The sequence below is a fragment of the Homo sapiens genome, chromosome 7 (genome assembly GCF_000001405.40).
Source record: "Homo sapiens chromosome 7, GRCh38.p14 Primary Assembly".
NCBI classification, from domain to species: Eukaryota; Metazoa; Chordata; class Mammalia; order Primates; family Hominidae; genus Homo; species Homo sapiens.
The window spans coordinates 129,805,362-130,266,467 of NC_000007.14; the positions used below are offsets into that span (position 1 = coordinate 129,805,362).

Below are 461,106 nucleotides of genomic sequence, written 5' to 3' on the forward strand. Positions count from 1 at the left end.
TCCGGCAGCTGCCCTTGGGTGGGAAGGTCCTGGCTGGCCCCAGAGGTTTTTCCTAAGAGCCTGTAATTCTCCCCGGAGAGATAAGGCATGGTTACATGGACTCATATCACACTGGCAGAGAAAGCGCCTCCAGGAATTAGGCCACCAGCCAGGGGATGGGCAGGCCTGTGTAGGAAGGGCAGCCTCTCAGTTGGAGGAAGTGGGGGTGTGGGACAGCCGAGGGCACTGAGAAAGTGGGGAAGACCACATCTTCATGGGAGGGTGGGACCAGCCCAGGCTGTGGGAGTGGCCTGCTGTGTGACCTCAGAGAGGCCACGATCCCTACTAGCTGCCTCTAGGAAAGGAATCTGAGCATGAAGGAGTAGTGGGGACAGGGAGATTTGCTTTTCACTATATAATTTTTTGCAACTTTTTGAAAAAAGTACATTTTTTTTTTGAGAGTCTTGCTCTGTCGCCCAGGCTGGGGTGCAGTGGCATGATCTCAGCTCACTGCAACCTCCACCTCCCGGGTTCAGGCAATTCTCCTGCCTCAGCCTCCCAAGTAGCTGGGATTACAGGCATGCACCACCACGCCCGGCTAATTTTTTTTTTTTTTTTTTGAGACAGAGTCTTGCTCTGTCACCCAGGCTGGAGTGCAGTGGCACCATCTCAGCTCACTGCAAGCTCCACCTCCCTGGCTCAAGTGATTCACCTGCCTCAGCCTCACGAGTAGCTTGGATTACAGGTGCATGCCACCATGCCTGGCTAATTTTTGTATTTTTAGTAGAAACAGGGTTTTGTCATATTAGCCAGGCTGGTCTTGAACTCCTGGCCTCAAGTGATTCTCCCACCTCGGCCTCCCAAAGTGCTGAGATTACAGGTGTGAGCCACTGAACCTGGCCAGCTGATTTTTTGTTGTTGTTGTTGTATTTGTTTTGTAGAGATGGAGTCTCCCTATGTTGCCCAGGCTGGTCTTGAACTCCTGGGCTCAAGCAATCCACTCACCTCAGCCTCCCAAAGTGCCAGGATTACAGGCATAAGCCACTGAGCCTGGCCTCTTTGTGAAATTTTGTACTGTGTTTATGTATAGCCTATTTAAAAACAGTATTTAAAAATAATGGCTGGGCAGGGTGGCTCATGCCTGTAATCCAAGTGCTTTGGGATGCCAAGGTGGAAGAATCACTTGACCCCAGGAGTTCAAGAGCAGCCTGGGCAACAAAGTTAGACTAATCTCTCCAAAAAATTTAAAAATTAGCAGGGCATGGTGGCACGTGCTTGAGGTCCCAGCTACTCAGGAGGCTGAGGCGAGAGGATTGCTTGAGCCCAGGAGGTCAGAGGCTGCAGTGAGCTGTGATCATGCCACTGCAGTCCAGCCTCGGCAACAGAGTGAGACCCTGTCTCAACAACAACAACAAAAGAAATCTAAACAGGCAATCATTTCATATATTATGACAAAATGATGGTCTAGGCACACACCATCAGGATATACCATCCGGATGTATGAGAAAGCAACAGTATTTGTCTTAGTCTATTTTGTAAGAGAATACCTGAGACCAGGTAACTTATAAAGAACAGAGATTCTTTTTTTTTGAGACAGAGTCTTACTCTGTTGCCTAGGCTGGAGTGCCGTGGCACAATCTCAGCTCATTGCAACCTCTGCTTCCCCAGTTCAAACAATTCTCCTGCCTCAGCCTCCCAAGTAGCTGGGATCACAGGTGCCCGCCACCACACCCGGCTAATTTTTTGTATTTTTAGCAGAGACAGGGTTTCACCATGTTGGCCAGGCTGGTCTTGAACTCCTGACCTCAGGTGATCCACATGCCTTGGCCTCCCAAAGTGCTGGGATTACAGGCGTGAACCACTACGTCCAGCTAGGAACAGAGATTCATTTCTTACATTTCTGGAGGCTGGAAAATCCAAGGCTGAGAGGCCTGCATCTGGGCCTCTGGCTGTGTCTGTCATCCCATAACAAGAGGTGGAAGGGCAAAAAAGCATGAGAGAGAAAGAGAGAGAGAGAGAGAAAGCAAGAGAGTACCAAACTTGCTTTTATAATAAACCCGCTCCGCTGATAAGGACATTAATCCACACACAAAGTCAGAGCCCTTGCAAAAGGTCCCAGTCTCAACATTGCTGCACTGGGGATTAAGTTTCTGAGACATGATCATTGAGGGACACATTCAAACCATAGCAGTATTTTAAACAATATGGTGCCCAGCAAAATAAAAGCTTCAATAATTGAAACAAAATGAAGAGTTTGGAAGTAGAGCTAATGAACATAAATATTTGATGTGAGAGAAAGCACGTTTGAAAGCAAGGAGGTAGGAAAAGTGAATCTCTATCCATCTCTCTCCCTAGGTCCCTAGGTAACCTCATTCAATTCCACAGGCTTTCAATATTATCTGTGTGCGAATGACTCCCAAACTGGATATATCCACAAGGCCTTGCCCCTGAACACAGCACCCATTTCTATAATTTCCTGCCTGACATTTTCACCTGCTGAGTGATCCTCTTAAACTCACCATATCCCTCCCTCCCCAAATTCCTCCTGTGCCTCCTTTCTCATCTCAGTAGGTAGAATTCTCACTACCTGGTTGCTCAAATAGAAGTCCAGGCTTCATCATCAATTCTTCTTTCTCTCCCCAGCACATCCACTCCAAAGCAAGCCCGCCCCCTCCATTGGCCCATCCTTGCCCAGGCCACCACCTCTCCAGCCTGGATTGTGACACTGCCCTCTGGCTTCCATGCATGCTCTCTATCTCCTCTCTCCTCTCCTCTCCTCTCCTCTCCCCTCCCCTTCCCTCTTCTCTATTCTTTTCTTTTCTTTGATGGAGTCTCGCTCTGTCACCCAGGCTGGAGTACACTGGCACTATCTCAGCTCACTGCAACCTCCACCTCCTGGGTTCAAGCGATTCTCCTGCCTCAGCCTCCCAAGTAGCTGGGATTATAGGCCTATGCCACCACACATGGCTAATTTTTGTATTTTTAGTACAGATGGGGTTTTGCCATGTTGGCCAGGCTGGTCTCAAACTCCTGACCTCAGGTGATCCACCTGTCTCAGCCTCCCAAAGTGCTGGGATTACAGGCATGAGCCACCGCACCCAGCCAATATATTTTCCATACGGCAGCTGGAGATAACATCAACATATTTTCAGTCAGGCAAGGTACCTCATGCCTGTAATCCCAGCACTTTGGGAAGCCAAGGCAGGAGGATCCTTGAGCCCAGACGTTCAAGAGCAGCCTGGACAACATAGAGAGACCCTGTCTCTATTAAAACAAACTAGCCAGCTGCGGTGGTGCATGCCTGTAGTCCCAGCTACCTGGGAGGCTGAGGTAAGAGGATCACTTGGGCCCAGGAGGTTGAGGCTGCAGTGAGCCATGATCATGCCACTGCACTCCAGCCTGGGTGACAGAGTGAGACACTGTCTCAAAATAAATTTTAAAAATAAAATAAAACAAAATGTTTTTCACATCCACTTTTACCTGGCCTGGCTCCCCCCCACCCTTCTGAACCCCACTTGCCATCGATGGCATTCTGAAGGTTCATTGCCTCTGGGTACAAAAACCTTCAGAGATGCAAACAAACGCATAATTTGAAAATCTGCTTTGGGGATGGCTCCCAAAAGCTTAATCAGGCCTATAAGTTTCCGGGCCTTTCCTTGTCATTTCTGTGTATCTGTTAAGGGTGAAGCAGGGGTTAAAAACTGTACTTCCACCAGGCGCAGCGGCCATACCTGTAATCCCAGCACTTTGGGAGGCCGAGGCGGGCGGATCATGAGGTCAGGAGATCGAGACCATCCTAGCTAAAACGGTGAAACCCCATCTCTACTAAAAATACAAAAAATTAGGTGGGCGTGGTGGTGGGCGGCTGTAGTCCCAGCTACTCAGGAGGCTGAGGCAGGAGAATGGCGTGAACCCGGGAGGTGGAGCTTGCAGTGAGCTGAGATCACGCCACTGCACTCCAGCCTGGGCGACAGAGCGACACTCCGTCTCAAACAAAAACAAAAACAAAAACAAAAAAAGTGTACTTTCAGCCGGGTGTGGTGGCTCATGCCTATAATCCCAGTGCTTTGGGAGGCCAAGCAGGCAGATCACCTGAGGTCAGGAGTTCAAGACCAGCCTGGCCAACATGATGAAACTCTGTCTCTACTAAAAATACAAAAATTAGCCAGGCATGGTGGCAGTGCCTGTAATCCCAGCTACTTGGAGGGCTGAGGCACAAGAATTGCTTGAACCCAGGAGGCAGGGGCTGTGGTGAGCCAAGATAATGCTACTGCACTCCAGCCTGAGTGACAGAGTGAGACTCTGTCTCAAAAACAAAAAACAACAACATCAAAAACCTGTAGTTTGTGGCTCACGCCTGTAATCCCAACACTTTGAGAGGCCGAGAGGGAAGGATGGCTTGAGATCAGGAGTTTGAAACCAGCCTGAGCAACATAGCGAGACCCCGTCTTTAAAAAAAAAAACCTGTTCTTTGGTCCTTGTTGGGGCTTCAGAATTCAGGTACATTGTAGAATGGGGGTGGGAGGTGTGGGGATGATGACATTTCGCCTCTTTCATACTCTAGTGTTGTTGCTTTTGAGAAAAAGTCCGGCTGGGCACAGTGGCTCATGCCTGTAATCCCAACACTTTGGGACACTGAGGCGGGCAGATTACAAGGTCAGGAGATCGAGACCATCCTGGCCAAAATAAGTGAAACCCCATCTCTACTAAAAATACAAAAATTACCTGGGCGTGGTGGCGTGTGCCTGTAGTCTCAGCTACTCAGGAGGCTGAGGCAGGAGAATTGCTTGAACCCGGGAGGCAGAGGTTGCAGTGAGCTGAGATCACGCCACTGCATTCCAGCCTGGCAACACAGTGAGACCCCATCTCAAAAAAAAAAAAAGAAAAGAAAAAGTCCCGTGAGGCCAGGGCAAAGCTGGCATCAGTAACAAAGACTGAATATTAAAAATAGCTTCATCTCCACACCACCCCACTCCACTGAGCAGCCACGTTTAAATGTAAGAAATTCTTTTTAGGCTAGTCTCAGTATCCATTCTTAACACAGACCATTGTCTGAGAAGAACATTTTCCTAAAAGAATTGAAACAATATACGTTGGAGACACTGATTTTTCTAAACGTAATTGCAGTGTTTTGGGAGGCTACCACATTTTTTGAAGATAGATTGGCCAAAACTCAGTTTCATAAATTCTATATGATTGGGTTTTCTTTCTTTCTTTCTTTTTTTTGAAACAGAATCTCGCTCTGTTGCCTAGGCTGGAGTGCAGTGGCGCAGTCTTGGCTCACTGCAACCTCCACCTTCCGGGTTCAAGCGATTCTCCTGCTTCAGCCTCCTGAGTAGCTGGGATTACAGGGGCCTGCCATCATGCCCAGCTAATTTTTGTATTTTTAGTAGAGACGGGGTTTCACCATGTTGGTCAGGCTGGTCTCGAACTCCTGACCTTGTGATCTGCCCGCCTGGGCCTCCCAAAGTGTTGGGATTACAGGCATGAGCCACCGTGCCCAGCTGGGTTTTCTTTTTTAAATGAACATGTGCTTTAATGAGTGACATATTTTAAAACCTATCTTCTCATGTCATAAAATGTGACTTGAAAATACTGTTCCAATTATAATTAACCTTCATTTTATTTTGTCTAATAAAGTGTTTAATATTTTCTCCCATCAGGAAAAATAAAATTATTTGCCAGCTGACTAATAGTTCTTATGCTTTTCTTTTTTATTAAAGTTACTATAAAAGTTAGATCATGATGTCTAACACAATTAACGGCATTATTTCTGACTTTCTTTTTCCTTTTTTTTTTTTTTTTTTTGAGACAGGGTCTTGCTCTGTTGCCCAGGCTGGAGTGCAGTGGTGTGATCTCAGCTTACTGCAATCTCTGCTTCCCAGGTTCAAGCGATTCTCCCACCTCAGGCTCCTGAGTAGCTGGGACTACAGAGGTGCACCATCATGCCGGTCTAATTTTGTTTTGTATTTTTAGTAGAGATGGGGTTTCACCACATTGCCCAGGGTGGCCTGTCTCGAACTCCTGGACTCTAGTTATCCTCCCATCTCGGCCTCCCAAAGTTCTGGGATTACAGGCATGAGCCACCACACCTGGTCTTGTTTTTTGAGATAGGATCTTGCTCCCAGGCTGGAGTACAGTGGCACAATCATGGCTCACTGCAGCCTTGACCTCCCTGGCTCAAGCTATCCTCCCACCTCAGCCCCTTGACCACAGGTGCACCACACCTAGCTAATTTTTTATTTTTTGTAGAGTTGGGGGTCTTACTAGGTTGCCCGCACTAGTCTCAAACTCCTGGGCTGAAGTGATCCTCTTGCCTCAGCCTCCCAAAGTGTTGGGATTATAGGCGTGAGCCACCAGCCTGGCCCCCTGATTTTCTAATACAAGATTTTTGTTAATTATTCCCCAAAGGGAAACCCAGAGTATGAAACACACTTGAGCACACATTTATTGAAAGAATACTATACCTTCTTCCCATAACCTTCAAGTCATAAATTATTTATCATCTTAGTAACACATTAAATTGCACAGATACACAATAAATAATGAGTGTAAGGACAAATTGTCCAAAACATGGAAATAAGGCAACAGCATGGCTGTCTTTTCACCCCTGCCACCTTGAAAAAAATTTTTAAGTAGAAATGGGATCCCACTTTATTGCCCAGACTGGTCTGAAACTCCTGGGCTCAAGCGATCCTCCCACCTCAGCCTCCCAAAGTGCTGGGATTGCTGGTGTGAGCCATCGTGTCCACCGTGGGATTACTCAGTTCTCTAGGAGAAGGTATCTGTGTTTGACTGCTTGACTGTTGCTTAGGGACCACGCTCTGTGAAGGTACTTGTGAACTTGCATATTTTTGCTCAGGAGAGATGCAAATTATTTCTGTTGTGTAGAGAAGGTAACCTCAAAGATTACAGTTGTGTGTGTGTGTGTGTGTGTGTGTGTGTGTGTGTGTGTGTGTGTGTTTGAGATGGAGTCTTGCTCTGTTGCCCAGGCTGGAGTGCAGTGCCATGATCTTGACTCACTGCAACCTCCACCTCCCAGGCTCACGCAATTCTCCTGCCTCAGCCTCCCGAGTAGCTGAGGCTAAAAGTGTACACCACCACACATGGCTAATTTTTGTATTTTTAGTAGAGAAGAGGTTTAACTATGTTGGCCAGGCTGGTCTTGAACTCCTGACTTCAAGTGATCTACCTGCCTCAGCCTTCCAAAGTGCTGGGATTACAGGTGTGAGTCACTGTGCACACCTTAGTTTCCTAACCCTTCGGAATATGATAGGTTAGGCAAGATTCCTGTAAGTGAAAAAATAACATGTATAATTTACAGCTACTCAATAAGTCTTAGTTAAGCTTTCTTGGTATACTTGCCGGAAGTTGATGAAGGGAATTAACTTTAGTGATTGAGTAAAAAGAAAATTGCTTTGCAAGTCAGGTGAGTTCTACTTCTTAGCTTCCAGCAAATTAGAAGAGAACTGAATAGATTTCTCAGCAGGTAGATCATTAAAAATAATTTGTGATGATAGATTACGCTTTGATTTTGGCTATAATTCAGAAAAAATTCAGGAAACCAGGAGGCAGAGGTTGTAATGAGCTGAGATCACGCCACTGCACTCCAGCCTGGGTGACAGAGCAAGACTCCTCAAAAAAACAAACAAAAAAAAAAAAAATAAAAAATAAAGATTAAAATTATTCCTGAATTTTGTCCTATTAAACCATGGATATAAAAACTAATAATAAAACAAACAAACAAACAAAACAAACAAACACCCCAAACACCCCAATCCTTTCATTAAGAGAGACATTTCTGTTTTTGTTTTTTTGTTTTGTTTTGTTTTTTTGAGACAGGGTCTCACTCTGTCTCACAGGCTGGAGTGCTGTGGCGTGATCTTGGCTCGCTGCAACCTCTGCCTCCTGGCTCAAGCAATCCTCCCACCTCAGCCTCCCGAGTAGCTGGGACTACAGGCATGTGCCACTACACCTGGCTAATTTTTTGTATTTTTGTAGAGATGGGGTTTCTCCATCTTGGCCAGGCGGGTCTCGAACTCCTGACCTCAAATGATCCGCACACCTCCGCCTCCCAAAGTGCTGGGATTACAGGTGTGAGCCACCATGCCTGGCTCAGAAACATTTTATAACAGATTTATTGAGATATAATTCACATTCACGACATCCACTCTTTTGAAGCAAACAACTTAGTGATTTTTCGTATACTGTACTCACACAGTCATGCAACTGTGATCACTATCTAATATTAGAACATTTTCATCACCTCAAAAAGAAACCTGTTACCCATTGGCCATCATTTCTCATTCTCCTCTCAGCCCAGTTCCTGACAACCACTCATTTACTTTCTGTCTCTATGGATTTGCCTGTTCTGGACATTTCATATAAATGAAATCATACAAATATGTGGCCTCCTGTGTCTGAATTCTTTCACTTAGCATAATGTATTCAAGGTCCACCCATGTTGTAGCATGTAGTACTATTTTTTATTCCCTTTAATGACTGAATAATATTTCATTATATGGGCGAATTTTATTTTATTTATCCATTCATCAGTTGACATTTGGGTTTTTTAATGAGCTATTATGAGTAGCATTGCTATGAACACTAATATACAAGCTTTCGTGTGGATGCATGTTTTCAATTCACTTGGGTATACACATAGGAATGAAGTTTCTGGGTCTCATGGTAACTCTGTTTAACCTTTGAGAAATTGCCAGACTGTTTGCCAAGGTGACTGCAACATTATACATTCCCACCAGCAATGTATGAGGATTCCAATTTCTTCACATCCTTATCAACACTTGTTATTGTCCATCTTTTTTATTATAGCCATTCTAGTGAATCTTTTTTTTTTTTTTTTTTTTTTTTTTTTTTTTTTTTTTGAGACGGAGTTTCACTCTTGTTGCCCAGGCTGGAGTGCAATGGTGAGATCTCGGCTCACTGCAACCTTGGCCTCCGGGATTCAAGCGATTCTCCTGCTTCAGCCTCCCGAGTAACCAGGATTACAGGCATCTGCCACCACGCCTTGCTAATTTTTTGTATTTTTAGTAGAGGCAGGGTTTCACCATGCTAGTCAGACTGGTCTCGAACTCCTGACCTCAGATGATCCACCCACCTCGGCCTCCCAAACTGCTGGGATTACAGGCATGAGCCACCGTGCCTGGCCTCTAGTGAATCTTATTGTGGTTTTTTGTTTATTTGTTTAGAGACAGGGTCTCTGTCTGTCACCCCAGCTGGAGGCTGGAATGGAGTGGCAGGATCATGGCTCAGTGCAGCCTTGAACCCCTGGGCTCAAGAGATCCTCCCACCTCAGCCTCCCAAGTCGCTGGAACTACAGGTGTGCACCACCATGACTGACTAATTATTGTGGTTTTGATTTGCATTTCTGTAATGACTAATGATATTGAGGATGTTTTCATATGCTTATTGGCCATTTGTATATCTTCTTTGGAGAAATGTCTCTTCAGATATTTTGCCCATTTAAAAAATTATGTTATCTTTTATTGTTGAGTTGTACTAGTTGTTTGTATTTTCTGGATACTAGGCCCCTATTTTAGGTATGTGATTTACAAGTATTCTCTCCCATTCTCTGGGTCGTCTTTTCACCTTTTTGATACTGTCCTTAAAGAACAATAGTTTTTAATTTTGATGAAGTTCCAAATTATCTATTTCTTCTGTGGTTGCTTATGCTTTTGGTGTCATATTTAAGAACCCATTACCTAATCCAACAAAGATTTACAACTATGTTTTCTTGTAAAAGTTCTACAGTTTATAGTGTTAGCTTTTGCATTTAGGTCTCTGATTCACTTTTGGTTAATTTTTGTATACAATGTGAGATAGGGATCCAACTTCATTTGTTTGCATATGTATAGCCAGTTGTCCCAGCACTATGTGTTACTTTTTTCAAAAAAAAAAAATTGAGAAAGGCTCTCACTCTGTTACCCAGGCTGGAGTGCAGCAGCATGATCGTGGCTCGCTGCAGCCTTGACCTCCCGGGCTCAAGTGATGTTCCCACCTCAGCCTCCTGAGTAGCTGGGTCTACAGGCATGCGCCACCATGCTCGGCTACTTTTTTATTTATTTTATTTATTTATTTTTATTTTTATTTTTTGAGACAGAGACTCATTCTGTCACCCAGGCTGGAGTGCAGTGGTGCGATCTCCAACAGATGTCTTCCAACAGATGAAGAAGGAATATCTTATTAATATTTATTTAGGTCTTTACATTATTTCAATGATGTTTTACAGTTTCAATGTCATATTTTGCTTTTTTTGTTACATTTATTCCTAAGTATTTTATTATTTTTCATGTTACTGAAAATGGAATTGAGCTAGACAAAGCAGCTCACACCTGTAATCCCAGCACTTTGGGAGGCTGAGGCAGAAGGATCAGTTGAGCCCAGGAGTTTGAGATTACAGTGAGCTATGACCATGAACCGCACTCCAGCCTGAGTGACAGAAAGAAACCCTGTCTCTACGAAAAAGAAAAACAAAAGAGAAAATAGAATTGTTTCCTTAATTTTATTTTTGGTTTGGTCATTTCTAAGATGTAGAAATAAGACAATTGATTTTTGTATATTGATCTTGTATCCTGCAACTTTGCTAAACTTCTTCATTCTAACAGAACTTTTTTTTTTTTTTGAGACAGTCTTGCTCTGTTGCCCAGGCTGGAGTGCAGTGGCTCAATCTCGGCTCACTGCAGCCTCTGAACCCTGAACCCTGGTTCCCATGTTCCTCCTGCCTCAGCCTCCTGGGTAGCTGGGATTACAGCTGACCTCCTGACCTCAGGTGATCCACCCAACTCGGCCTCCCAAAGTGCTGGGACTACAGGTGTGAGCCACTCCGTCAGCCCATTCGAACAGATTTTTAATCAGTCTATTCCTTAGGACTTTTTATATACAAGACTGTGATCTGCAAATAGAGACAATTTTATTTATTCCTTTCCAATTTGAATGCTTTTTATTTAATTATCTTGCTTAACCTCCCTGGCTAGAACCTCTAGCACAATGTTAGATAGAAGTGATAAGAGCAGCCAGGTGCGGTGGCTCACGCTTGTAATCCCAGCACTTTAGGAGGCTGAGGCGGGTGGATCACCTGAGGTCAGGAGTTTGAGACCAGCCTGGCCAACATGGTGAAACCCCGTCTCTGCTAAAAATATGAAAAATTAGCTGGGTGTGCTGGCAGGCACCTGTGATCCCAGCTACTAGGGAGCCTGAGGCAGAAGAATCACTTGAACCCGGGAGGCAGAGGTTGCAGTGAGCTGAGATCAAGCCATTGCATTCCATCCTGGGCAATAAGAGCAAAACTCTGTCTCAAAAAAAAATAATAAATAAATAAAGGAAGCAGTAAGAGCAGACATCCTTGTCTCATTCCTGATGTAGGGGAAAGATTTCAGTCTTTCACCAGTAAGCATTATGCTAGTTGTGAGTTCTTTTTTACAGGTTGAGAAATTTTCCTTCTATTCCTAGTTTGTCAGGTGTTTTTATCATTAAAGGGTGTTGAACTCTGTCAAATGCTTTTGCTGCATCTATTGAGATGATTATGTGGGTTTTGTCCTTTATTCTAGTAATACAATGTATTACATTAATTGATTTTCACATGTTAAGCCAACCTTGCATTCCTGCGATAAATCCTGCTTGGTCACGGTGTATAATACATTTCACACGTTAGTGGTTTTGGTTTGCCAGTATCTCACTGAGGATTCTTCCATCTATATTCATAGGAGATATTGGTCTGTGGTTCTCTTTTCCTATGATATCTTTGTCTGATTTTGGTATTACAATACTATTAGCCTCATAAAATGAGTTGAAAAGTGCTCCTTTCTCTTCTATCTTTTGGTAAGAGTGTCAAAATTTGGCATTATTTCCTTTTTAAATTTTGGGTAGAGTTCACCAGTGAAACTGGTTTGGCCTGAGCTTTTCTTTGTGGACAGTTTTCAAACTACTAAGTCAAGCTTTTTGTTATAGGTCTATCCAGATATTTTATTTCTTCTTGAGTTGTTAGTTTTTATGTCTTTCCAGTAATTTCTCAATTTCATCTAAGTTGTCTAATTTGTTGTCTTATGGTTGTTCATAGTATTCCCTTTTCATTTTTTCTTTTTAGTTTAGAGACAGGGTGTCACTGTGTTGCCCAGGCTAGTCTCAAACTCCTGGACTCAAGCTATCCTCCTGCCTCGGCCTCCCAAGTAGCTGGAATTACAGGCATGTGCCACTGCATTGAGCTCCATCTTTTTTATTTCTGTAAAGTGAGGTTGTAATGTTCCCTCTCTCATTCCTGATTTTCACAATTTTTTTTCTTTTCTCTTTTTCCCCCCTTTAGTTAGTTAGTTTGTATTTTGCTTGGTCAGTCTAGCTAAAGGTTTGTAAAGTTTGTTGAGCTTTTCAAATAGTCAGTTTTTGGTGTGGTTAATTTCCTCTATTTTTTTTTAATTTTCTATTTCATTAATTTCTACTGTAATCCTTATTATTTCCTTTCTTCTGTTTGCTGGGGGCTTAGTTTCTTCTTCTTTTTCCAGTGTCTTAAGGCAGAAACTTAAGATTATTGATTTGTGGTTGTTCTTCCTTTTAAATATAGACAGGTACGGCTATAATTTTCCCTATAAATACTGTTTTAGTTGCATCCTATACATTTTGGCATGATGAGTTTTTATGTTCATTCATCTCGAAGTATTTCCTAATTTCCCATGTGGTCTATTTTTTGACCCATTGATTACTTATGAGTATATGTTTAATTTCCACATATTTTTGAATTTTCCTAATTTCTTTCTGTTGTTAATTTCAAATTTCACTCCATTATGAACAAAAAACATCCTTGGTACAACTTCATTCCTTGTAAATGTATTGATGCTAGTTTTGTGGCCTAGCATATAATCTATCCTAGAGAATGTTCCATGTGCATTTGAGAAGAATGTGTATTCTCTTGTTTTTGGGTGGAGTGTTCTACAGATGTCAGTTAGGTCTAGTTGGTTTATAGTGTTGTTCAAGTCTTCTGCTTCCATATGGATCTTCTTCCTATCTACCTATTTAGTTCTATTATTAGTTCTATGTATTATTAAAAGTGGGATATTAAAGTCTCCAACTATATTGTGAATTGTCTATTTTTCCCTTCAATTCTGTTTTCTGCTTCATATATTCTGCGGCTCTGTTTTTAGGTACATGTTTATAATTGTTATATTTTTCTGATGGATTGATCTTTTTATCATCATACAATGTCCCTCATTACTTCTAGTGACATATTTTGTTTGTTTGTTTTGAGACAGAGTCTTGCTCGTTGCCCAGGCTGGAGTGCAATGGCACAATCTCGGCTCCTTGCAACCTCTGCCTCCCAGGTTCAAGCGATTCTCCTGCCTCAGCCTCCTGAGTAGCTGGGATTACAGGCGCCGGCCACCATGCCTGGCTAATTTTTATATTTTTAGTAGAGATGGGGTTTCATCATGTTGGCCAGGCTGGTCTCAAACTCCTGGCCTCAACTGATCTGCCCGTCTCGGCCTCCCAAAGTGTTGGGATTACAGGCATGAGCCACTGCACCCAGCCATATTTTGTTTTAAAGTCTATTTTGTCTGATATTAGTAAAGTCACTGCAGCTTTCTTATGGTTACCATTTGTATCATTTTCTATTAAAATTTTTTCAACCGATTTGTATGCTTAAATCTAAAATATATCTCCTATAAATAGCATATAGTTGAATCTTGCTCTATTCATATTTTTGAAGCTGATTAAGGCAGGGCATGGTGGCTTACACCTGTAATCCCAGCAGTTTGGGAGGCTGAGGCAGGTGGATCACCTGAGGAGTTCCAGACCAGTCTGGCCAACAAGGTAAAACCCCGCCTCTGCTAAAAATACAAGTTAGCCGGGCATGGTGGTGTACTCGGGCGGCTGAGGCAGGAGAATCGCTTAAACCTGGGAGACAGAGGTTGCAGTGAGCTGAGATCACGCCACTGCACTCCAGCCTGGGCAACAAGATCAAAACCCTGTCTCAAAATTAATTAATTAATTAATTAATTAATTAAAAAAATAAGGCTGGGCACGGTGGCTCACGCCTGTAATCCCAGCACTTTGGGAGGCCGAGGCGGGTGGATAACGAGGTCAGGAGATTGAAACCATCCTGGCTAACATGGTGAAACCCTGTCTCTACTAAAAATACAAAAAATCAGCTGGGCGTGGTGGCAGGTGCCTGTAGTCCCAGCTAGTCTGGAGGCTGAGGCAGGAGAATGGCGTGAACCCGGGAGGCGGAGCTTGCAGTGAGTCAAGATCGCACCACTGCACTCCAGCCTGGGCAACAGAGCGAGACTCTGTCTCAAAAAATAATAAATAAATAAATAAATAAATAAATAAATAAATAAATAAATAAAAATAAAGCTGATTAGAAGCTGCGTGCATGGATGAGCTTGTCAACTGATGACCTTCACCAATTGTAATCTGATAGGGCGATTTCATTGGGAAACTCCTAATGTTAGTATCTTTGGGTCCTTCCTCTTGAGTTGGTCTGAGTACTTACAGAGGAGCCCTTCCATTTCCTGCCTGAATGGAATAAGCCTTGCTCCCAGGCTTGTGGGAGCTGCGTTAGGGAGGGAGACCGTGATACCATTCTGCACATTAACTGTCACTTTAAACCTAGATTTTTGGTATGGTAATTTCCCCTCAGCTGTGTTCATATCCCCTCCTAGCAGAATCCTCTAGTCTTCTGCTCAGCTGGGAACGGGTCAGTAGCCTGGGTACACAGAAGTGGGGAGGAGCTCTAGATCCCCAAAATGTCTTAAGCTTTCTTTCTTTCTTTTTTTTTTTTGAGGCGGGGTCTCACTCTGTCACCCAGGCTGGTATGCAGTGGCGTCATCACAGCTCACTGCAGCCTCAACCTCCCCGGGCTCAGGTGATTCTCCCACCTCAGGCTCCCAAGTAGCTGCAACTACAGGCTGTATGCCACCACACCTGGCTAATTTTTTTTGTAGAGATGGGGTTTCGCCATGTTGCCCAGGCTGGTCTCCAACTCCTGGCCTCAAGTGATCTGCCCACCTCAGCTTCCTAAAATGCTAGGATGACAGTCATGAGCCACCGCACCTGCTGTCTTAAGCTTTCAACTTGACCTCCTGTTACAGTCCTTCGTTTACCCCTCACTGATCAGAGGAACCTGGAACCACTGATCTTTGGGGTGGCAGTTTGCAGTGTTTTGTTTTTAATCTATTAAGTTAGCTACTACAAGTACACCTGTTTTCTAGTTTTCAATGGGTTGTTTGTTTGTTTGTTTTACAGACAAGGTCTCACTGTCCCCCAGGCTGGAGTGCAGTGGCGCAATCATAGCTCATGGTGACCCAGAACTCCTGGGCTCCAACAACAAGAATCTTTTTGTTGTTGTGCTATTGTTGGTTTGCCAATGTCTAATCTTCCTTACTTTTTATGTCTGTGGGTTATGTGCCTTGCCCACTTTTGTAACCCTCTACTGTCATTTTAGTGGGGTTTTGATGTCAGAGGAGTGAGATTAACCCGCATGGTCAATTGGTCATCTTTTTTTTTTTTTTTTTTTTTTTGGAGACACAGTTTTACTCTGTCAGCAGGCTGGAGGGGAGAGGCGCGATCTGAACTCACTGCAACCTCACCTCCTGGGTTCAAGCAATTCTCCTGCCTCAGCCTCCTGAGTAGCTGGGATTACAGGCACCTGCCACCATGCCTGGCTAATTTTTGTATTATTACTAGAAACAGGGTTTTGCCATGTTGGCCAGGCTGGTCTCAAACTCCTGGCCTCAAGCGATCCACCTCTCCTGGCCTTCCAAAGTGCTGGGATTACAGGCGTGAGCCACCACACCTGGCCATTGGCCATCTTTAATCGAAGGCCACCTTCTTCTATTTAAAGCTTTGGTTTAGATTTATTCTTTTATCTGCACTTTTGGAAGTCTCTCTTCCTAAGTGTCAAGATACCGCTTTTCCCATTTTGGCTACTGCAGACTCTAAGAGGACATGGTAAACTTGGGCTCATAACTGCACCTTTCTGTTCCTCACCTGAATACTAAAGATGTGTATTAGTCAGGATTATTGATTGCAAATGACAGGAAGGAGCTTGACGTTTTCCCCTGAAGGAGAAGTCCAGGGAGGTTCTCAGGCAGCCTCTCTGCAACCTGGTTCTAGTCTCACCAGCTTTGAGCTTTGCAGTCCCAGAGGGAAAAGGCTCTTCACTTTCCCAATGGTTTCAACAGAAGCCCCAGTCATGTGCTACTCTCTGAACGGAGTAGGGGACCTGACTGGCTGGCTGGGTCAGAGGGCCCCACCACTGCGGGGAGGGGGAGTTTTGGAGTTAGCTTCCAAGAACCACTTGGATGAGGTGAGGGAGGCAGGGTTGTTCCCTCAAATAGCATTGCAGTACTGATACCAGAAGAAGGGGGAACAGATGCTGGGTAGGCAGAAATAACAGGTGTCCACTGCAGGGTTATCATACCAGCCTCATGGCCTTGCTGTAAGTTAAACCCTTAGCTGGGTGCCTGAAACATTAAAACACTAGCTGCTGTTGCTGTTGTTATGACTGTCACTGTTAACAGGGAGACTTTGTGGCTCGCCTTTTTATCCTGAACAACACATTCCTTTGCTAGGGCCAGAAACAGGCACAGAACCTGTTTCCCTCGGCCTTCTGGCCATGCAGTTGGCAGCGAGGCTCAGCAAAGCCTCCTGATCCCATGCTCTTCTCTCAGTTGGGTCTCCTCTCCTTATCATCCCTGCCTCCTCCTCCAGGTGTCACACCTTGGCCTCACCCTTCTCACTGAAAGAACACACATGTACTTTGCCACGTACTTAGCCGCTATCTTGGAGTGACTACTTGGAGTGTGGGTGTTGTAGCTTTGTGATGGTTGCTCAAATAAGTTATAAACTGCTGGGGATTGGGCCAGGGTCTTACATGCCTCCAGCTAAACCCCTTTCTCCAAGGCCTAGAATGCAAACCTGGCCACACACAGGATCCAGTAAGTCCCAGGCAATTGAGGGGTCTAGCTGGTGGCAAGGCCTGGAGGGAGGACATCAGATCACCGGGCATTTGGCCCATCTCTGCCAGTTAAGGACTGAGGTCCACTGCTAGTCACTGTGACAGAGCCTGTTCTATATGTTGGTAAAGCCAACCTCTCCTATTCCTTAGTAATATTAATAGAATCCTGATTTTTTAGAATTGCAAAATTTCAAATATAGACCTTAAGACTTTTACTTAAAAACAGACTAAAGGCCGGGTGCAATGGCTCATGCCTATAATCTCAGCACTTTGGGAAGCTGAGGTGGGTGGATCACTTGAGGTCAGGAGTTTGAGACCAGCCTGGCCAACATGGTGAAACCCTTCTCTACTAAACCATTCTCTACTAAAAATACAAAAAAAAAAAAAAAAAAATAGCTGGGTAGGGTGGTACGCACCTGTACTCCCAGCTACTCGGGAGGCTGAGGCAGAAGAATCGCTTGAACCCAGGAGGCAGAGGTTGCAGTGAGCCAAGATTGTGCCATTGCACTCCAGCCTGGGCAACAGAGTGAGACTTCATCTCAAAAACCAACAAACAAAAAAACAGACTAAAGAAATTTTTATTATGAAAAATGTATAACCTATTTAAAACAGAGAATGGTATAAAGAATGCCACATAGCCGTCATTCAGCTTTAACACATGGCTAACCTTGTTTCTTCTATTACATTCCCACCCCATTATTGGATTATTCTGAAACAAATCTGGACATATAATTTCATCCATAAATTCAGTAAGTATTTCCAACAGGTGATTTTTGAACATATACACTAGTAAATATATACATATGCACAATATCATATAAAACACAATACCTTTATCACAAAACACAATACCTTTCTCACCTATAGAAAAATAATCACCAGGTGTGGCGGCTCACGCCTGTAATCCTAACACTTTGGGAGGCCAAGGCAGGAGGATGGCTTGAGCTCAGGAGTTTGAGACCAGTCTGGGCAACAGGGTGAGACCTCACATCTAAAAAAACCCCAAATAATTACCTGGGCATGGTGGCGTGCGCCTGTGGTCCCAGTTACTTGGGAGGCTGAGGTGGGAGGATCACTTGAGCCACGGAGATTGAGGCTGCAGTGAGCTATGGTTGTGCCACTGCACTCCAGCCTGGGCAATGGAGTGAGATCCTTTCTAAAAAAAAAAAAATCATAATTTATTCATATCATAACATACTACTTATTGTTTAAATTTCCCCAATTGTCTCACAATTTTTTAAAGAGCTGACTTGTTCTAATAAGTTCCAAAAATGCAAGGTCCACGTTACACTAGAACCCCAATTTTATTCAAGGGGGCAATGTGCCCAGGTGAAGAAGTATATTTCCCAACTTCCCCTAAGCAGGGTGTGGGCCTGTGGCTCAGTTTTGCCCATGAGGTTTAAGTGGAAGCGTGGAGGAGGCTTCCAAGACTCCTTAAAAGGAACTGTCAGGCCGTGTGTGGTGGCTCACGCCTGTAATCCCAGCACTTTTGGAGGCCGAGGTGGGTGGATCACTTGAGATCAGGAGTTCAAGATCAGCCTGGCCAACATGGTGAAACCCTGTCTCTACTAAACATACAAAAATTAGCTGAGTGTGGTGGTGGGCGCCTGTAATCCCAGCTACTCTGGAGGCTGAGGCTGGAGAATCGCTTGAACCTGGGAGGTGGAGGTTGCAGTGAGCCAAGATCGCACCACTGCACTCCAGCTTGGATGACAGATGAGACCCTGTCTCAAAAAAAAAAAAAAAAAAAAAAAAAAAAAAAAGGAGCTGTCGGCTGAGAGATGAGCACCTTTTCTCTGGAGCTCCAGCCACTGTATTGAACCATGAGGTGGCCTTCCAAATGGAAGTCAAAGCTAGAATGACAGACAGAAAGAATAGGAAACGAATTTCCCATTCTATTCTTATTTCCAGTCTTTATTATAGAATCATTTAAGATTAGGTTTAGTTGTAATAAGTAGAAAATTAAAAAATTTATAGCAGTGCCTTAAATATGCTACAAATTATTATTATTATTTTTTGAGACAGGGTCACGTTCTGCAGCCCAGACTGGAGTGTAATGTCACAATCTTGGCTCACTGCAGCCTTAACCTCCTGGGCTCAAGTGGCTCTCACACCTTAGCCTCTCTTGTGGTTGGGACCACAGACGTGTGCCATCACGCTGGGCTGATTTTTACATTTTTTGTAGAGACGGGTCTCCCTATGTTGCTCAAGCTGGTCTGGAACTCCTGGGCTCAAGTGATCCTCCTGCCTCGGCCTCCTAAAGTGTTGGGATTACAGGCGTGAGCCACTGTGCCCGGCCTATTTTTCTATCTCACATAAAACTAGTTAAGAGATAAGCAGTATGGGGAAAATACAGTGGTTCCAAAAAACCACAGACTATTAGGTATCTATTGCTGCATAATGGATTACACCCAAAACTTAGAACCTTAAAGCAGCAAACCCGCATTCCCATCTATTTCCCAGTTTCCAAGGGTCAGGAGCCCGGGAAGCTGCTCTCAGGCTGCTGCGGCTCAGGATCGCTGATGAGGCCTGCCGCAGCCATTCTCAGCTGCACCGGGTCCGGGCATCCACAGCCGGCTCACGCGCTGGTGGTCGCCAAGCCTCAGCTCTTGCTGGCTGTTGGTTCAGGGCTTCGGTTCCCAGCCAGGTGGGGCTCTCCAAAGGAGAGGGCAGCTCAAAACAACCCGCTGGCTTCCCCCAGAGCAAGTGATAGGAGACAGGAAGAGGGAGCTAGAGAGAGCCCTGAAGGTGGACGTCGCAGTCTTCACTCAATCAATCTCCGCAGGGAACGCCCTGCAGGCCCAGGTATCCTTCCGGTCCCTTCCTCCTGCCCCTGTGCTCCAGATCCCCCAGGCTCCAGCCCTGCAGCCCGAGCCCCACCCACTATCCTCGCCTCCCGCCCTGCCGCTCGGCCCTCCCGCTTCAGGTCTCTGTCTCTCCCTTTCTCCCTTCCCCTCTCTCTGTATCCTTTACTTTGTGCCTCTGATGCCTGACCTGGCCCCAAGCCAGCACCCCACCATCCCACCCTCTTCCCACCCTGCCCCCCGGCCACGTGCCCCCGGGCCAGCCAGAACGCTGACCCCTCCCCCTGAGTCCACTCCCCGCTCCCCGCTCCCCGCACAGCCCGGGCCACGCCCTACCCGGGTGCCCTCCCTTTACCCAGCTCCTTCCCATCCAGCCGGGTCCTGATCCAGCCCCCTGCTCCAGGATGCCCCCTCCTAGCGGTGTGTGAGGCTTTCATGACCCTTCTTCCTCCTTTCCCGACAGATCAGCGGGGGAGGTGGGCTGAGCCGCCCCTCTCGTCGTCACCCCTGCCTTGGCCGCCCAGCCGTGCTGGGAGAGTTTGGTGGCCGTGGCTGGCACTGCGGCAGTGCCCATGTCAGCTCTGGCGCCTCTACCGAACTCCCTGTTTTGGGGGCTCTTTCCCTACCAGGGTCACGTCGATGAGGAATCTACGTCCCTCCCAGCCCGGTTCCCACCTCTCAGGTGGGGCAGATGCCAGAGGCCTCCCGGGTCCACGCCCGCGGGCCACTTGGACCGCCCTGCCCCGGCCAACCCCGCCCCACCCAGACTCCCGCCCGCGAGCGGGTGCCGAAGCACGAAGCACGTACGCCCCCTGGTGGCCGTGGCGGGGACTGCCGCGCGGACTCCGCAGCCCCGCCCCACCCCGCCCGCCCAGCCCAATCCCACCCGCTCCGCCCTGCTCGCCCCTGCCTGCTCACCTACTGGGCTGCGCTGTCCACGCCTGGAGCCCGGGCAGCTTCAGTTCCGCGGAGGACAGGTGTAACCCACAGAGTGATTCCTTTACCGGGGCCTGCTAGGCTCCGGCCCACGAGGCAGGACTGGCGGCGTTCTCACGTCCTGGAAGTCAAGGCCCCAAGGGGACCGAGGCGCTGCCCAGGCTCCCCTGACTGCCAGCTCCGGCCTGGCCACCCAGTCCGCCCCCAGGGACCGGACTGGGTGCGCCGTCCACCCTTCCAGTACCTGGAACATTCTCCGCGGATTGGGAGGTTCTGGGTTCTGCCCTAGATTCCCAAGCAAAGTTGCTCCTTTGCTCTTGTCACTTGCCAGCTTCGTGGTTTTTGTTTTTTGTTTTTGAGACGGAGTCTCGCTTTGTCGCCCAGCCTGGAGTGCTGTGGCGCAATCTCGGCTCACTGCAACCTCTACCTCCCCAGGTTCAGGCGATTCTCCTGACTCAGCCTAGCTGGGATTACAGATGTGTGCAACCATGCCCGCATAATTTTTGTATTTTTAGTAGAGACGAGGTTTCACCATGTTGGCCAGGCTGGTCTCGAACTCCTGACCTCAAGTGATCCACCTGTCTCGGCCTCCCGAAGTGCTGGGATTATAGGCGTGAGCCACCGCGCCAGGCCTGCTTCTCTAAAGATCCCTGCAGCACGGAGAGGCTGCTAGGGCCCGTGCTTCTGAATAGGTAGCCAGCTGTGGCTATTGATTATCACATTTTTCGTGGTATATAATTTTAATTAATTTTTAATTTTAAAACAAGTGTAAATTGTTCTGCAAAACAACTTTGTTTTGTAGGACTATGCGGCACTTTAAATATTGAAAGTGTAGCGTCCAAATTGAGATGTGCTTTGTGAAATACCCCCTGGATTTCAGAGTTAGCACAAAAATAACGAATCGAAACTATCTCATTCCTTTACTGTGAATTACATGCTGAAATTTTTGTTTGTTTTTTGAAACAGAGTCTCACTCTATTGCCCAGGCTGGAGTGCAGTGGCGTCATCTCGGCTCACTGCAATTTCTGCCTCCCAGGTTCAACTGGTTCTCCTGCCTCAGCCCCCTAAGTAGCTGAAATTACAGGTGCCTGCCACCATGCCCGGCTAATTTTTGTATTTTTAGTAGAGTCGGGGTTTCACCATGTTGGCCAGGATGATCTCTATCTCCTGACCTCAGGTGATCCACCCGCCTCAGCCTCCCAAAGTGCTGGGATTCAGGAGTGAGCCACGGCGCCCGGCCTCACACTGAAGTATTTTTGATATATTGAGTTAAATGAAACATTTAACCTTTTTTAAAAAACGTGGCTACTAGAATGTTTTTAATGATAAATGTAGATCACATTCTATTTCTATATTTCTGCACTAGGAAGTGGGTTTGAGTTAAATCTAGTTTTATTTTCTGACCGTACTGCAGGTACCGGAGGTTGGGGAAACCATTGTCAGTGGAAATGGGGATGTGTATGGGGAAAGGTCCTGATCCTCAGAGACCACGCCCATAGAGTGAGCCCTGGGCAGGAGGTCAGCCAGGGAGCATCTCATAGGGCCCAGGCAGCATGAGGTTCACACAGACATAGGTACCCACAGCCCCAGCGGGCATTGGGGGCAGGCACTGAGCTTGGCACAGCATGATTCTTGGAAAGAACACGTATGGATGGCCTGAAGACCCAGGTTCTAGCATGGTTATGCCACTGTGTGACTAAGCCACTTGGCACAGCACAAGCAGTTAATGTCCTGTTCTACTCACCGAAGGGCTCACTGCAGTGAGCGAGACTCGCGAGGGGAAGCCCTCTTCAGCCCTGCCCATGGTGGTCCTCTCTGGAGGAGGGCATGTTTCTGGAATCCTGATTTGTTACCAGCACATAATTTTCAAGTTGGCAGAAATGCATCGTTTAGCTGGGTGCGGTGGCTCATGAGAGCATTCTTATTTTTGTGCTAACTCTGAAATCCAGGGGGCATTTCACAAAGCACATCTCAATTTGGACGCTACATTTTCAACATTTAAAGTGACACGTAGTCCTACAAAACAAAGTTGTTTTGCAGAACAATTTACACTCGTTTTAAAATTTAATCCCAGTACTTTGGGAGGCCAAGGTGGGCAGATCGCTTGAGCCTAGAAGTTCAAGACCAGCCATGGGCAACATGGCAAAACCCATCTGTATAAAAAATACAAACATTAGCCGGACGTGGTGGCTTGTGACTGTAGTCCCAGCTACTCAAGAGGCTGAGGTGGGAGGATCAGTTGAGACCGCAGTGAGCCATGATTATGCCACTGCACTGCAGCCTGGGCAACAGAGTGGGATCCCGTTTCAAAAAAGAAAAAGAAAAAGAAAAAAAGAAGTGCATCTTTAAAAGCCTTGTCCTATGCGCGTGAACACATGAGTGGTGCGTAGCAGGCCCTGATGCGCTGCTTACAGAATTGAGGAAAGCAGAGGCAAGGCTGCCCACAAGGAGGCCGCAGCTTCTTCAAGGAGCCTCTTGCCGCGTGCTGGCTGGCCTTGGTGGCCAGGACCCCAGGAGAGGAAGCTGAGGGAGGCCTGAATGCCAGCCGCACCTGGCATCCGGCACCCCCTTCTAGGTTCATTGCCAAGTACCGGCAGCCAGAAGGGTGTAGTTTTCTCTTAGGGAGTCCAAGTCCGTTGTTGCCACCTCTGACCCCTCGACACCAGGTCCTGGGAGCCAAGTCTTGAGCCCCAAAGAGCTCTGAGGAGCCCAGGTCCACAGAAGTGCCCTTTTTTTGAAAATAAACACCCTTCACTACATAGGTACACACACGCGCGCGTGCAGACACACATGCACACACACACATACACACAGCCAGAGGGAAATGCTCCTATCTTTTATCTTCTAACATTAAATCCCTGGTCAGGATAACTATTCAGTCCCAAGACGTTGGGGGGTGCACACACAGTACACCCTGAGGCCCGAGAGAGCAGGCTTGGGCCCAAGTTGCACTGTCCGGGACTCAGGGGGGATGAGCCCCTGAGATGCTACTTACAAATAGGGCTGCTCAGCCTGCCAGGGGGCTGCAAGGCCTCTGCAGCTCCAGGGATTGTGGGAGTCAGAAAAATCCTTTGTCTTGGTTCTGGGTGGGAAGCGGGACACCCCCAGATCCAGTGTCACAGCCACTCATTCCCAGGAGGACAGAGCAGTCTTCAGAGCCAGCAAGAAAGCTGTGGGGCTCAGAGCCCACTAGCTTTCTTTTCCAGGACAACGTGCCTCAGAAACCCCGGTCCCCTTCCCAGGAAAGGAACAATGACTCAGGCAGGTAGTGACAAGCCACCTGCCACTTGGGAAACAGCTAGACTGAGGCTGAGAGGTTGAGTGGTGCTGGGTGAGATTACTGGGGTTGGTGGAGGGGGGAGGTCGGGGGACCCAAGTGCCGGCGACTGCACTGAGACTTCTCCTGGGAGGGGTTTAAAAGCAGCTGCCTTATTGAGATCAATGGAATGACTGCTCACGTGACCCATGTACCTCTTAAGTCCCCTTCAGGCTGGAAAGTGCTCTACACCCCCAATGCTCTGAGTCTAAAAACTCTAAACCTGTGTTGAAACGCTGGTGTTTCGTGGTTAATATACAGCATCCTCTCTCAGTTACTCTATCCTATGACGGGGCACTGTTTCGCAGCCTGGGTGGAGTTGAGTCACAAGGTGGCAGAGTCAGAACCTACTAGTCTAGGGATGTCAGTTTACAGCTCAGTACCCAAGGTCCATGAAAGCCCAGTGAGGAGCCTGAAGTTGCACAGCTAAAGGAAGGGCTGGGACTCGAACTCATGGCTCTGTGGTTCAGTCCTTTGGCTAAAGGGTCCATGAACGCCACCCACAAAGAATGTATTGAATGTTTTGCTTCTGGGCTCTGGAGGCATCCAGGGTAGCTGGGGGGTTCCCTGCCAGTGAGGAGGGAGCAGGCACTGGCACACCATTCCTCAGTAGCCCGACCTCATTCAATCTGGCAGGTAGGTATGAAGCCGGGTCAACCGGCGCGAATGCATCAGCATGTAGGGAAGGAGAAAAAGGAGTTTAGGGGAATAAGGAGAAAACAGTGGAAAAGAGCTGGAATGAGAACACGCGAACAAAGCAACACTATTTCCTTTGTCTTAAGGTCCTGCTAACAAAACCGTCTCCATTAGACTGAGCGGCATCGCCATCTGGTGGTAACTAAAGGCAAACGCTTTAGAAAGGAATCGAAACGGTCTAATCCAGCGATTAGCATTTTACCATGCAAAACCCACCGTTCCTCATCTCCCAGGAGGCTTAGCACTTGGCAGAGGACCACCTGTTTAGGCAGATCAGTCCCAGCAGGAAGCTGCACTGTCCTTGAACTCCAGGCCACGGAGTATCCTCACTCAGCGTGAGTTGACAGGGCTTAGAAGGTTTAGGCATGGGGGTAGATAGGGACCTTCGGGCTTTCCACGGCTCTAGTGGAGGAGCCTCACAGCCCCGTTCATAGCCAGCAGTTGTGCATCTGAGTTCCAGGTTCAAGGACAGGCCTCTGGGCAGAGCCTCTTGGTTATTACTGCCTAAGGGTGCCACTCCCTTCCCAAACTAATTTAGTCATCTGCATTCTAAGAGCTGCTCAGCCAAAAGAAGCCAGCGTCTGCTGCTCAAAGGAGCCAGAACAGAGAGGGTATTTTAGAAAACCAGCTGAGAGTAATCATGAGGGCTATTATCTTATTGATCAAGGTCCAGCCATTTGCCAAGGTATATACACGTTTATTTAAAAAAGTTTACAGTTTTCATTATACACAACTATTAAGAGGTTATAGTCAGAGGAGGCATGTGTCCTGTTGACAGACGTGCCTACTAGATCATCACAATGCAAGGAGAAAGGTGGAAGGGAGGAGACAGGGCGAGGAAAAATAAGCGATAAAAAGCTTCAGATTTCAGTTAGGGGCTGGCAGTCCCTTTTATCTTTTCAAGTATCACACAATATGTACCAAATACAATCTGTAAATAATGGCCATTTCTTCCCAAGCCCACAGCCAAGATGAGTGTTAGGCTAAATTCAGAGCCCTGGCTCTTCCTCAGATGAGTGGAAAACCTGCGCATGACAGGGCCGGCTCCCCCTTCTCAAAGGGCTTCCTCCCACTCATCCCATCCCTAACAGAATCGCCGAGGTGTTCACGGGCCAGAGAAAGCACAAACATGGATTCAGAAGTCCAAAGAAATGCAGTTCGTTGCGCCCAATCAGAGATAGATGATTTCATTCAACAAGGCTGGAAGCCCAGTTGGGAAGTCGATAAAAAATCTTGCTAACTTTTTTAAATGGCTTTTACTTTTCTAAGTCACTGAAACAAGGAAGGGCCACATGCCATTTAAAATCAAACACTAGTTCCCAGAGACTTGGTGTCCAGAAACTTGACCCACAGAGGCTAGCGGAGGATCTGTCTTTCATGATTCTCAGCCATCCCAACGGGAGGCCTAACATAAAGCATGTGCCAGGCCAATGCCAACTAGGACTTCAGGGGGCCTTTGGAGGGAAAAATTCCTTTGAGAGGAGACATTCCTCAGGAGCTTAGATCAGCCAGCTGGCAGTCAGAACAGCTTTTGAAGTGGATGAGAAATGTTAGGTACTGGAGAGATGATATGGCAACTCCTGATAATGACCTCACTAGGATAAAATGCTGGTTGAAACTGCACAGTAACCTCAAGGAGGGTGATGAAATTGACGACAAAGCCAAATGTCAGTGTCTAAGATGGCTACCACTGACCCTGTGCCCAAAAGCCCCCCGGTGCTGGGGCTTCCAGAGGGAGCCCAAGGGTGGTGGATTCAATGTTGCCAGGTTGCAACCATCTTGCTTGTTGGTGTTTGGCAAGAGCTTGAGCTCAGTTATGTGAACAGGGGCAAAGAATGGCTTGTGCTGGTAAAACTCAAGGGAGGATCCAAAAACTATGGGCACTAAAAAGGGGAGGGAAACCGCCAGAAGTGGCTCTGACCTGCTGCCGCTGCCACCACCTCTAAAGCCAAGAATGTAGAGCCTCTGCCCAGGGATCTGGATGCTCTCCTGAGTGTTGGAAGGGCAGCCTGGAAAGGCATTTGGTGGTGAAACACCGCTGCTCCAGACTTACGCTACCATCTATTGTTGGGGGCCCAGAGTCCTTGGATTCACTGCCAGGCCTTCTTCCAGATCTTTCTGTACCTGTGTGTTTGGGCTCCTACTCCCACCTCTCCCAGGCGCAGGGAGAGGACAAAAAGCATAAGGGACTCTGTTCAACCCAGCAAAAGTCAGTTTCCCAGTGGAGAGGCAAAGCCCCACCCAGAACATAAACATGCATGGGACCAAGGTTAGTGCCCAGACAGGACAGACTTGCACAGAACAAGAGGGCACAGTGGGATCCATGCGGCAATTACAGGAGCTTCCAGCACTAACAGAGGAGCCTTATCCCACCTTCATCACACACACTTAGATGGACACACACACACTCTCGCTCACACTCTCACACATGTGCACACATACACACACTCTCTCTCTCTGCAGCCACACTCAAATCTGCTAAACTCCTACAACCTCCCCCAGCAGGTCATTTGACAATTCTGCATCTTCCGCTCTCTGGTGCTGGGGCTCTGGTCAGAGGCGAGCCAATGTCTTATCATTAGAGAGATGTGGGATTAGGTAAGGGGCAGAGTCATGGCACTGCTCACACACCTTCCCGAAACTGGGGTCTATTCAGTTTTTTGACAAGATCAAAAGCAATTCTTAACTGGTCATTATTTTTTTTTAAGGTAATTAGAACACTATTGTTTATACAATATTGAAAAAATACAATTTTTTATTGTTTGAACTCAAATCACCACCCAGCACTTTAAGCCTACCCTAAATAGCACCTACAATAAATGTCATAGCACAAGCAAACTGCAAAGTCAGCAGGTAAGCAAGTTAGACAGTGCCAGCAGAGAGACCCTCCCTCCCCCAAAGCAATGAGAAGACAGCGTGCTAGGTAAGAGTGAAGTACACCATTACATGTTAAATAGTTAATACTACCCTTCCAGCAAGCCACAGATGCTAGATGGATAACTCAGTACGGTTAACTAACCACAGCCCTACATCACTGCACTTTTTTTTTTTTTTAAAGAAAACCTTTTGCTTCATGCCCGTAATTAACATAAAGTAAGTAAATTCTTTGTCTTTTTATTTAGGAAAATAATCATGCTAAAAGCAAGTTGTACTTTATATAGATTTTCAAACAAAAGATTGATTGTGCTTTTTGAATAAAAAAGATAGGGTATCTTCCAACCTCACTGACTTAAACCTTGTGGAATACAGCACTTCTAAACTAAAAACACACGTCAAAAAGAAAAATTAAATAATCCCAGTGGGATGCTCAAAAATCGTCTTTAGAAGGTTTTAGGATTGGCTAATTCTGCTATTATCTTATTGGCTGCGGCAAAAAAAGAACACAGAGCTGCTGTCTAAAATTTCTCCAAACTCCCCTCCGAGTTCAGCAGGCAACACTCAGATTTGAAAGAAACTCTGCAGCAACCTGGACATATGGTTAGCTGAGTCGACATTTGATTAGCAGGCATTTTAAACTGATTTCCTCTTAACATACGCAGGAGAGAAAACATTTTCTTCCTGCAGGGCATGTTCTACTACATCATATTTCTGAATCCCTTCTTCCTATTCGGTCACTCTCTGAAAAAAGCTGGTTTGTTTTTCCCATGTAGAATCACTCTGGGTACAAGAACCTTTATTTGTTCCAATTATTATTTGTTTTAAATTTAGAACCTGTGTTGGGTCTAAAATACCCATTTCCCACTCCCACAAGCAGATGATGACCAGGCTGCTGCCAAGAGCAGCAGAAAAAGGGAAAACCAAACCAGAACATGAAGGCAAGTACCCAGGGCTTTGCAGTCACCACGTGGGTCGTCTTCTCAAGTCTAATGGTCCATGAGCGGCTTGTCCAAGGAGGCGGCCGCCTCTTGGTAGGTGAAGATGAAATCTGCAACCTTTCTAAGCACAATACACACACACACACACCAAAAAAATAACCCCCCCAGAAACACAACCCTCATATTTAAAGCTCTTAAGTTCAGGGTAGCGGTCTCAAACTGCCAAACACTAGGATGAGGATGTGACTCTGCATGTGTTTTGGATGAGAGGAAGCATCGTCCCAGTCACTTTTCTCCTCCTGTGCTGTCCTTTCAAAAACAGGTCTGGATTTCACGCTCTACCCCAAGAAAAAGAACTGGTTCAGAAAACACTTCCCCAAGTTTCTCCAACAGAACACTGTGGCTGCAGGGCCTGGTAGTGTGAAGGGCAGCAACTGACATATAAAAATGTACTTAAAATCAGAGTCAAAAAATGGTTTTAAGTTTTAATACTCTTAATTAGCTCCCTGCTTTATACTGTAACTCCACAGAAGACATAGGGCCACCTAGGATTCACAGGAAGGAGCAGCTCTGATTCTTACATGGCTGGCTCCGATGCCCCCACAGCAGGCCTCTTCCTCCCCAAGTTTTTCCTCTCCATTTCAAAAAAGCACTATTTTATCTTCACATCCAAGAGCTGGTTGGTTTGGTTTGTTTCTTTGGAAACCAATAAAAGAAGCAATTTTTTCCTGTTCTTTTTACTCACATCTACCTATCAGAGCGGCTATTTCCTTCGACAGTTCAGTAGCACACAGGCTGACTTGGCCACATGGACTCATGAATGCATGCATTCAGACCGCATATTGCTACCAAATGGAATGTGGGAATATGCTATGCACCTCAGGTTGAGAAATGACCAAGAAATCAAGATCTAAAGGGTGATATATAATATATATATATCAATGCTATTATTCATAAAAACCTTGTTTAGTAATAAAAAAAATTGCTTTGTTTAAATATGAATATTATAGTCTGCTTCTCATGGTTAGGAAATAATAGTCTTTCTGAAAAGCAGGTGCTTTTTCTACTACAACTCCATATCCTGGGCCTCATCTTCGGAAAAGTCAGACATAGAGCTCTCCGATGAGCTGTCCCCGGTACCCTCTTCCTGTTCTTTCAGCGCCTCCTCCGTGGCGTATTTCTGGATGTACTCTGCACGGGGTGGGAGAAAGACAACAAGGGCAGTGAGTGGGCAGGCATGTGCTTTGGCGACCCCAAAAAGCTGGCAAGGCTGCGGAGGTTCAAACTTACCTTGAACACCAGGGGGGACAAAGATGACAGTAATCATGATCACTACAGCTAAGGAGAATCCCATAGGGAGACTTCTTTGGGACAGGGTTTCTGCATTTTGCCCCCTGAGGAAAGGGGTATTGGGAAGAGCAACACAGCAGGCTCAGCTTGCAGGGGAATGTGTGTGCTGCAGCACCCCAAGAACTCTTCAGGGACCAGGGAAATGGGAGCCCCACGCTTTCTTTTTACTTTCATCTCCCAGATAGTATAGGACCAGTCATGATTCCATAGTAATTTATAAGGAAATCCTTCATCATTTTTAGATCTGCAGTTACATAATTACGGTCAGTCCAGGTCTATTATTTTAGGAATCGATTTTAGTCTAAACAGATCCTGCCTGTCAGGTTTTTGAAGCAGCTGGCAAAAACCATCGCTCAATCTGCTCAGGACTAAGCTGCTATACGGAGACACCACTCGGCTCTGAGTGGTTTTTCCATGTATAATTTACCTGAAGGTAGATTTCCGCTGCTACAGCCTTGGTGGAACCCTAGGCTGAATAAGACTGCTGAAACGGCTTTTAAGAACTGCTGAATAAACAAACTTGTTCCTAAAAACTCTAAGTGCATACTGTTTTCAAGTGAACAGCCTCCACACAATAGGAAAAGACATGACAGAAACCTATTCAAAATGCAAGCCACACAAAAACACACCCTTGTGGCTTTGTTTTTCCTCCTATAGAGTTGCGGGGACTCACTGCAATAGGAAGATAAGCTGAATGGCCAAATGGGCCTACCAGATTTGAATAACTAGCACAGGGCCTAGCTAAGAATGTTTTTATATTTTAAAAACTGTCTTAAAAAATAATAAACAGAATGTGTGATAAAGGCCACATCTGGCCAATGTGGTCCTTTACAGAAAAGGTTTGCAGACTTGAGACTTAGAGCCCTTCAAATTCATTATAACAAAATTTTATGCTAATGATTTTGATGAGATTAAAGTAGCCCATGATTAGGTAGGAATTTACCTTAATTGAGAAATATTTATTCAAACTTTAACAATTTTATTTTTAACCTCTAATGGGTTGACTATTTTGCGTCTTCCTTTGTAGAAGATAAATATTGACCTTTTTTTGACACTAGAATTTGATACTATCAGCCCTCTTTAATGTATTCAAGGAAACAAATGTATATTAAGTACTTACTAGGACAAGGCCTTTGAGAGAGAGAAAGGAAGAGCAAGGTCACCAATGAGGAGGAGGAAACAGAGGAAGATAAAAGGAGCTGCTGAGTGTCACCAGAGGGAAGCAGTTACGGACGAAAAACGGCCGAGGCAGTCCCAGCCACACTGACCCCCAAGTCCTGCCAGCTATGGCATAGGAGAGGCCACTCCAGGGAAAGGCTTTGTTTTGTTGAAAGTAAGTGGCTGGGATGTTTAAACACAACCTTAAGAGAGAACTATGGCCAGGTGCAGCGGCTCATGCCTGTAAACCCAGCACTTTGGGAGGCCAAGGCGGGTATATCACCTGAGGTTAGGACTTCGAGACCAGCCTGGCCAACATGGTGAAACCCCATCTCTACAAAAATACAAAAAACTAGCTGGATGTGGTGGCACATGCCTGTAATCCCAGCTACTCGGGAGGCTGAGGAAGGAGAATCACTTGAACCCGGGAGGCAGAGGCTGCAGTGGGCCGAGATCGCACCACTGCACTCCAGCCTAGGCGACAGGGCAAGACTCCGTCTCAAAAAAAAAAAAAAAAAAAAAAAAAAAAAAAAGGAGTAAGGGCAAAGATGTAGATTCCACTCAGTATCAGAGAGCCCTGAATGGCAGGCAAAGATGTCACCCAGCAAAGGGTTTTGAGCAGGGAAGTGACAGCTTTAGACAGCTCCAATGGTGCCCAGTGCTACGGGCTATCCAATATTTAAACACTTTTTCAAACATGTACTATAATACAGCGCCAACTAAATATGAACACTGACTGTGTTAGCTGTGTTGGGTTGGTGGTGACTGCCACACAAATGGAAATGTCCAGCAGCAGCTTGGGAGAGAGGCCAGGCCTAGACACACATTCAGAAATCATCTCCCTGGAGGGGACTGACTGAAGCTGTGAGAGGTGAAACAGCTCCTCAGGGATGACAAAGGAAGAGAGGGAGCCCAGGGACCGAGTCCTAAGTGAATGACCACATTTAGGAAATGGAATGAGAAGTTTCCAGAAAGATGAGGGTAAAATGTAACACTTGCAGAAAGGTCCAGCAAAATGGGACTTGAGAAGAGTCCAAAGGATTGGGAAGAAATGAGGGCACAGATTAAGCAGAGGAGGGGAAAAAAACTAGAGGAGTTTAAGGTGAGGACGCAAGAAGTTTGAAAATGAAAAGGAATAAACAGCATGACTCCTAAGAGAGCCCACAGGAGCAGATCACTGCTCCTGAAACAGGGAGACCTCTGATGGGGTGGAGGAGGAAGACTGCATTGGGAGGGGGCGGGGGGTTGGGGGAACAAGATCACAGATTGGTGGTGGGAGTGAGTTTGAGAAATGAGGAAGGGTGTCTCTTATTTATTTCCTATAGTTAGGAACAAAGAAAAGATGCAGGAGGGAAGGGAGAAGATATCAAGGCACAGTAGGAAGTGGGGGTGAGCTCAGGTCTGATGGCCATGATTTTCTGAGATTACTAAGGAAGACAAAATGATAGCCAACATGAACATTTCCGAAGGCTAGGGGTCCGTACGCTGGAGTGAGCCATTCTAAGATAAATGTAGGCTCGGTTCTTTTTGTAAATGGGACTATAGCAGACATGTACTGAAACAGGGCTACTGCTAAATTGTTGAGACAGAATGCATATGTGAACTAGAGAAATATACTCTGCTCCAAGATATCTGTGGTTTGCAGACATTGCTAAGTGATTCCTATGTCAAAATTTTAATATAGTCTCATAACAGCACTTTATCTGGCTGAAACTGACTGCCTTTTTCTTCAAATACATGTTTGCTTAGCTATATATTTTGCTACATAAATTAGATATTAATTTGCAAAGCACTTGAGATCTAATTAATTATAGTAAATTTATTTCTGCTTTATCTCAACAACAGCTCCAAACAATACCCTATAGAGACCTTGGAAGAAGAATTAGAAAACAAATAGAAGAAAAGCTATTGTTTCATGAATAGTCCCTGTTTGCCTCATACCTGCACATTTCAGAGTGAAGACCTGCACATTCAAGCTCTGGTAAATTACTTCTACTGCCACCTCTTGCAAATGTACCTCAGAGAGGCCACACATTTTGAGGAAGCAAACATTCTGGACTGCTATGCAGATAGGCCCATCATGTGAAAAACTGGCTAGATACTAATGCCTGCCATTGGTTAAAAGCAGCAGGTATATTTCACAAACTTTGAATTCCTTTGCTTCTTGGTGGAGCTTCATGTATCTAGACTTTTCACTATGAAAGTTCTGAAACATACACAGAGGTAAAATGGAAAATCCAATGAACCCAGGTGGAGCTTTAGATTTTTTTTCTTTTTTAAAGACAGAATCTTGCTCTGTCACCCAGGCTGGAGTACAATGGCACAGTCTAGGCTCACTGCAACCTCTGCTTCCTGGTTCAGGCGATTCTCTTGCCTCAGCCTCCCGAGTAGCTGGGACTACAGGCGCGTGCCACCACACCAGGCTAATTTTTGTATTTTTAGTAGAGATGGGGTTTCACCATGTTGGCCAGGCTGGTCTCGATCTCCTGACCTTGTGATCCGCCTGCCTCGGGCTACCAAAGTGCTGGGATTACAGGCGTGAGCCACCACGGCCAGTCGCAAACTTATCTTCATTTAAATGAAACTCATATCCCATCAGCACGTAAACTGTTTTAAGGATGGGAAAATAGGATTCTAAATCGCAAAGGATGAGCAAACTGGTGCTACTGCCACCCGAGGTTGGTGAGCACTACTTCAGCCCACAGCTGTCTCTTTTTAGGCCTAAGAAAAAGTATTAGGAACTAAGTAATTTAAGAAGGACTTTTAATGACTGAAGCCCAACAGATTTAAGTTCTTTTGTCTCCAGGTTAAACTACCCATCCTCTTACCTTTAATTTTCTGCTTGTATTCTTCTGGTCGGTGGAGGTACATGGCTGCAGCGTCACCATTGAGAGGATCTATGGGGTTAGGATAGGCCAATAACTGAGGCAGGAAGGACTCAAATATATTGGTAAGATCTGAAAAACCAAACAAACATGTCACACATGGGAAATGCAAGTTCACCTAAAATTCACTTGCATTCAGTAGTCAAGCTGCTTACCTTCTTAGATATTCACACGGGGATGATTCTCCATACGAGTGTGCTCTATTACATGTGACTTGTATTACACATTCATTTCAATACCAATTTAAACATTTTAATTTTAATTTGAAGAACGAGATAAAGATATACCTGACATTCACTTTGAAGGACAATTTTCCCAATTCTATTTCACTCTATTTATATGGCTATTTCACACAGCCATTTTCTACAGCTTACAAAACCCCCCACTCTGAAAGGTATTCAGATGCTGGGTCTTAAAAGAATTGAAGACAGTTTTTGTGGGGTTTTTTTGTTTGTTTTTTTTTTTGAGACAGAGTCTTGCTCTATTGCCCAGGCTGGAGTGCAGTGGTGCAATCCTGACTCACTGAAACCTCTGCCTCCATGTTCAAGCGATTCTCCTGCCTCAGCCTCCCAAGTAGCTGGCACTACAGGCACCTGCCACCATGCCTGGCTAATTTTTGTATTTTTAGTAGAGACGGGGTTTCACCATGTTGGTCAGGATGGTCTCAAACTCCTAACCTCAAGTGACCTGCCAGCCTTGGCCTTCCAAAGTGCTGGGATTACAGGTGTGAACCACTGCGCTCAGCCTTGAACACAATTTTATAGGACTTGACATTTAATTCAATTCTTGCAACTTCTAATGGAGGTAAATATAACCAATTTTTCAATTATTCTGGGTAATGAGGATAGGAATCTATATGGACCACATAAGACTACAAATATTCATAAGACAGATAAGCACCAATCTACTGCATTTATTTATTTAAAAAAGTTTTTTTTTTGAGAGAGGATCTCACTCTGTTGCCCAAGTTGGAGTGCATAGGTGTGATCATACCTCACTGCAACTTCAAACTCTTGGGCTCAAGCCAACCTCCCAGCCTCAGTCTTCCAAGTAAATTGGACTATAGGCATGTGCCACCATACCCAGCTAATTTTTTTTTTTTTAAATAGAGACAGGGTCTCCTTATGCTGCCCAGGCTGGTCTTGAACTCCTGGACTCAAGAGATCCTTCCATCTTGGCCTCCCCAAGTGCTGGGATTATAGACGTGACATTTATTAACTCCTTTCTTGCCAGGCATACACAGATGATATCTACACACAGTTAGCAAACAACAAACACCTGCAGTTACCCAGCGTTTTAGAAAAGCAGGCCCTGAGAACCTGGGTATAACACAACCCACACACCCCATAGCTCAGATATGCTGTAACTTCCACACTCTGCTCCTCAGTGAACTGCAGCACCCCTGAGAAATGGAAGGACATGAGAATGCTTCCATGTCTCTGCCCCACTCCAGCTGCTTTGTCATGTTTTATATAAAACATTCCTGTTTCTGGAGACAATGCTGAAGTATACTAAGTAGCATAAAAAACTACTCATTAATTTAGTCAGCTCTTTCAACCAATTTTGCTTTTAACAATGGGCGCTCCTTTGCAGTATTACAGATGAATGCTTTGCCAAGCCACATTGCTTGAGATTTGTGGTTCTCAGCCAAGGGTGATTTTGCTCCCCATGGAATTTGGCAATGTCTAGAGACATTTTTGGTTGTCATATCTAAGCGGTGCTACTGGCATCCGGTGGGTGAAGGCCAGGGAAGCTGCTAAACACCACAATGCACAGGACAGCCCCACAACAAAGGATTATCTAGACCAAAATGTCAGCAGTGCTGAGGTTAAGAAACCCTGATCTAGATAAAAGCGGTAGGCAAACCTTTTTGTAAAGGGTCAAATACTTTTAGGCTTTGCAGGCCACATATGGTCTCTGTCATAACTACTCAAAACTCAGCTCTGCCACTGTAACACAAAAGCAGCCAAAGTATAGGTCAACAAATCGATGTGGCTGTATTCCTATAAAACTACATATACAAAAACAAGTACCCAAGGTCTGCCCAACTTTGCTCTAGAAAATCTTACCTATAAGAGGTGGCTCTTATCACTGTAAGGTTAAGAAGCTGAGCAGTTAGAGACTAATCTAGAGCTGTGTTACTCAACCGAACTTTCTGCAGTGATAAAAATGTTTTATATGTGCTCACCTAAACCAATAGCCACTAGCCATAAGTGGCTACTGAGCACTCAAAATATGGCCAGTGTGAATAAGGAAATTAATTTTCAGTTTATTTAATTCTAATTAAATTTAAATAACCACACATGGCTAGTAGATCCTGTATTGGACAGTGCAGGTCTAGAGAATGATGGGCTAGAGGGTCCCATGACAGCTACCACGTCCTGTTCTCACACACCAGGTATTGACACAGAGCAGCTCTGCCTTACAACAAAAGCCACAGACTTGGGGTGATTTCATCAGAGTCTATTTCACCTTCATAAGGCTGACTTCAGAACGGTCCTAAAGAGCCACTTTATAGTAAGGTTCTCATGTACCACGAAAGAAATCCTGACACTCCTAATCAAAAAAGCAAAACAAAAATCACCTTCCTATATAACCCCCAAACTATCTGCAGTAAGATTTTCACCAATGTTTTATCTACAATTTTTTTAAAAAGGGAAACAATTATTATGGTACAAAACCATTGAAAACTATTTGTTTTCAATGAAAAAAATGCTTATACTTGAATGCTGGGTAGAGAAAGGCCATAAAATGGTATGTTTTCTAGAATTACAACTATGTACAGTGTGTATGCATAAGACAAACATTTTAAAAAGCTACCTCAAGGCAATAGATGTGTAACTTCTACTTTTCACATTTCAAATGACATTTCTTTTGCCTTTAAAAATCAACATTTTTGGCTCACACCTGTAATCCCAGCACTTTGGTAGGCCAAGGTGGGTGGATCACATAAGGCCAGGAGTTCGAGACCAGCCTGGCCAACATGGCAAAACCCTGTCCCTACTAAAAAATACAAAAAATTAGCTGGGTGTGATGGCGCGTGCCTGTAGTCCCAGCTACTTGGGAGGCTGAGGCAGAATTGCTTGAACCTGGGGAGGTGGAGGTTGCAGTGAGCCAAGATTGCACCACAGTACTCCAGCCTGGGCAAGTGAGTGGAACCCTGTCTCAAATAAATAAATAAAATAAAAATAACATTTTCCTGTAAATATGTCCTTTCTATTTTGGCATATGTTTGAAATATCCAATAAAACATGAAAAGTCTGAAAATGTTTTTATTTTCTTATCTTTATCCTTGGGTGGGTGAGTTATTAAGGCAGTGGTAGAAAATGCCAAAAGGTAAGCAAATTCAGTTTTACAGGCCAGACGCAGTGGCTTACAACTGTAATCCCAACACTTTGGGAGGCTGAGATGGGCAGATCACCTGAGGTCAGGAGTTTGAGACCAGCTTGGCCAACACGGTGAAATCCCGTTTCTACTAAAAATACAAAAATTAGCTGGGTGTGGTGGCAGGTGCCTGTAATCCCAGCTACTTGGGAGGCTGAGGCAGGAGAATTGCTTGAACCCAGGAGGTGGAGTTTGCAGTGAGCCCAGACTGCGCCATTGCACCGCAGCCTGTGCAACAAGAGCAAAACTCTATCTCAAAAAAACAAAAATAAAAACAAAAAACAGTAGTTTTACAATTGAATGTGATCCCATAGCAGGGAAAAGTTAAACAATAGTTACATTAACAGTAATTTTTTTTTTTTTTTTTTTTTGAGACAGAGTCTTGCTGTCAACCAGGCTGGGGTGCAGTAGTGTGATCTCCACTCACTGCAAGCTCCGCCTCCTGGGTTCACGCCATTCTCCTGCCTCAGTCTCCCCAGCAGCTAGGACTACAGGCACACGCCGCCACATCCAGCTAATTTTTTTGTATTTTTAGCAGAGAAGGGGTTTCACCGTGTTAGCCAGGATGGTCTCGATCTCCTGACCTCGTGATCTGCCCGCCTCGGCCTCCCAAAGTGCTGGAATTACAGGAGTGAGCCACTGCGCCCGGCCCATTAACAGTAATATTAACAGTAATGGCAGGTTAATGCTTACATAGTGCTTACTACAAGCAAGGAACTCTTCCATGGTCTGCATATACACTCTTAATTTCACTACAGTCAATGAGGTAGGCACCATTTTACAGATGGAGAAATTGAGGCACACAGAGCTTAAGTATGGATCAGGAACTCAAACCTGAGCTCATCCACTATGCTGCCTCTGTTAATGGATAAAACACACACTGCCGCTGCCGCAAATTTCACGAAGGCACAAGCTCCCCATGTCTCTGGGTCAAAATCGCATACCATCGCTGGCAGGGAAGCTAAATCCATGGATCAGAGATGATCACCCTCCTCCCCAAAGAATCCCTCACAAGTGCAAAGAAGCATGCTAAGCAAAGGACGTTCAGATGTTTCTGTGGCTATTCACAGAGACGGTGTGCTTGTTTTCATGCAGCTCCACCGCAGGAGGTAACCCGCAGACACCTGCACACAGCGAACGGAAGGCTCCTCCTGCCATATTATTATTACAGGTGCTGCTCAAAAGGATTAGCAGCTGGATGCTATTACATAACAACGAAAACCTTTAAAAACAAAGCATAGGTTTTATGTTCTGAAGTAATGTTCAGAAGTGCTTCAGGGCTAGAGAAATATCACAGACAACGTGTTATAAAACTAGGAGTTTAGCGTGTCCCAGAAAGAGATTTTATACCCTTTCCTACTACTTTTAAGTTTCCTCAAGCTACCAATAAAAGGCTTTGCCTATGAATTTGTTCCAAACAAATAAAAGAACCCTTAATTATTGGTTCTTCCTTCCTGTATCTACCGTCTTCCTGCATTAACACATTTTTGATCCATTTTACAGAAGTGCTGAGTCACACCTGTAAAACAGAAGAGCAGAAAAGGAAACACATGAGGCCCAGTTTTGGGTGAAGATGACAACTTCGGGAGGCCAGGATGTGATGGCTCTGCCATCTTAAAGCAATAAGGCCTTCCTGCAAGTGGCTAACACAGTGATTACTCCTAAGGGTGCTTCTGAAAGGAGCATCTCTCAAATGTGCAGATGTGCAGAAAGTCTTCTTTCAAGATAAATACACTGGCAGAGAAGACTAAAACTATAAATCAAGAATAAAATAAAGATACTCATCTGTAGAAAAATAAAGAACACTTTTTCCCTAGATTTTTGTTAATGATAAAACGATAAAAATGTGTCGATAATAATAACGATAAAAATGTGTCAGTTCAAAGATCTTTATCTAAAAACATTAACCTTCAATTTTTTTAAAGGAAGAGAGCCAGATACAGTTGACCTAAACCTGTAGAGTACAGTCAGCCGACCCCATTTCCGCCTGTCTTAACTTTTAAAGGAAGTCCCAAGATTCCTGAGTATATGGTTTATGATGAGCAAACAGCTCTTACTTTTGCCTTAGACTCAATTAGAACCAAAATGTGGTTCATTAGCACTGACTCTTCAGTCTGATCTTACATTAATGTTAAAATTATAACACTCATATCTCAGTTTAGGCATATAATTTATATTCATATTTACTATTTAAAAACAGGCTGGGCACAGTGGCTCATGCCTGTAATCCTAGCACTTTGGGAGGCCGAGGCAGGTGGACTGCCTGAGGTCAGGAGTTTCACACCAGCCTGGCCAACGTGGCAAAACCCTGTCTCTACTAAAAATACAAAAAATTAGCCAGGCGTGGTGGTGGGCACCTGTAATCCCAGCTACTTGGGAGGCTGAGGCAGGAGAATTGCTTGAACCTGGGAGGCAGAGGTTGTAGTGAGCTGAGATTGTACCACTGCACTCCAGCCTGGGCAATGGAGTGAGACTCCCAAATCATAAACAACTTATCATCAAAAGTAGCATCACTTAGTCTAGAGCAGTGGTTCTGGGCTAAGTCTAGGTCCTGCTTGTCCATCACAATTACCTGTGGAGTTTTTCCAAAAACTTGCTTAGCATCCTAAGGTTGCAGCTTCATACCTACCCCAGGGCTTCTGGTTTAGGACTGGATGGGATCTGTATGTGTGTGATACAGACATCTGTGTGCAAAATGCACAGGAAATACTACCTGGCCCATGATCCCCTATCCCCAAAGAATAGACGGGAAGGAAAGGGCCATTTGCTCGTAGGTTCTTTTTTGCAAGAAAATGTTCACCTCTAACAGCTCGACTCTGGTTTAGTGACATTCCCTGACCCTTCCCACTTTCTTTTCTGCACACTGCTGTTACCACTGTTATCTCTAGGCAGAGGTGTGCCAAACCACAGGCAGTCAAAAGCAGATCTGTTCTGGAGGGGAACTAAAGGGCCACTTTGGAGGAGAATGGGTATTAGAGGATGGTTAGAATCATCACCTAACACAATGTGGACATCTGGCAGAGAAAATTCCATTAGGCTGAACTGTCTCCAGCAAACAGAAAGCTGGCTCCTCAGTGGTGAACAACAGATGAAAAATCTAAAAGACCACAAGTCTAATCTCAGGCTTTCCACTGCCTTGCTCTTTGACCTTGGGCAGGTCTCTTCCTTTCTACATCTCAATTTCTTCACTGCAAAAGGAGAAGTATAACATTGCTATTCCTTACAGGGAAGTAACACACATTACTAAAAGTGACTATAAGATATACTTCAAATTGCACCAGAGAACTAAACTATTAATACAAATATGACATCCTCAAAGGGTAGACATTTCAGCTACCTGTATCCCTTAAAGAATATGTATTAATTAAAAAGAGTTACACTGAAAAAAATGTACCAATTCTTAAAGTAAAATTGCCCTATTCCAGGTGACTCACAATGAAATGGTGCAGGGCTTGAAGGAGAAAACACAAGAGGGGATGAATCACACATCTCATGTTTTATTCTTGGCTATTTATGAACCAGTGACCACAAGTTATTTCTTTTTCCTCTATTTCCTTTGAAATAAATGGAAAATTTCAAGCTGGGCAAGGTGGTTCATGTCTGTAATCCTAGCACTTTGGGAGGCCAAGGCAGGAAGACGGCCTGAGCCCAGGAGTTCAATAACAGCCTGGGCAACATAGGGAGATCCGGTCTCTACAAAATAATAATAATAATAATAATAATAATAATAATAATAATAATTGGGCATGGTGGCATGTGCCTGTGGTTCCAACTACTCAGGAGAGTAGGTGCTCAGTAGTTGCCGAGGTGAGAGGATTGCTCAAGTCAGGGGCAGGTGGATGGGTCGAGGCTGCAGTATGTTGTGATGCCACTGCATACCAGCCTGGGTGACAAAGCAAGACCCTCTCTCTACCACCCCCCACTCAAAAAAAAAATGTAATATACACTGCTTTCTGCAGGTTAAAATCCTGTGGATACCCAAACCTTGACATGCTCTGCCTCACTGGGAACCACAATTAGCACACAGGCAGTCATTTTGGAGACTTTTACCTAAATATTCTTCATTTGTTTTTCGGACTTAATACTGAAAAATACATGCTGTAACTCAGAAACCACCACCAAGTGGTGCCAAGTGCCAAGAACCATCAAAGCCATTCTTCCGTTCTCAATCCCACTTACCCCATCCCCTTTCTCCTTCTACTACCTGTCCCCCAGAAGCCCAACATCCTGTTAAAAACAAATAACAAAAAACTTATCGGGAAAGACATCAGCATCCTGCACAGCGGCTCAAATTCTGTGGCATTTGCATTTTAAGAATTAGCTTTGTACACTGTTACCCCGGGAAGCCGTCATCCTATAATTATTATTATTATTATTATTATTATTTTTTGAGACGGAGTCTCGCTCTATCTCCCCAGGCTGGAGTCTCGCTCTATCTCCCCAGGCTGGAGTGTAGTGGCACAATCTCAGCTCACTGGAACCTCTGCCTTTTGGGTTCAAGCAATTCTCCTGCTTCAAGCTCTAGAGTAGCTGGATTACAGGTGCACGCCCAGCTAATTTTTTGTATTTTTAGTAGAGACAGCGTTTTGCCATGTTGGCCAGGCTGGTCTCGAACTCCTGATCTCAGGGTGATCCATCCACCTCAGACTCCCAAAGTGCTGGGATTACAGGCATGAGCCACCGCGCCTGGCCATCCTACAATTTTAAAGGAATAAGTCTACTGGGTGTGGTGGCTTGTACCTGTAATCCCAGTTACTCAGGAGGCTAAGGAGGGAGGATCACTAGAGCCCAGGAGTTTGAAGTTACAGTGAGCTATGATCACAACTACTACACTCCAGCCTGGATGACACAGTGAGACCCAGTCTCTCTTTTTTTTTTTCCAGAGACAAGTTCTATGTTGCCCAAGCTAGTCCCAAACTCCAAGGCTCAAGTGATCCTCTTCGCCTTGGCCTCCCAGTGCTGGGATTACAGGCGTGAGCTACCATGCCCAGCTGAGGCCCAGTCTCTTTAAATAAAAAAGAAAGAAAGAAAAATAAGAAGTCTATGTTGGTAACTACCAAATCCATATAACTGGTCCTTCATATGTCTAGTCTTGTAGTCTTATCAAACTTTACATGTCTAAGATTATTTTCCTGAAAACCCATTCCCTTCACCTAATGAAGGGAGTAGGTTGACTCTAACGCCCTGGCTCTCAGGCTCCAAGCCTCTGGAAGGAATCTGGCTAGGTGTTCTTCCTTTCTTCCATGTACTCACTCAGTTTCCCAGAAATGTCTCTAGTTTTTCTTTTATTTCCCCTGGCATGTAACTATGTCAAAACCAATATATCATTCCAGCCCTGGATCAGGGCAGCCATCTACTAAATGGCCTTAAAGGCTCTATACTCTCGCCTTTGTAATCAGAGAAAGTTTCCTTAAAACAATCACTTAGGTCATTTCCCACAAACAATAAGTTCCTCTTGCCCTCAATCAAAATTCTGCAACCTGGAGAACTGCTTGAACTCGGGAGGTGGAGGCTGCGGTAAGCCAAGATCACGCTGCTGCACTCCAGCCTGGACGACAGAGCAAGACTCTGTCTCAAACAAAAACAAAAAACAAAAAACACATCACTATGTACCCCATGAATATGTACAATGATTATTTGCCAATCAAAATTCTGCATCCTCCAGAAGCATGCTATCCAAACTTCTTTCATCATCCCTCTCCCTCTGGAGGAGGACTCCTGGCTTTCCAAGCCGAAAATCACAGGGATAGTCACTACTGTCTAAGGTATTTATCTGTTCTGTAATTCAATAAGGAACAGGGCTGACAGGAAAGGAAAGAAAAATCCTGTTCACACCTAGAGGAAAACATGGACAAAAATCACAAGTCAATTGTTGTCTAGAACTGATGATTCCCTCTGTGACTTACATAGATCTCTTTCCCCTGAACTTTTGGTCATTATAGTTGAAACTCCTGGGAATTTCACCCAAGTTATTCACATCCTTGACTACTAGAGAAAAGCAGCTGTTGACCTTTCAAAATTCCATTGGTTGACTTTAGGAACTGTATTGAATTCGTCATGAACTGCCACGCAAGTCATGAATTTTACAATATGTGCCCAAAATAAAGCCAACCATGAAATCTCATTCATTCCACAATTATTTTTGGTGGTGGTGGTGGGTATCTACTATATGCACAAAAACCAGGTAGCTTTTTTTTTTTTTTTTGGTAAGGCCTGAAATAGGGCAAATAAATTAAGATCTCCAGATTTCTTTAGGTACTTAATAATTTGGAGTTAACAGATTTTCCTCAAGGGTGTATTAGACACTATAATTAATAGATCTTTACCTTCTACTCCTTTACCAGCTCCTACAAAGCAGCAATATTAATAATGGTTGAATTTTTAATTTTATCCTGCTTGCAGTCTGTAAACATTAAAAGACAGTGAAATTCTACAAGAAAAGAAGAGTAGTCAAAAACCTATAAAGAGTCCTACACTGCACACAACTAAGCAGTTGTTATTTTTGAAAAAAACTTGCAAACAGAGGGCCCTAAAAGATGACAGACAGCCCCTCAAGGAAAACTTCAGTAAAACCAATCGGATAGGCAGGCAGAATTCAAAGAAACAGTTTTGAGATTAAAAGTAATATTCTCTAAAATAACTAATTTGAGCCGGGCGCAGTGGCTCACGCCTGTAATCCCAGCACTTTGGGAGGCTGAGGCGGGCAGATCACTTGAAGTCAGGGGTTCAAGACCAACCTGGCCAACATGGTGAAATCCTGTCTCTACTAAATATACAAAAATTAGTCGGGTTTGGTGGTGGGCGCCGGTAATCCCAGCTACTTGGGAGGCTGAGGCAGGAGAATCGCTTGAACCCAGGAGGCAGAGGTTGCAGTGAGCCAAGATTGCACCACTGCACTCCAGCCTGAGTGACAGAGCAAGACTCCATCTCAAATAAAATAAAATAAAATAATAAAACAATTAATTTGAACTCAACTTCAGTGACAAAAAGCCCATTTCTCCACCTGTTTTGAGGGCACACAGGTGGAGAGCTGAAGCAACCCACCAGACTTCCTGCAGTGCTGTGGCTCAGGCCCAACTGGCCACAGGGCTCACAATGCTGCACCTAGTTTACTGAAGGCTAACTAGCTGCAATTAAGATAATATAACCCGCCACCAAATACTAAAAGGTATATTAAAGAATTCATACAATTACTTGACTGAGAGGGTCTCATGTGTGGAGAAAATATATAAAAAGTCTAAGCTCAGCAGATTCACATATCTTCTCATATTAGCCCATGGGGATCTTTAAAAGATAAAGTCTTAATGAAGAGGGCCATGCAGGCAACAAAACAAAACAAAATAAAAAAACAGAAACAGGTGAAAACACCTCCGAAAAGAAGTGGGATGCTTAAAAAACACACCAAACTCTTCCCTCCTCCCACCTCTCAAAAAAGGTGGCTGGGTGCAGTGGCCCATGACTGTAATCCTAGCACTTTGGGAGGCCCAGGTGGGCAGATCACTTGAGCCCAGGGGTTCGAGACCAGCCTGGACAACATAGTGACACCCCCATCTCTAGTATAAATAAAAAATTAGCCTGATGTGGTGGTGCATGCCTGTAGTCTCTGCTATTTGAGAGGCTGAGACAGGAGGATCACTTGAGCCCAGAAGGTTGAGGCTGCAGTGAGCCACGCTGCACTCCAGCCTGGGTGACAGGGCAAGACCTTGTCTCAAAAAAAAAGAAAAAAATAACAATTAGTAGGAATTCAAACACTCAAAGAATGTTTGCAACATACATGATAAATACATTTAAATCTCAGTAGTAGCATTTTGGTTTTTAAGTATTCAAAGCTAGAAACAGGTGTTCCTGTGCTGTGTGGGAAAGGGCAATATGAAAGATGCAGGGCGCTGGCCTGGCGTGGTGGCACACGCCTGTAATCCCAGTACTTTGGGAGGCCGAGGCAGGTGGATCATGAGGTCAGGAGTTCAAGACCAGCATGGCCAAGATGGTGAAATGCTATCTCTACTAAAACCACAAAATTAGCCAGGTGCGGTGGCAGGCGCCTGTAATCCCAGCTACTTGGGAGGCTGAGGCAGGAGAACTGCTTGAACCCAGGTGGCAGAGGTTACAGTGAGCCGAGATTGCGCCACTGCACTCCAGCCTGGGCGACAGAGTAAGACTCTGTCTCAAAAAAGAAAGAGAGAGAGAGAGAAAGAGAGAGAGAGGGAAGGGGGATGGGGGGAGGGACAGAGAGAGAGAAAGGAGAGAGAGAGAAAGAAAGAAAGAAGAGAAAAGAGAAGAGAAAAGATAGATGGACAGATGGATGCAGGGTGCTGAAACTGGGAAAACCAGCCACATTCTGCTCAGGGCCAGGCTACCAGGCCACCAAACTGAGGTGTGTAGTTACAGGACATAGACTGTTTTTAAAGCATTCCAAACCCGCTTAAAAGGTAATTTCCCATTCATTGCCTAATTGTAGCCCCTTTCCCCCCAACATATTTAAACTTCAGAGAGTTGCAGAAGAAAATAAGTGCTACTGCATAGATCACAATGAAGAAAACAAGCTCTTGTTCATCAAAAACACTGCTCTTGTTGCATTGTCAATCTCAAAACAATTCTCGTCTATTTGGGTGTTTTTTAGAGGTAATTCATCCTCGTTCAAACCTTATAACCCTGCTTACCTTAAGAGCTTGTAAGCTAAAACATGGTAATAGGATTTGTTATTAACCTTCCAGAAATGAGGGCAGTTAATGTGTAATTAGCTAGCTGGATAGTCTTGCTGTCATACTAAAACTCGCTATTCAAGCTTGTAATTACTAGACAATAATTTAGTTGTTAATATCAGAAAAGAATAACAAGAGGTAACTTCCTGCAATTACAAGCCAAGTGTCCATACGCTGGGAAGACTTTATAACTCAGTAATCGTAAGTGAATGAAGATAAAACAAATCAAGGTTACATTTACATATAATCAAGAATGAAACAAGCCCTAAAATCAGAGCCCCTACGAAAGTAGAGCATAGCTGTGGCTGTCTTTCAGAGCCATACCCTGGCTGGCTCATGTCCCACGATCCAAAAAGCCTGGACCACCCCATGGTTTTAAAGCTGACCACCAGTGAGTGTGGTATTTTTAATGAATGTCCACTAAGTTGTTCAAAGCCAGCAAGACTCCATTTTTATGTATATAACTAGTTAGACTCCTGAGCCACATACACCTCATCTGAAGATTTCCAAGCAGACAGATAAAGAAGGTTGGTTACGGAGCTAGCTAAGCACTGTTGAAGCGCAAATCCACAACTGAGCACATTTCTTTATTATGTACAACAGGTGACATTATCCCAATAGTACTGGACAGAATTGCTCTACTTGGCCTCTATCTACAAATAATGACATCCAGCTGTTCCAAAGGCAGGATGACGTTTGTGATTCAACATGGACAGATCAATACTGAAGTTCTCAAGCTGTTCAAATAGTAGTTGGCCAATTAATCATCCATGAAGACACATACATGTATTTCTTATCTGTGTAGTTACACTAAAATGTTTAGGAAACAGCATGCACTAATCCAGCATAAAGCATTATTTTAAGATATACCTTCTGCCAAAATCTGAATTATTTGGGAAGATTCACAGACTATCTAACTGAAAAGGGGATGGGATAAGTGTTAAATTTGTATTTTAAATTTCTAAATGCCTGGTAAAATAAATTTTAGGTGCCTGTAGTCCCAGCTACTCGGGAGGCTGAGGCAGGAGAATGGCGTGAACCCGGGAGGCGGAGCTCGCAGTGAACTGAGATCGTGCCACTGCACTCCAGCCTGGGCGACAGAGCGAGACTCCGTCTCAAAAAAAAAAAAAAATTTGTATCTCTTGCCTAATCTCAAAGTCCTTGAAGTATTCCTTCTGTTGTAGTCAATTTTATTTGCCTGTTACTAACTCCCCAGATAACTCTAGGGGAAGACTTTTCCCAAATGTTGATTTTTCTCTCCAGCAAAATAAGAGTAGAAGTATCTAGTCCACTGGCTAGCAACCCTAAGAGTGAAAATGTAAACTGCCCAATTTCATAAGAAAATTGTCTTCCACCTCACTTCTCCACAACTTTTTTTTTTGTTTGTTTTTTTGAGATGGAGTTTTGCTCTTATTGCCCAGGCTGGAGTGCAATGGTGCAATCTGGGCTCACTGCAACCTCCGCCTCCCGGGTTCAAGCAATTCTCCTGCCTCAGCTGTCCGAGTAGCTGGAATTACAGGTATGCGCCACCACGCCTGGCTAATTTTGTATTTTTAATAAAGATGGGGTTTCTCCATGTTGGTTATGGCTGGTCTCGAACTCCCGACCTAAGGTGATCCGCCTGCCTTGTCCTCCCAAAGTGCTGGGATTACAGGCATGAGCCACCGTGCCCAGCCTACAACTTAATCCATCATATAAATAATTTACGAAGGCAGTCAAAGAATGAGTAAAATGAAAGCTGGAGAGAGAAACACATTTGCAGGGATCAAGCATGCCTGGTCCAGAAGGGTGGGATGAGAGAGAGATTAAAGCTGTATCGCAGTGAAGGCACCTGGGCCCCCAGGAGTGCAGGGTGATAAGCCAACTACAGATAAAATATATTTTGGAGAAAAAAAGGAAAACTGGAAAATAGAAGAGTGCTTAAAAAGCTACCTGTGGCTTAATGAACTCTCCTATCAGTCCTTAAAATTAATTTGTTTTGAAATGGAAATCCAGATCCCCTTGGCTACATTTTATGTTTCTCAGAGCTTCTGTCACTGCTGTCTGGAAGAGCAGGAAGGGATGCAAAAAAAAAGATGCTATCATGCAGGAAGCCAAAATCACTTTGGTCATCTGCTACTTTCTGTTTAATGTCATAACAATAACAATAGATAACTTCATACTTGATAACTTCATACTGATGGCAAGCATCTTACAAAATTAATCCGATTCCTCACTATAATTAGCTCTCTTGTAAGGTTAAATAATACAAAATTAAAAATTACTGGGTGAGTAAACCACAATTATACCAATTTTGAACTCTGAATAAACAAATTGCACATACACTTGGCAAAGAGAAAACAGGATAAGAACAGAAGCAATGAGTCAACTGGCTTACCAGAAATCAATGGCGGGGAAGGGTGTGAGGGGACAGAGGACTAAATTTACTGCTAACATGAATGTTGTTTAATATCAGGCTATGATTAACATACATCTGAAATTTCAACTGTGAATTGTTGTTACGCTACAAATATGTATACCCACAGAACAGTACATGTCCTGGGGCAAGGTAAATGGCAGGAAATTTCACAATCCACTCCCTGCTCCCTCATCGAATCTACAGCAGAGGAAAGTGTTGAAACAAGTTTTAGGTGCCAGGCTTAGCCTTTTGCTTTTCAGTTGAATATTTATGTTGACACGCCAACTTTCTCCTATTAGTTATTTAGTGTTAGTTTTTTTTTTTTTTTTTTTTTTGGCGGGGCAGGGGTTGGCGGGGGCAGTCCTTTGAACTAAGATTCTCTCAGGAACCACTGCAGGAAATGAAGTGATTCAGAACTCACCAATTATGAACTAACCTTCAATGCCAGAGGCTTTAACAGTTTCTAATAAAAATTCAGTTCAGATCTCAAGTTCAGATAAGTCTGAAAAAACACTTCAAGGTCATCTGAACGAACATATTCTACCAGTACTTTATATAATTGTATTTACCTGTTCCTAAAACTTTCCGTGAAAGAAATGTTGAATTTTCTTCAGAAATAGTTTTGAGCAAAATGTCAAAACAATTCTCCCATGCTCAGTGTACTTTTGACTATACTCTGAAAATATTTCTTCTTGTTTTCCTGCACTTACCTGTTAGTGTGCTCACACTCCTGTATTATGGAACATGTTCAGTAACTCATACACATGTAACACAGAAGTCTGCTTTCAGTTCACTTGGACCAACGTGGTTTAACTCTTGCTGCTTATTAAATGCTTTGCAAGCTAATGTAAGTACACTAACATTTTATAAATGTGATGAAAACTTACTCATGTTGGCCACTTTACAAAGTAGTCTATCAGTCCTCAAATAGTTAAACATATTATCCAGCAATTTCACTCCTAGGTATATACCCAAGAGAAATGCAAACATGTCTACACAAATACTTGTGCACAAATATTTATAACACTCATAATAGCCAAAAGACAGCAATAACCCAAATGTCTATTATCTGACAAATAATGTGGTTTATCTACACAATGAAATATTATTCAGCCATAAGAACTTCCGATACATGCAACACGGATCAACCTTGAAAACATTATGCAAAGTGAAAAAAAAAACAGTCACAAAAGACCACATATTATATAATTACGTTTCTAAGAAGTGTCCAGAAAAGACAAATCCACAGAAACAAAAAGCAGATTCGTGGTTGCCTAGGGCGAATAGTTAAAGGGTACACATTTATTTTTGAGGTGATGAAAATGTTCTAAAATTGACTGTGGTGATGGCTGCATATAACTGAATGTATTAAAAACTACTGAATTACACACTTTAAATGGGTGATTTGCATGTCTGTGAATTATAATTCAGTGAAACTGTTATTTTTTTAAAAAACCTGTTCTGAGACATGAAGTACTTGACAGTCAGCAAACATCTTTCACAAAGCTTTTCTGGTCAATGGTAAAAGCTTTAGCAAAACTAAACATCAATTTACTTCATTGTAATTGGAACCAGATTGCAGTATTTTGATATGTACATTTTTAAGATGTGAATGTAGTTTAAGAAAACACATCATTACATCAGATATTCCAGGCAGCCTGCCATGAGACATTTTTACCAAAAAAACCATCTTAAAAGGAATCCATTTAATCAAGCTCGGAGTGTATGTTCTTTCTTGTTGCCTCAACTATATGCCATCATCTCCCCTAAAACTCTCTTGTTAAACAGTTCTGGACATGATTAATTCACTCATTAAGACAACAAATAGTCGAACCCTTATTGTGCACCAGGCACTGTTACAGTCACGTGTGCGTGTGCGTGTGTATAGAGAGAGAGAGACGAGAACAAGACAAAGTCCTCACTCATGGTGCTTACAATCCAAGGGGATAAGATAAATAATATACAAATACCAGTTTTAGAAGCTTATTGAAAACGGGGTACTAGCCAGGCATGGTAGTATGCACCTATAGTCCCAGCTACTGGGGAGGCTGAGATGGGAGGACTGTTCGAGCCTAGGAGCTCAAGGCTGCAGTGAGCTATTATCGCACCACTGCATTCCAGCCTGGGCAACAGAGTGCAACTCTGTTTCTATGTATTAAAAAATAATTTTAAAATTAAAAAATATATATACAACTGGGTGCTGTGCTATGGAGGGGTGTGATTTCAGATGGAGTAGCTGGGAAAGGAAACTGCTCTGAGGAAGTAATATGTGAGATGAGTGAAGAAGGTGCTAACCACACAAAGATCAGGGGGGAATATCCCAGGTAGAGAAAATAATTTTTGAACGGCACAATCAGGTGGAGGCAGGGATTAACTGTGTTCTGCTGGTGACCAACCTTTCTCTGTGATTCTCATTTACCAATCTAGTTCAAGGATATCTGGCAAAAGTAACTTGCAGATTGTGGCTGGACTAAGAAGTCTTACCTACCTCAGACCACTAAAAGGTCGTACAAGTTCAACAAGAAGCAGCCATCCCTGGTTAAGCTCAGCCTCAACTGAGCTTTCCCTTCTTTTCTTGTGCCTCTCAGCAATGGTTACCTGTACCATTCATTCTTTCAACCCATACTGGTGAAGGGCACTGTGATAAGAGTCCTGGGCCTTACAGATGAATCAGACACACACCCGATAGCCCTTAAGATAGGAAATAATCTAGTAGCACAAAAAAATAGGCATAAACAACAAATACACAGTAGAAAGTAAAAGTGGACCATAAAAAAGGAGCTATAAAATGTAATGGTATCCAGAGATTACTTCCAGCTGGAGAATCAGCGGAAGTATACGGGGTAGGAGCACTGGAGTAGGTAGACTCTATGAAGCCTGAGATTTGGACATGTGGAGGGAAAAACAGATTTATTTGTTGTATCCCTAATTAACTTCAAATACACAACTGACCCTTGAACAACATGGGTCCACACACAGTTTGAACTGCATGGGTCCATTCACATGTGGTTTTCAATAAATACAGCTAGCCCTCCATGTCAGTGGGTTTCACAGGGATGACTGTGGGACTTGAGTAAGCATGAATTTTGGTATCTGCAGGTGGTCTGGGAACTGATCCCCTGCAGATACCAAGAGATGACTGTATTTTAACATATTTTCAGCTCCCCAACCAGGTGATAAGGAGGAAAGGCCTGATGCTCTTTATAACTCTCTGGGATATTCAGCATAGCATTTTGCAGAGCTGGGCAATTCATTTGTTGATTCCCTGTAAGAGATGGGGTGTCAATTTCAGCACTGAAGGTAAGGCTAAATTACTCTTCCTTCATAAGGAGGTTTTGGTCTTTGAAAAGATGATCCCCTAAAACCTCTTACTATATCATTGCTCTCTCATTTCAGAGGGACATTCCTAAGTAGTTTTAGTTTTTTCCAAAACCAAAATATGTATATATTATGTGCTAATACATACATATAAAATGTTTGCACATGTATTCATGTGTGTGCGCATGTACTCATGTGTGTGCACATGTATCACTATACCTTAAGTTTGGAATCTCAAAAAATCATTTTAAACTTCCACAGCTAAACTGATATATTTGTACTTAAGAGAAAACATTTTTTCCACTGATCAAACTTTCCCAGTCGGTCCCTCAAAAATCCCTTCCCATTACCAACAAAACATCTTAAACCAGAAAAGAAAAGCCAAACAACATTTTTTTAGGCAATGTCTCAACATCTCCAAAAAATATTCCATGGCCAAACTCACCATAGAGAGCTGTCCAAGTTTGATTAATTACATCTAGACACACAGTTCCTGACCTGAAACAGATGGAAAGAATGGCATGTTTTTAAAAATTAGAAAGTTAGTTGCATGTATCTGGCAACTAATTTTTACTTATCAAGAGAAATACTTCTAATAGATCTGTGAAAAAAAGAATCCCAATTGGGGAAAAGTATGATGAGGAACAGAATAGTACCAGGTCTTGAAGTGTCACCTTACAGACTGAAAGGGGAAAATAGTAACTATGCAATGGAGAAACCAGACAACACCTGAACCAGGTGCTGAGAACACAAGGGGCAGACAGACCTTGTGTGTCTCTGAATGTGATACCCCAAGAAGGACACCATCTTACTTTGTAGTTTTCTGGCCTTAAGTGTGTTCATGCCCTGAATCTAATGATCAGGAAACATCAGACAAACACAAATTGAGGAACAATCTATAAAATAACTGGTCTATGTTATTTTAAAAAGTGAATTTTATAAAAGATAAAGGCAGGCTGAGGAACTAATCCTGATTAAAGCAGTTTAAAGAAACATGACAACTAAATGTAATGTGTGATTCTAGACTGGATCCTTTATTGAAAGAAAAAAGTGCTAAAAAGTAAGTTACTGGAATATGGCAGTAGATTAAATAAGTATTGCATTAACGTTAAATTCCTGAATCTGACAACTATATACTGTGGATAGATAAGAGAATATCCTTGTTAGGATAACTGATACAATAAAATATTAATATTAAAGGACTAAGGGGCATGATGTATGTATATATACAACCTACTCACACAGAGTGCAGAAAAACCTGTTAGGTATGTTTGTGAGAGACAGTAAAACTTAGTGCCATGACAAATTAAAATTGCATCCCAAACAATAATATATTCTAAACAGCACTAGAAGTATAAAACAGGATATGCTGGAATATTTTAAAGTATCATTAATAAAATATTAGAAGGAAAGAAGGGGATAAATAAGATTCATTAACTGAAATGAAACTATAGTCATTTTGCCTTACTATCTATCAAGAATTGAGAAAATATTATAAGATCTGAAAATAGTCTATCTGTAGGCTGAAAACAGATCTCTGAACTGTGTCTACAAAAAGAGAAGTGAGATGTGGAATATTACTACTGTTTGCTGGGTAACAAGAAAAATGAAGGACCCAGTCACGACAATGGAAAAAAATAAGTGGTACAACAGCAGAATGTGAACTAAGTGATTGAGAACCTCATATCCTTTGGATTCTATCATTTACATGACCATTCATACAGTCCTACCTCCTGATAAGGTCCAAAAAGATAACCGAGGCTTTTTATAACACAGAGAAACACTAATCATGAGCAGTTGCTGCTAAAATTGAAACATTTTAAAATAGTTACTTACGCTTCATCAATGTTGGGATGGAAAATTTTATTCATGAATCCTGTAAAAAGAGATGTTAATTAGCAGCAAAAAGTATCCAGAGAACAATAAAAGTATTTCAGTACTGGAAACAATTTCAGTATTGGGAAAAGGTGATAATACTTATAAATCACTACTTTCAACCTTAGATCTTTCATTACTGATAAACATTATATTCTCCTGATAGCTCCAATTATTTGGAATACATCAGCATTCTATTAACAAATGAGCAAACTGGGAGAAATGCAGCTTCTTATACAAAACAATCATTAAAGCAACTGTTTTCTGAGCTATGAAGGTACTGCTCAAAGATAAATTATACTACTAAATGGTTCATAGCCAGTGTCATGATAAAAGTTAAGAAACTTCACTCTCCCAGAAGTTTTGTTGTTCAAGCTCTAAATCTGGAGGTTCTGCATTTCAACTTCTCCTTCTGACGCTCACTTACTGGTATCACTTGGCTGCACTGTGCACGGAACATGAATGAAACTGTTGAAATGCTAAAGGAATACCACTTCAAACCACAAAGGATTTCCTAAAAGCAGTGACCAAAATATTTCCTTTAACATTAGTCTACTCATTCAGGGAAACCCAGTTTTGATTAAAATTGGGGCAACCAAGCAAGGAGTTAAAAAAAATACTCTAAGTTGGCTATATCTGTTGGAGGTTTAAGTTTTTAAAATTTTTCCTAGCAAACCAAGTACACACTTTAATAGCTATATGGCCATTTGAACTTCAAGGAGAAATTAATAAAACCAGTTATTCAGTCAGTCAGTATATATGCAAATGGCAATATTCTAAAGCAGAGATCCATTGTCAAAGGTGTCATTTTGTCATCCTTATCACTTCATTTCCTTTTAGGACTCATTCTGTTCCACACTTTCAATATCTGAAGTTCCTTATTAAGGTGAGTATCACCACCACTATCTCCGACCCCCATCCTCCATCACCCCCATCCCCACAGTCTCTCTCTCTCATATTCATTCAGAACATATTTGGTCAGCACCTACACCGCAGGCATTGTGCTTGGATAGGGTATAAAAATAAGACAGTTCACTATTCTTGAGGAGGTCACTGTGGCAGTGGGACAAGAGACACCAATAAATACCTGCAATCTGAATAAAGTATTGATACAGTAGGCGGAGTAAAATGGGAAGAGTCAGGAAAGATGCAGAGAAATGGCACTGGAGGAGGAGCCTCAAGTGAGGCGCTACAGAGATTGTCTCCAAAAACCTGAGAAACTTCCCCTGAAGTAGAAAACAGGGGATAAGAATACCAAGTCCAAGTAGTCCAGTCTTAGACCACTCTAGTCACTCACACTTTTAACTTTTGTTTTTAAATGCTCTGTGTTGAAACAGCATAATGTTCTATCTACTACAATCAAGAGGGCCTATGTGATGTTTAAGTTACTCTGATGAAAAAAAATCTTTGTGTCCAATATTAATTTTTCATTAAGGAAATTAAAGATGTTTCAAAGTCTAGATTTAAGAAGCATGTGGTTTATGAAGACATTTTAATAATGGGAAATGTTCATGTCTTGGTATTAAGAGGAGAAAAATTAGGGTAAAAAACATTCTACATTAACTTTAGAAAAATACTAATACACATGTCCCAGATGCCCCATGAGAGTATTTGTTGCAATATTATTTATAAAAGCCAACAGCCAAATTCAACCCTGTCAATGGGATAGGGTTGGATAAAGGGGAGTACATCCATCTACCTGAGTCCTATACAGCCAAGGGTAATGAAGTAGATCCATGTGTATCAACTTGTATACATCTAAAGCTGAGTTTTGTTTTTTTTTTTTAAGTTGCAGGATGTTATATTTACAGGCTGAGGTTATTTAAATAAACTAAAACAAACAACTACCAATTCTCCATGGTAACAAGTATAGGAAAACTGTACTGAACCAACATATACCAAATTTGCAAAAGTAATTGTTTCAGTTAGGGCACAGGGCCAGGGTCATGATAGGAAAAGGGAACAGAAGAGGAAACAGTGGTTAAAAATGACTTTATCTGGCCAGGCACGGTGGCTCATGCATGTAATCCCAGCACTTTGGGAGGCCAAGGTGGGTGGATCACCTGAGGTCAGGAGTTCAAGACCAGCCTGGCCAACATGGTGAAACCCTGTCTCTAGTAAAAAGAAATAAAAAATTAGCTGAGTGTGGTGGCGTGTGCCTGTAGTCCCAGCTACTCGGGAGACCGAGGTAGAGAATCACTTGAACCCAGGAGGCGGAGCTTGCAGTGAGCCAAGATCACGCCACTGCACTCCAGCCTGGGTGACGGAGTGAGACTGTCTTTAAAAAAAAAAAAAGACTTTAACACTATTAATATATTCCTTTTAAAAAGGGACAATGTGCTTCTATATTATTTGCTCTGTTTAAAACATATGCACATAAATAAGAAACTGAAAGTAAGTACAAATGTTAACAGTGTAGAATTCTTAGTGGTGGTAGTATTTTCTCCGCTGCACTTTTCAAATCTCATCACCACCTCACCACACCTGAACCAGAACTAGGATCACAGCAATGGGAAAAGGCTAGAAGAAAACAGGTGTGGATGGTTGTCATGTTTGCAAGATTCTCCCATTATTTCTACTTGCACTTTTGGCTCTCTGACATTTCTACAATGTGTAATTTTAATAGTTGAGCTTAAAAAAACTCCGAAATAAAAAGTTATCATAGTATCAGCTGGCCACAGTGGCTCTCGCCCGTAATCCCAACACTTTGGGATGCTAAGACGGACGGATTACTTGATGTCAGGAGTTTGAGACCAGCCTGGCCAACATGGTGAAACCCCATCTGTAACGAAAATACAAAAATTAGCCGGGCATGTGGCGCCCACCTGTAGTCCCAGCTACTCAGGAGGCTGAGGCAGGAGAATTGCTTGAACCTGGGAGGTGGCTGCAGTGAGCCGAGATCATGCCACTGCACTCCAGCCTGGAAGCCAGAGCTAGACTCCGTTTCCAAAAAAAGTTATACATAGTATCAAACATTCTAAAATAGACTGAATTACACAAGCATTAACTAGTGCTGAACTATTTTAAGAAAAAGCCAGTAAAACCAACCATTTTATTTGAAATCTCGTATCTTAACACTCTTGTTCAAATAATACAAATTCATTACCCTCCCCCTAAAATCAGAGGAACCTCAGGTTATAAGGTACGTGGTCCTCAAGATCAGTTATATATAGGAGTATGCTGCTATCACTACTGCAGGGAAGCTTTCTGATGAGTGGGGAACAATGCTGAGCCACTATGTGGTTTAATGCAAGAGAATGGTCCTACTATATGAAAAATATTGCCTGAAGCTACTATTAAGAATTAAAAATACGTTCTTGATACTTAAAATCCTGCCTCTGTGAGAACTCTCAAAACTAACACCTAATGAAGCAACGTCTATGGCAAAGGTTCCCAATGCTGGCTACAGATGAGAAGCACTGGGAAGTTTTCATTTAAACTAAAACCAATACTCAAAGACACAGGACTTAAGGGGAAATACCTGTAAGGAAAGGTCTTTAGAAAAAATAAGTCCTACATTAGAAGGTCACCAGCATTATGGAGAAAAACACAGCAAAGGAGGAAAACAGAAATGGAAAGGTTGGGGCGGGGTGGCAATTTTAAATGAGATGGTCAGGAAGGGACTTCCTGAGAAAGTGACTTGCTTTGAAGGAGGTGAAAGAGGAGCCACCTGGTACCAAGAGGAGAGGAGAAGGTCACTATAGAGGGAACAGCCAAGTGCAAAGCACATTAGGAGCTTGCCTGATGCTCTGAAGTTTTTTCCTGAAACTGAAGGGATTTGAAAAAGGGGCAGAAAATGAGAAGTGATGTCACAGAGGTGATCAGCATTTGGGGCCCTTTTAAGGACACTGGCTTTTATTCAAGGGAGATGGGGGGGCCACTGAGACTAGTGCCTGAACAGTGACATATTCACATACTTGGCTTAACAAATGGCTTGTGTCCTAAAATAGGCTAGTTGGGGAACAGCTCAATCAGCTCACAGCACCTGAGTGCTGGGGAATGGCAGATCTCAAGCAAAACAAAATGGGAATCCTACAGGGCATTATGCTTCAACGATCTGAGGCCACGGGGCATTTAAAGGTGTTAAGTCAAGCAAATAACTATGGTAAGCTTTAAATGTTTATCAAAACGTCTCTGAAAGACTAAGGTGCCTCCCTCATTGGACATGACCTGGAGAGCACACTTGGAATTAACAGTGTCTATACAGTTTTCAATTAAATCTAGATTTGGCTTAGTTGAGTACAGGAATAAATAACAGAACCAAAAAGGACTTGGTAAACATACGCTTTAGTAATAAATGGTTTGGAGCTCAGTCTCCAGTGCCCCTGCTAAGTACAGAACACCATCTGAGCACTAGTACAGAGGGCAGAATCACACCACAAAGCAAAGTACTAAACAGGGACATGGGTTCTAGCCTCAACTAATCAACTGCAGGCCCTGGGCAAGTCACTTCACCTTGTGGGGTCTGTTTCTTTACCTACGAAGACAAATAGTTGAACTATATGATCTCCCAAATCTCCACTCTTACTCTATTTCTGAAGGCCCTATCAGCTCTAAAAATCTAGCATTTAATAACAATGGCAAGCACTCTGAGAACAGAGGAATTATGGGGAAATATCCAAGAGTTAAGTCCTTAAAGGAAATTAATTCTGTAAGGCAGCATTTTTAGGTACAGAAATTTTCTAGAGAATACAAAACCACCAACATGATAAAATACCATAAAGAGCCACAAAACAAACCCTCTGACTCTTCTAAAGTAGGCAGAAACAGTTTATAACCTTGCCTTTGAGGGATGAACACAACCAGACCAACTCTATCAAGAAACTTTCTACTTTCTAAACTAAAATGATCTCTTCCAATACTAGGTGTTTTTTTTTTTTTTTGAGATAAGGTCACTTCGTCACCCAGGCAGGAGTGTGGTGGTGCAGCACCTTGCTCACTGCAACCTCCGCCTCCTGGGTTCAAGAGATTCTCCTGCCTCAGCCTCCCAAGTAGCTGGGATTACCACAACCAGCTAATTTTTGTATTTTTTCGTAGAGATAGGGTTTCACCATGTTGGCCAGGCTGGTCTTGAACTCCTGACCTCAAGTGATCCACCCACCTCAGCCTCCAAAAGTGTGGGGAATTACAGGCGTGAGCCACTGCACCTGGCCCTCAGGCTTAATTGTTAGAAAAATATCCAAAGCAAATACATGGAAAAAAGCATATCTCCTTGACATTTGTTCTTAGACAAGCTGTGGGCAGTGTTTCTGGCAAAGCCATTTACATTCTGGATAATGATGCCAACAATGGAACTCCTGGACAAGGAGGGGGGAGACAGAGAAAGAACGGGCCAGAAATTCGGAAAAGGAATGTTCTCAGGACTGTGTTGAGTTGGCCCTGGCATGTTCTCCTTCCTTTTGGCAATGCTATCATCACATTAATGAATATGTCTGCAACAAGGGAATTTTCCCAACACTTGTTTCCATTAGACCAGGAACTATTTTCAAGATATTTTAAGAGAACATATTTTGAAAACTGCTTTTATGGCAACATAAGTAGAAGTAGCAGGTTATTTTTAATCTTCATGATTTAAGATTTTATTCACTACCAGGCATTTTCTTTTTCTTTTCTTTCTTTTTTTTTTTTTTTGAGACAGAATCTCACTCTATCACTCAGGCTGGAGTGCAGTGGCGATCTCGGCTCACTGCAGCCTCCACCTCACGGGTTCAAGCTATTCTCCTGCCTCAGCCTCTCAAGTAGCTGGGACTACAGGTGCCCACCACCACACCCAGCTAATTTTTTTGTATTTTTAGTAGAGATGGGGTTTCACCATGTTAGCCAGGATCGTCTTGATCTCCTGACCTCGTGATCCACCCACCTCAGCCTACCAAAGTGCTGGGATTACAGGAGTGAGCCACCGTGCCCGGCCACTACCAGACATTTTCTAACAACATATTTCAGTGATTTGACCAGATTAAAATCAGAACTCCTTAAGTTTTTTGGACAGTTATTCTCTGGCGTAGTTCTAGCACTCGTTAAAGGGGATGGGGAGGATCGTACAACAGGAATAAATGTCCAGCTAAAATGCTTACCCTTCTCTGTCCTGCGTCTTTTAGCAGAAGGGAATTAGGTAATTTATAATTCTGGAGAAGGAATCCAAATCACACTTAATGTAAAACTATTATTATATATCTTAAAAAATAAAAAGTACAGATTACAACAGAAAAATATGCCTTGCTTTTGCTTGTTCCACTCCAATACTCAACTGCTCTAGAATAACAAATCTCATGACCCATAGGCTAATAGGCAGTGAAAATAAATAACATTGTGCTAAGTCATGCTGAAAAACTGGTTTTTATTTCAGCCTCTGTGTCCAGTCCCAGGAAGGGGTCTATACAGAGTTGCACACACTTCTGAGTAACTTCTGACATTGGGGTCAATATGTAAATAAATGAGGCCAAGCTTCACCTATTTTTCCATCTTTGTTCCCTTTATTTGAGAGGATATTAATGATCAAATTTGTGGGTAGATGAAATACTTTGGGCCAATCACCAGAAATTTCACCTGTCAGAATTATCTTGACAAAAGGAGAGGTTAGACAAACGACTTGTGAATCAAGGTAAATCCACCCTACGGTAAACGGGTGAAGATCACCAAAGGCCAAAACAGCAGCTACATCCCAGGGATAAAATAAGCCTAGGCTAAGGTGGTTCAGACAGCTGTGGCTGATGCAATTGCATTATAAGCTTATGAATTCCTGTGAGAAAACAGTTAAGTGAATACATTAAGTCATTCTGATCGTCTATCTTCAGAACAACTGCCCACATAAAGTAGACTGTTCACAACCAAACTGATTAATTCTATTTTTTCAGTAGGTATAATTGTTTAAAATATTCTTATTAAAGACTGAATCTCATCTTCCCTTGCAGTATCTCAGACTATAAATTATTTAAGGGTAATAACTTGGATCTCTGTTCCTAGCACACAGGGTGACCAGAGTAGGGGTGTTCCAATTGAGTAAGGGTGGGGGGGTGCTGCCAGCTCCACTAGTGACAGACATTGGCCAGCTATGTGCAGGAGTCCACAATCTGATAGATTTTCATCTAACCTCAGACAGCCAGGCCCCACCTGAGGCAGCCTGTGCCCGGGTAGAAATCTCTTCAGAAATCTGAGCCTTTCCTACTCAGGAGAGATGGACCTGGGCCTGTCTCTTCTTGGGTGAGGAACCAGGCAAGGAGCTCACTCTCAATGCCCTGTGTCATGGGAACTTCTGAACTGATCCTGTGTGTGTTCAGGAGATCTAAACTCAACAAGGGGTCCTCTTTTCTGTTTCTTCCTTTCTCTCTGGTAATATAGAGTCTGAGGAATGGGCTAGATGGATAAGAAAAGGTCATTTATAACTAAGAAAAGGTGAAGTGTTATCCTTCAATAGCATAACCCTTCTACCAACCTAGTGGATTATCAAAACCTCTGGCCTACTTTCCTTTGGTTTCATTTTTGGGAGACTAACTTCTGTTTTGTTTTCATAGTTTATCTTTCGATCGCTGGGTCGTTCATATAACCACACTGTTGGGTTCAGGCAGTACTTATTTTCATGGTCAGAGACAATACAGTACAGAATACATTGGACTTGAACTCACAAGACCCAACTACAATTCTCTACCACTCTTAGAGTTGTAGTTAAAAGATCAGGCTCCAAAAGATAAATGTTTGAGGTGACAGATATCCCAATTACCCTGTTTTGATCATTACGTATTGCATATATGTACCAAAATAGCACATGTACCCCAAAAATGTGTGTAACTGATGTAACAATACATTTTTTAAAAAGGACCAGGCTCCAGTCAGAATGCCTAAATGCCACTGTGTGAGCCTCTGGGGCAATCTACTTCATCTCTTTGCCTTTCTGTTCCCTTATTCCTAAAACTAGGTTAAATAATGGTATCTACACATCATTAATCGTGAAGATTAAATGAGTTAATATATGTAAAGCATTTGAACAGTAACTGGCATACAGTAAGCATGCAGTAATGTTAGAATTAGCTTAATAAGTTAAATGAACAAGTAATTTCATCTTACTGTCTTCATCCTAAAACTGATTAATATTTACCCTATGTGTCCATCTCTTAATGCTCTTACAAGTGTGAAGAACATGAGAGGATATTATGATTTACATATGTTTCCCATAACTCTGTCACACTAGAAATGGAAAATACAATTATAATTTTTATTTTTAATATTTATTATTTGTGTGACACAGCCCCAGGAGGTCCTGAGAACATGTGCCCCATATTTATTATTAAGAAGACCATCCTACACATGCACACGTATGTTTATTGCGGCACTATTCACAATAGCAAAGACTTGGAACCAACCCAAATGTCCAACAATGATAGACTGGATTAAGAAAATGTGGCACATATACACCATGGAATACTATGCAGCCATAAAAAATGATGAGTTCATATCCTTTGTAGGGACATGGATGAAATTGGAAACCATCATTCTCAGTAAACTATCGCAAGAACAAAAAACCAAACACCGCATATTCTCACTCATAGGTGGGAATTGAACAATGAGATCACATGGACACAGGAAGGGGAATATCACACTCTGGGGACTGTGGTGGGGTCGGGGGAGGGGGGAGGGATAGCATTGGGAGATATACCTAATGCTAGATGACACATTAGTGGGTGCAGCGCACCAGCATGGCACATGTATACATATGTAACTAACCTGCACAATGTGCACATGTACCCTAAAACTTAGAGTATAATAAAAAAAAAAAAAAAAAAGAAAACCAAAAAAAAAAAAAAAAAAGAAGACCATCCTTTCTTGATGTGCAAGCAAAAATTAGATTAAAAAAAAAAAACATCCTGACTGCATTTGGTATAGTTAAAAAACAAGCACACACACACTAAACTGGAAGCCAGAAGATGGACTCTGCAACTAGTGCGTAGTCATACATCTCAGCCTCATTTTTTTCCATCCTTAAAATCAGGCAAATTGGATGTCATAATCTCTAAACTTCCACTAACAACACAGTTTTCACCAACACCAGGAATATAAGCAAATCTCAAACTGTGAACAGGTTTCTAAAAAGAACTAAGACATTGCTTTTGTTGTTTTCAAAAGAATTTCAGTTTAAAGAAAAAGGAAGCCAAAAATACTTGTTTTCATTATGACACCAAATCCTAAAGGGAAAGAAATAGATTTAATGCCAAAAAGATGTCAGAATAACCAGCTCAAAAGCTAGAGGTCACCCAATACAGAGTAGGAACTAACCTAGGCAGCAAGTGTGATGGAAGTTTTAAATAGCAAATGAAAAGATTATATAATAATGAGCTGTCAAAGGCAGAATTAAAACTGGCATAAGTCAACTTCAAGAAAGAAATGGACTGTAATCCCAGCACTTTGGGAGGCCGAGGCGGGTGGATCATGAGGTCAGGAGATCGAGACCATCCTGGCTAACAAGGTGAAACCCCGTCTCTACTAAAAATACAAAAAATTAGCCAGGCGCGGTGGCGGGCGCCTGTAGTCCCAGCTACTCGGGAGGCTGAGGCAGGAGAATGGCGTGAACCCGGGAAGCGGAGCTTGCAGTGAGCCGAGATTGCGCCACTGCAGTCCGCAGTCCGGCCTGGGCGACAGAGCGAGACTCCGTCTCAAAAAAAAAAAAAAAAAAAAAAAAAAGAAAGAAATGGACAAGTCCTCTGATAGTAACAAGCATATGCAAAAGCAGGGTTATCCTTAGAGGTGGCAGCCTGGGGAATGGGGTGGGAAAGCTAACTGTACTATTTTTACTCTGGCTAATAACAAGATGAAGGTAAATGAATTTAGACATTACAGCCTGCTCACAGCAGGTTTCACATTAAAAGGGCCCATTTGACCACTGGCTTCTCTCACTGAGAACTTCAGCACCTGGCTTGGCCCCCAAGTTGCTCTCTGCCCCAACTCCTGTCATTTTTGGTGACAATATAGACCATACTCCTGACACCCGGGTCTCTCTCTCTCTCTTTTTTTTTTTTTTTTTGGAGACAGAGTTTCATTCTTGTTGCCCAGGCTGGAGTGCAATGGCGCGATCTCGGCTCACTGCAACTTCTGCCTCCGGGGTTCAAGTGATTCTCCTGCCTCAGTCTCCTGAGTAGCTGGGATTACAGGCATGTGCCACCATGCCCAGCTAATTTTGTATTTTTAGTATAGAGACGGGGTTTCTCTATGTTGGTCAGGCTGGTCTTGAACTCCTAACCTCAGGTGATCCGCCTGCCTCGGCCTCCCAAAGTGCTGGGATTACAGACGTGAGCCACCGTGCCCGGCTTGTTTCTTAAGCTTCTCCTCAGTGACCTTCTATTCCATTCCACTTCATGCTCCCCAGGACATACCCTGACCTTTGTCATTCCCTCCACAATTACATATTTACCTCCACAATCACAAATTTAGACATCTCCTATCCTACCAATCCCCTGTCCTTGCCAAAAGCTTCCCACCCCAGGAATCATTAATTCTTTCACCTGTTAACTGTAATCCACAGATTCTCCCATTTTCTTCCCAACTACCAGCCCTCTTATCTTCACTGGCTTCTTACTCAGCTTAAGATTTAAGAGCCATCACCATCCTCACTCTCAAGCAATCCTCTGCAAATCCCCTGTCCTCTCCCCTCCAAAATGCCCATCTAGCAAAGCTACCACAGGAAGCATCATTCACATTTGCTCAACTTGGACTTGAGGGTACCAGTAGGTAGGCATTCATTCACTCACACGAATATTCTTCTGCAGAAAGGGCACTGTATCAGGCCCTGAGTAGTGAGTATTTGGGAGGACAGGGGTGGTGGTAGCAAAACAGACCCAGGGGCTGCCTTCATGGAGTTCACATCTACTGAGCTGGCAGGGAGGAGAGACATAAGTAAACAAATATATACCAGTTTATCTAAACATGCTCAACAGCCTTTCTTGGACTCAGCATCACCTACAATCTTCCCTTCCCCTTTCTCTAGTGGGTCGCTCCCCCAGTCTCCCATGACTGTTACATTTTACCACAATCCTGCAAATCTACTTTCTTTCTCTCCCTTTGTTCCCCTAACTCTCTCCTCTAGTTCTTTCACTAAATAGCCTTGTCCCTTTTCTTTGAGAAGATGAAAGCCAATTGGCAGGATTCTTCATTTTCCATAAAAATTTCTAAACTCCTCCCTGCACACATACTCTTTCTCCCTGCCTCAACAGCTTGCACACATGTTCCCCTCTTCTCAAACACCAGGCCTCTGGGTTCTGATCCTGCTCCCTCCTTCCTTCTCGATGGTGGTGCTCCTGCAATTCTCTTCCCAACTCCAGCATCACCAAGCTCTCCCTTTTCTAAACATCTCTCTACAATAAGCACTTTAAAATCCTTCAGAATCTTCCATTTAAAAATTAAAAACAGGCCAGGCATGGTGGCTCACACCTGCTGTCCCAGCACATTGGGAGGCCAATGTGGGCAGATCGCTTGAGTATAGGAGTTCAAGACCAGCCAGAGCAACATGGTGAAACCCATGGCTACAAAAAATGCAAAAAAATTAGCCAAGCGTGGTGGCCCATGCCTGGAGTCCAGGAGGTCCAAGCTGCAGTGAGCCACGATTATGCCACTGCAGTCCAGCTTGGATGATTTCCTTAATGGAGCCACATGTCTTCACAGCGGTGTATGTCTAGAACAAAGTTTCTTGACCTTGGCAGCCTTGTCCAAGCCACCAGCATCTCCGGCTACAAAAGCTTTTATAACTGTGCTTCTATCCCGTCACTGTGTCTTGCCCCACAGCAGTAGAATGATCATTAAAAAAACAAAATCAGACCTTTCACTCCCCTGCTGAAAACTATGTAATCTTTCTATTACATTTAAAATGAAAGTCGAGCCTTTAACCTGGCCTACAAAGCGGTCTGTGAACTCAACCCTGCCTGCCACTTGGCCCGTGTGTCACACACCTCACATTTTACCCAGTTTTCCAGGCTGGGGCCTTTGTACTCAAAATTTCTTCTGCCTGGAAAGCTCTTACCCCTGATTTTGGAGGATCAGGGCTGGTTTTTGTTTTGTTTTGTTTTTAATCTTTTTAAGTCTCAGCTTAAATTTACTTTGTCAGACCCTTCCTGAATATCTGATCCAAGGTACCTATTCTATCCATTAATTCTCTGCATAAAGCTATCAGAAGTTTTAAATTTTGCTTTATCTTCGCACTCCAAAAGAACATAAAGTATTAAGAGAGCAATTTGTTCACTTCTGTATCTACAGCACCCAGAATAACGCCCAGCTCGCAGTAGGTATCCAATAACTTTGTGAAACTGATTGGAAGGATGATGTATGCCACAGCCAAAGCCTCAGCTGCCAGACATAATTTTTGAAAAATGTTATTTTCAGAACACCAGTAAAAGAGCTTTTAACAATGGCTTATATTCTCATAGCATTATCTCTATTTATTTTTTTACAAAACCTTCCTTACTTACTAGAACCTTGTTTCTCTCTACTGGAATTCAAAAGATACTTATCATTGGCCAGGCACGTTGGCTCACGCCTGTAATCCCAGCACTTTGGGAGGCCAAGGCAGGCAGATCACCTGAGGTCAGGAGTTCGACACCAGCCTGGGCAACATGGTGAAACCCCATCTCTCCTACAATACAAAAATTAGCTTGGCGTGTTGGCACATGCCTGTAATCCCAGCTATTCGGGAGACTGAGGCAGGAGAATCACTTGAACCCGGGGGGCAGAGGTTGCAGTAAGCTGAGATTGTGCCATTGCACTCCAGCCTGCACAACAGAACAAGACTCTGTATCAAAAAAAAAAAAAAAAGATATAGATCACTACAGAGTAGCCATTATGTAACTGTTTGGGACAGGACTAAAGTCATAACCACGGTTATTAGAGAAGTACACAGGTGATCTGAATGGAATTTTGCCTCCCCAGCCCCAAAATTCATTTTATTTGAGACGGAGTCTCACTCTTGTCGCCCAGGCTGGAGTGTAGCAGCGCCATCTCAGCTCACTGCAACCTCTGCCTCCTGGGTTCAAGTAATTCTCCTTCCTCCGTCTCTCGAGTAGCTGGGATTACAGGCACGCGCCACCATGCCCGGCTACTTTTTATATATATATATTTTTAGTAGACACGGGGTTTCACCATATTGGTGAGGCTGGTCTCGAACTCCTGGCCTCAAGTGAACCTCCTGCCTCGGCCTCCCAACGTGCTGGTATTACGGGCATGAGTCATCGTGCCCAGTCACAGAATTCATTTTATTTGTGAAAATACAGTGGTACAAGTAGGCCTTTGTTAAATGACTAACCTGAAACCTCTTGTGAATGACAAACTCCTCTCTACTGCAAATACTGGCCCATCCCTGCTTAAATACTGCTCAATGAAGTTACTCATGCTAGTTCTTGAGGGAGTAACTCTAGAATGATTCCATCTAGGAAGACATAAGATAAAATGGTAAGTATTCTAAGTTCTATAGGTAGTTTAGTCATGCCATATTATAAACCTCCACTCCAAAAATAGTGTGAGGTCATTTCTGGCCAGAGTGAAATAAAAAATGTATAATGCCTGAACAGTCTATTATTCTGACAATGAAAAAGATTAATGCAGTTCCCTTTATCACTTGCATGAGTAAAAAAATATATATATATATTGGCTGGGCGCGGTGGCTCACGCCTGTAATCTCAGCACTGTGGGAGGCCAAGGTGGGTGGATCACCTGAGGTCAGGCATTTAAGACCAGCCTGGCCAACATGGTGAAACCCCGTCTCTACTAAAAAACACAAAAATTAGCAGGGCATGATGGAGCATGCCTGTAATCCCAGCTACTCAGGAGGCTGAGGCAGGAGAATTGCTTGAACCCGGGAGGCAGAGGTTGCAGTTAGCTGCAATGGTGCTGCCACTGCACTCTGGCCTAGGTGACAGAGCAACACTCCGTCTCAAAAAAAAAAAAAAAAAAAAAAAAAAAGAATTATGGCACACTGGTTATCAGAGTATATGCCAGACTGGGAGATTTAAGAGGAACTCTGACAGGCTGTCCAGTCTAGTGGAACAGGGCAACCTAAACCATCCTGATAGTTTGACCCAATTTTAAAGGCCATTAATATAGCTCAGAGTTTTTTTTTTTTTTTTGAGACAAGAGTCTCGCTCTGTTGCCCAGGCTGGAGTGCCGTGGCGCGATCTTGGCTCATGCAAGCTCCGCCTCCCGGGTTCACGCCATTCTCCTGCCTTAGCCTCCCAAGTAGCTGGGAATACAGGCGCCCGCCACCATGCCCAGCTAATTTTTTGTATTTTTTAGTAGAGACAGCATTTCACTGTGTTAGCCAGGATGGTCTCGATCTCCTGACCTCGTGATCCACCCGCCTCAGCCTCCCAAAGTGCTGGGATTACAGGCATGAGCCACCACGCCCAGCCAGCTCAGAGTATTTTAACTATTGTATTGCCCATGACTTTTTCATTTTGTCTCCATTTACTCAAATGGGTTTGGCAAGTTCTTGCTTCATGCCACTAACATCAAATTCTTTTTTTTTTTTTTTTTTTTAATTTCTTGAGACCGGTTTCACTCTGTCACCCAGGCTGGAGTGCAGTGATGCTATCTCAGCACACTGCAACCTCTGCCTCCTGGGCTCAAGTGATTCTCCCACCTCAGCCTCCCGAGTAGCTGGAACTAAAGGTATACACCACCATGCCCAGCTAATTTTTGTATTTTTTTTTTTAGAGATGGGGTTTCTCCATATTGCTCAGGGTGGTCTCAAACCCCTTGTCTCCAGTGATGTGCCCACTTCGGCCTCCCCAAAATGCTGGGATTACAGGATGAGCCACTGCGCTCGGCCTCACATCAAGTTCTATGGCAGCACGAGCTTGCTGGTTTTGTACCTGACCATTCTACCAACATTCAGCAAACCATTCAGCAGTCCCTCCAGAATCCTGTTCTCAACCATTTCTCTTACCTTCCCAGCTTTGGTATCATCAAATTGCAACCCAGAGGCAATGCATACAGCCTGCTCCTAGTAGAGGGTCCTCCTCACTGAAAATATGTAGATATAGATCGGTAGCATTTCACAAATTGGTTTCTAAACTTGTTACCTGTACCTTATAACACAGTTTTCTAATTTTTAAGAAGTATAAATGATGACAGGGTTCCTAGGCTGCTCTTAAAGTTATTTACAAAAGATTCTAAAATATTCTATAGTTCTATCTGAAATTAGGATACAATTCTGTTAATAGTAGCCAATAATCATTTAAATGTAAGATAAAATGACATCTTAATTTTATCTGGAATGCTAGTGTTTAAGTAAAGTAGATATGATATGAAGGAGAATATAATAGATCCAGAAGAGAACTTCTGGATGTTGCAAGATCTTTAGTGGCTATAAGCCCTGAATTTAATTTTTTTTATATATATAATTTTTTTTTTTTTTTTGAGACAGAGTCTCGCTCTGTTGCCCAGGCTGGAGTGCAGTGGCACGATCTTGGCTCCCTGCAGGCTACGCCTCCTAGGTTCACGCCATTCTCCTGCCTCAGCCTCCTGAGTAGCTGGGACTACAGGTGCCCGCCACCACGCCCAGCTAATTTTTTGTATTTTTAGTAGAGACGGGGTTTCACTGTGTTAGCCAGGATGGTCTCAATCTCCTGAGGTCATGATCCACCCGCCTCGGCCTCCCAAAGTGTTGGGATTACTGGCGTGAGCCACCACACCCGGCCCTGTATCTTTTATTAGAAGACTTTTATATTTTTTTTCCCTTGGCTTAGGCTTATCAAAAGTATCCCCATTATGATTATTAGCTCTAAAGAGGGGCATTTTTCAGTTCATATGAAGAGAAAAATGCAACAACGGAAGGGGGAAGTGGAAGAGTCAGGCAGAAAAGAAAAAGGTGAGAAGTACTTGAGGTAACCACCCAAGAGAAGAGAAAAAGGGGGAAGAAAGAAGTGAAGAAAGTTGCGCGTAAAGACAGTATCTGAGATGGACTAAACTCTAAACTCTAAGCAGAAAACAAAGGAAGGAAAACAGTGTGTGCACTTATACACACACATAATTAAAATTTAAAGGAAAAAAGAAGGGAGGCTGCTGGGAAACACGTGGGTTAGGCAGGTCCTGAGCAAGCTACCACAGGGAATTCTGGCCAAGCCTGATGGCTTTCTAGAGCAAAAGACAGCAAAGTGTAGACTCAGACAATGATACAGACAGGACAGTCAAAAGACATACATTTGCAATATGATTAAAAATATTTACTTTTATAATAAAAGCAAACATTGTAGACTATTTGGAAATTACAGAAAAGTATGTTTTTAGTCTCCTTTAACTGAACAGCTATGGATAACATCAATAGTTTGGCATTCAAATGTGAAATGTATAGGAAAAAATTAGAGTTGTACTATATAAAAAACATTTTCCTGTGTGTCCCTTCAAAGAGGTGTTAAAACATGACTAATGGGTAAAACATTTTATCCACTAAGATGCACTATCACTTAGCTACTTTATCACCGACTGGGTCATTTAGGTTGCTTCTGACTTTTAAGTATTATAACACTAAAATTTACGTATTCTTTTGACAGTGCACATTTCTAAATATTTCTTTAGATAATTTTTAACTTTTTAAATAAAATTATTTGAAGGATATAAAATATTTACCAAGCAATACATAGTGGTAGACTGGCTGTATCATAATACCTTTTCTAACACTGTTTTATCTGCCAGTTTGACAAATCATATACTGTACTTTCGTTTTAATCTGCATTCTTTTGGATTAGACATAAAACCATTTTGTATCCTCTGCTTATTTTTTTTTATTAAAAATTACTCTGTATTACCCTCTTCTATGAGATCATTCATCTTTATTTCACCCACACTGTAACTGCAAGTCTGTTTGGTGAAAGCTTTCACTTAACAGCTGAGCACAAGTATCAAAGGCTAAAAACTGTGAACCTCGAGAAGTGTGAGCTATGGCAGTCTCTGCAGCAATTTCTTTGCATAAAACAAAATCTTCATGAACTGGGGATTACTTGGGGTTCTGAATGAGTATCTCTAAAGTCCTCATGCACACCTCAACAACTCTGAAGCTTTTGTGAAGACAATCTCTCTTGTAGAAACTTATGTCTTCCTTACGCTCTCTCTTCTAAATTGAGGTGCTGACTCACACCTCTCCTAAAAAACAATGGAACCATGCCATTAAGTACACGTAGTATTTTATTTACATTCTTCTTCTCTCCTAACCAGTAAAGATCTTCTGTAGCCTTCGTCATGTCCAGCAGGATGCCAGGTACCCCGAGTTTTAATACACTGGTCATATCAAACATGCAGAATCTGTTTAATTCTAGTATCTCATTTTCTAGCAGAGAAAACAATGGGTCAGCTGCATATCTCTCTCATGGTCAAGGAGAACCAGGGCCAGAACTTCTCTACCCTGATAACCAGTCCACTGACCAATCACACTCTCCTAACTCCTACACAGTAACACCCAGCAGTATTGCTAAGCACTCTAGGAACTAATGTTTCTGAATGAAAAATATGAAAGTCTGAATTTTCAAGTAAATCAGAAAAAGATTCAAATATGATTCATCTCAAAGCAGTCTCTCTGGAAAATTATGCAAATATTCAGCGATGTTATAGTTGATTAAAGGAGTTTTATATCTTTTACTCTTTTCAAAGTGCCTAGAGGGCCGGTTTTATACCCCAATTGATATTACTCGTTTTTCCATTCATCTTATTCTTTGGGCTTAAATGACTGTTAGCCATTTCAAAAATTCACATCCAGCTTCAAAGCATCAAGATTTGCCATCACTTATGATACTGAAACAGAAGTAAAATTCCAAAAAAAAGAGCTCAAAGTGTTTGAAACAATAATGGCATCATAAGAATAAGTTCATAACCTCCCAAGGTGTCTACCTATATTCCTTTTCTTTCCAAAAAGTAGCTATGCCACTATTTCGAATACCCACTCATTTATAGATGCAAATTGTTTTAAAGGGACATCTCATGCAATCATGTAACTACTGACAGCCCTCTAAAACTATATTTGGAGAGTGTCCCAAAGATAAGCATATCACATTATATTGAATATATATATTTAAATATTCAGAGAGAAATGTCTTAAAGAGCATATTCCAGAATGTAAATAATGACACCCTTTAAGGGATAAGATTATGAGACATTTTGATTTTTCTTTACTTTGGCTTACAGATTTTCTTACATTGCTCTAATGGATATGGGTCATTTATACAATTAAAATACACATCCATACACAAACACACAAAATAGAACAAAGTACATAGACACTGCAAAATTCCAAGAGCCAAGCATTAAAGATGTTTGATCTAAATTTGCACAGCTGATTGTTTAAAAGCTCAAAATTTGGCTCAGGAAGAACACTACACCTACCCAGATACAACAGGGGCAAGATTTAAAAAGAATGTTGAGATTGGGTTGATCTTACCTCCTCGCCCTTCTGTATAATTTTACAACTATCTACACAACTCAAAAAGGAATCCTTGCCTTTTCTAAGTGAGCCACAACCTTTCTGAATGCTTAAAGCACATCTCAACAGTAATTACACTGTTGATGACCTGAAAATGGGTCACCCCGCACAACTGATTGAAACTCTCTTATGCAACCTTCCTCTAGAGGAAACAAGAACAGCTTGTACAAATATTTCAGCTAAATCTACTTTCCAAACAGAAGATGATACACATTTGTAGGCATTATCAAGTCCTGAAAGCACACAGAAAGGCAAAAGAAACAATTATGAAGAAGTTAAATTAGCTTAGTCATTTGTCCCAACCAAATTTCATATTGCATCATTAATTTAAGAAAGCGTGGAGGCTTTTTGTGTCATTAGTTAATAAACAAGCAATGCCTAAAGTTTAGACATTATTACCTAGAAAGTTATGATGAGATAATCATATTATCTAGAAAAAATACATTAAGGTCTGAGAAATAACATTTCTACAGGATATGAAATTGCATTTCTATAAGTTCACTCTTAGTTTCAACAAGCTCTATTGTTTCCTTTCTGACTAGGAATGTGGGGTTAACAAAACTAGACTTAGCATGCCAGTTTTTAGCCTTTAGGTAAACAGGTATTTATGAAATGTATCTGAATGAACTTGCATGGACTTCTATAAAGGCTTTAAAGTCCTATCACTAACCAACATAAGAGTTTTAAATGGCTGAGTAGACAGAAACACCCTAAAGTTAGAAGATGAATAAACTGGGGACAGGGAACCACAACACAACAGAAAAGCCCTCTCAAAAGGAGAAGGTGTACAGGCGTATACGTTTCTACACCTATACAGGTGCTAAGTCAGATGTGCTCGGGGGCTGTCTCAAAGGCTCAACACCTCACAGCTCCACTCCCACTTTACCATTCACAACGCTGAAACTTAGAGGCCCCTATAGCAAGAAAGAAATTTCTGATTCAACTGGTTAGGAGTGGGGGTGTAGTGGGGAGTGGTCTAGACTCCAGGATATCGGGCATTACTTCTTAAGACAGCCCACAGCAGCCAGGCGCAATGGCTCACGCCTGTAATTCCAGCACTTTGGGAGGCCGAGGCTGGCGGATCACGAGGTCAGGAGATCAAGACCATCCTGGCTAACACAGTGGAACCCCGTCTCTACTAAAAATACAAAAAATTAGCCGGGTGTGGTGGCAGGCACCTGTAGTGCCAGCTACTCGGGAGGCTGAGGCAGAAGAATGGCGTGAACCCAGGAGGCGGACCTTGCAGTGAGTCGAGATCGTGCCACTGCACTCCAGCCTGGGCGACAGAGTGAGACTCCGTCTCAAAAAAAAAAAAAAAAAAAAAAAGCCCACAGCAGTAGCAAAATGTTTGAACTCTGGCAATTCTGAACATGAGGCTTAGTCTGATTCTCAGAGAATGCTCAATATATTACAATTTTATTGTTCTTACTTAAAATTGTTCAATATTTTATAATATTTTAGACATGTATAAAGTGAAGCAAAAAAAAAAAAAGCTGGCTTAAATTAACTAAATTACTACCATTCTACAGTCTCCAAATATTTAAAGGTGTCCACCTTCAATCAGATAGATCTGTCACTGAGTGCCTCAATGGGGGTGACAGGTAAATAACATCACCCATTAAGGTAAAAGGAGATGAAGGTGAGGAGAAAGTACCTCTTTGTACAACCCCACTGAGGTTTCTATTCTTTCTTCTGCTGTTTAGGGGGCTAAAGAGACTGGAGGTGGGAAGACTGCAAAGGGTCATTTAATTGTAAGGTACCCAGAGTTGGAGTGAACAAAAAAGCAAAGTAGGATCTAGGGAGAATTTCTGAAAATGATAGGATTAAAACACATACTATGTAACATTCATTCTTGCAATCTGGCATTCAAAATTAGACTTAAGATATGTTTATTATTTTCCTGCTAACAGCTTAAAGAACAGTGGGGCCTTAAAGCTGGTTTAATCTGACACCAAAAGACAAAAATCTAAAGTAATGGTCATTATAATTATGCAAAGAGTATATTTAAACGTCTTCTAACACACTATAGAAGTTCCCCCCAAAAGTCACTGATTAATTAACCAAAGCCAAAAAAGGAAAAATTCAATTAGACAGCCATTTCTGGCATTAATTACCTCCCCTGAAATGTAAGATTTTTCCCCCTTAGATTTCAAAACTCTCTAAGGAGAAAAACCAAGTAGTAACATACCTATAGATGGAGATTTGAAAGGGTATTTATCAGGTAGGTCCACTCTAACTTTCCATACTCCGCCTTCATATGGTGCTGAAATAAAAGTAAAAATGTTCATCAGAACTACATCTCCAAATTAGAAAATAAATCTGAGTGTAAATTAAACATTATCCCCTAATCTTCTGAAAACCTTCCAAATTAATTCCTTCAAGAGTCAGGGACCTACTACAATCAATAGGTGTACCACGTTCAGATTAAGATACTTTTCTTGGAAAGATCCAGAGTTAAAAAATAAGCAGATTCATTCTGCAATTTACTTGATTCTTCAAAAGTACTAAACACTATTCAATTATTTGGTAAGTAATAGCCATGTTACTTTCCCTCCTATCTCAATAAACCCCATATTCATCCCCCCTCCAAGGCCAAAAAGAAAACAACAAAAAACATTTCCTGGAAACCATTCACGTGGCCATCCATAACAAAACCCAGAATTTACAATTCATGTCTAGTACTGTCACATAGAGATAAAGAGAAAACTACAGTCAGCCCTCTATATCTGCAGGTTCCACACCCCTGGATTCAACCAACCACAGATCAAAAATATTAGAGAAAAAAATCCAAACAATAATAAATAACAATACAATTAAAAATAACACAAAAAAAATACCAAAAAGGACAAGTGCGGTGGGGCTCATGCCTGTAATCCCAGCACTTTGGGAGGCTGAGGCGGGTGGATCACCTGAGGTCAGGAGTGCGAGACCAGCCTGGCCAACATGGTGAAACCCTGTCTCTACTAAAATACAGAAATGAGCTGGGCGTGGTGGCAGGCACCTATAGTCCCAGCTACTTCGAAGGCTGAGGCAGAAGAATTGCTTGAACCCAGGAAGTGGAGGTTACGGTAAGCCACAATCGTGCCACTGCACTCCAGCCTGGGTGACAGAGTGAGACTCCATCACTTAATAAATAAATAAATAAATAAAATACAGTATAACAACTATTTACATAACATTTGCGTTGTGTTAGCTATTACAAGTAATCTAGATGTGATTTAAAGGACATGGGAGGATGTGTGTAGGTTACATGCAAATTCTATGTCATCTTATAAAGGGACTTGAGCATCTGTGGATTTTGGTATGAGGTGGTCCTGGAACCAATCCCCTACAGATATCAAGGGATGACTGTATATAAAGTGATTGTGATAAGAGAAAGATTTCCTCACTGGTTCTGCAGTCCAACTAAACTTGCTTTTCAGAAACTACGCATGCTACCATCTGTCTTTGATATTCTATTAAGAAACAGAGTAAAAGACTGTAATAGAAGAACACATACCAACACATGTACTTACTTCCTTGTGGTCCATAAAACTTCACTACAAATTCATTAAGTCCTCCCAGGATCGTAACCTCATGTTTACTCTCGATGCTAAGGTGGACGGTAAAGGAAATTACACAGGCTTTACAGTATCTGGCAGAATTACCAATAACACCCCAGGCATATGCCACTTAAAGTGTTACCAAAATTTGGCATGACATTGATAAAATATACATAATAATTCTGGTAGTTTAGGAGGAGGCAATATATACTCTTGTAAGAAGATATGCATGAGCTTTGGATTCAGAGACGGCCGTTCAAATCCCAGGAATGCCATTTACTGAGTTTTTGAGCCTAGCCAAAATAATGTCAGTTTACTCCCTGAGTCTTTGTTTTCTCTTTGCAAATTGGGAAAACAGCATTTCATAGGATTTCTGTGAGGATTAGACAGGTTAAACATGTAAAATGTGTAAGACTGCATTTTGCCTATATACATAAAAAACTGGCCAGACGCAGCGGCTCACGCCTGTAATCCCAACAGTTTGAGAGGCCTAGGCGGGTGGATCACCTGAGGTCAGGAGTTCGAGACCAGCGTGGCCTATATGGTGAAACCCCATCTCTACTAAAAAATACAAAAATTACCCAGGCATGGTGATGCATGCCTGTAGTCCCAGCTACTCAGGAGGCCGAGGCAAAAGAATTGCTTGAAGTTGGGAGGTGGAGGTTGCAGTGAGCCGAGATCACATCACTGCACTCCAGCCTGGGTGATAGGGTGAGACTCAGTCTCAAAAATAAAATAAAAAATATACATGAAAAATAGGCGCTTAATTTTAGCTTTTCTCTCCCTTTCTACCCTCTCCTCCTCAATCTATCCCTAATGAGCCTGTCATATAAACCCAGTATTCCCTTTAGTCAAATTCAAATGTTCAGCAAAATACAAATTCCCCTAAACTGGAAATGCTATGCTCCTAAAACGAGGGATTTACTAAGGAGAGTTCCCACAATTGTCTCCTTGGCTTATGGAATAATCAACACAGTTAATGATACAACCTTGCCACAAGCAGTACTGCCAAATGCAAAAGACCAACAAAACAAAAAAAAATTTTTTCAGATCTTATCCATAGCATCTGTTTTCACTGCCCCCCAAACTCCACCTTCTTCAGACTTGCCTCAAGGTTTGGTATGCTCCAGGGCTCTAATCACAGAGGGGTAACATGGCTGTGCTCCCTTCCTCTAAAACTTACCTACCCCTGAGATTCTTGCCCCTTTAAGGTGCTAAGATTCAATTCTAGAAACCAAATTAATTCATATTAGAAGAGAGGACTACTCGTTTAAAATCTGTTCTATGTATCTGCTTTGCGGTAAAATCCAAAAATGATTCTCAGTAGGAATTTTAGGTGACAGAGGCTTTGGGAAGCTCTCAAATCCCACTGTAACATTAAAAAGGAAAACACAATAGATTGGTCTCATATTTCTCCATCAGCAGTGCAAATTATATACTGTTAATACAAAACAGAAACATTTAAAAAGTTTTAATAATCTCATAGAGAATAAATATTTTTAAAGATTTGAAATTAAATATTTGGCACTCCAAGCCCGTGTCCAATGAGACACAGAACTGACTGCAAGAGGCCAGGTGTAATTTTGGTAAAGTCCTTGCTCAAGAGCCCTGAGTATCCACAAGAGATATTTAAATAAGATAGTTCAGTCTAGGCTAATTTGATCTAATTCTTTTCTAAACGATAACTTACTACCTTAGAAACATGCACACTAAAATGATTCAATACTGTCCACATAGGAAAACTGGCTTTATTTCTTGCTTGGTCAAATGACACATGCATGCCTACTCTGACCAGTCACCCTCTGACATCCTGCAAAATATTCCAAAGTTAACGTTAATGTAATAAGTAAAAGCATAACATGCTTAAAATGTTTTAAAACTTTTTTAAAAAAAGCATCCTTGTGTCACGTAAAAAAAGGCAAATCCAGTTAAAATAAAATTAAATATCAACAATACAGCCCTTAAAGAAAACAGACATGGAAAACACTTCCATAGTGTAAAAGACAAATGATAAACTAGGAAGACAAAAATGTGGATTTTAAAAATAAGTTATTACAAAGCAGCAAGAAAAAAATACAAATACCCCAACAAAGAAAAAGCCAGAACATCCAAGTCAAGAAAACGGAAATGGGTAAAACTGAAGTATAAAAAAGTCCAATTCATTAAAGAAGTTTAAAAAGATATTTCTTCACTATAAACAATGAAAACAACGAAAGAGCTGGATAAAATCTAGTGTTCAGTGGAGTACGAATTAGTACTTCTGAGGACAAATCCAGCACTATATTCCAAAACTTAAAATGAATTTACTCTTTTATTCAAATTTCACTTATATGAAGTTATTTTTTTAAAAATAGACACTGCTGGTGAGAGTGTGATATGGTTTCACCCACTTTGAAAAACTGTTGGCAGTACTAAACCTGCACATATGCATACCCTATGCCTGTCAGCGCTACTCCCGGAGATACGCCCAATACATATGGATAGTTACATTCACCGAAACCGATGTTTAAGAATGTTCACAGGACTATTTGTAACATCCAAAAATTAGAGACAATCCAAACGTTCATCAATGGCAAAAAGAATAAGCTGTAGTATAGTCACCCAAAAGAAAATTACAAAGCATTAAAAAAGAAAAATAGGCTGGGCACAGTGGCTCACGCCTGTAATCCCAGCACTGTGGGGAGCCAGGGCAGGCGGATCACTTGAGATCAGGAGTTTGCGACCAGCCTGGCCAACATGGCGAAACCCTATCTCTACTAAAAACACAAAAATTAGCTGGGCGTGGTGGCGGGTGCCTGTAGTCCCAGCTATTCAGGAGGCTGAAGCAGGAGAATCGCTTGAATCCGGAAGGCAGAAGTTGCAGTGAGCTGAGATTGCACCACTGTACTCCAGCCTGGGCAACAGAGTGAGACTCCGTCTCAAAAAAATATAACTTAAAAAAAGAAAAAAGAATGAATTGATACACATAATGTATGGGTTTTACAGATTTCATCAATGAACTACAAAAATAATTTCTCTACAAAAATTAGCCAGGCATGGTGGTATGCGCCTATAATCCCAACAACTTGGGAGGCTGAAGCAGGAGAAACGCTTGAACCCAGGAGGCAGAGGTTGCAGTGAGCCAAAATTGCACCACTGCAGTCCAGCCTGGGTGACAGAGTGTGACTCTGTCTCAAAAAACTAAATAAAAAAATAATAAAAATTTCTGTACTTTGGCCAGGCGCGGTGGCTCACACCTGTAATCCCAACACTTTGGGGGGCCGATGCAGGTGGATCACGAGGTCAGGAGATCGAGACCATCCTGGTTAACACGGTGAAACCCCGTCTCTACTAAAAATACAAAAAATTAGCCGAGCATGGTGGCGGGTGCCTGTAGTCCCAGCTACTTGGGAGGCTGAGGCAGGAGAATGGCATGAACACGGGAGGTGGAGCTTGCAGTGAGCCAAGAATGTGCCACTGCATTCCAGCCTGGGCGACAGAGCAAGACTCCATCTCAAAAAAAAAAAAAAAAAATTTCTCTACTTTTTGTATATATGTTATTCTTTAATAAAAAGTTTACAAAAATAAGTGTTTCTGATAAATCTGCATATATGTTTCCTGGAATATTTGAAGTTTAAAAATGGAAACGGTCTAAACATTTATCAATAAGAAACTGGTTCAACGAATTACTATTTTTTTTTTTTTTTTTTGAGATAGGGTCTCACTCTGTCATTCAGGCTACAGTGCAGTAGCATGATCACGGCTCACTGCAGTCTCTACCTCCCAGTGATCCTCCCACCTCTACTTCCCCCTAGCTGGGCCTACAGCAGGCACCACCACACCCAGCTAATTTTTTTAGTTTTTGTAGAGACAGGGTCTCTCTCTTTGCCCATGCTGGTCTTGAACTCTTGGGCTCAAGTGATCCTCCCACCTCGGCTTCCCAGAGTGCTGGGATTATAGGCGTGAGCCACCATGCCTAGCCAGGTGAAATGACTTATAAGCCATTTATACAATAGGTGGCTGGCTGCACTGGCTCATGCCTATAATCCCAGCACTTTGGAAGGCCTAAGGCAGGAAGATTGTTTGAGCCTAGGAGTTTGAGGCTGCAGTGAGCTATGATTGTGCCACTCCACTCCAGCCTGAGAGAGAGAGAACTTCTCTTAAAAAAAAAAAAAGGCAAAAAACACAAACCACATGCAGTAGGCTACTAATAGTGTGTACTGGTGTCCTCTTTCCAACCAGAGCTCCACTAATATATGTGTCTGTTCAACTTGGGTATCCAGAAGAAGTCAACTGAATTTAGTTGTACAAAGATATTCCAGCCCTTAAAACTGACAAGGATAATGAAAGAACGGAGTAGTGCAGAAGATTAAACGAGTTTAACAAAAGAAGTCTTAAATTAATTTTATAACATAAAAATCCACAGATGCAGCATTCTCCATCAATCAGAACTAATTTGCTATGAATGACACTGATCTACTGCAATTACTTTTAATCATTTAAAATTACGAGTTGTCCTTGTGGATGTTGCTTCTGGGAAAACTGAAGATACCTTTTCTATCCTTTACCTGGATGCGATAAAACGAGGTTCCTTCCATTTTGCGGTTTGTTTGGAATTCAGTCCATACTTACGTGTATTTTATAAAGAAGATCCTCCAAGCCTTCTCTTTCCCATGATCCCCAGTAATAGCCCACATGCCAGCTACAATGGGATTGTCTTTAATTATATATCACATCATAAATTAAAGAGTTCTCATAGTCTACCTCATATGAAAACCCAAAAGCAAACTGAACTAAACCTTTAAAACTTTTACCAAACCAGTAAAATGAGAAGCTATGCTAACTTTATGCTGCCTTGGAATGGACAGGCACTAAATGAGATAGAAAAAAGAATTTAGGTTTAGTCCAAAGAAAAACACTGCATTAAAAATAAGCCATTCCATCACCACTGAATGAATGACTTGCCACAAAATATATAATAATTACTTCACTGCTGTTACCACGTGTATTTATGGGAGAGACCACGAGTTTCTTTCTCCTCTCTGCTGCAAAGTCAAGGGCAAGGAAGGCACTAAGAAGGCAGGTTAAAATGACAAAAATAATGATCGATTTCTGGATGTGCTGGTCAGGCTGGGAGACTGGTGGGACTCACTAGAAGATTCCTCATTACTTTCTCTGTTTCACAGCTTAAAAATATAAAATATCCTTCAGACATTGTTCTGGTAAAAACTCATTAAATAAACCCATAAATCACATTTTATACTCATCTTTTTTGATCTTATTCACAAATACTGCTTTATACCCACTTAGCATTTCACTATTAAGGGGTATCACCATTTTGTGTAGAATAATGATTAACATTCCCAAGAACCCAAGTCCATTTCACTTTTTAAAGTGCCAGCCACCTACCACATTATTTTCCTGGAATGCCATTATGATTACACAATCTAATATTTAAAGGCAAATGCCAAACTGTCAAGAGATAAATGACATTCTTGGCAAAATGTGTCTGTCAGAGTTTTACAAGTGATTTTTATACAGTTCTGAAATTTTCCAGAAAGGAAGCCAAAGGCAATGTCTGGGCCTTAAGGACTGACAATAACAGGTCAAGGACCAAGGATTCAGGGACCACTGAGTCCTAAATTTACTGATAACAAGTTCATAAAATAAAAGAGTGCCCTCCCTGAGCTGTGTGGAAGGGAATGAGGTCCTGGCATAAAGAACGCGCTTCTGTGCAGAGGGCAGAAGCAAGTCGTGTGGATTTCTGTGTTCAGACCCACCTGCTTCCTACTCTCCTGGAGATGAGTCACACTAGGAAAGCTGAAGAAACTTGGCAATTTTCACTACCTGGTTTTTTGTTTTTTGGTAAAAAAAAAAAAAAAAAAAAAAAAAAGATATGTCTGTTAATCCATTAATATGTAAGTATCACAAAAATAGTGCTTTGGGGGGGATATGTTTACAAGGAATCCTTCTCTTTTAGAGACATAAATGGAAATATTTACTAATAAAAATGTTTCTAGGATTTGCTAGTAAATAACCCAGTGTGGGTAGAAGAGGTGTAGAAGAAACAGTAGAGGGCCAGCAACGTTAATGATTGAATCCTATGTTAATGATCGAGTCCCAGCGGCACATGATTTGTTACACTGTTCTCACTATTTTTGTTTTACATTTAAGTTTTCCATAATACAGTAAAAGTTCTTTAAAACCTAATAACATAGTTATCATCAAAAGTTTAGCTTTGTAGAGGCATAAAGCTTAGCTACTAGAGCTAAGAACAAGAACTAGAACTAGAATTTAGCTACTAGAGCTCTCTTGAACTTTTTTTTTTTTTTTTTTTTTGAGATGGAGTCTTGCTCTGCCACCCAGGCTGGAGTGCAGTCGCACGATCTCAGCTCACCACAACCTCGGCCTCCCAGGTTCAAGCGATTCTCCTGCCTCAGTCTCCCGAGTAGCTGGGATTACAGGTGCACACCACCACACCCGGCTAATTTTTGTATTTTTAGTAGAGACGGGGTTTCACCATGTTGGTCAAGCTGGTCTTGAATTCCTGACCTTGTGATCCACCTGCCTCAGCCTCCCAAAGTGTTGGGATTATGGGAGTGAGCCACCACGCCCAGCTAAAGGTGATACTATTAATGAGGCCCATGCCTGGCCTCTCTTGAACATTTATGAAACAATGTTAAGTTTTCCTGAGGTGCGACAGTTTGAAGAAGACAAAAAATAGCAAGTGATCCAGTATTTAAGAAAGCAAAGACTGGCTGGGTGAGGTGGCTCACACCTCCTGAGGTCGGGAGTTTGAGACCAGCCTGACCAGCATGGAGAAACCCCGTCCCTACTAAAAATACGAAATTAGCCAGGCGTTGTGGCACATGCCTGTAATCCCAGCTACTCGGGAGGCGGAGATTACGGTGAGCCAAAGTTACGGTGAGCTGAGATCACACCATTGCACTCCAGCCTGGGCAACAAGAATGAAACTCCGTCTCAAAAAACAAAACAAAACAAAAGCAAAAACAAAAAAACCAAAGACTTTACATTGAAAGAGAAGCATACTCTGCTAACATTCTGAAGGAAACAAGTTCAAGTGGTTTCATAAGGATGTCTATGAAAAATACAATCACATGGAAGGAAGACAAGCATGTGTCTGTATATCCATGACAAACAGCCTCTAGGCAACATGCTAACCAAAGCTCTTAAACTACAAGGAAAAATGGTCATGTCCAACAGAAAGGCTCCTGATTGAAATAAGAAGCTGAAAAAATTTTTAAGGGTTTTTAATGTTCTTCAAATGAAGAGGGGGAAGCCTTTTATTCAAAAGAGAAATTGAATGGCAGAAATAAAAGCTATTCAGAAAATGAGCATTATCTTGGGAAAGGTTTGCTAAGTAAAGAAAAAAAGAAAAGTGGCATTGAGAAAAGACAATGGGAAGTGGGCTGCTATCAGTGATGAAATCCATATGTATAAAGATTTAGGGACCATTGCAGTGGCTCACAACTGTTATCCTAGCACTTCAGGAGGCTGAGGTGGGAGGATTGTTTTGAGCCCAGGAGTTTGAGACCAGCCTGGGCAACATAGCAAGACCCTTTTTTTTTTTTGAGACGGAGTCTCACTCTGTCGCCAAGGCTGGAGTGCAGTGGCCTGATCTCAGCTCACTGCAATCTCCGCCTCCCAGGTTCAAGCCATTCTCCTGCCTCGGCCTCCCGAGTAGCTGGGATTACAGGCGCCTGGCACCACACCTGGCTAATTTTTGTATTTTCAGTAGAGACGGAGTTTCACCATATTGGCCAGGCTGGTCTTGAACTCCTGACCTCAAGTGATCCGTTCGCCTCAGCCTCCCAAAGTGCTAGGGTTATAGGCATGAGCCACCACGCCCAGCCACAAAAACTACTCTTACACAGAGACTGCCTTCCAGAAGTTTGAAGTCTAGCAAGGGAACACGAGATCTGTTCATTAAGAAGTACAGAAAGAGTTTGCATAAAGTAATACTATAGCTTAGAGTAGGAGAGATTTCTTCCAGCCCGGAGGGAGGGATAGGGATGGTCTGCTATGGAAGGTAAGGACTTACAAAATGTCCTAAACAGAGTGTGATTTGGACATGTCGAGGTGGGAGAAGGAATTTAATGCAAAGATTTAGTATAGAACTGATTCAGGAAACTGAGAACAATACATTTTTATTTTGATGAGTGGACCCTAGGGAATACTAGAAAGTAGGCCAAGACCAGATTACGGAGGGCTCCGAAGTGTGGATTTTATCTGGCAAACAGGGAAACAGTATTCCATGCACAGTGCATCTACCTGTGCTTTACAAAGATAACCCAACTGTGGTGTGTAGGACTGGCTGAAGGTGGGAATAAGCAGAGTTAAAGCAAAAGAGTAGGAAAGAAATATTCAAGACCTCAACTAAGATAACAGCCACATGAATCATGGGACATTAAACAGAGCCCTCACAGGCCTTCACAGCTGAACAGACCTGGCAGAGCCAGTAGAAAGCTCCAACGTTGCTACAATGTCTAATTTTCATGACAAAACAAAAAAGCAGATCTCCAAATCAATCTTCTAATTTCTAATTCAAGCTCTAAATTTCTAAGTGTAAACAAAGTATATGTGCTCCAATGTCTCCCTCTCAGTGAGGCCTTCTGGGATATCCTATTTACAACCACTTACTCCTAACATTCCCACCATGCAATATACTATGTATTTTACTTTTATCTCCTACTGCAGTGCAAGCTCCGTAAGAGCAGGAATTGTTTATTTTGTTCACAGAAGAGTACCCAGCAAACAGTAGACTACAAATGAACATGAGGCCGGGTGTAGTGGTTCATACCTATTTAATCCCAACACTTTGGGAAGCAAGGGCAGAAAGATTGCTTGAGGCCAGGAGTCCGAGACCAGCCTGGGCAACATAACAAAACCCAGTCTCCACAAAAACAAAATTTTTAAACATTAGCCAGGTATGGTGGTACGTGCTTATACTCCTAGCTAATCGGAAGGCTGACAGGGGAGGATCACATGAGCCCAGGAGTTAAGTTAGAGACCAGCATGGGCAACATAGTGAGACCCCCATCACTACAAAAAACACCAAAAAATTAGCTGGGCAGGGTGGTACGAGCCTGTAGTCCCAGCTACTTTGACGGCTGAGGCAAGAGGATTGCTGGAGCCCAGGAGTTTGAGTCTGTAGTAAGCTATGATGACACTACTGAACTCCAGCCTGGGTGACAAACATAGACCCTGTAGCTTAAAAACAAATAAATTTAAAAATAAGATGAACACATGAATGAAGTTGCCAGTCTGAGACCTTAATTTTAGCCTCTCAGACAGGTAAAGTGATACCACATATATATATACACACGTATACATACACACGTATATATACACACGTATATATATACACGTGTATATGTATACATACGTGTATATATGTATGTATATATACGTGTGTATATATATGTATGTATATATACACATATATATACACACACTTATATATATATTTTTTTTAAAGATGGAGTTTTGCTCTTGTTGCCCAGGCTAGAATGCAATGGTGTGGTCTCGGCTCCCTACAACCTCCGCCTCCCAGGTTGAAGCGATTCTCCTGCCTCAGCCTCCCAAGCAGCCGGGATTACAGGTGCCTGCCACCATGCATGGCTAATTTTTGTATTTTTAGATTTTTGTATTTCACCATGTTGGCCAGGCTGGGATTGAACTCCTGACCTCAGGTGATCCGCCTACCTTGGCCTCCCAAAATACTACAGGCGTGAGCCACTGCGCCCAGCCAACGGTGATACTATTAATGGCAAAGTGAAACACAGGACAGCAGGAATCAGTTTTGTAATGAAAGACACTATTAGTAAGTTTACTTTTGAAAACACTAAATTTGAGGTTATCAGTGGATAAACCAAGTGGCAATATATTATAAACAGCTGGAAAACTCATGACTTAAAGAAGTCAACTTATAGGCTGGGCATGGTGGCTCACGCCTGTAATCCCAGCACTTTGGGAGGCCAAGGCGGGTGGATCACAAGGTCAGGAGTTTGAGACCAGCCTGGCCAAAATAGTGAAACCCCGTCTCTACTAAAAATACAAAACAAATTAGCTGGGCGTGGTGGCGGGCGCTTGTAATCCCAGCTACTTGGGAGGCTGAGGCAGGAGAATGGCTTGAACCCGGGAGGTGGAGGTTGCGGTGAGCCGAGATTGTGCCACTGCCCTCCAGCCTGGGTGACAGAGCAAGACTCTCTCAAAAAAAAAAATAGTCAACTTATAAATCAATTAAATCTGAGCCTCTTTTTTAATTTTTTATTTTTTTTTGAGACGGAGTTTCACTCTTGTTGCCCAGGCTGGAGTGCAATGGTGCCATCTTGGCTCACCGCAACCTCTGCCTCCCCAGTTCAAGAGAGTCTCCTGCCTCAACCTCCTATATAGCTGGGATTACAGGCATGCGCCACCGCACCTGGCTAAATCTGAGCCTGTTTCTTAATCTCTAAACAAAGGGGGAGGGGATGCAGGGAAGGGACATTACCTCACTCACAGAATTGTGGAAAATTAAATGAAATACTGTATATCCAAAGGTACCAGGCCCAGCAGCTGACACAACAGGAACTTAATTTTTTTAATGTAAAAATAAATAGGCCGGGCATGGTAGCTCACGCCTATAATCCCAGCACTTTGGGAGGCCAAGGTGGGCGGATCATGAGGTCAGGAGTTCAAGACCAGCCTGGCCAACATGGTGAAACCCCACCTCTAGTAAAAATGCAAACATTAGCTGGGCATGGTGGCACGTGCCTGTAATCCCAGCTACTTGGGAGGCTAACACAGTAGAACTGCTTGAACAGGGAGGCAGAGATTGCAGTGAGCCGAGATCATGCCATTGTACTCAGCCTGGGTTACAGAGCGAGATTGTCTCCAAAAACAAAAACAAAAAAAAAAAAAAAAACACACACACACTTTACCTAAATGAATTGCCACAAAACTAAAATTCAAAGTTTATAAATGTAGTGTGTGTGTGTGTTAGTTTTTTTCCTACATTCTTAAGCAGAATACTAAAAAAACATGCTACACCTTTTTTTTTTTTTTTTTGAGACGGAGTCTTGCTTTGTTGCCCAGACTGGAGTGTAGGGGTGTGATCTGGGCTCACTGCAAGCTCCGCCTCCCAGGTTCACGCCATCCTCCTGCCTCAGCCTCCCAAGCAGCTGGGACTACAGGCGCCCGCCACCAGGCCAAGCTAATTTTTTGTATTTTTGGTAGAGACGGGGTTTCACCGTAGCCAGGATGGTCTCAATCTCCTGATCTCGTGATCCGCCCGCCTCGGCCTCCCAAAATGCTGGGATTATAGGCATGAGCCACCGCACCCGGCCTCAACCTTTCTTTTTTTTTTGAGATGGAGTCTTGCTCCCATCGCACAGGCTGGTGTGCGGTAGCACAATCTTGGCTCACTGAAACCTCCACCTCCTGGGTTCAAGCGATTCTCCTTCCTCAGCCTCCTGAGTAGCTGGGATTACAGGTGCACACCACCACGCCCGGCTAATTTTTGTATTTTTAGTAGAGACAGGGTTTTGCCATATTGTCCAGGCTGGTCTCAAACTCTTGACCTCAGGTGATCCACCCACCTCGGCCTCCCAAAGTGCTGGGATTACAGGTATGACCCACCGCATCCAGCCAACTACACCCTTTCTTGATGCTGGGTCATCATTATGAATAATAGTTGCTATACTGTACTACAAAATACAAGGATACCCTTAGGAACAAATAAGGAATATACTTATTTTTTGCTGTAGAAAATTTCCCATACTGTTATGCTAAAGTCCTTGCATTGAGAGGTTCTTTTCCTAGTTTCTCTTTGTTCTTAACCTTTAGCTATGTTTGGGAGATGACACTGGGCTACTATCCTTTAAAATGTATCTATAGTAGGCTAGAAAAATCAGATAACTGAAGTTCATGAGATTACTTTATGTTTAAAAAAAAAAGGGTAAATATGTCCTAAGAAAGACACTCTCCAATCAATAAAATATGTAACTTTTAGCAGGTTTACAACTAAATTAGTTGGCTAAAGCTGTCAAACAGCTTCTGAATAAGGGAAGTATCACTTATTTAAAAATAGCCATTTCAAAATAAATATGTATTGCCCAGAAGCAAAAAAATATCTGGCAACTTACTATGGTACCCTGAATATTTAAAGACCCATTATCTTAGGAGTAAAGAGTAACATACAGTTTTAAAATTTTACAGAGTCAACTGGTACGAGTAAGGTTAAATGGCAAGCATGTTCATTACCACCTAGCAGACTAAATCAGTCTAGCCTTAGGAGAGGAAATTTTTCTTCTCTAGTGTTATGCTTCATTTAGAGTTTCTATGTCACAAGCCAAACATAGGCAAAAACCAAGTAAATGTTACTTAAATAGGAAAATCATCACTATAACTTGGCTTTTCCCTGAATGTATTATTCCTCCAGACTTCCAAATAATAGAGTAAAAAATTTTCAAAGAAAAATTAAGACTCATAGAAACATTTTAAGACAGGTTTATCAGAAAGATAAGAAATCTAAGTACCACACCCCCATCCCCAACAAAATATTTTTAAAAGCAGATTTACAAAGTCAGATAGTCAAAGTCAGAAATGATCCAACTGCAGAAACAGTTTCAGAGAGAGAAAAGTGAAGGGAAATAGGGAAAAATAATGATACCATCTTGAGAGCAAGGAAATATAGTCAAAACAAAAAATAAGATTTTGAGAGAAATTCCAACTTCAGTTACGCACTTTAAAATATTTAGAAGCTAGAAGGCTATCGATGAAATATCAATAGCTCCTTAATAAACAAACTTGACTGCTTTGCTGTTTTATGGCAATAGTGCATATTTGCTTACTTGCAACTGAAAATTACAAATTTACATAATGTACAAATGCATGTATATAAATTAGCAGTATATTAGCTAAATAGTATATTACTCTCTTAACTCCTAAAGGGTTAATCAAAAGCCTACTTTTGGGCCTGGCACAGTAGTTCACACCTGTACTCCCGGCACTTTGGGAGGCCGAGGCAGGTGGATCACCTGAGGTCAGGAGTTCAAGACTAGCCTGACATGGCAAAACCCTGTCTCTACTAAAAATACAAAAATGAGCAGGGCATGGAGGCACACACCTATAATCCCAGCTACTTGGGAGGCTGAGGCAGGAGAACTGCTTGAGCCTGGGAGGCAGAGGTTGTGGTGAGCTGAGATCGTGCCACTGCACTCCAGTCTGGCAACAGAGACTCTGTCTCAAAAAAATAAAATAATAAATGGGACCAGGTGCAGTGGCTCACGCCTGTAATTCCAACATTTTAGGAGGTGAAAGCAGGCAGATCTTTTGAGCTTAGAACTCTGATACCAGCTTGGGCAATATGGTGAAACACCATCTCTACAAAAAATAAAAAAATTAGCTGGGCATGGTGGCATGCGCCTGTAGTCCCAGCTACTCGGGAGGATCGCTTGAGCCCAGGAGGTCAAGGTTGCAGTGAACCATGTCACGCCACTGCACTCCAGCCTGAGCAACAGAACAAGACCTTGTCTCTAAATAAATAAATGATGTGCTTTTGTTTCATATCTAATCCCATCTTTTTTTTTTTTTTTTTTTTGAGACGGAGTTTTTGCTCTTGTTGCCCAAGCTGGAGTGCAATGGCATGATCTTGGCCCACTGCAACCTCCACCTCCCGGGTTCAAGTGATTCTCCTGCCTCAGCCTCCCGAGTAGCTGGGATTACAGGCACACACCACCATACCCGGCTAATTTTTTGTATTTTTAGTAGAGATGGGGTTTCACCATGTTGGCCAGGCTGGTCTCAAACTCCTGACCTCAGGTGATCCACTGGCCTCAGCCTCCCAAAGTGCTGGCATTACAGGCCTGAGCCACCGCGCCCGGCCCATACCCATCATTTTTTTTTTTTAACTTCTTTTCTCAAAGTACATCCTACTTCTATGGAAAGATTGACACTCACTGTCAAATAACCATCAGCTAGTCAAGCATTCAGTTTAAAATCTGCAAACTTGGACTGAACCGCAGAGAATAAAGTCCTGCAAGATTCTCAAGACATGAGACACTTCAGAGATATTAACAAGTCCACAATGAAATTCCAAATCTAGAAAAATTGTTTTAAAAACTTTTTGGAAAACTTTTAGAAGGTAGGACCTTAAAAGACATCTGGTACTTAATTAAAATCCACTTTTTCTGCTCTCAGGAAATTATAAAATAATTAGACAACAAAAATCTTTCCTGGTTAACTGTAGGCCTGGAGGCAAACAATGAGCTGTGCATCTGACATGCTGTGCAGAAGTCCCAAGTGGCATTTAGTTATGGCTGTCACACAGTCTCTAGCACCTGTCACATGGGGGCTATGGCATGAAGGGAAGCACAGGCGGAAGACCTAGACCTGCAAATTCTAAGGGTGGAGGGGAGACGAAACCATTGCGCACATGAGAAAAACATGCAGGAAGAACCTTGTCATTCCAAAGGCAGAACCTACCTAATCACAGGAGGCTGGCAAGACAAGGAAAACAAATCACAACCTTAAAAATGACAATAGCAACTCACCTTGAAAACTTCCAAGTCATAGGCAACATATAATTTCCCCGTAAATGATACAAAGACATACAAATAATCAGGTGGCCCTCTGCAAAATCCTAATGAAAACATCTATTTATTTCTTCCCCCCAACTCCCTCTCCCCAAAATATCTATTTAAAAACATCCTACTAGGCCAGGCACGGTGGCTCACACCTGTAATCGCAGCACTTTGGGAGGTCAAGGCGGGTGGATCACGAGGTCAGGAGATCGAGACCATCCTGGCTAACACAGTGAAACCCCGTCTCTACTAAAAATACAAAAAAATTAGCCGGGTGCCTGTAGTCCCAACTACTTGGGAGGCTGAGGCAGGAGAATGGCGTGGAGCTTGCAGTGAGTTGAGATCGCGCCACTGCACTCCAGCCTGGGCAACAAAGCAAGACTCTGTCTCAGAAAAAAACAACAGAAAAAATCCTACTTCCCCTTTTGGGCGGTATGTGTCTTTGCTATACCACTCAAAGTGCTCAACACAAAGCAACTTCTCAATAAAAAGCTAAATTTAATATGACTTTATGGAGTATCTATGTAGTGCCTTTGGTATTCAAGTTTCCAGTGTTCTTTGAAAAATCTTGGCTGGGCGTCGTGGCTCATGCCTGTAATCCCAGCACTTCGGGATTCAAGGCAGGTAGATCATCTGAGGTTAGGAGTTCAAGACCAGCCTCCAATGTGGCGAAACCCCGTCTCTACTAAAAAACACAAAAAATTAGCTGGACGTGGTGGCGGGCATCTGTAATCCCAGCTACTCTAGAGGCTGAGGCAGGAGAATCGCTTGAATCTAGGAGGCAGACGTTGCAGTGAGCCGAGATCACACCACTGCACACCAGCCTGGGTAACAGAGTGAGACTCCGTCTCAAAAAAAAAACAAAATCTTTAAGAACACTGCTTCCATTTTTCATTTTATTTTCATTGTATTTATTTATTTACTGATTGATTGAAACAGGGTCTCACTCTGTTGCCCAGGCTGGAGTCCAGTGGCGAGATCCCGGCTCAGCTCACGGCAGCCTCGACCCTCCCAGGTTCAAATGATCCTCCCACCTCACCCACCCCAGTAGCTTGGATTACAGGCATGCATCAGCACATCCGGCTCATTTTTTATTTTTTGTATAGATGAGGTCTCCTTATGTTGCCCAGACTAGTCTCAATCTACTGGTCTCGAGTGATCCTTCTACCTCAGGCTCCCAAAGTGCTGGGATTATAGGTGTGAGTCACCTTGCCTGGCCCTTTTCTGTTTTTCCATTTTAAATACAGTTTTTACTCTAACTTGACATATAGACTGCAATGCCACTCAATGAAGATAGCATTTAGCTAAGTCAGTGCACAAAAATCTCTATTCACAGACCTTTTAATCAGGCATTTATGAATCATTCACAGTAAGCAGTTAAATTTTACGAGGAAATATTTTCTTTGGCATTCTTCATAGTGACAAATAGTTACCTCTGTAGAGTGGTGGGTGATAATTAATAAATACCAAGCTGCGGTACCCATTCAGCAGATAAAGATGATCAAAGTGTGAATAATGGATCATAAAAAATGTGCAGGAAGAGATGCCAGATATGCCATCATCCCCTTCCTCTTACATTACATTCAGCGCACCCCAAAGTCATGGAGCCACTTACTCGAAGACCCAGGTCCACAAACCAGACCATGCCTCATCTTCCTTTCCTTCCCTACACTGGATAATTACCAGTTTATGTCTCTAGAGATTGATTCCCCATCTTAATGACTTCTATAATATAATCTCAAGAAAATTCTTGAAACTCAAATACCTATAAATCCAGAGGAAAAAGGAAAAGGTAACACATATGCACATATAAATAATGAATTTGCTCTTATAAAGAGGTTAGAACCCACTAGTCTAAAGCTCTAATCATAGTCTGCTCGTTCTCCAGTTATCTTGCATAATATGAATGGCTGACCCCTGCTGCTCCCTTTACTACTTCAAGTTCATTAGGCATAGCAGGTGTCAAATATTAAGTGGCACTAATATCAATTTAACCTTGATTTCATAAAACTTAAAAAGGGGAAGAGAATACTAGACTTCGGCCTTTTTAAAGCAATACATGCAAAAAGAAATAAAGTAACAGGTTCAAAATTACTGTCAAGGTTTTATTCTGAAAAAAGCAAAACTACAGATGGATACACTAGACAGAATGCTAAATGCAATCTACATGCAGAGAACTCTGCGTTCCAAAACAAATGAATATGGCTTTATTCAACTGGGCCCAGTTTCCATTGTCCCTTTGGAAGATTTATGAGAGGCAGTACCCATTATCTGTTGGAAGTTTGATAAAAACTTGTATAAACAGTGTTTAAAAAAATCAAAAAGTAATCTAAAGAGATATAGAAAAATAGTGTCTTCTTGATTGAAATTCTGCTTAAAAACTATACAGAAGTGTAGTTAACAGGAAAATACCTTATTTGATAATACGTTCAAATAGCTATTATAAGCTGCCTGTATTTATTATCTTTATCAACATTTAGGATGAAAGAAGTGGGATAAAAAACTTTCAACAAAAACTGGAATGCTGCTTTTTAAAAAAACCCATAGTGAAAATAAGCAAAAGAAATGAATTATTTTATGGAAAAAAATTGCTGTTAAAGAAACACCCTACCATAAGAAAATCACACCAATATGAGTAAATAAGCAAGAAAACCCTGGAAAGTCAAGGGAGGTGAAAGTAGACTGTATCTAGGTGTGCAATGTGATACAACAAGAGTGGTAGAGCTATTTTCAGCATCATACTACTAACAGGTGATAGATCTCAGAGAAAAAGCCACCCTGCCATATTAGCAAAACTGCTAGCTCAAGACCAACAGAAATGATTAACATACAGTTAAGAAATGATCTGTCAGGTACAATTAGGACATATGAAGTGATAAACAGTATAAAAGAAACCAACCTAATCACTTAAGTAGAAGTTTAGATTTAAATATGCATCAACAATAAGAATGAAGGCTGTATTGTTATGAAGTATGAGAAGGAAATTAAAAATCAAGTTTCTCACAAGGAGTAGTACTTCCTGAAGAACTGAATAATATGAAAAAAATCAAGCTATTTAGCAAAACAACAGAAAACAAACCTAGACACAACAGTGGATGTATATATAGTAAGAAAACTTGACATTGAAAAGGTGAAAAAACTATTGAGTTTCCTTCTCTCGTGTTTGCACCACGGAGACAAGTAGAACTGATAGGCTCAGGTGCCACCATGTGAGATGTGCTGGTGCAATCAGAGGGCACAGTGCAGAGGAGAATCCCTCCTGAAAGACACAAGAGCACCCTCAATACAACCAAATAACCTCATCAGATCAAGTGTTGAGTTGCAGGCCTTTTTTTTTTTTTCTTGTCTTTTAAAAACATGACTGGGGCTTAAAATAGCCTTTCCACCCCGCAACTTCTAGTCCCACTGCCTAGATACTACCATTGCTTATGCACTTTCCATAGAGATGTTTATATACACACACATCCACGTCATCACATACACAAAGACATGTAGGTACAAACTGTTCTGTAAATACCTCTGCCCATGCATCTAGGGAGGATATGTTTGAGGACATATAGATCTAAGCTCCTTTTTTTAGTGCTTGTATAATGTCAATATACCATAATTTACCTATCCGTAATTTCATATCCATTAGTGAATAGGAAGGCTGTTGTCTGCTGTTTGTTTTGTTTTGTTTTGCTATTAGTTACAATAAACATCCCAGTACATGTCTGTTGGTATACTTTTTCAAGTATCTGTTTGCAATTTCTAGAAGTGGAACTTCTATTCAAAGGGCTGTATACCTAATTTTGACATATAATGCTTAAATATCCTTCAAAAAGGTTGCATCCAGTTACTTTCTAACTACCATCACCTAAGCAGACCTGTTTCCCTCATGCTCTCACCAATACCAGTATTAAAGCTTTTATAGTAAAATAAAGTTCACCTTTAAACACCACCTCAATTGCCAAACGCAGCTCAAATTGTCCAGTGCTTTTTTTTCTCTCATGCTGTTCACCAATCCAACAGAGCCCTGGCTAGGTGACCCATGGGGAAAAGCATGCTTTTCACAGGGATTCGCTCTACTGTTCCTTCTTGCCTCTTTAACACAACACGTGCATGTGCTCAGGATTCACGAACAAAAACTTACTAAGATATGAAGCACCTTTCATCAACTATCTCAAAGAGAAGGCTAATCAATTAAATCTCACCTAACGTGTGAGACAGGTTAACTCCAGAACCTGATCAGAAAAAAACAAAAACAAGGACAGAGTTTAGTCTGATACGGCATCACTTAATCAAACAACAAGGAGTAGTATTTTACCTACATCTCAAACACTTAAAAAGTATTTGTACTTCTAAATCTGTGCCCCCACAGGGCTGGACACCATGGCTCACACCTGTAAATCCAGCACTTTGGGAGGCCGAGGCAGGCAGATCACTTGAGGTGAGGAGTACGAGACCAGCCTAGCCAATATGGCAAAACCCCGTCTCTCTACTAAAAATACAAAAACTAGCCAGGTGTGGTGGCACACAACTGTAACCCCAGCTACTCGAGAGGCTGAGGCAGGAGAATCGCTTGAACATGGGAAGTGGAGACTGCAGTGACCCGAGATCACATCACTGCACTCCAGCCTGGGCTACAGAGTAAGACCCATCTCAAAAAAAAAAAAAAATTAAAATAATAAAATAAATCTATGCCCAAAATAGGATATGAAGTTAACTTCTTATTTCTTAGGTGGACCTGATACGTCAAATAGCTCCTTATTCCAAACTACTGTGCTATTACAGCATGCAAAATAATGTGTTCTCACAAAAGAATGACATGGATTTAATTATCTCAACATCCAACATTAATGTAACACATATGTTACTCTCCAATTTGCTAAAAGCCATAGAGTTTACCCTTGACTACTTAAATGTGAGATCCCATAGAAGATAATTCAAACACATGGAAGATAATTCATTGTATCTATATAACATTTGTATATACTATTTGATTTTATAGTTTCGAATATTATCAAATGACTTTCTCACATTGGAGTATCAGGATTTTCAACCTCACCCCCATGTTTCTTCTTCCTCTCCATGGAATACAATCACATCACCATTGTTGGCCAAATCACTATTTAGAGATTATATTATGACCATGTAAATTTTTTTTTATTATACTTTAAGTTTTAGGGTACATGTGCACATTGTGCAGGTTAGTTACATACGTATACATGTAAATATTATTCACTTCTGAGCCATATAGCATCGTATGATTAAGATTTCTTTTTCCTTTTTTTTTTTTTTTTTGAGACAGAGTCTCACTCTGTCACCCAGGCTGGAGTGCAGTGGCACCATCTCCACTCACTGCAAGCTCCACCTCCCAGGTTCACACCATTCTCCTGCCTCAGCCTCCTGAGTAGCTGGGACTACAGGTGCCCACCACCACGCCCGGCTAATTTTTTGTATTTTTAGTAGAGAAGGGGTTTCACCGTGTTAGCCAGGATGGTCTCCATCTCCTGACCTCATGATCCACTCGCCTTGGCCTCCCAAAGTGCTGGGATTAACAGGCGTGACTCACCGTACCAGGTGTTTTCTTTTTCTTTACAGTATTTTTCCCCAAGGAAATAAGCACTGTCTTAAACACTAAATTAATAAGAAACCAATGTATCTATCCTTAATTTGTTCCTCACCTCAGACAGAACTGTCTCAACATGTTTAAACACATCAAGATGAGTATTTGTATTTAAATGTTTTCCCTAGCAAATGTACCTTTCTCATTATTTGTGGCTGGTGAGTTGTGGAGGGAGGACAGGAGCCCAGGCAGTCTAGTTCAAGTCTGTTCTTTGAGCCACCCTATTTGCCTCTCTCTATCAAGACCACAGGGCTTCTGGAGAGGAGTGTGGCACACTCAGGCTTGTTCTGATGAGGAAGGTGACCAACAGCGAGACTGCACAGCGCCACAGGGAGATGCTGGTGGGATAGAGGTCGGTGGGGGCTAATGCACAGACAGGTAAGTACTGATAGGCAGTAGACTGGCTGGAGGGGAAGCCACATTTCAACGAGATTTTGAAGAACTGGATGACTAACTGTATATGAGGGAGAAGAAAGACTCAAGAATATCTGATATTTCCAATCTAGTAGATGATGACACTTTCTTTTTTTGAGATCTTCTTACCCAGGCTGGAGTGCAATGTGTGATCTCAGCTCACTGCAACCTCTGCCTCCCGGGTTCAAGCGATTCTCCTGCCTCAGCCTCCTGAATAGCTGGGATTACAGGTGCCCGCCACCATGTCTGGCTAATTTTTTGTATTTTTAGTAGAGATGAGGTTTCACCATGTTGGCCAGGCTGGTCTCAACTCTTGACCTCAAGTAATCCACCCACCTCAGCCTCCCAAAATGCTAGGATTACAGGTGTGAGCCACTGCACCCGGCTGATGACACTGTTCTAACAAAAATAAAAGGCAGGCAGGAGTAGCAGAAGCAAGTTTGGTGGGGGAGCGGGGGAGAGAGAAGAACAATGTGGAGTATTTAACATGATGAGACAACAAGTAATTGTCCAACAGACAACATTAAGTGTTATTAACCCGTTTTCACTTAGTCCTACTTCTTTCAAAGTAGATCTTTAAAACGGGAACTCAGCATACAAAGAGTTCTAAGAAAAGGCTGAGCAAATGAATAAAAAAATGTAACTTTAGATCTTAGTAATCTAAGGAATCATTAAACTACATATAAGTCTCTTAACAAAACCATTACATGGCCGGGCACGGTGGCTCACAGCTGTAATCTCAGCACTTTGGGAGGCCGAGGCGGATGGATCACCTGAGGTCAGGAGTTCAAGACCAGCCTGGCCAATATGGCAAAACCCCGTCTCTACTAAAAATACAAAAAAATTAGCTGGGCATGGTGGCAGGCAGCTGCAATCCTAGCTACTTGGGAGGCTGAGGCAGGAGAATCGCTTGGACCTGGGAGGCGGAGGTTGCAGTGAGCCGAGATGCACCATTGCACTCCAGCCTGGGCGACAGAGCGAGACTCCATCTCAAACAAACAAAAAACCTGTTGCACAAGTGAGAATAAGGGAGGCTCCATGGGACGGGGGAAGGCTTTGGAGTAGAGCAAACCTGGGTTTGAGGCCCATCTCCCCCATTTCCTAGGAAGTAGCCTACAGCCTCCTATTTAAGGTGGAGGAGCTTGTTAGAAATGAACACACTGGACCCCAGTTTCAGACTAACTGAATCAAAATCTCCATTTTAACAAGAGTCCCCAGTAACTGAGAAGCACCAGCCTAAGGCAAGTGAAATGATCTCTAAGCCTTGCCTCCCCCCACCATTTACAAAAGTGGGGATAAGCATATTTACCCTACGGGGAAACTGAGGATTAACAGGTGCCAAATATTTACCAAGCCTCTATCAAGAGGTGTTAGTGTCTTACATATGTTACATCGTTTAATCCTCTCAACAACCCTATCATGCAAGTATTGTTTCCATTATAAAAAATGAATACACTGTCGGGCTGCAACCCCGTCCAAGGTCGGACTGCTATTGAGTCGTAGAGCTGCTACTCACTGTGGCTCCCTGCTCTGCATTTGGCTTCCCATTAACCTCAATAATGCATATGCAACCTAGTGCAGCCAAGGGCACAGAATGTGTGAGAGCAAGGGAGGAAAGAAGCCTTGCACCTACAGAGAATCTAAACACTAGTTTAAAGCACAATCCACAAAGTTCAAAAACTGTACTCATATAAGCTTAAATGACTCAGCTGTGCTTATCCTTGAACTGATTTTCAGATAAGGATGTGGCATTAAATGAACAGTATTTATTTCAACAGTTGTGCTAAAATAGATCAACCAGCAGAATGCAACGACGGTTAATAAGACTATGTGAAAATTCTCAATAAGACACAGAAAACTCTCAATATAGCTTTATTCCAGGCTCCTGAGGGATAGGAATTCAGACAAGAAAAGGAACATCCTAAGAGTGTCTGTAATTGTAGGATATATTTCACATAAAGACTGAAATTCTCGGCCAGGCATAGTGGCTCATGCCTGTAATCCCAACACTTTAGGAGACCCAGGTGGGAGAACCACTTGAGGCCAGGAGTTTGAGACCAGCCTGGGCAACACAGCAAGACGCCATATCTACAAAAATTTTAAAACTATGGCTGCATGTGGTGGCTCACGTCTGTAATCCCAGCACTTTGGGAAGCCAAGGCAGGAGGACTGCTTGAGCCCAGGAGTTTGAGACTAGCCTACGCAACAAAGCAAGACGCCATCTCTATTATTTAAAAAACAAAACAAAACTAGCTGAGCACAGTGTTACACACCTGTTATCCAAGCTACTGAGAAGGCTGAAATGGGAGGATCCCTTGAGCCCAGGAGTTCAAGGCTACAGGTAGCTATGCTGGCATCTGTACTCCAGCCTCGGCAATAGAGTGACACCCTGTCTCTTAAAAAATAATAAGTTCTAGGTTATCTTTCAATCGTTATTTTTTGAGTATTAACATTCCAGAAAAGAATGTGCAAAATTAACATTTAGAATCCCAATTTATAACAGTGCTAGTTCCAAACAAATCTAAAGTATGTGAATCACTCACTGTATCGACAGCTGTCTAATTTCACTCATCCAAGCCCACAATATGCCTGACACGGTCTCAGTCTGCCACATTCTTCCTCTCTTACCTTTCTAGATACACTGGTCTTCTTTCATTTCCTCAAACACAATAAGCTCTCTTCCTCCCCAGGGCCTTTGCAATGGCTATTTCTTCTGCCCAGCCCTGATTTCCCTGTTTTGACAGATAGCTTGCTGATTCTTATCCTTTAAGGTGTGTCTTTTTTTTTTTTAAATAGAGATGGGGATCTCGCTGTGTTGGCGAGGCTGGTCTCAAACTCCTGGCCTTAAGCGATCCTCTTGCCTTGGCCTTCCAAAGTGCTGGGATTAACAGTGTGAGCCACTGCACCAGGCCTTTATGGTGTGTCTAAATGGCACTTCCTTAGAGACCTTTCCGATCACCTGAAGTACATGCCCAACAGACCATCCCAATTATTCTCTACCTCATTCTATTGTCTATTTCCTTGTAGGTTTTATCATGAGTACTATTTTGTCTTTTTATATCCTCCCTCACCTCGAACGAAATTCGACTTCCAAGAGGGCAAGAACCTTATTTGCCTTTATTCCTGACATGTAGCTGAGTGACTAGCCTCGGCTACGTGTCAGTGGATGCTCAACAGAAACTGGTTAAATGAATAGTGTGAGTAGGTGCCAGGCACTACGCTAGACAGTAGGATCTGGAAATAAGAGAGCATCTGCCCTCTGAAAGCTCCAAGTTTAGTGGGGAAATGAACAATCAATAAACTACCAAAGAGGCAGTTAAGAGTGATATGAGGGTTACTCAGCAGTGCTGAAGAGGCACACTGAAGGTGCTCCTGTCCTAATCCAGGAGGTGGGGAAGCCAAAGGTGTTTTCAAGAGGTGGTGATGCTGGCTAAATGCAATGGGAGATTAGCATTTTGCTCTTATATGGCAGCTACAGTGAAGTTTTTTCCAAGGACATGAAGTAAGATGGCCCCTCAGAGTTCAACTCGAGATCAACACACAATGACTGAGGGGAGTACAAGCCATTTGAAAGAGAAAATCTGGTTTTCCACATAGCAAGATTCAAGTACAGCCAGAATCAATGTATTCAGACATGCAAAGGATTAAGGTATCTCATAAAAGGGTCACCCCTGCAAGCTCAGAAGAAGAATGAAAAAGAAAGACTGGCAGGGGCCACTGAAGCAACTAGATAGGGGAGAAAAGGAGTCTTTGTTCATAGACATGAGGTTTCTGGTCACAACAGATCTACGATGAGATGGTGGTATCATCAGATTGTGTCAGACCATTATACATTTGATTCATCTCATTGTTTTTGTTCTAATGCCTTCTCGAATAACCTTCTTTCCAATGATAGTATGGGATCCCAGCTATGTTTACCTATAGAGACCAGAAACACTGGTACACAATTAAAATTATATGCTGGTTTTCCAGTTGTACCTTTCAGACTTATGAGCTTGGTTCATCTGATGCCATGGAAGTAGATCTGCTCTTAGTACACAAATTAGATGCTTGGAAGGCAGGGGAGTCCCCTTCCCAACAAAGGATAAGGTTGGCCAGAACTCAAAACAGAGGAGGAAAAGGATTTTTGTAAGAAATGTTTGAGGTGAACCTCACAGACACAGAAAGAGAAGGAAGAGGGACAAGCCAAGGATGATTCCAATGTTTCTGGCTTGAGTTATCTCAAGTTGAGTTATCCTGGTATTGCTGATGGTAATACCATTCAGCAATCGAGGAATAAGAGAGGGCCTAAGACTTACAGAGAGGCCAGGCACAGCGGCTCACGCCTGCAGTCCCAGCTACTCAGAAGGCCAAAGCAGAAGGATGGTTTGAGCCCAGGAGCCAGGAGTTAGAGGTTACAATGAGCTATGACAGTGCCACTGTACTCCAGCCTGGGCCACTGAGCGAGACACTGTCTCCAAAAAAAAAAGACTTATACAGATGTTCCATTTAGGACATGTTGAATCTGGGGTCTCTGAAAAGCAGCAAAGAGAAGATGTCCAGTAGGCATTTGGCCATCCAAGACCAGAGCTCAAGAGATATGGAATTTTTATTCTAAAAACACATTCAGGCAATAATAGATGAAATCACTCAAGAATAGGGTACTAACTACCAAGAGATAAGGATGAACTGTGAAACCCCGAGTAAAGCCATTTTTTTTTCTTTCTTTTTTTTTTTTTGAGACAGTCTTGCTCTGTTGCCCAGGCTGGAGTGCAGTGGCGCCACCTTGGCTCACTGCAACCTCCACCTCCCGGTTCAAGCGATTCTTGTGCCTCAGCCTCCTGAGTAGCTGGGATTACAGGTGTGTGCCACCACATGCGGCTAATTTTTGTATTTTTAGTAGAGGCAGGGTTTCACCATGTTGGCCAGGCTGGTCTCGAACTCCTGGCCTCATGTGATCCACCCACATCAGCCTCCCAAAGTGCTGGGATTACAGTTGTGAGTCACGCGCCCAGCCCTGAGTAAAGCCAGTATTTAAGAGAAGAGGAACCTACAAGGTATCCTGAGAAACAGATAGGCATCTAGAATTAAGTTAAGTATTTGTTAGGTTATCATTTAATGTCTGCTTTCAACAAGTATGCAATGTCTTACAGAGAAAATTCAAGTTTTAAAAAGAAAAAAAAATTTGCTTATAGTAAAGTTACTGAAAAAGAAAAAGTTCTTTCAGAATACCGTAACATGGCTTCCTGGGACAGGAAGGAAACCAATGAGATACACCCTCCTGACCTCTTACCAGTACTTCAAAAAGTGCAATAAAGCTGGTTGAGAGAAACAAAGAAGTTTCTTTGGAGACCTACTTTAAACGCTTAATCCGTGCCAAAAGTCCAAAGTCCATGAAGCTAACTACCTTTGGATGAATTTTCAAGGCAGAGATAAAATCTCCAATGTGCACTTTAATGACTAATACTAGTTTTGAGAGACATTACTACACATCTATGCTCTGGGACAGACCAAACCTTCAGTCTCTACGTCAATGGTACAACAGAGTACTATTCTCCCCAGTAGTGTTACTGAATTTGCGACTCACTGAGTTGGAAGAGCTGCTTAAAGGTTTATCATCATCAAAAGCCATTTATTAGGGGGTGTTCTTGTTTTTTTTTGAGCAAAGTGCTAAAAACTCCGTTGTACGTTTCCTACCCCATCATAGTTTACAACTTTGTTGGGTAAGATCAAATGACTCCAAAAAACACCTCTGGAATTTCAATACAAGTTGCGATAGTTAAGTGCCAAAACAAGCGGTATGACAGCTGTCGGGATGCAGAAGTAATCAGTAAAGCCTGGATCGTGTAAGAAAATGGGGCTTGAGCCAGACTTTAAGGAAAGGCCAAGCAGTCAAGAAGGAATATGATGTCCAAGGAATATCATAGGCAGGGTACAGCTGACAGCAAAGGCACAGATGCAGCAACTGTGCCTAGAACCAGTTGATCAGTTTTATTGCAATAAGAGGTTCATGTAGCCGGGTTGTGGTAGATAAAAGCAGATAAGTAGACAAAAAGCAAGACGGTAGAGAGCCAGACCACAGCATTTTGTACTTTATCCTATGAACAGTACATAGCCAGTGAAGGTTTTATGCCGAGGTAGATGACGGATGCAAAGCACAATTTTAGGAAAATTAATCTGGCAACTGTGTATAGAAAGGTTAATGGAATATCATCATTGTGACGAGGTATACATGTGTCAAAACTCATCAAATGTATACACTTAAAATTGCTGAATTTTACTGCATATAAATTATACCTCAGGAAGACCAATTTTTTCAAAACAAAGGACAAAGATAAAGACAAGAATAAGCAGATTATTAAAATACAGGCTGGAAAAAAAGTCAGGCTGTAAAATCCTGAATATTTGATAGCTGAGATTAATTCAAGCCAGCTGATTATACACATTTTTTCCCAACTTCAGCAACATAACACTAGTAGCCTGAAACCAGCCATGATAGAGTATTTATACCTCAGAAATCAGCAAACATTACAAATCAGGGCTTTATCCCCCTCCCCAGGGTGGTTGTTCAATATTCACCAGCACACCACTGTGTAATTTCTATACGAGGTTTGGCTTGGATATGGTGCTAAATGAAGAGTTCCTCGACATTTCTTCTCACTCAAAATAATGACATAATTCCGAAGCACCATATCTTAATCTTACCAGCAGTAGACAGTTATCAAAAAAGTGTTAAGATTTAAGAGTCTAACATTTTACTAGTTTCAAGAATTAAAGCATGCCCATGAATAAGAAACCTTTGTGTCTCCCAATCAAGGTTTCTAGCTATTATGTGGTTTGGGACTAACACCAACTGATGATGACAATGCACAAAAAATTCCACCATTCATTCCATTATACTAAAGGCTAATTGCATGGGCCTATTATTGGAATATGCTTTCCTAGTTCAACTAGCTGCATTTCAATAGAGTAAAGAGGGTTTTCTGGAGAAACCCTACTGTGAAAAGATGAACTTTGTCTTAACAACTTTAGTTTCAAAAACTATTCATTTATAGATGCCTATTTCACGTCTCTGAAGCAAAATGGTTCATTTGTTATGTAGATTACTAAGCAGTCAGTCACTTAAGAATAAAAAGTTTCTTCTTTAGAGGCTCCAGCTAACTGTCTGCATAGGTTCAATCTAAAAACCAGCAAAGCATACTGCTAAATATGATAGCAAATAATTGTTTAAACACAAATGAGCACCACCTTCAAATTTTCCAATCCACTTTCCAAGGGCCAATCTATGATTATCCCCAACAAAGACTGCCTGCTCCTGGGTTTCTTACCAGTAAAGGGAAGAAATGGGGGGTCACAAGAGGGGAATAAGGCAGGAGGTATAGAATGATGTTCTCTACTGCAGATCTGACTCCATGAGTCCTTAACTAACAGCCTTAAGTTTTGTTTCAAAAGTTCTTAAGTCCATTGCGTAGAACTCAGAATGTAACTTCCTACACACAAAAGCCAATTTAACTCACTTTTATCTGAAGTACACTATTTAACTCTGGAATATTAGCCATCATCTATACCAATGCTTTTACTAAAAAAAGTAAGTGCATTCAGAGTTTTAATTGAGACACTAAAACCATCATTTGAACCTCATTGCAACTGGAGCCCCTCTCTCTCAGAGAAGGAATACAAAACACAGGAGAAAGATCATAAAGAACTATGTAATATAAGGAGCAGGGAGAAAATGTCAGGTGGGAAAAATGGCCGGAAATGGGAAGAAGAAACATGTACAAGAATCACCAGGAGAGTGACATTCCCCGCCCCACTGATACCTAGAGAGGGGCAGGCAGGGGGTAGGTATTCATCAGACATGCACACTTTGATGAAGCACCCCGTGAATTTCTGACCTACACCTCAAAGAACCACAGCTCCAAGGAGTGAGCTGCAAGGCCATGAAAAACATACAAGGGGACGGTTCAGAGCCCCAGGTTTGCTCACTGAGCATTCTTTCTACCAGACTCCAGTCCAAGGGTCTTTTCCTTTTGCTTCTAATTGCCCTGGAAGAGTAGAAATAAGAACCCTTCAAAAAGAGAAAAATGGGCCGGGAGTGGTGGCTCACGCCTGTAATCTTAGCACTTTGGGAGGCTGAGGTGGGAGGATCACTTGACCCTAGGAGTTCAAGACCTGCCTAGACAACATAATGAGACCCTGTCTGTATTAAAAAATATATAAATGTACATGTGGCCCCACCTCTTTAGTAATAAATATTTACCATTTTCCACTCATTCTTCACAATGCTTAAGCCCAGACGCAATACAAACAGTTCTAGGATCTAGGGACAAAGAGATAAGACACAGAATCTATCTTCTAAGGAGCAGCTTGAAAGAGGTGGGAGTTGGAGCCACAAGCAAACAGCTGATTATATAAAGTGGTCTGAGGGGAAAACAAAGGGGTCAATTAAAGCATACAGAAGACACGAAAAGGGTTGAAAACAAATATAGAGGGGGGGTGATTCAAGGAAGGCTTTGAGTAAGATGCAAGGCTTGAGGTGAATATTGAAGAATAAACAAAAGTTGCCAGGCACGGTGGCTCGCCTATAATCCCAGCACTTTGGGAGGCTGAAGCAGGCATATCACCTGAGGTCGGGAGTTCGAGACCAGTCTGGCCAACATGGCGAAACCCCATCTCTACCAAAAATACAAAAATTAGCCGAGTGTGGTGGCAGGCACCTGTAATCCCAGCTACTCAAGAGGCTGAGGCAGGAGAGTCGCTTGAACCCTGGAGGTGAAGGTTACAGTGAACGGAGATTGCACCACTGCACTCCAGCCTGGACAACAGAGCAAGACTCTATCTCAAAAAAAAAACAAAAACAAAAACAAAAAGGCCAAAAGAGAAAGGGACTCTGTAGAAGAGTTAGGAAGTGTCCCTTGAGAAGGCTAGGGGAGGGGAGAGGCATACAGCACAGCATTGTATCTTTGACCGATGGTAGGAAGGCACTACTTCTCTATCAAACTGACTTTTAAACCAAGACTCCATCAAACCGATTTTTATACCAAGGTTAGGCTTTAAACCATGGGTGCTAAAGAGCAACTAAGGAGTTTTAGGCAAGAAGTAGCATAATCAGATGTACAAAAAACAGTATCATGCCTGTAATCCCAGCACTTTGGAAGGCCGAGGAAGGCTGATTGTCTGAGGTCTGGAGTTCAAGACCAGCCTGGACAACACGGTGAAACCCCGTCTCTACTAAAAATACAAAAATTAGCCAGGTGTGGTGGTGGGCACCTATAATCCCAGCTACTCGGAAGGCTGAGGCAGGAGAATCACTTGAACCCGGGAAGCGGAGGTTGCAGTGAGCAGAGAGCACACCACCGTACTCCAGCCTGGGTGACAGAGTAAGATTCCATCTCAAAAAACAAAAACAAAAACAAAACAGGATCACTCTGGCAGCCAAGATGAAAGGCAGACTGGAAGGAGACAGACTAGATGCAGGGAGCCCTGAAGTTGTGAGATTATCTCCAACAGTCCAGGTAAGGTCCCGAGGCCCTGAATCAAACAGTGGTGGTCGCAATGGAGGGCAGGGTTGGGGGAGAGAATAAAGAGGCAGAACAGGTCAGGCATGGTGACTCATGCCTGTAATCCCAGCACTTTGGGAGGCCAAGGCGCGCAGATCACAGGGTCAGGAAAATGAGACCATCCTGGCTAACACGGTGGAACCCTGTCTCTACTAAAAATACAAAAAAAAAGTTAGCCAGGCATGGTGGCACACACCTGTAGTCCCAGCTACTCAGGAGGCTGAGGCAGGAGAATTGCTTGAACCTGGGAGGTGGAGGTTCCAGTGAGCTGAGATCACACCATTGCACCACTCCAGCCTGGGTGACAGAGTGAGACTCCGTCTCAATTAAAAAAAAAAAAAAATGAGGACAGAACAAACAGGATGAGGGAGGTTGTTAAGACACACAGGTTTCCCACTTCGGCAATAGGTAAGTAAACAAAAAAACAGATTGTAGTAAGAGTTTGGAAGAAATAGTACTGACATCAGTATTGGACATGCAAGGTTTTAGGGGCCTGTTGGGATCGTCTTGGAGAGATATTTGGAAGGCAGGCACCTACACTAACCTAGAGTTTAGGAAACAACAACTCAACTAAAAATGCACATATATGTTTTTTTTAATTATTTTTTAGAGACAGGGTCTCACTCTGTTGCCCAGGCTGGAAGGCAGTGGCATCATCATAGCTCACTGTAACCTTGAACTCCTGGGTTCAAGTGATCCTCCTGCCTCAGCCTCCCGAGTAGCTATGGGACTACAGGTGTGTGCCACCATGCCTGGCTAATTCTTAAATTTTTCTTTGTAGGGACGATGTCTTGATATGTTGCCCAGGCTAATCTCAAACTCCTGGCCTCAAGCAGTCCTTCTGCCTCGGCTTCCCAAAGTGCTGGGATTACAGACATGAGCCACCATACCGGGTCTATGAATCATTTTATAGCAAAGGATGTGTTATGTGAAAAGATGACTGAGAATGAAGCCTAAGGGAAAAACAACCTTTAATACATGTACACAGAGAGATGCAGGACCAAGGTAGGCCTTTATTATGAGATAGAATTTAAAATGTTCCTTCAGTTTAGGGGTCCACGAACTAGGGCCCACCCCCTGTTTTTGTAAATAAAGTTTTACTGGAACACGCCATGCCCATCCATTTACGTATTATTGATGGCTGCTTCTGTGCTGCAACAGCAGAGTTGAATAGTTGCAAAAAAGACCATACAGCCCACAAAGCCTAAAATATTTACTACAGGCTGAGTATTCTTTATCTGAAATGCATGGGACCAGAAATGTTTTGGATTTATTTGCATATACATAATGACATATCTTGGCGATGAGACTCAAGTCTAAACATGAAATTCATTTACATTTCTTTCTTTTTAAAGAGATGGGGTCTCATAATGCTGTCCAGGCTGGTCTCAAACTCCTGGGCTTGGCGATCCTCCCACCTCAGCCTCCCAAAGTGCTGGGATTACATCATGAGCCACCACACTGGGCTCATTTATGTTTCATATACATCTTATACACATAGTCTGAAGGTAATTTTAAACAATATTTTAAATAATTCTGTACATGAAACAAAGTTTGTGTTAAGTATTTATGTGTGGAATTTTCCACTTGTGTTACGTAGGTGCTCAAAAAGTTTTGAATTTTGGAGCATTTTAGATTTTGGATTTTCAGATAAGGGATGCACAACCTGTTTTTGGCCCTTATAAAGCCCGCTCACTCATACTTTACTCAACGGCCTTTAGGCAAAGCCTATCCCTATTTCCTACCTCAGTTTTTCCATTTGAGAAATGAAATGTACACTATGTTCAAGTTCAACAAGAACTTAAAAGGCTCATTTTTAATAATTAATCACTAAAAATTTTCCTCAAATATTTTGTTCAACACAACCAAGTACATTTCCAATAAAAGTCAAGGTTTCAAAGAATATAAAAATGTACAACATTGGGCCAGGTGCGGTGGTCACGCCTGTAATCCCAGCACTTTCGGAGGCCAAGGCGGGTGGGTCGCCTGAGGTCAGGAGTTCGAGACCAGCCTGGCCAACATAGTGAAACCTCGTCTCTACTAAAAATACAAAAAATTAGCTGGGCACGGTGGCGGGTGCCTGTAATCCCAGCTACTCGGGAGGCTGAGGCAGGAGAATGGCTTGAACCCCGGAGGCAGAGGCTGCAGTGAGCCGAGATCATGCCACTGCACTCCAGCCTGGGCAGCAAGAGCGAAACTCCGTCTCAAAAAAAAAAAAAAAAAAAGAGTACAGCACAGAATTTGACTATATAGGATTTAAATTACAAGGCAATTTATTGACTTACATGTGCCTACAAAATAAAGGGAATCCCAAATTTTACTTTATATCCAATTCAGAGCATTAACACAACAGTCTACTCCAGAAAGCATTCACCTTGACCTGTTACAAAAGGTCCTGATCTTTTGTAATAGAAGAGAAGAGCCACACAGCAGAGAAGTTATTGCTATCTCCACCACCACTGCCATCATTTTCTGAACACCCGCCATGTCTAGATGCCATTCCAAGCATCTAAGGCCTGTATGTTTCATTCGAGCCCCTCAATAACTCATGAGGACATCCATCCATTTTACAGATGAGGAAACTGAGCCTCAGAAGGGTAAAGAGCCTTTAACTGGGTGCAGTGGCATGCATCTGTAGTCCCAGTTACTCCAGAGGCTGAGGCACAAGGATTGCTTGAGCCCAGGAATTGGAGGCTGCAGTGAGCTATGATTACGCCACTGTACTCCAGCCTGAGCAAGAGCCAGACCCTGTCTCTCAAGGGGAGAAAATGGTTAAGAGCCTTGCCTCAAGTCATCTAGTAGGGAGCGGGTGACAGAACCAAGTCTGACCTCAGAGGCTCTGTACTTAACTACGACCCCATACTTTTGTTACCGACATGGAAGGAGATAACACTTATAAAAGAACAAATGGAATCTGGACACTAGGAAACACATATCTGCTTGTCTTCCCCACTTGGAACTCAATGCATATCTTGGAAGCCAGATTGGTGTCAGCAGCTTAAGAAGGTAACATGTATTGACTGTACCAATGGGCTCTGGCCAGACAGCCTCAGAACCACAACCAGGTGCAACATAGCTGCCAGCAGACAACGTATCAAGTTCCCAACAGCCACCTCAAAAATCAATTTTTTTTTTTTTTGAGACAGAGTCTTGCTCTGTTGCCCAGGCTGGAGTGCAGAGGTGCAATTTTGGCTCACTGCAACCTCCGCCTCCCAGGTTCAAGCGATTCTCCTGCCTCAGCCTCCTCAGTAGCTGGGACTACAGGAGCGCCCCACCATGCCTGGCTAACTTTTGTATTTTAGTAGAGATGGGGTTTTGCCATGTTGGCCAGGGTGGTCTCAAACTCCTGACCTCAAGTGACCCACACACCTTGGCCTCCCGAAGTGCTGGGATTACAGGCGTGAGCCACCATGCCCGACCAAAAATCAACCTTTTAAACAACTCCCCTCCAGAAACAGAGGGAAGCCGACACAAGAAATAAAAAGACCTTTGTAAATCAGATATTACAGTAATGTACTCTAAGAGGTCATATGATACACTCAGTGGCAAGAACATAAGCTTTCACTTCAAACCGACCCAGGTTTGAGTTCTGGTTTCAACACAAGGCTTATGACAGTAAATTACTTATCTTCTCTGAGCCCACTCCCTTGATGAAATAAAGAACCACACTCTCTGCCAGACAGTCCAGGGAATTATCAGTACCATAATAGAGAATTTAGTTGTTCAGAGTCAAAGCTCCCGAGTTATACAGACTGAGCTTATCTCTCAGCTCTGCAACTTACTTGGCATGAGATAGGGGCCTAAGGTTTCATCTTTAAAACAGAAAAAAAGAAAACAGTACCTACCTCTTGAGTTATTCTGAGGACTGAGGAAGATATTTAAAGTGCTAAAAAACACAATGTCCGGCCCAGGATGCGCTCAAATGTCAGCTGTTACTACTATGATTAATGTGTCTGGCACACAGTAAGCACTCTAAGAGGCTTTTCATTAGTGTAAGTTATAGACCAAATGACAACTTCCAACTTCAAGACCTGATCTTTAGGGGAAACAATGTCTTTCCCCGAGGCTGTGAAATTAACTTTCACAGCTTTAAAGGAGTGGCAGAAGCACATTTCCTGCAACAAAAACCACGGGCTTGGCTCCCTCTTGTTAAATGGTAGGAAGGTTTCTTCACCTGCTTCTTCACACTTTATTTAAATACTAAATACAGCCGGGCGCGGTGTCTCACACCTGTAATCCCAGCACTTTGAGAGGTTGAGACGGGCAGATCACGAGGTCAGGAGATCGAGACCATCCTGGCTAACACAGTGGAACCCCGTCCACTAAAAATACAAAAAATTAGCCGGGTGTGGTGGCGGGCACCTGTAGTCCCAGCTACTTGGGAGGCTGAGGCAGGAGAATGGCATGAACCTGGGAGGCGGAGTTTGCAGTGAGCCGAGATTGCGCCACTGCACTCCAGCCTGGGTGACAGAGCGAGACTCTGTCTCAAAAAAATAAATAAATACTAAATACTACTACTGGTACTTTCAGGCAGGCAACACCCTTAACCTCTAAACAGAACGAACTATTTTCCCCACATATGGTTTTCAGAGCACTAGGAAGAAACACTGAAACAGAAAGGCATCTGTTTAGAAGCAGAACTTTAACTCCTTGTAAAACAGCCTGCCCGTACCTGTGGCCAAAGCAAAAGCAAACGGGCTAAGTGGCCCAGACCCTCCTAACTCTGCCTGTCTTTCAAGAGAACTCCTACCATCCCCAGCATGCAGTTGCTTTTGAGCTCCCTTTGTATCTCAAAATCCATAAAAATGTTGAGTACCACAGATCGTTCTTTCAATCATCAGTTCAGAATACAGAAACAGACCAAAGGCAATGCAAAGACAATCTATAATTTAAAAATTCCTTGACCTCTATCTGCCTCGTAAGTCCATCTAGCTAAAATGTACATTTCATATAAAGTTCAATTATTAAAAAGCCAGAAAAAATCCATAAAACCCTCTGAATCTTAGAAAGCTCTCTCAGATGCATTTTAAATTTTCAAATAGCTCACATGCCTGCACTTGTTAACTTTTCGTCAAATGACTTCAGCTTTTTTTATATAGGCAGGTAATTATATTCATTCCAGGACTTTAACATCCTAAACACAAAGTTTAACCGGCATTATAACCAGCTTAACAGAAAAATCCTCTTCCATTAAACAGATCCGATTCAAGGGGTATCTAAGAAAAACAGGAAAACAGTTTCCAGATACAGCACTGGCTTTTATCCACCACAGAAATCAACAACTCAGCTTCTACAAACTTTAACAAGTTTGCTTTAAATTTCTAAGCCATTTGAAATAGAATATGCACAAGTGGTTAATGATCTTGTATTTTCTTCCCACTTAAAAAAAAAAAAAGAAGCCATTTATCACACTCAAGTTCTAACAATTAAAAAAAAAAAAAAAAGCCTACCAAAAATCAAATCCCAAACCACAGCCATCCTCTCCAGAACTTTGCAACAGTCTAGTTCACATCTACAAGCCTTACTTTTGTTTGGAAAGCTAGGGGGAAGGAAAGCAGCCTGTTTTAGATTTCATTTCTAGGGAAATAGAAATAGACGCAAAGCCTCAAGGTTACACAGTACACACAGAGAACATCCTGTCCACTAGCCTAAACACACTCTAAGCATGTACACGGCTAATGGCCAAACCACCTGCAAAAGTTCCATTTGCGGCTGGGAGCGGTGGCTCACACCTGTAATTCCAGCACTTTGGGAGGCCAAGAAGGGGGATCAAGAGGTTAAGAGATCAAGACCATCCTGGCTAACACGGTGAAACCCCATCTCTACCAAAAATACAAAAAATTAGCCAGGAGTGGTGGCGGGCGCCTGTAGTCCCAGCTACTCTGGAGGCTGAGGCAGGAGAATGGCGTGAACCTGGGAGGCGGAGCTTGCAGTGAGCCGAGATCACACCACTGCACTTCAGCCTGGGCGACACAGCAAGATTCCGTCTCCAAAAAAAAAAAAAAAAACACAGCTGGGCATGGTGGCAGGTGCCTGTAGTCCCAGCTACTGGCAGGAGAATTGCTTGAACCTGGGAGGTGGAAGTTGCAGTGAGCCGAGATCGTGCCACTGCACTCCGGCCTGGCAACAAAGCGAGACTCCGTCTCAAACAAACAAACAAAAAGTTCCATTTGCTGGGTCTCACATGTTGCCTACAAATTCGAGATTATGCTGTTTTTCATTTTATTTTAGAACAGTCACCTTGTATCCAACTGATCCAGCCCACTTTTACTGCCAAGGTGTTAACATGCATTACATTTGCTGAAGACAGAAAGAAAATGAAATAGTCCCAGCCCCTACCCTGAGGACACACCCTCACATCCCTACTCCTTCTCCATCAGCTAAACTGTGTGTGTGCAGATGTGTGTGTGCCTGCTGGAGTCTGGGGTGCAGGGAGGTTGGTGGTAACAAAAGACCATGAGGCTGAGACAATCAACTAGCCAGGGTTTTCTGAGAAGAAAGGGCACAGGCAGGGACACTGGGCAATACATGCTTCTGTCTAGTTCTTTTCATCTCAAGCATGGTTCACGCAGTAAAAGGTCTCCCTGGACTAAATCCTGAACTAATAAAAAGCCTTTATTTTAGAGAGAGCAGGGAAGTATGTAATTGTTAAATATCAAGGAGCTAGGAAACACAATTAAAACTTTGAACTGGGAGGTGAAAAGGAGGGGTAAAAAAACAACAACTTTGAACTGTAAGGTTTAAAAAAGTTAACCTACCTGCATAGGATTCTCCTAAATTAAAAATAGGATCTACACAATGCTCAGTGTTGCCCCTGCATCTCAATGAACATACCAACATACCTTTGAATACGCTCCTTAACACTAGCACAAGTGTGAGACTTCTCACCAAAAGCTAGTATCAAGTATGCACACGCGAATAAGTGCTTACTATTCCATGCTATGGTTCACATCTATTCTTTTAAGGCACTGAGAATTTCAAAACACGACTCTCTGTAATTTGCTCTCCAAAAACTGCTTTTATTAGACACTGGCAGGCCTCAAACTTTCATGTCTTAAAGCAAGACAAATGCTCCTATTAAAAAGGGACTGGCAGCCCAGGAATGCCAAAAGCTGCAAGAAGTCCAAAGCAATCTCTCATATCATCACCTTTATATATACATGCACGCACATACAGTTGATTAACAGGAGGCACTCCAGCTTTCTAAAGGAAGTTCTTTTAACTATATCCATACTTGCTACATACAATGTAGCAAGAGTAAGAGATAAAGACTGAAAGTATCCTCATGAAAGACATTGTCCAAAAAATCCAAATTCTTTTTTTTTTTTTTTTGAGACAGTCTTGCTCTGTCACCCAGGATGGAGTGCAGCAACACAATCAAGACTCACTGCAACCTCTGCCTCCTGGGTTCAAATGATTCTCATGCTCAACCTCCTGAGTAGCTGGGATTACAGGCATGTGCCACCACACCCAGCTAATTTTTGTATTTTTATTAAAATAGAGACAGGGTTTTGCCATGTTGGTCAGGCTCAAGTGCCCGGCCCCAAAATCCAAATTCTTAAAATTACCAACCTGTACAAAGCTATACCTATTCATATTTGACAATAAAAAACACCTGTGAAGACCATTTGTTGTCCCACTGAAAACTAAGGAGCATGGGCTGGATGCTTGAGGCCAGGAGCTCACAACCAGCCTATACAATGTAGACCCTTTCTCTATGTATATGTTTAACATGTAAGAAAGAAAAGAAAGAAGGCTGTGCACTGTGGTTCTTGCCTGTGATCCCAGCACTTTGGGAGGTTGAGGCAGGTAGATCACTTGAGCCCGGGAGTTTGAAATCAGCCTGGGCAACATGGTGAAACCCCATCTCTACAAAAAAATACAAAATTTAGCCAGGTGTGGTAGTATACGCCTATAGTACCAGCTACTGAGGTGGCTGAGGTAGAAGGATCACTTGAGCCCGAGAGGTCGAGGCTGCAGTGAGCTATGATTGTGTCACTGCACTCAAGCCTGGGTAACTGAGCAAGACCTTGTCTCAAAAACAAAAACAAAGTAAAAAAAAAAAAAAAAAAAAAGCACCAAAAAACAAGGCACATGGATGAAAGGAAATGTGTCATATGCTAGGAAAGAATAGAAAATGACCAACTCTAGTTCAAAGGAAATATAATAATTTCTATTATCTACCTGTTTCAAAAAGACTATAGTAAACAGCTAAGCTAATGCGTTTGAAACTGAAATTAAGACAAAAACTTGATTGACCATCACGTTTAATACCAGAATCCATTCCTAGACTTGTAAAAACAAAATAAAACTCCTGTTAACACCCTACTTAAAACCTTCAATGAGTCTGGTGCCGGCAGCATACAACTCCACCTGCCTCCATATCTGCAGGCTCTCCTCTGCTTATTCCTTGGCCTCACCAATCCTGGGACTCTACAGTCATGAACACTCATTAAGTTTCTTGAATAATGTGGTTTTACAGCTCTATGCCTTTGCCTCCCCTCCACCCGGAATGCCCCTCAACTCCACAGCTCTCTGAAAATGCCCACTCATCTTTCAAGACCAAGGTCAAACTTCATCTCTTGGAACAGCCCCATTTCCCTAGGCAGGCTGCACATTGCACCCCGTTGTGTGTCCCTTTGCCACTCACTGGGAGACAAAGTTCATCTCTCTCCTAGAATGCAAGCTCCCTAGAATAGGAAAGCCATGTCTCACCTCTCTTGTTACCATCTTTACTGCTTTGCACAGGGTCTGACAGAAAGAAGGCACCAAAAATATTTGACTAGAAAATAAACTGAGAAAACACTGGGATACCATTTCACATCCATCAGATAGGCAAAATGTTAGAAAGCTGGATAAATGATGGTGTGGATATGAATAAACAGGAACTCTCATATGTTGCTGATGGGAATGTGAGTTTGGTAAAATTACTTTGAAGAGTGATATTTTTCATCTCTCGCCAAGCTGAAAATGAGCACTGTCAAAGCAGCAATTCTGCTTCAGGTTACATACATTAGACTATTATTTGTCAAATATTGTCCTGATCAGCTTATTTTTAAATGAAGGGATATTTATTCATATCTCAAGTATGCATCTCTCACATTGTATGCGTAAATATTTTTTCAGGGTAAATATTTTATAAAACTATAATTTCTATTACATGTAAATATTTATGCATATATATATGAACATTATGCAAATAAACACACACATATTTTGGGTATCAATGTAAAATACATTTCTTACTGTGTCTAGTGAACAAAAAAGGCTTGAAAAACACTATCCCAGAAAAACACATATGTGCTCAAAAAGACACTCATAAATGTTAATTATGACACTGTATATAACGGTGAAAAACTGGAAATAACCTAAATGTGCATTAACAAAATGGAAAAAATATGGTACACATATAACTCAATATAAATGAACTGGAAACAAATGAAGTAAAGCTACTAGAATACTTCTAATAATATCAATAAATCTTAAAAGTAATATTGAATCAAAATGTATATTTATATAAACATACAAAATACTACATACATACATATATGAGAAAATAAACATGAATGGTATGATGACAATTCAAGAAGACAGGGAGGGAAGCGGAATCAGGAAAGACATCACAGGAGGCTTTAGTGTAACTTCAGGTGTTATTACCTCAAAAAAAAGTTCTGAAGACAATGTTAAAATCTGACAACTGGGAAATGGATGCTGTTCATTATTTTATTCCACATATTTGTTGTGGTGCTTAAAATATTTTGTCATTGAAAACAATGTAATAAACAAATGACTAGAAAAAGTCAAAAAAAAAAAAAAAAAAAAAAGCAATCTTTAAAATGTCCTGGTGTTGGCCGGGCACAGTGGCTCACTGTTTAGGTGGTCAAAGTGGGAGGATCACTTGAGGCCAGGAGTTTGAGAACAACCTGGACAACCTATCAAGACTCTCTGCCTCTAAAAAAAAAAAGTCCTGGTGTTTATAGTTCCAAATCAATATATATTACACGTGATTTTTTTTTTTAAAGCTAACATTGGTGTGCTTATGTGTTAGATACTGTGCTAACCACTACTACACAATTTCACTTACTTGGTAACAATGACCCTTTGCAGCAGGTACCATTATTTTCTGCTAGACTGTGTCACTGTCTCTGATCTTTACTCTTGAGGGTCCAATTGTACTCATCATTCTATATTTTCTAAGGGCAGAAAAATGGACTCATCTATTTAGAGACAGGGTCTCACTCTGTCACCTAGGCTGGAGTGCATTGGTGCAATCATAGCTCACTGCAGGATCAACCTGCTGGGCTCAAGCAAACTTTTTAAAATATGCAGCTACAAAAGCAAATTTAAACCCTAATTTAAAAGCTGATTTTGCCGGGCATGGTGGCTCACGCCTGTAATCCCAGCACTTTGGGAGGCCGAGGCGGGCGGATGACTTGAGGTCAGGCGTTCAAGACCAGGCTGGCCAACACAGTGAAACCCTGTCTCTACTAAAAATACAAAAAATTAGCCAGGCATGGTGGCACACGTCTGTGGTCCCAGCTACTTGGGAGGCTGAGGCAGGAGAATCACTTGAACCTGGGAGGCAGAGGTTGTAGTGAGCTGAGATCACGCCACTGCATCTAGCCTGGGCAACAAGAGACTCTGTCACAAAAAAAAAAAAAAAAAAAAAGCTGACTTCATAAATTATTAGAATGAATGAGAACATTTTTCCCACTAACATTGCATGGGTTTCAAACCAATCTTTTTGGCGCTAACTTTGTCTAATTACTGTTGTTTAAAATGTAAAAATACAGGCTTTCTTTCTTTGAAAGTGGCTAGACAAAACATCTCACCATTTCAATATTTCCTCTATGGATATTACATGATATAATTGAAGTTACTATTAATATCCTCTGGTGTGATAATGGTACTGTGTTTATGTAAGAAAAGTCCTTATTCTTTTTTAATTTTTTTTTTTTAGACAGTCTCACTTTGTCACCCAGGCTGGAGTGCAGTGGCACGATCTCGGCTCACTGCAACCTCTGCCTCCTGGGTTGGAGCAATTCTCCTGCCTCAGCCTCCTGAGTAGCTGAGACTACAGGTGTGCACCAGCCACCACGCCTGGCTAATTTTTGTATTTTTAGTAGAGATGGGTTTCTGCCATGTTGGCCAGGCTGGTCTTGAACTCCTGACCTCAGGTGATCCACCCACCTCAGCCTCCCAGAGTGCTAGGATTACAGGCATGAGCCACCGTGCCTGGCCTTTTAATTTTTATTTTGAGATGGAGTCTTGCTCTGGCACCCAGGCTGGAATGCAATGGCATGATCTCGGCTCACTGTAACCTCTGCCTCTTGGGCTCAAGTGATTCTCCTGCCTCAACCTTCTGAGTAGCTGGGATTACAGGCAGACGCCATCACGCCTGGCTAATTTTTGTAGAGATGGGATTTCAACATTTTGGCCATGCTGGTCTCGAACTCCTGACCTCAAGTGATCCACCCGCCTCGGCTTCTCAAAATCCTGAGGTTACAGGCATGAGCCACTGTGCCCAGAAAAACAGTCCTTATTCTTTGAAGATGCATGTTAAAGTATTTACACTGAAGTCTCACAGTATTTGCAAATTATAAATGGCTCAGCCAAAAATATGAGATAGCAAATATAGCAAAATATTGAGTCTACATAGTAGGGTGGTATACAGATATTTATTTATACTATTCTAATTATATGTATCTGAGTTATTTTGTTTTAGAGATGGGGATCTTGCTATATTGCCCAGACTGACTTGAACTCCTGGGCTTAAACGATCCTCCAGCCTCAGCCTCCCAAGTAGCTGGGACTACAAGTGCACACACAGTGCCTGGCTTGTATCTGAGATTTTTCTTTTTTTTCTTTTTTTTGAGAAGGAGTCTCGCTCTGTCGCCCAGGTTGGAGTGCAGTGGCATGATCTCGGCTCACTGCAAGCTCCGCCTCCCAGGTTCATGCTATTCTCCTGCCTCAGCCTCAGAGTAGCTGGGATTACAGGCACCCGCCACCAAGCCCAGCTAATTTTTTGTATTTTTAGTAGAGACAGGGTTCCACCGTGTTAGCCAGGATGTTCTCAATCTCCTGACCTCGTGATCCACCCGCCTCGGCCTCCCAAGTGCTGAAAGAAAAATTTCCAGTCCATAACTGTTAAACAAGAAACTTAATATTGCCATTATTATGCAATTCAATCTGAATTACCCTTATCAACTAACTTCCAAAATAAAATAAAGTTTTACCTGCTTTTCGTAAGTTTGGTTTTATTCACAACTATGTGGCAGCTAAAATAAAGATCTACAGTCATATCCATGTTAAAGGCCTACTACTATATTTTAACCAATAAATATTACTACCAACCCAGAGTTTGTTCTGCAATATCATTAATCATAATTTGAAGCAGCCCTCTCTTGCTATGGACAAGCTTAGACACTTTTTATGTGACTAGAAGTTATATAGTAATTTAGAAAATCATAAAACTGATAACCAATTTCCTCAATAACATTTCCAAGTAATAAGCCAAATTTAGGTTAAAGAATCTATAACACCTTGGCCAGATGTGGTGGCTCACACCTGTAATCTCAGGTAGGAGAGGTTCTAAAACATGGAAGCTTTCTGAAACCTATTGTTCATAATGCCAGGGATCAGGAACAGTGATGGAGAAATTTACTGGGTTGAAATTACAAAATTATTTGAAATAATTCTCACAAGGGCCTGTCCCATCCACTAAGCCATACTGTCTCTCTAGATGTATTCCACATGAAAAACAAAACTGAAACAAGACACGAGGGAACTGTAAGTTTCCATCAAGTGAACAAATAGATACTCTCACTCCACAGGATAGAATCAGAAGACATTCTTAACTAGCTCCCCATATTGGACAAGGGCCATTAACATCTTGACTCAACTCTACCATCCGTAACAACAGCAAAAACTGATTCATTCACAGAGTAGGCCAAAGTCTGACCTCAGCAGGGCAAACAAAGCATTTGAATTATTAGATAAGCAGATTATGAACACTGGATAGCATTTTAATAATTATACCTTCAGGATGGGCATGGTGGTTCACACTTGCAATCCTAGCACTTCAGGAGGCCAAAGTAATAGGATCACTTGAGCCTGGGAGTTAGAGATCAGCCTGGGCAATATAGTGAGACCCTGTCTCTACAAAAACATTTGTTTAAAATTATACTTTCACAATACTCCATCTAATTCCAGGGATCCATTTCTAGAAATGAAAGGATAACAACACATCATTACTAATGGCGTAAGACTGAGACTTTTCCTAGTTAACATTAACACAGGTTTCTGAATGTGAAATATTTCACTGCCACATTTTAAAATTCCAAATGAAGGTGTTAAAAGGTTTTCTACTTTGAACTTCTAAAAAAGCCCTAGTAAAAATTCATACCAAGAAGGTAATAAATTGCAGAATTTATCTAGTTTTACTGTGCATATTTCTCTGCAAAGAGAATAAGATTCAAAATGAGATTTTATGTCATAACTCTATCTTCAATTCTGTATTCCCTAGAAGGCAATACCAGGTATACATATGGTTGTGAAGGCCTTTTACATTCACACACACACACACACACACACACACACACAGAAAATAAGAGTTGCATGTATAATGTCTACATATAAAATCAGAATATTCAAGTTGGAGAGACTTAAAATCATCTAAACCAACTCCTTATTTGATAGATAAGGACACAGATAACCCAAGAAGGAAGTGAAAGCCCCAAGGTCTCTGAGCCGCACAGAGCCAAGGACGAAAGCCCTGGACGGTCCTCCAGGCAGTCTCCTTTCCTCCCAACACTCTGCCTCTCCTCTACCAACCTTCAACCACCGCTGAACTCCCAAATCAGGTCCTCTGAGTTAAAGGTTGAGGGTACAAGCTAAACTATGAATAAAAAAAAAAAAGTTTAACTTTTTGTTTTCCTTTAATGCTCAAGGTAAGTAATTTTATCACATAAGCCCAGTCCCCCAGCAAAGCAGAACCCGAAAGACATAAGATATTCACAAATGGCCAGGCACGGTGGTTCACGCCTATAATCCCAGCACTTTGGGAGGCCAAGGTGGGTGGATCACGAGGTCAGGAGTTCAAGACCAGCCTGGCCAAGATGGAGAAACCCCGTCTCTACTAAAAATACAAAAATTAGCTGGGCGTAGTGGCGAGCTCCTGTAATCCCAGCTACTCGGGAGGCTGACGAAGAGAATTGCTTGAATCCAGGAGGCAGAGGTTGCAGTGAGCCAAGATTACGCCACTGCACTCCAGACTGGGCAACAGAGCAAGACTCAGTCTCGAAAAAAAAAAGATATTCATAAACAAAAATTCACGGTGTTCTCCAGGTGGAAAAAAAACAAGAAAAAAATAAAATCCACAATGTGGGACAGTTCATGGGAGCTAGGCCTATACAATAATGCTCCCAAATATGTAAATGAAAGAAAAAAGCGAAACAACATTCACTGTGAAAGACACTGTACGTGATCCAACCCAGTATCCATTCTCTCCTTCTTACTATCAAAACCCCGATTGTATTCAGGGCAGTCAAAGAGCCTTGTTTCCCAGCCTTTCTTGCAACGAGACACTTCTAGCTCAGGATGATCAGGGCAATGTGTAGGGAGGGACACTCAGAAAAGTTCCTTTGGTCATTGGAGGAGGGGAATAGTCTCAGCTAGCTCTTAGCCTTCTGCCTATTCACCCCTTTCTTCCTCCCACTGCATGAAACAGTGACGTGATGGCAGAAGCGATGCCTTTAAGATTAAGTAATGCACTGAAGAGGGCTGGGAATACACACTGCGGCAATCTGGATTCCCTGATGACATGAAGCCCGCCCTTATCTGCCTCCCTAACTTACCATCACAACTACATTATTCCAGAACTGTTACTACCAGCCAACTACAATTCCTAACTGATCTGTCCAGTAAGCAATTACATGCTAAATACATTCACATACATTTCATATAAAATAACCTCAAAACAAATTATAAGTATTTCCTTCCTTTTTCGGTTGAGGAAACCAAGGCAAAGAGATAACAAATCCAATCTGTGACTGAAGCCTATAGTTATTCCACTGTATTTTACTTCTTCAAATGTCACACATCTGAAAAAGTCTATGATTTTTTCTTTTCAAGATAAAGGGTCTTGCTCTGTTGCCCAGGCTGGTCTGAAACTCCTGGCCTCGGCCCGGCACAGTGGCTCATGCCTGTAATCCCAGCACTTTGGGAGGCTGAGGTGGGTGGATCACCTGAGGTCAGGAGTTCGAGACCAGCCTGACCAACATGGAGAAACCCCTTCTCTACTAAAAATACAAAATTAGCCCAGTGTGGTGGCACATGCCTGTAATCCCAGCTACTCAGGAGGCTGAGGCAGGAGAATCGCTTGAACCCAGGAGGCAGAGGCTGCAGTGAGCTGAGATCACACCATTGCACTCCGCCTGGGCAACAAGAGCTAAACTCCGTCTCAAAAAAAAAAAAAGAAAAAAGAAACTCCTGGCCTCGAGTGATTCTCCCACCTCAGCCTCCTGAGTCGCTGAAATTACAGTCATGAGCCACCTGAAAAAGCAGAGGCATTTCAAAAAATTATCTCAATCATTCTCATATAATGTGCCACAAATCCATTCACTGTCTTCTAATTCATTAAAACCCTGCCAACCATGATTGGATTTCAACCTGTGAGTAAATTCTTTACCAAGAGTCCTCCTCTGGCTGACTGATAAGTGATCACACCTCCAGAAAAGTATCAGGTATGGCCCTACTGGTTGCAGAGTGTCAGATCATAAAAAGCTCAGCCCCTTCTCCATACAGCAGCCCACATAATCTTGGTCACAAACGCCACGCTCTAGTACATACTAGTACATATGTACTTAACAGTAACTTATTTACAACCTGATTCTTTAATCAAGATAACCTACCAACCGCCTCATACCTCATGAGTGCCCTCTTGCTCATCTATCTCCTGTCTCTATGACATTCTGCTTCCACCAGGAAGCCTTCTCTGATAGACTCAACTCTGTGCTTTTCCAAGGCCCTATTCTCCTTTTTAAAACGTACTTCTAAGGATGCCTAGGCTTTTTATTCATACACTATCTTCATAACTCCATGTAATGGTCCTATTATTTTTATACAGAATAAAACAGAGACACTAAAATGTTAATAATAGAATTCAGTAACTTTTTTAAGAAACCTATTAGAAATTTAAAAATGTGGGCAACTTCGCCAGGTGCGGTGGCTCATGCCTGTAATCCCAGCACTTTGAGAGGCAGAGGGGGGTGGATCACAAGGTCAGGAATTCAAGACCAGCCTGGCCAAGATCGTGAAACCCCGTCTCTACTAAAAATACAAAAATTAGCCGGGCGTGGTGGTGGACTCCTGTAATCCCAGCTACTTGGGGAGGCTGAGGCAGAGAATTGCTTGAACCCTGGAGGCAGAGGTTGCAGTGAGCCGAGATTGCGCCACTGCACTCCAGCCTGGCTGACAGAGCGAGACTCCGTCTCAAAAATAAAAACACAACAAAAAAATGTGGGCAACAAATAAATGGATAAAATGTGGTATGTAATACACTATATATGAATACTATTCAGCCATAAAAAAATTAAAACCACATCTTATAATTCCCAGCATCATGGATGAGTTTAGGGGACATTACGTTAAGTAAAATAAAGCAGGCACGCAAAGACATGTATCGCATATTCTCACTCATACGTGGGAGCTAAAAAAGTTAATTTCATAGAAATGGAGCAGAATAGTGGTTACTAGAGTCTGGTGGGGAGGTAGCCAGAGATCGGTTAACAAATACCAAATTACAGATAGATAAGAGAAATAAGTCTTAGTGTGCATTCGAAGGTGACCATAATTAACAATTTATTGTAGCTGAGCGCAGTGGCTCACACCTGTAATTCCAGCACTTTGGGAGGCGGGTCAGTTGAGCCCAGGAGTTTAAAACCAACCTGGGCAACATGGCGAAATACCATCTCAAAATTAAAAAAAAAAAAAAAAAAAAAATTTGGCTGGGCTCAGTGGCTCACGCCTGTAATCCCAATACTTTGGGAGGCTGAGGCAGGCGGATCATGAGGTCTGGGGTTCAAGACCATCCTGGCCAACACGGTGAAACCCTGTGCCTACTAAAAATACAAAAAAGAGCCAGGCATGGTGACACGTGCCTGTAGTCCACTTGGGAGGCTGAGGCAGGAGAAGTGCTTCAACTCCAGCCTGGCGACAGAGCAAGTCTCTGTCTCAAAAAAACAAAAATAAAAACAAAAAACAAACACAACTTATGGCCAGGCACGGTGGCTCATGCCTGTAATCCCAGCACTTTGGGAGGCCAAGGCAGGTGGATCATTTGAGGTCAGGAGTTCAAGACCAGCCTCGCCAACATGGTGAAACCTCGTCTCTACTAAAAATACAAAAATTAGCCGGGTGTGGTGGCACACACCTGTAATCCCAGCTACTCAGAAGCCTGAGGCAGAAGAATTGCTTGAACTCGGGAGGTGGAGGTTGCAGTGAGCCGAGATTGCACCAATGCACTCCAGCCTGCGCGACAAAGCGAGACTCCGTCTCAAAAATAAATAAATAAATAAAAACAAATATTTTGTCTTTTCAAATAACTAGAAGAGTGGATTTTGGATGTTCCCAACACAAAGAAGTGATAAATAAGGTGACAGATATGCCCAATTTGATCATTACACATTGAATACATCTATAGAAGTATCACTGTATGCCATAAATATGTCAATTAAAACTAAATATATATATACATATATAAAGAGGAGAAAATCAACAATATGGTTAAACAGAAAAAAGGCTCTGCATATTAAAAAAGATACACAAATATGAGTTTTACACTTTGTTTTAAAAGACTTGAATTCTAGCATTGAAATCTAGTTTTCTTGCTTGAAATAAAGATAACTGCTTTATGAATAGAATATTCCAACAATGAGTGCACTGTCAATTGCCCAGAGTCAATTAAGTGCCTGATAAGAGTAACATTTAGGGGCCAGGCACGGTGGCTCACGCCTGTAATCCCAGCACTTTGGGAGGCCGAGGCAGGCGGATCACCTGAGGTCGGGAGTTTGAGACCAGCCTGAACAACATGGAGAAACCCCGTCTCTACTAAAAATACAAAATTAGCTGGCGTGGTGGCACATGCCGGTAATCCCAGCTACTTGGGGGGCCGAGGCAGGAGAATCACTTGAATCCAGGAGGCAGAGGTTGCGGTGAGCCAAGATCGTGCCATTGCACTCCAGCCTGGGCAACAAGAGTGAAACTCCATCTCAAAAAAAAAAAAAAAAAGAAGAGTAACATTTAATGCACCATATCCCGTAGCTCAAGAACTGAACTGCTATCCAGTATGTTTCCTTCTCCTCTCCACACAAAAAGAGACACTAGCACATTTCATTACATCTATGACACACCATTATTTTATGACACACCAAGAAAGAAAAAAGCTGCCCATTAGACTATGACTTATCACCATTTTAAGACATCTCAATTTCAAAGATGTTAAGATGTGGGAAAAAAAGGTCTCAGAATCTATAAAATACAAGATAAACCAGACACTGTTTACTGACATAAAAACACTTACCATCTTCACACGCCACCAATATTCCTTCTTAGCTAAATGTGTATTTACATGGTTTACTGAATAATTCTATCCAGTCTGGTTCAAATATTATATTAACACATTGCCAGGCACAGTGGCTGATGCCTGTAATCCCAGCACTTTGGGAGGCCAAGGCGGGCTGATCACTTGAGGTCAGGCGTTCGAGACCAGCCTGGCCAACATGGTGAAACTCTGTCTCTACTAAAACAACAAAATTAGCCAGGTGTGGTGGCAGGCCCCTTGTAATCCCAGCTACTTGAGAGGCTGAGGCAGAAGAGTCACTTGAACCCAGGAGGTGGAGGTTACAGCGAGCCAAGATCGCACTGCTGCACTCCAGCCTGGGCGACAAAGACTCCATCTCAAAAAACAAAACAAAACAAAAAAAACGGATATACAAGAAACTGTGCTAGGTTACAATTAAAGCACATCCTAGACTTTATCATAATATGACTTCTCTTCCAATATACATTTGTTAGGAGTAGTAGCTCTCAAACACTCTGGTCTCAGCACGCTTTACACTCTGTATTTTTTTTTGCGATGGGGTTTCGCTCTTGTTGCCCACGCTGCAGTGTAATGGCACGATCTCGGCTCACTGCAACCTCTGCCTCCTGGGTTCAAGTAATTCTCCTGCCTCAGCCTCCGGAGTAGCTGGGATTACAGGCATGCGCCACCATGACCAGCTAATTTTGTATTTTTAGTAGAGACGAGGTTTCTCCATGTTGCTCAAGCTGGTCTCAAACTCCCGACGACCTCAGGTGACCTGCCCACCTTGGCCTCCCAAAGTGTTGGGATTACAGGCGTGAGCCACCTCATGCGGTCTACATTCTTAAAAATTAAAGACCTCGGCTGGGCATGGTGACTTACGCCTGTAATCCCAGTACTTTGGGAGGCCAAGGCGGGTGGATCACGAGGTCAGGTGTTCAAGACCAGCCTGGCCAACATGGTGAAAACCCATCTCTACTAAAAATAAAAAAAAATTAACAGCTGGGCACAGTGGCTCACACCTGTAATCCCAGCACTTTGGGAGGCCGAGGCGGGTGGATCACGAGGTTAGGAAATCGAGACCATCCTGGCTAACACGGTGAAACCCCATCTCTACTAAAAATACAAAAAATTAGCCGGGCATGGTGGTACGCGCCTGTAGTCCCAGCTACTCCGGAGGCTGAGGCAGGAAAATTGCTTAAAGCCAGGAGGCAGGGGTTGCAGTGAGCCGAGATCGCCCCACTGCACTCCAGCCTGGGTGAGAGAGCGAGACCCCGTCTCACAAAAAAAAAAAAAAAAAAAAAAAACAAGGCCGGGCACAGTGGCTCACACCTGCAATCCCAGCACTTTGGGAGGCTGAGGCAGGTGGATCACCTGAGGTCAGGAGTTCAAGACCAGCCTGACCAACATGGTGAAACCCAATCTCTATTAAATACAAAAAATTAGCTGGGCGTGGTGGTGCATGCCTGTAGTCCCAGCTACTTGGGAGGCTGAGGCAGGAGAATCGCTTGAACCCAGGAGGCACAGGTTGCAGCAGTGAGCTGAGATTGTGCCACTGCACTCCAGCCTGGGCAACAAGAGCAAAACCCTGTCTCAAAAAGAAAAAAAAAAAATTGCCACGCGTGGTGGTATGCGCCTGTAATCCCAGCTACTGGAGAGGCTGAGGCAGGAGAATTGCCTGAACCCAGGAGGCGGAGGTTGCAGTGAGCTGAGATCACGCCATGGCACTCCAGCCTGGGCAACAGAGTAAGACTCTGTCTTGGGGAAAGAAAAAAAAAACCTGAAGACCTCAAAGAGCTTTTCTATGTGTGTTATTTACCATTTTAGAAACACAAAATATTAATTCATTTAAAAGTAAATCTTATGCATATAAATATAAATCATCTTTAAGAAAAAAAAAACTAATTTCCAAAACAAAGAATAACATAGTAAGAACAGTTTTTAATCATTTTGCAACTCTCTTTAATATCCAGCTTAAGAAAAGAAAGCTGGATTTTCATATGTGCTTCTGTATTGAATCTGGTATGTTTTGAATGTAATTGGAAAAGAGTACTTTAACAGACTTTTCAGATAATTCTGGACATTTTTTGTTGATATAATGCCAAAATTGACAAGCAGTTGTCTCGTAAAGGCTAACTGCAATGTGGAATCTTAAATTGTACCAACGAACTTTTCATATTCTTATATTAAAATCCACTGTTCTACTTTGCTTTTTTTTTTTTTTTTTGAGACGGAGTCCAGCTCTGTCACCCAGGCTGGAGTGCAGTGGCACAATCTCAGCTCCGCCTCCCAGGTTTAAGCGATTCTACTCCTCAGCCTCCCCAGTAACAGGGATTACAAGCGCCCGCCACCACACCCAGCTAATTTTTGTACTTTTAGTAGAGATGGGGTTTCACTGTGTTGGCCAAGCTAGTCTCAAACTCCTGACCACGTGATCCGCCTGCCTCGGCCTCCCAAAGTGCTGGGATTACAAGTGTGAGCCACTGCGCCCAGCCCACTTTGCTTTTTTTTTTGGAGATGGAGTCTCGCTCTTGTTGCCCAGGCTGGAGTGCAGTGGCGCAATCTCGGCTCACTGCAAGCTCCACCTCCCGGGTTCACACCATTCTCCTGCCTCAGCCCCCTGAGTAGCTGGGACTACAGGCGCCCGCCACCACGCCCGGCTAATTTTTTGTATTTTTAGTAGAGATGGGGTTTCACTGTGTTAGCCAGGATGGTCTCAATCTCCTGACCTCATGATCCACCCACCTCGGCCTCCCAAAGTGCTGGGATTATAGGCGTGAGGCACCACGCCCAGCCTACTTTGCATTTTTAATGGATCTTTTAACCAGGCATAATTTTTCTGTCATGCACTGGCCATTTGGAAAACAGTTTTCACTGACTTACACAGATCTTCCAAATGTTGACACCATTTCATCATACATCAAAAATCCTGTCAGAGGAGATCGAGACCACGCTGGCTAACACAGTGAAACCCCGTCTCTACTAAAAATACAAAAAATTAGCCGGGCGTGGTGGTGGGCACCTGTAGTCCCAGCTACTCGGGAGGCTGAGGCAGAAGAATTGCCTGAACCCGGAAGGCGGAGGTTGCAGTGAGCTAAGATCACGCCATTGCACTCCAGCCTGGGCGACAGAGCGAGACTCCGTCTCAAAAAAAAAAAAAAAAAAAAAAAAGTCCTGTCAGAACTGTCTATCTACATCAGAAAACTGTTGGCTGGGCAAAAAGGGCACATAATGAATCAATATTACTATGAAAAGTTCTGACCTCACATTCCCCTTGAAAGTATCTTGGGGATCCCTAGGGGGCTCCAGACATCACCTGTGCCAGAACCTCTGTTACTTACCAAAAACCTAAAGAGTAAAATTCTGTTCCTCTTTCACCAAGCACATGTCCACAAACAAAGAAAAACAAAAGCTATACTTATGTGTATATACATTTAAATATAACACTAAACTTCAGGTTTTGCATCTGTAAAATGAGATTTTAAATATCTGGTTTAAGTATCTTTCCTATTATTCTGAATAACTAAGAAAAGGCCACATACTTTTATGGAAGGTGTGAGCTGCTGAAGTAGTTCTTAAGTCCTCTTTTGTCACAGAATACAGGTGAAAGGTAAAAATAAACACAACATAAAGGTCCTTAATGAAGTCCTGAGCAAACTAAGAAGTTGACAGTATCAAATATTAAGGAAAACCCCTTTTAGAACTTCTAAATTTGTAAGGAGGAACTGGAAACACTTTGCAACTTATAAAACAGGGTACTAAAAAGCTCCATAATTTGGATGAGTTTAAGGTATTCTATTTTACAAATGAAGTAAAGCAAGTTTCAGCTGTTTCTTTCCCCAATGCACAACCTTAATTTCCTTTTATCTTAAACACCAGGAATCAAACAATCTCAACCATCTGAAAACGGCATTGAATAACCTATAAGGTATTAGCATTTAGGACCATTTAAGAAAACAAACACACGTTACATGTGGGAAAATGAACACTACATAAAAAGGCAAATGACATCCACACAGAAAAGAATTGAATTCCCCATCATTGGAGGAAGATTCAACACTTTCCTGCAAGATTTCCATATCGTTTCAATTGCAGGTGCCAAAGTTTAGTCTAAAAATGACCTAAGGACTTGGTGAAAACCCAGTAGTATATAATTTATTCTAATCCGTTTAACAGGTGTTTGCTGAGCATCTACTACACAGGCAAAGCTATAAGGGACAAAAGCTTAGGAAACCATAGTTAGCCCCAGATCCACTGTGATAAGGACTTACTCTGATCTCAGCACCTTTAACTGACCTGTGTGGTCCAGATTTTTAACCCACAAAAAGTGGGCCATAACATCTCAAAGCAAAAATGCTGCAAGGATAAACGTGAAATGTATTAGAATGAAAAGTACATTATAGAGCAATGACAAGCCAGGCACAGTCACTCATGCCTGTAATCCCAGCACTTTGCGAGGCCAAGGTGGGCAGATCACTTGAGCTCAGGAGTTTGAGACCACCCTGGGCAACATGGTGAAACCCTATCTCTACTAAAATTACAAAAATTATCCGGGCATTATAGCACACGACTGTACTCCTAGCTACTCAGGAGGCTGAGGCAGGAGGACCGCTTGAGCCTGGGAGGTGGAGGTTGCAGTGAGCCGAGAAAGCACCACTGCACTCCAGCCTAGGCAACACAGACCGACCTTGCTTTAAAAACAAAAAAGAACAACAAAAACATGAGCTGAGGCCAGGAGTGGTGGCTCACACCTATAATCTCAGCACTTTGGGAGGCCAAGGCGGGTGGATCACCTGAGGTCAGGAGTTCAAGACCAGCCTGGCCAATATGGTGAAACCCTGTCTCTACTAAAACTACAAAAATTAGTCGGGCATGGTCGTGGGCACCTGTAATCCCAGCTACTCAGGAGACTGAGGCAGGAGAATCGCTTGAACCTGGGAGGTAGAGGTTGCAATGAGCCAAGATCATGCCACTGCACTCCAGCCTGGGCGACAGAGCAAGACTCCGTCTTTAAAAAAAAAAAAAAAAAAAAAAAAGCTGAAATAAAAACACATACACCAAAAATCATCAAGGTTTTCTCATTTAAAGGAGTAATTTCAACTGCTTAGAAAATTCTGAAGTGGAAAATATATATAAAAAAATAAAATAAAAATTTTAAAAAACAGTCAGGGTGGCTCACCCTGTAATCCCAGCACTTTGGGAGGCCAAGGTAGCCAGATCACTTGAGGTCAGGAGTTCAAAAACAGACAGGACAAGACCCCATTTCTACAAAAAGTATATATATGTGTGTGTGTATATATATGTGTATATATATATATATGTGTGTGTGTGTATATATATGTGTATATATGTGTGTGTATATATATGTGTGTGTATATGTGTGTGTGTGTGTGTATATATATATATGCACCACAAAATAGAGGTGAAAGGTAAAAATAAACATATGTATATATAGAGGTATACATAGAAGCAGAAATATATATAGATAAATATATAACTTTTAAAAATAAATTTAAGGCTGGGCATGGTGGCTCACATCTGTAATCCCACCATTATGGGAGGCTGAGGTGGGCAGATCACGAGGTCAGGAGTTCAAGACCAACATGGTGAAACCCTGTATCTACTAAAAATACAAAAATTTGCTGGGCGTGGTAGTGCATGCCTGAATCCCAGCTACTCAGGAGGCTGAGGCAGGAGAATCGCTTGAACCCGAGAGGCGAGGGTCATAGTGAGCTGACATCACACCACTGCACTCCAGCCTGGGCGACAGAGCGAGACTGTCTCAAAGAAAAAAAAAAAAAAAACAGAAAAGAAAATATAACTCAGGTAATTAAATACATAAAACTTTGAAATGAAAACAGCATGCTGCCATTCTATCCTGACAAAAGCTTCCATAAATCAGGCACTTTTACAGCACTTATTCTATTCTTTAAATTAACAGGGTAAATACAATTCTGACACCTTAAGAAAAGATGCAATGCCATCTAATCTATTGTTGTAGAGAGGTACCAGAACACTGATATTAAAATCTACTAAGTCATTTTTATTTTTCTTTACGAATCTTATATTGATAAGCAGGATTAACAGACATTACTAGGCTGTTGTTTTAATTCTATTTTTCACACAACAAACATGACTACTAGTAAAACTGATGTTAATCACAGTTGAAAAGTAGTATCCTCTCAACTTTCATCTGTTTTTTTCTATCAATAATAACAAAGTTACCAGAGTTTACTCTCCTAATCTGAAGCGGTACAGTCAAGCATTAATGAAGTGTACAGTCAAGCATTATTACTTCTTAAGCTACTATTTAAGGCAACAAATGCTATTATTGCCTAGAGAGAATATGATTATTAATTTCCACACTAAGAGCCCTTATATTCGGAAAGCCACCATTGCTTTGTAATACTAGTATTTGCAGTCCAGGTTTTCTCGAAGTATAAAAACATGCTAAAATCTATGACTCTAATACCTATTAAAATTTAACTTTAAATAATAAGATGCCATCAGAACTTCATCAGAACTGACAAAACACTTTAAGAATGACATTTAAGAAATAAAACTGCCAGAACTGGCAGACTAAAACCATCATGTTTTATCCAATTCATTCAAGTGAGTAATATGCCCAATTTAAAAGCACACAAGTCACAAACTGATTTCTGATTCTACAAAAAATAGAATTTCTAAGCCGGGCACGGTGGCTCACGCCTGTAATCCCAGTACTTTGGGAGGCCGAGGCGGGCAGATCACGAGGTCAGGAGATCGAGACCATCCTGGCTAACATGGTGAAACTCCGTCTCTACTAAAAATACAAAAAATTAGCCGGGCGTAGTGGCGGGCGCCTGTAGTCCCAGCTACTCGGGAGGCTGAGGCAGGAGAATGGCATGAACCCAGGAGGCGGAGCTTGCAGTGAGCTGAGATTGCGCCACTGCACTCCAGCCTGGGTGACACAGCCAGACTCCATCTCAAAAAAAAAAAAAAAATAGAATTTCTAATTCTCATTAAGCAAATAAAAAGATACATATGTCCATTAAGATAATCCAGTTCAGGCCACGTGCAGTGGCTTGTGCCTGTAATCCTAGCACTTTGGGAGGCCAAGGCAGGTGGATCACCTGAGGTCAGGAGTTCGAGACCAGCCTAGAGCCTGGCCAACATGGTGAAACCCCGTCTCTACTAGGAAAAAAAAAAAAAAAAAAAAAAAGTTAGCCAGGTGTGGTGGCAGGCGCCTGTAATCCCAGCTACCCAGGAGGCTGAGGCAGGAAAATCGCTTGAACTGGGGAGACAGAGGTTGCAGTGAGCCGAGATCACGCCACTATACTCCAGCCTGGGCAACAAGTGTGAGGCTCCATATCAAAATAACAAACAAACAAACAACAACAACAAAAAAAACACACAGACTTGAAAACATACAATTTATGGGCCAGGTGTGGTGGTGGCTCGCGCCTGTAGTCCCAGCACTCTGGGAGGCTGAGGCGGATGGATCACGAGGTCAGGAGATCGAGACCATCCTGGCCAACACAGTGAAACCCCGTCTCTACAAAAATACAAAAAAATTAGCCGGGCATGGTGGCAGGCACCTGTAGCCCCAGCTACTCGGAAGGCTGAGGCAGGAGAATGGCGTGAACCCAGGAGGCAGAGCTTGCAGTGAGCCGAGATCACACAACTGCACTTCGGCCTGGGCAACAGAGTGAGACTCCATCTCAAAACAAAAAAAAGAAAAAAGAAAAAACATACAATTTATGAAAATGAAATGAAATTACAGTCTTTATGAACCACAAATACAGTTTTTCAGATATATCATGGTTTATATGTTATATATAAAACTCTTAACTAAATCTCAAACAAGGGAAAAGTCACATTAATTACTCCAAGAGAAAGAACTGGTTACTAACTACTTTAATGCAGGAGCTCGTGGATAAAAAAGATGAGTGGATAAAAAAGCAAGTGAGTATTCACAACAGCATGACAAACAACACAGGTATACTCACATATATGGCATTTGATAATCAGAGACAGCACTTTAGCTGCCTTTCTTCACTGCCTAGAGAAATGGGCAGCAATCAAGGCATTCAAAGGTCTACCTCCTTTCCTTCTTCCAACCATAAAACCAACCTAACTCAAAAGAAAGGTATTTTAAATCTTTATAGATAAAAATGAATAGAGTGACAAAATACATCATTTGTTTTTTCTTTATTCATTATCAAGATGGTGGCTATGAAGAACTAAATGAATCAGGTTTGTAAAGTTAACAGATGCTAATAATGTCATATTGTGATGCAAAGATGAGTGCTTTTATCCTCAGTTCCCTTGATAATTGTGTTATCAAACACATATTGTGTTCAATGTTTTAGTGTGCTTAAGTACACTTAAGAGCAACGTTAATATCTAATATCAGCCACCAAGATAAAAGGCTAAAACTCCTGTCAAAACTACTACACATACTGAAAATTCTTTTCCCTCCTGTTTTCATCTATTTGAATATAATTTGTAATAAAAATCCATGGCCAGGCACAATGGTTCACAACTGTAATCCCAGCACTTTGGAAGGCCAAGGCAAGAGGATTGCTTGAACTCAGGAGTTCAAGAACAGCCTGGGCAACATGGCAAAACCCTGTCTCTACAAAAATATACAAAAATTAGCTGGGCATGGTGGCGTGTGACTGTAGTTCCAGCTACTCAGGGGGATGAGGCGGGATTGCTTTGCACCCAGGAGGTCAAGGCTTCAGTGAGCCATGATGGCACCACTGCACTCCAGCGTGGGCAACAGAGAGAGAGACTGCCTCATTCAAAAAAAAAAAAAAAAAAAAAAAAAAAAGGCTGGCTCATGCTTGCAATCCCAGCACTTTGAAAGGCCGAGGCGGGTGGATCACCTGAGGTCAGGAGTTCAAAACCACCCTGACCAATATGGAGAAACCCGTCTCTACTAAAAATACAAAATTAGCTGGGCATGGTGGCACATGCCTGTAATCCCAGCTACTCGATAGGCTGAGAATTGTTTGAACCCGGGAGGCGGAGGTTGTGGTGAGTCGAGATTACGCCATTGCACTCCAGCCTGGGCGCCAAGAGCAAAACTTCGTCTCAAAAAAAAAAAAACAAAGCCGACCCAAACTGTCCAAGATTCCCCTCACAAGATTATGTACTTGTAGGCTTAGTTTGATGTTTTTGTTTTTTTGTTTTTTTTGTTTTTTTTTGAGACAGAGTCTCAGTCTGTCACCAGGCTGGAGTGCAGTGATGCGATCTCGGCTCCCTGCAACCTCCACCTCCTAGGTTCAAGCAATTCTCCTGCCTCAGCCTCCCGAGCAGCTTTGATTACAGGCGCCTGCCACCACACCCAACTAACTTTTGTATTTTTAGTAGAGATGGGGCTTCACCATGTTGGCCAGGCTGGTCTCGAACTCCTGACCTCAGGTGATCTATCCGCCTTGGCGTCCCAAAGTGCTACGATTACAGGCATGAGCCACCACGCCCGGCCTCTAGTTTGAATTAATGATCTGATCAAGTACAATTCACAGCTGTGAGAACCAAATGCCATATAAAAGTGACTGTTTTTTTAATTTTTAGAGACAGGGTCTCACTATAGTGCTCAGGTGGGAGAATGCAGTGACTATTCACAGGCACAGTCATTGTACACTACAGCCTTGGACTCAAGCAATCCTCCTGCTTCAGCCTTCCCAGTAGCTGGGACTGAAGGAATGAGCCACTGCAACCAGCGAAAGTGAGCATTTGTTACCCAGTTTCCTTCTTTCGGAATACAATTAAAAGAGTTATATAGTTCCAAGCTTTGCTGCCAAGGAGAATCACTAATTTATTTACAGGTTTAGATTCAAGAATAGCAAAAGGGTAGTAAACATCCAGCAGTAAGACCATGAAAACATTATATCCATCTATATATTACTCTTGGTGATCTCTTACTGATATGACTTTAACCAATCAACCTTCTACATACAAATGCTACAATGGAAATGTCCAACCAAATTCTGAATTTTTAAATTAATCAACTTATCAGCAACTGTCTATGCAACATAGTCATCAAATTGAAAAGCAAAATCCAGGCTGGGCACGGTGGCTCATGCCTGTAATCCCAGCACTTTGGGAGGCCAAAGCAGGTGGATCACGAGGTCAGGAGTTTGAGACCAGCCTGGCCAACATGGTGAAACCCCATCTCTACTAAAGATACAAAAAATTAGCCGGGCATGGTGGCGCGTGCCTGTAATCCCAGCTACTCGGGAGCCTGAGGCAGGAGAATCGCTTGAACCTGAGAGGCGGAGATTGCAGTGAGCCGAGATGGAGCCACTGCACTCCAGACTGGGCGACAACATGAGACTCCATCTCAAAAAAAAAAAGAAAGAAAGAAAGAAAGAAAAGCAAAATCCAGATTACCAAAGTTATACTGGCACCCTTTGGACAAAACAACTAAATTTACTTTTTGCTAGGCTAAGTGACAGCCCAATTGCTTCTGAGGTAACACAAACCAGACACGCACTCTGTATCTAGTTTTCTATTTATATTACCTCAACTAAGATTTTATAATCCAAAAAACCTTGAAAAGTGTACATGATAACTTGATATATGAAAAAAAGTTGCCTAATACTAAAAAGGAAATGCATAATTCACAACATTAATAACATGATTTTGTATGTAGGGAGTATCTCCTACCTTCACATATAATGCTTCCCTAAAAATGGTTTAAAAGTTAGAAACCAGGAGATTGAACCAAAGACAAAGATTACATTCTCAATTAATTGATATCCTAAATATGGATCCTCCAAGTGCTACAGAACAGGTGCCTTTTTTGAGTCCACTGACAGACCCGCCAACCATGCCTATCTTCTAGAGAATGGCAAAGTCTTCCAGAGAATGGCAAAGTCCAGCCAAGCCTCTCCCTTCACAAGGGCTACCTACTCCTCTCTCTGACTTCTCTGCAGGGACAGGTCAGAAGATCAGCAGCAACTATTCACACTGCCTACATAACGTCCTAGATACCTACAAAGCAGGGAGAGGCAAAAAGGATCCTCCTTCCCTCTTAAGCATATGGCTGCCATGTAGGGCTTCCCCAGGCTCTTGAGGATTTGGGTTCTACTGGTCATGGGCAGATACCCCCTTGAGCACCAGCCTATAAACAACCAGACACCTTCCCCAAGCATCTGGTGAGGTACAGAGAAGAAATTACAATAACCATAGTACCTGGGCCCCCAAAAGCTTAATTCTTCTCCAATGTGATACCCAATTGAGAATCACTAATGCAACAACAGCCTCTCAACAGACTACTGTGTTTTCAAAAGTTTCTACAATGCACTCGAATTACACTTCAGCATAGAAAATAACAAACTGGAATCTTTTTTTTTGGAGACGGAGTCACAGTCTGTTGCCCAGGCTGTAGTACAATGGCACCATCTCAGCTCACTGCAACCTCCACCTCCCGGGTTCAAGCAATTCTCCTGCCTCAGCCTCCCAAGTAGCCGGGACTACAGGCGCAAGCCACCACGCCCGGCTAATTTTTTGTATTTTAGTAGAGACAGGGTTTCACCATGTTGCCCAGGCTGGTTGGTCTCGAACTCCTGAGTTCAAGCAACGCCCGGCTAATTTTTTGTATTTTAGTAGAGACAGGGTTTCACCATGTTGCCCAGGCTGGTTGGTCTCGAACTCCTGAGTTCAAGCAATGCCCGGCTAATTTTTTGTATTTTAGTAGAGACAGGGTTTCACTATGTTGCCCAGGCTGGTTGGTCTCGAACTCCCGAGTTCAAGCAATCTGCCCACCTCAGCCTCCCAAAGTGCTAGGATTACAGGCATGAGCCACTGCGTCTGGCCAAGACACTGGAATTTATATGCTCAGGGCACCATTCCTGTGTCTGAATACCAAAACAGTCTACTCACCAAACATACTATCATTGCTCCAAACTAAAACAGGTACAAGCCAGGTCACCTTTTTGTTAGCCAAACTAAAAGTTCCAGCTGTCAGTAATATTAATTTTTTTTGAGACAGGGTCTCACTCTGTTGTCCAGGCTGGAGTGCAGTGGCATAATGATGGCTTGCTGCACCCTCAATCTCCTGAGCTCAAGCACTCCTCCCAAAGTGGTGAGATTACAAGCATGAGCCACTGAATCCAGCTTTAATTTTTTTTTAGCAACACACATGTAAATGTCCATAAGATAAATTGTTTATAATTTATCAGAAAGAATGTAACAACAACTATTACAAATCAATGTCTAATTTTATTATGGCAGTGTCCAATAACCTATCAAATAACTCTTAAGATGCCAAAAAAAAATTTTAAGCACCATTTCACTAAAAATTAACTTAAGGCCAGGCACAGTGGCTACCCCTGTAATCCCAACACTTTGGGAGGCCAAGGCAGCCAGACCGCTTGAGCCCAGGAGTTGGAGACCAGTTTGGCCAACATGGCGCAACCCTGTTTCTACGAAAAATACAAAAGTAAGCCAGGTGTGGTGGCACACGCCTGTAGTCCCAGCTACTCGGGAGGCTGAAGCAGGAGGATTGAGTTCAGAATCCGGAAGTTCGAGGCTGCAGTGAGCTGTGATCACACCACTGCACTCCAGCCTAGGTGACAGTGTGAGACTCGGTCTCAAAAAAAAAAAAAAAAAAAAAAAAGCTTCAAAAAATTCCAGGCTGGGCGCGGTGGCTCACACCTGTAATCCCAGCACTCTGGGAGGCCAAGGCAGGGGGATCACCTCTCTACTAAAAATAAAAAATTAGCCAGGCGTGGTGGCACATGCCTGTAATCCCAGCTACTCAGGAGGCTGAGGCAGGAGAATCGCTTGAACCTGGGAGGCAGAGGTCGCAGTGAGCCGAGATCATGCCATTGCACTCCAGCCTGGGCAACAAGAGTGAAACTCCGTCTCTCACACACACAAAAATTCCAGGAAAGCATGATATCAAAGGATATCCTAACTCTTATAGTCTGTTTCCCATTCTGTCACTGAGCTGCTGTTAGTTCCTTTCACCTGAGTTTATTCCATGTGAAAATTGAAGATATTATTCAGACTTCAACAGAGTGCTCCAGAAATATTTATCAACTGCTGTAAACTTCACTAGAAATGCTAAAGAAATGTTAAAAAAAATCTTATCAATACTTTACAAAGAAAATAATACCATCAACAAAAAGTGTGCTTACCTATTCACAAAGATATAGAGCCTTACTAGCAAATATAAAAATAAAATTGCTGTTTGTGACTATGATCCTAAAGTGTAATGTGTTTTTTTTTTTGTTTTTTGAGATGGAGTCTTGCTCTGTTCCCCGGGGTTGGAGTGCAGTGGCATAATCTCGGCTCACCACAACCTCCGACTCCCAGGTTCAAGCAATTCTCCTGCCTCAGCCTCCTGAGTAGCTGGGATTACAGGTGTGCACCACCACACCCAGCTAGTTTTTGCATTTTTAGTAGAGATGGGGTTTCGCCATGTTGGCCAGGTTGGTCTTGAACTCTTGACCTCAGGTGATCTGCCCACCTCAGCCTCCCAAAGTGCCAGGATTACAGGCATGAGCCACTATGGCCGGCCAGATTCCTAAAGTGTAATTTCAAAGGGCCACAAAACATTTTTTTTAGACAGGGCCTTGCCCTGTCACCCAGGCTGGACTGCAGTGGCATGATCTTAACTCACCACAACCTCTGCCTCCTGGGCTTAAGTGATCCTTCTGCCTCAGCCCCCAGAGTAGCTGGGATTACAAGTGCATGCCACCATACCTGGCTAATTTTTTATCTGTTTTGGTAGAAATAGGCTTTTGCCATGTAGCTCAGGCTAACAAAAATATTTCACAATAAAAATTTAATTTACTAATTTCAAATGGGGGTGGGGAGAGAAGAGTAGCTACCAAATCAGCTTTAACCAAATTCAGCTAGAAATCAATGCTTTAGGCCAAGCGCCGGGAGGCAGAGGTTGCAGTGAGTTGAAATCGCACCACTGCACTCTAGCCTGGGCAACACAGCCAGACTCCGTCTAAAAACACAAACACAAAAACAAACAAAAAACCAGATTGGCCAGGCATCGTGGCTCACACCTGTAATCCCAGTACTTGAGAGGCAGAGGCAGGCGGATCACCTGAGGTCAAGAGTTCAAGACCAACCTGGCCAACATGGCAAAACCCTGTCTCTAACTAAAAATACAAAAATTAGCTGGGTGTGGTGGCAGGCCCCTGTAATCCCAGCTACTCGGGAGGGTGAGGCAGGAGAATCGCTTGAACTCAGGAGGCAGAGGTTGCAGAGAGCCAGTCTGGGCGACAGAGCGAGACTGATTCTGTCTTTAAAAAAGGAAGATAAAGTGTTTAAATCATTATTCAAGTGAAAGGTATCACAATCATTGTGGTAAAATTTGTTTTATTGATAAAAAAATTAACAAAATTCATATACTATAAAATAAGGTTAATAATAAAAAATAAATCAGTGCTTTAAGAGCATGTAATTTAACATGATTCCTTTAAAATACACAAGTGAGGCCAGGCGCTGTGGCTCATGCCTGTAATCCCAGCACTTTGGGAGGCCACGGTGGGCAGATCATGAGGTCAGGAGATCAAGACCATCCTCGCTAACATGGTGAAACCCTGTCGCTACTAAAAATACAAAAAATTAGCCAGGCTTGGTGGCGGGTGCCTGTAGTTCCAGCTACTCAGGAGGCCGAGGCAGGAGAATGGCGTGAACCCAGGAGGCGGAGCTGGCAGTGAGCCGAGATCGCGCCACTACACTCAGCCTGGGCGACAGAGCGAAGACTCCGTCTCAAAACAAAACAAAACAAAACAAAACACACAAGTGAAACAACCGTTGTCACAATTTTATTTGGGTGTGAAATATGGACCATCATCAGTAAACATTAAATTCAAACTACGTGTTAAACATGGCTGGGCACAGCGGCTTACATCTGTAATCCCAGCACTTTGGGAGGCCAAGGCCAGAGGATCACTTAAGCCCAGGAATTTGAGACCAGCCTGGCCAACAGTGAGACCTCATCTCTACAAAAAAAATAAAATTAGCCAGGCAAGTGGCCACGACTGCAGTGAGCTGAGATCACACCATGAACTCTCATCTGGGCAACAGAGTGAAATCCTGTCTCAAAACACACACGTGCGCATGCGCTCAAAACACACACACACACACACACACACACACACACACACGCACGCACGCACGCGCATGCGCAAACCCTACCACATGATCTAGCTTAGCCAAGAGAAAAAAAAGCGTATATCCATACAATGTTCATAGCAACTTTACTGGTAATAGCCCAAAACTGGAAATAACCCAAATGCCACCAAGCATTAAGAGGTGAATGCATAAACAAATTGTGGTATATCCACATAATAGAATACTACTCAGCAATAAAAAAAAAATGAACTAAATAACATGGGTGAATCTCAGAATTATAAGTGAAAGAACCCACACAAAAAGAGTATGTACTGAATGATTCCGCTTATATATACAATTCTAGAAAATGTAAAATAATCTACAGTGACAGAAATGAGATCAATGGTTGGAAGGGAGGGAGGGAAAGATTACAAAGGGCCACAAGAAACTTTGGGGGAAGATAAATATGTCTCCTCTCTTGATAAGGATAAGCTTCATGGGTGATACATAAAATTAAAACTTATCAAAAGTATCACTTTAAATATGTACAGTTAACTGTATGTCAATTATACCTCAATAACAAAAAAGAATCCAAGATGCCAAAACTAATTCTACAGTTCCTGTTAGATCTATCTGCTCATAAATATATTTAACCTACCGACTTGCAGTATGCACTCTGAGAATACAAAATTATGCCTAAATTGAGGATCACCATTATCACAAAAAACATCAAAGTTTAAACAATGAGGAAATTAGAATTCATCTTTAATCACTATGCCAGGCTATTTCAGTGCCAAAACGATACCAACTAAAACACAACACAACAAAACAAGAGCCCGCTGAGTGTAGGGCTCTGAGATTTTTAATTAAATATTTTAATTCAAATGTTTACCTTCTTTGATCTAGAATCCCATTTCGGGAAAACAGAAATAACCCAAAGAAAAGCCTATGCACAAAGATGTTAATTTCAATCTTATTCATCAGAGAAAAATGGCAAAGAATTAAATCAATGGCACAGCCATGGGATGGCATATTACATGAGCTACTTTTTTTTTTTTTGAGACTGAGTTTCGCTCTTGTTGCCTAGGCTGGAGTGCAATGGCGCAATCTCAGCTCACCGCAACCTCCACCTCCCAGGTTCAAGCGAATTGATTCTCCTGCCTCAACCTCCCAAGTAGCTGGGATTACAGGCATGCGCCACCACGCCCAGCTAATTTTGTATTTTTTAGTAGAGATGGGGTTTCTTCACGTTAGTCAAGCAGGTCTCAAACTCCTGACCTCAGGTGATCTGCCCACCTCAGCCTCCCAAAGTGCTGGATGTATAGGCATGAGCCACTGTGCCCAGCCTAGTCATTATTATTTTTTTTTTTTTGAGACGAAGTCTCACTCTGTGGCCCAGGCTGGAGCACAGTGGCGCTATCTCTGCTCACTGCAAGCTCCGCCTCCCGGGTTCACACCATTCTCCTGCCTCAGCCTCCTGAGTAGCTGGGACTACAGGCGCCCGCCACCACGCCCGGCTAATTTTTTTTTTTTTGTATTTTTAGTAGAGATGGGTTTTTACCATGTTAGCCAGGATGGTCTCAATCTCCTGACCTCATGATTTGTCTGCCTCAACCTCCCAAAGTGTTGGGATTACAGGCGTGAGCCACCGCGCCCGGCCCCTAGTCATTATTTTTAACTGGGAAAAACAGTTGCAAAAATATTAAGCAAAAACAGGGCAGACACATACAGTATGATCAACAGGTTGAAAACAATACATCCTGGGGAGAATAAAAGATATAGGAAAAAAGCCATAAGGTTAACATTTAAGGCCAACAGTTCTTAAACAGTGGTCCTGGACCAGAAGCATCATCTGCGAACTTCTTAGACCCCACCCTAGACCCAATGAATTAGAAAACTCCAGGAGTGGTATGCAGTAACCTGTTTTAACAAACTCTCCAGGTGATTATTTGTTTTTTGTTTTTTGAGATGGAATCTTGCTCTGTCCCCCGGGCTGGAGTGCAGTGGTGCAATCTCAAACTAAAGTTTGAGAACTACTGTTTAAAGAACTAGGATTACAGGTGACTGGTTTTCCTTCTTGTAACCTATGTTTTTCTCAATTATCTTTTTACTTTTGAAATCCAACTAAGTTCTTTTAAGTATTTTACTAACAGGTACACTCTGTAGGTCTACAGGTAAAAAGCTATTACGTTGCAAACATTATAACGTAATGTAAGGTCTGGATTACATGCCTAAAAATCCAATGATTCTTGGAACCATCAAATCTGTTAAGACTGAAAAGAATACCAATGTTTAAATATATCTATAAAATGCAGGTCAAGGGGCTAAGAAAATTGCAACACTAGAAAACCAACAAACTTAGGTTGTTCTAACATACATACACAAATACAGGAGGGACGTTTATGGGTCACATCTGCGAAACATTTTTTCCCAAAAAGCTGAATTTTTAGGCTTGCGTGTAATTTACTAGAACTGCACTGCAGGAATCAGATGTTCTGAAGCTGTGAATGCTTACTCATGTAGGTTCCTGCCTAACCAAAATAAGTACCAGTATGTTATATTTGTCACCAAAATCTAGGCAGGGAAGACAAATTCAGAACACTGAGAGTTGCCAAATCTTTAACTTTTAGCTTGAAGACCATAAAGCTGTGCCAACTTTCATCTCATCATCTCACTAAAACAGAGTCCACTGGAAATAAAGAGGCAAACCACAGGTTCCCAATTGACACTAGAACTAGTTAAAAGATTTAGGGAACTGTCTACCCTTTGAACACAAATTAAAGAGTAACAAAGACTACTAACTTAGGGATAGAGTAACTACTGATTAACAGCAAAATACCAAAGTTAAGTCAAAGACAAATGGCTACATATTTTAATATTTTAGTTTTGAAATTTTTTTAAACAGGTGTACAGATCCCCATATACATCCTAGCACACAAAATTCATTTTAACCTTTCTATTCCTTGAAAAGTCCACTCTAAGTAAATACAAGTTACTCAAAAAGGCACTACACACAGCAATGACCTAACACAGCCTGTCCTTTCCGACTAAAAAAGTTTTAACTAATTGCATAAGCACCATGACCACCCATACTGAATTTTTCACTACTAAACTCCCAGCACAATGCTGGCACAAAGCAAGTACCCAAACATATGAGGATTTTTTTTTTTTGAGATAAGAGTCTTGCTCTGTCGTCCAGGCTGGAGTGCAATGGTGTAATTTAGGCTCACCACAACCTCCGCCTCATGGGTTCAAGCTATTCTCGTGACTCAGCCTCCCAAGTAGCTGGGACTACAAGCCCGCACCATCACGCCTGGCTAATTTTTTATATTTTTAGTACAAGTACATACGGGGTTTTGCCATGTTGGCCAGGCTTGTCCCGAACTCCTGACCTCAGGTGATCTGCCCGCCTTGGCCTCCCAAAGTGCTGGGATTACAGGCATAAGCCACTGTGCCAGCTTTTTTTTTTTTTTAATTAAGAGAGTCTTGCTCTGTTGCCCAGGCATGAGTGCAGTGGCATGATCTTAGCTCACTGGACCCTCAAACTCCTACACTTAGGTGATCCTCCCGCCTCAGCCTCCCAAAATGCTGGGATTACAGGTGTGAGCCACCACACTTGGCCACATCTGAGGTTTTGAATTTGTTAGAGAAAGCTTCTGAAACCCTAAAGCAGACACCAACGATTCTGTAAAATTAACTCAGGCCGTTTTAATGTAAGACACCGTCCCTTTCTATCACACTTGACGCTTTCTTAAGGGAAGCTGACATTTCTGCCATACTTTGGAATCCCTGCAAATGAGTCAGTTAAGTGCATTTAAAGTGGCATGCCCTGGGCCAGGTGCACTGGGCTCACACCTGTAATTCCAGCACTCTGGGAGGCCAAGGCAGGAGGAAGATTTGAGGCCAGGAGTTGGGAGGCCAGCCTGGTAACCTAGTCAGACCTCGGTCTCTACAAAAAATGTAAAAATAAATAAGGGGGGGATCCTATTACTGAACTCCCTCTGAAAAGAAGAATCATTGAAAACTCTTGGTATTGTAAGTTACAAAATTGTACATATGGTGTATGCCGGTCCCCATTATTATCCGATCTACTTTTCTGATTTAACCTTAATTTTTCTAAACATTTCTTGTACTCTAACAGGTCAGGTTTTCCTCTTCTCTTTTTACCCCTCGAAAACACACTTGTTCCTGTAACACCACTCAGAGGGCCTCCCCAGCCCCCACCTCTTTTGTATATAAACACACTCTCTTGTCACATACTCCATCAGCTGTTTGGTAGCTCCTCCCCTCCTCCTTTTCCGGGTAGTAACAGGGCGGCCAATGAGCGCTGAGGAGCGGTGCCTGCGGCCTTTTGCCTGCATACGCTTTTCCAAAACAAGCAGCTCTAGCCTTCAGCAGGGGCCACTGGTTCACAGATGAAAGGATCACCAGGGCTGTGCAACAGGGTGAGACGAGTAACCCCCACCAACAAGGAAACCCGTGTAATCTGAGCTGTTTGTTCCTCCACCAGGGAGAACTTAAACCGATATTCCTTTAGGGCAAATCACGCTTTAAGGTCACCAGAGCCCCAGCTCTCAGACAATCTAAATAATCAGCTGGTTGGAGGTGGAAACCTCAAAGGTTGCCAGGCTCTGGGCAGCACAGATCACCAATCTACCTGACTTTGCAAACAAATGGCCGCACTATTCGAGACTATTCCATAGGATCTGGGCTAACTGCAAGGTTTTTTTACTGGGACACATTCCTAAAGGATCCAAAAGTCATGTAAATCAGTTTCTAGGCTCCTGGGGAGGTTTGCACAACCCTTAGCAAAGGATCAGAAGAGAAACAATGAATGAGTCAGAGTTTCAGAACATAATCACCCAGCAGATTATTAAGTGCATTGGTGCAAAACACTCACTCCCTGCATAACTTGGGAGTCAGCTCTCCTACCAACCCGTCACAAAAGAAATATCACTGACTCCAAACAACAACCAGAGACGGTGTCTCCAAAAGAACCGAGCGAGGTGGTGGAAGGCAGCGGCCAATTAGTTACACATCCTCTTCTCTCCCTACCCCCACACTGCTACTTTCCTACTATATAGGTTCCCTGCCAGGCTGTAAATCGTGGTGGTATAATTACGCTCAGGAGACATCCAAAAATGGGCTGAAACAGGAGACTGCAAGGAAACCAGCTATCGCCCCCCACACCAAAGAAATCATCAAGGGGCATGGGGGGCAAGAAGTGCATTCCTTCAGACCTTTTCTTCCTACTTCCTCTCCACCATCTTTCTCAACCCCCAGCCTTTTCACACAATTGTACTCATTTTAGTAGAGGGCTGGGGAATTTTTCCTTAAATTTTCTGCTAAATATACCTTACTCAAAAATTGTTGGCTCCATTTGGGCCTACTGATCTGTGAATTCAACAGAGAAAGGAGGACACAAAATCTCTCACCTACACAACACACACAAAAGGAAATCCGAAACATTTTAACTTCCAAACTCCATTATACCAGAAAATAAACACGAAACAAAGATAACCTCTGGCTTTTAAATCTCGAAACTGTTATCCTCCTATCTCAGATCTACAATTTTAAAGCGCCTCTGCTTTCTTTTGTCAGAAAGGAAGGAAGGTGGGGAAAGAACAGAAGGCCAATGCATCTTTGCCTTTCTTCATCTTCTACTAAAAATAAGCTATGAAATAAGCCACTTAGGGGGAGAAAAAAAAGACACCCTGCTGTTCTTTGTCTGTTTTCCTCTCCCTCTCCACCCCCCACACCCCGACTCCTAAATGCGGTAATCATTCTAGATGCCACAACTACTAAATGAACAAAAGGCACTGTATGGAAAAGGCATCAGGTCAAGTTAGGCCCCCCTCTTTATCCTCAATCTTTTAAAAATATGTCTATGTACATAATTTGAGACTCTGACAACGATCACAAACAGCTGGAATTGTCTCCCCACTCCATCCCAATTAAACATTAGGTAGAAATTCGCATTAGGTGTGACAGTAACTCTCAATTCAAGATAAAAATAACTCAGATGCTGCCACTATGTCATTTCCTAGTTTCTAAACAAAAATAAAACCCGAAACTGCTTTGTGTAAAATGTACACACAGTCATAGTTACAAGTTTTCCTGCAGCCTTATGAAAAGCCAACATTACTGGTATCATTCACACATTTACAAAACAATCACAGCCACAAACAGCTCATAAAGAGTTGATTTCACTTGCGCCTGAACATATATTGGGTACACTATACTTTATTAGTTGCTCCGCTCTAATCTCCCACTCCCCCAAAAATTCTAAACTCCAAACCACAAACTTAGAAGTCTATCTACTGCTCCTAATTTCTAACCAAGTTTTCCCTGAGCAAGGAGAAAAACACCTTATTTCTGAAAAGATTATTTTTTAAAAATCTCTTGCCCAGACAACTTCCCTCCCATCCCCCACTGCCAAACCATATGCAAAAACTACTTTTTTAAAACTTCAGCAAATTCCCTAACTGAATTTTTTGACAATAACCACTGATCTCTACAAAGAGGTAAAACACTCAATCAAAAACAGCAACAAATAAAAGGAAGAAAAAAGGTATTCACCTGAAGAATTTAGCCAAACAACTTGAGTTATATAAACAAAACCCTGCAACAGGGGGAAACGGTGGGGGGATGGGGAGGAGGGAGAGAAACAGGAGACAGGACTTTTAAACTGTGTTCCACACTACCACCCTCTAAGCCCCCACTTGCCCCCCTCCCCAAGGACTAGCTGTTCAGAACTCTGGGCTCCCCCTACCCTCTAAACTACCCTTCAAAAAAAAAAAATTCTCGATTTGTCACAGGAACCTTCGCGAATTTCTCTAGCTGGTCCTGAAATAATCAGTCTGGACTCCAACCAAAACCACTGCCTGAAGGGCTCTTATCAGTTATAGCTTTCCCACTGCAACCTCCAGAGTGCATAAAGTTGGGGGGAGGGGGCAGAAAATAAAGGGTGTCACTTGGCGACATCAGGGCAAGTATTCCCCCAAGAACCTGACCCTCACAGAGGAAGTTTTGCCCAAGTGGCCAGTCCAGGGACTATTTATTTTGTCCAGGAGCTCCTCTTTCCCCAGCTGTCATACCCACAATATGGAGGGTGGCTTGCTGGAGGGCCCGGGGGTCTTCATCACATACAACTATGGGTGGGACAGGCTTTGTCAGTGGAAAGGAAAACAGTAGGGTTCTCCCGGGGACCAGAAAGCTTAACAGGAGGGACTGACTGAAAACACACAGAGCTCTTTCTTAGAAGAGGGGGCCCTGAGCAGGAGACTCTCTTCCTAATATAGAAAGGAATTAGGGATAAAAGAGGTCGCTTGAGTGACCCCAGTTCAAGCAGCATTGTGGTTGGAGGAAATGGGGGCATCTCAAGAAACGGAGAAAGGCTTCCCTCTCGGGAATTTCTGCCTTGATTCCCTAAATCCAAAGCGAGCAAACAGGAGAGAGAAACCCTGAAAATGGGCTCGGTGGTAGAGAGTGAGGCGACTGGTCGTGCAAAAAGAAAAAAGGCCGTCTCGGGAGTCCAAACGTCGCGGAGGAAAGTCACAGGCTCTGGGGATACAGGAAGAGCGAGCAGCAACGCGTATTTCGGGGTGCTGCGGAGAAAAGGCGAGCTGAAAAGGCTCTCGGCCCCTGGGAGGTGCCAAGGAGCCGCCGTAGGCACTGGGGGAGGAGGGGAGTCTCGGACAGTGGCCTGGAGTGCCCCAGGGCCCTTGCAGTGGTTCCGGGGGTGCCCTGGGCATCCCCACACCGCCCCCCACACACAGCCCGAATTCCCCTCCACGAAGGATACAGCTTGACCACGTCCGTGTCCATCCGCCTCTTGCCCGGACTGGGAGATGACATGGTGTCGCCGCCGCCTCTCTCCCTTCCTCGGCCCGTCTGTCACGGGCCCGGGGCCCCGGCTCTGAGGAGCCCGCGGCCGCGCCGGCTCCTCGGTGGAGGTGGCAACACCCCCGCGGTCCCGGCGGTCCCGTCAGCCGCCGCCGCCGCCCCCCGCACGGGGGAACACCGGGCACTGTCCGGCCGGGTGGGGGTGGGGACCCTGCGGCGCCCGGCTCGGGCTGCCCCTCTCCGGCTGTGGTTCCGCCGCGGCCCTGCCCCGGCGCTCCTCTGCGCCGCGCGACGCTCCCTCCTGCCTGCTGTGGCTCGCTCGCCTGCTCCCCACTCACCCTCTGACCGGCTCCTAGCAGCCTCCACTATAAGCGGACGACTCCTGCTCAGTCGGCCTCCCTACCCCAGCCTCGCTCTGGGCGCCGTGACGTCACCTCTGTGACGTCATCGGAGGGGCGGGTCTGGTCGCTGAGAGGGGTGGGGCGCCGCCGCGGCGTGGGCTTTCCCGGGGAGTTCTGGGAGTTGTAGTTCCTCTTTCTCCGGCTGTCTCACACCCTCTGTCCCCTCCCCCAACTTCCCCACCTACTTCATCCCTCAACTGCCACTGTCGTTATCATCATCCTAAACGATAAGAGTAAATAATGGCAATATTATTACATTCGTGGATTTAAGGGTAATGAACCTCCCTTAACACTCTGTTTAACAAGCTGTTAATTTCTTTGATTTGGAGGAGGCCAAGGTAGCAATTACTCAGGCACCAAAATCTGGAAATCCCCACACCAGCAGGTTCCTTGCACTCCGCTTCCTCGTTGGCTGGAGAGAATTTGTTTCCAAGGATTGTAGACCACAGCAAGGCTTCCTCAGGCTTGCATACCAGGGTATGCAGTGTCTACGGCCACTATTTCAAAGATTAGAGTTGACGCAGCAAGGTGGTAAGGTCAGAAATAATTTAGTATTAATATCCTTATTCTACAGAGCATGAGGCAACTTCGCAAAGTGTGTGAACCTCCTACACCAACCTTAAATACTTCATTCATCCAATAAATATTTATTTAGCACCTCCTACGTGCTAATCACCTTGCTGGACATGAGGGATATAATGGTGAACTAAGAAAGACTAAATTTAGCCGGGCACGGTGGCTCACGCCTGTAATCCCAGCACTTTGGGAGGCCGAGGCTGGTGGATCACCTGAGGTCGGGAGTTCCAGACCAGTCTGGCCAATATGGTGAAACCCCGTCTCTACTAAAAATACAAAAATTAACCAGGCGTGGTGGCGGGCGCCTGTAGTCCCAACTACTCGCGAGGCTGAGGCAGGAGAATCGCTTGAACCCGGGAGGCAGAGGTCGCAATGAGCCAAGATCATGCCACTGCACTCCAGCCTAGGCAACAGAGCAAGATCTGTTTCCAAAAGATAAAGAAAGACTAAATTTACGCAGCCCCCTAGTATAGCCTGTGGATCTATAGTATCAGCATCGCCTGGGAACTTGTTAGAAATGCCGCTAGAGCTTCACTTCAGATCTACTGAATGAGAATTTGCAGTTTTAACAAGGTCCCCAGGTGATTCTTATGCACAGTGAAGTCTGGAAAAATACTGCCCTATAAGGTCCTCCAAAAGAAGTGATATGGAACTCAGGAGTCAACCAGGCAAAGGGGCCAGTGAAGAGTGTTCCAGGCATCGCCTATATTTATGTCATATTTTCACTACCTTTTCAAAAGTTTTATCTTTTCCCTCATTCCCATGAATATACACTTGTACTTTGTCAGACCATGTGTTGTGAGTTGAGCCTTCCTTACATAATCTCCTATGCACACACACCTGGGGCAGCAGCAATGAGCTAAGATTGAACATCTTTTGCAGCTATCATTTCATGCCTCAAAAAACTTGTGCTTTTTAAATTGTAAAACATACGTAACATAAAATTTAACATTTTAACCATATTTAAAGGTATAATTCAATAGGATTAAATACATTCACAATGTCGTGCAACCATCACACTACCCATTTCCAGAACGTGTTCACCATCCCAAACATTAAACAATAACCCCTTCCCCCCCAGCCCTTGATAACCTCTCTTTATGTTCTGAAAAAGGTGGGCTATTTTAGCTGTTTCTGAAAGGAGTGTATTGTTCTTTCAAATTGTACATAGCTGCTGGTCCAGGTGCAGTGGTGTTTAAAACTAATTGATCACAACCAGTTACAGATTTCTTTGTTCCTTCTACACGCCCACTGCTTCACTTGACTAGCTTTAAAAAACAATAAAAATAAATTGCATGGCCGGGTGCGGTGGCTCACGCCTGTAATCCCAGCACTTTGGGAGGCCGAGGTGGGGCGGATCACGAGGTCAGGAGTTTGAGACCAGCCTGGCCAGCGTAGTGAAACACCGTCTCTACTAAAAATACAAAAATTAGCCAGCTGTGGTGGCACAAACCTGTAGTCCCAGCTACTCGGGAGGCTGAGGCGGGAGAATCACTTGAACCCGGGAGGCGGAGGTTGCAGTGAGCAAGACCACACCATTGCACTCCAGCCTGGGTGACAGAGTGAGACTCCATCTCAAAATAAATAAATGCATTGCGCATAGAAAACCACACAGAGAAGGAGGACACGTCTGAACGAAGACATTTCTTTCTTTTTTTTTTTTTTTCAGACAAAGTCTCGCTCTTGTCCCCCAGGCTGGAGTGCAATGGCCCGGTCTCAGCTCACTGCAACCTCCGCCTCCCGGGTTCAAGCAATTCTCCTGCCCCAGCCTTCAGAGTAGCTGGGATTGCAGGTGCCCACCACCATGCCCAGCCAATTTTTGTATTTTAAATAGAGACGGGGTTTCACCATGTTGGCCAGGCTGGTCTCGAACTCCTGACCTCAGGTGATCCGCCCTCCTTGGCATCCCAAAGTGCTGGGATTACAGGCGTGAGCCACCGCACCCGGCCTGAACGAAGAGATTTCTATAACCTCCTTTATTTGACCACTTTGTTCAAGGGAGATAAAGACAGAGCAGAGATTTGTCTTCCTGACAGTGTCTCCTCTTGGGCTCTCTGCACTTCTGTTACTGCTACCTCCTCTCCTAAAATGACTTCCCACTGTCTTTCACCTGATTAACTCTAAGACAGTGCTATAACTGGTTCTCAAACTTTGGTGTTCTTCAGAATCACCTGGGGGGCTTGTTAAGCTCACAGATGGCCAGGCCCCACCCCTGGGAATTCTGACTCAGAAGTTCTGGGGTGGGGCTTGGACATCCTAGTCATTAACAAGCTCCCCAGATGATTCTGATCAGGCCAAAGTTGGAGAACCACTGACTTTAAGATTCTAGCAGGCATCACCACTTTGAAAATACCTGTCTGACTACTCAAGGTGAGTTAACTGCTCCCATAATGTCCTATGCAAATAAGGGAAGGTCTGAGTGCCCTCCAAAGTTTCCCCCCAACCCGAGAGCAACAGTGGCAAGCTTAGAGGACCCAAAGATGTTGTTTCTGGAACCCAGAGTGTGGAGTCCAGAAACAGGTTAGGTTATGATAGAACAGGTTAAGGAAGGGACACTTCGGAAACAAGGACATGGAGTAGAGCCTAGAAATTTTCCCTGGTGCTTTACTCTTCACCAATGCTTACTAGGCAAAAAATAATCAAAAGGTTGTTTAGAGAAATTAGTTGCAGATGATACTGGAGAATGCGGGCTGCTCTACTTAAAAATGCAATGAAGATTTAGTTAGCCCTCTGAGCAGTCACTGAAAAAGAATCCGGCTGGGTATGGTGGCTCATACCTGTAATCCCAGCACTTTGGGAGGCCAAGATGGGAGGATCTCTTGAAGCCAGGAGTTCGAGACCAGGCTGGGCAACATAGCAAGATCCCTACCTCTACAAAAAAAAATTTTTTTTAATAAAGGAATCATCCTAAAGAAGGGTTTTTTTTTTTTAGGCCGGGTGTGGTGGCTCACGACTGTAATCCCAGCACTTCGGAAGGCCAAGGCGGGCAGATCATGAGGTCAGGAGATGGAGACCATCCTGCCTAACACAGTGAAACCCAGTCTCTACTAAAAATACAAAAAAAAATTAGCCAGGCGTGGTGGCAGCCGCCTGTAGTCCCAGCTACTCGGGAGGCTGAGGCAGGAGAATGGCGTGAACCCGGGAGGCGGAGGTTGCAGTGAGCCGAGATCGCGCCACTGCACTCCAGCCTGGGTGACAAAGCAAGACTCCATCTCAAAAAACAAAGAAGGGTTATTTTTGGCTGGGCACGGTGGCTCACGCCTGTAATCCCAGCACTTTGGGAAGCCGAGGTGGGTAAATCACCTGACGTCAGGAGTTCAAGACCAGCCTGGCCAACATGGTGAAACCCCGTCTCTACTAAAAATACAAAATAGGCATGGTGATGCACTCCTGTAATCCCAACTTGAACCTGGGAGGTGGAGGTTGCAGTGAGTGGAGATCACGCCATTGCACTCCACCCTGACGGCAAGACTCTGTCTCAAAAAAAAAATTGTGTCTTTATTTTATTCATTTATTTATTTTTGAGACAAAGTCTCACTCTGTCGCTCAGGCTGGAGTGCAGCGGCACGATCTCAGCTCACTGCAACCTTCACCTCCTGGGTTCAAGCAATTCTTCTGCCTCAGCCTCCCTAGTAGCTGGGACTACAGGCACATGCCACCACGCCCAGCTAATTTTTGTATTTTTAGTAGAAACGGGGTTTCACCATGTTGATCAGGCTGGTCTCGAACTCCTCACCTCAAATGATCCTCCTGCCTCAGCCTCCCAAAGTGCTGGGATTACAGGCATAAGCCACCATGCCCAGCCAAGTTATTGTGTCTTTAGTTATGTATCTAGGTCTGGGTTACTTAAGACAAACCTACCCCTTCCCAGCTTTTAAATCTCAGTTAATTTCATGTATCTTTGAGCCTCAGTTTTCTCATCTGTAAAATGTAGCTCACAATGTCTTACCCACTCAAATGTGTTGATGCAGTAAATGGAAAAGATTAATGTAAAAACTCCTTGTAAACTATAAATGGCTTTCATAAAGGTAATGTGAAGTGTTGATTACAAGGTATAATGTGATGGTGGTACTACCATATAATTATTAATATCAATCCTCCATTTGCCCCATTTTTTGCTCATGTATATCATTTAAGGAGTAGCCACTCTCTTTTTTTTTTTTTTTTTGGTCTCAAGATCTGTCTGTTCATTTTTTGGGGGATTTTTTTTCTTTTCTTTTCTTTTCTTTTCTGAGACGAAGATTCACTGTTGTCACACAGGCTGGAGTGCAATGGCATGATCTCCGCTCACTGCAATCTCCGCCTCTTAGATTCAAGCAATTCTCCAGCTTCAGCCTCCTGAGTAGCTGGGATTACAGGTGCGCCACCACCATGCCTGGCTAATTTTTGTATTTTTAGTAGAGACAGGGTTTCACCATGTTGGCCAGGCTGCTCTCTAACTCCTGACGTTAGGTAATCTGCCTGCCTCAGCCTCCCAAAGTGCTGGGATTACAGGCATGAGCCACCGCGCCCAGCATTTCTTTTTTTTTTCTTTTGAGACAAGGTCTCGCTCTGTCGCCCAGGCTGGAATGCAGTAATGCAGTCATAGCTCACTGCAGCCTCAACCTCCCAGACTCAAGTGATCCTCCTGCCCCAGCCTCCCGAGTAGCTGGTACTACATGTGCTATGCCACCACACTTGGCTACTTTTTCATTTTTAATTTTTTGTAGAGACAGGGTCTCACTGTGTTGCCCAGACTGCTCTTAAATTCCTGGGCTTAAGCAAGTGATCCTCCCACCTCCGCCTCCCAAAATGTTGGGATTAATGGCATGAGCCACTGTGCTGGCCTTTTTTCCTGTTTTTGAAGATGCCATGGCATTGATTCCCTCTCTTTGCGGTGAAGGTATGTTCATGTTTTTATAAGACATCTTTTTTCTCTGGGCATTTTGCCATTTGTTCCTTCATAAACCCACCTCCCCTCTTCTGACCTCCTCCTCATCCCTCCACTTTAATCCTTCCTTTTTCTTTCCAGAGCTGAGCCCACCCTTGACCAGGTAGGTTCAAAAAGCAGTCCCAAAGCACAGCCAAATGACAGCCCTGGTTTTACTTATTTTGGCTTATGAAACTGGAGCCCTCCTTGAGCAGAAGTGAGTTTGCTAAGCTCACCAATGTATTCTGCCATTCAGAATGTCTGTCATTTCCTCTAAGACAACACTGAGGCTGGGAGTGTCTGTTTATATGTGGTGCACACGCAGCCACCCTGTGCCCTGTGCTGGAATGAGTGACGGTCTTCCTTATCAGGTATAGCCAGGGGGTGCCTGTGAGGAACAGCTGTCCGACCCTGCCTGACTCACCAGTGTTGCAATCTGGGAAATGTATTCAGGGCCTGTTTATCTCTGCCCAGGGCAGGGCCAAGCTTGACCCACGAAGCCTCCGATCTCAGGAGCAGCTTCTCCAGGGCAAGAAAACAAGTTTGGAGAGAATCTAATGCTTTCAGCAAGACACTCAGACGGAGTAAGATGAAACTGGTTATTTGGTGGAATGAGTAGCAGAGCCCAGGCCAGAAGCTGCTCTGTCTCTGAAGTTACCTGTTAACTCCAACAGCTCTGGAACCAAAGTGAATTGATCCGTGTCCCCACCAAGTGTGAAAATCCCCCCCCAGAAAGCCCCCCAATTCCATTTCACTGCTTCTCACTGGGAAAGTGGTTCATTTTGAGCTGGCATTCTTGGCGTTTGTGATCACAGGTCTAGGCCCTTCTAGAAGGTAATCGTGTCAGTAGTTTCTTTGCTGCTGTGGAAATAAAAGCTTCAAGTTATCTACATGTAACTTTGTAACAGTTTGTCCCCAGAGAAGTAGTCAGATTTCAGGAGCATGTGGCATGATTCAGTTAGCCCATGGGACTTAGAGGAAGAAGACCCCTTCCAGCCTAGGATTTACCTGTTATTGATATAACTTGGGCAAGTAACTGAACCTTTATGCCTCAGTTTCCTCATCTATAAAACAGGATGATAGCACCTGTACTTCCTTTGCCTAGGTCAAATAGGATCAAATAGGAGATGATGCAACCTCTGATGTGCTAGTCATCTATAAAGTATTATCCTGTCCCCCGTACACACACACACACACACACACAGACACACACACACACACACACATACTCCCCAATGCCGAGCTTCAAGGAGGAAGTGAGGCTGGAAATTATTCATGCCTACATTGAAAGAGCTCTCACTTGGGCCACCTCCCCTGTTCGGAGCCCGCATGTTGTCAGTTGCAGCCTCCTGCCTTGCCTTCGCTGCTTTCTCGTCTCTCTGGTCTGGAAATGCCGGAAGCCCCAGACTCAGTTCTCACGTCTCTATCTACTCTTCTTTATCTACAGTTAATACCTAAGTGACTTTACCCAACCTCAAAGCTTTATATGCCATCTATACTTTGACTCCCTAATGTACATTCCTGATATGGGCCCTTGCCCCCATGTTATTGTTTGAATGTCCCCTCCAAAACTCATGTTGAAATTTGCCAATGTGATGATATTTAGAGATGGAATATTGGCTAGGTGCAGTGGCTCATGCCTGTAATCCCAGTGCTTTGAAAGGCCAAGCAGAAGGATCGTTTGAGACCAGACTGGGCAACATAGTGAGACCCCTGTCTCTATAAAAATGTTTTAAAAATTAGCCAGGCGTGGTGGCGCATGCCGGTAGTCTCAGCTATTTGGTAGGCTGAGGTGGGAGGATCACTTGAGCCCAGGAGTTGGAGGCTGCAGCGAGCTATGATCAAGCGAGTCACTGCACTCTATCCTGGGTGACAGAGTAACACCCAGACTCTTAAAGGTCTCACCTCTTCTTTTTTTTTGAGACGGAGTTTAGCTCTTGTTGCCCAAGCTGGAGTGCAATGGTGCCATCTTGGCTCACTGCAACCTCTGCCTCCCAGGTTAAAGCGATTCTCCTGCCTCAGCCTCTCAAGTAGCTGGGATTACAGACACCCGCCACCATACCCAGCTAATTTTTTTGCGTATTTTTGGTAGAAACAAGGTTTCACCATGTTGGCCAGGCTGGTCTGAAACTCCTGACCTCAGGTGATGCACCCACCTCGGCCTCCCAAAGTGCTGGGATTGCAGGCGTGAGCCACCACACCTAGCTTCTCTTTTATTTTTAATTAATTAATTAATTAATTAATATATTTATTTTTGAGACAGAGTTTTGCTTTTGTTGCCCAGGCTGGAGTGCAATGGCGCGATCTCGGCTCACCACAACCTCCGCCTCCTGGGTTCAAGCGATTCTCCTGCCTCAGCCTCCCAAGTAGCTGGGATCACAGGAATGTGCCACCACACCCGGCTACTTTTGTATTTTTAGTAGAGATGGGGTTTTTCCATGTTGGTCAGGCTAGTCTCGAACTCCCAACCTCAGGTGATCCACCCGCCTCAGCCTCCCAAAGGGCTGGGATTATAGGCATGAGCCACCGCACCCGGCGACTATTCATTTATTTTTTGAGATGGAGTTTTGCTCTTATTGCCCAGGCTGGAATGCAGTGGCGTGATCTCGGCTCACAGAAACCTCTGCCTCCTGGGTTCAAGCGATTCTCCTGCCTCAGCCTCCCAAATAGCTGGGATTCCAGGCATGTGCCACCACGCCCAGCTAATTTTGTATTTTTAGTAGAGACTGGGTTTCTCCATGTTGGTCAGGCTGGTCTCAAACTCTTGACCTCAGGTGATCCACTTGCCTGGGCCTCCCAGAGTGCTGGGATTACAGGCGTGAGCCACTGCACCCAGCTGTCTTTTCTTTTTTAAGAGGTGATTAGGTTGTGAGGGCTCTGTGTTATTCTGTTATAGCAACAGAAAAAAGACTAAGACACCCCTGAACTCAGAGGCATATACATAGCTGCCTGTGCGACATCTCATGTCCAAAAATAAATTTCTGATACCACCTCCTCACCTCTTCCTCACATACTTTTCCCCATCTCAGTCAATGACAACTATTAAGTTGAAATATATGAAATTGCCTTTTAAGGTTAAGAACTATCAAATATTGGTGATTTCATTTGGTTCAACCTAATACATTCTTCTAGCTGCTCAGGCCAAGGGCCTTGAATTACGGTCCCCGACCCTTCTTGTTCTTTAGCCCCTTCATCCAATTATCAGGAAATCCTGTTGGCCCTACCGTCAAAATATATCCAGAATCTTTTCCTTGCCTTCTCTACCAAGCCATCATCTCTTACATAGATTGCTATAATCACTTCCCAGTTGGCCTCACTTCTTCAAACCCTGTATTCAACTCAGAAGCCAGTGAGCCTAACTATAAAGCAAATCTTGTCTCCCTACTGTTCAAAACCCTCCAAGAGCTTCCCAGTTCACATCGTGACATCATGTAAAAGTCAAAGCCATCACAGGCATTCAAAGCCCTACAGGAGCTGCCCTATCCGATTCTGTCACTCACTCCTTTCTACCCACACTGGTCTTTTTCATTTTTTCTTTTTTCACATGTAGATATATATTTTAAGACTAGTCAAGTGAAGCAGTGGGGATGGAGAAGGAACAAAGAAATCTGTAATCAAGAGTTGTAAACACTGCACTCAGACCAGCCCACATTGGGTTTCTTGCTGTTCCTCATATACACCAAGCATGCCCCGGCCTGGGGTCCTTTGCACTTTGCTACTTTCTCAGCCTAAAATATTCTTCCCCTAGATAAGCATATGGCCTGCTCCCTAATGTCCTTTGAGTCTTTGCTGAAATGTCACCTTCTCAGTAGAGCCTTCCCTGAGCACCTTAGTATTTAATTATTTAGAGATAGGGCCTTGCTCTGTCGTCCAGGCTAGAGTGTCTTGGTGCTATTATGCCTCACACAGCCTCAAACTCCCAGGCTCAAGTGATCCTCCCACCTCAGGCCCCCAAGTAGCTGGGACTACAGCTGTGTGCCACCATACCTGGCTGACTTTTTTTTTTTTTTGGTAGACATAGGGTCTCGCTATGCTGCCCAGGCTGGTCTTGAACTCCTGGGCTCAGGTTACCCTCCTACCTCAGACTCCCAAAGTGCTGGAATTATAGACATGAGCCGCTGTACCCAGCTTATTTATTGATTGATTTTTGAGACAGAGTCTCACTCTGTCAACCAGGGTGGAGTGCAATGGCACAATCTCCACTCACTGCAACCTCCCTCTCCCAGGTTCAAGTGATTCTCATGTCTCACCCTTCCAAATAGCTGGGATTACAGGCACCTGCCACCATGCCTGGCTAATTTTTGTATTTTCAGTAGAGACGGGGTTTTGCCATGTTGGCCAGGCTGGTCTATGAACTCCTGACCTCAGGTGATCCATCCGCCTCGGCCTCCCAAAGTGCTGGGATTACAGGCATGAGCCACTGCGACCAGCCTATTTATTTATTTATTTATTTATTTATTATTATTTTTTGAGACAGAGTCTCGCCCTGTCACCCAGGCTGGAGTGCAGTGACATGATTGCGGCTCACTGCAACCTCCGCCTCCCGGGTTCAAGCGATTCTTCTGCCTCAGCCTCCCAAGTAGCTGGGACTATAGGCGCGTGCCACCACACCTGGCTAATTTTTGTAGTTTTTAGTAGAGGTGGGGTTTCACCATGTTGGCCAGGCTGGTATTGAACTTCTGACCTCGTGATCCACCCACCTTGGCCTCCCAAAGTGCTAGGATTACAGGCGTGAGCCACCGCGCCCGGCCATTTATTTATTTTTTAGAGACAGGTTCTCACTATTTTGCCCAGGCTGGCCTTGGATTCCTGAGCTCAAGCGATCCTCCCATCTCACCATCCTGAGTATCTGGAATAATAGGCATAAGCCACTGTGCCCACCTTAAATTGCGGTACCAACTCTACCCCAGTACATCCTCTTCCTTTTTCTTTTGTTTTTCCTCCCGAGGACTTACTACCATCTCATATACTGTGTTTTACTCATATACTTTATTTAATTCAGGATGTAAGTGCAGGAAGAGAGGGACCTTTGTCTAATTCACTGTTGTATATCCAATGTCTAGAGTGGTATGTGGTACATAGTAAGTGTTCAAATAGTAAATGAATGAAATGAAGAAGGAAGACCGGCTGAAAAGGCAACAAAAAATTAAAAGCTTAAAGGAGCTCCTTGGAAGCTCACAAAGTTAATTCTTCCTAACGGTCCGTATAAAGTGGCAGGAAACCTCACATCCTGAGTGCCTACTCTGAACCAGGCACTGTACCAAGGTGCATTACTTACAACCAACCAACCTGGCAGGACAGATGTTATTCTGCTTGTTGCACAGATGAAGAATCTTACGTTCAAAGAAGTCATGTAAGTTGCCCAAGGTCACACAGACGGTAAATGGAAGCATCAGGATTCAAATCCAAGTCCCCAACGTCAAAGCGCATGCCACTTGCAATCTGCTGTGCCACCTTGTTAATTCAGTCAGTTTAATTTGCAGGTGTTGGGAAACTTACTTTTTTTGTTTTTTTTTTTTTTTGAGACGGAGTCTCGCTCTGTCACCCAGGCTGGAGCGCAGTGGTGCGATCTGGCTCACTGCAAGCTCCGCCTCCCGGGTTCACACCATTCTTCTGCCTCAGCCTCCAGACTAGCTGGGACTACAGGCACCTGACACCACGCCCGGCTAATTTTTTGTATTTTTTAGTAGAGACGGGGTTTCACTGTGTTAGCCAGGATGGTCTCGATCTCCTGACCTTGTGATCCACCCGCCTCGGCCTCCCAAAGCGCTGGGATTACAGGCGTGAGCCACCGCGCCCAGCCGAAACTTACTATTTTTAAGGCCAAACCAAAATTTTACCTCCTTCATGACCAGAAATCTACTAGGCCACTCCATTTTTTTTTTTTTTTAACTTTTACTTTAGGTGCAGGGATGCATGTGCAGGTTTGTTATATAGGCAAACTGTATGTCACAGGGGGTGTAGTGTACAGATAATTTCATCGCGCAGGATCTAGGCCATTCTAACACATTAATGTTCCTCTGAAAAGAAATGGTCTGTGTCTCCAGAGTTCCCCCTCTCAGCAAATGGCACCATCATTCAACCAGCTGCCCAGACTAAGCCCTTAGAGTCTCCCTTGCCTGCTTTGTGTTTTTTTTTTTTTTTTTTTTTTAGATGGAGTCTTGCTCTGTCACCCAGGCTAGAGTGCAGTGGCGTGATCTCGGCTCAGTGCAACCTCTGCCCCTCCGGGCTCAAGCGATTCTCCTGCCTCAGCCTCCCAAGTAGCTGGGATTACAGGCGCCTGCCACTGTGCCCAGCTAATTTTTGTATTTTTAGTATAGACAGGGTTTCACCATGTTGGCCAGACTGGTCTTGAACTCCTGACCTCGTGATTCACCTGCCTTGGCTTCCCATATGCTGGGATTACAGGCGTGAGCCACCGCGCCCGGCCTACTGTTTTTTTCTTTATCATCCCCATTACCCAGTCCATCAGCAAATTCCACAAGACTCCCCCTTGAACATATTTGCCAAACCTGAGCCCTTCTCCCTGTGTCTCACACCTAAAGTGAGACACCATCCTCTGTGCGATCCAGTCTAACTGGCCTCTCTGCTCCTGCTTTTGCCCATAGTGACTTCCCCCTCACCCTACAGTCTATTCCCCACCCAGGAGCCACAGAGACATTTCTTTTTCTTTTTCTTTTTCTTTTTGAGACGGAGTTTCACTCTTGTCATCCAGGCTGGAGTGCAGTGGTGCAATCTCAGCTCACTGAAACCTCTGCCTCCCAGGTTCAAGCGATTCTCCTGCCTCAGCCTCCTGAGTAGCTGGGATTACAGGCGCCTGGCACCGCACCTATCTAATTTTTGTATTTTTGGTAGAGACAGGGTTTCACCATGTTGGCCAGGCTGCTCTCGAGCTCCTGACCTCAGGTAATCCGCCTGCCTTGGCCTCCCAAAGTGCTGGGATTATAGGTGTGAGCCACCACACCCAGCCTCTTTATCTATCTTATCTATTTATTTTTGAGACAGAGTTTCATTCTTGTTGCCCAGGCTGCCAGGCTGGAGTGCAATGGCGCGATCACGGCTCACCGCAACCTCTGCCTCCTGGGTTCAAGCGATTCTCCTGCCTCAGCCTCCGGAGTAGCTGGGATTACAGGCATGTGCCACCACACCCAGCTAATTTTGTATTTTTAGTAGAGACAGGGTTTCTCCATGTTGGTCAGGCTGGTCTCAAACTCCAGACCTCAGGTGATCCACCGGCCTCAGCCTCCCAAAGTGCTGAGATTACAGGCGTGAGCCACTGCGCCTGGCCTAAGATGTTTTAAGTTTGAATATATATTTATTTAAAACACAAGTGAATTTCAGTATTTATATGTATCTATGTGTATGTATATGTGTATACATGTATGTACACACATAGTAATAATATATATGGTTCTGCTATTAGCTATTTCTTTTTATTAAGGTATAGTTGACAAATAAAAATTGTGTTTTTTTTTTTTTGAGACGGGGTCTCACTCTGTCGGCCTCCTGCCTCGGCCTCCCAAAATGTTGCGATTACAGGTGTGAGCCACCATGCCAGGCCAAAATTGTGTATTGTGTCATATAATATTATAACATAATATTTGGATATGTGAATACATGATGAAATGGTTAAATCTAGCTACTTAACATACTCATCACCTCACATGCTTATCATTTTTTGTTATGAGACAGAGATGTTTAAACTCTGTCTCTACTAAAAATACAAAAATTAGCCAGGTGTGGTGGTGGGCACCTGTAATCCCAGCACTTTGGGAGGCCAAGGCAGGTGGATCACCTGAGGTCAGGAGTTCGAGACCAGCCTGGCCAACAAGGTGAAACCCCGTCTCTACTAAAAATACAAAAATTAGCCAGGTATGGTGGTGGCACCTGTAATCTCAGCTACTCAGGAGGCTAAGGCAGGAGAATCGCTAAACCTGGGAGGCAAACATTGCAGTGAGCTGAGATCGTGGCACTGCACTCCAGCATGGGCAACAGACTGAGACTCTGTCTCCAAAAAAAAAAAAAAAAAAGGTTAAGTATGGCCTGGCATAGTAGCTCATGCCTGTAGCCCCAGCACTTTGGGAGGCCAGGGTGAAAGCATGACTTGAGCCCAGGAGTTCAAGAGCAGCCTGGGAAACAAGGAGACCCCATTTCTACAAAAAGAATTTTTAAATTAGCTGAGCGTGGTAGCATGTGCCTGTGGTGCCAGCTACTCAGGAGGCTGAGGTGGGAGGATCGCTTGAGCATGGCAGGTTGAGGCTACCAGAAAGTTGAGGCTTCAGTGAGCTATGTTCATGCCACTATATTCTAGCCTGGGTGACAAAGTGAGACCCTGTCTCAAAAAAAAAAAAAAAGAAAAAGAAAAAGAAAAAGTTAAGTCTGGCAATACTTAACCAAATTCTTTTTCTTGTTTTGTTTTGTGTGATCTCAGCTCACTTCAACCTCTGCCTCCTGGGTTCAAGCAATTCTCCTGCCTCAGCCTCCCTAGTAGCTGGGGTTACAGGCGTGTGCCACCACACCTGGCTAATTTTTGTGTTTTTAGTAGAGACGAGGTTTCACCATGTTGGCCTGGCTAGTCTCGAACTCCTGGCCTCTGGTGATCTGCCCACCTCGGCATCCCAAAGTGCTGGGATTACAGGAGTGAGCCACCGCACCCCGCCCTCCAAAGTTTTCTTATTCCCGACAATGCAAGCCAGGACTCCTCTGCTAATTTTGCTGGTGGAGAAATGAGGTTGCATTAGGGAAAAGTGAGATGTATACATTTGCTTAGTTGACTAAAGGAAAAGAAAGCTAAAGTGGGAAAGCAGGACTCTGATTTCTTTCCCTTCCTTCAGTTTCTCTCTTTCTTACTTTCTCCTGCTGTTTCTAAAGCCTTTTTGGTTTCTCCAGGGTGCTCTGGTTGCTTGACCTGTAAATGTCTTTGGCCTTCCTCCAGAGGTCACACAGCAAAGGATCCATCGTGCCTTCAGCTGACAGCTCTGTATTGTCAAGCAGGGGAAGGGGTGAAGGATAATTTTACCAAACTGTAGGATGATTGGCTTGATTCCTATCACATTCTGTTTGGCTAAAAATGAAGCTGTTCTAGGCCAGGCACGGTGGCTCACGCCTATAATCCCAGCACTTTGTGAGGCCAAGGCAGGTGGATCACGAGGTCAGGAGTTCGAGACCAGCCTGGCCAACATGGTGAAACCCTGTCTCTACTAAAAATACAAAAATTAACTGGGCGTGGTGGCGTATGCCTGTAGTCCCAGCTACTTGGGAGGCTGAGGCAGGAGAATCACTTGAACTCGGGAGGCAGAGGTTGCAGCAAGCCAAGATCGCGCTATTGCACTCCAGCCTGGTGACAGAGTGAGACTCTGTCTCAAAAAAAAAAAAATGATGCTGTTCCAGGCCGGGCACGTTGGCTCACACCTGTAATCCCAGCACTTTGGGAGGCCAAGGCGGACGGATCACCTGACGTCAGGAGTTTGAGACCAGCCTGAGCAACTTGGAAAAACCCCGTCTCTACTAAAAATACAAAATTAGCAATTAGCTGGATGTGGTAGTACATGCCTGTAATCTCAACTACTCAGGACGCTAAGGCAGGAGAATCGCTTGAACCCATGAGGCGGAGGTTGCAGTGAGCTGAGATTGCACCATTGCACTCCAGCCTGGGCAGTAAGAGTGAAAATCTGTCTCAAAAAAATAAAGAAATAAATGAAGCTGTTCCAAACCTGGACAGTGGTTGGGCCAGTGATCTAGGCCGTCTACATAGTTTCAAGCCCAGCGCAAACTTGGAAGGCCTCTAGGCCTTGCAGACAGTTGCATCTTTTTCTATCTTTTTTTTTTTTTTTTTTTAAAGACAAAGTCATTCTCCTGCCTCAGCCTCCCGAGTAGCTGGGACTACAGGCGTCTGCCACCATGCCCAGCTAATTTTTGTGTTGTTAGTAGAGATGGGGTTTTACCATGTTGGCCAGGCTGGTCTCAAACTCCCGACCTCAAGTGATCCACCTGCCTCGGCCTCCCAAAGTGCTGGGATTACAGGTGTGAACCACCACACCCGGCCAAGATAGTTGCATCATTTTGTCATGAGGAGAGAACACAAGAAATCTTTCAATTCACATGCTTTTTTAAAACCGGTGCTTACAGAAGTTGCAGTCACAATACATCTGGCTGCTCAGAACATCAAATTTAGAATCTAAACAGTTTTTCCCTAAGTCAATGTTCTGGACCCAGTTTATAAACCTCCTTAGATTTGCTAAGCCCCACTCCTTCCCAGGCCTTGATCCTGCCTCAGTCTCTCAGTCTTGCAGTGCTTCCCGCGTAGTGAGGGCAGTGCCGGCTGCATCCTTCTGTGGCTCTCCAGGCACAGCTGTCACTGCCATGGCTTCTTTCCTCACACAGCCACTGCCTCAACCTCCCCTAGGAGTGAGGGCCAAGGTGCAGCAGCTCCAGCACCAAACTGGACTCCAGGACCTTCTGGCTCCCCAGTAGCTGCTGAGAGGGGCCCAGTAACACAACCTGCACATGAAGGGGAGTTAACACCGTGGGGTGGACTTTTATGGAAAAGAGAGAGGAGGCCGGAAGGAGCCCGCAGTGGCTCATTCTGCTGCTGCTTTGTCCCCATGTGATTCTTCTAACGCTTGGAGGCCCCCGAATGAATGAAAACACAACGACCTGTCATCCATAATGAGAACACGTTCCTTCCTCAGCTGCCTAGCTTCCCCTCTTCCTCACTCTTGCTGCCCTGGGCTTGCAGCCCACCCCAGTGAAACATTAACCCTTGGGCTTTGCCTCTAGCTCTGTTTTCTAGGAAGCCACGTTAGGACAGGCAAATTATGCATTTACTTGAGGGTAGGAGCTTTACAAACCCTCCTGCTTTTCTACCTTGCACTCTTAAGTAGAAACTTCTCTCCTCTCTGGGAGGGAATGGTACTAGAAAGATAACTCTAACCCTTCTCCCAACCTCCAGTACTCCATGGGGTGACCATCAGCCCTTGGCAGGAAAACAGGGGGTGACTGTCCTGCACGTAGCCAGTAGTGTTGTCTAAGACTGGAGTCGGGGGAGAGTAAGTTGAATTCTGTGAGGAAAAGATAGAAAGCCCATTTTGATGTAGATACCAACCAATTTTTTTTTTTTCCAGATGGAGTCTTGCTCTTGGAGTGCGGTGGCGCGATCTCGGCTCACTGCAACCTCTGCCTCCCGGGTTCAAGTCATTCTCCTGCCTAGACTCTCGAGTAGTTGGGATTACAGGGGCGCGCCACTACGCCCAGCTAATTTTTGTATTTTTAGTAGAGACGGGGTTTCTCCATGTTGGTCAGGCTGGTCTTGAACTCCTGACCTCAGGTGATCTGCCCGCCTTGGCCTCCCAAAGTGCTGGGGTTACAGATGTGAGCCACCGTGCTCCGCCATTACCTGTATCTTCTTGCCTCAGAAGGAACGTTTGTGCAGACACTGCCTTTCCTGAAGTCAGTGTTTGACTTTCTGGTCCCCTGAGGCTATTTTCCTTCTCTCCCCACCCCCATCCCTAAACAGATATTCCTTGTTTTCTTGCAGAAGGCCCCACCCAGGCCTCACCTTCCCCTCCTCCACTCCATGGTGGCTTTTAGTGCTTGTGTGATTCACACGTGTCCATGTGCCTTTGCTTGCGGCTCTGTTCACCTTCCTGATGCCTGAATTTCAAGCTCCTGAAAAGGAAACTTTCTGGTATTCACTGGCATTGAATAAAGACAGGAAATAAGTGTCTCAGCACAGAAGAATTTCAGTGTATGCTACATTATCTAAGCTACCTCCTTGCCTGGGATTTTCAAGCAGTGCACAAAGAAGGGGTAAACCTCCCACATTCTTTATCTGAGACCTTCTGAAACACACTCAGGGTCTCAGAACCACTGGCCTGGCCTCTTGGTTACTCACAAGGCTGGTCCCAGCCACCAGCGATGACCAGTTAGCTTCCCTGCTTCCATCCAGCCAAGACCTAGCCAGGACTTGTCTGTCATGCCTGGTATTTTCTCTTGTTAAACTCCTGACTTCTGGGTTACCCTCAATTCCTTTTTTTTTTTTTTTTTTGAGACGGAGTCTCACTCTGCTGCCCAGGCTGGAGTGGAGTGCAGTGCCGAGATCTCGGCTCACTGCAAGCTCCACCTCCCGGATTCACACCAATCTCCTGCCTCAGCCTCCCCAGTAGCTGGGACTACAGGCACCTGCCACCATGCCTAGCTAATTTTTGTATTTTTAGTAGAGATGGGGTTTCACTGTATTAGCCAGGATGGTCTTGATCTCCTGACCTCATGATCTACCCGCCTCGGCCTCTCAAAGTGCTGGGATTACAGGTGTGAGCCACCGTGCCCGGCCAGGGTTACCCTCAATTCTCAAATCTCTCTCCCCAACCCTGAAGGGGAGGAAAAGGGGTGCAGTAGCTTTTGGAAATGCTTGTCTTTAGGGTAGGGAAGGTGTGAGACAGTCCCTGGAGTCTGCTCTGCAGTGAGTTCCCAGTCTCAGTTTCCCTCCCACACTGGCAACTGGGCTCAGAGCTGCGGGCTTCCTCCAGAGGCCAGTGGAATGGAAGGCTTCCTGCCCGGATACTGTGGAGTGTGAAGTTCACCTGCATGTGGGCCACTCCCTCGGAGGGCAGCCAAGGCTGGGGAGGTGGCCTGGTTTGGGAGGAAACTCTCAGAGAGGTGCCAGGATGCTTCTCCACACTTATAAATCCAACTGCTCACCCCTACCTTACAAGCTATTAGTTCCTCAAAAGGAAACAGAATAAGATTGGCAGGAAAACTGAGGGAACATTTAGAATTCAAATAGAATAACCACAGTGGCTTGTAGACCTGAAATTATTTTTCACTTTTAATATCCTTCCTGATTTAATTTTTTTTTAAACGAAGTGTCACTCTGTCGCCCAGGCTGGAGTGCAGTGGCGCTATTTCAGCTCACTGCAACCTCCGCCTCCTGAGTTCAAGCGATTCTCCTACCTCAGCCTCCCGAGCAGCTGAGATTACAGGTGCCCGCCAGCACACCCAGTTAATTTTTGTATTTTTGGTAGAGACAGGGTTTCACCATGTTGGTCAGGCTGGTCCTGAACTGCTGATCTCAGGTGATCCGCCCAAAGTGCTGGGATTACAGGCATGAGCCACCGCGCCCAGCCTCCTTTCTGATTTGAAAAGTAATATGTTCCAGCCGGGCATGGTGGCTCATGCCTGTAATCCCAGCACTTTGGGAGGCCGAGGCAGGCAGATCACCTGAGGTCAGGAGTTCGAGACCAGCCCGACCAACATGGAGAAACCCTATCTCTACTAAAAATACAAAAAATTAGCCGGGCATGGTGGGGCATGCCTGTAATCCCAGCTACTCGGGAAGCTGAGGCAGGAGAATCACTTGAACCCAGGAGGTGGAGGTTGTGGTGAGCCGAGATCATGCCATTGCACTCCAGCCTGGGCAACAGGAGCGAAACTCTGTCTTAAAAAAAAGAAAAAAGAAAAGTAATATGTTCCTGGCTGGGCATGGTGGCTCACGTCTGTAATCCCAGCACTTTGGGAGGCCAAGGTGGGCAGATCACTTGAGGTCAGGAGTTCAAGACCAGCCTGGCCAACATGGTGAAACCCCGTCTCTACTAAAATACAAAAATTAGCTGGGCGTGGTGGTACACTCCTGTAATCCCAGCTACTTGGGAGGCTGAGGCAGGAGAGTTGCTTGAACCTGGGAGGCGGAGGTTGCAGTGACCCAAGATCATGCCACTGCACTCCAGCCTAGGCAACAGAGCAAGACTCCATCTCAAAAAAAAAAAAAAAAAAGAATATGTTCTTAGTGGGGAAAACCTGGAACATGTAAAGAAAATAATGGTCTTGAGGCCAGGCGCGGTGGCTCATGCCTGTAATCCCAGCACTTTGGGAGGCCGAGGCGGGTGGATCACGAGGTCAGGAGATCAAGACCATCCTGGCTAACACGGTGAAACCCCGTCTACTAAAAATACAAAAAATTATCCAGGCGTGGTGGCAGGCGCCTGTAGTCCCAGCTACTCGGGAGGCTGAGGCAGGAGAATGGCGTGAACCCGGGAGGCGGAGATTGCAGTGAGCCGAGATCACGCCACTGCACTCCAGCCTGGATGACAGAGCGAGACTCCTTCTCAAAAAAAAAAAAAAAAAGAAAGAAAATAACGGTCTTGGAGCTTAGTCAGTTAAGAAAAAAAAAGGAAAAAGAAAATAACAGCTATCTGTAATCCCACCTCCCAATTAGCTGGATGTGGTGGCGCAAGTCTGTGGTCCCAGCTACTAGGAGGCTGAGGCAGGATGATGACTTGAGTCTAGGACATTGAGGCTGCAGTGACCTATGATTGTACCTCATGACACTCCAGCCTAGAAGAGCAAGATCCTGTTTCTTAAAAATGAAAGAAAAAAAGGCTGGGCATGGTGGCTCACACCTGTAATCCCAGCACTTTGGGAGGCCGAGGTGGCAGATCACAAGGTCAGGAGTTCGAGACCAGCCTGGCCAACATGATAAAACCCTGCCTCCACTAAAAATACAAAAATTAGCCAGGTGTGTTGGCACATGCCTGTAATCCCAGGTACCCGGGAGGCTGAGGCACGAGGATCATTTGAATCTGGGTGGTGGAGGTTGCAGTGAGCCAAGATTGCACCACTGCACTCCAGTCTGGGCAACAGAGCGAGACTCCGTCTCAAAAAAAAAAAAAAAGAAAAAGAAAAGAAAAAAAATCATAATCCCACCTCCCAGAGAAAACTTCCCTAATATTTGGCATATGTTTATTTTTATGTTCACATATTTTTGTGTAGTTGAATTATGTTGTATATATACATTTGTATCACCGTTTTTCACTTACTATATCATGAGCACCTGCCCCTACCCCTATCATTGTTTTAGCTGTTGCAAACTAGTCCATCATATGGAGGTACCATGATGTATTTAACTGTTGGTCAATTGATGGAAATTTGTTGCATCTCTCTCTTTTTTTTTTTTTTTTTTGAGATGGAGTCTTACTCTGTCACCCAGGCTGGAGTGCAGTGGTGTGATCTCAGCTCATTGCAACCTCCATCTCCCAGGTTCAAGCAATCCTCCTGCCTCAGTCCCCCTAGCAGCTGGGGCTACAGGTGCACGCCACCATGCCTGGCTAATTTTTGTATTTTTAGTAGAGATGGGGTTTCACCATGTTGGTCAGGCTGGTCTCGAACTCCTGACCTCAGGTGATCTGCTCGCCTCGGCCTCCCAAGTGCTGGGATTACAGGCGTGAGCCACCGCGCCCTGCCTCTGAAGACATTTTTACGTAAATAATTGACCCACACACACCTAAAAAAAATTAGCTTAATTTTGTTCATTAGCAACAGATTGTCTTTCTGGGCTGTTAAGAGAGGAAAGGAAAAATCCCCTGAGATGTCCATAATGTTGTGTTAGGGAGGAATCTATCTTTGGCTGCAGCTGGAGCACAATCAGAGTGTGGCCAGGGCAAAGTGCTGGCCAGAGCCAGGAGACTAGAATATTTGTGGAATGTTAGTCTGGGCATGGTGGCTCATGCCTATAATCCCAGCACTTTGGTAGACCAAGGTGAGAGGATGGCTTGAGCCCAGGAGTTCAAGACCAGCATGGGCAACATAGCAAAACTCCGTCTCCATAAAAATCGAAAAATTAGCGGGGTGTGGTGGTGCACACCTGTTGTCTCAGATACTTGGGAGGCTGAGGTCAGAGGATGGCTTGAGCTTAGGAGTTTGAGGCTGCAGTGAGCTATGGTCACACCACTGCACCCCAGCCTGGGTGACAGAGTGAGACTGAGACCCTGTCTCTCTCTTTTTTTTTTTTTTGAGACAGAGTCTCGCTCTGTTGCCAGGCCGGAGTGCAGTGGCACGATCTCAGCTCACTGCCACCACGCCCGGCCGACACCCTGTCTCTTGGAAGAAAAAAAAAAGGAATGTTAAAGTTCAGTTGTCTTTGTGTAGTCGGTTGATTAATGTCTCTGATGGTACTGGGAGCTCTACAAGTGTGAAAACCAGACCTCTCTTACGATGTATTCCTAAGGCCCAGCAGAGTCACTGGAGTGTACAGTCAAGTGCTCAGTAAAGATGTAATCAGTGCTTAGATAGGGTGCCTCACCTCCTTTTCTATTGTTTTCTTTTTGCTTTTGAGACAGAGTCACACTCTGTCCCCCAGGCTGGAGTGCAGTGGTGCAATCTCGGCTCACTACAATCTCCACCTCCCAGGTTCAAGCGATTCTCCTGCCTCAGCCTCCAGAGTAGCTGGGACTACAAGCACATGCCACCATGCCTGGCTAATTTTTGTATTTTTAGTAGAGACAGGGTTTTACTATGTTGGCCAGGCTGGTCTCGAAATCCTGACCTTGTGATCTGCCTGCCTCAGCCTCCCAAAGTGCTAGGATTACAGGCGTGAGCCACCTCACCTGGTCTGGAATTTTTTTTTTGTTTTTTTTTTTTGTTTGTTTTTTTTTTGAGATGGAGTCTCATTCTGTCTCCCAGGCTGGAGTGCAGTGGCGCGATCTCGGCTCACTGCAAGCTCCGCCTTCTGGGTTCATGCCATTCTCCTGCCTCAGCCTCCTGAGTAGCTGGGACTACAGGCACCTGCCACCATGCCCGGCTAATTTTTTGTATTTTTAGTAGAGACAGGGTTTCACAATGTTAGCCAGGATAGTCTCGATCTCCCGACCTTGTGATCCACCCGCCTCAGCCTCCCAAAGTGCTGGGATTACAGGCATGAGCCACCACGCCGGGCAGGAATATTTTTTATTATAGTCCAGGGGTTTGCTTCCCACTGCATTCCAGCTACTTACAAGATCAGTAATTAAATAGAGAAAAAAAAATCTATAAATTTGTGTGGTACACCTTGTTTTCTAGAAATGAGTGTTGGTTGTTAGATCTTTCTCTTAAACCCTTCAGGGTTTTGATTGGTGTCTCTTGAGCTCACACACAAATCACAGAATTAAATTTTCTCACTGAGGGATAGCAATTTGTTTGTTACTGAGATAACTGAGCGTGTTTCCAAGCTACTTCTCTTTCTGGGTAAAGAGAAGGAGATCTTGAGTCACAAGGGCTAAGTGTGCTAAGGAGACCTCTTTGGCCCTGTGCACTGGAATGGAATAAACCCAGTTGCAGTATGCTCAGTTGTGCTAACAATGTTTATTTTCAGCACAGGTGGAAACATTTCATCTCATGGCACCTCTGTCTCAAGACCAGTGTTGATTCAGCTGCTTATTATTTAGTCAGTTTTAACACCTTGAAGCCAGGGTTTTGATGGAGCAAGACACAAAACAAAGCAAAACAAAAACCACCCCTCTACCCCAACACACACAAACAAGTAAATGAACAAACAGAAAATCTACCCTGCCCAACACTGTGGCTCACTCCTGTAATCCTAGCACTGTGTGAGGCCGAGGTGGGTGGATCATCTGAGGTCAGGAGTTCGAGACCAACCTGGCCAACATGGTGAAACCCCTGTCTCCACTAAAAATACAAAAATTAGCTGAGCATTGTGGCGGGCACCTGTAATCCAAGCTACTGAGGAGGTTGAGGCAGGAGAATTGCTTGAACCCAAGAGGCAGATGTTGCAGTGAGCTGAGATCGCACCACTGCACTCCAGCCTGGGCGACAAAGTGAGACTCCATCTCAAAACAAACAAACAAACAAACAAACCTACCCAATCATATGAATGCTCTTCCAGGGCTCTTCTTGGGTGTAAAATTTCTCAGGTTGGGCACAGTTGCTCATGCTCTAATTCCAGCAGTTTGGGAGGCCGAAGCAGAAGGATTGCTTGAGCCCAGGGGTTTGAGACCAACCTGGGCAACATGGTGAAACCCTATCTTTAAAAAAAATACAAAACTCAGCTGGACATGGTGGTGCTACTCAGGAGGCTGAGGTGGGAGGATTGCTTGAGCCTGTGAGGTTGAGGCTGCAGTGAGCTGTGATCATGCTACTGTGCTCCAGCCTGTGTGACGGAGTAAGAACCTGTTTAAAAAAAAAAAAAAAATCTTGGTGTGGTGGCTCACATCTGTAATCCCAGCACTTTGGGAGGCCAAGGTGGGTGGATCACGAGGTCAGGAGATTAAGACCATCCTGGCTAACATGGGGAAACCCTGTCTCTACTAAAAATGCAAAAAAAATTAGCCGGGCGTGGTGGCGGGCGCCTGTAGTCCCAGCTACTTGGGAGGCTGAGGCAGGAGAATGGCGTGAACCCCGGAGGCAGAGCTTGCAGTGAGCCGAGATTGAGCCACTGCACTCCAGCCTGGGTGACAGAGCAAGACTCCATCCAAAAAAAAAAAAAAAAAAAAAAAACAACTCAGATAAGTTTGCATCTGCTAAATAATTGACACTTTGGCTATTAACTTTCTGGAATCAAGAACATCATGTCTATTGACTAATCATGGAACTGATCTTCACAAGTAGCAGAGATTTGGACACAAACGATAGAAAATTCCAGTACAAACATTTCACCTGATGCAAACTTGCCCCATGTCTAGGAGGATGAGCTGCTATCATGCTCTGACAATCAGCAGCTCTCTGTTGGTAATAGAATGACAGAGATATTGGCAGTTAAGCCTCTAAAGTGGCCAGTAAATACGATATTGTACTGAGGGTTCTAAATTAGACAGGCAATTCATTCATTCATCCAATATTTATTAAGCACCCACCTTGAGAATACAAAGATTGGTAATATGGAGTATCTGTCCTTAAATTATTTCTTTTTTTTTTTTTTTAGAAGGAGTCTCACTCTGTCGTCCAGGCTGGAGTGCAGTGGTGTGGTCTCGGCTCACTGCAACCTCTGCCTCCCGGGTTCAAGCAATTCGCCTCCCTCAGCCTCCCTAGTAGCTGGGATTATAAGCGCCCACCACCACGCCCAGCTAATTTTTGTCTTTCAGTAGAGACAGGGTTTCACCATGTTAGCCAGGCTGGTCTTGAACTCCTGACCTCAGGTGATCCGCCTGCCTCAGCCTCCCAAAGTGCTGGGATTACAGGCGTGAGCCACTGCATCTAGCCCCTTAAATTATTTCTAAGGCTGACAGGAAGACTGAAACATGCATAGTTACAGCACAGGTGAAACCTCTCTTTCATTTCTTTTTTGTTTGTTAGGCTGAGATGTAAATGCATACATGATATATGTAGCAGAATAATCTACTGAGAATCAGCTCGTGTTTGTTTTTACCTCTGTGGATGCCTTAGGAGGAATGAAAGGTATTTTTCCCCTCCCAGTGTGGTACACAGGCCTTTATTCTGATTTCTGGGAAACCTTTTCCTCTAGAAGGTGATCACAGGAGGTGAGGAGTCATTTGTGTAATCTATCAGCAAGATTAGATTTTATCGTCTCGGACAGCTGTAGGATGTTCAGGGGTTGGAAATGAGAAAGCAGCCAGACCCTAGGAGAGGCTCAAGGACGGGGAAGAAGAACTAGGTTGGTAGAGGCCTTGGGGCCTGGGGGAGGGGTGGAGATGCTGAAGTGGCAGCCTCCGTGGAAGAAATCCTTAAGCTACGAGCAGGGAGCTGGACTAGGAGGCTGCAGGATCCTCTGGAACGTCCATGGCCAGAGAGATGGTGGGGACCAGCATTTGAAGCAGCAGCTCTGTCTGGCAGAGCAGCCACAGGAAAGCCAACCAGGGCCTCTAAGTGCTGAAAGACTGGGAGTCCATGGGATCCTGTCTAGGTGCCCAGGGTTAGTGATGATCCAAGGGAGTGGAACCCATCCTTGGAATAGTTAATATTGGGCCTCCCTCCAATCCAGGTGAGTAGGTTTGAGGTGGTTCTAATTAAAGCTAAGAACATTATTGTTATTATTATTATTATTATTTTGAGACGGAGTCTCGTTCTGTCACCCAGGCTGGAGTGCAGTGGCGCAATCTTGGCTCACTGCAATCTCCACCCCCCTGGGTTCAAGCAATTCTCCTGTCTCACCCTCCTCCTAACTGGGATTACAGGCGCATGCCACCATGCTTGGCTAATTTTTGTATTTTTAGTAGAGACGGGGTTTCACCATGTTGGCCAGGCTGGTCTCGAACTCTTGACCTTGTGATCCACTCATCTTGGCCTCCCAAAGTGCTGGGATTACAGGCGTGAGCCACCACGCCTGGCCCCAAGAACATTTTATTTTATTTTATTCTTTGTTTTTATTTCTTTCTTTATTTATTTCTTCTTTTTTTTTGAGTCAGAGTCTCTGTCATCCAGACTGGAGTGCAGTGGCACAATGTTGGCTCACTGTAATCTCTGCCTCCCAGGTTCAAGCGATTCTCCTGCCTCAGCCCCTCAAGTAGCTGGGATTACAGGTGCAGGGATTACAGTACAGGGACTACAGGTGCACACCACCTCACCAGGCCAATTTTGTATTTTTAGTAGAGACAGGGTTTCACCATGTTGGTCAGGCTGGTCTCAAACTCCTGACCTTGTGATCTGCCAGCCTCGACCTCCCAAAGTGCTGGGATTCCAATTTTGTGTGGGAAACTGACTCCCCTGCCCTCCCACACCCACCCCCACCCCCACATAGATCCGTGCTAAAGACAATGATGATTATCTTTTTATCTTGCTAGAGATCTGTTTAAGAATGGAAATGTGCATTTTTTTTTTTTTTTTTACCTCTGAAACATGAAGAGGAGGTGGCTGCAGGCCTTCTGGGAAAGATTTCTCTACTATTTCTTTTTTTTTTTTTTTTGAGATGGAGTTTCACTCTTGTCGTCCAGGCTGGAGTGCAATGGCACGATCTTGGCTCACTGCAACTTCCACCTCCCGGGTTCAAGCGATTCTTCCACCTCACCCTCCCCAGTAGCTGGGATTACAGGCATTGCCATCATGCCCGGCTAATTTTTGTATATTTTGTAGAGATGGGGTTTCACCATGTTGGCCAGGCTGGTCTCGAACTCCTGACCTCAGGTGATCCACCCGCCTCGGCCTCCCAAAGTGCTGGGATTACAGACATGAGCCACCATGCCCGGCCTTTTTTTTTTTTTTTGAGACGGAGTCTTGCTCTGTTGCTCAGGCTGGAGTGCAGCTGCGCCATCTTGGCTCACTGCAAGCTCCGCCTCCCAGGTTCACGCCATACTCCTGCCTCAGCCTCCCGAGTAACTGGGACTACAGGCGCCCACCACCATGCCCGGCTAATTTTTTGTATTTTTAGTAGAGACGGGGTTTCACCGTGTTAGCCAGGATGGTCTCAATCTCCTGACCTCGTGATCCGCCTGCCTCAGCCTCCCAAAGTGGTAGGATTACAGGCATGAGCCACCATGTCCGGCCTTTCCCATGCATTTCTAATAAGTATTTCAAACTTAACTGTGGTCAAATTAAAACTGTAGACACCCCCTCAAATATGCTCCTCTCTCATCTTCCTTCTCTCCTCTCTCCATGAGCTCAGACCAAACCCCTGACAGTCATTCTTTGTTGAATGAAGGGTAAGTAAGGCACTGATCATACAAGTCCTCTGACACCCACCCTGCAAAATCCCAATCCTAAAACCAAAGTCTGCACACTTCTCTCTGATTCATTCTCTCTCTCTCTCTCTCTCTCTCTCTCTCTCTCTCTCGCTTCAGTCAAACACTAGCTAAGCTGGTACTGCTTTGGATCATTATCAAGCTGAGAAAATAGGCAAGGATGGCTGGGTAAGGCTGAGGCGGGCGGATCACTTGAGGTCAGGAGGTCGAGACCAGCCTGGCCAACATAGTGAAACCGCATCTCTACTAAAAACACAAAAATTAGCTGGGTGTGGTGGCGGTGCCTGTAGTCCTGCTACTCAGGAGGCTGAGGCAGGAGAATCGCTTGAATCCGGGAGGCAGAGGTTGCAGTGAGCCGAGATTGCACCACCGCACTCCATCCTGGGCGACAGAACGAGACTCCGTATCAAAAAAAAGAAAGAAAAGAAAATAGGCAAGGAGACACTCTCTGGTCCTAGTCAGGCAGCTAAGTCACATAGGGCCATGGAATCCTACACAGATACGAACAGTAGAAGCCCCATCTCCCAGTGCTGGCGCCCTAGATGATGATCACAGTATCTCACCTTTGTACAGGATTTTACACACTTTGCAAAGGGTTTTTTGTTTGTTTGTTTGTTTTTGTTTTGTTTTTTGAGACAGAGTTTCGCTCTTGTCACCCAGGCTGGCAAGCAGTGGTGCGATCTCGGCTCACCACAACCTCCGCTTCCCAGGTTCAAGTGATTCTCCTGCCTCAGCCTCCCGAGTAGCTGGGATTACAGGCATGAGCCACCCTGCCTGGCCTACAAGGGACTTTTACAAAGGTTTCCATATTTAATTTTCACAGGAATCCTGTGAAAAAGGCAGAACAGGTGTTATCAATCCTAATGTTTTAGATGAGAGAGAAAGTGAATTGCCCATCACATGCTGTGAGTGACACAGGCAATTAGGGACTGAGCCTACATCTTTTCACTTCAGGCTGCTCCCATCAAGCCACCCCTAACTCAGCAAAGGTGAACAAGGCCGTGATCCAGGCCTCCATTCACTTGATGCCAAGATTCCCATTAAGATAACTATGTACTCAGCTCTTGAAATGTATTTTTTAATTTAATTAAAGGTCAATATATGGTTTTAGAAACATATACAGAGATGACATAAAACTCTGAAATGGAATGCGACAGGGTCAAAAATGTTAAAGTGGAAATATTTGCAACTTTGTTCTCCTCCCATGCTCAATCTAAGAGCTTGAGTCTCAGAATCAGTTGTGTGAGATGGAGCTGTCGCTGGGCGTGGTGGCTTATGCCTATAATCCCAGCACTTTGGGAGGCCGAGGTAGGGTGATCACTTGAGGTCAGGACTTTGAGACCAGCCTGGCCAACGTGGTAAAACCCTGTCTCTACTGAAAATACAAAAATTAGCTGGGAGTGGTGGGCGTGTATCTGTAATCCCAGCTACTCCGGAGGCTAAGGCAGAAGAATCACTTGAACCTGGGAGGCAAAGGTTGCAGTGAGCCAAGATCGTGTCACTGCACTCCAGCCCGGGGGACAGAGCAAGATTCTGTCTTGAAAAAAAGAAAAAAGAAAAAAAGAAAGATGGAACTGTAAGGATGGAAGGAGCTTTATTTCTTTATTTTATTTTAAGTTTTGAGACAGGGTCTCCCTCTATTGCCCAGGCTGAAGTACAGTGGTGTGATCATGGCTCACTGCAGCCAGCTTTAAGCAATCTTTCCACCTCAGCCTCCCGAGCAGCTGGGACTACAGGTGCACGTCATGACACCTGGCTAATTTTTTTTTTTTTTGAGACGCAGTTTCACTCTTGTCACCCAGGCTGAAGTACAATGGCGTGATCTCGGCTCACTGCAACCTCTGCCTCCCAGGTTCAAGCAATTCTCCTGCCTCAGCCTCCCGAGTAGTTGGGATCACAGGCGTGTACCACCACACCTGCCTAATTTTTGTATTTTTAGTAGAGATGGGGTTTCACCATGTTGGCCAGGCTGGTCTCAAACTCCTGAGCCCAGGTGATCCACCCACCTCGGCCTCCCAAAGTGCTGGGATTACAGGCATGAGCCACCATACCTGGACCTCACCTGGCTAATTTTTAAATTTTTTTGTAGAGACAAGGTCCTGCTATGTTGCCCAGGCTGGTCTTGAACTCCTGGCCCCAAGTGATCCTCCCACCTTGGCCTCCCAAAGTGTTGGGATTACAGGTGTGAGCCAGCATGACTGGCCCAGAAGGAGCTCAGAGAAGGCATGAGGAGAGGGGAGGAGAGGGAGGTCAGGAGGATACCTCTTCCACAGGGAGGCACAAAGGTGGGAGCAGCGGGTGCCCTAGGACTAAACAGCTGGCCTGGCATGTGGGTGGAGCAATGCTCCTTTCCGTCTCCCAGCTTGTCTGGAGAACCTGATTTAAAAGCTGCTAGAGCCTCCTTTCAGGTCCAGGTATGTGTGTGTGAGAGAGAGAATTCCACGGGGGCGGAGGAGGTGGGAGAATAAAGTCAGTCACGGTGGAACTTCTGCCCAAGCAGAGACATCTTCATGGTGGATTTCAGAGAGGCAAGAGGGAGGCACCTGCAAGCTTCAAGAGCAGCTGGAGGAAGAGTAAATTAGAGTCCCAGCCACCCCCACATCTATCTTCTACACCTGCTCCTTCATTTTCCTTTCTCTGGAGGGCTGAGAGAGATTTACTGGTCAAAAGGAAGAGCTCCTCACTTCGGGTTCAGGAATCTTACTGAAGGAAATGAAATGGTCACAGAAAGAAGAGTCACTCGGGTAATTTGGGATGTTATGAGTAAGTACCATAAGTTGATTGAGCAGAAAAGACTCAAAGACGGGGGTAGATTTTTTTTTTTTTTTTTTGAAACGGAGTCTTGCTCTTATTGCCCAGGCTGGAGTGCAATGGCACGATCTCGGCTCACTGTAACCTCCATCTCCCGGGTTCAAGCTATTCTCCTGCCTCAGCCTCCGGAGTAGCTGGGATTATAGGCATGCACCACCACGTCTGGCTAATTTTTGTATTTTTAGTAGAGATGGATTTTCACCATGTTGGTCAGGCTGGTCTCAAACTCCTGACCTTGTAATCCACCCACCTCAGCCTCCCAAAGTGCTGGGATTACAGGCGTGAGCCACTATGCCCAGCCATTCATTTTTATTTTTATTATTTTTTGATTTAGAGTATTGCTCATTGCCTAGGCTGGAGTGCAGTGGCACAATCATAGCTCACTACAGCTTCAAACTCCTGGGCTCAAGTGATCCTCTTGCCTCAGCCTCCGAGTAGGTAGAACTACAGGTCAGTTACCACACCTGCTAATTTTTTTTTTTTTTTTTTTTTTTTTTGAGACGGAGTTGCTGTTCACTGCAACCTCTGCCTCCCTGGTTTAAGTGATTCTCCTACCTCAGCCTCCCAAGTAGCTGGGATCACAGGCATGTGCCACCACGCCCGGCTAATTTTTGTATTTTTGGTAGGGACAGGGTTTCACCATGTTGGTCAGGCTGGTCTCGAACTCCCGACCTCAGGTGATCCACTTGCCTCGGCCTCCCAATATGCTGGGATTACAGGCATGAGCCACCGTGCCCGGCCATGTTGGGGTAGATTTTGAAAAAAAAAATAAATAAGGGATACTGGATCATAATTCCACCTGGGCAGAGACCACAGTTCTAGGTCCAGATATCAGTCTAAAGTGGGATACAACCCCGGAAGGCATCAAGGCAGCCAGTCCTGGTTACACTGAGAGGATAATTGGGTTACAGCATCTTGGCTGGGCACGGTGGCTCACGCCTGTAATCCCAGCACTTTGGGAGGCTAAGGCAGGCGGATCACTTGAGCCCAGGGGTTCGAGACCAGTGTGGCCAACATGGCGAAACCCTGTCTCTAAAAAGATACAAAAATTAGCTTGGTGTAGTGGCATGCGCCTATAGTCCCAGCTACTTGGGAGGCTGAGTGGGAGGATTACTTGAGCCTAGGAGGTAGAGGTTGCTGTCAGCTGAGACGGTGCCACTGCACTCCAGCCTGGGTGACAGAATTAGACCCTGTCTAAAAAAAAAAAAAAAAAAAAAAAGTTATAGCATCTTTACTGAACATGTTTGAGAGACTAAAGTAGGGCAGAGGATGAAGGGAAAGACTTCTCTCCTGAGCTCTAGGTCCACATTTCCAACTGTCTGTTAGAAATCTCCAAACCCCATCTCTAGAAAGATCATAAGCTTGGTAGTAGGGTAAAGGTTAGATCAGAGGGGAGCTTGGAGGAAAAAGTGTCAGTTAGCTGCTATCACAGCTGAGATTCAGGCAAGAGGTAAATACAATCTGAATCAGGCTGGCAGGAGAGAGTCTTGCAAGACATTCTCCAGGTGGAATCCGTGGTACTTGATAACTGATTGGGGTGAGGCAGAGGGAAGAGGCTTTCCAACCTGGGTGAGTGGGAGGGTGGGATGCTGTGAACACGAACAGGGGACACAGTGGAGAAGGAGCAGCCTTGAGAGGAAAATGTGGGATGAGGTGTTGAGCATATTGTGTTTGGAGATTTTTCTTTTTCTTTTATTCTTTTTTTTTTTTTTGAGACGGAGTTTTGCTCTTGTATCCTAGGCTGGAGTGCAGTGGTGCAATCTCGGCTCACTGCAACCTCTGCCTCCTGGATTTAAGCGATTCTCCCACCTCAGCCTGCCGAATAGCTGGGACTACAGGCGTGCACCAACATGCCCAGCTAATTTTTTGTATTTTTAGTAGAGGTGGGGTTTCGCCATGTTGGCCAGGCTGATTTCGAACTCCTGACCTCAGGTGATCCATCCACCTCGGCCTCCCAAAGTGCTCGGATTACAGGTGTGAGTCACCATGTCTGGCCAGTATTGTTTTGGGTGGAATTTGGATCATTGCCAATTTTTTGCTCCTAGGAACAATGTGATCATGACTGTTCCTATATACATGGTCTGGTGCGAGTGTATATTAGTTTCTCTGGATGTATACCTAGGACTGGAATTGCTGGATTCCAGGATATGAACATGTTCAAGTTGACTAGGTAAAGTTATTTTTTAGAAGTGATTGTACCCATGTACCAGTGAAATTTACCTTTTTTGCTCTATTTTTTACTACTTTCATAATGAAAATATAAATGCATATTTTAATAGACAAATGAGATTATATCAAACCAAAAAACTTCTGTATAGCAAAGGAAATAACAGAGTAAAGAGACAACCTGCAGAATGAGAGAAAATATTTGCAAACTACTTATCCAACAAGGGATTAATATCCAGAATAGGGCTAGGCAGGGTGATTCACACCTGTAATCTCAGCACGTTAGGAGACCAAGGCAGGAGGATCACTTGAGATCAGGAGTTTGAGACCAGCCTGGGCAATGTGGCAAGATCCTGTCGTCTCTATTTTTGTTTGTTTGTTTGTTTTGAGATGGAGTTTTGCTCTTGTCACTCAGGCTGGATTGCAGTGGCATGATCTCAGCTCACTGCAACCTCCACTTCCTGGGTTCAAGCGATTTTCCTGCCTCAGCCTCCTGAGTAGCTGGGATTACAGGCATGCGCCACCACACCTGGCTAATTTTGTATTTTCAGTAGAGACAGCATTTCACCATGTTGGTCAGACTGGTCTCGAACTCCTGACCTCAGGTGATCCGCCTGCCTCGGCCTCCCAAAGTGTTCAGATTACAAGCATGAGCCACTGCACCCAGCCTTCCTGTCTCTGTTTTTAAAAAAGAAAAGAAAATGGAAAATTAGCTAAATAGACATCTCTCAAAAGAAGACACACAAATGGCCAACAGGTATATGAAAAAATCGTGATCACTAATATTCTGGGAAATGCGAATCAAAACCACAATGAGATATCTTTTTTTTTTTTTTTTTTTTTGAGATGGAGTCTCGCTGTGTCACCCAGGCTGCAGTGCAGTGGCACGATCTCGGCTAACTGCAACCTCCACCTCCTGGGTTCAAGAAATTCTCCTGCCTCAGCCTCCTGAGTAGCTGGGATTACAGGCTCCTGCCACCACACCCGGCTAATTTTTGTATTTTTAGTAAAGATGGTTTTTCGCCATGTTGGCCAGGCTGGTCTCAAACTCCTCACCTCAGGTGATCCACCTGCTTCAGCTTCCCAAAGTGTTGGGATTACAGGCATGAGCCACCACGTCCGGCTGAGATACCATTTTGTCCTAGTTAGAATGGTTATCAAAAAGCAAAAAAATAACAAATGCTGGTGAGGATGCAGAGAAAGGGGAGCTCTTATATATTATTGGTAGGAATGTAAATCAGTACAGCCATACTGGAAAACAGTATGGAGATTTCCCAAAATAGAACTACCATATGATCTAGCAATCCCACTACCAGTTATATATCCAAACTAAAGGAAATAAGCATGTCAAAAGGATTCTGCATCCCCATGTTTACTGCGGTACTATTCACAATAGCCAAGATATAAAATCAACCTTAGTGTCCATCAGTGGATAAAGAAAATAAGGCGTATATATATACATGATGGAATGCTATTTAGCAATTAAAAAGAAAACAATTCTGCCATTTGTGGCAACATGAATGAGCTTGGAGGACATGATGTTAAGTGAAATAAGTCAGGCACAAAAAGATAAATATTGCATGTTCTTATGTGGGAACTGAAAAAGTCGATTCTCTCTAGAAGTAGAGAGTAGAATAGTTGGGGAGGAGAGTTAGCCAAAGGTTTGTTAACAGATACAAAAGCACAGCTAGGTAGGAGGAATAGGTTCTAGTGTTCTATAGCACTGATGGGTGACTGTATTTAACACCAATTTTTTTTTATTTTTTGAGATGGAGTTTTGCTCTTGTCGCCCAGACTGGAGTGCATGTTGGCCAGGCTGGTCTCGAACTCCTGACTTCCGGTGATCTACCCGCCTCGGCCACCCAAAGTGCTGAGATTACAGGTGTGAGCCACTGCGCCTGGCCTAACACCAATTTATTGTATGTTTTCTTTCTTTCTTTTTTTTTTTTCTGAGTCAGGGTCTCGCTCTGTTGCCCAGGCTGCAGTGTAGTAATGCCATCATGACTCACTGCAGTCTTAATCTCCTGGGCTCAAGTGATCTTCCCGCTTTGGCCTACCAATGTTCTGGTATTACAGGTGAGAGCCATCGTGCCTGACCTATTGTATATTTTCTTTTTCTTTTTTTTTTGTTTTTGAGATGAAGTCTTGCTCTCTCACCCAGGATGGAATGCAGTGGCACCATCTCGGCTCACTGCAAGCGCCGCCCTCTGGGTTCATGCCATTCTCCTGCCTCAGCCTCCCGAGTAGCTGGGACTACAGGTGCCCGCCACCACGCCCAGCTAATTTTTTTTTTTGTATTTTTAGTAGAGATGGGGTTTCACCGTGTTAGCCAGAGGGTCTGTTTGGACCCTCAGTCTCCTGATTGAGATTGAGATGGCCTCAATCTCCTGATCTTGTGATCCGCCCGCCTCGGCCTCCCAAAGTGCTGGGATTGTAGGCGTGAGCCACTGTGCCCGGCTGTACCTATTATATTTTCAAACAACTAGAAGAGTAGATTTTGAACATACTCAACACAAAGAAATGATAAATGTTTGAGGTGATGTTGTTGTATCAAACCCCCATTGACTCCCATGGGAAAGGCACCAGGTTCAAGAGGCCAAAGAAGAGACCCAGAGCCAGCAAAGGAGACATAGGGTTTTACTGGGGGCTACATATGGGGAAGAGAGTTCAGGGTCAAAGGGCTGGACAGAAGAACCACTCGCAAAAAGCATGCAGTTTATGGCCAGGCGCAGTGGCTCACGCCTGTAATCCCAGCACTTTGGGAAGCCAAGATGGGTGGATCACTTCAGGTCAGGAGTTTCAGACCAGCCTGACCAACATAGTGAAACTCTCTCTCTACTAAAAATACAAAATTAGCTGGGCACGGTGGGGCACGCCTGTAGTCCCAGCTACTCGGGAGGCTGAGGCAGGAGAATCACTTGAACCCAGGAGGTGGAGGTTGCAGTGAGCCGAGATTGTGCCACTGTCCTCCAGCATGGGCAACAAGAGCAAAACTCTGTCTGAAAAAAAAAAATAAATAAAAAGCATGCAGTTTATATAGTATTTTCACCTAGCGCCCTCCCCATGACAACCTGTGGAACACAGGCTGTACAGGGGGATTGAGGGCCTGAGTTTGGGGTTGAATGAGGATTGCCAGGTGGAGGCTGTCATGGGCTTCCATTTGGAGTTTTCCCATCGTTCTGGGAAGAGAATGCCTGCCTGGTTGGTCCAGGGCTTCCTGCTCTTGTTGACATCCTTAGGGCAGCAGCCAGACTGGTGTGCACCCCTGGTAATGGCTCAAGCATGTGGAAGGAACCAACAATCTTCATTAAGTCCCATTTTTCCGGTTGGGACTGAGGCAGAGAGCAGGGAGAGGCGAGGAAGGATGGGGAAGGGAAGGTCTTGTCAGGGGAGGGATAGAGCAGTTCCCCTCCTTTCCTTCCTCCCTCCCTTTCTCTCTCTCTCTCTCTCTCTCTCTCTATATATATATATACACACACACACACACACACACACACACACATATAACTCGTTCGTTTTTTGAGACATAATCTCACTCTGTCACCCAGGCTGGAGTGCAGTGGCGCAATCTCCGCTCACTGCAATCTCTGCCTCCAGGGTTCAAGCAATTCTGCCTCAGCCTCCGAGTACCTTTGATTACAGGCGCCTGCCACCACACCCAAGTAGTTTTTGTATTACTTGGTGAAACCTTGTCCCTACAAAAATACAAAAATTAGCCGGGCGTGGTGGTGGGTGCCTATAATCCCAGCTACTCAGGAGGCTGAGGTGGGAGAATCGCTTGAATCCCTGGGGCGGAGGTTGCAGTGAGCAGAGATTGCACCATTGCACTCCAGCCTGGGCGACAGAGTGAGACTCCATCTCAAAAAAATAATAATAAATTTAATTTTAAAAATTAGAGATGGGGTGTTGCTATACTGCCCAGGCTGGTCTTGAACTCCTGGGCTTAAGCAGTCCTCCCACCTTGGCCTTCCAAAGTGCCAGGATTACAGTCATGAGCCAACAAACCTGGCCTTTTTTTTTTTTTTTTTTTTTTTTTTAGAGACAGGGCCTCACTCTGATGTCCAGGCTGGAGTGCAGTGGTGCAATAGTAGGTCACTGCAGCCTCAAACTCCCAGGCTCAAGTGAGCCTCCCATCTCAGCCCCCCAAGTAGCTAGGACTACAGGCACCTACCACCACACCCAGCTGGTTTTTATATTTTTTTGTAGAGATAGGGTTTTGCCATGTTGCCCAGGCTGGTCTTGAACCCCTGAGCTCAAGCGATCTACCTGCCTCAGCCTCCCAAAGTGATGGGACTACAGGCATGATCCACTGCGCCTGGCCAGTGACCCTTCTTATTTTATATATATGCATATATATATACATATATAGATATATATATTTTTTGAGATGGAGTCTCACTGTGTTGCCCAGGCTGGAGTGCAGTGGCGTGATCCTGGTTCACTGCCCTCAGCCTCCCAGGTTCAAGCAATTCTCATGCTTCAGCCTCCCTAGTCGCTGGGACTACAGGCATGTGCCACCACACCCAGCTAATTTTTTGTATTTTTAGTAGAGACGGGGTTTCACCATGTTGGCCAGGCTGGTCTCGAACTCTTGACCTCAAGTGATCCGCCGGCCTCTGCCTCCCAAAGTACCGGGATTACAGGGGTGAGCCACCATGCCCAGCCCACATTTTATATTTAAAAAGCAGAATCTGATGTGTGGGAAATGCCAATCCCCAGGCAAATAGAAACTCCTTCATTTTGCAGATCTGGTATCTGCATAATTTCAACAGAAACTATTTTTTAGAGAGGCAGAAATGATGTTGGCCCCAATCCAAGCCTCGGGGGTTTCTAGTCTCAATCAAGGAAGTGAAGATCAAAGAGAACATGACTGATTAGGGCTTTGACTCTCAGAGTTTGGTGTGAATCAGAATCACCCCGAGCCCTGTTAAAGAATTCAGACGCCTGGCTCCACCCTACAGACTCTGATTTAATGAGTTTAAAGTGGGGCCCAGGCATCTGCATCTGTTTATAACAAACCACCCTGGTGACATTGATGCCCACTTGCGTGTGGAGGACCTGCTGGAGGAGTCTGAGGAAGGCTGGAAAGGGAAGCATTCAGCTGTGATCAATCCTAAGACTCTGGGCACGGTGACGCACATCTATAGTCCCAGCTACTTGGGAGACAGGCTGAGGGTCACTTGAGCCCAGGAGTTTGAGACCAGTGCCCCTACACTCCCCACCTCCATATCTTAAAAAAAAAAAAAAAATTCCGGCCAGGTGCGGTGGCTCATGCCTGTAATCCCAGCACTTTGGGAGACCGAGGCGGGCGGATCACAAGGTCAGGAGTTCAAGACCAGCCTGGCCAGCATGGTGAAACCCCATCTCCACTAAAAATACAAAAAATTAACCGGGCATGGTGGCACGTGCCTGTAATCCCAGCTACTCAGGAGGCTGAGGCAGGAGAATTGCTTGAACCCAGGAGGCAGAGGTTGCAGTGAGCCAAGATCGCACCACTGCATTCCAGCCTGGGTGACAGAGCGAGACTCTGTCTCAAAAAAAAAACAAAAACAAAAACAAAAATCCTAGGGCTATGAGACTATGAGAGGCCTTGAACTGGGCCCTGGAGGGGCAGAAGGCTTGGGAGGACTGTGATCACATCTCTGCTTAGGCACAGTGGGCTGGGTTTGGACCAGATCATCCATGAAAAGCCACCATTCATCTCTGGCCAAGACCTGCCCTTGTGAGAGGCAGCTGAACATTGACCTTCTGCCCCTTACTGTAACCTTTTGGTTTTCTGCTCTTTGGTCAGTTCTGGGGAAGAGACAAACATATCCCTGAGGTGCTGAAAATTCTGCTGGTGCCTTGGGAGCATGTTCAGGACTGGAGATCATCCAACCTACCACAGTGTCTAAAAATAGAATCAAGCCAGTGAGAAGCCAGCTAGTTGGGGATCCTGAGGTCTCCCCAGTGATGGAGAGGCCTCTGAGGAGTTGGTGCTCCAGGGAATGACAGCCTTCTCTCAAGCACTGCTCCTCGCAGCTCCTGCAGCTTCCGGTAGCCAGCACCTGACCCCAAAACAAAGCCACTCTTCTCCAGAGCAGCCAGACAAGCAGGCAGGCTGGCGGGCTGGGAGATTCAGCCCCACTGCCACATTGGGCCAGCTAGGCTGCGGTGTGCCTTGCAAGCTTGCCCTGGCCACCAGGAGGGCTCTATTTTAAATCACGAGAATATGGTCCCCATGAAACGGCTGAAGTGAGAACTTAAGACAGAGGGCCCTGTGTTTCCTGTGCCCCTCTTGCTCAGCTGACTTCGCACACCCCGCTGCTGCCCACCTGCCAGAAAGGGAACTGCCTCTGAGTCTTGTACTGTGGGGAACCAAAGCCCAAGGGGAGACATGATCACAGTGAAAGTCCCCAAGAGGAAGGCAAGGAGCTGGTGTCTAAGCAGACGCGAGTACCAGGACACAGAGCTCTTGGGGGTGTTGGAGGATGTGGGCTTTATTCTGGAATAATTTTTTTTTTTTTTTTTTTTTGAGAGGGAGTCTCGCTCTGTCGACAAGGCTGGAATGCAGTGGTGCAATCTTGGCTCATTGCAACCTCCGCCTTCCTGGTTCAAGCAATTCTCCTGCCTCAGTCTCCCGAGTAACTGAGATTACAGGTGCCCGCCACCACACCCGGCTATTTTTTGTATTTTAGTAGAGATGGAGTTTTACAGTGTTGGCCAGGCTGGTCTCAAACTCCTGACCTCAAGTGATCCACCTGCCTCGGCCTCCCAAAGTGCTGGGATTACTGACATGAGCCACTGAGCCTGGCCTAATTTTTTCCTTTTTTAGAGACAGGGTCTTACTATGTTGCTCAGGCTGATCTCAAACTCCTGGCTCAAGCAATCCTCCTGCCATGGCCTCCCAAAGTGCTGGGATTACAGGTATGAGCCACTGTGCCCAGCCCTGAAATAATTTTTTTTTTCTCTCTTTTTGAGACAGGGTCTCAGTCTGTTGCCCAGGCTGGAGTGCAGTGGCATAATCACGACTCACTGCAGCATCAACAGCCCAGGCTTAAGCAATCCTCCTACCTCAGCCTCCCAAGTAGCTGTGGAATACTTTTTTTTTTTTTTTTTTGAGGCAGTCTTGCTCTGTCACCCAGGCTGGAGTGTAGTGGCGCGATCTCTGCTCACCACAACCTCCGCCTCCCAGGTTTAAGCAATTCTCCTGCCTCAGCCTCCCGAGTAGCTGGGATTACAGGCGCATGCCACCAAGCCTGGCTAATTTTGGTATTTTTAGTAGAAATGGGATTTCACCATGTCAGCCAGGCTGGTCTTGAACTCCTGACCTTGTGATCCACCCGTCTCGGCCTCCCAAAGTGCTAGGATTACAGGCGTGAGCCACCGCGCCCGGCTGGAATACATTTTTATTGAGCATGTCATGTTGAGTTTTATGCCCGGTCCCATACCAAACGAAAGTGCAAACATGGCCCCTGCTTCTGAAGAACCAAAAATCTGTTTGGAAAAATACTCATTTGCCAACCGTGTGCCATGCTCTGTTCTCCATGCCCTACAATGTCTTGACTTATCTAATTTTCACCCCTCTCTTATGGAGTGGGTACAAGGTGGTCGCCATTATACTTCCCGTTCTAAAGAAGAAGATTTTGAGGCACAGAGAGGCTAAGTAACATGCCATCGGTCCCAGCTCGTGAGGGACAGAGCTGGCACCTGCATCTAGATGCTGGCACCTGTAGCTGGGCCATCATCACCCTGGCGCTGCCCTGTCCTCAAATGTGGCTGGCACAGACTGGGGGTTGGAAGATGCTGCCTAAGGCCCTTTCCTTCTCCTAGGAGTTATGACTGCCCTGTAATGAGATTGTGTTTTTTTGTTTCATTTTGGTTTTTTTGTTTGTTTGTTTTGAGACTGAGTCTCACTGTATTGCCCAGGCTGAAGTGCAGTGAAACGCTCTCGGCTCGCTGCAACCTCTGCCTCCCAGGTTCAAGCGATTCTTGTGCCTCAGCCACCCGAGTAGCTGGGATTACAGGCATGTGCCACCACACACGGCTAATTTTTGTATTTTTAGTAGAGACGGGGTTTTGCCATGTTGGCCAGGCTGGTTTCGAACTCCTGACCTCAAGTGATCTGCCCGCCTGAGCTTCCCAAAGTGCTGGGATTACAGGTGTGAGCCACTGTGCTCAGCCTGAGATTGTTTTTTAATACACAAATAGAGCCATAGGCTCTCAAGTTTAAAAGGGGCTTGAATGGCTGGGCGCAGTGGCTCACACCTGTAATCCCAGCACTTTGGGAGGCCGAGGCGGGGGCGGATCATGAGGTCAGGAGATCGAGACCATCCTGACTAACACAGTGAAACCCCGTCTCTACTAAAAATACAAAAATTAGCCAGGCGCGGTGGCGGGTGCCTGTAGTCCCAGGTATCCGGGAGGCTGAGGCAGGAGAATGGCGTGAACCCAGGAGGTGGAGGTTGCAGTGAGCCAAGATCAGGCCACTGCAGTCTAGCCTGGGCGATAGAGCAAGACACCATCTCAAAAAACCAAAAAATTTAAAAATAAATAAATAAATAAATAAATAAAAGAAGCTCGAAGGTTGTGGAGTGAAACAACCCTGCCACGCTGTGGAGCTTCACAGGCAGATAATTGCTGCCCTTTTCACTCTCAGAAGCTCAACGGTGATGCTGTTATGCCTGCAGCATTCTTGGCTCTCCGGTTTTGGAATTGCTTCCAGAAACACTTCTTGAGCAAGACAAGAATCAGTCTCCGGAGAGTCTTATTTGTATATTTATTTACCCGCAGTGTTATTACCTAGCTTTATCACGAGAATTATTTGCCAGACTTAACTCTGAATGCCTTTTAGCTATTTCTGAAAGTCAGAGCTGCCATAAACCACTTAAGGCCTTGCCACCACTGAGGTTATTTAAAAGAATGTGCCAGGGGCTCTCAAAGCTATTTCATGAGAAAAGCTACAAAACAAAATAAAACAAACAAAACCCTTGTTAGAAGTGCGTGTACGGGGTATCATGCTCTCAAAGTCACAACTTTGGGAGGAGAGTACACCTTTGGATAGTTCGATCCTGCATGTTTGTTAGAAAAATGAATTTCTCAGCCGGGTGTGGTGGCTCACGCCTGTAATCCCAGCACTTTGGGAGGCTGAGGCGGGCGAATCACGAGGTCAAGAGATTGAGACCATCCTGGCCAACATGGTAAAACCCCATCTCTACTAAAAATACAAAAAATTAGCCAGGCGAGGTGGCGGGCGCCTGTGGTCCCAGCTACTCGGGAGGCGGAGGCAGGAGAATGGTGTGAACTCGGGAGGTGGAGCTTGCAGTGAGCCAAGATTGCACCACTGCACTCCAGCCTGGGCAACGGCGCGAGACTCCGTTTCAAAAAAAAAAAAAAAGAAAGAAAAATGAATTTTTCTGCTTTATGGTCTTCTTTAAGAGACAGGGTTTTGCTCTGTTACCCAGGCTGGAGAACAATGACACGATCATAGCTCAGTGTAGCCTCAAACTCCTGGGCTCAAATGATCCTCTGGCCTCAGCCTCTTGAGTAGCTGGGATCATAGGCAGGACCCACCGTCCTCAGCCTATGGTCATCTTCTGTACACTAGGTTATATGCCCTCTATGTGTACCAGGTAGGCTGGTATCCATTTTGCCTACTGTTGTATCCCCAGCACCTATCACAATGGCTGACCCAGAGTAGGTACTTAAGAAATGGGCCAGGCACAGTGGCTCACACGGCTGAGGGAGGAGGATCGCTTGAAACCAGGAGTTTGAGACCTGCCTGGGCGACATAGTAAAACCCTATTTCTATTAAAAATTTAAAAATTAGGCAGGCATGGTGGCATACACCTGTAGTCCCAGCTACTTGGGAGGCTAAGACTGGAGGATCACTTGAGCCCAGGAGGTTGAGGCTGCAGTGAGCCATGATGGCATCACTGCATTCCACCTGGGTGACAGAGCGAGACTGTGTCTCAGGAAAAAAAAACCAAAAAACTTGTTGAATGAACGGATAATATGATACACTAAGTAATAATAGATACTAAAACCAGTAACGAAAGACTGTAGGCTGGGCGCTGTGGCTCACGTTTGTAATCCCAGCACTTTGGGAGGCCGAGGCAGATGGATCACCTGAGGTCAGGAGTTTGGGACCAGCCTGACCAACATGGTGAAACCCCGTCTCCACTAAAAATACAAAAATTAGCTGGGCTGGTGGCGTGCGCCTGTAGTCCCAGCTACTCCAGAAGCTGAGGCAGGAGAATCGCTTGAACCTGGGAGGCGGAGGTTGCAATGAGCTGAGATCGCACCACTGTACTCCAGCCTGGGCGACAGACTGAGACACCATCTCAAAAAAAAAAAAAAAAAAAAAAAAAGGGAGACTCTAGCCAGGTGCAGTGGCTCAAGCCTGTAATCCCAGCACTTTGGGAGGCTGAGCGAGGCAGGTGGATCACCTGAGGTCAGGAGATCGAGACCAACCTGACCAACATGGTGAAACCCCGTCTCTACTAAAAATACAACCAAATTAGCCAGGCACAGTGGTGGGCGCCTGTAGTCCCAGCTACTTGGGAGGCTGAGGCAGGAGAACGGCATGAACCCGGGAGGCAGAGCTTGCAGTGAGCTGAGATCGCGCCACTGCACTCCAGCCTGGGCGACAGAGCGAGACTCCATCTCAAAAAAAAAAAAAAAAAATTAGTTGGGCATGGTGGCGCATGCCTGTAATCCCAGCTACTTGTGAGGGAGGTTGAGGCGGGAGAATCGCTTGAACCTGGGAGGTGGAAGTTGTAGTGAGACGAGATTGTGCCATTGCATTCCAACCTGGGCAACAGAGAGAGACTCTGTCTCAAAAGAAAGACTGTAGACAGAGGATACCTGTGGCACATCTCAGAACTCAGATGGTTACCTTCCCAGGGAGATGAAAATGAACACATTCAGCCAGGTGCATTCAGCCTGGCTAATTTTTTGTATTTTTAGTAGAGACAGGGTTTCATCGTGTTAGCCAGGATGGTCTCTATCTCCTGACCTCAAGATCTGCCCACCTCGGCCTCCCAAAGTGCTGGGATTACAGGCGTGAGCCACCGCACCCGGCCACCTCTATTCTACTTTCTGTTTCTATGAATTTACCTATTCTAGGTACCTCATATAAGTGGCATCAGACAATATTTTTACTTTGCATCTGTCTTAGGTAGCATACTGTGTTCAAGTCTCTTATGTGTGATAGCATGCATCAGAATTTCATTCCTTTTCAAGGCTAAATAGTATTCCATTGTAGGTACACACCTAATTTTGTTCATCCATTCATCAGCTGATAGACATTTGGGTTGTTCCCACTTTTGGTTTTTGTGAATAATGCTGCTGTGATTATTGGTATATTCACATCTGTTTGAATCTTTGCTTTCAGTTATTTTTTTTTCTTTTTTTTTTTGAGACAGAGTCTCTCTTTGTCAACCAGGCTGGAGTGCAGTGGCACAATCTGGGCTCACTGCAACCTCTGCCTCCCGGGTTCAAATGATTCTCCTGCCTTAGCCTCCTAGTAGCTGGGATTACAGGTGTGCACCACCACGCCCAGCTAATTCTTTTGTATTTTTAGTAGAGATGGGGTTTCACCATGCTGGCCAGGCTGGTCTCGAACTCCTGACCTCAAGTGATCCACCTGCCTCGGCCTCCCAAAGTGTTGGGATTACAGGCGTGAGCCACCACGCCCAGCCTGCTTTCAGTTCTTTTGGGTATATACACAAAAGCAGAATTGCTGGATCACATGGTAATTGTATGTTTATAAGTACTTTGTGTATTAAATCATTTAATCATCACATTAAACCCTATAAGGTAAATAATATTAGTATCCCCATCTTATGGATGAGGCACAGAGAAGTTAGGTGACTTACTCAAGGTCATACAGGGAATAAGTGGCAAAGCCAGGATTTGACCTCAGGGAATCTGATTCCAGACTCCACCTTCTTTTTTCCCTTTTTATTCTCCAGTGCCTACATTCTTATCACTATGGTAAAGCAGAGATGGCCAGGCATGGTGGCTCACACCTGTAATCCCAGCACTTTGGGAGGCCAAGGCGGGCAGATCACCTGAGGTCAGGAGTTCAAGACCAGCCTGGCCAACATGGTGAAACCCTGTCTCTACAAAAATACAAAAATTAGCTTGTCATGGTGGTGCATGCCTGTAATCCCAGCTACTCAGGAGGCTGAGGCAGGAGAATCGCTTGAACCCGGAAGGTAGAGGTTGTAGTGAGCCAAGATTGTGCCACTGCTCTCCAGCCTGGGTGACAGAGCAAGACTCTGTCTCAAAAAATCAAACAAACAAAAAACAAAAACAGAGATGTTGCAAGATGATATGTGAGCAAGAAATGTATGTGTGTGTTCTAGTTTGAGTTGGTGTTTGGAAGAAAAATAAAAAAGAAATAGGCCAGGTGTGGTGGCTCACACCTGTAATCCCAGCTCTTTGGGAGGCCGAGGCTGGGGTCCAGGAGTTCGAGACCAGCCTGGCAACATAGTGAGACCCCATGTCTACAAAAAATAAAAAATTGGCTGCGCATGGTGGTGTGTGCCTGTAGTCCCAGCTACTCAGGAGGCTTAGGTGGTAGGATCCCGTGAGCCTGGGAGGTTGAGGCTGCAGTGAGCCATGATTGTGCCACTGCACTCAGCCTGGGCAGCAGAGTGAGACCCTGCCTCAAAAAAGAAAGAAAAAAAAAGGCCAGGTGCAGCGGTTCATCCCTGTAATTCCAGCACACTGGGATACTCAGGAGGTCTTGTGCAAGGCTGGGAGTTTGAGACCAGCCTGGGCAACATAGCGAGACCCCATCTCTACAAAAAAATGAAACATATATATATGAAATAAATGTGTATGTTATAGGCAGTGAATTCTACAGGAGTTCTGAGCAATGAATCGTGAACTGGTGTGAAGTTGGGGTTAGCACTGAGTCTTGAAGGGTAAATACAATTGAGATAGGGAGAGAGACACGAGGAAGACCATTCCAAGCCTGGGGGAAACACACGGGAATGGTGAGCACACTAAGCGGTTTGTTCAGGAAGTATATACGTACACCAGCTGGCTAGAGGAAGACTCTTCTCACAGAATTAAAGTTGACAAAGGTTGTTTTTATTTTTATTTATTTATTTTTATTTTTATTTTTTTGAGACAGAGTCTCGCTTTGTCGCCAGGCTGGAGTACAGTGGTGCAATCTCCGCTCACTGCAACCTCTGCCTCCCAGGTTCAAATGATTCTCCTGCCTCAACCTCCTAAGTAGCTGGGACTAAAGGCACGCGCCGCCACGACCAGCTAATTTTTGTATTTTTAGTAGAGACATGGTTTCACCATGTTGGCCAGGATGGTGTCGATCTCCTGACCTCGTGATCTGCCTACCTCGGCCTCCCAAAGTGCTGGGATTACAGGCGTGAGCCACCACGCCCTGCCGGTTGTTTTTATTTTTATTTTTAATTTTATTTTTTGAGACAGAGTCTCGCTTTATTGCCCAGGCTGGAGTGCAGTGGCTCAATCTCAGCTCACTGCAACCTCTGCCTCCTGGGTTCAAGTGATTCTCCTGTCTCAGCCTCCTGAATAGCTGGGATTACAGGTATGTGCCACCAGACCTGGCTAATTTTTGTATTTTTTTAGTAGAGACAGGGTTTTGCTGTGTTGCCCAGGCTGGTCCTGAACTGCTGACCTTAGGTGATCTGCCCGCCTTGGCCTCCCAAAGTGTGGGAATTTCAGGCATGAGCCACCAGGCCCTGCAGGTTGTTGAAATCAGACTGGAAAAGCCCCAATTCCCTAGGAATGAGGAGTCATTGAAGGATTTTGCAAATGGCATTGGCTTGGTAAAAGTGGCGTTTTGAAGCAATTAATCTGGCAGGACTGTGTGCAAGATGGGTTAGACAGGGTAAAGCCTGGAGGCAGATCTATCTCAGAGAGCAGTCTAGACATGATGCCATGATAACCTGGTCTCTGGGAGAGCAAGACAAGTGAGGAGGAGACACTTGAGGATGGAAGAGATGCAGGAGGGATGAGGCGACCGGTTTGGAGACTGATGGCTGGAGGCGAGGGAGAGGGAGACATCAAATATCAAAGATGACGCTGAGATTTCCGGCCTGAGTGATTGGGATAATTATAACAACACCTGGCTGGGCGTGGTGGTTCACACCTGTAATTCCAGCACTTTGGGAGGCTGAGGGGAGGATCACTTGAGCCCAGGTGTTTGAGACAAGCCTGGGCAATATAGTGAGACCATGTCTCTACAAAAAATACAAAAGTTAGCTGGGCGTGGTGGTTGTTCGCCTGTGGTCCCAGCTACTCAGGAGACCGAGGTGGGAGGATCACGTGAACCTGGAGGTTGCAGTGAACTGTGATGGCTCCACTGCACTCCAGCCTGGACAACAGAGTGAGACTCTGTCTCAAAAAAAAAAAAACAACAGTGGATGGGGGCAGTGGTTCATGCCTGTAATCCCAGCATTTTAGGAGGCTGAGGTGGGCAGATCACTTGAGCTCAGGAGTTTGAAACCAGCCTGGCCAACATGCTGAGAGTCCGTCTTTACTAAAAATACAAAAATTGGCCAGGCGCGGTGGCTCACGCCTGTAATCCCAACACTTTGTGAGGCCGAGGCGGGTGGATCACGAGGTCAGGAGTTCAAGACCAGCCTGGCCAAGATGGTGAAACCCTGTCTCTACTAAAAATACAAAAAACCTAGCCGGGCGCAGTGGCACGCGCCTGTAATCCCAGCTACTCCAGAGGCTGAGACAGAGAATTGCTTAAATCTGGAGGGGCGGAGGTTGCAGTGAGCCAAGATCACGCCACTGCACTCCAGCCTGGGTGACAGAGCGAGACTCCGTCTCAAAAAAAAAAAAAAAAAAAAAAAATTAGCCAGGTGTGGTTGTGGGCACCTGTAATCCCAGCTACTCGGGAGGCTGAGGCAGGTGAATTGCTTGAAACCAGGAGGTGGAGATTGCAGTGAGCTGAGATCACTGCCACTGTACTCCATCCAGCCTGGGCGACAACTCCATCTCAAAACAAAAACAAAAACAACACTGACAGAAACAGGAGGTAGCTTCTGGTCATATTGAGCTTGAGGTGACAACAGGATATCCAGATGGAAACATCTAGGAGGTGGTTAGAAACATAGGTGTGGAGCTGAGAAACAAAGAAAAATGAGAAAGAAGACTGGGAATAAATCTTCTTGTAAAGAAAGCAAGAGCTCGTCAGAGGGTGGCACCCTGAGTCCCCACTTGCACCTCCAAAGCTCTCTGGCCTTACCTGCCAGAAGGTCCCAGGCCTGCAGCGAGACAGAAATTGACACTCTTATTCTGCCACCCTGATGGAAGGTTGACTCCTCCCTAGTCCAATTTAGAATGCATTTCCTTTTAGCTTGAAAGGACTAGGCTGCATTTTTCTTTTCTTTTTCTTTTTTTTTTCTTTTTTTTTTCTTTTTTTTTTTTTTTTTTGAGACGGAGTCTCGCTCTGTGGCCCATGCTGGAGTGCAGTGGCATGATCTCGGCTCACTGCAAGCTCCGCCTCCCGGGTTCACGCCATTCTCTCGCCTCAGCCTCCCGAGTAGCTGGGACCACAGGCACCTGCCACCACCCCTGGCTAATTTTTTGTATTTTTAGTAGAGACGGGGTTTCACTGCGTTAGCCAGGATGGTTTCAATCTCCTGACCTTTTGATCCGCCCGCCTCGGCCTCCCAAAGTACTGGGATTACAGGTGTGAGCCACCGCACCCTAAAAATACAAAATACAATTTTTGTATTTTTAGTAGAGATGGGGTTTCACCATGTTGGCCAGGCTGGTCTCCAACTGTGGACCTCAGGTGATCCACCCGCCTTGGCCTCCCAAAGTGCTAGGATTACAGGCATGAGCCACCGCGCCCAGCCATGAATGTCTAATGAATATCTCAGAGTTAACTATGACCCAATTGACACTCTTTTTTTTTTTTGAGACAGAGTCTCACTCTGTTGCCCAGACTGGAGCACAATGGTGCGATCTCTGCTCACTGCGCAGCCTCTGCCTCCTGGGCTCAAGCAATTATCCTGCCTCAGCCTCCTGAGTAGTTGGGATTACAGGTATGTGCCACCATGCCTGGCTAATTTTTGTATTTTTAGTAGAGATGGGGTTTCACCGTGTTGGCCAGGCTTGTCTCGAACTCCTGACCTCAAGTGATCCACCCAGCTTGGCCTCCCAAAATGCTGGAATTACAGGCCTGAGCCACCACACCCGGCCCCATTTGAAACTCTTTTTTTTTTCTTGAGACAGAATTTCGCTCTTATTGCCCAGGCTGGAGTGCTGTGGTGCGATCTCGGCTCGCAGCAGCCTCCGCCTCCCGGGTTCAAGTGATTCTCCTTCCTCAGCCTCCCTAATAGCTGGGATTGCAGGCGTGTGCCACCATGCCCTGCTAATTTTGTATTTTTAGTGGAGATGGGGTTTCTCCATGTTGGTCAGGCTGATCTCGAACTCCCGACCTCAGGTGATCCACCCACCTCGGCCTCCCAAAGTGCTAGGATTACAGGCCTGAGCCACCACGCCCGGCCCCATTTGAAACTCTTGACTCTCCCTCAGGTATGCTCTTTCTCATATCTTCCTCCTCTCTGTGAACTGGCACCCAGTCACCCTTTGGTGAACGAAGGTGAATGAATTCACCCTTTGGTGAATGAAGAGGACCATGCAGGTCCTTCGATATCCACTCTGCAAAATTCCAGCCCTGAAGCCAGGTGAGGGCTGCACATTTATCTCTGCCCACAGGGTAAATACAGTAGATATAAGTATCATATCGATAGATATGATGCTGTATGTCCCTTACCTGCCAATGCTGGGGAGTGTGTAAACAAGCCAACCCCTGGCTAGGCGTGGTGGCTCATGCCTGTAATCCTAGCACTTTGGGAGGCTGAGGCAGATGGATCACTTGGGCTCAGGAGTTCGAGACCAGCATGGGCAACAAGGTGAAATGCCGTCTCTACTAAAATACAAAAAATTAGCCAGGTGTGGTGGCGTGTGCCTGTAATCCCAGCTACTCGGGAGGCTGAGACAAGAGAATCACCTGAACCCAGGAGGCAGAGGTTGCAGTGAGCTGAGATCATGCCATTGCACTCCAACCTGCGTGACAGAGCGAGACTCCATCTCAAAACAAAAACAAAAACAAGCCCATCCCAGTCATTTTGGGAAGTAAGAAAGGGGCACGGGTGTTGGACAGCTGATAAACTGTACTAGAAATCTAAGGGAAATGCCTGATCACCAGTAACTCCCTCTCTGAAGTACTTACCCACAACTCATATCCATCCCCAACAAAAACAACAATTAAGAATAATAGGCTGGGCACGGTGGCTCATGCCTGTAATCCCAGTACTTTGGGAGGCCGAGGTGGGCGGATCACCTTAGGTCAAGAGTTTGAGACCAGCCTGGCCAGTGTGGTAAAACCCCATCTCTACTAAAAATACAAAAATTAGCCAGGCGTGGTGGCGCATGCCTGTAATCTCAGCTACTTAGGAGGCTGAGACAGGAGAATCACTTGAACCCATGAGGCAGATTTTGCAGTGAGCTGAGATAGCACCATTGCACTCCCGCCTGGGTGACAGAGCGAGACTCCGTCTCAAAAAAAAAAAAAAAAAAAAAAAGAGGCCTCCCTGGTGGAGGTTGCAGTGAGCCAAGATCACACCACTGTACTTCAGCCTGGGTGACAAGAGCAAGACTCTGTCTCAAAATAATAATAATAATAATAATAATACGCTTCCCCAAAAAGTTAGTTTGTAGACCACCAACTATATGTATCAAATGCAAACATGGTAGAAAGAGAGCTGACCTATAGCCGGGAGAGCTGGATTTGAGTCCTAGCTCTGCCACTCACTGGCTGTGTGACTTTGGGCAAGTCTTTCCTCATCTGTAAGACAACAGCATTCATCCAGCATTTTACCTCACTTAAGTCTCAAAATACTCTGATGAAGGGAACAGTATAATTAACGTCTGAGATTCATAGACATGGAAACAGATGCCGGGAGGCAAAATGACTTGCTTAACGCAACAAAGCTAATAATAGAGGCAGAACTGTAACTAAGCTTCAGATTCTGTGACTTCAAATCTCATGCTGCCTCCCCACCTCACCCCTAATAATTCACACGTCTGTGCAGCTGGGCAGGTTGCTCACCATACAAACAGTCCTTGCTCTGCTAGATAGATTTCATATGGACCAGAAGTAGCTTTGACTGTGTGCTGTATCTCAATTTCATTAACAATTTTTTTTTCCTGTCACCCAGGTTGGAGTGCAGTGGCACAATCATAGCTCACTGCAGTCTCAATCTCAGGGGTCAAGTGATCCTCCTGCCTCAGCCTCCCAAGTAGCTGGGACTACAGACACCTGTCACCACACCTGGCTAATATTTTTATTTATTTATATTTATTTATTTATTTATTTATTTATTTAATTAATTTATTTATTTATTGAGATGGAGTCTTGCTCTGTCTCCCCGGCTAGAGTGCAATGGCGCGATCTCCGCTCACTGCAACCTCCGCCTCCCAGGTTCAAGTGATTCTCCTGCCTCAGCCTCCTGAGTAGCTGGGGTTACAGGCGCGTGCCACTATGCCCAGCTAATTTTTGTATTTTTAGTAGAGGCGGAGTTTCACCGTGTTGGCCAGGCTGGTCTCGAACTCCTGATCTCAGGTGATCTGCCCACCTCTGCCTCACGAAGTACTGGGATTACAGGTGTCAGCCACCGCACCCGGCCAATTTTTTAATTTTTTATTTTTAGTAGAAATGAGATCTCGCTATGTTGCCCAGACTAATCTTGAACTCCTGAGCTCAAGTGATTCTCCTACTTTGGTCTCCCAAAGTGCTGGGATTACAAATATGAGCCACCGTGCCCAGCCTAAAACAAATTTTCTTTCTTTTTTTTTTTTTTGAGACAGAGTCTCGCTCTGTAGCCCAGGCTGGAGTGCAGTGGCAAGATCTCGGCTCACTGCAAACTCCACCTCCCGGGTTCATACCACTCTCCTGCCTCCGCCTCCCGAATAGCTGGGACTACAGGCGCCCGCCACCACGACCAGCTAATTTTTTGTATTTTTATTAGAGACGGGGTTTCACCCTGTTAGCCAGGACGGTCTCAGTCTCCTGACCTTGTGATCCACCCACCTCGGCCTCCCAAAGCGCCGGGATTACAGGCATGAGCCACCGTGCCCAGCCAACAAATTTTTAAATGTATAAATAAAGCCTTATTTATTTTTATTTTTGAGACAGACTCTCACTCTCTTGCCCAGGCTGCAGTGCAGTGCAGTGGCACAATCTTGGCTCACTGCAACCTCCACCTCCCAGGTTCAAGCCGTTCTCCTGCCTCAGCCTCCCATGTAGCTGGGATTATAGGTGCCTGCTACCATGCCCGGCTAATTTTTGTATTTTTAGTAGAGACGGGGTTTTGCCATGTTGGCCAGGCTGGTCTCAAACTCCTGACCTCAGGTGATCTGCCCGCCTTGGCCTCCCAAAGTGCTGGGATTACAGGCGTGAGCCTCCGTGCCTGGCCAAAGCCTTATGTTTTACAAGATACTTTTCAAACTATCTTTTTCTGCCGGGCGTGGTGGTACGTGCTTGTGGTCCTATAGTCCCAGCTACTCAGGAGGCTGAAGCAGGAGGATCACTTGAGCCCAGGAGTTCGAGGCCGCAGTGAGCTATGATTGCACCAGTGCACTCCAGCCTGAGCACCAGAGTAAGACCCTGTCTCCAGAAAAACAAAACCCTCCAAAACAAACAAAAAATCCCCCCTCTACCTTTTTATTTAATTACTGGTTGTTAAGTTGTAATAGTGTTAATGCAATCAACAAAAAGTAAACTATAGCAGAAAGAGTGCAGAGCCCTGAGTTGGATAGACCTGGGTTAGAGATCTTACTTGGTTTACTGACTCTGCAGTTCAAAATTTTCTCATCTGCAAAAGAAAGTTGAGAATAATGTCTGTTGACCTAATTCTGTAGAGGTATCATAGGATCAAATGAGACAACGCTTTTGTATAGGTTTTGTGAATTATAAAGCTCCAAACAAGGTTAGTTATCCTTATTTTAATTAAAAAAAAAAAAAAAAAAAAAAACGGGGGCTGGGCGCAGTAGCTCATGCCTGTAATCCCAGCACTCTGGGAGGCCGAGGCAGGCAGATCACCTGAGGTCAGGAGTTCGAGACCAGCCTTCCGAACATAGTGAAATCCCACCTCTATTAAAAATACAAAACTAGGCTGGGTGCAGTGGCTCACGCCTGTAATCCCACCACTTCGGGAGGCCGAGGCGGGCGAATCATCTGAGGTTGGGAGTTCGAGACCAGTCTGGTCTGACCAACGTGGAGAAACCCCGTCTCTACTAAAAATACAAAAAATTAGCCGGGCGTGGTGGTGCATGCCTGTAATCCCAGCTATTAGGGAGGCTGAGGCAGGAGAATCACTTGAACCTGGGAGGCAGAGGTTGCAGTGAGCTGAGATCATGCCATTGCACTCCAGCCTGGGCAACAAGAGTGAAACTCCATCTCAAAAAAAAAAAAACAACAAAAAAACAAAATTATCAAAGCATGGGGGTGCACGCCTGTAATCCCAGCTACTCGGGAGGCTGAGGCAGGAGAATCACTTGAACTTGGAAAGTGGAGGTTGTGCAGTCAGCCAAGATCACGCCACCGCACCCCAGCCTGGGCGACAAGTTTGTAGTCTTTGGACAAGGCTTTTATCTTTTTTGAAACTCTGTCTCAAACAAGACAGAAAAAAAAACCCAAGGGTTTCCATGTCAGTTCTCTCTTTTTGCTCTCCCATGTTGAGAACAAATGAGATGGAGAAGAGCTACAGAAGTGTATGTTATGTGAAAATGTGCTTTTTTTTTTTTTTTGAGACATGGTCTCTGTCACCCAGGCTGGAGTGCAATGGCTAATTTTTAAATTTTTTATGGAGATGGGGTCTCACTATGTTGCTCAGGTTGGTCTTGAACTACACTCAAGTGATCCTCCTGCCTTGGCCTCCCAAAGTATTGGGATTACCGGTGTGAGCCACCGCACCTGGCCCAAAATTTTCCTAATGCTATCAACGTCAGGCCACATGCTTGCTGGGGCACACAGTCCTGCTCTTTGTTTCTTAGCCTAAGCATAGCTCTAAATTTCCTCTTTCCAATCTCCAGCTGCTTTCCCCTTCCACTGCCTATGCTGGTCTGCCTTCTTCTTATCAAGAGGAGGCCAGTCATGTCTTCCGGACCCCTTTCAAAGTAGGTTCTTCAAGGGACCAGAATGGAAGCCCTCGTCCCCAGGCCAAGGTTGCAAGGCAAAGTTAGCTCCGCCTCCAAACTCCTACATTGATGATAAACATGTATTTGTTCATTTAGGTAACAAATATTTCCTGAGCATGTTCTCTGTACCAGGCACCTGCTGAGTGCCAGGGCTGCCATCACAGGAAGGTCATGTGGTGGAGGGGAAAGGAGCGGTTGAGAAGTTCCAATGAGTGTCTGTTTTGTTTTGTTTTGTTTTGTTTTTTGATATGGAGTCTCGCTCTGTTGCCAGGCTGGAGTGCAGTGGTGTGATCTCGGCTCACTGCAACCTCCACCTCCTGAGTTCAAGTGATTCTCCTGCCTCAGCCTCCGGAGTAGCTGGGACTACAGGCGCATGCCACCATGCCCAGCTAAATTTTTTTTGTATTTTTAGTAGAGATGGGGTTTCACCAAGGATGGCTGACCAGGAAGGTGTCCCCTCCCCTGTAGATCCTTGGCCTCCATTCAGTCCCCGGGGTTTGGGGGTAAGGATCGGAAGCTAACCTGACTGTTCACAACTGGTTTGGAGACTTGGACGGTGCACTGCAGCTTTGGGGCGCACTGATGAGGTCGGGCACTGAATTGGGGAGGGGGTTATCATCCCCACATAGACAAGGAACTCAGTTTCTTGGGGCACCCAGACACATAGCAGCTTTGACTCTCTCAAGTGACTTTGAGGTAGGTGAGGTCAGCTAGTAGGAGCCAAAGCCAGAGACAGAGAACCGGATGTATGGTGACCATGGTGACTGTCCATGACAGATTGGCTTTTGGACACAGGTGAAGATCTGGGGACCCTGGGTGGCACTAAATTCCCTCTCCGGCAGTCAAGGGGGCAAGCATCAGGCTTCTTTCTCAAAGCCTTGTCTCCGTTGCCTCAGATGCGGTGACCTGTCCTGCACAGTCTGCAGGCTCTGCTGCTCACTTCCAGCTCAGAGATGGGGCACAGCCGGAGCCTAAACCTCCTGCTCCTCGGGTGGCAGGCCAGGCGGGCCACAGGACTGCAGAAGGCAAGATGGCAGCAGCTGAGAGAAAGGACTTCCTCTGCCTGTCACCACCCGATGGCCCTCTTGCTTCCAACCCACAGCCTAGGTGCCTGGCAGCCTGATTCTCAGGGCATTCTTCTGTGGTCCTTGGCTCTCCATGCTGCCTCTGTCTTCTGCTCTTACCCTGTTCTTGACTCAGGTGCCAGCCACCTTTCCCACCTGGAGGAGCACCCCCCCATGCCCAAACCAAGTTATACCTCATGTGGGGGGTGTGAGAGAGAGTTTCAAACTTCTTCCAAAGGTTCTTTGACATGTTCTGAACGTCTTAATGTTGTTCTGAACATTAGATACTTGTTAATACCCCACTGGACAGATAAAGAGACTGAACGCCAGGTGCGGTGGCTCATGCCTGTAATCCCAGCACTTTGGGAGGGTGAGGTGGGCGGATCGTTGAGCACAGGAGTTTGAGACCAGCCTGGGCAACATGGTGAGACCTTGTCTCTACAAAAAAAAAAAAACAAAAACAAAGATAAAGGGACTGAAATGGAAACTGACTTGCCCAAGGTCAGTTACCAGGGTGGGGCACCCAGATAGCCAGGCTCCCTATTCCAGCTCGGGCCTCCCCAACGCCAGGTCACCACCTCGTGCTGAGCACTGAGCACACATAGCTTGCATATCCCAAGTCCCCTAGGACAGTCTTCTTTTTTTTTTTTTTTGAGACAGAATCTCACTCTTGCTTAGGCTGGAGTGCAGTGGTACGATTTCGCCTCACTGCAATCTCCGCCTCCCAGGTTCAGGCGATTCTCCTGCCTCAGCCTCCTAAGCAGCTGGGATTACAGGTGCATGCCACCATGCCTGGCTAATTTTTGTATTTTTAGTAGAGATGGGGTTTCACTCTGTTGGCCAGGCTGGTCTCGAACTCCTGACCTCAAGTGATCTACTTGCCTTGGCCTCCCAGGATTACAGGTGTGAGCCACCACGCCCGGTCAGTACTGTTTTATGATGGCTCTTTAGTACTCCTTGGAGGAACAGAGCCACCTTCTTAGGCCTGTGGGATCACTACCTTAAAACACTGCTTCCTGTGCCTCCTGTCCCCACCCATGGGCGTCCCCTTCTGGCCTTCTTGGGTGCCCTTGCCAACTATGCCACAAATGGTCCCTCCAGTAGAAAGCCCCTCAAGGGCCAGAAGGGGCAGGGGACTTTCATTCTCATTTTTTACACCTTTTAAAAAAGTATTTTCTTTTTTTTTTTTTTTTTTTTTGAGACAGAGTCTCGCCTTGTCGCCCGGGTTGGAGTGCAGTGGCACAATCTCGGCTCACTACAACCTCTGCCTCCCAGGTTCAAGCGATTCTTCTGCCTCAGCCTCCCAAGTAGCTGGGATTACAGGCACACGCCACCATGCCCAGCTAATTTTTGTATTTTTAGTAGAAACAGGGTTTCACTATGTTGGCCAGGCTGGTCTCAAACTCTTGACCTCATGTGGCCCACCCACCCTGGCCTCCCAGAGTGCTAGGATTACAGACGTGAGCCACTGCTCCCGGCCTGAAAAAGTATTTTCTAATTTTATTAGTATTTTAAAACTTGGTACTGTGAAACATAGCACCTATTTTGTTCCTCATTTCACTTTGGAAAACCCCCAGGTTGAGTTAGTGGGAGTTGAGCCCAGTCACTGTTGACCGGCTGCATGGGCCTGGGCAGTGCTGAGACTTGGCAAGAGAGCCCAGGGCCCCCTGAGGACCAGTGGGGCACAGAGAGTGGCTACGGGTGTAGCATGGGATGGAGGAGAGGGAGAAGCTGCTGCCCGGTCCATCTCTGATTCGTGGAGCTGATTTTCCAAACACTCTAAGGCCTCGGTTCACATTCTGTTTCCCACAGAGGAGGCTCTGCGTCTCTGAACTGTTGTCAGGCCCCACCAGGCTCTTCACTGTTTGGAGCCAGATCTACGGAGCCAAACTGCCTTGACCTGCTTTCTGAGGAGGGGACAGGCAGCAAGTGCCGGACCTAGCCAGATTCAGCCCGCAGAAGGTGTTCCAGACTCCAAGCAGCCTGCTGGCCTAGCTCCAGGCCCAGGTGGCTGCAGACTCCACAATGGGTGACTCAGGTAAGCTGTGCTGGACAAACAAGCCAGTGTTCTCAGCCCAGCAGGGTGATGCCTGTCATAAGCTTTCCTGTCGTCATTGTACCGCCATTTCCTGAGGGTGGCCTTGCCAGGCCCGGAGCCAGGGTCCATGGAGACTGGTAGGAATGTGGTTATCTTGGTTTATGTCTTGTTGCCAAGGTGCTTCCCAATGCTTCTAAAGCTGGGCTTGGCGCTGATCCACCAGCACCTGTGCTGTCTGATGGTGGCATGGAGGCCGCTGGGCTGAAAGAGGCCTACTGAGACCACAGACAGTCTGGTGAGGAGATACTGGTATGTGTCTTTCTCATGATCCTAACACCTATAGTTTTGGTGCTCCCTTCCTTCAGGAGTCCCAAAAGACCAGGCAAGCTGGAGACACTTGGCCAGAGAGGCAACTGGGCTTAAACAGCCAGCTTAAACAAACAGCTACTATTTCCTGAGCACTTCTCATGTGCCAGGCACTGCTCTAAGCACTTCACATATGCCAATGAATTCTCAAAACATTCCTGTGACACAGCTACTAGTATTATCCCTAATTTACAGATGAGGAAGCTGAGGCTGAGTCATAGGTTCAGAAACACACAGCTGGTGACCAGTGAATCCAGGATCTGTACCCAGGCTATGGAACCTAGAGCCTGCTAGATCCACCTGCCAAGCTACCTGACCTAGAGCTGGTGTTTTTTTTTTTGTCCCCCTTTATTTTTCTTTTTTATAAACAAGGTGTCTTGCTCTGCCACCCAGACTGGAGTTCAGTGGTGCAATTATAGCTCACTGCAGTCTCGAACTCCTGGGCTCAAGCGATCCTCCCACTTCAGCCTCCCTAGTATAATGGGACTATAGGCACGTGCCACCACTTCTGGCTAGTGAGCTGGTGCTCCTAACTCTCACAGGGTACTGCCTCTCTTCTGCTCTGTCATGATGACTGTAGTGCAAGAAGGGGACTCAGCAAGAAGCCTCAGGATTCTAGGCGTGGCTCAGCCACAACCTGCTGTGTGATCTTGGCCTTCACTCCCCACTCTGGCCTTCAGACTCCTCAGGGATTAGACCAAGTAGTCTACAACTCTGCTTCCAGTTCTGTGGCTCTGACTCACGTGGAAACAGCAGTGGGGAAAGGCCCTATCCCTTAGCCCCACCGGAAGTGTCTACTGCTGATTACCAAGAACAGCCTCACGGGCTTTTGAGAAGGGCAGGGAGGATCAACTCCTGACCTGGTGACACTGATGGAGCAAAGCTGCTTCCCCACTCCACACCTCAGTTTCCCCACTCCTTCCAGTGGAGATAATGACCTCTGTGTGCTCAGTGCTACTGTGAGTCAGGGTTAATTAGCATTAGTCATAGACTTGGGAATCCTCACAAGAAAAGGGTCATCTGGTGGGTCTGGGCTGTGCCCTGGCTGTGATGAGACACCACTCATGCCCCTGTGAGTGTGTCATCATGCTTCATTAGTGGCTTGCCTAACTTTGCAGGTCGGCCCTGGGGTGGCCCAGCCCTGAGTGCGGGTGCTGAGATCAGCCAAAGGATGACACCTGGGGAGGGCTGCATGTGTCCCAGGGTGGCTGCCAATGGCTCACAGTCCCCTGGATTTCCCTTTCGGTTGACTTCCCATTCAATCGGGTTCTTATCATTGCTACTCGAGCCACTATTCCTGGATGCAAGGCCCCAACTCTGACCTTAAATTTAGAGGTTTTTTTTTCCTTCTCTGTCTCCTCAATAAATACCCATTCTCATTTCTGTCTCTCTGCTGACTGTTTCAATGCTTTCAGTTTCTTTCTGTTTCCATCACCGCACTTGGTAGAGCTTAAGTGGGGTTAGGGGAAAGACCCTGTAACAAAATAAGGACAAAGTAAGAATGATGATGTCTTGTGTTGGCAAGTCCAGCTAGGTAAGCCAGAAGTGGAACATGGGGGACATCTAGTGGCCGTAGTGGGTACTGCTAGCATTCTTGCCTGGCACCGAGGTCACATTCTTGAACTTTTTTTTTTTTTTTTTTTTTTTTTTTTTCTGAGACAGGGTCTTGCGCTATCTCCCAGGCTGGAGGGCAGTGGTGTGATCACAGCTCACGGCAGCCTTGACTTCCCAGGCTTAAGGGATCCTCGCACCTCAGCCTCCTGAGGAGCTGGGACTACAGGTGCACGCCACCACACCTGGCTTTTTTTTTTTTTTTTTTTTTTGGTAGAGACGGGGTTTCCCTATGTTGTCTACTCTGGTCTTGAACTCCTGGGCTCAAACAATCTGCCTGCCTTGGCCTCCCAAAGTGCTGGGATTACAGGCATAAGCCATCACGCCTGGCCTCATACCTGAACTTGATTCTCAAGTTGGCTACAGTGACTTGCCCCAGCTCTTGGAGACTTGGGAGATGGCACGATCCTTAGGAGGGGAGATTTTCTTATCACTTAATAGCTGATAAATTGCATTTCCCTTGACATCTGGTTTCTCTGGATCTACAGAAGAAAGGTCTCAGGCTGGGCACGGTGGCTCACGCCTGTAATCCCAGCACTTTGGGAGGCTGAGGCGGGTGGATCCTTGAAGTCAGGAGTTCAAGACCAGCCTGGCCAACATGGTGAAACCCCATCTCTACTAAAAACACAAAAATTAGCTGGGCGGTAGTGGCATATGCCTGTAATCCCAGCTACTCAGGAGGCTGAGGGAGGAGAATTGCTTGAGCCTGGGAGGTGGAGGTTGCAGTGAGCCGAGATCCCACCACTGCACTCCAGCCTGGGCGACAGAGACCCTCCCTGTCTCAAAAATAAAAAAAGGAAAAAAAATCAGTCCAGCATGGTGGTGGGCACCTGTAGTTCCAGCTACTACGGAGGCTGAGGCAGAATCACTTGAACCCAGGAGGCAGAGGTTGCAGTGAGCTGAGATTGCAGTATTGCACTCCAGCCTGGGCAACAGAGCAAGATTGTCTCAAAACAAAAACAAAAACAAACAACCCAAGTAACAATGGAATTAAACATCGTCATGCATGTATAACTATGTCCTTGGTTAAAGGCAGGCAGTGGGGTCTGCCTTGGAGGCTGATGGGCTGAGTTTGAATCCCGGCCCTCACTTACTGGGCTGTGTGACCCTGAACAAAGTAATTAACTTATGCTTTTGTTTCCTCATTTGTAAAAATGGAACAGTAATTATACCTTCCTCATAGGACTGCTATGAGGCTTAAATAAGATAAAATGCTTAGACCAGTGCTTGGCAAACAATCTGTACTTACAAGTGATAGCTATTTGCAGCAGTAGTAAAATCAAGTTTCAGAGGTTCTCCTGCTCAAGACTGATTCCCCACATTTCAGTAGGAGGTAGACTCCAGCTGCAGTCTTGGTTTCGCTATCACTTTTTTTTTGAGATGCAGTCTCCCTCTGTCACCCAGGCTGGAGTGCAGTGGCGCGATCTCAGCTCACTGGAACCTCCGCCTCCCGGGTTCAAGTGATTCTCCTGCCTCAGCTTCCCAAATAGCTGGGACTCCAGGCACCCATCACCACGCTCGGCTAATTTTTGTATTTTTAGTAGAGATGAGGTTTCACCACGTTGGCCAGGCTGGTCTTGAACTCCTGACCTCAAGTGATCCGCACACCTCAGCCTCCCAAAGTGCTGGGACTATAGGTGTGAGGCACTGCACCTGGCCTTGGTATCACTTCTGATTGGCTCAAAACCCGTTGTGCCGTCAAGTTATTCTTGTGTGCCTTTCCTTCTGCTCCATTGGTTCTAGTTAGGTTGGACAAGACTGGCTAAGAAATGGACACAGAGGCTAAAAAGGATTTTCTTGTCTCTGTGATCCTGGCTTCCCCGTGAGAACTATGAAGGCCTTGGAGGTGAATCTTGAGTCCCTTCTAGGCTTCACATTTTCTGTTCCTACTACCATCCCTTTGAGGGCTGTTACTGACACACTATAGGAAACAATTTTCCTCCATATCTGCTTACTGGGATATCAATAGGTGGCTAATAGAAAGAAGTGAGTACAGAAAGCTGAAGAGTATGTTATTATAATGATCTGACTTGTTGGATAATCTCTGGATAAGTGACCAAATCTCCATGACCTACCTGTCCTACACAGAGGCCTTTGTATGTTCCTGTTTCCCTCTCTTCCTAATTGGCTTCAGCTATACAACAGTCAGTTCAACTAGAGAGGCACTGTGGCAAGAAAAACAATAACCACCACAGCTGTAGCCAAGGAGCAATGAGATAAAAGAGAGTATGGGATATAGATGGAATGAATGGTCTCTAATTAAAGGGTTTAAATGCAGCATTCACTTCTGAGGGCATGGGCCAACTGACCAGGATGGCAGCTGTATAAAGCCAAAGAAAACCTAGAATAGAAATAAAACTAAACATAGAAAGGAAAACTGAGGAGAAGGAAGTGTTTGTACTTTTGTCGATGGTCAAGCTGTGCGTGCAGCTGTTTTTATTGCTAAGATGGAATAGGATGGAAGGGATTCAGAAGTGGCTCTCAGGCACCCACAACCAGAAGAAGAGTATAAGTGAGGAAAGCCCCAAAGAGAATGCTCCACCTGTTAAGTCTATTAAAGTTGGCTGAAATCAAAAAGGAGCCAGGAGAAAGACTCTCTTCTGGGCACTAGTATCCCGTGAGTGGCTGCAAGATACTCCTTTCTACTGTGAGAGGGAGATCTCAACTTTGAGCTTGGGAAAGAAAACCATAGACTCACAGTGCTTGGAAGATATTCCCAGCTGTATCGTAATGGAAAGAACAGAAGCTGGGAAAGATGGATTTCAGTGTGGCTCTGCCTCATTCTAGCTATATGACAGCTAGTTATTAGATGTCTTTGAGCTTCAGTCTTCTCGGTAAAAACAAAATCTACTTGGATGGGGAATGCAACCTTTGTTAAAACACAGAATCCTAGAGGATTTAGTGGAGAAAATTAGTAAAAGGAGAATCTGAAGTTTGGGGGGACTATAATAATGGGGTATGAATAATCTGGAATGGCAAGGGCTCTTCAAAATGCCACCACCTGTCCTGATCACTGAGACCAAGTACTGCAAAAGAAGGTGCTGGCCTGGGAGGTCAGGAGGAAGGCGCTGAAGTTCTATTTACCAGCAGGAGACAACACAAATCACATAGGATCCTCATAAGCTACCTAATGTGGCTAACACAGGTGGAAAAATTCCTTAGAATGACGACTTTTAATGCTACCTTTGTGGATAGTCAAGTAGCAAAAATGAAATTTCAGGCAATTATCTTCTTTAAAGGGATCTAACAAAAGGAAAAAAAAAATTCAGGCTGGGCGCAGTGACTCATGCCTGTAATCCCAGCACTTTGGGAGGCTGAGACAGGCAGATCACTTGAGGTCGGGAGTTTGAGACCACCCTGGCCAACATGGCGAAACCCTGTCTCTACTAAAAATACAACAATTAGCCAGGCATGGTGGTGCATGCCTGTAATCCCTGCTACTCAGGAGGCTGAGGCAGGAGAATCACTTGAACCCGGGAGGCAGAGGTTGTAGTGAGCCGTGTTCACACCACTGCACTCCAGCCTGGGCAACAGAACAACACTCTGTCTCAAAAAAAAAAAAAAAAAAAAAAAAAAATTCAAATAAAGAATCAAATTAGGAAGAGTGGGTTCCTAGAAAGGCCAAACTAAAAATGTTTACATGAGCAAACCACAAGACGAATGAATAAAGGCCTGGGGTTAAAAGGATGTCCCAGGGTGTGGAAGAGAACAGATGCTTTGGGAAAGGAAGCTCATGTGCTCAGTCCCATCTGAGAACACCCCATTATGCTACTAAGCTGGAATGAGTATATTTGAAAGCATACTCACGCCAGCTCAGTAGCGTATTCTCCAGAAACGGTGACATGTAGACTTGAACTCATGCTGTTAAAGAGGATGGCATTAAGATCTCTTGTGAGAAGACAACAAGGTTGAGAGCTTTACTCTACATGGCTCTATAGATCCTAAGCTTTTTTTTTTTTTAAAGACAGGGTCCTTTGTGTCACCTAGGCTAGTCTTGGACTCCTGGGCTCAAGCAATCCTCCCAAATAGCTGGAACTACAGGTGTGTGCCACCACTCCTAGCTGATTTTAAGCATTTGAAACAATGATCTTTGATTTCTTCAACACATTGAATCCTCCTCTCCTGAACTCCATTTCTAGACAGATATTTTCATATGTAACTGAACTCAATAAAAAGTGAGTAAAAGTAAAAAACTATTATCATCCATTAACACCTGAGGGGTTCTCTGTCTTGGTTAGGCCTCAACCTCAAGGTCATCTTTAATTCTTCCCCTCTTCCTCATGCCCAAAACCAATCATGAAGTCATTGCTGAGATTTCTATCAAATTATGCCCCATTGCAACTGCCATGGCCACTGCCCTCACACTTCCCTTAAATCCTTCTTGTCTTCCCTAAGCCAGGCTATTCAGAGACACTGGAATTATCTTCCTAAGCACAAATGTCTTTTTTTTTTTTTTTTTTTTTTTTCTGAGACAGAGTCTTGCTCTGTCACCCAAGCTAGAGTGCAGTGGCGTGATCTCAGCTCACTACAACCTTCATCTCCCAGGTTCAAGTGATTCTCCTGCCTCAGCCTCCCGAGTAGCTGGGATTATAGTCATGTGCCACCACACCCAGCTAACTTTTGTATTTTTAGTAGAGACGGGCTTTCACCATGTTGGCCAGACTGGTCTCAAACTCCTGACCTCAACTGATCTGCCCGCCTCGGCCTCCCAAAGTGCTGGGATTACAGGCATGAGCCACCATGCCCAGCCCAAAATATTCTTTAAGAGTTTCTCTTTCCCTAGAGAATCAAGTCCAAACTCCTTAGTATAACATACAAGACTCTAATCTGGCCCAACTTCCATTTTCTTTTCCTTTCTTTTCTACTCAACACAGAGTTCTAGCCACAGCAGAATACCTGCTCTTCCTGGAACATATCCTACATGCTGCTCATTTGCTTACAATGCTCCCTCAGTCTCGGATGTGCATATTTTTAACCGAGGGTCTATCACGTGTCAGGCACTGTTTTGAATGTTGAGATTAAAACCAGGACAAAGTCCCTGTTCTCATGGAGCCTGCATCTCCCACTCATCTCCAAGGACCAGCTCAAATCTACACCTTCCTCAAAGTTCTTCCCAACGACACATGACCATTCACTTCTTCCTTTTTTATACCTCTCCTAGACTAGAGCATTTAGCAGTTTGTCCCGCAACATTTATATACCAGTGTGTCTTCTGGCCTGGCCTATATACTTCTTAGAGGTAGAAAGTAGGTAGTCATTCATCTACAGGGGCTAGCACAGTGCCTCACACATGAAAGAGAATGTTTCTTGAATTACACAAAGTCTATCTCAATCTGCTTCAATTTATATTTTTATTTACATATTTATTTTTGAGACAGGGTCTCACTCTGTTGCCCAGGCTGGAGTGAGTGCAACGGTGATCTTAGCTCACTGCAGTCTGCCTTTCTGGGCTCAAGAGATCCTCCCAGCTCAGCCTCCTGAGTAGCTGAGACTACAGGCAAAAGCCACCATACCTCACTAATTTTTTTCTATTTTTCGTTTAAGACAGGATTTCTCCTTGTTGCCCAGGCTGGTCTTGAACTCCTAGACTTGAGTGATCCTCCTGCCTCAGCCTCCCAAAGTGTTGGGATTGTAGGCATGAGGCATCATGCCTGGCCTCTGCTTCCATTTATGATTTTATTTTATTTTTTAATTTATTATTATTATTATTTTTGAGATGGAGTCTCGCTCTGTTGCCCAGGCTGGAGTGCAGTGGTCGATCTCGGCTCACTGTAAGCTCCGCCTCCCGGGTTCGCGCCATTCTCCTGCGCTCAGTAGCTGGAACTACAGGCGCCCGCCACCACGCCCAGCTAGTTTTTTATATTTTTAATAGAGATGGTGTTTCACCGTGTTAGCCAGGATGGTCTCGATCTCCTCACCTCGTGATCCGCCAGCCTCGGCCTCCCAAAGTGCTGGGATTACAGGCGTGAGCCACTGTGCCTGGCCATTTTATTTTTATTTTTTGACCTGGACTCTTGCTCTGACGCCAAGGCTGGAGTGTAATGGCGGCAATCTCACTGTAGCCTCCTCCCCCGGGGTTCCAGCTATTCTCCTGCCTCTGCCTCCAGAGCAGCTGGGATTACAGGTGCACGCCGCCACACACGGCTGATTTTTGTATTTTTAATAGAGACAGGGTTTCACCATGTTGGCCAGGCTGATCTTGAACTCCTGACCTCAGGTGATCCGCCCACCTTGGCCTCCCAAAGTGCTGGGATTACAGGCGTGAGCCACCACGCCCGGTCAGATTATTAATTTTTGTTGGGTGTAATATGTTGGAGAAAAGTTATATATATATAAAAATATACATAAATATATATATATATATATAATGAGACGGAGTCTTGCTCTGTCACCCAGGCTGGAGTGCAGCAGACGATCTCGGCTCGCTGTAGCTTCCACCTCCTGGGTTCAAACGATTCTCCTGTCTCAGCCTCTCCAGTAGCTGGGACACCAGGCACCCGTCACCACGCCTGGCTAATTTTTGTATTTTTAGTAGAGATAGGGTTTCACCATGTTGGCCAGGTTGGTCTTGAACTCTTGACCTCAAGTGATCTGCCCACCTTGGCCTCCCAAAGTGCTGGGATTACAGGTGTGAGCTACCGCACCTGGCCTAGGTTCTATTTTTTAGAGATTAAACTATGAGTAAAATATTATGTGTTATTTTCTTTAAAATACTTCAGTACAAAAGTATAAAACAAAACAATCTCAGTGACGAAAAACATGGCATATCAGAGAATAATCACTTTCTAGCCTTTGCTAGGTCATGGTTACTTTATCAGTGGGCAGTTCAGGGTCCACCTTCTCTACCACAAAAACTGATGATCCCCCAAAAGCAACGAGTCTTGGGGAAGCCCAACTGGGGGACTCATGCATTCAATGGCACATGGAGAGGGGTCTCTTCTGAAGTGCCTTCCTCCCCATTACATTGTTTTATTCTGTTATTATCAAAGCAAGGAGAAAATTATCAGTTGACCATTCACTATAACACACCAGGAAATTTCCTGGTGGCATAATGAAAATCATCTTGCTTTTGGTTTAGGAAAGATTATACCTCCTTGACTGGAATCACAAATTTTAGGCTTTGCAGCCAATCTGAAAATCAAAAGTTGAATGTTCCACTGAAGTTTCTCCGGCCCACAGGGCAAGGGGGAAAACAGTTCTCCAACAATGAGAATCTTAGCAAATATTTTATTAATACACACTGTCATAGTCCTAGGATAGAAGAGTCCTCAGAACACTGCTCCACATTGAAGATGCTGAAATGGGTGGTCAGGTCCTTAGTCTTCCTTCTAGTCTGTTAATCCCACACTCCTTTAACAGAACCATGCTTGCTGCCCTTACCCTGTCCACATCCCTGAAAGGAAACGGGTCTCTCTCAGCCAGATGCAGATAGTTGACACTCACTGCCTTTGCTATGGCAGGGGGCTCCTTATGATTAACCCAGAACAGGAAAAACTTAGTGTCAGCTGACCGAAAGGAACTCAGCCTTAATTTTTCAAAAAGTCACTCTCATTCCAGCTATCTCCAGGAAGGCGCTGGAGTATCTTCAGCATGAGCACAGAGATTCCCACTGCCGAAATATTCGGAATACTTTCCTTGATTTCTCAGAGAGACTCTGTAGGTAGAAAAGCTTATTATTAGTGATTACGTTCTTTTATAGAGACAAAGGATAGATCATTTGTCCCACAATGATCTGGATATGTCTAGGACTAAGTAAAAATTCATTTTGTAGTATGCTATACATAATGTATACCTAAAGTCAGACTAAAGATCGAGGGGCCAACGTTCTACTGTCAGACTCCTGTTAACACACTCTGAGCCTCTAAGACACGGCTCATATCCTCCCTTCAGGCATCTGTATCTGTCCTCATCTTTGTACTTGAGGATGACACTTCTGACTTGCCGTTAGTACAGCACATGTTTTGCACTGGTTTTTCTTTTTTTTTTTTTTTTTGAGACGGAGTCTCACTCTGTCACCCAGGCTGGAGTGCAGTGGCGCAATCTCGGCTCACTGCAAGCTCTGCCTCCCGGGTTCACGCCATTCTCCTGCCTCACCCAGTAGCTGGGACTACAGGCACCCGCCACCACTCCTGGCTAATTTTTTGTATTTTTAGTAGAGATGGGGGTCTCACCGTGTTAGCCAGGATGGTCTTGATCTCCTGACCTCGTGATCCGCCTGCCTCGGCCTCCCAAAGTGCTGGGATTACAGGCGTGAGCCACCACGCCCGGCCTGCACTGGTTTTTCATTCATGATGCTGAATTGGCCCTAGTTCATTATTTATTGTGAATAAGTACTTATACTTAATGTGATGCCTAGCTGAGGTTAACAGTATAAACCAAGGACAACTAATAAAAACAGAGTTGAATGACCCCTATGAGTTTAAGCTCTGGCCTTGGTCTTCACCGCTTTTATGTTTTAGCCAGCAGTGCTAATAATAGGAAGAATCGCAGTGCCATCTGATCATGCCAATGAAGTACTCTGAGATTCTGAGAAATGGTGGTAAAGGGAGACAAAGTAATTCATTAGGAGACAAAAGCTCTTGGTGAATCAGAACACTTGGTTCTGTCTGCCTTTGAGAGTCACAATGAAGAGCAAGTATTCCACGCAGAAAGGGTCTCAGTGAGAGTACAAAGAATGTCTAGCAAGATGATCCACAGTTACCTCCAGTTTCTCATATGACGCTTTCACAGGTTTTTTTTTTTTTTTTTTTTTTTTTTGAGACAGGTCTCGCTCTGTCGCCAGGCTGGAGTGCTGTGGTGCCATTTCAGCTCACTGCAACCTCTTGACTCCCTGGTTCAAGCGATTCTCCTGCCTCAGCCTCCTGAGTAGCTGGGATTACAGGCATATGCCACCACGCCCAGCTAATTTTTGTATTTTTAGTAGAGATGGAGTTTCACCATGTTGGCCAGGATGGTCTTGATCTCCTGACCTCATGATCTGCCTGCCTCGGCCTCCCAAAGTGCTGGGATTACAGGCGTGAGCCACTGCGCCCGGCCCACTTTCACAGTTTTTTAAAAATCTATCCTCTTTGAGGATGTTTCAATAAGTTCCAGGAGGAAAAAGTTTGAACTCTTACTAATGACTGAGGGAAATTTAGTTAATAGAGTGACAAAGTTGAAAGAAACCTGAGTTGAAAAAATAGTATACACTTTTTTCTTTTTTTTTTTTTTTTGAAAGGGAGTCTCACTCTGTTGCCCACGCTGGAGTGTAGTAGTGCGATCTCGGCTCACTGCAACCTCCACCTCCCAATTCTCCTGCCTCAGCCTCTGGAGTACTGGGATTACAGGTGCACACCAACAGTCCTGGCTAATTTTTGTATTTTCAGTAGAGATGGGGTTTTGCCATGTTGGCCACGCTGGTCTCGAACTCCTGACCTCAGGTGATTCCCCTGCGTCAGCGTCCCAAAGTGCTGGGATCACAGGCATGAGCCACTGTGCCTGGCCTCGGTATATACTTTTTTTTTTCGAACATCAGGATCCTTTACCACACAGTCTCATTAAGCTTTCTAGCTTCGTCACAGCAGCTGTCAGAAGGTTAAGACACACTACCGAAAAAAAAAGTCCTGGAATCCAGGGCCAATTATGAGGCCAACTTTTCCCACTACAAAACAAAAACAAAACCCATAGGCTTTCTTTTTCGTATGGCAGTGACAGAGAGGAGTCTTACTGAAAACTGCCAATGTACTAGTTCCTGAAGATCTAGGCAGAGAAATGCGGATTTTTTTTTCTGTGAAAACTTGGAAAACCTTCACCTGCATATTTACTAAGGGTACTAATATACATTTATTTTTATTTTATTTTTTTTTGAGACAGCGTCTCTCTCTGAAGCCCAGGCTGGAGCGCAACCTCGGCTCACTGCAACCTCCGCCTCCTGGGTTCAAGTGATTCTCCAGCCTCAGCCTCCCCAATAGCTGGGATTACAGGCGCCTGCCACCACACATGGCAAATTTTTTTTTTTTTTGTATTTTGAGTAGAGACGAGGTTTCACCATGTTGGCTAGGTTGTCTCAAACTCTTGACCTCAGGTGATCCATTCGCCTTGGCCTCCCAAAGTGCTAGGATTACAGGCGTGAGCCACCACACCCAGCCATGCAATTTTGGACTTTTAGCATTACTATAGTTCCCTCCAGTGGAATCCTGTAACCCTAGAAAACCATGAATCTAGGAGTGCTGCTCATAAATATCTGCTGACAAGTATTATTTTACTTTGTCCTTGAAAGTTATAGACTACGATCAGAAATTGTTACCAGCTACAAGGAAAATTTGGGAGTGAGCCAGCGAAGGAGAGAACCCAGTTTTCATGGTTCCATATTACCCAGCCTATCACTTCCAATCTTTACACAGAGCAAACACTTGACTTTTCTTCTCAGTTGTCACCCACATTTGTAACCCACAGCAGTTATGGCTGCAATGGCTAGCAGAGTCACAGTCTGGGCTGTGGAACAGAGTAAAGTAATGTGCCCAGCGTGCGGAATGAGGCCATCATCTTGGTGTCAGAGCCCAGTGCTCCAAACAGCTAAGTTAACTGGCCAGGCTCCAAGTGCAAGTGACAGCAAATGAAAGAAAAAGCAGCTGTCTGCAACATGAGGCCGGAGCAGCTGCCTGTTCATCTATTTCTGTTTCCGTACTCCTTTTCTACTTGGAGTCACTTTATTTAGGAGAACAAAAGAATTTATCAGAACTTGACGGAATGCCATATGCTAAACTACAGAAAGACGAACCGGTTCTATGCCTAATCCCTAGGACGAAAGCAGAATGAGTCTAACTTGACGTATAAGCCGGGCACGGTGGCTCACGCCTGTAATCCCAGCACTTTGGGAGGCCGAGGCGGGGGGATCACCTGAGGTCAGGAGTTCGAGACCAGCCTGGCCAACATGGTGAAACCCTGTCTATTAAAAATACAAAATTAGCCGGGTGTGGTGGTGGGCGCCTGTAATCCTAGCTACTTGGGAAGCTAAGGCAGGAGAATCGCTTGACCCAGGAGGCGGAGGTTGCAGTGAGCTGAGATCGTGCCATTGGACTCCAGCCTAGGCAACAAGAACGAGACTCCATCTCAAAAAACAAACAAACAAACAAAAAAACCCAAATAACTTGACGTATGAAAGCTGAAGGCAGGCGGGGTGCTAATTATAGGCCCAGCCTCTGCTCCACCTCCCATAAACAGCAAGTGCTGCCCACACACAAGGCAGTGGCGTATCTCACCATGGAGTCCGTTTCAGCTGGCTGGCTAGACTGTTTGTGCGCCAAGAGGATGGTCAGCACTGCTTTCCAGCCTGGCTCTGCTGGGGCGCTGGCATCTGGTTCAGTTCCACCATTCTCCCTGCTTTCTTTGCCAAGTGTGATATTCACCCAAGGGCACCAGTCTCTATGCTGAGAGGTGGGATCAAAGAAGCTTCGGGAAGATGTGTCCTGAGGAAGGAGAAAAAGAAATAGCATTCATAGGTAGATGCTATGTAAGTTCAGGGAGGCACTGCTGTTAGTTATCAAGTCCAGAATCTCACAACTACCCATACTTCGAGTGTTTATGCTCTCCTTCAAACTTTGCCTACACATTTTCCTCTCATTTTCTTTATTTTTTCACTCCTTTTGTGTTAAACAAACTATACCTTATCACAAGGGATAAGGGATACCCAACCCCCAGGCCATGGATGGGTACCAGGTCGCACAGTAGGAGGTGAACAGCAGGCGGGCAAGCAAAGCTTCATCTGAATTTACAGCTGCTCCCCATTGTTTGCATTACCACCTGAGCTCTGCCTCCTGTCAGATCAGCAGTGGCATTAGATTCTTATAGGAGCAGGAACCCTACTGTGAACTGCACATGAGAGGGATCTAGACTTCGGGCTCCTTATGAGAGTCTGACACCTCATGATCTGTCACTGTTTCCCGTCACCCCCAGATGAGATCATCTAGTTGCAGGAAAACAAGCTGCAGGTTCCCACTGACTCTATATTATGGTGAGTTGTACAATTATTTCATTATATATTACAATATAATAATAATAGAAATAAAGTACACAATACATGTAATGTGCTCGTATCATCCCGAAACCATCCTCCCAACCGTGGTCCGTGGAAAAATGGTCTTCCATGAAAACGGTCCCTGGTGCCAAAAAGGTTGGGGACCGCTGCCAGATCAGGTTTGTCCCTGTATCACACCGTTGTTCCATTTGCCTGAAATATCTATTATTTCTCCAGAATCCACTCCAAAGGAACAAAAAGGAGCAAAAAACATGACTGACATTTTTTCCCTTTGGTCATCCAACTTTAAATTTATTCACATGGTCTACTTTTTGCATTGGACCACGGAAGGGCTCCTGCCTGCTTCTCCATGCTGCCTAGGGAGGGCCCAATATGCTGTTTATGCTCAGCCACTGCTACATGCGAGGTGGACTCACCGAACTGCTGGAGGAGCAGAGGCGAGCTCGCTTGGCTTTCCGCAGAGGGCTAGATGGTACCTCCAGGCCAGGGGTGTCTCCTGTTCCCATGCTTCGGGTCACTGGGCGAGTTCTGGTGGTGGGGCTAGCAGCCTCTGGCTCAGGACGGTCAACAGGACTGGAAGAGTCCCAGCTCCGAGTTCGAGAGACAATGGGACCAGGGCTCTTTTCAGCCTGAAGGAAAGGGGAGATAATGGAAGTACACGAATGATATTAATGATTATGGTCAGAAATACTTCTTTCTTTAATCTTTTTTCTTTTTTTTTTTGAGACAGAGTCTCGCTTTGTTGCCAAGGCTGGAGAGCAGTGAGGCGATCTTGGCTCATGGCAACCTCTGCCTCCCGAGTTCAAGTGATTCTCCTGCTTCAGCCTCCCAAGTAGCTGGGATTACAGGTGCCTGCCACCACACCTGGCTAATTTTTGCATTTTTGGTAGAGACGGGGTTTCACCATGTTGGCCAGGCTGGTCTCAAACTCCTAACCTCAAGTGATCTGCCTGCCTCAGTCTCCCAAAGTGCTGGGATCATAGGCGTGAGCCACCGGGTCTGGCTGAATTTAGCTTCCCCATTAGTGAACAGAAACACTATGTGGTATCGTAACCAATGTAGTGGGAAGAGAAGCCTATCCACCTAAATTAATTTCCAACTTTCTACCAACAACACTTTTGCCAAGAATGTTGTTTAAAATTCCACCCCAAATAAGCTAAGTGAATACCTGCTCTGAGCCTGGGGAGAAAGTGGCATCCTGGCTCCGGGTCATCATCCTCCGAGGAGATTCAGGCACCAGAGGTAAGCGCTCTGGTCGCCCCTCAAGGCCTGGGATTGGGGAGCTGGTCAGGCCAAAGGATGCATCCAGGTCAGTCATGGACGATTCAATCTGCTGGAAGCCCCAGAGCCCCACCTTCCTCATACATTGCGAACATGTTATCAGGGAGAGCTGCATGGATTCCAAAGAGGAACTAGATAGGAATGAAAAAGAGAGTTTTCTCAAAGTGTAACATTTCCAAATGACTAAGTGCAATGTCTTGTGAGTATGCCTTATCTCATCCAATTTCTGGAACAGTCACCATGTCCTATCAGAGCCTCTGTGCTCCAGTCTCAGGACCCAGCTTCATACTTCATCATCTCTCACATATTTCCCATAGAAAGACCTCGGGTTCTTAGTGTGCTCTCTATGGTAAGACTGTTTTGCAGGCATGTTTTAAAAGTTTCTCGGCCGGGTGCAGTGGCTCATGCCTGTAATCCCAGCACTTTGGGAGGCCAAGGTGGGTGGATCACCTGAGGTCAGGAGTTCGAGACCAGCCTGACCAACAACAACAACAACACAAAAAGTTTCTCCTGTCCCTCTTTTTTTTTTTTTTTTTTTTTTTTTTTTGAGTCAGAGTTTTGCTCTTGTTGCCCGGGCTGGAGTGCAATGGTGCGATCTCAGCTCACTGCAACCTCCGCCTCCCAGGTTCAAGTGATTCCCCTGCCTCAGCCTCCTGAGTAGCTGGGATTACAGGCACCCGCCACCATGCCCGGCTAATTTTTGTACTTTTGGTAGAGATGGGGTTTCACCATGTTGGCCAGGCTGGTCTCGAATTCCTGACCTCAGGTGATCCACCCGCCTTGGCCTCCCAAAGTGCTGGGATTAAATAAGTGTGAGCCACCGTACCCACCCTCTCTTGTCCCTCTTAAAGTCTTTTCCCTTTAAACAAAAAACATTCCTTAATCTACCAAAGAGAGCATATTTAAAATACATCAAGATTTATTTACTGTCAGAACCAATCTTGATGTATTTTAAATATGCTCTCTTTGGTAGATTAAGGATAGTGGGAGTCTATGCCAAATTGAGCAGCTGGAATGGAAATAGCAACATGGGGGCCTAGAAGACTCCAGCTGGTGTTTCCTATGGTAGTTTTTATCAATTAAGCGGATTTTTCTTCCTTTCTAAAAATAGAAAAGAACTTCCTTTCTATTTTTCCTTCTTAAAAATAGAAAAGAGCTTATTTTCTTTCCATTTTTAGAAAGGAGGTTCACTGTTTATAGAACACAAATTCAGCCTGGTGTGGTGGCTCACGCCTGTAATCCCAGCACTTTGGGAGGCCGAGGCAGGCAGAACACGAGGTCAGGAGATCAAGACCATCCTGACTAACACGGTGAAACCCCGTCTCTACCAAAAATACAAAAAATTAGCTGGGCGTGTGGCAGGCACCTATAGTCCCAGCTACTCGGGAGGCTGAGACAGGAGAATGGCGTGAACCCGGGAGGCGGAGCTTGCAGTGAGCTGAGATCGCGCACGCCACTACCCTCCAGCCTGGGCAACAGAATGAGACTCCGTCTCAAAAAAAAAAAAAAAAAAAAAAAAGAGAACACAAATTCCCAGTTAAGAAGCAACAGTACAAGAAACAAAGTTCAGTTGTGAACACCAAGAATTCCTGAATTCCAATTCTGGTTTTGTTACTAATTCTTATTATCCATTCTCCTCGCACCATCCCCCACCCAGTTTTTCTTTGTCTCTTTTTCTCACGGGAAACACCATGTGATTTCTAAATACGATTAGTGACTGATATATATGGGTGTAATGCTGTTGTCATGGTTCATGTCTCCAGGCAAAATCTGCTGACTCACCTACACGCCCAGCCACACACAGAGAGAATACAGGCAGTGACGTGGACTTGGATGTCTGAGCCTAATTTGATTGTAGTTTTTCTCTCATCAGTTCGGTGATCAAGTTCATCTTCAAGCAAGTGTAGGAGAAGACTGATCTTGTCTTCTGTCAAGCACTACAAGGGAGCCAAGTAAAAAACTTCGTTTCAACCACCATAAAAAGAAAAATTACACATTATAACATACCTAGATGGTACAAGCCGAAAATCAGGAAGGAAATTACAAACATGAAGATACTTCTCTTCACAGAGAACAAAATACTTCCAGGGACAGGGCTATAGTATCACACAGAAGCTTTCTGAATTGCCCTGAATCTGCTGACTGAGAAAGATGGAGTCTCCCTGGAACTGCCAAAACTCTTGTTAGTACTAAATTGTTCAATTTACCAGCTGCAGATTTTCCCTGAAACCTGCAAACTTCAAACCCAAATAGTGAAGACAAATTACTGCTTATGTCTTAGCCTGACACTAAATTTACTTAAACATTAAAGAGGCCAGGCGTGGTGGCTCACGCCTGTAATCCCAGCACTTTGGGAGGCCGAGGCAGGTGGATCACAAGGTCAGGAGATCGAGACCATCCTGGCTAACATGGTGAAACCCCGTCTCTACTAAAAATACAAAAAAATTGGCCGGGCGTGGTGGCGGGCACCTGTAGTCCCAGCTACCCTGGAGGCTGAGGCAGGAGAATAGCGTGAACCTGGGAGGCGGAGCTTGCAGTGAGCTGAGATTGCACCACTGCACTCCAGCCTGGGCGAATGAGCAAGACTCCGTATCAAAAAAAAAAAAAAAAAAAAATTAAAGAAAAAAAAATTTTAGAGATGGGGTCTCACTATGTTGGCCATGCTGGTCTTGAACTCCTGAGCTCAAGCAATCCTCCCACCTCAGCCTCCTGAGTAGCTGGGACTACAGGCATACATCACTGTGCCCCAGGCTCTAAATTTACTTTTTGACAGAACAACAAAGCTCGTTAGACTTTATTTTTGTTCTAAGAAAAATAAGGAACTATGACCAGGTGGAAAAAAAAAATTGCCTTGGCTAGGGACAGGGTTATATTCATAAGCATCAGAGGTTAATAGTTTCAGTCTATGGCCATACCACCCTGAACGCGTCCAGTCTCATCTCATCTCGGAAGCTAAGCAGGGTCAGGCCTGGTTAGTACTTGGAGGGGACTTTGGGAGGTTAACAGTTTGATGCTAAAACCCATACCACTCTCTTAATTTGAAGAGGCTACTATTTCCTACAGTAAAGCTTGTCTTCATGGAGTACCCATAGGGTGATTAAATGGAACAGTAAATATTCAGTTTCAAAGTACAGATTGACTAGAGCATTTATTTTATTTTTGAGATGGAGTTTCGCTCTTGTTGCCCAGGCTGGAGTGCAATGGTGCGATCTCGGCTCACTGCAACCTGTCTCCCAGGTTCAAGCAATTCTCCTGCCTCAGCCTCCCAGGTAGCTGGGACTACAGGCATAAACTACCATGTCCGGCTAATTTTTTGTATTTTTAATAGAGACGGGGTTTCACCATGTTGGCCAGGCTGGTCTCGAACTCCTGACCTCAGGTGATCTACCCACCTCAGCCTCCCAAAGTGCCGGGATTACAGGCATGAGCCACTGTGCCCGGGCTGACTACAGCATTTAAACATTTCTACTCACAAGGAGAAAGGAGTTTGTTACTTTCTTTGAAAAATGATGGCCGGGTGTGGTGGCTCACATCTGTAATCCCAGCACTTTGGGAGGCCGAGGTGGGCGGATCACGAGGTCAGGAGATCTAGAACATCCTGCCCAACACAGTGAAACCCTGTCTCTACTAAAATTACAAAAATTAGCTAGGCGTGGTCGCACGTGCCTGTAATCCCAGCTACTTGGGAGGCTGAGACAGAAGAATCGCTTGAACCCAGGAGGCGGAGGTTGCAGTGAGCCAAGATCACCACTGTACTACAGCCTGGCGACAGAACAAGACTCTGTCTCAAAAAAAAAAAAAAAAAAAAAAAAAAAAAAAAAAAAAGATATGCAATAAACCATATGCAGTCACATTTCAGTATTTTCTGTTAAATAGTTTAAGTAGGCTGGGTGTGCCGGCTCATGCCTGTAATCCCAGCACTTTGGGAGGCCGAGGCAGGTGGATCACCTGAGGTCAGGAGTTTGAGAACGGCCTGACCAATATGGTGAAACCCCGTCTCTACTAAAAATACAAAAATTAGCCAGGTGTGGTGGCAGACGCCTGTAATCCTAGCTACTCAGGAGGCTGAGGCAGGAGAATTGCGTGGACCTGGGAGGTGGAGGTTGCAGTGAGCCGAGATTACACTATTGCACTCCAGCCTGGGTGACAGAAAGAGACTCGGTCTCAAAATAATAATAATAATAATTTAAGTAATAAATCAAGATAAAACTGAATTTATGGGAAGCATATATTCAGGGCAAACTTGAATCTATGCTTCCAGGTTACAGCCCTAAAACTTGGCCCAAATAAACTGCTTATATACATATATGTTAAATTGAATCTATGCCATTTAAAAAAACATACCTAAACATTCAAATGGAACTCTCAACTGTCACCTTCCTGGTGGAGACTGAAAAGGTCAGATGAGAGACAGACAAGCAGTTCTCTTCACAGCAATTGCATCTTCTTGTCATTAAAAGAAATGCTTCAGGTATAAATGCTGGCAACAACTGGAGGCCATTGCAGCCTAGTCAGGAAAAACTCACCATAGTTTTCAAGTCCTCCGGCCTTAGGGAAGGAAGCTGGAGGTCCAAGTGACAAAGGCTTTGAAAACGATCTAGGAATTCACTAACAAGAATAGCAGGCTCATCCAGGGGCAACATCCCAAATCGGTCTGTGGAAAAAGTAAATTGGAAGATTATATTGGTGTAAACTGTAAAAAATAAAAAACACGGCTGGGCATGGTGGCTCATACCTGTAATCCCAGCACTTTGGAAGGCCGAGGCGGGCGGATCACCTGAGGTCAGGAGTTCAAGACCAACCTAGCCAACCTAGAAACCCCTGTCTCAGCCTCCTTTAATACAAAAAATTAGCCAGGCATGGTGGCGCGTGCCTGTAATCCCAGCTACTCGGGAGGCTAAGACAGGAGAATCACTTGAACCCAGGAGGCAGAGGTTGCAATGAGGCTGAGATCGTGCCACTGTGCTCCAGCCTGGGCAACAGAGAGAGACTCTGTCTCAAAAAATAATAATAAAATAAAATAAATAAAAAACACATATTGAATGATTGAGGAAATATAGTAAAATTGATGAGCTATTTGATGGTGTCAGGAAATTATTGTTTTTCATTTTGATGGGGCTGTAATGATACTACTGAGACCATGTTTAAAAAGTAGAATCCATATTTTTTATATTTTGAAATATTTAGATAAAATGGCATATGTGGGACTGAACTTCAAAACAATGCAGAGGGGCAGGGTGTTAGGTGTTAGGAATATAGAAGAAACAAGATCGGCCATGAGTTGATCATTGTTGAAGTTGAGTGATGGGGTTTCATTATTTATACTATTCCGTGTACTTCTATATATGTGTGAAATTGTTACCTTAAGAAAGAGAAAACAGAACAGAGTTAGTGGAGATGGATGCTTAAATAGGTGAAAAGTCTTAAAGAACCATCATTTTATAACTACCAAGTTATAACTTACTGTGAGCTAAGAATGAAAAAAATGGCATGTTCCTAAAGTCTACACAAGAGATACAAAAAGGCTTGCATTGTAAGGTGAAGCTTAACTGGGTACCAGAGTAAATAAAGTATACAATTAGGAATTCTACTGGTAATACCTAAGTTGGAAAAGAAGGAATCTGCCTGAAATCTAAGCAGTGTGGAAACTGATTATATACTATAGTATAATTATCTCTGGCATTACCCAATTCATCTACTGCATACTTGGTACACTGGTACAAAGGCAAATGATGAGTGCAGAAAGGCCTTGCTAAGCTACTTCCTAAAGAGGTCAGTCTAGTAGGCCTAGAATGAAGTAGAAGCTACACTGAATCAGCCTTTTTTTTTTTTTTTTTTTCCGAGACAGAGTTTTTGCTCTGTCGCCCAGGCTGCAGTGCAATGGTGCGATCACGGCTCACTGCAACCTCTGCCTCCCAGGTTCAAGCAATTCTCCTGCCTCAGCCTCCTGAGTAGCCGGGATTACAGGTGCCTGACACCACACCTGGTTAATTTTTCTATTTTTAATAAAGACAGGGTTTCATCATGTTGGCCAGGCTGATCTTTAACTCTTGGCCTCAGGTGATCCACCCACCTTGGCCTCCCAAAGTGCTGAGATTACAGGCGTAAGTCACCACGCCCAGCCCTGAATCAGCTTTAATAAAGAATGAAAACACGTTTTGGAAGGGATTCATAGGAAAAGTGAAGAGAGAACATGTCATCCTAGCCTGATCGTCTAAAAAGTAGGAAGCCACTCGAGTCACTGGTCTTCTCTCAGCCTCAAATTGACATTTAGTTGCTCAACAAAGTCACTCATAATCTTTTTTTTTTTTTTTGAGACAATCTCGCTGTTGCCCAGGCTGGAGTGCAGTGGCGTGATCTCGGCTCACTGCAGGATCCGCCTCCTGGGGTTCACACCATTCTCCTGCCTCAGCCTCCCGAGTAGCTGGGACTACAGGCGCCCGCCACTGCGCCTGGCTAATTTTTTATATTTTTAGTAGAGACGGGGTTTCACCGTGTTAGCCAGGATGGTCTCGATCTCCTGACCTCATGATCCGCCTGCCTCGGCCTCCCAAAGTGCTGGGATTACAGGCGTGAGCCACTGCGCCCAGCCCATTTTGTGATGTTTTAACTCTTGTTTCCATCTTCCCTTCCCCAGCTCAGCTCTGTGGTAGCCTTGAAAACCGACATCCCAGCGGGGCGTGGTGGCTCACACCTGTAATCCTAGCACTTTGGGAGGCCAAGGTGGGTGGATCACCTGAGGTCGGGAGTTTGAGACCAGCCTGACCAGCATGGAGAAACCCCGTCTCTACTAAAAATACAAAATTAGCCAGGCATGGTGGCGCATGCCTGTAATCCCAGCTACTCGGGAGGCTGAGGCAGAATCGCTTGAACCCGGGAGGCGGAGGTTTGGTGAGCTGAGATTGCGCCATTGCACTCCAGCCTGGGCAACAGAGCAAAACTCCATCTCAAAAAAAAAAAAAAAAAACAGAAAACCAACATCCCCACAATCATGGTGAAAACCAGTAGCTTAGCAGTCACCGGAGAGCACAGAAAAGAGGTGGAGCTCCTCCAAAGCCCCATTCCAGAGAACCACCATTATTTGATCTGTGTGGCAGTTGCCTAGAACATTATACTGTCGCAGTGAGAACACCCTTTTCCCCAGACAGGTTTTCAAAAATGATCATTGGCAACTGTTTAACATCACAGTTGCTTTGAGGCAGCAGTATGAGTTGGAGCAAGTAACAAGCTGACCAAAAACCTTAAAAGCTGGGAAATGAAATGTCCATAGGCAGGCTTGAAAGGCTCTGACATATTCCCTGGAATCTAGAAGGACATGTGCAGGTATAGAGCTATACACATGCCCAGCAAAGACCTGAAAAGGCCCTAAGCTCTCTCATCTCTGGCTGATGCTGAGGTTCTGCACAAGCAGGAAGTGAAGGCTAACACAGAACTGCAAACTGCCTGCTTGACTACTGAAGGTGTGCTCCCCCCACCACACACAGAGCTCCTTGGCAAGACTGGGGGACTTATTTGTTCAGGCATTTAAAGAAATCTCTGTCCAATCGTCCTGTGAAAGTTGATTTTGAGGCCGGGCACAGTGGCTCACGCCTGTAATCCCAACACTTTGGGAGGCCGAGGTGGGCGGATCACGAGGTCAGCAGTTCAAGACCAGCCTGGCCAACATGGTGAAACACTGTCTCTACTAAAAATACAAAAATTAGCCAGGCATGGTGGTGGGTGCCTGTAATCCTAGCTACTCGGGAGGCTGAGGCAGGAGAATTGCTTGAACCTGGGAGGTGGAGGTTGCAGTGAGCCGAGACCACGCCATTGCACTCCAGCCTGGGCAACAGAACAAGATTCCCTCTAAAAAAAAAAAAAAAGTAAGTTGATTTTGATAATTTTTGTAAGTGTTCTTTTTGCTCTCATAGAAGATTTTCAGATGCCCTTCCTCCACCATCCCCACTGAAGACATCCTACACAGATTGAGACAAGAAACATGAATTTGAGGCCAGGTACAGTTGCTCATGACTGTAATCCTAACATTTTGGGAGGCTGAGGTAGGAGGATCACTTGAAGCCAGGAGTTTGAGATCAGCCTGGGCAATATAGTGAGACCCCATCTCTACCAAAAAAAAAAAAATTAGCTGGATGTGGTGGCATACGCCTGTAGTCATAGTTACTCAGGAGGCTGAGGCAGGAGGATTGCTTAAGCCCAGGAATTCAAAGCTGCAGTGAGCTATGATTGTGCCACTGCACTGTAGCCTGGGAGAGAGAGAGAGAGGAGAGAGAAACGTGTACTTGATAGAAGAAATGGAAGGAAGGAAGGAAGGAAGGAAGGAAGGAAGGAAGGAAGGAAGGAAGGGAAGGAGGGAGGGAGGGAGGGACAGTAAGAGGGGAAGGGGGGAAGGGAAGGAGGGAAGGGAGGGAGGGGAGGGAAGGAAAGGAAGGGAAGGAAAAGAAAGAAGGGAAGGAAGGGAAAGATGGGAAGGAGGGGAAGGAGGGAGGGAGGAAGGGAGGGATGGACTACCTGATAGAAGAAATAATACTTACAAATATATCAGTGCTCTCCTGCTTACTAAAATTAATTTTTAAAATTAATTATTATTAGCCAGGTGGCACTTGTAAACCCAGCTACTCTGGATACTGAGGCAGAAGTATCACTTGAGCCCAAGAGTTCAAGGTCAGTCCGGGCAATAGAGAGAGACACCATCTTTTTCCTTTGCTGCAGTGCAGTGGTGCAATCATGGCTCGCCACAGCCTTAACCTCCCAAGCTTACGCGATCTTGCCACCTCAGCTTCCCGAGTAGCTGGGAACACAGGTATGCGTAACCATGCCCAGCTAATTTTTTGTATTTTTTGTAGAGATGGGGTTTTACTATATTGTCCAGGCTGGTCTTGAATTCCTGGACTCAAGCAATCTGCCCACTTCAGCCTCCGAAAGTGCTGGGACTACCCTGGCTGCATTTTAGTTTAATTGTAATGATTATTCTCTTATTTGAGTTTCAGATATTCACAAGTGGGGTAATGGATCTCCTTTAAGCTGGCTATTCTATTCTTTTAGCATTGTCTGTAGCATTTCTATAGCATTCTTTTTTTTTTTTTTTTTTTTTTTTTGAGACGGAGTCTTGCTCTGTCGCCCAGGCTGGAGTGCAGTGACACGATCCCGGCTCACTGCAACCTCTGCCTCCCAGGTTCAAGCAATTCTCCTGCCTTAGCCTCCCCAGTAGCTGGGACTACAGGCACGTGCCACCATGCCTGGCTTGTTTTTTGTATTTGCAATAGAGATGGGGTTTCACTGTGTTAGCCAGGATGGTCTCAAACTCCTGACCTCGTGATCTGCCTGCCTCGGTCACCCAAAGTGTTGGGATTACAGGCGTGAGCCACCACGCCTGGCCTGTCTGTAGCATTCTTGAAAGCATTCTTGCTTTCTAGCAACAACAGGATATTCTGGATCCAAGTTGATTTATTGTCCTTGCCCCAAGACATGGAATCAGCAACTCTCCAAAGAGCCTGATCCTTTTAATCACAGTAGACTAAAATGAGGGACCAAAATCTGGTTGCTAACAATGCAAAGAATTGTGGGCAGAAGTGCTGCTGTTACTACATTTGGGCCCCTTCTAATAGCAAAACTGGAAAAGATATTTTTTTAAACAGCCTTACTGAGGTCTAATTGACATAAACTGCACATGTTTGATAAGTTTTAACGTGCACATCCATGTAGCCATCACTGCTAGGTTTCTATTTTAACACCTTGAGTTTATAATTTATTTTCCCAATTTAATGCCGCATATTATTCTATCCTGTTTTTCTTTCATTTCCTTTTTTTTTTTTTTTAAGAGACAGGGTCGGCAGGGCATTTTGGCTCAAGCCTGTAATCCCAGCACTTTGGGAGGCCGAGGCGGGCGTATCACGAGGTCAGGAGATTGAGACTATCCTGGCTAACACGGTGAAACCCCGTCTCTACTAAAAATACAAAAAATTAGCCGGGTGTGGTGGCGGGCGCCTGTAGTCCCAGCTACTGGGTTGGCTGAGGCAGAAGAATGGCGTGAACCCGGGAGGCAGAGCTTGCAGTGAGCCGAGACCCTGCCACTGCACTCTAGCCTGGGCGACAGAGCGAGACTCCGTCTCAAAAAAAAAAAAAAAAAAAAAAAAAAAAGAGACAGGGTCTTGCTCTGTCATGCAGGCTGGAAGGCAGTGACATGATTATAGCTCACTATAACTTGGAATTCCTGGGTTAAAGGGATCCTCCTGCTTCAACCTCACGAGTAGCTTAGGATGACAGGGGTATGCCACCACATCTGGCTAATTTTAAAAAATTTTTTCTTTGTAGAGACAGGGTGCCCAGCCTGGTCCCAAACTCCTGGCCGCAAGTGATCCTCCCACCTTGGCCCTGCAAAACACTGGGATTACAGGCATGAGACTCCATGCCTGGCTGGGGTTATTACTTTAAGTCCTTTTATGTCTTCTAAGTTTAGTTCTTTGCCTCAAGACTTACCCCTTGCAGTTTGTACTCTACCCTAGTTCATGTTATCTATAACATCTCTTCCTTCAAAAAATCTCGTAGCTTCTCATCACATACATTTAATAAAATCATGGTTTGGCCACTGTCTACACTTTAGTCTTCTCTTCTATTCTCCCCACAGGGACACTGTGAGCCAGCCCTGTGAAACTATTACAGCATTCCCCAAATGTACCATCCTTTGGCCTTTTGCTTTTACCCACTGTTGCTGGTCTTTCAAATTCAGCCTAGAGGCCAGGCACAGTGGTTCACGCTTGTAATCATAGCACTTTGGGAGGCCGAGGAGAGTGGATCATTTGAGGTCAGCAGTTCAAGACCAGCCTGGCTAATATGGTGAAACCCCGTCTCTACTAAAAATACAAAACTTAGCCAGGTGGTAGCGGCATGCACCTGTAATCCCAGGTACTCGGGGGTGCTGAGGCAGAAGAATCGCTTGAGCCTGGGAAGCAGAGTTTGTGGTGAGCTGAGATCAAGCCACTGCACTCAAGTCTGGGCAACAGAGTGAGACTGTCTCAAAAAAAAAAAAAAAAAAACAGCCGAGTGAAGTGGCTTCCTTCTTCAAAAAATCTCGTAGTTTCGCACCTGAACCTGGGAGGCGGAGGTTGCAGTGAGCCCTGTGAAACTATTCAGCATTCCCCAAATATATCAGCACTTTTTTTTTTAATGGAGTCTCACTGTGTCGCCCAGGCTGGGGTGCAGTGTTCAAGCGATTCTCCTGCCTCAACATCCCCTAGTAGCTGGGATTACAGGCATGTGCCACCACGCCCGGCTAATTTTTTTGTATTTTTAGTAGAGATGGGGTTTCACCACATTGGCTAGGCTGGTCTCGAACTCCTGACCTTGTGGTCCTCCCGCCTTGGCCTTCCAGACTGCTGGAATCACAGGTGTGAGCCATCACGCCTCGCCACTTTGCCTTTTTTCTTGGACTGTATTGCAGAATGTGGATTTGGAGCAAGTGGTCCTGAAGCACTTATTTTGTCACCCACAGATTAAGATTTTCCTCCACAGGCTACACTTGAAGGTCTCAACACTTTGAAGTCTCCTCTTATGGGGCATCCAGTCTAACCCTCTGGCTTGCTACTTAGCAATGGGTGTTCTGTGATGGGGTGATTTGGAAGGAAGGAGTCTGCCCCTTTCTGAGCCACAACAGTGAAGCCATTTGATCTGAGCCTAGGTGGGAGAGATATTTTAATAGATAAACATTCTAGCTTTGATTTTTCTGAAGAGTAATATGCCTGTTTTTTTTTTTTTTTCCGCAATTCAGGGGATTTTCTTTGGTGCACTTGTTGACTCTGCATGAATTTGCAATCCAAGGGAAAAGTTGGAGAAAGAACAAAGTTGGCTTTAAAAGTCAAGGTAAGGCTGGGAGTGGTGGCTCACGCCTGTAATCCCAGCACTTTGGGAGGCAGAGGCAGGTGGATCACCTGAGGACAGAAGTTCAAGACAGCCTGGCCAAAATGGTGAAACCTCGTCACTACTAAAAATAACACTTTGGGAGGCTGAGGCAGGAGAATCGCTTGAACTCAGGAGGGAAAAATTAGCCAGGCATGGTGGCGGGCACCTGTAATTCCAGCTACTCGGAAGGCTGAGGCAGGAGAATTGCCTGAACCCAAGAAGCGGAGGTTGCAGTGAGCCAAGATCGCGCCACTGCACTCTAGCCTGGGTGACAGAGTGAGACTCCATCTCAAAATAAAAAATAAAATAAAATAAAATAAAATGTTTAAAGAAATTTAATTTAGCTTATAATTATTGGCAAATGTTAGAAAAAAATTACCTTCAAAATTATTAGTTTTGCTTAATAAATTTAAGCATAAAGTGAAATAACTGAGTGTTCTTTTATCCACACAAATGTCCTTTGAATGTTAAAGAACCAAACCAAGGGATCATATAATTGAAAGGTTATATCTAAGATCCATGTAGGAGGTAGAATGGATAGGTCAAAGTGGGTGACCATAGAGAAGAGCATCTAAAGTGACTTTCAGGTTTCTGGCTAGGACAACTGGATGGGACGTCAGTGCCATTTGCCAAGATGGAGAAAGTTTTAGGTATAAGATGAAGAGTTCAGTTTTATACACATTGAGTTCCAGGTACCTATAATATTAAGTGGAAATGTTTAGAAGGTAGATGAAAATATGAGTCAAGCTCAAAAGAGAGGTCTGGATAGGAATTAGAGGTCTCCGAGGTGGTAGCTGAAGTTATGAATGAGATCAGGAAAGCAAAATGTACGGTGACAAGAGTTGGGAACCACCAATAGAGCCCTGGGCAGACCTTAAAAACTTGGACGGCCAGGCGCGGGGGCTCACGCCTACAGGCCTCCCAGCAATTCTGGAGGCCAAGGCAGGCGGATCACTTGACGTCAGGAGTTCAAGACCAGCCTGGCCAACATGGTGAAACCCTGTCTCTACTAAAAATACAAAAATTAGCTGGGTGTGGTGGCACGCGCCTGTAGTCCCAGCTACTCGGGAGGCTGAGGCAGGAGAATTGCTTGAACCCAGGAAGCAGAGGTTGCAGTGAGCCTAGACTGAGCCATTGCAGCACTCCAGCCTGGGCGACAGAGCAAGACTCCGTCTCAAGGAAAACAAACAAACAAACAAACAAACAAACTTGGACTGAGTGCACTAGACAAGGATGGAATCAAATCCTCATAGGACCAAGTTTTGTTATACAATACAGGTAAATAACTAGTAAATCCTAGCTATTTCAACAGCAGGAAATCCTTATTATACAATCATCTTCACTTAAACAATTTTATTTAATAATCCCTTTTCTACCACCCTTTCATTGATCAAAGGTAGAGGGGAATCTCTGGTTATTTTCAATCTATTTTCTCCTTTTAGTGGTAAATCATGGAATATTCTTAGCCATCAGTGACCCTGGAATTAGCCTGCCATCCTACTGAAATAAAAAATATACCTACATGGCACTGATTCCTGGTCAAGGCATGAAATATACAGATGAATAGTGTTGCTTTTTAACTATGGGTCTAAAGAATTTTTTTATACTTGCTCTTAGATTCCCCACCAGAGGGCTCTGCTGTTGAAGCTGTTTACTCAGCAGGAATATGCCTATGTGATCAACAAAATATTTTTTATTTTTCATAGAGATGAGGTCTTACTATATTTATTGCTCAGGCTGGTCTCAAACTCCTAAACTCAAGCAATCCTCCTGTCTTGGCCTCCCAGTGTTAGGATTATGGTTGGGAGCAACTGTGCCTGGCCAAAGAACAAAATATTTTTAAAAACCCAGTTGAGATTACACTTTGGGCTCTCTTATTCCAAAGTGTTCTGTGCACACATCAGTAGTTCCTGATTCAAGGGAGAGTATGTCCTCTCATGGCCCTTATATAGACAGGAAATAGGAGGTTGGACCTGGCCTTCCCAGACAGGCAGCCTGTGGCTGTAATGACACCCTTACTTCAGTGCTGCTGTGATAGTGTACTGTTTTACTGCAATAAACTGCAGATTTGTGATCACTCTCACTTGGGGTCCTGTGAGTCTTCTTCAGCAAATGAACCCTGTTTAACTTCCACCATTATTGCTGTTAGTACTCCCTCTACAGGAAACCTAGGTAGAACATGGCATTGCTTGGTGTGGTGGGAAAAGCGGAGGGTTTGAAATCAGATTAAACTTAGTTATAGCTTCTCTCTAGTTGGTTTTAAGACCTCTGATTCTTAGTTTCCTCACCTAAATGAACTGGGTTATGGCCGGGCACAGTGGCTGATGCCTGTAATCCCAGCAGTTTGGGAGGCCAAGGCAGGCAGATCACTTGAGGTCAGGAGTTTGAGACCAGCCTAGCCAACATGGTGAAACCCCATCTCTACAAAAAATTTTAAAAATTAGCAGGGTGTGGCAGCGTGTACCTGTAATCCCAGCTACTCGGGAGGCTGAGGCAGGAGAATCGCTTGAACCTCGGAGGTGGAGGCTGCAGTGAGTTGAGATCGTGCCACCTCACTGCAGCCTGGGTGAAAGAGCGAGGCTCTGTCTCAAAAAAAAAAAAAAAAAAAACCAAAAGAACTGGGTTGGTAGTATCTACCTCCCAGGGCCCCTGTAAGGATTAAATGGGATAATGCATATATATGTCTAAAGCCTTAAGCATGTCAAATGCACTTCATGAAGGTAAGTAATAACACAAGTGAATATAAGTTTTTCTGGAAATAATGCAAATAGAAAAGGAGAAAAAGAGGCCGGGCACAGTGGATCACCCCTGTAATCCCAATCCCAGCACTTTGGGAGGCCGAGACGGGCGGATCATCTGAGGTCAAGAGTTCGAGACCAGATTGACCAACATGGTGAAACCCCATCTCTACTAAAAATACAAAATTAGCTGGGCGTGGTGGCGCACGCCTGTAATCCTAGCAACTCTGGAGGCTGAGGCAGGAGAATTGCTTGAACGCGGGAGGCGAAGGTTGCAGTGAGCCAAGATCGCGCCACTGTACTCCAGCCTGGGCAACAAGAGTGAAACTCCATCTCAAAAAAAAAAAAGAAAAGGAGAAAAAGAAAGTTCAAAGACTAGGTTTTCACAAACAGACAATATTAGAAATGCAATGATGAAGGAAAAATGGTGAACAGGAATTCTCAAAAATAAGTACCTGGGGATGGGCTGTCTGGCCAGAAACAGAACTTCTCATGGGCAGTACACAAGGCTTTCTTCAGCTCAGCACATCGTTGCTTATCTGAAATCCACATAAACAGCAACACCTTAAAAAACACTATATAGATTCAAAATCCAATGAATGGCCTCTAAGAGCAGAGATTTAACTAAAAATAAGAGAATTTTAAAATGTGAAAATATTATCAAGTACATAATCTTAATATTTTTCACAAAACAGGTTTTAAATTGAGATCCTAAGATCAACAAAGGAGATACCATGTATCTTATTTTTATTTTTTATTTTTTTGAGACAGAGTCTTGCTCTGTCGCCCAGGCTTGAGTGTAGTGGTGCAATCTCGGCTCATTGCAACCTCCATCTCCCAGGCCCAAGCGATGCTCCTGCCTCAGCCACCTGAGTAGTGTTTTGTATTTTTAGTAGAAATGGGGTTTCACCATGTTAGTCAGGCTGGTCTCAAACTCCCAACCTCATGTGATCCACCCACTTCAGCCTCCCAAAATGCTGGGATTACACACGTGAGCCACTGCGCCCGGCCCCCATGTATCTTATAAAGCAGAGCATTCCAAAGTGTGAGACTTCATAAAAGTCCTTTGTCACTCTTCGTCTAGAAGTATACATTTTGGAATAATAAAGTAAACATGCTGCTGTTACCTAGATTACATTAAGTCAAGTCCATGCTGCAGTAGCTAGCTTAGTTTAAAAAAAAAAAAAAAAAAAAAAAAAAAAAAGGCCGGGCACGGTGGCTCACGCCTGTAATCCCAGCACTTTGGGAGGCTGAGGCGGGTGGATCACAAGGTCAGGAGATCAAGACCATCCTGGCTAACACGGTGAAACCCCGTCTCTACTAAAAATACAAAAAATTAGCCAGGCGTGGTAGCAGGCACCTGTAGTCCCAGCTACTTGGGAGGCTGAGGCAGGAGAATGGTGTGAACCCAGGAGGCGGAGCTTACAGTGAGCCAAGATCGCACCACTGCACTCCATCCAGCCTGGGGGACAGAGCGAGACTCCGTCTCAAAAAAAAAAAAAAAAAAAAAAGACTGGCCAGGCACTATGGCTTACCCCTGTAATCTCTGCACTTTAGGAGGCCAAGGTGGGCGGATCACTTGAGCTCAGGAGTTCAAGACTAGCCTGAGCAACCTGGTAAAACCCCACCTCTACAAAAAAAAAACAAAAATTAGCCAGGTGTAGTGGCACTGCGCCTGTAGTCCCAGCTACTTGGGAGGCTGAGGAAGGATCGCTTGAGCCCAGGAGGTTGAGGCTGTGGTGAGTTGTAATTGCACTATTACATCTTGCTCAGCCTGGGCAACAAGCAAGACCCCATCTCAAAAAAAAAAAAAAAGATTAAAAAAAAAGATTGAAGTACGCATTTTTTGATCAAACTAAAATGACCTTTTTTCCCCCCCCAGAAAACCAGGATAGTATATATTTGAGTGTGGAGAAAAATGTAATTTGTACCTTATACTTACATCTGTCAAAGTCAAAAGCTGGTTGTAAACTGGCACAGAGAAAAGCTTGACAGCTAGAGCACTTGAGCATATCACATTCCACTGTGACCCAGCCATATTTTGCACAGACGAGTGGAGACAGCTCAAAGGGCTTACCTGCCCATTTCAAAGAGTATCCATGTTAAGAAAAACAACACAGCAAATATATATATATATGTGTGTGTATGTGTGTGTGTGTGTGTGTGTGTATACACATACTGTTTTTTTTTTGTTTTTGAGAAAAGTTCTCACTCTGTCTCCCAGGCTGGAGTGCAGTGGCACGATCTAAGCTCACTACAACCTCACCCTCTCAGGTTCAAGCAATTCTCCCACCTCAGCCTCCCAAGTTGCTGGGACCACAGGTGCACGCCACCACACCCAGCTAATTTTTGTATTTTTTGGTAGAGATGGGGTTTCACCATGTTGCTCAGGCTGGTCTTGAACTCCTGAACTCAGATGATCTGCCCACCTTGGCCTCCCAAAGTGCTGGAATCACAGGTGAACACTGCAAGTATATTAAAATGAATAAGTCATAAATTACAATCTTAACTCATTCTTTTTTTTTTTTTTTTTCAAGACAGAGTCTTGCTCTGTCACCCTGGCTGGAGTACAATGGCACAGTCTCGGCTCGGTTTCTGCAACCTCCACTTCCCGGGTTCAAGTGATTCTCCTGCCTCAGCCTCCCGAGTAGCTGGGATTACAGGCATCTGCCACTGCACCCAGCTAATTTTTGTATTTTTAATAGAGATAGGGTTTCATCATCTTGGCCAGGTTGGTCCTGAACTTGTGACCTCGTGATCCACCCACCTCGGCCTCCCAAAGTGCTGCAATTACAGGCGTGAGCCACTGTGCCCGGCCCAACTCATTCTTAATGTATATAGGAATAAACATTAAGGAGAAAGGCAATGAGAAAAGTGGTAAAAACTATTTTTAATGCACAGGCCCATACTTCACAGAATGATGAAGGTCATTTAAGTAATAAGTGGAGGGGAAAAGTTATTAACTTATTCTTGAAGAAGCACTATGTATTTTATGTGTTTAAAATGTTTATTGGCCAAGCACAGTGGCACATGCTTGTAATCTCAGCACATTGGGAGGCTGAAGCGGGAGGATCACTTGAGCTCAGGAGTTGAAGATCAGCCTGGGCAACACGGCGACACCTCATCTCTATTGAAAATCAAAAAATTAGCGGGATGTGGTGGTGCATGCCTGTAGTCTCAGCTAATTGAGAGGCTGAGGGAGGAGGATGGCTTGAGCCCAGGAGATCAAGGCCACAGTAAGATACGATCACACCACTGCCCTCTAGCCTGGGCAACAGAATGAGACCCTGTCTCAAAAAAAAAAAAAAAAAAAGTTTATTATTGGTTGTCTGGTAGAATATAGCATCCATTAATTTTCACTGAATCTGAAATACTAGGAACTTAAAGGCACCAGTGAAAGTACTGGGATATGCCTAAACAATAAGAGATAGTCAAAGTTAAACACACAGAAATATTTTCTGCCATTCACCTATGCTCTCCTACTGTACCCCATCCATTTTTACTTTCCAAAGAATAAAGGCAATAAAATTATCCCTCCAAAATTTGATTGCTAGTATCAATGGGGATGTGTGAGAATGTGTTTTACACAGCTAAAAGCATCTGTAAGTATGTATTTGGAAAGGTATCCTAAAACATTTATTACTCCTTAATATTAAATGCTCAGTTTTTTTGTTTGTTTTGTTTTGTTTTTTGAGATGGAGTCTTGCTCTGTTGCCCAGGCTGGAATGCAATGGCACGAGCTCAGCTCACTGCAACCTCTGCCTCCTGGGTTCAACCGATTCTCCTGCCTCAGCCTCCCGAGTAGCTGGGATTATAGGCGTGCGCCACCATGCCCCACTAATTTTTGTAATTTTAATAGAGAAGGGGTTTTGCCATGTTGGCCAGGCTGGTCTCGAATGCCTGACCTTGAACGCCTGAGGCCCTCCTCGGCCTTCCATGGTGCTGGGATTACAGGTATGAGCCACCTCGCCCAGCTTCAGTTTTTAATAATCTATGTGGGCCGGGTGCGGTGGCCCCAGCACTTTGGGAGGCTGAGACGGGCGGATCACTTGAGGTCAGGAGTTTGAGACCAGCCTGGGCCAACATGGTGAAACCCCATTTCTACTAAAAATACAAAAATCAGCTGGGTGTGGTAGTATGTACCTGTAATCCCAGCTATTGGGGAGGCTGAGGCAGGAGACTCGCTTGAACTTGGGAGGCGGAGGTTGCAGTGAGCTGAGATGGTACCACTGCACTCCAGCCTGGGCAACACAGCAAGATTCTGTCTCAAAAGAAAAATTCTACCTGAAGAGCTCTTATTTCACAAAGCACAGTAAAAAAAAAAGGATAAAATATGAAAGAAGATGCAGGAAAGTTATACATTTTTATAAAGGGATATAGGAATTTGAAAGACATTCCAACATCAGCAAAGGAAGAATGAAGACTGGAAAACAAAATTCAGATACAAATATTAAAGGAGCCATGATTATCTAGAATAAAAGTAATGGTTAAATAAATAATCATCATATCCAAAATGTTGATCAATTTATAGCCAATGAACAAAAAGGAAATGGATCTAAATATTTTATCAAAATCAAGATTTAATGCAAGAAATAATGGTAGAAGGATGGTTAAAATACCTTCCCTTTCCTGAGCAATTCAGTCTTAAAGCCATTAGGCGGTGAACAAGGAAGATGTCAGAGCCAGGAGGCTGCGAAGAGGCAGCTCAGCCCAGGGTGTCAGAACCAAAGTGGTATGTAACAGGCATTCACTTGCGGGCAGCCAAGTGTGGAGTGCTAGGACCTAAATGGGGTGACGAGAGATTCATGCAAGAAAGGATGGCAGCATGGCAGAAATGGGAGATTAAGCACATATAGGGGATTGATCAAAGTAGTAAATATATTAAGGATAACAAATTATGTTTCACAGTGTTGAATATGGGAGGGAAAAATAGGGAAAAGGAGAAAACTAGAATGAATCCTGTGATGTACAATTGCAACTGGAGATGTCAGCAGGAACTCATCGTTTTTTAAAATATAGAGAGAAATGGATGTAAATTTAGATGTGTGTATACATGTGAATGTGTGTGTCTGTGTGTGTGTACATAAACATATATATTTTCTAGCTTTTTCCTCTGAGAGGGCCTGAGAACAGTGGCATCCCACTAGCTATGAGTTCTCCCTGCACCCAGATCTTGGCATTCATTCATGCATTTATATAGAGACAGGATCTTGCTATGTTGCCCAGGCTGGTCTCTCCTGGGCTCAGGCAATTCTCCCACCTGGGCCTCCCAAAGTGCTGGGATTACAGGTGTGCCACCATGCCCAGTTCAGATCTTAGCTTTTAAATAACATTCTCCACTGAAAAACAGCCAAGGATCCTTGTAAAATTGGCTGATTCCAGGGATGGGGCAAGAAAAATACAAGATAAGCCGAGAACAACTTGTTCCTGAAAGCAATAAAGAGGTCATGGGTTATGGGACATGTCAAAAGGCCACAGAAGCCAACCTGAGGGGGATGTCACTGACTAAATAAGGAACAACTGGAGTATCAAAATATATAATGATAGTAATGAATTATAACCCATTGAATAACAAAGAAAATATTGAGTCCATGTTACTACAAATAAATCAATTACATAAAGTTTGATAAGGACTGGGATATTTACAAAGTTTCAAAGAACTTCCCCACAAAGTACTTTTTATTTACAAAGGAGGAAAGAGTTATTTTACAATAGAAATGCCAGATACTCCCTTAATCAAGTGATCAAAGTGATCATCACCATAAAGGGATAAATAGAAATCACGTGTCACCTGACAGGATGCAATGAGAATGCAGCATTGCTTCACGACACTCCTGCATAACCTGAATCTAATCACAAAGAAACATCAAACAAATGTCATTGACATACACTCTACAACATAACTGTTCTGTAATCTTCAAAAGTATCAAGATCATGAAATTCAAGAAAAAACTGAGGAAATGTTCCAGATTAAAGGAGAATAAAGCAACATGACAACTAAATGTACTGTGTGATTCTCAACTGGATACTTCAACTATAAAGAATGTTATTAGTATAACTGATGGAAAAACTGGGGTCTGAGGATTGGAGGGTAGTAATTTATCAATGTCAATTTTCTGATTTTGATGGTTGCATTCTGGTTATGTAGGACAAAGTCCTTGTTTGTAGGAAATATTTGGGAGTAGTAAGACATCACTTTGGTGGCTTACTTTCAAATAGCTCAGGGAAAAAAGGTTCTTTGTAATCTCTGCAACCTTTCTGTAAGTCTGTAATTTAAAAATTTTTAAGAATCACTGTAAAAAATTACCATGTAAGTCTTTCTGTCCTTGCACACAGGGAATAAAGTAGTGAAAAGCAGAAGACGTGGTGTGGTACCACATTTCTTCCGCCTTCAGTCTCTGCTCCTTTCACAGAGCTACCCATCAGTACCATGTTGGCCATGTTGGAGTAGAGTATCCTCAGCTTCACAACCTCTATGGTCTATAGGAGACAAAATGACAGCCCAGAGAAGAATTTGCCATTTTCAGTGGAAAACAAGTGGCAATTACTAATTATGATGACTTGTACTTTGGATCTCATTTGCTGCACTTTCCTTTATAAGACATCAACTGGGCCAGGTGCAGTGGCTCACGCCTGTAATCCCAGCACTTTGGGAGGCTGAGGTGGGTGGATCACCTGATTTCAGGAGTTTGAGACCAGCCTGGCCAACATGGTGAAACTAAAAATACAAAAACTAGCCAGGAATGGTGGTGGGAGCCTGTAATCCCAGGTACTTGGGAGGCTGAGGCAGGAGAATCGCTTGAACCCGGGAGGCAGAGGTTGCAGTAAGCCAAGATCACACCAGTGCACTCCAGCCTGGGTGGCAGAGTAAGACTCCATCTCAAAAAAAAAAAAAAAAAAAAAAGACATCAACGGCTTAAGATGGATGTTTGAGCTCACAATCTCTTTGATACTATGCAGCCATAAAAGGAACGAGATCATGTCCTTTGCAGGGATGTGGATGAAGCTGGAAGCCACTATCCTCAGCAAACTAACACAGGAACAGAAAACCAAACACATGTTCTCACTTATAAGTGGGAGCTGAATGATGAGAACACATGGACACATGAGGGGAACGACATACACTGGGGCCTGTTGGAGGTGGGAGTTGGGGGAGGGAAAGCATCAGGAGGAATAGCTAACAGATGCTGGGCTTAATACCTAGGCAATGGATTGATCTGTGCAGTAAACCACCATGGCACACGTTTACCTATGTAACAAACCCGCACATCCTACACATGTACCCCGGAACTGAAGATAAAAGTTGAAGAAAAAAAGGCCAGGCATGGTGGCTCATGCCTGTAATCTTGGCACTTTGGGAGGCCAAGGCAGGAGGATTGCCTGAGCTCAAAAGTTTGAGACCAGCCTGGGCAACACAGTGAAACCCCATCTCTACTAAAATACAAAAAATTAGCCAGGCATGGTGGCGGGCGCCTGTAATCTCAGCTACTTGGGAGGCTGAGGCAGGAGAATTGCTTAAACCCAGGAGGTGGAGGTTACAGTGAGCCAAGATGGCACCACTGTACTCCAGCCTAGATGACAGAATGAGACTCCATCTCAAAAAAAAAAAAAAGTTGAAGGGAAAAAAGGAAACAAAACAATGGATCAAATTCTTGAAGTCAGGCATATAGCACACTAGGTATGTTTCTAAATAAACTTATGACATAACGTTTAATGTCTCTTCGTGAAACATGCAATGTGATAGCTGGTATGTGCTTACTTTTTCATTTGGGTAATATTCCAGTATAAGTTTTTTTTTGAGACGGAGTCTTCTCTGCCACCCAGGCTGCAGTGCAGTGGCATGGTCTCGGCTCACTGCAACCTCTGCCTCCCAGGTTCAAGCAATTTCTCCTGCCTCAGCCTCCTGAGTAGCTGGGATTACAGGCGCATGCCACCACACCCAGCTAACTGTGCATTCTTTTTTTTCTTTTTGAGATGGAGTCTCATTCCTGTCGCCCAGGCTGGAGTGCAGTGGCATGATCTCGGCTCACTGCAACCTCCGCCTCCCAGGTTCAAGCAATCCTCCTGCCTCAGCCTCCCGAGTCACTGGGACTACAAGCATGTGCCACCATGCCTGGTTAATTTTTGTATTTTTAGTAGAGACAGGGTTTCACCATGTTGGCCAGGCTGGTCTCAAACTCTTGACCTCGTAATCCACTTGCCTCAGCAAACCAAAGTGCTTGGATTACAGGTGTAAGCCACCACGCCCGGCCTAATTTTGTATTTTTAGTAGCGTCAGGGTTTCACCATATTGGCCAGGTTGCTCTCAAACTCCTGACCTCAGGTGATCCGCCCACCTTGGCCTCCTAAAGTGCTAGGATTACAGGCGTAAGCCACCATGCCTAGCCAGTATTAGTTTCTTGATCAAAAAAAGGTGTGTGATTTGGCTTATTTTATGGTCTTAAATTCTGAGATTTTGTTAATTTTTGATTCCTAGGTCAAGACCTTGTTAATAGTTTATAAGACAGAAATTCGGGGCCAGGTTTGGCGGCTCAGGCCTGTACTCCCAACCCTCTGGGAGGCTGTGGCAGCATAATTGCTTGAGGCCAGGAGTTCGAGACCTGCCTGGGCAACATAGCAAGACTTTGTCTACACACACACACACACACACACACACACACACACACACACGGGTAGGGGTGCAAACTTGGCAGGAAAAAAAAGCAGCTGGAGCTACTAAAGACTTCTCTCAAAGCAAGGTGATGTGAACAGCTTTTAAGGTGGCTCCAATGATCCCTGCCTTCTTATATTCATGCCCTTGTGTTATCTGCTCCTCTTGAGTATGGGCTGGCCTAGTGACTTGCTTCTAATGCATAAAATATGACAAAAATGATGAGATGTCACTTTTGAGATTAGATTACAAAATGAGGCTGGCTTGTATCTTGTTCTCTCCTTTGCTCACTCTGATGGAAGTCAGCTGCCAAGTTGTGAACTTTCCTTTAGAGAAGCCCACATAGCAAGGAACCAAGTGGGGAGGGACATCTCTGGCCAATGGCCAGTATAGAACTGAAGCCCTCTGTCCAACAGACACAAGTAAATGAATCCTGCCAACAGTATGCCAATGACTGAGTTTGGAAGTGGACCCTTTCCTAGTTGTTTTTTTTTTTTTTTTTTTTTTTTGACACGGAGTCTTGCTCTGCTGCCAAGGCTGGAATGCAGTGGCGCGATCTCGACTCACTGCAAACTCTGCCTCCTAGGTTCAAGCTATTCTCCTGCCTCAGACTCCTGAGTAGCTGGGATTACAAGTGAGCACCACCACACCTGGCTAATTTTGTTTTGTTTTGTTTTATTTTATTTTATTTTTCTTTTGAGACAATTTTCCTAGTTGAGCCTTGAAATGACAGTGCCCTGACCAACCTTAATTGCAGTCTGTGAGAGACCCTGAGCCAGAGGACTCAGCTAAGCCATGCCTGGATTCCTGATCCACAGAAATTATGAAATAAAAACTGTTTGTTGTTTTAAGATCACTAAGTTTTGGGGCAATTTGCTATGCAGCAATAGGTAGCTAATACACAAAGGAAAATCTAGAAAGAGACATTATAGTAGTGTAGTCTCTAATAATCTAAAAAACATTAGATTATAATCCTGGATCTGCCATTTGCTAACAGGTTCATCTTGGGCAAGTCATATAACCTGCCCCAAACTGTTTCCTCTTCTGTAAAACAAGTATAATAATAATGCTTATTTTCATAGGTTTAAGGTCAAGATCGAATGTGATAATATATACAAAAACATACTATATACAAGTATTAGTTATTATTTCTTCTTTTCTCAGGCTCTTAGTTTTTTCTTCTGTAAAAAGAAAAGGTTAGATAACCTCAACTGTCCCTCTGAGTGATAACATATTAGGATGCTGACTTTCCTATATAATTTCTTACCAAGGTTTTATTCTTAAGTTTAAAGCATCACAGTAAGTGGTGTAATACCTTGGAGGAATTCTAGAAGCAGGCAGAAAGTGCAATTCACATGAACTAAAAAAGGATATAGAAAATGTTTCCACTCTGCTAAAGAAGGCTTCTTTGCTTGTAGATTCCAATGAAGGTTGTTCCGCTTGGGGTGATCCATTAACTGACTGGGATGTGGCAGACGTGTCCTTCCTAATATAAAGTGGCAAAACTGTTGGTAAACCTTTCACAGTACCCTCTGCTTAAATGTTATCTAGCTTCTCTACACATCGTATCATAAATCACACCAACGCTGGATTTTAAGCTTCCTAAAAATCATTTTACTCATGTCATTCCTCAGCTTATTATTTTCAATGGTTTTATAATACTTACTAAATAAAATCCAAATTTTTCAGTCTGGCATTCAAAACTCTTTACAGTTTACCCATATCTAAACTTCAATTTCTACCTCTACAGGGCTCCACTAATCCTAGCAAACTATTCTCCTCACTCACTCACTGTTCTCCACAAGTATTTGGCATAACTTTAGTAGACAGAAAATAAGACTCAAGACTTCAAGTATGCATTATACAATTTGAATCTCTTCAGAAATTCGACTTTTTTTTTTTTTGAGATGGAGTCTCGCTCTGTTGCCCAGGCTGGAGTGCAACGGTGCGATCTCGGCTCACTGCAACCTCCACCTCCCAGGTTCAAGCAATTCTCCTGCCTCGGCCTCCCCAGTAGCTGGGATTACAGGCGCGTACCACCAGGCGTGGGCCCGGCTAATTTTTTGTATCTTTAGGACAGACGGGGTTTCACCATGTTGGTCAGGCTGGTCTGTAACTCCTGACTTTGTGATTGGCCCACCTCAGCCTCCCAAAGTGCTGGGATTACAGGCGTGAGCCACAGCGCCTGGCAGAAATTCGACTCTTAACAGCAGAAAAAACAATTTTGATATTTCTACCTGGAGGGACCTTTCATACCCACTCCTTCCAAAAAAAAAAGAACCAATTAGAAAATTCGAATCAAAGATCTTCGGGAGATTTCATGAAAAAAAAATCAGGGAGAAAAAAACTCAGCAAAGCAATTCTCTCATTTTCAGTGGAAGGCATTTCAACAGTGCCTGGGGAATTGCTGAAAGACAAGCATTTATTTATTTATTTAGAGACGGAGTCTCACTCTGTCACTCAGGCTGGAGTGCAGTGACGCGATCTCGGCTCACTGCAACCTCCGCCTCCCAGGTTCAACCAATTCTCCTGCCTCAGCCTCCCGAGTAGCTGGGACTACAGGCGCGGGCCACCACGCCCGGCTAATTTTTTGTATTTTTAGTAGAGATGGGGTTTCACCGTGTTAGCCAGGATGGTCTTGATCTCCTGACCTCGTGATCTGCCCGCTTCAGCCTCCTCAAAGTGCTGGGATTATAGGCGTGAGCCACCGCGCCCGGCGACAGGCATTATTTTAATAAAAATAGGATTACATCAACGATTATAGCTCAAAAGAAATAAACTTACTCTAAGACTCTCAGAGATTCATAGAGAGCCTCAAGCGGGTGTGGTTCTAGGCCAAAAAAAATTCACAGCATCCATAAACTTGGATGGGTAAAAATGACATTTATTTCTCTCTAAATGACAAGATTTAGCATTTTCTTCAATTATGAATGAAGGTAAAAACACCATAGTAGTATTAGCAGTACCTGCTAATTTGTCACCAATGGAAATAATGTTCCCACATTATGGTGGTTGCATGTCTTCAAATACCTTTGTGCTCATCACTACTTCAAAATTATGGTTGACAACACATACTACTAGATATTATGGACTCTTTAATAAAAAGCATTGTTACTGCGTAACTTTTTCCTTTTACCATCTTGATAACTACATTCCAATCTAACTGGTTTCCTTTATAATCCTATGTAATTTACTTTAAGCATTTAAAAATATTCTGAGAGTTAATAAGCTTCTCCAGAGAGCCAAAGGGGTCCACGGCACAAAAAAAGGTTAAGAATCCCCAATTAAGAGAAGTCAAGTGAACTCATTCAGTTAACGGTCCTCTTTACTTCCAAAAATAATGTCCGATGACAAAATTTCGGCTGCGGTTGGGAATCTGGTACACCCCGAGGGGAAGATCAAAGCCGATCAAACATAGTAACCAGAGTTTCTTTCAGATTCTAAGAAGCCATCCCCACTGCCCGAGTCGCCGACCGAGGGGAACCTCCCCCAACCCGCCACCCCTTCCCCAAGCCTTCTTCAATCTTCCAACGCCGGACCCAGGGTTAACTCGTGAACTCACGCGTCCACGCCTCCCTCTTCCGGGGCAATCCCCTCATCTATCAGCTGCCGGATTTTCTGGGGGGTCCCTTCTGGGGAGCGAACTACTGCACCCCAATTCTTTTCAACCCCTACGGCAAACGCTTGTCCCTCACAGGGCGCCGCCATCTTGGTCCGCTGCCGAGTTGCTTCCCCGAGAGTTTGAAGGCTCCGGAACTTCCGTCCTGGGAGGTTAATATCCGCCTCTTGAGGCAGCCTGGCTGGGAAAGTCTAACCGCGGGGCCCACGCCTTTTCTCATCATTTTAGAACCTTAGAGCGAGCTTAAGGAGGGCTGTACTGTTTAGGACAATCTTGATTAATCGTTTCCTTTATCAACTAGCATATTTAGGTTGATAAGAGATTTTTAGAACGCTGTCAGTCCAAATTCAGCAGGGATGAGGGGCTCAACTTAATTTTCAAGTAATATTAACTAATACGGCCGGGCGCCGTGGCTCATGCCTGTAATCCCAGCGGTTTGGGAGGCCGAGGTGGGCGGATCGCCTGAGGTCAGGAGTTCGAGACCAGCCTGGCCAACATGGTGAAACCCCATCTCTACCAAAAATACAAAAATTAGCTGGACTTGCTGGCGGGCGCCTGTAATCCCAGCTACTAGGGAGGCTGAGGTAGGAGAATCGCTTGAACCCGGGAGGCGGAGGTTGCAGTGAGCCGAGATTGCGCCACTGCACTCCAGCCTGGGCGACAAGAGCAAAACTCCGACTCAAAAAAAATAAAAATAAAAATAAATTAACTCATACGACCCTCCTAAGTTGCACCTTTCTACAAGCGAGGAAATGGTGACCCTCATTGGAGAGCAAATAATTTAGAATCCTTGTTGGAAACCGTGTTATGGATGGATTTAGAAGTCTGTGGCATTTGACACTATTGATACTCCTTCCTTAGTCCAACAAATATTTATTGAAAACGTCCTATTTATTTTTTTTGAGATGGAGTTTCGCTCTTGTTGCTCAGGCTGCAGTGCAATGGCGCGATCTCGGCTCACTGCAACCTCTGCCTCCCGGGTTCAAGCGATTCTCCTACGTCAGCCTTCCGAGCAGCTGGGATTACAGGCATTCGCCAACACGCCCAGCAATTTTTTTTTTTTTTTTTTGTATTTTTAGTAGGGACGGGATTTCACCATGTTGGTCAGGCTAGCCTTGAACTCCTGACCTCAGGTGATCCGCCCGCCTCGGCCTCCCAAAGTGTTGGGATTACAGGCATGAGCCACCGCGCCCGGCCGAAAGCATCCTATTGATAGTCTCTAGGCACTAGCAATGACAGTCGTGAGCAAAGAAGCTGTAGATCTTGGTGGAGTTAGATGTCAAATTTTCCTATAGTTTTAAAATTATGATTACAAGTGCTCCAAGGATGTACCAAGGTTATAATAGGAGAATCTAATTTAGTTTGCACATTCTCCTGAGAAAAATCAGGTACTGGAGCTGAGACGGATGAGATTGAAGGGAAGAAATCTGTACAGAATCTTCCAACACCCCAGGTTGGAAGACTGATGTGACTAAACAATGGGCAAAGAGGAAAGTGGGATCACCTCCTACCCTTCCAGCACCCTACCTGTGGGCTCCTAACTCTATCAGTGTTCCCAGCAGCAGGACCTGCAACCTATTGATCCAATTACCTTTCTGCTCTTCCTAACTCCACCACCACCCTTGTTTCTTCTTTTCTTAGCCAGCTTAAATTCATTACTAATTGTTATCATCATCCCTTTGCAAAATTTGAACATGGGTTGAGACTTAGTTAATATGAAGGAAACATTGTTGATTTCACTATATGTAATAATGGCATTGTAGTTATGGTTCTTAAAAGCCCTTCTTTATTAGAAATGCATCTTGAAGTGTTTATAGGTGAATTGATATGATGTTTGGAATTTGCTTTGAAGTTATCCAGGAAAACATGTGGAGGAATAGATGAAAAAATATTGCAAAATTTTAAACTGTCGGACTTGGATGATAGAATTGTGGGATTCATTATATTATTCTTTCTGCTATTAAGTATGTTTGACAATATCATAATAAAAAGCAAAATAAATAAGCTAAAAAATACATGTTCTTGAATACCCTTTGAATTTCCTTGAACCTCTCTTGCTTAATAGTACTTACTTGACAAAACCTCAATCACAGTTGAAGTAAGTTCTCTATTATTGCTTCTGTACCCATACAACTAAATATGGCTAAAGAGAAATGACAAACTTGTCTCTTTATATTCTTGACTTCAAGTGGGACCTTAATTCTGCCCAGTAATTATACTACCTTTATCTAGTCCACTTCTCATCCCACTTTTCATAGATGACTTATTTTTATTTTTTATTTTTTTAAATTTATTTTTTATTTTTATTTTGATTTTTTTGCAGACGGAGTCTCCCTCTGCTGCCTGCTGGAGTGCAGTGGCACAATCTCGGCTCATTGCAACCTCTGCCTCCTGGGTTCAAGCGATTCTCCTTCCTCAGCCTCCTGAGTAGCTAGGATTACAGGCACCTGCCACCATGCTTGGCTAATTTGTCATATTTTTAGTAGAGACGGGGTTTTACCATGTTGGCCAGGCTGGTCTTGAATTCCTGACCTCAGGTGATCCGCCCACCTTGGCCTCCCAAAGTGCTGGGATTACAGGCGTGAGCCACCATGCCTGGCCACCTGGCTAATTTTTATATTTTTAGTAGAGACAGGGTTTCACCACATTCACCAGGCTGGTCTCGAACTCCTGACCTCAAGTGATCTGCCCACCTCGTCCTCCCAAAGTGTTAGGATTACAGGTGTGAGCCACTGCACCCACCTTCATAGATGACTATTATATACCTCTCTCCTCAAACACCTTCAATACTTCCACTTATCCATCCTCCCTTTCTGCTAATGACACACTCCTAGGAAAATACTGACTGTACAGTTAGCCATGGTAACAACCAGCAATCAGAGCCAGTTTTAAGTTCAATTGACCCATGATTACTCATCACAGTGAATGTGTTTTTGTAAACCCAATGAATGACAACTTCTTGATTCAGCCAATCACAAAGACTCACTTCAATAAGCACTCCTCTGAGTGCCAGCCACTCAACAATAGTTTCACCCAAGTTATCACTTCTACAAATGATGCTAACACACACCTTTGAAAGTTTGCCAATCTCTGAACTCCCCACTTTCTCAAAGTCTGATAGATTAGTAGTCTGGTCTGCTTGAAGACTGTGCCTCACCTGCATGGCTCTTACTGTTTATAGTAAGCAAGAAATTTGGCTTTGTGGTTTTTTTTTTTTTTTTTTTTTGAGACGGAGCCTTCCTCTGTCGCCCAGGCTGGAGTGCAGTGGCGCATCTCGGCTCACTGTAAGCTCCGCCTCCCGGGTTCACCCCATTCTGTGGCCTCAGCCTCCTGAGTAGCTGGGACTACAGGCACCCGCCACCACGCATGGCTAATTTTTTGTATTTTTTTAGTAGAGACGGGGTTTCACTGTGTTAGCCAGGATGGTCTCAATCTCCTGACCTCGTGATTTGCCTGCCTCAGCCTCCCAAAGTGTTGGGATTACAGGCATGAGCCACTGTGCCCGGCCGGCTTTGTGTTTTTATTTCGCATGATGAATGGTGTTCTCATCATCCTCTAACCGTACTTTACCTTCCCTCCTGTTACTATTGATCAGTGGTTCTCAAATGAGTGTGATATTGCCTGCCACAGGACACTTGGCAATGTCAGGAGACATTTTTGGTTGGAGTGGTGATAGAGGCCAGGAATGTTGCTAAGCATTTTACAACATCCAGAACAGCCTCGCCACAACAAAAAATTATCTCACCCAATATGTGCACAGGTTGAGAAGCCCTGCTGTAATCTATGTGCCTATCTAAGGCCAAACTTACACATTGGATCTAATTCCCCTTGCCTACTCAAGAACATTGTCCACCAATTCTCCCCTCCACTGCACATTTCCATTAGCAGCAAGATATTACTTCTCCCATCTTAAAAACATGCAAAACAGGCCAGGTGCACTGGCTTATGCCTGTAATTCCAGCACTTTGGGAGGCCAAGGGGGGCAGATCACCTGAGGTCAGGAGTTCAAGACCAGCCTGGCCAAAATGGCGAAACCCTGTCTCTACTAAAAATATAAAAATTAGCTGGGCGTGGTGGCATGCACCTGTAGTCCCACCTACTTGGGAGGCTGAGGCATGAGAATCGCTTGAATCCAGGAGGTGGAGGTTGCGGTGAGACGAGGTGGTGCCGCTGAACTCCACACTCCAGCCTGGGCAACAGAGCAAGACTCTATTTCAGAAAACAAGAAAACACCTTCTCTGCTTTTATTTACGGCAAAGGTCCTTCAAAAATTATCTATCCTAGCGCTGGGTGCAGTGGCTCACCTCTTTAATCCCAGCACTTTGGGAGGCTGAGGTGGGTGGATCACTTGAGGTCAGAAATTCGAGACCAGCCTGGCCAACATGATGAAACCCTGTCTCTATTAAAAATACAAAAAAAAAAAAAATTAGCTGAGTGTGGTGGCACGCACCTGTAATCCCAGCTGCTTTGGAGGCTGAGGCAGGTGAATCACTTGAACCTGGGAGGTGGGGTTGCAGTGAGCTAAGATTGTGCCACTGCACTCCAGCCTGGGCCACAGCATGAGACTCCGTCTCAAAAAAAAAAAAAAAAGAGGCCTTTGGCCAGGCATGGTGGCTCACGCCTGTAATCCCAGCATTTTGGGAGGCCGAGACGGGTGGATCATTTGAGGTCAGGAGTTCAAGACCAGCCTGGCCAACATGGTGAAACCCTGTCTCTACCAAAAATTACAAAAATTAGCCGGGTATGGTGGCAGGCGCCTATAATCCCAGCTACTCGGGAGGCTGAGGCAGGAGAATTGCTTGAATCCAAAAGGCGGAGGTTGCAGTGGGCTGAGATTGCACCATTGCACTCCAGACTGGGCGACAAGAGTGAAGCTCCATCTAAAAATGACAGAGAGAAAGAGAGAGAGAGAGAGAGAAGAAGGAAGGAAGAAAGAGGGGCTTTTATACTTTTTATTCATTGCTGTGTCCCCAGTCTTTACAATACCTCATGGACATAGTAGACTCTCAATAAATAATTGTTCAATTAATGTACACAAATTTCCAAAGAATTTGGACTTTATCCTAAAAGCCAACGGCAGCCATTGAAAGACTTTAAGTGGCACGGTGACATGAACAATTGTGCATTTTGGGAAAAGTCACTATAAAGACTGTGAAAAATGGATTGGAGCCAAAAGAGGATATGGAGTGACTGTTAGGAAGTTGCTGATAAAGCCTTGGCAGAACAGAGGCAATGGTGGGTAAGGCTGGGGTGAAGACAGCTGGAAGCGAGCAGATACAAGATGTAGTTTGGAATTAGAAACAACAGGACTTGGTGATGGCTTGTACATGACAGGTGAGGAGTAGTTTTTTTCTGTTTGTTTGTTTTTGTTTGTTTGTTTTTTTGAGGCGGAGTCTCGCTCCGTCACCCAGGCTGGAATGCAGTGGCGCGATCTCGGCTCACTGCAAGCTCCGCCTCCCGGGTTCACGCCATTCTCCTGCCTCAGCCTCCCAAGTAGCTGGGACTACAGGTGCCCGCCACCACGCCCGGCTAATTTTTTTGTGTTTTTAGTAGAGACGGGGTTTCACCATGTTAGCCAGGATGGTCTCAATCTCCTGACCTCGTGATCCGCCTGCCTCAGCCTCCCAAAGTGCTGGGATTACAGGCGTGAGGCACTGCGCCTGGCCAGGAGTAGGTTTTAAGGGGAACTCCAGGCCTGAACAACTGATTGATAGATATATCAGTCAGCCCTCCATATTCATGGGTCCTGCATCCATGGATTCAACCAACTATGGACAGATGTTTCTTTTTCTTTTTCTTTTTTCTTTTTTTTTTTTTTTGAGACAGTGTCTCACTCTGTCCCCCAGGCTGGAGTGCAGTGGCGTGATCAGAGCTCACTGCAGCCTCATATCCCTGGGCTCAAGCAATCCTCCTGCCTCAGCCTCCTGAGTAGCTGGGACCACAGGCTTATGCCACCACTCCCAACTAATTTTTAAAAATAAGTTTTGGTAGAAATGTTGCCCAGGCTGGTCTCAAACTCGTGGGCTCAAGCAATCCTCCTGCTTCAGCCTCCCAAAGTTCTTGGATTACGGGCATGAGCCACCTTATCTGGCCTAGAAAAAAAAAAATATATATATATATTTTATAAATATATATATAAATATATATAAATATAAATATATATTATAAATATATATTATAAATATATATATTTATATATTTATAATATATTTATATATAAATATATATAATATTATATTTATATATATATAATTATATATAATATATATTTATATATATTATATATAATATTATATAATTATATATAATATTATATATTAATATATAATTATATATAATATTTATTATATATAATTATATATAATATATAAATATATTAATATATAATTTATAATATATAAATATATTAATATATAATTTATAATATATAAATATATTAATATATAATTTATAATATATAAATATATTAATATATAATTTATAATATATAAATATATTAATATATAATTTATAATATATAAATATATTAATATATAATTTATAATATATAAACATATATAATATATAAATATATTTTATATATTATATATTATAAATATATATTATATATTTATAATATATATATTTATATTTATAAATATATATATTTATAATATATATATTTATATTATAAATATATATATTTATAATATATAATATATATTTATATATTTAAATATATATTTATATTTAAATACATATTTATATATAAATATATTAATATATTAAAAATATATTAATATATTTAAATATATATTTATATATTATAAATATATATATATAATTTATTTATTTATTTTGAGACAGAGTCTCGCTTTGTTGCCCTAGCTGGAGTGCAATGGGGCAATCTCAGCTCACTGCAACCTCCACCTTCTGGGTTCAAGTGATTGTCCTGCCTCAACCTCCCAAGTAGCTGGGATTACAGGTGCCTGCCACCACTCCCGTTTAATTTTTGTATTTTTCAGTAGAGGCAGGGTTTCGCCATGTTTACCAGACTAGTCTTGAGCTCCTGACCTCAGATGATCCGCCCACCTTGGCCTCCCAAAGTGCTGGAATTACAGGCATGAGCCACCAAGCCTAGCCTAGAAAAAATATATATGTATATATATTTTTGAGATGCCTGCCTCGGCCTCCCAAAGTGCTGGTATTACAGGCGTGAGGCACTGCACCCAGCCTTGAAAATATTTTTTTAATGGATGGTTACATCAGTATTGAACATGTACCGGCTTTTTTCCTTGTTGTTCTTTTAACAATACAGTATAACAACTATTTATATAGCATTTACATTGTATCAGGTATTATAAATAATCTAGAGATGACTTAACTGATACACATATGGAAGTATGTGTATAGGTTATATGCAAATTTTATGTAATGGACTTGAGCATCTGTAGATGTTGGTATTGAAGAGGAGTCCTGAACTAATCCCCTGAGGATATACAGCGACAACTATATGTATATTGATGTAATAGATATTTATTTATTTATATCTATTATGTATAATGTATATATATATATATATATATAGTGTGTGTGTGTGTGTGTGTGTGTGTGTGTGTGTGATATTTCAGTTTTTTTCCCCTTAATACTCCAGCATCTGGCATATAGTAGATGTTCCGAATATGTCAATTTTTTTTTTTGAGAGAGAGTCCTTGCTCCGTTGCCAGGCCGGAGTGCAGTGGTGCGATCTCGGCTCACTGCAACCTCTGCCTCCCGGGTTCAAGTGATTCTCCTGCCTCAGCCTCCCGAGTAGCTGGGACTACAGGTGCATGCCACCACGCCCAGCTAATTTTTGTATTTTTAGTAGAGACGGGGTTTCACCATGTTGGCCAGGATGGTCTCGATCATTAGACCTCATGATCTGCCCGCCTTGGCCTCCCAGAGTGCTGGGATTACAGGTGTCAGCCACCATGCCCAGCCAGAAGATGTCAATTTTAAGACAGGAATCAATAAACACTTGGAAAATTTCCAAGTTTCAGATAGTCACTTGCCCAGTGTGATGTGAAGAAAAGAGTTTTGGAGAGAGAGATGGTCTCTTATTCTGCTTCCATCACTAGCCATGTGGCCTTGGGGTCAAATAACTTCTGGATATGAGATTAAATGAAAGAATGTATATGAAAATGTTTGATACGTAGTAGGTTCTTGGTAAGTGCTAGTTTTCTTCCTAAGCATTTTAGTGACCATTACCTCACCTTCTTTCAGGAAGGAAGAACTAATCTCCCCAGCCGCTGGGCATACCAGCAGCAGGAAGCCCTACTGTCCTTGGCTGTCATCTCCTTTGATAGCTACTTCATTGAAGGAAGCCCTTTCTCCTGAGGTCACCTCCACTCCCTTCCTCAGGGCATCCAGTAACTAATCCAGACAGTTATAAAAGGCCCAGCTCCGTGTCCCAACTCAGGACAATGCTAAAGGGCCATCCAGCCTCAGGGTTTCCTGGAGGGTCTCCCTTGAGACTGCATCATAGCCCAGCTCCTCCCCCTGCCCAGATCAGCTTCCTTCCCGTCCTTTTGACCCCAAGAATCCTCCCCAAAAACCTCCTGCATGCTAATCTCCCTCTCAGGAGCTGCTTATCCATTTTGTTTATCCTGGGGAAGTAGACAGTTCTGCCGATTGCTCCAGCTGTCAGACTGTCTTTATTGTATGTATGGTGTTTTGTTTTGTTTTGTTTTGTTTTGAGGCGGAGTCTCACTCTGTCTGTCACCAGGCTAGAGTGCAGTGGCGGGATCTCAGCTCACTGCAACCTCTGCCTCCTGGGTTCAAGCAATTCTCCTGCCTCAGCCTCCCGAGTATCTGGGACCACAGGTACAGACCACCATGCCCAGCTAATTTTGTATTTTTAGTAGAGATGGGGTTTCACCATGTTGGCCAGGATGGTATCTTTCCCCTGACCTCGTGATCTGCCCGCCTCGGCCTCCCAAAGTGTTGAGATTACAGGTGTGAGCCACTGTGCCCAGCCGTATGTATTTTTTTGGTTTTTATGGTTTTTTTTGAGACGGAGTCTCACTCTGTTGCCCAGGCTGGAGTGCAGTGGCACTATCTCGGCTCACTGCAAGCTCCGCCTCCCGGGTTCACCCCATTTTCCCACCTCAGCCTCCATAGTAGCTGGGACTACAGGCACCCGCCACCATGTCCGGCTAATTTTTTGTATTTTTTTTTTTAGTAGAGAAGGGGTTTCACCGTGTTAGCCAGGATGGTCTTGATCTCCTGACCTTGTGATCCGCCCACCTCAGCCTTCCAAAGTGTTGGGATTACAGGCGTGAGCCACCATGCCCGGCCAGCTGTATGTATGGTTTTTAATGTGAGAACACACAAACATTCGGCCAGGTGTGGTGGCCCATGCCCGTAATCCCAGCACTTTGGGAGGCCGAGGCAGGCGGGTCACTTGAGGTCAGGAGTTTGAGACCAGCCTGGCCAACATGGTCAAAGCCTGCCTCTACTAAAAATACAAAAATTAGCTGGGCATGGTGGCACACACCTGTAATCCCAGCTCCTTGGGAGGCTGAGGCATGAGAATTGCTTGAAACTGAGAGGCAGAGGTTGCAGCGAGCTGAGATCGCACCTCTACACTCCAGCCTGGGTGACAGAGCAAGACTCTGTCTAAAAAAAAACACACACACACAAATTTAAGCTGATAAGCTTTTACTACTTCATAGGACCTCTCCTCTTAGAAATTAATCAAACATATTATATTTGCGAGTATAATTTTTTCATGAAATAGAAAAATGTGTCAACTAGCAAAATTTAGCCAGGAGCTGTGGCTCACATCTGTAATCCCAGCACTTTGGGAATCCTAGGTGGGTGGATAGCTTGAGGCCTGAAGTTTGAGACCAGCCTGGGCAACATGGTGAAACCCTGTCTCTACAAAAAATTTAAAAATTAGCCAGACTTGGTGGTGTGCACCTGTAGTCCCAGCTACTCAGGAGGCTGACACAGAAGGATCGCTTGAGCCCTGGAGGTCAAGACTGCAGTGAGCCACGACTGCCTCACTGATTTCTAGACAGTGTCAGAGTGAGACCCTGTCTCAAAAATAGAAAAAAAAGCAAAATTTTTATTTTTAGTGAAAATTTAATTTATATAAAACATGACACAGGTTTTTAAGTGAATACACATTTATCAGACATTTTCATTTCTTTTTTTCTTTTTTGAGATGGAGTCTTGCTGTCACCCAGGCTTGAGTGTAGTGGCATGATCTCAGCTCACTACACCCTCCACCTCCTGGGTTCATGCAATTCTCAGGCCTCAGCCTCCCCAGTAGCTGGGACTACAGGTGTGTGCCATCACGCCTGGCTAATTTTTTCGTATTTTTAGTAGAGACGAAGTTTCACCATGTTGGCGAGGCTGGTCTTGAACTCCTGACCTTAAGTGATCCACCCGCCTCACCCTCCCAAGGTGCTGGAAATACAGGCATGAGCCACTGTGCCGAGTCAAAACATTTTCATTTCTTATGGGCTGCTTTTTATTGATATATATCTCACGTAACATAATATTTACGCTTTAAAGTGTACAAGTCAGTGGTTTTTAGTATATTCACAGATATGTGCAACTATTGCCACTGATTCCAGAACATTTTATCACCCCCTAAGAGAAACCCTGTACCTATTAGCAGTGACTGCCATCCCTCCTCTCCCTCCCTGGCAACCACTAATCTACTTTCGGTCACTATGGATTTGCCTGTTCTGGACGTTTAATGTAAATGGTGTCATACAATATGTGGATTTTTGTGTCTGACTTCTTTCACTTAGCATGTTTTCAAGGTTCATCCATGTTGTAGCATGTATTAGTACTATACTTCCTTTGTGTGGTTGAACAATATTTCACTGTATAGACATATCATATGTTGTTTCTCAATTCATCCATTGATGAACATTTGGATTGTTTATGCTTTTGGCTATTATGAAAAATGCTACCATGAATATTCATACAGATGTTTTTGTAAGGGCATATGTTTTCAATTCTGTTGGGCATATATTAAGGAGCAAAATTTCTGGATCATATGGTAATTATATATTTAACATTTAGAGAAACTGTCAAAATGTTCTGCAAAATGGCTCCACCATTTTACACTCCCGTTAGCAATGTATGAGGGATTCACTTTCTCCACATCCTTGTCAACACTTATAATTGTCTGTCTTTTATATTTTAGCTATTCTAGTGAGTGTGAAGTGGTGTCTCACTGTGGTTTCAATTTGCATTTCCCTAATGACCAGTGATGTTGAACATCTTCTCCTGTGCTTATTGGTCATTTGTATATCTTCTTTGAAGAAATAGCTATTTGTGCTTTTTTGCCCATTTTTTAAATGGGTTGTCTTTTAGTTGTTGAGTTTTAGGAATTCTTTTATTTATTTATTTATTTTTTTGAGACAGAGCCTCACTCTGTCAGCCAGGCTGGAGTGCAGTGGGGTGATCTCGGCTCACTGCAACCTCAAACTCCTGCGCTCAAGGGAACCTCCTGCCTCAGCCTCCCAAGTAGTTAGAACTACAGGCACAGTCCACCATGCCTGGCTGATTTTTTTTTTTTTAAAGACAGAGTCTTGCTCTGTCGCCCAGGCTGGAGTGCAGTGGCGCGATCTCAAAAAAAATTTACTATTTTACAATTTTAATTAGTTTAATATTTTTATATCTATATTTCAATATAATTGGTTTCCTTTGTAATCCTACACATCTTATTTTATGCGTTAAAAACATTATTCTGAAAAAGTGTCCATAGGCTCCACCAGGTTGATAGAGGTTAAAAAACCCTGATTGTTTTTTTTGAGACAAGGTTTTACTCTGTCTCTCAGGCTGGAAAGACCTCCTAGGCTCAAGTGATCCTCCCACCTCAGTCCCCTGAGTAGCTGGGACCACAAGGGGGCGCCACTACACTCTGCAAATTTTTTAAATTTTTAGTGGAGATGGGGTCTTGGTAAAGGCAGGTCTTGAACTCTTGGCCTCAAGCAATCCTCGTGCCTCAGCCTGCCAAAGTGCTGGGTTTACAGGTGTGAGCCACTTCACCCAGCCAAGAACTCCTGATTTAAGGAGCAATATCTGCATGGAGAAACCAGAACTGTGTCCTATGAACAAATTCCCTCAGGGGAGATGAAAGTCAGTGGAATTTTTTCTTTCTTTTTTTTTTTTGAGATGGAGTCTTGCTCTGTCGACAGTGGCATTATCTCGGCTCACTGCAACCTCCACCTCCCAAGTTCAAGCGATTCTCGTGCCTCAGTCTCCTGAGTAGCTGGGATTACAGGCGCCCACCACCATGCCTGGCTATTTTTTTTTATTTTTAGTAGAGACAGGGTTTTACCATGTTGGCCAGGCTAGTCTCGAACTCCTGACTTCAAATGATCCACCCGCCTTGGCCTCCCAAAGTGCTGAGATTACAGGTGTGAGCCACCATGCCCGGTCCCTTTTCTTCTTCTTCTTCTTCTTCTTTTTTTTTTTTTTTTTTGAGACACTGCACTCTGTCGCCAAGCCTGGAGTGCAGTGGCATGAACACAGCTCACTACAGTCTCAACTGCTCCAGCTTAGGTGACCCTTCTATCTCAGCCTCCAGAGCAGCGTCTGGGACCACAGGCGGGCACCACCATGCCCAGCTAATTTTTGTATTTTTTTTTTTGCAGTGATAGGGTTTCACCTGTTGTGTAGGCTGGTCTCAAACTCCTGGCTTCAAACAACACACCCACTTTTGCCTCCTAAAGTGCTGGGATTGCAGGCATGGGCTGCCCCAACCTGTCAAACTTTCTGAACCTACTGTACAAGTATATCCTCAGATTCACTCAGATCTTGACGAATTATCTTTCCTGTTTAGAGAAATCCCAAGCCTACCCTTAATTTTTTTTGAAAGGAAAGATCGTTCATATGCTGAAGACAACTTCAACTTTGCTTTTATTTATTTGGACTCTGAATGATTTTAACATCTTTTGTTTGATTTTTTCTGTTTTTTAAAAAACTTTATTGATTTTTGAGACAAGGTCTTGCTCTGTCACCCAGGCTGGAGTGCAGCCATGAGATCATAGCTCACTGCAGCCTGGAGCTCCTGGGCTCAGGGATCCTCCTACCTCCTCCTCCCATGTAGCTGGGACTATAGGCATGGGCTACCATGCCTGGCTAATTTGCATTTTTTTTTGTAGAAACGGGGGTCTCACAGCTGGGCACAGTGGCTCATGCCTGTAATCCCAGCACTTTGGGAGGCCGAGGCGGGTGGATTGCGAGGTCAGGAGTTCAAAACCAGCCTGGCCAAGATGGTGAAACCCCGTCTCTGAGGGCAGAGGTTGCAGTGAGTGAGATTGCGCCATGCACTCCAGCCTGGACGGAGTGAAACTCCATCTCAGAAAAAAAAAAAAAAAAAAGAAAGAAACGGGGGTCTCACTATATTGCCCAGGCTGGTCTTGAACTGGGCTCAAGTGATCCTCCTACCTCAGCCTCCCAAAGGACTGGGATTATAGACATGAGCCACTGCACCTGGCCTTAAACTTACATTTTAAACTTCCAGTGTGCTGATTTGGGGCTTAGCAGTCTTTTTTTTTTTTTTTTTCTTGAGACGGAGTCTCACTGTGTTGCCCAGGCTGGAGTGCAGTGGCACTATCTCAGCTCGCTGCAACCTCTGCCCCCCCGGTTCAAGTGATTCTCCTGCCTCAGCCTCCCGAGTAGCTAGAATTACAGGTGTCAGCCACTGCACCTGGCTAATTTTTCTATTTTTAGTAGAGACGGGGTTTCGCCATCTTGGCCAGGCTAGTCTTGAACTCCTGACCTCATGATCAACCCACCTCGGCCTCCCAAAGTGTTGGGATTACAGGTGTGAGCCACTGCGCCTGGCCTCATTTTTTTTTTGGAGAGATCTTTGCTAATTGTTTTCACCAATGGTGAAAAAAGAATGGTTGCAGATTTTATTTATTTATTTACTTTAAAAATTTATTTATTTATTTATCTGAGATAGAGTCTTGCTTTGTCACCCAGGCTGGAGTGCAATGGTGTGATCTCGGCTCACTGCAACCTCTGCCTCCTGGGTTCAAGTGATTCTCCTGCCTCAGCCTCCCGAGTAGCTGGGATTTGGGATTACAGGCGTGTACCACCATACCCGGCTAACTTCTTTTTTTACTTTTAGTAGAGAGAGGGTCTCACCATGTTGGCCAGGCTGCTTTCAAACTCCTGGCCTCAGGTGATCCACCTGCCTTGTCCTTCCAAAGTGCTAGGATGACAGGCGTGAGCCACTGAGCCTGGCCCTGGTTGTAGGCTTCAAAAAAAAGGAATAACAATGTACGCCAGATGTAGTGGCTCACCTCTTTAATCCCAGCACTTTGGGAGACTGAGGTGGGCGGATCCCTTGAAGTCAGAAGTTTGAGACCAGCCTGGCCAACATGGTGAAACCTTGTCTCTACTAAAAGTACAAAAAAGGTTAGCCAGGTGTGGTGGTACACACCTGTAATCCCAGGTACTTGGGAAGCTGAGGCAGAAGAATTACTTAAACCTGGGAGGTGGAGGTTGCAGTGAGCCAAGATCGTGCCACTGCACCCCAGCCTGGGCAATGCAGAGAGTCAAAAAAAAAAAAAAGAAAGAAAGAAAGAAAAAAGAAACAGTGAAACGCCATCTCTGTTAAAAATAAACAAAATTGGCCGGGCATGGTCATGCATGCCTGTGACCAGCTACTTGGGAGGTTGAAGTGAGAGGATGGCTTGAGCCCAGGAGGTCAAGGCTGCAGTAAGCCAAGATTGCATCACGCACTCCAGCCTGGGTGACAGATGAAACCTTGTCTCAAAAAACAAATAAAAACCAAACCAAAATAAAACCCACAAAAAATAATGTATAGAGCTCTCTAAGACATATTTTATAAAATAACAAAAACCTATCTGCAGAATACATTCTGTACAATCCCCAATCCCATTTATGTAATAAGCAAAAACAGAGTACTGCATAGGTCTACAAATGTGTATGTGTTTATACATAGAAAGAGAACTAAAACTATATCAAACTGTGTTTTTTTCTATTTTCTTTTTTTTTTTTTTTGAGATGGATTTTCACTCTTGTCGCCCAGGCTGGAGTGCAATGGCACGATCTCGGCTCACTGCAACCTCCGCCTCATGGGTTCAAGTGACTTTCCTGCCTCAGCCTCCTGAGTAGCTGGGATTACAGGTGCCTGCCACCATGCCCAGCTAATTTTTGTACTTTTAGTAGAGATGGGGTTTCATCACGTTGGCCAGGCTGGTCTCAAACTCCTGACCACAGGTGATCCACCCACCTCAGCCTCCCAAAGTGCTGGGATTACAGGCATGAGCCACTGCACCTGGCCTATGTCAAATTGTTAACAGTCTTTTTTTTTGTTTTTTTTTTTGAGACAGGATCTCATTCTGACACCCAGGCTGGAGCGCAGTGGTGTGATCTCGGCTCACTGCAGCCTCGACTTCCTGGGCTCAAGCAATCCTCCTGCCTCCGCCTCCTGAGTAGCTGGGACCACAGGCATGTGCCACCATGCCTGGCTAATTTTTGTAGAGGCGGGATTTCACTATGTTCCCCAGGCTGGTCTGGAACTCCTGACCTCAAGCGATCTGTCCGCCTCGGCCTCCCAAAGTGCTAGGATTACTGGCATGAGCCACTGAGCCCAGCCATCAAACTGCTAATAGTCTTTCCAAGAGGAGAATAAGACTAGGGGAAGGGTGAAGTGGAAAGTTTCACTTTTTCTCTATATTCCTCTGTTTATTTAAGATTATACCATAAGGATGTACTTTTTTTTTTCTTTTTTGAGACAGAGTTTCACTCTTGTTGCCCAAGCTGGAGTGCAATGGAGGGATCTTGGCTTACTGCAACCTCCGCTTCCTGGGTTCAAGTGATTCTCCTGCCTCAGCCTCCCGAGTAGCTGGGATTACAGGCGCCTGCCACCATGCCCGGTTAATTTTGTATTTTTAGTAGAGGCGGGGTTTCTCCATGTTGGTCAGGCTGGTCTCAACCTCCCGACCTCAGGAGATCCACCCGCCTCGGCCTCCCAAAAGTGCTGGGATTACAGGTGTGAGCCACTGTGCCTGGCCATTATTTTTAACACTAGGATTAACTTTAAAGACAGTAGAGTTACTGTCTTAGTCCATTTTATGCTGCTATAAGAGAATACCACAGACTGAATAATTTATAATGAACAGAAATTTATTAGGCTCATGGTTCTAGAGGCTTAGAAGTCCAAGATCCTGGAGCCATATCTGGAAAGGGCCTTCTTGCTGCATCTTAACATGGCAGAAAGCATCACATTGGGTGAGAGAGAGTGAAAGGGAAAGGCAGAGAGAAGGAGGAAGAGAGAGAGAAAGGGAGAGAGAGAGAGGCACCAAAGTTATCCTTTTATTGGGAACCCACTCCTGAGATAACTAACCCATTCCCGCCATAACAGCATTAATCCATTCATGAGGGCAGAACCTTCAGGTACTAATCATTCTTAAAGGTTCCACTTCTCCAGATTGTTGCATTGGGGATTAAGTTTCCAACACATGAACTGTGGGGGACACATTCGAATCATAGCAGTTACCCATATAGCTACTGAGCCAAATCTTGGGACTACTAAAACTTTTTATGTTATGTTATGTTATTTTATTTTATTTTATTTTTATTTATTTATTTTTTTTGAGACGAGTCTCGCTCTGTTGCCCAGGCCGGAGTGCCGCGGCGCTATCTTGGCTCACTGCAACCTCCGCCTTCCAGGTTCAAGCGATTCCCCTGCCTCAGCCTCCAGAGTAGCTGGGATTGCAGGCGCGGGCCGCCACGCCAGACTAATTTTTTTTTTTTAAATATTTTTAGTAGAGACGGGGTTTCACCGTGTTAGCCAGGATGGTCTCCCTCTCCTGACCTCGTGATCCGCCCCCCTCGGCCTCCCAAAGTGCTGGGATTACAGGCGTAAGCCCCCGCACCCGGCCATTGTATGTATGTATGTATGTATGTATGTATGTATGTATGTATGTATGTATGTATTTTTGAGACGGAGTCTTGCTTTGTCGCCCAGGCTGGAGTGAAAATGGCACGATCTCGGCTTACTGCAACCTCTGCCTCCCGGGTTCAAGCAATTCTCGTGCCTCAGCCTCCCGAGTAGCTGGGATTACAGGCACCCACCACCACGCCTGGCTAATTTTTTTGAATTTTTCGTAGAGACCGGGTTTCACCATGTTGGCCAGGCGGTCTTGAACCCCTGACCTCAGGTGATCCACCCACCTCGGCCTCCCAAAGGGTTGGGATTACAGAAAGTGTTAGGATTACAGACATGAGCCATCGCGCCCAACCAAAACTTTATATGTTATTTTCTTATTTCATCTCTCCCAGTTGATTAATTAAAAAGTGTTACTTAAGAATCTACTTTGGCTGGGCGTGGTGCTCATGCCTATAACCCAATGCTTTAGAAGGCCAAGGCAGGAGGATGGCTTGAGGCCAGGAGTTCTAGACTAGCCGGAGCAACAAGGCAAAACCACCCCCTCATCCCCACACACTGCCCTATCTCTACAAATTTGCTTTGCAAATTGGGAAAACAGCATTTCATAGGATTTCTGTGAGGATTAGACAGGTTAAACATGTAAAATGTGTAAGACTGCATTTTGCCTATATACATAAAAAACTGGCCAGACGCAGCAGCTCACACCTGTAATCCCATCACTTTGGGAGGCCAAGGCAGGTGGATTACCTGAGATGGGGAGTTGGAGACCAGCCTGACCAACATGGTGAAAACCCATCTCTACTAAAAATATAATTAGCAGAGCGTGGTGGCACATGCCTGTAATCCCAGCTACTTGGGAGGCTGAGGCAGGAGAATTGTTTGAACCTGGGAGGCAGAGGTTGCAGTGAACCGAGATCATGCCTCTGCACTCCAGTCTCGGCGACAGAGTAAGACTCCGTCTCAAAAAAAAAAAAAAACAGTTAACATATATTAATTTTGGTTTTTATATTTTAGAACCATAGGCTTTTTTTTTTTTCAAGTCTCAAACATTTTCATAAGCAGCGTGCTATGGTGCTAGTGACTAAAACATTTCTGCCTACAGGGACTGGAAGTAGGAAAACAAGGAGGCAGTGCCAGTGGCGACCAGAAATTTGCACACCAGGTACAAAGGGTATTTGTCCTCAGCTCCAGCAGAGTTTCTTTTTTTTCTCTGCAACCATGTAAGGTTCTTCTAATGCAAAAGAAAAAAAAATCTGTCACATCTAAGGACCTTGAAAAGTTTTGTTTCCCTTGAGGAATTTGATATGCTTTTTCCTTATCATTCAGAAACATCAGTGTATAGTATGTTTTCCCAGTCTGCATTGCGCCCAGTAAGTTTCAAGCCAAAATTTCTGTTTAATTTTGGAACAATAGAAACTCCTGATCGGCACATTAAAAATTTTCTTTGATCTTGATCTTCCATACCCGTTGCTGCCTTTTATTTAATTTTACATTTCCTCTTGATTATATATCTTCCAAGCTGATTAAAATTTTCTACTAGCCAAAAGGAGTTTGAGCGAACAAAAATATTTACAGAGCCATCAGCCATCTATGAGAATACCTTTTTCTTGGCATTCCACACACTGCCAGGTGTTATTTGAAAAGTCTTTACTGATGTAATAAACCAGAAATGGTTTCTCATTGGGGTTTTATTTTGTATTTCTAAGATTACAGGTGAGAGTGAACATTTTCCCATATTTGTTAACCAGGTTTAAAACTGTTTGATTGGGACGTGGCTTATACAGGGACAAATGCAGCTAAGCCGACTGAAAGACAAATGAAACCCAGGAATATCTGGTTCTTACATTTTAGCTTTGACTCCGCCCCTGGGTCCCCTCACCTACCCGGACCCCAAGCAAGCCCTTTGTGTGTGTCAACCATCAGTGAATGGGATCTCAATCTGAAAAGCTGGCAGAATACCGTCTTGCCCCCAAATATGTGTATTATGCGTATATCCAGTGTCTGATTGCAATGTTTATGGGAAAAAGTTCCTGAATCCTAACCAAGACTGAGGCACTGGCCGTCCCCGGGAGTCTTTCCGCAGGCGCGGCCTCTGACACTCGGTCTTCGATTGGCCCGCCTGGCCCCGCAGGAGTCGGGGTGACGCCGGCCAGCCCAGAGCGGACGATGAGAGCTAGGAGTGGCTGCTTCTGCCTTTCTCTCCCCCTACTTTTTTTTTTTTAGCCATAGCTATGGTTACCACGTTTCTCTCCGCCTCCCGCCACCTACCAAGAAAACGACTGACCATTGGCTGCCTTTCACCAAGGCGGTAAGTCATTGGTCTCTGGTGGGACCGGGCGCTGCCCCCTTCCCCTGTCTCCTGGGTCTCTGGAGGAGCCCAGGAAGGAGGCTCCGCTGGTTCCGCTGGGTCAGGCGCTGACGGGACCGGGCTGCGGCAATCGTTAGCGGGTCATGTCGGCCGCCCAGGGCTGGGACAGGAACCGCCGGAGGGGAGGAGGCGCCGCCGGCGCTGGTGGCGGAGGTAGCGGGGCCGGCGGGGGCAGTGGGGGCAGCGGGGGTCGGGGGACTGGCCAGCTCAACCGCTTCGTGCAACTCTCCGGGCGGCCGCACCTGCCAGGTGAGTCGTGGGACAGGGTCCTGACCGCTTGCGGGCGGGAAGGTGACTGCTACCTTTTCTTTTTCTCCCTGGCTTGCTTTTCCTTGGGAGGAGGAAAGGCAGGCCCCACGCATAGCAGAGGGACTGGGGATCAGAGAAAAGGGAAGGTGTCTTTGAGGTCAGGGAGGGAACAGGAGCACAGCGAAGAAAAGTATCTGTGCTCTGTTGAAAGCTCTGTGCTGAGAGTTGTGTTTTCTTTTCAAAGGAGAGGCCACTGTCTCATTGACATTTCCAAATGTTTCGGTTACTCGATTCCCAATCTCTTCCCCTTCCGCAGTTTGATCTTGTAAATGAAAGACATTGGCGCCTAGCTGTGGGAAATTATTTCAAAAAGGGTGCCAAGTTAAGGAGAGAAGAAGGAAACGCATTCCAAGGAGTGATTTTGTAAAAACTACACGGGGCGTGTGTGTAAGAGGCATTCTGAAACGGAAGAAAGGGGTGGGGGAGTGTTGGCTGGGGAGTGTATGGGAAAGAGAACCTAGAGGATTAGGGAAAACTAGTTGGATTATTAATATTTTGGAATGTTCAGAGACAGGATAATGGTGTCTAGGTTTTAAGGGGAGAAAGTGAAGATCAAAAATATACTTAGTGACACAATTATGCTGTGTTTACAATATAAAAACAACTGAGAATTGGAAAAATGTACCCAATACAATTATTTGACATTTTGGTCTACAGTGCCCTAGCCTTGAGTTCAGATGCTTTTGAAAACAAAATAAAATCAAGTGGATATGTATGTGTAGACAATTTTAAAGAGGTATGTTTGTAATTGAATATTCAATCTAGTAGAAGGAAGGTAGGGAATTAAATAATGCAGAGAACGTCAAATATCCCACTGGGCAAGCTTATTTTTACTATGAAAAGAACTATCAGGAATGATGTGTTAATTATTCATCGTGTTTTTTGTGAATAATATTGATTATATTAGTGATATATTTGTTTAGCTGATGAGTTTTGAGAACATGATGAATTGGTTTTTATGAATTGTGCTTAAGACTGTACCTTATACTTCTAGTCAAAAATTATTATTTGATTAAATTGAAGATGACAAAGGGAATTTAGCACATTTAATGAGACAATTGCTTATGTTCGTGATGAGGTTGTTGATGTGTGCTAGAAATGTACATTACCCCATTTATATGCATTAAATCGAGGCATTTGTAAGTAGTCATATAATATACCAGAAGTTGGGTTTGAGACGTTAATATCAGACTGGGCATCCTAGAATTGCTAAATATACGATCTTTAACATGAAAAAGAAAAAAGGAGCAATCTTTTTTCTTACTCCCAATTAATAATAAAAACTTAGATTTTTGTGTATTGGCAGCTTAGAAGATGAATCTCTTAGCAAACACTGTCACCAGTTTGCCCTCTACTACCGCAATCTTTAGGTCTTTGATCACGGATTAATTATACCATGGGCTTCAAGTAGGCATTCCTAGGTTCCTAGAACCTGCTTGGTGCACTTCCTCACTTCAACCACGTGATGGCAGTGGAAGCCATGATTTCTGCTAAGGGGCTTCAGTGTAGAGCTATTTCTGCATTCCCTTAGCACACAAGACCAAGAACAGCCATTTATCCGGAGGTAAAGATAAACGTGTCTAAACTGTGAAAATTTGTAAAGCGGGGTCATCAGTCTCTTTTTTCTGCTTCCCTTTTCTCTTGACTGACACTTCATTGCTCCTTTACTCATTCTCAAAATTGGGACACATCTGATACCTCAATGTATTATGTAGTTTGAAATTCTTTCATACCAATTCTTTATTCTGCTAGGTATTGCATTTTAAGCCTCTCCCTTTTCTTGCATTTTGATAGATTTTAAAAGATTTTAGGTGATGGGGAGGAATAGGATGTCTAGGCTTGGTTGACGGGCCTTGGAGATAAAACCTTTTATTTTAAATTTATTTATTTATTTATTTATTTATTGAGATGGAGTCTCACTCTGTCCTCCAGGCTGGAGTGCAGTGTCGCGATCTCGGCTCACTGCAACTCCACTTCCTAGGCTCAAGCAATTCTCCTGCCTCAGCCTCCTGAGTAGCTGAAATTACAGGCGCCCACCACCACGCCAGGCTAGTTTTTGTATTTTTAGTAGAGACGGGATTTTATCATGTTGGCCAGGCTGGTCTTGAACTCCTGACCTCAGGTGATTTGCCTGTCTCAGCCTCCCAAAGTGCTGGGATTACAGGCGTGAGCCACCTCGCCCAGCCAAATTTTTTATTTTTTTGAGTGTACTATAGCGGCTGGTCGTGGTGGCTCACATCTGTAACCCCAGCACTTTGAAAGTCCAAGGTGGGAGGATCACTTGAGCCTAGGAGTTCAAGGCCAGCCTGGGCAACAAAGCAAGACCACATCTCAAGTTAAAAATTAAAAAACAACAACAACAACAACAAAAAACTATAGTATAGCTCACTGTCTCTCTCTTTTGACCTCTAAATCCTATTTGTCTTTTTTTTTTTTTTTTTTTTGAGACAGAGCCTCACTCTGTGGCCCAGGCTGGAGTGCAGTGGCACAGTCTTGGCTTACTGTAACCTTTGCCTCCCGAACTCTAGCAATTCTCCTGTCTCAGTCTGCCAAGTAGCTGGATTAGAGGTGCGGGCCACCACGTCCGGCTAATTTTTTGTATTTTTGGTAGAGATGGGTTTTTGCCATGTTGGCCAGGCTGGGCTCGAACTCCTGGCCTCAAGTGATCCTTCCGCCTCAGCCTCCCGAAGTGCTGGGATTACAGGCGTGAGTCACAGCGCCCAGCCAGCCCCATGTTCCATTTTTCATCCTTCTCTACCAAGACTTCCAGTTACTGATACTTAGAACCTTTTCTTACTTTTTACATCTCAACCCTCCATCCAGCCCCCAATGAAACCAAACAAAACAACCTGGTCTTCCTGGAGTGTTCTCATTCTCTTTCAGTGATAGCTTCTTTATCCATCCAGTTATGCAAACTTGAAACTTGGTCATCCTCCTCAATATTTTCTTCTCCGTTGCACTTCAGGTGTAATCATTTACCAAGTCCGTTTCTTTTACTCCTGCCATAACTCCAATCCACGGTGCCACCATCCCTCACTTAGGTCTCCTGCAGGAGCTTTTTAAGCAGTATTCGTGCTTCTACTCTTGCCCTTCAATTCATATAGCACACCAGTCTTTTTGCAAGCCCAAATACATTCTCATCCCTGCTCACAACCTTTTTATTGCTCTTAGGATAAGGCAAAAATCTTTAACATGGCCTCAAAGGCACTGTGTCGTCTGACTCCTCTCTAACTCTACAGTTAATCCTGTGTTACGTTCTCTTGGTCATTGATCTTTTTCTGCCCCCTTGGATGTATCATGCTTCCTCCTGCCCCAGGTCCATTGCACAAGCTTTTCCGTCATCCAAGAACCTTCTTACTCCTCATTCCATTCTCTTGTTTTAACTTCTCTTCCATTAGATCTCAGTTTGATCAAAATGTTTTTTTACATGGAAGCCTTCCGTGACTTTCTGACTTGGTCTCTTCTCTCTGTAACACTCATAGCATCATGTGGCTCTCCTTGGGCATACTTTACCATTTGTGTGTGATTCCTTGATATGCATGATTTGATACTCTTGAGATGTATGTGCGTATACATATACACACATATGCGTATATATATGCCATATACATATACATATATTTTTAAAATTCTAAATTAACGCATTGGCATTATATATAACACGTTAGTGTCTAGTGAGTTTGGTTAGTGTGGTTCAATCCTCTAGCCACATTGACTCTGGATAGATGGTTAAAATCAAGGTTCTCTCTCTTTTTTTTTTTTTTTTTCTGAGATGGAGTCTTGCTCTGTCACCCAGGCTAGAGTGCAGTGGCGCAATGTCACTGCAACCTCTGCCTCCCAGGTTCAAGCAGTTCTCCTGCCTCAGCCTCCTGAGTAGTTGGGATTATAGGTGCGCGCCACTGTGCTACTTTTTGTATTTTTAGTAGAGACGGGGTTTCATCATGTTGGCCAGGCTGGTCTCGAACTCCTGATCTTGTGATCCACCCACCTTGGCCTCCTAAAGTGTTGGGATTACAGGCGTGAGCCACCGTGCCTGGCCAAAATCAGGTTCTTTAATGTAAAGTAGTGGATTAGACTCTGCATCCATTGCGACAGCACAAACAATAGTTTGTGAAACCTTTTTTTAAGCACTTGCCTTTCTCCTGTTTTCTGAAGTTCACTAGTGATTATGTGTTTGCCTCATAGGCCAAGAAATTAATAGCTTTTTACTCCTGGATTTTTACTAACTCATAATTTCTATACACCCAGTAACGAACAGGGAATTGTGCTTTTTGTAGAATAAGTATGCAGAGAGCTCAGGAGCGCGGGGTTCATGGGGCAATGGAATTCAGGTAGCTGTTGTGATTTAACTGTGTGAGTTTGATTAAATACCATGATTAGCTGGGAAAACAGTTAAACATTGTTGCTAACATGGGAACTGGAAAACTGACAAAGAAAAAGAAGGAAAAATGTAACAGTTGGTAAAGCTGGGTAAAAATAATACTGTAGTCTTAACTTAAAAATTTTAAGTAAGTAATGTGTATAAAATCCAAATGATACAAAAAAGTATATGGTAAAAGGCAAGTTTTTCTTCTTCCTTTGACCCCAGCTAATTGACTGCCTTCCCTAGAAGCAACCAATGATACATTTCCTGTATATTTTTTCCAGGTTCAGGGGGGACGGGAGGGACTTTGTGGAGATGGTAGCATTCCTTTGTTTGGATGGGTATTTAAGATGTTTACAATCTTGCTAATACAAATAGTGATACAATGAATAGCCCTATACATATATAACTTTTGCACATGAGAGAGTCTTTCTTTAGGATAAATTTGTAGAAGTACAGTTTCTGGGTCAAAGGATTTATGTTTACTGCTTAAATTTTGATAGATTCTGTCAAATTTCAAGTTTATGTTTCCCTGTTGTTGTTCGAGTGCTGTCTTCCTTGTTCTTTTGGTAACGGAGTGGGTTATCAAACGTTATTTAAATTGTCAGTTTAATAGGAATAGTTTTCTTAAGTGTCTTTCCAATAGGTAGATAAAAGAGCCATTTATTTGTTTCCTTTATCTATAGATCTGTTTATATTTTTTGTTCATTTTTCTATTGGGATGGTTCATATTGTTTATAAAGGCGGTACCCAACCTTTTTGGCACCAGGGACCAGTTTCGTGGAAGACAATTTTTCCATGGACCGGGATGGTGGGGTGGAGGAGTGGGGGGAATGGTTTCAGGATGAAACTGTTCCACCTCAGGTCATCAGGCACTAGAGACTCAAAAGGAGTGCACAGCCTAGATCCCTTGCATGCACAGTTCACCGTAGAGTTAGCACTCCTATGAGAATCTAATGCTTGATCTGACAGGAGGCCAAGCTCTGGCGGGAATGCTCACTCGCCCACCACTCACCTCCTGCTATGTGGCCAGGTTCCTAACAGGCCATGGACCGGTACCAGGGGTCCATGGCCTGGGGCTTGCGGACCCCTGGTTTATAGGAACTCTGTATTTTAATGAAATCAGTTCTTAGCCATTGACACGTTGCAGATATTTTTCACAGTTTTTCATTTGCGTTTTGACTTTGTTTATGGTCTATTTTTTCATCAGAAATTAAATGTTTTAAATGTTTTGTTGTGAAATTTATCAGTCTTTTCAGAGTCTAGGTTTTGTGTCATAAGAAAGGCCTTTCCTATTTTATTATTATTTCTAATTCAAATTAAATATTCTTGTGTTTTCTCCAGGTACTTCTGTAATTTTATTTTTAAGTTAAATGCACTTACCCACACAAAATGTAAGTTAAATAAAGTGTCGAGGTGGGAATCCAACTATACTTTTCTTCCAGATGGCTGCCCAGTTATGGCAGTGTCCTTCATTTAGTTCAGCTTTGCCCTGCTGATTGAAATGTTGTCTATAGGTGTACTTAGTTCCTACAGTTTGAGGTTATTACTGGACTTTTATTCTGTTTCATTGATCAGATTACCTATTTATACCTAATGACTCTATTCCTTGGTTATCATCTTCCCTCATTCTACTTCCCAGAGTTTTCCTGGGAAGTTTTCTTTGTTTATTTTTCTATATGGCTTAGAATTAGCTAACCAAGTCCTGCTCCTCTGTCCTGTTGGCATTTTTATTGGTATTGTATTATATTTATAGATTAATTTAGAGATAATTGACATCGTTTTGAGGTTCAAAAACAGGGTCTATATTCATTTCTTTATGTTCAAGAACAGTATATGTGGCCAGGCATGGGGGCTCACGCCTTTAATCCCAACACTTTGGGATGCTGAGGCAGGCGGATCACTTGAGGCCAGGAGCTTGAGACCAGTCTGACCAACATGGGGAAACCCCATCTCTGCTAAAAATATAAAACTTAGCCGTTCTTGGTGGCAGGTGCCTGTAATCCCAGCTACTCGGGAGGCTGAGGCAGGAGAATTGTTGAACCTGGGAGGCAGAGGTTGCAGTGAGCCAAGATTGTGCCACTGCACTCCAGCCTGGGTGACTGAACAAGACTCTGTCTCAAAAAAAAAAAAAAAAAAAAAAAAAAAAACAGTATATGTATTTATTGTCATTCAAGTATTGTTTTGTATCTATCAACATTAAAAAGTTGTTTATTTTTTTATATAGGCCTCACATTTCTTATTATGTTTATTCCTTGGTGTTTATCTTGTTTGTTGCTATTGTAAATGGGGTTTCTACTACTTTCTTTTTTCTTTTTCTTTCTTTTTTTTTTTTTTTTTTGAGACGGAGTCTTGCTCTGTCGCCCAGGCTGGAGTGCAGTGGCACCATCTTGGCTCACTGCAAGCTCCGCCTCCCGGGTTCACGCCATTCTCCTGCCTCAGCCTCCCAAGTAGCTGGGACTACAGGCACCTGCTACCACGCCCAGCTAATTTTTTGTAGTTTTAGTAGAGATGGGGTTTCACCATGTTAGCCAGGATGGTCTCGATCTCCTGACCTCGTGATCCACCGGCCTCGGCCTCCCAAAGTGCTGAGATTACAGACGAGAGCCACCGCGCCCGGCCGGGGTTTCTACTTTCTTTTATAACTTTTATGTGGTTGTTTGAATATGAGAATGCTATTAAATTTTGAGTATTAATTTTATACCTAGCCACGTTAAGAATTCTAATATTATCTATAATAGTTTCCCAGTTGTTTTTCTAGAGAATAACAGGTATAGCTAAATAATCATATCATTACTGAATAATGATAATTTTATCTTCTCCTTTTCATTTTTTTTTCTTTTTTTTTAAATAGGCCTGGCGTGTTGGCTCATGCCTGTAATCCCAGCACTTTAGGAGGCTGAGGCGGGCGGATCACTTGAGGGCAGGAGTTTGAGACCAGCTTGGCCAATATGGTGAAACCCCGTCTCTACTGAAAACACACACAAAAAAATTAGCCGGATGTGGTAGTGCATGCCTATAGTCCCAGCTGCTCAGGAGGCTGAGGCAGGAGAATCGCTTGAACCCTGGAGGCGGAGGTTGCAGTCAGCAAAGATTGCGCTATTGCACTTCAGCCTGGGTGACAGAGCAAGACTCCGTCTCCAAAAATAAAAAATAAATAAAAATAAAATAAAATAGAGATGGAGTCTTGCTATGTTGCCCAGGCTGATCTCAAACTCCTGGGCTCAAGTGATCATTCTGTCTTGGCCTCCCGGGATTACAGGTATAAGCCTCCGCGCCCTGCCTTCCTTTTCACTCTTTTTTTGAGACAGAGTCTCGCTCTGTCACCCAGGCTGGAGTGCAATGCCGCAGTCTTGGCTCACTGCAACCTCTGCCTCCCGGGTTCACGCCATTCTCCTGCCTCAGCCTCCCGACTAGCTGAGACGACAGGCGCGTGCCACTACACCCGGCTAATTTTTTGTATTTTTAGTAGACACGGGGTTTCACCGTGTTAGCCAGGATGGTCTCGATCTCCTGACCTCGTGATCCACCCTCCTCGGCCTCCCGAAGTGTTGGGATTACAGGCGTGAGCCACCGCGCCTGGCCCCTCCTTTCACTTTTGATACTTATTTCTTTATTTTGTTCAATTGATTTCGCTAGTACTTTCCAAAAATACTAAACAATAAGATAGTAGTGGAGCTTTGTCCTATTCCTTACTTCAATCAGATATTTTTAATGCTTTCCTATTAAGATTAGATCTGGCTTTAGATTGAAGCGTACATATTTTATCATGTTAAAGTATTCAGCTGTTACTGTTTTTTTAAAGTTTTTGTTTTGTTTTGTTTTTGTTTTTTGTTTTTTTTTGAGGCAGAGTCTCACTCTGTTGCCTAGGCTGGAGTACAGTGGCTCGATCTTGGCCCTCTGCAACATCCGCCTCCTGGGTTCAAGTGATTCTCCTGGCTCAGCCTCCCGGGTAGCTGGGATTACAGGTGCCCGCCACAACGTCTGGCTAACTTTTGTGTTTTTGGTAGAGACAGGGTTTCACCATGTTGGCCAGGCTGGTCTTGAACTCTTGACCTCAAGTGATTCGCCCACCTCGGCCTCCCAAAGTGCTGGGATTACAGGTATGAGTCACCATGCCAGGCCTAAAGTATTTTTTTTAATAAATACTTTATTTAAAAAATGTATTTTATTAGAAGTAATGTTGCTAATGCCTTTTCAGCATCTATGGGAATTATAATGTAATTTTTGTCCTTTGATCTATTATTGTGGTAGATTGTATTAATGGATTTATTGTTACTGAACCATTCTTGTGTTCCTGAATTAACTTACTTTGTCGTGGTGTATTAGTATTTTAAACGTACTGCTGGGTTCTGTTTGCTAAACTTTACTTAGAAATTTTGCATCACTCCTCATAGGCGTTTTCATTTTCCTTTCTGTTTTTTTTATTGTGTTATTTTTGTTTCCACTTTTATAAAACTATTTCAAAGCTTGCCTGCCTGCCTGCCTTCCTGCCTTCCTTCCTTCCTTCCTTTTTCCTTCCCTCCCTCCCCCTCCCCTACCTCCTCCCTTCCCACACCTCCTCCCTCCCTTGCTTCCTTACTCCCTTGCTCCCTGCCTCCCTTTCTCGCTTCCTCCTTCCCTCCCTTCCTCCCTTTCTTCCTCCCTCCCTCCCTTCCTCCCTTTCTTCCTCCCTCCCTCCCTTCCTCCCTTTCTCGCTTCCTCCTTCCCTCCCTTCCTCCCTTTCTTCCTCCCTCCCTCCCTCTGTCGCCCAGGTTGGAGTGCAGTGGTGCAATCATAGTTCACTGCAGCCTTGAATTCCTGGGCACATGCCAACCTCTTGCTTTAGCCTCCTAAGTAGCTAGGACTACAGGCGTGCACCACCACACCCAGCTTATTTTTAATTTTTTTGTAGAGATAAGGCCTTGCTATGTTGCCTAGGCTGGTTGCAAACTCCTGGCCTCCAGTCATCCTCTCACCTCAGCCTCCCAAAGTACTAGGATTACAGGCATGAGCCACTGTGCCTGGCCCTTCCTTTCTTTTTCTATGCATTTTTTCCCCTCTGTGGTTAAATGGCATTGAAGTTAAAGGTTTTGTGGAATTCCCCATGAAGTCATTTGGACCTCCTCTTTTTTAGGGGGTAGAAGAAGCTCTTAGACAATTATATTGTCCAATTATATCATACTTCTTAGTTTTTTTGAGACAGGGTCTCACACTGTTGCCCAGGCTGGAATGCAGTGGCACAATCATGGGTCACTGCAGCCTCAACCTCCTGGGCTCAAGGGATCCTCCTTCCTTAGCCACCTGAGTAGCTGGGACTACAGGTGTACACCACTACACCTGGCTAATTAAAAAAAATTTTTTTTTTGTAGCAGTGGGGTCTCAATGTTGCCCAGGCTGGTCTTGAATTCCCAAGCTCAAGCAATCCTCCCACCTCGGCCTCCCAAAGTGCTGGGATTATAGGTGTGAGCTACCGTGTGCAGACCAATTATATCATTCTTTGATAGTTGGCTGCTTACAATTTATATCTTTTGGGGGTAGCTTTGATAATTTATGTTATCCTAGAAAATCACCCAGTTCATCCAGATTTTCAAAATTATTTGTGCGAATTGACCAAGGTATTCTTTTATGATTACACAATTATTTCCTGGATTTGCAACTACTCATTATCATTTCTTATTTTGTATTATGTGAGGCTTTGCCCTTTCTTGTTTATAACCGGCTCTTGGATTTTTAAAACTTAGTTCCAATATTTTCTTTTTTTATTAATTTGTTTCTTTCAGTTTTCTTTTTTTTTTTTTTTTTGAGACGGAGTCTCGCTCTGTCACCCAGGCTGGAGTGCAGTGGCGTGATCTTGGCTCACTGCAAACTCTGCCCTCTGGGTTCACGCCATTCTCCTGCCTCAGCCTCCTGAGTAGCTGGGAATATAGGCGCCCGCCACTACACCCGGCTAATTTTTTGTATTTTTAGTAGAGACGGGGTTTCACCGTGTTTAGCCAGGATGGTCTCGATCTCCTGACCTGGTGATCCACCCGCCTCGGCCTCCCAAAGTGCTGGGATTACAGGCGTGAGCCACCGCGCCTGGCCTCTTTTATATATTTTTTTTTGTTTGTTTTTTATTTTTGAGATGGAGTCTCTCCCTTGTCACTCAGGCTGCAGTGCAGTGGCATGATCTTGGCTCACTGCAACCTCTGCCTCCCCGGTTCAAGCTATTCTCCTGTCTCAGCCTCCCCAGTAGCTGGGATTACAGGCGCACGCTGCCACGCCCCACTAATTTTTTGTATTTTAGTAGAGACAGGGTTTCACCGTGTTGCCCAGGCTGGTTTTGAACTCCTGAGCTCAGGCAGTCCACCTGCCTCGGCCTCCCAAAGTGCTGGGATTACAGGCATGAGCCACTGCACCCGGCATTTTGATAATGTTAAGTCTTCTAGGTCTGTGAACATGTTGTATTTCCATTTATTTAGATCTTGAATTTATGTCAACAATGTTTTGGGTTTTCACAGGTCATTTATGTTTTGCCTGCCTTTCTCAATTCTGTCATCTATTAATATGTCCCTTACTATGTTTTCAGTAGTGTCTGGTACTCCTTTGTGCTACTTTCAATGAAGATTTCATTTCTGCGTTGGTTTTATTTTTCCCTTCCATTTCTTTTCTGTTCTCTGTTTATATTTCTTTCTATTGTCTGCCTTTCTAGAGCTAGAGTCTCTTTTCTTTTCTGGACTTGAGACATTAGTTTTTGTAAAACCTGTTGTCTCCCACCCCCTACCACAGCCACTATATAAAAGGAATACAAACTCATTAATTAAAATTTGGATAATGGGCTGGGTGTAGTGGCTCACACCTATAATCCCAGCACTTTGGAAGGCCGAGGCGGGCAAAAAGCTTAAGTCCAGGAGTTTGAGACCAGCATGGGTAACATAGTGAGACCTTGTCTTTACAAAAAATAAACAATATTAGCCAGCTGTGGGGGCACATGCCTGTAATCCCAGCTAATCCCAGCTACTTGGGACGCTGAGGCAGGAGGATTGTCTGAGCCCAAAAGGTTGGGGCTGTAGTGAGCCGAGATCATGCCACTGCACTCTAGCCTGGGCAGCAGAGTGAGATGCTGCCTCAAAAAAACCCCCAAAATTGGAAAACGTAGAAAAATTGAGACAAGGAGAAAATCACTTAAAGACAGCTATATCAACATTTTGATATTTTACTTTCCTTTTAGTTCTTTATCAAGTGTTCATTTAATACTGTGTAAATAATTACTTATCACCTGTAGGAATTTGGGATTCTCTTAAAACTGTTCTATATTTAAATGTTTTACTCACAAGGCTTGCTTATGTTTTCTGTTATTTTATTAGGTGGAATCTCTTTCTCCTCAGTTTACCATATGAATAACATTTTAGGTTTTTTCCTAGCTGGTGGCCTATTTTACTTCTCTCTGTTACAGCCAGGCTTTCAGAAAGAATAGACTCTGTTGTTTATATTTTAATTTCTTTTTTCTCTTCAGTCTTTTGCAGTCTCACTTCTGCCTCCATCGTTCTACTCAAGTGCTCTTACTAAGGTAATAACGTCCTAATTGCTAACTCCAGTAGATAGCTCTTAGTTTTCATCCTACCCAGCTTCTCTAGAATTTGGTTTTAACTGTCTCCTATGCTAGACCCTAGAAATACATAATTAACTAAAGTTCCTGTTCCTAAAGAGCTCTTATTCTTGTATCTCTTGAACTTCCTATTAGTTTTCCTTTATCTGCCACTTAATATTGGTATCCAAGAGTATTTCTTTTGTTTGTTTCCCCTTCTTACTCTTAGTAAGATATCATTAATGTCCTGACCAAACCTACATCTATGTCTAACCCACATCTCTCTCTCTGGCCTGTTTGCCAGCAGCCTCTAGATGTTTCTACCAACTGACTTATGAGTACCTCAAATACAACATTTTCAAAAAACAATTTCATCATTTTTCCTGGCAAACCTGTTACTTCATCCTGTGCTCCTTATCCTGACTAATTTAATGGCTATATCATCAATTTAGTGAGTCAAGCCAGAAATGTGGGAATCACATTAGATTCCTTCCTTTTACTCATTCCTTATAGAATTGGTCACAATTCGATAAGGAATTGTGTTGTTGATTCTTCCTCCTTACCCTCACTCTATTTGTCCCTTTCTACCTCTTTACCCTCCGCATTTATGTCTTTCATTTTATATTTCAGCTATACAGAAGTATTTTCAGTTAGTTGCCTTAAATTCTTGGAACAAGGTAGGTTGAGAGGAGAGATTTTTTAAAAACTTGGAATTTCCTGTGCTACACTGTTTTTTGATTCTGTACATACCATTTCTTCTTTCTAAAGTGCCATTCTCCTAGTCATCTTCTTAGACCCACCCATGTATACTTTAATCTACATAGCATTTTTTCCTATTCTCTCTTTTAATCCCAGCACTTTGGGAGGCTGAGGCAGGAGAATTGCTTGAACCCGGGAGGTGGAGGTTGTAGTGAGCTGAGATTGCGTCACTGCACTCCAGCCTGGGCGACAGTGAGACTCCATCTCAAAAACAAACAAACCCACAAATGACTTATGTGTGTCAAGTCAAAGGGACATTTTAAAATCTCCATCTGCCTTGATCTCCCTTCATTTTTAAACATCCTTTTCCCTTTTGGCTTCCTGGGTGTCAGGTCTCGTTTTCTTATGTGTCTGGCCTCATCCTTAGTCGTCTTTGTCAACTCTTTCCCTTCTACCAGGACTTTATGTATGAGAGTTCTCAATTCTTGGTTCTGTGTCCCCACCCTTCTCTTTTCAACTTACTTGAGGTGTTCTCTTCCAAATCTGTGATTTTCAATATCTATCCATATGCCAATAAGTTATGCCACTTTGTAATTTCAGCCCAAATCTCTTTTGAGGGCCATTTCCTTGCTTTCTCCATATCTACAATTACATGCTTCATATTTCTGAAGCTCAGCAAGCCTAAAACTGAATTTGTGATCTTTATTATAAAATTGAAGGGTAACTATTGGGTAATTTTAAGCACAGGAGTGATGTGGTATGATTTATTATTTTCTAAAGCTCCCTCTAGCTGCTGGTTGGAGAATGGCTAATGGGACACGGTAACACAGATGCATGGAGGTCATTTAGAAGACTATAGAAGTACTTTCCTAAAAAGATTGTGGTGGCTTGGACTAGGTGGTATATCAGTGGTTGGAAGTGGTTGAATATGAGATGTATTTTGAAAGTAGCATTAATAGGATTTGCTATGAGGTGTGAAGGAGAGAGAAGAATCAAGATGATTGCTAACAAGGCTAGATGCGGTGGTTGACGCCTGTAATCCCAGCACTTTGGGAGGGAGGCCAAGGTGGGTGAATCACTTGAGGTCAGGAGTTTGAGGCCAGCCTGGCCAACATGGCGAAACCCCGTCTCTACTAAAAATAAAAAATCAGCTGGGCGTGGTGGCGCGTGCCATTAGTCCCAGCTACTCGGGAGGCTGAGGCACAAGAATTGCTTGAACCCAGGAGGCGGAGGTTGCAGTGAGTCATGATTGCACCACAGCACTCCAGTCTAGGTGACAGAGCGAGACTCTGAAAAAAAAAAAAAAAGACTCCTAAGTTTTTGTCTTGAGCAATTGGATAGATGACAGTCTCATCAAATGTGATGGAACAGATCTGAAGCAGCAGGATTGTAGGGGGCAAATCAAGAGTGTTGTTTTGGCAGTGTTAAGCTTGAGATGCCTATTTGACCTCCAAGTAAGGATATAGAGTAAGTAATCTTTACATTAAAAAAAATCAAACTCAAGGGAGATGGTGAGGCTCACAATGTTTTTTGGAATTATTAGCAAGCCATTGGACTGGATGAGTTCACCAAAGAATATCTTTAGCCAGGTGCGGTGGCTCATGCCTGTAATCCCAGCACTTTGGGAGGCCGAGACGAGGTTGGGAGTTTGAGACCAGCCTGGCCAACATGGTGAAACCCCGTCTCTACTAAAAATACAAAAATTAGCCGGGTGTGGTGGCGGGTGCCTGTAATTCCAGCTACTAGGGAGGCTGAGGCAGGAGAATTGCTTGAACCCAGGAGGTGGAGGTTGCAGTGAGCCGAGATCATGCCACTGCACTCCAGCTTGGAGGACAGAGCAAGACTCCATCTCAGAAAAAAAAAAAAAAAAGAATATTTTTAAAAATTGGGCAGAAGACTATATAACTCTTGAAAGTGAGAAGGAAAGGAGAAGCAAGCAAAGGTCAGTGAGGTAGGAGGAAGACCAAGACTGCTTGGTTTCATAAGAGTCAAGAGAAAAACATGTTTCAAGAAGGAGGGAGAGGTTACCTTGTCGAGAGCAAGGTAGGATAAGGTTTTAAAATGGTAGACTCAGCCGGGTGCAGTGGCTCCTGCCTGTAATCCCAGCACTTTGGGAGGCTGCGGTGGGTGGATCACCTGAGGTCAGGAGTTCGAGACCAGCCTGGTCAACATGGCAAAACCCCATCTCTACTAAAAATACAAAAAACGCCGGGCGTGGTGGCTTGGGCCTGTAGTCCCAGCTACTTGGGAGGCTGAGACATGAGAATCGCTTGAACCCAGGAGGTGGAGGTTGCAGTGAGCCGACATTGCACCACTGCACTCCAGCCTGGGTGACAGAGTGAGACTCTTTCTCAAAAAAAAAAAAAAAAAAAAAAATTAACAACAACAATAAAATAAAATGGTGGACTTTGTACTACCATTAGTACAGTACTATAAGTAATCTTACAGGGTATAGTAGGCCTTTGTGGGCTGAGTAGGGACTGACCTATTAACTATTTATAACATTGGAAAATATATTAAGAATTTCAAATGACAAATTGATGTAATTACTTAGAATTTTGAGGTGCAGCCTAATTTTTATTAGCCTGTATATTTTTTAAGGCTTTATTTTCCCCAAATTATTTTTAAGGCCATTCCCTTACTTTTTAAAGTAAGCAGTCCTTGTCTTCCTCCTACTTTATTGACCTTCTTTGCTTCTTTCCTTTTCACTTTCAATGGTTCTATAGTCTTCTGCCCAATTTTTAAGTGGTTTTGAACACTCTGTATCATTAGACTTTTACCAGTATCAGTATTGGGCAAGCTTGTAGAACACATAAAGGTTACGCTTACTTAAAATATGTAAGTATGATTTCCTGTGATTGAATGCATACAGCTTTCCTCCTAAAAGTCTTTTTCATTAATTTTTAAAATGGAAAAACATTACATAAACTTGGTAAAATCAAATCGTATGCAAGAGGAGAAAGTGTCCCTTTCACCTGAGACCCCTCGTTTTGCAGTCTGTCTCCCTAGCAGTGCCATCTCCCTAGAGTTTCTGGTCTGTCTTTCCAGAAATAGAATTTGCATATATGTGCATATAGGTGTATGTTATCTTTATATTAAAACAGAGTGCAACAACAAAGTATTCTTTCTGCATCTGTCTTTTTTTTAACTTAAAAATATATTTTGGGGATTGTTCTGTGTTAGCACATTTAGACTTATCTCATGCTTCTTCATGGCTGAAAGTATTGTGTTGTGTGAATGTGCTGTAATTTACCAGCCACCCAATTGATGGATATTTAGCTTGTTTCTGGTTTCTGTTATTTAAGAACAATCACTGCAATGTATAATGATAAATATTGCTAATTTGCCTTTTAATATCTGTGTTTTTAAAGTTTTCCTCAAGTTGTAGAACTTAAAAACTCACACTTATCCCCTTATTTTACTCTGCTTTCCCATTCAGCTAGTCTTTTACATCCTTATGTTTTATCCCTATAATAATATTAGCCAGGGATTTATATAAACATTTACTTATAACCCAGTAAGGGAACAGATACTATTGCTGTCCCCTTTTTTATAGTTAAGGAAGCTGGGGTACCCAGGACAAAACCTTGTCCAAGGACATACAGCTAGCAAGGGACAGAGCTAGGATTTAGACCCAGGCAATGTGGTTCTAAAGTCCCTGCACCATGCTGCACTCCCCTCTGCTTCCTGTCCTTCCCAGTTCTTTTTGTTACTAGTACTGTAATTGAGGTCCTCACTGGTGTAAACTGGACTACACTAAAAATGTTTTTTTTGCTATTCCTAGTCTTACTTTCCTGACCCATTCTCTATATTTAAACAAGATTAATTTTCCTAATGCACAGCTATGGTTATGTTGCTTGTCAGATCAGAATCCTTCAGTAGCTTCCTGCTGCATTTAGAATCCAGCCCAATCTCATGCTCTTCCCTTTTATATTTGCTATATTCCATGAATTTGTTCCAAGCTTTATCTAGGATGTGAGCATTAAAGCGTCATAAGGCATAATAAGACTAGATAGTGAAGTGAAATTAGAAGTATTATGACTCACAAAAAAATGAGATAAGTGATCTTTGGAGTTGAATGGTGTTTTTTCTTTTGAGTTTTTTCCCTTTTTACCCATAGTAGCTCCTGCCATATGGTTTCATCAACAAACTGTCAACTCAATTAATTTCAATCAGATGTGTAATTGATCAAATGCTAACCACAAATATTTTGGTGTCACATAAAACAAATTCCTTAAAACACACACATACACACAAACCTAAAACAGAAATATGGAATTTCTTTTTTTTTTTTTTTGAAATGGAGTCTCGCTCTTGTCACCCAGGCTGGAGTGCAATGGTACAGTATCGGCTCACTGCAACCTCCACCTCCCGGGTTCAAGCAATTCTCCTGCCTCAGCCTCCCGAGTAGCTGGGATTACAGGTGCTCGCCACCACGCCTGGCTAATTTTTGTATCTTTAGTAGTGATAGGGTATCACCATGTTGGCCAGGCTGGTCTCGAACTCCTGACCTCAAGTGATCCACCTGCCTCGGCCTCACAAAGTGCTGGAATTACAGGTGTGAGCCACTGTGCCCGGCCATATTATACTTTTTAAAGCAACTTTTAAAATATCAGATATTAGATATTAAAAATTTGCTAATTAGTGACTATTATTTGCTTTTTGCTGGATTTAGTCCAATATAAGCTTTTATATCCTTCAGTCAGCTCTAGGTATTTTCTTGGAAGGCATTGCATTTGCCAAGAGAAAATGACCTGAGAGAAGGGAAAGTGAGTTCATAAATAAAAGTTGTGTCTTCACCTTTTTTTTTTTTGAGACTTAGTCTGGCTCTGTCCCCAGGCTGGGGTGCAGTGGTGCAGTCTTGGCTCACTGCAACCTCTGCCTCCTGGGTTCAAGCAATTCTCCTGCCTCAGCCTCCTGAGTAGCTGGGATTACAGGCTCGCACCACCACGCCTGGCTAATTTTTGTATTTTTAGTAGAGACGGGGGTTTTACCATGTTGGCCAGGCTGGTCTCGAACTCCTGACCTCGAGTGACCCACCTTCCTCAGCTTCCCAAAGTGCTGGGATTACAGGCCTGAGCCACCAGTCCCGGCCGTGTCTTCACTTTCAAAATTGATCACTTTTCTAGTTTGGTTTTTTGTTTTTCTTTTTCTTTCTTTCTTTCTTTCTTTTTTTTTTTTTGAGACAATCTCACTCTGTGACCCAAACTGGACTGCAGTGGCACAATCTCGGCTCACTGCAACCTCTGCCTCCCAGGTTCAGGTGATTCTCCTGCCTCAGCCTCCCGAGTAGCTGGGATTACAGGGACCCGCCACCACACCCAGCTATTTTAGTAAAGACAGGATTTCACCATGTTGGCCAGGCTGGTCTTGAACTCCTGACCTCAAGTGATCCACCTTCCTTAGCCTCCCAAAATGCTGGCATTACAGGCCTGAGCCATCGCCCCTGGCCTCAATTTATTTTTCTAAGTGAAGTTTTACTGGAGATAAAAAGGAAGGAGATGATACTCAATTAAGAAAAACAATCTCTGGCTATAGTTAATATTTCAAGATAGGCACATTCACATCGATACATATAAAGTACAAATGCAGGCAAGATGTTTGGTAAATCTTACAGAAAAAAACCCATGTACAGTAAAAAAAAAACATATATTTTAAAATGAACTTTTATCTTTTAAATTTTTCCCCTTGTCCGAAACTTCTTAGAATCACAAAAAAAATTGAAAAAGACTGCTGGGCATGGTGGCTCATGTCTGTAATCTCAGGAGTTTGAGACTAGCCTGGGTAACATGGTGAAACCCCGGCCCCATCTCTACAATATAAACAAAAATGACCCAGGTGTGATGGCACATGCCTGTTGTCTCCCTATTGGGAGACAGAAGCAGGAGGATTTCTTGAGTCCAGGAGTTCAAGACCAGCTTGGGCAACATAGCTAGACCCTGTGTCTACTTCTCCCATGCCCCGCCAAAAAAAAGAGTATTTATAAGTGCTAAGCATAGAGTAGATACTCAGTATATAAAGGTGTTTGGCATAGAGTAGATAATAAATGTCGATTATCCTAAATTTAAAAGAAAGTCATTTACTTAACAAGTAGGTCACTGTTAGCTCAATGTATGCCATTGTGAAATTTTAAAAAGGTTCCTCTTCCAGGTAGACATAGTCCCATGGGTACATTGGAGAATAGAGTGAAGGCTGGATTTAGCCTCCCTTAGACACTTTGCCTGGAGCTCTTGTGCAGTAAGCAATCTGTACAACTGTGCAGCGATTCCAAATACAGTATTAATTTGCTTCTCTTTTGAAATTCTTTATAGATCCTGAATTGTATATAGGAGTAGGACTGTACCACATGTTGTAGCCACCTAAGTCAGAATTCTTGGATCATTTTCTCTGATTCAATAGTTTTCATTTTTTTTTTTTTGAGATGGAGTTTCGCTCTTGTTGCCCAGGCTGGAGTGCAATGGCGCGATCTTGGCTCACCGCAACCTCTGCCTCCTAAGTTCAAGCAATTCTCCTGCCTCAGCCTCCCGAGTAGCTGGGATTACAGGCATGCACCACCACGCCTGGCTAATTTTGTATTTTTTTTAGTAGAGACGGAGTTTCTCCATGTTGAGGCTGGTCTCGAACTCCTGACCTCAGGTGATCTGCCCGCCTTGGCCTAATAGTTCTAATTGTTAAATATTCATAATTGTTTTAGAGATATCATTTTTGAATGTAAGCTATTCCATATTGGCACCATCTTTTTTTTCTTCTTTTTGGTTTTTATTTAATTTTTATACCTTTTACTTTGAGAATTGTAGATTGATTTACAGTTTTAAGAAATAATATTGGCTGGGTGCAGTGGCTCACACCTGTGATCCCACCACTTGGGAGACCGAGGTGGGCAAATCATTGGAGCCCAGGAGTTTGAGACCAGCCTGGGTAACATGGTGAGACCCTATCTCTACAAAAAATACAAAAATTAGGCAGGTGTGGTGGCACATACCTGTAGTCCCAGCTACTTGAGAGGCTGAGGTAGGAGGATCGCCTGAGCCCACGAGGTGGAGGTTGCATTGAGCCAAGATCATGCCACTGCACTCTTGCCTGGGTGACAGAGCAAGACTCTGTCTTAAAGAAAAAAAAAAAAAGAGAGAAGGGAAGGAAATAATACTGAGAGATCCATATACCCTTCCCCAGGCAATTTCTTGGAATGATAACATCCTGTTACTATTGTACAATAACACAACTAGGAAATTGACATTGATACAATCCAGTGACCTTACTCAGATTTCATCAGTTTTACACATACTCGTGTGTGTGTGTGTGTGTGTGTGTGTGTATCATATTCTGTACAATTTTATTTCATGTTAGATTCGTGTGGCCACCACAGTCAAGATACAGAACAGTTCCATCACAAGGTTCCCTGGTGGTGCCCTGATACAGCCACAGCCACCTTCCCTGGCAAACCCCTAGTGACCACTAATCTGTTCTCTAAAATTTTGTCATTTCAAGAATGCTATGTGAGTAAAATCATACAGTATGTAACCTTTTGACACTATTTTTTTTTTCCTATTGGTTGCATGTATCAATAGTTCATGGTTTTACCACAGGTTTAACCATTCATTTCGCTGAAGGACATTGGGATTGCTTCCATGTTTTGGCTATTGTGAATAAAGCTGTTAGGAACGTTTGTGTACAGGTTTTTGTGTGGACATAAGTTTTCATTTCTCTGGGGTAAATGGCCAAGAATGTAATTGTTGAGTTGTATGGTAAGTATATGTTTAGTTTTGTAGGAAACTGCCATACTGTCTCTCAGAGTATGTGTGTATCATTTTACATTCCTCCCAGCAAAGTATAACTCATCCAGTTCCTCTGCATCCTTGCCACCATGATCAGTTTTGATAAAACACTTTGGCAACTACTGTTAACTAGTCTCTCTCATTTTTAGAAAATCAGAACTGACTTCTTACATGTGTCTTCAGGTTCTCTAGAATGAGACCTTTGGTTACTTCTATCAATTTGACTTGGCAATTGGCTCTTAAATGTTTGGAGGAATTCACCAGTGAAGCCAGCTAGTATTCTTAAATCTTTTACACAATACCTCAATTTATATTTTTTCATCAATATCTATATTAGTCATTTTCTATATCCTTCATCTGAATAAGACAGATACTTTAATGTTCTTCTGGTTTTCCTTCTCTCAGCCTCCCTTCCTACCCTTATAAATATTCCTGTTGATAGCATCTGAGATTATAGTTCTGAATGTTAGTAATGTTTTTTTCCCCAGTCAGTGCATATTTAGACTTAAAGGTTTTACTGGTTTCTCTGCTTACCCTTTTCTTGGGCCTTGTTTGTTATTCTTGCATTAATTTTTTAAAAAAACAATCCAATTATATATCTTTGAGTAATTATTTCATTAGAAGTCTGAAGGAAGCAAACTTTTTGGGCCCTTGCATATAAAAAAATTTCTTTATTTCACTCTCCTTCTTAAGCAAGAGTTGGAGTAGGTATAGAATTCTAAATGTAAAACTATATCCAAGTGTCCCAGGACAATTTGTTGAAAAGACTATTTATTCCCCACTGAATAGTCTTGTCACCCTTGTCAAAAAAATCAGTTGACACTGTGGATGTTAGGGTTTACTTTTGGACTCTCAATTTCATTAATTTAATCTGTATGTCCATCCATATGCCAGTACCACACTTTTTGAATACTGTATCTTTCCAGAAAGTTTTGAAATGAGGAAGTATGAGTCTTCTTTCACTTCTTTTTCAAGATTGTTTTGATATTCTGGGTTTCTTGCTTTTTTCCATCTGAAGTATAGGATTAGCTTGTTCATTTTGGCAAAACAAACAAAAAGCTAGTTGAAATTTTAATATTGTTCGATTCTCTTTTGTGTCTTAACTTTTTAATATACTTTTCTATAATACTTCTTCATGCTTGGGCCTTAGTTTTATGCTCAATCATCTTTATCGTGAGTCCTAGTTAGCCTTGCTGTGAGTGTTAAATCTGTTTATTGCAGCAGGTCTCCACAGATTGTGGATAGGGATGGAGTAAGCAATGAGATGAAGTGTACTACTTGCCAGGCTCCTTCAGTGTGACTGTCCCCTCTTCTGCCTGGGTGTTAGTATCCCCACGGGGTTCTACCTTCTCCCTCTGATCCCAGTGTTCACACTGATTGTTCTAGCTGGAGAGTGACACCTTTGTTGTTTTTGCCACTGTTCCCATCTGGGAGCAAATACCTCTATTCTATAATGCTTGACTCAAAGAGGTAGATGGCTGGGAGGGGTTAACCTGCTATGTAACTTCTGTGCTACACTCCAATCACTTAGGCTGTAAATGTTTAAAATGGTTTCACTTCTTCCTGCTGTCTTTTACCTTGGGGCTTAGTTGACCCCGAGAGTTGGTCCCTCCACTTGCCCTGGTCCTCTGCTCTTGGTGTGTAGGACTGTGGTGTCTTCTTTAGTCCGATTCTATCTGCTTTTCATCTTCCAGTGATTCCTCATAGTATTAGTCCACTAAGGGCATTTCTTGTTTTCTTTTAATTATGTCTTTTTTTTTTTAATGACTTTTTTTTGTTATTTGGGAGATTTTAGGGGAAGGTGAGCTTGCTCACACTGTGCTCAGCCTACCATCTTAATTCAGCCAATGACTATGTTATATTTATAGTGAAGTAAACATAGTAAGAAAGAGAAAAAACTAAAAACTAGCAAAAAATAAAATATTGATGAAGTTATTGAAGAAATTATTATTATTATTATTTTTGTGGAGACAGAGTCTTACTCTGTCGCCCAGGCTGGAGTGCAGTGGCGTGATCTTGGCTTACTGCAACCTCTGCCTCCTGGGCTCAAGCAGTTCTCCTGCCCTCAAGCAGTTCTCCTGCCTCAGCCTCCCGAGTAGCCAGGACTACAGGTGCATGACACCATGCCCAGCTAATTTTTTTTGTATTTTAGTAGAGATGGGGTTTCACCATGTTGGCCAGGCTGGTCTCAAACTCCTGGCCTCAGGTGATCTGCCCATCTCAGCCTCCCAAAGTGCTGGGAGTACAGGCATGAGCCACCACACCCGGCCTATATTTTTGTTTTGAAGAGTCGAAGCTATCACGTAGGAAGGTTGGCACTTTGAATATATAAAAATTAAAACTCAATGAATAAAAGTTCAGACCAGTAATATATTTATATGAAACTGGAGAGGCATACATTTATTTAAAAATTTAAGAAGTACATTTGTGTTGGCGTCACACTGTTATGTTGCTGGTTTCTCTTTTTTCTGCTCTTTGGGTGAAAGAATAAAATGGGTTTTGAAGTCAGTGCCTGCCTTGATTGAATAACCTCCGCAGAGTCAACAGGAGTCTGTGCATACAGACTTATGCTGGTTGCTGAGAGAGAGACATGCCAAAGATGTTTGATAGAAGCCCTGAGAAGACATAAAAAGGGTTTTTTATTACAGTTTTGGTGTGTTAATTATTTTTGTTTGTTTTTGTTTTTGAGACAGAGTCTCACTCTGTCGCCCAGAGTGGAATTCAGTGGCACGATCTCGGCTCACTGCAACCTCCGCCTCTTGGGTTCCAGCAATTCTCCTGTCTCAGCCTCCTGAGTAGCTGGGTTTACAGGCACCTGCCACCACGCCTGACTAATTTTTATATATTTTTAGTAGAGATGGGGTTTTGGCATGTTGGCCAGGCTGGTCTCAAACTCCTGGCCTCAAGTGATCTGCCCGCCTTGGCCTCGTAAAGCGCTGGGATTACAGGTGTGAGCCACCACGCCAGGCCCAGTTTGGTAATTTTTAATGTTATTCCCTCAGTGTTACTCCAAAGTAGTTTTTAATATTTTTCCATTATAAAATCATATATCGTAGAATTTATGGATAACGTAAAAGAGGTAATAATCTCAAGCCCAATCATAACCAGTGTTAAGACTTTGGTATGTTTCTTTCCAGTATTTTTTTCTAATCACTTTTTTAAAAAATTAAAATAATACAGTATTGTTTTTCTTCCAGTCTAAAAGTAATGCCTACTCAGAGAGCTTGGAAAATAAAGACCATCATAAAGGGGAAAAAACAAAAATAATTCATTAGAACCATCCAAAGATAACTACAGTCAAATACATTAATTTGATGTAATCTTTCCTGTATTTTTTCTGAATATATAAAAATACTTTTTTCTTTACTAAAATGGTATCATACTTTAATACTATTTTGTACATTGTATTTTTCATTTGCAATATATTGTGAATGTTTTGTCATGTTAATAAATAGTTTTGTATATACTCTTCAGTGGTATGTAGAATATGAGCATATTTAAGTATGTTTATTTAGCATACTTAACCATCCCCTATCATTGGACATTGAAAGTGTTTCTAATTTTTTACCATTATAAATAATACCATAGTTAATATCTTTGTCCATACATCTTTCCATGCATCTATGATTGTTTCTTTAGGAATAGATTCCTAGAAGTGGAATAGCTGGGTCAAAGGGTATGTACATTTTAACGCTTTTGATACATAAAAATGTCAAATTTTAAGCTAATCACTTGTTATATTCTGTCTTGTATTGCTAATTGTTTTGTGTGTCTGTCTTGTCTCCCTAATTAGAATGTAAACTTAAGGGCAAGGGAAGTTTCTTATATATTTAATGTATCCTTTGACAGTGTGGTTTACAATTTTGGACTCTGGAGTCATCTCAACACATACTGTATTGATTTAAAACAATGGTTCTCTAAGATTGTTGAATGTCATAAACCTGTACATTAAAAATATATATATACTTATATTTATCCATATATGTATATTTATAGTAGATATGGGCTTGCAAATTTTCAGTTTTTCCACGAAAAAATATTAAAAAGAAAACCAACTACCATTTTCTTATCAGCATCATTTCATAAAGTAAAGAATATTTAACAACAAAAAGGTTCTAATCTCTGAAAAAGGAGCAGGCCTTTAAATGGAACATTTTAGCTTTTTGAAAAACTTATTGCCTTGTCCATATTTTTCTCATTTTATGTTGGACTGGTGAATCTTCACCTTAGCCTAGCAGTGGTCTGTAGACCAGCATTTGAGAATCATTGATTTAAAAGACTTAGACTATTAAAAGATAAATCATTTTGCAAAATAAATAATTCTCCTTTTCCATGAGTCTGTATTCTCTACAAAATTAAGTGCAAATGTGCAGGTGATGCCATTTCATTATACAGAATCTGTATATCTCTATGTACAAGTTCTGTAGTAAGCAAACTAGACCCTGCTAATGGACATCTGAATATATATTTCCAGTTGCCAAAAATAAAAACTGTTCTTTTTCTAGGGAATTTAAGACAGGATAAAATATGGTGTAGTGGGAAGAGGCAAGTTTTTAGAGTCAGAAGGCCTCACTTGAATCCTGGCTCTGGCATTAAGTCATTTAATTTTCCTTTAGCTTCCTTGCTTGAAAAATTATGATGATACTATCTTCTTCAAAGTATTTTGTTAGCTCCTGTTACAGCAATTCCTTCACAGTAACGTAATTATTTGTTTACACATCTGCCTTCCTTATGAGACCATGGGCTCTGAAGAGCAGGAATCATGTCCTTGTTTTGCAATCTCAGGTCCTAGCATAGGGCTCCAGGCATAGCAGATGCTTAATAAAATGATTGTTGAATCAATACAGGATTGTTGTGAGAATTATATGAGGTAATATATGTGAAAGCTCTTTGTAAACCCTAAACATTATGCAAGTGTTAATTGTTTTTATTGTCAATAAGAGCTATATTTGGGAGCGATCAAAACTTTGGGAAAAGAGATAATTACCCCATAATAGTTCCATTAATTTAATTAGGTTTTTATTCTATTTTATAAGAAAACATATTTTAATTGGGGTTAACATGGAGGTAATTTGCTTCCTGGGAAGGCAGATGAGCCCCTTCCCTCCCTTCCCCCATGGAAGTGCCAAGATATTAAATGTTTGTTTAATTTGGTTGCTGTTTTAAAATTTAATTATAGTAGAGTCAGCTTATTTCGTATTTAAAGAATGGTGCCCATTGCTTTATCTTCTTAACCATATAATTAATATAACCTTGAAGAGAACAGGAGCCTCTGTTATGTCCAATTAGTTTCAGAGCTCCATTTTGAAATTAACTGACTTAAAAATGTCATCGTTTCTAATCTGTTCATAAAGCTCCTGGTGAATTTTTGCCACAAGATGGCATTGGTGATTATTGAGTGCACATGCTATTGAACCAGAATTCCCAAAAACGGTGCACAAAATTGTATTCTTTTGGGGGTAAGAGTTGAAAACCTTCATCACTGCTTATATGTTAATTTAATTTTGACTTCCAAAACAGGGTTAAATGCTACTTTACGTCACTTTCTTTCTGTATTCAAGTATTGTTTTGTTTCCTGTTTTTCTGTCTTTATAACTACAGTAACTATGTATTATTTGCAATGTGTTGTATGTGTCTGACTTATTGCTGATAATTGTGGTAACAGGTAAGAAGAAAATACGATGGGACCCAGTTAGGAGGCGCTTCATTCAGTCCTGTCCCATCATAAGGATCCCTAACAGGTTTTTGAGAGGTGGGTGATAATTAGCAAGAGATCTGTGCTTCGTATGGGTTAAAGGGAACTTTGAATGAATTTTCTAAGCTCAAAACTCTGGTTTTTAAAAATCATCTAAACAGCTAATGAAACAGTTGGAATAAGAAAAATCTAGAACTTAATTTTAAACCTGTTTCTTGTTGGCCACTATTGGGATTGTAATTGTAAGTTTCAGGGAGTCAGAATCACTTAGTGTATTATTAGATGGTAGAGATAAATCATCTCACTGATATAAATGGTATTCCACAGTAGCCATATTAGAAAGAATTTTGAGTGAATAATCTATAAAATATGGATGTGGGAAAGAATTTTCTAAATATGATTCTAAGGAAGAAATAAAAGATTATGTAATGGTATAAAATAAAAAACCTCTTATGTCAAATGTCATATATTAAAAGATAAAAAAGAGAATTATTTGTTAACAAAGGGGTAATATGAATATATAAAGAGTTCTTATAAACCAATAGGTTAAAAACAAATGCCCACTAGAAAAATAGGTAAAAGGATATAGAATTACCAGTTTGTTAAAAAGAAGTGCCAATAATTATGAACAAGTATTTATTTTTACTATTATTATAAACACAACAATTAAAACAATAAGATGTTTTTACCTATTAGATGAGCAAAGACCAAAAATAAGAATACCCAATGTTGGCAAGGGTATGGGAAGATAAAGCTCATATATTGAAGGAAGTATAAATTTTATACAGCTTTTCTGAAACCAGTTTGGTAATATGTATTAAAAACCTTAGAAATATTCATACCCTTTGACCTAGCAGTTTTTACTTTTAGAAATGTTGCATTCCTTCTACTTTTTATTTTTTCTACTAATACATACTCCATACTGAAAAAAGAAAATCTCAAAAGAGGGTTGAAAACTCTGGTTCACACTATTTTTCTAGATACAACAAATTATCACACAAGCATACTTAATGTTGTAATTTAGACTGTATTAAATTATTTACAACCCAGTGTATCTAATTTTAACTGGAGTTTTTTTTTTTTTAACCTAGGAAAAAATCCTGCAACTGCTATAGATGTTTCTATATCTAGTTCCTAACCTATTTTTGTCACCTGAGCTCCAGAGCATGCATAAAATCAACCATAAAATGGGTCAAGATAAGATCCTCAAGATGGTGTACCACCTTTTAGCATGAGTAAATTTTGTTAGTAAGAATTAAGGACCAGGCTGGGTGGCTCATACCTGTAATCCCAGCTCTTTGGGAGGCCAAGGTGGGCAGATTGCTTGAGCCCAGGAGTTCAAGACCAGCCAGGACAACACGGTGAAACCCTGTCTCTGTAAAAAATACAAAAATTAGCTGGGCATGGTGGTACACACTTATAGTCGCAGCTACATGGGAGGCTGAGATGGGAGGATCACTTGAACCCAGGAGGCAGAGGTTGCAGTGAGCCATGATTGTGCCACTGCATTCCAGCCTGGGCGATAGAGTGAGACTTTTCTCCAAAAAAAAGAAAAAAAATTAGATGATTTTAGTATTATCCATTGTACACACATGGCCAAGCAGGCATGTCTAATTCTATAGCATTTTTTCTTTTTTCTATTTATAAGTTAGAATGCCAATTTACCAATTTCCAATGAGAAATCTAACTTGTGCTGAATAAAGCATAAATTAAACTTCATTTTAGTTATATTAATATAATTAATTATACATACTAAATATAAGCATAATTAAGGAATTGTTTAGGATATATAATTCAACATAATAATGATATAAAACACATAAACATAAAAAACAAATAGTGACATAACAGGTTGTATCTGTATGATGGGGATTTTATTTTCTTTTGTATGGTGTTTGTTTTTCAATTTTTTGATTGTGGAGAAAAAAGATTGCACAGGTAAGTTTTATACCATTGGTTATTTGTAAGCCCTCAATAGCCTCAATCAGTGGTTGAGAAAGGTGGCCCCTGGCAGTGCTGGAATTGAGGTGGGAGTTAACTCAGCATCAGCAACATCAGGATCACTAGTGGCCTTCTTTTAGTTCTCACCTTCTTTAACCTCTTTGTAGTGTTTGAGGCTGTTGACTACTTGCCCTTCTTAAATTTTTCTCTTTTTTTGGGTTGCTTTACTGTATAGTTCTAGATGTTTTCTTCCTACCTCTTTGATTGTTCATTCTGTTTCCTTCACTAGCTTCTTTCTTCCTGCTCCCTCAAGGTGGATATTGTTCCAGTGTTCTGTCCTCTCCATTATCTCCTTTAGTTGTCTCATCAACTTTCACAGGCTTAAGTCTCTTCGTTTGTTCGTTCGTTCATTCTTTCATTCTTTCAGTATTTCTTGATTGCTTCCTATGTACTGTGCTAGCCTGATGATCTAAGTAATAGAGAATCAGGTAAACAGACAATTACAGAATAATTTGAGTATAATTATTTGTGGTAAGTGTTCTGATGAGGTAGCATGCTATGGGAGCACACAGGAGAGGTATCTGACTCAACTTGGCTGAAGGAGGGTGACAGAGGAGTGGCCATGAGGATGACATCAGAAGGGATGTGCTTAAAGGCTGAGTAGGTGTCAGCAAAGGAGGGTTGGATCCTCTCAAACCATGGGGATCAGGCAGCTTGAGTAAAGGCATTTAGGCAAAACAGGACATGGTGTTTTTAGAGATGTAGAGAAAGTTCAGCACAGTGGGAAAGAGGTGGACAAAAGAGGCTGGAGAGGGCCCAGATCAAGTGGGCACCACCCAAGTGGAGTTTTCAGGATCAGATTTGGTTTTTTAGCTAGTGAAGAAATTTAATTAAAGGCTAATTATGAGATTATTATAGTTATTAGTGTGCAAAATGATGGAGACTGAAATGAGGGTAGTTGTAATAGGAATGGAGAATAGGGGCCGGGCATGGTGGCCTACACCTGCAATCCAGCAGAGTGAAACCCTGTCTGTCTACATACACACACATGCACGCATGTACAATTAGCCGGGTGTGGTGGGGGCATGCCTGTAGTCCCAGCTACTTGGGAGGCTGAGGCAGGAGGATTGCTTGCAACTAAGAGTTCGAGGCTACAGTGAGCTATAATCATGCCACTGCATTCCAGCCTGGGTGAAAGAGCGAGGCCCTGTCTCATTAAAAAAAAAAAAAGTAGAGAATTGATTTGACATATAAGGAAGTGGAAGTGAAATTAGATGTAGATTTTAGGCAAAGGATAATAAATTCAGTTTAGTCTCTCCAGAACAACCAATAATAGCATTAATAGCATATCCTTTAACACTCAGTCCAAGAGTATTTCCAGGGAAACTTCCTTGGCAGGCCTCTCCCCTCTTTGTTCTGATGGCACCCTCCGTGTACCTACCTATATCATAGCACTTATTGCACTGAATTGTAGTTGTTTACTTGTCTGTGCCTCCCATTAGACTGTAAGCTCTGTAAGGGCAGGGACAATAGGACAGTGCCTTTCATATCTTTACTCCAGTTTGTAGCATAGTGCATGTAGCAGGTATATCATATGTATTTGACCTTGAATTAAAGTATTGTAAAGGCCACTGTCAGAAAATAGGATGGGAGTAACATTTTATTATGTTCTCAACTTCTCTCTGGTATTGGTGACAGTGAACTAATGAATTGTTGAGAACATGAAAATGCTATTGTTTAATGCTTCAATAGGTTGTGTGGTTTTGCTTGTTTGTTTGTTTTTAACTTATCTATACTTTTGAAATAGCCACTTTGAAGCCTGATATTTTGGAATTCTTTATATCACCTCTCTTGGTTCAGATTGTAGACAGTTTCATAGGGCCCATTTTCTGTCACTAGATTCCTCTTCACTAGGTCCTACATCTTCTCTAAAACATATTTCTACCAATTAAAATTGTGGTGTAGTGAAAACAGTAATGGCGTAATGAAAACAATGGTTTTTATTATAAAATGGCAGACTTAACATACCCATTTACTTTTCCCTACTTCTCAGATGTCATTGGAAATGACAAAACAGACATAAGACAAAGAATAAATCATTGTAATTAAAAAAAAAAAACAAAAAAAACAGAAAAGGGAGACTTTGAAACTAGATTACTTGTGTCTGAATCCAGGCTCTGCCATTTAGCAACTGTATGACCTTGGGCAAGTTGCTTATTCTTTTTTTGCCTCAGTTGCTTCATCTGTAAAATTAGAATGATGATAATAGTATCTACTTCCTAGAGTTACTGTGAAGATCAAGAGAGACAGTATGTACAGAGCACTTAGGAGAGTTTCTTTACATATAGCAAATGTTGAATTAGTGCTAGCTATCATTATTGTTATTGTTAGAATGCCAGAAGTTTTTAGAAATTTTAGGGTACCAGAAAACAATTGGAATTATATTGATGGAGGAACCAGCACAGAATAAAATGCAACCCAGAATAGATGCTCCTGTTGCATGGTGGAAGTCAGAGAGTGTCTTAGTAGGGCTCTTTTCTTAAACTCTAAGCATAGAGGTGGCAAGTATAGGAAGATGGAGCAGTTTTGGGGGAAGGTGGAATATCAGGGCAGGTAATGAAAGAATTGCCTTCAAAACAGTTACTTCCCCTACTCCTTCTCTCCCTTCACATAAAGCACCCTAGCAATGGCATTAGTTCCAGGATAAAGCCATGAGAACATTTCAAGGAAAGTAGAAGATTTGCCTTGGGGAGGATTGGGCAGGCATTGCGAGCATCGATTAAGACTGGAGGAAGAAGGCCGGGTGCGGCGGCTCACACCTGTAATCCCAGCACTTAGGGAGGCTGAAGTGGGCAGATCACGAGGTCAGGAGATCGAGACCATTCTAGCTAACACGGTGAAACCCCGTCTCTACTAAAAATACAAAAAATTAGCCGGGCGTGGTAGCAGGCGCTTGTAGTCCCAGCTACTTGGGAGGCTGAGGCAGGAGAATGGCATGAACCCAGGAGGCAGAGCTTGCAGTGAGCCAAGATCATGCCACTGCACTCCAGCCTGGGCGACAGAGTGAGACTCCCTCTTAAAAAAAAAAAAAAAAAAAAAAAAAGACTGGAGGAAGAGTGCACAAAGCAGAGCCTTAGCGAATGGACTTTTGTAGTAGATGGATGAGGAGAGTGGAATGAGAGGAGAACAAGAAGAGGAGCTCTATCAAGGATCCATATGCATTAAAGGACAATACTGTCAAAATACAGCCTGCCAATTTTGGCAGTAATAAGGTCAAACTGCTTTCTTTTTCTCCACTTGTAAAGGGAAGCCTGTCTGTCAGTGTGCCACTTACCTGCAGAGACCCACACTCAGACAGACCTTCCATTTGGGTTTTGGAGGCAAATTAATACAACTGTTGAGGAAACACATGTTTCTTATAATAACTAACCAATGTAGTCCTTCATTTATTAATATGAGTAGGTGATAAAGGCTCACCATACATTTGAGGGAAACTAAGAAGAGACTAAAATAAACAAAACAGCTGCCTATGGTAGAAACAGAGATAATGAACAAGTGGAGTGGAACTTGAGGAAGTTCTAATCACAGAATGTATCTTTACAGAGCCAAGAGTGAATTAGATCCATAAATTTAAAAAAACAGCTTCCTGGCTGGGCATGGTGGCTCACACTTCTAATACCAGCACTTTGGGAGGCTGAGATAGGTGAATCACTTGAGGCCAGGAGTTCAAGACCAGCCTGGCCAAACAACATGGTGAAGCCCCATCTCTACTAAAAATACTAAAGTTAGCTGGGTATGGTGGCAGCCGCCTGTAATCCTAGCTATTCGTGAGGCTGAGGCATGAGAATCACTTGGACCTGGGAGGCAAAGGTTGCAGTGAGATGAGATCGCGCCATTGCACTCCAGCCTGGACAACAGAGCGAGACACTGTCTCAAAAAACAAAACAAAACAAAACAAAAAACGCTTCCATGGATAAAAAGTAATGATTAATGAATTAGTTTTATATTGAAGAATTGATTGCTGAAATTAAAACTCAGTTGGAGGGTTAAACAATACACTTAAGACTAGTTACTTTTCATAAAAATAAAATAGAGGAAATTTGCAGACTATAAAGAAGACCTACAGATAGAAAGTACATGAGGAAAATTCATCCTTTGAGGATAGATCTGAGTGATCAAGTACCCATTTCACAGGAGTTACAGAAGGAAAGATCAGACAATGGAAGGGAGAAAATTTAAAAATCTGAGTTTTGGCCAGGCACGGTGGCTCACACCTGTAATCCCAGCACTTTGAGAGGCCGAGGCAGGTGAACCACGAGGCCAGGATTTCAAGACCAGCCTGGCCAATATGGTGAAACCCTGTCTCTGCTAAAAATACAAAAAAATTAGCCAGGCGTGGTGGCAGGTGCCTGTAATCCCCGCTACTCGGGAGGCTGAGGCGGGGAATTGCTTGAATCCGGGAGGCAGAGGTTGCAGTGAGCTGAGATCATGTCACTGCACTCCAGCCTGGGTTACAGAGCAAGACTCAAAAAAAAAAAAAAAAAATCTGAGTTTTCACGTATAAAGGGCATGCCTTTCATGTATAAAGGACCAAACAGGAAAAAATGCAAAAACAAACCAACAGAAAGTACCTCCCTATACGTTACTAAAGTACTTACTATTTCAGAGGTAGAAAACAAGTTACATAGACTCAAAACTGAAAATCAGACTGGCATGGATTTCTCACCTGCAGCATGGTTTGCTACAAGATAAATGCCTTCAGTGTTCTGAGGGGAAATTATTCTCAAGACAGAATTCAGTACCCGGCCTCACTAATGTTTAAGTGGGGGGGTCAAAATAAGATTTCTGAAAGTTTGTGACATACCCCATTTTGATAAAATTACTTGAAGATGTACTCTGGTAAAATGAAAAATCCAGGCCAGGAGTGGTAGCTTACACCTGTAATCCCAGCACTTTGGGAGGCTGAGGCGGGTGGATCACGAGGTCAGGAGTTTGAGACCAGTCTGGCCAACATGATGAAATCCCCCCTCTACTAAAAATACAAAAATTAGCCGGGCATGGTGGTGGGTGTCTGTAATCCCAGCTACTCAGGAGGCGGAGGCAGGAGAATCGCTTAAACCCAGGAGGCGGAGGTTGCAGTGAGCCAAGATCGTGCTACTGCACTCCAGCCTGGGCAACAGAGCAAGACTCCATCTCAAAAAAAAAATTATAAGAAAAATAAAATACACTTACCATTCATTAAGTGGAAGTGGATCATCATAAAGGTCTTCATCCTTACTGTCTTTACATTGAGAAAGCTGAGGAGGAAGAGGAAAAGGAGGAGTTGGGCTTGCTGTCTCAGGAGTGGCAGAGGCAGAGGAAAATCTGCATATAAATAGACTTGTGCAGTTCAAATTCATTTTGTTCAAGGGTCAACTGTATAACATTCTGTAACTAAAATTAAATTGAGAGTTGTACTAAAGGTCCTAGAATTTTTTGTTTTAAAATTTACAGGTGTAGTATTATCTACTTACTAAAAGAAAAATTCAAATAATACAGAAATACATAGGGGGAAAAGTCAGGATCCTTACTGCAAGCATATATAACATTTCTACAAATCAATTTCAAAAAAGACAGTTCAATGAGAGAATGTATGTAAGAGGCTTAAGCAGGTGTTCTTAATCTGTTCTTGCACTGGTATAAATAAATACCTGAGACTGGGTACTTTATAAAGAAGAGGTTTAATTGACTCACGGTTCTGCAGGCTGTATAGGAAGCATGGTAGCATCTGCTTCTGGAGAGGCCTCAGAAAGCTTTTACTCATGGCAAGAGGCAGAGTGGGAGCAGGTGTCTTACATGGCAGGAGCAGGACCAAGAGGAGTTGAGGGGAGGTGCTATGCACTTTTAAACAACCAGATCTTGTGAGAACTCATCACTATACAGTACCAAGGAGGTATGGTGCTAAAGCATTCATGAGAACTTCGTCCCCGTGATCCAGTCACCTCCCACCATGCCCCATCTCCAACACTGGGGATTACAATTGAACATGAGATTTGGGCGGGGACACAGATCCAAACCATATCAGCAGGCATTTCCCAAAAGAAAAATTCAAATGGCCAATAAACATGAAAAGGCGCTCACCCTCATTGCAATGAGAGAAATGAATAGTAAAACCACGAGAGCTCTACAAACTCACAGGAATTGCTACATTAAAAAGACTGACAGTGGCAATACCAAGTATTGGCAAGGATATGGAACAACAGGAATTCTCACATGCTGCCCTTGGATATGTAAAGTGGTACAACCATTTTGAAAACATTTTGGCTTTACCAAACGAAGGTGAAGATTTACATACATTAAGATTCAGAAATTCCATGTTTACATTTATAGCCAACAGAAATGTGAGCCCCTGTGCACTTGCAACATGTGCAAAAATGTTTGTAGCAACATTAAGAACCACAAATTTGAAACAACCCAAAATGCCTCTTCACGCAACTTAGACTGGATAAATAAATTGTGACATATATTCATACAAATAAATAATATTTGGCAAGGGAAATGAACAGACCACTTCTTTTCCCCTAGAACAGGGATGAATCTCAAAAACATAATTGTGAATAAAAGAGCCCAGAAAGAAAATATACTATATTATTCTACATATATTATTCTATTCAAATACACTTTAAAACTAGGCCAAAATAAACAGTATTGTTTAGAGATGCATACCTAGGTATAATAAAGCTATAAAAAGACAACAGATTTTTATGATTGCCCTAAAAATCAGGAAGTAGGATACTCTAGAAGTGAAGGGAGGTTGGAGGGTGTGATCAAGATGGGCAGTCAAAGGGTTTCTGGGTGCTGGCTGTATTCTGTTTCTTGACCTGGGTGATGGTTATATGTTCCTATTTTAATAATTTATTAAGCACTTTATGCAGTATTGTGTTTCTTGAGCTGGATGGTGGTTACGTGTTCTCTTTTTAATAATTTGTACATTTAAGGCCGGGCGCGGTGGCTCACGCCTGTAATCCCAGCACTTTGGGAAGCCAAGGTGGGTGGATCACCTGAGTTCAGGAGTTTGAGAGTAGCCTGACCAACATGGTGAAATCCTACCTCTACTAAAAATACAAAATTAGCTGGGCATGGTGGTGCATGCCTGTAATCCTGGCTACTCGGGAGACTGAGACAGGAGAATCGCTTGAACCTGGGAGGCGGAGGCAGTGAGCCAAGATCACGCCGTTGCACTCCAGCCTGGGCAACAAGAGCAAAACTCCGTCTCAAAATAAATAAATAAAATAAATAATAATCTGTACATTTATATTTATGTAAATTCTAATGCATGCCATATTTAACAATAAAAGGAGTTAAATTTAAAAAGCAAAGATCCTGCCTCACATCTTCACTCAACCACCATTAACAGGCGAGTCTTTCCAGATGTGGTTCTTTCTGAAGAGTGTTAAAAAATAAAAGTTTGTTTTTCAGCAAGTGTTAGGGGTAATAAGATACAGATCTTTGTAGGGGAAAAAAGAAAGCTTATTTCAATAAAATCAGAAAAGTGGGAAAATAAAGCGAGAAAGAGCGGTAAATAAAAAATACATAAGATTGCAGGGACAAATCTAAATAAGAAATCAAGATCAAATGGACCTTATCTGTGGAATGTATTTAGTTTACTATTTTAATAGGCTTAAAGAAAAATTGTGACTTTGCTGTATTAAATAAAACATTTAATAAAATTTGATATTTAATGTGTTCATTTTGTTACAATGCATCCAGTACCCTTATGACATATATGCTTTTCTGTATGTTACATTTGAATACAAACTTTGTGTTGGGCGCACAGTGGCTCATGCCTGTAATCCCAGCGCTTTGGGAGGCTGAGGTGGGAGGATCTCTTGAGCCCAAGAGTTGGAGACCAGCCTGGGCAACACTCTGTCTCTAAGAAAAAATTCAAAAATTAGCCGGGCGTGGTGGCACACACCTGTGGTCCCAGCTACTTGGGAGGCTGAGATGAGAGGATTGCTTGAACCTGGGAGGTCAAGGCTGCAGTGAGCAGTGATTACACTGCTACGTTCCAGCCTGGGCAATAGAGCAAGACCCTGTCTCAAAAATAAATAAACAAATAAACCCCACATCCATTCCTGGTAAGGGAAAACATTCTTACGCATCCAGGGATAAAAGAAGATTTATTTTATGACAGAATACTATAAGAAACCAGTAGTAAATATCATATATGATGTATCATTTATTGATAAGAAACCAATAGCAAACATAATACATAACGGCATAACCTTACCAGTGTCCTCATTAAAGTAAAAAAAACGAGACAAAGATGTCCACTGTCATCTCCACTATTCAACCTTGTTCTGGAGTTTTCAGCCAATACAGTAGAAGACCAGGAAAAAGAAAAAAGAAGTACACATATTGGAAAAGAAGAGTTAAAGTTGGCATTAATAACAGATGATCTGATTGTCTACCTATAAAATTCAAGATAATTCATGATAACTAATACTAGAGTTCAGAAAATTGGCTGGACAAAATTTAAACTTGCAAAAAACCACCTTCCTATATATTAACAGCAACCAATTACAAAATAAAAGAGGTATCTAGTTACAATTGTATGGAAATTTATAAAGTACTTAGAAATAAAAAAACAATAAAACAATGAAACTTGATGAAATACAAAACTAGCTGGGCGACCAGGTGCCATGGTTCACGCCTGTAATCCCAGCGCTTTGGGAGGCCGAGGTGGGCGGTTCACGTGGGGTCAAGAATTCAAGACCAGCCTGGCCAACATGACGAAACCCAGTCTTTACTAAAAATACAAAAATTAGCCGGGCGTCGTGGTGCACGCCTGTAATCCCAGCTACTCGGGAGGCTGAGGCGGGAGAATTGCTCGAACCCAGGAGGCAGAGGTTGCAGTGAGCCAAGATCGCGTCACTGCACTCTAGCCTGGGCGACAGAGTGGGACTCCGTCTCAAAAAAAAAAAAAAAAAAAAAAAAGAGCCGGACGCGGTGGCCCGTACCGTAGTCCCAGCTACTCTGGAGGCTGAGGGTGGAGAATGGCTGGAACCCGGGAGGCGGAGGTTGCAGTGAGGTGAGACCGCGCCACTGCACCCCAGCCTGGGGGACAGAGCAAGACTCCGTCTCCAAACAAAACAAAACAAAAAACCCTTCCCCGGGAAAAAAAAAACAAAAAACAAAACAAAAAAAAACTAGCTGGTTGAGGTCGTGTGCGCCTGGAGTCCCAGCTACTCCAGACGCTGAGGTGGGAGAATCGCCTGAACCCGGAGGCGGAAGTTGCAGTGAGCCGAAATCGCGCCACTGTACACCAGCCTGGGCGACAGAGCGAGACTTGTCTCAAAAAAAAAGAAAAAAGAAACTATACTCATGGACATCAAAAAAGACAAGAATAAATGGCTAGGGATTATGTTCCTTAATGGGTTATCCCAGATAAAATCCTCAAGGGACTTTTTAAAAATAGAATTTTAATTGCCATAGAACTTCCGGTTTAATTGCAAAAATTGCAAAAATGGTAGAAATTCTCCTGTATCCTGGCCGGGCACGGTGGCTCACGCCTGTAATCCCAGCACTGTGGGAGGCCGAGGCAGGTGGATCGCTTAAACTCAGGAGTTAGCCGCCTCAAGACCAGCCTGGGCAACGAGACGAAACGCCGTCTCTACCAAATATCCAAAAAAAAAAAAAAAAAGCTGGGCGTGGTGGTGCGCGCCTGTGGTCCCAGCACTCATCAGGATGCTGAGGTGGAAGGATCGCTTGAGCTCGGGAGGTGGAGGTTGCAATGAGCCAAGATTGAGTCATTGCACTCCAGCCTGGGCGACAGAGCGAGACCCCATCTCAAACAAAAAAAAAAAAAAAGAAAGAAAAGGGAAAAAAATGTCTCCTGTATCCTTTACCCAGATTCCCCAAATGTTATTTTGTCTTTTACTTTATCCTGCTCCCTCTCCTCTCTCCCTTCCCCCCTTTATACACAATACGCACATACATATTTTTCTGTTTCAACCATTTGAAAATTGCAGACATGATGTCTTGCTCTCTCTCTCTTTTTTTGAGACAGGCTGTCACCCTGTCGCCCAGGCTGGAGTGCAACAGCGCCATCTCAGCTCACTGCAGCCTCCGCCTCCGGGGTCTAAGTGATTCTTCCGCCTCAGCCTCCTGAGTAGCTGGGACTGCAGGTGTGCGCCACCACACCCTGTATTTTTTTAGTAGGGTCAGGGTTTCACCGTGTTGACCAGGCTGGTCTCGAACTCCTAATCTCAAGTGATCCACCCGCCTTGGCCTCCCACAGTGCTGGGATTACAGATGTGAGCCACTGAGCCCAGCAGGTCTCTTTTTTTTTTTTTTAATTTTTTAAAATTTAATTTTTTTTAGAGATGAAGTTTTGTTCTGTCACCCAGGCTGAAGTGCAGGGGTGCAATCATAGCTTACTGCACTCAAGCGATCCTCCAGCCCACCTCAGCCACCCACGTAGCTGGGACTACAGGAATGTGCCACCATGCCTGGCTAATTTTTTTTGGCAGGGTCGGTACAGATAGGGTTTCACTATTTTGCCATATCTCTTTATGTCTGTGTACCAAAGTGTTTGCTCCTGAAAAACAGACATTCTCTTCCATAACTGCAGAACCTGTATCAAAATTAGGCATCAACACTGATTATTAACCCTATAAATAATGGGTACAATTAATACTACTATATAAGTTACAGACCTTGTTTCAGATTTTGCCATTATTATTTTGCCACTATCCTAATAATGTTCTTTTTGTTTGTTTGTTTTGAGACGGAGTCTCACTCTGTTGCCCAGGCTGGAGTGCAGTGGTGCAATCTCAGCTCATTGCAACTTCCACCTCTCAGTTTCAAGCGATTCTCATGCCTCAGCCTCCCGAGTAGCTGGGATCACAGGTGCCCACCACCACGCGTGGCTAATTTTTGTATTTTTAGTAGAGATAGGGTTTCACCATGTTAGTCAGGCTGGTCTCAAACTCCTGACCTCAGGCAATCTGCCCGCCTCAGCCTCCCATAGTGCTGGGATTACAGGCATGACCCACCGTGCTGGGCCAATAATGTTCTTTAATAGCAGTAGAAAATCTGAGATTGTGTGTTACATTCTGTTGTCATGTATCTTTAGCCTCCTTCAGTGTTGAACAGTTTCTCAGCGTTTGTCTTTTTGACATTGATATTTTTGAACAGTTGCAGGCTAGGTATATTGTAAAACGTCCCTTTGTTTGGGTTTCTCCCCATTTTCTCATAGTTACATTCAGCTTATATATTTTTGGCAGGACTACCACTGAAATAATATTGTGATCATCTCATTGCACATGATGTTGATTGATTTGTCCCATTACTGGTGATGTTAATTTTGATCACCTGGATAAGATGCTGTCTGTCCATGGGACTTTTTATAGACTTAACAAACTCATTCTAAAATTCATTGCAAAAGTAAATGGAGAAAAATAACTAGAAGTTTTTGGGAAAAAGTAATACAAAAGGGAATTTGTTCTAAATATTGAAAGATAGTTCAAAGCTATAATAATTAAAACAATGTGGTAATGAGGGCCAGGCATGGTGACTAACACCTGTAATCCCAGCACTTTGGGAGGCCCTGTGGTAGGAGATGCTTATATAACCAACAAGTAATATTGTGGGCTGGTGTGAATGGATTGCTTTGGTCTGAGCAACTTGGGCTCTGGGAGTAGTAAAAAGTTGTACCTGCCTTTTGGGGGATATGGGAGAGCTAACTGGATCAAACTTCCTTGGCTTTCCTTGAGGCTTCTAGGTCCAACAGAAGACCTGTCTTTTGTGGTAGAGGTAATTGTGGCCTTTACATTTGGAAAGAAGTAACCAGTTAAATTGATTAATCATTTAGGCTGTTCGATATTTATAACTAATGAATACTTTTAATAATAAGTTTTTTTTTAAAATGGCCTCACCACAAATGTTCATTAGCACATCTGTAGGTGGCTACATCTTGTAAGTAATAGACTTACTAAGCAGTAAATGTTATGTACTACTTTATTTACAAGCTTTTGTATTTAAGCTTCTGTGATGTTCTTTTATATATTTACATATTGTTTATATATATTTACATTCATATATTCTTAAAGAGCAATAAATTTTGTGTCCAAGGGGATTAGACCTGAATATTGGGATTTTCCTAATTCTACTCTAGAACATGTCGATTTAGTATATGGTAAAGGTGGCATTTCAAATAAGTATAGGAGGGGTGGCTTTCTTTAAGTGGTTTGGGGACAGTAGCCTGTTTATTTTGGGAGGAAAAATTAGAGCCCTACCTTATACAACACACAAAAATATAAATTCTGATGTATTCGAATTCTGAATATAAAAAATCAAAACATGAAATTATTCGAAACAAATGACAATATCTTAATCATTTTATAATAATGCAGAGGTGAATGAAATATAGAACAAGGGAGCTGTAAAAGACAAGATTGAGAGACTCAACACCTCTGTATGTTAATAGATGCCGTAAACAAAAGACAAGGAGCAGGCTGGAAGAAATACATATAAAATAAAGAATTTGGGGCCAGGCAAGGTGGCTTATGCCTGTGATCCCAGCACTTTGGATGGCTGGGGCAGGAGGATCATTTGAGCTTAGATTAGAAGTTCAAGACCAGCCTGGGCAACATAATGATGCCTCATCTCTACAAAAAAAATAAAAGAAGTAGCTAGGTGTGGTGGCTCATGCCTATAGTCCCAACTACTTTAGATGCTGAGGTGAGAGGATCACTTGAGGAAGAGAGGTTGAAGCTGCAGTGCGCTGTGATTATGCTACCACAGGTAGGTCTCACTCAGCCTGAGCGACAGAGTAAGACCCTGTCTCAAAGGAAAAAGAAAAAAAAATTACACAATGGTGAGAAGACAACCTAATAGATCTAAAAAGTAGGCAAAGGAGATGATCCGGCAGTTCCAAAAAGAAGAAATACAAATGGGCCAATAAACATGTGAACTAGTAAAATAAGGGAAATGCAGATTAACCTGACACCAATTTATACCCATCAGATTGGCACAAATTTGAGAAGGCTAAAGAAAGCATGAAGAAGTAGGCACTGGCATAACATTGCTGGGAGTAGAAATGGGTCCATTCTATTTGGAAAGCAGTATGGCCCTATAACAGTATTGTATCTATTAAAAATTTTTTGTTTTGTATTTTTTATTTTTTCTATAAAAATTTTAAATGCATATTCCTTTGACCTAGAAATTCTACCTCCAGAAATTCTCATACATTTGTATACAAATATATGTAGAGGAAGCTTTGTTACAATATTATTTGTAGTAGTGAAAACATTGGAAACAACTTAACCTTCTGTCACATTATCTCAGACAGCTAGCTTCTTTCTGCCTTTGGGCTAGAAACTGAAACCCATTTCCCTGGTTACCGTAAGTTCCTGCTTGCTCCCTGGGTAAAGAGCAAGTCCTTGTGACATGGAAGAGAGGATGGGTCCCACATCACAGGGACATAATCCTTTAGCTTCATGTTCCCTTCTGGATATTAAGTGTTTACCTGTGAATACAGGTTCTGTTTTAATTTTTTGCTTTTACATTTCCCACTGGGAGTTCCTGAATCAGGTAAACGAATTCTATGGTAGATTTTATTAGCAGCAAGTAATTTTTAGGAAAATGGGATTTGCAGATGGAGAAGTTGGGGGAGGATTTAGAGAGCTACTTTAGACCCTGAAACACAATTTCAGTTTTGTCAAGGTTGAGGACCCTATGCTATATTTCACCTAATAAAAATTAATGCTTAGTCTCCGTGGCATTAATCCAGACAGACAATTCCCATGGTTTATCCAAAATGGAATGGCTTTTTAATATGTTAGTCACTCTTGGGTTATAAATATGAGAAAGAAATCTGTAGTTACTGGCGAGAGAGAAAGAGGAGTTGCATTTTTACTCTCAGCTATGAGATTCCTTGACAGGATGTTTAATATTTATCAAATATTGATTAGATGCTCTTTACCCAAAAGTGTGATTTGCAGAGATCGTGAAATTATTAACAGAAACCAACAGTTGGGCTGGATCAGCACTGTGTCAGAAATAGGTAAACCACAAAATTAAAATTTTTCCAGTACCCACATTTAAAAAAGTAAAACAGACAGGTAACATTAATTTTATTTAATATTTTTATTTAACCCAGTATATTAAAAATATCATTTCAACATACAATCAATATGAAAACTAATAATTTCACATTCATTTTTGGGTACTAAGTCTTTGAAATCCAGTGAGTATTTTACATGTAAAGCACAGTTCAGTTTGGACCACCCACATTTCAAGTGCTCAGGAGCCATATGTTATGGCTCATGGCTACTGACTTGGGCTGTGCAGGCTGGACTGTAAGCTCCCAAGGACAGAGGTAGTCATTGCCTTATCACTGTATCCCCAGCACCTAGCACAGTACATGGTACTTAGTACATAGCCAGCATCCAATAGTAACTTTTTTTTTTTTTTTGAGACGGAGTTTTGCTCTTGTCACCCAGGCTGGAGTGCAGTGGCACGATCTTGACTCACTGCAACCTCCACCTCCCAGGTTCAAGCAATTCTCCTGCCTCAGCCTTCCGAGTAGCTGGGATTACACCTGCCTGCCACCACACCTGGCTAGTTTTCGTATTTTTAGTAGAGACGGGGTTTCACCATGTTGACCAGGCTGGTCTCAAAATCCTGACCTCAGGTCATCCACCCGCCTTGGCTTCCCAAAGTGCTTGGATTACAGGTGTGAGCCACCATGCCTGGCCCAATATTTTTGACCTGAGTGAGTGAGTAGAGAAATATGAAACCGTCTTTTCACAGACCCCTCAACTGTGTAATCCATGTGAATTGTATTTGTCACAGAGATAGTTGGCAATAAACTTATAACATTACTTTCCCTGCTGTACAGCCATTTAGAGAAAATGTAGAATAGACTGCATTTCTTTTCATATTTGCCCAAAAGCAGCTTTAAAAATTATCTGTTGGCTTCAGGTAATACAGCAAATGACAGAGATTTTTAGAGTTCCTGTCTGCTGAACATAGCAACTCTGTTAGATTTCTTCTTTAAATTTGTCTTGCTAATTCTTAGAAAGAAGCATTTGTGCCTTGAGAAGAACATTGCATAATCCAACACCCGTGCCTTAAACCATGTATCTGTTAGGCATAATAATACCAAAGTCCACTGAGAGTTAGACACTGTTTTAATCTTCCCTGTCGCTGTTTACTTTGGCCTGACGTTAAAGTCAACCAAACTTTTAGTACCTGTTTTTAGGTACTAACTGTTTTAGGTGTTGTGGGTGATACAGGATAATTATTATACATGACCTTTGCCCTTGAGGAGCTTATAAACTGTTTGGAAAAGAAAAACAAACTGACAAAATGCATAGAAAAAATTAAATGCCAAATAAATTGATTCCCGTTTCATTTAGTGTTTGCTGTGTGCCCGAGGCTTGGTTATAGAAAGGTAAATACAAATGTATTCCTTTTCCCTCAAATAGCTCACAGCCTCCTAGAAAGTTACCTGTATAAGCCAATAAACATTTCAACATGACAAATCTAACAAATCTTTGAAGTGCAGTAATAATATCCCAATATGCAAATGAGGAAGCTGAGACTAAATGAAGGTCAGTGACTTGCTCAAAGTAGCAATTAGAAAGAACCTGGATTCAAACTTAGACATTTATAGGAGCTCTTATTTTTTCTTCCACACCACACTTTCTGTTTCAAGAGTCCTAAAAAGAGGAACTGAGTTCTTCATTTAAGGTAAATAGTAAATTTGCCAACTGATTATAGTTTGCCTGATATTCATGTATTTACATAGTTAAGGTGTGATCTTATTAATTGTACATGTATACACTAATATATGAGTAGTATGGTACTGAACTGGAAGGGTTCATTTGATGAAAAGGGTGGTGTGCACTAGACTTAGGTATTTCCACAAGTAGGGATTGATGGGTAGGTAGGTAGACTAGGCCAAGGTGTAAGGGAGGAACTCTGGGATTTCCAAGCAGAGAGAAGTATGAGAAACTGACAGTAGGACAAGGTTAGTAGGAGAAAAGCTCTAACATGTTGGGCAGGGGACTTGATACTTGAGTGGTGAGGAACCATCAAAGACTTTCAAACACGACTAACAGGTTGGACGTGAGTGACTCAGTGATTCACTGTTTTTTGTTGCTCTCAATCTGTGCACAATTTCAGCTCTGGTTTAAAAATATAACCTTAGAAAGTGGGATTTTGATTTTAAAAAGTAAATATAGAAGGCCTGTATTAGGTTGGTAATAAATGTATAACATGTTTATTAGGTGTCTAGCGTTGTCCTAAATATTAACTTTATACTAGTATCTATTACCAACATAAAAAACTACGTTCATCTTTAGGGTCACAACTATAGTAGCTTCTTATTCCATCCAATATGTATTTAAGCATCTTTGGTTCTGAAGTTGGGCAAGGGTTTGTATAGATTGGTATAAACATTTTAAGGATAACAGAAACTACAATAAAGTTTTTTGTTTTTTGTTTTTTTTTACTCTAAAATAACCTTGAAGTAATTTTTAGTAAACTAGTTGAGACCGGGTGCAGTAGCTCGTACCTGTAATCCCAGGATGTTGGGAGGCCAAGGCAGGCTGATCACCTGAGGTCAGGAGTTCAAGACCAGCCTGACCAACATGGAGAAACCCTGTCTCTACTAAAAACACAAAATTAGCCAGGCATGGTGGCGGGCACCTATAATCCCAGCTACTTGGGAGGCTGAGGCAGGACAATTGCTTGAACCTGGGAGGCAGAGGTTGCAGTGAGCTGAGATCGCGCCACTGCACTCCAGCCTGGGTGACAGAGTGAGACTTGGTCTCAAAAAAAAAAAAAAAAAAAAAGTTGATATAATTTAGACTTCAGGACACTTTCAAATTTAAACTGTAGGAATAGCTTTTCTTAGTAAAGCTCTTAATAGGATGAAAGATGCTCTCTGAGATAAATATAAGGAGATTCTTTGTTAACCTCCATAATATCCGGGATGTTATTTAAAGTCAAAATTTTACTGTAACTCCTTAACAGCCAGTTTTCATTGTAAGTGTATAATTATATCTTGTGGAAAAATCATAGATTTTGTGTGTGTGTATTTTTATTTATACATGACTCATTCATATTCGTGATTATATTTATTTAGTTCTCTAATATTCACAGTTTAATTTAGTTGGCCTGTGTTTTTTTCTCCTCTAAGGAAATAAGAAAACTTGTCCTGTTAGCTTTTGGATTATTAAATCTTTCCTCCTTCTTTTCTTGAAAATTTCAAGTTGTCAGCCATTTTCTTGAATTTGTCATGCTTTTTACAGTTATCAAAATCTGAAGGTAGTCATAAAAAATAGAAGTAGAGACTAGCTCCTTAAAATCTTAAGTAGTATATGTGCATAAGAAGTATTATTAGGAAGTATATCCATGTTATAAATCTAAACAAATAAGAAGTATATCCATGTTATAAATCCTTCCTGGTCCCCTTTTATGGCTAAAATGGTTGTTACCTAATTTTGTTTGTGCTTTTAAACTGGTAGGACACCTGTGGAAAACTGTCCTCTTCTCTCCTAGGCCACAGACCTCCACCAGCACGAAGTGGACATCGTTGTGTGGCAGATAATACCAACCTATATGTGTTTGGAGGTTATAACCCAGATTATGATGAATCGGGAGGGCCTGATAATGAAGACTATCCTCTCTTCAGGGAACTCTGGAGGTATCATTTTGCTACAGGAGTATGGCACCAGATGGGCACAGATGGCTACATGCCCCGGGAATTGGCATCTATGTCACGTGAGTGCAAGCAGTTCGTAACTCCTGACTTTATGAAATGTCTGAGAAGCCAGGTTCAATGTCCCATATTCCTCATTAATAATTTATAACACTATAATGTGATTTCGCCCTGTGGGTGGATAGGCTTTTTACTAGGGTAATAACAGTATGGTGATTCCAAATTATTTGGGTCCTGAGTTTGAATTCAGCTTGTCAGGTGAGTTTTAGCTTTAATTTCCTAACTTGCAAAATGGGATTAATAATATCTTAGAGGGTTCAATATAAAGTATCACGCAGTAGAAGGTCAACAAATGGGGCTTATGACGATGACAGTTAATAGCTGTTGAGCAAAGTACAGGCATACCTCAGAGATGTCCTGGGTTTAGTTTCAAACCACCAAAATAAAGCAAGTCACACAACATTTTTGGTTTCCTAGTGCATATAAAGTTATGTTTACGCTATGCACTAGTCTCTTTCATGTGCAATAGCATTATCTCTAAAAAACTACATACCTTAATTAAAAATACTTTATTGCTAAAAAGTGCTAACAACCATCTGAGCCTTCAGCGAGTTGTAATCTTTTTTGCTGGTGGAGGGTTTTGTCTTGATGTTGGTGGCAGCTGACTTATCAGGGTGGTGGTTGCTGAAGGTTGGGGTGATTGTGGCAATTTCTTAAGACAGCATTGAAGTTTGCTGCATCAATTGGCTCTTCCTTTCACAAAAGATTTCTCTGTAGCATTTAATGCTGTTTGATAGCATTTTACCCAGAGTAGAGCTTCTTTCAAAATTGGAGTCAAGTCCTCTCAAACCCTGCCACTGCTTAATCAACTAAGTTTAAGTGATATTCTAAATCCTTTCTTGTCATTTCAACAGTGTTCACAGCATCTTCACTAGGAGTAGATTCTATCTCAAGAAACCACTTTCACTGAGCACAGTGACTCATGCCTGTAATCCCAGCACTTTGGGAGGCCGAGGCAGGAGGATCGCTGGAGCCCAGGAGTTGAAGACCAGCTTGGGCAACATAGTGAGACCTTTTCTCTACAAAAAATAAAAAAATTAACCAGGCATGGTGTTGCACGACTGTATTCCCAGCTACTTGGGAGGCTGAGGTGGGAGAATGGCTGGAGCCCAGGAGGTTGAGGCTGCAGAAGCTGTGATCATGCCACTGCATTCCAGCCTGGGTGACAGAGTAAGACCCTGTCTCAAAAAAAAAAAAAAAAAAAAAAAAAGAAAAAGAGGCCGGGCATGGTGGCTCACACCTGTAATCCCAGCACTTTGGGAGGCTGAGGCGGGCGGATCATGAGGTCAGGAGTTTGAGACCCAGCCTGGCCAACATGGTGAAACCCTGTCTCTACAAAAAACACACACACAAAAAAAATTAGCTGGGCATGGTGGCAGGCGCCAGTAATCCCAGCTACTCAGGAGGCTGAGGCAGGAGAATCCCTTGAACCTGGGAAGGTGGGGGTTGCAATAAGCCAAGATCGCCCCACTGCACTCCAGCCTGGGCAATAAGAGTGAGACTCCGTTTCAAAAAAAATAAAAATAAAAAAAATTAAAAATCTGTTGTTTAGTGTAGCCACTTAGCTAGATCTTCTGGATAACTTGCTGTAGCTTCTGCATCAGCACTTGCTGCTTCACTTTGTACTTTTATGTTATGGAGATGGCTTCTTTCCTGAAACCTCTTGAACCAACCTCTGCTAGCTTCCAACATTTCTTCTGCAGCTTCCTTACCTCTCCCCACCTTTATAGAATCGAAGAGAGTCAGGGCCTTGCTCTGAATTAGGCTTTGGCCTAAAGGGAATGTTGTAGTTGATCTTCTGTCCAGACCACTTAAACTTTCTGCATATCAGCAATAAGGCTGTTTTGCTTCCTTATCATTCGTGTGTTCACTGGAGTAGTACTTTTAATTTCCATCAAGAACTTTTCCTTTGCATTCACAATTCGGCTAACTGTTGAAAGAGGCCTAGCTTTCGCCTGCCTTTGCTTTCCACATGCCTTCCTCACTAAGCTTAGTCAATTCTAGCTTTTGATTTAAAGTTAGATACGGTAGACTCTTCCTTTCACTTCAATACTCAGAGGCCATTGTAAGGTTATTCACTGGCCTAATTTCAATCTTGTTGTGTCTCAGGGAATAGGGAGGCCTGAGGAGAGGGAAAAAGATGAGGGAATGGCTGATTGGTGCAGTCAAAACTCTCACAGCATTTATTAAGTTCACTGTTTTATATGGGCGTGGTTCATGGCACCTCAAAACAGTTACAATAGTAACATCAAAGATCGCTGATCAGTGCTGGCGTGGTGGCTCAGGCCTGTAATCCCAGCAATTTAGGAGGCCAAGGAGGGAGGATCACTTGAGGTCAGGAGTTCGAGACCAGCCTGGGCAATGTAGCAAGACCCTGTCTCTTAAAAAAAAAAAATTAGCTGGGCATAGTGGCCTGTACATATAGTCCCAGCTACCTGGACATCTGAGGTGGGAGGATCACTTAAGCCCAGGAGTTCAAGGCTGCAGTGAGCCATGTTCATGCCACTGCACTCCAGCTAGGCAAGACAGCAAGACTCCAACTCAAAAAAAAAAAAATAAATAAAGGCTAGGTGTGGTGCCTCACCCCTGTAATCCCAGCACTTTGGGAGGCTGACATGGGTGGATTGCTTGAGCTCAGGAGTTCAAGACTAGCCTGGCCAACATAGCAAAACCCCATCTCTACAAAAAAATACAAAAGTTAGCCAGGCATGGTGGCACACACCTGTAGTCCCAGCTACTTGGGAAATTGAGGCAGGAGGATCACTTGAGTCCTGGAGGTCAAGGCTGCAGTAAGCCGTGATCGTGTCACTGAACTCCAGCCTGGGTGACAGAGCGAGACCCTGCCTTTCAAACAAACAAACAAAAAAAGAGTTAAAAAAAAAAAAAAAAAAAAAGCCAGCTGGGCATGGTGGCTCACGCCTGTAATCCCAGCACTTTGGGAGGCCAAGGCAGGTGGATCACCTGAGGTCAGGAGTTCGAGACCAGCCTGGCCAATGTGGTGAAACCCCGTCTCTACTAAAAATACAAAAATTAGCTGGGCATGGTGGTGGGCACCTGTAATCCCAGCTACTAGGGAGGCTGAGGCAGGAGAATCACCTGAACCTGGGAGGTGGAGGTTGCAGTGAGCTGAGATCACACCACTACACTCCAGCCCGGGAGACAGAGCAAGACTCCGTCTTAAAAAAAAAAAAAAAAAAAAAGCCACTGAAATAACATAGGAGCACTATTTTGAGAGAGAGAAAGAGCATATGTATGAGTGAAGAGAATACGTGTGTACAGTGTGCATGTGTATGTTTGTGTGTGTGGTGGCAGGAACAAAAGAGCTACAGGAGGAAGAACACCAAAGTTACCTGCAGGATATTGGTGTGTTTTGTTTTAATCTGGTAGAGGATTAAAATGACAGAAACCATAATTGTAAATTTAGAAATCATTCTCCTGGCAAAAACAGAATGTCCCTTTAGTCCCTTTATTCTGAGTCCCCTTGGGTCTTTGCTAACGCAAAGATGATACTTCATTTTTCTCTGCTTTGCTGCATGCTTGAACTGTCTTCAGCAGCAGTGGTATACTGGGTAGACTGTAGTTCATGGAACTCAATATTATTATACACAGTATTTAGTGAATTCCATAAATATGTATTGAATACGTCATATATGCCTAGCAATGAACTATGTGATAGAGCCCATATAGTGGAATTAGATCTTTTTCTGCAGAACTTTGTAGTATAGGCTATGTATCCCTTATCTGAAATGCTTGGGACCAGAAGTGTTTCACATTTCAAAATTTTTTTTTGAATATTTGCATTGTACTTAGCATACCAAATCCAAAACTTTGAAATCCAACATGTTCCAGTGAGCATTTCCTTTAAGCATCATTGTTGGTGCGCAAAAAGTCTAATTCGGATTTTGAATTAGACTTCAGATTTTCAGATTTGGCACGCTCAGCTACTAGTTAGATGTCAGTGGTTTGAGCTATCTTATGAGATCATTAAAGCAGATATGTGTAGCTTCTCAGATATTCTGGGTTTATGTGGGAACAAATTGCAGGTAGCCATTTGTGAACAGAACTTGTGCTTCTCCTTCCTCAGTTGTGCTGCATGGAAACAACCTGTTAGTATTTGGAGGTACGGGCATCCCATTTGGAGAGAGCAACGGCAATGACGTCCATGTGTGTAATGTGAAGTATAAGAGATGGGCTTTGCTCAGCTGTCGGGGGAAGAAACCCAGTCGTATATATGGACAGGTACCAATCTGTGGCCAGTCATGGTGTATTTGTTCATATTTTTCTAGTCTGGGGATGGTGTTAGAATATTTGTAATTGTTACCATTTTATTTTAATGGAGAAGAGTTCTTTGTGGTTAGTACTTGATTTTTTAGTTCTGATATGAAATTATAATTTGCAAATCTGGTTACTTGCTGTGTTCTTTTCTTTTCTCTTCCTTTCTTTTCTTTTTTTTTCACTTTCTGTTTCTAATTCAATTTAGGTCAGGATGTAGACCTGTATGGAAGTTCCTTTAAATGTTAGAACCCCACCTCCACCTCTACCCTCACCCCCCGTGAGAGATTGGGCTTCACTATGGTCTGGGTCCTGGTCATTTTTAGAGTGATTCTTGAGTAGATGAGAAAGCACTTGGTGAAGAAACTTTTACATGGATCTGAGCTAAAACATACATTATGTAGAGATTAGTTTAGGTTCCAGCGCTTCAAACCTTAGGTCTGAAAAGTTATATCCAGAAAGATAGGGAGCAACCCACCATACATCAGAGACTCTTTGAGAGTTTAAGCTTAAAACAACCAAGCTTTGACTTCTTTCTTGACTCGCTGGCATTAGTACTGATAAACAGCTTCTGAGCTTAACTTCAAAGGAGCACATACTGGATAACTTTGTTGCTTCCACAGGAGGCATTTAAACTTAAGAAGTGGCCATAACAATAGCTGAAACTTTCATTGAAAAGGGTCCAGTGGAAAACATCAGGTTCCTTGAACTGCTAACTAGGGTTTCTACTTAGCAGATTGTGGTGGCTTATTTTCATATCTGCTGCTTCTTGAGAGCATTTTTCTTCAGACTGCTTATAAAGAGAAGCAGCTTTCAATGGAAATGCTTATGCCCATGGGCTAGAAATTATTTGATCAGCCAGGACCCTTAAGAATCATCTTGGGAGGTAGGACTTCCTTTCCAGTTGAGTAAAGCTTCACCTTTCTAAAGGTGTTTTCCAGGTTCTTAAAATAATCTCTGGGTTCTCTAAAATCTTTATTCTTTTAAGAGTCTGATACATTAAAAGATTAAAATACAAGAGAATTTCATAAAACCTGATTTGGAGGTATCTGGTAAGTTTACATTCTTTAATCAAGTGTTAACAAGTCGGTCTTATTCACCTTTCCTTGTTATCCAGGCTATGGCCATCATCAATGGCTCCCTTTATGTCTTTGGAGGTACAACCGGCTATATTTACAGCACAGACCTGCACAAGTTAGATCTCAATACCAGAGAGTGGACACAACTGAAACCAAACAACCTATCCTGTGATCTACCAGAAGAGAGGTGAGGTTCTAGGATTCAAGCATATTTATTCTTTCGTGCTAACATTTGACCTCTTTCAGAGTGTTGGCAATATGAAGAAAACCCTTTGGCCCCAGTTAGAATAACTAACTGGCTGTTGGATGTTAGATCTCAGGTAAATAGTAAAGAAAGGTCTATAGTAAAAAAAGTTCTTCTGGTGAGGAAATAATATTTCCTTCTAAACTACAGAATTTTTTTCCATGTCATTTCCTCTTATACTTTAGTCTCTCTGCATTAGGAAGATAGTAACACTTTGAAGAAGAAACCAGTGGTAACAACTATAACCAAATTTCATATTACAGGCAAAACAGTTACCGTCCAGTTACTTTTTGATTTCCCTTTTTTTAAAGAAAGGGTCTCACTCTGTCACCTAGGCTGGAGTACAGTGACATAATCATGGCTCACTGCAATCTTGACCTCCTGGGCTCAAGGCATTCTCCCATCTCAGCCCTCCGCCCAAGTAGCTGGGAATACAGGCATGTGCCACCACGTCTGGCTAAATTTTTGTACAGATGAGGCCGCACCGTGTTGCCCAGGCTGCTTCTCAAACTCCTAGGCTCAAGTGATCTGCCTGCCCTTGGCTTCCCAGAGTGTTGGGATTACAGGTGTGAGCCACCAAGCTGAGCCTGATTTCCCTTCTTAACTTGCATATTAGAATTCTTTGGCTCATTCTCTCACAGACATATCTTCAATACAGGGCACAGGGCCATCCCCACAGTGATGCCCAGTGAATGTTGATTGGATAGATGGAAGGAAGCTTGCATGGATGGATGGGTGATGAATGATAGATGGATGTATGGATGGATGGATGGATGGATGGATGGATGGATGGATGGAAAGGTCATTCATTTTAAGTGCTGTGTTAAACACTCAAACATCGCATGGTTCTCTCTAGTTGCCTTCTAGTAGCAGATCTATATCTTTCACTTTTCTTTCCTAATAGCAGTTGCCTCTTCATAGAATTAAACTCACTGTGGCTGGGCGCAGCCTGTAACCCCAGCACTTTGGGAGGCTGAGGCAGGCGGATCACGAGGTCAGGAGTTCGAGACCAGCCTGGCCAACATGGTGAAACCCTGTCTCTGCTAAAAATACAAAAAAAGTTAGCTGGGTGTGGTGGTGGGCACCTGTAATCCCAGCTACTCGGGAGGCTGAGGCAGGAGAATTGCTTGAACCCGGGAGGCAGAGGTTGCAGTGAGCTGAGATCACGCCATTGCGCTCCAGCCTGGGCGACAGAGCAAGACTCCGTCTCAGAAAAAAAAAAAAAAAGAATTAAACTCACTGAAATACTTGAAGAGATTTTTTTTCCCCTCCAGTTTGAAAGCAAAGACAGTAAACCATTTTTTATTAACTCTATTTAGATGAATCCAGTGCCTCTTTGTTGCCTCTTTAAACAAAATAGCATATAGGTGCTAAGGAAGAATTTATCTTAATTGTAGACTGTTAGTGGACTGATCATTGTAAAACTACCATAAGAGGACTTGGAAGTTGGCCTCTTACTGGAATGATTTTGATGTAGTTTATTTTATCAGCAACAAGGCCTTCAGGTAAAGAAGGAAATAGATTAAGTTTTCAAAGCATTTTCACATGGTTGCTTTCTTTAAGTCATTTTATGGACATATCATAAATTATTTTAGCTTTTAGCTAGACTGCCTGGATGAAAGTTCTGAGGTGTTTTATGTTATATCCACAGTTCTGTGTAGTATAATTTTCTGCTAAATAAGTATCTTAATTTGCAAACTCATAGTCTAAGGTCTCTAAATGTAGGCAGATCACTTTTTAAAACTATGTAATAATTTCCCCTTTATACAAAGTTATCACAAAAGATTATAGAAAAATCTACAAAATACAAATTAGCAAAATGAAGAAAATAAAAATCCAAGTCTAAACTCAAAGATAACCAGGTTTAATGTTTTGGATGATATCCTAATAGCCATTTTCTGTACATATTAATGTATCTATAAATTTTTAATGCAATTGATTAAAAAATAATGACACAAAAAAGTTCTCAATACATTAACCACCATCTGGTGCCTACTCTGTTACTGGTTGTATACTAATCCATTTTATGTATATTCTGTAAGTCATATAACCAATTCACTATTGTTAAACGCCTAGGTTATTTCCAATAACTTATTGTTATAAATAATGATGTAATAAAAAACCTTATAGCTAAATCTTAGATAGGTCATTTTTCACTTAATTATAAATGAATTTTATTGTAAATTTTCAGATACCGACATGAAATTGCACATGACGGGCAGAGGATTTACATCTTGGGAGGTGGTACTTCCTGGACAGCATATTCCTTAAACAAGGTATATTTTTTTAAAAAGAAAAAAAGGGAGAGGGAGAAGGATAGAAGGAGGCTTGCGTCAACCAAGCAAGATAATTCTGTTACTTTGGATATTTTAATTTTTGAGCACATTCCTCATTAACACCTATTTTGTGTTGGATGCACTTTATAAGGTCGAACCCTGTGCCCCAAAATGCTTTCAGTTGACAGGTGTTATTTATCACACACTGAAAATACTTTATAAAAATTATCCCCTTATGCTGGAAAAGGAAAGTGACTAAAAGGAAGGCATAGTAGCTTGAATGGAGCAACTAATTAGAATTGGAACCAGCATTATCAGAATGTCACATCCGCATCATCATCACTGCTGTGTATCTAAAAAGAACAGGCTTGTTTAGGGTTGCACGTCATGAACTTGAGAAAGCTGAGCTCTAAAGGGCTGTTATTCATCCATCCCTGTGGCATTTCTAAAATGTCATAGTCACACATCCCAGGGGAACCTAGATTAGGCTGTAGAGCTCCTGGACTGCTTGGAACCTTAATGGTCTTTTTCAAGTTTTGTCAAAACTGAATTCCCACATTCCCTTACAAACACTTGCTTTTTTCTATTATAAAAATGATACATGCCCCTTGTAGAAAATGTGGAAGTTGCAGAACAACATATAGAAGAAAATCAAGCATCACATGCACTGCAGCTTCTCATTCCAACCTTTTTCTTCGTTTTTTTCTGTGAATTTTAAAAAGTGGGCTGGGTGCGGTAGCTCATGCCTGTAATCCCAGCCCTTTGGGAGGCCGAGGCGGGCGGATCACCTGAGGTTGGGAGTTTGAGACCAGCCTGGCCAACATAGTGAAACCCCATCTCTATTAAAAACACAAAAAATTAGCTGGGCGTGTTGGCGGGCACCTGTAGTCTCAGCTACACGGGAGGCTGAGGCAGGAGAATTGCTTGAACCTGGGAGGTAGAGGCTGCAGTGAGCCAAGATCGCGTCACTACACTCCAGCCTGGGTGACAGAGTAAGACTCCATCTCAAAAAAATATAAAATAAAAATTGAAATCATGTATGTGTTTAATTTTCAACTGCCTCATTTAATGTTTTCCCTTGTATTTGGAAAGATCAGAAAAAAAGCAAAAGAAAAGAAAGACTTTTCAACTAAGAATATATGTTTACGCAGGCTGCTGCTGTTAAAAGTCCAGTTTTCTGTATGGAAAATCACTGTACCTTCTGCTCAGTTTTGCTGTGAACTGAAAACTGCTTTAAAAAACAAAGTCTATTTTTTAAAAAATCCTTTTTCAGGCTAGCTAAAATTACAATTATTTATGTATGTGTATATGTTCTTTTTTTTCTCCAAGATCCATGCATACAACCTTGAAACGAATGCCTGGGAGGAAATTGCAACAAAACCCCATGAAAAAATAGGTAAATTTAAAGTATTGATTAATTTATCTTTAACAAACATGTATTATACTTTTACTCATTTTGGAAGGAAAAAGTAATTTTACTGAGTTATATGTCAAGTTAAATACCTGTTGGGCTGGGCGCATTGTCTCACGCCTATAATCTCAGCACTTTGGGAGGCCAAGGCTTGAGCCCAGGAGTTTGAGACCAGCCCAAGCAACATGGTGAGACCCTGTGTCTACAAAAAATACAAAAAAATTTGCTGGGCCTGGTGGTGTACACCTGTAGTCCCAGCTACTCCGGAGGCTGAGGTGGGAGAATCACCTGAGCTTGGGAAATAGAGGCTGTAGTTAGCCATGATTGAGCCACTACTCTCCAGCCTGGGCATCAAAATGAGACCCTATCTCAAAAAGAAAGAAAAATCTGTTGAACTGGTATTAGAAAATACTTGTATTCCTTAGCCCAATTATAATTTTTCCTTAGGGCTGGGCGTGGTGGCTCATGCCTATAATCCCAGCACTTTGGAAGGCCGAGGTGGGTGGATCCTTTGAGGTCAGGAGTTCGAGACGAGCCTGGCCAACATGGTGAAACCCCATCTCTACTAAAAATGTAAAAATTAGCTGGGCGTGGTGGCATGTACCTGTCATCCCAGCTACTTGGGAGGCTGAGGCAGGAGAATTGTTTGAACCTGGGAGGCAGAGATTGCAGTGAGCCAAGATCACGCCACGGCACTCCAACCTGGGAGACAGAGCAAGACTCTGTCAAAAAAATAAATAAATAAAAAACAAAAACAAAAACTAACAAAAAAACACAGTAATTCTCCTTAGCGATTGAGCAAAGAGACTTTTAATCCTCTTTGTTGAATTCTTTGGCAGAAGTTGGGAAATATGGGTGATATAAGAAATTGGAGCCTAAATAAAGATCTACCGGCTGGGTATGGTGGCTCATGCCTATAATCCCAGCACTTTGGGAGGCTGAGCCCAGGAGTTCGAGACCAGCCTGTGCAACATGGTGAAACCCTGTCTCCACTAAAAATACAAAAAATTAGCTGGGTGTGGTGGTGTGCACCTGTAGTCCCAGTTACTGAGGAGGCTGAAGTGGGAGGATCATTTGAGCCCAGGAGGCGGAGGCTGCAGTGAGCCAAGATTGCACTGCTGCATTCCAGCCTGGGCAACACAGTGAGACCCTGTCTCTAAATTAAATAAATAATAAAGATCTACCTATCTCCTTGTGGGTAAAAGGGCTTGGGAAAGCCACTAGCAACTCCTGTCCTTTCCCTCTTTGTTTCCGGCACCTTAGCATTGTACTGTTATGATGAGACTCCTGATGGCTTTTGAAATAAGGAGGGAGTGGAAGGACTAGTCAATGTTTGCTTAACATGTAACAAAGGGATTGTTTTGAGTTACACGTAGTGTGTCTTTCACTGTGTTATATCAGTGTGGTTCCCAGTCTTTCTGTAAGTAATGGAACTTCTGTGTTTGTGTGTTTGGCAGGCTTTCCTGCAGCCCGAAGGTGTCACAGTTGTGTTCAAATAAAAAATGGTAAGGATTCTAAATAACATTTTGCTTCCATTTCTGTAATTGTATCTTCTGAAAATGTCTTATTTCCTAAGATAGCCCCCTCAAAAGAGGCTCATAACTTTGAGAAAAGTCTATTTCTTGTAAACTTAAAGGGAAATTCATAGTTATGCCTCTGTCAGCTGTTTTCATAATGTAAACTAGTATGGTGTTTGGGTTCCTTCAGTTATTAGAGAACTCAAAAAATGGTGATAAATAAGCTTTTATTGTAGCACTTGATCTTTCAGCATCCCACACCTCAACAGATGTCTGTGGTTATGGTGGCTAATACTAATAATCTTGACTGTTTATACTGTAGAGACCTCAGCGAACATTGTATTAAAATTGTAATAACTCCTTCAGAGTGTTATTTCATAAAGTTGATTCTGTTCTCTCTCTGATGCCAAATGGAACTCTTCACTCATTCTTTGGCCATATTACAACAAAGGCATTGTATGGCTTCAGAAAGCAGCTGCAGCTACTTTAACTAAATGTGATAAGTGACTCCTCTCTGGATAACCTTCCTGTCTTTTAATTTACAACTTATTTCATCGTCTGATATAGCTCTTAAATTTTTTCTGGGAGGAAAGCATGTATAAATGAGTTAGATAGCCTGTATGCTTTTAGCAACTTAGTTCAGATACAACTAGGATTATTCTGCCATCTCTAGTTCAGAGGGATTTTTTATTGTGCTCCTGCTTTCTGGATAAGATTTATAGATAATGACATTGCTCACATTTCTCTCTGTGAGAATGGAACTGTACTTTCAGTTTTCCTTGAATCCTAGCCAAAAAAGTTTCCAGTGCATTTTATAGCTTAAGTATTGGCTTAAACTTGGTCTAGACCTGAGTTAAGAAATTTATTCATTTAATTCTTTGAGGCCAAGCACCATACAAATAGAATTCAACCTTAGTTCTAGGCATTTCGTTTGAAGGTTCACATAGCCTTTGTTACAAGTTATCTAATTAGTTATAACTAACTGATTTTACCAGAAAACCCACACCTTTCATTTTGGGAAAATTATTCCTAATAACTGTACAGATCAAACAGAGCTTCAGTTTGTCCTCTTCTCGCCGAAGAAAGCTTGGAAGAGCCTCTTTTGTGTTCCTAAACTGAACATTGCAGTGAAGTGAACGTTCCTCCTCAGGTTAAATGTCTACATAGAGACTTTAGTCTCTGCGAGCAGATAAATGTATATTCTTTCCAGGACATTATTTAAAGAAGAGTTTGCAAACTGGTGGCCTGCAAATGTGTTTTGTTTGGCTCATATGTGTATTAAAATTTTTTTTGAGGCCAGGCATGGTGGCTCATGCCTGTAATCCTAGCACTTTGGGAGGCTGAGGCGGGAGGGTCACTTGAGCCCAGGAGTTCAAGACCAGCCTGGGTAATATAGTGAGACCTTGTCTCTTAAAAAAAAAAAAAAATATATATATATATATATATATATATATATACATACTAGCCAAAACTTAAAAATCAAAATGTTTCATTTTTAAAAACATAACCAGATTTCCAACTTGCCTTGAAAAAAATGGACGATCTGGCAATTGCCAGCCTTAAGTCTGTTATAGGACCGAACAGCTGGGGCTGCATAGCTGTCGCCTCTTTTAGAGCATGAGCATTTCTGTCTGTTTTCCTGAGACTTCTGTTTGTTTATCTTCCCTAGACCCCCTTGCTCATTTACTTTCTGTGCCTGGAATCTGTAGGTATGTGTTTGAATTTGGTAACTTTGACATGAAGGCTCCTTAGAGGCTTGCATTCTTAGTCCCAGGGAAGACCCTGACATAGCATCTCAGTTCTGTTGAGGGACAAGACAACAGCATGAGAGGCTGCACAGCAGAAGTCGTCTGTGTCATGGGGCAATCCACTTCACTGGCCGCATGTCAGCTGGCTGTGTGACCTACTCTAAAACACTCCATAGCTTTGGCTCTTTTCCTTTGTGTGATCTTGGCTTTCTCTTTTCTTCATAGATGTATTTATTTGTGGGGGCTATAATGGAGAGGTGATCCTGGGAGATATCTGGAAGTTGAATCTGCAGACTTTCCAATGGGTGAAGCTCCCAGCTACCATGCCAGAGCCAGTTTATTTTCACTGTGCAGCTGTTACACCAGTAAGTTTTTATTTTCATATCTTCCTTATGTAGTTACAGATGATAAGGAAATCTTTTTAGAGATATTAGCAAGAAAAAAAGCCAGATATAGGCAAACCTTAGATGATTAATAACATATTTTTAAAACTTCCTTCCAAAGCTAGGCCCTCCTCTAAGAAAAGAGGAGAAAAATCATCACACCCAAATTTGAGAGAATAACATAAATGTAAGAGAAATGCTACCTGTGGCATTCCGGCCCTGACCGTGATGTCAAAGGTGTTTCCTGGGAGGGCGGAATAGTTTTACCCCCTTGATACCATATTATTGAAGATCCTGCTCATTTCTTGAAGGCAAAGGCCTTTATTTTCATCTTTGTATTCCCAGTATTTGGCATCTTGGATACTTAATATAGGTTTAGTTTAATGTTAGTTAATAGTGAAATTGTTTGTTGTTGAAGTAAAAAAAAATTCATATATATAGGCCGGGCGCGGTGGCTCAGGCCTGTAATCCCAGCACTTTGGGAGGCCAAGGTGGGCGGATCACGAGGTCAGGAGATTGAGACCATCCTGGCTAACACGGATGAAACCCCATCTCTACTAAAAATACAAAAAAAAATTAGCCGGACGTGGTGGCGCGTGCCTGTATTCCCAGCTACTCTGGAGGCTGAAGCAGGAGAATGGCGTGAACCCGGGAGGCGGAGAGCTTGCAGTGAGCTGAAATTGCGCCACTGCACTCCAGCCTGGGCGACAGAGTGAGACTCTGTCTCAAAAAAAAAAAAAATCATATATATATATATATAGTTTTTCCCTTAGTAATTCATTAATTATTTAAACCCTCTTGATCTCCACATGGTATTGGGATCAGTGAGGAATTCTTGTTTCATTTCATTTTGATTCCATCTACTATGCTTTTTCCCCACTGAGTCTTCAGCCTTGTATGTTTCTCTCCCGTTTGAATTTGTCCTCTTTTGACTACTCATAGGCTGGTTGCATGTACATTCATGGAGGAGTGGTGAACATCCATGAAAACAAACGGACTGGGTCATTGTTTAAGATCTGGCTGGTGGTACCTAGCCTGCTGGAACTGGCATGGGAGAAGCTGCTTGCGGCCTTCCCTAACCTTGCAAACCTCTCCCGAACACAACTTCTGCACCTTGGACTCACACAGGGACTCATCGAACGCTTGAAATGAGGATTTCTGGACTGTTCATTGATACTGGAAATGTTAATTTAAAGAGACTCCTTTATTTATGGGCAGTGTAGAATGTGCTACAAAGAGGATTGGTTACCCTGATCAAGGCCTTATTTAGAAAATACATCAGATGCCTTTCTGTAAATTGGTTTTTCAGTTTATGGACATCTCACTTTCCCACGTGCTTCCTTCTTTGCTTCTGTTCCTCCTGACCCATTACATGCACATGTACTCACATACTCCCTCTTCCTTCTCGATGGAGTTAAGGGAAAGCCTGAAAGTACCTTAATAATGTTATTAATCAAGACAGATTCCTTTTTAAAGGAATTCTGAATAGTTCCATGTCATACAATATTCTAGAAATTAAAACATCATCAACATAAAGAAAAATGAAATTAAAAAATTTTTACATCTAGCAACAGCAACAACCACAAATTTAGGGGAAGCTGAGAAGGCTAACCTTGGGAATCTTGCAGGTTATACTTAAACCTAGATGTTTAACTTAGTGTTTTCAAGATGTGTCTAACTGAGTAGTAGCTGGGTCTGATGGCAGCAGTGCTTGCCATCTTGTTGCACAGATAACTCAAACCTACCCTTTGGCTTTGAAGGAAGGTTAAGCAGCCCAGCAACTCTTGGTTAGTGATTTCTTTCTCATCCTCATGGTGCCAGCAGTGGTTAGAGTTGGTTTGTCAAAAGACTTACGTGTGTGTCGTGGTCGTGCTCTTTGTTGTTGCTCTTAGAAATTATGGCACCAAGAATGTTTCAAACGGAAAAACTTGTGGTGGCCAAAGTTCTTCATTCTGGCAGTTTTGAAACTCTCTTATGCTTATTAATGGTTTTAAATATCTCTTTGACTTCTTCATGGGGAATTGTAGACCCTAAGTATGTGGTGTAAATGCCATGTAACATGAACACAAGCTCCCGAGGGAGGCCAGAGAAGAGCCAGGCAGAGAAAACCTGCATCCTCTGGGCTTGTTAACTTGGCTTCCACTCGGGCTGTGGTCTTTGGCTATCATCTTGGCCATTTCCTTTTGAGAACTTGTTTCTTTTCTAATCTCTGGGCCAGGTACCTGCCATTTTCTCAGGCAGTTGGTCCTTGATTTTTCCCTTAGCTTGTTGCCTTCTTTTCCGTCTGCTTTAATGTGCATGGTGCTGTGAATAATTGTCTAGTAATTGGATACAAGGTCTTGGGGGTAAAGCCACAGGTCATCCTTCCTGAAGAACCAAGTATCATTTAAAAACTAGCATGAGGAAGGAATGAAACTGAGTAGCATTCATTTTGTGTGTGTGAAATTTTAGTTCTGGTTTGTTTGATTTGTTTTTTTTTTAATTCTAAAAAGAATGACATAAATTTTCACTCGCTTTGCCATCTGGCTGCTAGGGGAGCTGAGCAAGAGGCTCACCATGCGCATGTGTAAGCCGCAGGTGTACTCAAGGTGCTGAAGGCGTGCAAGGGGCAGCGCTGGTCCTCCCGGGGCCAACTCACAGCAGGAGACTCGCATGGGAGAGTTGGAACACATCTTTCCTTTAAGTGCCTCTTTTTTCACCTAGCTTTTAAAGTTATTCTTTGTCCTTCATCTCAGAAGGGATCTCTTTAGCTTATGTGTGGATTTAAAATGACCTTTGAGCTACGGTTAAAAAGCTACCATCTGGTGTTCAGTTCTGGGAAAGAGAAAACCGTAGCCTCCAGACATGCTCCTGATTTCTAGGCCTTATCATACCATCCCCTCTGTGATGGGTTGAGTTCATGGAGCCTGTATTCTGGGAAGTCTTATAATAACCACGCACCTGTGAACGTGGGTCCTTTCTGGGGAGTGAGGAATGTGGGAGAGAGGCAGAAAAAGGAGCAGCTCCTCTAGGGGCCCATCCTCCCACATCTTGCCATTACCAGTCTGTGTAGCACTTAACCTCCTGCCACCACTGCCAGGCTTGCTCCTCCGTTCTCTCCCAGAGCAAGTCAGTCTGAGCAGCTCCATTAGTCCAAAACAGAGCTTTGCTGCATGACTTCAGCCTGGCCTCTGGATATTTGGTGGAAATATATTCTAAATTGAACAAGCCAGGCTGTCCAGGGTGGCAAGAGGATTTTTGACCTGGATTTATACAGGGACCAAAGACTGAATGCTCAGCCTCTGTGCTTAGACTTTCATGGTCCTTAGGATAGAAGTGAGTCTCTAGCCCTGCTACACCAGAGAGCTGAAGAGAGATGTGGTCTGGTTCCATCCATACTTGCTGGCATCCTTTGTTAAGCCTTCTGAGGGCAGTCTTCTTTGAGGTAGACCTTGGAGGCCTGACATCGAAGACCTGTGTGTTTTATTTTCATAAAAGTATATATCCTTGGTCTAAAGTGTCTTCTTTTAATATAACACTAGTAAAAATGACATGGTATGACCAGCACTGAGTGCTATAGAACCACACATGTGTACATGTTCTGGATGCCAAATGAGACTGTGTGTAAATGACTAAGTGTAGATAACTAGAAATTAGATAGGGGTCATCAGGCGTTTCGGTATACCTATAACCAGCACTCGGAATTCCTGACACTGTTTACTTGATTTAGGAAAGTTTATGCCTGCTGCTTCTCTGCCTCTTTGAGGTACTCCCAGCCGTCTTACTACAGTCCTGTAAATTTAAGTGCAATATATAGAAACATATGGATATATACAGATTATATATAGGGTGTAACTATAAAGCAGGTAGACTACTTTTTTGCATCTTGGGGAAGTGAGCTCATTACTTTAGGTTCAAATTATGCCAAGAATTTTAGATGTGATCAGCTGGCTTAAGCCAACTCATGTCATGATAAAGCTGGATTTTCAAGTCCATGTTTTCTTACTCCAACTCTTAGAGACTCATTGTTCCTTAGGTTTGTTAGAGTTGAGATTTTTTTTCTCCCTGTCATCTTTGTACTCTCTCATGTTTGCATGTCTTACATTTTGTTGCCGGAGAACAAGGAAGTCCATCTGTAAGGAGTTTCCTAAACGGAGAATTAAAACCTAGTATTTAACACTAACCATTCTCCTATGTATATACTAATTTATCTGGGAATGTAATACTTTATTAAATGAAGAAAATGATGCTTTCTTCATTTAATATTTTCCACATCCTGGAAAAACTATAAACTGACACAGAATAGGTTGAAATCTTAACTGGGGCTAAACAAAACCCTTTCCATTGGCAGAATCTCCTTTTTTCAGGGCCATAATGACATGATGTAAAAATTTGCTTTAAACCATTCATGCCCTTAAATAGCTAGATTTTAAAGCATAATAAGCATATTAACATTTTTAAGCAAAAGATACGTTAACAGTGACCTTTGGTTATCCACAGTAGCAAGAGTAAAGCACAGATCATTGAAATCCATAGATAATCAGTGAATCAACTTTCCTACCAAACAATAGATTCATTTACATTTCTTTTTCCTCCCTATCCTTTCCTGTAAGCACCTGTTTTTCCATGGAATGGGGTTAATGAGTAGGTAGAAAAGGAAAAGGAATAATCAGTAGGAGCTGACAACCAGTGACCATATAAGCAGCTGATTGCCTGTAATTAGTCAGGCTGAACAATTAGAGTTGAATGCTGAAATTAGGAACCACAGGTGGTAATCCTGAGTAGATGTAGCTCTTCAGCGTCATCTCCTGCCCTGAGCTCCAGGCCATCTCTCTAACCACCAAAGAACTCTTAGTACCTACGGGAAGGAAAAGCTGTGTGCGACACAGAGGAAACTCCATTATTTGAACACATTTCTTTGGCTCTTGACAAATACTTGCTTTTCCTCTAATCTTGCAAGAGCTATGGCTCTTCTATTTTCCAATCACACAGCTTGGCATGTAGGAAAGGTTGAATGATCCTCTAAGACTGTGTTGGTCTTCGTATTCTGTAAAACCCATTTTTTTTTTGTGGTCTTACAGATGTTTAGAAAGTGGCACAGGTTACTGAATTGTCTACCTGCCAGCATTCTGATATAGCACAAAAAGCTATTTTCCTTTATTTTTTGTATTATTTTTTATTTTTCTGGCATTGAGCTCTAGGGTGGATGAGGGTTTATGGTCCTCTGATCATAAGCTCCATTCTAAAAACTGGTCACTGTTAGCTGAAATTGCTTTGGTTCCCCAAATGCCTTGGAACTCCAGACGCACCCGCAGGGCCTGAGGTAGGCTTCATAGAGTTCTAGGACTTCCGTGTGCGTTGCCACCAGATCCTGCCCAGCAATGGCCTTTCCCTTCTAAGGTCATTAGATTCAGCCAAAAGCGACCTCTTCTCTAGTCCGGTGTTACGAACAGAAGTTCTGAGTTGTGCTACAAAAGTAGTTCCATCTTTTTGGTGTAATTTTCATGTTTTTAATTTGAAAAAAAAAAAAAAAAAAAAACAACTTTTTATAAGTTTTTTAAGGGCCCTGCTTAGTCAGTGTACAGGGTGGAGTCAGAGGCAGTTTTCAGAAAAAAACAAAAAACAATTTCACCAAGCGGTAGTAATTGTTGTTTTACTAGTTATACATTTAGAATATAAAGGAGGCATCAGAAAACACACTCTCTAAAGCCACTTCCTTGTGCACAGAGTCTGCACAGGGAGAGCACAGGCATCTCCCTGGAAAAGCACCTGCCAATGACGAATTTCATGGAAGAACCTAGGCAAGAAAGGAAGCCTCTTTCTGAGACACAGTCTCTGAGAGGTGAGCCTAGCTTTGCTCTTCCTACAGGGTATGCTTGGGCCATACACAATGCTCGCCTTACTTTAAAGCTATTTTGCCACAGTCCTGTTAAATAGTGTGGACGTCCTTTTGCAGTCTGGTGTGCATGCCATATGATCAGGACAGCTTTTCCACTTTACTCGGTTTCCTACAAGCAAGTAGGAAATACAGTGAATTTACCCTAAAATGTCCAATCTGTATTTATGTACCTTGTCAGTGTTTTGCTGTTGGTTTTCTAAAACAATCTGATCAATAAATCTTATCCAAATCAATTTGGTTCAAGTTCACCTTGATTGTCTAATGGTAATTTGTGTGTACGTGAGCGCACCTATATGACAGAAGCGTCAGTCCTACCCACCTCCACCAGGCTCAGCTTTTCTCTGTAATATCTGTGAGTCATCTGCCTTCCACCCCCACTCCACTGTGGGTTCTTTATCTGCTCATTATCTGGAACTCCTGGACACACAAGAGTTCCCTCACCAGCACACTGCTCCCTCCACAAAGACATCAGCAAGGGAGCAACTGTCGGGCAGCCCACACTCCCTCTCACTGCCCCACCCCATGTTCCCCAAACCACTGCTAGACAAGTTTGTATAGGTATATCAAGACTTTTCTGAAGGGTTGGAAGAGCTACAGAGAATTCAAAGGGAAAATGTGAACCCGTATATATAGTCATCTGACTGTCTTTATGATCTGAGGGAAGAGCCCCAGGAGCTGCTGAGCCCTGTGCAGGGGTCCTCTGGGGGTGAAACTACACTTCCTAGCTCTGCCCTTGGTCTTCCAGATGCTTCCCTCACCAAAACAAACCTCTGTTTTATGATGCTGTGATCTCTAATCCTCTAATCCTTCTCCATGCAGTGCTTTTCTCCATGTCTGTGTAGTCCAGAGTAGGTAGGGAAGGATACTCCCAAGTCTGGTCACTTTTAAGGTCTCCCTTCTAGAACTGAACAGATGCCTTGTATTTTTCAGTGTTTCCATTGGTTAACTATTGGATCAAACACACCTTCCATGGACAAATAATCTTAGATATTACAATATACATCTACAAGGAAGAAGAGAAACAATTTCTACCCATTCATCCACCTTACAGTTAATACTTTATTATGCAGAGCAGTCTTCTTTCCTTGGGTTTATTTCTCCTAACTATACTCCTCTCCAAGCTACCAGATATAAGAAATGCACCCTATACCTTTCAGTCTTCAGACCAGCCAGAGCTTTGAAATGGACTCTTATGTGCATCTGATTTGGTTCTTAGATAAGGCATCTAAGACCCATCTTGGCCTAGTGGGAGGAGTTTCAGTGGCCTAGTTGGTTTGCGTGGTTTTGTTCTTCCAGTTTATGTGTATATAATTCTAGTTTGTTAAAATGATGTTGTTAAGCTACTTTAACAACAACCACATTCTCTTGTAGTTAATCTTCTGCAGTAATTGCTTGAGGGAAGAAAACATTGGTAAAACCATCCAGTTTCCCTACTGCCTTCAAATGAAAGGCCAGGTTCTAGCCCAGTGCTAGAGCAATAAAGCTTTCTGCAATGGTGGAAATGTTCTGTATCTGCACCACCCAATATGGTGGTAGCCACAAGCCACATGGGGCTTTTGAGTACTTCAAATGTGGCTAGTATGGCTGAGAAACTGAATTTTTAATTTGATTTAATTTTCATGTATTTATAGGGAAATAACCACACATGGCTAGTGGCTACCTCTTAGTGCAATTCTAGGAAGAGATGACCTGGGGGTTAGGAGACAAGGGCTCTGCTCTTGGCTCAGTCCATAATAGCCCTGTTCTGTATGCAACTTGCTTTTCTTTGGGTCTTGGTTTACTTATCTGTCAAATAGGAGGAGGTTGGCTAGATAATCCCCAAGATCTAACATTATTTAGGATGTTTGGCCAAAAAAGGCTGCAGCATAATGGTGAGTACCATAGGTGTGCAGTGCTAGGACTGGAGTTACCTCTTAAACTCGATCCTGATCTTAAGATCACTGATCCCACCGTGGTGGGAGGTCTGCTGCCCGCTCCAGGTGGTTCCTTAGTGAGTGGCACAGTCAGGATTTCCACTTGCATAGTGCAGGCTCCAAGAAAAAGTATTGAAAATGGAGTAGGGACTAGAACACGGCCACTGCCAAGCCACCTGTAACCCACTGGTTTCAAAACCATGATCCATACTTGTTAACAATACAGATTCCTGGGCCCAAACCCCAAGGATTATATTTTAATAAGTGTGTAATTTTAATAAACTCTTTCATTGATTCCAATTCAGCTGGTTTAAGACATTTGGGAACCCCTGACCCACAGCTGAGCTAACTGGCCAGTGCCGGCCAAGATGAGAGATTTTGTTACCTTACTTTTTATTGTCATATTTCATTGTCCAGCAGGAGACTTCACTGCAAAGGCCAGAATGAACATTTCCCAATCCTTGCCCATTAGAACTCAGTGGCAGACCGAGTACACAGGTATTCTCCGCTCCTTCTTGGAGAACCACTAAAATAATAACAAAATGGCCCTAGTTTCCTTTTCTCTGAAATGGGGCTAACAGTAGTAACCTCTCTCCATACTAGCTACTTATTTCATACTGTGTGGCTGAAATAAGTAGATATGGGTAAGGTACTTCAAATGACGCCTGGCATATAGTAAGCATTATGGAGATATTCACTGTGATTGCTCTCTAGTTGATGGAATAAGAAATAAAACTGAAGGCTGGGCATGGTGGCTCACGCCTGTAATCCCAGCACTTTGGGAGGCTGAGGTAGGCCGACCACCTGAGGTCAGGAGTTCGAGACCAGCCTGACCAACATGGAGAAATCCCGTCTCTACTGAAAATACAAAATTAGCCGGGCGTGGTGGCGCACGCCTGTAATCCCAGCTACTTGGGAGGCTGAGGCAGAAGAATAGTTTGAACCCAGGAGGCAGAGGTTGCAGTGAGTCAAGATCACACCATTGCACTCCAGCCTGGGCAACAAGAGCGAAACTCCAACTAAAAAAAAAAAAAATTTACTAAAAATTACAAAGTTAACCAATAAAGAAGAAACTAAATGTAGGACGAGGGAGGGAGGGTGGTGATGCAAGTGAGCTGAGTCCTGCTCTCCATAGCAGGAAGGGGATAAACAGAATGTCTCAGATTGAAGCAACAGCCAGGTACACGTGTAAATTAGAGAGTAATGGTGGATATCAGGCCAGACATGGTGGCTCACGCCTGTGATCCCAGCACTTTGAGAGGCTGAGATGGGCAGATCACCTGAGGTCAGGAGTTTGAGACCAGCTTGGCCAACATGGCGAAACCCCATCTCTACTAAAAATACAAAAGTTAGCCGGGCATGGTGGTGGGTGGCTGTAATCCCAGCTACTGGGGAGGTTGAGGCAGGAGAATTGCTTGAACCTGGGAGGCGAAGGTTGCAGTGAGCTGAGATAGTGCCATTGCACTCCAGCCTGGGTGACAGAGCAAGACTCCATCTCAAAAAAAAAAAAAAAAAAAAGGTGAGTATCCAAAAAAAAAAACAGCTGCAAGAGCTCATGGTAGTAAGACAGGTGACGACACAGAGGGGCTGTGGCAGTGACTGCTGGTTTTTGAGTGTGATCCTGATTTTTTGTTTTTTTTTTACTTTTTCCGCCTTCCTAAAGCAGAACCTTCTGTAGCTCTTTCAGTCTAGCTCTTCTTCAGAATATGGCGAGTCTGAGTCTCTTCTGACCACATAAGACGGGGCGATTCAAAGCGTGCAGCTGGAGTATTTGTATTTTCAAGTTCTTCCCTGATTCAGCTGCAACCTCACTGGTACTTGGGAATCTTTGGTTTAAAAGCCAATTCTAGAGGCTAGTGGAAGGAAAGAATGGAAGAGAGGGAGGAGGTTTTTAAAAAATACACACTCTGTCAAGTTTTAGGTGTGGGGTTTTTGTTTGTTTTATTTGAGACAGGCTGTGCTGCCCAGGCTGAAGTGCAGTGGCTCGATCACAGTTCCCGGACTCAAGTGATCCTCTTCCCTCAGCCTCTCAAGTAGCTTGGACCACAGGCATGTACCACCACACCTGGCTTAGCTGTGATTTTATCCTGTTGCCCAAAGCCTATTCCTTACCATCCTGTCCATTCATAAAATCAAGCAAGAACATTATTGTAGAGCAGAGGTTTTTTCTTTCATCCACAGCCAGGTGAGAGGAGGTAGTTTTGAGTGACATACAAAGCCAACCCAGCCAATCTGCTCACCCTACACTGGCCTTGCAGCCTCAAATGCAAAAGCAAGAGGCTTCTCAGATTCTCCAGCAGACAGCTCAGCAGGGGAGCTCAGCAGCCCATGCAGGAAGGTAGGTGCCAAACACCACTCAGGGAGGTCAGGAGCCACCACAGCCCAGCTCCAGGACTTGGGAAGAGAAGGCAGAGACAGCTGGGAGCTCTGGCCACTTACTATTTGGGGGCCCCACAGCAGGCCAGGAGCTTTAGAGTATTGCAGATGACATCCATGAAAAGAGAAAGCAGCTGCCATGCAGCCTGTGTCACCTTAGAGGAGTCAGACTGGTCAGTTTATCCTCCTTGAACCTGCCACTTAGAACCGCAAGGTTCTGGGAGTGGAGGAGGCTCTCACCATGACTGCCTAGGATGTGTTCAAAATCCCCACCCCACTGTCAGGGAGCAAACTTTGTTACTCTCCCAGCCCCAGAAAAATACATCCAGGCCATCCAGGCATCTCCTGCACCTGGGTTATTTACTACCCAAACCTCACCCTGAAACAGCTAAGATCAGGTCATGGTTCGGGATGTCGGCCTCTGCCTGGGCTCACCCTGCACTGCACAGGCTTGCTGCCCACAAAGACGCGGTTTATAAGAACAATAGGCACAGGGGTGTCTCAGAGCTACTTGCATACTAGGGCATCCAGGACGAGAACTCCAGCTTTACACTGGATCTAACCCCGGACCCCAAACACACACACTAACCCAGAGCCCAGCCTCTGCAGCCCCTGCCATGTCAGCCAAGCATTTTCAGTTCATTTTCTCCTCGGCAAGCCTGTATTGAATCGCAGGCCTAGAAGTTTTATCCCCGTTTCACAGATTGGCAGGCCAAGACAAGACAAATTCAGTGATTTGCCAAGGGCCAGAGAAGGGAGTCCAAGTCTGCAAGCTTGCAAGGTCGCGTTCATGAGAACTTTCATCCTCCTGGGACCCGGCGGCAGGCACATGGGCCTGGATAGTTACTGAGAAAATTCTTTCAGAAGGGCTTTCGGGGACGTGAAGTCACCCCTGGCTTCCCGGGATTCTGGGTTGGGAGCAGCCGCGCAGGGGCGGTGAAGCCAGGGGCCAGGGCGGTCCGTGCTGCGGGCGGCTCCCCAAGGCCCGGTGCGCTGGGCTACCCGCCCGCTGGCCATGGACTTGCCGCCTGCAGCGCACATGGCTGGGGAGGAAGAGCCGTGGATTTCAGTCTGTACACCCAGACGACTAAGAAGCTGCCGCCCGCTAGCGGGGAGGGGACTCGGCCGGGAGGTGGCCCCCGCAGCCCGGCGCCGCCGCGCGTCCCATCCTCGAGGCCACCGTCGCTCACCGAACATCTGGCACGTGCCATTGGTGCTGGGGTGCTGCGTGAGCGGGCCCTGCCTTCGGGAAGTTTCCATTGGGGAGGAGGCGATCGATCAGACCACAGCAAACGAGCAAGATGACCACAGTGGCCCATGGAGGGGGAATAGGAGCTGTGTGGCGTAGAAACAAGGAAAGCCTCCCGCCCGGTGTGCACGGGGAGCTAGAAAGTGTGACCAGAGTGTTCGGGGCAGGGACAAAACCCAGCTTCTGGTGTCTTCTGCAAGGGGAAGAAGCCTTGCGGTGGGAGCCAGGGGAATCCCCGCGAAGAGGCGGCCCCGCACCTATCCCGGGGCTGGGACGAAGGGTTTGGCTTCTCTAAACGCAGCGGGAAGCTTTAAGCCAGAGCCACACAGAGCATCCCTGTCGCAGGAGAGTGCCCGGGGGTCCCAGGAGGGCGAAAGCACCTTTGGGGCCGAGACACTTCTGCTCCCATCACCCCCGCCCCAGCAGGGCGCCCCTGTGCGGGGAACAGCCAGCAATCAGGGACAGCGCCCCAGGCCCCGCTGCGCCAGCACTGGCAGGAGGGACGCATGGAGGCCGGACGGAACTGGGGAGGGGGTGCTGGCCAGGGTGGGCTCAGGCCCTCCCCACTAAGGCCAGCTCGGCCCAGGGCCTCCCTGCGCAGCCCAGCGCGCCTTGTCGGAGAGGCTCCTAGGACCGGAGGGGAAGCCGCTCTGAACCGGAATGATCTGGTTTGGAGCGGGTTGGCTCCCTCCCTGCTCCCCCGCCCACTGCTCTCCCTCTCCTCCAGCGACGGGCTGGTTTTTGCCGCAGTCCCTGACCAAGGTAAACAGGAGGGAAGAGGAAAGAAGGCTGTTTCCATGGCAACCCAGGGGATAGGCGCTGTGGCTCTCCGGGATATGCGGGGGTGACTTCAGGGAGAAGAAAAGGCTCCCCGGAAAAGCCACAGGGAGGAAGGACCCTCCCATGCACACGGTGGGGTGCGTTCAGAAGTGGGGGGATGGAGGGAAAAGGAGAGGGGTCAGGCACCCTCGGTGAAGTGGAGAATTGAGCAGGGGCCTGGGGACACAGAGACACATAAGGGCCAGGGGTCATACCGAAAATGCAAGCACACAGGCTCTTCTGGCCACTCAACCCAGGGAGCAGAAAACAGAGGTGCCAGAGCTCTCAGAGATTCCGAAATCCACACCTCTCTGGTCCTTTCCAGAAAACCCTTCCAGGGGGCAGCTCAGCCTGGGGACAACCACAGAAGTGGGACCTGGGCCCAAAGACAGGTGTCACCTGAAACAGGCCACTGTTGTCCGCCTGCAGTATGCTGGGAGGACCAGCTCCCGCTCCACCCTGCTCCCCCTGGGAGGAAGGCTGACCCCTGCGTGGGAGTGTGACTGCTGGAAAGGCATCCTTGCTGCAGCTGTGAGTGTGATGGGACAGCAGAGTCACTCCTGCATGGGATTCTAGGGCTGGGGGTCCCAGAGGGGTGGCCTCCGCCCCTCCTGGGGGCCGAGGACTGTCACCATGTCACTACGGCACTCTCCAGCTGCTGACCAAAGCCCTCGCTAACCGCAGCCCTGCCATACTCTGGGTCTTTCCTCTGGAGCAAGGTGAAGAGACTGCAGCGAGGCGTGGAATTGGGAAGCTCTTCTGGTTTTATTAAAAACTCGTTCCACCACAGGAGTCAGCCTGGCCACTCAGGTGTGGGGCGGGTCTCTCCTCATTTAGCTTTCACCTGCGTGCCCAGGGATAGGAGAAAAACGGCACAGAGGGAGGTTGTAGGGAGTAAGCATCCTGCCCTGGCAAAGCTGAGTGAACGTGGGTAGCTTCAGCCCAGTGAAGCAGCAGCAGGGACGCCTGTGGAAACCTGGGTGGAGGTGCCTTCTGACCTTGGTTTGTCTGGGCCAGGGGGCGAATGCTTCTGGCAGTGGAGCTTCCAGGCCCGGAAAACCCAGGCCTCTTCTCCTCACGTGGGCCCTCAGGTGCTTGTGGACTGCCCGGAGACAGAACAGAACTGAGGGTGGGAGGGCCTGCTTTTGCCTGCAGAACACCCTGAAATGTCCCATTTACCCAGCTCTCTCCAGGGCCCGCACAGTCCAAACTTCTCTGGCCTCAACTCCTACCACTGTGCCTTTGCTCACTCTCGACCAGCCACGGTGGCTTCCTTGCTGCTCCTTGAGCGGTCAAGCGTGCTCCCTCTTTCTGGAGGTCTCCTCCTCCAGTATCCACATGGCTGTGTGCCTGGCCTCCTTCAGTTTTTTAATGTGGTCTTCTCAATGAGGCAGAGCCAGGGCTAGGGTGAGGCGAGTGAGGCAGCAAGGGCTTTCCTGCCCTCTCTGGTTAAAACTGTATAGTCTTCCCCTCTGCTCAGGACTCTCCACTCCCTGTCCTCTTCCCAAAGAATGGAACACCATCTTGTTTAGTACACACCTTGTTTATTGCCAGACTTTCTCCATTGGAATGGAAGTGCCATGAGGACTGGAAACGTCTCTGCCTTGTTCTTGTTCTGTCTGTATTCTTTAGAGCCTAGCACATAGTAGATGCTCAGTGTACGCTGTCAGATGGAGGGGTGGATGGGGGGATAAATGGGGCCATGGGGTCAGTAGGCTGTGTCCTTCCCCAGTTCCCCTTCCAACAAGTGGGAAGTGTGCTGCGGCCTTAGAAGAGGCTGGCAGAGTGGCATAACACACTCCTGGTGAAGCACACGATGTGAGGCACAGAGGTTACAACTAAAAAGAAAAACAGACTGGCCTTAAAAAGATAACGAAGGTGGATGCTGTTACTGCCACCAGGCCCGTAGCCCCAGCCAGGCTTTAAGAGTCCTTCCACATCGACCAGGTGAGGTGGCTCATGCCTGTAATCCCAGCACTTTGGGAGGCCAAGGTGGGCGGATCACTGGAGGTCAGGAGTTCAAGACCAGCCTGGCCAACATGACAAAACCCTATCTCTATCAAAACTACAAAAAAAAAAATAGCCAGGCGTGGTGGCACTTGCCTGTAATTCCAGCTACTTGGGAGGCTAAGGCAGGAGAATCACTTGAACCCGGGATGTGGAGGTTGCAGTGAGCTGAGATCGGGCCACTGCACTTCAGACTGGGTGACAGAGTGGGTGACAAATAGAAAAAAAAAAAAAGAGTCCTTCTACATGACAACTGCTAGCACAATTGGAGAAATTAAATTCATCCTGAGGCCAAGACTCTGCCCGCTAGGAAAAGCAGGGTGGAGGGCAATAGCCCAGGTGTGCTCCCTGCCCCTACCCCACACCAAAGACTTTTGGGGATTGTGCAGGGGCAGTGGCAATGAGGCAGCTCTCTGTGGGTTCAGCCCAAGTGGGATGTGCTGGAGGCCTCCACCACTACCGATGGGCTCAGCCTGGCAGCGCACTGGGAGGGGTTGGGGGAGAGGAAAGAGGGGAGAAGACCCTCTTAGAACCACACTAGCCCTTCTCTCAGACAGGCAGCCCTGACACCTGCACCGGGGGCTCCATGCTCCTGTCTGCTTCCTGTTCCTCGCTGTGTGTAACCAGCAACAACAGGTTTCAAAGTCCATCCATTGAAACCCCCACTTGCAAAGGGAGTCACCTTCAATTTCCTGCCCGCCTGCCTCTTTCCTGATTCACCTGATAAATTCAGGACAGCTTTTATTGCTTTTGGCGAAAAACTGCCATTAAGATTTACAGAGCTGAAAGCTGGTACAATGTAATCTTCAGAGTAATTTACGCAGTGAGTTTCAAAAGATGAAAAGTTAGCATTTCAGAGGTAATTTCATAAAAAGGATTATCAGATTAATCACTGTGTCAATTTAATAGCGGTGTCTCAAATAATTAATTTGCTTTCTTGAAGTCAGCAATGCAAGAAAGGACTCTAAAAGGAATACAAATGGCTGTGTCAGACAGTAAGTATGTGTTGGGCAATTGATCTTGAGAGAATTCTTCTTGGAATTACACCGGTGGAATGTCAGGCGTGGGCTCATTGGCACAGAGACAAAACCAGAAAGTGAAAAGCTCTTGGTACACCCAGGTCTCCCGGAGAGCCTTGGGACGTGACTGCTGGGGGCTTGTCTGTACCCACAGAGCGAAAGCTGACCTGCCACGTGTTGAATTGTCCTGTGTCACCTGGAAAATGTGTCTAACCAAGCAAGCCACTGACAGGTTGCTCTAATGGGAGATCCAGGTGTGAATTGCAGCCTGCTTGTGAAATTACCCATGGGTGCTCCGAGGTGGAATATAATCAATGCCTGGGCTGGTTATAAACGCAGCCCTCCCTGTTTCATAGCAACACCACTCCAATCAGCTGCCACATGGCAGGGCAGGGCTGTGTCCTTAGTGGATGCTATGGATTGAATTGTGTCCCTCCCATCCCCCCCAAAAAAATATATGTTGGAATCCTAGCCTACAGAACCTCAGAATGTAACCTTATTTGGAAATAGGGTCTCTACAGAGGTAAATTAAAATGAGGTTCACGCCTATAATCCCCGCACTTTGGGAGGCCAAGGTGGGCGGATCACCTGAGGTCAGGAGTTCGAGACCAACCTGGCCAACATGGCGAAAACCCGTTTGTGCTGAAAATACAATAATTAGCTGGGCGTGGTGGTGTGCGCCTGTAATCCCTGCCACTTGGGAGGGTGAGGCAGGAGAATCGCTTGAACCCAGGAGGCAGAGGTTGCAGTGAGCTGAGATTGTGCCACTGCACTCCAGCCTGGGCAACAGAGCAAGACTCTGTCTCAAAAAAACAAAAACAAAATGAGGTTATTAGAATGGGCCTTAATCTAGTACGACTGGTATCCCTATGAGAAGGGGAAATTTGAACCAAGACACACACACAGAATACCACGTGAAGATGAAGGCAGAGATCTGGCTGACACGTCTGTCTATAAGCTGAGAAATACCAAGGCTTGCCACTAGACCACCAGAACCAGGAGAGAAGCGTGGCAGATTCTCCCTCACAGCCTTCAGAGGAAGCTGACTCTGCTGGCACTTTTACCTCAAAGGCCAGGCCCCAGAACTGTGAAATAATACATCTCTCTTGGTTGAGCCACTCAGTGTGCGATACTTTGTTTTTGTAGCCCTAGGAAACTCACACAGTGGGGCCTCGTGGAAAGAGTCGACTTGAGTGTCTTTGTTCTTAATGTTCCTATGTTTCTCTAAACTTTTTTTATACACAGGCTCGGGGCAGAATGTGAAGATAATGACACACCTCAGTAGGAACAAGCATATTCTCTATGTTACTCACTATTTCTTTTTCTTTCTTTTCTTTCCTTTTTTCTTTTTCTTTCTTTTTTTTTTTCTTTTTTTTTTATTGAGACAGAGTCTTGCTCTGTCACCCAGGATGGAGTGCAGTGGTGCGATCTCGGCTCACTGCAACCTCCCCCTCCTGGGTTCAAGCGATTGTCCTGCCTCAGCCTCCCGTGTAGCTGGGATTACAGGTGCCTGCCACCATGCCTGGCTAATTTTTTTTTCTTCTTCTTTTTTTTTTTTTTTTTTTTTTGTATTTTTAGTATAGACGGGGTTTCACCATGTTGGTCAAGCTGATCTTGAACTCCTGATCTCTGGTAATCTGCCCAAATTGGCCTCCCAAAGTGCAGAGATTACAGACATGAGCCACTGCACCCTGCCCACTATACTTTTTCCTAAAGAACTGAAAGAGGGCACAGTGGCTCACACTCAGCACTTAGGGGAGACATGCTGGTGGATCACTTGAGCCCAGGAGTTCAGAGCCAGCCTGGGTAACATGGCGATACCCCATCTCTATAAAAAAAATACAAAAGAGTTTGCTGGGCCTGGTGGTGCACTCCTATAGTCCCAGCTACTTGGGAGGCTGAGGTGGGAGAATCACTTGAGTCTGAGAGGTCAAGGCTGCAGTGAGCCAAGATCACTCCACTGCACTCCAGCCTGGGTGACATGAGCGAGACCTAAAGAAAAAAGACTCACATTCTTTCTCCTGGGGTTGCTGACCTAAGGCTCTGAGCCTGGAGCTGACAGGAGCCCTGTGACCTCTGCCTGAGGACAGCCTGCCCTAAAGAGAACAAGCCAGCAAAGTAGAGTGGACTCTGGCGACACATGCATACCTGGATCCACACACTTGGCCAGGTGTTTTAGCTGCACAAGCTCTGCAGAAAAGCCTCCTTGGCTTTAAACAATACATGGTTTTGGGTCTCAGCAATTCTGCTTAGAAATGTAATATTCTGGCCCGGTGCGGTGACTCACTCCTGTAATCCCAGCACTTTGGGAGGCTGAGGCAGGCGGATCACTTGAGCCCAGGAGTTCAAGAGCAGCCTGGGCAACATGGCAAAAGCCCATCTCTACAAAAAAAATATAAAAATTAGCTGGGTGCAGTGGTATGCTCCTGTACTCCCAGCTGCTAGGGGGCTGAGGTGGGAGGATTGCTTCAGCCTGGGAGGCAGAGGCTGCGGTGAGCCGAGATGGCGCCACTGCACTTCAGCGTGGGCAGCAGAGTGAAACCCTGTCTCAAAAAAAAGAAAAAAAAAAAAAAAAGAAATATTTTGGTCCTTGCCTTCCTCCTCGCCAAAGAGAAAATCCACACTCAGAAGGTTGTGCTAATCAAGCACAAGGATAAAGTCAGGGTGACCAGGAGAGTGCCAGACCAATGGTAGGTGTTTGATTAGATACCCCAGGGGCCACTGATGCTACATTTAACAGCCTGAAAGGAGCTGTGGTGCCAGCCTCCTGAGTGGCACCACCCACCCGGCTGCCTCCAGCCCTCGCTGCCGTTACAGGGGGCTTTTCCCAGGGTGCTCTTCTCACCCTTCGGGGAGCAGGCTGTCTCCTCAACACCATCTCTTTCCACCAGTTTGGCCTCCGCCATCTTTGTAGTCTGGATTGCTCCCTGGGAGGATGACGGTTAGTCCCTTCAGGAAGGGCACCAGTGTCCAAGAGGCTGATGACCCCTGGGGTCTGTGTGTGACACCCAACCTGTACCCAGGGTGAAGCTTCCGCGGCTGAGGAGCTTCCATGGGAGTCTGAGGCGGGCAGCAGGGTGTAAGGGGAGCCAGCCTAGTTGGCTCAAGGCTGCTAGCAAGCCCTTCAGTGGGGAGATCTACCTCCAACAGCTTCCTCCTCAACAGCCCTCTTGGGGAAGAAGAGCCCAGCTGCTCCCTCGCTGCGCTTCCAAGAGCGGAGCCCAAGCCCCAGCTGTGGTTTCCACTCTGCCGCCCCGTCCAGTCTTCCCGCCTGCCTTGGCCTCTTTTTCACAGGGCCACACCAAATGGGGCAGGGGCCACTCCACCATTGCCAGAGGAGAACGCATGGGAACCTTCCATGGAGGCACTGCCCTCCCGGCTCCAGAAGCCTAGGCTCCCTTGCAGTGGCTCCTTGAAAAAGGGACAGCCAGCACGAGCCACCAAACCTCTCTCCTCTGCTTGAATGTCACCGTGGGCAGTGTGCCTCTTCCCCACCTTTCCACCATAGACTTAGGTTCAGACTCTCCCTGGTGAGAGCAAGGTGGCTCCAGGAAGAAGTGTAAATCATAGACTTGGGCTTGTAGGAAGAATTAGAACTCTTTTTTTGTCTTTTCCACCAGCATAATTTATTTCCTGCTCCCAGACTTCTGCACCTGTCTGCACTGGGGGCCTCCTGTGGTACCTTGACCTGCCAGCCCTTCCTGAAGATGCTGCGTCGTAACGTTTAGCCTGGAATAGGGGACAGAGGGCTGGCTTGGGGCGGCGGCAGTGGGATGCAGGAAGCAAACGGTATTTTAAACCTAAGCTGCTTAGGGGCATAACTCTTCCTCATTTGGAAAGTCTTTTTTTTTTTTCTTTTTAAACTTGGGTCCTCGAATGGTAGAATTGCTCACTCTTCCCTGGGAGGAAAGTCAGGCCCAGATGGTGTTATCCATTTCCCATCCAGTCTGGCAAGATCACAGGAAGGGCCAGCTGGTGGCTTCCTTGTTATTGTTAATTTTTTTTTTTTGAGAAGGAATCTCACTCTGTCGCCAGGCTGCAGTGCAGTGGCACGATCTTAGCTCATTGCAACCTCTGCCTCCTGGGTTCAAGCAATTCTCTTGCCTCAGCCTCCCAAGTAGCTGAAGTTACAGACACGCACCAGTGTGCCTGGCTAATTTTTGTATTTTTAGTAGAGAAGAGATTTCACCATGTTGGCCAGGCTGGTCTTGAACTCCTGACCTCAGGGGATCCACCCGCCTCGGCCTCCCAAAGTGTTGGGATTACAGGCATGAGCCACTGAGCCCGGCCTAATTTTTTTTACCTTCTACTGATTAAAGTTTTGAAATTTCGAGAGGCCAGATGGGAACCAAATAATATGGCCCTTTTGGTTTTCTTTTAATGAGACCAGGTTTGGGAGAGACCTTGGAGAGACCTGAGATGGTGAAGCTGTCTGCTGGGTACCCTGGGACCTATTGCCCAGAGGGCTTGGCAAGCCGTGAGTTCTTTCATCCTCCTTCCTACAGGGAGTATTGCCTCTGTTTTTCCAGAAGATTCTTGTAATGGTTTCTGTAGGACCGTGCACTTCACAGGCTTCAGTTAAAATTGGACTCAGCTTGTGGGTGGAGAGACTAAAGCCTTGTGAAGACGTTTGATCCTGCAAGTCCTCAAAGCCTCCTGCTCCCCCGGGGCGGCCGGGCACATGAATATGGAGAGTGGCATTGAAGATGTGCTGTCTCCTTCCCAGATCCTGCTGCCTGGGGACCAGCAGTGAGGCCCTCTTCCTGCAGAAGGGCACTCTCAGTCTTGCTGGGCTAGAGGAGGAAGCCACGGGGGTGGTGGCTGCAAAGGGCTGGGCACAGAGAGAGACCTGGCAAGGTGACCGGGGGAGGTGACTGGGCTCAGGCTGGCACCTGTCCCACCTCACTGTCAGCCAAGCAGATGGAGAGGTGGGTGCTCTGCCCGTTGCAGCCACCTGCCCTGCGGCCTCTGCTGTGCCCGTTTCTGCTCTGGGTCCGCCAGCAGGAGCTCAGCCCTCATCCTCATGTTCATCTAGTGAGGCGGGGGGAGGCGGTCATCCCAGGCAGGTGTGGGTGCAGAAGAGGCAGCCGCAGGTGTGGGGCCATTGCAGCGAGGGGCCCTGCCCTGTTCCTCCAGGAACTCCCACGGGCTCTTAGAGTCTCTCCAGGTTGTCGCCATTTCACTTCCGCCTGCAGTTGGGCATGGGCTGTGTACGGAACACACATTAGACCCTGGGGAACAAAAAGGAAACAAAAACAGGAAATGTGTCTGCTCTCAAGGATATTATTAAAATGGTGAGAGGCCGGGCATGGTGGCTCACGCCTGTAATCCCAGCACTTTGGGAGGCCGAGGCAGGCGGATCACGAGGTCAGTAGATCGAGACCATCCTGGCTAACACGGTGAAACCTCGTCTCTACTAAAAATATTTTTTAAAAAAATCAGCCGGGCGTGGTGGCAGGCACCTGTAGTCCCAGCTACTTGGGAGGTTGAGGCAGGAGAATGGTGTGAACCCGGGAGGCGGAGCTTGCTGTGAGCTGAGATCGTGCCACTGCACTCCAGCCTGGGAGACGGCGCGAGACTCCATCTCAAAATAATAATAATAAAAATAAAATAAAATAAAATAAAATAAAATGGTGAGAAAACACAAATCTACCCACGAAATGGCCTGAGAACAAAACGCACCCAGTGGCCGTGATATTCATGCTACTTAAACCAGAAGGCTTCGAATGGGCACAGTGCAGTGAGGCTGAGGGGGCTAATCAGAGGAGATATTAAATGTTCAAGAACACTAGCATGCAAGAACAACTGTGACCCAGGGAGATGTTTGCTACCAAGTACACTGTGGGGCCCCACCACCCCAGAAAGGCGCATCAGCAGGTACTAAGGAAGACCGGGCCATGGCTCCCCGAGGTCGCGCTGTGTGAACTCACCAGGTGCAGTTACCGGGAAAGCTTGTTAAAAAGGGCAGGTTAGGAGGCCCCAGGCCTACAGGTTCTGATTCAGTAAATCAGCGTGGGCCCAGACCTGCATTTTAAGGAAGGGCCACAGGTGGCCGTGCTGTAGGAGGGGCCGAAACCACACTTTTTTTTTTTTTTTTGAGTCTCGCTCTGTCGCCCAGGCTGGAGTGCAGTGGTGTGATCTCGGCTCACTGCAGCCTCTGCTTCCTGGTTTCAAGTGATTCTCCTCTCTCAGCCTCCCTAGTAGCTGGGATTATAGGCGCACGCCACCACACCGGACTAATTTTTGTATTTTTTTTTTTTTTTTTTGAGACGGAGGGAGTCTCGCTCTGTCACCCAGGCTGGAGTGTAGTGGCGCGATCTCAGCTCACTACAAGCTCCGCCTCCTGGGTTCAGCCATTCTCCTGCCTCAGCCTCTCCGAGTAGCTGGGACTACAGGCGCCCACCACCACGCCCTGCTAATTTTTTAAAATATTTTTTTAGAGACGAGGTTTCGCTGTGGTCTCGATCTCCTGACCTCGTAATCCGCCCGCCTCGGCCTCCCAAAGTGCTGGGATTACAAGCGTGAGCCACTGAGCCCAGCCTAATTTTTGTATTTTTAGTAGAGACGGGGTTTCACCATGTTGGCCAGGCTGGTCTCGAACTCCTGACCTCAGGTGATCTGCCCACCTCGGCATCCCAAAGTGGTGGGATTATAGGCGAGAGCCACCGCGCCCGGCCTCAAAACCACACTTCTAAGAAAATTGCTCTTAGTTGTTCTTAGGAAGGCACCAAGGCCCTTCCCTGCAGCAGCCCTAGGAAGTACTGTACATCAGGTTTCCCTTAGGGAACTCTGCTCCAGGGCAGTGCAGGCACAAGCCGCATTGCGTCATATCACACAAACACGCCACAGGCCACACAAACCACATCACACATGCCACAAGCCACACATACCACATCAGACACACACACGCCACAGGCCACACACACATCACACACACACACACCACAGGCCACACATCACACAAACACATCACACCACAAACCACACACACATCACACACACACCACATCACACACACCACAGACCACACACACATCACACACAAGCCACACACACATCACACACCACATCACACACACACCACAAGCCACACACACATCTCACACACACATCACATACACACCACAGACCACAAACCACACACAAGCCACACACACATCACACACACACATCACACACACCACAAGCCACACACACCTCACACACACATCACACACACACCACAGACCACAAACCACACACAAGCCACACACACATTACACACACAAGCCACACACACAAGCCACACATACCACAAGCCACACATACAAGCCACACATGCCACATCATACACACATCACAAGCCACATACACCACAGACCACAAACCACACACAAGCCACACACACATCACAAACACACACCATAAGCCACATACACCACATCACACAAACACACACACCACAGGCCACACACACCACAAATAAAAAACCACACACTACAAGCCACACATACAAGCCACACACACATCACACACCACAAGCCACCCACATCACAGAAACACACACCAGAAACAACATACCACATCACACACACCACAAGCCGCACACACATCACACACACACACACACTGCAAGCCACACAAACATACCACAAAACACACACCACACAAATACACATCACACACCGCAAGCCACACACACTGCAGACCACACACACACACACAAGCCACAGATACATACCACAAACCACACACACCACACATCACACAAACACCACCCAACACTCACCCATACAACCTGCTAACCCCCACACACCATATACCACGCATACACATTGGAGCTACACATACCACATACACCACAAACCAGAAACACACACACACCATATACACAGCCCCATACATGTATTGCACACACCATATGCACCACACAAATACACCCTCACACCCCTCTACACACCCCACACCTACACAAACCACATACACCACAAACCACATACACCCCACACAAACATACGCACCATGCACCACACACCACACCCTCACACTGCAACCACATTCCCCAGATACACCAGAGGCCCATGGCCCCCTGCCCTGCGTGGGAGTCTGTGACGGGGACTTAGGAACTGTGACTCCAGGCAGGGCACGTTTGCCACGCACGCAGGCAGGCAGCACGGGCAGGAGCAGACAGTGGCTCACTCAGCCCGTTTTCGCCTTTGGAGACAAACTGCGTCCCTGCCTCCTGAGGGCTGTGCTGTGCGGAGGAGCAGAGGCCCCTGGTTACGGCCCCCTGACTCAGAGCCGGGGATTTTTGATCTCTTTTTGCAGACGGAGAACACGGATGCAGGGAAGAAAAGAGTTCAGCCAGGGGTGGCAGCCACTGGGCCCCGAGCAGACTCTGCCTGCGGTCCCCACTGGGAGTGGCTCCGGCGGGGAAGGGGCTGGCGCGCTGGCAGCCAGGGTCTTCCTGGGGGGCACTCGGGCAGAGGCCAGGGCCGGGCCAGACCACACGGACTCTTCCCTCCCCACCCCAGCCAGGGCAGAGAAGCTTCTGGCAGGAGAACAGCAAACCTAAGTGACCACCACAGGGGTGTGAACCTCCCCGGCCTCTGGGGCCATGGGGGCAGCCGCGGAGAGGCTGGGCCTGGCGCTGGTACCCGGGGAACCGCCTGGCTCCAAAGAGCAGCTCAGAAAAGTCAGTGGAGCCAGTTCCTGAACAGCCACGGGGACCGGTAGGAGGAAGGAGGAAGGAGAGGCCGTTTTTGACCTTCCTCCCTCTCCCTGCCTGGTCCAGGCGCACAACGGCAGCGGCCCCTGTGGAGGGCAGGGTTTAGGCATAGGGCCCCTTACAGGCCTGCGGGTCTCCCTCAGCTCCAGGGAGGCGCCGGCCTCGGCCTGCCGTCTTCTCACGGGTCCCAGGCCCTCTCTCTGCCCACGGCCACCCTGCCTCCCTCCACCTGAGCCCTGTCAGGCCCTCTCTCCAGAGCTCAGGGAGATGCTGTGGGGGAGGAAGGAGAGTGGCAGTCAGTTCTGCAAAGCATCTTCTAGAAAGGGGCCACAGAGTCCACCGATCAAGGGCTGTGGGCACCCAGGCACTATGGGCTGAGGGTCCCTGGCCGCTTGGCAAACACCTCACAGCTCTCGAGCCCACGGGAGCAGGTGAGAAACAGTTGCGTTTCTTTTGCCCACAACTCCCCATGTTACAGGAAACTAGTGATCATCGGCCTCCGTGTCCTCAGTGAGGCAGGGACAGCTGTGTTGGTGTGGCCCTGGAGCCTTTGGGGAGACCGTAGCAGGGCCACACTGCTTCAAGGTGAGACAGAAAAAGGTGCCTTCTCACACCTGGGCTTCCAGGTTCTAATGCATACACATGAGAGCTACACATACCACATACACCACAAACCCAGGGTGTGGGTTTGGCCTGGGCTGTGTGCTCCACCTGGGGGCTGTCCCAGGCCGGGGCAGTGCTGCCAGGGTGTGAAGGGGACACGGTGCCCAACTGCTTCTGCTTTGCTCACAGCTCTCAGCACCTCAGGAGCCAGAACCCCTCAGGGTGTGGTGGGGACAGCAGGGGGGTGGCGGGCAGGGGTGTGGTGGGTGGTGGGGAGGGCCAGGCCTGGTCAGAAGCCAGGAGGCGAGCCAGGCCCGAGGCTGACACAAGCCGGCTCTGGGCTCCAGCCAGGAGCAGGTGGCCATGAGAAGCCAGGCTCCCTGCCCCTCCTCGGGAGGCCCCGCAGGAGCCCTGGCACCTTTCCAAGTGCCAGCTGCGCAGCCTGGCCCAGAGTCCGGGCCCAGGAGGGCCCGCAGTGCCTGCAGCTGCCTGGGGACCACATGCGTGACTGGCTGGCCCCCTGCTCATCCCGCCTCTCTCCTCCGCCTGGCTTCGCGCCGCCTGCCTGCCCTCGGGGACAAGCGTGCCCATCTGACACCTCAGCGCCTGCCCATTCCCCGGGACCAGGCCATCTGGCCTCGCTGCTGCCTCTGCTCTGTGCAACCCCCATGCCGCAGCCCGTCGCCTCCTGCTCCAGCCTCCGCCAGGACTGTCCTGTGCGCCCATCAGGGTGTCCTTGGTACCTGGCTGGCAGGCTGTGCCCAGCCAGGAAGTCCTCCTGTAAGCTCTGCATGCATCTCGGTGCCAAGGGGCACAGCCCTCAGCACGGAGGTGGCCGTGGAGGGGATTATCAGAGTGCAGGGGCCCAGCTCTCCCTTGTCAGGCCACTGTCAGGCCTTCCTGTGACCCTCCCAATGGCGTGACCTCTTGTCTCCGCTTTGACCAGAGGCTGGAAGAGTCTGACCCAAGCAGGCAACAGGAGGTGCAGGGAGGGTTAGAGGAGCCAGCCTGGGGGGGAAAGCCAGGAGGAAACAAGCCCCCCAGCAGCGCCGCCAGGGGGCGTCCTCTTGCAGCAGTGTCCTGAGGCCACGCTTCTAGAAAGGCCTCGAACCCCAGCACCAGCAGGGCCTGGGCACTGACAGGCCCACTCTGGGCTTCTGGGCCGTCTGTAAAACAAGACAGTCCAACTGTTTGATCTCCAAGGCCCCTTCTAAGCTTTTCTGAGCTGTGACAAGGACAAAATCTCACCAAAAAACCTGAAGCAGCTGGAAAAGCCAACGCTACTGGCATGGGGTGCTTCATATTGTAAACCACACCTATGTGTGTGATGTGGGGTGGGCCACAGAGGTGTCTTCACAGGCCTGCACCCAGCCTGCATGGGCCCTTAGGAGGGCTCTGTGCTGGGTGTAATGCCCTGCTGTGGCTGTCTTGAAATTCTTGAACAGAGGGCCCCACGTTTTCATTTTGCTCTGGTTCTCTCGCAAATTATGTAGTTGGCGCTGGCTAAAAATACTTGGAATGTTGTTCCAGAAGCACTGTGGACATGTCTACATTGTTTTTGCTCTGCAGGATTTATTGAACATTTCATTTCCAGTGCCTGGGGAAGGGACAGAAGATGAATCAATTGGCTGGGCGCGGTGGCTCACGCCTGTAATCCCAGCACTTTGGGAGGTCGAGGTGGGCGGATCATGAGGTCAGGAGTTTGAGACCAGCCTGACCAACATAGTGAAATCTCGTCTCTACTAAAAATACAAAAATTAGCTGGGCATGGTGGCGTGTGCCTGTAGTCCCAGCTGCTTGGGAGGCTGAGGCAGGAGAATCGCTTGAACCCAGGAGGCAGAGGTTGTAGTGAGCTGAGATCGCTCTACTGCAGTCCAGCCTGGGAAACAGAGCGAGACTCTGTCTCAAAAAAAAAAAAAAAAAGATGAACCACTTAAGGAAGCGCTTGGTGAGAGTAAGAGGTTTCAAGGGAACTGATGAGTCCTCCATCCGCAGCAGTGACCGTCCCCAGAGTCAGGTGTAGCCAAGGCTCTGTGGGCTTATTTAGACATCTCCTGTGGGGTTGGACTGCTGCTTTTGATTCATAGCCATCCTCTTCTTCCTTTGTGTTAGATTCTTAGCTGAACATGGCCACAGAGAACCAAAATTACTTTGCCCAGGTTCCCTTGCAGCTATAAGTGTTCACGTGAACAAGTGCTGGCCACACGGGATGTACGTGGAAGCATCTGCCACCACTCAGGAACCTTCCTTCAGAAAGAGCTGGTGTGGGCCTGGCGCGGTGGCTCACACCCATAGTCCCAACATTTTGGGAGGCTGAGGCAGGAGGATTATTTGAGCCTGGGAGTTCAAGACCAGCCTGGGCAATAAAGCAAGAACCCCATCTTTACAAAAAATACAAAAATTAGCTGGACATGGTGGCATGTGCCTGTGGTCCCATCTACTCCAGAGGCTGAGGCAGGAGCATCACCTGAGCTCAGGAGGTTGAGGTTTGCAGTGAGCCGTGATTGTGCCACAGCACTCCAGCCTGGGTGACAGAATGAGACCTTGTCTCAAAAAACAAAACAAAATAAATAAAATTTAAATTTAATTAATTTTTTTTGAGATGGAATTTCGCTCTTGTTGCCCAGGAGGAGTGCAATGGCGTGATCTCGGCTCACTGCAACCTCCACCTCTGGGGTTCAAGCAATTCTCATGCCTCAGCCTCCTGAGTAGCTGGGACTACAGGTGCACGCCACCATGCCCGGCTAATTTTTGTATTTTTAGTAGAGACGGCGTTTCACCATGTCGGCCAGGCTGGTCCTGAACTCCTGACTTCGGGCGATCCACCTGCATGGGCCTCCCAAAGTATTGGGATTACAGGTGTGAGCCACTGCGCCTGGCCAATTTTTTCTTTTTAAACAAAGAGCTGGTTTGTATCCTTCCTTCTGAGTTGTATTTTTGATCTATAACTTAGCAGGAAAGTTTTAAACCCTTAAGACTAAAGGAGTCGGAAGAACATGTTATTTGTTGTATCAATTCACAGTAGAAATTTTCGTTAAGAGTGAATTGGTTGCTTTTTACTTTTTTGTTTTTTAATCCTGAATATTCTTTTCTTTTTCTTTTTGGGACAGAGTCTTGCTCTGTCACCCAGGCTGGAGTGCAGTGGCACCATCACAGCTCACTGCAGCCTTGACCTCCCAGGCTCAAGTGATCCTCCCACCTCAGCCTCTGTGGTAGCTGGGACTACAGGCACGCACCTCCCCAGCGGGGTCTTCTTGCCATGTTGCCCAGGCTGGTTTCGAATTCCTGGGTGCAAGTGATCCGCCTGCCTCCACCTCCCAAAGTGTTGGGATTGCAGGCCTGGGCCACCGTGCCCAGCCTTCATTCTGAATATTCTTGACATGGTTGCCTTTTAATGTTCAGTTTTTCAAACAGGAAGTTGAGACTAGTGTCCCAACTCTAAAGGTGATGCTCGAGGAGGGGAGCAGGTAATAAGCAAAATCTCAGGTAGGTGCAGAGAAGAACTGAGCAGAGCGAGGGCGGTGGTGTGTGTGACAGGGGCACCATTGTAGGGTGGCAGGAAAGGGCATGAAGGGGTACTTGAGCAGAGACCTTACTGAGGACCGGAAAGGAGACAGCTGAGGGAAAGGCACTCCAGGAAGAGGGGATACGTTCCAGTTCTTCTGCCAAAAGTAGAGCTTTCCTCCTTAAGGTTCAGACTAGCATTTCCAACTCTCTGTTGTTATCTCCATGTGGATGTTCCAAAGCCGCTCAAATGCAACCCGTTTAAAATTTCTCTTCTGCTGCAAACCGGTTCCTCTTCCTCATTGCTCTGTTGCTGGTATTGGTGCCACCCTCTTCCCAGTCACCTAGATACGTGCACTGAGCTCCCAAGTTGTGACCATTTGTCTTCCACAAATGCTCTCCAGTATTTTTTTTTTTTTTTGCCGCCTCTGCAGTCCAGGCCCTGGATGACTGCTGGGGCCTCCTCATGGGTCTTCCCAACTGCTCCAGCTCTGCCCTTCTTCAGAACTGCGGTGGGTCGTCTCCCTTCAGCACTCTTTCAGTTAATGCTGTGCTCAAAAAGCTCCAGAGTCTCTCGGAGTAAAGTCAGAAATCCTGAGTCCAGCACCTGAGGCCCCCTCTTCCTTCCAGTGCTATCTGCCCATGCTCCTCTAAACCCATCTCAGTTTGGATTCTTTGCAGTTTTCTAAAGACATCTCTTCCTTTCCTGTCTTAAGCCTGCTTCTTCCTCCTACTGAAATCCAAATATCACCTTTTTATTTTTATTTTTGAGATGGAGTCTCACTCTGTCACCCAGGCTGGAGTGCAGTGGCGTGATCTCAGCTCACTGCAGCCTCCACCTCCTGGGTTCAACTGATTCTCCTGCCTCAGCCTCCTGAGTAGTTGCGACTACAGGCGTGAGCCACTGTGCCCAGCTAATTTTTTTGTCTTTTTAGTAGAGACGGGATTTCACCTTGTTGGCTGGCCAGGCTGGTTTCAAACTCCTAACTTCAGGCCTCCCAAAGTGCTGGGATTATAGGTGTTTGCCACCACTGCACCTGGCCCAAATGTCACCTTTTTAATGAAGTCTCTCCTGTCAGCTTCCCACCGAGCAGTACTTTCTCTCCCTTTGACCTATACAATTTAATTTGCACCACAATATTTTTTCTGGAGTTTTTCAATTACAAAAGCAATATAACATTGAAAAATACTTCAAAAAAAAAGAAAAGAGAAGAAAACGTAAGGACAATCATGCATATTCCCACTTCAACAAGTGAGTTCACATTTGGATATTCTCTTCTAGTCCTTGGTGATATGCATGCATATTTTTACATAATTGTAATCACAGTAGACATACAACTTTGATTTGTTTTCACTTCTATCCAACATTTCCCCATCTTTCCAAATAGTCTTTTCAGAGCTGCAGAGAGTTTTAAAAAGAGGTCAAAATAAAAATCCTTAAGTGATAACATCTCAAGATCGTATCTCCTAGAGTTTACATATAATTTATTATTATTTTTTGAGACGGAGTTTCACTCTTGTTGTCCAGGCTGGAGTGTAATGGTGCGATCTTGGCTCACTGCAACCTCTGCCTCCTGGGTTCAAGCGATTCTCCTGCCTCAGCTTCCCGAGTAGCTGGGATTAGAGGCGTGCACTACCACACTCGGCTAATTTTTGTATTTTTAGTAGAGATGGGGTTTCACCATATTAGCCAGGCTGGTCTCGAACTCCTGACCTCAGGTGATCCACCCGCCTTGGCCTCCCAAAGTGCTGGGATTACAGGTGTGAGCCACCCTGCCTGGTCTACATAGAATTTATTAAACCATCTTATTACTGGACATTTGGATGGGTTTTATTTTTAGCTATCATAGACTGGAAGCTATTTGAAAGAAAGAAGGATAGATCTTACGTTTTCTTTGTATTCCTAGCATCTGGCAAAATACTTCAATCAGTATTTATTGGATTGACTGGGTGTGGTGGCAGGCGCCTGTAATCCCAGCTATTCCGGAGGCTGAGACACGAGAATCACTTGAACCGAGGAGGCAGAAGTTGTAGTGAGCAGAAATTGTGCCACTGCACTCCAGTCTGGGCAACAGAGCGAGACTCTGTCTCAAAAAAAAAAAATTATTGGATGTATGGGTAAATAAATGAATAAGCACTCACGACGGACACCTTTAGGCATAACTATTTTTTTCTGTTGAATATTTTCCTAAGGTAAATTTTCCTGAGGTCAATGAGACAAAGAGCATTAATTTTTTTTGGCACTGTACATTATGGCAGATTGTATTTTCCAAAAATGGTCACACCAATAAATGTTCCATCTGACGTGCTGTAATGTGGCACATTCCTCCATTGAGTGGTAGGGGTCTGTGTTCCTTCCCCTTGACACTGAGCAGTTCTTTGTAGCTGCCTTGACCAACAGAATGCAGTGAAGAAACATGGTACTTCCAAAGCTAAGTTATAAATAAAAGGCAATATGCTTCTGCCTCTCTCTCTCTCACTTTCTCATGACACTGGCCCTAGGAACTCAGCCACCATGTTATGAGGAAGCCCAGGCCCTGTGTGGAGGCCAAGCGTGGGTGTTCTGCCAGTATCTCCAGTTAGGCTCCTAGTCAGTAGCTAGCATCAACTGCCAGACATGTAAACCTGCAGACATTGTGGAGCTGACAGACAGGAGCTGTCCCCACTGAGTCCTGTCTGAATTTCTGGTCCAGGGAGAGAGGTACTAAATGGTTATTGTGGTTTTGGGGTGCTTTGTTTAAAGAATTCACGCAGACCATTCAACTGGAAGCAGAGTGTCATACGGAATTTAATTTTGAGATGGAAGCCACGTAACACCTTCTCAAACCGCCAGGTTTGCGGCCTGGCAGCTTAGGTTCAGATTTCCGTCTGCCAAGTCTTTCCCGAGTCAGGGGACTCCTCAGGCTGTACCGTGGATGACACTCCTCCCCACTAGGAACACAAGGGGCCTTTCTTCGGAGGTGGAGCTCATTAAGCTGGTGCCTGTATTCTGGGCCAAAACTATCACAGAGCTGCCTGATTCCAGTCTCCACACCATGTGTTTGAGAAAGAATCATGCCTGGCTGCTGCTCCTGAGAAAACAAGTTTTGCCCCCAGTGGAGCTGATCACCACCTTCTAACTTTCCTCCTATGGGATGCAGTGCATGAAAGCAGAGTCTGATTCGGGATTGTTATTTTTTCCTTCAAGTTTAGAAATGGGAAAGGAAGGAGACTGTGTTTTCTTGGTACACCAGAAAGCCCAGCCTTCAGGCTACAAGGGTGCTACTGTCTATGACGGGGCAATGAATGGCCAGGTCTCGGGAAGGGAAGGACAGAGGGAGCAGGAGGCAGACAAAGCTGGGCTAGCACAGTTGGGGTGGGTGGGTGTCAAGGCCTTGAAGATCTGTAGCTCAGTGTGATCCAAGGACGAGACAGTTGCTTTACAGTGCCAAAGGGGCCACTTCCTACTTTTATATGAATTTGCTCTTTTTTCCTTCACCTAAAAGCAGTCCATTCATTATTTTCACTTTGAGCTTCTCAATTACCTCTAGGTATGAAGAGTATCTTATCACTTATTATTTTTTTTAGAGACAGGGTCTCACTATGTTGCCCAGGCTGGTCTCCAACACCTGAGCTCAAGTGATCCTCCTGCCTCAGCCTCCCAAAGTGCTGGGATTACAGGCGTGAACCACCACATCCAGCCCATTTTATTTTATCAGAAATCAGTGTAGGGCTGGGTGCGGTGGCCCATGCTTATAATCGCAGCACGTGGATCGCTTGAGGTTAGGAGTTCGAGACCAGCCTGGCCAACATGGTGAAACCCCATCTCTATTAAAAAATACAAAATTAGCTGGGTGTGGTGGCAGGCATCTGTAATCCCAGCTACTTGGGAGGCTGAGGCATGAGAATTGCTTGAACCTGGGAGGCAGAGGTTGCAGTGAGATGAGATCACACCACTGCGCTCCAGCCTGGGTGACAGAGCGAGACTCCGTCTCAAAAGAAGAAGAAGAAAAAAAATCAGTGTGAGAGACTAGTTGTCCTGCCCCAATTAATGACAGAGCTTAGTCCTCCCACTGAATGCTCAGTGCATTGAGGCCAGTGGCTCTTCTAGCCAGACTGATTTTGAAATACTCATTTTGGTTTGGGGCAGAAAAGGACTTACATACAAATCTCATCCACAGTAGTGCCTGGGACTGTCTGCATGCAAGTTTGCTAAGAAATATCCTCAGGGTCGCTGCTGTCCCCTGCGGGGTGGCAGGGCTGTGGTGCTGTTCTCCACACCCATCCTGCTGTTAGACTCTCCTTCCTAACTCCCACTGAGGTGCCGCCTCTGTAGAATCCATAACCTGTCCCATCCCAGGTCAATGCAGTTCAGTGTGGAAACGTTATTATTGATGAACATCCAGGGATCAAATTATAATGTGGCTCAGAGCTAACGCCTAACAATCCTGCACACCCAGCAGAAAGCTACTGGCATACCCAGTGAGATATGGCAGTGTCACTGGGGTCCAAGAGGCATACGTGCTGATTGTACAAAGCCCTCTCATTCTAACTGGGCAGACAAAGCCTCACATGGGTCCTTCCCTGAAGCCTTCCTGCCAGAGAGCCCAGCCGTGTGCTGCTTATCCTTGAAGACTTTTGACCTCATCCACGGTCTAGGGACAGCTGTGACTAAAGCCACCCAGAAGGACAGGTAGGCCAGCCAGCCCCTCCCGGCCCCCGCCACTGGTCCCTGCAGCATTTGGGGCAATGTTGTGCTGTTGTACATAAGTGCAGTGCCCTCACCCCCAGGTTACTAAGGAAGACCCCCAGAAGCACTGGAATGAGTTTCATCATTTTCCTAACACCTTTACTTTTCAAGCAGTCCCCCTGCTGCGGCTGTCCAGGCCCAGGAGTGCTTCCTCCTTCTTAGGTCTAGCCACAAAAGGAAAGCCAGTGTGCTTGGAGGGATCAAAAGGTGTCCTTTGGAGGAGAACGTGAGGCTTTCCCAAAAGGTAGTTTTAGCCATTGACAAGTATACTTGAACAGCAGCACAGCTCAGACTAGTAAGAAACTCAGTTCTTGTGCAAGGATAAGACAAGACATGAGGACCTACTGTTCGACTAAAAGTCACTTCTGAATCCATTCATGTAGCTGTTGAGTGCCAAAGGAGGGGCACAGATCTAATCACTCAAGGGGAGAAATGACTGCCATCTGGAGTGGTCAGGACTAGCTCCAAATAGAAGGTTTAATTAGAGGAAGTCTCAATGCAGAGGAAGACAGTAGATTGGGAGGGGGCATCTCCAGAGAGTGATCAGGATGAGCAGGAGGTAGCATAGAGAGAACCCAGCAAGCAGTGAGCAGTCTGCACTGGCTGGAGCCAAGGGTTTAGGTGCATGAGGCCAGGTTGGGGCCAGATTGTGTGGAGCTTTAAATGTCAGGCTAAGGAATTTATCAGGGGGATGAAATGATCAAACAGGTGTTCTAGGAAGATGAATTTGAAGAGAATGTGCAGGATGAATTGGAAAATATGGAAGCATGGCAACAATTCGAAGGCTGTGAGATTAATTAGGCTGTTGCAGTAGTCCTGTGTGGGTTGATAAGGGTGTAAATGAGCATAGTGGTGGCAGAAATGGAAGAAGTGCAGCTGCAAGAGACATTGTTAAGAAAGAATGGATGAGGTTTGTTGCCTGATTGGATTGGGGACCCAGGGAGCTCCAGGAATCAAAAGATGACACCAGAATTTTGAGCATCGGTAACTGGTAGTACAATGAACAGAAAAAGGGATGTAAGTAGAGGGAGCTGATTTGAGCAGATGTGAACGCAGTTCCAGACACGGAGTTCACAGAATATCCAAGCGGAAATGTCTGACAGGTAGATGGAAATCAACACTACAGCTCAGGAGAAACATTATGCTTGAAGATGAATTCGGGAGTCAAAGGCAGAGAGGTGATAAATGAAGTGGAATGAATGAGATCTCTAAGGAAAAGCATATACAGTGAATCAGAGGACCAAAGACTGACCTTTGAGGAATGTGTGCATTTCAATGTGCGCATTTCTATTACAAAGCTGTCTAGAAAGGGCTGGGTGTGGTGGCTCATGCCTGTAATCCCAGCACTTTGGGAGGCCGAGATGGGCGGATCATGAGGTCAGGAGTTCAAGACCAGCCTGGCCAACGTGGTGAAACCCCATCTCTACTAAAAATACAAAAATTTGCCGGGCGTGGTGGCGGGTGCCTGAATCCCAGCTACTCGGGAGGCTGAAGCAGGAGAATCGCTTGAAACCGGAAGGCAGAGGTTGCAGTGAGCTGAGTGTAGTGAGCTGAGATCATGCCACTGCACTCCAGCCTGGGCAATAACAGTGAAACTCCATCTCAAAAAAAAAAAAAAAAAAAAAAAAAAAAAAAAAGTGCCACCCCACATGCTGCGTGTCTTTACTGTTAAAATATAAAATATCAGTGTCAAGTATATTTTAGTTTGAGAAAGAAAGCCACACAACGTAACATTTGTATGTCTCAGTAGAAACTAAATTATAAACACCTAATATGCCTCTAAAAGAAATCTGGCTTAAGGATGATATTTATAGACAAAGAAAAGGATAAATGATGAAGTGAATGTAATCTAGAAGATTAGTGGATCTGATCCCACAAGAAGTCAAGCAATCAAAGAAAAACTTGTGACATATATCCTGTAAATAACATTTGATCAGAGATATTAGTAGGCATTTATCCATTTTAACACAAGGACTAAAAAAATTGCCTTATTTGCAGTGCACTGTCTTCCTGAGGGGTGAATTCAAATGAATCTACCAAAGTATTTTTAATAAAAGCTATATTTAAGTACAAACTGGCTCAAATATTTGGGAAGAAAAGCTAATATAGGAAAGCTACCCAGAGTACAGTAATCCACACTAGACTTATTAATAGTATGCAAACAAAACATCTTTTTAAGTGTGTATCCCTATGTATATATTTACTGTAGACTGTATTTTTTTGATAGTCACTTTAAAAATATAATATTAAAGCTTTGAATTTTTAGACTAAAAGCTATCTAAGTCCTATAAAGAAAAAAAGACATTTCATCTTATGCATTGTTAAAATGTTTCTCCATGGTGCTTTTAATGAAGTATATGCAACTAGTTTAACAGCATGACAATTGTTATTCCAAGACATCTTCAGTAACTTTTGAAATAGCAAATTTAAATTTTAACATGTTCTTATATTTAACATGTTTGATATTTTCTTCTAGAATATCATAGCAAATAAATATTCAACATACACCAAAAGTACTTAAAAGAAGCTCCTTTCCTTTGGACATCAACTTTTAAAAACACGAACAACTTTTTGAAAGACAGAATTTACAAATACAGAACTGTACTGACTTAAATTTGGAATTTACTAATTACTGGGGATACTTTAGTGAGTCTGCATATGTGTATTATTAATACATGTTAAACCATACTGCAGATAACAAAAAATATACTTACATTTCTCTTCCAGAGAGTAATGACTGTATTCAAAGTCTGAGGGAATGACAAAACGGGATGCACATCTAACACTGATACACGGTTCTTCAGAAAAGACTAGTTTCAGCTGTTTCCAGGTTTACATAAGATGATGGAAGCAGTCTCTAATATGTTAATCAAGAAAATATATGCAATTGCCAGCTACTACATATACAGAAAATAAAGATGGTGAGTCAAACAAAACATACAAACTTGGTAACTTCTCACCCTCCAGATATTTTGAACATATTTAAAAAATTTGAAGATAGGATATCACTGTGATCTTAAAAAGAGAACTTTAAAAATAACACATTATGGAATAGTAAAACTGAGCTGCTAAAACCAAAGTAGTAAACAGTTTTCCTGATGTCCTCACACTCTTAACTAAAACCCAAATTAAAACTACCAGCTAAATTTAATCTAAGTGTTGACTTTTTAAATGTCAATACTTTCAAACCTCCTTTAATAATATTTTAAAATATACATAAACTTAATACATTACTTAAGAGTTAATCTCATTTCTTTGAATGTGGGCTTTGGCCTAACTTGCAGAATGCTGGGGAAACATTAAAAAAAAAAAAAAAAAAACTAAATCAGCAATTTTCTTACTTTCTAAGTACTTACACTGTTAAATAAAATAACTGAGGCTGGGCGCAGTGGCTCGCACCTATAATCCCAGCACTTTGGGAGGCCGAGGTGGGTGGATCACCTGAGGTCAGGAGTTCGGGACCAGCCTGGCCAACATGGTGAAACCCTGTCTCTACTAAAAATACAAAAATTAGCTGGGCGTGGTGGTGCATGCCTGTAATCCCAGCTACTCAGGAGGCTGAGGCAGGAGAATTGCTTGAGCCTGGGAGGCAGAAGTTGTAGTGAGCTAAGATCGTGCCACTGCACTCCAGTCTGCGTTGACAGAGACCCTCTCTAAAAAAAAAAAAGACTGAAAAAAATTTTTTTTTGGTACAAGAATCAGGTAGATGATTCTCATTTGGGGGTTACAATGAAAAAAAGACTCAAAATCTATTTCATTAAGGGGAATGGCACTATTTTGAGTCAATAAAAATCCGAAGGGTTGCAGTTTTGTAGTCAACTGAAATTTCTGAAAAGCGATATAAAATTAAAGGCAATGTCTCGATATAGAAGATACGGGACATATTTTTACAATTACATTTCATAACAGCTACATTTTCTGTTAAATCTAAAGAGTCTGTAACATACACCCATGTGTATTTTATTTCAGAAGAGTCAGTGGCTCAGAGATGTTTAGTTTCGACTTCTGGTTCAGTGAAATAGTCTAAATGTCAGAATTAAATATATGACTTGCTACTCGCCAAAGATCCACAATATATTCACACCAGATAGACCAAGATTAACTCTCCTATAAAGAGAAAAAAAATTTTTATTAGAATTGGTTGCCAAGCATTTAAGGTCTTTTTCTAATAACAAAAAACTTTATGAATAATACATGTTTAACTGATATTTAATGTGATTCTGCAATGAATTATGTTATACATGGTTTATCAGGTGAATTCCAGTAACAGTAATTACTTTCTTAACTATGCCTAAAACCCAAATTTAGAATAAATAGATTTATGGAGTGTTGACAGTTTTTCAGTAAACAAGAACTATTACACCAGGTAATAGCTAACAGAATAATTTTAACAAGCAAGATTAAAGTAAAAGTATCAATTGTATTTAAAAGATGGAAGATATGGAGATGCTAGCCTCTCAGAGAACTGTATTACTTGATTTGAATTAGGAATTTACTAACTACTGGGGATACTTTAGTGAGTTTTCATATGTGTATTAGTAATACATTAAATCCTACTACATATAACAACAACAACAAAATACATATACTTCTCTTCCAGAGAGTAGTATGACTGTATTCAAAGTCTGAGGGAATAAGAGGGCTATAAGAGAAAGAAATTACTCACCTAACAAAATAAAAAAATCAACAGATAATATCTGAAACTGAAGAATCAAGAGAGCTGTATACCTCTATTATTTGGAACTATGAGAGTAATAACTGAAGAAAAAGCCACTTGGGGAATACAGTCCACTTCGAGAAGCAGACTTGGGGAATACAGGGAATTGCTCATTTCTGTCATGAACTTTTAGCCCTCTATGACTTTTAAAATTATAAGAATGTATTAACTTTGATAAAAAGCTGCCAAAAATGCCTTTCGAAACAGGTAATTTTTATCAACTGTATTTTCCATTTCTTCATACCCTCACTGACACTACAAATAATATCAAATTTGACAGAAAAAAAAGTTAATTTTGACTTGTTTGTACATGAGTCTAAGCATCTTTTTGTGTTTAGGAGCTGTTTGCACACTTTATGAAGAAATCTTTCATACCTTTGTCCATTTTTCTAATAAAATCATATATGTTCTTTATATATAACAAATATAAGCTTGGATTTGCTATATTTGCAAACCCAATTACTACTGCTCATATTATAGCAGAATAATGCTTTCAGTTTGTCATTAACTTTAAACTTTACAGTGTCTTTTCCCAAACAGAACATGTAAGTCACTGTGCAGTCAAGTCTGTCTAGATTTTTTTTCCTTTTGCAAGTAGAACATTCATCTGATTCCTGTTACTGCACAAATACCTGACATTAAATTGATAATGTATTTGGATCAATCTGTGGGTTTATGGTCATAAATCCAAATGGACTATATTTGAGCCACTCACTTATTTCTTTTAAGTTATAGGAAAGTTTTTAACTATTTGTTTTAGGATGTATTTGAAAAAATATTCATGTTCGAAAGGTTAATAATTTCCAAGCTTTTCCCCGAGTTTAAAAACACTAGTTTTAGTCTAAAATGCTTAATTTCCCATATATAAGTTGCTCATTAAGAGAATATAGCGCTTTAAAAATTGTATCAATTTCTTTTGGCCTTTCAGTAAATTTCATTACATTTCAGTAAATGAAAAAGTGCTGCTCCACTAAGCACTTTTTCATTTTAAAGCATATGACAGACCGTATATGGCACTCAAACCTCATGCTATCATGACAAACCATTTATGCATCAAAATATCAATTTGGATCCACAGAGGAAAAGATACATTTTCAATTAGAACCAAAAATTAATTGCTTATTTATATTATACAGGTTAAGCACCTATAATCTGAAAATCCGAAATGCTCCAAAACCCAAAACTTTTTGAGTGACATCATGATGCTCAAAGGAAATGCTCACTGTAGCATTTGGGGGATTTTTAGATTAGGGATGCTCAGTAATTATTGCAAATATTCCAAAATCGGAGAAAATCAAATCCGAAACACTCCTGGTTCCAAGCATTTCAGATAAAGAATACTTGACCTGTATTAACAACATGGAATAATAACAATATGGAATTTATATCAAATTCCATATTCCATCTAATATATATGTGTAAGTATATTTATAACCAAACATTCCTAGACATTTTAGGGAAAATTTGACATGGGAGAATGTCCAAGATATGCCATAAGCCTAAAAATTAGATCATAAAGTACTATGTTTGGATACAATACATTTTTAAGCAAAAGAAACAAAAATAAAGCCAGGTGGAGTGGCTTATGCCTGTAATCCCAGCACGTTAGAAGGCCAAGGCAGGTAGATCACAGCCTGGGCAATATAGTGAGATACTGTCTCTACACATAATTAGAAATTAGTTCTAGTTTATACACTGCTGTGTTATTTAAATACTTATCTACTGAGTATGCATTATTTTCATAATTTAAAAATAAAAAACCCTGTTAGTTTAGATGCCTCAATAAAGTTAGTTTCCTAATCTTTCTTACATTAAAAAATATATGATAAAAGAAGCTAATAGCTGGGTGTGGTGGCTCACACCTGTAATTACAGCACTTTGGGAGGCCGGGCAGGCGGATCACCTGAGATCAGGAGTTTGAGACCAGCCTGGCCAACATGGAGAAACCCCGTCTCTACCAAAAATACCCGGCATGGTGGCGGGCATCTGTAGTTCCAGCTACTTGGGAGGCAGAGGTTGCAGTGAGCTGAGATGGTGCCACTGTACTCCGGCCTAGGTGACAGAGCGAGACTCCATCTCAAAAAAAAAAAAAAAAAAAGCTAATAAATGTTCATATTTGTTTACACATTTTTGTTCATGTCTGTTTTAATCTTTACATCCGATATATTTAAGGAGCTTTGCTTTCTCTAGAGCAGTGCTGTCCAATAAAAATACAATATGATATGAACTGCAAATGCAAGCCACATAATTTTAAATTTTCTAGTAGATACCTAATAAACAGGTGAAATTAATTTTAAGAACATATTTCACTTAACTAAATCTATCCAAACTAGCATTTCAATATGTAACAAATATATACAATTTTTAAGGAGTTATCTTACTTTTTGGGGGCTGTGTCTTTGAAATCTGTTACACGTTTTACACTTTAGCGCACCTCAATTTGGTCTAGTCCTGCTTCAAGTGTTCAGTGCCACATGGGGCTGGTGGCTACTGTGCTGGATGGCACAGTTCTAGGACACGTATAAACTCTAAATTACAAACAGGATGCTATCTAAAACTTAAAGACGCATGCATATCGGAAGTGGAAATGACCACAATCCCTTCTGCTCCAAGCCCATCCCCCCTTTTTTTTTTGCTAGCCTTAGGTTACTTAGTATGGCAGAGCTGGACCCAGAACCCAGGTTTTCCGACTCCCAGATCAGGCACTACAAATATCCCTAGCTTTAGCTGGGGTCTACTTATTTCATGTGTCATTTGATACACTAAAATTTCTAATCATCAAAATGACAATACTACAATTTTGAATTTCTTGCAGTATGTGAGCTTTGTTACCAAGTATGTAAACGATTTCAACTGACTACTTTTCCATTCCAGTTAATGATATTATGGAACAGGTACCGACTCTGTCTCTCTGGAAGTGTAAACACTTCGCAGAATGCTTTGTGTCTGAAATGAAATGGCTTGGAAAAAAACAGTCTCCAGATTTTAAAAAAAAAATGTTTTTAAACGGCAAGAGTCTAATTTTTATCTATCTCTGAATTATTCCTCCAGGGAACACAACTATAATGCTAACGATGTAGTCCACTTGCCTTTTACCAATGGGTTCCGAGGAGTTAGCTAATGGATTGCCCAAAATAGCAGAGGTAGTCTGTGACAGGGCTGAAGCCATTATCTATTGTTCAATCCATAAACCTTCAGTTACATGCTGCTGCCTTCTGCAGAATCTTAACATAGGAAGAAAATCAGTAAATAACTACTTACGTTTTTAAAGCATAAGTACCTACCCAAGCATTCCTGACTCTTTGGTCTTTATGATGTAGAGAAACATCAACAATGTATGAAACATATTATTTCTGCCCTGGAACAAAGACAAAAAAGACAAGATTTAAACCAAATGAAAAAGATTCAATCTGGTAGGTAAATACATATCTTATCAATTCATATCCTACTAACTCAGAATTCCATATAATTCAGACTTTCATTTATTTATTAAACAAAGTACCTACGCTTTGTGCTAGGAAGTGGGAATACTGCAGTGAGTAAGACAGAAAGGATACATGTCAAGGACATAAGGGCCAGTAGGAAAGGCAGACAGTAAACTAAGAATCACAACAAAGTGTGAGGAATGCTATGAGAGGAGGTGCCATAGGAACATATGAAGATGCAGTGTCTGATTTAGACTGGTTAGCGACAGAATGCCTCCCTGAGGGAAAGATTTTTTTTTTTTTTTTGAGATGGAGTCTCGCTGTGTCGTCCAGGCTGGAGTGCAGTGGTGTGATCTCAGCTCACCGCAACCTCCATCTCCTGGGTTCACGTCATTCTCCTGCCTCAGCCTCCCAAGTAGCTGGGACCACAGGCGCCCACCGCCATGCCCGGCTAATTTTTTTTTTGTATTTTAAGCTGCAACCTGAAAGATGAGCAGAAAGGTAACATACTGGGGGGTGGGGAGCTGGGGGACTGTGTTTCACACATGGGGAGAAACACTTACTAAGGTCTGGAAGAGCCTGGAGAGCTATTCTGAGGTTGGTGCCCCTGTACACTACACATATAAAAATGGTCTATAATGGCATAAACAAGTGTTGGGATAAAAAAAGCTTTTAGTCATACTTTAAAATATATCAGAATATACTTTAGCATACAAATAACATATTAAATATAAATTTATTTTATCTGCAAGGGAATACTAGGCAGCATATTGCTAGCTCTAAAATCAAACTATTATATGTAATTTTTGGTCTGTAAAAACAGCTCCTAATTTAGATTTTCAATTTACAGATTAACTTTTCCCCACTTACTCTAATTTAATGTGTTTTTAACTCAAGAATCTGAGAGAATGTATGATTTTTAAAAGATAATGTTTACACTGTAAGAACAAGGAAAAAAAAACAGATGGTGGTTAAAAAACAAAGATTGGCATGGATATTCACAAGAACTTCAATGGCCCAAAGTATTTACATACAAAGCTAAAATATTAAACTTGAAGAAATGAAATTAACATCTCTTCCTGAGAATCTGATAGACAGCACAATTTATTATTATAGCCAATGTAAAATTTCTTAGTAAAGATGCTGGTAACAAAAATAATTGTAAAGGTTATCAACAGAACTGATGCTTGTAATTAAGAGTAAAAAACCAGTGTGGCAGCTCATGCCTGTTATCATCCCAGCACTTTGGGTGGGCAAGGCAGGCGGATCACGAGGTCAGGAGATCAAGACCATCCTGGCTAACACAGTAAAACCCCCGTCTCTTACTAAAAATACAAAAAAAATTAGCCAAGCGTGGTGGCACGCGCCTGTAGTCCCAGCTACTCAGGAGGCTGAGGCAGGAGAATCGCTTGAACCTGGGAGGCGGAGGTTGCAGTGAGCCGAGATCACACCACTGCACTCCAGCCTGGGTGACAGAGCAAGACTCTGTCTCAAAAAAAGAGTAAAAAATCTGTATGTGCTTGTAATCTTAGCTACTCAAGAGGCTGAGTCAGGATTGCTTGAACCCAGGAATGTGATACTAGCCTAAGCAACACAGCAAGACTACCTCAAAAAAAAAGTAAAGCACATTAATGGAAGTATAAATTGATACAATAACCTTTATTATAAAGTAATTTGGTAACATGTTATTTTTAAAGTCTTAAAAATATTTTGACCTAGAATTCCACTTTTAGAACTCTGGACTAAAGAAATGCAGATAGCTGTATGCATGAAGATACATTTTCAGCAGTATTTATTTATTTTATTTTATTTATTTTTTTGAGACGGAGTCTTGCTCTGCCACCCAGGCTGGAGTGCAGTGGCGTGATCTCGGCTCACTGCAAGCTCCGCCTCCTGGGTTCACGCCATTCTCCTGCCTCAGCCTCCTCAGCAGCTGGGACTACAGGTGCATGCTGCCATGCCCGGATAATTTTTTTTGTATTTTTAGTAGAGACAGGGTTTCACTGTGTTAGCCAGGATGGTCTCGATCTCCTGACTTCGTGATCTGCCTGCCTCTACCTTTTCAGTAGTATTTATAATAAAAAATAAGAAATACAGAAAATGTACAACAGTAGAGAAATGGTTGAATAAATTATACTAGTGAAGTTTTTTTTATAGCCATTAAGAAGTATTTTTAGGCCGGGCATGGTGGCTTATGCCTGTAATCCCAGCACTTTGGGAGGCCGAGGTGGGCAGACTGCCTGAGCTCAGGAGTTTGAGACCAGCCTGGCCAACATGGTGAAACCCCATCTCTACTAAAATACAAAAAAATAGCCGGGTGTGGTGGCGGGTGCCTGTAATCCCAGCTACTTGGGAGGCTGAGGCAGGAGAATTGCTGGAACCCGGGAGGCAGAGGTTGCAGTGAGCCAAGATTGCACCACTGCACTCCAGCCTGGGTAACAGAGTGAGACTCTATCTCAAAAAAAAAAAAAAAAAAAAGGAATTTTTATGAAGATTTTTAATAGTATGGAAAATTATGTTATAAAGCTAATATTTAAAAGCAGATATAAAACTACATAAATAATTTTAGCCCATAAAAAATATAAAGAAAGGGCCAGGTGCACAGGACCAGCCTGAGTAACATGGAGAGACTCTGTCTCTACAAAAAATAAATTGGCCAGGTATACTAGTACGTGCTTGTAGTCCTAGCTACTTGGGAGGCTGAGGTGGAAGGACTTCTTGAGCCCATGAGTTCAAGGCTACAATGAGCTATGATCATGCCACTACACTCCAGCCTGGGTGACAGAGCTAGACTCTGCCTCTAAAAAGAGACATAAGACCAAAATGAAATTTACCAAAAGGCAATATACCAATCAAAAAATCAACAATGACTGCCTCAGGTAATGGAATGAGTGATTTTCCTTCTTTTTCTTTATACTTTCCCCAAATTAAGCACATATTACTTTTATAGTAAGAAATATATATGTAGGAAACACATTTCCAATTTAAAAAATTTACTTCTTCTATTAACATGAGATTATAATTTTAAAAACATCATCCAAGCAAATCACCCAAGACATTCTGTAACAGCATCTTCTCTATATAGAAATACCTTTGGCAGGTTGTATACATGACGCTGGTAGATGAGCTCATAATGGGGAGGGTTGATAGCACTCTGATAAATGCAAAAAACATTCTCATTTGTAACATCTGTAAAGGAAGGCAATATGCTGCATTAAAAAACCAAACCCCCAGAGATATTTTGTGTGAAAATCTCAACACATTCTTTTAGGAGAGGTTTATACCTGGTTTATTTGGTGTCTGAACAAAGTGCTGAGAAGTAAAAGTTTTTCCGTCGGGATACTTCGGATGTGGAGGTAATCTGGAATCAAGGTAGGTGCAAAATACATGCATGATGATCTGAGGATGAAGAAATAATTTTTTTTTAAGTCAGCATGAAAATCTAGCATGGATGTAGAACCCTTTAGAAACATCTGTATTTATAACGATTCCAATTAAAAAATTTTTTCTCTGAAGAGTGAATTAGAAAAATGCTGTCAAATGGTTAGATTTACAAGATAAAATCTATAGAATAAAAAGATAAAAACACATAGTTCAGGTAGCACACCTATTCTTTTAACTGAAAGTATTATTTCCTACAAAGATAAGGAATTCACTAATTCCTCTCTTAAATCATAAAGGAATTCAGTGTGTTTAAGACATGAAGCTAGGCTTAATTCAAATAATCTACTCAAAATTTAAAATAGAAAAAGATATTTGCCATCAAATCAGTCTATATTTTGATGAGAAGGTTTCCTTTTCAAATTGAAAAAGTTTGAATACTCCAGCCTACGAAGTTACCATAATCTGTTGAGGGTAGGGGTGGAGGGTGGGGCTTAAACACCAGACTCCCATTCCCTACATATTTGATCTTCATTTTTAGTTTTCCATAGCAACCCTAGAAAAGCAGGGCATTCTTAGTTTTTTGCTAAGTGGATCATTCATACCAACACAGTTAATAGCAAAACCAAGATAAAATACATTCAATTCTCAATCTGAATCTCAACATAAAACTTAATTTTCACCCGTAACAGTCACTATAAAAAAAAAGCGAACATAATTTTGAAAAACTTGTAAGCACACAAAAACATTTATGTTCTTTGATCTCCTAAATGTAATTCTAGGAGTCTCTCTTAAAGTGACAATCCCAAGAAAGAAAGCAATGCGCATCACACTATTTGCATGCTGCATTACTCAAGATCAAAAAACAAGTAAAAATTCCTTCTCCACCACAAGTGTCTCAAACTTTTAGGTCCACTATAGGAGAATAGTTAAATGACAGTGTGTAATAATGAAAAAATATCTAGGTAGGAGGAGGCTGAAGTAAAAAAAAACCCTAAATATTACAGAAGTGGAAAAAAAGCAGAATACATAATTTTACATACCGGAGAATTACAAATATGATAAAAACATTAAAAAATAGTAGCCACCAAGTAAAGGGAAAAAATACACAAAAATATTAACAGTGGTTGGGTGAACATGCTGATACTATTATAAATACCTTATTTTCTAAATTATTTTTAACACTTATTCTTATGATAGGCAAACAAAAACACATAAATCCAGTAATGGAAACTGAAAAAAACAAAATAAATCTAAGGGTCAGGCACAGTAGCTCGTGTCTGTAAACCCAGCACTTTGGGAAGCTGAGGCAGGGGGATCACTTGAACCCAGGACTTCAAGACCAGCCTGGGCAAAAAAGTGAGACCCCATCTCTACAAAAAATTAAAAAAATTAGCTGGGTGTGGTGGTTCAGGCCTAGTCCCAGCTACTTGGGAGGCTGAGCTGGGAGGAGCACTTGAGCCCTGGGAGATCAAAGCTGCAGTGAGACGTGACTGTGCCACTGCACTACAGCCTGGGTGACAGAGTAAGACCCTGTGTCAGTCAATCAACAGTAAATAAATAAATGAATGAAAGAATCTAGGGGCTTACAGCAGAATCGGTGGGCAGGTCTGTATCCCACTTTCGTCCTTTGAAGTCGCCACCTCTGTTCCATCGAAATGAGCTCATACAACCTCCCTGAGATAGTTCTGTGGCAACAAGGTGAAATTTTTAAAAGCTAAGAGTATGCAAAAAAGAAAAGAAAAAAAAAGCTAAGGGAATATAATAAGGGAAGCAAATCATTTAAAAAACTTGATCAAAACACCCAAACCTAAAGAAATAAAAGATATAAAAAGACAAAAGTTAAACATGTCCCTGAAGACATCAGATAAATCCAAAATGTGGGATTTTAGATTTATCTGACTACTATTTTGGCTTCTTAAAAAAAGAGTTGATGGGTAGGGAAAATTTGAATATGGACAATATATTAAATATCAGAAAACTATTATTTTTTAAAGGTATAATTGTATTATGGTTAGGAGAATGTTCTTACTTTTAGGAGAATGCATGCTAAAAAGTAATGTCTGCAATGTACTTTCAAATGGCACAACAAGAAAAAAAAGTGTGTGTGTATATATATGTGGAAAGAAAGAATCAAATATGTCAAAAGGTTTCTAACTATCCAATCTAGAACAAGACAGTGTTCACTGTATTCTTTTTTTTTTTTTTTGAGACAGAGTCTCGCTCTGTCACCCAGGCTGGAGCGCAGTAGTGTGATCTCGGCTCACTGCAAGCTCCGCCTCCCGGGTTCCCACCATTCTCCTGCCTCAGCCTCCTGAGTAGCTGGGACTACAGGTGCCTGCCACCACGCCCAGCTAATTTTTTTTTTTTTTTGTATTTTTAGCAGAGATGGGGTTTCACCGTGTTAGCCAGGATGGTCTCGATCTCCTGACCTTGTGATCCATCTGCCTGGGCCTCCCAAAGTGCTGGGATTACAGGCGTGAGCCACCGTGCCCAGCCCACTGTATTCTTTAAAGCTTTTTTGTATATTTGATATAAAACCTTTATATACTTTGTATATATGTGTACATACACAGACACTTTCTCTTTTTGGATGTACAAATACCCTGCTAACTACAAGGCAATCTTGCCAAAAAACTCAAACATGAATTTATGGGAAAGAGAAGGGGTTATGTAAAACTACACCATAGGGATGCATTCAGCAAAACCCACACTATGGGAACCACTAAAGACAAACAATCCAGTTCTTCTGACAAATAAATTGCAAAGGAAAAAAAAAGGTGAATGGGAAGCATATAGCTTAAAATAAACTGAAATAACCAATTGCAATGTATTACAATATTTGAATCCCAATTCAAACAAACATTGCCAAAAAATTATGCATTTTTATGAGATAGCTGGAAATTTGAACACAGACTTAATATCTCATAACACAGGAAATATTAGGGCCAGGTAGCATGGTGGCTCACTCCTATAATCCCAGCACTTTGGGAGGCTGAGGAGGGAGGATTGCCATAGCCAGGAGTTCAAGACTGCAAGGAGCTATACACTCCTGCACTAGTGCCATTACTGCACTCCAGCCTGGGTGACAGAGCGAGCCGGGTCTCAAAAAAAAAAAAAAAAAAAATTATATTAAGAATGATAATTGTGGCCAGGTGCAGTGACCCACGCCTGTAATCCCAGCACTTTAGGAGGCCAAGGTGGGTGGATCACGAGGTCAGGAATTTGAGACCAGCCTGACCAACATGGTGAAACCCCATCTCTACTAAAAACACAAAAATTAGCTGGGCATGGTGGTGTGTGCCTGTAATCCCAGCTACTCAGGAGGCTGAGGCAGAAGAATCGCTTGAACCCGGGAGGTGGAGGTTGCAGTGAGCCAAGATTGCGCCACTGCACTCTAGCCTGGCGACAGAGAGAGACTGTCTCCAAAAAAAAAAAAAAAAGAATGATAATTGTATTCTGGTTATGTATGTTTGTATTAGTTTTCTAAAGGCTCAGCTGGGCACGGTGGCTCATGTCTATAATCACGGCACTTGGGGAGGCTGAGGTGGGAGGACTGCTTGAGCCTAGGAGTTGGAGACCAGCCTAGGCAACATAGCAAGACCCTTTCTCAAAAGCAGGGGGTCGCGGGAGGCTTATCTTTTAGTGATATACAAAGAAATATTTACAGATGAACTGATAATGACATGAGGGCTTGCTTCAAACAATACAGGAAGAAAGTGGACGGGGTATGGATAGGGCAGGGTCTGGCCAGGGACTAGTGATTGTTGAGGCTGGGTGATGTGTACAAGAGGAGTGTGTATACTATTTTTTCTAGTTTTGTGTATGTTTAAAATTCTCCTTATATAAAATGTTTTAAAAAGTCATGAAAAATGTTTATTCCTGAATCCTGCTCTAACCTTAGGGGAAAGGGAGAACACTATAATATTTTCAAATTAAGATTTATGATCAATTTGAATACTATTTCTAAAACTTGTCTTAGTGATGAGAATCTTTTAAAAAGTTTATCCAAATTTTAAAAAATTCTAACGTTATGAATTGCTCTGTAAGTAGAGAGGCACAGAGGGTGTATGGGGGTGTCAGGGAGCCTACATTTCCTGATTCTCAAGTCAGTCTCCTCAGGAGAGCACATCTTCCACCAAATAATAAGAATATCACAGAAATATAAGGAAGAAACTTATTAAATAGGAATTATAAAAATTAAGAGAAATAAGGCTCAGCACACCGGAACTATAAAGAATGTCATAATGGCACCCATTCTTATGAGTCTAAAAGTAGGAAATGAGTGAAATAGTCACTGGAGCCCATTTAGCTCATATTTAAGTTTCCTACACAAAATAAAGTTATTAAGCTATAATTAATACGTATTTATAAGACATGTTATACTTTTAATTAAAAGTTTTTCCTTGTTAATCTTCACTGATAAAATTCCAGCATAGTAAAAAAGCTCTTATTTTTTTCTCTTCAAATCAATAATTACCTTTGATCCTTTCAAACAAGTATTCCTGATTTGGAGTAAGGTCTAGATACTGAACGATTGTGTTCAAAGTCGGAATGAGAGGCGCTTTAACCAGGGCAGCTTGTTTCAAGCTAGTAATACTAGCCTCTGTTAACATAAAACACAGAGAACACTGATTATTCTAAAAGTGAGTTTCCAAAAGAACTTAAAATGCTCTTCTCATGTGTTCATACAGCTGGTTCCTCACTACCTTCAGGTCTTCATACAAGTCAATGACGTCTCCCCTGACGACCCTACCTCAAATTTCACCCCTCCTCTCTAAACATTAATAACATTACCCTCCTGTGCTTTTTTCCTCCTTAGCACTAACCACTGTCCAATGTACTTTTTTTCTTCTTCTCTTTTTGTTTTTTGAGACAGTGTCTTGCTCTGTCACCCACGCTGGAGTATAGCGGCACAATCACCACTCACTGCAGCCTCAATCGAATGGGCTCAAGCAATCCTCCTCCCACCTCAGCCTCCTAAGCAGCTGGGACTACAGGCACATGCCACCACACCTGGTTCACTTTTTTTCTTTTTTTCTATTTAGTAGAGACAAGGTCTCACTATATTGCCTAGGCTGGTCTCAAACTCCTGGGTTCAAGCAATCCACCAACGCTGGACTCCCCAAGTGTTGAGATCACAGGTGTTAGCCATCGTGCCTGGCCCAAAGTACTTTATCTTTTTTATTGTCTATCTCATTTACTAGAATGAAAGCTTAATGAAGGCAGGGACTTTGGCCATTTTGCTCACTGCTGTATCCCCCAGTGCCCAGAATAGTATTAACACCTGGAACAGACTAGGCACTCAATGTCGAAGGAATAAATGAAAGAAAGCATTTTAATTTGCACGATCTACATTACCTAGAACCATTCCCAGCAAGATAGCCAGATTTACACATGCAACACCCCCTCCTCCCCTTCCCCAGAGAAGCAGCCAAATCGATTTTGGCAAATCTATAAACAACTAATATACAGAAAATTTGTATAAGACATGTATAAAAAGACACACAATTGTTTTCAAAATAAGTTGAATTAGAAGTTGCCCATTATGCCAGGACAAGCAGAAGCTTTTTATGGTAGTGATTTCTTTTATCATATCCTGCAAGATAACTATGCATAGAAATGTAAAAAGCAATTAAAAATTTCAAAATATCCAACTGTACTAGCAATATCCAATGTTAGGAAAAACATTCCTATATGTGTCATGGTTGCTAGAGTACAAACTGGTAAAAGCTTTTTGGAGAGATGTGTATCTTCTAAGCCTTGAAATATATCCAGATGCATTGGCTCATGTCTGTAATCCTAGCACTTTGGGAGGCCAAAGTGGAGGGAGTGCTTGAGCTCAGGAGTACAAGACCAACCTGGACACCCCATCTCTACAAAAATACAAAAATCAGCCAGGTGTGGTGGTGTGTGCCTGTAGTCCCAGCTACTTGGATGCGGCTGAGGTGAGAGGATCTCTTGAGCCCAGGAGGCTGAGGCTGTAGTGAGCCATAATAGCACCACTGCATTCCCTCTTGGGCAAAAGAGCGAGACTCTGTCTAGAAAACAATAACAAAAATCTTAAAATATTCACACCTACTGACACACAAGTCTACTTCTAAGAAATTATCCTAAAGAAATAATTACAAATGTATACAAAGATTTAGGTAAGAGGATATGCACCGTAGCATTATTGGTAAAGGTAATTACTTAATAACTAAGTTATAGTATATATATTTTAGGCAATTTATATGGCACCCTAAAATTTTACCTTTAGCAGATAAGAGAGTTGAAAATAGGTGATGGAAAATTACTATTATTACATAGTCTTTATGCTTTATACAACTTTGTGATTAATATCTGCTAAGAGTCTTGGGCTTATATCTAGAATATATAAAGAAAACATCTACCACTCAACAAAAAGACAAATAACCAAATTTAAAAATGGGTAAAGGAATCAAAAAGACATTTCTTTTTTTTTTGAGACAAAGTCTCAAAGTCTCGAAGTCTCGCTCTTGCCCCCCAGACGATCTCGGCTCACTGCAACCTCCGCCTCCAGGGTTCAAGCGATTCTCCTGCCTCAGCCTCCCGAGTAGCTGGGATTATAGGCGCCTGCCACCATGCTCGGTTAATTTTGTATTTTTAGTACAGACGGGGTTTTCACCATGTTGGCCAGGCTGGTATTGAACTCCTGACCTCAGGTGATCCGCCCACCTCCGCCTCCCAAAGTGCTGGGATTATAGGCGTGAGCCACCGCGCCCGGCCAAAAAAGACATTTCTAAGAAGATATACAAATGACTGATAAACACATGAGATGTTCAACATCAGTAGTCATCATGGAAATGCAAATCAAAACCAAAATGAGACATCATTTCACGCCTACTGCAGGATGACTATAAAACATATGACAAGTGTTGCAAGGATGTGGAGAAAGCAGAACCCCATACACGCTGGTGGGAATGTAAAATGGTGCAGCTAGGTGCTTTAGAAGAGTCTGGCAGTGCCTCAAAAGGTTAGTCAGAGTTACCATACAGCTCAACAATTCCACCCCTAGGTATATACCCAGGAGAAATGAAAACATAGGTCCAATATAAACACTTGTACGTGACTGTTCACAGCAGCATTATTCATAAGAGCCAAAAAGTGAAAACCACCTAAATGTCAATCAACTGATGAATGAATAAGCAAAGTGTAGTAGATCTATTTTGAATATTATGCAGCAATAAAGAAAATGATGTAATGATAAATTCTACAACATGGACAAACTTTGAAAGCATTATGCTCAGTGAAAGAAGCCAGTCACAAAGTCATGTTCATATTCTGTGATTCCATTCATATGAAATATCCACAACAGGCCTATCTATAGAGACAGAAAATAGACTGGCACTTGCAAAGGACTGGGAGAAATGTATAGAACAGGGGGTGACTGGTAAAAGGTGGAGAGTTTCTTTTTCAGGTGATGAAATGCTTTAAAACTGACTATGGTGATGGTTGCATAACCCAAGACTTTGGACTGTACATTTTAAATGGGTAAATTATATGGTAGCTAAATTACATCTTGATAAAGCTGTCACGTTAAAAAAAAATCAAACTAGATTATAGACATTTGGGGTTTTTCACCCCAAGGTAACAAAATAAGTTAAGCCGTCCATTACAAGAAGTTTTCCACTTGGTAGATTTACTAATAGAAATCCAACACTGGGCTCTGTTTTCACATACCTCCTATCTGTAGCTCTGGACAACCCATTCGTCTCATCTGTGTGCTGACAGACTCAATCTCTTGAACAAGTGGCACTAATATTGTCTCATTGATCCACTAGAAGAAATAAGGTACAGATTTTGGATACATAATTCCCAAGTAGCTGTCAAATAATTACTTTCTTTTTTACAAGCAACTCTAAGAATTTTTTTTACTATCTTATAGTTGAATATTAAAAGAATCATAAAGTATAGTGAAAGAGAATGAAAGTAATAGCTACCCGAAATCAAGAGATGGTTAAATAAATATGCCACTGGAGTGTAAATTAACTAACTTACATTCCTTTTTTTTTTTCGAGATGGAGTTTCGCTCTTGTTGCCCAGGCTGGAGTGCAATGGCGCAATCTCAGCTCACTGCAACCTCCACTTCCCAAGTTCAAAGGATTCTCCTGCCTCAGCCTCCTGAGTAGCTGGGATTACAGGCACCTGCCACCACGCCCAGTTAATTTTTTGTATTTTTAGTAGAGACGGGGTTTCACCATGTTGGCCAGGCTGGTCTTGAACTCCTGACCTCAGGTGATCCGCCTGCCTCAGCCTCCCAAAGTGCTGAGATTACAGGCGTGAGCCACTGCGCCTGGCAACTAAATTACATTCTTAAATAACATGTTTTTATTTTTTTTCCTGAAAAAAAAATATAAAACTTTTAGCTATATGTTAAATTTTTCTTAAAATTTTCTGATTATTATGTTTAGCTAAAAGGATAATCTTCAGTTTACATTTGTAGGGTAACTATTCACACATTTATTAATGTAGTGTTTATATTGGTTTGCAATCAGTAAGATAGTTTTTCAAACTAACATAACTGCCTAACTCTCAGCAGGCTCACCCAATTCCCTAACCATGTGGAAAAACAGAGACTTATTACATTTGAAACTGGCTTTTGAATATTACAATATTACTTTAGGACTGGGACTTTCAAATGCCTTTTCCATGGCTAATATAAAACTAATGCTGGGATGTGAAAAGACTAAGGATACATCCCATCTGGTTTGTGTGTTATTATTTTGTGTATGTGTTTGTAGCAACTTCAATTACCACTTCTGTTTCCATGCTTTTGTTTATCCATAAAATAAAAGGATGAAAAAATGTTTCCAATGAAATACAATATTATAAACAACTGAAACAAAAACCTTCTGGGAACTTAAAAGATTTCTTGTAATCCATGTAAGGAAGCAAATTTTGATATACTGGCAAGACTTGAACTGAATTCACATGAAGCTATTTATAGGCTTTATCCCACTGAGTGTGACTATTCATATGTTTTTCTGCAGAAGTATTAATGTGGTTGATTACTGAGTGTTAACTAGACTCTGGTGTTATAAATTATACGGTACAGGTATACATGTATTGCTTAAAAAAATCCAAAAACTCTAAATTTTATAGCACATGGTCACCTAGGGACTTCAGATGAGGAAATGTATTTGTATTTCTTCTAAGTAGCTAATACTCTGTCTGACTAAGACTTCATATTTTAAACATGTTAGCATTTTTAGACTAGCCTATAACAGAAACTACAACAAACTCCAGTTTCAGGAGATGATTTGACTCATTCATCCTTCCAACATTTACTACATGCATCTTAATTTGCCAGCTGTGACAAATGGTACAAAAGAGTACAGCTGTACTCTTTGGCTGTAACAAAATTACCTAACGTGTCCCAGAGAGAGGTCTAGGCCCCACCCTTATAAATTCTAATTGAGTAAGTCTAGGATTGGGTTCAGGAATTATCCATAAAATGCCATCCAGGTTTCTGTTTCAATAAAGTAGGCTACCATTTTTTGCCCCTCTATTTTGATGCCCTATTTAAATAAGAGTAAAAGGATAAAAAATGAGCACAAGTGATTTCAAAATAGTTCTAGAAGATGCAGAGTGGATGGATGAATGTTGAAGGATGAAACAACAGAAGTAGTAGCCCCTTCAGAGCTAAGTGGAGCTCCGTATAGTGGAAGGGGAAGTCCATATGCCTAACAGAACCCAGAACACACAGGTACTAGAGAAGGTGGGAGGAAGACGTGGAGTTGGAAATAGGGAACTCACTCACTCTGTATATGGAAAAGTTGGCCCAAGATTAGAGGGTTCTTCTCTAGAAAAACAGAAATCATAATCTACTTTGAAATAGCTTCAAGCATATGTTGTCTTATCTCTCTAACTCTTTAAGTTTTCTGAGGGCAAGGACCTCATTTTTGTTTCCCCTCACAATTCTAGGTAAATAAAAGGCTCCAATAGAAAAGCTCTTTGGAAAATAAAACTGAGAACTGAAAAGGGAGGATCTCAATAACTAAACATATTATTCCTTTATCTTCTCAAAACATAACAATTCACTAAATATGGAGGAAGAAAAAAATCTCATGAAAATAAATACCATATAGTAACAGTCATGTTTATCCTTATATATGTACCATTCATACTGTACCTTTATAACTAATATTCTAATTTATAATGAACTCTAAATGATATTCTAATAACATGCTTTGCATATTAAGAGGCACTAATATTGTCCAAAGAGTAATGTCAGAACTTACATTTCTAAATTTAGCTGTCCATGAATCCATATGATCAAGAAGTTGTCTATTCATAGCCACTCTTGCCCAGACCTATAAAAATTCATGTTTAAAATGAACAATCAGTGAGGAAAAATCTTGATAGAAATCATCATTCTTTCTCCCATCCTAAAAAATATTTAATGAACTTTGAAAAAAAATTTCCCAAACATCAATATTCATCTAATTAATATTCAGTAATTTTCTTATTACTCACTTATAAATGCTGTTCACACACAGATTTATCTTTAAAAGTTCCTTACATTGGTATGTGTAAAGAACATTTTTCTTGCTTTTTTTTTTTTTTTTGAGATGGAGTCTCTCTCTGTTGTCCAGGCTGGAACACAGTGACGCAATCTTAGCTCACTGCAACCTCTGCCTCCCAGGTTCAAGCAATCCTCCCGCCTCAGCCTCCTGAGTAGCTGGGACCACAGGCACACGCCACCATGCTGGGCTAATTTTTGTAACTTTAGTAGAGACAGGGTTTCACCATGTTGGCCAGATGGTCTCAATCTCCTGACCTCGTGATCCACCCGCCTCTGCCTCCCAAAGTGCTGGGATTACAGGCGTGAGCCACTGTGCCCAGCCCATTTTTCTTGCTTTTAAGAACAAAATAAAAATTCCATATTTGGTATTAAAGTGACGAAATTACTGACAAATATTCTAATCCAAATATATTTTAAAAGCAAGACTTCTGTATGTGTTAAGTACAATTATATACCTGAGAGCCTTTTTATAATCAATGTAAAAATATGTTTCAGGCAGGGCGCTAAGGTGAACTGTGTGTCACAGAGTAAAATGTATGATATAATTTAGTTTTTAGTTTTAGGCACACAAAGTAAGACAGGAGCTTTCCCACTGCCTAATGTGTGCCAGATTTACATTTCTGTCCAACAGAATGGAAGATTACAGAAAAAATGTTCCAGAAGTAGAAGACTTTCTAACAATGCATAAATCATAAATATTAAGTCACTTTTATTTTCCACTTACCTCTTCTGCGGCTTGTTTAGAGCTGAGATCGGCTTCATCTTTGTTAGCACATGGGGCCTGAGACCTACAGGCAAGCTGATACTGAAACTTCTTTAAAGTTTGTGCATAATCCCCCATAGAACGACTATAGTTCCAGAAAGTAGGACTGCTGGAAGGAGAGGTAGAATCTGGGCTCCCTACAATTGTTAAGATAAACAGTATCAGTGTGTTGTAGCAATTCTGACATCTACAGTTAACACTTATATCTAGGCAATGGCAATCCAGGAATCAGAAGACCAACCCTCAAGGAGATTCTCTTCTCCCCAACATAATTTTCTCTTTAGAGATCACAGTCTGCTTGTGATTAAAAATTTTAAATAGTATTTTCTGAGCCATATCAATTTAACAGTCATAAAAACAATAAGCAGTCAAAGGCATCTGTCTAGTTCTGTTGAAAAGTTAAGCTCGTTTCATTCTCTAAGACTTTTAAATCATTTAGTAAGAAACAAACAAAAGACAAATTTCTTTAGGAAATAAATAGGCCAAGCAAGTTCTTTATTTGAAATTTCTAGAAGCTCTTTCTAAAAGGGATAACTATAGCCTCCTACTAAAAGATTACTCTCCTGGTAACAAGCTAAACTTATTTGTCCCTGTACTTCACTGTGTTTTACTTAACAGCCTGTGGTAATTCCTGAGTTGTACTAAAAGACTATCTGATGGTTATCCTTCTAAATTTATAAATTTACTTTTAAGAAATGTAAAAAAAAGTTCTATTTAGGAATGTACTCCTACAGAGGCCTCTGAACCAGGATATTAATCACACTTCCGGGTTATAGTTTTTGTCTGTTTTCCCAAATAGAATTTGAGCTCCTTGAAAGCAGGGAGCATTTTTTTTCCCTAGCATCTAGCATAGCGCCTGAATAAATAAGCAAGTTTTTGACAACAATTATATGGTATTTATGAAGGGCTTATATTTTCGGAGTTTAACTGATATAAAAAATATCAATTGGTACTTTATACCCTCAAACAAAACTTATAAATAGAAACAATTTTTTTTAATCTTAGCAGAATTCTAAAAGGAATGACTAGAAAATAATAAAACTCATTTTCCTTATGCTTACGGGTACAAAGAATTAGGAATCATCAAACGGGTATGTAGCAATATAATTCATCAAAATTTTGATGGTTAGCTAGTTTTGTTAGCGTTGGTGAATGTTTCATGCTGGCATAAAAAGTTATATACAGTAAAGAAACATCACACTGTATGAAATTCTGGCAAAACTGACTTTAGGAATGAATTAATGTCAAGAAAAGCAGTTGTCAACCAACATAAATGATTTAATAAATAGAGAACAGAAATGGAAAGTAAAAACATGGTCATAACAGAGCATAAAGTTATCCTATTTGATTAATCATTGCGATTATTAACTTTAAGAAACGTAAGTTTTCTATGAAAAAACTTGTATTTGAGTAAAATTTCATTGAGGACTGGCTTTAGACAATGAATAGAAATAGGAAGTTCTAGTACCTCTGGGCATTAGTCAAAGCAAAGAAAAAATGTACATAGCAAGTAATGACAAAATAGGGCCTTTCCATGATGAACACCACCATCACCACCACCACCACCACCACAACAACAGCACACAATCTATAGCTGGAGAACCTCAAAGACCTAAGAGTCAAAGCACATGGAGATTTGGAAATCTGGGCAACACAGGAAACCAGACAACCTAAAACATCTCCCACTATAAATATCTAAAAACATTTATTAAATAAAATACATTCTTTAGGCCAGTGCGCGGTGGCTCACGCCTGTAATCCCAGCACTTTGGGAGGCCGAGGCGGGCAGATCACTTGAGGTCAGGAGCTCGAGACAAGCCTGGCCAACATGGTGAAACCCTGTCTCTACTAAAAATACAAAAATTAGCCAGGTATGGTGGTGCATGCCTGTAATCCCAGCTACTCAGGAGGCTAAGGCAGGAGAATTGCTTGAACCCGGGAAGCGGAGGTTTCAGTGAGCCGAGATCACCCCACTGCACTCCAGCCTGAGCAACAGAGCTAGACTCTATCTCAAAAACAAAAAAAACCTCGATCTCAAAAAAAAAAACAACATTATTAAGATGAATAATGGAGCTTGCAAAAAAGTAAGGCTATGAATAGCCAGTGGTTAAAAATGAAAAGAGAATTAAAAATCTAAATAGCCTGTAAGAGGCTGCTGTGGCGTGGCTGCTCTAGAGAATTTTGTAGGCCTTGAGAAATCTATCAGCTTGGATTCATTGCCCAAGTGGGAAACGGAGATAAGGATTTGGGCCCTTAAGAGGCAGAGAGTTGGGCTGACACCTTTCTCCTACCCCTAGTCCCTGGTCCTGGTAGAGGACCAGGAATCTCAAAGGGCCACATTCAGAGTAGATAAGAAAAAAATCTGTTCAATGGGACCAGGAGATAATGAAAGCTTGTCTGTCATAGGTTGTTGGGAGACTTAAAAAAAAAAAAAAAGAAAAACAACACCCTGAGATTTAAAAATTATAGATATATCTTCACATGGGTTTAGAGTGCCCATTTATATTACCTGTGAGGTCCAGGAATCTCCAAGCTTAGAAATTACTTAAGTTAGCTCAAAGTCAATAATACTCCTAAGGCACCTGACAGAGGCAAATACAAAACAGCTAGGAAGAGACAAGGCTTCCATCCAGCCAAGATAAGCTTACCAGAAACAAACAGAAATTACATCAATCACAAGGAAACAAGACTGCAGTCCTAACAACCAACAAGACAAAAATGGTCAGTATTTAACCTCCAAGAACTTTAGATAATTGAACTATTGGACAAATAACATTTAAAAAGTGTGTTTAAGCAACTGAGATAGAAAAAGGAACTGAAAACATAAGAATAAAAAATATTCTACAAAAACCTGGCATAATTGAAAAGGACCAAATAAAACTATAAAATGAGAACAAGTGGCTGAAATTAAAAAACTCAATGAATTAGTTAAATAACAGTTTAGACATTACTAAAGAAAGAGCTGATGAGTCCACAGTGACTAAACCAAAAAAGCTGGGGTGGGGGTAAAACAGAATGCTCCTCTTTAGAGAAGAATGCCAAACTATGAAGTGTAGAAATAAATAATTAGAAAATCTCCACTTTGGCCAGGCGCAGTGACTCACACTTGTAATCCCAGCACTTTGGGAGGCCAAGGCGGGCGGATCACAAGGTCAGGAGATCGAGACCATCCTGGCTAACATGGTGAAACCCCGTCTCTACTAAAAATACAAAAAATTAGCCAGGCGTGGTGGCAGGCACCTGTAGTCCCAGCTACTCGGGAGGCTGAAGCAGGAGAATGGCATGAACCCGGGAGGCGGAGCTTGCAGCGAGCCGAGATCACACCACTGCACTCCAGCCGGGGTGACAGAGTGAGACTCCGTATCAAAAAAAAAAAAAAAAAAAAAAAAAGAAAATCTCTACTTTATAATCACCACTTTATCAAGGACAAGGATCATCAACAGATGCTAAAATCACTGGGTAAAAGGCTGTTAAGGAAACAGGACATAAAGGGAAAATCATGAAGAAATCCAGTTGCTATCAACTTAACCAAGTGATCCTATTTTATTATATATTACCGACAAAGAGACAAAGCAGCATCACGTATCTCCTGATGTGATACACTGAAAAGGACATGCCACCACCCATGTTGTATTCTTGCCAGAAAATAATATTTAAACGGAATCTAACAGTAACAAAATGATCAAACAAATCTGAATTTTCAAAACAACAGCCTCATCTCTTCAAAATGTAAATGTCATAAAAGAAAACAAAACAAAAAATCCCACAAAACCCACACTATCCAAATGGTTTCGATTTAAGGAGACAACAGAAGCACAAGTAAATGCAATATGTGATACCTGATTGGATCCTGCATCAATAAAAGAAAAAAAAAGCACTACAAGGGTCAGTATTGGGTCAACTGGGGAAATGTGAATATGAACACCCATAGTATCTTAAGCATGACAATCATATTGTCATTATTCATTTATTTATTTTTTCTTTGAGACAGAGTCTCACTCTGTCACCCAGGCTGGAGTGCAGTGGTGTGATCTCGGTTCACTGCAACCTCCGCCTCCCGGATTCAAGCGATTCTCCTGCCCCAGCCTCCAGAGTGGCTGGGATACAGGCTCGCGTCACCAAGCCTCGCTAATTTTTTAGTAGAGGTGGGGTTTCACCATGTTGGTCAGAAAATCCTGACCTGGTCTCAAAATCCTGACCTCATGATCCACCTGCCTCAGCCTCCCAAAGTGCTGGGATTACAAGCGTGAGCCACTGAGCCCAGCCCATATTGTAGTTATAAAGGAAGATGTCTTGGTCTTAGGAGATGCATGTGAAATATTCAGGAATGAAGTGGAATGATGCCCGCAACTTCCTTTCAAATGATTCAGCAAAAAAGTGTGCATGAGAGAGAGAATATGAGGGCCTGGTTTTTCACTACTGGAGAAAGTTACAAATACGAAAAGTGGGGAGGACAGAATAAACTGTATAGCTGGACTGGAACTAGAAGTAACATTATAAACTCATGGTTTTTTAAAAACATAGAATAACACATATAGATGTGTGTGTGTACATATATCTGTGTATATGTCCATACAAATATTTCCTAGAGGACCTGGAGTAATGATACCTCAATAATAACAGTGTGCCCAGTGCCCAGATAATAATTTCTAAGTATCATTCTCCATTAAAAGGAATCAGGGCTCTTAGAGAAACAGACTGACTCTGGAGCTAGCCAGGGAAAACACAAAATGAGCCTGACCTATTTTGTGGTGCTAGAAAGGTGGCGCGGGCAGGGGGATTAGCTCAAAGAATGATAGTGTCATGTCAAAAGAACAGAGAAGTCAGCTTACAGAGGATCCCACTAGCCCAATCTGAGACAATCAAATCGTCAACATAAGTGAATGATTAGGGAGAAGAAACCTTTATCTTACAGAATACCAACAAATAAATGTAAAAGGCAGCTGCACAATAATGTAAATGTACTTACCACCACTTAATTAAACACTTCAAATGGCTAATATTGGGCCAGGCGCGGTGGCTCACGGCTGTAATTCCCAGCACTTTGGAGGCCGAGGCGGGCAGATCACCTGAGGTCAGGAGTTTGAGACCAGCCTGGCCAACAAGGGGAAACCCTGTCTCTACTAAAAATACAAAAATTAGCCAGGCATGGTGGCAGATGCCTGTAATCCTAGCTACTTGGAAAGCTGAGGCAGGAGAATCGCTTGAACCTGGGAGGCAGAAGTTGCAGTAAGCCGAGATCGCACCACTGCACTCCAGCCTGGGCGACAGAGCCAAGACTCCATCTCAAAAAAAGAAAAAAAAAAGGCTAATATTGTAAATTTTATGTATACTGTATTACAGTAAAAAAAAAAAAGGAAAAATGTTAAAGGAATAAACATAGAAGAAATGATGAAATTGGAAAGCTCCATGACAACCAACATAGTAATAATTTTGAAAATAATCTTAAAAGGATGTTAGAACTAGTAAGTCAAAGTTTGATGGGGTCAGGCACAATGGCTTACGCCTATAATCCCAGCACTTTTGGAGGCCAAAGTGGGTGGATTGTGTGAGCTCAGGAGTTCGAGACCAGCCTGGGCAACATGGCAAAACCCGGTCTCTACTAAAAACACAAAAATTAGCATGGCATGGTGGCATGCATCTGTAGTCCCAGCTACTCAGGAGGCTGAGGTGGGAGAGGCACCTGAGCGCTGAATTCAAGGCTGCAGCGAGCCAAGACTGCACCACTGCAACAGTGAGACCTAGTCTCAAAAAAAAAAAAAAAGTTTGATGGGGACCAAATAACTATATAGTTTTAGATCAGTAGCTTCCCACAAAATACTTATTAATCATTTATTAATTTGCACAAAATACTTAATTTTCGAAAACCCATGGGTATAGAAGGGCTAAAAGTATAGGGATAGAGATAGATATACCAGCCAGATACTAACCAAAAGGAAATTAATATAGATGTGTCAATGTCAGACAAAATAGACTTTAAGGCAAAAAGCCTAAGAGATAAAGATAAGTGGCATAATTCACCAGAATGATATTCACAATTCTGAATTTACATGCATTTAACGTAATCTCGTATGTATACTTAGCAAATCTGACAGAATTGCAAGAAAACATTTAATGGAAGACAATCAACGGGAGCTTTTGGCACACTTTCTTAATAACCAATAGATAAAGCAGATAAAAATTAGTAAGATAAAGTATTTAAGAATACCATCAAGAAGTGTGACAGTGAACAAATATAGAGCCCCAAATTTAGAGACTCTGCATTCTGTTCAATATACCAAAGCCATTTACAGAAAAGTGATCACATAGTAGACCTAAAAGCAAGTCTCAAACAAACAAACACAAAATTGATAGGTACAGATCAGATTCTCTAACCACAGTAAAATTAACTTAGGAGAAAAAAAAGGTAACCAAGCCTTTTCAGGCTTGAAAATTAAAAGCAACACCAATAACACTTCCAAACAATAATAATATTACTTCTAAATAGCTCCTACTGGGATAAAGAATAAAAGTGAAGTCAGAAAATATCTGGGTATTACAAAGATGTGCCAAGGATACATAGGTTCTTTGTATTATACTCTGTATTAAAGTTTCAGTAGACTCAAAATATTTCAAATTTTTTTCAAAAAGCATGTATCAAAAATAAGAAGATAGTATTGACTGGTTTCTGTAACATCTGTGGCACTTTCAGGCAAAATGAAATTAGAAATCACTGGTGAGACTCCAAGCGACACAAAGAGTCATGGTCCAATAACCGGCTTCCTCGCCACAGCTGAGTATTAGCGCCTAATATGCTTTCGTGAAAGTTCCTGACGGGGGAAAAATCATTACTCAGTTCAATAACCTAATTTGGTTTCAAATAATTGACTCTGTAATAATCAAATTCACCCCAAACAGATTAAGATTTGCTAACACTCTTTCCCAAGGTAAACTATAGGCTTTCAGGAAATACTAAAACGCAAGTTTTAAAATGTTATGAAAAACAGCAGCGCTTCTCGAGTAAATACATGTTCTCTCTTTCAGCCTGCTCTGCCACACCAACCTTCCAAAAGACTACTTGAAAAGAGACAGCTATAATTTGAGTAAGTTCACTACGCACTGCTTCAAAACATTATTTTGTAGCCTCAACTTTAAATAGAAATTGTAACTTACATTATACGAAAAAGCTTTCAATCTTATTGTAGGTTTGAGATTTCTTAGTTTAGCTATATTTCACTTCCTAAATTTAGTGAACTTAATTCTAACTGCATAAAATAATGTTACATATAAAGTAAAACAAAACATGCTAAGCTAATAAAGTATGTTAGTATGGATATTAAAATAATGAAAATAGTAGGTTAAGGATTGACACCAAAAATATGTATAGTAGATATACAGAAATATATATGTACCCAGCTTAACCCTATGCTGTTTCTCCTCTTCACTTCTGAGAAAAGTATCCAAAGTTCGTAGGTCGGTCATGTAGTCTTCTTTGTCAGTAGGTGAGTTGTAGACGGTAGGTGAAGAACGGTAGCGAGATCTCAATCCACTGCTCTCCACTGGTCCAACAGTGGTAGGGTACGGAGAAGGAGGAGAGGGGCTAAAGCTCGCCAACTATACAAAATAAAAGATCTTTACTTTATTTTTCTTTAATTGAAATTCATTTTGTTTTGGTTTTTGACTTAAGTAAAACACCTAGTAGAATGGCGAAAATCCACAATACTGACAACATCAAACGCTGATGAGGTTGTGGAACAACAGAATCTCTCATTCTTTGCTGGTGGGAATGCAAAATGATACAGCCACTTTGAAACAGTCTGGCTGTTTCTTACAAAAGTAAATATTATCTTACCATACGAACTAGTAATTGTGCTCCTTAGTATTACCCAAGGAGTTGAAAACTTACGGCCACACACAAACCTGTATGTTTATGGCAGCTTTATTCCTAATGGCCAAAACTTGAAAGCAACCAAGATGCCCTTCAGTAGGTGAACGAGTAAATAAACTGGCAAAATTAGGTAATGGAGTATTAGCACTAAAAAGAAGTGAGCTATTGCTGGGCACGGTGGCTCACACCTATAATCCCAGCACTTTTGGAGGCTGAGGTGGGCGGATCACCTGAGGTCGGTGACCAGCCTGACCAACATGGAGAAACCCTGTGTCTACTTAAAATACAAAATTAGCTGGGCGTGGTGGTGCATGCCTATAATCCCAGCTACTCGGGAGGCTGAGGCAGGAGAATCGCTTAAACCCCGGGAGGCGGAGGTTGTGGCGAGCCAAGATCGCGCGACTGCACTCCAGCCTGGACAATAAAAGCGAAACTCCATCTCAAAAGAAAAAAAAAAAAGTGAGCTATCAAGCTACGAAAAGACATAAAGCAATCTTAAATGCATATTGTTAAGTGAAAGAAGCCAATCCGAAAAGCTACACGGGTATGATTCTAAGTACATGACGTTCTAGAAAAGGCAAAACTATGGCGGCAATTAAAAAAAAACACTGGTTAACAGGAATTTGGAGGAAAAGATGAATGAATAAATGGTGCAGTTTCATTCTGTATGATACTATAATTGTGAACATGTCATTACACATTTGTCCAAACCCATAGAACGTACAACACCAAGAGTGAACCCTAATGTAAACTATGCACTTTGGGTGATAATGACGTGTCAATGCAGGTTCATCAGCTGTAAGAAATAAACCACTGTGAGGCCGGGTGCGGTGACTCACGCTTGTAGTCCCAGCACTTTGGGAGGTCTAGGTGGGCGAATCACGGGGTCAGGAGATCGAGACCATCCTGGCTAACATGGTGAAACCCCGTCTCTACTAAAAGTACAAAAAAATTAGCTGGGTGTGGTGGCGGGCACCTGTAGTCCCAGCTACTCGGGAGGCTGAGGCAGGAGAATGGCAGGAATCCGGGAGGCGGAGCTTGCAGTGAGCCGAGATTGCACCACCGCACTCCAGCCTGGGTGACAGAGCGAGACTCCGTCTCAAAAAAAAAAAAAAGAAATATACCACTGTGAGGGGGTATACTGATCATGGGGGAGGCTATGCATGTTAGGACAGGGGATGTACATGAGATCTCTTGATTTTGCTGTGAACTCAAAACTGCTCTAAAAAATAAAGTCCATCAAAAAAAAAAAAGGTAACTCATGGAGCCCAGGAGTTAGAGGCTATGGTGAGCCACGACTGTGCCACTGCATTCCAGCCTGGGTGATAAAGAGCAAGACCCTATCTCTTAAAAAAACAAGTAACACATGCATATTTTTAAAAATAGAAAGTATAAACATCTGTAACTTTGCCACCCAGAGATAATATAATCCTTTTTCATATTTTATGTATTTTAAAATCTCTAAAATATACATAGCTTTGTCAATGTTACAATGAAGATAGCTGTACATAAATCTTTGACTGAATTTCTGATGGCTTCTTTAACAGATGCCTAAAACTGAAATTATTTGGTGAAAGCATATTAACATTTACTTGATATACAAGAATTTTAAAAATTGGACATTTAATTTGCATTTCCCTATATTTATGACATTGAACACTTAAAAAATACAATTACTGGTCACTTGGATTACTTATTTTATTTAAATGTTTACTCAAGTACATTTATAATATTTTTCTATTGGGGTCTTATTATCACTTCGTATTAGTTTGCAATAAGTTAAAGATTAACCAGTCTTGTAATTGTTAAATGCTGTTTGAAAATAAAAAGGTTAATCCTCTTCCACACAGATTTCTCTTTTATTTTTAAAATTAACATATTACATAATTATATACACTATATCTGGGCTATTATTGCATTAATTGGCCTATTTTTGCTTACGGGCCATAATATTTTACTTATTAAGTTTTAATGTCTATGGGGAAGTATCCTGTTACTCAAAATTTTCTTGGCTCATTTGTTTTTCTTTATTAACTTTAAAATCAATGAGTAACTTGCATAAATCTATTCTTTAAAAATGGTAGACTGGGACTGATTAGAATTGCATACACCTTATACATTAGCATGTAGGGAGAAAATCTTTATAACAGTATCTTTTTATCCAAGAACATTTCATCCCTCTTCATCTAGCATCTCTTATTATTTCTTGGCAATATTTTGGCCCCACTTTACTTCTAAAGCTCAATCTTGGAATCTTATGTTTTTTAATCAATTATGAAAGGAATTTTGAAACTCCTATTGGATCTAATTGAATAATGCTGGCATATATATGACTGTAAGCTATTGATTTTGGATATTTACTGTGTATCCAGCCACTTAACCAAAGTTTTTAATATTAAAATGGATGTTTTTAGGAAACAGCTTTTCGAACTTTAGGTTTTAAATGAACTCTTGAATATAATGTATTAATAGAATTCTTGCATTGTTAGGATAAATTTTACCTGGTCATCAATTATTCCTTAAAAGTTATTTGGAAAAAAAAAAAAAGTTGTTAATTTCTGTGAATTCAAACCATTATTTAATTTACAACTTTCACATTGTCCTATTTGTTTTTATGTTTTTTCGGTTTGTTTTTTACAGATCCCAGGGAGAACTATTTTGTGCTTTAAGTTTTATTACATTCTGTAAAGTGAAATAGGTAGTGGTGTTCTCATCTTTTCTGCATTTGGTAATAATTCATATTGAATACCAAGTATTTAGGCAGTCATTATATATGTTAGGCAATGTGCTAATTACACTTAATATATACATTGTCTTATTTTATCTTTTCAATAACAGGTACATATGATTACTATATTCGCCTTATGAGTTTAGGTAACTTGCTGAAGATCACACCAGGATTTCAATCCTGTTTTCTAACTCAAGTTTATGTTAACATGTTGTTTTACTGGATTAGAATTAGCTGTTCATACCCCAGCAAAATATTAATAACTTTTAGAAGATGGGTAAAAGATACACAGGAGTTTACTATATTAAAACTGGTCTCTTCACTTTTGTGAGTTTGAGATTTTCCATAATAAAAAGTCTATAAAGTAACTGTTTCTTCAAAGTTTAAAAGAACTCAATAATAAAACTTAAGGGCCCTACAGTCTTCTGGGGATGTATTCGATATATTGTTTTTAAATTTTCCCTCTCATTTTGGTTTTCTACTTCTTAGCCAATTTTTGGCTTTTTTTTTTTTTCCAAGAAAAGTAATGTATTTCATTAACTTTTCTAAGTTATTAGTTTGGTTCAACAGACACTGATGTAGGTAGCATCTATATTCCATATATTGTGCTAAGGAAACAAAGATGAATAAAAACATAATCCTGTGCTCAAGAGGGTTACAGTCTAGAGGGAAAAAAGTGAACATTATTATAGACTGAATGTCTGTGTCTTCCCCAAATTCATATGTTGAAGCCCTAACCCCCAATGTGGCTGTTTTTGAAGTAAAGGGGTAATTAACCTAAGTGAGGTCATTGGAGTGGGGCCTTGTTCTGACAGGCTCAGTGCCATATGAAGAGATACCAGAAAGGCCATGGCAGGGCAAAGTGGCTGTCCGTAAACTACAAAGAGCCCTTACCAGAAACCAAACTAGCAGGGACCTTGATCTTAGACTTCTAGCATTCAGAACTATGAGAAAATAATTTCTGTCAGGCCACAAAGCCTGTGGCATTTTTTAATGGCAGCCCAAGCAGACTAATACAAGCAATTATTTTAAAATACTATGCTTCGTTTGGTATATCATTATGCAAATATTCTAAGGTGGGAATGTAAGATGGCATAGTGGCTACAAACCATGGTATGGGGCCAGGTGTGGTGGCTCATGCCTGTAATCCCAGCACTTTGGGAGGCTGAGGCAGGAAGATTGCTTGAGTCTAGAAGTTTGAGACCAACCCAGGCAACATAGCAAGACCCCATCTCTACCAAAACAAACAAACACCACACAGTGTTTCCTCAAAAAATTAAAAATTGATACATAAACTCTACTTCTTGATATATACCCAGAACTGAAAGCAGGGACTCAAACAGATAAGCTGTACAGCCATGTACACTGCAGCATTCGCTATTCCCAAAAGCCAAAAGGTGGAAGCCATCAACATATGAGTGGATAAACAAAATGTGGTGTATACATACAATGGAATATTATTCAGCCTTAAAAAGGAAGGGAATTATAACACATGCTGCAACATGGATGAACTCTGAGGACATTACGCTAGTGAAATAGGCCAGTTAAAGGACAAATACTGTATGATTCCACTTACATGATGTACTTACAGTATCAAATTCAGAGACAGAACAGTGGTTGCCAGAGACTTAGGGGGTGGAAAAAGAGAGTTAATTGTTCAGTAGGCACATTGTTTCAGTGGGGAGATGATAAGTTCTAGAGACGGATGATGGTGACAGCTGCACAATTTGAATGCATTTAATGCTACTGAACTATGCACTTAAAAATGGTATGTTTTATCATCATTAAACAAAGGATGATATTAAGAGTGTTTTCAGCAGACAGAATAACTTAAAAAGATCAGTAACAACACAGACACATGAAACATTATGGTAATAGCTATTCTCTGCTCTTACCATAAAATGTAAAAATATTCATTTTGGTTTACACTTCTCTGTATCCTTTTCTAAATCTTCCATTTCAATTTCTCCTTAAGTCTATGTCTTATTTGCTCTGCTGATTTGACAGATTTGTCTATTTTATGGGATTTCCCATGCACACAGAAAAAAGCTCTTAGATAACAGTTCATTAACATTTGCTTTTATCATTTTAAAAATAGCTTTATTGAGATATAAATTCACATACCACACAATTCACTCATGTAAAGTGCACAACTCAATGTTTTAGTATATTCACAGGATTATACAGCCATCACAATCAATTTCAGAACATTCTTGTTCTTCCACTAAAATCAATCCCCTTTTCTCCTTCCTTCCCACCCCAACTTTAGATAACCACTAATCTTCCTGTCTTTATAGATTTGCCCATTCTGAACATTTCATGTAACTAGAATCATATAATATGTGGTCTTTTGTGACTGGTTTCTTTCATTAGCATAGTGTTTTCAGGACTCATCCATGTTGTACCATACACCTATCATTTTTTCTGTATCCTCCTTGTTGTACTCTCCTAACTTTGACCTGAATTCTGGGTACATCTATTTTTATTTTTTAAAACAAAAATGGGTAGGGCGAGGTGGCTCATGCCTGTAATCCCAGCACTTTGGGAGGCTGAGGTGGGCGGATCACTCGAGGTCAAGAGTTGGAGACCAGCCTGGCCAACATGGTGAAACCCCGTCTCTACTAAAAATAAAAAAATTAGCTGGGCATGCTGGTGGGCCCCTATAATCATAGCTGCTCAGGAGGCTAAGGCAGGAGAATCCCTTCAACCCGGGAGGCAGACGCTGCAGTGAGCCGAGATCACACCACTGCACTCCAGCCTGGGTGATAAGAGTGAAACTCTGTCTCAAAAAAACCCCCCCAAAAAACAAAAATGAAACCATTTAAGGTTAAGAATTTACCACTGCAAATAGCTTTTACTATATTCATAAATTCTGATACTGAAGCATTCTTGTTTTCCTAATTTTAATTTAACCTAATATTTTGGTGAGTATTTTTAAACATTTTAGTGGTGTTTTTCAAACCTTTATTTTTAATTTCTAGTTTTATTTTTGTTTTGGTCAGAAAATACAATGTGTACAATTTCATGAACATCTCAAATAGAAAGGTACAATATTCAATAGTATTCTTATGGAGGTTGTCTTATTAAATTTTACTGTTCCAATCTTTTGTGTCCTTATTTGTTGCCTACTTTATCAGACATTGATAATGCTAAAGTCTTCCAATACAATTGTGTTTATTGATTTCATGTTTCTAAAGGTTTTTGTTTTACATTTTATGATGCTGTATTATTCAATATACAGGGATTGTGAATCTAACTATTATTTTATTATTTCTTCCATCAACTTAAAATGACCTTTTGTCTCATATAATTCTTCCTCCTCTAAAGTTATTCATTGTTAATACTACCACCTTATTTTTATGCTTTCCTGATATGCCTTTGTCACCTTTTTAATTTTTTTATTTTTTTTTTGAGACAGAGTCTTGCTGTGTCGCCCAGGCTGGAGTGCAGCGAGCCATCTCGGCTCACTGAAAGCTCCGCCTTCCTGGTTCACGCCATTCTCCTGCCTCAGCCTCCCGAGTAGCTGCGACTACAGGCGCCCGCCACCACACCTGGCTAATTTTTTGTATTTTGTTTAGTAGAGACAGGGTTTCAACATGTTAGCCAGGATGGTCTTGATCTCCTGACCTTGTGACCCGCCTGCCTCGGCCTCCCAAAGTGCTGGGATTACAGGCGTGACCCGCTGCGCCCAGCCGTCACCTTTACTTTCTTTTGATAATTTCCTGACATATCTTTTAAGATTTTAAAAAAAGAAAGATTACTAAGGTAAAAAAAACTCAACTCATTATTTTTTCCCTCTAACTTATAAATACAAAGATGTACAAGGCAGAAGAAATGACTGGAAAAGAGTGGGTACAAAGGGAGAGTTAACATAAGAAAAAAATTATTTCTTTAAAAATAAAAATTATATTTTGGTGGTGTCACTTCTTTTGTACAAATAGAACATAAGCTATGATTTATCTGTTTTTGAAGCAAAAATGCAATAGTATTTAACATTTTTTGTTAACTCTTCTAACAGTCAGTCCACAATGAAACTGCTACACACAGCACTAAAAACACAGCAAGTGAACAGAATCACCCCGAAAAAGACAAATCACATGTAATTCAAAGGAGGCTCCAAGTCAATCAAGGTAAAAATAATTTATAATATTGGGACAACTAGTTATCAATTTTAGCAAAAAACAAAAATGAGAAAATTATCATCTTATATTATGGTGGGGAGGGGAATCAATTCTGAAAGTAAGAAAATTTCTAAATTTAAAAACAGAGCAAACCACAAGGAGATAAACAGATAGGACTATTAAACATTTAAAGTTTCTCTCTCTCTATATATATATATATTAAACTCTATAATTAAACAGCAACCCAAGAAAAAAAATCAGAGGATACAGACCCAAAAGACAAGCGAGTAAAGCACGAGAACTTCCTGATTTAGCTATGCGGCTTTGAAATAAATGTATGTTAAAAGTTACGATAGACTATTGTCATGTTTCTTATTAGCAGAGATTTATTTTTTTAAAAAATTAACTTGATGGTCAACAGTGTGGTAAAACAAACACTCTTCTACATTTCTGTGACAATGTAAATTGGTACAATTCTTTTGGATCGACACTCCCATCCCAAATTTATCAATAATTTTATGTACAGGGCTATTTAGTATACATTAAAAAGTTTTTTTATAAATGAAAATGACTTAAACATTCAAGAGTAAATTATGGTATATCCATTAGATGAGTATTAAATAGCCATTAAACAGATTATTTTTGTGTGGCAGGACTATAATAATTTTCCTTCTGTTTTACTTTTCCAATTTTCTATAAGGATCATATAGTATCATCTTGTGAAAAATTATTTTTAAAAGTCACATTTACCTATGAGTTATTAATTTTCACTACATATATACTTTCTCATAAAAATTTAACTTGTACAAAATTTTCAAAATTCTATTACCTGCCAAAATTAATTTTAATATTGGATAACCAGTAGTATGGAATTTCATTACAAAGAAATGTGTAAATGTTTGGGAGGTCGAGGAGGGCAGATCGCAAGGTCAGGAGATCGAGACCATCCTGGCTAACATGGCGAAACCCCGTCTCTACTGAAAGTACAAAAAATTAGCCGGGCACGGTGGTGGACGCCTGTAGTCCCAGCTACTCGGGAGGCTGAGGCAGGAGAATGGCATGAGCCCGGGAGGCGGAGTTTGCAGTGAGCTGAGATCACGCCACTGCACTCCAGTCTAGGCAACAGAGCGAGACTCTGTCTCAAAAAAAAAAAAAAAAAAAAAAAAAAAAGAAATATGTAAATGGATAAGGGCAGACAATGTGTCAGTTTCATCTCCAGAGACTCCTCTTTTAACTAGCAGCTACAGAGATGTTAGTCGAACACAGTAGCGACAGCATCTGAAATGACCACTCTTCTTTCAACGCCCCCTTATATTAATAGTTTTATGCTTCAAGAAGGAGTCAAAATTTCAATTTGTCAATCCTGTTTCTATTAATCCTAAAAATTAGAACAAAATTTCACATTACTGTGGGAGTGGAAATGAAGGTTCCTACTATTCCATGGAAAGCGTCCATATTCAAGAATCATTTGTACTCATTGGAAAAAAAAAAGAAACTATGTGACAATCTCAGCTTTTAGCTTAGAAGACACTCCAACATGATAAACCACACTAAAACTCTAAAAAGGTATACAAAGGCCTCACATGAAGAAGGAAAGCAAGAGGGAAAACAGGAGTAAAAGCAACTAAAGTAAAAAATTATCCTTGTTTCAACTTGTTTTAAAGACAGCTGAAAGATCGTAGATGGTGCACTAAGTTTGTTATCTCTGTAAATGCTAATTTTTTCTCTTTCATTTTAAGATGTTGTGTTTAAGATATTATGTTCTATTCTCGGTTTTTAAATGGGTGTTCTGGGCAAATCAACTCTCAGTTTGCTCACTGATAAGTTTTGACTCATTAGATGATTTTTAGTATACCTCTCAATTCTAAAATAATGTGACTAGACAAGAGAAGAGAGTCATTACCTTATTATAACCACTGACGGGCGAGTAGGTCACTCCAGGGCTATAAGAACCACTGCCACCTGAGGACAGACCTTGCAGCTGAGGGCTGTAACCAGTCATACAGCTGGTGGTGAACTTGGGACTGGTACTGGGCGAACGAGAAGGGCTATAACTCAACACACTCTGACCCTGAATTGAAGGGGAAGGTGGAGCGGGAGGGATTTGGGTTGCTGCCAGATCATGTGGAGGCGTAGTCTGTACAACTAGAAGGAAAAAAAAAGCAACATATGTGTATGTACCTTCAAATAAAATTATACGAAAATATATTTAAGCAACTAAGTCTTTCTCTTAAGGGAAAAAAGTTAACAGAGTTACTTGGTTGTTAAATCACAGAATGTATTATTACCAAAGGACACAAATTACGTGTTTACCATTTCCAGAGTGCAAAATTAGAAACTGGTTTCAACTCAGCAAGTTAGTCATTTAATTTTAATTGCACCTGAACAATGGAACAAACTTCCATGAAATAGCTGAATGTATACAAGTAGGAATGATAATCATTGGTCATAAGACAATTTATTGTATCCTGCTTAAGATAGCTGATGTCCCTTCCAGCTTTGAGTCTACGAAATGGGAAAATTAAACTGAGAAAGATTTATTGCCAACCTTTTCCCCACCTTTGCAAGAGATATAAAACACTCACCAGCTGTTTTCAACCCTAAAAGTGTTTGCTGTCCAGGACTAACAACCAGACTTGTTGGTGCCACAGTATATTTGAAATATCTCCAAAAATCAAATAAGGCATTAAGGCTGAAGAGAGATGCAAGGGCAAGCTCTGGAAGAGAACAATTTTTTTTTAATAAGGGGGGTGAGGAGGGCATCTATTGGAGAACACAAAAACCCTCTATACTTAGCAAACTAAAATTACCTTCTTATTCCTCATAAAAACTATAATTTAATGAATGTTATGTGTAGGGTGGCTGGGCATGGTGGCTCACACCCATAATTGCAGCACTCTGGGAGGCTGAGGCGAGTGGATCACCTGAGGTCGGGAGTTTGAGACCAGCCTGGCCAACATAGTGAAACCCCATCTCTACTAAAAATATAAAAATTAGCCAGGTGTGGTGACGCACACCTGTAGTCTCAGCTACTTGGGAGGCTGAGGCAGGAGAATTGCTTGAACCTGGGAGGTGGAGGTTGCAGTGAGCTGAGATTGTGCCACTGTACTCCAGCCTGGGTGACAGAGTGAGACTCCTTCTCAAAAAAAAAAAAAATTATGTGTAGGTAATTTACTAGTGAGTTTCAAAATAGCACTAATCCTAGCAACCCTGTACAATAAATATTTTCACCTTCATTTTAAATATAAACCAACATTATTCAGAAGCCAAGTGACTCTTACAAGAGTAGAGAGTTAGTTAGTGAAGCCATGATTCTAACTGAGGTCTGCTGATTGCAAATCCCTTGCTCTCCCAACTTGGCACACTATCTCCCTGTGAAAGACTTTAATGTGTATAGACTATGAAATTTACTTTAACATCCATAAAGACTCTTTATACCCAATGACTATGGAAGAGCAGACAAGAAGAGAGGAAAGAATGTGAAAACTGAGGAAGGCATCAATGGAGCAGAAATCTGGGCTGGTCTTGAAAAGTAAAAAGGTAGAGACACAGAAAGCGCATTTCAGGAGAGTAATAAAAACAAATCTCACTAACCTCTAAACTTATTTTTCTTCACAGAACTCATAATTACCTGAAGTGTTATTAATCTGATTGTCTAACAGAATGTTCCTTTCATAATAGCAGGGATTTACCTTGCTCCCTTTCTGCTGTATTCCCAGTTTTTACAACCCAGCAGGCAGTCAAATACTTGTTGAATAAGGAAATGTATACTAAGCTGAATTAAACCTGAAGGCAGTTTTTTATTGGTAAATGTAAGTTACAGTGAAAATTACTTACTTACCAATATACCAGAGGGGCCAGTATGTCACATTGTAGTATGAACTAATCAATTTTCCAGTCCTGAAAAAAAATTAGAAAGGCTTTCCAGTGAACCTAAAAACACCAAAAATCAAAAACAAACACAAAAACCTGTGGAACCAGCCACTGGCTTCTTAAAGTTTCACTTTTTTTGGACTGATTCACTTACATTTCAGTATATATCATTCCAGCCATAGATACATTTAGGAGTCCCCAGGCTAAGACCACTTTCCTAGCCTCTGTTTCTTTTCTCATCTTGATGGTTCTGTCAATAAGGGAAGCACTAGGGTGTGCCTCCCCCTGCATCTATGAAAAAACAAAAAGCACAGGAATTAACCAGAAGAAACTATTGCTCCATTTAAAAACCAAATTTTGCATCCCTTATAAAGGTAACTGAAACCGCATATACCTTCTCTCATCTTTAAAATGTTTTATCAAAACTTCTTCCATTTTAATATCAGTATATGAAAAGGGAACCCAAAATTATATGTAACTTAATTGGCATCACAGTGTAATCAACAGAGAAGTGGCTGGTTATTTATCTATTTATTTGTTTTGAGACGGAGTCTTGCTGTCTCCCAGGCTAGAATGCAGTGGCGCGATCTCGACTCACTGCAACCTCCGCCTCCCGGGTTCAAGCGATTCTCCTGCCTCAGACTCCCGAGTAGCTGGGATTACAGACGCCCGCCACCGCGTCCGACTGATTTTTGTATTTTTAGTAGAGACGGGATTTCAACATTTTGGCCAGGCTGGTCTCGAACTCCTGACCTTGTGATCCACCCGCCTCGGCCTCCCAAAGTGTTGGGATTACAGGCGTGAGCCACCGCGCCCAGCCGTGGCTGGTTATTTAAGAACAATTTAATACTTCCAATACATAAAAATGTCTTATTTTGTAATTTAAGGGTTATGTCTAGAAATACTTTGTATTTTGTCTTTGGGGTATGTTACACGGACTAGGCAAAAGGCTAACTTCAGAAACTCAAAATGTCAAGTTTTGGGAGACTATATTCCATATCTGCTGTAAGTCATAAAGACTGTTGTACATCCTCATGCAGACGCCATTACTATCTCAACAACTCTGCACTTGGACAGCTGTACTCCAGGGCTCTCCCTTTTGTGTGTGGATAAAGGACAAGGATCCAAGTTTTAGAAGGGCACGTACTTATGATGGGGTGGTGAGCGGAGTAAGAGGGAGAGAGGGGAAAACGTGCATTGTTTTGGTCCACATTTGGGATTTATAATTCCTCCTTTCTTCAGCTAGGCTCAACTCTTACAGACCGTGCAAAACTTGTTCCAGCGACAAGCAGTCGTATCCCACAGAGGACAGAGCAATAGCTTTCGCGCCACTCAGCCCCCGCGTCCCAATTTCCCAGTCCAGAGCTTCCCTCCCCGGCTCCTGGGCACGAACTTCAGCAACCCTATTGCTTCTTTCTTCCCTTCCCCTAGAGAGGCGGAACGCCTAGCCACATCCCCCTTGGCTGAACCCAGGACAGATCAGCAGGCGCGGAACTCCCACAACCCGCGTAGATTCCAAGACAGGAAGCACAAACACGACCCCGAAAACGCACCATGTCCTCTGGCCGGAAAACGCAGGCTCGCGCCACTCTCTCTGGGCATGCGCAAAGCCAAGCTCAAGCGGGAGGCCACCGGCAAGCGGCTCTAAAGTTACCGGAAGAACTAGGTAGTCTCTTCTCGCGAGAAAGGGAGGGGTCGCAGGCCCAGGCGCTCGGAGCGTTACCAGGGAAACAGGTCTCGGTTTTGCGGCTCCCACTCAGCTGCGGGAGAAAGCTAAGCAGCAAAATTCAGACCAGGCTCTGAACCCGCAGTAAAAAGTAATAATTGTAACAAGCTGAATTTTGTATCTATTAATATAATTTTAGCTTCCCTAGGGCATTTATGGACTCACATGTGTAAACTGATTAAGTAGGGCGGCTCACCGTAGGATAGAGTGGCGTGATAAAGTGGCCAGACACCATCAGTGACAAAGCATTTCTTTCCCCTGTGTTAAAGTATCTATGTCAAGAGTCCTGACCCCATGTAATTTTTTTTTTGGTAGAGACAGGGTTTCGCCATGTTGGCCAGTCTGGTCTCGATTTCCTAACCTCAAGGGATCCGCCCGCCTCAGCCTCCCAAACGCCTGCTGGCCTCCCACCGCCTTTTGGGATTACAGGCGTGGCCCACCGCGCCCGGCCTAAATTCTTAATCTGTTTAATAGGGTGCAGCAATAACAAGCACACCCAAAATTTGTTTTATTGAAGTTGCTAGTGGTTTTGAGGTTAAAAATAATAACACATTTTCGTATGTATTTTTTGGAAGAGCTGCTCATCCTGAGGAAAAGGTTGAGCTTTGTTTTATTTAGCACAAATACCTACAAGTGTGCCGCTGAGCCAGGCGCACGGATATAGAAAATAAGACCTTCCTGGTTATTACCCAGAGGAGCTCAACCCCAGCGGAGGCCCACAGATGCATTTCGGTGGCAGGTGAGGTGGATGCAGTGCTCCCCAAGGAGGCGCATCCAGCCCAGCCCCAGCTCTCGCGAGCTTCCTGGAGGAGATGACGCGTTAGAGTCCACAGCCAGAAACCCAGGGCCTGGGGACTTGTTCTGAAGTGTGCCTCCTAATAAAAACATTAAGCCATGCCACAGTAAGCTAGTGGATTACATCATGTATGTCCAATGGCCAAAGTTTTTCCTAAAATGATCCTAAGATTAATACCACGTGGTATTGTATATTAATGAAAATCGGCAGGTATGCTGTGCTCTTGAAGAGCTGTTAAGTTTTATCATTTTTAGATTGCTTTAGCAGCAATGTTGTTTTGCTCTAGTTTTAGATTTAGAGATGAACTAACTGGAAAATTGTTCAAAGTGAAAGGGCTCAAGGTGCAATCAAAATTAGAATACCGGCCGGGCGCGGTGGCTCACGCCTGTAATCCCAACACTTTGGGAGGCCGAGGCGGGCGGATCACGAGGTCAGGAGATGGAGACCAGCCTGGCCAAGACGCTGAAACCCTGTCTCTACTAAAAAGACAAAAAATTAGTAGGGCGTGGTGGCATGCGCCTGTAATCCCAATTACTCTGGAGGCTGAGGCAGGAGAATCACTTGAGCCTGGGAAGCCGAGGTTGCGGTGAGCCAAGATGGTGCCACTGCATTCCAGTCTGGGCGACAGAGTGAGACCCTGCTAAAAAAAAAAAAAAAAAAAATTAGAATACCGGTTTCCCACCCCCTCCATATGTGACTCTTTCCTAAGAAGAAATTGTATGCATTTGATGTAGTTCATAGTAGTTCATAACGGGCACATCTGTGTTTTTCCCTCTTAATCTATAAGCTGTTGTGCATTTATTCAAGGCTTAAAAAAGAACACCACTGACCAAATGACAGCATTATGTATTAGGGCTGCCATAACGCAATATCACAGACAGGTGGCTTAAACAACAGAAATTATTTTTTTCATAATTTTGGAGGCTGGAAGTCTAAGATCAAATTGTCAGCAGGGTTGGTTTCTCCTGAGGCGGGTCTCCTTGCAGACGGCCCCCTTGTATTGTGACCTTGATTTCTGTGCTCGTGAATCCTTGCTGTCTTCTTGTAAGGATACCAATTGTATTGGATTAGGGCCCTTATGACCTCATTTAACTTTAATTACCTCCTTAAAGGCCCTGTCTCCAAATAGAGTCACACTGGAGGTGAGGGCTTCAACATATGAATTTTAGGGAACACAGTTTGATCGGTAATACATTAGAACTGTCTATGATAATTTGCAATGGCATGATACATATAAAAGAGACTGAATTAAAATGAGTGGATACATTAAACACTTAGACGTGAAGATAGGAAAATATAGCATATACAAGTTTTAGGAAAAAAAATTAAGGCAGAATGCACCATATTGAGGTATGGGGGAAAATAACATAAACATTCAGAGGAGTAATTTGAATAACCTTCCACAAACTTAGAAGTCCAAGAAGCATTTGTCAGTTCCTAGAACAGTTGCTTAAGTATGTGTCATAATAGGTTGCCAAGGAAATTGTCATACATCATAGAGGGAGTGAAGTAGTTCCCAGTCATCTTTATCCCTTTAAGCATGGTTTATTTTCTGAGCAAGGAGTCATCATGGGAGACCTTTTTTCCTTATTTTGGGAGGTAGATCCTCCCCCAATACCTGTAAATTGTGCCATTCCAAATCAGGATTATGAATGCTGGAAGGATGACTCTTGTGGAACCATAGGGAGCTTCCTGCTTTGGTATTTTGTTATCGTATTTGTCCTGATGTTCTTCTCTAGGGCTTCTGTCTGGGTAGGATATCTTTTTTTCATTTTAAATAATATGTTTACTGTACACTAGGAAAATTTCCATAAAATACATTTACTATACTTTGATGAAACTACTTTTAAAAGTTGTTTAGTTTTAAAAATAATGCAATCTTATTCTGGAGAATCCAGGAATATGGAAAAGGATGAAGAGGAAAATATAAAGCTACAGTTATCCTCTTTCCCAGAGATAACCACTGTTAACATTTTGGAGTATGTTCTTCCAGTTTGGTTTTTTTCTCTGCCTTTCCCAATATATCTCTCTCCATTTCTCTATCTTTGATCTTACATGGTTGGCATTATATTGCATATATTTTCATATCCTGCTTTTTAAGCTTAATAATATATCAGAAATACTTCTTTAAATTATATTCACTCAGCAGCACTTTTAATGACTGCATAATTTTCTATATTTTGATTGCACCAAAAAATTGTGCAAGTTTGAAACATTCAGATTGTTTACAGTTTATCCATCTGCTATGTAATGCTGGCATAAACCTCCCTGCTGGTTAATGACTTCCAAATCCCTTTTCTAGCCATGTGATTCTAATCAAAGATATGAAAGTTGTCATATTGATAGGATACATGCTGTAGGATTTTGGGGTTTTTAGAATGAAGCAATACGCTTTCTGCACAGAATAAGCAGAACTAGACTAAACAGAACTAAAGTCACCACTAAAATGCCATCGTCTTAAGAATGAGATATCCCACTTTATCAGGACTGTGATGCTTCCAACATATTATGAGTAACCAAGCTCTTTTTTTTTTTTCTTGAGATGGAGTCTTGCTCTGTCACCCAGGCTGGAGTGAAGTGGTGCAATCTTGGCTCACTACAACCTCCGCCTCCCGGATTCAAGTGACTCTCCTGCCTCAGCCTCCCTTGTAGCTGGGACCACAGGCGCAAGCCACCACGCTCTGCTAACTTCTGTATTTTTAGTACAGATGGGGTTTCACCATGTTGGCCAGGCTGGTCTCAAACTCCTGACCTCAAGTAGTCTGCCCGCTTTGGCCTCCCAAAGTGCTGGGATTACAGGCATGAGCCACCGCGCCCAGCCGTAACCAAGCTCTTATAATTTGCTGACATGATATCCTTGCTGGCCATTAATACCAGGCTGATGATTAAGAAAACCACCATCATTTAGCATTATAGCCATAGGCCTGGGCTGGCAGTGGTAAGACTTAATGCTCTATGAGCTCGGATGGGGTGGAGAAGGTTTGTTATGTCCATGCCAGCTGGATTCCATTCTAATCAAAGACTCTTTGATAACCACCACCTCCTGGTGAAGAACTTTCATCTAAAGTCTAAATGCTTCTTAAGGTAAATACTTTGCCAAAAGGAGATTTAGAATAATGATAGCTTATATGTGTCTTAGACTCCCTAGCTAAGTATATTGAATTTGGCCTGGCAAGCAAAGCTACTTTAGAAAATTACCAAAAAAATTTCATCATGAATTAAGAGGTCTAAGCTATTTTTTTTATTTTTATTTTTTGAGACGGAGTCTCGCCCTGTTGCCCAGGCTGGAGTGCAATGGCACGATCTTGGCTCACTGCAACCTCAGCCTCCTGGGTTCCAGTGATTCTCCTGCCTCAGCCTCCTGAGTAGCTGGGATTATAGGCGTGCATCTCCACGCGCAGCTAATTTTTGTATTTTTAGTAGAGATGGAGTTTCACCATGTTGGCCAGGCTGGTGTCGAACTCCTGACCTCGTGATCCACCCGCCTCGGCCTCCCAAAGTGCTGGCATTACAGGCGTGAGCCACCACGCCTGGCCCAGTCTAAGCTATTTTTTCTGCTCCCTTGCTTGCATCAGCTCTTGGGAGTCATACAGCCTTGAGCTTCCAGGACCTCAAGAGAGCATGTGGTCCAGCCTTCTGTTTGTAGGCAAGTAAGTTATCATTATCCCTCCCCCACTCATTTTTTTATTGATAAGCCCCAAGTAAATTAAGTGACTTGTCCAATGTCACAAAAGTGTTAGTGACAGAAGGGGAATATACCCAGATTTCCTGTCAAATTATTTGTTTGCTTCAAAGCATAGTTTGAAATGTCCACTTAGATCTACTCAGTCCTGATTAAAACCTTAATTATTTTAGAGGTTTCGTTTTTCACTTTGTACCCTTGTGGCAGCTACAATCAGCTAGACTGCTTCTTCTGAAGGGTCCCAGATTTGAAATCTGAGAACAATATGAGAGCTAGTAAAGGAGGATGGAATTTTTCCTTCACTTTGAACTTCTTCATTTTCTCTGCTAAACTATGAGGCTTTATTTACAAACCTTGAAGTAATGGTAAAAGCACGATGGAAATGTGGTGGTAATTATCCTCCAACATGAAGCACGCTGATTTCCTCTGAATTTGCCACTTTTTAAAGTGGCATTTACCCTTTTGCTTTCAGACTATAAATACTATATTTAGTTTATATTTTTATTTTGTGTTTATTCAGATTGCTAGTGCTGGTATTTTTCTGGACAATGGTAATCCAAACACCTTATTTTGCTTATGTGGAAACTGAGCTTAAGAGGTGTTAAGTGGCTTGGAAAAATCAAGAGTTGTTAGTGGCAGAAAGAGAGCCACGGCCCACATTTTCTACTCTGCCCCTCAGGGCAGGCACTCCTGCTGTTTTCACTCACTGAGTCACAAAGACAGTTAATAAAATGCTTTTCGTAACCACAGTTCATATGATCCCACTTAGTTTAATGCAAAATCTTTCTTTTGATTTTGTGGCTATGTTTTGATTTGACATCAAATGTGAGAGCTTTCTGTGGAAATGATATAAGCCTAATAAGTGTTTTTAAATACCTTCTCCTGTCTATTACAAAAGTACACATTATATAGAAAATGTGGAAATTATAGGGCAGAAGACAAAATAAAATAAAAATCACTCCAGATTATGTAGAAATAACCAACTACTGTTAACTTTTAGGTTTATAAACTTCCAATTATTTTGATTTTCTTTACATATATTAAATTTATTTTTTTCCTTTTCTATAACCTAAGTGATACATATTAAATTTAAAATATTTAAGCCTCTTCCAAAAGCATTTTTTATAAAGTGGTATCTTTTTTTTTTTTTTTTTGAGACAGAGTCTCGCTGTCACCCAAGCTGGAGTGCAGTGGTGCAATCTCTGCTCACTGCAAGCTCCGCCTCTCAGGTTCACACCATTCTCCTGCCTCAGCCTCCTGAGTAGCTGGGACTACAGGCACCCACCACCACACCCGGCTAATTTTTTTTGTATTTTAAGTAGAGACAGGGTTTCACCGTGTTAGCCAGGATGGTCTCGATCTCCTGACCTTGTGATCTGCCCGCCTCAGCCTCCCAAAGTGCTGGGATTACAGGCATGAGCCACCGTGTCTGGCCAGAAAGTGGTATCTTAAAAGTGAACTCCGCTTTCAAGATTTTTGGAGAATGATTGCTGTAACCCAGAAAACAAAAAGGCACCTCATTAAAGATGCTTGCCTACCATTGCAGAGATCAGATATTAAGAATGAGCTGAGGATCTTAGATTGCAGTTATAAATACCGAACTATGGCACTTTTCATCCCAAAGAAACTGGACTTCCACATAAACTCATTTTTTTCCTAATTGTAGACAATTTGAAAAAATTAGAAGAGAAAAAGTCCATTTCACCACTTAAAGCCAACCATAGCTATCACTTTTATATGCTCCTTAAAGTCTTTTTTTTCATATTTTAAGCTAATTTGTCGCTCAAGCTGTATATACAAATTTGCATCTTGATGTTTAACCCAGTATGGTAGCACACTTATTTCCTCATGTTATGACATACTTTTATTATAATAATTTTACAACTGTTTATTATATAATTGTACCATAATTTACTTAAACCATTGTCTACTTTTGAATTTTCTATTATCCTAATTATACTGTGATGAATGTTTCTGTGGACAAAGCTTTCTTTCTTCTGAGGGTTATTTCTTGCTGATAGATTCCTGGAGAGAGAATTATATGTCAAAGGTGTTAATGAAAATTTCTAGTTTTTGTTATTTTCTGAAAGAGTTGGTTTATATCTGTGTCTTTTGGCAAAATCACTTTCAGCATTAGAAAGTGGGACACTAATCTGAAAAATGGGACAAATATATTTATGGAGTATTGGGGGGCAGAATATTTGAAATTGAAACTATTCAAAGAAATCCATTTCTTTTGGTTGCTGTATTCACAAATAATATATCATGATTACATTTTGGAGGAAACTTTCGGAGGGATTAAGGAGATATTAAGTTCATGAATTCGGTAAAGATCTTTGTGTATGGTAGATGTCTTCTGTCTTAAAGAACTATCAGTAATGTACCCTGATCAAGTGTCCTTTAAGAACTAAACTAATCTGGGCCAGGCGCGGTGGCTTACATCCGTAATCCCAGCACTTTGGGAGGCTGAGGCAGGTGGATCACCTGAGATCAGGAGTTCGAGACCAGCCTTTTCAACATGGAGAAACCCTGTCTCTACTAAAAATACAAAATTAGCCGGGCGTGGTGGTGCATGTCGGTAATCCCAGCTACTCGGGAGGCTGAGACGGGAGAATCACTTGAACCTGGGAGGCGGAGATTTCAGTGAGCTGAGATCGCACCATTGTACTCTAGCCTGGGCATACAGAGCAAGACTCCGTCTCAAAAAAAAAACAAAAACAAAAACAAAAAAACAAAACAAAAAAACAACAACTAAACTAATCTGAGTACTATCAAATTTTTTAAAAACACTACTTCTCTGTAATGTAAATGGGTACAGGAAAGCTTTATAAGCTATAGCTCCTTGTCAGTGTTATTTTCTCTCAAGTCTGTTCCATTTTGTTTGGTCCAAAACATTTTGGTAGATGCTGCTATCAAAGCATAGTCTTAATGGGAAGTGGAAGTAGGATCACTATAACAGGAACTCAATACATACTGAATTAGCTTATTATTTAACTCAGTAAGTACTTGTTTAAACTGAATGTTTAAAATTAGACATTGTCAGGCCAGGCCCAGTGGCTCATACCTGTAATCCCAGCACTTTCGGAGGCCAAGGTGGGCAGATCACTTGAGGTCAGGAGTTCAAGACCAGCCTGGCCAACATGGTGAAACCCTGTCTCTACTAAAAATACAAAAATTAGCCGGGCGTGGTAGCGGGCACCTGTAATCCCAGCTACTTGGGAGGCCGAGGCAGGAGAATCACTTGAACCCGGAAGATAGAGGTTGCAGTGAGCTGAGATCATGCCACTGCACTCCAGCCTGGGCAACAGAGTGAGACTCTCCAAAAATAAATAAATAAAATAATAAAAAAATAAAACCAGACATTATAAATGGGCCTCAGCAATAGTGTTTTATAACAAGTACATATTATCAAAAAACAACTGAGATCACTCTTACTAACCTATGTTTCTGAAACAGATGTCTGAGGATAAAAAGGATGAAGGCAGTGGGACAAGTACTTCAGTAAGGAAAGGTGAGAACCAGTGCATATTTGGTGTTGGACTATGAGGGGAAGAATATGTGTGGTGTTGCATGCCTGTAGTCCCAGCTACTCAGAAGGCTGAGGCAGGAGGATTGCTTGAGCTAAGCAGTTCAAGACCACAGCTTGAGAACATAGTGAGACCCAGTACCAAAAAAAAAAAAAAAAAAAAAAGAAAAGAAAAGAAAAAGAAAAAAAGAAAAATGAAATAAAGACAAAGAAAGAAATTTGTGCTGAGTGTGGAAAGCAAAAAACAGAGATGAACAGCCAACAGCATTGTAAGACTTTGCACACTAGAGGAGGCCCATTGGGGTTGGGTGAGTTTTTGCTTTGGACTCCCTAGTGCAGAGGGACAGTTTAGCTGCTTAGCAAGAAGCTATGAATTACTGGGAGGTGGAACTCAAGTTCTTTTTTCACTCCTTAGCTCTCTCCCTTCACATTGCTTGCCCTTCCCACATCCTCATGGTTAGTGCTATTACAGGATTATGAACTGTCTATGACATCTTTTTCAATAACCTATAAGCAGTGGTGCACTGGTAAATGTTTAACAACTGGTTCTCCAAAACTCCTGTGTGTACATATGCTTACTAAAAATTTTACTGATATAAAGGTTGCACGTCATCTCAGCACCTCCAGAGGCTGAAGCAGGAGAACTGCTTGAGGCCAGGAGTTCAAGATCAGCCTGGAGAACATAGCAAAACCCTGTCTTTTTAAAAAAGAAAATTAGCTGGCATGGTTGTTCGCACCTGCGGTCTCAGCTACTCAGGAGGCTGAGGCAACAGAATCACTTGAGCCCAGGAGTTCGAGGCTGCCAGTGAGGCATAATCATGCCACTACACTCCAGCCTGGGCGGCACAGTGAGTCCCTGACTCTAAAAATTTAATAAATAAATAAATAAAAATAAATAAATATATATCACACCATTTAAAATAATAAAATATACAATACTCCTTATGGCCAATTTCATATAGACAACTGATTCTCACAAAACGCTCTCCTTCATTTTTGCCAGACCCTTGCACCTTAGCCAACCATGGCTGCAATTGATGAACAAGTATAGTTCCAGCGTGAATGTTATTTTCCTCTAAGTTAAGGAGTGAGATGAAAATGAAGCAGAAGATAGATGTATGTTGGAACTTAACTTGGTTGTCAGTGATGTGAGTGACTTCTTTGCTGGAATGGATAATAGTTCTAAAATACTGGAAGAATATTTCCTCATTTTGCAGGGTTAGTCACAATGTAGTGGCTACAGGGATGATACTGAAATGTAATATGTAATCTGCATTAGTAACATGTTCTCCATCATTTTCTTAAGCCTAGACAATCAACAAAGCCATACATCAAGCCCTGATGTTTAGTGTCTGCTGATTTTCGTGGTATAAATACTTCCACCAAAGCTGATTTTAAGCTATCCACCTCATGTCATTGAACATGGAGTTGGGAGGAGATGTGCAGTAGTGCACCCTTAACATAGAATTTCCGCCGGGCGTGGTGGCTCACGCCTGTAATCTCAGCACTTTGGGTGGCCAAGGAGGGTGGATCTCCTGAGGTCAGGAGTTCGAGACCAGCCTGGCCAACATGGCAAAACCCTGTCTCTACTAAAAATACAAAAAAATTAGCTGTGCATGGTGGCACGTGCCTATAATCCCAGCTGCTGGGGGGCTGAGGCAGGAGGATCACTTGAACCTGGGAGACAGACATTGCAGTGAGCCGAGATCGTGCCACTGCACTCTAGCCTGGGCAACAGAGCGAGACTCCATCTCAAAAACAAAAAAAAACAAAACAAAAAAACAGCATAGAGTTTCCAGCATCCAAATACAACGGACATAAAAAACCAGAAGAGCACATAGCATAAACAAATGTAGTAAGATAATTAGGAAGTGATGGGTTTTGAGTATTACCTCTATTTTTAGTAACTTAATTTATTGTAAGTTGGTATAATTTAATTTTTAATAATGGCTATGTTTAACCATCTCTCAAAATTCCTGAAAGTTTATCAGCTCTTCTGAGCAGGTACAAGCCAACTTCCTCACACCACTACGTAAAGGAAAGATCCTTCTTAGTTCCTGCTCCCCAAATCACATTCATATACCTGCTTGAATCTGTAAGACTTCAATTTTCAAAGGGAAAAAAGAGTTCTTCCCTGGAAAAGTTTAGAGATCTTTTCCTTTGACCTTATGTTTAGCATCCACAAAACTTCAAAAGTGATATGGTGATATGTCAAGCATCTATCTAAGCTCTCTGGTCTGCAGGAGTTGGGATATGGTACTAGAAAATGCAGTCAGCTGCCAACACTTGCAGGTGACTGGAGAAAAGCAATGGCTTGACAACTGGCCACTAAGAGTGAGCTCACACGTGCACAGGCTTCTTAAGTAATAGGAATTCATAGTAACCAACAATATTACTAACTTGATATGTTTCATTGGTTGTTAGCAAGCAAAGAGACTTCCTGTAAGCGGCAAAGCAAAGACAGTGCCTGGGATCCCTCACAAACAATGAAGAAACCAAAGCAGAACCAACTTACCCCTGTAACCAACTCAGAAGTGGCTTTGGTCAATGCCTATCCTGAACAAAGACGAGCCAGGCGCCAGTCTCAGTTCAATGAGGTGAACCAGAACCAACATGACAGTGATACTACGGAGTATGGCAGTGAAGAGTCTAACTCAGAAGCCTCCTCGTGGAAGGAGAGTGAAAGTGAACACCACCCATCACCAGACAGTATTAAGAGGAGAAAAATGGCTCAGAGGCAAAGGAATCTGGGAAGTTACCAAATGAGCGAAAGGCACTGCCTCCACTGCAAAGCCTTGAGAACCAACGAATGGTTGGCGCACCATTCCCGACAGAAGCCTTCAGTAACACCGCCAATGAAAAGAGACAGTCAAGAGGAAAGTTCCATATCTGACATTAACAAGAAATTTAGTAAATTTTGAATTTTATCACGTTCTTCCTTCACTTGAAGCCAAATGAAAGAGATGAATAAAACATGAAAAATCACCAGAGCTATAGGTGAGGAGACTTTTACAACAAAGTCTCTCTACCAACAAACAAAAACATACTTGGAACCCAAGAGGTAAAATCTCACACAATTCTTCGTTCAAAAAAAAAAAGGCCATCACGTGTTTATGGCACCATTGGAACACCAAAGATCTATATCTGCTATGATTTTTTTATTTGAAATAGCACAAGACAGATATTTTGTGCCTTGAGTGTATATATTTTGTGCCTTGAGTGTATGTATTTTGTTTATGTCTGTAATATGAATAAGAAAGCTCTTTGAAAATGTATTATTTATGTTGAGAAACCACTTAAATGTATTCAGATGTTTTGCTTATCTGACTGACTGAATGAACTAGGTGAAGTTGGTTGGAATAGAATTGCCCCATCCTCTCTAGGTTTGACCCTACAAGAACTGTATTGCCACACATGTCAGCTAGGGGCTGGTGTGGAAGAGGAGCTCAAGAGGCTGGAATAAGATCTGATTCCTGGAGTAGGGAGGAGAGGCAGCATGACCCAGAAGGCAGTTGGCAGTGGGCTACCCACGGTTGTCATCCACAAAGTGCATGGCAAATGTTAAAGGAAAAATTATTCTGACACTTGTTAAAATGGCCAGGAGGACTTCATTCAAGACTCTATTGCAATAGAGAGTAGAAATTGAGCTCCACTCTGAATACAACAAGGACAAGTGGGGATTTATAGCCAGGAGCAGGAGGAGGACATCACAGGATGGGAAATTACCAAAGAGAGACATCAAACATAGGAGTATTCCTGATAAAGTGACCTAACAGGATTCATGCTAAAGGCAGGCCAAGGACTTACACATCAAAAGTGGAGAATGAGGCCAGGCGTGGTGGCTCATGCCTGTAATCCCGGCACTTTGGGAGGCCAAGGCAGGCGGATCACCTGAGGTCAGGAATTTGAGACCAGCCTGGCCAATGTGGTGAAACCCCACCTCTACTAAAAATACAAAAATTAGCCAGGTGTGGTGGCACATGCCTGGAGTCCCAGCTACTCGGGAGGCTGAGGCACAAGAAAAGCTTGAACCCAGGAGGTGGAGGTTGCAGTGAGCTGAGATTGTGCCACTGCACTCCAGCCTGGGCAATAGAGTGAGACTCTGTTTAAAAAAAAAAAAAAAAAAAGTGGAGGATGAGGAATTTGATTAGTTATTAAGGATGGGGAGATCCTCGATAAACTTATCCAGTAGGATTCTTGCCAAAATTGGGTTGGGCAGGTCAAAGACAGAATGGAGTCAAGATTGAGGCCTATTTGAGAAGAGGGCTCAGAGGAGCCTGACTAAAGTTTGGCCAAACAGAGAGTCTTTGTCACAAGTTAGGCACAATCCAGGCACAGTTGGGGCTAGGTTTTCTAGTTAAGTGGGGCCCCCAGGTGTGGGGAATGTAAGCAGGCCGAAGTAAATGGGTGGTCAATCTGGAGATCATCTTACCAGAATAGAAATGGGAAATAGCATGGATAGCAGGACCCCAGCTGTGATAGAAAACAAGGCGCAGATCCCAGAGGAGAGGGCTGGCAAGGACAAGATGAAGCAGCAGGGACCCTTATCATGCAGCTACAGTTCAAAGCAGGGCCTAAGTCTTGAGGAAAGCTGGGTGCAGTGGCTCATGCCTGTAATCCCAGCACCTTGCGAGGCTGGCAGGAGGATCACTTGAGCCCAGGAATTCGAAACCAGCCTGGGCAAAATGGTGAGACCTTGTCTCTATTGAAAAAAAAAAAAAAGGTCTTGGGTAAGGACTTGGGTACTATGTATGGTTAAGACTACAGGCTAATACTAAGGACTGAGCCTTTCATGGAGACAGGTAGGGGATGGGGACAGAGACCAGAGAGCTGTGACTTTGGGCCCATGAGTCATTCCTGATAAGAGCAGATTCCTCAACTGAATACAACAAAGATCCTTGGGAGGCAATGAGGGAGTCCCAACCACTGGGACTAGGCCACTAGAATCCACGAAACAGGGTAACATTTCTCAGCCTATTTGTGGAGGCTTTGTCTTATTCAGATTGCCTCAGGATTAGAACAGGTCTGGGCCCGGCGCGGTGGCTCACGCCTGTAATCCCAGCACTTTGGGAGGCTGAGGGGGGCGGATCATGAGGTCAGGAGATCGAGACCATCCTGGCTAACATGGTGAAACCCCCTCTCTACTAAAAAAATACAAAAAATTAGCTGGGCTGGGCGTGGTGTCAGGCGCCTGTAATCCCAGCTACTTGGGAGGCCGAGGCAGGAGAATGGCGTGAACCCAGGAGGCGGAGCTTGCAATGAGCCGAGATCACGCCACTGCACTCCAGCCTGGGGGACAGAGTGAGACTTCGTCTCAAAAAAAAAAAAAAGGATTAGAACAGGTCTGAAGGCACAGGTGAGAAGCAGTGAAGCTGTCCTCACAGAGTTAACAAGAAGTCTAGACAGAAATATAGTTATAAATAAGCACTAATCAGGCTGTACTTTGACCCACTTCCTTGTAACCCAAAGTCACTAGATCCTGACCATTTGTATCCCCATTGTTCCTACAGATGGGATTTTTGACATTAGAATTATAAGTCTTTTGTTTAAGAGCTGCTTAAGATGTTTTTCAGATCCCAGATTCTAAGGAAACAGCTAATGTTAACCAGTTTGAAGAACCCATCTCCCTGTCCATGACTTCACGCTGCACTCTTTGACCCCTCAGTGATCTCCACACTTTGGCCCACTCTATAATCCTGAAAAACCCAGCCGCCAAATCCTCAGGGAGATGGATTTGAGGTTTCCTGTCATCTGTTCATTTGGCAGACCTATGATTAAACCTTTCTCTGCTGCAGCCTGGGGTCTCAATGTATTGACTTGTTGTGCATGAAACTGCCTTTGCAAAATCATGACAGTAAGAGAAATCTGACCTAGTTGACTCCATCTTGCTTCTGACCTTTAAGCTGTCCTTGGCCATTCCTGGGCATAGGCCAAGCTAACTTTGGGAGGAATTTACAGTTTAACCTTAAAGCAAGGATGACAATACCCCTTCCCCAAACTAAACCACCTTTGTAAAACTAATGAAAGACCACAAAATTAGGATTATGAGAGGATCCTGAATTCTGAGAAGATGTAAGCATAGTTTCTGTAAACCCTTACTGCTCAGGAGTCATGTGGCCTGAGATGACAAGGTTTGTATTATCCCCAGTTGCTCCTATAGATAACATCACCATTGTAGAACCTAAAATTGGTTTTTTGAGATGTCTTTCAGACTGACCCCACCCAGACCTGTGGCGCATGACTCAATTGGTCCTGTGGCCCCATACAGAAGCAGACTGGGTGCATGAGGACCATTTTCCACACCCCTGTGATTTCATCCCCACTCAATTGGCAGCACTCATTCCCTAGACCCTTGCCCACCAATTTACCTATAAAAACCCTAGCCCCCGAGCCTTTGTGGAGACTGATTTGAGTGATAACTCCAGTTCTTCTGCGTGGCCAGCCTCGTGTCAAACTCTTTACTGCAATGCCGTGGTCTTAGTGAATTGATTTTGTCTAGGCGGCAAGCAGGAAGAACCTGTTGGGTGAACGCGAGCTTATCAGGCAGGAGACCTATTATGGTTACAGCAGAACAACTTCAAGATTCAGTAGTTCAAGCATCGACCTTTTCCACAAAAACTTTCCTTGCTCCTTGACACCCTCCTCCACTTTGTTCTCTCAGGCAGAACTCACTTTGCCCTCCCTCATCCTCCAGTGTGCCCTGAAAAGTTCTTTCTCAGCGCCTTTATCTTTTTTTTGAGATGAAGTCTTGCTCTGTCACCTAGGCTGGAGTGCAGTGGCGCGATCTTGGCTTACTGTAAACTTCGCCTCCCAGGGTCAAGCGATTCTCCTGCCTCAGACTCCTGAGTAGCTGGGATTACAGGTGCATGCCACCATGCCTGGCTAATTTTTGCATTTTTAGTAGAGACGGGGTTTCACCATGTTGGCCAGGCTGGTCTCGAATTCCTGACCTCATGATCCACCCACCTCAGCCTCCCGAAGTGCTGGGATTAACAAGCATGAGCCACTGCGCCTGGCCATCTTTAACATTTTGATGAATGCATTTGTTTGCAAGTCTCTGTCCCCAACATATGCTTATCCACCCTTTAAGGTAGAGTCCATGATTTGTTATCTTTGTATCTCTGTAGCCTAGCACAGTGCCAGACAACATGACAGATAAACAATGCAGTTGAATCAATATATTATACAAAGAGATTCCTGAATGTAAAGTGGTGGTTAGGGGAGCTGGGGAATCAGAGGTAGAGGAACCAGGGCAGGGGCCAGTATCCACAATTCAGTGAATAATTCTATTTCCAGCTTGATATGATCAAGGTGCTTAAATTATCCTAAGTAGTACCCTCCCTCCAAACAGCAGCAACAAAAGAACCAAGTTTAAAATATAGCAGTAAGTTGCAGAGGAAGGATTTAGACCCAAGTCATCTTGCTTCAGAGTTTGGGCTCTTAATTGCTATGACCTTAATCATTATCTGAAGATAGAAGGTATGATTCCAAGGTAAGTTAATCACCACTTCCCCCACAGTCATAAATGATGTCTAAGCAGATACAACCTCACCAGGATCTATTGGAAGATATGGACAATGGCGATTTTCCAAATAACAGAGTAAGGGCCCATGCACCCAAATGTTTTGCTTGTAGATAGAATAGAAACCAATGACACTATTACCCAAAGAGTCACTTTTCCTAGTCTTATTCATAGGACTGGAAGAGTTGGGGGGCTGAAGATGGCTGTCTTTAGGAAAAGGGAATCAGGATTGAGTTAAGTATGGGGGTATTATAAATCCTATAGTATGGGGTTAGCCAGGATAATCTGTGAGTACGTGAAACCAAAAACAGGCTAAACATAGTTGGGAGGATTATCCAAAGCCAAGGAGAGAATTGCACCAAATCAAATGGACAAGGCAGAAACATGATAGGATGAGAAGCAAAAGCATAGCCAGGTGCTTTGGGACTGGATCAGTGAACAAGGTGCACAACTGGTCAGGTGGGAGCTGGCTCATGAAACTAGAGCTGCTGGCTGGGCATGGTGGCTCATGCCTGTAATCCCAGCACTTTGGGAAGCTAAGGAGTGTGGATCACCTGAGGTCAGCAGTTTGAAACCAGCCTGGCCAGCATGGTGAAGCCCCATCTCTACTAAAAATACAAAATTAGCTGGGCATGGTAGCACATGCCTATAATCCCAGCTATTAGGGAGGATGAGGCAGGAGAATCACTTGAACCTGGGAGGCGGAGGTTGCAGTGAGCTGAGATTGAGCCATTGCACTCCAGCCTGGGCTACAGAGTGAGACTCGGTCTCAAAAAAAGAAAAAAAAAAAAAAAAAAACTAGGGCTGCTAATACTAGTCACAGCTGTTGCTGCTTTTGTGCAGTCTGGTGTGGGTTCTTAGGGTGGGGTCCCTGGGTTGCATAACAGTCCCCTCTTCAGTCATTCCTTGCTGGTTGGGATAAAGTAGGCCTTCTCTGGCTTTCATGGTCAAAGCCTGTAACCTGTTTGGGTGGTTTGCTTGAGGGAGGCATAAGATTCTCAGACTGGCCTCCTCTCTGTGGCCCATCCATGCAGCTGAGCATCAGAATGACCTCTGTGGCGATGTCCAGCTACGTTAAGTATCACGATTCTTTTTTTTTTTTTTAGATGGAGTTTCCCTCTTGTTGCCCAGGCTGGAATGCAATGGCATGATCTTGGCTTACCGCAACCTCCACTTCCCGGGTTCAAGCGATTCTCCTGCCTCAGCCTCGCAAGTAGCTGGGATCACAGGTGTGCACCACCATGCCCAGCTAATTTTATATTTTTAGTAGAGATGGGGCTTCTCCATGTTGGTCAGGCTGGTCTCGATCTCCTGACCTCAGGTGATCCCTCCCACCTTGGCCTCTCAAAATGTTGGGATTATAGGCGTGAGCCACCGTGCTCGGCCAGGTATCACAATCCTTATCAGGAACTGGGATGCAGGGAACTATGGGAGGTAGAGAAAGGTCACAGTCCAAACCAGTATCTGCCCTCCAGGATGGGGTGGTGTGGCTTTGGTGGGAGGAGAGATGAGCCAGTAGGTTAAATCTTACCAATAACAGCAGCAACAATAATAGCAATATTGGAAACGAGTAACATTTAGAGCAGGGGTACCCAACACCTAGACCATGGTGCGGTACTAGTCCGTGGCCTGTTAGGAACTGGGCTGCACAACAGGAGGTGAGCAGCAGGCAAGCCAGCATTACTGCTTGAGCTCTGCCTCCACCTCCTGTCAGATCAGCAACGGCATTAGGTTCTCATAGGAGCGCGAACCCTATTGTGGACTGCACGTGCGAGGGATCTCAGTTGCATGCTCCTTATGAGAATCTAATCCCTGATGATATGAGGTGAATCTAATGCCTGATGATCTGGGGTTTCATCCCCAAACCACCCGCCCAGCCCCCCACCCCTCCAATCCATGGAAAAATTGTCTTCCATAAAACCTGTCCCTGGTGCCAAAAAGGTTGGGGACTGCTGATTTAGAGATTGCTTGTCATATGCCAGGCACAAGGCAAGCAATTTATAAAGATTATTTATCCTTCACAATCCTGCAAGATAGATATTTCAATTTTACAGGTGATAAAAGTAAGGCTTGGAGTAATTAAATAACATACTCCAGGTCATACAGTTGGTAAATGGGGAGCTGGGCCTTGGTCTTGTCTGACCACAAATATTTTTTTGTGTTGTTTTACCATGATAGAACATTATCCATTAAAAAATTTATTTTTTATTTTTTATTTTTAGAGATGGGGTCTTGCTTTGTTGCCCAGGCTAATGTCAAACTCTGGGCCTCAGGGAGGCCAGGTGCGGTGGCTCATGCCTGTAATCCCAACATTTTGGGAGGCTGAGGCAGGTGGATCACTTGAGGCCAGGAGTTGGAGAACAGCCTGGCCAATGTGGCGAAATCCCATCTCTACTAAAAATATAAAAATTAGCCAGTTGTGGTAGCATATGCCTGTGATCCCAGCTACTCTGGAGGCTGAGGTAGGAGGATCACTTGAACCTGGGATGCAGAGGTTTCAGTGAGCTGAGATCGCACCACTGCACTCCAGCCTGGGCGACAGAGTGAGACTGTCTCAAAAAAAGCAAAACAAAAACTCTGGGCCTCAGGCAGTCCTCTTGCCTTGATCTCCCAAAGTGCTGAGATTGCAGGTGTGAGCCACTGCACCTGGCCTATTATCCAAATTCTTAATGAAGAGCAACTGATAAAAACTTGGGACACCACATACCAAATACCAAACCAAGTCCTGAGAGAGCAGAGGACTATTAATGGAAAACAGAGCCAAGAGTCAGAGGCTGAGCAGAGTTAGAAGCAGAAGTAACCTGGAGAGGTTTCACACCGTGTGGTGGTGAGGCCTTGCAATCACCTGACAGGTTCTTCCTGCCCACTGCACAGACAAAACCAATTCACTGAGACTGTGGGATTGCAGTAAAGAAAGAGTTTAATTAATGCAAGGCAGCCAAGAGGCAGGACTGGAGTTATCACTCAAATCAGTCTCTCCAAGAACTCAGATGCTAGGGTTTTTATGGACAATTTGGTGGACAGGGGGTTAGGGAACAGGTACTACTGATTGGCTGGGGATGAAATCACAGGGGTGTGAAGAATGGTCCTTGAGTGTTGAGTCTGCCTCTGGGTGGGGGGACCACAGGACCCGTTGAGTCACGAGTCAGGAGTCTGTGGGGTCAGTCGGTTGCCAGAATTCAAAAGCCTGAAAAACACCTCAAAAGACCAATCTTAAGTTCTACAATAGTGATGTTATCTATAGGAGCATCGGGGAAGTCACAGATCTTGTGACCTCTGGTCACATGACTCCTAAGCAGTAAAGGATTGTAGAAACTATGCCTACATTTTAGCAGAATTCAGGCTCCTCCCATAATAAAACCGCTTTTGCAAAATTATGACTGAGATAGTGAAAGAGATCTAATCTAACTGACTACACCTTGCTTCTAACCTCCAAGCTGTCCTTGTTGGGCGTAGGCTGAACTAACTTTGGGAGGAACTTAGTTCATAGTTTATAGTTTATAGTTTTTCTTTCCTTTTTTTTTTTTTTTCTTTTGAGACAGAGTCTCACTCTGCAGTGACATGATCTCGGCTCACTGCAACCTCCGCCTCCCGGGTTCAAGTGATTCTCGTGCCGCAGCCTTCTGAGTAGCTGGGACTACAGGCACCTGCCACCACACCCGGTTAATTTTTGTATTTTTAGTAGAGACAGGATTTCACCATATTGGCCAGGCTGGTCTTGAACTCCTGACCTTGTGATCCGCCTGCCTCAGCCTCCCAAAGTGCTGGCATTACGGGTGTGAGCCACTGTACCCAGCTTATAGTTTACAGTTTAAAACAAAGACGATAACAGCCCTTTCCCAAAACAAACCTCCTCCTTGTCTGGGGACTAGACTGCCTTTGTAGGACTAAGAAATTAGTCACAAGATTAGAAATTATGGTTTAGGAGTCGTGCAGCTGGAGGCTACAAGATTTTGTCCCTCCCTAAATTCCTCCTAAGATAAGTGCTTGAGATATTTTGCAGCCCCTGCACTTGATGGATCAGCTGGCACCACCCAGATCAATAAACTGGCTCATCTGATCTTGTGGCCCCTATCCAGGAACTGACTAAGCACAAGAAGACAGCTTCAACTCCCTATGATTTCATCTCTGACCAGTCAGCACTCCCGGCTCACTGGCTTCCCTGCACCCACTAAGTTGTCCTTAAAAACTCTGATCCCCTGGCCAGGTGCAGTGGCTCACGCTTGTAATCCCAGCACTTTGGGAGGCCAAGGCGGGCAGATCATCTGAGGTCAGGAGTTTGAAACCAGCCTGACTAACATGGTGAAATCCTGTCTGTACTCAAAAATACAAAAAGTTCGGGCAGGGCCGGGCGCTGTGGCTCACGCCTGTAATCCCAGCACTTTGGGAGGCTGAGGTGGGTGGATCATGAGGTCAGGAGATCGAGACCGTCCTGGCTAACACGGTGAAACCCCGTCTCTACTAAAAATACAAAAAAATTTAGCCAGGCGTGGTCCCGGGCGCCTGTAGTCCCAGCTACTCAGGAGGCTGAGGCCGGAGAATGGCGTGAACCCGGGAGGCGGAGGTTGCAGTCAGCCGAGATTGCGCCACTGCACTCCAGCCTGGGCGACAGAGCGAGACTCTGTCTCAAAAAAAAAAAAAAAATTTCAGGCAGATCACAAGGTCAGGAGATCAAGACCATCCTGGCTAACACGGTGAAACCCCGTCTCTAATAAAAATATAAAAAATTAGCCAGGCGTGTTGGTGGGTGCCTATAATGCCAGCTACTTGGCAGGCTGAGGCAGGAGAATGGGGTGAACCCGGGAGGCGGAGCTTGCAGTGAGCCGGGATCACACCAGTGCACTCCAGCCTGAGCGACAGAGCGAGACTTCATCTCAAAAAAAAAAAGCAAAACAAAAAATTAGCTGAGCATGGTGGCACATGCCTGTAATCCCAGCTACTCAAGAGGCTGAGGCAGGAGAATCGCTTGAACCTGGGAGGCGGAGGTTGCAGTGAGCTAAGATCGTGCCATTGCACTCCAGCCTCGGCAACAGAGCAAAACTCCGTCTCAAAAAACAAAACAAAACAAAACAAAAACAACAAAAAAACTCTGATCTCTGAATGCTCGGGGATACTGATTTGAGTAATAATAATACTTTGGTCTCCTGCATACCCAGCTCCGTGTGAATTACTATTTCTCTATTGCAATTCCCCTGTCTTGATAAATTGGTTCTGTCTAGGCAGCAGGCCAGGTGAATCCACTGGGAAGTTACAATAGTCCTAATTTTCATGGCCTTTTATTAGTTTTACAAAGAAGATTTCAGTCCCTGAGCAAGGATAGAGTTAGTTTTAGGGAGAAACTATTATCATCCTTGCTTCAAAGTTAAACTATAAAATAAATTCCTCCACCTAGGAATGAGCAAGGCCAGCCAGCTCATAAAGCTAGAAGCAAGATGGAGTCAGCCATGCTGGATTTGTCTCATCATCATAATCTTTGCAAAGGCGGTTTCCACCTTATGACATCAGCTTGCCTCCTCTGCAGGGGTTAAGCCTGGCCAGCTTAAGACAAAAAGGGAGAAATGGAGACTTAGCTGGTGAGGATAGAAATGAACTTTGCACTGACTGTTGAGAAACAAGGGACAGTAGGAACTAAAACAGTGAGGTTGATGGCCAAGGGTTTGAGTGGAGGAAAAGGAGGAGGGGATCTGGGTTCAGACCGCATGGGGAGTAAGAACTCTGATGTGAGTGGGCTACCTTGCTCCATCATCCCAGGACATGGTGAACCATAGAAAGAGGAGCAAAACCATGGTCAGGTACAGATCTGGTGAGAAGAGACGGTTATGAAAGTGGGACTGCAGACACTAGTCATGGCTGGATGTTGCTTTTGTGCAGAGTCTGGTGTGGGCTCTACACCAAGCTGAACACCATCAAGAAAACCTGATAGCAACTACGACTCTTCCCCAGTGCCACTCCTTTATCTAATGAAGGAGTGCTATCTTCCAACACATTCTAGAAGTAGTACTTTGAAAATGACAACCCATTAGCAGATTGTGAAATAAATTTAGTGGGTCATGATTCGCATTTATTAAATAATAAACAGAAAGTTGGTTGGGTGTGGTGGCTTACGCCTATAATCCCAACACTTTGGGAGGCCAAGGTGGGCGGATTACTTGAGGCCAGAAGTTCGAGACCAACCTGGCCAACATGGCGAAACTCTGTCTCTATTAAAAATACAAAAATTAGCCGGACATGGTGGCACACGCCTGTAATCCCAGTTGCTTGGGAGGCTGAGGCAGGAGAATCATTTGAACTTGAGAGGCAGAGGTTGCAGTGAGCTGAGATCATGCCATTGCACTCCAGCCTGGGCAACAGAGCAAGACTCTGTCTAAAAAAAATAAATAAATAAAAATAATAGAAAGTAATAGCATATCACACATAACAAGGGTAAGTATTATTAAGTGTGTGTGTACTGAATTGCAATGTAAAATGTATTTCTTATTATGTGTGATAAGAGAAAAGGGCTGAGCACAGTGGCTCACACCTATAATCTCAGCATTTTAGGAAGCTGAGGCAGGAGGATCACTTGAGCCCAGGAATTAGAGACCAGCCTGGGCAACATAGTGAGACCCCTGTCTCTAGAAAAATATTTAAAAATAGAAAAAAAAAAGATAAAAACAAAAGTCACTGCTCTAGAGTAGTTTTCTTTGTAGATTTTCCTGTATCATCTAGCAATACCACTAAATTAGTGAAGGCACTATCACTCCATGCTTTCCCAATTGTCTGCTAGGAATTAGTAAATCCTCACCCACACTATAGGATGGACCGTCTCAATTAGTGAAAAGCTTGAATTAAATTATACTACTTTAAAAGAACTTCAGGTTTATTATTTTCAAATACAAAAAGTGGAAGCAAGCTAACCAACTGTTGCCTGGTACACAGGGGTGGGTTTTGGCTTGGTGAATAGACAAGAGTTATTTGTAATTGACATTTCAAAGAAGCCTAAGAAACAGGCCAGCCTTTGTTTAAATCATAATTACCCTGTTTGTATGTAAAAGAATACTTCTAAAGCTTTTCAAAACAACTGGTTCTTTTAAGCAGATAATTATTCCCCTTCCAATCTTGTTTACACTACTATTCAGAACTTCAGTGAACTTTTTTTTTCATAGATAGTACAAAGGTTAACTTCAGCAAACCCTTCCTCAAATTATCACAAATTCCCAATTAGTGGATTCTAAACAGGGTTTCCTTGTAACAATATGCCGAAGACTTGCATGATGTGTTTTTTATTGCTTTGAATAACATCTGACAAGTTTCCAAGTACCAGGCCACCTGGATATTCTCTATCTGTCAGGAAAAGATAGAGGTCAAAGAGGTGGGTGGGAGGGTGGGGGAAATATAAATCAGGCCCATACATTCCTATACTATTAGAGGAAGACAAAAGGAAGAAAATGCTTTTTTCCCCCCCAAATATCTATTACATACCAACTGAATCTTAAATAATAGGCACTTTTTGGTGTAAAGAAGAGTTGCACTTACCATCTAAATTTAACAAAACCTCAGATGAAAATAGAAAGCTGACCTTTTTTGTATGTAGACTGGCAGTTATTGGAGAGGCCCAGGGAAGTTGGCAAGAGAAAGATGCATTATAAATAAATTATACTTGTCCTTTCTCGTTATTTCTTATTGCAAATTTCCACTCAGTGCACAAAGGGATAATGCATGAAATCCTTTTTTTAAACAAAAATTTTATGATCCTGAGCAATACTGTTTTCCAGTTCTTTCATCTTCTGAGCTCGGCCTTTTTCACAAGCTGTTCCTCAAGCCGCCTTATTGCAGGGGCCTGTTGTCTCTAATTGTCTTTGTTTATTAGGGCCCTCTGTCACCATGAAGTTTCACGTGTTCAAATCTTGATTTAGCAGTGAGAACACCAGGCTGAGAGCTAACTCTGCTACTAATTAGTGTAAATCACAAAAGGAGAAGTGGAGAGATAAAAACCAGGTCCTAGTGGAAGGGTCTACAGCCAGGGTTAGTAAGACTGACTGGCAGGTCAGAGGATTGAGGAAGAGACGAAAGGGCTTGGAGAAATGCCACTTAGGGTCAGCGTCTTTTTGTCTCTTTTCTCTGATTGTACCCCTTCAGATACAGAAAGGGTCTGAAGTAGCCTATGTTGATTCTTTTCCTTTCTTCCATTTTGTTCCATTGTTCCTGCTCTCTTACATGATTTACGGTTAAGTTCTGATTGGTCTAAGCCAAGCCTGGTGGTGCCATTCTCCTGGTCCATGAGTGGCTCAAGGGTGGGCATGTAATCTCATTCTGGGAAGGGAAGTTTGCTGGGGGGAGCATTCAGAGAAAAAAGTTTGTTCAGTCTTTCTTTAAAAAGACATGTGGAGAAGAGAAATAGTCCTTTTTCTTTTGGTGGTTGCTAGCAAGTCTGCACGTGATGACTGGAACTGTGTGACAGCCAGCTCGTGTCCATAGGGGCATTCGCCTGAGTATGACAGTGTGGAAATATGGAAAAGACTAGGTCCTGAGCTGCTGAATTAACAAATTCTGGAAACATCCTACTTTTAGATTTGTTGCTAGGCAAAATAATCCCTATTGTAAGTTGGTTTTTCTGTGACTTGCAGTTGATACAGGGTCTTAGTCATCTTCTTATGTTCTATAATTTCTAGAGCAGCTTCTTTTGCCTGGAAGGTGCTCTATGATGCCTAAATTGTTAAAGAAAAAAGTATGCGTGCTTCTTTGATGGGGGGGCCCATGGCTTTGCGTGTGTGGTGATTATGATCGTATTGAGAGGTGACAGCGTGCTGGCAGTCCTCAGAGCCCTCGCTTTCTCTCGGCACCTCCTCTGCCTGGGCTCCCACTTTGGCGGCATTTGAGGAGCCCTTCAGCCCACCACTGCCCTGTGGGAGCCCCTTTCTGGGCTGGCCACGGCTGGAGCCCACTCCCTCAACTTGCAGGTAGGTGTGGAGGGAGAGGCGCGAGCGGGAACCGGGGCTGCGTGCGGCGCTTGCAGGCCAGCTGGAGTTCCGGGTGGGCGTGGGCTTGGCGGGCCCTGCACTCGGAGCAGCCGGCCGGCCCTGCCGGCTCTGGGCAATGAGAGACTTAGCACCTGGGCCAGTGGCTGCGGAGGGTGTACTGGGTCCCCCAGCAGTGCCAGCCCACCGGTGCTGCGCTCGATTTCTCACCGAGCCTTAGCTGCCTCCCGGCGGGGCAGGGCTCGGGACCTGCAGCCCGCCATGCCTGAGCCTCCCACCCACTCCATGGTCTCCTGTGCAGCCCGAGCCTCCCCAACGAGCACCACCCCCTGCTCCACGGCGCCCAGTCCCATCGACCACCCAAGGGCTGAGGAGTGCGAGCGCACGGCGCGGGACTAGCAGGCAGCTCCACCTGCAGCCCCTGTGCGGGATCCACTAGGTGAAGCCAGCTGGGCTCCTGAGTCTGGTGGGGACGTGGAGAGTCTTTACGTCTAGCTCAGGGATTGTAAATACACCAATCAGCACCCTGTGTTTAGCTCAAGGTTTGTGAGTGCACCAATCAACACTCTGTATCTAGCTGCTCTGGTGGGGCTTTGGAGAACCTGTGTGTGGAAACTCTGTATCTAACTAATCTGATGGGGACGTGGAGAACCTTTGTATCTAGCTCAGGGATTGTAAACGCACCAATCAGTGCCCTGACAAAACAGGCCACTCGGCTCTACCAATCAGCAGGATGTGGGTGGGGCCAGATAAGACAATAAAAGCAGGCTGCCAGAGCCAGCAGTGGCAACACGCTTGGGTACCCTTCCACACTGTGGAAGTTTTGTTCTTTTGCTCTTTGTGATAAATCTTGCTACTGCTCACTCTTCGGATCCACACTGCTTTTATGAGCTGTAACACTCACCATGAAGATCTGCAGCTTCTGTCCTGAAGCCAGCGAGCCCATGAGCCCACCAGAAGGAACGAACAACTCCAGACGCGCTGCCTTGAGAGCTGTAACACTCATCGGGAAGGTCTGCAGCTTCACTCCTGAGACAGCGAGACCACGAACCCACCAGAAGGAAGAAACTCCTAACACATCCGAACATCAGAAGGAACAGACTCCAGACGTGCCACCTTAAGAGCTGTAACACTCACCACGAGGATCCGCGGCTTCATTCTTGAAGTCAGTGAGACCAAGAACCCACCAATTCCGGACACTGTATTAGTCCGTTCTCGCGCTGCTATTAAAGAAATACCTGAGACTGGGTAATTTATAAAGAAAAGAGGTTTAATTGGCTCACAGTTCTGCTGGCTATACAGGAAGCATGGCTGAGGAGGCCTCAGGAAACTTTCAATCATGGTGGAAGGCGAAGAGGAAGCAGGAACGTCTTACATGCCTGGAGCAGGAGAAAGAGAGTGAAGTGGGAGGTGCTACATACTTTTAAACAACCTGATCTTGTGAGAACTCACTGTCATGAGAACAGCAAGGAGGAAATACACCCCCACGATCCAATTGAAGTAGGATATTTCCCTGACTCCTTTGCAGGACTCATGAAGGGGGTGCCCTGTTTACTCAGCCCACAGCTCCCAACTCCTTGTGGAAGGGAGTGCATGGGTGAACGAGACAGGAACTGGAGAACATGAGCACTGGAGTCAGCTGGCTACTCTGGTGCCAGCAGGAGTGAACTCCACTCAGACCCACTGAATTCTACCCCTTGCTGGAGGGGGTGTGCAGGTGAATGGGTGCAGGAGCTGGGGCAAGTGCTTTGGGGGGCCAGTAGGAGCCAACTTCTTGCTGGTCCCATGGCAGCGTCTATGGGGGTGCTTGCGACCCCTGAAGACCCAGAAGGTGTGTTACAGTGCTCTTTTAGCTCTGCCATCCATGGATGGCTGAAGTGTTATCAACTCAGAGGGCCCTCTGCCTTTTTGCATGAGGCGGCTGCCTTCCGCCAGTGAGAATAAAGGGTCAGTGTGACAGCCTTTTACGTCCTCACTCTTGGCTCCTGAATTCTTGTCCAGCATCCAGGAGAAACGAGGTCACATGAACAAATTGAAGGATGGTAAATGTGGGGAATTTTACTGCTGATGAAAGTGACTCTCAGTGAGAAGGGGAGCTGAATAAGGGATGGGGTGGGCAGGTAATTTTCCCCTGGAGTCTGGCCATCTCTGGCTGGATTCTTCTCTGAAATTACACTGTCAGACTGTCCCTCTGAAGTCAAGCTGCTTCTCTCCAACATCCAACCATAGTCTCTGAGGTACAGCTGCTTCTCAGGGATTTTTATGGGCACAGGATTTGGGGTAGGGCAGGCCATGGGTAGTTTTGGAAAATACAACTTTCAAGCAGGAAAATGGGAATGTAAGTTCTCACTTTGGGCTGCTGTTTCAGGCTGTTTGTCTTGAGGGTGGGGCCCTCACTGGGGACCTGCCCTTTTCTGCCCAGAATTTCCCTGCCTCCTGTCCCTATCACAATCACCTTCCATCAGGCCACTTCTCCAACAGTGGGGATTACAATTCAAAATGAGATTTGGATGGGGACACAGATCCAACCTATATCGATGCCGAGAGCTATTAATAGCTGAGGGAAGGTTTTTGTAAATGTTTTGGACTTTTTCATGTTGCCTGTCTCCTCCCTTTTCTTTTCCAGGAGCCACCACTTCTTCCAGTTCTCATGAATGTTGACACAGTGTGATGCTGCTCTCTACCACCTCACCTTCACCTTGACCAAGCATAGACTGCAGTAGGACTCTCTTCCAATCTGAGATGCTTCCTGAGAAGTTGGAATTGGGACCAGGAAAGAGATCAGTCTCTGGGTGACTGCAACTAGAACAGGTTTTCAGGCTCTACATTTCCCTCCATGTAGATTGGGAAACAGAAAAAGCAGATTATTACTGAAAGAAAAAAAGAAACAGGACCAAGCATGGTGGCTTATGCCTGTAATCCTAGAAGTTTGAGAGGCCATGGGGGAGGGATGGATTGAAGCCAGGAGTTCAAGACTCTACCTTTCTTTTTTCCCCCAGATGGAGTCTCACTCTGTTGCCCAGGCTGGAGTGCAGTGGTGCAATCTCAGCTCACTGAAACCTCCACCTCCTGTGCTGAAGCAACCTCCCACCTCAGCCTCCTGAGTAGCTGGGACTACAGGCACATGCCACCATACTTGGCTAATTTTTGTTTTTGTTTTTATTTTGAGACAGAGTTTCACTCTGTTGCCCAGGCTGGAGTGCAGTGGCATGAGCTCAGCTCACTGCAACCGCTGCCTCCCAGGTCAAGTGATTCTTGTTTCTCAGCCACCTGAGTAGCTGGGAGTACAGGCGCCTGCCAACACGCCCAGCTAATTTTTGTATTTTTAGTAGAGATGGGGTTTCGCCATGTTGGCCAGGCTGGTCTTGAACTCCTGACCTCAAGTGATCCGTTCGCCTTGGCCTCCCAAAGTGTTGAGATGATAGGCGTGAGCCACTGTGTCTGGCCTACTTTTTTGTTTTTTGTAGAGATGGAATTTTACCATGTTGCCTAGGCTGATCTTGAACTCCTGGTCTCAAGGGATCTGCCCACCTCAGCCTCCCAAAGTGCTGGGATTACAAGTGTGAGCCACTATGCCTTGCCAGACCCTGCCTCTTTAAAAAAAAAAAAAAAAAAAGAAGCAGAGGAGATGGAATGTTCTGATGTTTTTCTTTCTTTCTTTTTTTTTTTTTTTGAGACTGAGTCTTGCTCTGTTGCCCAGGCTGGAGTGCAGTGGCGTGATCTTGGCTCACTGCAAGCTCCGCCTCCTGGGTTCAGGCCATTCTCCTGCCTCAGCCTCTCAAGTAGCTGGGACCACAGGTGACCACCACCACACCTGGCTAATTTTTTGTATTTTTCGTAGAGATGGGGTTTCACCATGTTAGCCAGGATGGTCTCAATCTCCTGACCTCGTGATCCACCTGCCTCGGCCTCCCAAAGTGCTGGGATTACAGGTGGGAGCCACCGTGCCCGGCCAGTTCTGATGTTTTTCAAATCCCTGATTCTAGGTCATTTCTAAGGCCCATCTGTTTACACACTCATAGGCACCATGACACTTTGCTAGCAGATTTTTATAATAAACCCCCCTTTTCACTTATGCTAGTTCAAGTGGGATTGTATTACTAGAAACCAAAAAAATCCTTAAGGTAGTGGTGTGCTGGTAAATGTTTAACAATTGGCTCTGATTGTTAACAGCCCTGATTTTACAACACCTGTTGATTTCCATAATATAAATACTCCCACTATCACTTCTCTCAAGTGGCAGCATGAAGGTGGAGTTGGGCTGAGACAACTGTGGAGTCCTGATAAGTGAGCCACAGTGAGGAAGGGGCCCCAGGTGGAGGAGGGCCCCAGGTGGAGAAGAACAATGAACAATTTTTCTGAGAGACAGCTAATCACAAACAACCCCCAGGCACAATGACCTCCATGGACACAGCTACCTCTTCTGTTCGTAGTCCCAGCAGCACGACCTTGTTCCGCATGTAGCCCCTTCCATCATGACCCTATAAAACTTCCCTTTAGTCCGCCTCTTTGCAGACAGCCCCTTCTCTGCTGTGCTGCCTGTTGCAACCTTGAAGCATGTTTTCATACCTTCTGTAATCTGCCTTTCTTTACCTAAAACTGTCTAGGTAAATTCCTTTACCACCTGTGCCACTGGCCCCAAATAGTCGCTACCCGCTGCAACAAGCACATTGGTTTTGGTGAGCTGGTGGGAGGTGGCTCTAGCACACCACTGGCTAAAGAACACAACACATAACCCATATTAAATACTAATTATGGAAAGCCATTGTTTTGGACTAAGTTTCTGCTGTAGGCCCCAACAGACCAGACCTAAGACCAAAATGGAATCATTCATGCTAAAGTTCCAGGTCACCCAGCCTACACTAAGTTGTTATCTGACCTTCAGAGAAATAAAGAGAAAGAGATAACAGCCAATTTCCCAAACAGGCCAGTTAAAAATCTTCAATAGGCTGGATAATGCAGTTATCTCTCTAAACCTTACACAAAAAAAGTAACCTGAAGTAACCTGACATTGACTGATCAGTTGTTTTTCTATTGTTCTGTGTAAAAGTAACGAATATACTCTTTGTTCTTTGCTTTCTTCAGCTCTGTGATGGTTAATACTGTCAACTTGATTGGATTGAAGGATACAAAGTATTGATCCTGGGTGTGTCTGTGAGGGTGTTGCCAAAGGAGATTAACATTTGAGTCAATGGGCTGGGAAAGGCAGACCCACCCTTAATCTGGGTGGGCACCATCTAATCAGCTGCCAGTGTGGCTAGAATATAAAGCAGGCAGAAAAATGTGAAAAGATGAGACTGGCCTAGCCTCCTGGCCTACAACTTTCTCCCATGCTGGATGCTTCCTTCCTTTGAACATTGGATTCCAAGTTCTTCAGTTTTGGGACTGGGACTGGCTCTCCTTGCTCCTCAGCTTGCAGGCAGCCTATCGTGGGACCTTGTGATCATGCGAGTTAATATTTAATTTTTTTTCTCGAGATGGAGTCTTGCTCTGTTGCCCAGGCTGGAGTGCAATGGCGTGATCTCAACTCACTGCAACCTCCACCTCCTGGGGTCAAGCGATTCTCCTGCCTCAGCCTCCCAAGTAGCTGGGATTACAGGTGTGTGCCACCACGCCCGCCCGGCTAATTTTTTGTATTTTTAGTACAGATGGGGTTTCACCATGTTGGCCAGGCTGGTCTCGAACTCCTCACTGCGTGATCCACCTGCCTCAGCCTCCCAAAGTGTTGAGATTACAGGTGTGAGCCACCACGCCCAGCCATGAGTTAATATTTAATAAACTCCCCTTTATATGTATATCTATCCTATTAGTTCTGTCCTTCTGGAGAACCCTGACTAATACAAGCTCAATTCATTGGAACACTTATTCTGTCTTATGGAATGAAGTGTTGCCTGATCCTAGACTTGCAAATAAAGCTAGCTGAGATCTTTAGCCTCAATTTGTTATAATTATGTCTTTTGACACACACTTCTCAGTTATATAGGAGGTTCAGGGACGTATACTGATGGTTGCTAAGTTAGGAATTCTGGTCTACTAATCTTTTAATTAGTTTCAAATGTGCAGAGACTTGGGGCTCAGGGAGTAGAAGAAATAAGACTAAGCTCTTAAATCATATTGAAAAAATACTTTTGTTGTATAATAATGCTTTTATGTGTATTGGGAATGGGAGGGAGGTAAGGGGCTGAGGAAGGAAAACTAGCTGTAAATGCAACTGGGAAGATGTGGAAGAAGGTGGCCTCTGCGAAGGAAGTCTCCAGACCTTGACTAAAAGGACAGGATTACCTTCTTCAGGTGAGGAGCAGCCTTCCAGGCTACCTGAAACCCCCAGCTACCAAACAAAACACTAACTCAGTTCACTGGGCCATCTCATGTTAGATCTCCTGACCTGCTTTGCTTTTGTCTGAAGTTCCTTTAAGGACAGAAAACCCTTTTTTCTTTTTCTTTTCTTTTCTTTTTTTTTTTTTGAGACCGTCTTGCTCTGTCGCCCAGGCTGGAGTGCAGTGGCCCAAACTTCCCTCTCTGCAGCCTCCTGGATTCAAGTGATTCTCATGCCTCGGTCTGCCAAGTAGCTGGGATTACAGGCATGCATGACACCCGGCTAATTTTTGTATTTTTAGTAGAGATGAGGTTTCACCATGTTGACCAGGCTGATCTCAAACTCCTGACCTCAAGTGATCTTCCTGCCTTGGCCTCTCAAAGTGCTGGGATTACAGATGTGAGCCACTGCACCCAGCCAGAAAACCTTTTGTTACACAATTAAAGACAAGGTATAGAATGCATATTCAGAATGGGAGTAATATTTTTATTGTGAATGAAGGCAAATAATCAATTATTAGCAAGGCTCACGTGGCTGGCAGCAGATCCTTCCCTTCTTTGATGAGGGGAGATTGGAAGGGGTAGAGAAGGATGGTGTCAAGGTCTGCAGGGAGCGTCTTCTAGGCTGGCCAGCTGCACACACACTTGGTTCTCTGCCTCAATAAAGACACCAAATCTTCAAATAAATTCTTAAAGCCCTCTTCAATTTTAAGACCAAGCTTTTAGGTTGGTCTTTCTAACCAACCTCTAACATTTTCTATGGCTTTCTCAGGAAAGCTGCTTTCATGGTTCAGACCCCTGTTGTAGCATTGATCTCATTTTATGCAATTGACTGACAGCAGTCTCTCCTCTCGTCAGTGTGGTGTTCAAATAGAGTTTTTGGACATTATACACCGACACCACTAAACCCCCCAGAATTTTGATTTTTGTACTTGAGCTCATGAATGAACATTTCAAATGGCTGCATTGTTTAGTTCCAAAAGCACCAATATCTCTGTGCATTGGTATTTGAACATGATTTGAATATATATACATGGAAAAAGAATGTGTTGATGTTAGTTATAAGAAGAGTAAGTCCTAAACATAGTTCAGTTGGGACAAAGCTGGAAATCATTAGACATGCTGGAAGGGGTGCATTTTAACAATGATCACATATTTGGGTGGGCTTAGGCCTGTTGATTCTGTTTGTGAAAAAAAAAAGTTAAAGAGCACATATAAAATGCTGAAAAATATATTCCTGAAGAGTATATCTGAAAGGTGACATGAACTAATTCCTCATATAAAAATTAATTCCAGATGGAACAAAATTGAGAGATAAAACAAGGAAACCATAACAGTACTAGAAAAAAAGCACTAGAAAAATTTTCTTAATCTCACTCAAAAGTAGGAAAGACTTTTCCAAGCATAATATAAATAAAATCCAGAAGCCTTAAAGGAAAAGACTGATATTTGCACTGCATAAAAATATTTAAACTTCTGTAGCACAATAGAAAAAAAACAACTCAGTAAATAAAGTAAAAAGTTGAAAAAAATGTTGGAACACAAGCCTTCATTTTCCTTATATATAAAGAGCTTTAAAAATAAGATGAAGTGCCTGTAGTCCTGGCTACCTGAGAGAATTAGGCAAACGATCATTTGAGCCTAGGACACAGAGGCTGCAGTGAGCTATGATTGTGCCACTGCACTGCAGCCTGGATGACAGAGTGACACCCCATCTCAATAAGATAAAGCCACATAACTTAGTAGAAAAATGGTCAGAATATATGAATAGAAAGTTCATGGAAGAGGAATTCCAAATAACTAATAAATACATGAAAAATGGTCAACTTTACAAATAAATATAAAATAATGAAATATTTTTCTTATTTTAGATTGGCATAGATCCAATTTTTGATGATACCAGTATCAGGAAGATGTCCTCTCAAAAGCATTGCTGGTAGGAAAGAAAATTGTTATAATTTCTTTGGAAGGCAGTCTAGGAATACTAAAAATGTTCACACACTCTGTGACCCAGCAATTCCACTATTCAGAATTTGTCCACCATGCCGGCGTGGTGGCTCATGCCTGTAATCCCAGCATTTTGGGAGGCCGAGGTGGGCAGATCACTTGAGGTCAGGAGTTTGAGACCAGTCTGGCCAATGTAATGAATCCTCATCTCTAACAAAAGCAAAAATACAAAAATTAGCCAGGTGTGGTGGTGGGTGCCTGTAATCTCAGCTATTTAGGAGGCTGAGGCAGGAGAATTGCTTGAGTCAAGGAGGTGGAGGTTGCAGTAAGCCAAGATCGCACCACTGCACTCCAGCCTGCACCAACAGAGTGAGACTCCATCTCAAAAAAAAAAAAAAAAGAATTTGTCCAACAGAAATATCCTTTTAGTAGCATACACAAAAAATTAGATACACAGCTAAGGACATTCACTATAGTATTGTCTGTGCTTAGGTTTCCAGATTCTGAGTCTGTTTTTCAAAACTGACATTTGTGTTATGTTGTTTTCTGATTAGAAGCACCCATGTGCATTGTAAGAAATTCAAATAAAATGGTTATGTTAAATTAGAAAGAAAATTCCACCCCCAAATATAATTACTACTAACAGTTTAATGCATATTATTTCCGGACCATTTTTGTACATAAATACATGCAGTAATATGAATTTAAGCTTTCCAAATCTTATAACTAGATTCAGATAAATATTTTGAGATACAATTTATCCTCATCCAAATGCTCACTATGTGCTATTTAAAACGTATAAGCTGAATACATTGCAAAAACTAATATCCTTCACTATCTGAATTCAGTTCTCAAACTTTATCTCTTGGTGTCTCAATTTAGAAATAGATTTGAGATCCAAGGATAACTGGATAAATATTTTTTCTTCTACAAAAGTTAAACTGTAACATACACTATTCAACAGCTTGCCTTTTTTTCCTTACAAATATATTTTATACATCATTCAATGTTAGTTCATAAAGATCTATCTCAGCTGGGCATTGTGGTTGATGCCTGTAATTCCAGCACTTTTTTGGGAGGCCAAGGCAGGAGGATTGGTTGAGTCCAGGAGTTTGAGACTAGCCTGGGTAACATGGCAATACCCCATCTCTACAAAAAATACAAAAATTAGCTGGGTGTGATGATGCACGCCTGTAGTCCCAAGTATTTGGGAGGCTGAGGCAGGAGGATCACTTGAGCCCAGGAGTTGGAGGCTGCAGTGAGTTATGATCAACATCACTGCATTCCAGCCTGGATAACAGAGTGAAGCCCTGTCTCTAAAAACAAAAGTAAAAAAGATCTATCGCGTTTCTTTTTAATGGCTGCATAGTACCATTGTACAGCTATAACATAATTTAACTGGTTTCTTATTGATGATAATTTATTGGTAGCCTAAGTATATGTATTGACATGGAAAGGTGTCCAAATATTTTTAAGTTAAAAAGTAAATTGGACCATATGTATAGTCTATTTTAAAAGGATAAGCTGGTTAATATATACACAGAAAAAAATTCTGGTGAAATATACTTCCAACTGCTATTTATCTATCTATCTACCTATCTATCTATCTATCTATCTCTCTATCTATCTATCATCTATCTATCTATTTAGAGATGAAGTCTCACTCTGTCGCCCAGGCTGGAGTGCAGTGGCACGATCTGGGCTCACTGCAACCTCCACCTCCTGTGTTCAAGAAATTCTGTCTCAGTCTCTTGAGTAGCTGGGACTACAGGCGCACGCCACCACGCCAGGCTAATTTTTGTATTTTTAGTAGAGACAGGGTTTCACCATATTGGTTAGGCTGGTCTCGAACTCCTGACCTCAGGTGATCCACTAACCTAGGCCTCCCAAAGTGCTGGGATTGCAGGTGTGAGCCACCGTGCCCAGCCCCAACTGCTATCATCAGAGGTACAGATTGAGACAGGAGAGGGGGACAATAATCATTTTTTGGGGGGTTATATTTTTCAGTGATGTTTGAATGGTTTTACTATGAAAATATTATTTTAGAAGCAGAAAAAAATAAAAGCACACAAAGGTACTGTCAAGGAACAATATTTCACCAAATAGAGCTTTAAAAATCTGATCGGCTTTTATTAGTGATTTATGAATTGGGCAGCATCTCATCTATGAAACAGAAAGGTGCTTTGGTGAGAGCCAAGCAGAGAGGGTTGGTTATGTAGGCAGAAAAAGGCTGAAAAGAGCAAAAACAAGGAGGAAAAAGTGCATTGATCATTTCAAAGTTACTTTCCTTATAGGGTTAAAGCAGAGGGGATTTTCATATCATGCCAACTCAGGTTGACTGGCCCCTTTGGATTAAATGCTGTGAATCTCTTGTTCTTTGGAAAACCAGCTGGTTTCTAAATTTAGTTTGATTATGTGGCACCTAGCATGAGTGACGCCATTCTGGTTTGGTCTGGTCTGTTGGGGCCTAGGGCAGGAGCTCAGTCCAAAACAAGGACCTCCCACAAATTTTATTTAACAGCATATACATGAATATTCTTTTTAAGATACTTTGAAATAGTGAAAAATTGAGTGCAGTAAATAAGGGATTGGTTAAATACAGTATACTCACATAGTGGAATACAATTGAGCTCTCCCCAAAATACAGTGTAATCCCACACAGAGAAAAATAACCAACATGGTAAAACCCCATCTTTACTAAAAATACAAAAATTAGCTGGGTGTGATGGTGGGCGCCTGTAATCCCAGCTACTCAGGAGGCTGAGTCAGGAGAATCACTTGAACCAGGGAGGTGGAGGTTGCAGTGAGCTGAGATCGTGCCACTGCCCTCCAGCCTGGCGACAGAGCAAGACTCTGTCTCAAAAAAAAAAAAAAAAAAGAAAGAAAAAAAAAGTAACCAATAACAACAATATGCCTTTATATAGATCAAACTGTTAATTATCTCTAGGAATATTTTAACTTTCTTAGTAATGTCTATAATATTGTAATTGTCAATATGCCACGTGAATTACTTTTACAGTTGAGATAAAAGGTTATTATTTAATGCTGGTTGAAACTGGGAATTTTATGATTTTTGTCTAGCTCTTGAGAAGCAACTACCTCACCCTGTTATATCAGGTAAGTCTATTGTTTATTTTTATTTATTTATTTTTTTGAGATGGAGTCTCGCTCTGTAGCCCAGGCTGGAGTGTGGTGGCTTGATCTTGGCTCACCGCAACCTCCGCCTTCTGGGTTCAAGTGATTCTCTTGCCTCAGCCTCCCGAGTAGCTGGGATTACAGGCATGCGCCACTGCACCCGGCTGATTTTTGTATTTTTAGTAGGGATGGGGTTTCGCCATGTTGGCCATGCTGGTCTTAAACTCCTGACCTAAGGTGATCCACTGGCCTCGGCCTCCCAAAGTGCTGGGATTACAGGTGTGAGCCACTGCGCCCGGCCCTATTGTTTAATTTTTATGCATTAGGCTTTCCTATGCATTTCCAGGAACCTATTATGATACAAGTAGACTGTGCAGATATCATTTTTTTCCCTCTAGACCAATGCTCTCCAATAGAAATTTATTGCAAGCTACATATGTAACTTTAAATTTTCTAGTAACTACATTTTAAAAAGAGCAGGTGCAATTAATTTTAATACTATATTTTATTAACCCAATATATCCAAAATATTATCATGTGAACATGTAATGGATATAAAAATTATTAATGAGATATTTTACATTCTAATTTCCACACTAAGTCTTTTAAATCTGGTGTGTGTTCTACTTACAGCATATTTCAATTTGAGTGCTAAATTTTCAACAGTTAAAATGTTGTCCTACCAAAACAATAAGGTATGTATGCATTTAAAGGAAAAATATTTCACTCTGCTTCAGTTTTTAAATGTAAGTTAAAATTAATTTAAAACGTCACTAGTGTGACCAGTCACACTTGCACATTTCAGGTACTCCATAGCCACAAGTGGCTGGTGGCTACAGCATTGGGGAGTGTAGATATAGAACATTCCACTGTACAGCTGTGGTCTAGACATTGAGCTCCAGGCAGATACAATCTCTTACTCATCTTCAGGGCTCTATGACTTAACAGTGCCTGTTACACAGTAGGAACGCCATAAATGAAGAACTCATTCATAGATCTGGGACTGAGATCATCATGAGCAGCACACTGATTAAGGGTGAAAAGACACACCTTCACAACATGGCCATGGATGGCCCTATTTACCTCCTCCTGAGCAGGACAAATAGTTAATATACGTGGAGGGATTTTGGTGTTGCAGACAGCAAATTATTTGTGGAATCTATTTGTTCTTCCCAACTGACTTAATATAAAAAAGAATTTGTATGATGGAATTTTAGACTCAAGATTGTCTTTGGTACAAGGCGGGAACCCGGTGTACCTTGGGACCAGGGGACTGACACAGTGGTTGTCTGCTGGGGGCAGGAGGGGGCAGCAGAGAGCCACCAGGGTGGTTGGCTCCGGGGAACCCAAAAGATGATGGATGAGTGGGAAAATGGACTGTTAGGGTGAACCCAAATCACAAACTCATAGATCAAAAGGAAAGCCAGGCTAGAAAGCCAAGCCAGGATGGAATCAATGTATAAGAAAATATGCTGTGAATCTGTGGTTTCCCTTATCACTTCAGTAGGAGATTTGACCTTTACTTTCTTTCTACTTAAATTATAAACAAAATGAAGAAAATTGGCCAAGTGTGGTGGCTCATGCCTGTAATCCCAACACTTTGGGAGGCTAAGGCAGAAGAATCATTTGAGGCCGGGAGTTTGAAACAAGCCTGAGCAACATAGTGAGACCCCATCTCTATTTTTTTTAAATAATAAAAAAAGAAAATTAAAATTGCTGTTTACCACACAGAATTTTTAGCAATTTGTATAGCCAAATCCCTGAGTTAACTTTTTGGTGTATTTCCTTCCAAAATAATAATCATTTTGAATACATGTTTTGTTTTATAAGCTCCTTAAAATTTTTTTTGTCTAATTCTGGGTTTCAAGGGGAATGCGTCTAGCTTTTGCCCATTCAGTATATAATGTTGGCTGTAGGTTTATCATAGATGACTCTTATTATTTGAGATATGTGCCTTTAATACCTAGCTTATTGAGAGTTTTTAATATGAAGGGGTGCTGAATTTTATCAAAAGCCTTTTCTGCATCTATTGAGATGACCATATAATTTTTGTCTTTAAGTTCTGTTTATGTAATGAATCACATTTTCTGATTTGCATATGTTAAACTAACCTTGCATCCCAGGGATAAAGCCTGCTTGATTGTAGTGGATAAGCTTTTTGGTGTGTTGCTGGATTTGGTTTGCCAGTATTTTGTTGAGGATTTTTGCATTGATGTTCATCTGGCCTGAAGTTTCGTTTTTTGTTGTTTCTCTGCCAAGTTTTGGTTTCAGTATGATGCTGGCCTCATAGAATGAATTAGGGAGGAGTCCCTCCTCCTCAATTTTTTGGAATAATTTCAGTAGGAATGGACCAGCTCTTCTTTGTACATCTGGTAGAATCTGGCTGTGAATCCATCTGGTCCTGGGCTTTTTTTGGTTGGTAGTCTATTTATCACTGATTCAATTTCAGAGCTAGTTATTGGTCTGTTCAGGGATCCAATTTCTTCCTGGTTCGGTCTTGGGAGGGTGTATGTGTCCAGGAATTTATCTATTTCTTCTAGATTTTCTAGTTTGTGTACACAGAGGTGTTCATAATATTCTCTGATTGTTGTTTGTATTTCTGTGGCGTCGGTGGTAATATCCCCTTTGCCTTTTCTAATTTCTTTTATTTGGATCTTTTTTGGTTTTTCAAGTCTCAATATCCTTCAGCTTAGCTTTGATTTTGGTTATTTGTTGTCTTCTGCTAGCTTTGGGGTTGATTTACTCTTGGTTCTCTAGTTCTTTTAGTTGTGATGTTAGGTTGTTAAACTGAGATCTTTCTAACTTTTTGATGTGGGCATTTAGTGCTATACATTTTCCTCTTAACATTGCCTTAGCTGTGTCCCAGAGATTCTGGTGTGTTGTATCTTTGGTCTCATTAGTTTCAAAGAACTTCTAGATTTCTGCTTAATTTCATTATTTACCCAAAAATCATTCAGGAGCAGATTATTCAATTTCCATGCAATTGTGTAATTTTAAGCTATTTTCTTAGTCTTGAATTCTATTTTAATTGCACTGTGGTCTGAGAGAGTGGTTGTTATGATTTCAGTTCCTTTGTATTTGCTGAGGAGTCTTTTACATCTGATTATGTAATTGAATTTAGAGTATGTGCCATGTGGCAATGAGAAGAATGTATATTCTGTTGTTTTTGGGGTAGAGAGTTCCGTAGATGTCTATCAGGTCTGTTTGATCCTGTGCTGAGTTTAGGTTCTGAATATCTCTGTTAATTTTTTGCCTGGGTGATCCAATACTGTCAGTGGAGTGTTAAAATTCCCCGCTATTATTGTGTGGGAGTCTAAGTCTCTTTGAAGGTCTCTAAGAACTTACTTTATGAATCTGGGTGCTCCTATGTTGGGCGCATATATATTTAAGAGAGTTAGGTCTTCTTGTTGAATTTAACCCTTTACCAATATGTAATGCCCATCTTTGTCTTTTTGATCTTTGCTGGTTTAAAGTCTGTTTTGTCTGAAGTTAGGATTGCAACCTCTGCTTTTTTCTGTTTTCTGTTTGCTTGGTAGATTTTTCTCTATGACCTCTCTCATCACTCCTATTCAATATAGTATTGGAAGTCCTGGCCAGAGCAATCAGGCAAGAGAAAGAAATAATGGGCATCCACATAGAAAGAGAGTAAGTCAAAATATCCCTGTTTGCAGGTGACATGATCCTATGTCTAGAAAACCCCATGGTCTCAGCTCAAAAGCTCCTTAAGCTGATAAACAACTTCAGCAAAGTCTTGGGATACAAAATCAATGTACAAAAAATCAGTAGCATTCCTATACACCAACAACAGTCAATCTGAGAGCCAATCAGGAATGCAATCCCATTCACAATTGCCACAGAAAGAATAAAATACCTAGAAATACACCTAACCAGGGAGGTGAAAGATCTCTACAATGAGAACTACAAAATACAGCTCAAAGAAATCAGAGATGACACAAACAAATGGAAAAACATTCCAAGTTCATGGATAGCAAGAATTAACATTGTTAAGATGGCCATACTGCCCAAAGCAATTTATAGATTTAATGCTATTCCTGTCAAACTACTGATGACATTCTTCACAGAATTAGCAAAAAACTGTTTTAAAATTCATATTGAACCAAAAAAGAGCCTGAATAGCTAAGGCAACCCTAAGCAAAGAGAACAAAGCTGGAGGCATCATGCTACCTGACTTTATACTACAGGTCTACAGTAACCAAAACAGCATGGTACTTACAAAGACAGATACATAGACCCATGGAACAGAATAGAGAGCCCAGAAATAAGGCCACATACCTACAGCCATCTAATCTTCGACAAAGCTGACAAAAACAAGCAATGGGGAAAGGACCCTCTATTTAATAAATGGTGCTGGGAGAACTGACTAACCATATGCAGAAGATTGAAACTGGACCCTTTCCTTACACCATATACAAAAATCAACTCAAGACGGGTTAAAGACTTCAGTGTAAAATCCCAGACTGTAAGAACTCTGGAAGACAACCTAGTCAATACCATTCTGGATGTTGAAACGGGCAAAGGTTTCGTGATGAAGATGCCAAAAGCAATTGCAACAAAAACAAAAAATGACATTGACTGGAAGCCTTATTGATTAACAAAGAAAAGAAATAAATTGACAATGGGATCTAATTAAATTAAAGAGCTCCTGCACAGCAAAAGAAACTATCAATAAACAGACAACCTACAGAATAGGAGAAAAATTTTGCAAACTATGCATCTGACAAAGGTCTAATATCCGGCATCTATAAAGAACTTATACAAATTTACAAGAAAAAAAAACCCATTAAAAAGTGGGCAAAGGACATGAACAGACACTTCTCAAAAGAGGACCTACATGTAGGCAACAAGCATATGAAAAAAAGCTCAGCATCACTGACCATTAGAGAAATGCAAATCAAAGCTACAATGAGATACCATCTCACACCAGTCAGAATGGCTATTACTAAAAAGTCAAAAAATAACAGATGCTGGCAAAGTTGTGGAGAAAAAGGAACACTTATACATTGTTGGTGGGAGTGTAAATTAGTTCGACCATTGTAGAAAGCACTGTGGCGATTCTTCAAAGAGCTAAAAACAGAACTACCATTCAACCCAGCAATCCCATTATTGGGTATATACCCAAAGGAATAGAAATCATTTATCATAAAGACATGCATTTGCATGCTCATTGCAGCACTATTCACAATAGCAAAGACACAAAATCAACCTAAATGCCCATCAGTGGCAGACTGGATAAAGAAAATGTGGTGCATATACACCATGGAATACTATGCAGCCAGAAAAAAGAATGAGATCATGTCCTTTGCAGGAACTTGGATTGAGCTAGAGGCCATAATCCTTAGCAAACTACTGCAGGAACAGAAAACCAAATACCTCATGTTCTCACTTATATTTAATAAGTGGAAACTAAATGATGAGAACATATGGCACATAGAAGAGAACACTGGGGCCTACTGGAGGTTGGAGGGTGCGAAAAGGGAGAGGATCAGGAAAAATAACTAATGAGTACTAGGCTTAATACCTAGGTGACAAAATAATCTGTACAACAAACCCCCATGACACGAGTCTACCTATTTAACAAACCTGCACATCAACCCCTGAACTTAAAAGTTAAAAACAACAAAACCCCAAACAATTTAATATTCTGTGAATATCTTTTCACATCTTTGAATTTCTTAGTATCCTTCCTTCCTTCCTTCCTCCCTTCCTTCCTTCCTTCCTTCTTTCTCTTTCCTTTCTTTCCTTTGCTTTCCTTTCCTTTCCTTTTCTTTCCTTCCTTTCTTTTTTTTTTTGGAGACAATGTCTCTCTCTGTCACCCAGGCTGGAGTGCAGTGGTACGCCCATGGCTCACTGGAGCCTCGACCTCCTAGACTCAAGGGATCCTCTTACCTCAGCCTCCCAAGTAGCTGGGACCACAGGTGCTTGCCACCACGCCTGGCTAATTTTTGTAATTTTTGTAGAGTTAGGGTCTTGCTATGTTGCCAGGGCTTGTCTCAAACTCCTGGGCTCACATGACCCTCCTGCCTCAGCCTCCCAAAATGCTGAGATTACAGGTGTGAGCCACCCTGCCTGGCCAGATTTCTTAGCATTCTTATATACTTTTTTTTTTTTTTTTTCCTAAAGAGGTAAGATCTTGTTGCTATGTTGCCCAGGAGGGACTTGAATTCCTGGGCTCAAGGGATGGGACCCTTCCATCTCAGCTTTCCCAGTAGCTGGGACTACAGGAGTGTGTCACCATGCATGGCTGGCTCTTATATATATCATTTCTAATGGTAGCCTTATGTCCGGTGTGAATTTGCTCTGCTTGATTTAACCAACTGGCAATTAGAAGACACTAGGATTTTTCTAATTTTTCATCAGTTTAAACAGCATAAATCCTAGGTACATCTTTGTGTGTATCCATGGTGATTTTCCTTAGAATAAATTTCTGAAAGTAGAATAGTAGGCACATATCTGTAAGTTTTTGCCTTTGAATTGCCAAATCCCACTCTTGGAACAGCTGTAATAGTGTACACACTTCTGTACTGCTCATTTCCTCAAACCCTCACCAACTCTGGGTAGTATTAAAAACAAACAAACAAAAAACAGCCTACCACATTGGCTGGGTATGGTGGCTCACTCCTGTAATCCCAGCACTTTGGGAGGCCAAGGAGGGCAGATCTCTTGAGATCAGGTGTTTGAGACCAGCCTGGCCAACACGGTGAAACCCTGTCTCTACTAAAAATGCAAAAATTAGCCAGGTATGGTGGCATGTGCCTGTAATCCCAGCTACTCGGGAAGCCGAGGCAGGAGAATTGCTTGAACCTGGGAGGCAGAGGTGCAGTAAGCCGAAATTGTGCCACTGCACTCCAGCCTGGGTGACAGAGCAAGACTCTGTCTCAAAAGAAACAAACAAACACAAACAAACAAACAGAAAACCTCCCTCAAAAACAACCTACCACAGCAAAAAAACAAAACAAAACAAAAAACAAAAAACCTAACAACTTTACTAACCTGATTGGTGAAAAAAAATGGCACCTTATTTTTTGAAATATCATTTCTGTGATTACTGCAGGTATTGAACTTAAAAAAGAGTTTGGTCATCTCTCTCTGTCTCTCTCTCTCTCTCTCTCTGTGGGAGAGAGAGAGCTGCTTATTTTTGTCATTATTCATTTTTTTTTTTTTAGGATTGGTCAAATGAAACAAGCAATTTTTAATGAATGACGTTTTATAGAAGTAATTTCAATCCAAAAGAATTATTTTTTTTCTTTTTTTATAGGTTATTTATTTATTTATTTATTATACTTTAAGTTCTAGGGTTCATGTGCACAATGTGCAGGTTTGTTACATACATATGCATGTGCCATGTTGGTGTGCTGCACCCATTAACTCGTCATTTACATTAGGTATTTCTCCTAATGCTATCTCTCCCCCAGCCCCCACCCCCTGACAGGCCCCAGTGTGTGATGTTCCCCACCCTGTGTCCAAGTGTTCTCATTGTTCAATTCCCACCTATGAGTGAGAACATGCGGTGTTTGGTTTTCTGTCCTTGTGATAGTTTGCTGTGAATGATGATTTCCAGCTTCATCCATGACCCTGCAAAGGACATGAACTCATCCTTTTTTATGGCTGCATAGTATTCCATGGTGTATATGTGCCACATTTTCTTTTCTTTTTTTTTTTTTAGACCGAGTTTTGCTCTTGTTGCCTAGGCTGGAGTGCAGTGGCAAGATCTCGACTCACCGCAACCTCTGCATCCTGGGTTCAAGCGATTCTCCTACCTCAGCCTTCCTGAGTAGCTGGGGGTTACAGGCATGTGCCACCATGCCCGGCTAATTTTGTACTTTTAGTAGAGACGGGGTTTCCCCATGTTGGTCAGGCTGGTCTCGAACTTCCGACCTCAGATGATCCGCCCAATTCAGCCTCCCAAAGTGCTGGGATTACAGGCGTGAGCCACCGTGCCTGGCCTGTGCCACATTTTCTTAATCCAGTCTGTCATTGATGGACATTTGGGTTGGTTCCAAGTCTTTGCTATTGTTAATAGTGCCGCAATAAATATACATGTGCATATGTCTTTATAGGAGCATGATTTATAATCCTTTGGGTATATACCCATTAATGGGATAGCTGGATCAAATGGTATTTCTAGTTCTAGATCCTTGAGGAATCACCACACTGTCTTCCACAATGGTTGAACTAATTTACACTCCCACCAACAGTGTAAAAGCGTTCCTATTTCTCCACATCCTCTCCAGCCTCTGTTGTTTCCTGACTTTTTAATGATCGCCATTTTAACTGGCGTGAGATGGTATCTCATTGTGGTTTTGATTTGCATTTCTCTGATGACCAGTGATGATGAGCATTTTTTCATGTGTCTGTTGGCTGCATAAATGTCTTCCTTTGAGAAATGTCTGTTCATATCCTTTGCCCACTTTTTGATGGGTTGCTTGTTTTTTTTCTTGTAAATTTGTTTAAGTTCTTTATAGATTCTGGATATTAGCCCTTTGTCAGAGGGGTAGATTGCAAAAATTTTCTCCCATTCTGTAGGTTGCCTATTCAGTCTGATGGTAGTTTCTTTTGCTGTGCAGAAGCTCTTTAGTTTAATTAGATCCCATTTGTCAATTTTGGCTTTTGTTGCCATTGCTTTTGGTGTTTTAGTCACGAAGTCCTTGCCCAGGCCAATGTCCTAAATGGTATTGCCTAGGTTTTCTTCTAGGGTTTTTATGGTTTTAGGTCTAACATTTAAGTCTTTAATCCATCTCAAATTAATTCTTGTATAAGGTGTAAAGAAGGGATCCAGTTTCAGCTTTCCACATATGGCTAGCCAGTTTTACCAGCACCATTTATTAAACAAGAAATCCGTTCCCCATTTCTTGTTTTTGTCAGGTTTGTCAAAGATCAGATGGTTGTAGATGTGTGGTGTTATTTCTGAGACCTCTGTTCTGTTCCATTGGTCTATATATCTGTTTCGGTAGCAGTACCATGCTGTTTTGGTTACTGTAGCCTTGTAGTAGAGTTTGAAGTCAGGTAGCGTGATGCCTCCAGCTTTGTTCTTTTTGCTTAGGATTGTCTTGGCCATGTGGGCTCTTTTTTGGTTCCATATGAACGTTAAAGTAATTTTTTCCAATTCTGTGAAAAAAGTCATTGGTAGCTTGATGGGGATGGCATTGCATCTATAAATTACCTTGGGCAGTATGGCTGTTTTCACGATATTGATTCTTCCTATCCTTGAGCATGGAATGTTCTTCCATTTGTTTGTGTCTTCTTTTATTTCATTGAGCAGTGGTTTGTAGTTCTCCCTGAAGAGATCTTTCACATCCCTTGTAAGCTGGATTCCTAGGTATTTTATTCTCTTTGTAGTAATTGTGAATGGGAGTTCACTCATGATTTGGCTCTCTGTTTGTCTGTTATTGGTGTCTAGGAATGCTTGTGATTTTTGCACATTGATTTTGTATCCTGAGACTTTGCTGAAGTTGCTTATCAGCTTAAGGAGATTTTGGGCTGAGACAGTGGGGTTTTCTAGATATACAATCATGTCATCTGCAAACAGGGACAATTTGACTTCCTCTTTTCCTAACTGAATACCCTTTATTTCTTCCTCTTGCCTGATTGCCCTGGCCAGAACTTCCAACACTATGTTGAATAGGAGTGGTGAGAGAGGGCATCTTGTCTTATGCCAGTTTTCAAAGGGAATGCTTCCAGTTTTTGCCCATTCAGTATGATATTGGCTGTGGGTTTGTCATAAACAGCTCTTATTGTTTTGAGATATGTTCTATCAATACCTAGTTTATTGAGAGTTTTTAGCATGAAGGGTGTTGAATTTTGTTGAAGGCCTTTTCTGCATCTATTGAGATAATCATGTAGTTTTTGTCGCTGGTTCTGTTTATGTGATGGATTACGTTTATTGATTCGCGTATGTTGAACCAGCCTTGCATCCCAGGGATGAAGCCGACTTGATCATGGTGGATAAGCTTTTTGATGTGCTGCTGGATTAGGTTTGCCAGTATTTTATTGAGGATTTTCGCATCGATGTTCTTCAGGGATGTTGGTCTAAAATTCTCTTTTTTTTGTTGTGTCTCTGCCAGGCTTTGGTATCAGGATGATGCTGGCCTCATAAAATGAGTTAGGGAGGATTCCCTCTTTTTCTACTGATTGGAATAGTTTCAGAAGGAATGGTACCAGCTCCTCTTGTACTTCTGGTAGAATTTGGCTGTGAATCTTTCTGGTCCTGGACTTTTTTTTGGTTGGTAGGCTATTGATTATTGCCTCACTTTCAGAGCCTGTTATTGGTCTATTCAGAGATTCAGTTTCTTCCTGGTTTAGTCTTGGGAGGGTGTATATGTCCAGGACTTTATCCATTTCTTCTAGATTTTCTAGTTTATTTGCGTAGAGGTGTTCATAGTATTCTCTGATGGTAGTTTGTATTTCTGTGGGATTGGTGGTATCCCCTTTATCATTTTTTATTGTGTCTATTTGATTCTTCTCTTTTCTTCTTTATTAGTCTGTCTAGGGGTCTATCAATTTCGTTGATCTTTTCAAAAAACCAGCTCCTGGATTCATTGATTTTTTGAAGGTTTTTTGTGTCTCTATTGCCTTCAATTCTGCTCTGATCTTAGTTATGTCATGCCTTCTGCTAGCTTTTGAGTTTGTTTGCTGTAGCTTCTCTAGTTCTTTTAATTGTGGTGTTAGGATGTTGATTTTAGGTCTTTCCTGCTTTCTCTTGTGGGAATTTAGTGCTATAAATTTCCCTCTACAAACTGTTTTAAATGTGTCCCGGAGATTCTGGTATGTTGTGTCTTTGTTGTCATTGGTTTCAAAGAATATCTTTATTTCTGTCTTCATTTTGTTATTTACTCAGTAGTCATTCAAGAGCAGGTTGTTCAGTTTCCCTGTAGTTGTGCAGTTTTGAGTGAGTTTCTTAATCCTGAGTTCTAATTTGATTGCACTGTGGTCTGAGAGACAGTTTGTTGTGATTTCTGTTCTTTTACGTTTGCTGAAGAGTGCTTTACTTCCAATTATGTGGTGAATTTTAGAATAAGTGCGATGTGGTGCTGTGAAGAATGTATATTCTATTGATTTGGGGTGGAGAGTTCTGTAGATGTCTGTTAGGTCCACTTGGTGCAGAGCTGAGTTCAAGTCCTGGATATCCTCGTTAACCTTCTGTCTCATTGATCTGTCTAATATTGACAGTGGGGTGTTAAAGTCTCCCATTACTATTGTGTGGGAGTCTAAGTCTCTTTGTAGATCTCTAAGGACTTGCTTTATGAATCTGGGTGCTCCTGTATTGGGTGCATATATATTTAGGATAGTTAGCTCTTCTTGTTGAATCGATTCCTTTACCATTATGTAATGGCCTTCTTTGTGTCTTTTGATCTTTGTTGATTTAAAGTCTGTTTTATCAGAGACTAGGTTTGCAACTCCTGCTTTTTTTTGCTTTCCATTTGCTTGGTAGATCTTCCTTCATCCCTTTATTTTGAGCCTATGTGTGTCTCTGCATGTGAGATGGGTCTCCTGAATATAGCACACAGATGGGTCTTGACTCTTTATCCAATTTGCCAGTCTGTGTCTTTTAATTGGCGCATTTAGCCCATTTACATTTAAGGTTAATATTGTTATGTGTGAATTTGATCCTGTCATTATGATGTTAGCTGTTTATTTTGCCCATTAATTGATGCAGTTTCTTCATAGCATCAATGGTCTTTACAGTTTGGCATGTTTTTGTAGTGGCTGGTACCAGTTGTTCCTTTCCAGGTTTAGTCCTTCCTTCAGGAGCTCTTGTAAGGCAGGCCTGGTGGTGACAAAATCTCTCAACATTTGCTTGTCTGTAAAGGATTTTATTTCTCCTTCACTAATGAATGTTAGTTTGGCTGGATATGAAATTCTGGGTTGAAAATTCCTTTCTTTAAGAATGTTGAATATTGGCCCCCACTGTCTTCTGGCTTGTAGGGTTTCTGCTGAGAGATCCACTGTTAGTCTGACGGGTTTCCCTTTGTGGGTAACCCAACCTTTCTCTCTGGCTGCCCTTAACTTTTTTTCCTTTATTTCAACCTTGGTGAATCTGACGATTATGTATCTTGGGGTTGCTCTCCTCGAGGAGTATCTTTGTGATGTTCTCTGTATTTCCTGAATTTGAATGTTGGCCTGCCTTGGCTAGGTTGGGGAAGTTCTCCTGGATAATATCCTGAAGAGTGTTTTCCAACTTGGTTCCATTCTTCCCATCACTTTCAGGTATACCAATCAAATGTAGATTTGTTCTTTCCACATAGTCCCATATTTCTTGGAGGCTTTGTTCATTTCTTTTTACTCTTTTTTCTCTAAATGTATCTTCTCACTTTATTTCATTAATTTGATCTTCAATCACTGATACTCTTTCTTCCACTTGATCGAATTGGCTATTGAAGCTTGTGCATGTGTCATGAAGTTCTTGTGCCATGGTTTTCAGCTCCATCAGATCATTTAAGGTCTTCTCTACACTGTTTATTCAGTTAGCCATTCATCTAACCTTTATTCAAGGTTTTTAGCTTCCTTGTGATGGGTTAGAACATGCTCTTTTAGTTCGGAGAAGTTTGTTATTACCGACCTTCTGAAGCCTACTTCTGTCAACTTGTCAAAATCATTCTCCGTCCAGCTTTGTTCCATTGCTGGTGAGGAGCTGCGACCCTTTGGAGGAGAAGAGGTGCTCTGGATTTTAGAATTTTCAGCTTTTCTGCTCTGGTTTCTCCCCATTTTTGTGGTTTTATCTACCTTTGGTTGTTTATGTTGGTGACCTACAGACGGGGTTTTGGTGTGGATGTCCTTTTTGATGATGTTGATGCTATTCTTTTCTGTTTGTTAGTTTTCCTTCTAACAGTCAGGTCCCTCAGCTGCAGGTCTGTTGGAGTTTGCTGGAGGTCTGCTTCAGACGCTGCTTGCCTGGGTATCACCAGCGGAGGCTGCAGAATTGCAAATATTGCAGAACAGCAAATATTGCTGCCTGATCCTTCCTCTGGAAGCTTTGTCCCAGAGGGGCTCCCGCCTGTATGAGGTGTCTGTCAGCCCCTACTGGGAGGTGTCTCCCAGTTAGGCTACACGGGGGTCAGGCACCCACTTGAGGAGGCAGTCTGACTGTTCTCAGAGCTCAAACGCCATGCTGGGAGAACCACTGCTCTCTTCAGAGCTGTCAGACAGGGACTTTTAAGTCTTCAGAAGTTGTCTGCTGTCTTTTGTTCAGCTATGCCATGCCCACAGAGGTGAAGTCTATAGAGGCAGTAGCCCTTGCTGAGCTGTGTTGGGCTCTGCCCAGTTCCAGCTTCCTGGCTGCTTTGTTTACCTACTCAAGCCTCAGCAATGGCAGACGCCCCTCCCCCAGCCTGGCTGCAGCCTTGTAGGTCGATCTCAGACTTCTGCGCTAGCAGTGAGCAAGGCTCCATGGGCACAGGACCCACTGAGCCAGGCACGGGAGAGAATCTCCTTGTCTGCCAGTTGCTAAGACCACGGGGAAAGCGCAGCATTTGGGCAGAAGTGTCCTGTGTTTCCAGGTACAGTCTGTCATGGCTTCCCTTGGCTAGGAAAGGGAAATCTCCTGACCCCTTGCACTTCCCGAGTGAGGCGATGCCCTGCCCTGCTTTGGCTTGCCCTCTGTGGGCTGCACCCACTGTCCAACCAGTCCAGTGAGATGAACCAGATACCTCAGTTAGAAATGCAGAAATCACCCATCTTCTGCGTTGATCACGGTGGGAGCTGCAGACCAGAGCTGTTCCTGTTCGGCCATCTTGGAACAGAGACTCATTATTTATTTTTTACAAGATTTTTCTTATAGAGTTTTGTAGGTGGTTTCTACATAGTAAGGATATTAACCCTTTATTATACATGCTGTAAATATTTCCCCTTGTACATTATTTGCCTTTTCATTGTTTTTGGCATGTGGTTTTTCAGAAAGTTTTATTTTATAAAATAAACTTTCTATTTTGAAATAATCTTTGGAATAATTTTAGATTTTCAGAAAAGTTGCCAACATAATACAGAGAGTTCCTGTATACCTTCACCCAGCTACCAGTAATTTTTTTTTCCCAGCCACTAGATCACCAAGGATCCCCTAATGTTAACATCTTACATGGCCTTGGTACATTTGTCAAAACAAAAAAAATCCCATAAGGTTTTAAATATTCATGGTTCCAGAGAATCGAGCCTTGTTCATGGTTCCAGAGAATTAAGAAACTGATACAACCTTCATCTTCCTGTGATGAAAAATTTTGTTTAAAATTTGGTTGATTAAACTTTGATCTTGGCTCACTGCACCTCTGCCTCCTAGGTTCATCCTACTTCCACCAACCATGAGTTTATGTATTTCCCTGTGAGAGTACCAAAGTCTATTTAATTCATAATCTTTTGAAACATATCATTAATAGTTTATTAATAGTGCTGTAGAACTCATTTTACTACAAGTAGCTTTTCTCCTCCAGTGCCAATCACTTCGGGAGCCACAGGTTATGGTGCAGACATGGCCAAGTCCAACAACCATACCACACACAACCAGTCCTGAAAATGGCACAGAAATGGTATCAGGAAACCCTCATCATAAAGATATGCATCTTTTAAGGGGATGGACCCCATGTTCCTGAGGAACACGTGCTTTTCCAAGAAGCACAAGAAGGTCCTAAAGAAGATGCACGTGCCAAGGCTATCAAGGCCCTTGTAAAGCCCAAGGAGGTTAAGCCCAAGATCCCAAAGGGCATCAGCTGCGAGCTCAATCGACTTGCCTACATCTATCACTACCCACCCCAAGTGATAGATGCAGGAGGCAGATAAGGAGGTCCCTAGAGAACCTCTGACCCGCCCCACAAGTGTTTACATCAGATGCTTTTGTGCAGATGAGGGAACCTGCCCAGGGTCTTGTCTGTGTATGCCTGCAACGGACTGGGGACCCACCTGTGCACTGGGAGAATGGGGTAGAGCCATGGGAATTTCGCACCTTGTGTAGCGGGGAGGAGCCTGGCCTCTTCAGCTCATGTGGTGGCAAGGAATCAATTTGTGACATGGGGGCCTGTTAGCAGGACCCCTCTTGCTTTGCTGAAAGTTTTTTTTTCTTTTAGCTCAATACATTCCACTTTACTCACCATTCAATGTGCCTGCATGCCTAATCTTTCCCAGTCTTGTGACAAGAACCTGGTTTTAGCTGAACTAAGAAGCAAAAATTCTGCAACATTTTGGTGCCTGAACAGGGACTTGAGGGAGGGTAAGATGCGAACCAAAAAATCTTTTTCCCTTTTGCTTCTAAGCCTTTTTGTCCTCAGACTTCTTCTGAGGGTAGAGGCAACTGTGCACCACCTGACCCCAGTGGCTGCAGGCTCGTGCAGGATGGATGGGTGAATAGCAGCTCCCTGCTCCCTTCCTGGCTGGGGCTGGGGCTCCCAAGGGTTCTGCATGGCAGGCTGGCCAGCCTTCCCTGCTACGCATCCATGGAGTCTTCCTCTTCCCTGGCCAAGGGGTCCAGCTCCATCAGACAGCAATTAAGTTTCTCTCCCTGTTGCAGGAATCCATTTGCATAAGAATAAAAGGTTCCTCCCAAGGCATCTTTTTCTTTTCTCCACCCTGTCAGCAGTTAACATAGCCCTGCATTTAAGCTTTTTTTGTTTTGTTTTGTTTTGTTTTTCTCCACCAGGTCAGGAGTTAACTTTTAAGTGAGGCTTTTTTATTCTTTTTAGAGGACATTTTACTAGGCCAGGACCCCAACTAACACAGCTAATATTCTCTGTAAAGTTTTAATTATGAAAAAGGATTTGTGAGGTTTGTCTTAAGCTGTAGCCAATTTGGTGTGCTTTGCATATCTTTCTGTATGGTCACTAGCAAACTTTGCTGCAGGTCTCCATCTTGTTTTACATCCTTGGAAGTGTGACCTGTAACCACAAGACAATGCTTTATTTTAGCATCTGCCATTTTACAATGGCAGCCTAGGTTCAATCCTGGCTTAGGGAGTGAGTTCTTTCTGGTTTGACGTCTGCATTACTTTTTTGCCATTTGTTGATTCTCTTCCCCTCCATGAACTGCCTTGGATTTTCCTTTCTCTGAGCTTTTAATAAAGTTTGAAAGCCAGAAATATTGGCTGCTTGGCATGGCTAAAGTTGGATAACAAGGGATTTAAAAGGACTTTCTTAAAGAGTGCTCATCTTAATTAAAAGTGGATATCCAAGTTATGAGTATATTTAAAATGCCTTTATGTTTTTCTCTTCTTCTTCTTTTTTTTTTTTTTTTTTTTTTTTGAGATGGAGTTTCACTCTTGTTGCCCAGGCTGGAGTGCAATGGCATGATCTCAGCTCACTGCAACCTCCACCTCCTGGGTTCAAGCGATTTTCCTGCCTCAGCCTCCTGAGTAGCTGGGATTACAGGTATGTGCCACCACACCCAGCTAATTTTGTATTTTTAGTAGAGATGAGTTTTCTCCATGTTGGTCAGGCTGGTCTCAAACTCTTGACCTCAGGTGATCCACCCTTCTTGGCCTCCCAAAGTGCTGGGATTATAGGTGTGAACCACCATGCCCAGCTGTGTTTTTCTCTTCTTGAATCTTGTTTTGCTGGAAAATGGTTTTTTCTTATTAACTGAAATATTTTTCTCCATTTGCCTTGCCACTCTTAATGCATGCATGAGAGGGGAGAGGCTTCTGTTTTCCTCATGGATCCCCAGGAATTAAAGGCAAATGGATCCCTGTCAAAATCTGTTTTTGCCTTCCAGCTGTATTTGTTTATTAGGCCCTAAAAATGGCATATTTTCCTAGCCTTGTTCTTAAAGGGCTCCACCCAGAGGCCAATAATCTATTTAGGAGATGGCAAATGAAAAATCTTATGGCTACTGGATTTTCTTTTACCTCTCTGTTTAGTAATACAGGTATTGTGTATGTGATGTCTACAAAAAGAGCTCTAATTTATTGACTTAAAGAAGGATAAAGACTTGGATCAAATAGTTTTTAAAGGGAAGATAAAAGCTGTAGTACCTTTTAGTTCATGTGACTTTAATCTTTGAGAAATAAAAACAGCCTTAAAGATTATTGGTAAAATGTAGATATTGTCAAAATGTAAATTTTTGCCTGGGGTTATAGGATTGTTTTGAATTAGGTAAGATAAAACTAAAAGTTTAAACAAGTTATGGAAGGTTTCTAAAAAATTAATCTTGCAAAATAAATTCTGTGTGTGAACACTGACTACATTCAAAAGGGTTATAAAAGGTTTTTGATTTTTTAAAAATTTTTGAGTCACCATTTTGACAAAATAAATAACTTATGGTAATCTGGAATTCTGTTTTATAACATCAAGTGTTTTAAACCTCTAACATATTTAACAGGCTTCCCAAAATCAAACTTCAGTTTCAAAATTGTCTTTCCTGATACCTAGCTTTTGGATGCTACAGAGGGCCCCTGGAGCATTCAGAAGAGAGGTAAACAGGATTAGTTGACATGTTTAGGTACATGGGATTTCCAAATTGATGTTCAATCTTCTTCAAGTTATATTTTAGGACATAATATTAATACATGTTCCAAAATTATGTGGGATTTTAAAAATTCTAATGTCTGAGTATATGCTATCAATCACAATTAAGGTTGTTATGTATTGTAAATCACGGGGATAACCAAATTTCTTTGTCAATCATGTTTCTGACTGTAACTACCCTGGACATTTTGTTATTCACAGACGATTTTGTCTTGTTTTGATCCTCTTCAAAAGATGATTATAATCAGCTATAGAATTTTGACAGGTGCTCTCAAATGGAGGTTTCTGATAACTTTGGACATTATGACATTGGAATAAAGGAAAAACATACAGGACTCATGAAGAGCCGAAATGTTCACGAATATCAAGCAAAAAAAGAATTAACCAAATTGACTAAACTAATAGAGAATTAAAATAATCTTTTTGACTTTTGCTTGGAAAATTGCTGATCCTTGTTTTCTCAGAGTCAAGGAAACTTATTTTGAACTATTTATGGCCTTTAATAATTCAGTAAGCTATCCTCCTGTGAACAAAATTTGGAGCATGTTTGTCTCCCTTTCTCTGCCTGGCTTCTCTGGAATTTGGTTTTGTTTTTTTCTGTTGGAGATGGAGTTTTGCTGTTGTTGCCCAGGCTGGAGTGCAATGGCATGATCTCAGCTCACTGCAACCTCCACCTCCTGGGTTCAAGTGATTCTCTTGCCTCAGCCTCCCAAGTAGCTGGGATTGCAGGCACCTGCCACCATGCCCAGCTAATTTTTGTATTTTTAGTAGAGATGGGATTTCACCATGTTGGCTAGGCTGGTCTTGAACTCCTGACCTTAGGTGATCCACCCACCTTGGCCTCCCAAAATGCTGGGATTACAGGCATGAGCCACTGTGCCAGGCCTAGGATTTGGAAACTAGTTGTGAGTATTTTTAACTTATGGCAATATAGTTGTTTGCCTCAGTGCAATAGGAATCCATTTTCTTTTGCAACAGGATGCGATTGGAGAAACTGGTTGTTTTACCAAAGCTTTGATTGGATGAGTATGCTTCCCTTTAAGGAATCACGCTCAACTTGCAGAGCTGATAAAAGCCCCTTGGGAAAACTGGCCTCATACCTTGTCTACACATTCCCTGTACAGGGTTCCTAACCTGTGGTGAGTAAAGAATGTCGCATTCCAACAGGCCCAGGAACCACATGTTCTTGGGACCTCAAGAAGGGAGGAGTTTACCCAACTCACAGGTATTTGAAGGTACAAACCCATGGCTGGGCTCAGCTTTAGAAAGTCCTTTCTGAGATTCCTTGTGGAACAGAGTTCCAACAAAACCAGTCTAAAAGGGTTATACAAAAATAATTATTCTTGTTGCATTTTATGCAAATAATCAGGCCAAGTATCAGACTAAAGTCTATTTTGCAAACAACTCAGTCCTATCTTGATATGTTTTTAACAAGATGAGGACTGAAGAGAGAGAAATTATGTTTTAAAATTTATCATATATTTGTCATTAAATTCTAGACTCATTAGTTGTTTTTAAGTTCTTGCCTACATTTTATACTAACCTTGCTTTTTCTTGTGAACTAACCAGAAATCCCTGGCTGCAGCTCAGAAAGGACAAAAGGGATGGATGATGTAAAAATCTGGATCAATACTCTAGTTCTGAGCAATTATTCTGTGAATCCTGCCAGGTGATGGGAATAAATAGAATGCCCATCAACCAGAGATTTCCTTTTTGGGAAAGTAAGACCAAGGGAGTTAACTAAAGCCAAGCCCCACATACCTAAATCTCAGCAAGCATAACTATAGCCACCAATTATCTGGGCATGTCACAGGACATCCTTTTCTCTCCCTTGTTCGAGGAGGGCTTGATTCCATAGTTTCACCTTAGCATTCAACTTATGATAAGGAGTCCATGCAACACTGCCTCCCCCTTCCAGAGACACATTTTTGTCCCAAACTCAACTCCGAGCTTTGGATTGAAGCCCTAGGAAATAAAACTGGGTCTGAGGGATCCAGAGGCAGATGATAATGGAAGTTAAAAGGCACAGCAGAGTGTGACTGATTCCTGCTGATTAATCCAAGCTTCCTGTTTGATGGATAAAGGTTATGTTAGTATCCATGGCATAAATGAGGTCTAGAAAACTTGAAGACTACTGACAGCAGATGAGATAGGGCATATGTTGGTAAGAGCGGATATTGCCACCCCCTAGGCCCCCCGTTAACATGAGTGAAAGCCACTTTGACACCCATGGGTGGCACTCTGTCACAGTTGCCAGGAGGAACACCTCACTTTCTCTCTCCCTTATGTACCCTGGATATTTTCTAGGAAGAGAAGGGAACCTGGGATGCCTCGCTCCCCTCTTTCTAGATGAGTAGCCATTCATCTTCAGTCTGCACCACTTTCAAATGCATCCTGAACCCCTGGGGCTCCTTTGAAAAAAAAGAAAGCCTTCTTTTTTCCTTTTTCCTTCTCTGTGCTGTCTTCACTGATAGGTAATTGTGTCTCTGTACTACGATATACTCTCCTTGGATACATCTTCCAAACTGGAAAAAGTTATTTGCCAAACCTTAAACTCATTGGCTTAGGACTGGGCTTGGGGGATGAGAACCCAGAAGCCTGACATGCTGGCAAAAGGGTAAAACCTTTTTATTATCAGTCTGGCTTTTGGCCTGCCTCTCCTTGTGCAAACTGGTAAAAGGCCTTTTGGTTTTTGCACTGTTCTTACCCTCCTTTATTTCATTTTGATACATGTTTTCTAATAACCCAGGTTGTCTCTTCTCACCTTCAGGCCCTCAAGCTCCAAAGGATCGTGCAACTTGGGACTTGGACGATTTCCCCTTTTCCTGGGGACCCTTAGATAGGCCTCTGAGGGAGATCTGACTGCCGTTTTCCTAAAACAGCACCCCCTGTCAGCATGAAGCAGTTAAGATTGGTCTTCATCCTTATCCTTATCTTTGTTTGTTTGTTTTGTTTGGTTTTTTTGAGATGGAGTCTCCCTCTGCCGCCCAAGCTGGAATGCAGTGGTGTGATCTTGGCTCACTGCTTGCTCTGCTTCCCGGGTACACGCCATTCTCTTGCCTGAGCCTCCTGAGTAGGTGGGACTACAGGTGCCCACCACCACGCCAGGCTATTTTTTTGTATTTTTAGTAGAGACGGGGTTTCACTGTGTAAGCCAAGATGGTCTCGATCTCCTGACCTTGTGATCCACCCACCTCGGCCTCTCAAAGTGCTGGGATTACAGGCGTGAGCCACTGCACCCGGCCCCTTATCTTTATCTTTATCCTTATTCTAAAGGCAGTTAGATGGACTTCTTTAGAGGGGGAAATAATAGATGCAGGAGGCAGATATGGGGAGGGGTCCCTGGAGAATCTCCGAGCTGCCCCACAAGTGTTTACATCAGATGCTTTTGTGCAGATGAGGGAACCTGCCCAGGGTCTTGTCTGCACCTGCCCGCAACAGACTGGGGACCTGCCTGTGCACTGGGAGGATGGGGTGGTGCCATGGGAAGTTCACACCTTGTGTCGGGGGAAGAACCTGGCCTCTTCAGCTCATGAGTGGTGGCCTGAAATCAATCTGTGAGGTGGGGGCCTGTTAGCAGGACCCCCTCTCACTTTGCTGAGAGTTTTTTTCTTTTTTGCCCAGTAAACTCCACTCTACTCACCCTTCAATGTGTCTGCGTGCCTAATCTTTCCTGGTTGTGTGACAAGAAGCCAGTTTTAGCTGAACTGAGGAGCAAAAATTCTGCAACACAAGCTTGGGAATTGTGCTTGTGCCTGCATTGCCAAGGGTCTCAGACTCTGCCAGCCAAAGGCCAAAGCCAAGTATTGAAGCAAGGCTCAGGCTGCAGCTCCAGCTTCAGTTCCAGCTTAGGCTCCAAAAGGTGCCCAGGCTCTCACAAAGGCTCCAGAGTAGAGACCTCTGTCTGCCAATGTGAGAACAGAAGGACTAGTGTGACCCCTGGGCTGCCCTCTGCACGGGGCTGATGTCCTCCAGTGCTATTTGTACAAATAAACCCGAGGCAGGGGGACAAAAAGCACTACAAATAACCCCGTTTCTACAGGCAAAGGCATTCAGAGTTTTGAGTTTGAAGTGCTTTAGAATCTGGTATCTCTACTGAAGGCTTCAATCTGTGGTTCTTTCTCTTATGGTCCCATATAGTGGCCTACTCACCCTACCGTTAGGCTATCTCACCTTCTGGGGTTAAATGGCGAGAAAGTCGAATTGTGCCTAACATCATCTTCATAGGGAGTAATATGCTATTAAAGCACTTTTCTAAAGAGAGCTATCATCTTTCTCTTTCTGAATTACGGCTTCCTGGGGGATAGGTTGATGAAGAAGCATTTGGCCTAAAATGGTCTTTTCCTAGAGCTGAGTAGAATTACCTTGGTTAATTGGATGAAGCAATGAACCAGGGTCTGAGGCTGGAGCTCCTGGTGCCTGCTCTAGCCCAGATCAGCCCTGGGGCTTTGTGTAAGTCGCTTCCCCTCTGGGGGCCTCATTTCCTCCTCTGCAAAGCAAGGAGGCTTCAATGATCTCTTTCTGGCTGGAGATTTTCTTAATGATTCTCAGAAACAGATTTTACTGGGGATGATAGATCTGTGATATGTGATATTGATTGTGGTGATGATTTCATCATGGATGTATACCTATGTCAAAACATGTCAAATTGCATGTCTTAAATATATGTAGTTTATAGACTGAGTTTCTTAAGAGAATGATACAAATTTAAAAATAAACATATGCCGTTTATTATATGTCATGTATACCTCAATATGACTGTTTAAAAAAATAGATTTCACCCAGCTTGTATGGTGGTGAGGAGGTAGAAATGACAATGCCCTATTCTGATATGTATCAGTTTATATTGTCAGAAACAGAAAACAGAGCTTTCTTAAGTTTTTCCTACAACCTCCTTCGAAGGCTTGTGCTTTCTCCTTCTCTAACTTCCTCTATTTATTTTATAAAATTACAATTTTCACCTTTCAAAAGACAAAATTACATCAAATTCAGTTTAAAGATCTCAGTTGGCTTTATTTGCGATTCTAGAATAGGGTAACACTTCATCCCATAAAACACAGTGAGTATTCTCATGAGCTAAGCAGAAGGGCTTGGCCTTACAGACAAAGACGGGCTGGATAACGCAGAAGCAAAAAACAAAGACTGTTAGTCTTTCCAAAGCTACTTTTCTTTTAAGGTGGGGACAGTGAGACACCACAATAGAAAAATAAGTGGTTGGTTAACATCAGGTGACTTCAGGCCACATTTTTTGTGTAAGGATTAAAGCAAAAGAGATTCATTATCGTGCCTATTGAAGATTTAAACTGGCCTGTTTGGGAAATTGCCTGTTATCTCTTTCTCCTGATTTCTCAGGTCAGTTAACAACCTATCTTGGGTCCTTAGCATGGGTGGCTCTGCTTTGATTTTTAGTCTGGTCTGCTGGGGTCTGGTATGGAAGCTTAGTCCAAAATAATGGCCTTCTATAATTTTTATTTGGCACATCCATCCAGGGAATGTTTATTTTTCTCACTCAGGCATCATCTTTGAGTCCTTTGGACTCAGGAGTGAGGTGGGGGCGAGGCATCTTTTGGACCCCCATTATAGCTCTAGGCTCAACACCCCCTTCCATTGTTCTTCCCAGCAAGGAAAGAGAGCTATCATGTTCCTAGCACTGAGAGTGGATTCAATCATTGAGTAGCACTTCTCAGCAGAAATTCCTTTTTGAAAGCTTAACAGTAGGGGAGATAATCAAAACAAATTCTTACAGTGGAACTTCACCCAGTGTCACAATGGATGGGGAGATGTTGTGGGGGCAACCATGGAGGTGGCTACCTATCCCTCCTTTAACACGGGCTGGAACTTCCTTTCCCCACCTTCTCCTTCTATATCCAGTCATGCACCAATTACTCACCACAGGCTTGTGTTTCTTCCACTGAAATCTCTCTTCAAGGCCATCTCAGACATTTCCTCTGCCATCCACAAGTCCAGATGTAGCATCCTAAATCTCGGTTTCCCCAAGAGGCTCATATTTGGCTCCCTGCTTAGAGGATCTCTGCCAGGCACCATCCTGCAAGGTTCACCATTTTCAGCATTGCCCTCATCAATCAGTTACCTGCTTAGAAACCTTCCAAGGCTCTCCATATCATCTGGTGTGTACTCCTCTGTTTGGATTGTGAGATCCTTTGCCCTCTAGCCCACCTTCTGGTATTTTACCTTCCCCACCACTCCCAGGTTCAAGTCTCTGCTCTGCTAGGCTAAGTTTCCTCCTTAACCCAGCTGTGTATCATGTGCTCTCCCCTGGTTCCCTGTCTAGCTTATATTTTCTTACCACCAGAAATCCAGGCTCTTTTCACATTTGCCTTGGCACAAAGGCTCAGCTCAAACTCCATTTTTTTTTTTTTTTTTTTGAGACGGAGTCTCACTCTGTTGCCTAGGCTGGAGCGCAGTGGTGCCATCTGGGCTCACTGCAAGCTCTGCCTCCCGGGTTCACACCATTCTCCTGCCTCAGCCTCCTGAGTAGCTGGGACTACAGGCTCCCGCCACCACACCCGGCTAACTTTTTGTATTTTTAGTAGAGACGGAGTTTCACCATGCTAGCCAGGATGGTCTCGATCTCCTGACCTCGTGATCCACCTGCCTTGGCCTCCCAAAGTGCTGGGATTACAGGCGTGAGCCACTGAGCCCAGCCTGAAACTTGATTTTTTCCAGGAAGCTTTTATTGATTCTCCAAGTACATACTTCCAGTTTATTGAACTACTGTTTATTTGATAGGTGCTGGAGACATGAGGATGAATTATGGCCTCTGCCTTTTGGTTTCTGTCTTCTCTCTGACTCCCAGGAGAATGAAAAACCAAGTTAATCCAGTCATTCTTAAAATCAGAAACACTGTGTATATACCTTTCCCCTTAAAGCAGATATTTGAGAATGCAAACCCAGAGATTTAAAGTGTGTGCTGATAAATTTGACACACAAAGGACAGACGAAAATTTCCTTGCTGCTTGTTGTGGTTGAGGCTTTCTAGGCTTAATATAACGTGTATGAACAACTAAAATTAAATAAACTATGGTTTCTAAAAATAAGCAGTTATATTTTCTTCTTAAGCAATGAAGAACAAAGTCAGATTAATGTAGATCTATGTTTATGAACAAGAAAAGATCACCTTTGTTTAAAGAACAGTATACGTGATATGGTCTAATCTTTGTTTAAGAAAAAAACTCGAAAGCAGAGAAAGAAATTTGGAAAGACATATGCCAAATGGTTTTCTTTGGATGGAAGAATTATTGATGGTTAAAGAAAACACTTTCTTTTAATTCACACTTTTTATAACAAGCAACTTCATTGTTGCTTGTTATAGGAAATGTCATCAGAAAGACATTTTCATTTTGGGAAAAAGCACAGAAAGAGGGATATCAATTTGGTGCAAATGCAGATGGATCACTTTCGAGAAAGTGCAAAATTGAATATTAAAAGGCCTTCTGTTTTGTTTTAATGTAGAGTGAGGATTGGAATGGGCCACATCTACAGGGACACTCAGCAGATGTGGACTGAGTGACTGCAGTGTTTCAAGGTAAACATTATAAAAATAAACAAATGAGCAAACTAATGGA

The 461,106-nt window shown here is 43.2% G+C and overlaps 5 protein-coding genes, 3 long non-coding RNA genes and 1 pseudogene across 32 annotated transcripts, besides 50 other annotated features; 6 read left to right on the forward strand and 3 right to left on the reverse strand.

The window, feature by feature from the left end:
- Window positions 19,846-19,895: a silencer, noted in NCBI's record as "silent region_18636". NCBI's record gives its function as "represses an Ori minimal core promoter by ATAC-STARR-seq in GM12878 lymphoblastoid cells {active_cell/tissue: GM12878}" and the evidence as "EXISTENCE:reporter gene assay evidence [ECO:0000049][PMID:35858748]".
- Window positions 19,966-20,045: a silencer, noted in NCBI's record as "silent region_18637". NCBI's record gives its function as "represses an Ori minimal core promoter by ATAC-STARR-seq in GM12878 lymphoblastoid cells {active_cell/tissue: GM12878}" and the evidence as "EXISTENCE:reporter gene assay evidence [ECO:0000049][PMID:35858748]".
- Window positions 20,346-20,695: a silencer, noted in NCBI's record as "silent region_18638". NCBI's record gives its function as "represses an Ori minimal core promoter by ATAC-STARR-seq in GM12878 lymphoblastoid cells {active_cell/tissue: GM12878}" and the evidence as "EXISTENCE:reporter gene assay evidence [ECO:0000049][PMID:35858748]".
- Window positions 21,016-21,065: an enhancer, noted in NCBI's record as "active region_26635". NCBI's record gives its function as "activates an Ori minimal core promoter by ATAC-STARR-seq in GM12878 lymphoblastoid cells {active_cell/tissue: GM12878}" and the evidence as "EXISTENCE:reporter gene assay evidence [ECO:0000049][PMID:35858748]".
- UBE2H (ubiquitin conjugating enzyme E2 H) lies at window positions 25,371-147,599 on the reverse strand. Of its 4 annotated transcripts, XM_047420796.1 has the most exons (8): window positions 146,160-147,099; window positions 145,917-145,959; window positions 75,534-75,610; window positions 74,207-74,281; window positions 53,541-53,580; window positions 52,150-52,202; window positions 33,846-33,974; window positions 25,371-29,700 (listed from the first exon to the last, which is right to left on the reverse strand). In XM_047420796.1, exons 5-8 carry the CDS (start codon window positions 53,573-53,575, stop codon window positions 29,576-29,578), a joined length of 342 nt encoding a protein of 113 aa, XP_047276752.1. In that variant the 5' UTR covers window positions 53,576-53,580; window positions 74,207-74,281; window positions 75,534-75,610; window positions 145,917-145,959; window positions 146,160-147,099; the 3' UTR covers window positions 25,371-29,575. The 4 variants fall into 4 exon arrangements, with proteins under 4 accessions (XP_047276752.1, NP_001189427.1, NP_003335.1 ...); NM_001202498.2 differs by lacking the exons at window positions 145,917-145,959; window positions 146,160-147,099 and adding an exon at window positions 147,521-147,599; NM_003344.4 differs by lacking the exons at window positions 145,917-145,959; window positions 146,160-147,099 and adding an exon at window positions 147,142-147,599.
- Window positions 29,300-29,959: an enhancer, noted in NCBI's record as "H3K4me1 hESC enhancer chr7:129474501-129475160 (GRCh37/hg19 assembly coordinates)". NCBI's record gives its function as "activates a minimal SCP1, AML or CMV promoter by ChIP-STARR-seq in primed H9 embryonic stem cells {active_cell/tissue: H9 hESC(primed)}" and the evidence as "EXISTENCE:reporter gene assay evidence [ECO:0000049][PMID:30033119]".
- Window positions 30,694-31,229: an enhancer, noted in NCBI's record as "NANOG-H3K4me1 hESC enhancer chr7:129475895-129476430 (GRCh37/hg19 assembly coordinates)". NCBI's record gives its function as "activates a minimal SCP1, AML or CMV promoter by ChIP-STARR-seq in primed H9 embryonic stem cells {active_cell/tissue: H9 hESC(primed)}" and the evidence as "EXISTENCE:reporter gene assay evidence [ECO:0000049][PMID:30033119]".
- Window positions 32,937-34,136: an enhancer, noted in NCBI's record as "CDK7 strongly-dependent group 2 enhancer chr7:129478138-129479337 (GRCh37/hg19 assembly coordinates)". NCBI's record gives its function as "activates an origin of replication core promoter dependent on BRD2, BRD4, P300/CBP, MED14 and CDK7 cofactors, with strong dependence on CDK7, by STARR-seq in HCT116 cells {active_cell/tissue: HCT116}" and the evidence as "EXISTENCE:reporter gene assay evidence [ECO:0000049][PMID:35650434]".
- Window positions 37,299-38,125: an enhancer, noted in NCBI's record as "OCT4-NANOG-H3K27ac-H3K4me1 hESC enhancer chr7:129482500-129483326 (GRCh37/hg19 assembly coordinates)". NCBI's record gives its function as "activates a minimal SCP1, AML or CMV promoter by ChIP-STARR-seq in naive H9 embryonic stem cells {active_cell/tissue: H9 hESC(naive)}" and the evidence as "EXISTENCE:reporter gene assay evidence [ECO:0000049][PMID:30033119]".
- Window positions 38,126-38,952: an enhancer, noted in NCBI's record as "OCT4-NANOG-H3K27ac-H3K4me1 hESC enhancer chr7:129483327-129484153 (GRCh37/hg19 assembly coordinates)". NCBI's record gives its function as "activates a minimal SCP1, AML or CMV promoter by ChIP-STARR-seq in naive H9 embryonic stem cells {active_cell/tissue: H9 hESC(naive)}" and the evidence as "EXISTENCE:reporter gene assay evidence [ECO:0000049][PMID:30033119]".
- Window positions 74,415-74,916: an enhancer, noted in NCBI's record as "NANOG hESC enhancer chr7:129519616-129520117 (GRCh37/hg19 assembly coordinates)". NCBI's record gives its function as "activates a minimal SCP1, AML or CMV promoter by ChIP-STARR-seq in primed H9 embryonic stem cells {active_cell/tissue: H9 hESC(primed)}" and the evidence as "EXISTENCE:reporter gene assay evidence [ECO:0000049][PMID:30033119]".
- Window positions 99,032-99,081: an enhancer, noted in NCBI's record as "active region_26636". NCBI's record gives its function as "activates an Ori minimal core promoter by ATAC-STARR-seq in GM12878 lymphoblastoid cells {active_cell/tissue: GM12878}" and the evidence as "EXISTENCE:reporter gene assay evidence [ECO:0000049][PMID:35858748]".
- Window positions 140,560-141,059: an enhancer, noted in NCBI's record as "H3K27ac hESC enhancer chr7:129585761-129586260 (GRCh37/hg19 assembly coordinates)". NCBI's record gives its function as "activates a minimal SCP1, AML or CMV promoter by ChIP-STARR-seq in naive H9 embryonic stem cells {active_cell/tissue: H9 hESC(naive)}" and the evidence as "EXISTENCE:reporter gene assay evidence [ECO:0000049][PMID:30033119]".
- Window positions 143,386-143,959: an enhancer, noted in NCBI's record as "OCT4-NANOG-H3K27ac hESC enhancer chr7:129588587-129589160 (GRCh37/hg19 assembly coordinates)". NCBI's record gives its function as "activates a minimal SCP1, AML or CMV promoter by ChIP-STARR-seq in naive H9 embryonic stem cells {active_cell/tissue: H9 hESC(naive)}" and the evidence as "EXISTENCE:reporter gene assay evidence [ECO:0000049][PMID:30033119]".
- Window positions 143,960-144,531: an enhancer, noted in NCBI's record as "OCT4-NANOG-H3K27ac-H3K4me1 hESC enhancer chr7:129589161-129589732 (GRCh37/hg19 assembly coordinates)". NCBI's record gives its function as "activates a minimal SCP1, AML or CMV promoter by ChIP-STARR-seq in naive H9 embryonic stem cells {active_cell/tissue: H9 hESC(naive)}" and the evidence as "EXISTENCE:reporter gene assay evidence [ECO:0000049][PMID:30033119]".
- Window positions 145,310-145,359: an enhancer, noted in NCBI's record as "active region_26637". NCBI's record gives its function as "activates an Ori minimal core promoter by ATAC-STARR-seq in GM12878 lymphoblastoid cells {active_cell/tissue: GM12878}" and the evidence as "EXISTENCE:reporter gene assay evidence [ECO:0000049][PMID:35858748]".
- Window positions 147,206-147,325: a silencer, noted in NCBI's record as "silent region_18639". NCBI's record gives its function as "represses an Ori minimal core promoter by ATAC-STARR-seq in GM12878 lymphoblastoid cells {active_cell/tissue: GM12878}" and the evidence as "EXISTENCE:reporter gene assay evidence [ECO:0000049][PMID:35858748]".
- Window positions 147,336-147,435: a silencer, noted in NCBI's record as "silent region_18640". NCBI's record gives its function as "represses an Ori minimal core promoter by ATAC-STARR-seq in GM12878 lymphoblastoid cells {active_cell/tissue: GM12878}" and the evidence as "EXISTENCE:reporter gene assay evidence [ECO:0000049][PMID:35858748]".
- A 106-nt stretch (window positions 147,600-147,705) lies between the features above and the next one.
- Window positions 147,706-220,951, forward strand: UBE2H-DT (UBE2H divergent transcript). The gene is made up of 4 exons (XR_007060520.1): window positions 147,706-148,119; window positions 176,991-177,229; window positions 203,515-203,740; window positions 220,888-220,951. It is a non-coding gene; the product is annotated as a UBE2H divergent transcript (long non-coding RNA).
- Window positions 161,258-161,446: a silencer, noted in NCBI's record as "fragment chr7:129606459-129606647 (GRCh37/hg19 assembly coordinates)". NCBI's record gives its function as "represses an EF-1alpha promoter that drives an FKBP-Casp9 reporter gene in an ReSE screen in K562 erythroleukemia cells {active_cell/tissue: K562}" and the evidence as "EXISTENCE:reporter gene assay evidence [ECO:0000049][PMID:32094911]".
- Window positions 163,009-163,651: an enhancer, noted in NCBI's record as "H3K27ac-H3K4me1 hESC enhancer chr7:129608210-129608852 (GRCh37/hg19 assembly coordinates)". NCBI's record gives its function as "activates a minimal SCP1, AML or CMV promoter by ChIP-STARR-seq in primed H9 embryonic stem cells {active_cell/tissue: H9 hESC(primed)}" and the evidence as "EXISTENCE:reporter gene assay evidence [ECO:0000049][PMID:30033119]".
- Window positions 163,652-164,293: an enhancer, noted in NCBI's record as "H3K27ac-H3K4me1 hESC enhancer chr7:129608853-129609494 (GRCh37/hg19 assembly coordinates)". NCBI's record gives its function as "activates a minimal SCP1, AML or CMV promoter by ChIP-STARR-seq in primed H9 embryonic stem cells {active_cell/tissue: H9 hESC(primed)}" and the evidence as "EXISTENCE:reporter gene assay evidence [ECO:0000049][PMID:30033119]".
- Window positions 184,148-184,247: a silencer, noted in NCBI's record as "silent region_18641". NCBI's record gives its function as "represses an Ori minimal core promoter by ATAC-STARR-seq in GM12878 lymphoblastoid cells {active_cell/tissue: GM12878}" and the evidence as "EXISTENCE:reporter gene assay evidence [ECO:0000049][PMID:35858748]".
- Window positions 185,584-186,083: an enhancer, noted in NCBI's record as "H3K4me1 hESC enhancer chr7:129630785-129631284 (GRCh37/hg19 assembly coordinates)". NCBI's record gives its function as "activates a minimal SCP1, AML or CMV promoter by ChIP-STARR-seq in primed H9 embryonic stem cells {active_cell/tissue: H9 hESC(primed)}" and the evidence as "EXISTENCE:reporter gene assay evidence [ECO:0000049][PMID:30033119]".
- Window positions 201,137-201,637: an enhancer, noted in NCBI's record as "H3K4me1 hESC enhancer chr7:129646338-129646838 (GRCh37/hg19 assembly coordinates)". NCBI's record gives its function as "activates a minimal SCP1, AML or CMV promoter by ChIP-STARR-seq in primed H9 embryonic stem cells {active_cell/tissue: H9 hESC(primed)}" and the evidence as "EXISTENCE:reporter gene assay evidence [ECO:0000049][PMID:30033119]".
- Window positions 201,638-202,138: an enhancer, noted in NCBI's record as "H3K4me1 hESC enhancer chr7:129646839-129647339 (GRCh37/hg19 assembly coordinates)". NCBI's record gives its function as "activates a minimal SCP1, AML or CMV promoter by ChIP-STARR-seq in primed H9 embryonic stem cells {active_cell/tissue: H9 hESC(primed)}" and the evidence as "EXISTENCE:reporter gene assay evidence [ECO:0000049][PMID:30033119]".
- Window positions 203,243-203,322: an enhancer, noted in NCBI's record as "active region_26638". NCBI's record gives its function as "activates an Ori minimal core promoter by ATAC-STARR-seq in GM12878 lymphoblastoid cells {active_cell/tissue: GM12878}" and the evidence as "EXISTENCE:reporter gene assay evidence [ECO:0000049][PMID:35858748]".
- Window positions 203,423-203,492: an enhancer, noted in NCBI's record as "active region_26639". NCBI's record gives its function as "activates an Ori minimal core promoter by ATAC-STARR-seq in GM12878 lymphoblastoid cells {active_cell/tissue: GM12878}" and the evidence as "EXISTENCE:reporter gene assay evidence [ECO:0000049][PMID:35858748]".
- Window positions 203,580-204,079: an enhancer, noted in NCBI's record as "H3K4me1 hESC enhancer chr7:129648781-129649280 (GRCh37/hg19 assembly coordinates)". NCBI's record gives its function as "activates a minimal SCP1, AML or CMV promoter by ChIP-STARR-seq in naive H9 embryonic stem cells {active_cell/tissue: H9 hESC(naive)}" and the evidence as "EXISTENCE:reporter gene assay evidence [ECO:0000049][PMID:30033119]".
- Window positions 203,580-205,075: a biological region, named in NCBI's record as "MED14-independent group 3 enhancer GRCh37_chr7:129649077-129650276".
- Window positions 203,876-205,075: an enhancer, noted in NCBI's record as "MED14-independent group 3 enhancer chr7:129649077-129650276 (GRCh37/hg19 assembly coordinates)". NCBI's record gives its function as "activates an origin of replication core promoter dependent on BRD2, BRD4, P300/CBP and CDK7 cofactors, and independent of MED14, by STARR-seq in HCT116 cells {active_cell/tissue: HCT116}" and the evidence as "EXISTENCE:reporter gene assay evidence [ECO:0000049][PMID:35650434]".
- Window positions 207,017-207,176: an enhancer, noted in NCBI's record as "active region_26640". NCBI's record gives its function as "activates an Ori minimal core promoter by ATAC-STARR-seq in GM12878 lymphoblastoid cells {active_cell/tissue: GM12878}" and the evidence as "EXISTENCE:reporter gene assay evidence [ECO:0000049][PMID:35858748]".
- On the reverse strand, window positions 212,925-246,090 carry ZC3HC1 (zinc finger C3HC-type containing 1). 10 transcript variants are annotated; one of them, NM_001282190.2, is made up of 11 exons: window positions 245,860-246,013; window positions 245,082-245,127; window positions 243,672-243,783; window positions 235,590-235,740; window positions 234,103-234,186; window positions 223,541-223,668; window positions 220,797-220,951; window positions 218,902-219,145; window positions 218,150-218,362; window positions 216,958-217,164; window positions 212,931-213,371 (listed from the first exon to the last, which is right to left on the reverse strand). In NM_001282190.2, exons 1-11 carry the CDS (start codon window positions 245,894-245,896, stop codon window positions 213,303-213,305), a joined length of 1,446 nt encoding a protein of 481 aa, NP_001269119.1. In that variant the 5' UTR covers window positions 245,897-246,013; the 3' UTR covers window positions 212,931-213,302. The 10 variants fall into 10 exon arrangements, with proteins under 10 accessions (NP_001350630.1, NP_001269120.1, XP_047276409.1 ...); NM_001363701.1 differs by lacking the exon at window positions 245,082-245,127 and having other exon boundaries at window positions 212,925-213,371; window positions 218,902-219,016; window positions 245,860-246,024; NM_016478.5 differs by lacking the exon at window positions 245,082-245,127.
- On the forward strand, window positions 221,916-222,036 carry RNA5SP245 (RNA, 5S ribosomal pseudogene 245; annotated as a pseudogene).
- Window positions 245,347-246,139: an enhancer, noted in NCBI's record as "H3K27ac-H3K4me1 hESC enhancer chr7:129690548-129691340 (GRCh37/hg19 assembly coordinates)". NCBI's record gives its function as "activates a minimal SCP1, AML or CMV promoter by ChIP-STARR-seq in primed H9 embryonic stem cells {active_cell/tissue: H9 hESC(primed)}" and the evidence as "EXISTENCE:reporter gene assay evidence [ECO:0000049][PMID:30033119]".
- Window positions 245,767-246,076: an enhancer, noted in NCBI's record as "active region_26641". NCBI's record gives its function as "activates an Ori minimal core promoter by ATAC-STARR-seq in GM12878 lymphoblastoid cells {active_cell/tissue: GM12878}" and the evidence as "EXISTENCE:reporter gene assay evidence [ECO:0000049][PMID:35858748]".
- Window positions 246,137-246,326: an enhancer, noted in NCBI's record as "active region_26642". NCBI's record gives its function as "activates an Ori minimal core promoter by ATAC-STARR-seq in GM12878 lymphoblastoid cells {active_cell/tissue: GM12878}" and the evidence as "EXISTENCE:reporter gene assay evidence [ECO:0000049][PMID:35858748]".
- Window positions 264,688-264,887: an enhancer, noted in NCBI's record as "active region_26643". NCBI's record gives its function as "activates an Ori minimal core promoter by ATAC-STARR-seq in GM12878 lymphoblastoid cells {active_cell/tissue: GM12878}" and the evidence as "EXISTENCE:reporter gene assay evidence [ECO:0000049][PMID:35858748]".
- Window positions 264,918-265,107: an enhancer, noted in NCBI's record as "active region_26644". NCBI's record gives its function as "activates an Ori minimal core promoter by ATAC-STARR-seq in GM12878 lymphoblastoid cells {active_cell/tissue: GM12878}" and the evidence as "EXISTENCE:reporter gene assay evidence [ECO:0000049][PMID:35858748]".
- KLHDC10 (kelch domain containing 10) lies at window positions 265,173-330,344 on the forward strand. Of its 5 annotated transcripts, XM_047420061.1 has the most exons (12): window positions 265,173-265,448; window positions 277,349-277,402; window positions 289,534-289,570; window positions 291,560-291,646; window positions 311,084-311,305; window positions 315,388-315,542; window positions 316,693-316,841; window positions 319,090-319,174; window positions 320,504-320,570; window positions 322,043-322,090; window positions 324,076-324,215; window positions 325,176-330,344. In XM_047420061.1, the coding sequence occupies exons 5-12, from the start codon at window positions 311,260-311,262 to the stop codon at window positions 325,383-325,385; spliced, it is 900 nt and encodes a 299-aa protein (XP_047276017.1). In that variant the 5' UTR covers window positions 265,173-265,448; window positions 277,349-277,402; window positions 289,534-289,570; window positions 291,560-291,646; window positions 311,084-311,259; the 3' UTR covers window positions 325,386-330,344. The 5 variants fall into 5 exon arrangements, with proteins under 5 accessions (XP_047276017.1, XP_047276018.1, XP_047276019.1 ...); XM_047420062.1 differs by lacking the exon at window positions 289,534-289,570; XM_047420063.1 differs by lacking the exons at window positions 289,534-289,570; window positions 291,560-291,646.
- Window positions 265,208-265,377: a silencer, noted in NCBI's record as "silent region_18642". NCBI's record gives its function as "represses an Ori minimal core promoter by ATAC-STARR-seq in GM12878 lymphoblastoid cells {active_cell/tissue: GM12878}" and the evidence as "EXISTENCE:reporter gene assay evidence [ECO:0000049][PMID:35858748]".
- Window positions 287,526-287,585: an enhancer, noted in NCBI's record as "active region_26645". NCBI's record gives its function as "activates an Ori minimal core promoter by ATAC-STARR-seq in GM12878 lymphoblastoid cells {active_cell/tissue: GM12878}" and the evidence as "EXISTENCE:reporter gene assay evidence [ECO:0000049][PMID:35858748]".
- Window positions 335,604-336,267: an enhancer, noted in NCBI's record as "H3K27ac-H3K4me1 hESC enhancer chr7:129780805-129781468 (GRCh37/hg19 assembly coordinates)". NCBI's record gives its function as "activates a minimal SCP1, AML or CMV promoter by ChIP-STARR-seq in naive H9 embryonic stem cells {active_cell/tissue: H9 hESC(naive)}" and the evidence as "EXISTENCE:reporter gene assay evidence [ECO:0000049][PMID:30033119]".
- Window positions 335,680-335,759: an enhancer, noted in NCBI's record as "active region_26646". NCBI's record gives its function as "activates an Ori minimal core promoter by ATAC-STARR-seq in GM12878 lymphoblastoid cells {active_cell/tissue: GM12878}" and the evidence as "EXISTENCE:reporter gene assay evidence [ECO:0000049][PMID:35858748]".
- Window positions 335,940-336,079: an enhancer, noted in NCBI's record as "active region_26647". NCBI's record gives its function as "activates an Ori minimal core promoter by ATAC-STARR-seq in GM12878 lymphoblastoid cells {active_cell/tissue: GM12878}" and the evidence as "EXISTENCE:reporter gene assay evidence [ECO:0000049][PMID:35858748]".
- Window positions 336,268-336,931: an enhancer, noted in NCBI's record as "H3K4me1 hESC enhancer chr7:129781469-129782132 (GRCh37/hg19 assembly coordinates)". NCBI's record gives its function as "activates a minimal SCP1, AML or CMV promoter by ChIP-STARR-seq in naive and primed H9 embryonic stem cells {active_cell/tissue: H9 hESC(naive and primed)}" and the evidence as "EXISTENCE:reporter gene assay evidence [ECO:0000049][PMID:30033119]".
- Window positions 336,370-337,257, forward strand: LINC03008 (long intergenic non-protein coding RNA 3008). Of its 2 annotated transcripts, none has more exons than NR_149033.1 (2): window positions 336,370-336,411; window positions 336,794-337,257. It is a non-coding gene; the product is annotated as a long intergenic non-protein coding RNA 3008 (long non-coding RNA). The 2 variants fall into 2 exon arrangements; NR_149034.1 differs by having other exon boundaries at window positions 336,898-337,257.
- Window positions 344,153-344,202: an enhancer, noted in NCBI's record as "active region_26648". NCBI's record gives its function as "activates an Ori minimal core promoter by ATAC-STARR-seq in GM12878 lymphoblastoid cells {active_cell/tissue: GM12878}" and the evidence as "EXISTENCE:reporter gene assay evidence [ECO:0000049][PMID:35858748]".
- Window positions 345,665-345,734: a silencer, noted in NCBI's record as "silent region_18643". NCBI's record gives its function as "represses an Ori minimal core promoter by ATAC-STARR-seq in GM12878 lymphoblastoid cells {active_cell/tissue: GM12878}" and the evidence as "EXISTENCE:reporter gene assay evidence [ECO:0000049][PMID:35858748]".
- Window positions 348,851-348,980: a silencer, noted in NCBI's record as "silent region_18644". NCBI's record gives its function as "represses an Ori minimal core promoter by ATAC-STARR-seq in GM12878 lymphoblastoid cells {active_cell/tissue: GM12878}" and the evidence as "EXISTENCE:reporter gene assay evidence [ECO:0000049][PMID:35858748]".
- TMEM209 (transmembrane protein 209) lies at window positions 359,352-400,045 on the reverse strand. 4 transcript variants are annotated; one of them, NR_156699.2, is made up of 15 exons: window positions 400,012-400,045; window positions 398,613-398,749; window positions 398,427-398,485; window positions 397,171-397,302; window positions 396,489-396,730; window positions 387,261-387,462; window positions 379,831-380,006; window positions 378,823-378,894; window positions 376,262-376,358; window positions 373,041-373,166; window positions 370,151-370,277; window positions 368,464-368,578; window positions 368,271-368,368; window positions 365,039-365,112; window positions 359,352-361,144 (listed from the first exon to the last, which is right to left on the reverse strand). NR_156699.2 is itself a non-coding variant. In NM_032842.4 (15 exons), exons 1-15 carry the CDS (start codon window positions 400,012-400,014, stop codon window positions 361,090-361,092), a joined length of 1,686 nt encoding a protein of 561 aa, NP_116231.2. In that variant the 5' UTR covers window positions 400,015-400,045; the 3' UTR covers window positions 359,352-361,089. The 4 variants fall into 4 exon arrangements, 3 of the variants coding, with proteins under 3 accessions (NP_116231.2, NP_001350407.1, NP_001288092.1); NM_032842.4 differs by having other exon boundaries at window positions 370,151-370,248; NM_001363478.2 differs by having other exon boundaries at window positions 370,151-370,248; window positions 399,722-400,045.
- Window positions 377,673-377,792: an enhancer, noted in NCBI's record as "active region_26649". NCBI's record gives its function as "activates an Ori minimal core promoter by ATAC-STARR-seq in GM12878 lymphoblastoid cells {active_cell/tissue: GM12878}" and the evidence as "EXISTENCE:reporter gene assay evidence [ECO:0000049][PMID:35858748]".
- LOC124901745 (uncharacterized) lies at window positions 386,719-394,935 on the forward strand. 2 transcript variants are annotated; one of them, XR_007060522.1, is made up of 3 exons: window positions 386,719-386,951; window positions 394,483-394,594; window positions 394,826-394,935. It is a non-coding gene; the product is annotated as an uncharacterized LOC124901745 (long non-coding RNA). The 2 variants fall into 2 exon arrangements; XR_007060521.1 differs by having other exon boundaries at window positions 394,483-394,935.
- Window positions 398,528-398,822: a silencer, noted in NCBI's record as "tiled region #12451; HepG2 Repressive non-DNase unmatched - State 3:PromF". NCBI's record gives its function as "represses a minimal TATA promoter and a strong SV40 promoter by Sharpr-MPRA in HepG2 cells {active_cell/tissue: HepG2}" and the evidence as "EXISTENCE:reporter gene assay evidence [ECO:0000049][PMID:27701403]".
- Window positions 399,484-400,283: an enhancer, noted in NCBI's record as "NANOG-H3K27ac-H3K4me1 hESC enhancer chr7:129844685-129845484 (GRCh37/hg19 assembly coordinates)". NCBI's record gives its function as "activates a minimal SCP1, AML or CMV promoter by ChIP-STARR-seq in primed H9 embryonic stem cells {active_cell/tissue: H9 hESC(primed)}" and the evidence as "EXISTENCE:reporter gene assay evidence [ECO:0000049][PMID:30033119]".
- Window positions 399,484-400,309: a biological region, named in NCBI's record as "NANOG-H3K27ac-H3K4me1 hESC enhancer GRCh37_chr7:129844685-129845484".
- Window positions 399,960-400,139: an enhancer, noted in NCBI's record as "active region_26650". NCBI's record gives its function as "activates an Ori minimal core promoter by ATAC-STARR-seq in GM12878 lymphoblastoid cells {active_cell/tissue: GM12878}" and the evidence as "EXISTENCE:reporter gene assay evidence [ECO:0000049][PMID:35858748]".
- Window positions 400,049-411,483, forward strand: SSMEM1 (serine rich single-pass membrane protein 1). 4 transcript variants are annotated; one of them, XM_011515795.3, is made up of 3 exons: window positions 400,049-400,124; window positions 408,119-408,173; window positions 410,613-411,483. In XM_011515795.3, exons 2-3 carry the CDS (start codon window positions 408,119-408,121, stop codon window positions 411,107-411,109), a joined length of 552 nt encoding a protein of 183 aa, XP_011514097.1. In that variant the 5' UTR covers window positions 400,049-400,124; the 3' UTR covers window positions 411,110-411,483. The 4 variants fall into 4 exon arrangements, with proteins under 4 accessions (XP_011514097.1, XP_005250198.1, NP_660311.1 ...); XM_005250141.5 differs by lacking the exon at window positions 400,049-400,124 and adding an exon at window positions 400,159-400,275; NM_145268.4 differs by lacking the exon at window positions 400,049-400,124 and adding an exon at window positions 402,499-402,732.
- Window positions 400,200-400,309: an enhancer, noted in NCBI's record as "active region_26651". NCBI's record gives its function as "activates an Ori minimal core promoter by ATAC-STARR-seq in GM12878 lymphoblastoid cells {active_cell/tissue: GM12878}" and the evidence as "EXISTENCE:reporter gene assay evidence [ECO:0000049][PMID:35858748]".
- Window positions 411,484-461,106: the final 49,623 nt, after the last annotated feature.

What these genes read in the sequence shown, in the direction of transcription:
- UBE2H (NM_003344.4), bottom strand. Translation starts at nt 147,194, where the DNA reads ATGTCATCTCCCAGTCCGGGCAAGAGGCGGATGGACACGGACGTGGTC. An exon ending in TTTCAAATCTCCATCTATAG is followed by an intron (nt 53,581 to 74,206) that starts GTATGTTACTAC and finishes CTCTTTTTACAG; the next exon opens with GATTCATGAATAAAATTTTC. An exon ending in CATCCCAACATTGATGAAGC is followed by an intron (nt 52,203 to 53,540) that starts GTAAGTAACTAT and finishes CATCTGTTTCAG; the next exon opens with GTCAGGAACTGTGTGTCTAG.
- KLHDC10 (NM_014997.4), top strand. Translation starts at nt 265,283, where the DNA reads ATGTCGGCCGCCCAGGGCTGGGACAGGAACCGCCGGAGGGGAGGAGGC. An exon ending in TGTGATCTACCAGAAGAGAG is followed by an intron (nt 316,842 to 319,089) that starts GTGAGGTTCTAG and finishes GTAAATTTTCAG; the next exon opens with ATACCGACATGAAATTGCAC. An exon ending in CAGCATATTCCTTAAACAAG is followed by an intron (nt 319,175 to 320,503) that starts GTATATTTTTTT and finishes TTTTTCTCCAAG; the next exon opens with ATCCATGCATACAACCTTGA.
- SSMEM1 (NM_145268.4), top strand. Translation starts at nt 402,550, where the DNA reads ATGGGAGACCTTTTTTCCTTATTTTGGGAGGTAGATCCTCCCCCAATA. An exon ending in TCTCTAGGGCTTCTGTCTGG is followed by an intron (nt 402,733 to 408,118) that starts GTAGGATATCTT and finishes TTTCTGAAACAG; the next exon opens with ATGTCTGAGGATAAAAAGGA. An exon ending in AAGTACTTCAGTAAGGAAAG is followed by an intron (nt 408,174 to 410,612) that starts GTGAGAACCAGT and finishes ATTGGTTGTTAG; the next exon opens with CAAGCAAAGAGACTTCCTGT.
- TMEM209 (NM_032842.4), bottom strand. An exon ending in TTTAGGGTTGAAAACAGCTG is followed by an intron (nt 396,731 to 397,170) that starts GTGAGTGTTTTA and finishes TTTTCCTTCTAG; the next exon opens with TTGTACAGACTACGCCTCCA. An exon ending in TCAGACACCAAATAAACCAG is followed by an intron (nt 368,369 to 368,463) that starts GTATAAACCTCT and finishes CTTCCTTTACAG; the next exon opens with ATGTTACAAATGAGAATGTT.
- ZC3HC1 (NM_016478.5), bottom strand. Translation starts at nt 246,005, where the DNA reads ATGGCGGCGCCCTGTGAGGGACAAGCGTTTGCCGTAGGGGTTGAAAAG. An exon ending in CGGAGGACTTGAAAACTATG is followed by an intron (nt 220,952 to 223,540) that starts GTGAGTTTTTCC and finishes GCTCCCTTGTAG; the next exon opens with TGCTTGACAGAAGACAAGAT. An exon ending in CAGCTGAAACGGACTCCATG is followed by an intron (nt 213,372 to 216,957) that starts GTGAGATACGCC and finishes TTCTACCTACAG; the next exon opens with AGTCTCTCTGAGAAATCAAG.